Source organism: Pongo pygmaeus, chromosome 6 (genome assembly GCF_028885625.2).
Source record: "Pongo pygmaeus isolate AG05252 chromosome 6, NHGRI_mPonPyg2-v2.0_pri, whole genome shotgun sequence".
In the NCBI taxonomy this organism is placed as follows: Eukaryota; Metazoa; Chordata; class Mammalia; order Primates; family Hominidae; genus Pongo; species Pongo pygmaeus.
The window spans coordinates 375,792-837,680 of record NC_072379.2 but is presented as its reverse complement, the minus strand read 5'-3'; the positions used below and the strand labels follow the sequence as shown (position 1 = coordinate 837,680).

General features: G+C 55.1%; 4 protein-coding genes, 3 long non-coding RNA genes and 1 pseudogene across 19 annotated transcripts; 5 read left to right on the top strand and 3 right to left on the bottom strand.

Moving 5' to 3' along the window:
* Positions 1–31,485: 31,485 nt before the first annotated feature.
* Positions 31,486–93,873, bottom strand: DNAAF5 (dynein axonemal assembly factor 5). Its single transcript, XM_054494874.2, has 13 exons — positions 91,972–93,873; positions 88,955–89,139; positions 78,185–78,309; positions 77,633–77,751; positions 66,177–66,409; positions 64,156–64,368; positions 57,816–57,959; positions 55,715–55,883; positions 49,403–49,550; positions 45,856–46,006; positions 44,886–45,042; positions 39,451–39,642; positions 31,486–32,444 (listed from the first exon to the last, which is right to left on the bottom strand). The coding sequence occupies exons 1-13, from the start codon at positions 92,564–92,566 to the stop codon at positions 32,308–32,310; spliced, it is 2,568 nt and encodes an 855-aa protein (XP_054350849.1). The 5' UTR covers positions 92,567–93,873; the 3' UTR covers positions 31,486–32,307.
* Positions 91,602–277,488, top strand: PRKAR1B (protein kinase cAMP-dependent type I regulatory subunit beta). Of its 3 annotated transcripts, none has more exons than XM_054494877.2 (11): positions 91,602–91,690; positions 107,183–107,381; positions 138,753–138,923; positions 142,148–142,239; positions 213,247–213,308; positions 214,461–214,507; positions 227,059–227,217; positions 240,402–240,462; positions 245,646–245,767; positions 275,347–275,428; positions 276,091–277,488. In XM_054494877.2, exons 2-11 carry the CDS (start codon positions 107,205–107,207, stop codon positions 276,261–276,263), a joined length of 1,146 nt encoding a protein of 381 aa, XP_054350852.1. In that variant the 5' UTR covers positions 91,602–91,690; positions 107,183–107,204; the 3' UTR covers positions 276,264–277,488. The 3 variants fall into 3 exon arrangements, with proteins under 3 accessions (XP_054350852.1, XP_054350851.1, XP_054350850.1); XM_054494876.2 differs by lacking the exon at positions 91,602–91,690 and adding an exon at positions 91,957–92,077; XM_054494875.2 differs by lacking the exon at positions 91,602–91,690 and adding an exon at positions 106,172–106,300.
* Positions 277,489–302,416: 24,928 nt separating this feature from the next.
* LOC129040962 (uncharacterized) lies at positions 302,417–308,289 on the bottom strand. 3 transcript variants are annotated; one of them, XR_008503749.2, is made up of 4 exons: positions 308,190–308,289; positions 304,282–306,151; positions 303,369–303,569; positions 302,417–302,794 (listed from the first exon to the last, which is right to left on the bottom strand). It is a non-coding gene; the product is annotated as an uncharacterized LOC129040962 (long non-coding RNA). The 3 variants fall into 3 exon arrangements; XR_010126871.1 differs by having other exon boundaries at positions 303,012–306,151; XR_010126872.1 differs by lacking the exon at positions 302,417–302,794 and adding an exon at positions 302,824–303,284 and having other exon boundaries at positions 303,369–306,151.
* On the top strand, positions 306,874–329,972 carry PDGFA (platelet derived growth factor subunit A). Of its 5 annotated transcripts, none has more exons than XM_054495918.2 (8): positions 306,886–307,177; positions 308,495–308,624; positions 310,073–310,165; positions 315,280–315,384; positions 316,681–316,868; positions 326,469–326,595; positions 327,212–327,280; positions 329,132–329,972. In XM_054495918.2, the coding sequence occupies exons 1-7, from the start codon at positions 307,106–307,108 to the stop codon at positions 327,265–327,267; spliced, it is 771 nt and encodes a 256-aa protein (XP_054351893.1). In that variant the 5' UTR covers positions 306,886–307,105; the 3' UTR covers positions 327,268–327,280; positions 329,132–329,972. The 5 variants fall into 5 exon arrangements, with proteins under 5 accessions (XP_054351895.1, XP_054351896.1, XP_054351893.1 ...); XM_054495919.2 differs by having other exon boundaries at positions 307,042–307,177; positions 310,073–310,169; XM_054495920.2 differs by lacking the exon at positions 327,212–327,280 and having other exon boundaries at positions 306,874–307,177.
* A 19,664-nt stretch (positions 329,973–349,636) lies between these two features.
* LOC129041354 (uncharacterized) lies at positions 349,637–356,267 on the top strand. 5 transcript variants are annotated; one of them, XR_010126869.1, is made up of 5 exons: positions 349,637–350,296; positions 350,692–350,741; positions 351,721–351,856; positions 352,270–352,481; positions 352,630–356,267. It is a non-coding gene; the product is annotated as an uncharacterized LOC129041354 (long non-coding RNA). The 5 variants fall into 5 exon arrangements; XR_008503840.1 differs by having other exon boundaries at positions 352,270–354,839; positions 356,117–356,267; XR_010126870.1 differs by having other exon boundaries at positions 349,637–350,741; positions 352,630–352,810; positions 354,742–356,267.
* Positions 356,268–388,419: 32,152 nt separating this feature from the next.
* LOC129040802 (splicing factor 3A subunit 2-like) lies at positions 388,420–389,214 on the top strand (the record flags this gene model as incomplete). Its single annotated transcript, XM_054495627.1, has 1 exon — positions 388,420–389,214. A coding segment is annotated over one exon (795 nt), but the record flags the coding sequence as incomplete, so codon positions are not given.
* Positions 389,215–404,912: 15,698 nt separating this feature from the next.
* On the top strand, positions 404,913–410,431 carry LOC129040801 (uncharacterized; annotated as a pseudogene).
* Positions 410,432–452,831: 42,400 nt separating this feature from the next.
* Positions 452,832–456,365, bottom strand: LOC129041415 (uncharacterized). Its single transcript, XR_008503863.1, has 3 exons — positions 456,247–456,365; positions 455,285–455,381; positions 452,832–454,867 (listed from the first exon to the last, which is right to left on the bottom strand). It is a non-coding gene; the product is annotated as an uncharacterized LOC129041415 (long non-coding RNA).
* Between the last annotated feature and the right edge of the window lie 5,524 nt (positions 456,366–461,889).

Below are 461,889 nucleotides of genomic sequence, written 5' to 3'. Positions count from 1 at the left end.
TCAGATACGGGGTCTACGTTGGGGAGGGTTGTGCATCTGGGGGAAGGGTCTGCATCTTCGGAAAGGTGTGTGCATCTCGGGGAGGGCGTCCGCATCTTGGGGAGAGGTTTGGATCTGGGGGAGGGGTCTGCATCTCCATGAGAGGGTCTGAATCTCCAGGAGGGCGTCCGCGTCTTGGGGAGGGGCAGCTGCGGCTCCGGGAGGCAGCCCCCGCTTCCCACGGGGCTCACCTCGCCCAGTGCCTCCTTGGCCTTCCGCACGTCTCCCATTGCTGGCCGCCGCCCCCACCCCAATTCCCCGCAGCTCCGGGCGTGCGCAGGCGCTCGCAGGCCGGGCTCCTCCCGCGGCCCCTCCTCCCCAGGCGCCCTTCTGGGGAATGTGTGGGGTCTGCACGCGCAATCTCCTGCAGGGCCCCTGCTGATGGAAACGCCGGCTCTTCCCGCGTGGAATTCGCAGGTTCTCTTCTCCGTGCTGGGGACTGCACCGCGTCTTGCAAATACTGATTTGTTCTTTGCATTTTTAAAACGAAGTGTAATTAACATACAATCACGTTCACCTTTTTTGCTCTTGGTTTTTTTTTTGAGACAGGGTCTCACTCCCGTTGCCCAGGCTGGAGTGCAGTGGCGCAGTCATAGCTCACTGTAACCTCAACCTCCCCAGCCCAGGTGATCCTCCCACCTCAGACTCCCGAGTAGCTGGGACTACAGGCGCGCCTCGCTAATTTTTTTTTTTTTTTTCTTTTTTTGAGACGGAGTCTCTCACCGTCGCCTGGGCTGGAGTGCAGTTGCGCGATCTCGGCTCATTGCAACCTCCACCTCCCGGGTTCAAGCGATTCTCCTGCCTCAGTCTCCCCAGTAGCTGGGATTACAGGCACCTGCCACCATCCGCAGCTAATTTTTTGTATTTTTAGTGGAGACGGGGTTACACCATGTTGGCCAGGCTGGTCTTGAACTCCTGATCTCATGATTCGCCTCCTCAGGCTCCCAAAGTGCTGGGATTACAGGTGTGAGCCACCGCACCTGGCCTTTTTTTGTATATTTTTGTAAACATGGGGGGGGTCTCACTATGTTGTCCAGGCTGGTCTTGAACTCCTGATCTCCAGTGATCCTCCCACCTTAGCCCCCCAAAATGCTGGGATAACAGGCATGAGCCACCGCACCCAGCCAATAAAGCCTTTATTTACTTATTTTTGAGATAGAGTTTCGCTCTTGTTATCCAGGCTGGAGTACAATGGCACAATCTCAGCTCACTGCAACCTCCACCTCCCAGGTTCAAGTGACTCTTGTGCCTCAGCCTCCTGAGTAGCTGGGAGTACAGGTGCCACATCCAGATAATTTTTGTATTTTTAGTAGAGACGGGGTTTCACCATGTTGGCCAGGCTGGTCTGGAACTCCTGTTTTTTCCTTTTTGTTTTGCTTTTTGTTGTTGTTTAGAGACAGGGTCTCGCTCTGTCATCCAGGCTGGAGTGATCATGCAATGGTATGATCATAGCGCACTGCAGCCTCGCCATCCCATGTTCAAGCCATCCTCCCACATTAGCCTCCTGAGTCGCTGAGACTACAGGCACACATCACCATGTCTGGCTAATTTTTAAATTTTTTTGTAGAGATGGGGTCTCCCTATGTTGCCCAGGCTGGTCTTGAACTCTTGGTCTGAAGCCATCCTCTGCCTCAGCGTCCCCCCGCACCCTCTACCACACCTGACTAACTACCTTTTTTTTTTTTAACCAAGCATTAACTCTGATGGCCCTTACATTGCTGCTAAAACCCTGCATTAGATCTCCTTTTTAAACAGTCACATCTGTTTGGGGGAAAGATTTTGACAGATAGCTGTGCCAGAACCCACCACCTGGGTCTGTCACTAGAGAAGATGGACATTCAAATACTAGGATCGTGCCCCCAAAAAGGCTGGCCTCCACCCTGCCCACCTGGGGCTAGTACGGCACCCCCCTAAGGCCCCGGTCCATGGAGTGGGTTAAGGGAGGAACAAGAACAAGCAGGTAGGAGAGTCTGGGGGCTTCTGTGCCTCCCGAAACACAGCTTGGGTCTGTTTTCTTTGGCCTGGCCAACCGTCCTCATTTCAGAAGAGGACATTGGACAACAGGCTGGGCTTCAGTCCCTAAGGCTTTTCCCATCTTCCCAGCGCTGCAGAGCAGGATGGAGCGGGTAGCACAGCCATTGACATTTCAAAGACAGGGAAATGGAGGCAGGGGCCAGGCCGGCAGCCTGGCTGGAGTGAGACCGGACGCAGTGACCCCGTAGGCGGTCTCACCGTCTTCAAGGCCACCATCTCTGCTGCAGAACTGAGGGCAGCAACGGCCCATTTCGAAGCTCCCGGGGGAACGCAGTGCTTTTTTTCTCGGTGAGCTCACACCTCAAATATGGCAGCAGGCTGTGCCTTTCAGCGGTAAACAGAAACCGGCTCCTGGGAGTCAGAAACCCGAGCCCAGAGGCTTCGTGCCATCTGGATGAGGGTGGCTGCGCAATGGCCTGGGAGAGAGTCGGACGAAGGAAAATTACCTCCAGCCGACCTCCTGGAGGCTCAGGAAATCCGTCTCTCTCTCTCTTTTTTTTTTTTTTTTTTTTTTGAGACAGAGTTTTGCTCTTGTCGCCCAGGCTGGCGATCTCAGCTCACTGCAACTTCCGCCTCCCGTAAATCCCTTTCTCTTAAGGAAACAATTTGGCTTCTCCGCCAGCTGCTTCCCCATCCTGCCTGTTTCTGGTTCCTTCTTTGGGCGGGAAGCATCCGCAGAGGAAATGGTTTTTGGTGGGTGGTTGTCCCCTGCGGTGAGTGAGGGCGGCCTCTGCTGTGGTTTCAGGGCGTGAGTCTGTGGGAAGTGGTGAAAGGAACTTGCGGGAGAGCTGTAACAGATTTCAGCCAGATTTCCCAATACACAGAATCCAAAATCCATGCACAGACGCTCCCAGTATTGACAGAGGGTTTGAACTCAGCCAGATTTCCCAGTACACAGAATCCAAAATCCATACACAGATGCTCCCAGCATTGACAGAGGGTTTGAACTCACTATAGGCTGCAGACATGCATGCTGGGCCCTGAAGAGCGTTTCATTTACTTATGTATGTATGTATTTATTTGCTTACTTAGTTTTGAGAGAGAGCCTTGCTCTGTCACCCAGGCTGGAATGCAGTGGCACAGTCACGGCTCATGGTAACCTCAAACTCCTGGGCTCAAGTGATTCTCTTGCCTCAGCCTCTCCAGTAGCTGGGACTACAGGTACCCACCACCATGCCCAGCTAATTTTATTTTTTTAACTTTTTGTAGAGATAGGGTCTTGCCATGTTGCCCAGTCTGGTCTCAAACTCCTAGGCTCAAGCGATCCTCCCACCTCGGCCTCCCAAAGTGCTGGGATGACAGGTGTGAGCCACCTCACCTGGCCTTCTCCTCTTTTTTTTTTTTTTTTTTTTTTTGAGACGGAATCTCGCTCTGTCACCAGGCTGGAGTGCAGTGGTGTGATCTCGGCTCACTGCAAGCTCCGCCTCCCAGGTTCAAGCAATTCCCCTGCCTCAGCCTCCCGAGTAGCTGGGATTTGTGGGGAGGATGGTGGGGGACGAGAGGGTGCAGGGTCGGGGAGGACGATAGGGGACAGGAGGGTGCAGCCTGGCCACAGAGCCATTGCTGGGCTTTAGTGAGGGCTTCAGTGAGTCACAGCGACAGCGGCCTTTTGGTGGAAGTTATTTTGGTGGGGTGGTAAGGATGGGTTCTGGAGAGAACAGGAGGAGGCAGGTAGAGCGAGGCAGGACAGACAGCTCTTTCAAGAGAAATGAGGAAGCAGGGACAGGGATCTTTGGGAGGCACCTTGTTTTGTTTTGTTTTAGGATGCTTGCTCTTTTACTTAGCTAATCCCCAAGGGCAGGTCATCTCTCGGCAGGTCTGTTAAACAGTAGCAGGATGCATAGCGGCCCCCAGATGTGTCCACCTGCAGCCTCAGAATGAAATCTTTTTTGGAATAAGGGTCTTTGCAGATATAATTAAGGTAAAGATCTAGAGATGCGACCATCCTGGCTTACGGTGGGCCCTGAATCCAATACGTATCCTTATAAAAGGAGGCAGCTGGGCGCGGTGGCTCACGGCTGTAATCCCAGCACTTTGGGAGGCCGAGGCAGGTGGATCACATGGTCAGGAGATCCAGACCATGCTTGCTAACGTGGTGAAACCCGTCTCTACTAAAATACAAAAAATTAGCCGGGCATGGTGGTGTGCGCCTGTATTCCCAACTACTCAGGAGGCTGAGGCAAGAGAATCACTTGAACCCGGGAGGCAGAGGTTGCAGTGAGCCGAGATCGCACCACTGCACTCCAGCCTGGGCAATAGTGAGAGACTCCTCTGTCTCCAAAAATAATAATAATAATTAGCCGGGTGTGATGGCGGTGTCTGTAGTCCCAGCTACTTGAGAGGCTGAGGCAGGAGAATTGCTTCAACTGGGGAAGCAGAGGTTGCAGTGAGCTGAGATCATGCCCCTGCACTCTGGCCTGGGTGACAGAGCAATACTCCATCTCAAAAAAAAACAAACAAACAAACAAACAAACAAAAATAAATGAGTTGCCAATATTTAAAAATTAAAGGACTTGGCCGGGCGCAGTGGCTCACGCCTGTAATACCAGCACTTTGGGAAGCTGAGGTGGGCAGATCACGAGGTCAGGAAATCGAGACTATCCTGGCTAACATGGTGAAACCCAGTCTCTACTAAAAAATACAAAAAATTAGCCGGGCGTGGTGGCGGGCGCCTGTAGTCCCAGCTACTTGGGAGGCTGAGGCAGGAGAATGGCGTGAACCTGGGAGGCGGAGCTTGCAGAGAGCCGAGATCGCGCCACTACACTCCAGCCTGGGTGACAGAGTGAGACTCCATCTCGAAAAAAGCAAAACAAAAGAAACAAACAAACAAAAATTAAAGAGTTGGCAATATTTAAAAATTAAAGGACTTGGCCAGGCGCAGTGGCTCACGCCTGTAATCCCAGCACTTTGGGAGGCTGAGGTGGACGGATCACGAGGTCAGGAGATCGAGACCATGCTGGCTAACACGGTGAAACCCCGTCTCTACTAAAAAATACAAAATTAGCCGGGCATGGTGGCGGGTGCCTGTAGTCCCAGCTACTTGGGAGGCTGAGGCAGGAGAATGGCGTGAACCTGGCGGAGCTTGCAGTGAGCCGAGATCACACCACCGCACTCCAGCCTGGGTGACAGAGCGAGACTCCATCTCAAAAAAAAAAAAAAAAAAAAAAAAATTAAAGGACTTAAAAAAAATTTTTTTTAAATCTGGACTTCCAGCTTCTCTTGAAAAATCATCATATCTGGCAATGCTGGGCCTGCCCTGCCATGGCCACACCTGGGGGGCCCAGGAGAGAGGCGGATGTTGTTTGGATGTTTGTCCCCTACAGATCTCAGGTTGAAATGTGATCCCTGGTGCTGGAGGTGGGGCCTGCTGGGATGTGTTGGATCATGGGGGCGGATCCCTCATGAATTGCCCAGCGTCATCCCCTTGGTGATAAGTGAATCCTCACTCAGTTCATGCAAGATCTGGGACCTTCTCACCGCCTCTCTTGCTCCTGCTCTCATCATGTGATGCACCTGCCCCTTCACCTCTGCCATGAGTGGAAGCAGCCTGAGGCCTTGCTAGAAGCAGATGCTGCTGCCCTGCTTCCTGTACGGCCTGCATAACCGTGGGCCACATAAACTGTATTAGCCCGTTTTCACACTGCTATAAAGATACTACCCAAGACTGGGTCGTTTATAGAGAAAAGAGGTTTTATTTTTTTGAGACGGAGTCTCGCTCTCTCACCCAGGCTGGAGTGCAGTGGCGCGATCTCGGCTCACTGCAAGCTCCACCTCCCGGGTTCGCACCATTCTCCTGCCTCAGCCTCCCAAGTAGCTGGGACTACAGGCGCCCGCCACCACGCCTGGCTAATTTTTTGTATTTTTAGTAGAGACGGGGTTTCACTGTGTTAGTCAGGATGGTCTCGATCTCCTGGCCTCGTGATCCACCCGCCTCAGCCTCCCAAAGTCCTGGGATTACAGGTGTGAGCCACCGCGACCAGCCGAGAGAAGAGGTTTAATCGACTCACAGTTCCACATGGCTGGGGAGGCCTCAGGAAGCTTACAGTCATGGGGCAGGGGGAAGCAGGCACATCTTACATGGCGGCAGGTGAGAGAGAGAAGTGCGTGAAGGAGGAACTTGCCAAACACTTATGAAACCATCAGATCTCTTTGTTTTGTTTTGTTTTGTTTTGTTTATTTGCTTGTTTTTGAGATGGAGTTTTGCTCTTGTTGCCCAGGCTAGAGTGAAATGGCAGAATCTCAGCTCACTGCAACCTCCACCTCCCGGGTTCAAGTGATTCTCCTGCCTCTGCTTCCTGAGTAGCTGGAATTACAGGCGCCCGCCACCACGCCGAGCAAAATTTTTGTATTTTTAGCAGAGACGGGGTTTCATCATGTTGGCCAGGCTAGTCTTGAATTCCTGACCTCAGGTGACCACCCGCCTTGGCCTGCTAGAGTGCTGGGATTACAGGCGTGAGCCACCACGCCTGCCTGGCTTGAAACCATCAGATCTTGGCCGGTTGCGATGGCTCATGCCTGTAATCCCAGCACTCTGGGAGGCTGAGGCTGGCAGATCACCTGAGGTCAGGAGTTTCAGACCAGCCTGGCCAACATAATGAAATCCCATCTCTGCTAAAAATACAAAAATTAGCCAGATGTGGTGGGCACCTATAATCCCAGCTAATCGGGAGGCTGAGGCAGGAGAATCGCTTGAACCCAGGAGGTGGAGGTTGCAGTGAGCAGAGATTGTGCCACTGCACACCAGCCTGGGTGACAGAGCCAGACTCTGTCTAAAAAAAAATCAAACAAAAAACCCATCAGATCTTGTGAGAACTCAGTTGCTATGAGGAGAACAGCATGGTGGAAACTGCGTCCATGATCTAATCACCTCCACCAGGTCCCACCCTCAACACATGGGGATTACAACTGAGATGAGCTTTGGGTGGGGACACAGAGCCAAACCATATTGCAAACCTCTTTTCTTTATATGTTACCCAGCCTCAGTTCTGTCTTTTTTTTTTTTTTTGAGACAGAGTCTCGCTCTGTCACTCAGTCGCTCAGGCTGGAGTGTGGTGGTACAATCTTGGCTCACTGCAACCTCCACCTCCCAGATTCAAGCAATTCTCCTGCCTCAGCCTCCCGAGTAGCTGGGACTACAGCCGTGTGCCACCACGCCTGGCTAATTTTTGTATTTTTAGTAGAGACAGGGTTTCACCATGTTGGCCAGGCTGGTCTCAAACTCCTGACCTTGTGATCCACCCACCTCGGCCTCCCAAAGTGCTGGGATTACAGGCGTGAGCCACTGCGCCCGGCCAGGTCTTTCCTTATAGCAATGTGAGAGCTGAGTAACATAGAGGGCCTTCCTCCAGGGTACGCGTGTGGCTCCCACTCAGTGTGTCTCCCAGAGATGGAGGCTCACTCCTGTCCAGGATCCAGTGTGGACACCCCGATGCCCGAGACCTTCCAGGAAGACCTCTGCAGCAGGTCAGCTGGGCTGCCCGAGCCATCTGGATGGCAGCCACCTCCAAGGTCTTCCTGTAGGCAAAATCCTCACACTTGGTTGTAAAATCCACCTGTTTGAGGCTGTATGTATCCTGTTCAGGGGGAAAATGGCAGATTTGAAAATAGGGACTCCAGGGGCCGGAAGGGAGAGGGTGGCAAACTGCACCTGTGTCTTGATGAGAGGAGTATCTCTGGGAGGGGAGCCTGGAAGGCCCCCTGACCCGCCTGGGAATGTGCTGCCGGGAACTTGCCCAGGACAAGGCTGGAGGGAGGAGAGAGAGTGACAGAGCCCGGGACCCAGGAAAGGGACCCAGGAGAGCTGGGTCCCAGGGCAACACTGCTGGGCATCTGGAGCAGAACTTTGCTAAAGAGAAAAGCAGCTGTCATCCTGGCAACTGGTTTTATGTTTTATTCTTTTTCTATTTGACAAGCAATACATATGTGTTGCTGAAAAAAAAAAAAAAACAACAACAACCGTCAGTGTCAAGGGAAAAACATTAACACTAAATAGAATTTTTTTTTCTTCTTTTGAGACAGATTGTATTAGTCTGATTTCACGCTGCTAATAAAGACATACCCAAGACTGGGTAATTTATAACGAAAAGAGGTTTAATTGACTCAGAGTTCCACATGGCTGGGGAGGCCTCACAATCATGGTGGAAAGCGAAGGAGGGGCAAAGTCACGTCTTACATGGCAGCAGCAAGAGAGCACGTGCAGGGAACCACCCTTTATAAAACCATCAGCTCTCGGCCGGGAGTGGTGGCTCATGCCTGTAATCCCAGCACTTTGGGAGGCTGTAATGGGTGGATCACAAGGTCAGGAGATCGAGACCATCCTGGCTAACATGGTGAAACCCCGTCTCTACTAAAAATACAAAAAATTACCCAGGCGTGGTGGCGGGCACCTGTAGTCTCAGCTACTCGGGAGGCTGAGGCAGGAGAATGGCTGAACCCGGGAGGCGGAGCTTGCAGTGAGCTGAGATCGCACCACTGCACTGTAGCCTGGGGGGTGACAGAGTAAGACTCCATCTAAAAAAAATAAAATTAAATTAAAAAAACCCATCAGATCTCGTGAGACTTAACTCACTACCACTAGAACATCACAGGAGTATCCCACCCCCATAATTCAAATCCCTCCCACCGGGTCCTTCCCACAACACATGGGGATTATGGGAGCTACAATTCAAGATGAGATTTGGGTGGGGACACAGCCAAAGCATATCACAGGGTCTCACTCTGTCACCCAGGCTGGAGTGCAGTGGCATGATTTTGGCTCACTGCAACCTTTGCCTTCAGAGTTCAAGCAATTCTTGTGTCTCAGCCTCCCAAGCTGCTGGGATGACAGGCGTGCACACCATGCCTGGCTACTTTTTAAATGTATTTTTAGTAGAGATGGGGTTTTTCCATGTTGGCCAGGCTGGCCAAGTGATCTCCCCATAAATGCTGGGATTATAATAACACTTTTTTTTCTTTGAGATGGAATCTCGCTCTGTTGCCCAGGCTGGAGTGCAGTGGCGCGATCTCGGCTCACTGCAAGCTCCGCCTCCCGGGTTCATGCCTTTCTCCTGCCTCAGCCTCCCGAGTAGCTGGGACTACAGGCACATGGCACTCGCCCGGCTAAATTTTTTGTATTTTTAGTACAGACGGGGTTCCACCATGTTAGCCAGAATGGTCTTGATCTCCTGACCTCGTGATCTGCCTGCCTTGGCCTCCCAAAGTGCTGGGATTACAGGCTTGAGCCACAGCGCCCAGCCCTGGCCTAACAACACTTTTAGACATCACTATGGTGGCCCATAAGAAATTACCAGTGTTCATATTTTGCACTGTGACCTCACATAATCCTTTTTCTTTTCTGTTTTTTTTTTTTTTCTGAGGCAGAGGCTCGCTCTGTCACCCAGGCTGGAGTGCGGTGGCGCGATCTCGACTCACTGCAAGCTCTGCCTCCAGGGTTCACACCATTCTCCTGCCTCAGCCTCCAAAGTAGCTGGGACTACAGGTGACCGCCACCATGCCCGGCTAATTTTTTTGTATTTTTTTAGTAGAGACGGGGTTTCACCGTGTTAGCCAGGATGGTCTCGATACCCTGACCTCGTGATCCACCTGCCTTGGCCTTCCAAAGTGCTGGGATTACAGGCGTGAGCCACCGTGCCTGGCCTTTTTTTTTTGAGGCAGGGCCTTGCTCTGTTGCTCAAGCTGGAGTGCAGTGGTGCCATCATAGCTCACTGCAGCCTTGACCTCCTGGGCTCAATCAATCCTCCCACTTCAGCCTCCCAAGTAGCTGGGACTATAGGCACACACCACCATGCCTGGCTAATATTTCTATTTTTTGTAGAGACAGGGTCTTGCTCTGTTGCCCAGGCTGGTCTCAAAATCCTGGCTCAAGGAGTCTGCCTAGCTGGGTGTGGTGGGCACCTATAGCCTCCTTAGCCTCCCAAAGTGCTGTGATTACAGGCGTGAGCCACTTCACCTGGCCAACATACTTCTTTTTCTTAGATGAAAATGGAGTCACAACAGACTGACTTTTATGACCCGGCTTTTTCATTTGTCGGAGTAAATTGGCCTTGCTGCCTTTCGCTGTGACTGGAGACAGCTCTCCCCAGAATGAACACGCTCAGCCCTGTCCAGCTCGCTGTTAATCATGCTCCGAGAAACATCCCTGAACTCACCTTTGCCCTCTTGTCCTGGGGTTTCCTTAGAATAAATTGCCGGAAGTGGAACTGCTGGGTCAAGGGTGGGGACATTTTTATGACTTGCGTCCTCCAGAAAGGTCCTCAGTGGAGGCAACGCCTTCTGGAAAACAAACCCCAGACGGGGCAGAGCTGCTCAGGCTGCCAGGAGCTCCGCTGACTCTCTGAGTGTCCCGACTCTGTTTTTGTTTTCTTTTTTTTGTTTGTTTTTGAGACAGAGTTTCGCTCTTGTTGCCCAAGCTGGAATGCAATGGTGCAATCTTGGCTCACTGCAACCTCTGCCTCCCAGGTTCAAGCTCAGCCTCTTGCCTCAGCCTCCGGAGTAGCTGGGATTACAGGCGTGCGCCACCACGTCTGGCTAATTTTTCGTATTTTTAGTAGAAATGGGGTTTCACGTCCAGGCTGGTCTCGAACTCCTGACCTCAGGTGATCCACCCACCTCGGCCTCCCAAAGTGCTGGGATTACAGGCATGAGCCACTGTGTCCGGCCCTTTCTTTTGTTTTTAACAGTTTCTTTTTTATTTTGTTATTATTTTGTTATTTTTATTTATTTTTCTTTGAGACAGAGTCTTGCTCTATTGCCTAGGCTGGAGTGCAGTAGCACCATCTCGACTCACTGCAACCTCCGCCTCCCCAGTTCCAGCGATTCTCCTGCCTCAGCCCCATGAGTAGTTGGAATTACTGGCATGCACCACCACACCCGGCTAATTTTTGTATTTTTAGTAGAGATGGAGTTTCACCATGTTGGCCAGGCTGGTCTTGAACTCCTGACCTCAAGTGATCCGTGTGCCTCGGCCTCCCAAAGAGCTGAGATTACAGGTGTGAGCCAGTGCACCCAGCCTGGCCAGCCTTATTTATTTCATATTTTGTTTATTTGAGAGTTCAGAGGAAATTACATGACAAGTCTGAATATTAAAGTCTGAATATAAAGCCTGGCGTTTGTTGGGACAAACACCGTCTTCTTTTTTTTTTTTTTTTTGGAGACAGGGTCTCGCTATCACACAGGCTGGATTGCAGGGGTGTGATCATAGTTCCCTGCAGCCTCAAACTCCTGGGCTCAGGTGATCCTCCTGCCTCAGCCTCCCAAAGTGCTGGGATCACAAGCACGAGCCACTGCGCCCGGCTGACCATTTGTTTTCTGTCTGAAGATGAAGAGACGTCATTGCCGTGGTTTACTGGGCGCTTCCTGTTGTGGGCCAGCAGTTTTCAGGGCTCTTTGCACTGCAATCTTACTGAACCGTCAGGACAGCTCTGTGACACATGACACTGAGGCCCGGAGAGACGACTTGTCTACGCTCACTCTGCTCCTAAGTGGGAGATAACACTCAAAAATCCAGATCCAGCCAGGTATGCCGGCTCATGCTTCCAATCCCACCAGTTTGGGAGGCCGAGGTGGCAGGATTGCTTCAGCCCAGGAGTTCGAGACCAGCCTGGGCAACATGGCGAGACCCCCATCTCTACTTAATCTGCATTAAGAAAATGTGGCACATATACACCATGGAATACTATGCAGCCATAAAAAATGATGAGTTCATGTCCTTTGTGGGGACATGGATGAAGCTGGAAACCATCATTCTCAGCAAATTATAGCAAGGACAAAAAACCAAACACCGCATGTTCTCACTCATAGGTGGGAATTGAACAATGAGAACTCTTGGACACAGGAAGGGGAACATCACACACTGGGGCCTGTTGTGGGGTGGGGGGAGGGGGGAGGTATAGCATTAGGAGATATACCTAATGCTAAATGATGAGTTAATGGGTGCAGCACACCAACATGGAACATGTATACATATGTAACTAACCTGCACATTGTGTACATGTACCCTAGAACTTAAAGTATAATAAAATATATATATATATAAAGAAAAGAAAAAATTAGCCAGGCGTCATGGCATACACCTGTGGCCTCAGCTATTCAGGAGGCTGAGATGAGACGGTCACTCAAGCCCACGAGTTCAAGGCTACAGTGAACCGTGACCGCAGCACTGCACTCCAGCCTGGGGTGACAGAGGGAAACCGTGTCACAAACAAACAATCCAGATCCGAGTGATTCCACAACCCGAGGCTCAGCCACGATGCAAACTGCCACATTCGTAACAACAATGTTTATGTTTTGGCTCCTGATAGGAAACAAAAAGGTTTTTAGAAAACACACAGAAGTATTTAAAAAGTTTTAAACAAACACAGATCACTTTAATTATATCACCAAGAGGTGACTTCTGTAAACATTTTTGTTTGTTCTGTCACTTTCCCATGAACATATATGTGTATTTTCATAAAAGTGGATGCTGCAGATACCTTGTTATAATCTCTTTTCCTTCTTTCTTTCCTTCCTCTTTCTTTCTTTCTCTCTTTCTCTCTTTCCTTCTTTCTCTGTCTCCTTCCTTCCTTCCTTCCTTCTCTTTCTTTCTTTCCTCTCTCTCTCTCTCTTTCTCTATCTCTTTCTTTCTTTCGAGGGAGTCTTGTTCTGTCACCCAGGCTGGAGTACAGTGGCGCCATCTCGGCTCACTGCAACCTCTGCTTCCCAGGCTCGAGTGATTCTCCTGCCTCAGCCTCCCGAGTAGCTGGGATTACAGGCGCCCGCCACCATGCCTGGCTAATTTTTGTATTTTTAGTAGAGGTGGGGTTTCACCACGTTGGCCAGGCTGGTCTTAGACAGGGTCTCACTATGTTGCCCAGGCTGGTTTCAAAGTCCTAGGCTCAAGCGACCCTCCCGCCTTAGCCTCCCACAGTGTTGGGATTACAGGCGTGAGCCACTTCGTCTGGCCTGTAATCTGCTTTTTTCTACCTAACAGCACACGTGGAGGTCTCGCCTGTCCACAGACAGAAGTTGAGATCTCAGCAGGAGAAGAACTGGGCCCAGGCAGCGTCTCTCCTCCCTACACAAGGCCTCATGGCACTGACTGGTGGGTGGGGAGGGTGGGGGAGGGAATTCAGGGAATGGAGAAGCAGTAGTGTGGGGTGCATGAAGGGTTCAGGCGGAAGCACCAGCCAAGAATAGGCACCCCGGGGCTGAGTGGAGGCGCCTCTGAGGCTGCGCGTGGCAGGCCTGGGGGTGGGGCTGGCACCGTGGGGATTAAACAAAGCTCCTGGCTGGAACCCATGATCCTCCATACCAAGGCCACAGGGCAACTGGCGGCTGGCCAGCCTCCCCAGTTAAGGAGCCAGATCCACGGAGCAACTGCTCCAGAGGGCTTTAGCGAGGGCCAGGCTTCCCAAGCCACGCCTTCCTCAGTCTGGCATCTGGCAAGGTTCCCAATGCCTCTTCCCTTTCCACACCTCACAAGGCTGGACACCTGGAAACCCTCCCCTTGGACACAAGGCTTCCCGTCAACCTCTCTGTTTCAGAGAGAGGCCGGATTCCCGTCAACCTCTGTTTCCGAGAGAGGCCAGAGAGGAAGCTGAGCTACCTGGAAGATGAAGCAAGATCTCCATTCGTAACTGGAAGACACCAGGAAAACCAGCAGCCCAGAAGAGAAGGACCAGAGACCAGGAGATGAAAGGACTCCTTCCAGAGAGAGCAAGGAGATTCAGAAATAGTGGAGGACGGCCGGGCGCAGTGGCTCATGCCTGTAATCCCAGCACTTTGGGAGGCTGAGACAGGCGGATCACCTGAGGTCAGGAGTTCGAGACCAGCCTGGCCAACATGGTGAAGCCCCATCTCTACTAAAAATATAAAAATTAGCTGGGCGTGGTGGCGGGTGCCTGTAATCTCAGCTACTCGGGAGGCTGAGGCAGGAGAATCACTTGAACCTAGGAGGCAGAGGTTGCAGTGAGCCGAGATTGCACCATTGCACTCCAGCCTGGGTGACAGAGCAAGACTCCATCTCAAAAAAAAAAAAAAAAAAAAAAAAAAAAAAAAAATATATATATATATATATATATATATATATATATGCTAAACAAAGGAAGATACAAAAGATAATACTATAGCCAGGCGTGGGGGCTCATGCCTGTAATCCCAGCACTTTGGGAGGCCAAGGTGGGCGGATCACGAGGTCAGGAGTTCAAGACCAGCCTGGCCAAGATGGTGAAACCCTGCCTCTACTAAAGATCCAAAAAAAGTTAGCTGAGCATGGTGGCATGCGCCTGTAATCCCAGCTACTCAGGAGGCTGAGGCAGGAAAATTGTTTGAACCCGGGAGACGGAGCTTGCAGTGACTGGAGATGGTGCCACTACACTCCAGCATGGGCAACAGTGAGACTCTGTTTCAAAAAAAAACAAATTTTCATACTGTATGATTCCACTTACATAAAAAAGACAACTAATCTACAGTGACAGAGGCAGGTCAGGGTTGCCAGAGCCGGGAGCAAGGGGGTGGTTTGACTTGGAAGGGGCCCAAGAAAACTTTTAGAGGTAACAGAAATGTTCTATATCTTGATGGTAATTGTGATGATGTAACTATATATACTTGCCAAAACTCATCAAAATATATACTTACAATAGGCCAGGCGCGGTGGCTCATGCTTGTAATCCCAGCACTTTGGGAGGCCGACGCAGGTGGATCACCTGAGGTCAGGAGTTCGAGACCAGCCTGGTCAACATGGTGAAACCCTGTCTCTACCAAAAATACAAAATTAGCCAGGCCTGGTGGCACATGCCTGTAGTCCCAGCTACTCGGGAGGCTGAGGCAGGAGAATCGCTTGAACCCGGGAGGTGGAGGTTGCAGTGAGCCAAGATCGTGCCACTGCCCTCCAGCCTGGGTGACAGAGCCAGACTCTGTCTGAAAAAATATATATAGCCATAATCAGAAAATACTGCGGATTTATTTTTAGCCTTTGGCATCAATCTACATGTAAACCATGAAAAAGGTGAATATTTTCCATCTATTCTAACTATAAATAGTAACCTTGGCTCTGTAACTGCAACTGTCCAGCTGTTATGAGTTGGGAGGTGGGTGGGAGGAGAGAAGGAGGAAAGGATGGGACCCTCATCTTCCGGGGAACAGAGGAAAGATACTGTCCAAAGTTGGTGGGACAAGAGACAGAGGTTTAAGTACTGTAAATTATTATTATTATTTGAGGCAGAGTCTCATTCTGCCACCCACTGCAGCCTGGAACTCTCGAACTTCTGGGCTTAAGTGATGCTCCCATTTTGACCGCCTGAATAGCTAACACTACAGGTGTGCACCATCATGCCCAGCTCATTTTTTAACTTTTTGTAGAGACAGTCTTGCTATGTTACCCAGACTGGTCTTGAAATTCCTGGCCTTGCTGGGCATGGTGGCTCACGCCTGGAATCCCAGCACTTTGGGAGGCCGAGGAGGGAGGATCACGAGGTCAGGAGATCGAGACCATCCTGGCTAACACACGGTGAAACCCCGTCTCCACTACAAATACAAAAAAATTAGCCGGGCGTGGTGGTGGGCGCCCTGTAGTCCCAGCTACTCGGGAGGTTAAGGCAGGAGAATGGCGTGAACCCGGGAGGCGGAGCTTGAAGTGAGCCGAGATCGCGCCACTGCACTCCAGCCTGGGCGAGAGAGCGAGACTCCGTCTCAAAAAAAAAAAAAAGAAAAGAAAAGAAAAGAAAAATTCCTGGCCTCAAGTGAGCATCCTGCCTCAGTCCCCCAAAGTGCTGGTATTACAGGCACATGCCACCATGCCCAGCCAATGCCTGCTTTTCATATTTATCCCACAGCCATGTAAAATGTTAACACCAGGAGAACCTGAGCAAAGTGTATATATGGGAACTCTACTATTTTTGCAATTTTTCTGTTAAAAAGTCTAAAGTTCTTTCTTTTCTTTTCTTTCTTTTTTTTGGAGACGGAGTCTTGCTATGTCATCAGGCTAGAGTGCAGTGGTGCAATCTCGGTTCACTGCAATCTCCACCTTCTGGGTTCAAGCGATTCCCCTGCCTCAGCCTGCCAAGTAGCTGGGACTACAGGCACATGCCACCACGCCTGGCTAATTTTTTGTATTCTAATAGAGATGGGATTTCACCATGTTGGCCAGGATGGTCTCGATCTCCTGACCTCATGATCCGCCCGCCTCAGCCTCCCAAAGTGCTGAGATTACAGGCGTGAGCCACCGCGCCCAGCCCTAAAGTTATTTCAATAAAGAATTTAAAATATATGGCCAGCCATGGTGGCTCACGCCTGTAACTCCAGCACTTTGAGGGGCCGAGGCGGGAGGATCACTTGAGGTTAGAAGTTCGAGATCAGCCTGGACAACATGGCAAAACCCTGTCTCTACTAAATGCTGGGATTACAGGCATGAGCCACTGTACCTGGCCAATAATAAAATAATTCTACAACTTTGAAAATGTAAAGTCAGTGGGAGCCCTGAGCTTGTTTTCCTGCAACTAGACAGTCCCATCTGGGGGTGATGGGAGACAGTGACACATCATCAGGCATTAGATTCTCATAAGGAGTGTGAAACCTAATCCCTCGTATGCAGTTCACAATGGGGTTCACGCTCCTGTGAGAATCGAATGCCGCTGCTGATCGGACAAGGTGGAGCTCAGGCGGTAACGTCGGCGATGGGAGCGGCTGTAAATACAGATGAAGCTTTACTGCTGGCCCACTGCTCACCTCTGGCTGTGCGGCCTGGTTCCTAACAGGCCACGTTCTGTGGCCCGGGGGTTGGGGACCCCTGCTGTAAAGGATGGTCTTGGCGTGGTCCGGAGCAGAGGCCCCTGGGAGCTGGTGCTCCACCTCCTTCAAGGTGCTGGACTTCAGCGGGGCCTGTGCTCTATCCACAAGCCTGCTTGCTTCTGGGTCCCGATTTTGTCTGTTAGTGCTTGTCTTCTTGTGGGAAGCCATCTCTTCTCTGGTGGAAAGAATGAGCTATTAACAAATTATTTATTTATTTATTTAGTTTTTTTTGGAGATGGAGTCTCGCTCTGTTGCCCAGGCTTGAGTGCAGTGGCACCATCTCAGCTTTCTGCAACCTCCGCCTCCCGGGTTCAAGCGACTCTCCTGCCTCAGCCTCCCAAGTAGCTGGGATTACGGGTGCGCACCACCACGAACAGCTCATTTTTTTTGTATTTTTAGTAGAGACGGGGTTTCACCATGTTGGCCAGGCTGGTTTCAAACTCCTGACCTCAAGTGATCCACCCGTCTCAGCCTCCAAAAGTGCTAGGATTACAACGTGAGCCACTGCATCCGGCCATTTTTACTAGAGACAGGGTTTCACCATGTTGGCCAGGCTGGTCTCAAACTCCTGACCTCAAGTGATTTGCCTGCCTCAGCCTCCCAAAATGCTTGGATTACAGGTGTGAGCCCCTGCACACGGCCCCTTTGTTCCATTCTTTTATTTATTTATTTATTTTGAGACGGAGTTTCGCTCTTATTGCCCAGGCTGGAGTGCAATGGCACCATCTCAGCTCACCACAACCTCTGCCTCCCGGGTTCAAGCAATGCTCCCGCCTCAGCCTCCTAAGTAGCTGAGATTACAGGCGCACACCACCGCACCCGGCTAATTTTTGTATTTTTAGTAGAGATGGGATTTCACCATGTTGGTTAGCCTGGTCTCGAACTCCTGACCTCATGATCCGCCCGCCTCGGCCTCCCAAAGTGCTGGGATTACAGGCATGAGCGCCACCATGCCCAGCCTCTTTTATTTATTTATTTTTATTTTATTTTTTTGAGACCAAGTCTCACTCTGTCGCCCAGGCTGGAGTGCAGTGGCGTGATCTCAGCCCACTGCGACCTCTGCCTTCCGGGTTCAAGCAATTCTCCTGCCTCAGCCTCCCAAGTAGCTGTGACTACAGGTGCATGCCGCCATGCCCGGCTAATTTGTTGTATTTTAGTAGAGACAGAGCTTCATCATGTTGCCCAGGCTGGTCTTAAACCCCTGAGCTCAGGCAATCTGCCCACCTCGGCTTCCCAAAGTGCTAGGATTACAGGCATGAGCCACTGTGCCCAGCCATCAAATACAGTAAATAAACATTCAGACATACAGAGGCTGCTAGCCTGGAGCACCTGTCAGTGAGGGCAAGTCTTCCAGTCTGGATGGGCACAATGTGGCTATTATGCGGGCACATCCCTGGAGGGGCGGGATCCACGGGCGGTGAACATGGGGCCGTGCTCCCAGCCCTGCCCGGGAGGGAAAGAATCTGGGCTGGAAGGCTTCCCGGGCTGCAGGCAGATGGAGGAACCACGCGGCCCTGTTCTGGCTGCATTCTCACCAGTCTTCGGACGGGAAGCCCTCGCCTGTCCAGGTCGTTCACTGTCATACTGCAGCAGGAAGAGCTGCAGACAACACTTTTCAGACACTGGATTCAAGAAGGAAGAGGTTTTTATTCGGCCGGGAGCGTCGGCAGACTTGCGTTTTAAGAGCCGAGCTCCTCAAAAAAGGAATTCTTGGCCTTTTTAAAGGCTTACAACTTTAAGGGGTCCACGTAAAAGGGTCGTGATACATCAAGCGAGCATGGGAAATGTGACTGGGGGCCGCACGCGTCAGCTAACAGAACAGAAAGTCTTACAATGCTTTTTTCATACAGTGTCTGGAATTTACAGATAACACAAGTAGTTTAGGTCAGGGGTTGATGTTATTATTATTACTTTTTTTAACTCCTAGGGCCGGGTGGTGGTGCCAAGGTTGTCTGGCTATTTATCTTACTTTTTTTTTTTTTCCCTAACTTTTTGCTTCTTCTCTCCTCCTGTCTTGTGAACTAGGCAAGGTGCGGGGAGGAGGGCAGCAGGAGCAGTAGCGGTCTCCTTCCTTATCCCCCACTTTGAGAATTTTCACTAAGTAGTGGGAGTTCTCACTTTTATTTCTACTTTTTGAGTCTTCTTGTGAGACAGAGTGATCGTGTTTTATGTAATACACTTGCTCCTTCAAAACTTGACATCCAGAGCGGATCATCTGAAACACCTTCTTCCTCTTGTGAGAAGAAAATGACAACTGAGGTCCCCAGTTCACTCTGCCAGAAGGAAAACATTAAGCTGAAAGCTGGGCCAAGCGAGAAACTGCCTTTCCTTTTGCTCCTCAGCAGGGTGCTGCAGATAAAAGGTTAAATATCCACAGGTAAAAGGTTAAATATCCACGGGTAACGTACTCCAGGTTCACCTCTTTTGTAAAGAGAGGATTTTTGGAGCACCGGCTCTTCCCCTACCTGCTCCTTTTCTCTTGAAACTTGAGGATTCAACAATGTGACCACACCCTCCCTGTTTCCCCTCCAGCGCACTTTTCTCCTTTAAATACTGAAGGCCTAAAAGTCTTTTTTTTTTTTTGGGAGACAGAGTCTCACTCTGTCGCCCAGGCTGGAGTGCAGTGGCGCGATCTCGGCTCACTGCAGCCTCCACCTCACAGGTTCAAGCAATTCTCCTGCCTCAGCCTCCCGAGTAGCTGGAACTACAGGCACGTGCCACCACGCCCAGATAATTTTTTTCTATTTTTAGTAGAGATGGGGTTTCACCATGTTGGTCAGGATGGTCTCGATCTCTTAACCTCGTGATCTGTCCACCTTGGCTTCCCAAAGTGCTGGGATTACCCGCGTGAGCCACGGCGCCCGGCCTAAGTCATCTTTGGAACGGCGCAGACCACAGGCTGATTCTGTAATTCCGTGTTTTATTTTTTTTCCTCTTGGTCATGTCCTTAGCCTTGGCGAAGCAGACTTCTAAATTGATTGAGACCTGTCTCAGATACATTTTGGTTTATACTCTGTATGTCAAATTTTTTATTTTTTATTTTTATTTATTTTTGAGATGGAGTTTCCCTCTTGTCGCCCAGGCTGGAGTGCAGTGGCGCGATCTCAGCTCACCGCAACCTCCGTCTCCCAGGTTCAAGCGATTCTCCTGCCTCAGCCTCCCAAGTAGCTGGGATTACAGGCGTGTGCCACCACGCCCGGCTAATTTGTATTTTTAGTAGAGACAGAGTTTCTCCATGTTGGTCAGGCTGGTCTCGAACTCCCGACCTCAGGTGATCCACCCACCTTGACCTCCAAAAGTGCTGGGATTACAGGTGTGAGCCACCGTGCCCGGCCTCAAATGCATTTTATTATTTATTTATTTATTTTGAGACAGAGTCTTTGTTGCCCAGGCTGGAGTGCAGTGGAGAAATCTCAGCTCACTGCAAACTCCACCTTCCGGGTTCAAGTGATTCTCCTGCCCCAGCCTCCTGTGTAGATGGGATTATGGGCATGTGCCACCACGCCAGACTAATTTTTATATTTTTAGTAGCAATGGGGTCTCACCATGTTGGCCATGCTGGTCTCGAACTTCTGACCTCAGGTGATCCACCTGCCTCGGCCTCCCAAAGTGCTGGATTACACGCATGAGCCACGATGCCCGGTCTCAAATTTATTTTAGAAAGAATCATGTAATAGTATTTTATTATTTTCCTAATCTACTCTTTAGTTTTTAAGTCATCAACAATTTTAAAAGAGTCATTCTTTCACTGTTAAAGATATTATTCAAATTCCTCAAAATGTTTCATGATTAAACTAAAATCTGCACTTAGCAAGCAAAAACAATCACATTTTGCGGCTTGTATGTACTCTGTTCATTGTTTTAAAGCTTAAATGCAAGTAAAAATGTTATAAATGGTCACATAAGGGTAACATAATGGCCAGGTGTGGTGGCTCACGCCTGTAATCCCTGCACTTTGGGAGGCTGAGGCAGGCGGATCACCTGAGGTCAGGAGTTTGAGACCAGCCTGGCCAACATGGTGAAACCCCGTCTCTACTGAAAATACAAAAATTAGCCGGGCGTGTGGCGTGCACCTGTAATCTCAGCTACCCAGGAGGCTGAGGCAGAAGACTCGCTGGAACCTGGGAGGCAGAGGCTGCAGTGAGCCAAGATCGTGCCACCACACTCCAGCCTGGGCAACAGAGTGAGACTCCATCTCAAAAAAAAAAAAAAAAGAGTAACATAATTGGGCCAGGTGCGGTGGCTCACTAATCCCAGCATTTTGGGAGGTTGAAGCGGGTGGATCACTCATGATCATGAGTTCGAGATCAGCCTGGGCAAGATGGTGAAACCTCGTTTCTACAAGAAATACAAAAAATTATCAGGGCGTGGTAGTACGTGACTGTAGTTTCAGCTACTCGAGAGGCTGAGGCATGAGAATCGCTTGAACCCGGGAGGGGGAGTTTGCAGTAAGCAGAGATCACACCACTGCACTCCAGCCTCGGCGACAGAGTGAGACCTTGTCTCAAAGAAAAAAAAAAAAAAAAAAAAAAGCTGGGTGCGGTGGCTCACGCCTGTAATCCCAGCACTTTGGGAGGCTGAGGTGGGCGGATCACAAGATCAGGAGTTCAAGACCAGCCTGGCCAAGATGGGGAAAGATGGGCCAAGATCGTGCCACTGCACTCCAGCCTGGGCAACAGAGAGAGACTCTGTTCCAAAAAACCAAAAACAACAACATAATTGAAGCACCTCGAGTTCTGTTTCTTTGTATTTACAATCACTGCATGTTAATAAGGTTTATTTTGCATTTAATGCTTAAACACAGAAATCTAAAGTCCCACAGGGGCTGGAGACAAGGATTGTACCAAAAGCAAGTGCCAACGATTCCTAAATATTGAAGTAGTGTGCGCTCTGAGTCCGTGTGTGATGGGATCCCACTGCCTCACCGGACATTGTCTGAATTTACCTAAATATATATATATATTTTTTTTTGAGACGGAGTCTCGCTCTGTTGCCCAGGCTGGAGTGCAGTGGCGCAATCTCGGCTCACTGCAAGCTCCGCCTCCCAGGTTCACGCCATTCTCCTGCCTCAGTCTCCCAAGTAGCTGGGACTACAGGCACCTGCCACCACGCCCGGCTAATTTTTTGTATTTTTAGTAGAGACGGGGTTTCACCGTGTTAGCCAGGATGGTCTCGATCTCCTGACCTCGTGATCCACCCGCCTTGGCCTCCCAAAGTGCTGGGATTACAGGCGTGAGCCACTGCGCCCGGCCATGAATTTACCTAAATATTGGAGTAGTGTGTGCTGTGAGTCCGTGTGTGATGGGATCCCACTGCCTCACCGGACATTGTCTGAATTTATTTTCCCTTAGAGCACGTTTGTAGAGGGTGATTAAAATGTGCCCATCGGAAGCTGTATTAAAACTCACCCGCGATTGCAGCAACTGTTCAGCTTAGAATTTAGAGCAACAAAAGGTTTTTTTAAGGCGAGTGTTTTCTCACTGATATTGTACAGAAGGGTGACGCATGGTGTTAATAAAAGGCAGCATGACTTTTAATTGGTGATGACTGTTTCTCAGTTTCCAGCACTCCCAGGCTTCTCGGGTCCTGCCAGCATGAGGCAAAGGGCGAGAGCCCTGGAACCCAGCGCTTGATCGTGAGCAACAGAAACCAGGTCAGGTGCCCTCCCCGCCTTGTGGTCAGAACACTGCACCCACCCCTCAGGTGCACCCACCCCTCAGGCTGGCTCTGTGGGAGACCCCACCCTTGTCCTCTGCAGATTAGACAGACTCTGTGGGTGTGGACCCTTCCCCCGCCCGGGTCCAGGTTAGAGTCCGCGGGTGTGGACCCTTCCCCCGCCCGGGTCCAGGTTAGAGTCCGCGGGTGTGGACCCTCCCAGGCTCTGGTCCACGTTAGAATCTGCGGGTGTGGACTTTGCCCTGCCCGGGTCCAGGTTAGAGTCCGCGGGTGTAGGTCCAGGTTAGATTCTGTGGGTGTGGATGGACCCTGCCCTGCCTGGGTCCGGGTTAGAGTCCGCGGGCGTGGACCCCACCCGGGTACACGTTAGAGTCCGCGGGTGTGGACCCTGCCCTGCCCAGGTCCAGATTAGAGTCCGCGGGTGTGGACCCCGCCCTGCCCGGGTGCAGGTTAGAGTCTGCGGGTGTGGACCCCGTCCTGCCCGGGTCCAGATTAGAGTCCGCGGGTGTGGACCCCGCCCTGCCCGGGTCCAGATTAGAGTCCGCGGGTGTGGACCCCGCCCTGCCCGGGTCCAGGTTACAGTCTGTGGGTGTGGACCCTGCCCTGGCAGCGCAGGTGCCTGGCATTGTGCTTGTCCCGGGCCAAGCCTCTGGAGGCCTTTGGGTGATGGTGCCACCCTCTGGGCTCCTCCCGCCCCCTGGACCTGGATCCCTGCGGGGAACCCTTCCGCATCCCACATCTCTGTCCTGCATCCCGGGATGGAGCCCGCAGGGACCCCAGGAAAAGGCCCCGTAAAGGATTGGGGGCTCAGAGACGCCCCCTGGATCCGGATCCCTGCACTGCAGCCTGGGCAACACAGCAAGACTCTCGTCTCCAAAAAAAAAAAAAAAAAAAAAAAGAAAAAAGAAAACAAAATATAAGGAAACTAACGTAAGGATGACAGTGCCAGCAATGAGCTAGGAAGAGAACATGCAGATGCCTAATAATAGATTCTCTGTCTACAGTTACCCTGTTGTCAGCCAAGAGTGAGCACTGCCTTGTCTCCTAAATGACACTTTCCAAGACATTAAGAGAAGCGTTGAGTAAATGCCTAAACACATGAGCAGGTGCTTTTCCCCTTGGGGCAAGTTCTAGGCCTCAGGGTCCAGGCCAGCTCCTGGATCCATCATTTGCTTGTAAGAAGAGTCACAGGAAAGCGGCACAGACCCTTGGGTACAACATCAAGGACTTGCCGAGGTCAAAGGAAGAAGGTGGAGAGGGTGAGGCCTGCGTGGAGGCTGCAGCCTCTTCTCCGTGAAAGGCACTGCCTGAGACCTCTTAAAATGCTTTTAAAAGGCTGGGTGCGGTGGATTACACCTGTAATCCCAGCACTTTGGGAGGCCGAGGTGGGTGGATCACAAGGTCAGAAGTTCGAGACCAGCCTGACCAACATGGTGAAACCCCGTCTCTACTAAAAATGTAAAAATTAGCTGGGCGTGGAGGTGCACGCCTGTAATCCCAGCTACTTGGGAGGCTGGGGCAGGAGAATCGCTTGAACCCAGGAGGAGGAGGTTGCTGTGAGCCAAGATCATGCCACTGCACTCCAGCCTGGGCGACAGGGCGAGACTCCGTCTAAAAAAAAAAAAAAAAAAAAAAAAAAAAGCTTTTAAAATGATAAACGACTCAAAGTTTGGAAAAGGAAAAGAAAAGGTAATCCGCGGGGTGCGGTGGCTCACGCAGTAATCCCAGCACTTTGGGAGGCCCAGGTGGGTGAATCATTTGAGGTCAGGAGTTCGAGACCAGCCTGGCTAATGTGGTGAAACCCCGTCTCTACTAAAAATGCAAAAATTAGTTGGGCATGGTGGCGGGCACCTGTAGCCCCAGCTATTCGGGAGGCTGAGGCAGGAGAATCGCTTGAACCCGGGAGGTGGAGCTTGCAGTGAGCCGAGATTGCAACACTGCCCTGCAGCCTGGGTGACAGAGCGAGACTCCATCTCAAAACAACAACAACAACAAACAACAACAACAACAACAAACCATGGTATTCATAGCCCACCATCCTGAGTAACATCCAGGGGTTGTTTCTCTCTGACATCAGATGGACAATGCTTTGATGTCTGGATGATACTGGCTATTTATAGAATTCTGGGCCGGGTGCGGTGGCTCATGCCTGTAATCTCAGCACTTTGGGAGGCTGAGGCGGGCGGATCATGAGGTCAGGAGTTCGAGACCAGCCTGACCAACATGGTGAAACTCCATCTCTACTAAAAAAAAAAAAAAAATTCAAAAATTAGCCGGATGTGGTGGCGTGCGCCGGTAATCCCAGCTACTCAGGAGGCTGAGGCAGGAGAATTGCTCAAACCCAGGAGGCAGAGGTAGTGGTGAGCTGAGATCGCACCACTGCACTACAGCTTGGGCGACAGAGCGAGAGTCTGTCTCAAAAAAAAAAAAAAAAAAAAAAAAGGAATTCTGGAAAATGAGGAGAAGGCAGGAGAAATATTCTATCTCTGTAAGAATGTGTGGGGTGCAGTGCAGTCTTGTTACATGCATAGATTGCATTCTGGATACTGGTCAAGTCAGGGCTGTGGGAGATCCATCGCCTGAATATCATATGTTGTACCCACTAAGTCGTTTTATGTCATCCACTCCCTCTTCTCCCTTCACCCTTCTGAGTCTCCACTGTCTATCATTCTCTATGTCCATGTGTTCACATTTTCTAGCACCCACTCATGAGTCAAAATATGTGGTATTTGACTTTCTGCACCTGGCTTGTTTCACTAAGATCATGGCCTCCAGTTCCATCCATGTTGCTGCAAAAGTCAGGATCTAGTTCTTTTTTTTTTTTTTTGAGACGGAGTCTGGCTCTGTCACCCAGGCTGGAGTGCAGTGCGCAATCTCGGCTCACTGCAACCTCCGCCTCCCAGGTTCACTCCATTCTCCTGCCTCAGACTCCCGAGTAGCTGGGACTACAGGCACCCGCCACCATGCCTGGCTAATTTTTTTTTGTATTTTTAGTAGAAATGGGATTTCACCCTGTTAGCCAGGATGGTCTCGATCTCCTGACCTCGTGATCTGCCCGCTTCGGCCTCCCAAAGTGCTGGGATTACAGAGGTGAGCCACGGAGCCCAGCTGGTGTTTTATTTTTTTGTAGCTATTGTAAGTGTGATTGCCTTGATTTCTTTCTCAGCTAGATCATTACTGATGGATAGAAATACTACTGATTTGTGTATGTTGATTTTGTATTCTGCAGCTTAACTGCATTCATCGCATCTAAGAGCTTTTTGGTGGAAGGTTTTCTAGATATATGATCATATCATCAGCAAATGGGGATAATTTGACTTATTTTCCAATTTAGATGCCTTTTATTTCTTTCTCTTGCCTGATTGCTCTGGCTAGGATGAAAGATTTATCTTTAGAGAAAATTTAACTAAGTTCTCAGGCTAGTGAGGAGGCACCTGGTAGTGGGAAATCAAGTGCTCAGTAAAAGGGACACCGCCCGGCCTGCTCCCACCTGGAGGAGAGCCTCCAAGAGCACTCAGGCTGAGCCTGTGTCTTCCACGCTTAGCCAGGTGACTGTTTTTGAAGTTTGATGTTTTTCATTATAAAAACTCATGCAGAATTCACACATACACAAGTAGAGAGAATAATATAATAAACATAAAGAGCCTCCATATAGTCATCATTGATTCGGTGATTTAAAAAGGAGTAGGCTGGGCACAGCGGCTCAAGCCTGTCCTCCCAGCACTTTGGGAGGCTGAGGTAGGAGGTTCGTTTCAGCCCAAGAGTTCGAGACCAGTCTGGGCAACATACGGAGAACTCATTTCTACTAAAAATAAAAAATTAGCTGGGTGTGGTGGTGTGCATCTGTAGTCCCAGTTACTCCGGAGGCTGAGGCGGGAGGATCGCTTGAGCTCGGGAGGTTGGGGCTGCAGTGAGCTATGATGGCGCCCTTGCCCTCCAGCCTGGGTGACAGAGTGAGACCCTGTCTCAAAGAAAAAAAAAAAAGGACTATAGAACAGCTTTGACTGTTCTCGAGTTCCATGTAAATTATATCAGATGCAGTGTCTTCTCACTGGCCTGGTATCTGTGAGAGCTGTCCCCGTTGCAGTGTGCCCTGTCATTGGATTGCAGAATCGTGTTCTGTTGTCTGGATAGACTGTAGTTTGTTTATACTGCAGATGGACTGTCGATGGACATTTGGGATTTTTCCAATTTGGGGCTAGAATAAAGCTGCTATGAGCACTTGGTTACAAGTCTCTGCATTTTCATTTCTCAATAAAACAAGTTTTGTTTGTTTGCTTTGAGATGGGGTCTTGTTCTGTCACCCAGGCTGGAGTGCTGTGATGCCATCAAGACCCACTGCAGCCTCCACTTTCAGGTTCAAGCAATCCTCCTGCCTCAGCCTCCCAAAGTGTTGCGATTACAGCTGTGGGCCACCACACCCTGCCCAAGACAACTTTCTGATAAAGCTTTTGCTCTGACATCCTGAACACCCTTCCCTGGGATAGGGGTTCGCAGTACAGAAGAAACAAATGTGCTGACTTGTGAGCGGAGAACAGCATCAGGTGTCAGTGAGGCTTCGATTACAGGTTAGTCTCAGCCGAGTTGTTTTTGACTGGGTAATAAATACGTGCATTAAAAGTAAATTCCGTGGTACCGAGAGGAGTAAATTCCATGGTACCAAGAGGTAAAGACTGTACTCTCACTCCAGTCCCTGGGGCACTCAGGTCCCTTCTCCAGAGGCCTCACTGTTCAACTGGTTTCTTTTGTCCCCTCCAGAAATTTTTTATGCATATAAGCAAAATAGGCAGCTCCCGTATTTTATTTTTTTTTTCAGAAGGAGTCTCTCTTTGTCACCCAGGCTGGAGTGCAGTGGCGAGATCTCAGCTCACCGCAACCTCCGCCTCCCAGGTTCAAGCAATTCTCCTGCCTCAGCCTCCTGAGTAGCTGGGATTACAGGTGTGCGCCACCACACCCAGCTGATTTTTGTAGTTTTAGTAGAGACTGGGTTTCACTATGTTGGCCAGGCTGGTCTCGAACTGCTGACCTCGTGATCGCCCGCCTCAGCCTCACAAAGTGCTGGGATTACAGGCGTGAGCCACTGCGCCCGGCCTGTTTTTTAAAATTAACAATGTGTTTTGGAGATCATCCCGTACTGATATAGAAGGCTGTCTTTGGCTACAAAAAGGTGAGTGTTTTTCCTTCAACCAACCAACTCCCGCCCTCCAGTAACCTCAGCTCTTCATTTATGTCACAGAAAGGGCATTTCAAAGGGAAGTAGAAGTTGCCTTTGAATCACAGTGTAGGTAAGAACAAATAGATGAGTTGTTTTTATTTACTTATTTTTTTGAGACGGAGTCGCACTCTGTCACCCAGGCTGGAGTGCAGTGGCACGATCTCAGCTCACTGTAACGTCTGTCTCCTGGGTTCAAGCAATTCTGTCACCTCAGCTTACTGAGTAAGTGCAGTGGTGCAATCCTGGGTAACTGCAGCTTCCATTTCTCAGGCTGGGGTGTTCTCCCATCTCAGACTCCTGAGTAGCTCAGACTACAGGTGTGCACCACCATACCCACTCATTTTTAAAATGTTTTTGTAGAGATGGGGTTTCCCAATGCTGCCCAGGCTGGCTTGAATTCCTGGCCTCAAGAGATCTGCCCGCCTTGGCCTCCCAAAGTGCTGGGATTACAGGCATGAGCCACCACCACGCCCGGCTCATTTTAAAAATTTTTGGTAGAGACAGGGTCTCCCTCTCTTCCCCAGGCTGGTTTCGAACTCCTGGGCTCAAGTGATCCTCTCCACTTAGCATCCCAAAGTGCTGGATTTTACAGACATGAACCACCACACCTGGCCTATAAAAATTTCAAAGAATTAAGTGGAGAGGGACGTAACGCCTCTTGGGTGTCTGTGAACCCTTGTAGGCTGGGTTTCCGTCTTTCTCTGAACACACGCACCTGTGGACGTGCCAGGTCCCTGGGAGCTCCCTTTACAGATGTGTAGAGACGGAGCGGCAGCGCTGATGTCTCTTCCCATGCTGTGTGGCCCCAGCATGCAGGGCGAGGGACGGCCCAGGGGTTGGTGCACCTGCGTCCGAGGGGTCCAGGGGCCCCTCACACGTGTGTCCTCTCGGGCAAGCTCCCTGCCATTCATTTCTGGTTCTTGTGACAGAGACAGACGACGGAGCCTCATGCTGGATGGGAGCTGGATGGGAACTGCTTGGCGCACAGGTGGGGATCCTTCCAGTCCGCAGCCTCAGAATCACCTGCAGGGCTGACTGCGGCCCACCCGTCTCTGCCTCAGTAGGTCTGACCTGAGGCCCTGCAATGTGCATTTCTAACAAGCTTCCAGGTGAGGCTGCTGCCACTGGCTCCGTCACCACTGAGGACCACCGACCCAGGGGCTCTTAAGGGCCCTTCAAAGACATGGCAGAAGCCACAGAGGTCAAAGGGCACACAAGGAAGAGGTGGAAGACCACCCCTGAGGGCCCCTGAAATCCCTGTGGCCACCAGTTACAGAAGCTGGTGCAGGGAGCAGCCATGACGGTGCAACTCTGGAGGGGACCAGAGGGTGGTGAGGGTGTCTAGGGTAGGGGATGTGAGTCCATGGGGCAGGCTCAGCCACGCATGCTGACCTCCCAACCTGGACACTCCAGCCATCCCCAAGGCTGACCTCCCCCAACCCTGACACCCCCCCAGGAGTGACCTCCCCCAACCCAGACACCCCCCAATAGTGACCTCCCCCAACCCAGATACCACCAGGCTGACCTCCCCCAACCCAGACACCCCCGAAGGCTGACCTCCCCCAACCCAGACACCCCCCAAGGCTGACCTCCCCCAACCCAGACACCCCCCAAGGGTGACCTCCCCCAACCCAGACACCCCCCAAGGCTGACCTCCCCCAACCCAGACACCCCCAAGGCTGACCTCCCCCAACCCAGACACCACAAGGCTGACCTCCCCCAACCCAGACACCCCCTAAGGCTGACCTCTCCCAACCCAGACACCACAAGGCTGACCTCCCCCAACCCAGACACCACAAGGCTGACCTCCCCCAACCCAGACACCCCCCAAGGCTGACCTCCCCCAACCCAGACACCACAAGGCTGACCTCTCCCAACCCAGACACCACAAGGCTGACCTCCCCCAACCCAGACACCCCAAGGCTGACCTCCCCCAACCCAGACACCACAAGGCTGACCTCCCCCAACCCAGACACCCCCCAAGGCTGACCTCCCCCAACCCAGACACCACAAGGCTGACCTCCCCCAACCCAGACGCCCCCCAAGGCTGACCTCCCCCAACCCAGACACCACAAGGCTGACCTCCCCCAACCCAGACACCCCCCAAGGCTGACCTCTCCCAACCCAGACACCACAAGGCTGACCTCCCCCAACCCAGACACCCCTCAAGGCTGACCTCCCCCAACCCAGACACCACAAGGCTGACCTCCCCCAACCCAGACACCCCTCAAGGCTGACCTCCCCCAACCCAGATACCACAAGGCTGACCTCCCCCAACCCAGACACCCCTCAAGGCTGACCTCCCCCAACCCAGACACCACAAGGCTGACCTCCCCCAACCCAGACACCCCTCAAGGCTGACCTCCCCCAACCCAGACACCACAAGGCTGACCTCCCCCAACCCAGACACCCCCCAAGGCTGACCTCTCCCAACCCAGACACCACAAGGCTGACCTCCCCCAACCCAGACACCCCTCAAGGCTGACCTCTCCCAACCCAGACACCCCTCAAGGCTGACCTCTCCCAACCCAGACACCACAAGGCTGACCTCCCCCAACCCAGACACCCCTCAAGGCTGACCTCTCCCAACCCAGACACCACAAGGCTGACCTCCCCCAACCCAGACACCACAAGGCTGACCTCCCCCAACCCAGACACCACAAGGCTGACCTCCCCCAACCCAGACACCCCCCAAGGCTGACCTCTCCCAACCCAGACACCACAAGGCTGACCTCCCCCAACCCAGACACCACAAGGCTGACCTCCCCCAACCCAGACACCCCCCAAGGCTGACCTCTCCCAACCCAGACACCACAAGGCTGACCTCCCCCAACCCAGACACCCCTCAAGGCTGACCTCTCCCAACCCAGACACCACAAGGCTGACCTCCCCCAACCCAGACACCCCCCAAGGCTGACCTCTCCCAACCCAGACACCACAAGGCTGACCTCCCCCAACCCAGACACCACAAGGCTGACCTCCCCCAACCCAGATACCCCCCAAGGCTGACCTCCCCCAACCCAGACACCCCCCAAGACTGACCTCCCCCAACCCAGACACCCCCCAAGGCTGACCTCCCCCAACCGAGACACCACAAGGCTGACCTCCCCCAAGCCAGATACCCCCCAAGGCTGACCTCACCCGACCCTGACACCCCCCGAGGTTGACCTCCCTCAACCTAGACACCCCCCAAGGCTGACCTCTCCCCCCGGCGTCCCCCCCAAGGCTGGCCTCCCACAACCTGGACACCCCAGCCACCCCCAAGGCTGACCTCTCCCACCCAGACAATCCCAAAGGTGACCTTCCTCCACCCGGACAAAACACCCTCCACCAAGGTTGATGTCCCCCAACTCTGAAACTACCCACCATCCAGATTGACCTCTGCACCTGGACACCCCAGCTGCCAACCAAGGCTGACCTCCCCCTACCCAGACACCCCCAAGGCTGGCCTGCCCCCACCCTGATGCCCCCAAGGCTGACCTCCCCCAACCCTGATGCCCCCCAAGGCTGACCTCCCCCCACCCTGACACCCCCAAGGCTGGCCTGCCCCGACTCTGATGCCCTAGCCCCTCTGGAGGTGAATCGTATGGGGCCCTCCTTACTGGGGGTGTTGCCTGAATGTTGGGAGTGTCTGCCCCCTGGTGTCCAGAGGGGGACACTACGACACCCCGGAGAGGAACCCTACAATTCTAGAGGCTGGGATCCCTGCCTGACATGTCGGTTAGTTACCAACCCACAAAGTCAGGCATACACAATCATTATAACAAATATTCTTAATTAAATTTTCAAACATGAAAGTATAAATGTTAATATTTGTTGAAAAATATACACAGCATTTCCCCCTTGTGTGAACAGAACGGCTTCCGGTAACACTACCCACTTACAATGAGCTCTTTTAGGCACTTGGGTGTAGAATGTACGAGAGGGAAACGCAACTTTACTTTCCTGCTACCTATAGGGGCAACCACAATAAGATCCGATGAAATATTGTTTTCAACACTGTCAGCATCACTGACTTAAAACATACGGTGACCGGACATATAACCTTTAAAGGCCCAGTATATTTAAAACAGGAGAAATTTGGTAAGTTGTTAAGATTCCAAATTCCTTTTAGTCTTTTCACTGAGATATTAAATTTCAGGAGAAAGAACCCAAAAAGAGATTTCATTTCTTTATAATCACTTTGGCTTTTTTGTTTTTTGTTAAATAGGTAAAAACTTTCTTGGTGAGCATCTAAGCAGGATGGAACCGATAATTCACGAACCCAGCTGCGCACGTGAGGCTTAAAAACTAAGATGATGCTGATCTGGCTGCAGGAGCAGCAGCTGCGATTTACTTTTAATTTCAAATCAGCTGTAGACGTTTGGGAGCCCTCTCGATGAACGGTACAAATCACATAAAATGCAGAATCCACTCAGAGGCTGTTATTCCAGGGAAAGAGCGGGCAGGTGTCCTGAGGAGTACATTCTTGCCGTCATAGTCTTGCTGTTGGCACAGAGGTGCCTTGTTTATGAGATTTAAAGGCCACAAACTCCGGCTCAGGTGGGGACAAGGGTGTGCTGTGGCTCGCACCAGCGTGGTCACTGTGTGGCTGGCACGGCCTGCACGTGCTGCAGGAGCTGCTCGCAGTAGGTGGCTGAGCGGTGCTTGTGGATGACGGCCTCCGTCTCCCTCACCAGGAGATCTGGGAACAGCCCACTGCCCTCTTTGAGGACCTCTGTAAAATAGCAAAACAGCTTGAACATGCCAGAAATAAACATGAAACCAATCTTACCTCTCGTGCAAACTGCCTTTGTATTAAAGTTCAAGCATCTGTAAAAGCATTTGCAAATGACCTGACATTGTTGGGTGGATACACAGTAGTCACAATGTGGATACGAGTGACCCGACTCACAATGTGGGTACGAGTGACCTGACGCTGCTGGATGGGTGCACAGTAGTCACAATGTGGATACGAGTGACCCGACTCACAATGTGGGTACGAATGACCTGACGCTGCTGGATGGGGACACAGTAGTCACAATGTGGATACGAGTGACCCGACTCACAATGTGGGTACGAGTGACCCGACTCACAATGTGGATACGAGTGACCCGACTCACAATGTGGATACGAGTGACCCGACTCACAATGTGGGTACGAGTGACCCGACTCACAATGTGGGTACGACTGACCCGACTCACAATGTGGATACGAGTGACCCGACTCACAATGTGGGTACGAATGACCTGACGCTGCTGGATGGGGACACAGTAGTCACAATGTGGATACGAGTGACCCGACTCACAATGTGGGTACGAGTGACCCGACTCACAATGTGGATACGAGTGACCCGACTCACAATGTGGATACGAGTGACCCGACTCACAATGTGGGTACGAGTGACCCGACTCACAATGTGGGTACGACTGACCCGACTCACAATGTGGATACGAGTGACCCGACTCACAATGTGGATACGAGTGACCCGACTCACAATGTGGGTACGAGTGACCCGACTCACAATGTGGATACGAGTGACCCGACTCACAATGTGGATACGAGTGACCCGACTCACAATGTGGATACGAGTGACCCGACTCACAATGTGGATACGAGTGACCCGACTCACAATGTGGGTACGAGTGACCCGACTCACAATGTGGATACGAGTGACCCGACTCACAATGTGGGTACGAATGACCTGACGCTGCTGGATGGGTGCACAGTAGTCACAATGTGGATACGAGTGACCCGACTCACAATGTGGAGACGAGTGACCCGACTCACAATGTGGAGACGAGTGACCCGACTCACAATGTGGGTACGAGTGACCCGACTCACAATGTGGGTACGAATGACCTGACGCTGCTGGATGGGTGCACAGTAGTCACAATGTGGATACGAGTGACCCGACTCACAATGTGGATACGAGTGACCCGACTCACAATGTGGGTACGACTGACCCGACTCACAATGTGGGTACGAATGACCTGACGCTGCTGGATGGGTGCACAGTAGTCACAATGTGGAGACGAGTGACCCGACTCACAATGTGGGTACGAGTGACCTGACGCTGCTGGATGGGTGCACAGTAGTCACAATGTGGAGACGAGTGACCCGACTCACAATGTGGGTACGAGTGACCTGACGCTGCTGGATGGGGACACAGTAGTCACAATGTGGAGACGAGTGACCCGACTCACAATGTGGGTACGAGTGACCTGACGCTGCTGGATGGGGACACAGTAGTCACAATGTGGATACGAGTGACCCGACTCACAATGTGGATACGAGTGACCCGACTCACAATGTGGGTACGACTGACCCGACTCACAATGTGGGTACGAGTGACCTGACGCTGCTGGATGGGTGCACAGTAGTCACAATGTGGAGACGAGTGACCCGACTCACAATGTGGGTACGAATGACCTGACGCTGCTGGACGGGTGCACAGTAGTCACAATGTGGATACGAGTGACCTGATCCTGCTGGATGGGTGTCCAGTGGTCATAACGTGGATACAAGTGACCTGACGCTGCTGGCCACGTGCATGGCAGTCCCAGTGTGGACAGGAGCGACCTGATGCAGCGGATGGGTGCGTGGCAGTCATAACGTGGATACAAGTGAGCTGACACTCTGGACGGGTGGACAGCAGTCAGAACGTGGATACGAATGACCTGAGTCACAACGTGGACACAAGTGACCTGATGCTGCCGGTGGTCACTATGGAATACGAGGAACCTGATGCTGCTGGGTGGGTGCATGGCAGTCGTAACGTGGATACAACCCGGCAGTCACAACGTGGATTCAAAGAACTTAAAATCGCCTCCTGGCAGTTGTTGGCAGACCATGAAATGATGTCCTGCAGAGTCTTCAGGTGGCATTTTTGGGCTTAGAAACAGGTTTCACAGGAGCAAATACACAGGCTCGGAAAAACAGACGACTTTCTTACCCAATTTGCTGATGCCAATTCACCTGCTGCAGTGACTGCAAACCTCCCACGAGCCAGGCACCACCGACACAGCCGGAAATGAACCCATGCTTACGGAGGGTTCATCAGGAAGCAGTGGCCGATGATGAAAATCAGGAAGGCAAACGTGTCAGGGGCTCATGGTGGTGTGTGTGATGTGGGCAGTGGGAGCTGCAGGGGTCGGGGCCAGTAACGGCTGGGCGTGTCTAGCTGAGGCAGGAAGGGGATGGGGAGGTTGCTGCAGTGGCTGGGGAGTCTTATCAGATTCTGCTGGGAGTTAAGAGGGGATCCAGGAGGACCTCAAGGTCTCTGTCTTCAATCTTGAGGACAGATGGCCACTGAGCCACTGAGGGTGGGGGGACCCGGCAGGCAGAGTCAGGGAGGTGGATAGCGGCCCAGGGTTCGGCACCAGGCAGCTGCACTCGTGTGTGGAGCTGAGGCCAGGAGAAGAGCTCTGAGGGAGCGGTGCAGACACAGCAGAGGAGCAGTGAGGGGCCCACATGGGCGAGGGAAAGACCAGGAGGCTGAGCACGGGTGTCCCGCAGCCAGAGGAGGGTGCGTGGCCACCAGCTGTGCCTGGCGCTGCTCAGAGGTGCAGGCAGGTGGACGGCCGCAGATGCCTGCCACGGGCTCAGGGCCTCGAGGAGCGGTAAGGCGGGCTGCTTCCAGGGAGCCTGCTGCCAGGTGGATGTGCGGTGGGGGACGTGGGGGCGGCGTCCAGGGCATCTGTGTTTCATTTTTTTTAAAGACAGGAGAAAGAATGGCCTGGACCGTGCAATGGGGGGAGACGCCCTGTGCGGTCCTGGGGAGACGAGAGGGCCGGGGCTGCAGGCTGAGCTGGTGGTGCACAGGGGCACTGGTCTCCTCAGACCAGAGCAACGTCCTGAGAGCGAGTGAAGCTGAGGCTGAGTCTAGGAGAAGCTCAGAACTCGGGTTGATGGTGCGTAGTGCAGGGCAGGAGAGCTGGGAGGGCGTAGGCAGGGCTGGGATTTGCCAGGGAGTGTGGGGAGCTGGGGGCGTGGCGTGGATCTGGCAGGACAGGCAGGGCTGGGATTTGTCAGGGAGTGTGGGGAGCTGGGGGCGTGGCGTGGATCTGGCAGGACGGGCTGTCCCAGCGAGGCCTGCGCGTGAGCTGCGGTACTCCTTTTAAACAATTTCCAATTGGTTTCCAATTCGCAGCTTCTTTCCGTGACCTGGAGAGGGCACGGGCCCCGCCGTGGATCGATGGGCTCTGGGGCTCCCTCACTGGCTGACAACCTGATTCCATGACTCAAGGCAAGGGCTCCCGACACAGGCTCCAAGGCCCTCGGGGTCCCCAGGACCCTTCAGGGGGTCTGTGAGTCAAAGCCAGGTTTGTGGTCACACGCAGAGCACGCCCGGCCTGCCTGTCACTGTGCTCACACCTGCGCAGATGCGGGAGCAGCTGAGCCCGCGCCCCCTGCCACACTCATCCTTGAGCACACGGCTTCACCTGCCACACTCGCCCTCACACACATGGCTTCCACCTGCCAGTGGGCACCATTAGGCCTGCGCCCACTGCCGAGGATACAAGTCAAGCTCTCACACACAAAATCAGAATTATCCAAAGCTTGGCCCTGCCACCACAGGCCTGGACTCTTCTGAGCCTGGTGCCGATGCAGGAGAGTTTCTGACGTTGCATAAGGAGAGCAGCCACACCAGGACCATCCGAGTTTCTGACGCTGCATGACGGGACGCGGCCACGCCAGGAAGGTCCGAGTTTCTGATGTTGCGTGAGGGGACGCGGCCACGCCAGGAAGGTCCGAGTTTCTGAAGCTGCCTGACGAGAGGCGGCCACGCCAGGAAGGTCCGAGTTTCTGATGTTGCGTGACGAGAGGCAGCCACGCCAGGAAGGTCCGAGTTTCTGACGCTGCGGTAGGGGACGCGGCCACGCCAGGAAGGTCCGAGTTTATGACGCTGCGTGACGAGAGGCGGCCACGCCAGGAAGGTCCGAGTTTCTGATGTTGCGTGAGGACACGTGGCCACGCCACGAAGGTCCGAGTTTCTGATGTTGCATGAGGACACGTGGCCACGCCACGAAGGTCCGAGTTTCTGACGCTGCCTGACGGGACGCGGCCACGCCAGGAAGGTCCGAGTTTCTGACGCTGCGTGACGGGACGCGGCCACGCCAGGAAGGTCCGAGTTTCTGACGCTGCGTGAGGCGACGCGGCCACGCCAGGAAGGTCCGAGTTTCTGATGTTGCATGAGGACACGTGGCCACGCCACGAAGGTCCGAGTTTCTGACGCTGCGTGACGGGACGCGGCCACGCCAGGAAGGTCCGAGTTTCTGACGCTGCGTGACGGGACGCGGCCACGCCAGGAAGGTCCGAGTTTCTGACGCTGCGTGAGGCGACGCGGCCACGCCAGGAAGGTCCGAGTTTCTGATGTTGCATGAGGACACGTGGCCACGCCACGAAGGTCCGAGTTTCTGATGCTGCGTGACGGGACGCGGCCACGCCAGGAAGGTCCGAGTTTCTGACGCTGCGTGACGGGACGCGGCCACGCCAGGAAGGTCCGAGTTTCTGACGCTGCGTGAGGCGACGCGGCCACGCCAGGAAGGTCCGAGTTTCTGATGTTGCATGAGGACACGTGGCCACGCCACGAAGGTCCGAGTTTCTGACGCTGCGTGACGGGACGCGGCCACGCCAGGAAGGTCCGAGTTTCTGACGCTGCGTGACGGGACGCGGCCACGCCAGGAAGGTCCGAGTTTCTGACGCTGCGTGACGGGACGCGGCCACGCCAGGAAGGTCCGAGTTTCTGACGCTGCGTGACGGGACGCGGCCACGCCAGGAAGGTCCCACATCGCGTAACGGGACGTAGCCATGCCGGGAAACCAGACGCAGCTGCGCCGGAAGGTCTAAGTAGTATTTTCGAAATGACGTCAAAAGGCAAAGTCAGCACATCCAGGCCCAGAGCTTCCACACAGCAAAGGGAAGAATGAGCAGAGTACAGCCCGCGGTGCGGGATGGGAGACCTATCTGCGAACCGCCGCCTGACAAGGGTTAATCACTGGAATATATGAGGAGCTCAGGCTCAATACGAGACAATCTAATACTCCAATTAAAAATGGGTAAAAGACGTGAACAGACGTCTCTCAAAAGACGGCATGGAAATGACAAACAGGCATCCGAAAAGGTGCCACCACCACCGCTCCTCCGAGAAATGCAGCTGGAAACGACAGTGAGACACCGTCTCCCCCCAGTTAAAATGGCTGCTATCCAGAGACAGGCAGAAACAAGTCCCGGCGCGGATGTGGAGACAAGGGAACGCTCACACGCTGCTGGTGCGAATGCAAATGAGTACCGCTTGGAGAACAGCCTGGAGGTCCCTCAGAAACTAAGCATAGAGCCCCATACAGTCGAGCAATCCCACTCCTGGGCAAATACCCAAAAGAGAGGAAATCAGCTATGGGGGAGAGCTGCACACGCACGCCGACTGCCCCACTGTTCCCGACAGCCAAGGTTTGGAAGCAACCGGGGTGTCCACGGACAGATGAAGGGAGAAGGAAAACACAGCACACACACAGTGGAATATTATTCAGCCACAAAAGAAATGAGATCCAGTCATTGGATCAACATGGAGGGAAGTGGAGGTCGCTATGTTAAGTGAAGTCAGTCAGGCACAGAAGGACAAATTCCGCACATTCTCATTTGTGGGAGCTAAAAATAAAAATAATTGAACTCATGGAGATAGAGCAGAAGGATGGCTCCCAGAGGCTCGGAAGGGGAATGGGGCAGGGAGGAGAGGTGGGGATGGTTAATGGGTACAAAAACAGAATAAGAGCTAGTATTTGATAGCACAACAGGGTGACTATGGTCAACAATAATTTATCACACATTTAAACATAACGAAAAGTATCACTGAATTATTTGTAACACAAAGAAAGGGTAAGTGTTTGAAGTGACGGGGACCCCATTTCCCCAATGTGATGACACACACTGCATGCCTGTATCACAGTATCACACATGCCTTATAAATATATACAACTACTGTGTACCCACAAAAATTAAAAATACAAATTTTATTTTAAAAAAAGCAAAGTCATTATATTCACCACCACCAACAAAACAAAACAAGAAGAAAAAAAAGCAAATCATTACATTCCAAGTGCGAGATGGACCAGCGGATTTTAATGCACTGAGCGTGGAAGGCTCTGTGGTGTGTGGCCTCAGGCCCTGTGCTGTGAGTGACCTTCAAGAGATGGTCATGTCGCTGTTGGTGTGGTATCGAAGAAGGCCCACGCCCATCTGAAAAGGCTAATACTCTTCTCTTGTCCAACTACACCTGAAGCCACAGGCGAGGCCAGATTATTTTCCACGTATTTCAACCAGAGCCATACACATCATGACTGACTGTATGGAAGATGTGAAAGTCCAGTGTCTTCTATCAAGCTACACATTTAAGACATTTGCAGAAATTGTTCTTGCAGATGATTTTGTTTCGGAAAATATTTTTCAAAAACACAAGTCATCTGTGTCAATATATACTGGGCTTACTATTGTTATTTTAAACAATTAACAAATATTCTAGAATGCTCTCAATTTTGATTTCTGTTAGAGGAAATGTCAGTGGCTATCACCACAAAGATAGCTGCTCTCAGGGCTTGCCAAGAACTCAAGAGTGTGGCAGGCTGGAGCTGAGGCTCCTCCTGTGCCCCAGGGCCCTGCGGCAGGTCACACGGTTCAGCTACAGAGGCCCGTGGCAGGCGCTGAAAGCAGGCATCGGAACGAAGGCCAAGTCGTCAGAGTCTCACCTAAAATTGCATCCTGGATGGCCCTCTCTGGATCATCAAGGTGAACCAGCAACTCTCGGTACAGGTACTGGACACTGCTCTGATAGTAGGACTTTCCGTCGGCACCCTTGACACACTGCAGCCAGGTGACCAGGGTGGAGGCGGCTGCCATCCTCACATCGTTGGAAACGTCGTCCAGGCGTTTTAAGAGTTCTGGAAGGAGGGGGCGAGACAGGTGTGTGAGTCTAGAGCAGACGTTTCATGTCTCAACATCCGCAAAGGCACTTAGTTCACACTCCCATGGGACGCCTGCCCTGGGGTCCTCGGAACCCCTCACCTCACGGGAGACTCCGAGCATCTCGAGCCACATGCAAGGTGCTCCTGGCGACCTGGGACCCCCGAACCAACAGAGTGGAGGCGGCCCAGGCCCTGCTGCGGCCCCTGGAATAACCTGCCCTGCAGGCGCGAAGCCTCCCTGTAGCTGTAGCTGTGTGCTCACCTGGCCCTCCACTTCCTGCTCCCAGATGCTCAGATCCCCGAGCTGGCCACCCCACCCAGCTCCGACCCTGCCCTCCCACCAGAGCTGAGGACTCAGTGACAGACAACCCTCTACTGTGGTCAGTTTTCTGCTGCTGAAAACAGGAGGATGATCCTTCCCGACGGGTAGAAACTTATGAGGTTAATGGACATAATTTTTATCAAACTTATGCTTTTTTTTACATCAACTTAAAAAAATCTTTGGCACCCCCTTCTGTGTATCATCCGGAGATTCGCAGATGACCGAGTCGCAAAACCACCCAGAGGCCCATCTTCCCGACGCTGGGAGGGGCGGCTGCCCGCGCCTGGCACGAGGCCCATCTTCCCGCTGCAGATGCGAGGGTGGGCTGGGTATCTGCTGCTTTTGCAATGTGGAGGGCATGATCCACCCTCAGTAGGAGGTTCCTGTGTAACGAAAGGCATGAAAAACATCCAAAGTTCAGGCCATCCTACCAAGCCAGGCTTTGAGACAAGTGGGACCCAGTGGGTTAACTCCTGGCAGATGTCCAGGCGCTTCCCTGAGGGTTCTGGGCCCTGAGGGTGCTGGGCTTTCCAGCCACCAAACACAGGCACCAAGGAGGGGCCTTCCAGCCACCAAACACAGGCACCAAGGCAGAAGCCGCGGAGCGCATCCAGGCATTAGGGCGCCAAACCCTGAAGCAGCCCTGCACGGCGGGAGCCCTCACTGCACGGCGGGAGCCCTCGCTGCACAGGGGGTATGCTCACTGCACGGCAGGTGCCCTCGCTGCACGGGGGGTATGCTCACAGCATGGCAGGTGCCCTCGCTGCACGGGGGGTATGCTCACTGCACAGTGGGTGCCCTCGCTGCACGGGGGGTATGCTCACGGCACGGCGGTAACCCTCACTGCACGGCGGGAGCCCTCGCTGCACGGGGGGTATGCTCACTGCACGGCAGGTGCCCTCACTGCATGGGGGTATGCTCACGGCACGGCGGTAACCCTCACTGCACGGGGGGTATGGTCACTGCACGGCGGGAGCCCTCGCTGCACGGGGGGTATGCTCACGGCACGGCAGGAGCCCTCACTGCACAGGGGGTATGCTCACAGCACGGCAGGTGCCCTCGCTGCACGGGGGGTATGCTCACTGCACGGCAGGTGCCCTCGCTGCACGGGGGGTATGCTCACTGCACAGTGGGTGCCCTCGCTGCACGGGGGGTATGCTCACTGCACGGCGGGAGCCCTCGCTGCACGGGGGGTATGCTCACTGCACGGCAGGTGCCCTCACTGCATGGGGGTATGCTCACGGCACGGCAGGAGCCCTCACTGCACGGGGGGTATGCTCACGGCACGGCGGGAGCCCTCGCTGCACGGGTCTCAGGAGGAAGGACGGAGTCATATGCTCAACTCACCCCAGGTCGTCCCGCTAGCAAACATCTATGGGCCCGGACAGGATCCTCTGAGGCCTCCCGCTGGCGCGGTCAACTATGGAATTGCACAGAGTGGCGTTGGCTATTGTGTTTTTACGATGGTCACTCCCTGGACGGCCTGCAGGTCCACTTTTGTACCAGTTTAGGGTTCCTTTCATGCACGACTAAGCCAGGCAGAATCGGCTCACGCTGGCCTGTCCGCTGTTCACGTTTGTGTCTGTCTGTTCTGGGAGGCCTGGGTGCCTGTGCTCCCAACTCAGGACATCCTTCCCTTCCCCACCAAGGAGGCCACGATTTGTCCAACGCTTCACCCTGGGAAGCCCAGAGCTGGCACTAATGGGCAAGGGGCCTCTCAAGGAACGTTTTGTAGTGAAAATAAACAGGGGGCTGTGGCCCAGACGCCCAAACGCGCTCAGACGCCCTCAGACGCCCAAACGTGTGCAGCCTTTCCGCCGGCTCCTGTTTTAAAAAGTGAGTGAATTCCCAACAATCGCATGGACTGAACTTGTTCCAGAGTCAGTGGGAACAGGATGTTTGTTAACGAAAGAATAAAAACAGAAAAGCAAAGGTGAGAGAATGATTGACAAAGGCCCCCGGACCTCAGAGTTCAGCAGGCGGCAGTTTTTCTGCCCAGTGCCGTGTGTACTGTGAATCTGAAAATTCATGTCTGTCTCCAGTTCTGGAAGATTCTGAAGCACCATCTCTCCTCCATTCTCTTCTCCTGGGATTCAGAAAAGCCCGGGAGCCTCTCGGCCCACTCGGCGCCTCTCCATCCCGTGTCCTCCGCCCGCTCCAGGCCCCGCGTCCCTCCCTGTCCCGTGTCCTCCGCCCGCCCCAGGCCCCGCGCCCCTCTCTGTCCCGTGATCTCGGGGAATTCCACATTCCTGGCTCTCACGTCACTAATTGTTTTCAGGCACATTCAGTCTAGAGTTGACCCAATGCACAGAGTGTGAAGTTCCGATGACTCCATTCATTTCCGGGAATTAGTAAGAACCATCTTTTAAAAACTACTAAACATTTCTGGCATAAATACACAAAGTACAGATAATCACATAAAGTAGAGCTAATCAGGAAAGCCTGAGTGGCCGCTTCCCGCCCACCCCATCCCCTTCCTCCCTCGCTGGGTAACTCCTTTCCTGAAAGTAGCGCCAGCACACCATTCCGTGTCACTCCGGACTTCCCAGCGATCGTTTCCATTTCCATCTGTTCTTTATTCCTGCTTGTCTTCTTGTTTCTCAACTTGTTTTTTAGTGGATGTTGTTCTTTTAGCTTTTTGAGGATCTTAAACACGCCTCAAAAAAGGTAACTTTGAGGTGGTTCTATTATCGGCACTTCCTTCCCGGGCTGGGTGCGAGGCCGCCCTTAGCGCCGGGTCTCCGGTGTTCTGAGGCAGCAGTCCCCAACCTTTCTGGCACCAGGCGCTGGTTTCATGGAAGACAATTTTCCATGGACCAGGGGGTGGGATGGTTTCGGGATGATTCACGTGCGTTACATTTATTGTAGATGTTATTTCTATGATGACATTATAACATATGATAATTCTACAACTCATCATCATGTAGAATCAGTGGGAGCCTGAGCTTGTTTTCCTGCAACTGGATGGTCCCATCTGGGGACGACGGGAGACAATGGCGGATCATCAGGCACTAGTTTCATAAGGAGCATCAGCCTGGATCACTCACATGCACAGTTCACAACAGGATTTGTGGTCCTGTGAGAATCTAATGCCGTTGCTGATCTGACGGGAGGCAGACCTCAGGTGGTAATGCGAGAGATGGGGAGCAGCTGTAAACACAGATGAAGCTTCGCTCACCCACCTCTCACCTCCTGCTGCGCGGTCTGGTTCCTAACAGGACCCAGACAGGTACTGGTCCATGGGCTGGGTGGCGGGGGCCCTGTCCTGAGGGGTTTGTGTGCAGGCTGCCCTGAGTGAGGGGTTCTCCGAATTCATGACTGTTCAGTGCTGCTTCTTTTCGGGGGCTTCAAGCCGACCACTCCATTCCCCTCCCCAGCGCTTGCTCTCACCTGGGGTTGGTCTGGGGTTTGGGCTCCAGGAGGCGGAGACACTGAGGCTGTGCCCCTGGTCCTGCTGCAGGGTGGCCCGGCCCCGTCTCCCCACAGGCAGCTCCAGCTGCCCCACCCTAAGGGCACTGCTCTAGGGGGACCCTGCAACCCTTAAGGGCCCCACTCCCGGCCGCGTGGAAGCTGAGCCTTGTTACCCCCACCCAGTGCTGGTTTGGAGACCTCTGCCTTGCTCCTTGCTGTGCCATTTAATTTGTGGTATTTCATCTGTCATTGCTGTTTGTTCTCATAGTACCAACTTGAACAGAAGTCAAAGAGGAGCATTTTCTTTTTTTTTTTGAGACGGAGTCTGGCTCTGTCACCTAGGCTGGAGTGCAATGATACGATCTTGGCTCACTGCAACCTCCACCTCCTGAGTTCAAGCGATTCTCTTGCCTCAGCCTCCTGAGTAGCTGGGACCACAGGCGCGCGCCACCACGTCCAGCTAATTTTTTTATTTTTAGTAGAGATGGGGTCACCATTTTGGCCAGGATGGTTTCCATCTCTTGACTTTGTGATCCACCCGCCTCAGCCTCCCCAAAGTGCTGGGATTACAGGCGTGAGCCACTGTGCCCTGCCACGTTTTCTGTTTTTTTCTGTAAAACAAACCACCATCAAATTTAAATACAGTCATCATTTGGTATCTGTGGGGTTTGGTTCCAGGAATCCTCTCCCTCCAGGATACCAAAATCCTCAAATGCTCAAGTCTCTGATAAAAAAAGGCATAGTATTTGCACATGACCCACGCACATCTTCTGGCACACCTTAAATTGTCTCTAGATTATGTTTAATGCCAAATACAACATCCACACGACGCTTCCTTCATGCGGGTCCAACGTTGTTTTAAGGCCGAACGCAACATCCACACGACGCTTCCTTCATGTGGGTCCAACGTTGTTTTAAGGCCGAACGCGACGTGTACACGATGCTTTCTTCATGCGGGTTCAACGTTGTACTTGGTGCTCAACAAATTCTAGCTTTGCTTTTTGGAACTGTGGAATTCTGCCCCCCAATACGTACATATTTATATATGCAAATGTACATACAAATTTGTATTTGTATGTATAAATGCACAAACATGTATACATGTAGCCATACATATATACACACACACACACACATATCTACTTTTAAAGACAAGGTTTTGGTCTGTTGCCCAGGCTGGGCTCAAGCCATCCTCCTGCCTCAGCTTCCTGAGTAGCTGGGACTACAGGTGTGTGCCACCAGCCCCGGCTAATTTTTAAATTTTTTGTTGAGATGGGGGTATCACTATGTTGCCCAGGCTGGTCTCAAATTCCTGGGCTCAAGCAACCCTCCTGCCTAAAGTGCTGGATTTACAGGTGTGAGCCACCACACCCAGCCCCAGATAGTTTTGATCCGAGGTTGGGTGACTCCACGGATGCAAACGGAACCCAGGGATACGGAGGGCCGACTGTATACACACAGGCTGTGAACAACATAAATGTCCTACCAGGATAAATCTTGATGAGTTTCTCTGGATCCGTCATGCCGCCTGAGGTTTTTAAGAACGTGTTGATAATACGGCACGAGATCAGTCGCGTCATCTGCGAATCCTCCTCCAGAGTGGTCAGGACCTGAGGCATCAGTGTTTCCTGCACGTCCCGTATCTGCAATCAGCAAACACATACGACGTGATTCACATCTGTCCCGGAGTGGGGGTGGGGGGGCTCACCATCGGTGCACTCCTGCCTGGAAGGGCTTACGGGGCTTGAAACCTTTACCTAAAAAGTAGGCTTGAATCTTCATTGTAAAATTTAGATTTTGAGCAATTTTTAACTTGCTTACTTGATTTTTAGAAAATACGCACACTGTTCACAACTCCTGGGTGAGGCACTAACCCTAAACCAGGGTAATTAATGGCTCGCCTGGGCCCCACTGCCGTGGGGCTTTCAGCGGGAGCACCGACCGCACCACCCTGTGCGCACCAGGAGGTGGCGCTGATGCTGCACGGGCGCCCGGGGCTGCGCCTTCCCGCCGGGCGGCGACCAGGACGCGGGCGGGCATCAGTGTCTGTTCTCTGACACTTGGTACCAGCTGGAGGTGTTCATAGAAACGATGCGGAAAGCCCAGGCCTGTCCTCTGGCCTGGATCCTGGGATTCACCTCCTGGTCTTGTAGCCAGCATTGGGCCGCAAACCCGAGAAACCGCACGCTCATGAGCGGCTGCAAAACCCGCAGCACGAGCGGGCTGGCTGGGCCCGCGGCCTGGCTCCCGCTCTCCCGCCTGCTGTCTGAACCGCAGCCCGGTCGCCGGCTCCTGCCCTTCCGCCGCCAGTGTGGGGAGAGCCTCTTGGGGTACCGGCCCCAGGCGGAGGCGCAGCTGCTGCCTGCCCAAGTTCCTGCTGCGGGAGCTCTGCCGGGCGCCAGGAAGCCTGTGCAGTCCCCGGCCGGCGTCCACCGAGCACGCACGGGGCCCCGTACCTGCTTTGCCGACAGGACCTCGCTGCTGGTGAGCGCCCAGAGGCAGGACACGGCAGCCGTGCGGATGGCCGCGGCTGTCCTCCCCGCGTGCCACTGCAGACTGGGGGCCAGGATGTCCTTTGTCACCGTCTCGAGGTAGCTGGCAAACTGCCTGGAACCAGAGCGGAGAGGGCGGATGAGGAGGCTGGACAGGCGCTCGGATGGAACGTTTCAGTCTGGGGATGAATGGGGCTGAGGGGGAGCCAAACAGGAAAACGAACTCGACCCCAAAACACGAGACCCCTCCTCCTCTCAGGAGCCGCTTCTCAGTGCGAATTGGGAGGTTCCTCCAGGCCCAACCCCACCCGGGAGACAGCGGTGCCTGTGCCCCTGGCGTCTCCTGCGGCCCGCGTAGGTCGTGTTCTCCAGAGAGCCAGAGGCCCTGGGCCGAGGGTGCACTTTCAGCCTCTCGCCGCTCCTAGCTCCAAAAGGAGGCCTGATTGACGCCTGGGCAAGGGCAGGTGCGGTGGTGTCGGCAGCACCCAGTGAGCCCTTTTCCATCTGCATCCCTCCCCCAGAAAAAGGACAAGTCTCTCCAGCCACAGAACCCTCCGTCCAGCAAGGACAGTCGCTGCGGCTTCACAGAGGCGGGATGGGAGGGCCACAGGCGCGGTCCCAGGGACCCAAGGGCCACAGCTCAGAGAGACGGGCAGTTCCCACCCCGTCGGCGACTTGGTTCTGATGGTGACCAGTCAGGTCAAAGTGCCACCAAGACAAACCCAAAGCAAAATGACACACTCATTAGTGACATCCCAACGCCACAGTATGTTTCAAAGGTGGCTCTGGTCTCCAAGACCAGCTCCACAGCCCGCGGCACTCCAACGTCCGTGAAGCCTGCACAGCGTCCCTTCCTCTTCTGGAGGTGCCACTGGCTTGCTCCTGGCAGGGGCCATGTTGGGACCAGCCAGGTAGATGAGCAGATGTGGAAAGTGACGTTGGTGTAGTGTGATTTACACGCGTTCAGCAAGGTTTCCGGCGTGTGTTCGTTTTTAAGCAGAGCTGCCATTTTCGTCACCGTGACTTGCAAGAGGGCTCTCTGGAATGAACGAACCCAGCGCCTGCTCCACGGTGACCACACGAAATGGCCTGGAAGTCCTGGCCTTCAGGGTGCGGGGTCCAAGTATGGGCCAGGCGTGCCACACGGGCGCCACCTAGGAGTGCTTGGGTTTTTTTTAAATTTTTTTTTTTTTTTTTTAATTTTGGGGTGAAGGATGCTCAGCCTGTGTCTGACAGAAGCTCCATCAGAACTTCTGGGCGTCCGTCAGAACCACCATCGAACCACTGAACGAGGCACGTTCCTTTTTTTTGAGACAAAGTTTCGCTCTTGCTGCCCAGGCTGGAGTGCAGTGGCACAATCTCCGCTCACTGCAACCTCTGCCTCCCAGGTTCAAGTGATTCTCCTGCCTCAGCCTCCTGAGTAGCTGGGATCACAGGCACCTGCCACCATGCACTGGGGCCGGGTACAGCCAGGCCTGCAGGGCCCCAAGATGCTACAGTCCACGGGCACCAAGGCCAGGCACAGCCAGGCCTGCAGGACCCCAAGACACTACAGTCCATGGGCACCAGGGCTGGGCACAGCCAGGCCCATAGGACCCAAAGACGCTGCGGAGCCGGGGAGCAAGGGGCCCAGCGGCTGGTGCTCTGGGTTCCCTGCCTGAGCACATCCCTATTACAGAGGGACTCGAGGTCCACTATGGGGCTCGACTCCCAGAAATGGTGCAGCCTCAAAGCCAGGAGCCTCTTGCCCTGAACTTGCAGCCACTTCTCTGGAGCTTCTGTCAGACGCAGGCTGAGTACCCTTCACTCCAGAATCCAAAGTGCTCCAGGGTCTGACCATTTCTGAGCACTGACATGACGCTCAAATGAAATACTCACTGGAGCATTTTGGATTTCTGAAGTTTGGATTAGGGATGCTCTACAATGCGATTACCACAGAATTTTAAGAAAACCTAAACACAACTAGTCCTGAGTGTCCCAGGTGAGACACAGAAAGCCTGTGGGAGGCACAGCCCTGAGAACCTCTCATGATTCACGGTGTCCAAAATGGAGACACCATGGCAGATGCGGCCCTCAGCCCTCTTGGGCACCCGCACAGCAGGGACCTGCGTACAGCCGGTGCTCACAGCTGCAGGCAGCGGGAAGGTGCTCTGCGCAGACGACGGTCAGCGGCGACTCCCCACCCACCATTCCTACTTCAGCAGAGCCAACTCGCTATTCCATGATTCTAAAAATAAAAACCAAACGGATAAAAAAAATCTTTCCTATTAAAATAGCTAATAAGTTCATTAAAATCACTGCCATTTGAACACTTTACTTCTCCTGACACCAACTGCCTTCCATAAGACGTTGTTAAGCGCACTTTCTTTGGGAATTCAGCCCAGATGTGGAAACTGTGCTCCACAGAGTTAACTGTTCCTGGGCCGAACCTGCCCAGCGGTTCCTCCCAAAATACAGCCGAGTGTGAGCTCCAGAGGGAAGGGCCTGGACCCTGCTGTGTTATCTGCGTGGTATCTACACAAATATCAGCCTGCAAGCTGGAAGGCTGCCCCGGCTCTCAGTTCGTATCTTTCTATGGTCCGTTCTAAGCCCTGAAGTCTTTGAAGACAAACAGGAAACAAAATTTCCTGCAGTACGACAGGCGGGCTGAGGCCCGAGAGCAGAGATGAGGGCCATGGAGGAGAAAAGTCTGAACGCCTGGATTTTTTCCACCTGAGGATCCGGTGTGTGAACTGCTTTCCGCTTTGACAGATGTGCTGCCGGGGCGGGTCCCAGTGCTGATGCAGCCCAGATCCAGCCACACAGGCGGGGGTAGGACCCAGCTGATGGCACCTTTTGCTCTGAACAAAGTAAGCGGCAGGGCCCTAAGAGCTACCTCAGCAGCGGCACCTGGGCGGGGCCTCTTCCTCCACTGCCCCTCCCAGCGCTCCTAGAGGGCACCCATGCTTCTTGCCCTTACTTCAAAGCCGTACACCTGGAGGCCCTAGGCCCTCGGGGTCTTAATGCCGCCTAAAAGTTCTCTTAGATAACAGAGAGGTATTTCTACTACTTTGACCATCAATGGTAATTCAATCAGTTCTTTGTTAGGTTTGAAAAGTGCCCAAAAGCTTTTAAAACAGAGAACAGCTAATACATAAGCCATTAACAGTTAATGTTCCCTAAAACTTTTTCATTCACTGGAATTTTAATGACCACACGCTGATGACTTTGACTTAGTGCTTCTCTGTGCATTCCCAGCTGAGAGCTTGTGTTTACCCAGTGAGGACGGACGAGCTGCTTCCGGGCCAGTCAAGCTCAGGGGTCACTGCATACGCCCACCTCAGACTTGGTGTGGGGAACCCTCGCCCAGAGAGCTGTGGGGGAGGGAGGTGGGGACCCCCGGCCCACCTCAGAGTCGGCGTGGGGGAGGGAGGTGGGGACCCCCTTGCTCAGTGAGCTGTTGGGGAGGGAGATGGGGACTCCTGGCCCAGGCCCCAGCTAGGGGCCGTGCAGAGGCAGAGCCCGGACCTACCCCTGGGAGTTGATGGTGTCCGCGGCTCTGAGCAGCACAGTGGACAAGATGGAGAACAGCTTCAGGCGCATCTGCGGGTCTCGGGAGGGCTGAAGACAGGCCCTGAGCGTGGGCACGACGTGGGGCAGGGCTTGTCCTAGGGCAGGGCCTGCAAGACACAACAGAGGCTTCTGTGCACGGCCCTCAGGAGACGGGAGGCAGCCCCATCCAGCACAGGCCCAGGCTCGGGCGCTCCCACCTGGGAGAGGGCACTATCGGCCACCACCTCCCCGCTTCCTCTTTTTGAATCAGTAAGGTGATTATCACAGAAAAGCTGCAGAAAATTTTAACCCCCCAAAATCACGCTTTTCCATATGAAAACCTTCTATTTGGCCAGGCATGGTGGCTCATGCCTATAATCCCAGCACTTTGGGAGGCCAAGGAGGGAGGATCACCTGAGGTCCGGAGTTTGAGACCAGCCTGGTCAACATGGTGAAACCCCATCTCCACTAAAAATACAAAAATTACCCTAGCATGGTGGCGCGTACCTGTAGTCCCATCTACTTGGGAGGCTGAGGCAGGAGAATCACTTGAACCTGGGAGGTGGAGGTTGCAGTGAGCCGAGATCGTGCCACTGCACTCCAGCCTGGGTGACAAAGTGAGACTCTGTCTCAAAAAAACAAAAACCAAAACAAAACCAAACCTGGACGTGGTGGCTCACGCCTGTAATTCCAGCACATTAGAAAGCCAAGATGGGTGGACCACCTGAGGTCGGGAGTTCGAGACCAGCCTGACCAACATGGAGAAAACCCCATCTCTACTAAAAATACAAAATTAGCTGGGCGTGGTGGTGGGCGCCTGTAATCCCAGCTGCTTGACTGCTTGAACCCGTGAGGCGGAAGTTGCGGTGAGCTGAGATCGCACTATTGCACTCCAGCCTGGGCAACAAGAGCAAAACTCTGTCTCAAAAACAAAACCTTCCATTTTTCTTAAACTTTTCTAAGTTTTTTTGAAAAATTAAAATCAAGCAATAGTTGAAATGACAACCAAAATCAATTGTTTTAGTGAAAGTTGTTTAATATCTGCCTCTCAGCGTTGCAGCCCTCACCCCGCCCACACTCAGGGCCAAGCTCCTGCACCCTGGCTGCTCTCCAGTGGGCACCTGCACTGTGCATCCTACACCCCAAGGGGTCCCCACTGCAGTAGGGCCGCCCCGCCTCCCTGTAAGTCTCCATGAATGACAGGGCAAAGACAGCTCTGCGGGTCCCCGCAGTGTCTCCTGCCAGGCTCAGCCTGCAGGCCCAGGAGCTGAAGGCTCAGGGTGGGGACTGGGTTGGGACCACAGAGGGAGGCGCTCTGGCCCCAGGCCAGTGTAGAGGGAACGTCCACTGGCTTATCCAAGCATCTGTGCGTCACCTTGAGCTGTCGCTGGGGACCCCGCGATGTGAGCCTTCTCCCTAGCGCCGCCAGTCATCAGAGCAGGCTGCTCGGTAGCGGACTGAGACCCCCACCTGCCCTTGCCACGCGGAGACGCAATGTACTCGCTGCTCTGGTTCGAAGTCAGGCCTCGCTCAGGCCTCGCGGTGAGACCAGCTGGTGTCTTGGAGAGCCTCCCCACGCAGCCGGGCAGGAGGAGTTGCATCGAAGCTGCTGGGACGCCTGACTTGAGCCTCCCGCCAGAGCAGGAGTCTCGGGCCAAATGCCGCCCTGCCACAAGAACCACGCTGCTTCTGACCCAGTTTCTGACTGTTTCACCCTCTCTACATCTTAAACTAGAAACAAGACAGAGTTTCTGGCTTAAAAATAAAAAGAAAACAGCCAAATGTCCACAGGTCACCTCCAACTCCTGAGATGGGAAAGAAGCAGCACGCTGAGGGGTGGGCCACTTGCTGTCAAGAATGTTCAAACCTGACGCCTGGGCCACGTGTCTGCCTTCCCAGCATGAGCGCTCCTGCTTGCAGCACTGACACTTCCGCCCGGGCCACCCATCTGCCTTCCCAGCATGAGCTCTCCTGGTTGCAGCACGGACACTTCCGCCTGGGCCACGCGTCTGCCCTCCCAGCACTAACGTCCCTGCTCGCAGCATGGACACTTCCGCCCAGGGCACGCGTCTGCCCTCCCAGCACTAGCGCTCCTGCTCGAGGTAGGTGTGGACACTTCCGCCCGGTCTATGTGTCTGCCCTCCCAGCACTAGCGCTCCTGCTCCAGGTAGGCGCGGCCACTTCCGCCCGGGCCACGTGTCTGCCCTCCCAGCACTAGCGCTCCTGCTCGCGGCACGGACATTCCCACTGGACCACGTGTCTGCCCTCCCAGCGCGAGCTCCTGCTCGCAGCACGTACACTTCCGTCCGGACCACGTGTCTGCCCTCCCAGCGCGAGCTCCTGCTCGCGGCACGGACACTCCCACTGGACCACGTGTCTGCCCTCCCAGCGCGAGCTCCTGCTCGCAGCACGGACACTTCCGTCCGGACCACGTGTCTGCCTTCCAAGCACTAGCGCTCCTGCTGGCGGACACTTCCGCCCGGGGCCACGTGTCCACCCTCACACTAGCGCTCCTACTTGCAGCACGGACACTTCCGCCCGGATCACGTGTCTGCCCTCCCAGCGCGAGCTCCTGCTTGCAGCACGGACACTTCTGCACTGGCTTCACTTTCCCTCCATATCACACCACACCTGTCTTCCCATTTTGCTATAAAGGCTTAGGATAATTGTTTTTAATGGTTACCAGAGCATTTCTTCTATGGAAATATCATTATATATTTAACTTCGTATGAGGTATTTGGGTCACTTCCAATTTCTGCTATTAAATTATGCCCCGATGCATATTTTTGGGTGCATAGCTTTTTCCATAGTTAGAATTGGAAGGATAGATTCTCATGAATGTGATTGCTGGATGAAAGGAGTGAAGACATTGGCAATTCCAGATGCGCACCATCCCACGGCTTTCCAAAAGCACCTTGGCACTCCCAGCTCAGCCACCCTGGGCAGCAGCTGTTTATTTCGCTTAATTGGATAAATGAAGAAATGGGACCCTACAGTCTTTTTTTTTTTTTTTTTGAGACGGAGTCTCGCTGTGTCGCCCAGGCTGGAGGGCAGTGGCACAATCTCGGCTCACTGCAAGCCCCGCCTCCAGGGTTCATGCCATTCTCCTGCCTCAGCCTCCCGAGTAGCTGGGACCACAAGCGCCCGCCACCACACCCAGCTAATTTTTTGTATTTTTAGTAGAGACGGGGTTTCACTGTGTTAGCCAGGATGGTCTCGATCTCCTGACCTCGGGATCTGCCCGCCTCGGCCTCCCAAAGTGCTGGGATTACAGGCGTGAGCCACCACGCCCAGCAGGACCCTACAGTCTTTAATTCATATTTCCTCATGACTAGAAGAGCTGGATAGTTCCCGCTCTATTTGCTTATTAGTTGTATCAATTCTTTTTTATAAAATGTGGATATTTTGCCTGTTTGTTTGGGAGTTAATGCTTTTTGTTTTTTGGAATCATGGTCTCTCTCTGTTGTCTGGGCTGGAGTGCAGTGGTACAATCACAGCTCCCTGAAGCCTCAACTCCTGGGCTCACGTGAGCCTCCTTGCCTCAGCCTCTATCATCACAACAGGCTGCTCGGTTATGGACTCAGACTGCTGAGATTATAGGCCTGAGCCACCGTGCCCAACTCTTAATGTTTTTGTTCTCATTTTGTGTCATTTTATGTCAATTATGTAACAAAGATCTCACACTGTCATCCTTACTGCAAATATTTTCCTAAGTCTATGTTCCTTTTATTTTGGTTCAAATGTATATAGTCAAATCAACATCTTTGTAGATCCCCCATCCTCTCAAAGTTTAGAAATTATCCCTTTCTGTATGTTTAAAATAATTAAAATTTAAAAGGTATCTTCCCATAGAACTTTTGTAAATGAGAAATTTAAAAATTTCTCCTATTAAAAAATTGTTTTAATCCTTTTGTCTTCTGTTTATTACAGTAGTGCATGCTCATTAGAGAAAGCTTAGAAAAACATAGAAAAAAATAAAGAATAAAATAAAAATCATCTGTATTCCCAAGGACATGATGTTGGAAATATTGTATTATATTTGAGGCTGTGCCCCCGATTCCCGAGAGCACCACACATGTGTGCACTCAGATGGGGCTCAGAGAAAATAATCATTGGGAAATGCAGTTTTAAACCAGGTGTAGTGGCTCATGCCTGTAATCCCAGCACTTTGGGAGGCTGAGGTGCGAAGATTGTTCGAGCCTAGGAGTTTGAGATTAGCCTGGGCAAAATAAAGAGACCCCATGTCTACAAAAAATACAAAAATTAGCCAGGCATGGTGGTGAGTGCCTGTGTTCCCAGCTACTCAGGAGGCTGAGGCAGGAGGATGGCTTGAGCACAGCAGTTCAAGACTAGTCTGGCAGCATATATGACCCCATTTCTAGAAAAAAATACGAAAGTAGCTAGGTGGCATGTGCCTACAATCCCATCTACTTAGGAGGCTAAGGCAGAAAAATCACTTCACTTGATCGCAGAAGTTTGAGGCTACAGTGAGCTGTGATCGTACCACTGCACTCGAGCCTGGGTGACAGTGTGAGACCGTCTCAAAAAACAAAAAACAAAAAAAGCCACACAGTTTTATACCCAGCTCTTGACACTGAACGGCACACTGCAGTCTTCCTGCCTTTCAGCAAATGACAGGAGATGTGGGCCCAAAGAGATGCGTGTTCCAAGCTGCCAATCAGTTCCGCCAACACCATAAGAAATGCTTCTGCAAAGAGGAAGAGCAGATGGTGGAGAAGCCACCAGAGCTGCAGTAAATGCGAGTCCTGGCTTCACTGCAAGCCGAGTCTCTCGGGGTCTGTGTGCCCAGTTTTCTGGACTGTGAGGTGAAGGCTGGAGTAATTCGGTGCAGGAGGTGGTTAGGAGTAACACTCAGTAGAAATCTGAAATGGAACACCCTGGGCCCCCATCCAAGAGGCCCGTGGGAGAGGGGCTGAGGGAGGCTCTGGAGTCACTGCCTCGGGAGTTCTCTGTGCTCTGCCTCCTTGTCTGTGAAACGGGGTCACAGTTCCCACCACACAGGCCGGCTATGAGGGCAGATGAGCTGACGGCTGTAAGGCTTGCAGAGCAGCGTCTGGCATAGAGTGTTCAACGCCCCGAGTGCATGTCAGCAATCGCCAGCTTTGCTTTTTTTTTTTGTTTTAGAGACAGGGCCTTGCTCTGTTGCCCAGGCTGGAGTGCAGTGGTGCAGTCACAGCTCACTGAAGCCTCGAACTCCTGGGCTCCAGGGATCCTCCCACTTCAGCTTCCTGAGTAGCTGGGGCCACAGGTGCGTACCACCACGCCTGGCTAACTGTATTTTATTTATTTTTAAATTTTAGATTCAGAGGTACATGTGCGGTTTTTTTCTTCATCTTTTTGTAGAGATGAGGTCTTGCCACGTTGGCCAGGCTGGTCTCGAACTCCCGAGCTCAAGTGATCCTCCCACTTCAGCCTCCCAAAGTGCTGGGATTACAGGCGAGAGCCACCATGCCCAGCCAGTATTTTCTTTTCTAATTTGGAAACAGTTTTGAATGCAGCTGACAAAGAACAATTTTGGATATTTTTCCAAGTCTCAGGAAAAAAAAGGTGAGTCCCTACCAGGCACAGAGATTGCATAAGAACGATCTTAGCGTCCTCAGATGCAGAGCACGACCGCCCTGGTGCACACATCCAACAGGAGGCGGGGGCACTTGGAGCTGCACACGGGAGTGGGAGAGCCGGGGAGGCAAACGAGGAAAAGCTGCCGTGGCGAGTTCATGGCCCATGGAGCAGCGTGGGCTGTGTGTCCCAGGGCACTATGGCCACTGAACGGATGCCTCCTTAGGGTTCTGCAGCGGATCTTGCCCCGCGCTGAAGCCCCGCCGGGCCACACTGTCCATCCCAGGAAAAGTGGCTGATCCGCAGGCTCAAGGAGAACCACAGAAATGCTGGTCTCAGAGGGGCTGGGGCTAAGGCCCCCATGTCACACACACAGCACCCATGCGGCTAGACATCTAGATTCTGCAACAAAATCCAGTTGTATTTAAGAAGCCAGGCTACAAAACAGACCATGGAAAACCACACTTGGAAGGTTTCACATGAAAGCGTGTGCCCAGGCCAAGTGGAAGAGCTGCGTCCCACAGTCTTCAATACGATGCTCCTTAAAATGCTGGTTCTCCACAGCAAGAGTGACTACTGGGTACTTTTAAAAACACGCTTCAGTGAACCACAGCTCAGCTGGTCGGCGCTAGTACCTGCTGAGCACCTGGGGGAGCAGGTGTGTAGCCCGAGCGGGGCCACGCACGGCTCGCCAGCTGTCGGGACGGCTCACCTGACTGCGCGACGATGACACTGAACTGCAGGAGCTCTGGCGAGTGTGCGGTCCAGTCGAGGTGCGACGCAGTCACCCGCTCCAGGAGGGGACCGATGTGCTTGTGGTAGAGGTCCTGGCAGCCGCTGACACCCTCCACCATGGCCAGTGAGTCCATCGTCTCCTGTGCCTGGAGGTTACAAGTCAGAGACTGAGACAATTCCAACACTCAGGGCTCAAGCCTGCCTGCCTGCTGGGACTCACTATCCCCCTCACGCGTAAGAACCACACAGGCCGGGCCTGCTAGGATAACTGGGAAGGAGGCTGCCACAGGGAGCCCCGCCCAGGGTGCAGGAGAGCGAGAGCCGAGGGTGCAGGGCGAGACCCTGATCCCGTTCACACCAACGCCATCTCTGCAGCGAATCATGAAGCAGGCACTGTGCACACTGGAATGCACACAGCACAGGTGGTCCTGGGGTTTACACAGATGCTAGGTGTCCGCCTGGGCAGGCAGGGCTCCTCTGAGGCGGTGAGGGGCAGAGAGTGGCGGGCAAGTGGCTTAAAGAGTTAAGCCCAGCAGACCAGACCTCCAGGTAAAAGTAACTGGGCAGACAGAGATGATAACCTTGGCCACCTTTTACTTTTAGCTGGCTGCTCTCCTTGGGGGCTTACGAACAGAGGAAGGGCTGAGGGTCCCCGGTGGCCACTGCCCCAAGCCTGGAGTCTGAATCTGGGGCTGCCTGGCGTCCTCCCCCATGACCAGCAAAGACTTTGCTTTTGCTGGTACCTCAGGCCCTAACAGTGACAGCGTCTGCTGAGACACACGCCCCTTGGGAAGCTTGTTTTTAAAGAGGCCCCAAGAAGGAAGGGGAGAGCAGCAGCCTCCTCCACACCAGGTTCCCCGTGGTACATTCAGGCCGTGAATCTCCCAGAGAGAGAACCTGCCGAGAGGGGCTGTCCACAGACAGAACGGGAGGAGGAACTAAGTCTCAGCTTCCAGAGAGGCAGACAGACACTGGGGCCTCCAGGGGCCCTAGGAGCCCATGAGGAGGTTGGGGTTAGAAGATTTCTGGGCATAATGGCCAGGTGCAGTGGCTCATGCCTGTGATCCCAGCCCTTCGGGAGGCTGAGGCAGGTGAATCACCTGCGGTCAGGAGCTTGAGACCAACCTGGCCAACATGGCAAAACCTTGTCTCTATTAAAAATATAAACAATAGCCGGGTGTGGTGGCGGGCGCCTGTAATCCCGGCTACTCAGGAGGCTGAGGCAGGAGAGTCACTTGAACCCGGGAGGCGGAAGTTGCAGTGAGCTGAGATCGCGCCATTGCACTCCAGCCTGGGTGACAGAGCGAGACTCCACTGAAGAGAAAAGATGATTGTTGGGCATAAACAGGGAGCCCGTGGGCGAGAAGTACTTCTGAACGCGCACTGCAATGAGAGCGGGAAATCGCGGTATCTTCTCTCGACTCAGTCACACATACGCATGCACTTTTTTTTTTTTTTTTTGACGGAGTCTTGCTCTGTTGCTCAGCCCAGGCTGGAGTGCAATGGCACCATCTTGGCTCACTGCAACCTCTGCTTCCCCGGTTCAAGCGATTTTCCTGCCTCAGCCTCCTGAGTAGCTGGGACTACAGGCGCCCGCCACCACACCTGGCTAATTTTTTGTATTTTTAGTAGAGACGGGGTTTCACCATGTTGGTCAGGCTGGTCTCAAACTCCTGACCTCAGGTGATCCGCCCGCCTCGGCCTCCCAAAGTGCTGGGATTACAGGTGTGAGCCTCCGCGCCCAGCGACATGTGCACTATTAAACCCCACTCAAGTGCGCAGGTTTAAAGGTTATGTCTTATTTCTTGTTTGCTTCTTTGCTGTAGACCCTAACATTAAACAGCTGTCTCCACTCCCTGATGCCAGAATACACTGGCAGCTGGAGGGCTGCCCCAAAGGCGGTTGCCTGGGGACTCACCCGCAAGGTTTTCAATCCCTGGTCTTTGCTGGTCAGACATGTTTGAGGCCTGGGGCTCAAGCACAGAGGGGATGCGTGGGAGACAGTTCACCTCACTTAGAGATGCCTTCCAGCTGTGAGCTCCACTAGGTCAAGCAGCAGCCGCCGCCGTCAGTCTTACCTTGTCCCTCAGGCCAGTGGCACCTGCGAGGGCTACTATTGTCAGCAGCACGTCCATGAGCTGCAGGCTGGCCGCGCCACAGTCCTCACGACACACAGACACCAGGGCCTGCACACAGAGCAGCAGGCGCTCCAGGTAGAGGTCCTGGAAGAGACCGGCGGCACCGTCAGAGCTTGGTACAATTCGGTCGTGTCCCCACCTGAATCCCATCTTGAACTGTAGCTCCCATAATCCCCACGTGGCCGGGGAGGGACCCTGTGGGAGGGAACTGAATCCTGGGGGTGGGTCTTTCCCGTGCTGTTCTCATGATAGTAAGCCTCACGAGATCTGATGTTTGTATAAAGGGCAGTTCCCCTGCACACTCTCTCTCGCCTGCCGTGACTTTGCTCCTCCTTTGCCTTCCGCCATGATTGTGAGGCCTCCACAGCCATGTGGAACTTTGAGTCCATTAAGCCTCTTTTTCTTTATAGATTACCCAGTCTCTGGTAGGTTTTTATTAGGACACGAGAATGGATCAATACAGGACTCCAGCTCCGGCCCCATGAGAATGGACTAATACAGGGCTGCAGCTCCAGCCCCAGTGCCAGGGCTGACACAGCCCGCCCGGGGCTCCTAGTCTACGGCTCACGAGGGGCAGCGGGCATATGGGAGAGCCCTTGCAGGGAGAGCCCCCAGGCGCTGGATGTAGGGTGCCGGCACGTCAACCATAAAAGGGCGTGCTTGTTGACGGGGAAACTGAACACAGACTGGGAGCTCAGGAATCTGTGCTTATTTTGTGAAATGTGAACAGGCACTTGAGCTATGTGGTCAAGAAGCTGCATTAGTGACGCACACCACGGTACCTGTGAGGGAAACGACGGCGCATTGCATTATCTGCTTTACAACACGCTCAAGTTCTCAGCGCCCTCCAAAGTTAAAAAGAAAAGTGGCCCCAGGCAGGCAGAACATGAATGCAAAGGGCTGGTCAGCAATGAAGCTGGCAGACCTTCGCTCTGCTGTTGGATATTTCTATAACACCAAGTTTTAAGAAAGACAAATAAAATTCTATGGTTTAAAGTGTTTCCTGATTGATGGGGAGGTGTAGTCTCAGCTCTGCACCTAAGGCTGCGCTGACTGAATGACTTCCCCTCCTGGCTCCAGCCTCATCCACTGTGAATCAGCCAGGCTCTGAAGCCCGCAACACAGCAGGCGTGTGCTGGACCCAGGAATTCCTAAGGCTTTGCGTATGCTTATTTTTTTCTAAATAAATTTTAACTTATCTTTTAGAGACAGGGTCTTGTTCTGTCACCCAGGCTCGAGTGCAGTGGTGCAATTGCGGCTAACTGCAGTCTCAAACTCCTAGCCTTAAGTGATCCTCCTGCCGTGGCCTCCCAAAATGCTGGGATTATAGATAAGAACCACCACGCCTGGCCTGTATTTACTTTTTATAACGTCCCTCTAATGTCTATTTTATGTATGTTTCATAAAGTACAGAGTGAGTTAGGACAGTGGCCATGTAATTTAAACACGTGATTTATCAACAGTGTACATATATTGGAGGCCTATGCTTAAAAACTGTTTTTACTAATGGGGGTGCGAGTTCAAAAAAGTTTGGTAATTATTTGGCTAGACAATGGGTTGCTTCTAAATTTCCTAATCAGTTCTAAAACTCTAAGCCTCATGGGATCCCCACTGATGTAAATCATGAAAGACTAAACAAAACACTCCCACTACTACAGCAGCGTTCTGTCCTCGCACCCCGGCCCCGCCCTGACCCACAGAAGACACAGAGCTGCATGGCCCCGTCTACCTTGGAGCTGGCGGAGCCGCGTGGCCCCGTCTACCTCGGAGCTGGTGGAGCCGCGTGGCCCTGTCTACCTTGCCGCGTGGCCCTGTCTACCTTGGAGCTGGAGGAGCTGTGTGGCCCCGTCTACCTTGGAGCTGGAGGAGCTGTGTGGCCCCGTCTACCTTGGAGCTGGAGGAGCTGTGTGGCCCTGTCTACCTCGGAGCTGGTGGAGCCGCGTGGCCCCGTCTACCTCGGAGCTGGTGGAGCCGCGTGGCCCTGTCTACCTTGCCGCGTGGCCCTGTCTACCTTGGAGCTGGAGGAGCTGTGTGGCCCCGTCTACCTTGGAGCTGGAGGAGCTGTGTGGCCCCGTCTACCTTGGAGCTGGAGGAGCTGTGTGGCCCTGTCTACCTCGGAGCTGGTGGAGCCGCGTGGCCCCGTCTACCTCAGAGCTGGAGGAGCTATGTGGCCCTGTCTACCTCGGAGCTGGTGGAGCTGTGTAGCCCCGTCTACCTTGGAGCTGGAGGAGCTGTGTGGCCCCGTCTACCTCAGAGCTGGAGGAGCTGTGTGGCCCTGTCTACCTTGGAGCTGGAGGAGCCGTGTGGCCCCGTCTACCTCAGAGCTGGTGGAGCCGCGTGGCCCTGCTTGGAGCTGGCGGAGCTGTGTAGCCCCGTCTACCTCACAGCTGGTGGAGCCGCGTGGCCCTGTCTGTCTTGGAGCTGGCGGAGCTGTGTGGCCCTGTCATGGCCCCAACTCCCACAGAAGCCACAGATTTGTTTTTATTCCATTCCTGATTTTTCCCACAGCCCAATTTCTCTAAGGCCTGTACTAACTGGCTGACTTCTGAGGACACTATCTGGCTAGTTTCTAGAATGACCTGTCATGTACATTTTAGGAACTATCATCTCTTTGGTTAAAATCAAAAGGCAGGCGCGTTTAGAAGACACAGCCCCTCCTGGCTGACCACACCCCCAAGCACAGGAACAAACGGGGAATCAGGCATCCTTTGCAGCCAGCGCCACCCTCCTGCCTCGAACGCGGCACCGTCTCTGAGGAAGTGACAAGACTTCATATTTATAGATTTCTCTATATTTGACCAGACAATTTTCAGTGTCTGCCTACATACAACGCACACACACAGAATGAAAAAGAAAAAAGATACAGCAGGAAATAATTCTCAGTATTTTTTGAAATACTGAATATTTCAAACACTGTTTTCTAAAACAATGTTATCTAAGATTGCAAAAGTTTTTAATTCAGAAAAGCACAAGAGATTCCTATTTCAACAACGGCAATGGCATCCCAGAACTGCTGGTTTCCCTGCGTGAGAAGCGAATCGGTGAGTTACCCATTTCCTCACTCTAGGCACCTGTCCTAAACTCCTTCCCAGGAGACTCCAGTTCCCATCCGTCGAGCTCCAGGGGCCCTACTGGGCCCGAGACACCTGGAAGTACCTACTGCTAAAGCCAGATTTCCTGTGAACCCCAGGGCAGGGAGTGACGCCAGGCTCAGTTTAGAATACATTTTCATGGACTTCTCTGTTTAAACACGGGCTTTGAAAACAATTTCGGTTTGTTCTTGAAAGACATTTTCAACCTGTTCTCATAGCTACTGGAGAATAGCTGTGGGAAACATAATCGACTTCCCAAATGACATGACACAAAGCCTGGCCGACCGCGGGAAGAGCACAGAGCCGCGGGCCTGATTCTGACTGAGACCTGAGTACGTTCAGCCTTTCTTGCCAAAAATTTAAGTCTGTTAAGGAGTAAAATGGGGCCAGGTGCGGTGGCTCACACCTGTAATCCCAGCACTTTGGGAGGCCGAGGTGGGCTGATCACTTGAAGTCAGGAGTTCAAGACCAGCCTGGCCAACATGGAGAAACCCCGTCTCTACTAAAAACACAAAAATTAGCCGGGCGTGGTGGCGTGTGCCTGTAATCCCAGCTACTTGTGAGGCTGAGGCAGGAAAATCGCTTGAACGCCGGAGGCGGAGGCTGCAGTGAGCCGAGATTGTGCCACTGCATTCCAGCCTGGGTGACAGAGCAAGACTCTGTCCCAAAAAGTAAATAAATTAAAAGAAATAAATAAAAATTACCCAGGTGTGGTGGTGCACACCTGTAGTCCCAGTGACTCAGGAGGCTGAGGTGGGAGGATCAACCTAAAACAAAAAAATAAAAACAAGAAAGGAGTGAAATGTACGTCTTGGGTTTTCACTGTGACTGGCTCCTTGGCCAAAGGGCCAACACACGTTCGCAGCCTGGAAGGTTGATGCTGGCTTCCCAGGGGTCCTGTGTGACTGGACTTTGTCAGAAAGACGTCTCTGTTTGAAAGATCGTGATTAAATTTTTCCTCGATAAAACTGGAAGGTGGGGAGCCAAACGCACAACTGTGGGATAACACAATTCCGTTTTCCTGTAACCAACATGGAGATGTGAAAACTATACTTTCTTTGCTATAAAGTTTGTGAGATAAGGATTTAGGCACCTGTGCACGTTTTCAAGTTATGCCCTTCTAGGGAAAAATGCTTCTGGCTTGCAAATCTATATACAGAAATCAAAGCCATCCTCATAACCCCTTGTGAGTAAAGGAAAGCGCAGAACTGACACAGATTTGACGACGTGTTAAAAATGGGTTTTGAGAAAAGCTGGAATGCGGCTGAAATGCCATGAGCACACGGCCTGGCCCCTACCCCACTCCCTTCTTGACCCCAGCTCCGTTTCCTTCCCTCTGTGTATTCCGGGAACTGCTTACAGGTTTCTTAAAACAGTTTACAAAAATGACTGTCAACAGCCCCACCTCTCGTTCTGAGGACGGAGAGGGAGCCTGACACAGGACGGGCCGGGCTGAGAGCAGAGCCCCACTTCTCCTTCCGAGGACGGAGAGGGAGCCTGACACAGGACGGGCCGGGCTGAGAGCACAGCCCCACTTCTCCTTCTGAGGACGGAGAGGGAGCCTGACACAGGACGGGCCGGGCTGAGAGCACAGCCCCACTTCTCCTTCTGAGGACGGAGAGGGAGCCTGACACAGGACGGGCCGGGCTGAGAGCAGAGTCCCACTTCTCCTTCCGAGGACGGAGAGGGAGCCTGACACAGGACGGGCCGGGCTGAGAGCACAGCCCCACTTCTCCTTCCGAGGACGGAGAGGGAGCCTGACACAGGACGGGCCGGGCTGAGAGCAGAGCCCCACTTCTCCTTCTGAGGACGGAGAGGGAGCCTGACACAGGACGGGCCGGGCTGAGAGCAGAGCCCCACTTCTCCTTCTGAGGACGGAGAGGGAGCCTGACACAGGACGGGCCGGGCTGAGAGCAGAGTCCCACTTCTCCTTCTGAGGACGGAGAGGGAGCCTGACACAGGACGGGCCGGGCTGAGAGCAGAGCCCCACTTCTCCTTCTGAGGACGGAGAGGGAGCCTGACACAGGACGGGCCGGGCTGAGAGCAGAGTCCCACTTCTCCTTCTGAGGACGGAGAGGGAGCCTGACACAGGACGGGCCGGGCTGAGAGCAGAGTCCCACTTCTCCTTCTGAGGACGGAGAGGGAGCCTGACACAGGACGGGCCGGGCTGAGAGCAGAGTCCCACTTCTCCTTCTGAGGACGGAGAGGGAGCCTGACACAGGACGGGCCGGGCTGAGAGGCTGAGAGCACAGCCCCACTTCTCCTTCTGAGGACGGAGAGGGAGCCTGAAACAGGACGGGCCGGGCTGAGAGGCTGAGAGCACAGTGGCAAAAGTCCCCGCGCCCCAGGCCAGCTTTAGGGCCATAGAAGCCGCCAGAAACGATCGAGCCGGAGCAAGTGCCGGCCTCCAGGGGTGAGCTGAGGCCCGCCCTGCATGGGACGGCCGCCTGGTGGGGGCAGCCCTGTGTCCTAGAAAGATCTGGGGTGCTGAGTACAACACACACACTGACAGGGACCACTCACCTCCAAACGAAAGCAAAGCCATCACCTCTTCCACGGAATACAACTATGGATTATTCCAAACAATTAAGCCCAACTGCCCAGGCTGTTCCAGCTTCCGAGCTCAATGATTTGCTGCTTAGTTTCAAATTAAACAAATGTCTCTGGCAAATCCTCAGCTGGGCTGTGTGAAGCACAGATCGGAACGCCAGGCAGGTATGATGGGGAACAGGCTGCCAGTGCCCCCCGAGGACGTGCGATCTGTGCAGGTACCGTGGGGACTGGGTGGGATGGCGAACGTGCGACCATGCTCCTCAGGGGTGGGACGACGTGGACCCTGCATCTACCCCCAGGAACATGGGCCGGAGGGTGCCGGCCATCGACGCCTCCTGAGTCATCGAACACGTGAACTGTGGTCAGTGTGGCCAAGAAAGGGGCAGCAACGAATGTAAACGTGAGCGACCGCCTGCAGCTGGGGCTGGGGCTGGGGCTGGGGCTGGAGCTCTGCACAGCGCAGGACGAGGCCCCGGAACAAGGGGTATCAGCGAGGGCACCCCGGCTACCGCAGGTGTTTCCGATGGCTCGGCCTGGTGGCACGGGGCAGACCCACAGACACGTCATTACGATGGCTGACGGCCGGGCAGAGGAGGCTCCTCTTCTCCACTCCCCCCTCTCCCAAGTGCTCTTACGTTTTCAGATGCCTGGCAGATGTGGGCCTGTGCCAGCTCCGTGGCGATGGCTGCCAGGTGGGGCTGGAGGGCTTCTCGGGGGCAACCCTGCATGGCGGAGGCCAGCACCAGGAGGCTGGAGGCGGAGGGTGTCTTCTTCAGCGTCGATAAGATCAGCTTCAAAAACACCTCAGGGCTGACAAACGTCCCGACGAGCTCTGCGGATCTGGTACACTGCGAGAAACAAACATGAGAAAACTCAGAGCCAAACCCGAGGGTCTCAGCCGGGCTCCTGCCCTCGGCGCCGTGGCCTCCCAGACACAGCCGTGCACACACAGCCCCGCGTTAGGCCGAGTGAGTCCTTGGCACATGCTCAGAGCCCTCAGGAAAGGTACAAGAGTCCGGGTGTGGTCTCAGAACGTCCCTGAGGCCAGCAAGCCGGACACGCCTCCCAGGCAGTGAAGTCTGGCCCAAAGGATGCTGCGTCCCAGCTGCGGGGTTCACCGCACACCCCTCATCGGACGCCAGTGACCCAACCTTCCCACCACTAAGCTGATCAACACACACCAGCCCCTCTGCACCGTGGGATTCCACAGTGGATCACACACACACCAGCCCCTCTGCACCGTGGGATTCCACAGTGGATCACACACACACCAGCCCCTCTGCACCGTGGAAGCCCACAGTGGATCACACGCTCACCAGCCCCTCTGCACCGTGGAAGCCCACAGTGGATCACACGCACACCAGCCCCTCATCACTGTGGGATTCCACAGTGGATCACACACACGTCTCTCGTCCTCTCAGCCTCGCCCCTGTGTCTCTTGCTCTCCCGTAGGTTCCACAGAGGACTCCAGACAATTTTAAATTCGTGGTAGTTTTTGAAAAGTAGAAACATGACATGTAAATAATATGGAACCTGGAACGTTTACTTTAAATCAGTCACAGTGATTTAGATTTTTTTGTTTTATCTGAGACAGTGTCTCATTCCGTCGCCCAGGCTGGAGAGTAGTGGTGCAATCATAGCTCACTGCAGCCTCGAACTCCCGGGCTCAAGCGATCCTCCCACCTCAGCCTCCCAGGAGCTGGAACCACAGGTGCACGCCACTATGCCGGGCTAGTAACAGTGACCTGGACCACTAGAAGTAAAAGCTGCTGGCAAAGCTTCCTTGCAATGGAATTTAAGGTTCAAGATGAGGATATTTTGAACTGAAACCTCAAGTCAAAGCTTTAGTTGTTCTCCTGAGCACTAGGAAGCATCCTTGTGGGGTGGGTGTGAAGCCCTCATGGTGGTGACTGTCAGCACAGGGCATGGCCCGGCCTAGTGAGGAGGAGTGGCCTGAGCGCGGCCCACGGTGGTGACTGTCAGCGTAGAGCATGGCCCGGCCTAGTAAGGAGGAGTGGCCTGAGCATGGCCCACAGTGGTGACTGTCAGCACAGAGCATGGCCCACGGTGGTGACTGTCAGTGCAGGGTGTGGCCCGGCCTAGTGAGGAGGAGCGGCCTGAGCATGGGACTCCCTCGTGCATACCCACTGGTGCCGAGGCGATAACCACCAGCCGAGTGCGGACAGGCAGTGAGAAAGAGGACGGCACCAGGGACGCCACTCGCAGGACACCCGAAGTTGTGCCATCATCCCCCACCTGGGTGTCCCCCACAGCCCCTGCGAAGCCTGGAAGGGCCCTCGGGACAGCCCAGATGTCAATGCTGAACTCTGGGCATCTTGGTCCTGTGTCAGCAGCCCGGGCCCTGTCTGGCGCATGGCACGTTTACACAACACGTTTACACAACACGCACCCGGCACTGCATCCCCGAGTGTGCTTGAAAATGAGCATGAAGGTTCACCCTCAACACGCTGTTACCTACAGGTACAGAAAGCAGACCAGTGGTTCCCAGGGGCTGGGCGTGGGGAGGGCCTGCGGCCTGGGGGTGAGGGGAACGCTGTCTTGGCTGCAGTACAGCCTCGGGCCCTGCACACCACAGAGGCGGGATCTTAAGCTCGAGTTAGAGCTCCACGACCACGACTGGAATGCGGCCACTTACACTGTGGACCACGGCTGCCTCCTCATCGGTGCAGGCCTGGAACAGGGTCCGGAGGACAACCTCCAGGTGCTGCGTGGCGTGGTCCTCGGCGTGCAGCAGCAGCACCGGCAGCAGCTGTGCCGACTTCACTCGGGTCCCCACCACCCAGTCGGTGATGTCGTGGCATAGGGCGGGGAGGATCTTGGAGAGGTTCCTGAAGACGAGCTCCCGGCAGCCCAGCACAGGGCGACGCTCTGGAACGAAAAAGAGAAAGAAGAATGAGAAATTCACAAGCAAAACCTCAACAACTCAAGTTACCGCACGTCGCATTTAAGGGACACCTGTGAGTTTCAACCTCAACATTTCAAAACAAGACTTAGGGTGGACACAAAGCTGCCAAACGCCCCTTTTGTTGAGAATATTCACACAGGTGGTGCACGGCTGCAGTCCTAGCACTGTGGAGGCCAAGGCAGGTGGATCACTAGAGCCCAGGAATTCAAGACCAGCCTGGGCAACATGGCAGAGACCCCACCTCTATAAAAAACAGGAAGATTAGCTAGGTGCTGTGGTGCATGCCTGTGGTCCCAGTCCCAGCCACTCAGGAGGCTGAGGTGGCAGGATTGTGCCACAGCACTCCAGGCTGGGTGACAGAGCGAGACCCTGTCTCAAAAAACAAACACTTAGAGCCACAGAGATGCAAGCAACACACTTGCACTTGCCACACGTGCTGACGTGTATGATCAGAGACATGCCTGTGAAGCCGTCCCCATATGATCAGAGACATGCCTGTGAAGCCGTCCCCATATGATCAGAGACATGCCTGCGAAGCCGTCCCCATGTGATCAGAGAGACACGCCTGCGAAGCCGTCCCCATGTGATCAGAGAGACACGCCTGCGAAGCCGTACCCATGTGATCAGAGAGACACGCCTGTGAAGCCGTCCCCATATGATCAGAGAGACACGCCTGTGAAGCCGTCCCCATATGATCAGAGAGACACGCCTGTGAAGCCGTCCCCATATGATCAGAGAGACACGCATGTGAAGCCGTCCCCATATGATCAGACAGACACGCCTGCGAAGCCGTCCCCATATGATCAGAGAGACACGCCTGCGAAGCCGTCCCCATATGATCAGACAGACACGCCTGCGAAGCTGTCGGCATGGTGGGGGTGACAGCCGCGTCCTTTGCCCGGCTTCCTCTGCTCCTCTGCAGTGTGGCCCCCACGGCAGCCCGGCACCCCTGGATCTGCTTTCTGTCCCGTGACCGGGCTGCACTTTCTGGAGCTTGACACAAGTGGAAACCTGTCGTTCACTCTCCTCCCTTCTCCGCTTCTTTCACTCCGCTTGGTTTTCTGAGGTCCGCCTGTGCCCGCTCCTTTCTGAAGCTGAGAAGTGGCCTGTTCTGGGGAGATGCCAGTTTAGTGCCTGCTCCTCTGCGGAGAAGCATTCAAATGGTGTCCAGGGCAAGTCTGTGTGGCCTGTGCTTTCACTGTGCCGGGACAAATACCAGTGTGGAAGGGCTGGGCCACAGGGAAGGTGCACGTTTAACTGTTTTAGAAACTGTCCAACCATTTTCCAAAGTGTTTGAGCCAGTCCGTGCTCCTTCCCACTCTCAGCAGCATGTGGTACGCTCAGTCTTGAATTAAAACCAGTCTGAGAGGCACAGTGGCGTTTCCGTGTGCTTTTCCTTTGCATTCCCCAATGACTAACGACGCTGAGCATCTTCTTCATGGGCTTGTTTGCCACCTGTGTTATCTTCCCTGGTGAAGGGTCTTTCCAAATTGTTTTCTGCCCATTTAAAAAACTGAATTGTTTTCCTGCTGAGTTTCAAGAGCTCTTCCTATACTCTGCAAACAAATCCTTACATACATCATCTCCAAACATCTCAGTCTTTGGTTTGTCTTTTCGTTTTTTCAACAGGCCTTTGAAAGAGCAGAAGTGTTCATTCTGATGAAGTCCAGCACATCGCTTTACCCTGTTACAGAGCGTGCTTTTGAGGACGCACCCAGGGAAGTGTGGCCCGGCCCGCAGCCACGAAGCCTTCGTCCTACCTCTGCGGTCTTTTGAGGACGTATCCCGGGAAGTGTGGCCTGGCCCGCAGTGAGAAAGGCTTCATCGTCACTCTGCAGTCTTTTGAGGACGTATCCCGGGAAGCGTGGCCCGGCCCGCAGCCACGAAGCCTTCGTCCTAGCTCTGCGGTCTTTTGAGGATGTATCCCGGGAAGTGTGGCCTGGCCCGCAGCCACGAAGCCTTCGTCCTAGCTCTGCGGTCTTTTGAGGACGTATCCCGGGAAGCGTGGCCCGGCCCGCAGCCACGAAGCCTTCGTCCCAGCTCTGCGGTCTTTTGAGGACGTATCCCAGGAAGCGTGGCCCGTCCCGCGGTCATGAAGCCTTCGTCCTAGCTCTGCGGTTCTGAGCTTTACCTTCAGGTCCCTGACGCATCTGGGGTTAATTTTTTGACTCCAAGTTCACTTTCTGGTGTAGGAGTAATGCTACCATTATAGCATCCTTATTAAAAGATGCCATTAAATGGTCTTTGAGCCTTCATCAAGTCAGTGGTCCACGTGCGGGCGCCTGTTTCTGGACGCTCTCGTTCTGCTCATCGGTGTGAAAGCCAACACCACGCGGCCCCATGACTGTGGTTTTGTGGGTCCTGCACCCAGGCCCTGCTGCCATTCAGCCTCGCTCCTCCCCAGTGTTTCGGCAGCTGTGGGTCCTTTGCACGCCCATGAGAATTTCACAATCAGTTTGTGGATTTCTACAGAAAAGCCTTCAGGGACTTTGATGAAAATATTTTGATCTTAAAAATTCAGGCTGGGCACGGTGGCTCATGCCTGTAATCCCAGCACTTTGCGAGGCCAAGGCAGGCGGGTCACCTGAGGTCAAGAGTTCAAGACCAGCCTGACTAACGTGGTGAAACCCCGTCTCTACTAAAAATAGAAAAAATAAGCCAGTTGTGGTGGCAAGCGCCTGTAATCCCAGCTACTCGGAGGCTGAGGCAGCAGAATCACTTGAACCCAGGAGGTGGGGGTTGCAGTGAGCCAAGATCACGCCACTGCACTCCAGCCTGGGCAACAGAGTGAGACTCCATCTCAAAAAAAAAAAAAAAAAAAAAAATTCAGAACAACTGTAAAGATAGAAATGAAACCATGACATGTCAGGATTTAAAGGGTCTTTTTCTATTTTTAGAGGAAGGGTCTCACTCTGTCACCCAGGCTGGAGTGCAGTGGTACGATCACAGCTCACTGCAGCACTGACCTTCCAGGCTTAAGCAACCCTCCTACATCGGCCTCTCAAAGTGCTAAGATTACAGGTGTGAGCCACTGCACCCAGCCTACAGGGTATGTTTTAAGAAGAAGAACAGCTTGTACCAGGACACCCCATTTTTAACCTTTTTCTGGTTATTTTTCTGTTTTTATGCTGTATTATGGAATTAGTTCCAAATAATTAAAATTCTGCTGGCTGTTTAAATGATCTTCTCATTATTTTGTAAAAAACAAAAAAGCCAGGGTGCAAACACAACTCTCTTCGTTTTTTTTTGAAATGGAGTCTCGCTCTGTCACCCAGGCTGGAGTGCAATGGTGCGATCTCAGCTCACTGCAACCTTCGCCTCCCAAGTTCAAGCAATTCTCCATTCTCATGTCTCAGCCTCCTGAGTAGCTGGTACTACAGGTGCATGCCACCACACCTGGCTAAGTTTTGTATTTTTAGTAGAGATGCGGTTTCACCATGTTGGCCAGCCTGGTCTTGAACTCCTGACCTCAGTATTACAGGCATGCACCACCACGCCTGGCTGCACCTTTCTTCCTGATGACGATCCACTCTGGAAAGTTTGTAAAATGAGGGATGCGTGACCAAGAACAGCCAGGGAGGGGTCTGCTGACAGCTGAACCGAGCTTTGTGGGCACCTGGGCTTGTGGCTGTTTCCAAAGAAATACTGGCCGATGCTGGGCAGGGGTACCCAAGGCCTGGACACGGGCCGGGACTGGTTTGAGGCCTGTTAGGAACTGGGCCCCACAGCAGGAGGTGAGCAGATGGTGAAGGAGTGTGACCGCCTGAGCTCCACCTTCTGTCAGATCAGTGGCAGCATAAGATTCTCAGGAGAGGGCAAACCCTCCTGTGAACTGTGCGTGTGAGGGACCTGGGTTACGTGCTCCTTATGAGAATTGAATGTCTCATGATCTGAGGTAGAACAATTTCGACCTGAAACCATCCTGCTTCCTGCCCCACCCATGGAAACATTGTCTTCCACAAAACCAGTCCCTGGTGCCAAAATGGCAGGGGACCACTGGTTCTGGGTACAGTCAAGCATTGCTGAACGGTGGGGGTGTGTTCTGGGAAACACGTCATTGGGTGATTTCGTCGCTGCGTGAATGTCCTACAGTGACGTACACAAGCCTGGATGGCGCAGCCTCCTAGGTGCCTGGCTGTGCGATGCCTGGGCTGTGCAATGTAGCCTGTGAGGCTCCCAGGCCATGAACCTGTGCAGCAGGTGACTGCACTCAACACCCACCAACTGCAGCACCAGCACCGACGGCGAGTGTTTGTTTCCAGACACAGAAAAAGGAGAAATACAATGTTACTATCTGAGGGGACCACCCTCCTCCATGTGGTCCTTATGGACTCACAGCACATGGTTCTGAACATGGTTCTGAAGCCTGTTTTTCTATACTTAATATTATAGCAGACAGAAGCTGGGCACCGTGGCTCACACCTATAATCCCAGCACTTTGGGAGGCCGAGGCGGGTGGATCACCTGAGGTCAGGAGTTGGAGACCAGCCTGACCGACATGGTGAAACCTTGTCTCTACTAAAAATACAAAAATTATCTGGGTGCGGTGGCAGGCGCCTGTAATCACAGCCACTTGGGAGGCTGAGGCAGGACAGTAGTTGCTTGAACCTGGGAGTTGGAGGTTGCAGTGAGCTGGGATCGCACCACTGCACTCCAGCCTGGGTGACAGAGCGTCTGCCTTAAAAAAAGAAAAAGAAGTTCCTTCTTCTGTAACACCCCCGGCTAACTGAGAGTGGGCCAGTGCTCCACGTGTGGGACCTTGCTGGCTTCAAACGATGCTAACCAGCTTTTCCAGCCCGTTTGTACAACGTAACGTTTCTGACAATTTCCATTCAAGCTTCCATCTTTCCAAACACACGGATGAAACACATAAGCAAAGCAGAATGGGTGCGAGCTCCGAGGCAGAACAGGAGAATGGAGGGGGAAGGCTGTCACATGGCAGCATTCATCCACAGGGAACCCTGCTCACTTCTAAGTCAGGCTTTAAGAAGAGCCAACTCTGTCCTCCTGTGTGAAAAGCTCTGGCCAGCCACTCATCAGCACCAAGAGACGCTTTCCTTTACACTCAGGCATTGCCAAGGAAAACAATCTTAACAGAGGGATAATCTCAAAGCAGAAAGGACTCTGGAGCCGCTGTCACCAAGCCATCTGCTGCTGGCGGCTGGCAGTGCGATTGTCAGATACACACCAGGCGTGAATGTGTGCTTCCGTGTGAGAAGGGCACTCTGTTCAGGGAAGTGGCCGACTTGAGGACGGTAAGTGATGCCCTCCCAACCCTCCCAGCATGAAGCTTGGTTTTTAAGGCGGAGGTTTCAGTGCTGTTAATGGAAACTTACGTTGTGTCTGCAAAGCTAATGACAAATTATATGGTACGAATTATATTTCCACATGGTGTGTACCTTATTTTCTTAGGAAACAGGAAAACTGGACTCTGATGAAACTTCAGATCCAGGCCCATGTGAATTCCTTATTGATAGATCATTACCTCTGAGCACCACCTGTGTTAGCTGTGGTCTGAAAATATTACCAAACTTTGCCTGTTCACCCTCTCGGCAACCCAACCACACGGTTGGACTGTCCGTTCTTGCTGGTAGGACAAGAAACGGAGCCACTCATTGGCTCACTGGGTGCTCACAGAGCCACTGAGCCTGGCTCACCGCCTCTGGGTGCTGGGGATGGCAGCAGACAACTGCCCCTGGAGCGAGCGGTGAGGTGAGCACAGGGCCTGAGTCCACCGAGGAGAAGGAGCACCTCCACTGCGGTGGGGGCAGGAGGAAGCAGAGCAGGTGGGGTGGGGGGCAGCTGCCAGAGCTCTGAGGAGGGGAGCGGGAGCCGGAGCTGAGGCCCCGCTGTGGAGCCTGAAACAGTCTGATGAGGGACCTGCATCCAGGGCACGGCAGGGGTCCTCAAACTCTGCACTTGGAAACAGAGAACTCGATTTAATGGATAGCAGGTCTGAAGAGCCACCAAAGAAGATGTATGGGTGCATAGAAGCACAACACAGCACAGGAAAAGGCCCCAACGTCCTCTCATCAGGGAATCGCAAACTAAAACACCGTAGGCCAGCACTGCACACCAGCTGGACACACTAAAAACAGCAAACCCCACCAACACCATGTGCCAACAATGCACACTAGCCGGACACACTGAAAACAGCAAACCCCACCAACACCATGGGCCACCACCACTGCACACCAGCCAACACACTAAAAACAGCAAACCCCACCAACACCGTGTGCCAACACTGCACACCAACACCGTGTGCCAACACTGCACACCAACACCGTATGCCAACGCTGCACACCAACTGACACACTAAAAACAGCAAACTCCACCCCACACGCTGGCCTGACTGCAGCACCTGGAAATCTCGTCCAGTGCCCGTGGGGATGCGACATGGTGCGAAGGGTGTGGAAAACAGCATGTGGTGAGTTTCTAACAAAGTAAGGACTGTACCTGTGGCCCAGCAGCCCCACGCCTGAGTGTTTATCCAATAAAACACTCTCACAGAAACCAGTCTGCAAGTGTTTACATCAGCTTTACCTGTGATGGCCAAAAACTAGAAAGGACCCAAATACGCCCCTGCTGGTGACCAGATGGTCCATCCACGGGAGGGAACGTGACTCACGTGAAGAAGGAAAGTGCTGCAGACACAGGTGCCACACATGAGCCTCCAACACAGAGAGGAAGGAGCAGACGCCAGAGGCCACGCTCTCACGACCTCATGCACGTGACATCCTGGAAGGGACACACAGGACGCAGCCCACAGCAGCAGCGCCGGGGCTCAAGGGCAGTTCTGGGCGGTGATGCCCACATGTGGGGGACAGAGGCGGTGCTGCTCAAAACTCACAGAGCTGCAGCCCTGAAGGGTGAATGCAGTATGGTCCCGGTGGAAGGGATGTCACAGACCCTGGGCAGGGTGGACGGGGGTGGCAGAATGGTAAGAAGGACGTCACAGACCCTGGGCAAGGTGGGTGGTAGAAAGGGATGACAGAGACCCTGGGCAAGGCGGGTGGGGGGCGGCAGGACGGTAAGGAGGGCATCACAGACCCTGGGCTCGGCAGGTGGGGGAAAGGGACGACACAGACCCTGGGCAAGGCGGGCAGGGGTTGGCAGGACGGTAGGGAGGGCGTCACAGACCCTGGGCAAGGCGGTCGGGGGGCGGCAGGACGGTAAGGAGGGCGTCACAGACCCTGGGCAAGGCGGGCGGGGGAAAGGGATGACACAGACCCTGGGCAAGGCGGGCGGGGGTTGGCAGGACGGTAGGGAGGGCGTCACAGACCCTGGGCAAGGCGGGTGGGGGGCGGCAGGACGGTAAGGAGGGCGTCACAGACCCTGGGCAAGGCGGGCGGGGGTTGGCAGGACAGTAGGGAGGGTGTGACAGACCCTGGGCAAGGCAGGTGGGGGGCGGCAGGACGGTAAAGAGGGCGTCACAGACCCTGGGCAAGGCGGGTGGGGGGCGGCAGGACGGTAAGGAGGGCGTCACAGACCCTGGGCTCGGCAGGTGGGGGAAAGGGACGACACAGACCCTGGGCAAGGCGGGCGGGAGGCAGCAGGACGGTAGGGAGGGCGTGTGCTTGGCAATACAAGGCCAATGCAAAGTTCTGAGGAAGGGACTCAAATAATCTTCTGATCTGACATTTAAAATACTGTAGAAAAAAATCTGAGAAATCGCATTTAAAATTCAAATCTACAGACTGAAGAAAAGTAATTTGAGGAGAAAATGCCAAAAATCTAACACAACGTAGTGCTTATGCCACTGACTCTGACTGTCATTCAATTCTAAATTTACTCCGCTCTACTGGAAACAAAAATTCTGTGCCTAACGACACTCCCTATGCCTCGGCACAGATACACTATAACTGTGTTGCTGCAATTATCAGTCAGGAACATTCCCAAGTCCTTGAACCAATTCTAAATCAGGCAGCCTTGAAAGCCTGTGTTTCCACCACAGGGAGGAAGCCCCTTCCGGGAACCGACTAGCAGGGCCAGACAGTTCGTGGGGGCAGGGCAGGATGGGTACCTACATGTGTACATGTGCACACACGTGTGTACGTGTGAGGATATGCATGTACACACGTGTGCAGATGTGTGTGCAGATATGTGTGTACGTGTGTGTGAGAATATGCACGTATACACGTGCGCACAGGTGTGTGTGCGTGCAGATACGTGTGTACACGTGTGCCAGGATATGCATGTAGACGTGTGCACACAGATGTGCGTGTGTGTGCGGATACGTGTGTACGCGTGTGCGAGGATATGCATGTAGACGTGCGCGCGCAGGTGTGCGTGTGTGTGTGCGGATATGTGCGTACGCGTGTGTGAGGATATGCATGTAGATGTGTGCGCAGGTGTGCGTGTGTGTGCGGATACGTGTGTACGCGTGTGTGAGGATATGCATGTACACGTGTGTGCGCAGGTGTGTGTGTGTACATGTGCATACACGTGAATATGTGTATGTGTGTTTGCATATGTGTGTGCGCCTCACTCCGTCTTCTCCCTTACCGCATTCCAAGGATCGTAGATCGTACCTTCCAGAAACAGTCCCCTCGACCCCCCGCCTCCCTCTCCGGTGCACAGCGGGAAGGACGGGCCCCTCCTGGGTCTTGGGGACGGCCGTTCCTGCCCCACTGACACCTGAAGGGTCTTCCACTGGCTTCTCAGTGAGCACGTGGAGAACGATTTGCCACGCAGCTTGGGCTCCGTGTAGCATGAATTAGGCAGACGGGCTGGACCCTCTCTAAGGGGCAGCATTTCCTCATCGGTGAGGAAAGCCCAGCTGAAATCGCCAGGAGCAAACAACCCACAGCTTAGCTTCTAGGTCCGACCAGCGCAGAAGCCCACCCCAGGCGGCTGGAGGGAGAGGCACTGACAGAGAACCACAGCACGTGTGGGATTCCACTCCCATCACTGGTGCAGAGACAGAGTGTGAGTTCAACAGTGAGTTCGTAAGCGGCCTCGTGTCTAAGTTCCACATTTTAAAACAGATTGAGTGGTCCAGACGTGGTGGCTCACCTCTGTAATACCAGCACTTTGGGAGGCTGAGGCGGGCGGATCACCTGAGGTCTGGAGTTCGAGACCACCCTGGACAACATGGTGAAACCCCGCCTCTATTAAAAATACAAAATTAGCTGGGTGTGGTGGTGCATGCCTGTAATCCCAGCTACTTGGGAGGCTGAGGCAGGAGAATCGCTTGAACCTGGGGGTTGGAGGTTGCAGTGAGCCGAGACTGAGTCATTGCACTCCAGCCTGGGCAACAAGAGTGAAACTGCCTCAAAAAAAAAAAAAAAAAAAAGATCGAGCGTTCTCACTGGCTTCACTCCAACAGAACAAACCTTGCTTGCAACTAATTTCTGTGCCTTTTCCAAACACGTGTGCTTTCCCTGTACAGCAACTGTGCAGCGTGGGGTGGGACTGCTAGGTGGAGAATGCCGACTGGGAGGAAAAGCAACTCTGTGATTCGCAGGCTCGGGAGGAGCCACAGCTCTGTAGGTGTGGATTTAACAGGGCACCAAACATCAATACCAGACATGAGAAACTGTTTTGTTTTTTTTTTTAAACAGGGTCTCGCTCTGTCACCCAGGCTGGAGTGCAGGGGTGTGGTCATAGCTCACCACAGCCTCAACTTCCTGGACCCAAGCGATCCTCCCACCTCAGCCTCTGGAGCAGCTGGGATACAGGCGTGCACCACCACGCCCAGCTAATTTGTTTTGTTTTTGTTAAAATATTTGTAGAGTCGGAGTCTTGCTGTGTTGCCCAGGTTGGTCTCCAACTCCTGGGCTCAGGTGATCCTCCCACCCTGGCCCCCCAAGTAGTTGGGATACAGGCGTGAGTTACTGTGCCCGGCCAAGAAGCTGCTTTAATGCTGTATTTGACAGACCACATTTCCCTCCAAGACCTGACCCCGGGCTACTTCAGTGCCTGAACTACGCCAGGGAGGTGACATGGGAAGTAAGTTGAGGCTGCAAATCTCTCAGGGCATCTGACTCGGGCTGGGCATGTGATTTGGGCTGGGCATGTGATTTGGGCTGGGCATCACATTTGGGCTGGGCATCTGATTCGGGCTGGGCATCTAATTTGGGCTGGGCATCTGATTTGGGCTGTGCATCTGAATGATTTGGGCTGGGCATGTGATTCGGGCTGGGCATCTCATTTGGGCTGGGCATGTGATTCGGGCTGTGCATCTCATTTGGGCTGGGCATCTGATTTGGGCTGTGCATCTGAATGATTTGGGCTGGGCATCTGATTTGGGCTGGGCATGTGATTTGGGCTGGGCATGTGATTTGGGCTGGGCATCTTATTTGGGCTGGGCATCTGATTTGAGCTGGGCATCTGATTTGGGCTACACTTCACCTACTTTTTGTCCTCGTCAGTGCGTATCTATTATTCACTTTTAAGAAGATGCCCCGCAGATAGACTCCAGTGATGAAAGCACCTGACCGCGCACAAGTGCAAGACACTCAGCCCAGCGAGAGGAGGGGGGTTTCTAAACAGACGAAGCCCGAGGTGGCCAGCAGCGTGGCAGAGCAAATGTGTTGGGGCCGGACCTGGGAGCCTCCACTCAGACTCAGCCAGACCTGCTGGGCTCTGCGGAGAGACACACATGGGTGCCCGCAACATGGCCAGGGAGCAAATGTGGGAAGGGCGCGGAGGCCACGCAGCAGGGGACCCTGTTCCCTGGTTGGAAATCATGTGGAACCATGAAGACCTCACCTCATCTGTAGCCCTCGTGCTGAGCTCTGTCTTGGTGAAATGATGAGCCCCTCATCCTACTGTTTCCAACGTCCCCCAACCACCAGCAGAGCTGCCCAGGAACCCAGAGTCCAATGCACCTTTGTGTGCACAGCCAAGGGAGGGGGGTGGACGCCGTCTAGCAGTGCGCTGGACACTTTCAGAAGCTCATGGCCTTTTTAAAATAAAGCTGGCCAGAGGAGGGGAGAGGTCACTGCGAGGCGCATGGGGGCTCCCCAGATGCTGAGGAGAGACGTGCTCTGCCCAGGATGCAGGGAGGTCCCAGGTGCCCGGGATGCAGGAGTCCCAGCCCAGTGGGGAGACGCCTGCACCTTTCCGACACAGCCGCCTGGGCTCAGAACTGCAAGAGCTGAAGCTTCCTTCAGGCTCAGAAGCCCCTTTCCCACCCAGCAAGGGCACGCCTCCTGGCGCTCCCCTCTGCCGCGGTCACTCACCATGTGGAGGGTAATGGGGTGGGGTGGGAGGGGCAAAGTCCAGCTTGTCCTTCAGGTCCTCCTCATTCTCCTTCTGCCACTGCAGGCCAACATCCTCCCAGAGGCTGGCAGCCAGCTGCCTGCGGCACAAAAGACAGACAACAGCGGCTCAGGGCAGGGCACGCAGGGGAGGGCCCTGCAAGTTCCCAGGGACACCCAGGAGGCCGCGGGGCTGCGCCAGGACACGGGTTGCCCAAAGACCCCATCGCGTGAGAGCGGGAAGCTCCCCAACCCCAGAAAAGGTGGACCAGAAATTCCACTTCATCTTGTGAGCACTCTATTGACAGTACACAATGGGGGCCATCTGATCTCTGTCCATGTACTCAGTCAAACGTTAAAAAGATGGGAATGACGTTTACAAAACTAGAGGCCTTCTGTACGGCACATCCTCTCGGAGCACAGGGACGAAGGGACACCAGCAGGTTTCTGTGACAGATTCTGAGCGAAGAGAAACCACCACTGCTATACATGACCGTTTAGGAAGACAAGTCCCGTGGCCGCCTGCCCACGTACCTGACCTCGGGCACCTCGTCGTTGAGGCTACTGAGCAGCAGAGGGATGAGCTTGTGGAAGAAGGAGTAACGGTCACGCAGATGCAGCAGCCAGCCGCCAACCACGGAGGCCACCGCCCGCCGGACCTGCGCATGAGAGGAAGGGATAAGGATTCATGTAGGCAACGGGGATGCCGGGGTGGACGCCATGGTGCGGCTCTGAGTGCTGCCATATGGACGCTGCCTGAGGCAGAGGCACGGCCAGGTCCTGGGCCACCCACCACCACCTGGATGCCATCCCCAAGGCAGAGGCGTGGGGCCAGGGTCCTGAGCGCCACCAAGCCTGGGTCCCAGCCAGCTCTGCCAGGCCCCCCTGGCTGGGCCGGAGAGGAATGCTGCTGTTCTGCAGGCTCACGCACACGTCCCCCGTGCCCCGGCCTGGTCCTATTGGCGAGAGCAGGCTCCCACCTGCTGCCTGAGCCGTGCCGCGTGTTCAAAGTCTTCTGCATGAAAACCTCCTGGCCAGCTGGACCTGTCTCACCCTGGGTGCTTGGTGAGCTGTGGCTACAGCAAGTGTGGCGCACCGTGGCCATACCTCAAAGGCGTCTGGTCCTAGAGCCCAGGGACTCTGGAGGAAACCAGTAGGGTCCCCGGTTCTGCTGCTGGGTGTCTGAAGAGGGAGCACAAGGGCCTCTGCCTACCTTGCCTATGTGGGCGGAAGAAACCAGCTTAACACACACCAGGTGCCCTAGCCAAGCTCCCAAAGGGCAATGCCTGAGATGGGGACCAGCACCAACACTCCTTAAAGGGAAGTGGGAACGGCCAGGAAAAAGCCGGGTGAGGAAGCGGTGTGGCTGAAGCCAGCCGCAGACTGATCCTGGGAGCTCTGGGGTGTGAACGAGCTACAGAGCTGTCCCCTGTGAAGCCAGGGGTCGACTCCGTGGTGCCATCAGTCCCTGGCTGGGCTGTGGGGAGCAGGAGCCTCATCCCTCCTGACACTTTGGATGAAGCGTCTCTGCCCAGCCATGCACCATTAGCAATAGCGCTCACTGCCAGTCGTAGGTGCAGGGGACCCGAGCGGCAGCTGTGCCCATGGTGTGGTCACTCGCTGGGACTCAGAGGAGGGGCTGCTCCACCCCGGCTCCAACAAGGCCCAGAGCCAAGCAGATGCACCTAGGATCTGCCCCTGCCGGCCTGGGACCTGGGCCCTGGCCTGACTGCTCCAAAGTTCATTCCCACCTGGAAGATGGGAAAGAATGACCGACAGGGCTCATCACTAAGGTCCCATGAGGGGTGGGCAAGTTCACACAAGGAGAGGCCCGTTGTGCCTGACTCCCGCTGCCCGTGCGGTGTGCACAGGCGACTCGCGGCGTGCGAGCAGCAGGGAAGCGTGCAAGGGGACACAGGAACGTGTGGTGCGTTTGCCAGGGTTATTAACTGACACAGGGCCTTACTAGCAATCACAAATACAAGTACCCAGATAACAACTAAGAGAAACCCAAATCAGCTCCACGGCCACTCCACCACCTGGCTAGAGAGTCCCCACAGAACAAGCTGTCGCTGTCGTCTTCACACATGGAGCCGGCGGGTCTCTAGCAGAGACACCCCAGGGTTTAATGCAGTCAACAGGCACCAGTCACGGCCGCACCTGCCACGACGCTAATCCAGGTGAGTGGCAAACTCCAAGCTCAGCCAGTGCCATGTGCTGAGATGCTGGAAAGCCTGTTGTGCAGAGGGCGTGGCTGAGACAAGCCAGACTGCAGCCAGCCCCGAGCCCAAACAGGTGTACAGTGATGGGGCCCTCTCCGGGAGACGGGCAGGCTTCCAGGGCCACATGGCAAGGCCTGAGCACACTCTGCCCCAGGCCAGCAGCCAGGGAGCAGTCTGAACTCGCTGGGTTTGGCCTCGCTGCTTTCTCCTCCCTGACCTCCTGCATGTGTGCCAGGGTCTCTGTGAGGCCCTGCCCAGGATGGCCACCTGCCCGTCAGAACCCACAGATAAGCTTCTTTTGCAGAAAGGAGCTTCAAACATCTTACCTCATAGCAAGGACGGCTACAGGGCCGGGATTTGGGGCTGCTCCTGAGTCTCACGGACTGCCACCTTTTCTATCAGTCTCTACTTAGTATCATAAGAAACCTGCAAATTCCAATTAGCATGAGACGAATTATCCCTTTTCTTTTAGTTCAAAAACAGCACTGAACACCAAACTGCCATGTAAGAGTTTAAAAAAGCAGGAAGTTTTTCAATTTTTTTTTCTAAAAAGTAAAATAAATGGATTAAAAGCCTTCCCAACACGGATGGGTACAAACAAGCCCAGACTGCAAAGATGACAGTAAATACCTAGCGAGATAGACCAACAGCCACAAGCATCAGGAGCATCCAGGAAAACATGACCTCACCAAGTGAACTAAGTAAGGCAATGGTGACCAATCCCGGGGTGACAGGGATAGGTGACCTTTCAGACAGAAAACTCAAAATAGCTGTTTGAGGAAGCCCAGCAAAATCCAAGATAACATGGAGAAAGAATTCAGAATCCTATCAGAGAAATTAACAAAGACTGAAATAATTAAAAAGCATCAAGCAGAAATTCTGGCATAGAAAAATGCAATTAGCATACTGAAGAATGCATCGGAGCCTCTCAACAGCAGAACTGACTATGTGGAAGAAAGAATTAGTGAGCAGCTTGAAGACGGGCTATTTGAAAATAGCCCAGAGAAGACAAAAGAAAATACACAGAGAAGACAAAAGAAAAAAGAATAGAAAGAATGAAGCACATGTACAGGATCTGGAAAATAGCCTCAAAGGGGCAAATCTAAGAGTTCCTGGCCTTCAAAAGCAGGTAGAGAGAGAGGAATTGGGATAGAAAGTTTACTCAAAGGGATAATATCAAAGAATTTTCCAAACCTAGAAAGAGATACCAGCACTCAAGTACAAGAAGGCTACAGAACACCAACCAGATTTAACCCAATAAAACTACCTCAAGACATTTAACAATCAAACTCCCAAAGATCAAAGATGAAGAAAGGGTTCTAAAAGCAGCAAGAGAAAAAACAACAAATCACATACAACGCATCTCCAGTACGCCTGGCAACTACTTCTCAGAGGAGACCTCACCAGCCAGGAGACAGTGGCTTGGCATATTTAAAGTGCTGAAGGAAAGTAAACTTTTACCCTAGTATATCCAGTGAAAAATCCTTCAAACATGAAGGAGACAGACTTTCCCAGGCAAACAAAAACTGAGGAATTTCATCAACATCAGACCTGTCCTACAAGAAATGTTAAAGAGGGTTCTTCAATCTGAAAAATAAGGATGCTGAGGAGCAATAAGAAATCATCTAAAAGGATAAAACTCAGTGGTAACAGTAAGCACACAGAAAAACAGAATGTTGTAACACTGTAACTGTGATGTGTAAACTACTCACATCTTGACTAGAAAGACTAAAAGATGAACCTATGAAAAATAACTAACTGGCTGGGCGCAGTGGCTCACTCCTGTAATCCCAGCACTTTGGGAGGCCGAGGTGGGTGGATCACCTGAGCTCAGGAGTTCGAGACAAGCCTGGCCAACATGGTGAAACCTTGTCTCTACTAAAAATACAAAAATTAGCTGGGTGTGGTGGTGGGTGCCTGTAGTCCCAGCTACTCGGGAGGCTGAGGCAGGAGAATCGCTTGAACCTGGGAGGTGGAGGTTGCAGTGAGCTGAGACGGTGCCATTACACTCCAGCCTGGGTGACAGAGCGAGACTCCATCTCAAAAATAAAATAATAAAAATAAATAAATGAATAAAAATAAAAATAACTACAATAACTTTTCAAGACAAAGATATAAGTAAAAACAACAAAAAGTTAAAAAGCAGAGGGGATAAAATTAAGGTATAGAGTTTTTATTCATTTTTTTCTTGGCTTGCTTGTTTTTGCAATCAGTGTTCAGCTGTCATCAGTTTAAAATAATGGGTTATGTTATTTGCAAGCCTCATGGTAACTTCAAATGAAAAATGCTACAACAGATACACACACACACAAAAAGAAATTAAAACATACCACCAGAGAAAATCATCTTCATAAAAAGGAAGACAATAAGGCAAGAAGGAAGGAGGAGCAGACCACGAAACAACCAGAAAACAACAAAACGGCAGGAGTAAGTCCTTACTTATCAATAACAACATTGAACGTAAGCAGAGTAAACTCTCCATTCAAAAGACAGAGCAGCTGAATGGGTAAAGAAAAACAGGACCCAGCTATCTGTTGCCTACAGGAAATACATGTCACCAAAAAGGCACACGTAGGCTGAAAATAAAGGGATGCAAAAAAAGATATTCCATACAAATGGAAAGCAAAAAAGAACAGGAATAGCTATACTTAGACAAAACAGATTTCAAGACAAAAACTATATTAAGAGACAAAGATCATCATATAATGATAAAGGAGTCAACTCAGCAAGAGGATCTAACAACTTTAAATATATATGCACCCAACACTGGAGTATCCAGATATATAAACCAAATATTACTAGAGCTAAAGAGAGAGACAAACTCCAACACAGTAACAGCTAGAGGCTTCAATGCCTCACTTCCAGTATTGGACAAATCATCCAGAGAGAAAATCAACAAAGAAACATCAGACTTCATCTGCTCTATAGACCTAATGGACCTCACAGGTATTTACAGAACATTACATCCAACAGCTACAGAATACACATTCTTCTCCTCAGCACACAGATCATTCTCAAGGACAGACCATATGTTAGGCCACGAAACAAGCCTTAAAATGTGAAACTAGAAATTAATAACAAGAACTTTGGAAACTATACAAATACATGGAAATTAAATAATATGCTCCTGAATGACCAGTGGGTCAATGAAGAAATTAAGAAGGGAATTTTAAAAATTCTTAAATGAAAATGGAAGCACAATACGCAAAAACAGCAAAAGCAGCACTAAGAGGAAAGTGTATAGCAATTAGCACCTACATCCAAAGAGCAGATAACTTCAAACAGCAACCTAACACTGCATCGCAAAGAACTAGGAAAGCAAGAGCAAACCAAACCCAAAGTTAGTAGAAGACAAGAAATAAGAGCAGAAATAAATGAAATTGAAATAAAAAAAATACAAAAGACCAACAAAATGAACAGTTAGATTTTTGGACAAGCAAAATCAACACATCTTTAACCAGACTAAGAAAAAGAGAAGACCCAAATAAATAAAATCAGAGATCAAAGAGGACATTACAAACAACTGATACCACAGAAATTCAAAGCATCATTAGAGACTGTGAGCAACTACACCGTGAGCAATGACATGGTGAGCTGTGACACTCTGAGCAGCTACACCATGAAGAAAACCATGAGCAACAATATGAGCAACTACAATATGAGCAACGACACTGTGAGCAATGACAGTGAGCAGCTACACTGTGAACTACACTGTGAGCAATGACATAGTGAGCAGCGACATTGTGAGCAGCTACACCATGAAGAACAACACCATGAGCAATATGAGCAACGACACCACGAGCAGCTACACCGTGAGCAGCTACACCATGAACTACACCATGAGCAATGATATCATGAGTGGCGACACTGTGAGCAGCTACACCATGAAGAACAACACCGTGAGCAACAATATGAGCAACTACAATATGAGCAATGACACCATGAGCAACACTGTGAGCAGCTACACCGTAAGCAACTACACTGTGAGCAACTATACTGTGAGCAACTATATGCCAATAAATTGGAAAACCTAGAAGAAATGGATAAATTCCTAGACACATACAACCTACCCAGATTAAATCATAAATCCAAACCTTGAACAGACCAGTAACAAGTAATGATATTGAAGCCGCAATGAAAAGCCACCGAGCAAAGAAAAGCCCGGGTCGTGATACTTCACTGCCAAATGTTATCAAACATTTAAAGAACTAATGTCACTCCTACTCAAACTATTCCAAGAAATAGAAGAGGAAGGAATACCTCCAAACTTAATTTACGAGGCCAGTACTACCCTGATACCAGAACCAGACAGATGCAATCGAAAAAGAAAACTACAGGACAATATCCCTGATGAACACTGACGCAAAGTTTCCACTATTTCAACAGCACATGAGAAAGATCATTTGTCATGACCAAGTGAGATTTATTCCAGGAATGCAAGGATGGCTCAACATACACAAATCCATCAACGTGACACATCATATCGGCAGAATGAAGGACAAGAACTACGTGATTATTTCAATTGATGCTGAAAAGTATTGATAAAATTCAACATCCCTTCATGATAAAAATCTTCAAAAAACTGGGTATAGAAGGAACACACCTCAGTACATTAAAAGCCATACACGAGACTCACAGCTAGTATCACATTGAATGGGGAAAAATTGAAAGCCTTTCTTCTAAATCTGGAGCAAGACAAGGATGCTCGCTTTCACCACCGTTAGTCAACACAGTACTGGAAACTCTAGCTACAACAATTAGACAAGAGAAATAAAGGGAATCCAAATTGAAAAGGAAGATAATTATTCTTGTTTGCAAATGATATAATCTTCCATTTGGAAAAACCTAAAGATTCCACAAAAAACCTATTAGAACAGATAAACAAATTCAGTAAAGCTGCAGGATACAAAATCACCAAAAAAGCCCCAGTAGCATTTCTACATGCCAGCAGTGAACAAATCTGAAAAAGAAATCAAGAAAGTAATTCCATTTACAATAGCTACAAACAAAATAAGATACCTAGGAATTAACCAAAGAAGTGAAAGATCTCTACAATGAAAACTATAAGGCCAGGCGCAGTGGCTCACGCCTGTAATCCCAGCACTTTGGGAGGCTGAGGCGGGCGGATCACGAGGTCAGGAGATCGAGACCATCCTGGCTAACATGGTGAAACTGTCTCTACTAAAAACACAAAAAATTAGCCAGGTGTGGCGGCAGGCGCCTGTAGTCCCAGCTACTCGGGAGGCTGAGGAAGGAGAATGGCGTGAATCTGGGAGGCGGAGCTTGCAGTGAGTGGAGATCGCGCCACTGCACTCCACCCTGGATGACAGAGCGAGACTCTGTCTCAAAAAAAAGAAAGAAAACTGTAAACCACTGATGTGAGAAAACTGAAGAGGACACACACAAAAAATGGTAACATACTCCATGGACTGGAAGAATCAATATTGTTAAAATGTCCATACTACTCAAAGCAATTTACAGACTCAATGCAATCCCTATCAAAATACCAATGACATTCTTCACAGAAATAGAAAAAATAATCCTAAAATTTATATGGAACCTCAAGACGCTGAATAGCCAAAGCCATCCTGAGCAAAAAACAAAACAAGACAAAAACAAACAAAAAACTGGAGGGATCACATTACCTGACTTCAATTTATACTACAGAGCTACAGTAACCAAAACAGTATGGCACTGGCATAAAAAATTTATATTACAGAGCTACAGTGACCAGAACAGCATGGCACTGGCATAAAAAATTTATACTACAGAGCTACAGCAACCAGAACAGCTTGGCACTGGCATAAAAACAGACACACAGACCAATGGAACAGAATAGAGAACTCAGAAATTAAATCCATACATTTACAGTGAACTTATTTTGACAAAGCTGCCAAGGACATACCTTGGGGAAAGGACAGTTTCTTCAATAAATGGTGCTGGGAAAACTGGATCTCCATATGCAGAAAAATGAAACTGGACCCCTATCTCTTGCCATGTACAAAAATCAAATCAAAATGGATTAAAGACCTCAATCTAAGACCTCAAACTATGAAACCACTAAGAGAAAACATTGGGGAAACTCTCTGGGACATGGCCTGGGCAAATGGGATCACATCAAGTTAAAAAGCTTCTGCACAGCAAATAAAACAATCAACAGTGAGGAGACGACCCATAGGATGGGAGCAAACAGCTGCACAAATACCCATTTGACAGGGGACTGACAACCAGAATCCATAAGGAGCTCAAACTCAATAGAAAAAAATCTAATAACCCGATTTAAAAATGGACAGATCTGAATAGACATTTCTCAAAAGGCATACAAATGGCAAACAGGTACTTGGCAGGAACTTGACAAACACTCATCTCTGAAAAGCTGTCCATGTATCCCCAGCCTCTTGTTCCCGGAAGGTCCCTCTAAACAAGAACAGGCCTCACCAGCGGCACACATCGAGCAGGAAAACTGCAGCAAAGCTGAGCAGCTGCCGACTGCAGGCCTGGCGACAACCAGGGCACCCCTGCAGGACGAAGTCCATGAGCCACCCACCTGAGGGCGGCACAGGGCAGTTTGTTCAGGGCCTGCTTCACAACGGCACGGCCATACATCCGTCCTGCCTGCCTCGCCGGGATTCTGGGTGTGGTCAGTGTCCTGGGCTCGGAGCTGCAGTCATGTGAGCATGGGGAGATGCATTAGGCCCTGCTGCACTGGGACACCCCCTTTCCACAACTTCAGACACCATCCCGGGGCCTAAGGCTACAGGGCGGCTAGACCGCCCATGTCCTGATCTTGCTCTGAGGCTCACCTGGCTGTGCTACCTGAGTGAGCTCTGAGGCCTCTGAGCCTTGTGAGGGGGAGACGAAGTTATTTCTGGGCCCTTCCAGTGAAGTTCAATGATTTAAGCCGAGTCTAGCAGGCTGCTGGAAGGTTTCCTATGAGTCAGAAGGCAGTCAGGACCTTCTGTGCAGAGAGGATGGGGTCCCAGGGCACCAGTCCCTGGGTTGTTGAGGGGGTGGAGGTGTCTGCAAGGAGCCCACAGTGAGCTCCAGGACGGGGTCGCAGGGCTGATCAGAGTAAAAGCAGCAGCACCGTAACTCCACACGAAACTCACGTGAAGGGCTGTGCAGGGTCTCTGCTAATAGGACGCAAACCCCACTGGGAAGAAATGGGCCATGCTGGAAGAAGAATTATCTTGGGCCACACATAAAATAACACTAACACTAATGATAGCTGACGAGCTAAAAGAAAAAAAAAATCACAAAAAAAATCTTGTAACATTTTAAGAAAGTTTATGAATTGGTGTTGGGCAGCATTCAAAGCCGTCCCGGGCCGCATGTGGCCCACGGGCCACAGGTTGGACAAGCTTGCTTTAGATCAACAATGTGATGTCAGCTTTCTAACGGACAGCTATTGATACAGAGTAGGCTGTTTATGCACAGCTACCAATACAGTTATAGCATTTATAGGCAGCTATCGACACATAGTTATGGTATTTTTAGAGTTACGGTATAGTTATACCGAGTTACACCGTTTACAGCTAGCTATAGAGTTCCAGTATTTACAGAGAGTGATCCACAGAGTTCCAGTATTTACAGACAGCTATTGACACAGTGACGGTATTTTTGGACAGTGACGGTATTTTTAGACAGTGACGGTATTTTTAGACAGTGACAGTAGGCTTACACCGACAGCTATCAGCTATGGAGCTTCAGTATTCACACAGAGCTCTCCACACAGAGTCATCACACTGTTTTGAGGAGTAAGACTTGGCCCATGACACAGACACCACTTTCCTTGTGGGCCATGCTCTGCCTCAGGCTTAAGGAAGGTGGGAGAGAAAAACCCGCCGGCTGCCTGCACTTCTTGCTGGGCTCTGTTCTTGCCTGGCCCCCTGAACTGCCCTCCGCAGCCCAAGTATTTAGGCAGTGCCAGAAGTGCCTGCTGCAAGTGCCGGGCAGCACGGGCACGGACCCCACACTCTGCCCACTTTCTCCCTGCTGGGCAGAGCCTCATGTGCTCGGGGCCCTCTGCTGCCTGGTGCTGAACCCACGCCAGCTCCAAGAGGGGCCGGCCAGCGTACATGCTGACTCAACTTCCGCTGGCCTGATGAGACCAAGGGGGTGAACAAAGGCTCCTGGTGGGAAATGGTCCCCCTGTGTCTCTGCACGCAGCCCCTACGCAGCCACACTGTTGCTGGAGGGAGAGAGCCCGAGAATGAAGCCTGGCCATGGAGGCAAAGCAGGGGTGTCCTGAGCAGGTGCTGTGTCACACCTGGAGCCGGCCCTACGGGTGGACCCCAGCAGCACAGACGAGGGAGCAAGTCAGGGCTTCCATCCCGGCCCCAGAATACCCCAAGTGATTCTTCAACTCACCACCTTCAAGCCATTTCTCATCAGGAAACCTACCTCTGCAAGCCTGAAACCTGAAACCATGCACAGTGAAGAAGACAGACACAAAAGATCACACGTCTGACTACAACGACAGGTAACTCAGACACAGAAAGATCAGAGGTCACTCAGCTTCCCCGGTGGCCACAGTGTGTGGCATTTTAGCAAGTCACTGGGGCCTCAGATCCAAGACATGCCCTCCAGGTCAGATTCTGCCAGCAGTAAAGCCAACACTCAGCCCCATGTGTAGGACTCCTGCCTGCCTGCCTGCCCGTCTCTCGGTGGGTTCCAAAGCCCAACGACATAATTATCCCCAACAAACCAACCCTGACACCACTCTTCTCCCAGGCCAGGTCCACCAGCCATGGTGGCTTTTCGGGAAAGTGCGCCTTGATGGATGGGAGCACTAAGGAAGCTTCTGCAACTGCTGAAGTGCACACTGTGTCTAAGAGACAGTAACTACACAAGTCATCCTTTCTAACATCCTTGGAATTCATAACATCAAGCATTAAAACAGTTCAGCTCTCTTCTAGTTTTTCCGAGATGTGAACAGGAACATCCTGTGACTAGGAATAATGAAAGGACATTTGGTGCATGCAGCACTCTGAAAAAAGAACAAGTGAGTTAGTTAAAAATAGCACGTCAGCCGGCCTGTGGTGGAGAGAGGAACAGACTGTCCAGGAGAAACACCAGTTACCTGCGGGACGTCATCAAACAGTCGCTGAGCAAAATGGGAAAGCACGTCGTCCACGGACTTCCCGTTGCCAAACTGGATCACTGCACCTGTGGCTTCAATGGCAGCCACACGGACCTTCCAGTGCTGGTGGGAGATGGTCTGCATCAGGGGCCCGATCAGAGACTCCGACTGCATGTGGAAGTGGTCTGAGGAACAGGGAGGCCCCCAGTTACCAGAGCTGCTCGCACACGCCTCGCCAGGGAGGCCCCCAGTTACCAGAGCTGCTCCCACACGCCTCGCCAGGGAGGCCTCCAGTTACCAGAGCTGCTCACACACGCCTCGCCAGGGAGGCCCCCAGTTACCAGGGCTGCTCCCACATGCCTCGCCAGGGAGGCCCCCAGTTACCAGGGCTGCTCCCACGTGCCTCGCCAGGGAGGCCCCCAGTTACCAGGGCTGCTCCCACGTGCCTCGCCAGGGAGGCCCCCAGTTACCAGGGCTGCTCCCACGTGCCTCGCCAGGGAGGCCCCCAGTTACCAGGGCTGCTCACACGTGCCTCGCCAGGGAGGCCCCCAGTTACCAGGGCTGCTCCCACACGCCTCGCCCAGCTCTGTGGGCTTCCAGAGGACAGCTGCCTGCCTGTGAGCTCCTCACCTCCCTTCCTCTCCCACTCCAGGTCCTTGCTGCAGCAACAGTACACAACCCAGGCTGCCAAGCAGAGCTCTGTACTGCCCGGCACAGGAAGAGGCTCAGGGACAAGTGTCCCACCCTGATGACACCTGTGTCAGCCAGGGGCTTAGGAGGACCAGCGGGGAAAGGCTGAGGGTGCAACCCCATTGTGGCTGAAGACAGGAGAGCCTGGACCTGCTGAAGCCAAGGTGGAGGCCTGAGGTGGACACTGGCCAGAGGAAAGAAGCTGAGCCCAGAGGACAGAGGCGAGGCCGCACTCCCAGCCGCACCCGAGACCAGACCCCAGGCTCCTCCAGGCAGCTGGGCCAGCACCACCCCAGGCAGAGCCACTGCACTTCCTATTTGTAAAGTCCCCGCAGAAAGTCAGAACAAGAGGTGGCAGGTGCCTGTAATCCCAGCTACTTGGGAGGCTGAGGCAGGAGAATCGCTTGAACTCAGGAGGCGGAGGTTGCAGTGAGCAGAGATCACCCCACTGCACTCCAGCCTGGGAGACAGAGTGAAACTCTGTCTCTGGAAAAAAAAAAAAAAAAAAAAAAGTCAGAACCAAAGGGTCTCTGGCATCCAGGCCACCTCTTGCCTCAGCTCTGCACTACTTGGGGCCCGTCTGGGAAATGGCTATTCCAATGAGACTTTGGGTGAGCGCCTCAACCTCTCTGCCATTGCCCAGTGTGACCGGGGCCAGAGGCGAGGCCCCCCCACCCAGGGAAGAGGAGGGCCAGAGGTGCTGGAGATGAGGGGATGCTCCAGGCAGAGGCACAGTCCCTCACCCCACAGCAACCAGTGAGCACGTACCCCGGCAGGGGAGAGGAGGGCCAGAGGTGCTGGAGACGAGGGGATGCTCCAGGCAGAGGCACAGTCCCTCACCCCACAGCAACCAGTGAGCACATACCCTGGCAGGCCGCGCTTGGGGCTGGGGCACAGGCGGGTACAGTGCTGTCCTATGGAAGCTACGGTCCAGGGAGGGCACGTGGCAAGGCCAGGAGGAGCTCCCTGGAGGAAGCAGGAGCAGCCCGTGGGGCTGACGCACAGACCGGGTAGGGAAGTGGTTGAGATTGAAGAAGAAATACATTAAATGCCAGGAATTCTCAATGGCCATGTCCATCCAGCCCAAGCCTCTTCCCCGAGCTCCACAGGAGTTCTGGACCATGTGAAATCCAAAGTTAACCAACGTGGAAATCTCGGCATTTCCCCAAGTCCAGCTCTTCCTCTGCTTCTGGAATCTATTCTCCACGCAGCTGCAGTGATCTTTTAAGAACCTGAACTCGGGTGTACCACTCCTATTGACACCCCCTACACTTACCACTACATTCAAAGCATCACTGGGGCATCACTGGGACGGCCTGAGCTCGTCAGATCCCTCACTGCTTTCCTGCTCCCCACCGCCCATGGATTTATAGCATCAGTGTTCCCTTAAGCCTTCCCGCCAGCAGGAAGCAGGCGCCTGCTATCATTCCACATCCCAGCCAGGGGAGGGAAAGGGCAAGACTCTGCAGGAATGGCTAGTTAAGGAAACGGAACGACTGGATCAGATCAGAGCTCTAAAAAAGATACGGAACGTTATAAAAGTGGAGAGGAGCGGCCTCCTTCCACTTAGGACAGCGGTCCAAGCCAGAGCGGGAGGGCAGGACAGTAAGATGAATGGGACAGAAAGTGAAATGGCCAGAGCAGAGTCTCAAAGCGCGTCCCCTCAACCAGGTGCAAGTCCTGCAAGCCCCCCGAGGGAAGGAAAGGGGGCAGCTATCAGGGCACACCCCACCCCAAACCGCCTAACAGGAATTTCTGCGGTGGTTTCCAGGGATCTGGACAGGAGCGCTGGCTCGTGGGCCTGGGTTGGGGGCGCTCAGGCAGGGAGGAGGGTGGGAGGTGAGGGTCGCGGGAGGGCGGGGTGCAAAGAGGAGGATGGCACAGGATAGGCAGGTGGAGGGGGTACAGGGAGCAGGCAGGTGGGGGGCGGGGCTTGGGGCGTGGAGGGTGGAGGCGGGGAGCAAGGGGACAGGGGGGTGAGGTGAGTGAGGGCCAAGCAGGAACAGGGGTCACGGAGCAAGGAGCAGGTGGCAGCGCAGGAAACAGGTACATGGGGGTAGAGGGCAAGGGAGGGGGTGAAGGGTGCGTTGGTGGCGGGACGTGAGACGGGGACGCAGTGGTGGTGGGAGGAGGGGGCCGAGCGGGGGGGGCTTTGGGGCAGGCGGGTGGGGGAAGCGGCGCATTGGGGGGCCGGGATGTTGGCGGGTGCGGGCGTGGAGGGGGGCGGGGCCGAGCCGCGGGGGCTGTGAGAGGGGACGCGGAGGTGGAGGTGGGGGTGGGGGTGAGAGTGTGGGGTGGGGTGTGGGAGCGGGGCCCGGGGTGCTCACCGGGCGTGGCCTGCGCCAGGGCGGCGGCGCAGCTGCAGCTCTCGCGGCGCACGGCGGCGAAGGGGTCGAGCAGGGAGCAGCGCAGCGCGCGCAGAGCGTCGTCCAGGTGGGGCGCGAGCGCGGCGCCGCACAGGTCCACGGCCAGGCCCAGCAGCTGCACGAGCGCCAGGCGCAGCTCCTCGCAGGCCTCGGGCGGGCGGCGCGCGGGCTCGGGGCCGGCCAAGCGCGCGGCGAGCGCGGGCAGCAGGCGCGGCAGGGCATCGCGGGGCCGCGCGGCGCGGCGCAGGCCCAGACCCAGCAGGTGCACTGCCAGGGCGCGGCAGCCCTCGGCGGGGTCGCTCAGGCAGCGCAGCAAGCGCGGCAGCAGCAGGCGCGCCCAGGGGCCCTGGAAAGCGGTGGGGTCGGTGGCAGGGCCCGGCTCCTCCAGCGCGCGCCGCAGGGCCTCCAAGGCACGCCGCCGGCCCGGCTTGCTGTCGGCCTCCAGTCCCGGCAGCAGGCGGCTCAGGGCGCGGCTCAGCTCCACCGCCTCAGTCGTCTCGGCCCCCTCGGCCGGGTGTGGGGCCACCACGGCCTCCGCCACCCCCGGCGCCGCCATCTTGCCCGCGTCGCCGGTCACTAAGGGGAACGGCGCTTTCGCGACGCTCAGCGCGGATTACGGCAGCACTTCCGGCCCGCGCTGGGGGCGGGGCGCCGGGCTCCTTCCTCCCCGCCGGTGCGCACGTGGACTTGGGCCCTTGTCCCGTCATGCTCGCCTGCTGTCCCGCGCTGTCGCCGGAGCCCCCGCCAGCCGGCCTGCTGGGCCTTGCCCTGTCCCCATTGTACAGATGGGAAAGGTCTCGGGAGGGTGCAGCTCGCCCGGGATGCGGGCCCCGGGCTATAGGCTTGGGCCTGCCCCTAGGGAAGCCTGCCCTGTAGCCTAGAGGGCTGGGAGAAGGAACCTGAGTGGTCCCGCCTGGGACCAGGGTAGCCGGGAAGCCCTTCTTTGAGCCGCCTAGAGCCCCTCTGGCTTTGGGAAGGTCCGTTCCAGGAGGGAAGGGCGCTGGTTCTGTGGACTGGATCCCCCCTGTGGTGTAAGACAGGTGCCTGGTCTGGGCTTCACGTGCAGCCTGTGATTAGATCTCAGGCGTAGCCGCCCAATACGTTCGCCTTACTCGCTGCCCAGGTAGAGCCAATTTATCAAGACAGGGGAATTGCAATAAGAGTTTAATGCATGCAGAAACTGGCTAAAGGACACTGGAGCTTTATTACTCAAAACAGGTTCTGAAAATCCTGAGACGGGTCATTTAAGGATAATTAGGCAGGTAGGGGGCCAGGGAGAGGGCAGTGCTGATTGGTCGGGTTGGAGATGAAACCATGGAGAGTCAGAGTTGATGCTCTTGCTGTCTTCTGTTGCTGGGTGGGATCACAGAACCGGTTGAGCCAGCTTAGTGGTGTGGGTGGTGGCAGCTGGTGCATCAGAATGCAGAGTCTGAAAAATATCTCGAGCACCAATCTTAGAGTTTACGATAGTGATGTTATCCTAAGGAGCAATTGGGGAGGTTTGGAATCTTGTGGCCTCTAGCTGGATGACTCCAACCACAATTTCTAATCTTGTGGCTTATGTGTTAGTCTTACAAAGCATTCTGGTCCCCAGGCAAGAAGGAGGTTGGCTTCAGGAAAGGGCTGTTATCATCTTTGTTTCAAAGTTAAACTATAAACTAAGTTCCTCCTAAAGTTAGCTTGGCCTACTCCGAAGAAATAACAAGGTAGCTTGGAAATTAAAAGCAAGACAGTATTTCACAGTAGTGACCTTGACTTGAGTGGAGACAGAGGCGCCTAAACAGCTTGGAGGCGGAGTTGCTGTGAGCCCAGCCTGGAATGCGAGTTCGACAGCACTCACTGCAAACCAGGAGTCCCCGAGTCTGGTTAGCCAGGCACTTCTCATCCGTGGCCATGCACTGAGTTTTCTCAAGGCAGAATGTGTGTAATTTTAGGACAGAACTTCAAGTTTGACCTTCTTTTTTGTTGTTGATCTTCGTGTTGCAAAATGGTGGTGTTCATCAGTACCTCTTTTTTTTTTTTTTTTTTTTTGAGATGGAGTCTTGCTCTGTCGCCCAGGCTGGAGTGCAGTGGTATAATCTCTACTCACTGCAGGCTCTGCCTCCCAGGTTCACGCCATTCTCCTGCCTCAGCCTCCCAAGTAGGTGGGACTACAGGTGCCTGCCACCACGCCCAGCTAATTTTTTGTATTTTTAGTAGAGATGGGGTTTCACCGTGTTAGCCAGGATGGTCTCAATCTCCTGACCTCGTGATCCGCCCGCCTCAGCGTCCCAAAGTGCTGGGATTGCAGGCGTGAGCCACCACGCCCAGCCCATCAGTACCTCTTAAATGTCATTATGTAGCATATTCAGTAACCTTCATTCATCGTTTCCTCCAACAGGCATTTGTTTGACCAGGCACTGTCTGCAGCACGTGGGACAGGATGACAATGATGTAGAAAGTGGCTACGGTCCCTGCTCTCCCAGATCTTAGGGTCTTGCAGGATGAGATAGCCCTTAATGGAAAGATAAATTAATACATGTTTAACTGCAGTGGTCCTGAGAGAATGAGTGTCGAGGGATGTTGAACTAGACTTGTAAGGCTTTCCTGAACAAATGGTAGCAGAGGTGAAATACGAAGAATAAGTAAACACAGTGTATTCGTCCGTTTTCACGCTACTAATAAAGACATGGCCGAGACTGGGTAATTTATACAGGAAAAGGTTTAGTGGACTCACAGTTCCACATGGCTGGGGAGGCCTCACAATGATGGCTGAGGGCAGGAAGGAGCAAGTCATATCTTACATGATGGCAGCAAGCAAAGAGAATGAGAGAGCCTGTGCAGGGAAACTCCCCCTTATAAAACCGTCAGATCTCGTGAGACTTATTCACTTCACAGGAACAGCACAGGAAAGACCTGCTCCCATTATTCAGTTACCTCCCACTGGGTCCTTCCCACAACACGTGGGAATTGTGGGAGCTACAATGCAAGATGAGATTTAGGTGGGGACACAGCCAAACCACATCACATAGCCAGGTGAGAGGGCGGAGGTGGGAGACGGGGAGTGTTGGAGAGAGAGGAAATAGCATGGGCAAAGGCTTCATGGGAGTGTTACGGGCTGAATGGTGTCTCCCCAAAATTCATATGCTGAAGTCCTAACCCCCATAGTTCAGGATGTGACCCTGTTTGGAGACAAGGTGTTTGTAGACGTGATCGAGGTGAGATGAAGTCATCAGGTTGGGCACTCATCCAATATGACTGCTGTCCTTATAAAAGGAGAAATTTTGGAGATAGATGTGCATGCAGGGAGAATGCAGTATGAACATGAAGAGAGACCTCAGGAGGAGCCAGCCCTGACCCTGATCCTGAGAAATCAGTTTCTTTCATTCAGCCGCCCAGCCTGGTGTGCTTTGTTATGGCAGCCTCAGGTAGCAAACAGGGAGGGAGGCTGACCCTGGTCACAGGGGAGCAGGCAGGGAGTAAGCAGATGGGTGGGGCCGGGCCATGGGGGCCTCCTAAAACATGGGGGACTAAGGATTTCAAGGTGGGAGCATTGGCAAGATCGAGTCTGCGTTTTTCAAGGACCCCTTTGGCTTCTGTTGAACGGATTGGTCGGGAGCCCTCGGAAGGCTATGGCAGTGGTGAAGACGAGAAATAATAAGCACTTGAATTATGGTGGCGGGACTTCACTTTTCCTTGCCCCTCCCATTGGAATACAACAAAATACCCTGCACATAACTCAGCAGGTGACGAGGAAAGGAGCTTGAGTGTTGACAGACAGGCTGGAGACCTCTGGACTGGAGGAACAGCAAGGTGGTGGGTCCCCTGGGTTTTCTTTTTCTCTCATATGTTCCTGCACTAGTCCCCAGGGAAACCTGTGGCCCAGAACAGCCAAAAGGCACAGACAGAAATTCTCCAAGAAAAGCCTCCTCTCTCTGGCCAAAGCCCTGGGAAAGGGGACACCCAACAGAGACCTAGAGGGTAGCTACCACCTCCACTCCACAGTCTGCTCTCAGGGCCGATTTTAAAGCTGCTGCAGGTGCATTAACCTGTGCTGTGCAACTGGGGTTCAAGTGGACAGTCTGCACTGCACAGGTAGTGTCAGAGGAGCCTGAAATCTGCCCTTCCTCTCATAGCACAAAGAGACCCAGAATGAGCATGTTCTGTCCTGACACAGTAAAAGGTAGCCCAGTGACACCAGGCGGCCCAGGGAGGTACCTTTCACCCCTGCAGGCGGCACCCATGGGAAATGAGCAGCAGTCCCAGGAGAGCCAGAAGAATAAAGCAGACGAGGAGGGCAGTGCCAGGGCTCTGAAGACGAAACTGTGTTGGAATGACAGACCACAAAAATAGGCTGAAATCTACACTCTGAACCTGAACAGAGCAACTACCTGGTAAAATAGAGTAGGACCAGGAGTCTCCAAACATCGTAACCCAAATTTCCAGGATGCATCTGGAAATCACTTGTCATACCAAGAACCAGGAAAGCCACAACCTGAATATAGTAAGGTAATTGATGTGAATTCCAAGATAGGTGACATGTTGGAATCATCTGCCAAGAATTTTAAAGCAGTCATAAGAACCAGGCCGGGCATAGTGGCTCATGCCTGTCATCCCAGCACTTTGTGAGGCCAAGGCGGGCAGATCCCCTGTGGTCAGGAGTTTGAAACCAGCCTGGACAACATGGTGAAACCCCATCTGTACTAAAAATACAAAAATTAGTTGAGTGTGGTGGTGGGTACCTGTAATCCCAGCTACTCAGGGAGGCTGAGGCATGAGAATTGCCTGAACCCAGGAGGTGGAGGTTGTAGTGAGCTGAGATCATGCCACTGCACTCCAGCCTGGGTGACAGAGCAAGACTCCATCGCAAAAAAAAAAAAAAAAAAAAAAAAAAAAAAAGGCTGAAAACTCCCCCAATTCAATGAAAAACATAAATCCACGATTCCAGAAGCTGAACAAGCCTTCGCGGGACAAGCCCTCCAAAAACCCCATGCTAAGACATATCACAATTAAACTCCTGGAAACTAAAGACAGAAGGAGGAAAAATACTAACTGCCAGAGAGGAATGATGTCTTGCCTAGAGAGGAACACCAGTTTGAATGGAGGCAGATTTCTTAACCAAAACCACAAAAGGCCAGAAGGAAGTGACCTGCCATTGTTCAACTGTAAAGGGGAAGGAGCTGTTGACTGTGAGTCCTCTACCCAGCAAAACTATCCTTCAGGAATGGAGGAGGAGTAAAGATATTCTCAGACAGGCAAACTAATAGAATTTATTGCTAGCAGACCTACTTTTAAGGAATGCATAAAGGATACCCTGTAAACAGAAAGATAATTTTTTTTTTTGAGACAGAGTTTCACTCTTGTTGCCCAGGCTGGAGTGCAGTGGCGCAATCTCAGCTCACTGCAACCTCCGCCTCCCAGGTTCAAGCCATTCTCCTGCCTCAGCCTCCTGAGTAGCTGGGATTACAGGCATGTGCCACCACACCTGAGTAATTTTTTATTTTTAGTAGAGACAGGGTTTCTCTGTGTTGGTCAGGCTGGTCTTGAACTCCTGACCTCAGATGATCCACCTGCCTCAGTGCCTCCCAAAGTGCTGGGATTACAGGCGTGAGCCACCGTGCCCGGCCCAGAAAGATAATTTTAACAGAAGAGGGCTGGGGCCTCCAGAAAGTTGAGAACAATGGACTGGATAAAAATAGAAGTCAATGTCACTGACCATCTTTCACCTCATGAGTTTCTTTAATCATATTTGATGATCGAAGCAAAAATTACAACACTGATGTGGTACGTGATATATGTGGAGGAAATATCTACAACCAGGTATTTAACAGTGAGAAGGGTTAGGGACTTAAGTGGAAGGAAGGTTTCTCCAGTCACTCGAGGTGGAAAATCATAGATGCCAATAGACTGATGAGTTGCGTATGTATATGGTGGTATCCTCAAAAACATAACGTGGAATTCTAAAAAACATTCAAGTATCCCACAGTAAAGCATGAGAGAACAAACAGATGATTAAATGGCAAGTGTAAGCCCTAATGTATCACTAATTTAAATGTAAATGGCCTAAACACACCAATTAGAAGACAGAGGTTTGCCAAGTGGACACAAAACCTGACCCAGCTATATGATGTCTACTATATGCTGAAACTCACTTCGAACAATAACATAGGCACATTGAAAGTAAAAGGATGGCAAAAGTGTATCATGTAAACATTAATTTTAAAAAGCAGGAGTGGCTGTTGAAATTCCTTGGGAAAAAGAGGGACATTACATAATGATAACGCACTGGGAAGATACAGCAATCGCAAATGTGTATACAGCAAACCCAAATGTGTATACAGCAAACAACGGACCTTCAACATGTATAAAGCAGAAACTGATAGAGCTGAGAGGAGGAAGAGACAAGCCTGCTGTTGTAGTTGACGACTTCAGCCCCCAACTCAGCAGCTGCTGGAATAACTAGGCAGATAGTCATTAAGGTATAGCAGAGCAACACCATCAACCAACAGGATCTAACTGATGTTTACAGAACACACCACTCAACAATCGCAGAATTCACATTCTTTTCTAGTGTCCTCAGAACATAGACCAAGATAGGCCATATCCTGGGCCATAAGGCAAACCTTAGCAAATGTAAAAGACTTGCCCAGAGGGCCAGGCACGGTGGCTCACACCTGTAATCCCAGCAGTTTGGGAGGCCGAGGCGGGCGGATCACCTGAGGTCAGGAGTTCAAGACCAGCCTGGCTAACATGGAGAAACCCTGTCTCTACTAAACATGCAAAAAATTTGCTATGTGTGGTGGCGTGCGTCTGTAATCCCAGCTACTCAGGAGGCTGAGGCAGGAGAATCACTTGAACCCGGGAGGCGGAGGTTGAAGTGAGCCAAGATTGTGCCATTGCACTCCAGCCTGGGCAACAAGAGTGAACCTCCCTCTCAAAAAAAAAAAAAAGACTTGCACAGAACGTCTTCTCTGACAATAATGGAATCAAACTTACCATCGACAGCAGATAGCAGGAAAATCTTCACACATGTGGAGATGAGACAATTATTCTACTCAGAAATGGAAACAATTTCTACATGCAACAACTTGGACGAACCTCTAAAAGATTACGCAGATGAAAACCAATCCCGAAGGGATATTTTGTGGTTTTGTTTGTATGACATCCATAAAGTAACAGAGATGGGGAACAGATGACTGATCTCCAGGGGCTAGGGATGGGGTGGCGTGATTATTAAGGGTTGCTAGGAGGGAGCCTTGTGGTGCTGGTGCAGTTAGGTACCTGGATTGTGGTGGCAACTGCATGAATACCCAGAGGGGTCATGACCTCTCGCCTTTCCCCAGACACACTGCCAGATGGAATAGCCATAAACTGGATGACAGAAGCAGGGCAGTAGGACAGGAGGGCCAACACGTTACAACAAATGAAACAGGCCTTGGAATGCTGAGACGGGAGAATCGCTTGAGGCCAGGCATTCAAGTCTACCTGGGCCAAATAGTGACACCTCGTCGCTACAAAGAAATATTAAAACTTAGCTGGATGCAGTGACTCACACCTGTAGTCCCAGGTACTTGGGAGGCTGAGGTGGAAGGATTGCTTGAGCCCAAGAGTTTGAGACCAGCCTGGGCAAGATAGTGAGACCCCCATCTCTACAAAAAAATAAAAAATTATGGCTGGGCACAGTGGCTCATGCCTGTGATCCCAGCACTTTGGGAGGCTGAGGTGGGTGGATCACTTGAGCTCAGGAGTTTGAGACCAGCCTGGCCAAGAGGGTGAAACCCCGTCTCTACTAAAAATACAAAAATTAGTCGGGTGTGGTGGCAGGCACCTGTAGTCCCAGCTACTCGGGAGGCTGAGACAGGAGAATTGCTTGAGCCTGGGAGGCGGAGGTTGCAGGGAGCTGAGATCAGGCCACCGCACTTTAGCCTGGTGACAGAGCAAGACTCCTCAAAAGAAAAAGAAAAAATAATAAACTGGGTGTGATGGGGTGCACCTGTAATCCCAGCTACTCAGGAGGCTGGGGTGGGAGGATCACTTCGGCCAGGAAGGTTGAGGCTGCCAAGAGCTATGATCATGCCACTGCACTCCAGCCTGGACGACAGAGCGAGACCTTATCTCATCAAAAAAAAAAAAAAAAAAAAAAAGCCTATAAAAGAGATGAAGTTCTGTATGTTACCAAAATGAAACAGGAACAAGAAGTATGTAAGAGAAAAGGTCAGGGATATGGAGAACAGAAGCAACAATGCTAATATCTGTTGAATAGATGTCCCAGGAAGGCAGAAGAAAAGTGGGGAGTAGGAGGTATTTGAAAGGATAATGAAGGCACATTTTCTAGACTTAAAAATGGGTCAGGCCAGGTGCGGTGGCTCACGTCTGTAATCCTAGCACTTTAGGAGGCTGAGGCAGGCAGATCACCTGAGGTCAGGAGTTCGAGACCAGCCTGGCCAACATGGTCAAACCCCGTCTCTACTAAAAATACAAAAATAGCTGGAAGTGGTGGTGCCCACCTGTAGTCCCAGCTACTTGGGAGGCTGAGGCAGGAGAATCGCTTGAACCCAGGAGCCAGAGGTTGCAGTGAGCTGAGATTGTGCCACTGTACTGCATCCTGGGTGACAGAGTGAGACTGTGGAGAAAAAAAAAAAAAGATAGGAGGCTGAAGCAGGAAGAGATATATATATATATACACACACAGCTGGCTGTCTGTGGGTCAGGAGTCCAGGCATGGCTTTACTGGGTCCTCTGAAGGCTGCAATCCCTGCTGGGGCTGCATTCTCATCTGAGGCTCGACTGAGGAAGGGCCTGTTCCCAAGTGCCCTTGATTGTTTCCAGCATTCACTTCCTTGGCTGTGGACCAGAGGCCGCCCTCAGCTCCTGGCAGGGTCCTCTTACAGCCACTGACGACACGGCAGCTGGCTTCCTCAAAGCCAGCAAGGGAGAGAGTCCCCCAGCAAGGCAGATGTTGCCATGAATCATATGTGATGCCCGCTCCTCACCTTTGCTGTACCCCACTGGGCAAGGGTGAGCCTCAGGACCTGCACGCACTCAAGGGGATGGTACCCCACAAGGCATGAGCACTGGGAGGTGGGGACCCTGTGGCTATCTGAGAGTACCCACCACACCCAGGAGCCATGCGTAGAGAAGACTATTGAGGTTTGTGGCAAAATTTCCTGTGAAATTATGTATCCCTTACCTACATAGTGAACAATGCAAAACTTGAATATCAGAGAACATTGTGTGTGTGGGTGTGTGGTTTTGAGGCAACGTCTCACTCTGTTGCCCAGGCTGGAGTGCAGTGGTGCCATCATAGCTCACGCAGCCTTGAACTCCCATGTTCAGGTGATCTTGCCACCTTAGCCTCCTGAATAGCTGAGACTACAGGTATGCACCACCATGCCTGGCTAATTTTTGTATTTTTTTGTAGAGACGGGGTCTTGCTCCATTGCGCAGACGGGTCTTGAACTCCTGGACTCAAGTGATCCTCCTCTTTTGGCCCCCCCAAAGTTCTGGGATTGCAGGCATGAGCCACCATTCCTGGCCACATTGTTCTTTTCTTTTCTCTTTCCTTTTCGTTCCTTTTCTTTTTCCTTTCTTTTCCTTTCTTTTTTTTCTCTCTCTCTCTGTCTCTTTCTTTCTTTTTTTTGAGACTGGGTTTCACTCAGTTGCCAGGCTGGAATGCAGTGGCATGCTCTCAGGTCACTACGACCTCCGCCTCCCGGGTTCAAGTGATCTTCCTGGCTCAGCCTCCCAAGTAGCTGGGAGTACAGGCATGCCACCACACCTGGCTAATTTTTGTATTTTTTGTGGAGATGGGGTTTCACCATGTTGCCCAGGCTGGTCTTGAACTCCTGGCCTCAGGTGATCTGCCTGCCTTGGCCTCGCAAAGTGCTGGGATTACAGGTGGGAGGCACCGCACCTGGCTGGAGAATAATTATCACTGTTCACGGTTCCTGGGCTCCTACTATGTGCTGCGTGCTCCATGCTCAGCCTCTCGGCCCTCACTCCTTGTACATCCACCTAGATTTGAGGATGAGTGGCCTCTCCCATCAGCCACGATCACATGCAGTTTCTCTTCTACCCTCAGCTCAGGGAGCTTATGGACGTTGTGTAGTGAACGCAGCTGGCTGGGGAAGGCTCAGGAACCGCACCTAGGAAGCCCACCTACAGATCCCATCTTAAACCACGACATGCTGCAGCCTCCCCAGTGGCCAGAGCAGCTTAACAAAGAATCTTTGTTTCCTTTCTGCACCCCAGAAAATATCTGTGTTGGTCTCTTTGCCATGCAGAGTGAATAAAGAATAAGACAAACACCATCCATGCATACTTGGTGCTTTTGACCTAGCAGGGGAGACAGCAATTAAGCCAGCAGCCTTGCCGTCATTATTCAATTGCACGTGTAATGAGAGCTACCAAGGAGAAGTCCTGGGAGCCCCCGGCCCTCCGGAGGCAGTGCTGGCGCCTTAGGGAATTTCCCTGCATAACATTTTGGTTGAATCTTGGAGGGTGAATTGGAGCTGACAGAGCAAAGTTTAGAGGTGCGAGGTATGTGGTGATTGGGAAAAGAATGTGGCTTTGGGCCGGGTGCGGTGGCTCGTCCCTGTAGTCCCAGCACTCTGGGAAGCTGGTGGGAGGATTGTTGGAGGCCAGGAGTTTGAGACCAGCCTGGGCAACATAGGGAGACCCCCGTCTTTACAAAAAAAAAAAAATGTTTTTAAATACCAGGTGTGGCAGTGCGCACCTGTGATCCCAACTACTCTGGATGTTGAAGTGGGAGGATGACTTGAGCCCAGGAATTTGAGGCTGCAGAGAGCTATGATCACACCACTGCACTCCAGCCTGGGTGACAGAGTGAGACCCTGTCTCAAAACAACAAAAAGATTTAAAAAAAAAAAAAAAGCATAAAGAATGTGGCTTGGCCAGGCACGGTGGCTCACGCCTGTAATCCCAGCACTTTGGGAGGCCGAGGCGGGCGGATCACGAGGTCAGGAGACCGAGACCATCCTGGCTAACACGGTGAAATCCCATCTCTACTAAAAATACAAAAAATTAGCTGGGTGCGGTAGCGGGCGCCTGTAGTCCCAGCTACTCAGGAGGCTGAGGCAGGAGAATGGCGTGAACCCGGGAGGCGGAGCTTGCAGTGAGCGGAGATCGCGCCACTACACTGCAGCCTGGGCGACAGAACGAGACTCTGTCTCAAAAAAAAAAAAAAAAAAAAAAAGAGTATGTGGCTCTTTGGTTGGAGTTCTGCAAAGCGTGGTCACTGTAAGTACATTTAGTCATGATGAATCCTACAGGCACATTCTATGGGTGAAGTAAGACCCCACAGGGCTTAGAAATGTGAATACCTTTGCTGGGAAAAATAACCTACCCCAGGGGGTAGGTCCTTCCCTATGGAGAGATGCGTGATTTACTGGGACTTCTGAATGGGTAACCCAGTCACCAGCGGCACATTTTCAGTCGAGGGCATAGCTGCCTGGGCACTGTGTGACAGTCAGGGCTTGTCACCGTGTAGCAGGGTGGCGACCGACCTGTTGAGGTCCACATGGTTGGATGACCAAGCACAGCTCCTCTGAGCTCACCAGACCCCTCCTTGTGTCTTCATCCAGGAGCATTTAATGGGGTTGTCAGTGTGTGTTTTGGGGGGATTGTGTCAGATCAGGGGTGTATTCACTCGGATGTTCTCAGTGGCAACTAACAAAAAGGAAAAAGCTAACTGGCTTAGGCAGTAGAAGGTATTTATTTATTATTTATTTATTTTGAGACGGAGTTTCGTTAGCTCTTGCTGCCCAGGCTGGAGTGCAGTGGTGCGATCTCGGCTCACTGGAGTTCAAGTGATTGTCCTGCATCAGCTTTCTGAGTAGCTGGGGATTACAGGCATGCACTACCATGCCTGGCTAATTTTGTATTTTTAGTCAAGACAGGGTTTCGCTATATTGCCCAGGCTGGTCTTGAACTCCTGACTTCCAGTGATCCACCCGCCTTGGCCTCCCAAAGGGCTGGGATTACAGGTGTGAACCACCGCATCCGGCCAAAGTTATTTATTGATGAATATAATTGGGAAGTCCAGATACGGGAAGGGCCTCAGGTTTGGTTTGAGGACGGCCGTGGCTCCGTTTCTCTAGGATCCTGTTTCTTCCCACTTCTGTGTTGATTTCATCCTGTGGGAATGATCAGACAGTGAGCAGGACGCTAAGGAAGCATCTGCCCTTGGCTCAAGCCAGTAAGGCTGCAGCAAGAGAGGCCTGGGAGTCAGGCAGAAACTTGTCTGCAGGTTGGGGCGGTGGGGGCCATGCCTCGAACTCCTACCAGAGCCAGTCTGGAGAGGGAGTCCTTGTGTGGGGTGGGGGCCCCTGGAACAGGGATCTGAGTGGCGGGGAAAAGTGTGAAAGTGAGAGGCAGTGGGAGCTGCCGTCGTGGCAATGAGGAGAGGAGCTCAGTAGACGTCACAGCTCAGTTGGGCCAACGTCACAGCTCAGTGGTGCCAGGGGCCGCATGTCTGGCGGGCCACGTGCATGCTGCCAGCCCCCAAATCTGGGAGATCCTTGTCTCAAAAGGATGCAGGCAAGGAGGCTCAGCCTGAGGAGGTATTGCAGCAGAAGGAGGGCTTGTGTGTGCGTCTCGGGATCAGAGGGCTGTCCTGTGAGGTCAGCCAGAGAGGGGCCTCCACTCTCCTCTAGAGGCACGGTGTCGGGGAAGTCTTTACAGGGAGTCTCCAGAGAACCCCAGGACAGCCCGGGAGAGAAGCAGCCAGGCCTGGAGCATCTGCCCCCAAAGCGAGACACCACCTCGGTTAGGTGACACCTGGGTCTTTTTTGCTGTCCTCACCAGTCCACCCTGGAGGAGCAGGAGTAACTGGAGGAGGAGGAGGAGGGAGTGGAGGGGCCGCAGGGAGCACGTGATGGTACTGCTGGTCAGCAGCAGCTCCAGGCAGGCCAGGACAGGGAGAGCCAGAGGTCTGAGTGGGTTGTGGGATGGAGTTCTGATTCAGAGACTGGGCCTGGATCCCTGAGAAAGTCTCAGGACAAATGCAGGTCTACCTGACACGGGGCTGGGGCCAGTGGGCGCCGAGGGTGAGGGCTGAGGACCAAGGACCTTCGTGTTTGACCCCCGAGGGTGGCCTGCTTGGTTTACGTTCACCCTGGCAGGAAGAGGCTTGAGGCAATGTCAGCCCTGCTGGGGAGCGTGCTCAGCAGGGCTGGTGACCTGTGTAGTGCCTGTGCAGGCAGGTGAGTGTGGAAAATGGGAGGGCTGAGTGGGAGATGGTGAGTGTGTACAGGTGAGTGGGAGACAGGTCAAGATGGGGCAGCATAGTGGGAGACAGGTGAGTAGGCAACAGGGAAGCCGGGCAGGTGAGTGGAGGACCCGGGGGCTGGGCAGGCGGGTGGAGGATCGCGGGGCTGGGCAGGTGGGTGGAGGACCCCGGGGGTGGACAAATGAGTGTGCACAGGGAGGCAGGTGTCATCTCCTTCACAGCCTGAACTGTCTACCCCTCTCCTGGCATTTGGAGCCTCTGGGGAGGGGAGATGGAGTTTCTGCCGCCACCCCGGCAGGATGGGGCAACCGTGTGCCGTAGAAGGATGAGGTTGATTCCTTTTCCTGCAGGGCTGGGCTTGTGGGTTAGGACCGTCACCAAGAGGCTCCTCCTAGGCCTCCGTGACCTCTGGATCCCCAGGAAAGGTGGGAAAGAATTTAGGAGGGTCTCGATTTCCCACTGGGCATCGGGGTGAAGCTGGTGCACCTAAGCGGTAGGAGCCACCTGGGGAAGTGGGGCTGGGCCCACTTGGCCACCCTCTGGCCGCTAAGGCATAGTGAGACCCCAGGGAACGGGCATGCTTGCTGGGTACGGGGTGTCCTGCAGACGCAGGGATGTGACCCCCCAGGTGTGAGCAGCTCAGGCAGCCACGGTGGTCGTGAACGGGGCGGGGGTGGGGGGTGTCCGGGCCATCACAGGCGGCCCCGCGGCCTGCACCAGCCGGAGTGGGCGACTCAGGGTCTGAGTGGAGGGGGCGGGGGGCGGCGAGAGCGGGGGTCCCGGCAGCGATGGCCTGAACCTGCGCCGGTGGGGGATGGGGCGGGGGCGGGGAGAGCCTGGGGGGGGCCCGGGGTTGGGGGGCCCGCGGGGAGGCGGTCGGGGGGAGACGGGCTGCAGGCCCGCGCGGGTGGCGTTGGGGGTGCAGCAGCTGCGCGCGGCGCGGGGGCGGGCGTGGAGGGCGGCGCCGCTGCAGTGCGGGGACCCGCTCGCTCGCTCGCCAGCCGTCCCCGCGCCCCGCGTCCCCGCGCAGCCGCCTCCTGGCCTCGGGCGCCGCGCATCCAGGTACGCGGGGCTGGGCTGGGGTCTGCGCCGGGACCCCCGGGCCTAGGAGGCCCCCCGGGAATGCGGACATTTGGAAGAGTTCGGCCCCGCCGGGAGTGGGGCGCGCGGGGCGGGGCCGGGCCTGGGGCTCCCGGTCAGGGGTCCCGGGAGGGTCCTCGCCGGCGCTGAGGCCGGGTTTGGGGCGGGGGGCGCGGGGTCTCTGGGTGGGCGCCTTCCCGGCGGTCTGGGCACTCCGGGGGCGGCTCGGCGGGGAGCTGGGGTCCTGCGCCCCCGGTGCGGTGCGGGCCTGGCCTGGCCATGGTGACTTCGCTGCGCGGCCGCCGCATTTGTTCTCCCGCACCCCACCCCCCCACCACCGCCGGCTTCCCTTGTTTACCTGCGTTTCTGTCTTTTCCTGTGCAGAGGCCCGCCCAGCCCATCCACAGTCGCACCCTCATCTCCCCCTCCCCTGAGGCCGCGCGCAGGGGCCCCCAGCATTCACATTTCACATGAGTGCCCCCAAAAAGGGGGGATGGAGGAGGGCGAGGCCCTGGAACCCCCGGGCTGGACCCTCAGGGCGCCGGGCCCCCCCACTCTTCCCACCTGGAATCCTCAGAACTGCAGAAGGGGCTTCTCAGCCGCGTGCACCCCTGTCTGAGCCCCCTCCACCCCTGCCTGAGCCCCCTCCATCCCTGCCGGGGTCTGTTGGGAGGGAAGGCTCTGGGGGTCGTCACGTTTAACACCTCACCTGGCCCCACAGAATGAAAGACCTTTGACAAATGCAGAATCAGTGACTTTCTTCCACGCTCCTGGGAGAAGCCTGGTTCACGCCGCCTGCCTGCGTTTATCCGGCGCGCAGCCCCGGGCAGCTCTCAGGCCAGGGGATCTGTGTTTTCTGGACAGGAAGGAAGCAGCCACCCTCGCCATGGCCTCCCCGCCCGCCTGCCCCTCGGAGGAGGACGAGAGCCTGAAGGGCTGTGAGCTGTACGTGCAGCTGCACGGGATCCAGCAGGTCCTCAAAGACTGCATCGTGCACCTCTGCATCTCCAAGCCCGAACGCCCCATGAAGTTCCTCCGGGAGCACTTCGAGAAGCTGGAGAAGGTGAGTGGCCCCCACCGCCCGCTGCTTCCCTTCGCAGGTGTCCTGGGGCAGAGGCGGCAGCCGGGGAAGCCTTCCCTCCGTCCCGTGGTCCTCGAAGGCTGGATGCCCCAGAGACTGTCTGCCATCCTGCAGGTCCTTCCAGACGCGCGGGGAGAGAGGCCGACCTGGGGCCCACCGTCCCTTGTTTGGTCTCCCGAGATTCATGCCCCCAGGCGGGGTCCTCTGAGCCACAGAATTCCCCCTTCTGCTTCCAGGGGGTTCCAGGTCTTCAGAGCTCTCCTGGAAGGAGGTTCAGGGTTTTAGGTTCAGGTGTTTCGGTAGCTTGTGGGGCTCACCGACAGTTTTCAGCTTGAGGAACGGAGATGGGGGCCAGGCCTAGTTATAGATGCTGTCAGCACTATAGCTCCCACGGGGTAGCTCACACCTGTCATCCCAGCACTTTGGGAGGCCAAGGCGGGCAGATCACTTGACGTCAGGAGTTCGAGACCAGCCTGGCCAATGTGGCGAAACCCTATCTCTACTAAAAATACAAAAATTAGTTGGGCGTGGTGGCGGGCGCCTGTAATCCCAGCTACTGGGGTGGTTCAGGCAGGAGAATCGCTGGAACCGGGAGGTGGAGGCTGCAGTGAGCCGAGATCGCACCACTGCACCCCAGCCTGGGTGACAGAGCGAGACTCCGTCTCAAAAAAAAAAAAAAAAGGAAAAAGAAAATAGCTCCCGTGGCTAAAGTGATGTGGGGTTTGAGGTCGGATTCCACGTTGATCTTGCAGCAGTGGGAGAGGAAAGTACCCTTTGGCACGTGTGGTCAGGGAGAAGCTCAGGCCTGCTCGAGCTCTTCTCTCCAGGAATGATGCCTCTCACCCGCTTCCGGGCCTCCTGCGTCTGGGTTCTTTTCGTAGAAGTGCGTGGCTGGGAAGTGGAGGCTGGGACAGGAGCCCATGACACCCCCTGCTGCATCCCCTCCCCTCGCCGTGGGCGCCTGCGATCCTTGTTCTGGGCCCCACCCCAGGCTCTCTGTGTATCATCTAAGGTTTCTCCTCTTGGTCCTTTTATCACAACTTAACTATCCCCTGTGCCTATCTCTGCTGGGGACCAAATGAGAACTTGGGAAGCCCAGTTCAGGCTAAGATCTGCCTTTGAGCGCCTGTGAGCCACCAGGTCCCCATCCAGCGGTGTTTATGCTTTTGACAGGGACCTCCTGTGATCACATAGTCCTAACCCAAAGGAGTGAATGTAACTCTTCCCTTGGAAGCAGTCCATGCAAAAACATTTTAAAGTAATGCATATGCCTATTAAGGGAAATTTGAAAAGTTTGGAAGTGGAAAGAAGAGATAAAAATGCTTCTTAGTCCTCTCCACCGAATTCTCCCTCAAATGTTTTTATAAAAACGTAGTTGTAGGCCAGATACGGTGGCTTATACCTGTAATCCCAGCATTTGGAAGGTTGAGGTGGGAAGATCACTTCAGGTCAGGAATTTGACCTTGTCTCTCAAAAACATTTAAAAAGTTTGCTGCGTGTGGTGGCACCTGCCTGTGGTCCCAGCTACCCGGAGGCTGAGGTGGGAGGATCACTTGAGCCCAGGAGTTTGAGGCCATGGTGAACCATGATGACACCACTGCACTCCAGCCTGGGCAGCAGAGCGAAACCCTGTCTCAGAAATACATACACACGGGTGGGCGCGGTGGCTCACGCCTGTAATCCCAGCACTTTGGGAGGCCGAGGTGGGCGGATCACGAGGTCAGGAGATCGAGACCATCCTGGCTAACACAGTGAAACCGTGTCTCTACTAAAAATACAAAAAATTAGCCGGGCGTGGTGGTAGGCGCCTGTAGTCCCAGCTACTCGGGAGGCTGAGGCAGGAGAATGGCGTGTACCCAGGAGGCGGAGCTTGCGGTGAGCCAAGATGGTGCCACTGCACTCTAGCCTGGGCGACAGCGAGACTCCGTCTCAAAAAAAAAAGAAATACGTACACACACACATGCGTACACACACATACATACATATATACATGGATACATACGTACGTAAGTCTTAGTTGCAGTCACATTATAGATGCAATTTATATTTTGTATTTTTCATTTTTTATATATTCTTTAAAGACCTCACTTTAAGTGACTGCATAATGTTATACTAAGGTTTTTCAACCTTTCCCCCGTGAGTGAATGGACAATTGAGTTGTTTCTTTTTTTTTTTTTTTTTTTAAGTATTAAATATTGGGGCTGGTGGGCGCGGTGGCTCACACCTGTAATCCCAGCAATTTGGGAGGCCAAGGCAGGTGGATCATGAGGTCAGGAGTTTGAGACCAGCTTGACCAACACGGTGAAACCCCGTCTCTACTAAAAATAAAAAAATTAGCCAGGTGTGGTGGCAGGTGCCTGTAATCCCAGCTACTCAGGAGGCTGAGGCAGGAGAATTGGCTTGAACCCGGGAGGTGGAGGTTGCAGTGAGCCAAGATGCGTCACTGCACTCTGGCCTGGGCGACAGAGGGAGACTCCGTCTCAGAAAAAAAAAAAAAAAATTGGGACTGGGCACGGTGACTCACGCCTGTAATCCCAGCACTTTGGGAGGCCCAGCAGGGTGGATCACTTGCACCCAGGAGTTGGAGACCAGCCTGGCCAACATGGTGAAACCCCATCTCTACTAAAAATACAAAAATTAACTGGGCGTGGTGGTGTGTGCCTGTAATCCCAGCTACTTGGGAGGCTGAGGCGGGAGAATTGTTTGAACTGGGGAGGTGGAGGTTGCAGTGAGCTGATTGCAACACTGCCCTCCAGTCTGGGCAACAGAGCGAGAGTCTGTCTCAAAAATAAATAAATTTAAAAAAAAAGTATATGGGAGGATGTGTGTAGGTTACATGCAAATACGACACCATTTTATATCAGGGACTTCGGCATCCATGGGTTCTGGTTATCCTTAGAGATTCTAGAACCATCTCCCATGGATATCAGGGGATGACTGTACCACACACCGGGCATCTTAAACAGAAATGTCTCCTCCCACAGTTCTGGAGGCTGGAAGTCTGAGATCAAGGTGTATTGGGATGGCTCCTTCTGGGTCTGTGTGGGAGAAGGTGATCTTGGGTGGTCCAGGCTGGAAGTCCAAGATCGAGGTGTATTGGGATGGCTCCTTCTGGGTCCGTGTGGGAGAAGGTTCTGTGTCTCCCCCAGCTCTGGGTGGTTCTGGCGATTTTGGGTGGTCCAGGCTGGAAGTCTGAGATTGAGGTGTATTGGGATGGTTCCTTCTGGGTCCATGTGGGAGAAGGTTCTGTGTCTCCCCCAGCTGCGGGTGGTGCTGGTGATCATCTTGGGTGGTCCAGGCTGGAAGTCTGAGGTCAAGGTGTGGTGGGATGGCTCCTTCTGGGTCCGTGTGGGAGAACGTTCTGTGTCTCCCCCAGCTGCGGGTGGTGCTGGCAATCGTGGGTGGTCCAGGCTGGTAGACGCATCGTGGGTCCTGCCTTCATCTTCACATGGTGTTCTGCCCCCTGACAGTGTCTGTGTCCAGATTTCCCCTTCTCATAGGGACACCAGTCATCCTGGACCAAGGCCACCCCAATGACCTCTTGTAACTTCATCACCTCCATCAAGACCCTACCTCCAAGTAAGGTCAACTTCTGAGGTTCTGAGGTTAGGACTCCAGAGCGTCTATTTCTGGGGACACGATTCACGGATCCCAGCGGCCTTCTTGGGCGTGGGCAGGGCAGCTTTTCTCAGGCCTTCCTCCAACAGCAAGCCATTGCTGAGTGAAAATAGCAGGTTGCAAGACAGGATCTATGGTACAATTCCATTTTTGTCGAAAGTGATGCCAACGATAATGTGTTATACGCAAAGAAAAAAATCTGAGGGGCGTCCACCAAAATGTTGATAAGAGTGGTGTCTCAGGGCACAATTACGGGTGATTTTTGTTTGTTTTCTGCAGCAGCTGATAGGGACAGGCCTTTGGGGAGCTTTAGTGAACTCTTTGAAGTCACATGCATGTTCTCCATGTGGGTGCATTTAACTGGGAAGAATTCCTCTTAGCTTGCAATGGATTCTCAAATGGAGCTGAGATCCCCAAATATAAACCAGCTAACAGGGCCCTAAAATTCCACAGAGTCTCATTTTCTGCTGCGTTCTCTGGACCAGTGAGGTGCTGTGGAATGTTTGCAATAGAACCAGGAAGTGTGCCTCTGGGTAGGGCGACAGCCCTGGTGGAGAGGGTGAGGTCTGGGCCACCCCCTCGAGGCCAGCCAGGGCTGAGTGGCGGCAGAAGCCCCTGATGGAGGGTTTTTCTCCACTTGTATCCCAAGCAGGGTGCATGTTTGTGAGGCTTTCATAAAGCACCTGGGATAAAGCCATGCAGACCGGCAGGGATGGCCCAGCTCTTGGAGTGCCGTCCGGGCTGGGCCTCTGGTGCTCTGGCCTTCGTGAGTGAGTTCTTCTATGGCGGAGACTTAAGCAGACAAAATATTCCTTATTTGGGCCGGGTGCGGCAGCTTATGCCTGTAATCCTAGCACTTTGGGAGGCCAAGGTGGGCAGATCACGAGGTCAGGAGATTGAGACCATTCTGGCTAACACGATGAAACCCTGTCTCTACTAAAATAAAAAAAATAAAATAAATAAAAATAAAAATTATCTGGGCATGGTGGCGGGTGCCTGTAGTCCCAGCGAGAGGCTGAGGTAGGAGAATTGCTTGAACCCAGGAGGTGGAGGTTGCAGTGAGCCCAGATCGCGCCACTGAACTCTAGCCTGGGTGACAGAGCGAGACTCCGTCTCAAAAAAAAAAAAAAAAAAAATCCTCATTTGATGGCAAAACACAGCGTGGGAGTTTCCCGAGCAAGATGTGATCTTTCCGAAGATTATCCAGAATGACGCCATCAATCTTCTTTTTTGAGACAGGGTGTGGCTTTGTTGTCCAGGCTGGAGTACAGTGGTATGATTTCAGCTCACTGCAACCTCCACCTCTCAGGCTGAAGCCATCTTCCCACCTCAGCCTCCCGAGTAGCTGGGAGTACAGGTGCTCACCACCACGCCTGGCTAATTTTTGTATTTTTTGTGGAGACGGGGTTTTGCCATGTTGCCCAGGCTGGTCTTGAACTTCTGAGCTCAAGTGATCCTCCCCATTTGGCTTCCCAAAGTGCTGGGATTATAGATGTGAGCCACCACACCTGGCTCATCTGTTTTTCTTTTCTTTCTTTTTTTTTTGAGACAGAGTTTTACTCTTGTTGCCCAGGCTGGAGTGCAGTGGCACAATCTCAGCTCACTGCAACCTCTGCCTCCTGGGTTCAAGCAATTCTCCTGCCTCAGCCTCCTGAGTAGCTGGGATTACAGGTGCCTGCCACCACGCCCGGCTAATTTTGTATTTTCAGTAGAGACAGGGTTTCACCATGTTGATCAGGCTGGTCTCGAACTCCTGACCTTAGGTGATCCACCCGACTCGGCCTCCCAGTGTGTTAGGATTAGAGACGTGAGCCACAGTGCCTGCCTCATCTGTGTTTTTCTGCATCAACAGGTCCTGCATTTTTATTGCTGGCAGTGTTCTGTTGCATAGATGGATTGCAGCTTGTCTGTCCTGTACCCTGTCTAGGAACACTTGGATCCTTTCCAGTTTTTGCCGACTACAAATAAAGCTGCTATAAATATTCGTCTTACAGGTTTTTAATGTGGAAGCAGGTTTTTATTTCACTTGAGTAAATATTTAGTAGTGAGGTTCCTTGGTCATAGGATAAGTGTATGTTTATAAGAAACTGCCAAACTGTTTTCCAGAATGTCTGTCCTATCTTGTGTTCCAAGCAGCCGTGATTCTTGTTCCTCAGTATCGGCAGCCTTTGATACTGTCAGTTTTAAGAAACGTTTAGCCATTCTAATAGGTATATGGTGGCACCTAAAGTGTTTTCTTTTTTTTTTTTTGAGACGGAGTCTTGCTCTGTCACCCAGGCTAGAGGGCAATGGAGTGATCTTGATTTACTGCAGCCTCTGCTCCCCGCGTTCAGGTGATTTTCAAGCAATTTTCCTGCCTCAGCCTCCCGGGTAGCGGGATTACAGGCATGTGCCACCATGCCCGGCTAATTTTTGTATTTTTAGTAGAGATGGGGTTTCACAGTGTTGGCCAGGTTGGTCTTGAACTCCTGACCTCAGGTGCTCCACCCAGCTCAGCCTCCCAAGGTGCTGGGATTACAGGCGTGAACTACCGCACCCAGCCCTAAAGTGGTTTTATTTTACATTTCCTGATGAGTAAAGTTGTTGAGGGTGTTTTCATACGCTTATTTTCCACTCAGATATCTTCTTCGGTGAAGTGTCTGTTCATGTATTTTGTCCATTTTTCTTATTAGGTTGGCTGTTTTCTTACTACTGAGTTTCAGAATTTTTTATAAACTGTCAGATATTTAATTTACAAAACACTTTCTTCTAGCATGTGGCTTGTTTATTTATTTATTTACTCTGAGACAGAGTCTTGCTTTGTTGACCAGGCTGGAGTGCGGTGGCGCGATCTTAGCTCGCTGCAACCTGCGCCTCCCGGGTTCAAGTGATTCTCCTGCCTCAGCCTCCCGAGTAGCTGGGTTTACAGGCATCACGCCTGGCTCATTTTTGTATTTTTGGTAGAGACAGGATTTCACCACGTTGGACAGGCTGGTCTGGAACTCCTGACCTCAAGTGATCCACCCGCCTCGGCCTCCCAAAGTGCTGGGATTACAGGCGTGAGCCACCGCACCTGGCCGTAGTTTGTATATTTCAAGGAATTGCTCCGTGTCACTTTAGTTGTTAAATTTATCAATATAGAGTAATATTACCTCAGCCTTTTAATGTCTGTAGTGTTTGTATTATTTCATTCCTGAGATGGTTTTCTGAGATGGTTTTCATTCCTGAGATGATTTCTGGTTTTTGTTTTTTGCTTGATCAGTCTGGCTAGAAGTTTATCAATTTTACTGATCTTTTCAAAGAGTTAGATTTTAATTTCATCGATTTTGTCTATTTTTGTTTAGATTTTATTGGTTTCTCCTCTTATTTTTATTATGCCATTTCTTTTGCAGTCTTTGGGTTTTATCTGTTCTTAAAATTTCTTAAGGTGAAATTTTAGATGATTAAGCCTTTTTATCTGATAGAAATATATAATACTACAGATTTTTCTCTAAAGCACTTGTTCTAACTATATTTCACAGATTTTGATATGCTGTATTTTCATTTTCCATTTAGCTCAAAATATTTTCCGTTTTCCCTTGAGATTTCCTCTTTGGTTCATCTTATTTAGAAATTTGTTGTCTAATTTCCAAATATTTGGGGATTTTTTTGATATCTTTCTGTTATTTATTTCTAGCTTAATTTCATTATGGTCAGGGAACATAGCTTGTATGGTTTTGAATCTTTATTTTGTTAAGGTGTGATTTATGGCTGATCATATGCTTTATCTTGGTGAACATCACACGTCCCCTTGGAAACACTGTGTGCTGCTGTTGGGTTGTGTGTTCTGGAAATGTTGGGTGGTGTGTTCTGGAAATGTTGGGTGGTGTGATCTGGAAATGTTGGGTGGTGTGTTCTGTAAATGTTGGTGAGGTCTGGTTGTTTGAGGGGTTGTTCAGGTTAGGGTCTTTTGCATTCTTGCTGATTTTGTTTGTTTGTTTGTTTGAGACCGAGTCTTGCTCTGTTGCCCAGGCTGGAGTGCAGTGACGTGATCTCGGCTCACTCCAAGCTCCACCTCCCAGGTTCGTGCCGTTCTCCTGCCTCAGCCTCCCAAGTAGCTGGGACTACAGGCGCCCGCCACCACGCCTGGCTAATTTTTTTTGTATTTTTAGTAGAGATGGGGTTTCACTGTGTTAGCCACAGGAGATCAACAGTCTCGATCTCCTGACCTCGTGATCCGCCCACCTCAGCCTCCCAAAGTGCTGGGATTATAGGCGTGAGCCACCGTGCCCAGCCCATTCTTGCTGATTTTTTTTGGCCCCTTGCTATACCTACTACCAAAGAACAGCATTGAAACTTCCAATTATAATTTGTCTGTTTCTCCTTTAATTCTGTTTTTGCTTTATGTGTTTTGGAGCTCTGTTATTAGTTGCGTGTACATTTGGGATTGCTATGTTTTCATGGTGAATAAACCCTCTTATCATTATTCAATGTTTCTGTTTGTTCCTGGTAATTTTCATTGTTCTGAAGTCTGCTTTATCTGATACTAATACAGCCACATTATTAGGATTTGTGTGATTAGTCTTTTTCTATTTTCTTATTTTAGCTATATCAGTAAAGTGTGTGTCTTACGGATAACATATACTTGGTTTTCATTTTTTATATGATTTGACAGTTTCTGTCTTTTAATTGGTGTGGTTAGATTATTCACTTTTTAAAAAAGAAAATACTATTTGTTACTATATATGTAGTACATATAGTATATATAGTATAGTATATATTATGATGCATCTTTATTTATTTATTTATTTATTTACTTACTTATTTTTTTTGAGATGAAGTCTTGCTCTGTCGCCCAGGCTGGTGTGCAGTGGCGCAATCTCCGCTCACTGCAAGCTCTGCCTCCTGGGTTCACGCCATTCTCCTGCCTCAGTCTCCCGAGTAGCTGGGACTATAGGTGCCCGCCACTATGCCTGGCTAATTTTTTGTATTTTTAGTAAAAATGGGGTTTTGCCGTATTAGCCAGGATGGTCTCAATCTCCTGACCTCGTGATCCGCCCACCTCGGCCTCCCAAAGTGCTGAGATTACAGGTGTGAGCCACCGTACCCGGCCTATGATGCATCTGAATACGATTTTCTTTGAGTTTGTCTGGTTTCCCTTTGCAAATCTTGATGTTAATTTATGTCCTTCAAGAAATTTGGCAAGTTTTCAACCATTATTTCTTAAGATGGTTACTTTTATATATCTTACCTCATTTATAGATCATATACATTTAATGTAATTATTGATATGGTTGGATTTAGGTCTACCATTTAATTATTTTTTTATGTGTTTTCTCTGGTTTTTCTTCCTGTTTCTTTTTTCATTCCTTCTTTTAGATTATTTGATTATTTTTTAGTACTTACTGTCTTTTTTACTGTTTTTCTTTAAGTGATTGCTATAGGCATTACAATATACATACATAACTTCACACGGACTTTTTAGAGTTAATATTTTACCATTTCAAGTAAAACATACAAGTTTTCCATCGCGTAGGCCCATTTACCTTCCCCTTATTATTTCTGGTTGTTGTATGTATCACCTTTACGCATGTTGAACCTTCCCCCACTCCCCTGACAAAAAATTTAACACATTTTTAAAAATGTGTTAAAAGTTACTTTTAACACTTTCACGTATTTTCAGTAATTTAAGAGGGGCAAATAGTCTAGAAGATGTACCTGGGTATTTCCCATTTCTGTCGCTCTTCCGTGGTTCCCGAAGTGTTTTTCTTTCCCTCTGGGATCATTTCACCCACCAGCCTGAAGAACTCGCTTTAGCATTCCTCTTAGAGCAGGATTGCTGGTGACAGATTCTCAGTTTCCTTCATCTGAGAATCTCTCTGGTTTGCCTCATTCCTGAAGGACAAGGACATGTTTACAGATACAGGATTCTGAGTGGAGAGTGATTTTATTTCAGCAGTTTAAAGATGTCTTCCCATTGTTCTTTATGGTTTCTGATGACAAATCAGTCTTTTGAACCCTCATTTGCTTTGTTTTATGTTTCTTTTCTCTGGCTTCTTTCATGATTTTCCCTGTGTATTTAGTTTGTCAGAGTTTGAGTACAATGTGTCTGGGTTTGATTTTCTTTGAGTTTCTCTTGTTTTTCTTTGATCTTGAATCTGAATATTTATGCCTTTCAACATATTTGAGAAGTTTTCAACCATCATGTCTTCAAATATATTTTTCTTTACCAATCTCTTTTTCCTGTCTTTCAGGGACTCCAGTGACATAAATGTTAAACTTTTAAATATTTTCCCACAAGTCCCTGAGGCTCTGTTAAATCTTTCTTTCTTTCTTTCTTTGTTTCTTTCTTTCTTTCCTTCCTTCCTTCTTTTCTTTTTTCTTTTCTTTCTTTCTTTCTTTCCTTCCTTCTTTCTTTCTTTTTTCCTTCTTTCTTTCCTTCCTTCCTTTCTTCCTTCCTTCCTTCCTTCCCTCCTTCCCTCCTTCCCTCCTTCCCTCCTTCCCTCCTTCCCTCCTTCCCTCCTTCCCTCCTGCTTTTCTTTTCTTTTTTTCAGAGTCTCGCTCTCTCACCCAGGCTGGAGTGCAGTGGCATGATCTCGGCTTCCTGCAACCTCTGCCTACTGGGTTCAGGCGATTCTCCTGCCTCAGCCTTCCGAGTAGCTGGGATTGCAGATGCACACCACCATGCCCAGCTAATTTTTGTATTTTGATTAGAGATGGGGTTCAGCCATGTTGGCCAGGCTGGTCTCGAACTCCTGACCTGAGGTGATCCACCCACCTCGGCCTCCCAAAGTACTGGGATTACAGGCGTAAGCCACGATGCCCTGCCCACCGGTCCTTTTGGTGGGATGATTTCTGTTGATCTGTCTTCAAACTCACCAGCTCTTTCCTCTGTCGTATCCGTTCTGCAAATGATCCCATCTAGTGAATTTACAATTTTCTGTTACTTTATTTTTCAGTTCTAAAATTTGTCTTTATTTTTCGGTTCTAAATTTATTTGATAGTTCCTCCTCTTCCTACTCCTCCTCCTGTTCTCCTTCTCCTCCTTTCATCTTCCTTTTTTCTTTTTAAATAAATTTGATTTCTTTGCTAATTCCCCCACCAATTCCAAGAGTATTCACCTTCACTTCATGGAAAATAGTTAAAATTGCTGCTTTAGAGTGTTAACCTGATAATCCCATCATCTCTAGCATCTGAAGGTTGTCAGCCATGGATTGTCTTTTCCTTTGAGAACTGGCCAGACTTTCCTAGTTCTTGATATGTTGAATAATTTGTCAAGGAACTGGATTATATCCTGGACATTTTCTATATTATGTTGTCAAGCTTTGGGTCCCATTAAAATCCTATGGAGAGAGAATGTTGATATTTTTGTTTGTTTTAGCAGGAAATCAATTGATGAGGTCCAGGCTGCAAGTTCTCTCTCACCCTTGGTGGGTGACGATGCCAATGGGAGTTCCGTTTCTAAGCCTTTGAGGTGCTGCTTCGGCGCACCCTTGTGTGGGTCGCTTGGGGGCTGGTCTGGGACTTGGACATAGTTTTGCTTGCAGCTCAGTCCTTAGCACGTTTTCTATGGTTCTCTGTGTTCCGTGCATATGAAACTTGGGGTTGAACCTCACACTTGTATCAGTTCATGGAATTCGGGGACCCCCATTTTGTCCTTTCTCCTCTGGGATTTCTCTCACATTCTCCATCCAAGAGAGATCCTACCTCTGGCACACAGATATGCCTGTTTCTCTCCCTGCCACCCTTTCCCTAGCCCACGCCGCTGTCCCCTCGGCTGAATGACTGCAGCAGCCTCTCTGCTTCCCATCGGGCCTCGCGCTCCATTTTCCACATCAGTCACAGCCAGAGCCATCTTCCAGAAACACAAATTGAACTGCTCCCCCTTCTTAAAACCTTCCCAAACCTTTCTGATGCTCTCCTAACAAATCTAAGCTCCTTCCTGCGTCATGGGGTCTGGCTCCTGCTTGCCTCTCCACTGCAGCCCGTGGCAGCTCCGGCCAGCACTGTCCTGTCACCTGGAACTTCCTCCCCACCCCTCCTGCAGCTGGCCGCTCTTCAGCACTTGCTTTAGGGCCACAGCTGCTTCCTCAGAGAGCCTCTCACCACAAGCCTGTCTTGGGTGAGCTCAGAGGAGGAGATCTCGGCTTGAGCTCCAACCCCACGTCCCAGCCCTGCAGGGAGGGAGGGTCTTTAGTGCCCTCTGGCCCTCCCAGCTCACTACTTGGTGAGCATGACAGTGTGTAGTGGACTGAGGTGGTAACTGCCCACTCCTTCCTCCAGCTGTGACCTCTGCCCTTCCTACCCTGGGTGTTCCTGCGTTGGGAGGGGCCCTGACTGTCAGTGCCTTCCTGCTTTGGGACTCAGTGCCTCCCAGTGCAGGAACACCGAGATATGGCATGTGGTGCTTTGCATACTTTATCTCATCGAATTCTCACGCAGGCCTGGCCAGATGAGATGTTTACATTCCCATCTTACAAATGAGAAAATGGGTGCTTGGAGAGAGAAGGCGGGTTCCCCACGGTCAGCCAGGGAGAGTCATGGAGCTGGGCACAAACCCAGGCATGCCTCTGAGGCCACACCCTTCCTGCCTTGCCTGTGGGCCCTGGCTCCTGGCGTGCTGGGGCAGGGTGCAGGGTTCTCCTGGGGTTGGCTCTGATGGTGGATCCCCCCCCTTCTGCTTCTTTCTCGTCCTCTGTCCTAGGAACTCAGGCTCCTCCGCCTTTGCCCTGCAAGGCTGGTGTCCCTGTGTGTGGCAGGCCGGAGCTGGGGTGCTGCCCTCCAGGAGGGAGAGGCTGAATCCCCAGCTGCTGTTGCTGTGTGGGGAGAGGTGAGGTGGGGGGACAGCTGCCATGGTGCGTGAGGGAGTGAGTGCACGTGTGTGTGAGTGACATGTACACACACTCGCCCAGATGCACACACATGCACACACAGGCAAGGATGTACTGTTGCCACTGAGGAGGAGGGTACGTGGCATCATGTGTGCACATGCATTAAAACACACGCACTTACCCAGATGCATAGCTGTGCACACACCTGGACATACTCAGTTTACTCCGAGAGTGGTGGATGTAAGGGGTGTGTTTGCATGCATGTGTATGTGCTCACACGTACTTAACTAGATGCGCACACGCTCACATGCATGTACCTCTCTGGATGTGCACACACTCACATGTACTTGGATATGTACATGTTCCCACGTATGTGCACATGCTCACGCACATACTTACCTAGATACACACACACTAACACATACGTACCTAGATGTGCACATACACACGTACTTACCTAGATACACACACACTAACACATACATACCTAGATGTGCACACACACACGTACTTACCTAGATACACACACACTAACACATACATACCTAGATGTGCACACACACACATGCACACATGCACATATTTACCTAGATACACTAACACATACATACCTAGATGTGCACACACACACGTACTTACCTAGATACACACACACTAACACATACATACCTAGATGTGCACACACACACATGCACACATGCACATATTTACCTAGATACACACACTAACACATACGTACCTAAATGTGCACACACACACGTACTTACCTAGATACACATGCACACGTACTTACCTAGATGTGCACATGTGCACACATACAGACATGCCATCTGCTTCTGAAGGTGAGCAGGGCCCTCAGCTGTGCTCACACCCTCCTGTGTACACTCTGCCCCTAGCCTCACTGGGACTCGCATCTTCATCTTCTATTTTTATTTTATTAATTTAATTTTTAATTTTCTTAATATTTTTATAGAGATGAGGTCTCCCTATGTGACCCAGGCTGGTCTCGAACTCCTGGCCTCAGGTGATCCACCCGCCTTGGCCTCCCAAAGTGCTGGGATTACAGGCATGAGCCATGGCGCTCTGTCCAGCCTGTTAATTTCTAATTCTCTTCCCTTCCCTGCCCTGCCCTGCCCTGCCCTCCCCTCCCGTGTTCTCCCCTCCCCTCCCCTCCCCTCCCTTCCCCTCCTCCTCCCCTCCCCTCCCTCCCCTCCTCCTCCCTTCCCCTCCCCTCCTCCTCCCCCCTTCCCTCCTTCCCCCCTTCCCCCTCCCCTCCCTTCCCTTCCCTTCCCCTCCCTTCTTTTTTCTCCTTTCCTTCCCCTTCCCTTGTTTGCTGTACTCTCTATGTGAGGACTGGTACGCAGTAGGTGCTCAGTAAATGATTGAAGACCTGCGTTTCTCTTCCAACCTTGCCACTGAATGGTTGGGTTCCCCTGAACAAATCCTTTACCGTCTCTGGGCCTCAGTTTCCCTGCCTCATGGCTGGGGATGATTTGCCCCTACTAGGTGGGCTTATGGGTCCTGGCCTGGGGTTGGTACCCTCTGACCCCTCTCCTAGAGACCCCTGGTCCTCAAATAAAACTGGCCCTTGAGACTTAGGGTTTCACAGAGTGCAGAGGGGCTGTCTTAGGGCTGCTCATGGAACCGCTCGGAGGAGGTGGTCCAGAAACACCACTCATGCCTGCCCGGCATGCAGTGGACGGCCCCGTGGAAGCCTAGATGCCCTCCGTCGAAGGCATCAGGCAGGGTGGATCAGCCGCCTCTCAGAAAACCCTTTCAGTGGGAGGGGGCAGGCTGTGTCCCCACGGGAGCGAGAACTGGGCCGCAGGCGGGACCGAGGAATTCCGTCTGCCAGTAATTCCTGTGTGTAGGCTTCTCTCGGGAGGATAAACTTGGGTCCAGAAAATCTCTTTAGATTCCACCCCCACCCCAGGCCCCGCCCAGATATTTTCTTTTCTGGGCTGGACGTCTGCACTTCATCCCCCTCTGTGGGACGGGATAGGACCAGGACAATCCCCAGGGCCGGATTACCCGATTCTGGGGCACATTCTGGCCACGGAGCTTTCTGGAAACCCTGTTCCCACAGTGTTGTTACGAAGATGCCTTTGCCCTGGAAAGCCTGTCCCGGCCCCACGACTTCGACGGTACTGCAGCTCAGACAATGCATCAGTATGAAAACAGGAGACAGGAAGTGGGGGCTGCAAAATGAGAGGCCTTCCCGGAATCCCAAGAGGGGAAGGGGAAGAGAGGCCAGGCATGTGAGCAGGCAGAGCCCGTGAGAGGTCACCCCTGTGCGGCCCAGGGGAGGGGCCCTGCTCGCCGTCCCCCTTTCTCCCGAGGCCTCCTGAAGCGGCCTGTGTGTATGGAACTATCTGTATCCTGCGTAGTCTGATTCTTCACCTGCCAAAGATGGAAAGTCCCATCGTGCCTGGACAGGCAGAGCTCTTCCAGCCAAGAGACTGGGACCCCAACCTCGTTCCTTGAAGAGAAGCAGCTTCTGGTTCCTGCAAAGGGAGAGCCTAGGGACCTTGCCGGAGCCATAAGGCCCTGGGCCAGTCTCTCCTCTATGAAGTAAACTACTTTCAGCACGGATCTCAAAAGCTAAGTCCCATTGAGGTTGGGCGCGATGGCTCACACTTGTCATCCCAGCACTTTGAGAGGTGGAGGCAGGTGGGTCACCTGAGGTCAGGAGTTTGAGACTAGCCTTGCCAACACGGTGAAACCCTGTCTCTACTAAAAATACAAAAATCAGCCAGGGTGGTGGCTGATGTCTGTAATCCCAGATACTCGGGAGGCTGAGGCAGGAGAATTGCTTGAACCTGGGAGGTGGAGGCTGCAGTGAGCCAAGATTGCGCCACTGCACTCTAGCCTGGGCAACAAGAGTGAAACTCCATCTTAAAAAAAAAAAGTTCCACTGGGGCCGGGTGCGGTGGCTCATGCCTGTCATCCCAGCACTTTGGGAGATCCAGACAGGAGGATTGCTTGAGACTAGCCTGGGCAACATAGCAAGACACCATTTCTACAAATAATAATAAAAAAAAAATTTAGCCAGGCATGCTGGTGGTGCACTTGTGGTCCCAGATACTCAGGAGGCTGAGATGGGGGGATCGCTTGAGCCTGGGTGGTTGAGGCTGCAGTGAGCTATGGTCACGCCACTATACTCCAGCCTGGGTGACAGAGAAAGACCCTATCTTAAAAAAAAAAAAAAAAAGCCGTGCGCGGTGGCTCATGCCTGTAATCCCAGCACTTTGGGAGGCCAAGAGGGGCGAATAACGAGGTCAGGAGATCGAGACCATCCTGGCTAACACGCTGAAACTCCGTCTCTACTAAAAATACAAAAAAATTAGCCGGGCGTGGTGGTGGGCACCTGTAGTCCCAGCTACTCGGGAAGCTGAGGCAGGAGAATGGCATGAACCCGGGAGGCAGAGCTTGCAGGGAGCCGAGATCTCACCACTGCACTCCAGCCTGGCGACAGAGCGAGACTCCATCTCAAAAAAAAAAAAAAAAAAAAAGCCCTATTGACACCACCAGTGGCTGGCTAAGGCACTTTATTTGGTCACAATTCCTGTAGCTTGCAGACTCCAATGGGCTCTGTCTTGTGACCTCGCCCATGTCACTTCAAGCTGTTTCTGCCTCCATTGCAGTCTCCATCAAGGAACACGAGGTCATCGTAATTCAGATGGCGCTTCCCAAGTCTAGGCTTGGGAAGGCAGCATCACTGACCCCTTCCTGACCGGCACAGGGCTCTCTCTTAGATTCCACCCCGACCCCAGGACCCGCCCAGATATTTTCTTTTCTGGGCTGGACGTCTGTACTTCATCCCCCTGTGTGGGACGGGACAGGACCAGGACAATCCCCAGGGCTGGGTTACTCAATTCTGGGGCACATTCTGGGCTGCGGTTGGCAGAGATCATCCTCCCTTTCTCGCCGGCCACCTCTGATCCCGCGTCTTCAGTCCCAAAACCATCCCTGCACCTGCTGATCACAGAGCGACTGTGAGTAGCTGAGTGGTCGTCTGTGATCATGACAGTTTACGTAGCGTGAGGACGTGGGGCTGTGACTTCTGTCCCGACTACATTTTTGTTAATTCGCTCATTCATTTCTCATTTGTTCGCCTGGTTCTTTTTTTTTTTTTTGAGACAGAGTCTTGCTCTGTGCCCCAGGCTGGAGTGCAGTGGCACAAGCTCACTGCAACTTCTGCCTCCTGGGTTCAAGCAATTGTCCTGCCTCAGCCTCCTGAGTAGCTGGGATTACAGGCGCCCATCACCATGCCCGGCTAATTTTTGTATTTTTAATTGAGATGGGGTTTCACCATTTTGGCCAGGCTGGTCTCGAACTCCTGACCTCAGGTGATCTGCCCACCTTGGCCTCCCAAAGTGCTGGGATTACAGGTGTGAGCCACCACGCCCAGCCCTTCGCCTGGTTCTTGAGAGCACCTGGCACCGTGTCTCTGAGATGGGGGTAACGAACTCGTGCAACACATCGTCTTGGGGCCACGTGATGTGAGCTCTCACAGAGGTCTGAGCAGAATGCACTGGAGGTGGGTGGGGGAAGGGGAAGGGGACCCAAAGGCTTCCTGTGGAGGTAGCATTGAAACAGGCTTTGAAGTATATGTAGGAGTTCGCCAGGCACATCACCTGGGGCCTGGGCATTAGGGGAAGGAGGCCCCACATCCTTCTCTCCTTGGTAAGCTACTCTGGCTCCAGGCTAGTCTCTTTGGGGATGGCTTTGTGGGATCTGTTGGAGCTGAGCGTCCAGACAAGACCTCATGTCTTGGTCCGGGGTCTAAACCCTGGAGCTTGTGTCTTGGTCCTGGGTCTAAACTCTAGTTCTCTGTGGGCCATTCCCGAGTCCGGGTCTCACTGTTTTTTCTTTTTTTTGAGACGGAGTCTTGCTCTGTCGCCCAGGCTGGAGTGCAGTGGCACGATCTCGGCTCACTGCAAGTTGTGCCTCTCGGGTTCATGTGATTCTTCTGCCTCAGCGCCCCGAGTAGCTGGGACTACAGGTGCACACCACCACGTCCAGTTAATTTTTTTGTATTTTTAGTAGAGACGGGGTTTCACTGTGTTAGCCAGGATGGTCTCGATCTCCTGACCGCGTGATCTGCCCACCTCGGCCTCCCAAAATGCTGGGATTACAGGCGTGAGCCACCACGCCCGGCCGAGTCCGGGTCTCACTGTTGTCTCAAAGGCAGTACATCCCAAACCCAACGCATATTGTCCATATTAAAAACAAAACCAAAAATGAAACACAAGATGGATGTTGTGGGGGTGTGGGGGACGTGGAACCCTTGTGTGCTGTTGTCAGGAGTGTGAGTTGGTGCAGCTACAGTGGAAGGAAGCTTGGCGTTTCCCGGGAAAGTTAAACATGCAGTGACCACAGGACCTGGCAGTGCCACTCCTAGGTACACACCCTGAAGAACTGAGAACAGGTCTTCAAAAAACACACGCCTCTACATGAGCGTTTGGAGCAGCACTGCGTACAGGACCCACGATGTGAAAACCTCGCACATCCATCAGCTCGGAGGACAAACGATGTGGCCTCTCCACACAAGGGAAGTCCCTCAGCCGCAGAAAGGAGTGAAGCACCTGACATGCGGCACAGCGCGGACGAACCTGGGAGACGTCACGCCAGGGAAACGAGCCAGACGCAACAGGCCAAACGCTGTGCAATTCCGCTTCTGAGAAGTAGCAGGAACAGGCAGTCGTACAGAGACAGGAAGTCGATTCGGGGCTGTTGGGGGCTGGGGCGAGTGTCGGGGCGGGCAGCTGCTGAATGGCACAGGGTCTGCAAAGGTCCTGGCTCTGGATGGAGGCGGTGGTTGCACAGCACGGTGAATGTGTTGACGCAGCTGAATTGTGCACTTTAATACAGTCGATTGTTAACTTTAAGTTATATGACTTTTACCTCAATTAAAAAAAAAAAAAAACTCGGCAGGGCCCACTGGCTCTCACATGTAATCCCAGCACCTTGGGAGGCCGAGGCAGGAGGATCACTTGAGGTCAGGAGTTCGAGACCAGCTTGGCCAACATAGGGAAACCCCGTCTCTACTAAAAATACAAAAGTTAGCCGGGCGTGGTGGTGGGCGCCTGTAGTCCCAGCTACTCGGGAGGCTGAGGCAGGAGAATTGCTTGAACCCGGGAGGTGGAGGTTGCAGTGAGCCGAGATTGCGCCACTGCACCCCAGCCTGGGCAACAGAGTGAGACTCCATCTTAATTAAAAAAAAAAAAAAATCGACCGGACATGGTGGCTCAAGCCTGTAATCCCAGCACTTTGGGAGGCCGAGGCAGGTGGATCACCTGAGGACAGGAGATCAAGACCATCCTGGCTAACACGGTGAAACTCCATCTCTACTAAAAATAGAAAAAATTAGCCGGGCGTGGTGGTGGGCGCCTGTGGTCCCAGCTACTCGGGAGGCTGAGGCAGGAGAATGTCGTGAAACTGGGAAGGGGAGCTTGCAGTGAGCCGAGATCACACCACTGCACTCCAGCCTGGGTGACAGAGTGAGACTCCATCTCAAAAAAAAAAAAAAAAATCCCACTCACCTGCTCAAACAAGCTCCTCTTCTCAGCCCCCTCCAGCCTGCAGGGCGTCTGGGATGTAGCCCCAGGTTTTCCTACTATCGGGTTGAGAACCTGCCCTTCCCTGTCCAGTGTTGTCCTGCCTCTTGCCCTCTCCCTGACTGAACCTGCACTGAGTGCCCGGGTCAGTCTCCGGCTGTGTTCCTGCCTCCCCAACCTTCAGCAGGCAATGTGAACTGCCGAAAAATTACTCTGGTATGAGTGCAATTTTGCCTGAGGTTTCTGTTTCTCCCAGGCGACTGCAGAGCCTCAGTGTTGATTTAAACAATTTGCACCGCGGTTGGGGGAGCGGTCCCAACCAACCTCTCTCAACTCCCAGGCTTCGGGTTCCTGCCGACTCTATTATTGCTACTATTTCTAGTAATTTCTACAAAAAAAGGCCCAGAGCCCCTCACTTGTGATGCACCTGCCTTCTCTCTCTTCTCTCTTCTCTTCTCTTCTTTCTCTCTCTCTCTCTGTCTCTCTTTCTTTCTTTCTTTTTTTGAGACGGAGCTTTGCCCTTGTTGCCCAGGCTGGAGTGCAATGGCGCAATCTCGGCTCACTGCAACCTCCGCCTCCTGGGTTCAATCGATTCTCCTGCCTCAGCCTCCCAAGTAGCTGGGATTACAGGCACGCACCACCTCACCTGGCTAATTTTTGTATTTTTAGTAGAGATGGGGTTTCACCATGTTCGTCAGGCTGGTCTCAAACTCCTGACCTCAGGTGATCTGCCTGCCTTGGCCTCCCAAAGTGCTGGGATGACAGGCATGAGCCACCGCGCCTGGCCCACCTGCCATTTCTAGTGAGACCTCCTGGTTTGTGTAGGAGCAGTGGATGACGATGTGATGATTTCCCTAAGAGCGGGTGCCATACAGCCGATCCCTGAGGTCAATTAGAAGGATGCAAGTGTTTGAGAACATATTTGCAGGGTGTCATCCTTGATCTCGGTCTCCCAGTGATTCAGCCTGGGGATGGATGTGAGCAAGGGACTCCAGGGAGGCGTCTGTGCCATTCTGAGAGATTGTGAGATGGCCTGTTGCCATGGTGACCGGAGAGTGATGAGGTGTTTACTTGGCAGGGAGTTCAGGGAACCCACCTTCCTATGCAGGAGGTGATTGCTGGTGTCTGCAGAGCCCCCTGGCCCATCCCCATGGCCCCCTGGATTCCCCTCCCCGGGGTTTTGTCCACAAGGGAGCCGCTTTTGACCGTGTGAGGTCACGGGACTGGGCTTCCAACAGCTCCATGGAGACCTGGACGGAGGCCACGTGCCATTCGGCACACAGCAGGGTGTCCGCCTCACTTTGGGCTGTCCGAAAGGACTGCGTGTAGGCGGAAGGGCGTGTGGACATGGATCCACTGGTAATGCCTAGCTCTCCTCTTCATTTGCTCTCCCTCGATGGCTGTGGTGCGCTGGGGGGCCCTGGCTGCGTCTTCGTCCGTGGGAATGGAGGCACTCCCTCTCCATCAAAGCCACCCTCCTGCACCCCTCCTGACCAGGCAGGGGATTTGGAATCTCACTGCTTTTAGAGGAGACATCTCTGTTGGCAGAGAGTTCCTAATCTTGGCCTGGCCGAGTTTCCCCATCACCTGCAGACTCATTTCACGGATGGACACCCATTTCCACTGGCCAGTTTGGGTGGGCGCGGGACCCTTCGGGTAGGATTTGCAGCGGACTGGCCAGTTTGGGTGGGCGCGGGACCCTTCGGGTAGGATTTGCAGCGGACTGGCCAGTTTGGGTGGGCGCGGGACCCTTCGGGTAGGATTTGCAGCGGACTGGCCAGTTTGGGTGGGCGCGGGACCCTTCGGGTAGGATTTGCAGCGGACTGGCCAGTTTGGGTGGGCGCGGGACCCTTCGGGTAGGATTTGCAGCGGACTGGCCAGTTTGGGTGGGCGCGGGACCCTTCGGGTAGGATTTGCAGCGGACTGGCCAGTTTGGGTGGGCGCGGGACGCTTCGGGTAGGATTTGCAGCGGACTGGCCAGTTTGGGTGGGCGCGGGACCCTTCGGGTAGGATTTGCAGCGGACTGGCCGGTGTAGGTGGGCGCAGGACCCTTTGGGTGGGATTTGCAGCGGAGCCGATGGGCCGCTGGGAAGGAGGATTCCCAAGTGCAGGCTGAGAGGAGCCTGCGGTGGCTGGCAGTGGAGACATCAGCCGCCAGGCCTGCTGAGGGGGGTGCAGTGGAGACCGGTCAGCCTCGGAGCCGGCGCCCATTTGTGCAGCTGGAGACAGGACTGCCGGGTGTTTTTTTTTTTTTTTTTTTTTTTTTTTTACAGCCCCAGGCATCAGGCCTCTGAGTGTCTGAGAAGCACCAGCCCCTCCCTGAGGAGCCCCATCTTCTGGGTGTGCAGCTGGTGGGGGCATTGCTTCTGGGACTTGTTATTTATTTAGGAGGTTTTAGTGGTATTTATGTCTGCACAGTGGCACACAATAGTTTACTTTTATTATGACATAGTTCCTTCCAATTTGTTTGTGTTGTGTTAACATTACAGCAACGTGCACGAAGCTGAAGAAATTCCACCCTGATCCCAATAGCTCAGCACTTGAAATTTTTTGTTGTTGTTGTTAATAGCTTCTTATTTAATTTCTTTTTTTCCAACTTTTATTTTAGGTTCGGGGGTACGTGTGCAGGTTTGTTACGTGGGGATGTTGCGTGATGCTGAGGTCTAGGGTATGGATGACCCCACCACGTGGATAGTGAGCATAGCACCCAGCAGGTCGTTTTTCAGCCCTCGCTCCCTTCCTCTCTCAGCTCTTTTTTTTTTGAGACAGAGTCTTACTCTGTCACCCAGGCTGGAGTGCAATGGCATGATCTCAGCTCACTGCCACCTCTGCCTCCTGGGTTCAAGCGATTCTCCTGCCTCAGCCTCCCAAGTAGCTGGGATTACAGGAGCACACCACCATGCCCGGCTAATTTTTGTATTTTTAGTAGAGACAGGATTTCACCATGTTGCCCAGGATGGTCTTGAACTCCTGGCCTCAAGTGATCCTCCTGCCTTGGCCTCCTGAAGTGCTGGGATTACAGACGTGAGCCCACCGTGCCTGGCCTCCCTCCCTCAGCTCTTTAGAAACTGTGTTCTCTGCCAGGCGCAGTGGCTCATGCCTGTAATCCCAGCACTTTGGGAGGCCGAGGCGGGCGGATCACGAGGTCAGGAGATTGAGACCATCCTGGTTAACATGGTAAAACCCAGTTCTCTACTAAAAATACAAAAAAATTAGCCAGGCCTGGTGGCGGGTGCCTGTAGTCCCAGCTACTCGAGAGGCTGAGGGAGGAGAATGGCGTGAACCTGGGAGGCGGAGCTTGCAGTGAGCTGAGATCGTGCCACTGCACTCCAGCCTGGGCAACAGAATGATACTCTGTCTCAAAAAAAAAAGTGTTCTCTTTGGGTTCTTTTTTATATGCAGGCTCTCCTCCCCCCTCCCCTCCTTATCTTCCCCATCTTTTTCTTTTGTTGCATGATTGTAGTCAAAGTCTAGATAAAATACTAAGTAAGAAAAGAAGGAAAGTGTTTACAATTTTAATATATCCTGGGTTACTCTGTGATGTGAATTTCAAATTTTGTTTTCTTCAAAAATTGAAATAATTTTTTTGTTTATTATTATGTTTTTGGATTCTAGCATTTCCATTTGGCTTTAAAAATGTTGCTGGGCGCGGTGGCTCACGCCTGTAATCCCAGCACTTTGGGAGGCTGAGGCGGGTGGATCACAAGGTCAGGAGATCGAGACCGTCCTGGCTAACATGATGAAACCCCGTCTCTACTAAAAATACAAAAAATTAGCCGGGCGTGGTGGTGGGCGCCTGTAGTCCCAGCTACTTGGGAGGCTGAGGCAGGAGAATGGCATGAACCCGGGAGGCAGAGCCTGCAGTGAGCCAAGATCGCGCCACTGCACTCCAGCCTGGGCGACAGAGCGAGACTCTGTCTCAAAAAAAAAAAAAAAATTTCCTTTTAGCTCTGTTCCAGTGTTCTCAATTTCATCTTTTATTTCCTCAAACATACTGAGCATAATTATTTTAAAGTCTTTGTCCACGAATTCCATGATCTGCTTCCCCTGGGGGGATCTCTTTGTATTGTCTGTTGCTTCTCTTGATTTTTGATCACATGATCTTGTCTCTTTTATATTTATTTAACAAATATGTATTAAGCATTTACTGTATGCAGGCGCTGTTTTAAGCACCAGAGATTTAGCAGTGAATCAAGCCCAGGCAGTATTGTACTGAGGGAGACAGACAATAACCATGGTTAAGATGCAAAATACGTCAGATACGTAACTGTGAGATTGCTGCTCACAGCAATACGTAACTGCTGAGAGGACCGCAGAGCCCTGGAGCGGGAGGAGAGGTGTATTGGTAGGGTTTTCCTGCACCGAGAAGGTCTTATTTCAGTGGAGACTTGGGGAGGGAAGGGAAGGAGCCCTGAGACATTGAGGAAGGCTGTCCTTGGCAGATAATTGCAAGTGAAAGGCAGAAGTGTGTTTCGTGTGGGAGGACAGCAGAGAGCCCTGGGGCAGGCGAGGGGTATGGGGCTGAGGGCAGGTCACGCAGGGCCTTGCTGACTGACATAAACAATTGTTTCAACTCAGATCGGAGGCCATTGGAGGGTTCCAGTGGGCAGGGGAGTGTGCAATCTGTCTTGTATTTTTTTTTTTTTTGAGATGGAGTCTCACTCTGTTGCCCAGGCTGGAGTGCAGTGGCACAATCTTGGCTCACCGCAACCTCCACCTCCCGGATCAAGCGATTCTCCTATCTCAGTCCCCTGGGTAACTGGGATTACAGGCACACGCCACCACACCCAGCTACTTTTTTTGTATTTTTCTAGTGGAGATGGGGTTTCACCATGTTAACCAGGTTGGTCTTGAACTCCTGACCTCAGGTGATCTGCCCGCCTTGGCCTCCCAAAGTGCTGGGGTTACAGGTGTGAGCCACCGTGCTCAGCCTTTTTTTTTTTTTTTTTTTTTTTTGTGGTGGGGTGTTGCTTTGTCGCCCAGGCTGGAGTGCAGTGGCACGATCTCGGCTCATTGCAAACTCTGCCTCCTGGGTTCAAATGATTCTCCTGCCTCAGCCTCCCGAGTAGCTGGGATTACAGTTGCCTGCCACCATGCCTGGCTAATTTTTGTATTTTTGGTAGAGATGAGGTTTCATCATATTGGCCAGGCTGGTCTTGAACTCCTGACCTCAGGTGATCCGCCTGCCTCGGCCTCCCAAAGTGCTGGGATTACAGGCGTGAGCCTCCATGCCCGGCTGGTAATGCCTTTTTTTTCTGGCTGCATTTTAGGTTTTTCTCTGTCTTTGGCACCTGTCGTTTACCACGCTATGCTGGTTTATCCTGCGTGGGAGTTTCTGTGCTTGTTGAATCTGTGGCCTGATGTCTTTTATTAGTTTAGGAAAATTCTTCATCATGATCTCTTCAGACGTTGCTTCTGCCATATTCTCTCCCCTCCATCTGGAGCTCAAATTCACATAAACTGGAGCTTTTTGCCATAGTCCGCATGTTCTTCAGCACTTTTCTGTAGCTGCTTTCCTTTCCTGTCTTTGTACTGCAGTCTGGCTATTTTCATCTATTTTCCAGGTTACTAATTTCTTCCCTTGTGTTTCTCATCTGCTGTTAAACCCATCCACCAAGTTCTTAGTTCCAATTTTTATGTTTTTTTGATTCTAGCATTTCCATGTGCCTTATAGTTTTTTTTCTTAGTTTCGTGCCAGTGTTATCGATTTCGTCTTTTATTTTCTTGAACATACTGAGCATAATTATTTTAAAGTCTATGTCCGTTAACTCCTTGATCTGCATCCCCTGAGGGAATCTTTTTGTATTGTCTATTGCTTCTCTTGGGTTTTGATTACATGATCTTGTCTCTCTGTATCCGAGTTATTTTTGATTGAGTTCCCAACATTACGTATGAAAAATTAAAGAGAAAATTTGAGGCTGATATATTCCTTTTGAGAGAATGTATAATTGCTTTGGAAAAATGGCTAGCCTAGGGGTGCTAGCAATCCTGGATCACCCTGATCCAATTAGGGACTAAGATGATTTGAGCTGAGATTCAGTCCCAGGGAGGCTGGCTTAATCCCAGCTCATCTTTCTTTCTAGTGTCCACACAAAATCTTCTGGGCCAAAGCACAAAATATGGAGGATTTACTAGGATTTCTTTTCCTAGGCAGGCCCTAAGTTCCAGTTTTGATCTTTCCTACCTCTGCAAATCTGTTGAAACCTCAGCCTGTCAGCTTCTCGGCTGCTTGTTGTAGACACTTCCTGTGGTTCCAACTGCTGTGTTCATCTCTCTGGGTTTCTGTCTTCTTGAAATTGGCCTTGTAATTAATTCTTCTCTGCTGTGGTAGCTCTCTGATGCTTTCAAAAACATATTTTTAACCTTTCATCAAGGTTTTCTAGTCGATCTCTCCAGAAAACTCAATCTAAACAACTTAGTTTGTCATTAACAGGAAAACCTGATTTATGCTTTAATAAAATCCCTAACTGCAAGAACAGCCATTTCAATATTCTAGATGAGAGATGAATGCTGGCTTGGGTCAGAGTGGTGGTAAATAATAACTAAAATTTTCAACACCCTCTGTTGACTTTGGGCAATGCCAGGTGACCCCACCTTCTCTCTCCATCTTCCCAGTATAGTTGTATCACCATTTTAAAATCTTTTACTATTTCCTTTCTAAACTCCTAAATTTTAAATAATACACTAACCCCTTTACAATTTCATTGTGAACTGTATTATTTAATTCTCCATTTTTTTTTTTTTTTTTGAGACGTAGTCTCACTCTGTCGCCCAGGCTGGAGTGCAGTGGTGCGATTTCGGCTCACTGCAAGCTCTGCCTCCCGTATTCATGCCATTCTCCTGCCTCAGCCTCCCGAGTAGCTGCGACTACAGGCGCCCGCCACCGCGCCTGGCTAATTTTTTGTATTTTTAGTAGAGACAGGGTTTCACTGTGTTAGCCAGGATGGTCTCAATCTCCTGACCTCGTGATCCGCCCACCTCGGCCTCCCAAAGTGCTGGGATTACAGGCGTGAGCCACCACGCCCGGCCGATTCTCCATTTTAAAAGGCAAAGCTCTTCACATATCCACCCTGCCTAGCTTTCCTTTTCAAAATTTTATTACCTTTTTGTTATCTGAACTTTTCATTTTGCATTGTCCATATTGATAATATTTATATATTTTTAAAAAACTAGAATTATGCTTTTTATGCTTTGTAAGTAAATTCTGAAAGTTAAAAATTATCGATCAAGTATACTGGGGAAATGCCTTTATTGTAACTACAAACATGAATGCTAGTTTAGCTGAGTATAAAGGTCTAGGTTGAAAGGAAGTTTCCTTCAGAATGTTGGAGGCTTCGTTTCATTGTCCTCTAGTATCTAGTGTTTCTTTTGAGAAGTTTGAGCCATTCTTATTGTCAGTCCTTTGTAGGTGACCTGACTTTTCTCTATGGGAGCTTTTGGAAAATTCTCATCCCTGGAAGTACAGTGTAAGAGATCCTTTTACTAGGACTGAAAATCTTGTGGGCTCTGTCAAACAAGACACTCATGTTCTTCAGTTTAGGGAAATTTTTCTTTTATTTCTGGCAAGTTTCTATTTTATTTTATCTTCTGGAACTGCTGTTAATCAGATATTGAGCTCCTGGAATGTTTTTGGTATATATATATATAAAAAACATGTTACGTGTATATATATATATATGACATGTTATATATATGTATATACAAACACATGTTTTTTCTTTGTCTTTTTGTCTCTTTTTAAGATATTTTCATGGTGTATCTTCCTACTGTTATGTGTATGTTATATAGGTAACATGAATTATATTAATTAATATAAAAAGTTACATTCATGGACCTCCCAACATCACCACATTGAGGATCAAATTTCAGGAGGGACAAACCACATCCAACTCATGGCAGATGATAATGGGGATTGTGGTTATGTTTTAACAAGTGTATTTTAGAGCTAGATATTGAAGTATTTAAAATGAAATGCTGTATCTGAGATTTGCTTCCATCCTGTGTGTTGTGTGTGTGTGTGTGTGTGTCTGTGTCTGTGTGAAGTGGGTGGAGGTGAAATGAAATAGGACTGGCTCCATTTTGATAATGGTTGAGGGTGGGTGATGGGCGTTTGGTGATTCATTGTATTACTCTGCCTACTCTTGTGTAGTTTGGGAATTTCCATTGTAAAAGGGAAGAGAAGGAGCAGCCACAGGGCACCTGGGCTCCTGGCCTTGGGGGGCTGCCCGGCTCCCAGGCTCCTGAGCTCCTGTGGTCCCGGGTCTGGATCTTGATGACTTTCACCACCTCTGTCCTCTGCCCTGTGGGGTTCTGCAGCACGAACCGTTCCCTCCATGGATCCGGGAGAACCTGCTTCACATACCCCGGGCTGCCGCGTACTTGGTCCGAATGTCAATTTCCGTGCTTCAGGTCATTGTCTGTTTTCCAGAAATCTCAGATAGCGTTCCTGCCATTCTGGTCATTGTGGTAGATGTATATATGCATATATTTTAATCTTGCTGTCGTTCGAGAGGTCGCTAGAGGGAAAAGAGGAAGCGTGCACTTTCCAACTGCCATTTTTTTTGGGGAAGCTCCATCACAATATATTTAAATGATCGCATAAAGCTGCATCCGGCAATCGCCACGTACTCAGCGTCTTCCCGGCTGGGCACTTAGCGTCTGATAGGTGTGTGAGGAGACAGGGAGAACTGGCCAGCGCAGGCGGAGGTGGGCATTGGAGCACACGGAGGTGGGCATCGGTGTACACAGAGGTGGGCATCAGCATACATGTGGAGGTGGGTATTGGTGCACGTGGAGGTGGGCATTGGTGCACGTGGAGGTGGGCATTGGAGCACACGGAGGTGGGCATCGGTGTACACAGAGGTGGGCATCAGCACACACGTGGAGGTGGGCATTGGTGCACGTGGAGGTGGGCATTGGTGCACGTGGAGGTGGGCATTGGTGCATGTAGAGGTGGGCGTTGGAGCACACGGAGGTGGGCGTTGGTGTACACAGAGGTGGGCATCAGCACACACGTGGAGGTGGGCATTGGTGCACGTGGAGGTGGGTGTTGGCATATGCAGAAGTGGGCATTGGCACACGGAGGTGGGCATCAGTGCACGTGGAGGTGGGCGTTGGTGCACATGGAGGTGGGCATCAGCTGCGGAACAAGTGGGGGCCCCTGGGGAAACTGCCCTTGGCTGTGATTGACAGATGGCCACATCGGGCTGGGTGAGGAGTGGGTGGGATTGTTTCTGAGGGAGCAACAAGCAGCTCTCCAGGCCGCCTTTCCATGGGGAATGGGTGCCGTGCCTGGCACGTGGCAGGTGGGCCAGGAGTGGGGCTTGAGGCCAGTGTTGGTCAGGGCGTCTCTGTGACTGCATCCCGCTGCTCCATGTGGGTGCCGGCCGGCCCACTCTGGTCTGTGGGGACCCTTCACTCATGTCCACCACCCACGGGTTGGATGGCGGCTGGCATTCGGCAGGAGCTCCCACCCATGTCCCAGTTTTAACAGGCTGGGGAGACAGTCATTTGTTTGCCGGAGGTTCCTGGAGCAGGAGGAATGGCTACAGAGTCCGCAGAAAGCCAGGGCAGGCTGGGGTCTCAGACCCCTCTCCTGCATCCTCTACCTTGGTGTGACCTGGTGATCACCTCACCCACCTGGACTGGTGCACCTGGCTGACTTTAAATGGCCAATTCTCAGAAATCCTTGGGTTCAATATTTGGAACCAATAAGCAAACCATTTGCTTAAGGGATGGTTTTTGAAAGTCAAGGAAGGGGATACCCAGACATAGGGCTGGTGGCACCCTGGTCTTGGCATTCACATGGTGTCTGCATCTGTCAGACCCCAGGACCCCAGAGCTCCTGTGCCCCTGGAGGATGGGCACCTCAGAGCCGCGGTCTCAGCCTTGTCACAGGTGGGCATGTCTGGGTCTTGGGGTGTCAGGAGGCATTGGTAGGGAACTTGGCCTGGTTGCCCCTGAATTCCTCCTCCACCTCCTGGTCCATGAAGCAAGGCCTTGCCTGATGGGGCCACCATGTTTTTTTGGGAAGCTCCTGAGCTGCCGGGGACCAAAGCCCTCAGAGGACCGGCAGGAAGGCCAGGGGCTGGATCAGGGTGAGGCCGGGAGGGAGAGCAAGGGTCTTGTGTGCCTGATCTGTGTGAGAGGTTGGGGGCTGCACCCACCTCAAGGCTGAGTAGGGCATGAGTGACCAAGGTGAACACTCAGGACATGTGAGCCGGAATTGCTTCTGCACACAGAGCCATTCGTATCTGTTAGGACAGGTTGAAATCTCTTTTCCTTAAATTTTTTTTTTGAGGTGGAGTCTTGCTCTGTCGCACAGGCTGGAGTGCAGTGGTGCAATCTTGGCTGACTGCAAGCTCTGACTCCCGGGTTCACGCCATTCTTCTGCCTCAGCCTCCTGAGTAGCTGGGACTACAGGTGCCTGCCACCACGCCCAGCTAATTTTTTATATTTTTAGTAGAGACAGGGTTTCACTGTGTTAGCCAAGATGGTCTGGATCTCCTGACCTCGTGATCTACCCACCTCGGCCTCCCAAAGTGCTGGGGTTACAGGCATGAGCCACCGTGCCTGACCAAGAAACTTTTTTGGAGATATGGTCTCACTTTGTTGCCCAGGCTGGTCTTGAAATCCTGGGGCTAAACGATCCTCCCTAAGTGCTGGGATTATAGGCGTGAGCCATCACACCTGGCCAGAAGCCACCACACTTGGCCTGAAGTCTCTTCTTACTACGATGCCAGGGACATGTGTCTTCATTTTCCCTCACAGATGAGTCCCAGTGAGGTCAAGTAACTTACTCAGGGTCACACAGCACTCTAGGAAAGGAGTGTGCTCAGCTGTGGTCCCCATGAGCTGGGCTACCCGGTGTGGCCTTAGGATGGGGTCTGAGCTCCTGGGCTCTCCAGGCTGCCTGGCGTGCTGATTCCTGACTTCTCCTCTCCCTCCTCCCTGCTCTCTCCTCCTTTCCTCCTTCCTCCCTCCCTCCCCTTACTTCACCCTTTTCCCAAAGAGGCAGAATTGCAGTGAGAAAGGGGCTCAGCTCAGGGCCCGGTGTGTCCTCAGACCACAAAGCCCCCCGTCCCTGGTCCTAAGCCCGCCTTTGAGGGTGGTGGAGGGCCTCAGACCACAGAGCCCCCCGTCTCTGGTCCTAGGCCCACCTTTGAGGGTGGTAGAGGTCAGTGTTTAGGCTGCAGGTTATGCAAACACAGGTCCTCCAGGTGCAGGAGAAAAGGCACATCGGCCCTGGTGGGATTGAAATGCACAGGCTGGCTAAGACCATGCAGGATGCATGAGGTTTAGAGTGGCTGAAGAGCTGGGGACAGTGGTCGAAGCACTTGTCTGTGGGCAGGAGCAAGGTCTGCAGTGGTGGTGCATCCTGCCATCCACAGCTCAAGGCAGGGTGGGCTTCGGAGCAACCGCAGCCCACATGGAGGACACAACCATGGTCATTCCACGGTGACTCGGGGCTCAACTTCCAGTCCCCTCCTCCCAGCAGACCTCCAGATGCTTGTCATCTCAGCCTCCGTAAACCCCACGCCAGTTCAGCCTCTCACTCACTTTAAAAAGCAAATTAAAGTTTTAATTTTGAGATAATCGTGGATGTACAGGCAGTTATAAAAATTACCTGGAGAGCCTCACCCACTTTATTTTTTAATGTCTCACAAAACTGGTACATACACAGAAATGTTGACAGGTTCTTAGGAACTGCAACTTTAGGTGAAACCACTTACAGCTAATTCTTTTTTTTTTTTTTTTTTGTAGAGACAGGGTGTATTAGTTCATTTTCATACTGCTATAAAGAACCACCCAAGACTGAGTAGTTTATAGAGAGGTTGAATTGACTCACAGTTCCCCATGGCTGGGGGGGCCTCAGGAAACTTATGATCATGGCAGAAGGCAGCAGGGGGGAAGCAGAGCCCCTTCTTCACAAGGCGGCAGGAAGGAGAAGTGCTGAGTGAAGGGGGAGGAGTCCCTTGGAAACCCATCAGATCTTGTGAAAACTCCCTTACTATCACGAGAACAGCAAGGGGGAAACCGCCCCCATGATTCAGTCGCCTCCACCTGGTCTCTCCCTGGACAAGTGGGGATGATGGGGATGATGGGGATTACAATTCAAGATGAGATTGGGGGGGGGACACAAAATGAGATTTGGGTGGGGACACAAAGTGAGATTTGGGTGGGGACACAAAGTGAGATTTGGGTGGGGACACAAAGTGCGATTTGGGTGGGGACAAAAGTGAGATTTGGGTGGGGACACAAAGCCTAACCGTATGTCCAACTCTTGAGTTCCTCTCCCACAGTGCTGGGATCACAGGCATGAGCCCTGTGCCTGGCCGTGACAGCCAGGTTCTTACTTCCTTTCTGTGTTTTCCTCTCCCACACAGGAAGAAAACAGGCAGATTTTGGCACGGCAGAAGTCGAACTCACAGTCGGACTCCCATGATGAGGAGGTGTCGCCCACCCCCCCGAACCCCGTGGTGAAGGCCCGCCGCCGGCGAGGAGGCGTGAGCGCCGAGGTGTACACCGAGGAGGACGCCGTGTCCTACGTCAGGAAGGTGAGGCTCACGGGGTTCCTGTCCCCAGGCCTTGGCACATGGCTGTCACCTGTGAGCTCCCTGGAACCCCACGGGGCACCCTCATCCTCCCGGGGGTCTCAGTGTCATCCTGGTCAGAGGGAGGACTACGTGGGTGATGGCAGAGGCAGTTCTGGGCGGGATTGGTTTGTTACTGTCTTTGCCAGATGAGCTGAGCTCAAATTTATGGGAGCAGCTCTGTGTGGGGTCTCTGTAGCCCCATGGCGGCTTTAGGATCCTCACAGGCTCAGGGAAGGGAAGGGACTCGCTGGCATCCAGGTCCTTGGAGTCAGCAGAGGCACTGTCCTGGGCTGTGTGCCTCCCATGCTCCTGCAGCCTCTCTGGTCTCTTTTTTTTTTTTTTTTTGAGATGGAGTCTCGCTCTGTCCCCCAGGCTGGAGTGCAGTGGTGCGATCTCGGCTCACTGCAAGCTCCGCCTCCCAGGTTCACGCCATTCTCCTGCCTCAGCCTCCCGAGTAGCTGGGACTACAGGCACCTGCCACCACACCCGGCTAATTTTTTGTATTTTTTAGTAGAGACGGGGTTTCACTGTGTTAGCCAGGATGGTCTCAATCTCCTGACCTTGTGATCTGCCCGTCTCGGCCTCCCAAAGTGCTGGGGTTACAGGCGTGAGCCACCGCGCCCAGCGTCTCTGGTCTGTTCTTATACAGGCACGAATCCCATTATTCAGGGCTCTCCTCTCATGACCCCATCCAACCCCAGCCACCTCCCAAAGCCCTCTCTCCAAATACCATAGCATGGCTGGTTAGGGCTTCCACATGTGAATTTCTGGGGAGACACAAGTCAATCCCCAGTACCCTCTTAGCCATTTCTGAGTGCACGGTTGAGTGGCGTTAAGCACATTCTCATTGTTGTGGAATCGTCACCACCACCATCTCCAGAACCTTCCTACCTTGCAGAACTGAGACTCTGTTCCCTGAACACGCACACCCCATTCCTTTCCCCAGTACTTAATACTTTTATAATCAGCTAATTAAAGCTAGCACAGGCATTGATAAAAATTTATTAGGGCACTCCACCTCTGGGGTCTTCCTCCCCAAGACCCAGAACCTCAGTCTAACCACGAGAAGAACCTCAAATAAACCTAAATTGCGGGACGCTCCGCAGAATGCCTGACCAGCCCTGCTCACGGCACACGAGGAGAGTGTGAAGAACTGTCGCAGACTGGAGGCCACTGGGGAGACGGGACGGGGTCCTGGGACAGAAAAAGGCCATTCAGGCAAAACAAAGGAAGAACAGATTAGGTGTGGAGCTCAGTGACTGTCTTGTATCGACATGGCCTCCCCAGTTGTGATAAATGCATCATAGGATGTCAGGTGGTAACATCAGGGAACCTGCAAGGTGCACGAGAATGATCTTTGCAACTTCTCTGTAAATAGAAACTATTTGAAAACAAAACATTTATATATATATTTTTGAGACAGAGTTTCACTCCTGTTGTCCAGGCTGGAGTGCAATGGCATGATCTCAGACCACAACCTCTCCCTCCCAGGTTCATGTGATTCTCCTGTCTCAGCCTCCTGACTGGCTGGGATTACAGGTGCCTGTCATCATGCCTGGCTGATTTTTTTGTATTTTTAGTAAAGATGGGGTTTCATCATGTTGGCCAGGTGGGTCTCGAACTTCTGACCTCAGGTGATCCACCCGCCTCGGCCTCCCAAAGTGCTGGGATTACAGGTGTGAGCCACCACGCCCGGCCAACACTTACATTTTTAAAAGTCTGTTAGAACTGGAGTGGCTTTTTAGGAGATTTCATTGCTGTCTCTCAAAGACGTCTGCACAGGGGCTGTCTGCGTTAAACACAGCACGCCTAAGCCTGCGTGGTCCGCAGTTGCACCTGGACAGACAGGGACTTCCCGGGTAGCCCAAGCACCACAGGAGCTCTCGTTGTGGCCTAAATGACCTCCCTGCATGGTTTTATTTTAAGGGGGGGATATCCTGGCATCTGAGATGTTTGTAGTGCTTCTCATTCATCCGGAGAGGGAGTGGGGAATTATTGATCAAAGGGTGCAGAGTTTCAGACAGACAGACAGGAGGAATGGGTTTTGAGATCTTTGCACGGTGGGGTGACTGCAGCCAGTAACAGTGTACTGCATACAGGCACACACTACATGACCGTGTTTTGGTTGTTGACAGATTGCATATACATGGTCCCGTAAGGTTATGATACCGTATTTTTTACTGTACCTTTTCTCTGTGTAGATACATTTGTTTATTTGTTTATTTATTTTTTTGAGACGAATTCTCGCTCTGTCACTCAGGCTGAAGTGCAGTGGCACGATCTTGCCTCATGGCAACCTCCACCTCCCGGGATCAGGTGATTCTCCTGCCCTCAGCCTCCTGAGTGGCTGGGATTGCAGGTGCCCACCGCCATACCCAGCTAATTTTTGCATTTTTAGTAGAGACGGGGTTTCACCATGTTGGGTGGGCTGGTCTCGAACTCTTGACCTCAGGCGATCCGCCTGCCTTGGCCTCCCAAAGTGCTCAGATTACAGGCATGAGCCACCGTGCCCAGCCTGTGTAGATATGTTTAGATACACCTAGCATTGTGTTACAGCTGCCTGCAATGTTGAGGATGGCCACATGCTGTACAGATTTGTAGCCTAGAGCAATAGGCTGTATCATGTTATAACCTCAGTGCATAGTTAGGCTATACCAGCTAGGCTTGTGTCTGTTGCTCTGTGATGTTCGCATGATGATGAAATTGCCTAATGATGAATTTCTCAGAACGCTTCTCCATCAGTATGTGACACGCGACTGCATTTCAAAAGTAATAAGAGGCCGGGTGCGGTGGCTCACACCTGTAATCCCAGCACTTTGGGAGGCTGAGGTGGGAGGATTGCTTGAGTTCAGATGTTTGAGACCAGCCTGGGCAACATAGTGAGACCTCATCTTCACTAAAAATAAAAAATTTAGCCAAGTGTGGTGGTGCATACCTGTGGTCCCAGCTACTTGGGAGGCTGAAGCAGGAGGAGCACCTGAGCCCAGGAGGTTGAGGCTGCAGTGAGCTGTGATCAAGACTCTGTTTAGAAAAAAAAAAGTGGTGAAATACACATTAAACTTCAAATTGCATATTTGTGCCATTGCCTGATAACAGCAGGCTGAGGGTGGAATAGGGAGATTTCAGGTCGCATCACAGCATCAGGCCAGGGTGGCTCACGTGGTGATGTTTTGGTTCCGCTTCAGGTGATTCCCAAGGACTATAAGACCATGACTGCACTGGCCAAGGCCATCTCCAAGAACGTGCTCTTTGCTCACCTGGATGACAATGAGAGGAGGTAGGCAGACTCGTCCCCCGCCCCGGCATCACCACTGCCCTCCTCGGCCTCTGGGAGGTAGGCAGGTCCCGCCGCTTGCCTGGGCATCACCACCACCCTCCCCGGCCTCCAGGAGGTGGGCAGGCCCCGTTGCTCGCCCGGGAATCACCGCCACCCTCCTCGCCCTCCGGGAGATGGGCAGGCCCTGTTGCTCACCCAGGAATCACTGCCGCCCTCCTCGCCCTCCGGGACGTGGGCAGGCCCCGTTGCTCGCCCGAGAATCACCACCACCCTCCCCGGCCTCCAGGGAGGCTTTGCCATTTCTCTGACTCACGGGCAGTGAACACGGAACGCTCGGCGCCAGGAGAGGCGTGTCACGGCTCCCTGGAAACGTGGGCTCACCAGGCAGGGGTGGCTTCCCGAAATACTATGCTGCGTGCACCTGCCCTGCTGCCGAGCTGAGTCCCTGCTCTGGGAAGGCCCAACTGCCTTCCTCAAATACCGGGTCTGGATCTGCGGTTCCCCCGCGCGCTATACCTAGGAAGGCACAGGTGGTGTGATTACTGTGGGCTTCGTGTTCCGGCCTCTTCCGCATGCATGGACGTGCCTTGCCGTTGCTAAGCTCACCGCCTCGTGGGAGAGATGGGGCCAGGATGTACCTTTCCCGCGGCTCCTGCCCGTGCTGGGAGCTCGGAGGCCCAAGGCAGGAGGTGACAGCAGATGAGGTCTGCAGAGTTGCAGTGAGGGGACAGAGGAGGTCAGGGTTATTCAGGGAGAGGGCCGAGCGTGAAGGGGCTTGGATGCCACGTGTGGGGATGTTGATCATAGACATAATTGGAAAAATTGGAAAATTTTGAAAAGACTAAAAGCAGAAATGTCTCCATCTGATGCCTAGAGATAATCCTTGGGGATATTTGGGGGGCAGGCATTAAGGATTGACCTTGTGCACAGATCCCGTCTGTAATAGCATCTCATTCTACACTGTTTTCTCATACTCAGGGCCTCCTCAACACCTTTCCATGCCAGTAAGAGTGCTGCAGTGGTCTGTTCTATGTGAATTAGCTGTTTTCCTACTGCGGCTGTTTGCATTTTTTAAATCTCTATTATTATTATTATTTTAGACAGAGTCTTGCTCTGTTGCCCAGGCTGGACTGCAGTGGTATGATCTTGGCTCACTTCAACCTCTGCCTCCCGGGTTCAAACGATTCTCCTGCCTCAGCCTCCTGAGTATCTGGGACAACAGGCGCCCGCCACCACAGCCGGCTAATTTTTGCATTTTTAGTAGAGATGGGGTTTTGCCATGTTGGCCAGGCTGGTCTCAAACTCCTGACCTCATGATCCACCTGCCTCGGCCTCCCAAAGGTGCTGGGATTATAGGTGTGAGCCACTGTGCCCGGCCTGCATTTTTAATTTTATGAACATTTGGTGGTCATCATTGTGTTTTCATCTTGGAGTACTTGTTCGTTTCTTTCTTTGAGATAAATTCCTTGATGTGATCAAAGGATGTGTAACATATTGAAAATTCTCTCTTTTAAAACAATTTTTTGACAAATTATAATTCTTTATTAGATTAACTGAGCACATTTTGATACTAGTCCTATATAAAATCTAAATGACCTGCATATGTATAAAATATAAAGAGAAAATGTCTTTTTCTCCCCTTCCCGGAGGGCAACCATGTGGTGGTCCGGTGGGGGCTCCAGCCGCCCTGTGTGTTTGCAGGTGTGTGCCCATGAGCACAGGTGGGGACCCTGGGAACACACTAGACACGTTGTTCTCTGCTCTGCTCCTTGCTGGTGATGGGGTGATGGGTCTAAGAAGTCCTTCCATATAAGTACAAATCTAATTGTTGTATCTGCACAGTGTTCCATTGTAAGAATGAATCAGAGTTTATTAACTGCTGCCTTTGCCAAGGTCACGTGGGAGGCTTCTAATTTCTCCGTGCTACAATGTTTCTATGAGTAGTAACGCTGTGGTTAGGCAGGAGACTCCTGGTATTCGGGTTGCTGGGTCAGAGATTGGCCTGTTAAGATTCTGATGGATGTTGGTGTGCGTGTTTTTAACAGGCTTTTGATACATCTTGCTGGGATCTCACTCAGAAAGGGTGGCAGGGGCTGTGCAGAGGAGTGGCCTTCAAGGGCCTTGGCTCCCAGCCACGCACATCATGCTGAAATACCCTATCTTGTCCAGAGCATGTGGCTGGTTCAGGCTGGATACTTTGGGTCCAGGGTGCCAAGTTACCCTAAGCAGGAACACCTGTTGCTTCTGTGTTTGAGCAGTGGTTAGAGTAGCTGAGCATGGCTGGGATAGCTGTGTGTGGCTGGAGTATCTGGGTGTGGCTGGAGTAGCTAGGCATGGATAGAGTTAGCTGGGCATGACGAGTGGCTAGATGTGGCTAGAGTAGCTGGGTGTGGCTGGAATAGCTGGGTGTTGCTGGAGTAGCTGGGTGTGGCTAGAGTAGCTAGGCATGGATGGAGTAGCTAGATGTGGCCAGAGTAGCTGGTTGTTGCTGGAATTGCTGGGTTTGGCTGGAGTAGCTGGGCATGGCTCGAATAGCTGAGTGTGGCTGGAATAGCTGGGTTTGGTTGGAGTAGCTGGACATGGCTGGAATATCTGGGTGTGGCTAGAGTAGCTAGGTATACATGGAGTAGCTGGGCATGACTGGAGTAGTTAGATGTGGCTAGAGTAGCTGGGTGTGGCTGGAATAGCTGGGCATGGCTGGAGTATCTAAGCATGGATGGAGTCGCTGGGCATGACTAGCTAGATGTGACTAGAGTAGCTAGGTGTGGCTGGAATTTAGGATTAGCCTGGACATGGTTGGAGTAGCTGGGTGTGGCTGGAGTAGCTGGGCATGGCTACTCCATCCTGGGAGGTGTCCAGGCCCCCCAGGATACCCACGACCTAGTCTCTGGGACCTGGATGTGTCATCTTGAGTGGCAGAGAGGGACTTTGCAGATGTGATGAAGTGAGATTCGAGGTGGGTGGTGGCCCTGGGTTTCCCAGGAGGGCCCTGATGCCATCACATGTGCCTTCTAAGGGGAGGCAGGAGGAGATTCCACACACAGAAGGGGAAGAGGCCATGCGACCACAGGGCAGGAGTTGGTGAGATGTGGTACAGGCCGAGGAGGGCCACAGCCACCTGAAGAGGCGAGGAGGGGCCTGCCAGGGGCCTCTGGAGGGCGTGGTCCTGTAGCACCTTGATTTCCACCTGCTGATCCTGGATCTGGACTTCTGGCCCCAGAACTGCAGAGACAATACATTTCTGTTGTTTCAGGACCTGCTGTACTTGCTCACAGCGGCCCTGGGATACGTGCACAGAGGTGTCTGCCTGGCAGTGGTGAACCTGGTCACCAGGAGGAGCCAGATACTGAAGAGCTGAAGACTATTTTTTTTTTTTTTTTTGATATGGAGTCTCGCTCTGTCGTCCAGGCTGGAGTGCAGTGGTGCGATCTCGGCTCACTGCAGGCTCCGCCTCCCGGGTTCACGTCATTCTCCTGCCTCAGCCTCCCAGGTAGCTGGGACTACAGGTGCCCACCACTACGCCCGGCTAATTTTTTGTATTTTTAGTAGAGACGGGGTTTCACCGTGTTAGCCAGGATGGTCTCGATCTCCTGACCTCGTGATCCGCCCTCCTTGTCCTCCCAAAGTGCTGGGATTACAGGCGTGAGCCACCGCGCCTGGCCGAGCTGAAGACTATTTTAACTTGAGTTTATTTTAACTTGAATTTAAACATCAATTTACAATGCAATTGAAATGTCGTTTTTGAATGGATATTACGTTCACCAGGTTAAAAATTCAGTTTGGAAGATCACGAAGGCACCCTGAGGAAGAGAAAGCCCTTTCTGGTCCCAGCCGCGCCTCACTGGAGCCTCTGTAGCTCCCTCTTTGCAGACAGGCTCAGCCCTGAGGCGGGAGGTCCCTGGTCCACAGCTGCTGGCCACACAGACCAGCTGTCCATTCTGTGTGTGTGTGTGTGTGTTTTTTTTTTTTGAAGACAAGGCCTTACTCTCTCACCCAGGCTGGAGTGCAGTGGCACCATCATAGCTCACTGCAGCCTCAACCTTCTGTGCTCAAGTGATTCTCCTACCTCAACTTCCTGAATAGCTGAGACTGCAGGTGTGCACCACCATGCCTGGCTAATTAAAAAATATATATTTTTTATTTTTTTGAGATGGAGTTTCACTCTTGTTGCCCAGGCTGGAGTGCAGTAGTGCAATCTTGGCTCACTGCAACATCCGCCTCCCGGGTTCAAGTGATTCCCCTGCCTCAGCCTTCCAAGTAGCTGGGATTACAGGCGTGTGCCACCATGCCCAGCTAATTTTTGTATTTTTAGTAGAGATGAGGTTTCCCCATGTTGGCCAGGCTGGTCTCGAACTCCTGACCTCAAGTGATCCTCCCGCCTCGGCCTCCCAAAGTGCTAGGATTATAGACATGAGCCATCGCGCCTGGCTATTATTTTTATTTCTAGCAACGGTAATGATGACCGTCCAACGTTTTCTTTTTCTGGCTCAAATATTCCCGCATGTGGGAACAGTGCGGTGGGTGGAGCACAGCTTTGCACCTGAATTCAAAATTGGTTCAACAAGGCCGGGTGTGGTGGCTCATGCCTGTAATCCCAACACTTTGGGAGGCTGAGGTCGGCAGATCACTTGAGGCCAGGAGTTCAAGACCAGCCTGGCCAACATGGTGAATCCCCATCTCTACTAAAAATACAAAAATGAGGCCGAGCACAGTAGCGCATGCCTGTAATCCCAGCTACTCAGGAAGCTGAGGCAGGAGAATTGCTTGAACCTGGGTGGCGGAGCTTGCAGTGAGCCGAGATCATGCCACTGCACTCCAGCCTGGGCGACAGCGAGACTCCGTCTTAAAAAAAAGAACAAATTCGGTTCCACAGAATTCCACAGAATTTAAGACGACAAATACTTCCGGAGCATTCATTGTGTGCCAGGCTCTGTGCAGGGTTCTGGGAACACAGTGGGGGTGGGGGACGGGTTCTGTCCTCATGGGGCTGGCTTTTCCGGGGAGCAGGCAGCACACAGTCATGAAGCACATACATTTTTAGAGATGGTGTGTGGTGAAGGACATTGAGAGAGGCCTGCACATCATAGAATGGGATGGCTTCATTCAGGATGGGCAGAAAGGTGAGAGCCAGCACGGCCGTTCCAGGCATGGCACAGCTGCAGCAAAGGGCCTGGGGCCTGTTCCAGGCATGGCTGGGGCAGGGGAGAGCTGGTGAACACATGGGAGGGGCAGCTTTGTTCATTTCAGCAGGAACCTGCTGCCTGTGGGGGTGCTGGGGCCACAGGGAAAAAGGCATCACTTGGAGGGTAGCCAGGAAAATGGAGATCTCAATATCCTCCTGGGATTCAAATATGTGTCTTAGCCTGGGCAACATAGTGAGACCCCATCTCTTAAAAAAATTAGTCGGGCCTGGTGGTGCACGCCTGTAATCCCAGCTACACAGGAGGCTGAGGTGGGAGGAGTGCTCACCCTCAGGAGTTCAAGGCTACAGTGAGCCGAGATCGTGTCACTACACTCCAGCATGGGCAACAGAGCGAGATCCTGTCTCAAAACAAAAGCAGAAACAAAAAATCCCCCAAAAACCCACCCAAACACCCAGATATGTGCTTGGAGTTCCCAGGGGTTCTGGTGCTTCTTGGAACTCACCCGTCTCTCTGCGTGGCTCGTTCCTCTTGAAGTAGCCACCCTGAGAAGCCAATGTTCGGGCGTGGGGAGCCCCCTGAGCTGTTCCCTCCAGAGGCAGCCCGTGAGCTTTGAGCTTATCAAAAGCCTGGCTCCGGCCAGATGACATCCACGCCCACCTTCAGAATCTGAATTCTGCAGAGCTCGGTGAAGGCAACGGAGGGACTGAGAAGTGGTGGTGGGGGGCGGTGGTTCAGGGCCCTTTAGAAACCCTCAAGTCCTCAACCTGAGGAAGAAGGAGGTGGACGGTCGCTTCAGTTCTTGACCCAGTTGTCAGACAGAACAACTCACGCAAAATCTCTGTGTCCCCATCTTCTGGCTGATGAGCCTGGGGTCATTGAGAGCGCCGAGGTCGGGAAAGCTCTGGCTGAAGATGGGCTGGGATGTGCTGCAGTCACGATCATCTCTGGTATCTGGGGCTGATGCCGTGTCCTCGGTCCTGAGCCCCTCTGCCGGACGCCGTGGCATGGGGGAGCTTGGAGCCGTCCTTGGTCCTGAGCCCCTCGGCTGGGCGCCGTGGCGTGGGGGAGCTCGGAGGCCATCCTGGGTCCTGAGCCCCTCTGCCGGACGCCGTGGCATGGGGGAGCTCGGAGGCCCAGGCCGCCTAGCTCTTGGGCTCAGCTATCAACACGGGCTTCCATGTTCATGGAGGCACAGGCTTGTCACCAGCTCAGCCCAGAGTTGTCACAGGTGAGCACGGGCCATGACTGGTCCCCTGGCCTGGCGTGGTTGCAGAGACGCTGGGCAGAGTCATTCTCTGGGTGCCTCAGGAGGAATATGAAGTGGCGTTTCATGAACTTGTAGCTCCATCTCATCATCCAAACCCTAAAAAAATGGCACGTGGGGCCGAGCGCGGTGGCTCACGTCCATAATCCCAGCACTTTGGGAGGCCGAGGCGGGTGGACCACGAGGTCAGGAGATCGAGACCATCCTGGCTAACATGGTGAAACTCCGTCTATACTAAAAATACAAACAAAATTAGCTGGGCGTGGTGGTGGGCGCCTGTAGTCCCAGCTACTAGGGAGGCTGAGGCAGGAGAATGGCGTGAACCTGGGAGGCGGAGTTTGCAGTGAGCTGAGATCGTGCCACTGCACTCCAGCCTGGGCGACAGAGTGAGACTCCGTCTCAAAAAAAAAAAAAAAAAAAAATGGCACGTAGACCTGCCCACCAGCCTTCTCTCTTGCTCTTGTTTTCAGTGTGGCAAATATATATCACATGAAGTTTGCCATTTTAACCTTTTCTTGTTTTTTGAGTTGGAGTCTCACTCTGTCACCCGGGCTGGAGTGCAGTGGTGCTATCTCGGCTCACTGCAACCTCCGTCTCCTGGGTTCAAGTGATTCTCCTGCCTCAGGCTCCTAAGTAGCTGAGATTACAGGTGTGTGCCACCACACCTGGCTAATTTTTGTATTTTTAGTAGAGATGGGGTTTCACCATGTTGGCCAGGCTGGTCTCGAACTCCTGACCTCAGGTGATCCGCCCACCTCAGCCTCCCAAAGTGCTGGGATTACAGGCGTGAGCCACTGTGCCCAGCCCATTTCAGCCATTTTTAAGTGTTTAATTCAGTGGCATTAGTTACATTCACAATGGTGTGCTGCCATCACCACTCTGTTTCTAAAATTTTCATCATTCCAAATAGAAGCCCCACACTTATTCAGCAGTCAGTCCTATCACCCCCTACTGGGCCCCTGATAACCCCAATCTACTTTCTCTTTCTATGAGCTTGCCTATTCTAAATATTTCATGTAAGTCATTATAGGACTTAAATGAACATGATATATGACCTTTTGTGATGGACTCTTTCACTGAGCACAGTGTTTTCAAGGTGCATCCACAGCATAACATGTGTCAATGCTTTCTTCCTTTTTCAGGGCCGAGTAATATTCCACTCCATGGCCACACCCCATTTGTGTATCCATTTGTCGGCTGATGGACACTTGGGTTGTTTCCACCTTTTGGTTATTGTGATTAGTGCTGCTGTGAACATGGGTGTGCAGGTGTCTGTTTGAGTCTCCTGGGCAGATGCTGATGGATGGAATTGCCAGGTCATATGGTAGTTCCATGTTTAGCTTTTTGAGGAACTACAGATTCTGCTTCCCTTCCAGCCTGACTGAACTCAGAGCCTCCCATTCCTTTCTATGCCCCCTTGGTGGCAACTGTGTTTCAGCTAAACTCCTCAAATCCTTTCTGGGCTCCTCCCCAGCTCCCAGGCTCTAGGTAGGTTTAGTAAAGCTCTTATTTTAGGGCCAGCTTGGACCCTGAGTGTGAGCTGAGTCAAATGATATCTCTGGGCCATCCCAGCTGTTTATGTCCAGTGCTGGGTCCTGTGCCCTTGGCCGGAGAATCAGAACCACATGCGCCCTCCATCTCTGACCCCTCTGGATCCGAGAGCTAGGCGGACAAGAAACAGAGGAAGCAGATGGTTGGCTTAAAAACTCCTCTTTGTAAGGTTGGCTTGAAAAGGAAGCTTTTGCACAGGGCGTATGTGTTGGTTTCAGCTTTTTTGTTTTGCACATAGGAAAACTCACTTTCCATATCGAAGCCCCAGTGGGCTCCTTTTTCTGGCCACTGTCTCTAAAGAAACAGGCTGATGGCTCAGGAAACCGGTTCCAGAGGGAGTGGGCAGGGGAGGGATTGTCTCTGGACCTTTCACGTGATGTCTCCCCTGTGCAGCATCCAGATACTTTGCTTTTTCCAGTTTACTAGAAGCTGAGCTTCATAGCTTTGTCTCTGCTCAGCTGTGGTTTGGTGAGTAAAGCCAAATTCCTTCCAAGTTTACAGGGCGTCTGGCACACCCCTGACTTTGAGGCTGCCTGCTCTTCTCTCTGCTTCCCCGCTTAGGAAGAGTGCGGCAGAGAATCCTTTGCAGATACATCCACCTGCAGGGTGTGCACACCTGCTGGCCTAATGACCCCTCCATCCAAGTTCAGGTTCAAGACAGATATCCCCATCGTCACAGGCTGTGTGACTTTGCTCTTGTCAATCGGTAACAGTGTGGGAGATACGTAAGGTTGTGCGAGAGATACGTAAGCTTGGAGAAGGGTAGAAATTATGTTTAAGACCTTTGATTTAAAGGAAGATAGTGCAACATGGTTGTGAGGGAGGCTGCAACTCCCCCAGAACACCTGCCTGTCCTTCTAGGATGGTGGTATTGCTAGTTGGCCTTGATCGAACGGTTTCCCTGGGCCTTTGCACAGGATCCTGTGAGAGGCATAGTGTCAACCTCACAGCCTCAATTTCCTTCCCTGTCCTTGTCCAAGGCCCCACAACTCTTCAGGAGCAGAGCTTGGGTTCGAGCTCGAGTTCTTGGGCACCTAAGCCTGTGCTCCCTCCCCTGTGAGGGCACATCACCTGCACCTGCCCCTACCCTGCCTGCATGGTGAAGGAAGATTGAGAATGGGTGATTTAGGCATTGCCAGTGTGCGGGGTCCATAGTGTCCTGTAGTGAACTGCAGCTGCAGGGAGACGGCTCAGGGGTGAGACAGGACCAGGAGTTCCCATCACACTCAGATACCACAGAATTTAAGGTGTGTTTAAAACATCTTTTGGAAGGAGAGAGTTGTGGATGTGATTTATAAGTAATAACATTCTCTGAGCCTCAGTTTCCTCAGGTGTCAAATGAGGATAATAAAACCTACTTTGAGGTTGTTGTGAGAATATAAAGCAGGAATATCTATGTGTGTACTGTTATCACCACCATCATTATCATCACCATCATAGTCATCACCATTTACCATCATCACAATCCCCACCATCACCATCATCACTGTCATCATCACCATCATTATCATCATCACCATCATCACCATCACCACCACCATCCTCATCACCACCATTGCCATCATCGTCGTTATCACCACCGTCATCATCATCACCATCCCCACCAACACCATCACCACTGTCATCACCATCGTTATCATCATCACCATCATCACCATCGTCATCATCATCATCACCACCACCACCATCACTATCATAGTCATCACCATAGTCACCATCCCCATCACCACCATCACCGTCATCACCATCATAGTCATCATCACCATAATCACCATCCCCATCACCATCATCACCATCATCACCATCATCACCTTCATCACCACCACCATCATAATCACCATTCCCATCATCACCTACCATCATCATCATCACCACCACCACCATCATCACCATCATAGTCATCATCACCATAATCACCATCCCCATCACCACCATCACCATCATCACCTTCATCACCACTACCATCATAATCACCATTCCCATCATCACCTACCATCACCATCATCACCTTCATCACCACCACCATCATAATCACCATTCCCATCATCACCTACCATCATCATCACCACCACCATCATCACCATCGTAGTCATCATCACCGTAATCACCATCCCCATCACCATCACCATCATCACTTTCATCACCACTACCATCATAATCACCATTCCCATCACCACCATCACCATCATCACCTTCATCACCACCACCATCATAATCACCATTCCCATCATCACCTACCATCACCATCATCACCTTCATCACCACCACCATCATAATCACCATTCCCATCATCACCTACCATCATCATCACCACCACCGTCATCACCATCATAGTCATCATCACCATAATCACCATCGCCATCACCATCATCACCATCATCACCATCATCACCTTCATCACCACCACCATCATAATCACCATTCCCATCATCACCTACCATCATCATCATCACCACCACCACCATCATCACCATCATAGTCATCATCACCATAATCACCATCCCCATCACCATCACCATCATCACTTTCATCACCACTACCATCATAATCACCATTCCCATCACCACCATCACCATCATCACCTTCATCACCACCACCATCATAATCACCATTCCCATCATCACCTACCATCATCATCACCACCACCATCATCACCATTGTAGTCATCATCACCATAACCACCATCCCCATCACCATCACCATCATCACTTTCATCACCACTACCATCATAATCACCATTCCCATCACCACCATCACCATCATCACCTTCATCACCACCACCATCATAATCACCATTCCCATCATCACCTACCATCACCATCATCACCTTCATCACCACCACCATCATAATCACCATTCCCATCATCACCTACCATCATCATCACCACCACCATCATCACCATTGTAGTCATCATCACCATAACCACCATCCCCATCACCATCACCATCATCACTTTCATCACCACTACCATCATAATCACCATTCCCATCACCACCATCACCATCATCACCTTCATCACCACCACCATCATAATCACCATTCCCATCATCACCTACCATCACCATCATCACCTTCATCACCACCACCATCATAATCACCATTCCCATCATCACCTACCATCATCATCACCACCACCATCATCACCATTGTAGTCATCATCACCATAACCACCATCCCCATCACCATCACCATCATCACTTTCATCACCACTACCATCATAATCACCATTCCCATCATCACCTACCATCACCATCATCACCTTCATCACCACCACCATCATAATCACCATTCCCATCATCACCATCGTAGTCATCATCACCATAACCACCATCCCCATCACCATCACCATCATCATCATCACCACCACCATTGTAATCACCATTCCCATCATCACCATAATCACCATCCCCATCACCACCATCACCATCATCACTTTCATCACCACCACCATCATAATCACCATTCCCATCATCACCTACCATCATCATCACCACCACCATCACTATCATAGTCATCACCATAGTCACCATCCCCATCACCACCATCACCGTCATCACCTTCATCACCACCACCATCATAATCACCATTCCCATCATCGCCTACCATCATCATCATCACCACCACCATCATCACCATCTTCACCATCATCTTCATCTTCACCATCATCTTCATCACCATCATCTTCATCACCATATCTTCATCTTCATCTTCATCTTCATCGTCACCGTCACCATCATCTTCACCATCATCTTCATCACCATATCTTCATCTTCATCGTCACCGTCACCATCATCTTCACCATCATCATCATCACCACCATTATCATCACTGTTGTGGTCATTGTCTTCACCATCTTTCTGTGGCCCTTTGGCTGTGTGGCAGTGGAGTCCATTAAGGTACTTCTTCTGGATGGTGCCTTGCCCCTTGGAGGCTGGCCGGGCTATCCAGACAGACCCTGCAGTCAGGCCCCACTCAGTACTTGGTCTGAGAAAGAGGCTGGGGTAGCCTTGAGTCATTCTCTGCTCCACCCTGGGCCTGAGTTGGTGAATAGGCCGCTCCGGGCCTCCCAGCACAGACAGTCAGCAGGAAGATCCCTAGGAGGCCACCTTGTCCTCACCTCACCGTACTGAACAGAGCTCTGAGACCGAGTGAGAGGGGGCCTTGGCCTGTTGCACTGACCCACACAGCAATTGTCCAGCTGGGGCTGGAGTGGGGTGTCCTTATCCCCTGGGACGGCACCTGCACAGCCCCTCTGCAGAGTTGAGTAACTCCCAGGGCAGGCCCCTGGGTGGTGGTAGGTGCAGCCTCCTCACCTTGTGTCAGCTATTGGAGCAAAGCAGATTCCGCATCCTACCTGGGGTGCCCAGGGCAGTTACGCCTCAGCCAGGGACCTCAGCAGCCTCAGGAAGCAGCACCGCGTGCTCCGGAGCTCTCTGATGTGCCAGGACCAAGAAGGCTGTCCCTGGAGGGTGTGTGCCAGGCCTTGGGGAGCGAGGTGGAGCCCCTTGGGTTCTATCCTGGTCCCTTCCCGGCTTTCCCTGATTAGGGCGCCTGTAGGGGGAGCATCGCTGAGCTCCCAGGAGCCGAGAAACGTGATAATTGGGCGGCACCGTGTGTGTTTGTGTTGTGCGTTGGGCCTCCGGCGGGGACCTCATTACTGGAGCTGCCAGACGGGCACGGGCGAGGGCACCTCACCCTTGAGGCGGCCTTCCTGGCAGCGGCTCCAGCTCTCTGCTGCTTTAATTAAAACAGGCCTCTGGCTTGAGCAGCACCGCTGGCCTGCGCAGCTGTCTCTGTTATCTGTCGCTGTTTCTCTTCCTCCCACCCGCGTATCTCTGCAGTCTGTTTTTCCACAAATTGGCTCGGATCCTCAGGTGATGGGAAAAACAAGCCCTTCTGCCGAATTCACGGGCAGCTGAAGGGAGCTGTCTCCTGGCTTCTCCGAGCCTTCACGGCCCCCTCTCCCCATTCTGGCTTGGGCTTTGGGACTTTCTGCTTCCCTTTCGGGCAACATTAAAAAAACAAAATTAGCATTTTGGAAAATGCAGGGCCTCATCCGAGGAGATGCTTAATGGCTTGAACATGCAAAGAATTTGATTTCCATTTGCAGAAAGCCCAGCTGGATCTCAGCAGAGGAGACCTTGAGGTTAGCAAATCAGGGGCCACGTGAGCCCGGGAGGCTTTAGAAGCTGAATTCAACGGAGGCTGAAGCCTGAGGTTTGAAGCTTGCATCAGATGATGTATGCAATGGCCAGTCCCTGGGCCATGGGCCTCAGGCATGTTGTCTTTCTAGAGCTCCCCAGTGGCCCCCGAGGCTGCCGTTTGGCAGGGGAGGCACAGAGAGGTTAAGCAGGCTGCCTTGGGCCACCCAGCTCGGAGTAGAAGCTGGGACTTTGACCTGGCTGGGATGTGGCTGCTTGGGGCCGACTTGCCCACCGTGAATGCACACACAGCTCATTAACCTGCCAGGAAAAGGCAACAACCTTTTTAAGAGAACAGTCATTTTCCACACGCCTAGCATTTTCCAGCTAATAACAAGTCTCGTGGCCTGAGCCTGGAGCTGCGGGGCAATTGCAGCTCTCCGTGGAGCCTGTTTCAAAGGGTCTCCGGGGCTGGCGCTGTCTAATACCACAGCGACAACAAGCCCTCTTGCTTTGTCTGATTTGTGAGTGGAGAGAAGAACCTCAGGTCTTTCTTACCACTTCCCCCAGGTGATCGTGGCCTGTGTGGATCTTGCCTGTGGTCCTGGCTGTTTGGTGCCCTAAGATTTTTGTTTTTGTTTTTTTGAGACAGAGTCTTGCTCCGTTGCTCAGGCTGGAGTGTAGTGGCACGATCTTGGCTCACTGCAGCCTTGACTTTGTGGACTCAAGCGATCCTCCTGCCTCAGCCTCCCGAGTAGCTGGGGCCACAGGCGTGCACCACCACATCCAGCTATTTTTTTTTTTTTTTTTAGTTTTTGTAGAGATGGAGTCTCTCTATGTTGCCCAGGCTGGGCTTGAGCCTCCTGGGCTCAAGCAATCCTCCAGCCTCAGCCTCCCAAAGTGTTGGGATTGCAGGCGTGAGCCACCACACCCAGCAGCTGCTGTAACATTTTGAAACTTGTGGAATTTGGTGGTGTGTGGCCTCCGGTACCACAGCTCCTGACCCCTAGCCAGTTCACGTTTTGTCGTCACTGACAAGCTCCTGCAGACCTGGGGGCTGAGATGCTGCACGTGGCCTCTGCCTCCAGCACTCAGTATGTGGATGGGGACCTGAGGCCCAGAGAAGGTGCAGGAAGGCCCACTGCCCCGGGCAGGGAGTGGGGCTGTCCTTCAGATGGAGGGTGCCAGGGCAGAGGCTGTGTTCATGCAGGCCCGAGGCTAAGCCCTGGTGCAGCGCTGGCCACTGTGCTATGTTGGGGACCACATAGCCACCAGAAGGAGGGATGCACCAGCTTTCACACTCTGACGGACGCCATGGGTCCTGGCATGGCTCCATTCTTGAGCCCTGGTCACTAAAAATAGCCCCGTCGCCTGCCAGCGGGTGTGAGGAATTCACCAGCTGGCTGGGGATGGGGGTCTGTGGGGAGAGGGCCAGGCGAAGGGAAGGTCGCGTGGGGAGGGCCCTCCATGGAGGGGAATGTAACTGTCGAGCTGGTCCTGGCCCTGTGGGGCTCCTTGTAATACGAAGCATCTAGTCAGCAATTTGGTGACCCTGTTTCCACTTGTCGGGGGGGACCCTGAGGCTCAGAGACAGCGGGGGGCTTGCCCAGTTCACACGGTTTCCTTGGGAAAGATCAGCCCTCCTGAGACGAGGCTCTGCACACCCACCTGTCTGCTCCCTGCAGAATGAGGAAGCACTCCGATTCGGGATGCGGTTGTAACTCACGCTCCCTGAGTTCTGCTTGGGGTCAGGTGTGTGGCTGAGAGCTGTGAGTGTGCTGTCTCGCTGTCCTGATGGCAGCCCTGAGGGCACGTGGTAACATTGTCCCCAAGTTCCAGGTGAGGATCCGACACACGGAGAGCTGTGGCCACCTGCTCCGGGCCACTGCTGCTGCTCAGACCACCACGTGCACCCTGGTTTGACAATGGTCTGTGTAGGGTCACAGACCCTACGGCTGGGACACAGCTGTCCCCTCCCCTCCTGACCGAGAGCCTTTTCTTTTCTAGTAGGGACCAGTATTTTAAAAGTGAATGGGCCGGGCACGGTGGCTCACGCCTGTAATCCCAGCACTTTGGGAGGCCGAGGCAGGGGGATTGCTTGAGCCCAGGAGTCTGAGACCAGCCTGGGCAGCATAGCAAGACCCCATCTCTACCCTCCTCCTAAAAATTAAAAAATTAGCTGGGCATGGTGGCATGCACCTGTAGTTGCAGCTACTCAGGAAGCTGAGGTGGGAGGATCGCTTGAGGCTGGGAGTAGCTTGAAGCTACGGTGAGCTGTGATTGCACCACTGCTCTCTCCAGCCTGGGTGACAGGGCGAGACCCTGTCTCAAAAATAAAAATAAACACACATAAATAAAAAGTGGATTATTGTCCGGTTGTCTCATGGGTGTGATAGTTGCTGCTGGACCACTGAGGAAGTGACCGATTCTTCCGGCGGGTTCATCAGACCCAGTGAACCTTCAGCCACGTCTGCAAGGGTGGACGGGATTTTCCAGGCAAAGAAGAGGCGGGACTAAGTTCCTGCGTGTCTTGGGGCCTCTTTCAGGACTCTGTCCTGTCTGTTCATTGAACACTCTTAGATCTTTTCTGGGTTTCAATCTGTTTGAAAGCATCAGAAAATGTTAGGAAGGAAGAGGGTGATGAACTGGGTGGTGCTTCTGGAAGGCCCCTGCTGTGGCCGCTTTGAGGGTGAGAGCCTGGGCCCCAGGTGGTGGGGGGAGCTTTGGAGGCTGGGGCCCAGGACTCAGCATTGCTTGGAGGGTGTCCCAGGAGACTTGCTCAGACTCTGCTGTGGGCGCCCGTGGGACTGGAGGGGAGCTCAGGCGTGGGGAGAGCAGGTACTTGGACCCGTTGGGGTGGAGATCCTGTGGCATGGGGCGGAGAGTAGGTACTTGGACCTGTTGAGGTGGGGGCCTGTGGCATGGGGGGGAGAGTAGGTATTTGGACCCGTTGGGGTGGGGACCTGTGGCATGGGGGGGAGAGTAGGTATTTGGACCCGTTGGAGCAGGGCCTGTGGCACCCAGGGAGGTGTCGAGAGGCAGCAGGTTTACAGACTTGGGCCCCATCGAGCTAAGGTAGACGGGAACTCAGTGGGCCCATGTCCCTGGGGAGACTGAGCAGGGGGGTGACGCCAGGCCTGGGTGGAACCAGAACCCGGAATGTGGAGCCGGGAGAAGGCTGGGATGGGCTCGTGGGCTCCTCCCCTCGCTGCAGGAGGGAACTGTCCTGGGGAGGGTAGTCGCTTCCCCACTGGCTCCGAGTAGGGGATGGAGAGCCCAAGGCAGCCACACCTCTCTCCTGCTGGGAGAGCCTAGAGCTTTTGTCACTAAAGGGAGAGAGGCCACTGGCTCCTCGTGCCTCAAGGGCTCAAACATTTTCTGCTCACTGGGGAGATCTACAGGACTGGGGGCAGCTCCTCCTCCCCCTTCTCTTCCTTAACATTACATTTTTTTATTGTAATAAAAATCTGGGAATCTGGGCCAGGCACAGTAGCACAAACCTGTGGTCCCAGCTACTCCAGAGGCTGAGGTGTGAGGTCGCTTAAACCCGGGAGGTGGAGACTGCAGTGAGCCGAGATCATGCCACTGCACTGCAGCCTGGGTGACAGAGTGAGACTCCGTCTCAAAAACAAAAACAAAAACAAAAGCCCCCACAAGGCCCGTGCGTCTGGACGTGCAGAGCTGTGGAGGAAGCAGCTTCTTGCTGTCCTGCAGGCGTCCATGGTCGCGGCCTGGGGTTTCCTCCCTGGGCTGGTTTTTGCAGCGGTCGTCTTCTTGCCTCACCAGTGTTGTTGTTTCTCCTCTCCCCGTTGGCTCCCAGCTCCCTTCCTCACAGCTGCCTGTGTGCGCAGAATGTTCCGGCTCGGGACGGTGTGTGCGGCCACCGTGTGGGTGCCCTCCTCTCCCCCTTTCGTGGTCACTTCGGTGCCTGTGGGCTGAATCATACGTGGCAGTTGGAGGTGCTCCACTAGGATGGAAGCTACACTCACTCATTCATTCAGCAGATGTTTAGTGGGCATCTCCTTCAGGCCAGACCCTGCCCGAGGGGCTGAAGATACTGCATGCACAACACAGACCACCCCCTACCATACCTGGCTTTACTGAGCTTTTTTCTAATGGAAGAGACTACGAGTAAATGAAATAAATTGTTAGAATATAGGATGAGGCAGTAAGAGGCGCCAAAAACAAACACAAGGTGGTGCAGGGGGTGGGGATGCAGTTTTGGTAGAGACCAGCGTCTTAGGATTGTGTCATCCTCATGGTTTGTGAGCCGTCCTGCACATCTCCGCAGAGTGTCTGTGCTGTGTGTGTGAGGTTTTCATTTGCCTGGTGTCATGAGACCCATGTTGGTGACTCTTTCTTTGTTTACAAATGGCTGCAAGACAGTATTTTTTTAAAACCTTGTAGGCCAGGCACGGTGGCTCATGTCTATAACCCCAGCATTTTGGGAGGCCGAGGCGGGTGGATCACTTGAGTCCAGGAGTTTGAGACCAGCCTGTCCAACATGACAAAACCCTGTCTGTACCAAAAATACAAAAATTAGCCTGGCATGATGGTGGGTGCCTGTAGTCCCAGCTACTCAGGAGGCTGAGGCAGGAGAATCACTTGAACCAGGGAGGTGGAGGTTGCAGTGAGCTGAGATTGCACCACTGCACTCCAGCCTGGGCAACAGAGTAAGACCCTATCTCAAAAAAACCCAAAAAACAAAAAACATTTTATCGTGGAAAACTTCAAAAGTATATGAAAGAAGAGTGGCTCTCGTGAGCCTCCGGCTTCTGTAGCACGAGGTCATGTTCAGGCTGCTCTCATCTCTCTTCCCTCCCACTTACTCCCAACCCTGACCTATTTTGAAGCAAACCTCAGCCATCAGATCATTTTGTCTGTGAATATTTCAGCGTAAGATGCTAACTTTGTTTTTTTTCTGAGACAGGGTCTCACTCTATTGCCCGGGCTGGAGCACAGTGGTGCAGTCATAAATCACAGCAGCCCCCACCTCATGGGCTCCAGTGATCCTCCTGCCTCAGCCTCCCTAGTAGCTGGAACTACAGGTGTGCACCACCATGCCTGGCTAATTTTTATTTTTTTTTTGTAGAGATGGGGTCTCGCTATGTTGCCCAGGCTGGTCTTGAACTCCTGTGCTCAAGCAATGCTCCCTCCTCGGCATCTCAAAGTGCTGGGATTACAGGTGTGAGCCACTGGACCCCGCCAAGTTGCTAATTTTTGATCTAGTTTCTTGTCTTCATAATCACGTCACTGTGGATAGGTGAGGTTGGGGTAGCATATTAGCCGTCCGTATGCTGGCTCACGGAGCTGCTCTCTGCGGCCTGTGTTTCTGACGTGGGCCTTGCTTGTTGGGTTTGCATTTCTCTCTGCATTTAATTGGGAGCCTCTTTAGAAGGTGGGTCTGCTTCTGAGCTTCTTTCTGCTGCTGCAAAGCTGGGCTCAGTAGGAATTATGTAAGCCTCGCTGGTTCATGAGGAGGTGGAGACTGTGAGAAGAAATGAAAGCACCCCTGAGCCCAGACAATGATTTTCTTCTTGTTTTACAAGCCTGTTGCTGAAGACTCAACATTTTCTGCTTTACGTCTTGTGTGGTGACAGCTGGTTCATGCTTGTCCTTCAAAAAAAGCAACAGTTGCTAAGAGTCCCACAAACAAAGATGTGCTTTGACTCCCAGGAACAGCTGTGGAAGGACAGGGCGTCCTGTCAGCTGCTAAGTCCAAATATTCAGACCGCCCAAAACGGCGCCTCAGCCCCTGGTGCTGCTGGGTACTGCCCCCCATTCCTGTCCACCACCCCCATAGCGTCGTATTTTCTAACTGTGAAAAAATGCCTTCTTACTTCTTGACTAGAGACACGAAGTCCTCTGAGTTAATTGAGTCTAAATATGGGGTATTGAGGGAGAAGAGGTCAGCATGAGTCATTCACCCATTCATTCATCCATCCATCCATCCCTCCCTCCATCCATCCATCCATCCATCCACACATTCACTCATGCATCCATTCATTTGTTCACTCATCCATCCATCCATCCATCCATTCATTTATCCATCCATGCACACATTCACTCATGCATCCATTCATTTGTTCACTCATTCATTCATTCATCCATCCATCCATCCATCCATCCATCCATTCATCCATCCATTCATTTATCCATCCACACACACATTCACTCATGCATCAATTCCTTCATTCACCCATCCACACATTCACTTATGCATCCATTCATTTGTTCACTCATTCATTCATTCATCCATCCATCCATCCATCCATCCGTCCGTCCATCTACGCATTCACTCATGCATCCATTCATTCGTTCACTCATTCATTCATTCATTCATTCATCCATCCATCCATGCATTCACTCATACATCCATTAATTCGTTCACTCATTCATTCATTCATCCATCCATCCATCCATGCATTCACTCATGCATCCATTCATTTGTTCACCCATTCATTCATTCACCCATCCACGCATTCACTCATGCATCCACTCATTCGTTCATCTATCCACACATTCACTCATGCATCCATTCCTTTGTTCAGACATTTATCCATCCATTCATTCATCCATCCATGCATTTACACATCCATCCACTCATTTGTTTGCCCATTTATCCATCCATTCACTCATGAATCCATTAATTCATTCACCCACTTATTCATCCATTCATTCATTCATTCATCTACGCACTCACTTATGCATCCATTCCTTTGTTCCCCCATTTATCCATTCATTCATCCATCCATCCATCCATCCATTTCCTCACTCATCCATTAATTCCCCCCTTATCCATACATTTAGTCATCCATCCACACATTCACTCATACATCCATCCAGTCACCCATTCACTCATTTATCCACTCATTCATTCACCCACTTATCCATTCATTTATCTCTCCATTCATACATTCACTTCTTCATCTATACATCTAGCCAGTCATCCATTCATTCATGCATCCATACATTCACCCATGCATCATCCATTCATTCACCCATTCATTCATTCATTAGCTCATTTATCCACTCATTAATTCATCCATCCATGCATTCACCCACCCATCCACTAATTCACCTATTTATCCATCCACTCCGTCACTCATTTATCCATTCATTCATTTTTCCATTCATTCATTCACCCCTCCACACATTCACTCAGGCACCCATCCATTCATTCACCCATCCAGTAAATCCTGGTTGGATATTCTCTGTGCCCAGTGCTGGAAATCGTGCTCACAGATGTAGACACAAGTGGGAGGAGAGCCCAAGGAGAAAATGACTCTCTGGGGAGGTGGAGGTGGATCTTTGTCTTTCAAAGGCTCATAAATGGATTTTTCTGACTCAGTGAGAAACCCAACCACTCACGCGGGGGCAGACCTTGTATCCCAGAGAGCAGCCTCACATGCTGTCTCGTGTAACCCCCCAATGGACCCAGGAAGTAGGGGCGTCATTTGCTCTGTTTCACCCAGAGGGAAACTGAGGTTGGAGAGACTCACTCGGGGCATGCTCTCATCAATCAGGGAACCAACTCTGAATCATACGTGGCAGTTGGAGGTGCTCCACTAGGATGGAAGCTACACTCACTCATTCATTCAACAAATGTTTAGTGAGCATCTCCTTCAGGCCAGGCCCTGCCCGAGGGGCTGGAGATACCGGATGCGTAACACAGACCACCCCCTACCATACCTGGCTTTACTCAACTTTTTCTAATGGAAGAGACAATAAGTAAATGAAATAAATTGTTAGAATATAGGATGAGGCAGTAAGAAGTGCCAAAAAGAAACACAAGATGGTGCAGGGGGTGGGGATGCAGTTTTGGAGGGGGGCCTGGAAAAGCCATGCTGAGAAGGGAAGATTGAGGAAATACCTGGGGGAAAGAGGAAGTGAACCGGGAATTTATCTGGGGAAAGAGCATTGCCGGCAGCAGGAGGGCAGGTGCAAAGGCCCTGTGGTCAGGGGCATGCCTGGTTGTCCAAGAATCAACAAGGAGGCCAGTAAAGCCAACGCAGAGCCTGGGAAGAGGCCAGTGACAGGTGATGAAAACACAGAGGAACAGGCGCCAGATCTTGTAGGGCATTCTGGGTCACTGCAAGGACTTTGGCTTTTATTCTGAGATGGGAGGCCCTAGAAGGGATAGCATGTCGGCTCTTACATGTTTTATTTAGCAGGGTCTGTCTGGCTCTCCGCTAAGAATAGAAGGTAGGGGGACAAGGGCACAAGTGGAAAACCCAGTTAAGAGGTTGTTTTGCTAATTCCAGGCAGGAAATGCTGATGTCTGGGATCAGGGCAGTACCACTGGCAGTGGTAAGTGGTTAGTTGATTCTAAAGAAAGGGGCCGTGTCTAGCCTGAGATGGTTCAGCTATGAGGTTTGCTTCCAGTGCTGGGCTCCTCTCTTGGTTATGAGATTCCTTGGAGGCAACGGCAATGATAACAATGATGTTGATGGTGGTGATGGTGATAATGAGTGTTGGTGGTGATGATGGTGGTGATGTTAAAGTTGATGGTGATGATGATGGTAATGGTGATAAAAATGGTGATAGTGATGGTGATGAAGATGGTGTTGGTGAAGGTGATGAGAATGGTGGTGATGGTGATGAGGATGGTGATGATGATGTAGATGGTGATGATGGTGATGGTGAAGGTGATGAGGATGGTGATGGTGAAGATAGTGATGGTGATGAAGATGGCAATGATGGTGATGATGAAGGTGGTGAGGATGGTGATGATGGTAATGGTGAAGGTGATGAAGATGATGATGGTGATGTAGATGGTGATGATGGTGATGGTGAAGGTGATAAGGATAGTGATGATGGTGAAGATGGTGATGGTGATGAAGATAGCACTGATGGTGATTGTGAGGGGATGAAGATGGTGATTATGGTGATGGTGGTGATGAAGATGGTGATGATGATGGTGATAGTAGTGAAGATGATGGTGATGAAGATGACAATGATAGTTATTGTGAAGAAATGATGATGGTGATGACAGTGATGGAGATGAAGATGGTGATGAGGATAGTGATGAGGGTGGTGATGATGGTGATAAAGATGGTGATGATGGTGATGGTGAAGATGGTGATGAGGATGGTGATGATGGTGATGAAGATGGTGATAATGACGGTGATAGTGGTGAAGATGGTGATGGTGATGAAGACGGCAATGATAGTGATTGTGAAGAAATGATGATGGTGATGATGGTGATGAAGATGAAGATGGTGAGGAGGATGGTGAGGATCGTGATGAAGGTGGTGATGGTGATGAAGATGGTGATGATGGTGATTGTGAAGTGATAAGGATGGTGATGATGATGGTGATGGTGGTGAAGATAGAGATGGTGATGAAGATAGCGATGATGATGGTGATGATGGTGATGGAGATGAAAATAGTGATGGTGATGGTGAAGGTGATGGTGATGATGGTGATGATGGTGATGAAGGTGATGAAGGTGATGATGGTGATGAAGGTGATGATGGTGATGTTGGTGATGATGGTGACAGTGATGATGATAATCATCATGGTAATAAGGGCGATGAGCACTAGTTATAACACCACATTAAGTGTATATAACCCATTTGGCCTCTTGTTGTGCTTTCCTAGAAATCACCTGCAATGGATGTTGGGGTTGATTCTCCATTATTCCCGCCCCTCCCCAACTATGTAGCACCATGTGGTTTGGGAGGGGATTGAATCTCCCATGAGCTTTTGGAGTAGACCTTATTTTAGCCCATTCTGGATGAGTCCATCCATCAACGACTGTGACTGGATCAGGTAACCCAAGACTAAGCCAGCGAGCTCAGGACAGTTCCTGAGGCCCCTGCCCAGTGGCCAGGTGGCCTTACTTAGCAGTGGTTCCGTGAGAAGCAAAGAGAGTTTACTAAAGGCTTCTGGGAAGGGGACCTTGCTCCCTGGGGATAACTACACTTCTGGAAGCCAGCCCTCACTTTCCTTCCAAACGATGAGGCGGGTGAATGGGAAGCTTAGGAGGCAGTGTTGGGAAGAGGCTGCTGCTGCAAAGAACAGAAATGGACAGAACCTGGATCTTTGAAGGCCTTGTTGAATTCCCGAATTCAACCCACCCCAAGGTTTCCTATGGTGTACTTGACATTGGTGGCCCCCAAAGAGCCTCAGACACTGGCCTGGCTCCCCACTTGTATAGTTCCTTCTGCATTGGCTCTGGGCCTGGCTGTGTGGCTGGGTTTGGCCAATGGTACATTAGCAAGTGTGATGCCAGCAGAGGCTGGAGAAGCACTTGTCCACTGGGGGTGGGTCCTTCTTGGCGCCCAGCCACCATGCAGTGGGGAAGCCCAAGCAGTCATGTGGAGGGACTCCTGGGAGTGGAGCTGGGACTCCTGGCCAGTGGCACCCCTGAGTGCCAGGCCGGTGGCCACCACCAACCACCCTGTGTGGAAATCAGCCATCCCAGCCAACACCATGGGAGGGAGGAGGCCTGCCCCATCAACCCACAGAACCATGAGGAAGAGTGAATTATTTTGTCAAAGCACTCTGTTTGAGGTGGTTTGTTACGTAACAATAAATAACCAAAACACCCTAGTACCAGTTATTGGAGCCAAGAAATCCTTATTGAATGGGTTGGGAATTGTCTCTGGCTCCAAATCTCTATCCCTTCCAGTGACCCTGGACAGCAAGCTGGGAAAACGAGACCCTCCCACTTCACAAATGGTGAGCCTGGACTACCAGTCCCTAGGGTAGAACCTCCAGATTTACAAAATAGTCTCCTGTGTGAGTGTGAACTGTCTTCCGAGAGGGGTTTCCCCAGGTTCCTAGCCCCGTTTGGGTGTGAACTGTCTTCAGAGAGGGGTTTTCCCAGGTTCCTAGCGCTGTGTGGATGTGGACTGTCTTCTGAGGGGGGTTTCCCCAGGTTCCTAGCGCCACGTGGGTGTGAACTGTCTTCCGAAAGGGATTTCTCCAGGTTCCTAGCGCCGCACGGGTGTGAACTGTCTTCTGAGAGGGGTTTTCCTAGGTTCCTAGCACCGTGTGGGTGTGAACTGTGTTCTGAGAGGGGTTTCCCCAGGTTCCTAGCACTGTGTGGGTGTGAACTGTCTTCCAAAATGGGTTTCCCCAGGTTCCTAGTGCTGCGCGGGTGTGAACTGTCTTCCGAGAGGGGTTTCCCCAGGTTCCTAGCGCCGCATGGGTGTGAACTGTCTTCTGAGGGGTTTTCCCAGGTTCCTAGCGCTGTGTGGATGTGAACTGTCTTCTGAGAGGGGTTTCCCCAGGTTCCTAGCACCGCGTGGGTGTGAACTGTCTTCTGAGAGGGGTTTTCCCAGGTTTCTAGCGCTGTGTGGATGTGAACTGTCTTCCGAGAGGGGGTTTCCCCAGGTTCCTAGCGCCACGTGGGTGTGAACTGTCTTCCGAGAGGGGTTTTCCCAGGTTCCTAGTGCCCGTGGGTGTGAACTGTCTTCCGAGAGGGATTTTCCCAGGTTCCTAGTGCTGGTGTGGATGTGAACTGTCTTCCGAGAGGGGTTTCCCCAGGTTCCTAGCACCACGTGGGTGTGAACTGTCTTCCGAGAGGGGTTTTCCCAGGTTCCTAGTGCTGGTGTGGATGTGAACTGTCTTCCGAGAGGGGTTTCCCCAGGTTCCTAGCGCCGCGTGGGTGTGAACTGTCTTCCGAGAGGGGTTTTCCCAGGTTCCTAGTGCTGGTGTGGATGTGAACTGTCTTCCGAGAGGGGTTTCCCCAGGTTCCTAGCGCCGCATGGGTGTGAACTGTCTTCCGAGAGGGGTTTTCCCAGTTTCCTAGCGCTGTGTGGATGTGAACCGTCTTCCGAGAGGGGGTTTCCTAGGTTCCTAGCGGGAGCGTTTTGTTGACACGTGAAGCCTGTGTGATAAATAACACGGGGGCCTGGGAGTCGGAGATTGCTAAAGCCTCGTTGAAGAGCTCTGTAAGGCATCATGTGTTTTGGGGTCCTCTCCGAGGAACATCGAACTTGTATAAATTTTCAGGCTGGCTTTGTTAGTCAACATGGATCAAGCTTCCTCCATGGCACATGTCCCGATAGGCACGCTACATGCGCAGCCTGGTTTGTCCCTTGCAATCACCCCTCATGGCAGGTCCCTGTGGACTTGAGGGCCAGAGGCCCCTAGGAGCCTGGCTGTGTGCTGGGTCCTGTCTGGGTGCCTGTGGGAGGCCCCCGCCTTGAGCAGCCCCCAAATTCCAGACTTGGGGGAGTTTTAGCAACAAAGCAGGAGCCGGGGGAAGCTTCCAGAAGGCAGCAGGGCTTGAACGGCTTGGACTAGCCTCTGTGCCTCTGAGCTTCCTGGTCCGCAGAGGTGATGATGCTTAGGACCGTTCTGCTGCACGGAAGAAGCTGAGTCAGGGCTCTCGGCGGCCGGTGAGCCAGGGGTGCTCCAGGATGAGTCCCGCAGGCATCCGCCAGCACGGGCAGGGAGGGAGGCAGCAGCTTTGCCTCAGACGCCTCTGGGCTCGGTCCCAGCCTGCTGCCTGCTGGCCACGTGACCTTGGCAAATGACGTGACGTCTCTGAGCTGCCTGCTGGCCGCGTGACCTTTGCAAATGACGTGACCTCTCTGAGCTTCAGGCCTGTTCCCTCTGTCCTTGAAGTTGGTGCAGTCGAAGGCAGAAAAGGGGCTGTCTCCCCCAGGCAGAGCCCCAACCCACCGCCATTGCACCTCCATTCCACAGGTGCCCCACGCTGTTCGGGTGGCAATGGCGGGACCTGTGCAGGGGCGGGAGGCTGTGCCGGAAGTGTGCCAGGCTGGCAGTGGGTGAGGGCACCGCAGCCAGGAATGGCTCCCAGAGGAGGGGGTGTTTACAGCCCAGAGCTGGTGGTTCGGAGGTGCAGCCGGTGTGAAGGCTGGAGGGCTGGAAAGAGCCTTTCGTGGTTGGGACCGACCAGGTGGAGTGAGCAGGGAGGGAGGGAGGGGCTAAGTTGGGGTGGCAGCGGATCTGGGGGCTGTGGTTTTCCAGCAGGGCACACAGACCCTTGGGATGCAGACCCTCCAGGGTTGCTCAGACAGAGTCCAGGGTCCCAGGTCTGCATTCTCAGAACTGCCATTGAGGCCACCTGTCCTCTTCATCAGAGAAGGCACACTCACTCACACACCTGGGTCCTGCCTGCACGGATTGCAGTCACCTCACAACGGCACGGCCAGATGCTTCTTATAAACAAGGCACTACAGGCCGGGCGCGATGGCTGATGCCTGTAATCCCAGAGCTCTGGGAGGCTGAGGCAGGAGGATTGCTTGAGCATAGGAGTTTGAGACCAGCCTGGGCCGCATAGCAAGACCCTAATCTCTACAAAATATAAAAAATTAGCCGGGCCTGGTGGCTCATGCAGCTACTCAGGAGGCTGAGGCAGGAGGATCGCGTGAGCATAGCCTGGGCAGCATAGCAAGACCTCAAGCTCTACAAAAAACAAAATTAGCCAGGTGTGGTGGTGCGTGCCTGTGGTCCCAGTTACTCAGGAGGCTGAGGTGGGGGGTCGCTTCAGTCCAGGACTTTGAGAGCAGCCTGGGCAACATAGCAAGACACTAATCTCTACAAAAAACAAAAAATTGGCCGGGCCTGGTGGCTCATGCAGCTATTCAGGAGGCTGAGGTGGGAGGATTGCTTGAGTCTGGGAGTTGGAGGCTGCAGTGACCCAGGGTAGTCATTGCAATCCAGCCTGGACAACAAAGCAAGACCCTGTCTCAAAAAATAAAAATAAAAAAAAAAATAAGGCACTACATATAAATCAGTGTAAATATAAAACACACTAAATGATGTATTTCGAAAAGTTTTACTTTTTCAATTTAATAATTACTTATCAAAAATGTTAATGTATAAACGTTTAGTTAACTGTCTGCTAACACTAAAAAGAAATCCTGAAGAAAAATGTAATGCTCATAACCTTGTGTTCACAGAGAAAATAATTCCAAACATTCAATGCGTCTTTTACAAGAAAGCATGATAGGGAGATTAAAAAATATTAAGATACGTTTTAAATTAAAACGTTTTTACGTTAGGATAAATTCTGTGGGAAATGGGCTAGAAATACTCATTCGAGGAGAAAAGGAGCAGTGGAAACATTCTAAATGTTAAAAGCTTTTAAATTTTATTTACTTATTTATTTTGAGACGGAGTCTCACTCTGTCACCTAGGCTGGAGTGCAGTGGCACGATCTCAGCTCACTGCAGCCTCCACCTCCCAGATTCAAATGATGCTCCTGCCTCAGCCTCCCGAGTAGCTGAGATTACAGGTGCCCGCCACCATGCCAGGCTAATTTTTGTATTTTTAGCAGAGACCAGGTTTTACCATGTTGGCTAGGCTGGCCTTGAACTCCTGACCTCAGGCGATCCACCTGCCTTGGCCTCCCAAAGGGCTGGGATTACAGGTGTGAGCCACCGTGCCTGGCCAAATGTTAAAAGTTTTTAAATTTTCTCCATGATATCTTGTTTTGGTGAGTGTCCAATCCCTATGGGTTTATATTTCATTTATTTATTTATTTATTCAGATGGAGTCTCACTCTTGTCACCTAGGCTGGAGTGCAATGGTGCAATCTTAGCTCACTGCAACCTCTGCCTTCTGGGTTCAAGTGACTCTTCTGCCTCAGCTTCCTGAGTAGCTGGGATTACAGGCACTGCCACCACGCCTGGCTAATTTTTTTGTTTGTTTGTTTTTTTGAGATGGAGTCTCACTCTGTTGTCCAGGCTGGAGTGCAGTGGCGTGATCTCAGCTCACTGCAACCTCTGCCTCCTGGGTTCAAGCAATTCTCCTGCCTCAGCCTCCTGAGTAGCCGGGATTATAGGCATGCATCACCATGCCCAGCTAATTTTTGTATTTTTGTAGAGATGGAGTTTTGCCATGTTGACCAGGCTGGTCTCGAACTCCTGACCTCAGGTGATCTGCCTGCCTCAGCCTCCCACAGTGCTGGGATGACAGACGTGAGCCACCATGCCCGGCCTATGGGTTTATATTTCATTGGCTATGTTTAAAAGAGAGAAGGGCAGTTAAAATACCAACTTTCACAATAGGCCAGAAATTACTCCTTTTTGCAACTACCTAAACTTGTAATGAAACATTATAGATGCTAACTTAAAAACAAGTGAAAGAGGTATATAGTTTAAGATTTTTTTTTTTTTTAATTTTGGAGATAGAGTCTTGATATGTGGCCCAGGCTGGAGTTCAGTGGTGTGATCATAGCTCACTGCAGCCTCAACCTCCCAGGCTCAAGCAATCCTCCCACCTCAGCCTCCCAAGTAACTGGGACCACAGTGCGCACCACCACACCCAGCTAATTTTTAAATTTTTTGTAGAGCTGGGGTCTCGATGTGTTGCTCAGGCTGGTCGCAAACTTCTGGCCTCAAGCAGCCTCCCAAAGCACCAGATTACAGGTGTGAGCCACCATGCCTGGCCATAATGAAGCATTTTAGGTGCTAACTTAAAAACATGTGAGGAGGTTTTGTTTTTTTTTTGTTTGAGACGGAGTCTTGCTGTTGCCCAGGCTGGAGTGCAGTGGTGCGATCTTGGCTCACTGCAGGCTCTGCGCCCCCAGGTTCACGCCATTCTCCTGCCTCAGCCTCCTGAGTAGCTGGGACTACAGGCGCCGCCACCACGCCTGGCTAATTTTTTGTATTTTTAGTAGAGACGGGGTTTCACCATGTTAGCCAGGATGGTCTCGATCTCCTGACCTCGTGATCCGCTCGCCTCGGCCTCCCAAAGTGCTGGGATTACAGGCGTGAGCCACCACGCCCGGCCTGGAGGTACGTGTTTTAAGAAAACTCTTTGGGTAGCAAATGGGTGGTTATTCATGGTTATGGGATTAAAGACCGGACGGAGTGGGAGCTGCTGGGGGTGTTGGGATCATAGAGGGGCATGGATGGGAGAGGAGGAGGAGGCTGCGGGGCACCAGAAGAGACCAGGAGAGTTGTCCCAGCCACAGGTGATGCTGGCTTGGGTGGGCTGGAGACGGGACAGTGGACAGACTGGGTGACGGCCCCAGCTTAGACCAACGGGTGTTGCTGAGGAGCTGGCATGGGAGGGTGAGGACGGGAGCGAGGAAGGCTGATCCGCAGGTTGGGGGTTGATGGTGCCCCCAATCCTGGAGGAGGTGGGCGGGCAGGCTGGTTTTGGTCACAAGAGTTTGGGCGTCCTGTGGGACGTGGGAGAGAGGGGACAGGTGGTCGGCTGTGTGGCTCTGGCTGGCCACGTTGCCTCCCATGCCCGTTTCTTCCCCACCTCCGGGTGGCCCCTTTGGTCTTTCACTTTTGGGGAAGCCGAGCAGCGTGGGCCAGGAGTGGGGGGCAGTGTCACCCCTGCCAGCGCCCTCGGCTCCCCGCCAGGTGTACCGCTACCGCCCTCAGCCCAGGGCCCTTTGCCTCTGATCCTGCCGGGTGTGAGCTCAGCTAATGGCCTTTTTGGATTTGGACCCTCTTTCCTGTTATGATCGGGCGGATGGCCAATTTAAGCATTTAAATCTTGGTTTTAATTTAGTTTGGTTAACATGGCTTAGTCTTAATTACCTGTGCGGTAACGGCCCCGTCGTAGGATGCTGAGCACTCTGAGCAATTTCCTCATCGTGCGATTTCATGCATCTCATTGTGAGTTCAGGGATTCGGAGGGAGAAGCGCGAAGCCGTTTCTAAGTGATGTTTTCATGGGAAACGAGGTTTAATTGTGTGGAAATAGCCATGATTCTGCACGCGGCCCCATTAGGAAAAGAGCTCCACTCTTCTTTCAGTAACTTCAGAGCTGTCATTAACTCGGGTCCAAGAAGAAGGAGGAAACATTTTCTGTGTTTCGAGCTGCTTGGCACTTGGAATTGCAGAAGCAGAAAAGTTCATGAATTTGGATTTGCCCAGGTTTAGAATTTATGCACCGTCCTTCTAGAATCACTGAAATTGTTCTCTTAAAGCGCAGCACTCAGGCCAGGCGCGGTGGCTCATGCCTGTAATCCCAGCACTTTGGGAGACCAAGGCGGGAGGATTGCTTGAATCCAGGAGTTTGAGACCAGCCTGGGGAACATGGGAAGACCCTGTCTCTACAGTAGATTCAAAAATTAGCTGAGCATGGTGGTGGCTGTGGTCCCAGCTACTTGGGAGGCCGAGGTAGGACGATTGCTTGAGCCCAGGAGGTTGAGGTTTCAGTGAGCTATGACTGCACCACTGCACTTCAGCCGGCAGAGCAAGACTCTGCCTCTTTAAAAAAAAAATAGCGTGCAGTTGGGGTTACCGAGCAACGTGTTAGCGACGAAGTAGCCAGAATCTCAGCTGTGGGCCTTGTGGGGTCAGGTGCACACTTGGACTTTGCTGTCAGCTCCTGCCCTTTCCGGGTACCCTGGCATCGCTGCTCTAAAAACAGGGACCAGATCAGCGCTGGGCCACAGAGCCCCAGAGGGTTCTGACTGGCGAGTGGACGGCAACCTGCCTGTACCCTCTGGGGCTCAGGGAGCACCCCCCTATGCCGACCTCACGGTCCCCTCCCGGTAGACGCACATCCGGGATCCCAGGGTCCCCTGAGAGCCCCAGGCCTCTCCCCAGGGCACTGGAGCACAGGCCTGGAGCCTGGAAGGTTTGGAACTCGTCTCACTGCCTCCCAGGCCCTCCCAGACTTTATTCCCTGAACAGCTTCAGAGAAACAGCCTGTCCGTGACGGCTGTGGGACTGGCTTTGAGTCTTGACCTCCCAGGCTCAAGTGATCCTCCCATCTTAGCCTCCTGAGTAGCTGGGACCACAGGGGCTCGCCATCACACCCAGCTAATTATTTTTATTTTTAGTAGAGACAGGGTCCTGCTATGTTGCTTGGGCTGGTCTTGAACCCCTGGGCTCAAGCAATCCTCCTGCCTCGGCCTCTCAAAGTGCTGGGATTATAGGCGTGAGCCACTGTGCCCAAGTAGACTGAGTGAGATTGATCTTTCTTCTAAGAAATCTGCATAGGTGAGATCTTAGAAGCATTGCAGCCTGGCTCAGAAACACCTGGGTCTCGCCTGTACCTGGATCCCTCCTGCCACGTCTTCGGCTCTCCCTGCTCCTTTCTGTAGGAGGGAGAGGACCCGGACTTGGGCGCTGCAGGCTGGGTTCTCGTGCTGTCCCTGCTGCCTGCCGAGTGACCTTGGGCGGGCGCTGCCCTCTCTGGCCTCCACGGGGGGCGTGAGGGGAGGATGTGGTGGAGGAGTCATCCCTGCCAGATTTCTCTTCCGCATTTCTAAATTAGGGATCTGCAGTGAATCAGGGGGCCCTTTGCCGTCACTCATCCACACTGCGCCTTATTTATAGAGGCTGAAGAGACGGCTCATTGCGGAGAAGAGGCTTGTCCTGGGTCACCTCTTCAGGGTCACATCTCCCCATCGTGAGACGGGGTGGCCTGGGCGGCCTCTGAGCAGGCCCAGGACTCAGCTCTGCAGCACGCGGGACCCTTTGGCTGACGGCACTGCCCGGTCCAGCCTCTTTGGGGCCCGCTTCCCTGGAAGGCTATGGGAGGTGTCTATGGGAAGGGTCTGGCCCTGGTGCCTTCCCTCTGGGAGGGAGAGCTGGGCTTTGCCCTTTGCTGGGCTGTGGTCCAGCCACCCAGGCCCTGGTGGGTTGAAAGTCTCCCTGTCCGGGGGCCTGGGGGTGGACGCTCAGCTGCTGAAGCTGAGAATGGCCCTGCATTGCTTCCTTCCAGTGGTGGGCACTCGCACAGCCAGACTGGTGCCCCCTCAGTGCTGGGAGGTCTCCCTGGCAGCGGGGAGCGGAGGGTGGGCCCTCAGGGAGGGATGCTGGACCCCGGGGTGGCGTCCGAGTGGGGCTTCACTCCTGATGCAAGAGCCTGCAGGCAGAGAGGGCTTCCCGTGGAGACCCTCTCAGCCTCTGCACACCCAAGGAGGAGCAAAACCCCGTTCCGAATGTGCGCGCCTCAGTTTCCCCACCTCAGTGTGCACCTCCAGCTCCTCACAGTGTGAGGCGGAGCAGGAGCCAGGAGTGAGTGATTCCAGCAGGATTTTAAGAGCATCACGGACATTTCAACGATGCCTTGAGCAGGGGAGTCGTTCTGTAATATGAGGGTTCATCCTGACGCAGGTAGAACATCCCGCCTTTCGGTGCCCTGTGCTGCCTACCTGTGTAGGTGAGGGCACAGGAGGGGGTGCAGGTGGCCCGTGACTTAGCGCCTCTGTTTGTCTGCAAGATAAAGACCCAGGGCTTAGCGTGGCGGGCCCTGTAGCAGCCCCTCCTAGCTTCGTAGCACTGGGTAGCCGGCATTTCGTCATGCTCACAGGTTTGTGGGTGGGAATTCGAATGGCACAGTGTGGATGGCTTGTCCCTGCCCCACGATGTCTGGGACCTCAGCTGGAAAGGCTGGTGTGACTTGGGGCAACGGGAGTGGCTGGGGGTTGGATAATATGCAGGTGCCACTGGGCACCCTGAACCCTGTGTGTCTGTGCAAGGCCTCCCAGGGGCTTGAGCTCCCTCAACGTGGCCGCCTCAGCTGTCAGACCTCCTGCCTGCCAGCTCCGGGCTTTAATAGCTGGTGTTCCAGGAAGCTGTGACTTTTTTTTTTTCAAGATGGAGTCTTACTCTTTTGCACAGGCTGGAGTGCAATGGCGCAATCTTGGCTCACCGCAACCTCTACCTCCCTGGTTCAAGTGATTCTCCTGCCTCAGCCTCCCAAGTAGCTGGGATTACAGGCCTGCACCACCATGCCCAGCTAATTCTGTATTTTTATTAGAGACTGGGTTTCTTCATGTTGGTCAGGCTGGTCTCGAACTCCTGACCTCTGGTGATCTGCTTGCCTCGGTCTCCCAAAGTGCTGGGATTACAGGCGTGAGCCACTGTGCCTGGCCAAAGCTGTGAGTTTTTATGAGTGAGCTGCGAAGGATCATCCGATTGTTTTCATGCTTTCCTCCCTGAAGGACGCAGGGTCCAGGTCTTATTCCTTTAGGGATTCCCCATGCCTCGTGCTGCCTAAGCTCACGGTTTTAAAGTGTGTCCTGGGAGGTGGAAGGTGTGAGTAAATCTTGCAGTGTTTCTTTTCCAAAATTGTAAATGTAAATTGTCATGCCAATGCAGTTTGAAGGTGGCATGAAAGAGTGACTGAATATAGTATCAGGAAGTTTAAAATTAAAGACTGTTGTCTTTCTCTTCTGCAATGGCAGAGTCTGATTATTTTCAAGCTAATTATAGCATTCATACCAACAGCCAATGTGCTCAGCACTTGATGGAATACCAGCTATGTGCCAGGCTCTGCCTTACACATAATTCCAGGTACTACTCCACATCCCAGTGAAGTGTGGGGTTAGCACCATCCATCCTTTACAGAAGGGGAAACTGAGGCTCACAGTGGCAAAATCACTGCTCAAGACAAGTTGGCGGGATGGGGATTTGAACCCAGGACAGATGACTGCGACCCACGGTCTCACTGCCCCCTCCACGCCCTGCTGTGGTGAACCGAGTGTGCTGCCTGATAAGCCAGCTGGTTTTTAGGAAATGGGGTTGACTGGGGTCTTGTGGCAGGGGGCAGAGTTTGTTTGTTTCTTAAACAGCTTTACAGAGGTAGAATTCATACATAATAAAATTCACCCACTGTAAGTAGCCTATTCAGTGACTTTGAATGAATTTACAGAATTATGCCACCATCACCATGATCCAATTTTAGAGCGTTTCCATCATCCCAGAATGTTCTCTTGTGCCTGTTTATGGTTAATCCTCACTTCCACCCCCGTCCACCATGAATCTGCCTGCATTTTCTGGACATTTGAAATAAACGGAGTCAGCTGGGTGTGGTGGCTCATGCCTGTCATCCTAGCATTTTGGGAGGCTGAGGTGGGTGGATCGCTTGAACTCAGGAGTCCAAGACCAGCCTAGCCAACATAGCAAGACCCAATCTCTACAAAAAATAGCTGGGTGTGGTGGTGCGTGCCTGGAGTCCCAGCCACTTGCGGAGGAGGGAGGAAGGCGGATCCCTTGAGCCCGGGAGGTTGAGGCTGCAGTGAGCTGTGATTGTGCCACTGTGCCCTAATCTTGGTGACAGAATGAGACCCTGTCTCAAAAAAAGTGACAAAAGTAAATACATACATAAATAAATAAATGGATTCATTCAATGTGACTGTAAAAATAAATAAAAAATAGTGATAATAAAAGTAAATAAATACATAAATAAATGGAGTCATTCAATATGTGGTCTTTTGTGTCTGGCTTCTTTCACTCAGGGTGTTTTTTGAGGTTCATCCATGTTTTAGCACACGTATGTACTTTATTTTTATTGACAATATCCCACTGTATGGATCTACCGTAATTTGATCACCGCCCACTCCCTGCCATGGACATGTGGGTTGTTTTCAGTTTGGAGCTATTATGAACAATACGGCATCATTTGGGTTGTTTTCGCTTTGGAGCTATTATGAACAATACGGCGTCATTTGGGTTGTTTGCTGTTCGGAGCTATTATGAACAATGCGGCATCATTTGGGTTGTTTTCAGTTTGGAGCTATTATGAACAATACGGCGTCATCTGGGTTGTTTTCAGTTTGGAGCTATTATGAACAATATGGCGTCATCTGGGTTGTTTTCAGTTTGGAGCTATTATGAACAATATGGCGTCATCTGTGTTGTTTTTAGTGTGGAGCTATTATGAACAATATGGCGTCATCTGGGTTGTTTTCAGTGTGGAGCTATTATGAACAATACGGCATCATTTGGGTTGTTTTCGCTTTGGAGCTATTATGAACAATACGGCGTCATTTGGGTTGTTTGCTGTTCGGAGCTATTATGAACAATGCGGCATCATTTGGGTTGTTTTCGCTTTGGAGCTATTATGAACACTATGGTGTGAACAGTCTTATGCGTGTCTTTGTGTGAACGTACGTTTTCACTTCTCTGGAGTAGATTCCTAGGAGTGGAATTGCTGGGTCTTTTCCCGGCCTTTAAAGAATTCTCTTTTCCAGTCGGGCGCAGTGGCTCATGCCTGTAATCCCAGCACTTTGGGAGGCCGAGGCGGGTGGATCACGAGGTCAGGAGATCGAGACCATCCTGGCCAACATGGTGAAACGCCGTCTCTACTAAAAATACAAAAAAGTAGCCGGGCGTGGTGGCAGGTGCCTGTACTCCCAGCTACTCGGGAGGCAGAGGCAGGAGAATGGCGTGAACCCGGGAGGCGGAGCTTGCAGTGAGCCAGATGGCGCCACTGCACTCCAGCCTGGGCGACAGAGCAAGACTCAAAACAACAAAAAAAGAATTGTCTCTTTTCCAAAGTGGCTGCACCATTTTGCATTTCCACCAGCGATGTATGAGGGTTCTCATTTCTCCACATCCTTGCTGGCATTTGGTATTGTCTGTCTTTTATTGTAGTCATTCTAGTGGATGCAAAGTGGTATTTCATTTTGTGTGTGTGTGTGTGTGTGTGTGTTGGAGACGGAGTTTTGCTCTTGTTGCCCACGCTGGAGTGCAATGGTGGGATCTCTGCTCACTGTAACCTCTGCCTTCTGGGTTCAGGTGATTCCCCTGCCTCAGCCTCCTGAGTAGCTGGGATTACAGGCAGCTGCCACCACACCTGGCTAATTTTTGTATTTTTAGTAGAGACAAGGTTTCACCATGTTAGCCAGGTTGGTCTCGAACTCCTGACCTCAGGTGGTCCGCCCGCCTCGGCCTCCCGAAGTGCCGGGATTACAGGCGTGAGCTGCCGCTCCCGGCCTCTTTGTGGTTTTGATTCGCATTTCCTGAATGACTAATGGGGTTGAACAGCTTTTCAGGTGTTTCTTAGCCAGTCGTATAACTTCTTTGGTAAAATGTCTATCCGAATCGTATGTCTATTTTAAGATTGAGTTCTTGGTCTTATTATGGAGTTGTAAGTGTTCTTTATATGTTCTGGATACAAGTCCTTTACCAGACACAGGGTTTACAGTTATTTTCTCCCAGTCTGTGGTTTGCTGTCTTCATTTTCTTAATGGTGTTTTTTGAAGTGCAAAAATTTTTATTTTGGTGAAGTTCAATTTATCTTTTTCTTTTTTTTCAAGACGGAGCCTCGCTCTGTCGCCCAGGCTGGAGTGCAATAGTATGATCTTGGCTCACTGCAACCTGCGCCTCCCGGGTTTAAGCGATTCTCCTTCCTCAGCCTCCTGAGTAGCTGGGACTACAGGCGCATGCCACCACACCTGGCTAACTTTTTGTATTTTTAGTAGAGACGGGGTTTCACCATGTTGTCCAGGCTGGTCTCGAACTCCTGACCTTGTGATCCGCCCGCCTTGACCTCCCAAAGTGCTGGGATTACAGGCGTGAGCCACTGCGCCCGGCCAGTTTTTTTTTTTTTTTTTTTTAAGACGGGTTCTTGCTCTGTTGCCCAGGCTGGAGTGCAGTGGTGCGATGATCCTGGTTCACTGCAGCCTGGAATTCCCGGGCTCCAGCAGTTCTCTGCCTCAGCCTCCTGAATAGCTGGGACTACACGTGTGCACCACCATGCCTGGCTAATTAATTTTTTAATTTTTTTGTAGAGATGGGGTCCCACTCTGTTGCCCAGGCTGGCCGAGAGCTCCTGGCCTCAAGCGATCCTCCTGCCTTGGCCTCTCAAAGTGCTGGGATTACAGGCGTGAGCCAGTACGCCTGGCAGTTTTTTCTTTTTTCAATTATGCTTTTGTGGTTACATCTAAAATCTCTCTGCCTAACCCACATTAATGAAGATTTTCTCCGATTTTGTCTTCTTTTTATTGTTTTAGCTCTTACATTTAGGACTATTATCCATTTTGAGTTACTTTCTGTGTGCGGAGTGAGTGTCCAAGTTCATTGTTCTTAGTGGGTATCCAGTTGTCCCAGCACGATTTGTTGAAAGCACTCTTTCTTTCCCCATTGACTTGCCTTGGCACCCTGGTTGGAATCAGTTGACCACAAATGTAAGGGTGTATTTTTGGCCTCTCAGTGCAGATCCGTTGCACTGATACCACCACTGTCTTGATTTCTGTGGTTTTGTAGTAGGTTTTCAGATCAGGTCATCAAAGTCCCCCGTTCCTTTTCAAAACTATCTTGGCTATTTCCAAGTGCCCTTGCATTTCTGTATGAATTTCATTTTTAAAAATTTTTATTTATTTATCTTTTTGAGACAGAGTCTTGCTCTGTCACCCAGGCTGGAGTGCAGTGGCACCATCTCAGCTCACTGCAAGCTCCACCTCCTGGGTTCACGCCATTCTCTTGCCTCAGCCTCCCTAATAGCTGGGACTATAGGCGCCCGCCACCACGCCCAGCTAATTTTTTGTATTTTTAGTAGAGATGGGGTTTCACCGTGTTAGTCAAGATGGTCTCGATCTCCTGACCTCTTGATCCACCTGCCTCGGCCTCCCAAAGTGCTGGGATTACAGGCGTGAGCCACTGCTCCCGGCCATGAATTTTATTTTTTTAAATTTTTATTTATTTATCTTTTTGAGACAGAGTCTCGCTCTGTCACCCAGGCTGGAGTGCAGCGGCGCGATTTTGGCTCAACACAACCTTCACCTCCCGGGCTCAAGTGATTCTCCTGCCTCAGCCTCCCGAGTAGCTGGGATTACAGGTGCCCACCACCACATCTGGCTAATTTTTGTATTTGTAGTAGAGATGGCATTTCACCATGTTGGCCAGGATGGTCTCGAACTCCTGACCTCAAGTGATCCACCCACCTCAGCCTCACAAAGTGCTGGGATTATAGGCGTGAGCCACCGCGCCCAGCCCCTTGTGAATTTTAGAGTCAGTTTAGCAGAACTGATAGATGAGTGTGATGTCATCTTGTCACTGTTGAATCTTCTTAATAAAGATTGTATTTAGATCTTTAACTTCTCAGCAGTATTTCGAAGTCCTGCCTGTCTTCTCGTAAATGTTTCCCCTGCATTTCATTCCTTTCAATGTCATTACGAGGAAGACAATGTTCTTAGCAGGGCCGGCTGGCTATGGCATTGAGGAGGGATCTCCAGTGGGCAAGAATGTCTGGGCCTGGCGAGGAGAGAGCCCTGTGCCCCGTGATGTGTCTAGGAGAGACACTCGGGGAGAGGCAGGTGGCTGAGTGCACAGAGGAGTCACTGAGCCGACTTCACCTGTCCCGAGGCCCCCAGGGGACCGATCTGTCAGCCCCAGTGAAGCGTGTTATCTATACCCAGGGAGCCGGGGGAGCTCTCCAGACTGGTTTTTAATTATGTGAGGTGTGTTCACCACCGACTTCAGTAGGATGCCTCCGAGACCTCTTTAGGGGAAAAGTGATTCCACAGCTAAACATTCGTTGCCCTGTTTATCCGGGCATGGGGCTGAAATTCAAATTAAAATGTGCCAAGTCGAGGAGCTCACAGGGTTTCCAAAGATATTTTAGGCTTTCACTCCCAGGCTCCTTCCGAGGTGTTTATTAAGTGCCTGCTGGGTGCCCGCGCGGGCCTGGGCCAGGCACACAGACAACGCTGGTGCTTGCCAGCTAGGTGGGCCCAGGGTCCTGCCCTGCGTCTTCTCCGCTGGGGAGGCAGGATGAGAACAAGGGGCACGATAGGAACAGGACACACTCCTCTTTGTCAGGCACTTCAGAGGCTGCAGAAGACAATCTGGGCGTCCACACGGAGCTGCCCCAATGCATTCTCATTGTCCAACACAAGCTTTGTGCCGCCTGTTTTAGCCCCCATCTTCCCTGTTATTTATTTATTTATTTATTTTTTTAGATGGAGTCTCGCTCTTGTTGCCCAGGCTGGAGTGCAGTGGTGCCATCTTGGCTCACTGCAATCTCCACCTCTCAGGTTCAAGCGATTCTCCTGCCTCAGCCTCCTCAGTAGCTGGGATTACAGGCGCCCGCCACCACACCCTGCTAATTTTTTGTATTTTTAGTAGAGACGCGGTTTCACTGTGTTAGCCAGGATGGTCTCAATCTCCTGACCTCAGGTGATCTGCCCACCTTGGCCTCCCAAAGTGCTAGGATTACAGGCGTGAGCCACCACTCCCGGCCCATTATTTGCTCTTGATTCTTTTAAAGGTGCACTGAAGATTTACAAATATCAGGAAATGAACATTTTATTTTTTCCTTAGTTTTAAAGACTGTTTAAAGCATTTTAATAAAAACGACTTGTTTGTTTTTTTGAGACAGAGTCTTACTCCTTCACCCAGCCTGGAGTGCAGTGGCACAATCTCGGCTCACTGCAACCTCCACCTCCCCGGTTCAAGTGATCCTCCCACCTCAGCCTCCCGAGGAGCCGGGACTACAGGTGCGCACCACCACGCCTGGCTAATTTTTTGTATGTTTTTGTAGAGACGGGGTTTCACCGTGTGGCCCAGGCTTGTCTCAAAGTCCTGAGTTAAAACCGTCCACCTGCCTTAGCCTCCCAAAGTGCTGGGATTAGGCGTGAACCACCACACCTCACCTCCTTCAAGGTTTCTGACTGGTCCTGGAGCTTGGTCTGTCCCGACGGTCCCCACCCCCCACCTTCAGCACCTGGCCCCTTCCCTCACAGCCGTTCTTTCCCACTCGCTGAGGTTTGGGGGTCACAGTCGTTGGGGAAGTTGCAGACACCCAGGAGCTGCTCTTGATAGCGGGGAGTTTGGTGTGTGATGCCCATTCCTCACCCAGGAGGGAGGGGTGTGCAGGTGCAGAGACAGAGAGATGGACCCGACCGTCAGGTCCCGCCGGCCCCCTCCCCAGCAGGCTTCTACAGCACAGCCTCTGTGAGGGTGGAAATGCTTCTGTCCGAGCTGCTGTTCTCACAGTGGCCACGGGCTGGGGAGGTGCTGGCCACCTGGGGTCACTGTGTTCCAGCAGTTGAGAGAGGCAGAGCATTGGCTGTCAGAAAGGACCATTCTGAGTGGGGCAGGAGGGGCCCCAGGACCAGCCCTTGTTGGCAGGGCTGGCAGGAAACCCCCCACCCCTGGTGAAGGAGACCCAGCATCCGGTGGGCACAGTGGGCACAGTCCGGTGGAGGACGTGTGGGTGCGGCTGGTGGAGGATGTGTGGGTGCGGCTGGTGGAGGACGTGAGGGCGCGGCTGGTGGAGGATGTGTGGGCGCGGTGCTGGTAGTTTTACAATGCTTCGTGAACATGCTTGTCCGTAGTACTGTTTCACAGATGGGGAAACTGAGGCTTGGCGATTAAGTGGCCCGCTGAAATCATCCAGCTAGTAAGTGTCAGAGCTGTGATTTGGACCAACTCCTGGCTCCAAAGCTCATTCACCTCCTTACCTTTGCACTGAGCTCCAGAAAACCTGAGGCTTCCCCGTCTCCCTCGCTGTGTCTTCTTTCCCCTGCTCAAAGACAGTCCTGCAGCTGTCATGGCGGGAGGAGCCCTTTTTCCTAAGCTGCTCACAGGATAGTCTGGGAGGGCCTGGGAGGCAGTGGAGGAGTCCCAAGCCTTCCGGGCTCCAGGCCTGGGTTCCAGTGCCCTGGGGAGAGGCCTGGGGCTGCCAAGGGGCCCTTGGGTCCCAGCTGTGCGTCTGCCAGGAAAGGACTGTGGAGTCGGTGTTGGGGGCGCTCCCTAAGCCCCAGGGGGGTGCAGGCAGGTTGCCGTCCACTCTGATCATTCCGAGGTTCTGTGGCCCAGGCCTGCTGCTCTGGCCCCTGTTTTCAGAGCAGCGATGCCACAGTCTGCCTGGGCGCGAACAGGACATCTGGTCCAGATCCGGAACATCCGGGGCCAGTCTGGTCCTGAGATGCGGAAGCTGCCAGGTGAGGGCTGGGCCTTGGGGCCCTCAGGGACCCCTGCTCAGCTGGTTTCTAGCCTGTGGAATGTGGGTCCCAGGGTGTCAGATCTTGATTTTTCCAGAGGAGCTGGAAGTCCGGTTTTTTGGTGAAATCTCCTAATTTTATTTATTGTTTTAAATTTTACCTTGAAGATAGTTCACACAGAAACATTGCAAGGAGAGTATCGTGAAGCTCTGTGTACCCTTCACCACGCAGCATTTTGGGACATATTTGTGCTGCATTTGCTTCATCAGTTCTGTCTTCTACATTCACATACTATTATTTTTACTCTTTTTATTATTTGGATCATTTGAGAGTAAGTTGCAAGCTGGGCACGGTGGCTCATGCCTGTGATCCCAGAACTTTGGGAGACTGAGGTGGGTGGATCGCTTGAGGTCAGGAGTTCGAGACCAGCCTGGCCAACGTGGTGAAACCCTGACTCTACTAAAAACACAAAAATTAGCCAGACATGGTGGCGGGTGCCTGTAATCCCAGCTACTTGGGAGGCTGAGGCAGGGGAATCACTGGAACCCTGAAGGCAGGGGTTGCAGTGAGCCGAGATCGCTCCATTGCACTCCAGCCTGGGTGAAAGAGCGAGACTCCATCTTAAAAAAAAAAAAAACAGAGAGTAGGTTGCAGACACCAGGACCCCACGCCTTAAATGCTTCATTGGGTGTCTCCTAAGAATAAGCAGGAAAATCGTCACAGGCACAGAGCTCACCCTGCACGCAGCACCCTGAGCTGACCCCCCCACCCAAATTCAAACTCTGTCCCAGCTCTTTTTTTTTTTGAGGCGGGGTCTTGCTCTGTTGCCCAGGCTGGAGTGCAGTCATGAGATCACAGCTCACTGCATCCCCAACCTGCTGGGCTCAAGTGATCCTCTCGCTTCAGCCTCCCTAGTAGCTGAGCCACTACACTTGGCTAAGTTGAAAAAAAATTTTTTTTGGGCCGGGCGCAGTGGCTCACGCCTGTAATCCCAGCACTTTGGGAGGCTGAGGCGGGCGGATCATAAGGTCAGGAGTTCGAGACCAGCCTGTCCAACACAGTGAAACCCCGTCTCTACTAAAAATACAAAACTTAGCCAGTCACAGTGGCGCGCACCTGTAATCTTAGCTACTGGGGAGGCTGAGGCAGGAGAATGGCGTGAACCCGGGAGGCAGAGGTTGCAGTGAGCGGAGATCCCAACATCGCACTCCAGCCTGGGCGACAGAACTAGACTCCCTTTTAAACAAAAATTTTTCTTTTTTTTTTTTTTTTTTAGAGATAGGGTCTCACTATGTTGCCCAAGCTGGTCTCGAACTCCTGGGCTCAAGCAATTCCCCTGCCTCAGTCTCCCGAAGTGCTGCGATTACAGGTGTGAGCCACTGTGCCTGGTCCAAATCCCTGAGGAGCCCACGGCAGGTGGTTTACAAGGTCTCGGGTCTGCCTGTTTCCAGTGATTACACACAGGCTCCTTGCTGTTGCTGGGAAGGCCGTGAACAGGAGCTGTGTGCTCGCTGCTCCCCTCCCCGACTTTTTCCAAGGTGGGCAGCTCCTTTAAAGCACCTCAGGAACCTGGGAGGCCAGGCGAGCCCAACTTGCGTCCCAGCATTCAGCTGCCTTATTAAACACAGAGTCTGAGCTTAATAAAATCAGGACCACAGGCATGCACCACCACACCCAGCTAATTTTTAAATTTTTTGTAGAGATGGGGTCTTGCTGTTTTGCCCAGGCTGGTCTTGAACTCCTGGCCTCAAGTGATCCTCCCACCTCGGCCTCCCAAAGTGTTGGGATTACAGGTGTAAGCCACCACACCCAGCCTGTATTACTTTTTAAATCTGAATTTGGTTTGTATAATTACATGAAATACTAATATGGCTCCCAAGTCGTGGGATATTACAGAAGTCTTGCCGTTGATTACAGGTGTAAGCCACCACACCCAGCCTGTATTACTTTTTAAATCTGAATTTGGTTTGTATAATTACATAAAATACTAATATGGCTCCCAAGTCGTGGGATATTACAGAAATCTTGCCGCCTCCCTGGGTCCCGTCTCCTGTACACAGAGCCCCTCCCTTTCACCTGTGGGTGACTATTTTAATATTTTCTGTATCGATTTGCCTATGTGTGGTTTAAATAAGCAAATACGCACACAGAGTCATGGCCCCTCCTGCCTGTCTTAGATAGATGTTTGCACACGAGACACACTTTTCTCCACTTGGTGTTTTTCATTTGACATCACGTCCTGGAGATCACGTCTTTGCTGTTTATAGCGATATCTGGGGGAGGATTTTGACAGCGTGGAGGGTTTCTGAGTGTATTCCAGAATCGGAGCGGTGGTGGGAGCAGAGAGTGAATTCACACGCATGGCGTCAGCACAACATGACTCCATCGAGCTGATCTCACTAGGACCCGCGTGCCTGGCTTCCCTCTGCCCATGATTTAGAGGAGAAAGTGGAGGCTTGCCCGAGCTCACCTGGCAGGCAGGCAGGCGGGCGTCGGAGCCAGCCGGGACCTGGTGTCTGCTTCCCGGACAGGCGCTGTGTGGCTCCAGGCTCGGGAGGGCTGATGGGTGCTGGCCGTTGGGGGCTCCTTGAGGCTGTGCCTGTGGCTGGGCACACAGCCCTGTAGAGTCCCAGGCCTGTGGCGGGTGTGGCCCACAGAATCCTCGTGATGGCTCCGTAGCTTGTATCACGTGTGGCTGGCGGTGCCGGGGGCTCAGGAGCACCCGGTAGAGAGTGCAGCCTCCGTGGCATTTCTGTGTGAGGATGAACCGGAGTGAGCTCAGCCTCGCCCTGTGCCCTGCAGAGCAGACACGCAGCAGCGTCATGAGGGCTGTCTGGGTCCGTTGGTACCAAGGCAGCCCCACCCAGCGTGCTTGGAACACAGGGGAGTCCCCACAGAAGAGAATCGCTCCTGGGAGCATCAGTGCCGTGACCCGGCGGTGGGGACACTGGTGGTCTTCAGACGCGGTGGCCGTCCTGACCTGAGCCAGGGGCAGTGGGAAGACCCCCCCGGTGGAGCCTGCGGCTCGGGGGGCTGTGTTGGGGGGCAGTGGACGGGAGAGACAGCAGCAGGAGGATTCGTCTCGAGTCCGGGTCTCTGCGAAGCCGGTGCTGGCCACGGCGAGGTGGGTGGTCTCCACGCCCCTTGAAGTTGAGAAGACGTGCACCTTCTGCAGGGGCCGAGCTGCAGGGTGTCTGGCAGAATTTCACAGTGTTTAAAAGGAATGATTTTTAATGAGGCAACAGAGACACAGGGTTCACACAGACAAGGCAGAGAGAGATAAACACACCTTGGCCAGCACCTGCTCCCCCCAGGCTCTGTTCCGTGTGCACAGGAGGGTCACCCGGAGACGTTGGCTCACACGCGAGATCGGTCTTCCTGGGGGCACGCTACACACGGCTCTGCCAATTGCCTTTTTCTCTTTACGGTTTCTCTTGGAGATTTTTCTAGATCAGGACACAAGTTGCTCTCCTCCTGCTGCTTTTTTTTTTTTTGAGACAGGGTCTTGCTGTGTCGCTCAGGCTGGAGGGCAGTGGCGCCATCACAGCTCAATGCAGCCTCAACCTCCTGGGCTCAAGCAATCCTCCCACCTCAGCCTCCCGAGTAGCTGGGACTACAGGCGCATGGCACCATGTCTGGCTAATTTCTAATTGTTTTTTTTTATTTTAGAGATGGGGGTCTCTCTATGTTGGCCAGGCTGGTCTGGAACTCCTGGGCTCAAGCGAACCTCTGCCTCGGACTCCCAAAGTGCGGGGATGACAGGCATGAGGCACCGCATCTGGCATCCACCTTCTTTTGGAGTCTCACAGGACCCCTGGTGTGCTCGGAGGACAGTGGGCTGGGTTTGCGTGGTGGGCTTGCACAACGTGTCCCGGCTTTTCCAGGCAGTACCTTTGCAGGGCCGTGTTTTCTCCCCCTCGGGCTGAGTGTGCGGGGCTGGGAGACTGGCTTCTGTCTGCGTGCTGGCTGACCCTGGAACTGGTCTGGCCAAGGTGACCGGCTTCTGCCTGTTTTCCTTCCTGAGTCATCCCATGTTAGGTGCTGAGTGGCTTTGGGCCGGTGACCACCCCTCTCTGGGCCTGAGGGTGCCGTATCTGTAAGGCCTATGGCGTGACATGGTGAGAGGTGGGCTGCCGTTCACACCTGGCCACTGTCACCTTCCATCTTGGTGTTTGAACAACTGCTCTTGAAAACCAGTTTGAATCAAGCCGGCGCGGTGGCTCACACCTGTCATCCCAGCACTTTGGGAGGCCGAGGCGGGCGGATCACTTGAGGTCAGGAGTTTGAGACCAGCCTGGCCAACATGGTGAAACCTCGTCTCTACTAAAAATACAAAAATTAGCCGGGATTGGTGGGGGTGCCTGTAATCCCAGCTACTTGGGAGGCTGAGGCAGGAGAATCTCTTGAACCAGGAGGTGGAGGTTGCAGTGAGCCGAGACTGTGCCACGGCACTCCAGCCTGGGTGACAGAGCGAGACTCTGTCTTAAAAAAAAAATCCGAATCAGCTGCAAGCCCTCTGTGGAAACCAGGCGATGGTGGGGGAGCTTCTGAGTTTCCATCTTATCTGAAAGCTGGCAGGTCACACGTGTGGGCCCTGCTCCACCTGGGTGATGGTGCTCCCTGAAGATGGGGGTGTGCTCCTCATCCCTGCACCTGGCTGGGCCCGGGGGTGGCTGAGTTTGCAATCCCTGTCTGTCTCCCTGGTCCTGAGGGAGCCTCCAGCTCTGGGGACGCAGTGCCTGTGGCGGATCCCCTGGACACCTTTAACATGAGCCTGGCAGTGAGGCCAGCAGGGATGCATTTGATCCCCCTGGGGCCAGGCTCACCCACCTGGCGTTTGGGAAGCTATGTCTCTTCACTTAGAACAAAGGTTCAGACCAAATTAAAACAATGATAACAAAATCAAGTGCATCTGAGTTTGTACAGGCAGCCGTGGGACCCCCAGGGCAATGGGATAGGCCATCCCCTGGGTACCCACAGGCCTCAGATGCAGGCTGACCTTGCACCCCCAGCCAGGACCCCAGCCCCTGCCTGCTGCCTGCCCGCCGCCTGCCCGCCACCTGCCCGCTGCCTGCCTGCCACCTGCCAGCACAGGTGCAGTTTGGGCCTCTGTTTTCCAGCTCCCGGCCAGCCAGTTTGGACAACAGGACCACCTGCCTGGGGGTTTGCCTCTCTGATGGGGCTGGCTGAGCCCTCAGGTACATCTCAGCTGCTCACCTGTTGGGAGCCACGGTCACCTTCGCCTGGCCTGGCCCAGCCCCCTCCACACCTTTCAAGTGCCCGGGTCCTGGCAGGGGGAGGTGGGAGTGTGCCTGGCTCTTCCACTGCGCTCCACTTCAAGGCCCGGCCTGTGCTTTGAAGCAGCAGCCGTGGAAAGAAAACAAGTGTCGCAGCCCACAGAGCCCTGGGAGGCTGTGGCCCCGCTCCTGCGGCGTTTTCCAGCCCTGGGGTGGTGGTGCCCTCGGAGGCCGTGGCCCTGCTCCTGCGGCGTTTTCCAGCCCTGGAGTGGTGGTGCCCTCGGAGGCCGTGGCCCTGCTCCTGCAGCGTTTTCCAGCCCTGGGGTGGTGGTGCCCTCGGAGGCTGTGGCCCCGTTCCTGCAGCGTTTTCCAGCCCTGGGGTGGTGGTGCCCTCGGAGGCTGTGGCCCCACTCCTGCGGCGTTTTCCAGCCCTCGCGCTTGAAGCCAGGGTCTGAGGGCTACGGTGGCACCGGCTGCCTGGAATCCTGCTGTTACGCCATGAACACGGTGCCTTTCACTCTGGAAAACGTGCCCTGTCCTGGGAGGTGATGGCTGAGGAAGGCAGCCAGGCTTGGGAATGCCTCCAGGGCCTCTCATCTTCTGCACGGAGCGGGCTCTGTCACCGTCGGCTGTAACATCCGACACACTGGCGGTGTAGCCATGGCATCCCGCGGTGGCGGAGCGGCATGGGATCACAGGACGTTGCAAGCACCTTGGAATCAGAACACGAGTGCCTGCTGTGGGCTGCAGAGCAGGCGCCTCCACCCCGTTCCTGACGAACCCTGAGGGGTCCTTGAGCCTGACTTGGGGGGTCCTTAGGCCTGAGTTGGGGGGTCCTTGAGCCTGAGTTGGGGGGGTCCTTGGGCCTGAGTTGGGGGGTCCTTGAGCCTGAGTTGGGGGGTCCTTGGGCCTGATTTGGGGGGTCCTTGAGCCTGAGTTGGGGGGTCCTTGGGCCTGACTTGGGGGGGTCCTTGAGCCTGAGTTGGGGGGTCCTTGGGCCTGACTTGAGGGGTCCTTGGGCCTGACTTGGGGGGTCCTTGAGCCTGACTTGGGGGTGGGCGAGGAATTTCAGAGGATTTCTTGGAAAAGGCGAAGGAGGGAGATGGTCGGGGGGTGAAATGGACAAGGCCGTGGGCTCTGCCAACTCTACCGGGATAGGCGGGGTTGCCCCACTGTGCACCTGAGACATTGAGGTCTGGAGAGTGGGCCTGCTTTGCCCGCCATCGCCTGGCCGGCCTGACCCAGGTCCAATCCCGAGTGAGCCCTCCAGCCGTCTGCAGAGTGGGCCTGCTTTGCCTGCCGTCGCCTGGCCGGCCTGACCCAGGTCCAATCCTGACAGCCCCCAGCTCTGTGGTTTTCCTGGGCCTGAGCGAGCGACTGGTCCCATCGAGCCCCTGCCGGCCTTTGCTCTTCCTCACACAGGCCCGGGAGGAGTTCCAGCCCGGCAACCTGGTTTGATGGCAGACAGCTGGGGCTATTTTCTTCCTCCAGGAATGAAATCCTTGGAGAAGAAAGATCCTGCATCCCAGTCTGGAGAGAGGCCTCTGGAGGGGACCCCGCCTGCCCTCTGCTGACCCGAGCACGCCTTGGCTGTTGGCGGCTCCCGCCTCGTGCCCGCCTTGCCCTTGGCTCCACGTCCCCGATTGTGACTTGCTCGGCACAGAGAGGTTCTGATGAGGTTTCCAGCTCTGGGCTGGGTCCAGCCTGTGGGATGCAGAGGTGGATCCGGCGCCCGCAGAGCCCATCGCTGAGTCTGGTTGAGCAAATAGCAAAACTTGTTTGCCGCCCCAGGGGTGCCTGACGTGGCTTGAGCCCAGGAAGCCACATGGCCGTGGATGGCTGGTTATGAGGCGGTACGGGTCCCTTTCGCATGGTCTTTGGGGAGATGAGCTGGGGGGGCCTTCAGTCCCACTCCCCCCACCACTGTCCCCCCATGATGGGGCCTCAGCCTGTGTTTGTTCCGTGAGTGACCGTCAGAAGGGCCCCACCCATTCGGTGTTCACCCCTGTTTTGCCGGTGCCTTTATAAGACAGGGGCTGTGTGTGCCCCGTTTCCGGGCGACCTGGCGCCCAGCACAGACCTGCCTGTATGTAGCGGGCACTCGGAAAATACTGGTGAGGGCCAAGTGGAGTTGAGCACTGGCGGCCGTGGCCTGGATCTTCCAGGCTGCCTGAGCCTGAGTGGCAGGTGCTCACCTCCTCCCCCAGTGCTCGGGGAGGGCAGGCGTGAGCTGGGCGGGGGGCTCTGGATGGAGAGCGCCCGAGCCCCTGCCCACCCTGGGAGGTGTTGGTGCCCCCCTTAGGAAGGGACGATAGGAAGTGCCCTCTGCTGTCAAGCTCAGTACTGGGGTGCCCCGGACGGTGTGATATTTGGCCTTGCACTCCTGACGGATTGGGGGGGTCAGCCATGTAGAGTGCCAGGTGGGGTTGGCCGTTGCTGTCTGACCACCTGCGTATGCACCTGGCTCTGTCATTTGCACATTCTCAGGCTTGGGGGAGTCATGAGTTAGTCTCGGCCTCTGTCCCGTCTGTAAAGCGGGTGTTGTAGAAGTTCCAGGTGAGAGTGAAATCCTCAAAAGGACCCTATGAGCTCTTAGGGAACCCCGGATCCCTCGGCCCCCACCGCTACCCTCTGCCAGTGCTGGTTGAAATGTTATCTTTTGGGGCCAGGCCCTGTGGCTCATGCCTGGAATCCCAGCACTTTGAGAGGCTGAGGCGGGATGATTGCTTGAGCCCAGGAGTTTGAGACCAGCCTGGGCAATGTAACGAGACCCCATCTCTACAAATAAATAAAAATGCCTGTAATCCCAGCACTTTGGGAGGCTGAGGTGGGCGGATCACGAGGTCAAGAGATCGAGACCATCCTGGCCAGCATGGTGAAACCCCATCTCTACTAAAAATACAAAAATTAGCTGGGCGTGGTGGCAGGTGCCTGTAGTCCCAGCTATTCGGGAGGCTGAGGCAAGAGAATCGCTTGAACCCGGGAGGCGGAGGTTGCAGTGAGCTGAGATCACGCCACTGCACAGCCTGGGTGACAGAGTGAGCCTCCATCTTAATAAATAAATAAATAAAAATTAGCTGAGCATGATGTTGCACCTGTAGTCCCAGCTACTTGAGAGGCTGAGGCAGGAGGACCGCTCGTGTCCAGGAGGTCAGGGCTGCAGTGAGCTATGATCACGCCACTGGAATCCAGCCTAGGTAACAGAGACCCTGTCTCTAAAAAAAAAAAGTTCACATTATCTTTCCTTTTTTTTTTTTCTCCAAGATCAGATTAATATTTTTCTTTACCTTGTGTTTTTTTTTGTTTTTTTTTTTTTTGAGATGGAGCCTCACTCTGTCACGCAGTCTGGAGTGCAGTGGCACAATGTTGGCCCACTGCAACCTCCCGTCCTGTGGGAGGTGAGGCAGGTGATTCTCCTGCCTCAGCCTCCTGAGTAGCTGAGATTACAGGCATGTACCACCACACCTGGCTATTTTTTTTTTTAATTTTATTAGAGACATGGTTTCACCTTGTTGGTCAGGCTGTTTCGAACTCCTGACCTCAAATGATCCACCTGCCTCAGACTCCCAAAGTGCTGGGATTATAGTTGTGAGCCACCGCGCCCAGCCAGATTAATTTTTTTCTAATTACAAAAGGAATACATGCCAATCATAAGAAAAATCAGAGAGTACATTACTCATTCTACTTCACAGGCAAAAAAAATATAAAATGTACCGTGATTCCCAGGCCCCTCTCTATGCCCAGTGCTGGCCACACCGTGGCGCATAAATTTCCATCTACCACAGCTGCGTATTTATTTAGGAAAATCTGAGTGTACCACTGTATAGTCAGTTGCATTGGGTAATTTATAAGAAGATTGGTTTAATTGGCTCACAGTTCTGCAGGCTGTACAGGAAACATGGTGCTTATTTTTTTGTTTGTTTGTTTGATTGTGCTTTTGATGTTGTATTTAAAAAGTCATCACCAAGGCCAGGTGTGGTGGCTCGTGCCTGTAATCCCAACACTTTAGGAGGCCGATGTGGGAGGATTGCTTGAGCCCAGAAGTTTGAGACCAACCTGGGCAATATTGTGTGAGCTCCATTGCTAAGTAAATGAACAAATAAATAGAATTGTCACCAAACTTGAGGTAATCAAGATTTTCTCCTACGTTGTCTTCTAGAAGCTTTATTGTATTTAGTTATATCTGAGATCCATTTTGAATTAGTTTTTTGTAAGGTCTGTATCTAGATCTTCCCCCCTCCTGTGGATATCCAGTTGTTCCAGCATTGTTGAAGAGACTTTCTTTTCTTTGCTAATTTGCTTTTGCTTTTATGTCAAAGAACAGCTTACTATATTTGTGTGGATCTACTTTTGGGCTCTCTGTTCTGTTATATTGATTTATTTGTGTATTTTCTCATCAATATCATGCTGTCTTGATGACTACAGATTTATAGTAAGTCTTGAAGTTGAAGTCTTTTTTTTTTTTAAATTGTAATAGCTATTCCAGGTCTTTTGCCTTTCCATATAAGCTTTAGAATCAGCTTGTTGATATCCAGAAGATAACTTTCTGGGATTTTGATTGGGATTGTGTTGAATCTGTTGAGAAATTGGAAAGAACTGACATTTTGACAATATTGAGTCTTTCTATCCATGAACATAGAATATCTCCTCATTTACTTAGATCCTTGGTTCCTTTCAGCAGAGTAGTTTTGTAGTTTTCCTCATATGCATCTTTTGTATATTCTGTTAGATTTCTAACTATTTACCTTTTCTGGTGCCAATATAAATAGTGTTGTGTTTTTAATTTCCAATTTTAACTGTTCATCACTTTCATAGGAAGGCAATTGGCTTTTGTATATTAACCTTGTATCCTGTAAACTTGCTATAATTACTCATAAGTTTCAGGAGGCTTTTTTTGTTTTTTTGTTGATTCTTTTGGATTTTCTACATAGACAATCATGTCATCTGTGAAGAAAGACAGTTTTATTTCTTCCTTCCCAATCTGTATGCCTTTTATTTCCTTTTCTTGTCTTACTGCATTAGCTAGGACTTCCAGTATTGATACTGAATAGGAGTATTGAGAGAGGACATCCTTACTTTGTTCCTGATCTTAGCAGGGAAGCCTTGAGTTCTCACCATTAAGTATAATGTTCCCCTATAATCCTAGTTTGCTAAAAATTTTTTTTTATCATGAATGGGTATTAGATTTTGTCAAATGCTTTGTCTGCATCTATTGCTATGATCATATGGTTTTCTTTCTTCAGCTTGTTGATGTGGTGGATCATGTTAATTGATTATTTATTTATTTTGAGAGATGGAGGCTCGCTGTGTCACCCAGGCTGGAGTGAAGTGGTGCAGTCTCGGCTCACTGGAACCTCCGCCTCCCAGGTTCAAGTGACTCTTCTGTCTCAACCTCCCAAGTAGCTGGGATTACAGGCGTGTGCCACCACGCCAGGCTAATTTTTGTATTTTTAGTAGAGATGAGGTTTCACCATGTTAGCCAGGCTGGTCTCAAACTCCTGACCTCAGGTGATCCACCCACCTCAGCCTCCCAAAGTGCTGGGATTATAGGCATGCATCACCTTGCCCGGCTGATAATTTTTCAAACGTTCTGTCAGCCTTGTATACCTGGAATAAATTCCTCTTGTCCATGTTATATAATTCTTTCTATACATTGTGAGATTCAATTTGTGAATACTTTGTTGAAAATTTTGTATCTATGTTAATGAGAGATATTTGCTCTATAATTTTTCTTTGTTGTAATGTCTTTGTCTTTTTGTGTTAAAGCTGTCCTCATAGAATTATTTAGAAAGTGTTTCATCTGCTTCTATTTTCTGAAGCTAATGTAGAGAATTGGTATTATTTCTTCCTAAATATTTGGTAGAATTAACTAGTGAACACATCCGTGCTTAGTCCTTTTTTGTTTTTATTTTTATTTTTTGTTTCTAAGAGACAAGGTCTGTCTCTGTCATCCAGGCTGGAGTGCAGTGGAACAATCATAGCTCACTGCAATTGCCAGCTCCTGGACTCAAGTGATTCTCTGGCCTCAGCCTCCCAAGTAGCTGGGACTACAGGTGTGCACCACCAGGCCTGATTAATTTTTTTTTAATTTTTAGTAGAGATGAGGTATTGCTATGTTGCCCAGCTTGCTCTCGAATGCCTGGCCTCAAGTGATCTTCCTGCCTCAGCCTCTAAAAGTGCTGGGATTACAGGTGTGAGCTGCTGTGCCCAGCCTGGGCTTGATGCTTTTTGTTTTGGAAGGTTAATAATTACTGATTCAACTTCTTTATTAGATACAAGCTTCTTCAGATTGTCTATTGCTTCTTGTGTGAATTTTAGTAGATTGTGTATTTCAAGGAACTGGCCCATTTTATCTAAGTTATCAAAATGTGTAGTCATAGAGTTTTTCTTTCTTTCTTTTTTTTTTTTTTTTGAGATGGAGTTTCGCTCTTGTCACCCAGGTTGGAGTACAATGGCGCGATCTCGGCTCACTGCAACCTCTGCCTCCTGGGTTCAAGTGATTCTCCTGCCTCAGCCTCCCCAGTAGCTGGGATTACAGGTGCCTTCCACCATGCCCAGCTAATTTTTTGTATTTTTTACTAGAGATGGGGTTTCACCATCTTGGCCAGGATGGTCTCGAAATCCTGACCTCAGGTGATCGCCTGCCTCGGCCTCCCAAAGTGCTGGGATTACAGGCATGAGCCACCGTGCCTGGTCTCATAGAGTTTTTCATAATGTTATTTTATTTTTAAAGTCCACAGGACCTGTAGTGATGGCCCTTGTCCATAGGACCTGTAGTGGTGTCACTTATCCATGGTACCTGTAGTGATGCCCCTTGTCTATAGGACCTGTAGTGATGTCCCTTGTCCATGGGACCTGTAGTGATGTCCCTTCTTTCATTTCTGAAGTTAGAGATGCTTCGGCTGCATCAATTTTCTCTAGTATTTTCCTATTTTCAATTCCATTTATTCCTGTCTTAATTTTTATTCTTACTTTTGTTTTTGTTGCTTTGGATTTAATTTCCTCTTCTTGTTGTAGTTTCCCAAGATGGAAGCTTAGGTTGTTGATTTTGGATCTTTTCCTAATATATGCATTCAGTGCTATAGATTTCCCTCTAAATGTTGCTTTTGCTACCTCCTGCACATTATGATAAGCTCTATTTTCATTTTCATTTCATTCAAAATATTTTTCAACTTCTCTTGAGCCTTCTTTTTTGACCCATGCATTATTTAGAAGTATGTTATTTAATCTCCAAATATTTTGGGATTTCCTATCTATCTTTCTGTTACTGACTTCTAGTTTAATTCACTTCTGGTGTGAGAGCATGCACTATATGATTTCTGTTCTTTTACATTTGTTCAGGGATATTTTATGGCCCAGAATGTTTTCTCTCTTGGTAAATGTTTTATGTGAGCTTGAGAAGAATGTGTAATCTGCTCTTGTTTGATGAAGTCTGTAAATGTCAATTATTTCCTGTTAACTGATGGTGCCATTCAGTTAATCTATGTTCTTACTGATTCTCTTTTTTTTTATTTTCTGTGTGTAATTTTTCAAACTAGATTACTGATTTTCTGCCTGCTGGATCTGTCAATAACTAGCTGAGGGGCGTTAAAGCCTTAAACTATAATAGTGTATTTGTCTGTTTCTCCTTGCAGTTTAATCAGATTTTGCCTTATGACCCATTTTTAAATTTAATAGGCCTATAGTGACCATCATTCAATCTCCGTGGATGTGTCTCCACATCACTGTTTTTTAATACCTCCTTGTATTCCATTCTGTAACTTAATTAACCAATCACCAACTATTGCATATTTCAAACCTTCATGGCTACAAGCAGCTCTGTGATAAACAGCCTGCTAGCCACATCTTATATATTTTTAAAATTGCTTCTATAGAGGAAATGCTAGGGGAAAGAAAAACCCATTCAAAGAGCATGAACTTTTTTTTCTTTTTTCTTTTTGAGATGGAGTCTTGCTCTGTTGCCCAGGCTGGAGTGCAGTGGCACGATCTCACTCAATGCAACCCCTACCTCCCGGATTCAAGCGATTCTCCTGCCTCAGTCTCCTGAGTAGCTGGGATTACAGGCACATGCCACCACGCCTGGCTAATTTTTGTATTTTTAGTAGAGACGGGGTTTCCCCATGTTGGCCAGGCTGGTCTTGAACTCCTGACCTCAGGTGATCGGTCTGCCTCAGCCTCCCAAAGTGCTGAGATTACAGGCATGAGCCACCGTGCCTGGTCAGCATGCATATTTTTAAGATAAAAGTTTGCTGTCTCCAACCTAAACCTGCAGGTGCTGGTCTTCATCCAAAGTGGATTCTGATTCAGAAGCTCAGGGCTGGCCTGGGGATCTGGGGATACTGTGAACATCCAGGGCTGGACACCATGGCCAGTGGCATGGACTGGCAATTCTGACTGGAAGCCCAAGAACGTACAGAAGAAATTTGCCATCCTCCACCTCCTTCCCTAGATCCACAGGGTAGAGCAGACACTTGGCTTGTACCTCCCTTCTGGGACTCCATAGGTTCATATCGTACCCTGAACCCTGGCCATTCATGCACTTCTCTCTCCAATGCCAAGAAAACATTGTTCAGTGACGTGTATTAAAGCATGGTATGGAAGACTTCATTCTGGACCATTGCACTAGGGACAGGGATCACTGCAATGGGGTCTTGTGGTGGAGGAAGGAGCTTGGGCTTGCCTCCGAATATGAGATGAGAACGTGAGAATTTCCACCCAAGTGGCAGTGGATTGAAAATGACCGAGAGGAAACACCAGGGGCTGGGGTGGGGGGGGCTCTGGCTACACTGACCTAACAGGATCCTTGTGGAAGAGAGGCCGGGGTGACCAGACATCCCCCGTGGGGTGGTGGGGGTGAGGAGCCTGATCAGACACTGAGGATGATCAGATATTGAAGATGATCACATATTGATCATGGTGGGTGATTGGTTCTGGCTGAACTGATTTGGCAGGATTATTTTACAAGGAAGCACACATGGGCCTAGAAGAAGGTTCTGGAACCTGACTAAAGTTTGGCCAAGGAGAGAATTGTTGTTACCACACATTTGTGGTTAGGAACCAGACCCGTAGTCAAGAGTGTGACGGAGGGTCCCAGGGGGTTTGAGAACACCGTGCTGTTGACGCCCCAGCCGGGAGCAGGAGCTCTGCTTTCCATGACGGCCAGGACTGAGTTATTGCTATTTAGAGAGAATTTTTTGGAAACTTGTAGTCAACAGAGACACAGAACAAGCCTTCACCTAAACAGTGGAAGAGGCTAAACACAAGCCAGGATGCTGTGTCTGGGGCGCTGGGATCCCAGCAGACGGGAACCCTGGGTCTTGGGCTGGAACAGAAGAGATAGGATGGTGATGCCAGCACCCGGGGTCTGCCCAAGGGTTTAGGCCGCTTCCTTTCCTTAAATAACGTTGACCTAAGGTTTAAATCAGCAGTGGAGAGAGGTTCTTCCCCGGCGAGGGCAGCATGTCTAGGTCTTTCAGAACCACTTCTAAAGGAGGACAGAGACTGAGCAAGCCACTCTTTCCCCCTGGATAGCGTCGTGTTGAAAAACATAAGAAGTCAGAAAAACATATTAGTATGCGCTGGAACAAGTGTTCTGCCTTCGGCGGGGTCCTTTTTGGTAAATGTTCTGTTTTCCTCACTCATCATTCCCGTCTGCTCCTTGTCAATACACATATGTACATTCTTTGCAGACATACTGCTGGTGCATATGTGCCTCTGTGTGCTCTGCTCTTTGACATCATGGGAGGGCGGGTAACAACCCGTGTCCTGGCTCTGACATCCCCCTTCCATCCCTAGGAAGGTTCAAAGATTTTCAAAATAGAGAGTTAAAAAAAACTAAAAATCAGACATGTTGGAAGTGCTAATAACTCAGTTTGCCTTCTTTATTACTGGATACGATCCTGCCACATTCACGTTCTCCCAGGTCGATGTCATGATGCTTTTGTTTAAAAGTCACAAAAATTCTTTATTTTTTTAGCCTCAGGCAGACATTTCTAAGATACAGAAATGCAGATTGTTGGAGCTGGAGGAGTGAGTGGGAGGCCCTGTGTGGTGCGGGGGTCTTTGCTGCCGCCCCTCACCTCGCTGCACTTCTGGCTGCATCCCCAGCCTTGGCAGGCACCTGGTGCTCAGGTCTGAGGTGCAGCTTTGAGGGGCTGTAGGCGCCCACCGTTTCTGTTGTCCCCCTCAGGTGGCCTTGGCTCTGAGAACTGGCTGAACCTGTTTGCTTCAGCAGGTTTCTTTGCATGGGTGAGGGCAGGGAGGTGTTTACCTGTCAGGCCACCTCTGGCTGTAGTTCCACAATATATTAGCAATGTAAGCCAACAAAAAGGAATAAAAAAGCTAGAATGGTGAAGAGATTGGCTGAGATCGGGGCATGGGCCGCTCCATTTGCATCACTCCTGGGGGATTCTGGGACATGTGTGACCCTTCTAGCAGCACTGGGGGAGCGGCTGCATGGGGTTTGGAACCAGCAGAGACTATGGCAGCAGCTGCTGACCGTGGAAGCCCCTTATTCTGCTGAGTGCTTCACAAGCCTCATGATCACTGAGTCCTCCCAGTCGCTTTAGAGGCTGAACGTGTTACTGTGCCCGTTTTACAGATGGCTTAACTCTTCAGAAACTCAGTCCCCTAGGTCCCTCCAGGCAAGGTTGCTACTTGTACCAGACATGATGAGGTGATGGCCAGGAAGCATCTGTCACAGGGATGACCCCACCTGCTGTGACATCACCCCACACAAGCATCTGTCACCCCTGCTCAATAGTGAGCCCCTTAGGGAAGGGTTGTAAACTCGGGATCCTAGGGGTTCAGGAATTAAGTGGAAAACGTGGAGTCCTTGGGAATTGTGGCAGATTGGAGATGGTCATGCTCCTTTCAAAGGGGGGGTGAGCTGAATTCTTGCTTTGGGAGTACAAGGTCCCTGTGTTGCCAGACTTTGGAAAGCCAACAATTTGGATTTTATGAATTTTGTAAATTTTTAAATGTTGGGAGATGATTTTGAAAATAGCATCAACATTGGCACATGAAGAAATAGAAAACCTGAAGAGATCTAGAAGCATTAAGTAAGTTGAAATGGTAACCAAAGACCTTTCCTCCCAAAGGGTTCTTTCTGATGGTTTCACTGGTTGAGTTCTTTCAAACATCAGCAAACTGTCTATTCTTACTTCTCAAATTGCTACAGAAAATATAAAAAAACAGGAAGCTGCTAGATCATTGTATGTACTGTACTGTGATCAGGTGGAGATTGTCCAGAATTCAAGGATGGTTCAACCTCAGAATACTCTATTCATGTAAATCACCATATTAGTAGATTGTAGAGAAAGAGCATGTGACATGTCACATAGGTGTTGGAAAAGGTTTTGACAAAGCTCAACAACTATTGCATAAATTCTTAGCAAACTAAGAATAGGGTCACTTCTTAACTTGGTAAAGGTCATACATACCCAACACAGAGCAGACATCCTAATGGAGAATCTTTGGCTACATGCTCTTTAAGGGAGGGACCACAATGAGGCTCTGATTGCTTTCATGGTTTAATTGTGTTTTGGAGGTCCTGGCAATGCTACAAAGAAAGAAAAATAAGAGGAGTCAGAATTGGAAGGGAAGAGAGAAGGCAAATTTGATCATGTCTATGGAAACCAGCATAGAATACACAGAACAACTCTTACATTCTAATGAGTGTTCAGCAGGGTTGATGCAAGCTCAGCTTACAAAAATCATCATTAAGAAGCCCAAGGGATCCATAAATAAATACACACAATTTTTCTTTGTCAATTTAAAGAAAATTTAAAAATATGGATTCCTTCCCATCACAATGAAGATATTAAATCTGTCTCAACAGAAAGAAAGAGAGAGAGAAAAAAAAGAGCCCAAGGGGCTGGGTGGGTGCAGGGAATGAGAGAAGAGACACAGGCGAGAAGTAACTGGAGAATAGAATTTGAAAGGATGCCATTCATGAGGGCAACAGCCACTGAGAAGTGGAATATGCTTGATAACAGATTATAGGAGACTCTAGGGAGAAAGTTTTAAACCTCTATAAGGACATAAAACACGATCTGAATAGGGAGAGGCGGTCTGTATTCTTGGGTGGAATGACTCAGTGTGATGATATCATTTCTCCCTCACATTAATCTCTACCTTCAAAGCAGCTCCACTTCAAATTGCAGCTGGAATATTGTGAGGCAGTAAACACATTCGGAAATGTGAATGAGCTGGGTGCGGTGGCTCATGCCTGTAATCCCAGCACTTTGGGAGGCCGAGGTGGGAGGATTGCTTGAGCCCAGGAGTTTGAGACCAGCCTGGGCAACACAGAGAAACCCCATCTCTAAAAAAAAAAAGAAAAGTAGCTGGGCATGATGGCACGTGCCTGTAGGCCCAGCTACTCAGGAGGCTGAGGCAGGAGGATCACTTGAGCCCAGGAGTTCGAAGCTACAGTGAGCTATGATCGCACCACTGCACTCTAGCCTGGGTGATAGAGTGAGACCTTTTCTCAGAAAAACAAACAACAACAAAACAAAAAACAAAACAACAAAAAGAAAAAGGAAAGGAAAGAATAAAAATTTGCAAATAGCTAAGTCATCTTTGAAACAGAAGCACAAAGAAGAGGGACTTCTTCTACCAAGAGCTGAGGCTCAGCAGGAGGCCCTGGTCATAAATGGAGCCAGGTGCCCTGCAGGAAGGGATGGCAGAACAATGGCGTGGGGCTGAGAGCTGAGAGAAGGTGCAGGCACACATGGGAGCTCGATATTTAATAGATGCAAGAGGTAGTTTAGTGCAGTGGTTAAGACAAGGACTTTGGAGCCAGATCACCTGGTTTTGAATCCCAGCGCCACCATTCCTTAGCTGTGTGACCTTGGGCAGGTTCCTTAACCTCTCTGTGCTTCTGTCCTGCTCCCATTTGTATGTGAGGATAAGGGGAGTAATGATCATATATGCCATGAGGTTGTTGTGAGAATTAAATGAGCAACTATGCATAAAACACTATTAGTTTCTAGGGATGCCATGACAGAATGACAAACTTGGCCTTAACAACAGTGATCTGGTGTCTCCTGGAAGCCAGAAGTCCAAGCTCAAGATGTGGGCAGGGCTGTTTCCCCCTGAGGGCTGTGTGTGGGGATCTGGCACAGCCTCTCCTTGGCTTGGAGGTGCCATGTTGCCTTCCTGCTGTGCTTTCGTCCGACTCTTCACTCTGCATGGACACTGTGTTTTCCCTGTGTGTGTCCAAGTCTCCTCTTTTTATAAGGACACCAATCATACTGAGTCAGGGCCAACCCTACTCCAGTAGGACCTCACTTTTTTGAGACAGGGTCTTGCTGCCAGTCTGTGGTGCTCTGTGATGGCAGCCCAGGCAGACATGTCAGAGAGTATTTCATTACTTGGTTGTGGGGAAATACTTTCTTAAACAAAACCCACAAAGCACAAACCATAAAGCAAAAAAGAGGTTACATCAGATGAAAGATGTCTACTTAATTAAGGACATCATGGAAAAGTTAACAGGTGACTGCATGTAAGAAGACAGTTGCAATATCTAAACCCGACAAGCAACCAGTATCTAAAACACACAAGGAATTTCTGCAAATCAGCAGGAAAGAAGGTACCAACCCTTCTATCAAGATGGGCACAGGATATGAACAGGAAGTTTACAGAAGAGGAAACACAACCAGAGGAGAAGCCCTTGAAGAGCAGCTCAGAGCTTAGAGCAGCTCAGAGCTTAGAGATCAGGGAAATGGAAATGCAAACAAAACGGCAGTTCAAAGCCGCAGCCCCAACGTGTCAGGCAATGTGGTGACGTGGGTAGATCGAGGGTATGTGGACTCCGTGAAGAAAAAGAAGAAACAGCATGAAATCTGCAGCAGGATACCATTTTTTGGTTAAATGCACATAGCTTAAGATTCTATGTATTAAGAGAAAACATACAAACGAGAAGGTAGACCTCAAATATCTTATAGCAATTACCCACAGACCGAGAGGGTTGTGGGAAGAGAGGAATAAATGTATAGGTAAAACAAGAACAGATCACGGAGTGTCATGAACTAAGGGCTCCATATTTGCATCTGAGGTTTAAAGAAAAGGTGCTGGAATAGGATGTCCCACAAAACACAGGTGTTGCCAAATGCATGGTCTGTGGGCATGTCGGGAACAGTGGGGTTTGCTGCATTGTGGCCCCAGCAGGACCCAGTCTGAGTGTTGTGGCTGCCTGTGAGCTGAGTACAGGGATATGGGTCTGCGGGCTATGTTCCTGGACCTTGCCCTGCCTCCACCTCTCCCACCCTCACTCCGGCACTTACCACTGGTGGGGAGGAGCCTTCACTGGTTCTGGATTGGGTGGGGGCGGTGAGGGGGTCCCAGGAGGAGGGTGGGGGAAATTGGGTGGGGCCTCTGCTTCCCTGGAGCCCTCCAGGCTTGGGGAAAGTGAACACAGCTCAAGAGTGTGTGTTTTAAGAGAAACTGGGGGTGTCTGTGCAGGGGCAGGGTGTCTAGGCTTTCCCATACAGCCCTTTGCCCAGATAGAGGCTGCAAGTTCCAGCTGGGTGAGCACTACCCGGGGCCCAGGAGGGGTTTGCTTTCCATCCAACCTGCCACATCCTGGGCTCTGCTCCTGGAGGGGACTAGTGCCTGCTGCCACCCCTTGGGTTCACAGGCCCAGGCTCTGCCTCCTGCCAGGACGGGGGAAGCAGATGGAAAGCTGGGGCCAGGAGAGCATCTGGAATGGACCAGGGTGACAGTCGGTGACAAGGACCAATCACCCAGTGTGACTGTTCTTAACCTACAGGGCTGGGTGGGACTTGACCAGCTGGCCTGATGTTAGTGTGGTCTGAGCAAATGACTAACCAATAGGTTGTGCCCAACACATTTATTTGCACACCAAAAATTAGCTTGCTTTTAAAATGGCACTTGGTTAGTTGGGGGTGGTGGTTCGGGCTGGTGGTCCCATCTACTTGGGAGGCTGAGGCGGGAGGATCACTTGAGCCTAGAAGGTCGAGGCTGAAGTGAGCTGTGATGGCACCACTGCACTCCAGCCTGGGTGGCAGAGTGAGACTCGGTCTCTTAAAAAAAAAAAAAAAAAAAAAAGGCACTTGGTCCGGCCCGGTGGCTCACACCTGTAATCCCAGAACTTTGGGAGGCCAAGGTGGGCGGATCATGAGGTCAGGAGTTCGAGACCAGCCTAGCCAACATGGTGAAACCCCCGTCTCTACTGAAAACACAAAAATTAGCTGGGCATGGCAGTATGTGCCTGTAATCCCAGCTACTTGGGAGGCTGAGGCAGGAGAATCGCTTGAACCCGGGAGGTGGAGGTTGCAGTGAGCCGAGATCGTGCCATTATACTCCAGCCTGGTCGACAGGGCGAGACTCTGTCTCAAAAAAAAAAAAAAAAAAAAAAAAGGCACTTGGGTGTTGGGGTTTAGATTTCAAAATAAACAAGAAAACCCCAAACTTTCCTTGTTGTTTAAATTACCCGGGATGAGCACTTGGCTGTTTTTATTGGATGGGGAATAAAGGGCCCGAGGCTCTTCACCCCATTTGCACTTTTTTTCCCAAAAATACATGAGGTTGGAATTCATGGGTGGCTTTTGGCCTCAAGGGTCAGATCTTGTCCTGAATGTGTCTTTGAAAACGTCGATGCTGCGGGCACGACTGGGAACCACACCTTAGAGCTGGGTGTGGAGGGAAAAGGCTGGGCTGTGAAGTTGTAGCCCTCAGGAGGGAGGGAGGCCGACGGACCCTCAGCCAAGGCGGTGCGCGGCGCTGGGGTCTGGTGGCTGGTGAGGAGCCGCTGTGCGATGGCTGGCACAGCAGAACTGGGTAGAGCGTGCTCCTGGGACCGCAGCCTGAGGAAGCCAGGCCTGCCTAGCTTGGATGAGCCCCGCCGGCTGGCAGGACGCGGCTCCGGAGAGACCCTGGGCTCCATCACTGTTTCCCAGCTGGTCCCCTGGTCCCCTGGATCAGTGAGGACAAAGTGAGCCAAGCAGGCCTGGGGGGCACAGGTGGTGGCTGCGTTTGGCCAGAGCTGGAAGCCTGACTGGGCAGGTGGAGGGGGAAGGAAGGTCCCCAATCTGCAGTGGTCTGTGGTTGATGGAGATCTCTGACCTCTCCAGGCCCTGCGAGTCTGTCCGGAGAGACCTCGTTTTGCCAGTGAGAGCCGGGGGGCTGCCTCCAGCACAGGGGACCAGGACCTGGGGCGAGGACCCACTGCACCAGACAGGGCCTGTACCTGCAGCCAAGAGGGGCTGAGACCCACCCAGTGTGTTCTGCGTGTGCATCCGCGGGCAGGGCTGGGCCTGGGAGGGTCTCGGCAGTGGTGAGAGCACAGCCCCTGCCTGGGCTCAGCCTCAGCCTCAGCTACTTTCTCTCTCTCTCTCTCTCTTTCTCTCTTTCTCTTCCTTTCTCTCTCTCTCTCTGTCTTTCTCTTTCTTCCTCTCTCTCTCTTCCTTTTTCTTTCTCCCTCTCTCTCTCTTTTCTTTCTTTTTCTCTCTGTCTCTCTCTCTCTTCCTTTTTTTCTCTCTTTCTTTTTTTCTCTTTCTCTCTCCCTTTCCCTCCCTTCCTTCTTTCCTTTCTTTCTTTCTTTTCTTTTTTTTTTTTTTTGATGGAGTCTTGCTCTGTAGCCCAGGCTGGAGTGCAGTGGTGCGATCTCGGCTCACTGCAAGCTCTGCCTCCCGGGTTCATGCCATTCTCCTGCCTCAGCCTCCCAAGTAGCTGGGACTACAGGCGCCCGCCACCACGCCCGGCTAATTTTTTTTTGTATTTTTAGTAGAGATGGGGTTTCACAGTGGTCTCGATCTCCTGACCTCGTGATCCGCCCGCCTTGGCCTCTCAAAGTGCTGGGATTACAGGAGTGAGCCACCGTGCCCGGCCTTTTTTTTTTTCTTTCTCTCTCTCTTTCCTTTCTTCCTTTTTTCTTTCCTTTCCTCTCCTTTCTCTTCTTTCTTTCTTTCCTTCTTTCTTCCTTTTTCTCTCTCTTTTTTTTATTTTTTATTTATTTATTTTTTTGAGATGGAGTCTCACTCTGTCGCCCAGGGGCGCGATCTCCGCTCACTGCAAGCTCTGCCTCCTGGGTTCCAGCAATTCTCCTGCCTCAGCCTCCCAAGTAGCTGGGACCACAGGCGCCCACCACCACGCCCAGCCAATTTTTTGTATTTTTAGTAGAGACGGGGTTTCACCGTGTTAGCCAGGATGGTCTCGATCTTCCGACCTTGTGATCCGCCTGCCTTGGCCTTCCAAAGTGCTGGGATTACAAGTGCGAGCCACCGCGCCCAGCCTTCTTTCTCTTTGTCTTTGTCTCGCTCTTTCTCTTTCTTTCTGCCTCTCTCTCTCTCCTTCTTTCTGTTTTTAGAGACAGGGTCTCGCTCTGTCACCCAGGCTGGAGTACAGTGGTGCAATCTCAGCTCCCTGCAGCCTCAACCTCCTGGGCTCAAGCAATCCTCCTGCCTCAGCCTCCTGAGTAGCTGGAACCACAGGTGCATGCCACCATGCCCAGCTGAAGTTTTTACCTTTTTTGAGACAAAGTCTTGCTCTGTCACCCAGGTTGGAGTGCAGTGGTGTGATCTCAGCTCATGGTAACCTCCCCCTCCCAGGTTCAAGCAGTTCTCCTGCCTCAGCCTCCCAAGTAGCTGGGATTACAGGTGTGCGCCACCACACCTCACTAATTTTTGTATTTTCAGTAGAGACAGGGTTTCACCATGTTGGTCAGGCTGGTCTCAAACTCCTGACCTCAGGTGATCCACCTGCCTTGGCCTCCCAAAGTGCTGGGATTACAGGCGTGAGCCACCATGCCCAGCAAAATTTTATTTATTTATTTTTATTTTTATTTTTTTGAGACAGAGTCTTGCTCTGTTGCCCAGGCTGGAGTGCAGTAGTGGCATGATCTCAGCTCACTGCAACCTCCGCCTCCCAGGTTCAAGCAATTCTCCTGCTTCAGCCTCCTGAGTCACTGGGATTACAGGCACGTGCCACCGTGTCCGGCTAATTTTTGTATTTTTAGTAGAGATGGGGGTTTCTCCATGTTGGTCAGGCTGGTCTCGAACTCCTGACCTCAGGTGATGTGCCTGCTTCGGCCTCCCAAAGTGCTGGGATTACAAGTGTGAGCCACTGCGCCCGGCCACGCCCAGCCAATTTTTTTTACTTTTTATAGAAATGGGGTCTTGTTATGCTGCCCAAGCTGGTCTCAAACTCCTGGGCCCAGCGATCCTTTCACCTCCTTATGGTGCCCGGCCTCCCAAAGTGCTAGGATGACAGGCATGAGCCACCCACCACATCTGGCCCACGTCAGCTTCCTAAGCCTCAGCTTCCTTGTCTGTGAAGTGGGGCAGTAACGGGGCCTGTGGTGGTGAAGTTCAGAGGAGGGGATGTAAATGGGGCATTCTCTCAGGTGAAAGGCATTCAACCCAGCCTTTTGTCAGAAGACCCGGGTCTTAGCGGTGTTCCACCGTCTTGGAGCTGATGAGGCAGGTTGAATCTGTCATTCTGTACGTCCTGTCATATATGCTGCTGAGTATTTTGTGTACAGACAGTCCTGAGTGGCTGAGGTTGGGCAGATGTAGCCGGACTATGGACAGAGGTTTCCTGTGAGTCTGCAGAAGTGCCCAGCCCTGCATTGGCCTGTCCTGGTCGGGCGTGCGGGGCGCAGAGTCTGCAGGCGTCTGCCATCTGGGCCTGGCTCCCATCCCCTCCCCTCTGTGGGCCCCGCGCCTCCCGCCCCCCGTGCCGACCTGAACCTCACAGTCCAGTTCCCTGGGTGGTGGATGAGTCCTTGGGTGTCTCCTACCCGCTTGGTGGCAGCCCTGCTTGCCCCTGCAGGGACCTCACAACACTGCACCCACTCGGCTCCGCAGGCCTCCCTGTCCTGGGGCCGGGAGAGGTCTCTGCAGGCTGGGGAGGGGTTTCTGGAAACATTCTCAGGTGAGCATTCCCGTGCAAGTCCCAACCTGCGCTTGTCTTGGCTCGGGAGGCCCGAAGCGGCTGGAGGAGGAAGGAGGTGGCATTTCTAGGAGCTGATGGTGTTTTCCAGGCGGGCCTGGTCGTGGCTTTTTCATCCTCGGTGTACCATGTTGGTCGGTGGGCCCTCGTAGTGGGAGCTGGACCTGTCTCTGCAGGTATTGGAGCAGATTCACAGAGCAGAACGATCGGCTGAGTTACTCACGTTCAACCCCACGTGTGTGATTTCAGGGGCTGAGCTTGGCGCGCCGTCTCCTTGCCTTTTGAAGGCGAGTTTGGCTGTGAACGGAGCTGCTGGTTCCGATCCCATACACTTCCTCAGGCGTTGTGGGCTTGGAGTCTGTGCCACACTCAGAAAAGCACATTTTTGTGTTTTAAAGTCTACATTTTGCCTCTTTTGGTTGCTTTAAAAATGTTAAGAGCCTTAAGTCTGCCCTTAAGCGTACGTGTTGTGTTTTCTCCAATGATGAACAGCCTCATTTTTAAAATTACACAGATTTACAATTTAATTATAGAAAATTAGAAAATACACGTCAGTACAAGTAATCCAAAAAAAAAAAAAAAAGAAAAAGAAAAGAAAAAGAAAAAAACACATGAAAATGACCCAACCCCACCCCCTCTCCACCCCACAGTTGCTATTAGCCTTACGGTGCATAGCCTCTAGGTTATTTACTTTATGGTTGTGTTTTTAAATTGTACAGTTTCATCAACACCCTATTTTCACTGGTAACACTGTGAACACCTTTATTCCTTGTTACATGTATCTATACCACCATTTTTAATGACCACATAGTGTTGGGTTGTTGAGAAGGACTGTGATTTATTTAATAAAGCCTGTATTGCTGATGGTGCTTTGGTGAATATTACACACACACATCTTTTCATAGTCGTTTATTTAATAAAGCCTCTGTTGCTGACAGTGCTTCGGTGAATATTACTACAATATTTTTACATCTTTTCATAGTCATCCAGTTGTTTCTTCAAGTTCCTAAATGTGGAACTGATGGTCCCAAGGGTGGCCACTCCAATAGCGTTTGATACTTGTTGCAATGCCCTTAAAGAGGCAGTGCCATCCTTCCAGTCATCCTTCCAGGCATCCGTTTTTTCATTCACTTTTCCCTTCCTTCTTCTCCTCTAATAGCCACCCATCCATCATCTGTCGGTGCACCCACCTGTCCATCCATCCATCCATCCATCCACCCACTTGTTCATCCACCCACCTGTCTGTCCATCCATATGTCATCCATCCATCCGTTAATCTACTCACCCACCTGTTCATCCACCCACCTGTCCATCCATCCATCCATCCATCCATCCATCCATCATCCATCGTTTCATCCATCCGTTAATCTACTCAAATCTACTCACCTGTTCACCCACCTGTCCATCCATCCATCTATCCATCCATCCATCCATCTGTTAATCTACTCACCCACCTGTTCACCCACCTGTCCATCCATCCATCTATCCATCCATCCATCCATCTGTTAATCTACTCACCCACCTGTTCACCCACCTGTCCATCCATCCATCTATCCATCCATCTATCCATCCATCCATCCATCCGTTAATCTACTCACCCACCTATTCATCCACCCACCTGTCCATCCATCCATCCATTCATCTACTCACCCACTTGTCCATCCGTTCATCCAACCGCTCACCCACCTGTTCAATCCACCCACCTGTCTGTCCATCCATCCATCTACTCATTCATCTACTCACCCACCTGTACATCCATGTGTCCATTCACTCATCCATTCATCCACCCACCCATCCAACCATCCATATTGTGCTGAGGACCTTCTGAGTCAGACCTGGGCTCGGCACTGCAGCCTGCAGTGAACATGTGGTCTCCATCTGAGAGCTCAGTCAGCTGTGGGAGGCGGAAGCCATCCACGGAGTGAGAAGCACAGGAACCGAGGTGTTGCAGGAGGGGAGGCGTCAGGATCGGGAGTGGTGTGGGTGGGGGCTTTCAAAAGGTTTGTGATCTCTGAGCCCCAGACCAGGTGGGACTGGAACCCGAGACGGGCCGTTTCCTGGAAACTGTCCTGACCCAGCACCACCAGCCAGCCCTGACCCAAATAGCAGGGGCTCCTTACTGGATGACTGCCCAGAGAGAGCTGGGGGTGGCCGTCCCAGACGCTCAGGCCCTCAATCCCCAGCTTAGAGACCAGTCCAGGGCACAGATGGAGAGAGAGACAGAGAGAGGGAGGGGTGGACGAGAGGGAGGCACATGCTCTGCTCGGAGGAGGGCTCTGCCCCTAGGGAAGCCAGACCATGGAGGAGCGTTGATGATAGGGGCTTCAGCCTGACTTCACCTCTTCCTGGCTTCTTGACCTTGGGTGAAGTTACTTTGTGTCTTGTTTCCTTATCTGGAAACTGAACAGAACAGCAGTGCTGACCTCATAGGGGCGGGTGAGGATGGAGCAAGAGACAGACCAGGGGCTCTGCCCTCAGCCCCCGCAGGAAGGGCCGGCTGGAATGTCTTCGTGTTTTTCTTTCTCTTACGAGGCCTGAGAGCTGGGGGGCTTTCCGTGTCCCCAGAACCCAGCACAGCCCCTGATGCAGAAGTGCTAAGCTGTGTTTGTTGATGGGGTAGGTGGGGCAACCCACATGTGAGACGATTTAAAATCTGAGCCAGCAGCTTCACTTAACCTTCCAGAGTGACTGCTGGATGAGAAGAGAAAACTCTTATTTACAGACAGAAGAGGCCCGGGCCTTTTAATGCCATTAAGTGCTGAGAGAGAGAGGAAGGCACAGGGGTTTTGTGTGAAAGGGGCAGACGGTGGAAAAGGAGGGTGAAGCCGTGCGGGGGGGACATGGACAGAGCCGACCTCACCTCGGGGCTGTTGCCTGGAGACGTCTGTGTTCAGGCCTTTGTTGGCGATAAGCTGGTGACATTCGAGCATTAAAGTTTCCTCTGAAGAAAAATGGGGCTCCCAGACCTTTTTGGTACAGGAGGCTGGGCTCTCTGGGCTCTGCTGATCACAGAGAGTTGGGGACTGTGTTCCTCTGCAGGCGCACACCTGGGGAGATGAGGGACACCCATGTGGCCAACGGAGAAACCCAGCGAGGCTCATTTAAGAGGCACTCCAGGAGGGGCTGCTCTGAGCGAGGCCACGCCCAGGCACCTGGGTGTGTGGAAAGTCGGCTTTCATTGATACCGAGGACTGAACAGCCTGGTCTGGAGACAGAAACCTCCCAGGAAAGGTTTCAGCCGACCCCTGCCTTTGCTCAGGCTCCGGTAGACGCACGTGAGTGGAACGTGAGCCTTGAGTCATCGGGGTGCGGCCACATTGACCTGCCCCCTCTTCCTGGGGAGTTCTGTCATGTCCATCGTGGCCTAGTGTGTGCTGGCAGGAACCAGAAGCACTGGAAACATCCATCTGGGCAGGAACGGGTGAAGGAGCGAGGGTGTTCATATAGAGAATGCCAGGCAGGGTGGGTGCAGCGGCTCATGCCTGTAATCCCAGCACTTTGGGAGGCTGAGGTAGGAGGATCGCTTGAGGTCAGGAGTTGGAGACCAGCCTGGGCAACATAGCGAGACCCATTTATTAAAAAATAAAAAATAAAAATAAGCAGGTGTGGTGGCATGTGCCTGTAGTCCCAGCTACTCGGGAGGCTCAGGTGAGAGGACACCTTAAGCCCAGGAGTTCGAGGCTGCGGTGAGCTGTGATCGCACCCCTATACTCCAGCCTGGGCAACAAAATGAGACCCCCATCTCTTAAAAGAAAAAAAAGAATACTTGGCAGCCGTAAAAGGAGCAAAGAAGCTTCCAGATTTGTGTTTTCACCCAGGTGCATTTCAGAAAATATGCGTCAGGAGGGAGAATCGAATTGTGAAAGGATATCTTTCTGTCAGTGATATGCAATGATGCAGACACCACTGGAAATGCACGCTTTTCACGGGTGCACACGTGTGGTCACGGATGCCCGTGTGTGAAGTGGTGACACATAGCAAGCGTGGTGGAGGCGGCACTTGCCCTCCACACCCAGGCCCGGAGGACGCTGGAGCCACAGCTGTGATGCTGGACGGCTTTCCAGGAGAGAGCGGTGGAGGCAGCATGGTCCTGAGCCGGGTGGTGGGGGGTACACAGTGTCCATTTGATTACTTAAGTCATTTAATGGAATATTTTACCATTATAAGTTGAAATATTTTTTTTTAAAAAAAGAGGGAGGAATTGTAAAATGATTTCTTAAAGATCTGTTCATTCTGAGAACCCATACTTTGTGGTTTTGAAGAAATGCAGTTTAGAGCACAGTGCCAGGACGGCTCCTGCAGATGTGCACTAGGGAGGCTGTGGCCAGGAAATGTCCCCACTGGGGCCAGGTGCCTGGGACTGGGACTGGGGCAGCATGGCCAAGCCCCACCACCCAGGTGGGCGGATAGTGGAGGGCCCCCAGCTCTCCCCCAGCCCTGCCACCCACTGACCCCTCCTCAGGTGGGCGGACAGTGGAGGGCCCCCAGCTCTCCCCCAGCCCTGCCACCCACTGACCCCTCCTCAGGTGGGCGGACAGTGGAGGGCCCCCAGCTCTCCCCCCAGCTCTGCCACCCACTGACCCCTCCTCAGGTGGGAGGACAGTGGAGGCTTCAGCCCTCCCCCAGCTCTGCCACCCACTGACCCCTCCTCAGGTGGGAGGACAGTGGAGGCTTCAGCCCTCCCCCAGCTCTGCCACCCACTGACCCCTCCTCAGGTGGGAGGACAGTGGAGGCTTCAGCTCTCCCCCAGCTCTCCCCCCAGCTCTGCCACCCACTGACCCCTCCTCAGGTGGGCGGACAGTGGAGGGCCCCCAGCTCTCCCCCAGCCCTGCCACCCACTGACCCCTCCTCAGGTGGGCGGACAGTGGAGGGCCCCCAGCTCTCCCCCCAGCTCTGCCACCCACTGACCCCTCCTCAGGTGGGAGGACAGTGGAGGGCCCCCAGCTCTCCCCCAGCCCTGCCACCCACTGACCCCTCCCCAGGTGGGAGGACAGTGGAGGCCCCCAGCCCTCCCTACAGCCCTGCCACACGCTGACCCCTCCTGCAGTTCTGCCCCCCTCCCGGAGGAAACAGGAAACTGAGTTGCCAGGGAAGTTGGGAACAAGGACTCAAAAAAGAAGCATTCTTAAATAGAGAGAAAACAACCACTATTTTAAGAATGACTTATTTATGGACCCTGGAATCAGGAGGGTCAGGGCTGTCTGGATCTTTGATTTCCTATTTGTTTCCTGGGTGGCTCAGCCCCCATCCCTGGGAGTCAGGGTGCACCTGTGGGCCCGCAAAGGTTTCCAAGAATCTTCTTTTTAAGTAATCAGGGCAGGCAGGAGGCCGCCCTCGGAGTGTCCCCGTGGGTGCACTCCCTGCCTGGGTCTCTGGTTTCTCTGTGTCACATTGTGGGCTGAGTGCTTGTTGAGAAGTCCGGTCTCCGAAGGTGGTTATTGCGTCTATTATTAAGAGTGCGACGCTGGCACCGTGTTCTGGGGCAGGTGCCTCTCTACCTTCCTGGCTGATGGGTGCTTCCCCACTTTTCCCGGGCACCCCTGCCAGCTCCCCCATGCCCCTTGGGTCCTGTCTGCGTGGTCCATTTCTCATCCAGATTTGGAACATTGGACAGCCAGGCTTCCTGCTTGGCGCAGCCCCGAGACTCGTCCTCACCGGCTTCGAGTTTGCGTGTCACGAAGGGTCTGTGTTTTCCACAGAGAGGTTCCGAATGCACATGTCACTTCTGTGTCAAGGGTCCCAGGCTTCTCCTTCGACTGAAAGTGTTCTCCCTGAAAGGAAAAAAAATGCAGAAAACATGTCATCAACATTGCTGGTTGTATTCTAGTAGAATTGTATTTACTGACGGGAGAATGTTCACAATCTATTGTTACTTTTGTTTTTCTAAATGGAGTTCAAAATGCGTGTATGGTGTGACCCCATTTCTGTAAAAACCAAAACAGCAAACTGCGTCTGTGCACGGAACAGAAATGGGGCTGGGAGGTTGTGTGCCTAGGGCTCGCGGTGCCATCTCCGGCCCTCGGGTCATGAAGGATTTCAGTTTTCTTCTTTGAACTCTCATGGATTTTCTCATTTTCCCCGATGACTGTGAAGCGATTTACACAAGACTGTGAAATGAGGGGAGGAAGGGCTTAAATGTCCCTGTGCCGCCTGCAGCCCTAATTTGGCGTGTTTTGCTTTTCAGTGACATATTCGATGCTATGTTCCCTGTCACTCACATCGCTGGGGAGACCGTTATACAGCAAGGTATGTTCTGCCTGCTCCTCTGAGCCAAAGCCCAGAGGGGAAAAATGGACTATGCACTTAAAAAAAAAAAAAGTATAAGGGCAGGCACGATGGCCCACGCCTGTAATCCCAGCACTTTGGGAGGCTGAGGTGGGCAGATCACCTGAGGTCAGGGGTTCGAGACCATCCTGACCAACATGGTGAAATCCTGTCTCTACTAAAAATAAAAATTAGCTGGGCGTGGTGGCCGGTGCCTGCAATCCCAGCTACTCCAGAGGCTGAGGCAGGAGAATCGCTTGAACCTGGGAGGCGGAGGTTGCAGTGGGCTGAGATTGCGCCGTTGCACTCCAGCCTAGGTGATAGAGTAAGGCTCTGTCTCAAATTTCAAAAGTATATATATACTTATACATACATACACACATATAATATGCGTATATGCGTACCTATATATGCACGTATATGTGCACACATATTTGTATACATGTATACGTATATGTACACGTATATACATATGTGTGTATGTGTAAAATAGATACATGTATGTATAAAACTAAGTAAATATAAAATAAAATATATATGTATAAAACTAAAGTAATATAAAATTATATATATATATTATATATATACACACATACACACATACATGTATAAAACACTCATTGTTAGGCCGGGCGCGGTGGCTCACGCCTGTAATCCCAGCACTTTGGGAGGCCAAGGCGGGTGGATCACCTGAGGTCAGGAGTTCGAAACCAGCCTGGCCAACATGGTGAAACCCCATCTCTACTAAAACTACAAAAAAATTAGCTGGGCATGGTGGCAGGTGCCTGTAATCCCAGCTACTCCAGAGGCTGAGGCAGGAGAATCGCTTGAACCTGGAAGGTGGAGGTTGCAGTGAGCCGAGAGCCTGACTCCATCTCAAAAAAACAAAAAACAAACAAAAAGAAAAACACCTGTCATTGTTTAGAGAAAGTTCACTAATGAAACTTAAGAACAGGCTCTTTAACAAGTTATCTCAATGTTTCCATAATCTTGTCATTAAAAGAATTGATAGCACCCAGGATGTTGCCCATGAGGGTCTCTGCAACAGTGTTGCAAAAGTTGTTTGCAAGAGAAACTGTAACTTGTATGTCTTGATGTACTTTGTATCTGTTGACTTTTCTTCTTTTGTTACAGGGAATGAAGGAGACAACTTCTATGTCATTGATCAAGGGGAAGTGGATGTGAGTGTCGCTAACTGTCTTTGGAAAATAGCGCGTCTTTGCGTGTCCGGTGTGAAGACTTGCCCTCCAGGCAGCACCAGGCCCCCAACAAACACTGCGCTGAGTGCCGTATTTCTAGTGTTTTAATCCAGAAATGCAACTGCTGTCTCTTAGAAGAGAATATGGGAATATGAGAAGTGCAGAGCGAAACGAGGATGATGCTGGCAGGTGCCGGCAGCGACCTCAGGTCTTCCAGGGCCGCTGTCTTCCGCTCGCCCCTGGGCTGGGACTGCTGGGTGCTGGCCAGGGCGGTTCTGTTTGACCCAGCGCCGTCTCCAGATCCGAGGCCGGTGAATACCCAGGCTCACCCACCACATGGGACGTTAACATCTCAAAGTGGGTGGGAGAGCCATGTGCTTACAGACCCCGTAGGACCGACGACTTCACGTTCAAACAATGGCTGCCTTTTGCGCCTGTGTTGGGCTCCCAGCTTGGAACGTCCAAGCCGTGAGTCGGATCTCACTGTGTCATCTTCCCACGTTTGTCTCAAGAGCGTCTTTTATGAGATGCTCCCACTGTTTTGGAAGGAGAAGCTTCCCCTCCTCTGGAGACCCTGTCTCGTGCCCCATGGCCAGGCCATGTGTATGTGTATGTATAAAATAGATACATACATGTATAAAACACGTGGCATATGACATCACCCCTGGCCCCGCAGCCCAGTCTTGCCCAGAGCCTCTGGTTCCCATCTCTTCTGCCGTCCAGTTTAGAGCCCGGGTGCTCTGGTATGAAGGCTTTGAGGCCCCCTCTTCCCCTGCTGGGCTCCTGTTCCGCAGGCCGACCCCCGCATGGCGGCCTGACCTTGCCGGTGCGGAGCTGATGGCGCAGCCTCTGGGAAAACACCCGCTAGGAGTTTGTTTCCCTTTGAATCAGGCCCGAGCCCCTGACGGAGTCAGCGGGAAAGACCTCAGTGACACCATCCTCCCTCGGTTCCTGGAATCCGCCTGCACTGGCGGCCCCAGGGCCTTGGTGTGTGTCCCCCGCTCTGCCGGGAACCCCGTTAGCTCTTGCTTCTCCTTCTGCTCTCTGCTAAATGTCACTTCCCAGTGGGCATCAGCAGACATGTCCCACGCCTCCCTTGTAGGACCCTCTGCGGCTCGTGGTGATGACATCTCATGAGACCATCTCTTTACGGCCTTTCTGCACACAGACTGGAAGCCCCCACAGTGCAGGACGCTTTGGGGGTTCTGCTACCCGAGACGGTCACTGCTTCCCAGGCTGGCTGAGTCATCTCTGGGTCTGGGATGCCTGCCTGCCCTTCTCCTTGTCCACCTGCCCCGAGAGGCGGCCTCCTCACTCTGCCGTGCAGGCAACGCCACCCCCGGCTACCCAGCACGAGCTATTTCGAGGTTTGGCCTCCGGTGGCTGTGCCTCTGTCCAGGCCACACTATTCTGGGGAGGGCATTTACTCATTTGTTTCCGTGGCAGCCGCGGAGTCTGTCCCCCATCGCGCCATGTTTCTGGGAACCTGAGCAGGCCCACTCTGCTTCCGGAGCTGATAGCACAGGAAATGACTCAGGGGTCCCACCTCCCCGCGAGGGGCACGTGCCTCGGGCCTGGCCCGCGCAGGCGGAAAAAGAGCCGGTTTCTCTTCTCCCTGGTGTGCTCTGTCCTGAGCCGGAACCCACGGGCTGGGCCCCTAGACCGAGCCTCTGGGGCAGACCTTTGTGTCAGGGAGTGGGGGTGCTCCTGTCTCCCCCAGGGACGGAAACTGAGGCAGGTGCCAAAGGTCCCGGGGACTGCCCGGCCTCAGAGGAAGTGTGGGGGGGAAGGCTGGAGGGCGGCACTGGCAGGTCAACCCTGGGCTCGGCTGCCAGCCACAGAGTCATCTCCTGCTGGCTTTGCTTCGAGTTTAAAAAAAGCCTAGCCCAGGAAATAGAGAAGACAGAGGAGGATGCGGCCAGCGTCCCAGCCGGGCATCGTCCTGGGGCCTGGGCCCGTCCCAGGAGGTGGCCCCGTTGTGCCTGGTATCCAGACACCAGGGCCTGATGGGGGGCTTCAGGGAATGGGGCTTAGCCCCCAGCAGATGGGGCAGGGCTGATCCCAGAGAGACCCTGGCAGCCCAGGCCTGCCCAGTGGTCAGCAGTGCTGAGGGCAGAGCCGCCTCTGCGGGAGGTATGGGATGGGCAGGTTCCTGACTGGACCCACCGCTTTATCCCAGCCCCAAATCTCGTGCTACTCACAGCCCCTCTTCCAGTTCACACTCTGGGTCCTGGTGTCACCGTGTTACCTCCTCCCCCATCCCCTCCACTCTGGGTCCTGGTGTCACCGTGTTACCTCCTCCCCCACCCTCTCCACTCTGGGTCCTGGTGTCACCTCCTCCCCCATCCCCTGCACTCTAGGTCCTGGTGTCACCGTGTCACCTCCTCCCCCATCCCCTGCACTCTAGGTCCTGGTGTCACCGTGTCACCTCCTCCCCCGCCCTCTCCACTCTGGGTCCTGGTGTCACCTCCTCCCCCACCCTCTCCACTCTCGGTCCTGGTGTCACCTCCTCCCCCACCCTCTCCACTCTGGGTCCTGGTGTCACCTCCTCCCCCACCCTCTCCACTCTGGGTCCTGGTGTCACCTCCTCCCCCATCCCCTCCACTCTAGGTCCTGGTGTCACCATGTCACCTCCTCCCCCACCCTCTCCACTCTGGGTCCTGGTGTCACCTCCTCCCCCACCCTCTCCACTCTGGGTCCTGGTGTCACCTCCTCCCCCATCCCCTCCACTCTGGGTCCTGGTGTCACCTCCTCCCCCATCCCCTCCACTCTGGGTCCTGGTGTCACCTCCTCCCCCACCCTCTCCACTCTGGGTCCTGGTGTCACCTCCTCCCCCTGCCATCTCCTTCCTGGATGTTTATTGAGTGCCTGCTTTATGCCTGGCATTTGTGACGGGGAGGACCTGGTGCCTGCTCTGGTGTGGGGGAGGTTGTGGCTTAATGGGGGAAAGGGACCAAGAACAGGAAATTAGCCAATGAATGTCCTGACTCTGGTTCTGCCCCTCCTATCCCCTCTGCTTTCATTCCTGCTCTGCCTCACGAACTCCTACACATCCCACAAGACCCCGCCAGGCCCAGCTCATCTATCTGCGCCTGGGCTTTAATAGATACTGGCCTCAGCAGATGACCGAGGACCTGCCTCCCTGCAGTGGGCCTGGGAGCCCCATAGGTCCCCACTGAGGCCTTTCCTCCCCTGTGGAATGCCTCTCCCTCTTCTGTGTCTGCCCATGTCATTCAAATCTTCCAATTAAATTCCAAAGGCATCTTCAAGGTGCCAGTTTGCATCAGCAGAGCTTGGAGTTAAGGCCACCCCCAGGAATTCTGTTTTCCACGTTCTTTGCTTCTCCGAAATGAACAGATGTGGAAGAGACAAACCCTTTACCCGGAGTTCCCTTGTGGAGCCTGAAACCAACATGGGGCTCCCAGGTTATGTTCCCACCTAACTTGTCATGTCTCGAGGAGGGTGGTGGATGGGGTCAGGACCGCGTGGACTCGGGACTCAGAGGACCCCGGCTGTGTTCTTTGCTGGCCCTGACCTTTGCCCAGGCCCTTGTGTGACTGAGCCGTGCCATTTCCATATTACTCAGAAAAACGAACAGAGCTCACTGCTGCCGGGAAGACTGAGATAACCCTCCTGAGGTTCTGCTCTTGGTACCTGGTGTGGGGTGATGGGGCCTCTGTCTGCGCAGCTCCTGTGCCTCTTCATTCAGGAACCCATTGGCCGCCTGGCAGCTGCCCCACCCCATCTCATGTCCCCAACACACGCACCACAAGAGCCTTGTCCACCCCACAGAGGAAACGCCCGCCACCCACGCCCCAGGCTTGTCCTAATCTTCAGTGCGGGTGGCCACCCTCCTGCCCCAGCGCCAGGCCCCAGCCGGCAGCATGCTGAGGACTTCCTGGGAGAGGTGACGGTGTGAGGGGCCGGCAGCTGGGACTGCTGGAGGGATCAGGTCCCTGTCTTTCTGCTGTTGGCCTCCAGGCTCCTGGGAGCCCCACCTGGGCCAGGACCTCGGCAAAGGGGCCGGGAGGTGTTGCTGTCCCGGCCAACCTTGGCGGGACCTCCTCCTCCTCCTCCTCCTCGCAGAATCCCCACCCACCTCTCGACCTTTGGACTCAGTGAGGCATCTCCCTTCCCTCCGTCCTTCCAGCAGGACAGACCCCCCTCCTCCCGCCGCCGTCTGTAACTCCTTCATACATGACAGGGCGGTGGAAGAGGCCGGTCCCGGAGCCACTTCAAAGCAGGGACAGTTTCCTCCAGCCCTGAGCTCACTGGGTCCCCTCCCAGCCCAGCCCCTGCCCTGGCCCAGTTAGCGTGGGGTCGGGGCTGAAGCCTGAGTGGAGGGGAGATGGTTTTCTCTCAGACATGACGCGTCGTGGCGTCCTGCCTGGCTTCTCGCCAGGCCCGGGGACGTTGGGAGGCAATTTTGAGAAAGGAAAGAGTGAGGTCACCCTTGTGTAACTGGAGTTCCCCAAATATATTGTCCTGGCAAATCCCTCCCCTTCCCCCTCCCCCTCCCCCACCCGTCCCTGCCCCTCCCCAGCCCCCGGGTCAGGCACAAAGGCAGCTTTAAGGCCCCTGCTGGACCCGGCCCTCCAGAGCCAGGATGTCTGAGCCCCGTGGGTGGATGCCCGCTTCCTGGCTACAGGCTCACGTGGGATGGCCGGGCCCCCTGCGGGAACCAGCAGTGACTTATGGGGCCGTCCCGCGGGTCCCGGGCGGCTGAGCACGAACACCAAGCACCTCCATCAATCTCAGATATTCCAGCCAGGACAGGGGTGGGTGTCAGGGAGTGTCCGGCGGGGCCGGGTGGGGCCAGGCACAGGAGCTGCCTGCAGGGGCTCTCCTGTGATGTGGGAGGCCCTTCGCGTGCAGGGTAAATCCGCAGGGCCCGTGTGGGTGAAGGCCACATTTGAGGGAATCAAAGGATGCTCAGTAAGGAATCTGGAATGAAAAAGTGGCATGTCGGGTAGCCCGGGTGAGTTATGGGCATATGTATTATAATAATTACTGTTATTACAGCGCCTGGGGAAATGGCCGCATGGCAGCCCCAGGCAGCCCCGTCCAGCTGCTGTGTGAACCCTGGGTGCTGCATTTTGTTTGCTGGTTTCTGTAAATCGCCTCCCTGGGGCAATGGGATGGATGTTCCCCGGGTTTGGGGCTGCAGGACTAGGGCTACCCAGGGGTCTGAGTGGGTTCCTGAGGCTAGCGGTTTTCCCTGGTTTTATTCTGGGTGGCGGGAAGGGACGGCCGTTTGCTGTGGGCATTTAACTGCACCCAGCCAAGTGCCCGAGGCCCAGCAGGAAGCCATCCCCACAAGGACCTGGCCCTGGCCCTTTAAGCCAGCAGAGCTTGGAGGTGGACGTCACCCACTTCTGCAGGGTGGACACTGCCCTCTGACCAGCCGCGTCCAGGGGGACGGCCAGGTGACAAAATGCCAAGAGCACCAGGTTCGGTTTGAATTACGGTTTTCCAGAGACTCCCAAAGTGCCTGCTGCCGTCTGTGTGTTGCCAAGAGCTATAATCCATTTTTCTAAGTATAAAAATATCTTCCAATGTATTTTATTCATGGAACATAGCATTTCTACTTAAAAGGACACTCAGCTGCTGACTTCACAGGCCCAGGAACGTAGCTCCCTTCCAAGCCCTGTTTGGGGCTCGACTCTTCCCCGATTGTTTTCGGGCCCCTGTTATCCCAACTCCCTCTTTTTGCTCCCCATCCCAGGCGTCACGTCATCCCCACTGACACTGGCCGTCCCGGGCTTCCCTTGGTTTCACACAACACGTCTGGGGGAAGAGCTCTTTCTGGGGGGCCGGGGAGCACCGCCAGGCAGCTGGGTGTACCCTGGAGCAGGGCACCTCGGCTTGGCGATCTGGGGAGCACCGCCAGGCATCTGGGTGTACCCCAGAGCAGGGCACCTCGGCTTGGCGATCTGGGGAGCACTGCCAGGCATCTGGGTGTACCCTGGAGCAGGGCACCTCGGCTTGGCGATCTGGGGAGCACCGCCAGGCATCTGGGTGTACCCTGGAGCAGGGCACCTCGGCTTGGCGATCTGGGGAGCATCGCCAGGCAGCTGGGTGTACCCCGGAGCAGGGCGCCTCGGCTTGGCGATCTGGGGAGCACTGCCGGGCAGCTGGGTGTACCCTAGAGCAGGGCGCCTCAGCTTGGTGATCCCGGAGCAGGGCACCTCGGCCTGGCAATCTGATCAGATGTTATTCAGGGTGTGTCTTGTGTTCTGTGTGTTTTTAAAATTCGTTTTTTATTTTTTTGGGTTAGGGTCCTGCTCTGTTGCCCAGGCTGGAGTGCAGTGGCGTGATCATAGCTCATTGCGGCCTTGAACTCTTGGGCTCAAGCAATCCTCCCAAGAAGCTGGGACTACCGCTGTGCACCACCATGTCCAGCTAATTTTAAAGTTTTTTGCAGAGACGGGGTCTTGCTGTGTTGCCCAGGCTGGTCTCAGACTCCTGGCTTCAAGCAGTCCTCCCACCTGTGCTTCCCAAAGTGCTGTGATGACAGGTGTGAGCCACCGCCCTCGGCCCTACTTTAATTGTAGTAAAAGACACACCACACTGACCATTCTAAGCATTTTGTGGAGTTCGGTGGCATTAAGCATATTCACGTTGTTTTACAACCGTCACCACTGTCCACTTCCCAAATGTTCTTGTCTTCTTAAACTGAGGCTCTGTCCGCATTACACACTCCCTGCCCGGGCACCTCCCCCAGCCCCTGGCACCCCCACCCCACCATCTACTTCTAAACACAGAGGGTGGGTGAGTGAGTGAAGGTGGGAGGGAGCCTGCCCGTGTGCCTCCCCCAGCCCCTGGCACCCCCACCCCACCATCTACTTCTAAACACACAGGGTGAGTGAGTGAAGGTGGGAGGGGGGCCTGCCCGTGTGCCTCCCCCAGCCCCTGGCACCCCCACCCCACCATCTACTTCTAAACACACAGGGTGAGTGAGTGAAGGTGGGAGGGGAGCCTGCCCGTGTGCCTCCCCCAGCCCCTGGCACCCCCACCCCACCATCTACTTCTAAACACACAGGGTGAGTGAGTGAAGGTGGGCGAGGAGCCTGCCCGTGTGCCTCCCCCAGCTCCTGGCACCCCCACCCCACCATCTACTTCTAAACACAGAGGGTGAGTGAGTGAAGGTGGGAGGGGGGCCTGCCCGTGCGCCTCCCCCAGCCCCTGGCACCCCCACCCCACCATCTACTTCTAAACACAGAGGGTGAGTGAGTGAAGGTGGGAGGGGGGCAGGGCCGAGCCAAGTGTGGGCTCGGCGCCAGAGAAGCTGCAGTGATGGTGGGGTGTAAATGCTGCCCCGCGGGGGACCCCCATCGTTTCTTCTTTTAAAAGAAGAGAAGCCAGGCATGGTGGCTCACGCCTGTAATCCCAGCACTTTGGGAGGCCGAGGTGGGTGGATCACCTGAGGTCAGGAGTTTGAGACCAGCCTGACCAACGTGGAGAAACCCCGTCTCTACTAAAAATACAGAATTAGCTGGGCGTGGTGGCAGGTGCCTGTAATCCGGGAGACTGAGGCGGGAGAATCGCTTGAACCTGGGAGGCAGAGGTTGCGGTGAGCCGAGATTGCACCATTGCACTCCAGCCTGAGGAACAAGAGCGAAACTCTGTCTCACAAAAAAAAAAAAAAAAAAAGAGAAAACAAAAAAATGAAACACAACAAGAAGTAGCCCCTTTGCGTACCAGCTGGGGTGGGGCCCGCACTGCGCCGGGAGTGGTGACAGTGGCCAGTGTCCTGAGAAGGATGGCCCCTTTGTCCTCTGGGCGGCCGAGCACAGTGTGGCCCTGGCCGTCTGTGGGACCCGCACAATGGTTTCCTCTGAGGCTGTGGAGGGAGCTCTCGGAGGCCTTGGGCTTCTCCCGGCCTCACGGGCAGCGCGTCCTCGTCCAGCTTCCCTGGGTCCTGCCTGCAGCGGCAGCAGCCACGGATCCCCCGTTTGAGGCAGAACCCCAGAAAGCTGGGAGGTGCGGCTGTCCCGGGCTGGCTCTGTGGAGACTCACCCTTCTCTGCTCCCGGGATCCCCATGCTCTTTGCCAAGGGAGGGGGGTGTCCTGCCACTTCCCTGGGCAGCCATTCGAGGGGGTGGTGTCCTCATTCCCTGAAGGGGCCAAGAGGCTCACTCACCTCCTTGGGCACAAGATGTCACCTGCCTCTGGCTCTCCCATGTCAAGCAAACCCTCCTGACCTCAGGTCCACATCTTCTGAGTCCACACTGCTTTCGTGGCTCAGCAAGAGGCCTCTGCATCGGAACAGAAGTGCAGAGGGTGCTGGAGGGAGGGTGAAGGTGTTCCGTGTGGAAGGTGCTGGAGGGAGTTTCCCCTGTTGGAACGGTGTTTAGTGCGGAGGGTGCTGGAGGGTGATGGTGTTTAGTGCGGAGGGTGCTGGAGGGTTATAGTGTTTAGTATGGAGGGTGCTGCAGGGAGGGTGATGGTGTTTAGTGCAGAGGGTGCTGGAGGGAAGGTGATGGTGTTTAGTGTGGTGGGTGATGGTGTTTAGTGTGGAGGGTGCTGGAGGGTGATGGTGTTTAGTGTGGAGGGTGCTGGAGGGAGGGTGGTGGTGTTTAGTGTGGAGGGTGGTGGAGGGAGGGTGATGGTGTTTAGTGTGGAGGGTGCTGGAGGGAGGGTGATGGTATTTAGTGCAGAGGGTGCTGGAGGGAAGGTGATGGTATTTAGTGTGGAGGGTGCTGGAGGGAGGGTGATGGTGTTTAGTGTGGAGGGTGGTGGAGGGAGGGTGATGGTGTTTAGTGTGGAGGGTGCTGGAGGGAAGGTGATGGTGTTTAGTGTGGAGGGTGCTGGAGGGAGGGTGATGGTGTTTAGTGTGGAGGGTGGTGGAGGGAGGGTGATGGTGTTTAGTGTGGAGGGTGCTGGAGGGAGGGTGATGGTATTTAGTGCAGAGGGTGCTGGAGGGAAGGTGATGGTATTTAGTGTGGAGGGAGCTGGAGGGTGATGGTGTTTAGTGTGGAGGGTGCTGGAGGAAGGTGATGGTGTTTGGTGCAGAGGGTGCTGGAGGGTGATGATGTTTAGTGTGGAGGGTGCTGGAGGGAGGGTGATGGTGTATAGTGCAGAGGGTGCTGGAGGGAAGGTGATGGTATTTAGTGTGGAGGGAGCTGGAGGGTGATGGTGTTTAGTGCAGAGGGTGCTGGAGGGAAGGTGATGGTGTTTAGTGTGGAGGGAGCTGGAGGGAAGGTGATGGTATTTAGTGTGGAGGGAGCTGGAGGGTGATGGTGTTTAGTGTGGAGGGTGCTGGAGGGAGGGTGATGGTGTTTAGTGTGGAGGGTGCTGGAGGGAAGGTGATGGTATTTAGTGTGGAGGGAGCTGGAGGGAAGGTGATGGTGTTTAGTGTGGAGGGTGCTGGAGGGAGGGTGATGGTGTTTAGTGTGGAGGGTGCTGGAGGGAAGGTGATGGTGTTTAGTGTGGAGGGTGGTGGAGGGAGGGTGATGGTGTTTAGTGTGGAGCATGCTGGAGGGTGATGATGTTTAGTGTGGAAGGTGCTGGAGGGAGGGTGATGGTGTTTAGTGCAGAGGGTGCTGGAGGGTGATGGTGTTCAGTGTGGAGGGTGCTGGAGGGTGATGGTGTTTAGTGCAGAGGGTGCTGGAGGGAAGGTGATGGTATTTAGTGTGGAGGGAGCTGGAGGGAAGGTGATGGTGTTTAGTGCAGAGGGTGCTGGAGGGAAGGTGATGGTATTTAGTGTGGAGGGAGCTGGAGGGAAGGTGATGGTATTTAGTGTGGAGGGAGCTGGAGGGTGATGGTGTTTAGTGGAGGGTGCTGGAGGGAGGGTGATGGTATTTAGTGTGGAGGGTGCTGGAGGGAAAGTGATGGTATTTAGTGTGGAGGGAGCTGGAGGGAAGGTGATGGTATTTAGTGTGGAGGGAGCTGGAGGGTGATGGTGTTTAGTGGAGGGTGCTGGAGGGAAAGTGATGGTGTTTAGTGTGGAGGGTGCTGGAGGGAAGGTGATGGTGTTTAGTGTGGAGGGTGCTGGAGGGAAGGTGATGGTATTTAGTGTGGAGGGAGCTGGAGGGAAGGTGATGGTATTTAGTGTGGAGGGAGCTGGAGGGTGATGGTGTTTAGTGGAGGGTGCTGGAGGGAGGGTGATGGTATTTAGTGTGGAGGGTGCTGGAGGGAAGGTGATGGTATTTAGTGTGGAGGGTGCTGGAGGGAAAGTGATGGTATTTAGTGTGGAGGGAGCTGGAGGGAAGGTGATGGTATTTAGTGTGGAGGGAGCTGGAGGGTGATGGTGTTTAGTGGAGGGTGCTGGAGGGAAGGTGATGGTGTTTAGTGTGGAGGGTGCTGGAGGGAGGGTGATGGTATTTAGTGTGGAGGGAGCTGGAGGGAAGGTGATGGTATTTAGTGTGGAGGGAGCTGGAGGGTGATGGTGTTTAGTGGAGGGTGCTGGAGGGAGGGTGATGGTGTTTAGTGTGGAGGGTGCTGGAGGGAAGGTGATGGTATTTAGTGTGGAGGGAGCTGGAGGGTGATGGTGTTTAGTGTGGAGGGTGCTGGAGGGAAAGTGATGGTGTTTAGTGTGGAGGGAGCTGGAGGGAAGGTGATGGTGTTTAGTGTGGAGGGTGCTGGAGGGAAGGTGATGGTGTTTAGTGTGGAGGGAGCTGGAGGGTGATGGTATTTAGTGTGGAGGGTGCTGGAGGGTGATGGTGTTTAGTGTGGAGGGTGCTGGAGGGTTATAGTGTTTAGTATGGAGGGTGCTGGAGGGAGGGCGATGGTGTTTGGTGCAGAGGATGCTGGAGGGGACGGTGTTCAGTGCAGAATGCCTCCTGAAGCTGAGCCAGTAGTGAGTGCCACCCCAGGCATGCACATCACGTACAGGGATGCTCCTGGCAGCACGATGTGCTGTGGACCCTGGAGTCTGTCACCCGCAGCGTGGATAGACACCGTGAGACCCACAGGGTGAGCTCCCTGGGAGTTTGTGAGGCCCCGATCTGAGCGACGTGAAACTCACTGTGCTGCACGAGTTGGGCACGTTCCTATTTGCAAGTTCTGCCTCCATAAACTGGTTTTGACAAAAACTTAGGCAAAGTGGGAGTGTCCACTGCGGGGCGGGAGGCCAGGCTGTGCCTCGGCCATCACAGGCCCTTCCCCCGGCTTCATCACCTGCGCTCCCCCAGCTCTGGGTCCCCTTTGAGAAGCAAGAGGCAGAGGTTCTGGAGGGCATTATCTGAGGTCCCCTCGCCCCGAAAACACTGGAGTTGCTGCCTCCTCCACGTATCCCTGCATGCGCGGGTGGGCACTCCCTGGCTCCGTGGAAGGACGGCCGTCTTCTGATTCCTGGAGGGGATCGTTGAGGGGAAGCTGGTGTTTCTTCTGCCCCGTAATCCTGCTCCAGCCTCCCTCCAGGAACTGGGGAGCCTGGTGGGCCAGGTGGAGATGATCCCCACATCCCCGCCAGGTGGAGTCTGCCTTTGCACAACGGTCGCCCCTGTGCCCCCGAAAGTTCGTGGTCAACCGGTTCTCCCCAGCGCTCGCTTGCACCTAATTGTGGAGTCACACCTGCGTGGCCTTTTCTTTCAGATAGAAGACTCTGTGCCTCAGTTATTATCTAGATAATGAGTCATTGATTTCAGTAAGAATTGATTCCATGATTCATCGCAATCCATTCTTTCCCGATATGCAACCAATGGGAACTGCTTTGCCAATGGGAACTATTCTTTAAGCTCATTGACACCCAGAGGGGATAAAGCGTGTATTGTGTCAATTTATAGTAACCGAATCTGCATAATCACTGCATAATAAACAATCTGCACCATTCTTGCACGGACCCCGACCGTGGTGATGGTCAATGCATAGTAGGCACCCTGTGCGGGGGCAGCGGCCCACGCGGGCTGAAAGGGAATCTTGTCTGGGCTCCTTCCCAGGCACAGCTCGGCCGCAGCCCCCGGCCATAGGGCGCCCATTCAGACTCCAGCCCGAGGAGCTCGGGCGCTGCCGGTAGGGAGGGAGGCCCTGGCAGGAGAGGTCTGCGCTTGAGGCCGCCCGGCTCCATCGGGGCCCAGTGGTGTGTGCTGATGGAGGTGGGGACAGAGGAATGGCCTGGGGTGGAGAGGAAGCACACAGGTCCCCAGAGCAGAGCCCCGTGGGGATCACAGGCTCCAGCTCATCACGGTGCAGCTAGGGAAACTGAGGCCCAGAGAGGCTGAGTGAGAAGTTGATGAATTGAATCAGACACTGCCTGGGAGGCAGGCTGGGGCCGCTGTGCCGCAGAGCAGGGGCCGGGTGCTTCCGCCTCTGGTGTGATTGTCTCATTGGCACTGGCGACTTGGCCCTCCTGCTGTGGAGGTCTGATGCTGTCCCACTGTAGCTCTCAGCAGGGCTGGGGGTGGGGTGGGCACTGGGGTCCACAGGCCCATTGCTGGGGAACGCAGGGTTCTACCCACAAGCAAAAGGGTTTGTGCCCCGCCCTGCAGGGACCCCCTTCTGGAGAGAGCTTAGGGGGACTTTCTGTACGGGATGCAGAGGAGGTCAGCCTGCCTGGCCCCCGTGACGCTTCTCTCTCTTGCTTCCCAAAGGTGTATGTGAACGGAGAGTGGGTGACCAACATCAGCGAGGGAGGCAGCTTTGGGGAGCTGGCGCTCATCTACGGCACCCCCAGGGCTGCGACTGTGAAAGCCAAGACAGACCTCAAGCTCTGGGGGATCGACCGGGACAGCTACCGGCGCATCCTTATGGTGAGTTGGTGCCCAAGCACAGAGAGGGCCAACACCCACCCTCAGCCAGGCATCCCTGGGAACCCTAGCTCTATTCAAGGTGGGGGCACACCTGGAGAAAAGACACTTCCAGCCTCCCTGACAGATCTGGCCTGTGAGAGGAGTGGAAAGGGGTGGAGGGATTCTGGAAGCTTCTTAGAAGACAGGCAGGTGGCTGGGGAGGCCCCTTCACCGTCCTCCCTTTTCTCCTTCCCACTGTCTGGACTGTGGTTGTGATGGCTGGTGCTCCAGCCGCCATATTGGGCCAAGAGGTGACTATGAGTGTGAAACCCACTCACTGTGGTGGTGGAGCAAAGAGGTGTGAGGAGCATGGCTCCCTGCTGACACGGTGGCTGCTCAGCCACGGGCTTCCTGTGTGTGGGGACTGACTCTTGGGCTTTTAGCTTTTTTTCTTATATGCAGCCAGATCTACTCTGAGCCACGTACCCTGTACCGTGTGTGTTGTGTGCACACGCGTGTGTATGCCTGTGCTTGCTGTGGGCGGCGAGGGGCTATGGGCCGATTCAGCTGCCACGGCTGGTGTTTGCAGGGGCTCCTGGAGGTGAGCTCGTGGGGAGCCTGGGGAGGACCCTTTCCAGGGAGAGGAGACCCTCCACGCCCTCCCCGCACACACCCCACCTGCCAGGCCCTGTTCTGGGTGCAGGTCCGTGGGGAACACAGGCAGGGCAGCTGGAGTCTTGTCCTGGTGGAGGCGGCCGTGAACACCCAGCCCCAGAGGGTGATGCCTGTGGAGAAGGACCAAGCCGAGAAGCAGGTGGAGGTGGACGGAGTGGTGGGGGGGGAGTACTGCTGTTCCGTGGAGGGGCCTCAGAGACCCCCCTGATAAGGCGGCGTTGAGCAGAGCCTCAGGGCAGGACGCCCGGGTGCCAGAAGCAGCCCAGGAGCGCGAGGGCCGACGAACAGCAGCACAGGGCTGGGCCAGGGCTGAGGGGCCTGTGTGGATGAGGAGGCCTTCCCGGGTCGGGCAGCAGCACAGGGCTGGGTCAAGGCTGCGGAGCGTGTGTGGATGAGGAGGCCTTCCCGGATGGGGCAGTGAGGCGCTGTCCAGAGACGGCGGGGAGGGCTCCAGGCTGAGGACCCGCAGCCTCTGCAGGAACCACCCTGTCAGAGTGCACAGGAGCCACGATGGGAGCTTGAGGGCAGCTGTGACCACAGCTGATGTGGACCCGGTTCCCTGGGCCGGTTTGGGGCCATCCAGTGAGCAGCCCGTGCGGCCATTCGTCCTGGGAAGCTCTGGGCCTGCCACAGTGTCTGGGGTCCCCTGGTGGGGTCTGGGAACCCTCATAGTTTGGAGTCCCTTTGTGGTTTGGGTGGTCTCCTCGTGATCGGGGGGGACTCCTCATGGTCTAGGGGATCCCCTCATGGTCTTGGGGGTCCCCTCATAATTTGGGGTCCCCTCATGGTCTGGGGGAGTCCCCTCATGGTCTAGGGATCCCCTTATGGTTTGGGATTTCCCTTGTGGTCTGGGGAGTCCCCTTGTGGTCTGGGAGGTCTCCTCATGGTCTTGGGGTTCCTTCATAGTTTGGGGGTGTCCCCTTATGGCCCCAGGTCTCCTCCGCAGCTCCTTCTGTCCCATCGCTGGGCAGAGGCCTCCAGGAGCCAGCGCCTGTGGTTTGGGTGGCCGCACCCCTCCTCTCTGTCCTTACCCAGCCCTGACCGCTGGGCCAGGGGCTCCTCTGAGCTGGTTGGGGGTGACACAGCAGAACCTGGTGGCGGTGGGCTTGTTGCCAAGGCAGCCCCGGACAGCGTCTGCTCCGAGCCGTCTCCTTCGGGGCCTGGGGTCCCGGGGTCCAGCCTGGCCGAGGAGGGGGTGAGCTGGGTGGGTGTTGCCGGGGTCCTCGGCCTCTCCTCCATCCCCTCCCTGGGATGGTTCCCTCCACTCCATGCCCGAGGCCAGCCTGGTTGCTGTGGCAGGAGGTGAATGGCCTGGTGTCTTCTAGGGGGCTTGGCTGTCTCCCGGAAGGCCAGCCTGGGTGTGATTCCTAAGGAGGGAGCCACAGTTCCAGGACACCCGAGGGCAGGCCTGGGGAGAGTCCCCGGGGACGGTTTAGGATGGAGCCCCGTGAGCTGGGACAGCAAGTTCAGCCCCAGGTTTCCCTCTCAGGAGTGCGTCGTCTGATCGGGGAACAAGGATTTGATGGCCTTGGGCCGGCTGAGACACGGTGTCCTGCTGGCACTGGCTTGTCCCGGCCCCACGGCGATGCCGGCTCTTGTGTTTTGTGGATGGCGCGTTCGCACAGTCTTTGGGGCCGCTGTTTCATCAGACTCTGCGCCCCATGAGCTCCTCATTCATGCACCTATGGGGCATTGCTCGGGTGCCCACCCTGGGTCTGGGGCTCCTGTGCTGCTGGGGATACTCCAGTACACAGAGCAGATGATGTGCAGCCTCCTCGGAGGAGTCGCACGCTCTCTCTTCTGTCTGAACCGGCTCACTCCTGCCTTCACCGGGAGGCCTCTGTCACCGCGTGGGAGGGGTCCCCTGAGACACCCTCCCTCCGAGAGGGGCTGGAGCGGTTTTGGGGCAGGAAGAGGGCACAGCGGTTCCCGTCTCCTCTGGGCGCACCTGGCCCAGCGTTGCATAAGCCGTTTCCCCGCCATCCTTGACGCCCTGTCGCTCCCGGCTGTGGGATTTTTGTGGCTGGAACCTATATTCAGGGAAGTTCCCAAACCGCCGAGGGAGCTGGCGCTTCCTCTGTTTTAATTTTGGGTCCCTGTGCGCTAAGAATAGCTGGCCGCGCCGGGCTGGTTTGGACGGGAGCATTTGCAGGATGGTGTCTGTTTCTGTATCGGCCCCGAGCTCCTCACGCTGCTCCTGTTTCTGCCTTAACCCCGAGATGGGACGTGCTGGGACCTGGGGGATGCGGGAGACCCGGTCCGGTGTCTCCAGGAAGCGGACCACCGCCCAAAATGTGAACTCTGACTCCGGTTTAGGATCCCAGAGTGTCTGATCTGGGAGGCTCCCTGATGCCCGTCTCTTCCCTCCACCGCTTCACGTTTTATCCGAGGAAGGATGGGGTGACCCCACCTCTAGGCTCCCAGGCAGGGGCCCAGCCCGGGGCCAGTGCTCCCCAAACTTGCTTTTTCTTTCTTACTTTTTTTTTTTGAAACAGGGTCTCAGAGGTCACCCAGGATGGAGTGCAGTGGCGCAGTCTCGGCTCACTGTAACCTCCGCCTCCCTGGTGCAAGCCGTCCTCCCTCCTCAGCCTCCTAAGTAGCTGGGACTACAGGCGTGTGCACCACGCCCAACTAATTACAAAAATTTTTTTTGTAGAGACCGGGTCTCACTAGGCCACCTAGGCTGGTCTCAGACTCCTGGGCTCAAGTGATCCTCCCGCCTTGGCCGCCCACAGTGCTGGGACTATGGGTGTGAGCCACCATGTCCGGCCTGGTTTTTCTTTCTTGTAAGCTTTGGGGTCCTCTGTTCACCCTGATCCTTACCCGGGACCCCAGCGTTTGGAAGCAGTGGATGTAGAATTCTGGGGTGGAGGCTGTGCTGGGGTATCCAGAGCCCAAGACCTCCTTGGAACCTGAGTCTTGGGTGGAGGTTGGACCCCCCCGCCCCTCAGCCCCTGCTGACCAGAGTCCGGAGTGACTCCGCACAGCCAGTGGGGCCGGGAGGGGATGCGGCTTCTCCATTTCTCAGCACAAGCGGTTTGTCACTTGTAGCCTCGAGGATGCTGCTAAGGTCACGGCGGGTCCCCGAGCCTCGACTGGGGCTTAGTGCCCTGCAGTGTCCACCTGAGGCCACGGCAGCCGGGAGGGCCTGTGCATACCCTCACTCGGGGCAGGACGGCGGGCTCAGGAGCTCTGAGGCAGCCGTGATGTGCTGAGGGTCCCACAGTGTGCACGTGGGGGACCGTGATCCATGGGGGGACCAGAGCCAGGACCTGCCTGTTATGCTGAGGGTCCCACAGTGTGCACGTGGGGGACCGTGATCCATGGGGGGACCAGAGCCGGGACCTGCCTGTTACGCTGAGGGTCCCACAGTGTGCACGTGGGGGACCGTGATCCATGGGGGGACCAGAGCCGGGACCTGCCTGTTTTGTCCACCTCACGGAGGCCCTGGCAGGAGGAAGAGTGGGCACCGTTCACAGCTGGTGACCCCTGCTCTGCCTGCCTGGGCCTCTTTCTCTTCTCATTGGCCCTGGGGTCTGTCACGCTGGCTTCCACAGCGGTGCCTTCAGACGGAAGTTGCCAACCCCACAGCCGTGCGTGGGAGCTGGGGCTGGCTTTCTGGTGGGCTTCACCTCATTGCTTTGGGGGTGCGTGGCTGTGGTGTGAATCTGCTCCTCCTGGCTTTGAAGTGTGAGGGGATGAGGCCGTGATGCAGCCATCTGGGGCCGTTGTGGGGAGGGTCGGGCATCACCAGCCATTTCACCCCACTGTCAGTGCGTCTCCAGGCTGGAGAAGTGGCTGCTGTATATATTTTTCTTTTCCATTTTTTTTCTGTTAATAGAGGTGAAGTCTTGATATGTTGCCCAACTGGTCTCAAGCGACCCTCCCGCCTTGGCCTCCCAGAGTGCTGGAATTACAGGCATGAGGCGCTGCACCTGGCAGCTGCTATCAATGCTCCAGTTTTCCAGGCTTTCTGTGTGTCGGTGCTGCGAGACAGGGCAGTGCTGGGGTCGGTACCCAGGCCCCGTGCCCCCGGGCCGACTCATGGGAAGTGGGTGGGACCGGTGTCAGGAAGCCACTTCTAGCCCCCCCGCCCTCCAAAGCCCTGCACCTGGAAATGGGGGTCACCTGCCTCCTCCCTCCCACACAAAGCCCCCCTTGGGGATGCCGGCAGACACACTACAGAGCCCCCACGTGGGGGTCCCAGTGCCCACCAGCCTGCTCGGAGGCCAGCTCCCGGCCCTGCCTCACCGACCGTCTCAGCCGCAGAAGGAACATGATCCCAAAAGGGGCAGCCTTTGGGGCCAGGTCCTCCCCCGGGGGCCCCGGCAGCCTTCAGCTGTCACCCCGCCGTGAGAGATGGATGGGCGAACGAGGCTTTAATGTCTGAGGTTCCCCGGGCAAAACACGCTTGCATTCCTCCGGCTGGGCGTAATTGCTGGGCAGTCAGTGTGAATTATAAATTATTTTTCAAAAGAAGTGCTTTTTTTATGGCTGGCGGAAATCTAAAATGGCCTGGGCTGGGTCATTGCGCCTGCCGCTGCCCTGGGCGTCCGGCCCGCTCTCTGCTCTCGGGGGCAGACACGCGGCACTTTCTGCTGCTGATGGGCCTGGGCTCGGCGTTTCCGAAAAGACCGTTGCCACCGAGGAAGCCCCGTTTGTTCAGGCACCCGCAGCGCGGAGAAGTGCTGTCTGCACCGTCTTGGTCTTGGGCCAAGTTCCTGAGGTTTTTTGGACCTGCTGGGCTGTGGGCTTTTGCCAGAAAGAGGGGACCTTGGGGAGGGCTTTGGCGGAAGATAGGACACCCCCTGGACTCTAAAATCAGGGCTCGCAGCCATTTTAGTGCTGCTCTGACCCAGAGCTGATGGAGAAACTGAGACCCGGGTATCGGGGAGGGCTGGGTTCCCGCCTGCATCTCCTGCGTCTGCGTCTGCTGTGACTTGCAAGGCCTGGGGCTGTTTTCTCCCCAGGTGCCGGCCTCTTGGGGCCCCGCCCCCACCCTGCTGGTCTCTTGGTACCCTGGACTGGGCATGTGAGGGCCACACATTGGAGTGGCGAGGTCAGTGCCGCCAGGCCAGGATTCCAGTGGCTGCACGGGCAGCTGTGCCCACCAGGCCCGCAGCGATGTTCAGTTCTGTGCTCTCAGCTGCAGCTCTTCTCCTCACCTGTGCGTGCCTTGGGCAACAGAGTCCTGCCGTGCTATGCTGATGTGCATGTATTTTGGAGCAGAGTCCCCTTATGGCTCCACACCCTTTACTGGGCCGGTGGTGCTCAGGGCCGTGGGAGCCGCATTCCTCTTGGAGTGTCCCGAAGGGCGTGGGGCTGCATGGCCAAGTGCCAGAGCCACCTCTGTCTTCTGGTCTCCAGGCACCGGGGGAGGCAGGGCCCGGGGAGCCAGGCCACCGATGTTTCCAGTTCTCTGTGCGTGGTGCTGAGCCCCCTCTCCCTGCAGCAGATTTTCCATCTGAAAGTGGCCCCATGCCATTGAACACATCCAGAGCTGTCCCAGCTGCCTGACCCTCACAGGGCTGTGGGCTTGGTGTTGGAAGCATGAAAGCAACACCCAGGGGCTGGACCGTCCCGGCTCCTCTCTCTGTCCCGGGCAGCCTGGGCACGTTGCATGCTCTGAGCTGCCCTTCTCCAGTCTCATGTGAGGATGCAGCATGATGATGTGTGGTGCACACAGTAGGTGCTCTGTGGATGCCACTTCTGTTCTTCCAGAGCAGATAAGATGCTGAGTGTGTGAGTGGAGGTTCAGGACGACCTTGTTGTCTCCAGGACAGTGTGGGGCCTGGCCGTGCGAGCCTCGATTCTGGAACAAGATTGTCTCGTTTCAGTTCTTGGCCTCAGCACTTAGCAGCTCGGTGGGCATAGGCAGGCCACACCGACCCTGAGCCTCTGTTTCTTCCGTAGAATGGAGATAATAGTAGGCTCAGCTGAAGGTGTGGATCTCGGGAGGTGCCTGGTCGCTGGGGAGCATTCAGCATAGTGACCCGTGCTTATCATCATCACCTTCTGGAAGGAGGAGGAATCTTGGCAGTGGTGGGGGCTGCTGAGGACGAGGGCTGGGTCAGCAGCTGTTTGCAGGGGAGTCTAACCCCATTTCTGAGCTCAGGGACCTGACATCCCCCTGCTAGTCAATGGGAAGCAGACAAGGGCCAAGGTGGACATGGCACCCGTGGAGCAGTGGTGAGGAATTTGAGAGGAGAGAGAAGGAGCCCAGGTCAGAGACACATGGAACAGCTGCTCATTTCAATCACTCTTCTCACGGAGAAACCGAAGACCAGAGGGGACAAGACTAGTCCAAGGGCATGGGGAGTCATGGGCAGGCTGGGGTTGGAATTCCAGCGTCCTGACTTTCCCCATCAGCACACTTTTGTGTACCCGGTAAAAACCAGTACCACCATCATCATTGCCACCATCACTACCATCATCAGCATTATAACCATCACTACCACTATCACCACCATCACCACCATCACTATCACCACCATCACCACCATCACCATAATCACCACCACTATCATCACCATCACCACCATCACTATCACCACCATCACCACCATCACCATAATCACCATCACTATCATCACCATCACCACCATCACTATCACCATCATCACCACCACCATCACCATCACCATCATCACCACCATCACCACCATCACCATCACCATCACCATCACCATCATCACCACCATCATCACCATCACCATCATCACCATCACCATCACCATCATCACCATCATCACCATCACCATCATCACCATCACCATAATCACCATCACCATCACCATCACCACCATTATCACCATCATCACCATCACCATCACCACCATCACCACCATCATCACCATCATCACCACCATCACCATCATCACCATCACCATCATCACCATCACCATCATCACCACCATCACCATCATCACTATCACCATCATCACCACCATCATCACCATCACCATCATCACCATCACCATCACCATCATCACCACCATCATCACCATCACCATCACCACCATCACCATCACCATCACCATCATCACCACCATCATCACCATCACCATCACCACCATCACCATCACCATCACCATCATCACCACCATCACCATCATCACTATCACCATCATCACCACCATCATCACCATCACCATCATCACCATCACCATCACCATCATCACCACCATCATCACCATCACCATCACCACCATCACCATCACCATCACCATCATCACCACCATCATCACCATCACCATCATCACCATCACCATAATCACCATCACCATCACCATCACCACCATTATCACCATCATCACCATCACCATCACCACCATCACCATCACCATCATCACCATCATCACCACCATCACCATCATCACCATCACCACCACCACTATCATCACCATCACCATCACCATCACCATCACCACCACCATAATCACCACCACTATCACCACCATCATCACCATCACTATCACCATCACCACCACCATCACCACCATCACCATCACCATCACCATCACCATCATCACCACCATCATCACCATCACCATCATCACCATCACCATCACCATCATCACCATCGTCACCATCACCATCATCACCATCACCATAATCACCATCACCATCACCATCACCACCATTATCACCATCATCACCATCACCACCATCACCATCACCATCACCACCACCATCACCACCACCATAATCACCACCACTATCACCATCATCACCATCACTATCACCATCACCACCACCATAATCACCACCACTATCACCACCATCATCACCATCACTATCACCATCACCACCACCATCACCACCATCACCATCACCATCACCATCACCATCATCACCACCATCATCACCATCACCATCATCACCATCACCATCACCATCATCACCATCATCACCATCACCATCATCACCATCACCATAATCACCATCACCATCACCATCACCACCATTATCACCATCATCACCATCACCATCACCACCATCACCATCACCATCATCACCATCATCACCACCATCACCATCATCACCATCACCATCATCACCATCACCATCACCATCACCACCACCATAATCACCACCACTATCACCACCATCATCACCATCACTATCACCATCACCACCACCATCACCACCATCACCATCACCATCACCATCACCATCATCACCACCATCATCACCATCACCATCATCACCATCACCATCACCACCATCACCATCATCACCATCACCATCACCATCACCATCACCATCATCACCATCACCATAATCACCATCACCATCACCATCACCACCATTATCACCATCATCACCATCACCATCACCATCATCACCATCATCACCACCATCACCATCATCACCATCACCATCATCACCATCACCATCATCACCACCATCACCATCATCACTATCACCATCATCACCACCATCATCACCATCACCATCATCACCATCACCATCACCATCACCACCATCACCATCACCATCACCATCATCACCACCATCATCACCATCACCATCACCACCATCACCATCACCATCACCATCATCACCACCATCACCATCATCACTATCACCATCATCACCACCATCATCACCATCACCATCATCACCATCACCATCACCATCATCACCACCATCATCACCATCACCATCACCACCATCACCATCACCATCACCATCATCACCACCATCATCACCATCACCATCATCACCATCACCATAATCACCATCACCATCACCATCACCACCATTATCACCATCATCACCATCACCATCACCACCATCACCATCACCATCATCACCATCATCACCACCATCACCATCATCACCATCACCACCACCACTATCATCACCATCACCATCACCATCATCACCATCACCATCACCATCACCACCACCATAATCACCACCACTATCACCACCATCATCACCATCACTATCACCATCATCACCACCATCATCACCACCATCATCACCATCATCAACACCATCACCACCACCATCACCACCACCATCACCACCACTACCATCACCATCATCACCATCACTATCACCATCATCACCACCATTATCACCATCACCACCATCACCATCACCATTAGCAGCAACATAACATTTGTTGAGACTCAGTTCTCATAATGACCCAGTGAGGCAGGGATTTTTATGGTCTCATTTCACCAAAGCCCAATGAGGCAGGTGACACATTCAAACCTGTACTTGTCCACGTTGAGTGGACTGCCCACTGTGTCCTCCATGCTGAGGCTCTGGAAGGCAGGGGAGGGTGGGTGTCCTTAGGGTCCTTGTCCCCATCATGTAAGTTGGGCTCAAGCCACACCTTCGCTGGGCTCAGTCGTCTGATCTGTGAGTGGGAAGCTTGGTGCAGCTCCAGGAGTCTGTTTCTGGACATTGAGGGAGGCTTGGGAGCGAGTGGGGAGGGCCACGCTACCGGAAATGGCCTGTGCCCATGGGAAAGGTCAGCCTCGCCACCAGGGTCCAGAATAAGCAACTGTGGAAAAAACCTGGCCTGAGCCCCACACAAGTCACCGCTGTGCCTCGGGGACTTGCGCGCCATCCCTCCCCCATTTCACTGGAGCTTGCATTTTTGTCATAGTTTTCCAGGGACAGGCATTTAGCATCACGTGCCTTTCCTCCAGCCCTTCCCCCTTGAGCTGTTTTCCTTCCGCAGCAATCCATCTCCCTTCCTTCATCCTCTGCTCCACTCCTGCAGGGCCTCCTGCCCCAGTAGCTGGAGTCCCGCTCCATCCCAGCCAGGAGGGCTGCACGGGAGGGCTGCGGGCTGCCTTCTCTATGCTCACTCTGTGTCCCCAGGGCTGCTCTTCCTCACCCCCAACTGTGGAAGGGGCTGTGTGGTGGCCCCTCATTTTCCCATGTGATGGGGCCCCCTTCAGTGTGCTCAAGGGGTCCCTTTTTAAGGGAGACACAAGTAAGTTTGCATCTGGCTGTGGGTGGCATTGAGAGACAGGAGAGGGCGCAGTGGGTAGGTGCAGGCCCTGGAAATGGGGCCAGGGCAGACCCCCACTTCACCACGGCAGTGGGTAACTTCAGACACACGCCTCCGAAGCACTCACCTCCGCTTTCTCCTCGTCCTTGGCCCTCTGAGTTGTGACAATGTGATGGGCACAGCCCTGAGCCCAGCCCCCACCCCTGTCCAGGGCACTCAGTAAACACCAAGTGGTGTCTGATTGCGATTTCCATTCCTGTGAGTGATTGGAGTGGATGGGAAGATGCTTTGAACAGCACCTCTCAGGAGAAGAAAGTTTGGGGAGACTGACAGGCATTTGGGGGGCTCCTCTGAGTGTCAGGGGTCTTGCTTCTCCTGTCCAGTCCATCTCTCTTTCCTGACATCTCCTTCCTACGTACGTTGCTTAGAAGGTGGGATAAATTCCTGGTTAACACAGTGAAACCCCGTTTCTACTAAAAATACAAAAAAATTAGCCAGGCATGGTGGCAGGTGCCTGTAGTCCCAGTTGCTCCAGAGGCTGAGGCAGGAGAATGGCGTGAACCCGGGAGGCGGAGGTTGCAGTGAGCCGAGATTGCACCACTGCACTCCAGCCTGGGCAACAGAGCGAGACTCCATCTCAAAAAAAAAAAAAAAAAAAAAAAAAAAAGAGGGTGGGATAAATGACCCTCCTTCACCATTGCCCCCAGGCGTTGTGGCAGCCGGGAGGGTCCCTGGCAGCAGGGTGTTACGCCAGCCGCCTGCAGGACTCAGAAGAGTTTATAGTGTTCTATCCTAACCTAGGTTTCCTAGCCTATCCTAACCCTTAGGATTAAATTTTGCTGGATGTATTAGTTAGCTGTGGCTGTGTAACAAATTCCCCTCAAACTTAGTGGCCTCTGTCAACAGTGTTACATTTGTTCTGTTTCCTGTGGGTGGTGGAGGAAGCAGCTGCTCGGCTCTGGCCTGGAACCCTCCTCGGGCTGTGGGGATCAGAAGGTCTTATGGGGCCCGGGACCCAGCTTTCTCTTACTGATGCTCCTCAGGGGCCCAGGATGGCTGCTGCAGCCCCAGCCATCATCTCCACATGCCAGTCAGCGGGAAGGAGGAGAGGGGAGGGACGTGTTCAGAAACTGCACATGCCACTGTGTCTGTGTGCCCCGGGTCAGCACGTGGTCAGTTGCACAGGTGGGAGGCACCTGGTAAACGCTGCTCACTGTGGTTTTCTGTCTCAGGGCGTTACGGGAATTTGTGAAACAGCATGTCAGGAAGGGGTAAAACACGTCCCCATTCAAGTTGAGAGGCGGGGGCAGCTTTGGGGCTTTTAGGGCCCAGTCTAGGCTTTCCTTCTTGGTTCCAGGGTTCCTATCTAGGGTGGTCACTCAGCCCTGCGGAGCCGCAGTTTCTGCCTCTGGAAAATAAGGATAAAAGTATGTTCCCCTCTCAGGGTTATCTGTTGCGAGGTCGATGTGGGTCAGTGTGTCCTAGAGCCCCCCTCCCCGACCTGGAGTGGGCGTTCAACACAGCAGGTTCCCTCCTCCCTCCTTTCTCCACACCCCAGTGGACTTATCTAGGGTCACGGAAAAACCTCATCACTAGCATGTCGTCTCTCGGTCCGACTCACATCCCAGCGTACACCCTACTCGAACGCGTGGCCTCTGTCAGTGGATGATACCATTTGAATTTTAGCAAAATCAAGCTTGCTGCTGTCCGGGTGGACTGTGTGTCTCTGTTTTCGGAATGTGCGGCTGCTCTGTACAGTTGTGGAGTTCGTGCACTGTACAAAGGCCCAGGCAGAGGGCTGAGAGGGGCTGAGACCCAGGCTGCTTTCTGCACACCAGGCTGGAGCCAACTGCCTAGAGCAGGGGCCTCATTCCTGTTTGCACCAGGGCCCATCAGCTTGCTGGGATGTGTGCTTGAAGAAGGGGTGTGTTTTTCTAATTCACGTTTATAATCCCAGTTTCTAGAATGAATTCTAATTTCTAATTCACATAACGCTGACAGGGCCCTGTTTGTTGGTATTGTATGATTCAGCATGCTTTTCCCAGGGGTGAGGGAAGTCAAGTATCAGCTTTTAACGGGTAAGGAGGCAGCTTCAGGCACGGCTGGATCCAGGGTCTTAGCTGACGTCAGCCGCACTCTCCCTTCTCTGTCATGTGCTTGAGCCTCTGTGTTGGCCTCAGTTTCTCCAGATGTGTTTGTGAGGTCCCTGCCCTTCATGGCTAGAAATCCGGGTTTAAGCTCTGGCTGGCCGTGTGCTCACCGTGTGGACCTACCACGGGCCCCGGCTGGGTGGGGAACTCTGCTGCCAGCCAGGACACTTAGCAACCATGCCGGGAGCTTCTCCGGAAGCCCCCCAGGAGGAGGGAGGCGGGGGGCATAGGACACTGTGGCAGCTCACACAGACTCCGAGTCATCGAGGGCGTTGGGGACTTGGAATGCTTGGAGGGTCTCCTTTAAAAGTTGAGAGTCATTTGGGGAAATCTGGAAACGTCAGGATGATCCAGGCATGAAGATTCACCTTCTTGTCTGTTTTTTCCTCTCTCCCGAACAGGGCAGCACGCTGAGGAAACGCAAGATGTACGAGGAGTTCCTCAGCAAGGTCTCCATCCTAGGTCAGTGGCTGCGCCCCTGCACGGCTGTGTGTCCCGACATCTGGGCGCCTGCCGGCCACCCCGGCCTCTTCCCCATTCCCTGCGTGGCTGGCAGTTGAGTGTTGTTGGTATTATGGAGGTTTGGGGTGCAACACACAGGCATGCTCACGCACATACACGTGCACAGATGACACACACTGTCACTTGTTGGCAAACCCCAAGAGGCTGCCTCCTCTCCCGTGGGCAGGGCTGCCCTGCTTCTCAACGTCTCTGCCATCCTGTGCGTTTCCTGTCTGCTTCTCCCTTTGCTGTCAGAGCCGCACCCCCAGCCTTTTCTCCACACCAGTCTGTGTAGAGCTGAAAGCCAGTGTTGGCTCCTGGTACACGTGTGAGCTGGGTCGAGCTGCTTTCCCTGACCTGTTCTAGTTCCCTTCTAAGCGCGGTTTCTCTGGGAGCCGTCTCTGCCCTTTCTACGCCGCCATCATCGCTCTCAGTTCCGGGAAGGATAACAGGGCAGGCCGGGGTTTCAGGTGTGCCTGGGGCCCTTTCACCTTCGGGTGAACCTGCTCAACGGCCTGGCGGGGAAGATGCTGCTGAAGCCTGAGTTATACGTGATGGCGCCAGCTGGGCCAGTGGGGGCTCTTTGGGCTAGAGCAGGCAGAACCGTGCCCGTGTGTGGGTGAGTGTGTGCATGGGAGGTGTGTGTGCGCGTGTGCATGAGTGTGTGCATGTGAGTGTGCATGGGTGTACGTGTGTGTGTGCATGGGTGTGTAGAATGTGTGTGAATGCACGTGTGAGAGTGGGTGTGAGTGCACCCGGGAGTGTACATGTGGGTGCGCATGGGTGTGCACGCATGTGTGTCTGGGAGTGTGCACGTGTGAGAGTGGGTGTGTGTGCACCCGGGAGTGTACATGTGAGTGTGCATGGGTGTGCACGCATGTGTGTCTGGGAGTGTGCACGTGTGAGAGTGGGTGTGTGTGCGCACCCGGGAGTGTACATGTGAGTGTGCATGGGTGTGCACGCATGTGTGTCTGGGAGTGTGCACGTGTGAGAGTGGGTGTGTGCACGTGTGTGGGTGCATGTGTATGTGTGTGCACATGGGTTGCACACGTGAGTGTGCATAGGTGTGAGTGTGCACATGTGAGTCAGTGTGTGTGCATGTGTGGGTGTGTGAATGTGCGTGTGTGCATGGGTGTGCACGCATGTGTGGGGGTGTGTGAGTGTGCACATGTGTGAGTGGGTGTGTGCACCTGTGTGTGTGCAGTGTGGCTGTGCCTGTGTTCCTTCTTGGGGAGGACTTTGACCCCTGTTCTCTCTGAAATCCTTCTGTGAAATGTCAAGAAAGGAGCGCGCAGTTCTTTCGATTGTGGTAAAATGCACGTCACATCAAGCTGACCATTTTGACCTTTCCCTGAAGCACATTTCAGGGCCGTTGAGTCTACACATGACGTTGTCGGCACCGCTCCCATCCCAGAGCCCCGTCCTCACCCGAGACAGAGCCCCGTCCCTGTGAACCGTCACCACCCCTGCCCTCCCAGCCCTGGCGGCCCCCGGACCCTCCTGGTCTCTGTGGATTATTTGCCTGCTCGGGACGTTTCGTGGGAATGGACTCACCCATGTGGCTTTGTGTCTGGTTTTAATTCTAGTGCCTTTTTAAAAATGTCATACTTGGAAAAACAAAACGAGTTGGTCCGCCAGATTTTATAGGGTCCGAAAGGGAGACATTTGCTCCCTATGCAAAATCCCAAACGCAGGGCCTCTGCCGCCCTTCTGGGTGTCCCGCTGCCTTTGAGCCAGAGCTGGGTGCCCACCAGGCACCAGGCACTGAATAGTCAGCCCTGCCCCCACAGATTCCTTCATTCACCAGCGCTGTCGAGACAACGGTTGCTGCAGGCCATGAAGGGCGACACCCTCTCCCTGCTCCGGGCGAGCGCTGGTGACCCCCCGGCTGGAGGTGGCTTCTTGCTTCCTGCATCCCGGGATCTTAGGGGCCGTCAGACACCCTTGCCGCGTGGCCTCCGTCCGCCCATTTATGTTCCTCTGATTAATGCAGCAGCCAGCAATGTGACCGGCTTCTCCGTGGCCTCCCAGAAGAGTAACTACAAGGCACGATTCCCTTTTCCTGCCCAGTCACCATCATCACAAAGTCCTCCAAAAAGTGGCTGGCGGGCGGTGCCTCCGCAGGCAGCTTGGCAGGAGGGATGGCCCTGGATGAGCCTGAAGCTGTGGGCTTCGGTATTTCTGTCCCCACATCAGAAACCTGGGAACGGCGTTTGTGCCTGGATGCTCCTGGGACCCTGCTTTTTCCTCCTGAACGCGCAGGGCTCGGCCCCTAGGACAGGAGACCCTGTAGAAGCATCATGTCCCGCATGGGAGCTCCGAGTCTGCAGAATTCCAGCACAGAGCTTGGCGATGGGTTTCCCCCCAGGCAGGTGCACGCAGCCTTACGACGTCTCGTCCTGTGGCTGCAGGCTGCCCTTGTGAGGTGCTTTTTGGGACACGTGACTGCGTTTATTCTGCAGTTTGCACAGTAAATGCAGATGGATCCCATCTGTGCAAAATAAAAAATTAGCTGGACATGATGGTACACGCCTGCACTCCCAGCTACTTGGGAGGCTGAGGTGGGAGGATCACTTGAGGCCATGAACTCGAGACCAGCCTTGGTAACATAGTGAGTTCCTGTCTCTCCAAAAAAATTAAAAAAAAATTAGCCGGGTGTTGTGGCTCATGTCTATAATTCCAGCACTTTGGGAGGCTGAGGTGGGAGGATCGCTTGAGCCCCGGAGTTCAAGGCTGCAGTGAGCCGTGATCACGCCACTGCACTCCAGCCTGGATGACAGAGCGAGACCCTGTCTATTGAAAAAAAAAATGGGGCCAAAAGTGCCATCTCCCTGTGGTTTCTTCTGTCAGTTTTCATCCAAGATTAATGTAGCCAGGAGATAATTTTTGTTTTCAGAACTCAGAATACTACAGGTTTCAAATGTAATAGAGTAAGCATTTGCTAATCAAATATGTGGACATGAACTTCCTAACTGCAGCTGACTTCTGAAATGAAGTGCCTCGTATTACTGTCCTTGTAAGGAAACCAGTAAACAAAGCACTCCAAATTCATATGCTGGTCTCATTCTGCACCCTGAACACAAACCATAATTGCTCTAAAAAATCACCTGCATCATTTAGTTGTCAGGTGTGCACTCATGTGTTGACCTGCTTGGGAGCACGCCCGGGTTCTGAATTATTCAGCAGCTTCTGTCTGTTACAGACTTTTTTTTTTTTTTTTTCTGAGACGGAGTCTTGCTCTGTCGCCCAGGCTGGAGGGCAGTGGCGCCATCTTGGCTCACTGCAAGCTCTGCCTCCTGGGTTCACGCCATTCTCCTGCCTTAGCCTCCGGAGTAGCTGGGACTACAGGCGCCCGCCACAGCGCCCAGCTAATTTTTGTATTTTTAGTAGAGACGGGGTTTCACTATGTTAGCCAGGATGGTCTTGATATCCTGACCTCGTGATCCGCCCGCCTCGGCCTCCCAAAATGCTGGGATTACAGGTGTGAGCCACCGCGCCCGGCTGGTAGGGGACCCTGTTTTTAGGAAGCTGGTCAAACAGCTCTGGTTGTGGGGTCCTCAGCCCCCTTCCCTATGCTGCAGAATCTGCCCCGGCCCTGGGGTTCGTGGGAAGCATTTTCCTTTGCAACGAACGGCGTCGACAGGGATTTTTAAGGAGACAAATCTCCCTCCTAACCTAGATCTAAAATAAATGCTTTGCTTTTTATTTTTAGTTTCTGACCTACATAGGTAGCATCTGATTTGTATAGGCCAGAAAAGATTTTTTTTTTTTTTTTGTCAAAAAAGAAATCGTTAATCAGGTGATCATTATTTTCTTATAAAATCTGACGTTAGTAATTTTTTTTCCTTCCAAGGGTTAGGGATGAACAAAGACAGGGAAGGGAAGACCTTGTGAGAAGGGTGGAAAGATAACATTGAATTGGCAAGCATTTAAATATAAACTTGGCATGGGAATTAAGCATTTTGACCTAAAATAGTAGAAAGTATACTGTACCTTAATCTTGCAACATAAATGCAGTTCCATGTTCTTTGATCAGTCCCCTGATGAACAGTGTTTCTTTTGGATGGGCAGTTACCATTCTGAATTATTTTGTTATTCATGTATTATTATTATTATTTTTTGTGTTTTAGTAGAGATGGGGTTTCACCACGTTGCCCAGGCTGGTCTCGAACTCCTGAGCTCAGGCAATCCGCCCACCTCAGCCTCCCAAAGTGCTAGGATTACAGGCTTGAGCCACTGTATCCGGCCAATTTTTCTTTTTTTCCTTTTTTTTTTTTTTTTTTTTTTTTTTTTGAGACAGGGTGTTGCTCTTTCTCCCAAGCTGGAGTGCAGTGACGTGATCATAGCTCACTGCAGCCTCGACCCCCTGTGCTCAAGTGATCCTTTTGCCTCATCCTCCTGAGGAGCTGGGACCACAGGTATACACCACCATGCCTGGCTAATTTTTTAATTTTTGTAGAGACAAGATCTCACTATGTTGCCCAGGCTGGTCTTGAACTCTGGCCTCAAGCGATCCTCCAGCCTTAGCATCCTGAGTAGCTGAGACTACAGGTACACACCACCATGCCTGGCTAATTTAAAACATTTTTTGTAGAGATGGGGTCTCATTATGTTGGCCAGGCTGGTCTTGGACTCCTGGCCTCAAGTGATCCTCCTGCCTCAGCCTCCCAAAGTCTTGGGATTACAGGCATGAGCCCTCTGTGCCTGGCTTCTGAGTTATTTTAAACCACTTAGCCTTTGGGCTTAGCTGGGACTCCATTGTTTGCAAGAATGTAAGCAGCTCTATTCTTTTGAAGATAACAAAAGTATTTTCATACTGAGTTAACCTGGAGTCAGTTTTCACTGCTGGGTATTTACGTTAAGCCAGGGATAAGCATCAGAATAGCTCCCTCCGCACCTGGTGAAGAGGGCACATGAGCTGCGTGCGTCCGGCACCCACTGATTGCAAGAAAACCCAGGCCCCCTGGCAGAGAGGTGCTGGGGGACGGCGTCACAGCCTCATCTTATGCAGCTTACTGGTCACGGAGCTGGTGCTGTGGGTGCTTCTGAGGACGCCTTTCGGGAAGAGCGGTGGCCCTTGTCTTGGACTGTGGCCGGGGGGGGCGTGGGCTCCGGGATGACCTGTCCTCCTCCTCCCCTGACAGAGTCCCTGGAGAAGTGGGAACGTCTGACCGTGGCGGATGCGCTGGAGCCCGTCCAGTTTGAAGATGGAGAGAAAATCGTGGTCCAGGGAGAGCCTGGGGACGACTTTTACATCATCACGGAGGTGAGATGTGCTTCCCACGTGGGCGCTCTGGGTGTGCGCCGGGGCAGAGGCACTTCCTACCTTCTCCTCTTCCACTGCCCGCCTCACCCTCCCTCTGGAGTCAGTGCTGCTCTGTGACCGCACGCCCGTCTGGGGCCTCTGTGGGGTGGGTGGGCCGTGGCCTCACACTCCTGCCACCCTCTAGCATCAAAAGGCTCCCTTCTTAGAAAGGTGGCTGGTGCCTGATCTGCATGTGTGATAAAACTGCATGAAACTGGCTGGGTGCGGTGGCTCACGCCTGTAATCCCAGCACTTTGGGAGGCCGAGGCGGGTGGATCACCTGAGGTCAGGAGTTCGAGACCAGCCTGGCCAACATGGTGAAACCCCCGTCTCTACTAAAAATACAAAAATTAGCTGGGTGTGGTGGCGCGCGCCTGTAATCCCAGCTACTTGGGAGGCTGAAGCAGGAGAATCGCTTGAACCTGGGAGGTGGAGGTTGCAGTGAGCCGAGATCACACCACTGCACTCCAGCCTGGGTGACAGAGTGAGATTCCATCTCAAAAAAAAAAGTAAAATAAAAAACCTGCATGAAACGTGCACACAGGGTGTGCGAGGGCGGGTAGAGCTGAGGAGGGAGTGGGGTGGGGGATGGCACCGCGTCCGCATCCCGGCCATGGCGTGGCGCTGTGTGTACACAGCATGTCACTGTTGGGGGCATCGCATACATTCAGGGTACGCAGGATCTCTCTATGTTATTTCTAACAACCGCACTCAAATCTACGATGATGGCAAAATTAAAAGTTTAATTTTAAAAAGACGGCGGCAGCTTCTCTATCTGGACGTGTGTGTGAGTCATTTTTGCCGCCTCACGCCACGGCCCCACCACGGGCAGGTGACAGGTGGCTCCGTGGAGCTCCCGGGATGTGCTGGGGCCGCAGTCCGTGCTGGCCGCACACAGACTGTTGGGTGGGCCGAGCAGCTGTCGTGAGGACACGGCAGGAATTCGCGTGTGAACTCCCGTTCCGGGTGCCGGCGAGGGACTCCATGCCTGAGAGTTAGCAGGTGGGACTCGACTCCAGAGGTGGGGCTGGGACACTGGACCTAATTGAGGACTGGCTAAAACAGGGCTGGGGTGCAATCCACTCTCCGTAAGCCACGCCCACCAGTGTACCGGTGTCAGTTTGCCGTTGCCGTGACAACACCCGGGAGCTCCCGCCCCTTTCCACGGCAGTGTGGCCCGATGACCCGGAAAGTTACCACCCTTAACCAGGGGGGCTCTGTGTAACCCACCCCTTACTGTGCATAGAATTTAAAGTGGGTGTAAATGGGACTGCAAAAGTGCCCTGAGCTGCCACCCTCAGCGCACTGCCTAGCGGGAGCAGCTCGGAGCTGTAACGCCAAACACTGCCGCCTCAGTAAAGCTGTTCTTTCCACCTCCTGCTGGCCCTTGAATCCTGTCCGGGGCAAAGTCAAGAACCCTCGCGGGCTAAGCCCCACTTTGGGGCCCACGTGCATCACCTGTGTCCCATGGTTATTTGAACTGTGGCCTGCCCGGCGATCTGAAGCCCCCTCCCTTCGGATTAATGCTGGAGGAACTGGGCCGGAACCCCAGTGCCGGCAGTGTGCCCGTCGCCCGGAGGCTCTGCCTGGGGCCTCCCTGAGAGGAACCCGCTCCCCAGGTGGCCCTGGGCAGGAATGAGTGACCTGTCCAGGCTGTGTGGTGACCTGCCCGGCTCTGCAGAGCCACACGTATGCTCCTGTGTGTCTGACATGTTCCCCACGTCTCTGGCCCTCAAGGGCGAGCAGGATCTCACGCTTGCACGCTCCCTAAGCACATGCCCCAACTCTGTACCTGCCATCGGAAATGGGTGCGTCAGGGTGGCGGAGTTTAAGGTCCCATTCTCGCCGAAACACCCGCAGCTGTGGGCAGTGACGAGGATCATTTCGGGTCCAGAAGGAGGGCACGTCCCTGCTCCGGGGGCTGCTGGAAAGAAACAGGAGGTCAGCAAAGAGCTCAAGTCCCAGTGGATGTTTGGCGACTTCGGCAAATTCGGAAGCCAGTGTCTTGGTTCAAAACAACAGAAGCCCAGCAATGCGGCCGGGGCCGCTGATGGCGTTGGACGGGGCCGCTGATGGCGTTGGACGGGGCCGCTGATGGCCTTGGACGGGGCCGCTGATGGCGTTGGACGGGGCCGCTGATGGCGTTGGACGGGGCCGCTGATGGCGTTGGACGGGGCCGCTGATGGCCTTGGACGGGGCCGCTGATGGCCTTGGACGGGGCCGCTGATGGCGTTGGACGGGGCCGCTGATGGCGTTGGACGGGGCCGCTGATGGCCTTGGACGGGGCCGCTGATGGCGTTGGACGGGGCCGCTGATGGCGTTGGACGGGGCCGCTGATGGCGTTGGACGGGGCCGCTGATGGCCTTGGACGGGGCCGCTGATGGCGTTGGACGGGGCCGCTGATGGCCTTGGACGGGGCCGCTGATGGCCTTGGACGGGGCCGCTGATGGCGTTGGACGGGGCCGCTGATGGCCTTGGACGGGGCCGCTGATGGCCTTGGACGGGGCCGCTGATGGCCTTGGACGGGGCCGTTGATGGCGTTGGACGGGGCCGTTGATGGCGTTGGACGGGGCCGCTGATGGCCTTGGACGGGGCCGCTGATGGCGTTGGACGGGGCCGTTGATGGCGTTGGACGGGGCCGTTGATGGCGTTGGACGGGGCCGTTGATGGCGTTGGACGGGGCCGCTGATGGCGTTGGACGGGGCCGCTGATGGCCTTGGACGGGGCCGCTGATGGCGTTGGACGGGGCCGTTGATGGCGTTGGACGGGGCCGCTGATGGCGTTGGACGGGGCCGCTGATGGCGTTGGACGGGGCCGCTGATGGCCTTGGACGGGGCCGTTGATGGCCTTGGACGGGGCTGCTGATGGCGTTGGAAGATGTTCACCGCCGCTGGAACACAGGCCGAAAAGCAATAGGCTGGAGTAAGAGCCTGTGGGAAGGAAGTGTGTGTTTTGCTGGAGACCCAGGCTCGGGCCCCTGCACCTGCAAATCCTCATTACCCTTCCCTGAGGGGGCACATTCAGGGCCTCTCCTACCCCTCATCCCCAGTGCTTCCCACTGTGGCTCTACCGTAAGGAAAGATCTGGAAGCCTGGGGTAGAGCAGGAGAAACAGCAGAGGCCGGAGAGAGCCAGGCCGGCTGGGGTGTCGGAGATGTCGGGAGATTTCTTCTGACCTGGAAGAAGCGCCAAGGCAGGTCTCTGCTGACCTGGAAGAAGCGCCAAGGCAGGTCTCGACAGGGCAGCCGCCTTCGTGGAGCTCCACACGGTGGATTTGGGGTTCTGAGACCTGAGTCACTTCCATCTCCACGTCCCAGAATGCTCATTGTGTGAATGAATTAATGAATGCATGAAGGAATGATGCTTGTCTCCAACCTAAAAGTACAGCAGGCTGCACGGACATTCACGAAGGGGGTCCCTGCTGGGGAGCCGTTCTCAGGCAGTATTTCCGGTCACTCGAGTAGAGGACTCCTTCAACAGTAATGCTTCTTTAAAAGGAGAGAAGGAGGAGGGAAAGGATGAAACCACAGGCAGCCCAAGTGATGATTCTGGCCAGCGTTGAAGGAGGCTCTGGCGGGCCCCGAGAGGGGAGTGACCCCGGCCGTGATTCCAGAGTGTGCACCCGCCCATGTGCAGAGGAGAGGATGCCAGCAGCGTGCACACTTGCCCGTGAGCAGAGGAGAGGATGCCAGCGTGCACGCCCGCCCGTGAGCAGAGGAGAGGATGCCAGCGTGCACGCCCGCCTGTGTGCAGAGGAGAGGATGCCAGCGTGCACTCCCGCCCATGTACAGAGGAGAGGATGCCAGCAGCGTGCACACCTGCCCGTGAGCAGAGGAGAGGATGCCAGTGTGCACGCCCGCCCATGAGCAGAGGAGAGGATGCCAGCGTGCACATTTGCCCGTGAGCAGAGGAGAGGATGCCAGCGTGCACGCCCGCCCGTGAGCAGAGGAGAGGATGCCAGCGTGCACTCCCGCCCATGTACAGAGGAGAGGATGCCAGCAGCGTGCACACCTGCCCGTGAGCAGAGGAGAGGATGCCAGTGTGCACGCCTGCCCGTGAGCAGAGGAGAGGATGCCAGCGTGCACGCCTGCCCTTGTGCAGAGGAGAGGATGCCAGTGTGCACGCCCGCCCATGAGCAGAAGAGAGGATGCCAGTGTGCACACCTGCCCGTGAGCAGAGGAGAGGATGCCAGTGTGCACGCCCGCCCGTGAGCAGAGGAGAGGATGCCAGCGTGCACGCCCGCCCGTGTGCAGAGGAGAGGATGCCAGTGTGCATGCCCGCCCGTGAGCAGAGGAGAGGATGCCAGCGTGCACACCCGCCTGTGTGCAGAGGAGAGGATACCAGCGTGCACATTTGCCCGTGAGCAGAGGAGAGGATGCCAGCGTGCACATTTGCCTGTGAGCAGAGGAGAGGATGCCAGCGTCATGTTCCCCCATGAGCAGAGGAGAGGATGCCAGCGTGCACATTTGCCTGTGAGCAGAGGAGAGGATGCCAGCGTGCACACCCGCCTGTGTGCAGAGAGGATGCCAGCGTCATGTTCCCCCATGAGCAGAGGAGAGGATTGCAAACCCACCGCTGAAATCTGGTGTATTAAAGGCGGCTGCCGGGCGCGGGGGCTCATGCTGTCATCCCAGCACTTTGGGAGGCCGAGGTAGGAGGAGGATTGGCAGCATAGTGAGACCCCATCTCTCCAAAAATTTAAAAATTATCAGCACCATAAGACAGGTGAAAAAATTAGCTGGGTGTGGTGGTGCACACCTGTAGTCCCAGCTACTTGGGAGGCGGAGGCGGGAGGATCGTTTGAGCTCAGAAGTTCAAGGCTACAGTGAGCTATGATTGCGCCATTGCACTCCAGCCTGGGCAACAGAGAGAGACTCTGTCTCAAAACCAAAACCAAAACCAAAAACAAAAAAAAGATGGCTTCAAATTCTTGGCTGTCTTTCCTGTGGAAAAGGGGAGTCTAACCCCCTCCCCTTGATGCTGGGCTGGCTTAGGTACACACTTGATGGACAGAATGCAGTGGAATGATGTCGTAGGTTACCCAAGACTGGGTCCTCCAAAGCCTTACAGCTTCCACCACAGCCTCTGGGAACCTTGCTCCCAGGATGCTCTTCTTGGGGCCCAGCAGCTGTGCTCTGAGACGCCCACCCAGCCAGCGCAGCCCCAGCCTCAGCCTCAGCCAGCGCAGCCGTGAACACCCAGTGTCAACAGCCGCCACATGACTGTGCCATCTTGGACGTCCCGCCAGCTGGGTCTTCCGTTGAGGTCACCCCCGCCTCCATCTGGATGCAACCCCAGGGGAGACCCCGAGTGAGAACCGCCCGGCTGAGCCCCTCCAACCCCCAAACTGTGAAGGGTAACAACAAATGGTAGTTTAAGTCGCTGACTTCAGGAATGGCTTCTCAGTTCTCACCGGTTATCGCTACTGAAATTAGTACGTAAGTAGAGCCCTTCCTTGCCTAGACAACAGAGCAATGGCGGTGGCTCTCCCGGCGACTCCACCGCCAGCAGGACGACTGTGGTGACAGGTGGAAAGGCAGATATCTTTAGTTGCTCTAGGTTTTACAACCATTGACAAGAAACTGGTGCTTACAGGCTGAATCTGGCCCAGAGACAAATTTGTGTTGGCCTGTGCAGTGTTTTTTTAAACATTTGGATTACTTGTTGATATTTTACAGTCAGGAAATTTCACATAAAAATCTGGGTCGCTGGCCGGGCGTGGTGGCTCACGCCTGTAATCCCAGCACTTTGGGAGGCCGAGGCAGATGGATCATTTGAGGTCAGGAGTTCGAGACCAGCCTGGCCAACATGGTGAAACCCCATCTCTACTAAAACAAAAATTAGCCGGGCGTGGTAGCAGGTGCCTGTAATCCCAGCTACTGGGAGGCTGAGGCATAAGAATCACTTGAACCCAGGAGACAGAGGTTGCAGTGAGCTGAGATCACGCCATTGTACTCCAGCCTGGGCCACAGAGCAAGAGCCTGTCTCAAAAAAAAAAAAAATAATAAATCTGGATCTCTTACTTCTCTTTAAAAATCTGACATCCGGCCACACTGGACCTGCAGCCCTGTCTGGCCGTACCCAGCTGGAGCTGAGAGGCAGATGCCCCTTCTGGTGTGAAAGGCTTCCCAGCTTTCCGCAGCCCCCGCCCGGCCCTGCTCTCGGCTCCTCAGCCATCTCTGCAGGCACTCGGGGGCTTCTGAGTTGGCAGCCTCGGTTTTAATGGTCTTGAAACTGAGAGAATGGGTAGCTGTGGCTGATTGAGACAATCACCCATTATTCTCTGTAGAGCAAGGCCCCCTCCCAGCTGATCCCAAGGCCTCGTATAGGAAAATCATGAAAATGTGTGTGGGGGGCGTGGATCATCCGTGCACCTTCACGGAGACCGTCTTCACAGAGAGCAGATGAAGGCAGCACACGCGGTGTTCTCACCCCAGAGCAGAGGAGATGGCGTCACCGAGTCGCGCGGCGTGTTCTGAGTATTGAGGATGTGCCGGGCGTCCTGGGAGCCCCCCCACGCACACCGCGTGTGACCCAACTGCACCCCGGCGGGGGGATTCTGCCCGCCGTGCCCTCCACATCCACGCCGGGGTCATCAGCCGAGGGCAGGTGCGGGGACCGGCAAGGGGCAGACACTGCCTCCCGCAGCCGGGAGGCTCTGCCCGCGGTGCCTCCACCATGGGTGTGCCCAAATCTGTAATCCCAGTCTTGCGAGCACAGCTTCCAGTGTTTTCCGCTTTCTGACCCTCTGTCCACTCCCTGTCTGATGACTCGGATTTTACCTTCTTGTGTGTTTTGCGGGCTGTGGGAGCCAGGCCCCGCAGTGGCGCATCCGCTAAAGGCCGTTACGGCTGATTTTCGTGATCCTGGGGGGCTCACCCGGCTCTGCGCAGTGTGGTTTTGTATTGGGAACAGCTGCTTCCTGGAGGTTCTACAGGCTCCCTGCAGAGTCCTCAGGAGGGGTGCTGGGTTCAGATGCCGGCTGCCCCCTCCCCAGGAGCGCCCACGCGCCCCTGCACAGGCTTCCCAGAAAGGCTCTGAGGAGGGGGATGTGGGGAGGGACCTGCTGGCGTCTGTGGGGAGAGCAGAGCACTGTGCAGGGTGCCCTGACCACTGACAGAGTGTGTGTGGGGGTTGGGAGGGGAGGTGAGGGGGGCTGTGCAGATTCACATAAAACAGTGCCTTGCACGGCCTCCAGGACGAAACTCAACCCGAGGGAAGGTATCACTTTCATAGAGCTGTAAAATGTATTTGAAAGGGTCTCCTTGGCAACCTGGATCTTTTTCGCTTTTCCTCTGTGATCAGCCAAATTTGGTAAGTCACAGTGCGACCCCGGGGTGCAGGGATCAGAGGCTCAGAACCGACGCGCTTCGGAGCCTTTTGCGGTTTCCAGCTGTGGACTGCGCGTCCAGGGCGGCCACCGACAGCATCAGACAGGTGCGGCGGCGCCCGGCCGGTGGGGCGGCTTCTCGGCAGGCGCCGGAGGCTCAGTGGCTGCCCTCGTGGCTGCCGTTTGTTTTCCTTGAAGCAGCATGTGGAGGAGATGCTGGTCTCTTGCTCTCCCTGGGGCCGGCGTCCTGCCCTGTCTGCTCACTGTCATTCTTCCTCTAGCAGTTTCTGAAGCACATTGTTTTGTAAATCATGGTCTTGGTGGGTCGCAGACGCCCTGTGCATGAGGCCTCATCCCTGCAGGGCCACGGAGCTCCCGCCTCACCCTTCTCTCCTCCCGCCTGCCCTGCACCTGGGGCCTCCTGTTCCCCTCGGCTCTCCAGGGTGGACACCAGTGAGGGCTGGCCCAGTCTGCAATGGCAGCCCGCTGTGCCTTGCTCCCACTGTGCCCGAAGATGTGATTGTTTCGGGAGCTGATTTCCCTCAGGTGTGGGGACCCCAGCTCCGCACAGGTGTGGAAAACAGCCCCTGCTCACACCTGTGAGGCATGAACACCTGTAGGTCTCGGGGGCAACTCCACTGCAGAGCTGAGCTGGGCGCCATGGAGGCAGCTGGGAAGGCAGGGCCGGGCTGCAGCACCCCCAACTCCCGGGACCCCCCGCGGGTCTCTCTGCAGGAGCAGGGCCCCTCCTGGGTGGAGGCTGCTTTCCTTGTCCCCGACCCCACGGGGTCACGCCCGCTGTCTCCGAAGCTGTGGGGAGCTGCCAGCCCCTCAGACACCCGATCCCTACAGCTGTTGGAAAATATTCTCAGCAGACTGGAGCGGTCACTCCTCCGCAGGTCTGTGGGCTGTGAACCTGGGAGCTGCAGACATGGAGATGGAAAGCTGCGGTACCCACCGCACCCTGTGCATCAGCGGGAGCCCTGAGCCCTAGGGCCTGGGCGTCCTGCGTCATTGTGAGGCCTGCACCTGCCGTCAGCCTCGGGGTGAGGGGAGCCGGATATTTCTAGGGGCTCTTACCAAAGGTTAGTGAGCAGCCCCAGGCCCCAGGAGCTCTAAATGGGGACAGAGTCCTCGGTCCTGTGGCAATGGGAGCAGAGGTGTTATCTCCGCCCTGCCTCGGGCGTACACCCGGCTCACTCCCCGGTGAGAGCGGCATCCAGGGCCTAGTGGAGAGGCGGCAGCGTGTGCCAGGGCTGTGCGGGCTCCCGGAGGCGGGGACTGTCCAGCTGTTCCTTCACCTCACCGCGGACGGGAAAGTGGAGCGGCATTCGGCCAGGGCTGGGTGGGGCAGTGCCCGCCCGGGCACCAGCTCAGGTTCCCTCGGCGCATTCCTCCATCTGGGGCCGCACGCCTGCTTTTCCAGGCCCCTGGAGTTCCCCTCCTGGAGACCTCCCCACAGCCTGGGGGCAGCTGGACCCCGGGAGCCGGTTCCCCGTAAAAATCCCGAGACCGAAATTCCCCAGCTTCCTCCCATACGGGGCGGCAGCAGCCTGGGAGGCATTGCCACGGGAATGCTAGAGTGGATTTATCTCCTCTCTTAGCAAATTAATTTTATGAATGTCCACAACGCTGAAACAACTGCAAAACAACACGTTGCAAAGCTGCCCTTGGGCCTGGGAACTTTTCCTGGCTCATCAGAGCCCCGCACCTCCTCCCCAGTGACGCCTGAACCAGAGGACGGCCCATTGTTCAAAATCCACGGGTCACTGCTGGATGCTTTTAGGAAGGGGACCCCTGCAAAACAGAACCCCTGGGGAACCCCGTGCACGCGCCATCGTCGTGTGGGGTCAGCTGGGACCCGGCCCACACGGCAAGGCTCCTAGCTGGGGTCTCAGACCTGGCCTGCGTCGCGAGGCTCCTGGCTGGGGTCTCAGACAGACTCGACCTGCGTCGCGAGGCTCCTGGCTGGAGTCTGTTGGACGGTGCCGGTGCCACATTTTGAAGCGTTGCTGCTTACTTGCGGTGGCCCTTTCGGGGTTGCTTTCTGGAGGAGGCTCTGCCGGAGTGCCGGAGCCACAGGGGTCTAAGCCATACGTGTTTCCCAGGCATCAGCTCCGGTCCCGGGGCTGGACAGATGCCGTGGACCGCAGGCACGCACTGTCCTCTCTCCGGCTGGCGTTCTAGGGGCGTGAGATGCTTTGGAAGGACATGAGGGCTTGGAAGAGACATGAAGCAGGACCCAACACAGAGTGCTGGGAGTGGTGTCGCTTGGGCTGCAGGGAGGGTGGGGGGGCCGTGGCCGTGCGGTCGCCGTGGGGCAGGGGCCTGGATACCGGGAGGGAGGGGGCCGCAGACAGCGGTCCAAGGTGGGAGAGCGGGAAGGGCGAGTCTGGGGGGCTCCGGTTGCAGAGCTCTGCTGACCGGGGTTGGAACACGAGCGTTACTCCGGGTGTGACGGCCGCAATGGCAGGAGTTGGGGGCTGACTTGCAGAGGAGGGAGATAGTCCAGCTGCTTTGCCGAGGGCCGTGCCACGTGGAGAATAAACCAGACAGGAGCAGGCCGGCCACAGTGCAGGGCAGTCACCCTGAGGGGACGGCGGGGGATGGGGGAGGGCTCGGGGACTGCTGGGCAGGCAGGGCGGAACGGGTATTGAAGTTGGAGTAGGAGTCTGCCAGATGGAGGACATCCTGACAGCTGCAGGGACACAGGAGCGCAGGGGTGTGGGGGAGGGTGGGGCGAGGCTGCGCGAGAGCAGAGCTGCAAACCCCGGGCAGGGAAGGCTCCCACGCCCCCCGAGCTCCTTGACGAGGGGTGTGAAAGTCACTTTGGAACATCCTGCCTGGACACCGCAGCCTCTTCTGAGAGCCAAATGAGAAGTGCTCAGAACCACATCCCTGGCCCACCCTTGGCCTCAGGGCCCCGCCAGGAGCCTGCGGTCGACCTTCCGGAGGCCTAGGAGTATCTGCCTGTGGGGGAACCTGCACCGGCCGCGTGTCCTCCCTCCTCTCGCGGGTCAGGGCAGGTGAGACCCACCGAGGCGCCGGGCTTGGCCTCTGCCCAGCGGTCACTGTGGGTGGGTGCCAAGTCTTCCCTGTCTGAGGGAAATCTCAGAGGATCTTGAAAGGGAGCCCATTTGGCCTGGCCTCTAGCAGGAAAATAAAAACATTCCTTCTGGGCTGGAGTGGAAGAAACGCTTTTCCAGAACCCCAGGGCTGGGCTCCGAGCCCTCCACCTGGGCCCCGTGTGGACTGTGTGCACGCGGACATCTGCGCAGGGACAGTGACGGTTCCAGGGCCCTCGGGGTCTGGCCCTGGGGTGGCCCTGTCCGTGGGGTCTGTGGGCTCGCCGGCCGGGGTCATTACAGGTGTGAGAGCTTCCTCGGGGCTTAGAGGGGTTCTGGCCTCACCCTGCCTGCTGTCCACCAGGTGCCAGCATCCCTCCCCTGGGCTGCGAGTGCCCGTGTTCCACTCAGACCCTGCTGGGGCAGGCTCCTGAGTGCTCCAGTGGCTACAGCTGACCGAGAGGGACACACAAGTCCACCCGGCTCTGACCCACATCCCTCTCGTTGCAGGGCAGCCTCGTCATCCCAGGAGCAGGGGAGGGGCTGCATGCCCCCTAGCCCCCCTTTGTAGGCAAAGCTCCCCCAGGGCCTGGGCACAACGGGCTGTGTCCCGGGCACATCACGGCTGCCTCTCCCAGTGAGCTGGACGTTCGGCCCAGCAGCTTGGGGGCCAGGGAGAGCTTCCCAGAGCCCGGCTAAACTGTGAGATGGCTCGAGGGGACAACTGTTTTCCCAAAGGCATGGGACGTCTTCACTTGCCTTTCAGCACAAGTGAGTTTCGATGTGAATTGGGGCAGCCAGCAGGCTGTTCTTTCTGTGGATAGGGGGCCAGATGTGAGGCTGAGGCCTTGGTCAGCTCACACTCAGGGTTTCTGCTTTGGGAGACAAGAACCTTCAAAGTAATTCTTCAAGTAAAATGCCGCTTGCGGACGGAGACAGGGTTGCTGACGCGTCTTCAGCAAAGGATGGTCCCAGTTGTGTGGTTCCTTTGACAAGTGCCTTTGCCTGATATTTTCTCTCTGATTTTTTTTGTTGTTAATGTAAGTAACACTATACAAAGTTTAACACCCTCTCCCCCACCAAAAAAAAAAAAAAACAACTCTAAAAAGCACCATCTTCCTCCCTCCCTCCCTCAACCCTCCCCTCCCAGAGACCGAACCACCCCCCGCGGGCCCCGGCTTTCCATTGCAGACATTTCCAGATCTTGTTTCCCACCCGTATCTCAGGGCACCGCCGCGCAGGCGTTCCCAGACGAGACAGATGTGGAATGCAGTGGCCGGTTCCAAGGTCCCGGATTACCCTGACCAGATTCCTGGCAGCAAAGTGAGGAGACTTAAGCACCATGCAAAGACTATCGCCATAAAGACGGATGTTTGGGCTGGGAAAATCCTAACAGATGCACAGTTCTGGACAAATCAATTTGCAGCACCCCACGGTCGTCCACCCACCAAAGCGGGGGCTGGCCGTGGTGGCTGTGGTCATGCAGGCAGTGGGTTGTGGACATCCCCCGCCTAGTGGGGGGCGGTCTGCTCCCCTCCTCCCAGACCTTCTGATGATGTTGAGTGGGGACGGGGCCCTTGGGCACTTGGTCCTTCTGGGAAGTCCGCACGCCCGGGGCGGGCCAGCTCCAGGTGGTGAACAATGGTCTCTGGGAGGAAGTTGTCCTCCTGTGTTCTAAAGTTGGCCACGCATGTCTCTCTGATTCAATGGCCAGGTTCTCAGTCCTACAGCTGTGGCCTCCTGGCCCCGCTGCCCCTCCTCAGAGTCAGCCGCCGGAGGAACTTAGTGAAAAGGCTCCTGAGGGGGCAGCTTCCCCAGGAGCAGGACACAAGGTACCTACCCTGCGGCTCGGCCGTGCCTCCAAGACGGGCGGGAAACATGTGGGGCCAGACTGAGGGGGTGCTTAGCGGCACAGAGGGCTGTGACCTCAACCTGGCCATGACCCCCGAGCATGGGTGAGACTGTGGGGCAGTATGAGCTGAGGCCATAGGTGGAGTGAGTTGAGGTTCCAGTGGCCAGGCCCTTTTAAAAATGTTTTGTTTTTAAAAATTGTGATAAAATACAGATAATGTGAAATTTACCATCACAACCATTTCTAGGTGTACAGTTCAGTGGCATTAAGCAGGTCATTTTGCTGTGCGGCTGTCACCACCATCATCTCCAGAATGTTTCATCTTCCCAGGCTGAAGCTCTGTCCCCAGCAAACACACACTCCCCACCCCCCTCTCCCAGCCCTTCTAGAAAGTAGAACCACCTACTTCACTTGCATAGTGTCCTCAAGGGCCATCCATGTTGTAGCTAGCAGGTGTCAGAATGTCCTTCCTTTTCAAGGCTGAATAATATTCTGTTGTTTGAATGGCCCACATTGTGTTTATCCAGCTAAGCCTGTTTTTTATTTTGCTGCTACTGCCACTGATGGTGATGATGATGGTGATGGTGATGATGATGGTGATGGTGATGAAGGTGATGGTGATGAAGGTGATGGTGATGATGGTGATAGTGATGATGATGGAGGTGATGGTGATGATGATGATGATGGTGCTAGTGATGGTGATGGTGATGAAGGTGATGGTGATGAAGGATGGTGATAGTGATGATGATGGAGGTGATGGTGATGATGATGGAGGTGATGGTGATGATGATGGTGATGGTGATGAAGGTGATGGTGATGAAGGATGGTGATAGTGATGATGATGGAGGTGATGGTGATGATGATGGAGGTGATGGTGATGATGATGGTGATGGTGATGAAGGTGATGGTGATGAAGGTGATGGTGATGATGGTGATAGTGATGATGATGGAGGTGATGGTGATGATGATGGAGGTGATGGTGATGATGATGGAGGTGATGGTGATGGTGATGAAGGTGATGGTGATGATGGTGATAGTGATGATGGAGGTGATGGTGATGGTGATGGTGATGATGGTGATGGTGATGAAGGTGATGGTGATGATGGTGATAGTGATGATGATGGTGATAGTGATGATGATGGAGGTGATGGTGATGATGATGGTGATGGTGATGAAGGTGATGGTGATGAAGGTGATGGTGATGATGGTGATAGTGATGATGATGGAGGTGATGGTGATGATGATGATGATGGTGCTAGTGATGGTGATGGTGATGAAGGTGATGGTGATGAAGGTGATGGTGATGATGGTGATAGTGATGATGATGGAGGTGACGGTGATGGTGATAGTGATGATGATGTTATGAAGATGAAGGTGATGATGATAGTGATGATGATGGTTATGATGATGAAGGTGATGATGATGGTGATAGTGATGATGATGGTGATGATGAAGGTGATGATGGTGATGAAGGTGATGTGATGACAATGGTGATGAAGGCAATGGTGATAATGGCGATGATGAAGGTGATGACTGACAGTGATAGTGATGGTGGAGGTGATAGTGGTGTTGATAATGGTGAAGATGAAGATGATGGTGATAATGAAGGTGATGATCATGATGGTCATGGTGAAAATGGTGATGATGGTGATGGTGATAATGGTGATAATGATGGTGAAGGTGATGAGATGGTGATGATGGTGATGAAGGTGATGGTGATGATGAGATGGTGAAGATGGTGATGATAATATGATAGTGATGATGATGGTGGTGGTGATGAAGGTGATAGTGATGATGAAGGTGATGGTGATGATGGTGATCAAGGTGCTGATAATGGTGATGATAGTGATGAAGCTGATGTGATAACAATGGTGTTGAAGGTAATGGTGATAATGGTGATGGTGAAGATGATGACAATGATGGTGATGGTGGAGGCGATGGTGATGATGGTGGCGATAACGATGGTGGTGATAATCATGATGGTGATGAAGGTGATGATAGTGATGATGATGATGATGGTCATGGTGAAGATGGCGGTGATGGTTGTGGTGATGGTGATGTTGGTGGTGGTGGTGATAATGATGGTGGAGGTGGTGGTGATGATGGTGGAGGTGATGAGGTGATGAAATGGTGAATATGGTGATGATGATGATGAAGGTGATGGTGATGATGGTGGTGATGATGAGTTGGTGAAGATGGTGATGATGATGTGATGGTGATGATGAAGGTGATGATAGTGATGATGATCATGATGGTCCTGGTGAAGATGGCCATGGTGGTTGTGGTGATGGTGATGATGGTGGTGGTGGTGATAATGATGGTGGAGGTGGTGGTGATGATGGTGGTGATGATGAGTTGGTGAAGATGGTGATGATGATGTCATGGTGATGATGAAGGTGATGACAGTGATGATGATCATGATGGTCCTGGTGAAGAGGGCCATGGTGGTTGTGGTGATGGTGATGTTGGTGGTGATGGTGATAATGATGGTGGAGGTGGTGGTGATGATGGTGGAGGTGATGAGGTGATGAAATGGTGAATATGGTGATGATGATGGTGATGAAGGTGATGAGTTGGTGAAGATGGTGATGATGATGTCATGGTGATGATGAAGGTGATGATAGTGATGATGATGATGATGGTCCTGGTGAAGAGGGCCATGGTGGTTGTGGTGATGGTGATGATGGTGGTGGTGGTGATGGTGGAGGTGATGATGATATGGTGAAGGTGGTGATGATGAAGGTGATGGTGAGGATGGTGACGATGGTGATAGTGATGATGATGATGATGATGATGGTAATGGTAATGATAAAGGTGGCAGTGATGGTGACTAACACTTTTTTAGCTTTTACTCTGTCTCAAACATTTCCATATTTAACTTATTTAATCCTTATGAGTCTCTGAGGTAATGACCGTTATCCTCCCAATATGTCTCATGAGAAAACACACTGAGAGGAAAATTCCATGAGTTCAGACCTCACCAACTGATAACCCCTAGCCTTTTGCAGAGGTAAAGCCCTTGGCAGTGTTCCAGGGGTACCCACATCCTTGCCTAAATCTCCCCAGAACCTGGTGGATTCTGGATAGGTTTATTTTACAGTGGGGAAACTGAGGCTTGGAGAAGTGAGGTACCATGTCCTCAGCCACCTGGCTGAGCCAAGTCTGAAGTCCAGACCCTCATGGAGTCTGAGCTAGCCCAGTCAAGCACCGCAGCTACGCAGAGGCCCAGAAAACGTCCCATGTGCCTCATCCGTCCTGCTGAGTCCTTCAGAAACTCCCCACAATCACCAGACCAGTTTTAAATAGCAATTCAGGCAAGATAAAAATCAATTAATTTGCAGCCACTGGATGTTTATTTCACCTTTTGCTCAGCTCTTCTGGTTGGCGACGGAAACTCTTGACTGTCCGGCATATATTTATAGCCTCTCTGAGCATGAGACTCTCTCTGGGCAGACGGGCAGTGTCCAAGGAGCTGGTGTGGTGCCCTGGGCGTGTTGGTCCTGGCCGGCCGATCCCCCCTCCCCTGAGCTGTGAGGATTTGTAGATGCGTCTGGGCACTGCTGGAGTCAGTGCTGGCGCCCTGGGCCAGTTTCTGGGGATGCTGCAGGAAGAGGCCCAGGAATGCCCTCCAGGCTGAGGGAACAGTGTGTGCAGAGGCATAGAGGTGTCACTGTGGCTGGAGTCGCGGGCCTGAGTGTGGTGGGGCGGGGACCTGAGTGTGTGACTGCCCACATGGAGAGGACGTGGCCTTGCCTGGAAGGCAGTGGAAAGCTTCGAGCCACCGAGACAGGGCCAGGATTGCTGGGAACACAAGAGTCCTCCCAGAGGGAGCAAGGGCGGAGGTTGAGGCTGGCCACGGAGCCACGGGAGGACCTGGGAGGAGGCCTGAGCCTGGATGGGCTGACGCTGGGGGCGGCGGCCTGTGTCCCACCCTGGCCCCACCTCCCGTCCATCCAGATTCTAAGTCTCAGGTTCCCACAGGGGTGTCCAGGAGCCACAGCTCTGGCTGGACCCAGAGGGGCCCACTAGGCTGAGGCGCAGGTCCAGAATGATGGGGTGGTGGCTGCATGGGGTATGGTCTCTGTGGGGAGACTGAACAGGGAGGGAGGAGACCCTTTGGGAACACCAGGATCAGAACGGGAAGTGGGGAGCGGGCAGAGGGGGGCTGCTGAATTGTCAATGGAGGAAGCTGGAGCCGGGCCAGGCTCGAAAGTGCTTTCTGCCTCTTTAGAACATAATCAGCAAGTGTGCACCTATGCACACCAATGCATATACTAACCCATGCGCATGTGCGCACACATGCACATATACACACCCACAACCCATGCACACACACTGATCCATGCGCACATGGACACAGGCACACCTGTGCACACACGCGTACACACATAGTGCACACACATGCATAGCTGTGCACACCCATGCACACCCCACAGTGACACACATGCCTGTCTGCACACCCATGCACACTGACCAGCGTACACATGGACACCTGCACACGTCCACACCTGTGCATACACTCACACATGTATACTGGTAACAGTTAACACACCTGCACACACACACACCCATGCACACACAGACATGCATGCACACCCGAGCACACACATGTATGTACACAACGCACACAGACCCACGTGCACACACACACGTACATACAGACATGCATGCACACCTGAGCACACCCACATACACACTCCAAGCAGACCCATGCACACACACACACGTGCACACACACATCAGTGCATACACATACCTGTGCACACAATAACACACACCCATACACACACCTGTGCAGACACTCCCACGTGCACACACGCATGCACACACACACCCAGCATGCAGAGGTTGCAGAGGCTGAAGCAGCTTTGGGGTCCCCTGGGGCTGGGACATTGTGGGTCTTGGCCCACCCAAGCCAGGGGGCTGTTGGATGCCCGCTGAGTGGACAGCGCACAGCCTGGGCTCTCAGCAGCAGCACCCCTTCCTTTCGGCATAAGGAATGGTGTCTGCAGAGGCAGCCTGTGGAGGGTTTTTAGACTCATTGAAAAAGAAAACTGGAGTATCCCGTGGAGGGGGTCCCGGGGCGGACGTGCAGCCTGACCTGGCAGGTGCTCTCAGAGGACCCTCAGGGTGGGGGCCGAGGGCACAGGACATCAGCTCTGGGTTGGGTCTAGGTGCCTGCCCACCTGCACCTGCCCTGGTGGCTGCCTGGAGGGCTGGGGGCACATTTGATCCCAGGAAGCAGAAGCTGTGTCCATTCCAGGCCCAGGCTCTCCTAGGATGAGAGGTGCTGGTGTGTGGACAGGTCGGGGTTGCTGCAAAGTCACATTGGAGATTTCATGAGCTCCCATTAGGTTTCTGGTGTCCAGCACCCTGGTCAGTACCTGGAAGGAATCAATGTCTGTTCATCCAAAGATTGGGACTTGGCTGAGAAAGCAACGGCTGAAATGGCAGGCTGGGGTCAGGGCATCTCGGCTGGGGTCGGGGCATCTCCGCTGGGGTCAGGGCATCTCTGCTGGGGTCAGGGCATCTCCGCTGGGGTCAGGGCATCTCTGCTGGGGTCAGGGCATCTCCGTTGGGGTCAGGGCATCTCTGCTGGGGTCAGGGTATCTCGGCTGGGGTCAGGGCATCTCCGTTGAGGTCAGGGCATCTCAGGTGGGGTCAGGGCATCTCGGCTGGGGTCAGGGCATCTCCGTTGGGGTCAGGGCATCTCAGGTGGGGTCAGGGCATCTCGGCTGGGGTCGAGGCATCTCGGCTGGGGTCAGGGCATCTCAGGTGGGGTCAGGGCATCTCAGGTGGGGTCAGGGCATCTCGGCTGGGGTCGGGGCATCTCGGCTGGGGTCGGGGCATCTCGGCTGGGGTCGGGGCATCTCGGCTGGGGTCGGGGCATCTCAGGTGGGGTCAGGGTATCTCGGCTGGGGTCGGGGCATCTCCGCTGGGGTCAGGGCATCTCCGCTGGGGTCAGGGCATCTCAGGTGGGGTCAGGGTATCTCGGCTGGGGTCAGGGCATCTCCGTTGGGGTCACGGCATCTCCACTGGGGTCAGGGCATCTCCACTGCGGTCGGGGCATCTCCGCTGGGGTCGGGGCATCTCGGCTGGGGTCGGGGCATCTCGGCTGGGGTCGGGGCATCGCGGCTGGGGTCGGGGCATCGCGGCTGGGGTCGGGGCATCTCGGCTGGGGTCGGGGCATCTCAGGTGGGGTCGGGGCATCTCCGCTGGGGTCGGGGCATCTCCGCTGGGGTCGGGGCATCTCCGCTACGGTCGGGGCATCTCCGCTGGGGTCGGGGCATCTCGGCTGGGGTCGGGGCATCTCCGCTGGGGTCGGGGCATCTCCGCTGGGGTCGGGGCATCTCGGCTGGGGTCGGGGCATCTCGGCTGGGGTCGGGGCATCTCGGCTGGGGTCGGGGCATCTCGGCTGGGGTCGGGGCATCTCAGGTGGGGTCGGGGCATCTCGGCTGGGGTCAGGGCATCTCAGGGGGGGTCAGGGCATCTCGGCTGGGGTCGGGGCATCTCGGTTGGGGTCGGGGCATCTCGGTTGGGGTCGGGGCATCTCTGCTGGGGTCAGGGTATCTCCGTTGGGGTCGGGGCATCTCAGGGGGGGTCAGGGCATCTCCACTGGGGTCGGGGCATCTCCGCTGGGGTCAAGGCATCTCGGGGGGGGTCAGGGCATCTCGGCTGGGGTCGGGGCATCTCTGCTGGGGTCAGGGTATCTCCGTTGGGGTCAGGGCATCTCAGGGGGGGTCAGGTCATCTCCACTGTGGTCGGGGCATCTCGGTTGGGGTCGGGGCATCTCCGCTGGGGTCGGGGCATCTCTGCTGTGGTCTGGGCATCTCCACTGGGGTCGGGGCATCTGGCTGGGGATCAGCATGGTGGGGGGAGTCATGGTTGGGGGGCATGGACCCCATGGCCTTGCAAAGAAGATCCAGGGAGGAAGAGAACAGCTGGAGGGACGATGAAATGCTGCTGGCCGTGAAGCTGTGATGGGCAGATTGGTTGTGATCTGTGTGTGACAGAGACCCTTTAAGAACTCTTTCTGGAACCTGGTTTGACCAGGCAGATGGAGGGGCAGTGATGGAGGAAAGGGTGTGAGAGGTCCTGGAGGCCAGGGCTTGGCCCACTGCAGGTGATGGGTGCAGGCCTGGTGGAGAGGGCTGGAGGGGATGCATTCCAGGCTCTGCAGGGGGCAGAATCCTCAGTGCTGGTGACCCCTGGCTGGGAGGTGAGGCGGAGGGAGGTGTCTGCCGTCATCTGGGAGGAGTCCTGTGGACAGAGACGCCTAACAGGGGCTGACAAGGAGTTGGGCTGGGCCTGTGGAGCTGGAGGCGACAGGGCGATGCTTGGGGTTGAAGCCACATGAACCTCAGGCAAGGCTGTGACAGGCAGTGAGCTCTCCCACCCACCCTGAGAGGTGCCTGGGGCTGGAGCAGGAAGGGCTGCCCCCACCTCCCCGCCTGGCAGGCAGCAGGAGCCTCTGTAGCCCGGAGCCTATGCTCGCCCTGGTTCCCCGGAGCCTGCAGAGACTCCCACACAGATGGCCGGGAGTAACTGGGCCACGGAAGGGCATTGAGGGCAGGGCCCGGGCAGCCACATGCCCCTTTCCTTCCACGCTTCTCACCTAACTGTGGGAGCTGGCGCAGCCACAGGCATCTCGCCCCCACCGGCCGCGCCGGGAGCACCCACCGGAGCTTCCGTGGCAGCCGTGTAGGTCCCAGGACGGACAGTGCCTGGCTGCAGAGAGAACCGAGGGGATAACTGGGTTTGCAGAAGGAAAAGCTCGTCTCACACGGGGCCGGGCCTGCCTCACTCTGGCACGCAGGCGGGGGGGGACGCAGCCCTGCACCTGTTCCCACCCCAAGCCCTGGCGCCGACGTCCGCGGGAACGGCTTGTTTTCCCACAGAAGCTGCTGGGCCGTGCCTTTGCCGGGCCCCAGACCTCATGGATGATCCATTAAACGTTGGCACAGGAGCTGACCTTGGGCGGCTCACCCGCTGAGGTGTGTTTTTGCTGTTGTTCTGAGGACGGTTTGCAGCCCAGGGTGTGTGACGTACATCAGTTCCGTCTCGGCCGGCCGGGCCTGAGGAGCGGGCAGCGGACGATTGCAGGGAAGTGGCTCAGGCTCCCGAAACAAACAGCGGAGGAGCAGCTCGGTCACCTCCGAGACACCTGGAGCCTGCACGCAGCTCAGGAACGCTCCGAGGAGTCACCGCCTGAGGGAGCAGAAAGGGATTTGGGTGGAAGGGAGCTTCAGGTGAAATTACCTTCTATGTGGAAAAAACAGTTATTGCAACGGTTGCTTAAAAAAACATAAAAATGCATCCATGGGGTTTATTTATTCAGGAGAAATCACAGAGCTACCTGGGAGTGCTTTAGAGGCAGGGGCTGGTTCCATTCTCTGTGTGGATGTGTGCGTGTGTGCACAGGCATGTGTGCCTGTGTGTTTGTGTCTAGGTGTGTGTGCATGTGTGTGTGCACAGGCATGTGTGCCTGTGTTTGTGCATGTGTGCAAAGTGTGCATGTGTGTGTGCATAGGCATGTGCTTTTGTGCACAGGTGTGTGTGTGTGTGCCTGTGTGTGCATGTATGCACAGGTGTGTGTGCGTCTGTGCTTGTGTTTGCATGTGTGTGGGGTGTGCGTGCATGTATGTATGCACGTACCAGTGTGTGTGTGCACAGGTGTGTGTGCACAGGTGTTTGCATGCAGAAATGTGCATCTGTGTGTGTGTGTTCACACATGTGTGCGTATGTATAGGATTCTGCTTCTGCCTAAGTCCAGAAGCACACAGGCAGGAAATGTGTGCACAGGAAACGTAAAGGCACTGGAGTGAGCCTGAATTTTCCAGGCTCTGAGGAGTCTCACTGGAGGGAGGAACGTGTCGTGGCCCCCGCGGCCCTGAGAAGGCATTTGGTGTCTGTCCGCTCTTAGGTTCACTCACGGTCGCTGCCCTCATGATGACTGTCTCATCTGACGTGCTGGAACTCCTGGAGCTGGGGTAATTTGGCCTCACCGCTGCTCTGTAACATTGGTTGGCATTGTCCCATTTAACAGATGAGGCAGCTGAGGCTGAAGCAGTTACAGGCCTCGCCTGAGACTGGCTGGTGCATTGCAGAGCTGGGGCTGGACCCAGACTCTTCAACTCTTGGTTTGCAGCCCGATTTTGGTGCTGATGACGTGGCCCAAGGTGCGGGACAGGAGCCTCCTCAGTCCCATTTGTTCCTGGCCAGGTCAGGGGGAAGCCTGGGTTAAGCTCGTGTGTTGAACACCTTTCCAGCTGTGCTTAATCTTTTAGTTACTTTTTGATTTATGGAAAGTGATAGCAGTTTCCATTTATGATAGTGATACTAAGTTTCTTTTAAAATATATTTAGTATTATTATTATTATTATTATTTGTATTAGTTCATTCTCACACTGCTATGAAGAAATGCCTGAGACTGGGTAATTTATAAAGAAAAGAGGTTTAATCGCTTGTGATTCTGCCTGGCTGGGGAGGTCTCAGGAAACTTACAATCATGGTGGAAGGTACCTCTTCACAGGGCAGCAGGAAAGAAAATGAAAGCTGAGCAAAGCGGGGAAAGCCCCTTATAAAACCATCACCCCCCTGCCATGATTCAGTTACCGCCCCCTGGGTCCCTCCCACAACACATGGGGATTATGGGAGCTACAACTCAAGATGAGATTTGGGTGGGGACACAGCCAAAGCATGTCATTATTAGAGACAGAGTTCTGCTTTGCCAGCCAGGCTGGTCTCCAACTCCTGGGCTGCAGTGATCCTCCCACCTCAGCCTCCTGAGTAGCTGGGACCACAGGCACATGCCAGCACACCCCAACATTTTTGTGTTTTTTTTCTTTTTCTTTTTTTTTTTTAAGAGGTGGGGTCTCACTGTGTTGCCCAGGCTGGTCTCAAACTCCTGGCCTCAAGGTGTCCTCCCACCTCGGCGTCCCAAAGTGCTGGGATTACAGGCGTGAGCCACCATGTCTGACCTGATTTTGCAGGAAATTTTTAAAAATCAAAATAGTTGCAAGGAAAATGAATCCTTTGTGATTCCCCTGCTGCGGACGACGGCCAGGGCAGGACAAAACGGCCAGGGCAGGACGTTCTGCGGTGTCTCCTCCCAGGTTTGTGCCACCGGGTTATTTTTAGAGTCGGGTTAGAATCAATAGTGAGAAAATTTGGGGAGTATGACCTAGAGTTTTGGCAAGCATGTTTTTCCAGCCCAAAAAAACCCAGACTCTCAATCCTCCTGAGAGTGTCTGTGCTGCCTCGTGGCAGTCTGGGAAGTGGAGTTGGACAGGAGTGTCTATTTCCAGAGCTTTCGATGGCTTGAGAGACCCGTGGCGCATCTCAAGCTGGGCCTCCCGGAAACCGAGGGCACGTGGTGGTTGCGGCAGCCGCCCATGTCGTGGGAATGCTGGATTCTGCCTGCCGGAGGTCGGCACCCCTGCCCCTCCTGGCCCATGTCCATCCTGTTTCTCCTTCCTCTGCTGTTCCCTTTCTGCTTTCGGACTCAGGCATCTGGCACAGATGTCCACGGGTGGGCAGGCACAGGACGGGGACTGTCACCACCGTCAGTGTGTAGGGTGGTGTATCAGCTAGGGAGACAGGCCGAGCTGCTGTAACAAACAGTCCCTGCAACAGTGCAGTGGAAAGAACAGAGAAATGTCTCCCTTTCTTGATAAGCGATGGTTGTGTGTGTCAGGTGGGCGAGTGTCTGACCCGTGTGGCCCTCCCGACTCGTAGCTCCACCAGGGGCCTGGCCACGGGTGTCACGCGGCTGAGACGTGGGGAAGGGATTTGAACCCAGGTCTTCTGGGCTCTGAGGGTCCTGCCTCTTTCCCTCCTTGGCTTCTGATCCTGGTGGAGATGGGAGGGCAGGAGGAGGGAGTCCCGTGGCCACCAGACTCCGCCGAGGAGACCACGCTCCCCTCCTCCCAGTTCCTCCCGGACTCTGGTTGGAAACGGAAGCTGCCCAGCCCAGGCCAGGGGTGGGAGGGGCCGCACCTGGTTCTCTGCAGCTCGGGTGGTCAGAGGTGGGGGTCGGCTGTGGGAGGGCAAGGGGCAGCTGAGTGGCCGCGTTTAGTTCACGTGAACTTGGTAGCTTTGCACGGGGACCCTTCAGTACCCTGGGAGCCGGGGGAGGCACCTGTGTCTTTTATGACGCAGACTTTCCCGGCCCCAGGGACAGAGGCAGCGTTCCCCTCTCCATTCCAGAAACATGGCATCTGAGCTCAAGACACAGCTCTACTGGGGTGTGTTTGGAGAAGGTGTGAAAGGATGAACTTGATCTTAAAGGCAGGGGGTCGACATGCCGGAGGTGCGTGGGGAACAGTTCCCGATCCACAGCCACCAAACACCTTCCTCCGGCCTCAGCCTCTCCTGTCCAGCTGTGCCGCAGCCCTTTCCGGGAGGGATGAACGCGGACGCCTCAGGGACCGATCCCTTTGTCTCACGGGTGGGGCCCCTGCCGGCCGTCTCGGCAGTGACTCCTAAGAATACAAATTCCAAAAGCAGAATGACTCCGTTCGGAAGATTGTTCTGCATTATTGACAGCATTTTATCCCTTTTAGTGACTGCATTCCTGGACGTCCCCAGAGGCCCTTCTAATTATCCGAGGGCTGCCCGTTGCAGGGTTGCATTCACATCAGGCAAACCCATGTCGCAGCAGAAACTGGGTGAAGCTGTGTTTGGGGGTGACGGGTGGGGGCGGGTGGGTTTGCTTTGGTGGCCTCTGGGGTGCCTCTGAGGGGTCGGCACGTGGAGGGGCATCCAGTCACTCTTGGTGGGAAGCACGAATGCCCCCACCCGAGCCGTGTTCTGCTCAGGGGCTTCATGGTGGTTCTCACAAAGGCTTTAGGGGTGCAGGGTGGCCTGGGGGTGCCTGGGAGCTTGGAGACAGCCAGGAGCTGAGCATCCTTGAAGCAAAATTCGTGCTGGCCACTCCCAGGGTATATGCAAGCGGGAGACAGGGGCCCGGAGGGGGCCGCACTGCTGGGAGGAGCACAGGCGGGATGAAGACAGCTTGTACCTGGCTGAGTCCCCGGAGCGGGGGCAGCCAGGTGTGCATCGAGGTGGGGGGCCTGGCTGCAAGCCCACGCCGCCTGGGTCTGCCTCCCAGGCTCCCCTCTGCCAATCCGCAGCACCCCTCCTGCAACAGGGCCTGTGAGCCAGGTGTGCTGGTCACCACCGTGGGTGACCGCAGCCTTCGGGTAGGGCTGGACGTCATCTGCTTGTGGAGGCGGCGGGACTCTGACTGTGTGGCCTTGGCTAAGTTGCTCAACCTCTCTGGGCTTCCATCTGCGAAGTGGAGAAATTCATGCCCCCCACAACATGCAGGGACCCTGAAAGAGGGGGCATGCGAAGGTCTGGGGTGCAGCAGCTGCCCAGACAGTGGTCGGTCCCTCCCTGGCCGGGCTGGAGGGAAAGACAGCAGAGGTTTACAAACCACATCTCTGCAGAGCCTCGGAGAAGGGTCCAGCCTGAAGATACCTGTGCATCCTTTCCTATCAGGGTGTGTGAAGAGTGAGAATGCCTCCAATTAAAAAAAGGCATCTTTGTGGTACTTATGCTGCCGATTTCCAAATGGCATCTAGGAGATGCCGCCACTTAGAACCGGATTCCGGAGACGACTGAGCACGGCCAGTGTGCTCATGCACCCAGACAGCGTGACGAGTGACAAAGCACGCAGTGTGTCCGGGAGCAGTCGGCACAGCAGCCCCGTGGAGGATCCCCAGATCCATCCCTGCCTCTTCCTTTCTGGCAGAATCCCAGTCCTCAGCCCCACCCCAGAGCGGGGCACGTCCAGTCCCATGGGTCATATTCCCCAGCAACTGGTTTAGGGCAAGCGTGAGACCCTCTCTGGCCAGTGAGGAGTGAGGGGATGTTTCCAGGAGTTTCTGGAAAGGTTTCTCACTGCTGAGGAGAGAAGTGCAGGAGAAAGAGGCAGATTCTCTCTTTTTGCTGATGGTGTAGGGGTGGCCTGTGGTGACTCCTGGAGCCATAGCAGCCTCTGTGCCACCATGAGGGACCTGATTGAGGACCTTGCACCTCCCCGAGGTCCCAGAGCAGGAGGCGAGAGCAAGGCTGGGTCCCTGCCACCTCCAAGCCACGGAATGGGCCTGGGAGCCCTCCCCTATCTTCCGGCTCTGTGGGATCCGTGGCCTCCCCATCTTGTGGCTCTGTGGGATCCGTGGCCTCCCCGTCTTCTGTCTCTGTGGGATCCGTGGCCTCCCCATCTTCTGGCTCTGTGGGATCCGTGGCCTTCCCGTCTTCTGTCTCTTTGGGATCCGTGGCCTCCCCATCTTGTGGCTCTGTGGGATCCGTGGCCTCCCCGTCTTCTGTCTCTGTGGGATCCATGGCCTCCCCGTCTTCTGTCTCTGTGGGATCTGTGGCCTCCCCATCTTCTGGCTCTGTGGGATCCGTGGCCTCCCCCATCTTCTGTCTCTGTGGGATCTGTGGCCTCCCCCATCTTCTGTCTCTGTGGGATCCGTGGCCTCCCCGTCTTCTGTCTCTGTGGGATCCGTGGCCTCCCCGTCTTCTGTCTCTGTGGGATCCGTGGCCTCCCCGTCTTCTGGCTCTGTGGGATCCTTGGCCTCCCCGTCTTCTGGCTCTGTGGGATCCGTGGCCTTCCCATCCTCTGGCTCTGGGATCCGTGGCCTTTATTAGACCTTAGCAGCCTCAATTTGGGTTTTCTGCTATTTGGGGTCAAAAGCACCTGAACATTGTTCCACACCCAGGTTTCACCAAGTAATCCTGTGAACCAGAGGCCTTCAGGTTCATCGCCTGGATTCTGAGAGAGGAAAATAATCCCAGCTGTAAAACAGAAAGCTGTTAAAAATGGCCACAAAGGGCACATCAATGACGTCTGTCCTCAAGGTCAGCCTGACGGGCTGTCCAGACAAATAACACTGCTCACAGCGGTTCTCCTGCGCGGGGGGTTTGGCCTGCTCCAGACCCCATCTAACTAAGTTTTCTCGCCCGCTCCAGACCCTGTCTAACCAAATTTTCTTGCACTGAATTCTCAGGGTGGCCACAGCTTCAAAGACCAGGAAGCAGAGAGTTCTCACCTATGGGAAGGCTGGGGCCGGTGGCTTCAGAGCCCACGAGTTTCACCCTCCGCCATCTGCCTCCGCATGGGCCTCAGAGCCCAGAGCTGTGCCCGGGACTGGCCTGAGCCAGTGCCAGGACCGGGAGGAGGGCCGGGAGCTGTTCCTGTGGGTGGGGGCCCACGGAGTCTTCCCTCTCTCCAGTGCCCGGGGTCTGAGTCTGTGGGCACCTGGCTGAGGTCACGCTCCCTGTCTCCCCCTGTCCACAGTGGCGGCACTCGGCCGCCTGGTCTGTTTACACGTCCTGCTCATCCATCAGCTGAATTCATAAACACGGCAGAGGCCTGGGAGCCGAGTGGCCCCACGGCCGGATCAGGGGCCAGGGCGGGGGTCTGGCTCTCAGAGGGGCTGCCAATTGGTGCCTGGAGATTCCAGGCATGGCGGGCACCAGCAGGGTCTCCTGACCCACGTCTCTCCCAGACTGTGATGAGGTGGGGAGTTACTCATTAACCCCGGCACAGCCTGGCTGGCATTTGATGAGGCTGGGTCTGGGTGAGCCAGGGTGAACCGAGCCCACCTTGAAATGAAGTGTTTGTTCTCCACGAGCGGCTGCTCTGAGAGGGCCGCCGTCTGCCAGGCCGGCTGGGGCTGTGGGGACGTGATCCCTGGGTACCCGGATGGTGCCGTCTCTGGACCCTGGAGGGCCAGGCTGCAGGTGCTGCCACCTTCCTGGGCCTCAGCTTCCCCGGCTGTAAAATGGGACGACATTCCTCACGCAGGTGCACTGCTGCAGTAGACGCGGGGCCCTGCCTCCAGGGACTAGGGACGGGTCAGAGCATGGTGCTGAGAGAGCTGCTCAGGGTGGAATTTGGGAAGTGTCTGAGGCCAGCGGCATGCAGGGCCGGCGACAGAGCTACGTTCATCAGCACCTGTTGGGGGTGTCTGGTGTTGAGGACGGACCGTTTCCCTGGCTGTTCAGAGGAAGCCTCTCTAGTGTGTCTTCACAGCAGCTCTAGGTGTCAGGGGAAGATTCCTAGGTTCCCAGCAAGCAGAGTCTCAGGTGGGGACAGTGACACGGCAGCCGCGTCTGGCCACACAGCCCACACTCTCCCTGTGCTGGGCCACGGTTTCCACACCTGGGGCCCTGGAGGGACCAGAGTCCAGGGGACATTCAGCTACCCCAGCCTCGCCGTCCGCAGGCTGGATCTGTGTGTAGCACGTTCTGCGGCAGTGCCCTGTGATATTCTGCCCACGGTGTCTGTGTTAATCATTGATCTGGGCAACCCGCAGACCCCTCCCCACTTCCCCGTGTCGGGGGTCAGGAGGGTGCTTAGTGGGTGTGTGACCCTGAGACAGCGCCCCCCCTTCCCCCGGGGAGGCCGGGATGCCTGGACGAGCTCCCAGTCCTTGAGAGTTGGTCCAAGGTCAGCTTGGAGCCCGGCAGCCCCGTGACAAAGATACCGACCCCCCAGGGAAGGTCCCAGCGCATCCCCTCCTGGCTCCTCCACTCGCCTCGGCGATGAGTCCCATTTCAAGGAGCTGTCTGTGTGTCTGAACAAAAATGGGAGCTGGGCCAGGCCGGACGGTGGTCTCTGGGCAGGTCCCGCGGTGCTCAGATGCCCTGGTTGCCGGTGCCGGGAACGGGAGAAGCACCAGCATTGGATGTGATGATGGCAGGGGCTCCGGGGAAGGACCCGGGCGGGAGGTGGGGGTTTGGGTGGTGACGTGGTCGTGGCAGTGGCTCCGGGGAAGGACCCGGGCGGGAGGTGGGGGTTTGGGTGGTGACGTGGTCGTGGCAGTGGCTCCGGGGAAGGACCCGGGCGGGAGGTGGGGGTTTGGGTGGTGACGTGGTCGTGGCAGTGGCTCCGGGGAAGGACCCGGGCGGGAGGTGGGGGTTTGGGTGGTGACGTGGTCGTGGCAGTGGCTCCGGGGAAGGACCCGGGCGGGAGGTGGGGGTTTGGGTGGTGACGTGGTCGTGGCAGTGGCTCCGGGGAAGGACCCGGGCGGGAGGTGGGGGTTTGGGTGGTGACGTGGTCGTGGCAGTGGCTCCGGGGAAGGACCCGGGCGGGAGGTGGGGGTTTGGGTGGTGACGTGGTCGTGGCAGTGGCTCCGGGGAAGGACCCGGGCGGGAGGTGGGGGTTTGGGTGGTGACGTGGTCGTGGCAGTGGCTCCGGGGAAGGACCCGGGCGGGAGGTGGGGGTTTGGGTGGTGACGTGGTCGTGGCAGTGGCTCCGGGGAAGGACCCGGGCGGGAGGTGGGGGTTTGGGTGGTGACGTGGTCGTGGCAGTGGCTCCGGGGAAGGACCCGGGCGGGAGGTGGGGGTTTGGGTGGTGACGTGGTCGTGGCAGTGGCTCCGGGGAAGGACCCGGGCGGGAGGTGGGGGTTTGGGTGGTGACGTGGTCGTGGCAGTGGCTCCGGGGAAGGACCCGGGCGGGAGGTGGGGGTTTGGGTGGTGACGTGGTCGTGGCAGTGGCTCCGGGGAAGGACCCGGGCGGGAGGTGGGGGTTTGGGTGGTGACGTGGTCGTGGCAGTGGCTCGGGGGAAGGACCCGGGCGGGAGGTGGGGGTTTGGGTGGTGACGTGGTCGTGGCAGTGGCTCCGGGGAAGGACCCGGGCGGGAGGTGGGGGTTTGGGTGGTGACGTGGTCGTGGCAGTGGCTCCGGGGAAGGACCCGGGCGGGAGGTGGGGGTTTGGGTGGTGACGTGGTCGTGGCAGTGGCTCCGGGGAAGGACCCGGGCGGGAGGTGGGGGTTTGGGTGGTGACGTGGTCGTGGCAGTGGCTCCGGGGAAGGACCCGGGCGGGAGGTGGGGGTTTGGGTGGTGACGTGGTCGTGGCAGTGGCTCCGGGGAAGGACCCGGGCGGGAGGTGGGGGTTTGGGTGATGACGTGGTCGTGGCAGTGGCTCCGGGGAAGGACCCGGGCGGGAGGTGGGGGTTTGGGTGGTGACGTGGTCGTGGCAGTGGCTCCGGGGAAGGACCCGGGCGGGAGGTGGGGGTTTGGGTGGTGACGTGGTCGTGGCAGTGGCTCCGGGGAAGGACCCGGGCGGGAGGTGGGGGTTTGGGTGGTGACGTGGTCGTGGCAGTGGCTCCGGGGAAGGACCCGGGCGGGAGGTGGGGGTTTGGGTGGTGATGTGGTCGTGGCAGTGGCTCCGGGGAAGGACCCGGGCGGGAGGTGGGGGTTTGAGTGGTGACCCCTCACGTGCGTCCCACCCTGCACCCGCCTGGCTGGCACTCACGTCCCTCCATCTCCACCTGCAGGGCACCGCGTCCGTGCTGCAGCGCCGGTCCCCCAATGAGGAGTACGTGGAGGTGGGGCGCCTGGGACCCTCTGACTACTTCGGTGAGTCCAGTGGGTGTCCCCTCCCTCGCACGGCTGTGGCCATCTCATTTGGGGTCTTGGGAAGGGCCTGGAGGTGAGGAGCTGCTGGGGGGCTTCCCTGGGGCCTTGTAGTGGGGCTTGGCTGAGCCCCAGTGTGGCTGCAACAGAAGGCTCAGTCCTATTCCCCCAAATTGAGGTCCCAGGGCCACACTTGGGTCCCCAGGAGCAACCAGCCCTGGATGTGGGGTGCCCCAGAGGACATGACCTTGGGGGAAGCAGCCTCCTGCTTCTGGGATGAGGGGGCACAGTGTAGCCATCAGCCACCAGCTGGGGGTGGGTGGGGTTGAGGGAGGCCTGGGCACACCTGGGCTTTCCTGCAGCTGGGGGTCGGGGTCCTGAGGGAGGCCTGGGCACACCTGGGCATTCCTGCAGGACTGCCCAAAAAAGTGCAGGACAATGCCTAGCTGAATGTGAATTTCAGATAATAAACAATTCATTAGCATAAGTATATCCCAAATAGTTCTTGGGCTATACTTATGCTACAAGGTCGTTTGAAATTCGAATGTGCCTGGCACATCCTATCCTTGAAAGGGAGCCGCTTCCAGGGTCCTGGGCATAACCTTTCCCTGCTGCGGCCTCAGGACCCCCAGGCCCGGCCCTGACCTCTCTCTTCACCCCCCCAGGGGAGATTGCGCTGCTGCTGAACCGGCCCCGGGCGGCCACCGTCGTGGCCCGGGGGCCCCTCAAGTGTGTGAAGCTGGACCGGCCCCGCTTCGAGCGTGTGCTGGGGCCCTGTTCTGAGATCCTCAAGAGGAACATTCAGCGTTACAACAGCTTCATCTCCCTCACCGTCTGAGCACAGCTCCCGCCCTGCAGCCCCAGCTCCCCAGTGTGGTGGCCGTGCCGTGCTCGTCTGTGTTGGGGGCCCGGGAACCGCAGTGTGGGTGTGGGCCAGGTGGGGCTGGGTCCCAGCAGCGTGGGGACTGCCCCTTCCCTGGACTCACTTTTTGGAATAAATGATCACCTTGTGCATTTCCAAATCAAAGGACAAGCGGACAAAACGCATCCCAAGATCAAGGAAGGGACAGGCCAGCTTCCTCCCCACACGCCTCCCCGGCCGCCTCTGCGGGCTTGTCCTGGGGGGCCCACCCCACCCCCGCCAGTCTCCTGGAGATGCTTGAGGATCGGTCCTCCCCAGAACCCAGGCCGGGACGTTGCCCCTGGGGCCTGGAGACCCTGTGAGGTCCGGTCCCCCAGATAGAGGTCCGAGTGTGGGCAAGAGTGTGTCAAAAGGGGCTGCCCCCCAGGGGAGATGAGGCTGAGAGCAGGGAGTCGAGGCTGAAGAAAGAAGTCAAGGCCCCTCCCACAAATGTGTACCCCTGCCCGCCCCACTGTACCCCCACCTCCCCAAGGGGCCCTGCTGCGGATGCCGGGGTGGGAGAGTCCCTGCGCTGTGAGATTGATTTTGCCTGTAACTGGAGAGGAAGCCGGGCGCCAAGAAACACAGGACTCCTGCCTTGGGAGCCAGGGCCACGGCCGCAGGTAGACCCCGGTAGGGGGGCCGGGCTCGAAGTTCCGTTGGGAGGGGCTGGCGGGACTCCAGCAGGCCGTCCTCACCTTCCTTAGAAAGTGCACCCAGGGCAAGTTGATGTTAGGGAAAGACAGAAGTCAAGCCAGCCACGGGCCCCACACACCCCGACCCACTCAACCGACTTGTCCCTTAAATGTGTTTTGGGTCCCACGGTGATGACGTGAGCCAGCCAGGCCCGAAGGGGTGAGGCCAGTGCAGAGAAGCTTCCCAGGGGATTCCTGGGTGCCCCGAAAGACAAGTGAGGCCATTGCAGTTCACCCGATGTTGCTCCCGTCCCGTGCAGCCTGGGGAGGCTGTCCTTGGTCCGAGGCTGCTCGTTGCAGCCGCTCCCCTGCTGGTGGTTACGACGCGTGGGGCCCCCCTCCCCGCCCAGCCCCGGCCACGTCGCCGTGTCCCGCCTGTGCCTGTGACGTTCCTGTGGACCTGTGAGCCGTCCCCCCCTTATCTCTGCTCTGAATGCTGCATGAACCATTAAATGTGCAATGAAGTACCTCTTCCCGGCTCGGGAGGCCTTAGTCTGAAGTCTTTTGTAGATAAGGGATTTTTTTTTCTTTTTTTTATGGTGGTAAAATACACATAACACAAAAGTTACCATTTTAACCACTTTTAAGTGTGCAGTGCAGTGGCGTTATCCACACCGCAGTGCGGCCATCACCACTGTCCACGTCCAGCCCTTTCGTCTTCCGAAATGGAAACTCTGCAGCCGTTAAACAACAGCTCCCGCTTCCAGCCCGAGGAGCCACCCGTCTACCCTCTGTAGCCCTGTGTATCCAGACATTCTCCTTTCAGCGTTGTCAGTATACAGGAGGGTCCGTGTGTAGCCCTGTGTATCCAGATGTTCTCATTTGAGCTTTGTCAGTATACAGGAGGGTCCGTGTGTAGCCCTGTGTATCCAGATGTTCTCATTTGAGCGTTGTCAGTATACAGGAGGGTCCGTGTGTAGCCCTGTGTATCCAGATGTTCTCATTTCAATGTTGTCAGTATACAGGAGGGTCCGTGTGTAGCCCTGTGTATCCAGACATTCTCCTTTCAGCGTTGTCAGTATACAGGAGGGTCCGTGTGTAGCCCTGTGTATCCAGACATTCTCCTTTCAGCGTTGTCAGTATACAGGAGGGTCCGTGCTGCCCACTGCCGTATCCCGGGGTGGCTAAGTAGACGGGGCTCAGCTCCCTGTCTCTGCACTGTGAGGGTCCACGTCCCACCATGGTCCCAGGTGGCTCTGGTCCTTGTGGCTGTTTCGTGGGACCTGACGTGGACACCCAGATCCCAAGGCTGCCCCGGGAGGGGTTGGGGTGTGTCCAGGACCAGGGTGCCCTCGACCTCTGGATGGGACAGTAAACTCGGGGTCCAGGGGCAGGCACAGCTCACTCATGCACCCCAGGCCCCCGGGATCTCCTGCGGGAAATATTTCAATAAATAAACAACAGTGAATAAGGGATGCAGGAGAGAAACTTTGGGAGATTCAGGCTCTGACATTCATAGGCCAAACACAAAGGAACTTTGACCCAAGTCTCACACCTTATGCAAAAATTAATTCAAAATGGATCACAGACTTAAATATGAAACTATAGGGAAATTACTCTTAGACTTGACACCAGTCCATGAAAGGGAGATTTGATAAATTGGAATTCATCAAAATTAAAAACTGGTGCCCGCAACAGACCTTGTGAAGAAGATGAAAATACAGACCACGGACTGGGAGGAAAGATTTTCAAACCACGTGTATCGCAGAGAAGACCAATACATAGAATCATTTAAGAACTCGGCCGGGCGCGGCGGCTCACGCCTGTAATCCCAGCACTTTGGGAGACCGAGGCTGGTGGATCACCTGAAGTTGGGAGTTCGAGACCAGCCTGGCCAACATGGGGAAACCCCATCTCTACTGAAAATATAAAAACTAGCCGGGCATGTTGTGGTGGGTGCCTGTAATCCCAGCTACTCGGGAGGCTGAGGCAGGAGAATTGCTTGAACCCAGGAGACGGAGGTTGCAGTGAGCCAACACGGTGGCACTGCACTCCAGCCTCGGTGACAGAGTGAGACTCCGTCTCAAAAAAAAAAAAACCTCTCAAAACTCAACCATAAAATGCAAACAATCCAACTAGGTTATGAAGAGGCACATCCCCACGAGGACATGCGGACAGCAGTGAACACAGGGAAAGATGTCAGATCACCAGCCAGTAGGAAAATGCAAATTAAAGCTACGGTAAGACACCCCCACACACCTATCAGAACGGCTAGAATGAAAAACAGCAGGCCAGGTGCAGCGGCTCACGCCTGAAATCCCAGCACTTTGGGGGGCCGAGGCAGGCGGATCACAAGGTCAGGAGATCGAGACCAGCCTGGCCAATATGGTGAAACCCTGTCTTTACTAAAAATACAAAAAAAAATTAGCCAGGTGTGGTGGCGGGCGCCTGTAATCCCAGCTACTTGGGAGGCTGAGGCAGGGAGAATCACTTGAACCCGGGAGGCGGAGGTTGCAGTGAGCTGACATTGTGCCTCTGCACTCTAGCCTGGGTGACAGAGTGAGATTCTGCCTTAAAAAAAAAAAACAAAACAAAACAGCAGTACTGTCCTGTAGAGAAACAGGATCGCTCAGACATTGCAAGTGGGAACATAAGATGGGGCAGTCACTCTGGAAAATAGTTCGTAGTTTCTTAACAACACAAAAATCCAAACTAAGTCTGCAATTACCGTACAACACATCACATGGTATTCTTGGGCATTTATCCCAGAGAGTGAAGACACAGACCCGCACACACGTGGACACAGCAGCTTGACTCAGAGAGCCTCAAGCTGGAACCAACCGTGGCATCCTTCAGCGGGGGGAAGAAACCGTGGTACATCCACGCTCCGAAACGCTACTCGGCACCGAAAAGGAACTAGCGGTGTGCCCAGCAACCGGGATGGAATTGTCAGAGAACGACGCTGAGGGAAAAAGCCGTGCACCCTAGAATTCCGTTTACACGACATTCTGCAGATGTCAAAATCGGGGCCAGCAGTTGAGGAGGCGGCGGTGTGGCTATAAAAAGGCAGCTGGGGCCGGGTGCGGCGGCTCACGCCTGTCATCCCAGCACTTTGGGAGGCCGAGATAGGCGGATCACCTAAGGTCAGGAGTTTGAGACCAGCCTGGGCAACATGGTGAAACCCTGTCTCTACTAAAAGTACAAAAATTAGCTGGGGGTGGTGGCTCACGCCTGTAATCCCAGGACTTTGGGAGAGGCGGGTGGATCACCTGAGCTCAGGAGTTCGAGACCAGGCTGGCCAACATGGCGAAACCTCATCTCTACTAAATACAAAATTAGCGAGGCGTAGTGGCGCATGCCTGCGATCCCAGCTACTTGGGAGGCCGAGGTAGGGGAATCGGTTGAACTCGGGAGGCGGAGGTTGCAGTGAGCCAAGATCCCGCCACTGCACTCCAGCCTGGGCGACAGAGCGAGATTTTGTCTCAAAAAATAAAAAGGCAGCCGGAGCTGTTCTGTGGCTCGGGCATCCATGTTGAGATCTGGCTGTGAAATGCTGCGGTAGCTTAGCAAGCTGTTAAACCACTGGGGGAAACTGGGTGAAGGGTGCACCCATCTCTCTGTATTTTGGGGTGGTTTTTCATGAGACAGGGTCTCCATTTGTCACCCAGGCTGGAGTGCACTGGCGTGATCACAGCTCACTGCAACTTTGACTGCCTGGGCTCAAGTGATCCTCCTGCCTCAGCCTCTCAAGCAGCTGGGACTACGGGCAGTCACCACCATGCCCAGCTAATTTTTAATTTTTTTGTAGAGTCGGGGTCTCATTATGTTGCCCAGGCTGGTCTCAAACTTCTGGCCTCAAGCAATCCTCCCCCCCTCAGCCTCCTGAGTAGCTGAGACCACAGGCATGTGCCACCATGCCCAGCTAATTTTTTTTTTTAATGATCATTTGTAGAGACAGAGTCTAACCATGTTGCCCAGGCTGGTCTCAACCTCCTGGGCTCAAGTGATCCTCCCCCCTCGGCCTCGCAAAGTGCTGGAATTACAGGCATGAGCCACTGCCCCCAGCCAGGACATATGTTTTCACTTGTCTTGGGTCAATACTGAGGCATGGAAGGGCTGGATCGCATAGTAAGTGTGTGTTTCACTTACGAGAAATTGCCGAACCATTCTCCAAAGCGGCCCCACCACGTTGCCTTCCCGCCAGCAGTGTGGGGGCGTCGCAGGTGCCCCGCATCCTCACCAGCACTTGGTGTAATCAGGCTTTCTAATTTGGGCAGTTCTGATGGGTGTAGTCGTGTCTCGCCGTGGTTGTAATTGCGTTTCCTGATGATGGACGACGTGGAGCATCTCTTCATGTCTGTACTGACTGCAGATCTTCTTTCGTGAAATGTCTGCTCAAAATCTTTTGCCCATTTACAGAAATTGGGCTGTCTTATCACTGGGCTGGAGGAGGTCTTTGTGTATTCTAGACATAGCTCCTCCGTCAGACGCATACATTGCAAATACTTTCTCCCAGTCTGCAGCTGGCCTTTTCATGTTCTTAAATGATGTCTTCTAAATAGCAACAGTCTTTAGTTTTTATAGAGTCCAATTTATCCACCTTTTTTTGTGGTTCAATGTCCTATTTTAAAAATTACCAGGCGAGGTGGCTCATGCCTGTAATCCCAGCACTTTAGGAGGCAGAGGTGGGAAGACTGCATGAGGCCAGGAGTTCGAGCCTGGGCAACATAGTGAGACCCTATGCCTAAAAAAACAAAACAAAAAAATGTTTAAAATAGCCAGGTGTGGTAGTACATACCTGTAGTCTCGGCTACTCAGGAGGCTTAGGCAGGAGGATTGCTGGAGTCCAGGTGGTCGAGGCTGTGGTGAGCTATGATCACGTCACTGCACTCCCGGGTGACAGAGTGAAATCCTGTCTCAGAAAAATAAATAAAAATAAAAATAAAAAATCACTGCCTGCTCCAAAGTGGCCAGCCAGTGTTTACGGAACTCCCGACGTGCACCTGGCGCTGAACTCAGCCCTAGAGATACAGCAGAAAACAGCTGTCTTGGCGCTAACGTTCTAGTGGGGGCACCTCCTTCTCTGTCCTGAAGCCCCGTGGAGGCCCCTTTCCAGCCCCTGTTCCCCAACACCACCCAGACAGAAGCCCTGCAGGCCCCACCAAGTTTCCCTCTGCCCTTGCTGTGTGAGCTTGGGCAAACCCCTTGGCCTCTCTGTGCCTCACCGTCTCCGCTCTGATATAGCCTCTGGGAATGCACGTTCCCCTCCAGTGTGTGGGGAAGAGAACGAAGTGGGAACCTTACCTCACCCAGGAAGCCTTACCTGGGGTGGGCTCTGGTGGGGCCCAGGCAAGGGCTGGGTCTGGGGGCTGTGGTGTGGGGAGAAATGGGTGACCTGAGGCAGGCCCAGCCCCAGAGAGAGTCAGAGGCTGCCCGGAAGCCTCGGACCCCTTGCCTGCCCTGCGCAGCCTGACTCCCAGTGTTCTGTGGGCCTGATGTGAGGCCGCTAAATAGCAAAAGGCCCCGTGCAAGGAACAGATGAGGAAACAGAGGTTCCAGCGTGCAGAGGTTGGCCTAGGGCCACCCAGAAGGCAGGTGCAACTGAAAACACTGCTCCTCGGCCAGCCTGGGCCCCACCTGCCTGTCTGGTGCCACCAGCCAAGTCTCTGACGGACACAGCAGACACTGGGCCCTGGGGTGGATCCCCAGGACTCGGCCTGGAACCACTGAGAACATCCAGGGTGGACAACCTCGCTGGCCTCTGCCCCTCGCTAGCCGTGGAGGCAGGGAAACTGCTTCCCCTGGGGCAGGAGGCAGAGCAGTGGGGACTCATAGACCTGCTGTCCTGGCAAAGCACTGGCTCATTTGTTTATCTGTTGACTCATTCATTCATTCGTTTAGCCGTTCGTTCATTTCTTCATTCATTAGTTCATTCCTTCATTTGTTCACTCATTCCCTGATTCCTTTTACAGTCTGAGCCCCTTTCACACATTCCTAGCAGCTGGGAGGTGGCCTAGCTTTCCCCAGAGAGACAGTTTCCCGGAGGCTGGAATTCTGGCCAAAGGATTCCAAGGAGGATGGACTTTCTGTTGGGTCCAGAAGCCAGCAGGTGACCATAGGTTCCTGTCGCTATTCTAGATGCAGGGGCTTTGCCTGGGGCTGCCCAGCCCTGCCTGATATGGGCCCCAAGCCTGGACCTCCCAGGGCCTCAGCTTTCCCATCTGTAAGATGGGTGTCACGACCCACCCAGGCTGCTGGTGGAATGAGCTAATTACTGGTGGTAAGAGGCTCCGCAGGGGTCCCAGGCTGAACAGTGGCACCGGCCCACGCGCCCTGCTGGGGTGAGCTGGCCTCTGGGGACTGGGCTTGGCCGAGGCCCCTCCAGACCACGGACAGTCCCGGCCTCACCTCCTCTGGCTCAGGGTGGCTGAATCAGCCGGCGGGGGTGACTCACTTTGAGGCCAGGCAGTTTCCTCCCGGCCCCCCGGCTGCCACGCTGGGGAGACAGGCAGGCCCCGCCATATGGGGCCTGGGACTTGGGGGTGATTTCATGTCTGGAGGTCGGGCCAGGAGGCCCTCGGCAGGGGTGGCTCCGGGATCCTGGGCCCCACCCTTCAGAGCTTCATTCGGCCACAAGGGCTCTGGTCTAGGAGACTTCCCCGGTCCAGATGGGCCCTGGGCCTGCCGCGGCCTCGTCAGAGTCCAGCTCATCCTTGCCCCTTCCAGAGCCACCAGCCACGCTGACCTCTCTCTCCCCTCTTAGGCCGCTCTTGCCTCCTGGAATGTGACCAAATTAGGCGGCTGGTGACTAACTTTCCTGCCCGAGCTCCACCTCCAGTTGGTCAAAGGATTTCCCTTCCTCGAGGGTTCCTCTCGTCTGGTTCTAACTTCTCCCCCAAGTGCAGGGAGGCCTTCTCCTCGCCCCTCGATCTGGGCCTGCCCCTGGCCTGCTTGGGGGCCACCAAGGCTCTCGGAAGCTGCTCATGGGAGCAGCTTTACAGTCAGATCTTGCAGGCACGCAGTGGGTTTTTTAATCCACCCACAGGGCTTTTCTTCAGCCAGGCAGAAGATCATTAGGTCGGGTTCCACTGATCCCAGCAGGGGGTCTGCTTGGGGACGGAGCCCTGTGCCACTCCACTGGAGACGTCCCTTAGAATTTAGACTGTCAGCCCCTCACCAGCCTCCTCAGCCAAACATTGTTTTTACTTGCGCAGTTGGGGAAACTGGCTGCTGTATTTCAGGAATGCACTTGAAAAGGGTCCTGGTGATCCCCGGCCTGGCTGGCGTGCGCTGTGCCAGGTAAAGCACAGGATTACATGGGCACCTAACGTGCCTCAAACCCTGGTCTCCGCTCTTCCTCGCTGTGTGGCCTCAGGCACGTTCCTTAACTCCTCTGAGCCTGCTCATCTCTAAAGTGGGGGTCATAATGTTTGCCCAGTGGGGTTGGAGGTGAGGGTGAAGCGAGACTGCGCAGGTGGAGCTGGTTGCGTGGGGTTGGGGGTGAGCGGACACGAGACTGCACAGGTGGAGCTGGTTGCGTGGGGTTGGGGGTGAGCTGACGCGAGACTGCACAGGTGGAGCTGGTTGCGTGGGGTTGGGGGTGAGCTGACGCGAGACTGCACAGGTGGAGCTGGTTGCGTGGGGTTGGGGGTGAGCTGACGCGAGACTGCACAGGTGGAGCTGGTTGCGTGGGGTTGGGGGTGAGCTGACGCGAGACTGCACAGGTGGAGCTGGTTGCGTGGGGTTGGGGTGAGCTGACGCGAGACTGCACAGGTGGAGCTGGTTGCGTGGGGTTGGAGGTGAGTGTGAAGCGAGACTGCACAGGTGGAGCTGGTTGCATGGGGTTGGAGGTGAGCTGACGCGAGACTGCACAGGTGGAGCTGGTTGTGTGGGGTTGGAGGTGAGCGTGAAGCGAGACTGCACAGGTGGAGCTGGTCGAATGGGGTCTGGTGCAGAAGACATTCACAGCTGTGGAGCTGCTGTCGCATATGACGTCTCTGTTGCACCCAACAGTGACAGGAACCAGGCCCTCCCCACGTCCGACATGTGCCGCCCGGAGCTTCTGCTGTGTGCGCCATGTCCTTCGGCTCCCAGTGGGCCTGGTGTGCCTGCAGTCATCCTGGAATACTGCCTCCTTCTCACCTTCAAGGCCTCTGCGTGCCCCACCCTGAGCATAGCGGCTGGAAATGAGGCCTCCTCTCCTATCCTCCTATTCCCTAAACCAAGCGTCTCCCCACCTGTGGCTGGTCCCGAGAACTCCCTGACGAGGGACGCCCAGGTGCCTCTCGGCGGCCCCCAGTTTTGGAAAAGCGGCAAATGTCTCCATGGACGCAGCCTGCCCTGTGGCCCTCCCTCGATCTGTCGGGCAATTGCTGTGTGCATCACACCCCAAAACCTGGTGGCATGAAACAGCCGCCTCATGTTCACTATGGATGCTGCCCTGCAGATCTCAGATGGGGCCTGGTGAGTGGGGCTTGTGTGCTCTGTGATGCTTGGGGTCTGGGCTCAGTGAGCTCCCTGGGGGTCGGGGTGTGTGGGGGGCTCAGTGGGCTCCCTGGTGGTGGGGGAGGGGCTCAGTGGGCTCCCTGGGGTGGGGGAGGGGGCTCAGCAAGCTCCCTGGGGGTGGGGGGCTCAGTGGGCTCCCTGGGGTGGCGTAGGGGGCTCAGTGGGCTCCCTGGGGTAGGGGAGGGCGCTCAGCGGGCTCCCTGGGGGTCGGGGTGGGGGAGGAGGCTCAGTGGGCTTCCTGGGGTGGGGGAGGGGGCTCAGTGGGCTCCCTGGGGTGGGGGAGGGGGCTCAGCGGGCTCCCTGGGGGTCGGGGTGGGGGAGGAGGCTCAGTGGGCTCCCTGAGGTGGGGGTGGGGGGCTCAGCGGGCTCCCTGGGGTGGGAGTGGGGGGCTCAGCGGGCTCCCTGGGGTGGGGGAGGGGGCTCAGCGGGCTCCCTGGGGGTCGGGGTGGGGGGAGGGGGCTCAGCGGGCTCCCTAGGGTGGGGTGGGGGTTCAGCGGGCTTCATGGGGTTGGGGAGGGGGCTCAGTGGGCTCCCTAGGGTGGGGTGGGGGTTCAGCGGGCTTCATGGGGTTGGGGAGGGGGCTCAGTGGGCTCCCTGGGGTGGGGGAGGGGGCTCAGCGGGCTCCCTGGGGTGGGGGAGGGGGCTCAGCGGGCTCCCTGGGCTGGGGGTGGGTGGGTGGGTGGGGCGGTGCCTGCATCCTGTGTGGCTTGGGCTTCCTCCTAGCATGGTAGCTATAGTAGAGCCAGGCTTCCCTCGAGGCGTCTGAGGGTTCTAAAAGCCAGCTGGTTCCAGCCACCCGGGTGTAAGCTGTGTGGCCTTTTGCGACCGATTCCTAGAGGCCACAGAGTGTTGCTTCCAGCACAGTCTATGGTTGATAAAGAGCCAGCCCGCCTGGATCCAGGGGGACACAGACCCCCACTTGCTGATGTGAGAGGTCAAGGGACTGGTGGTCCTGTTTTAAAACCACCATGCCCTCCAGGGTCCAGGAACTCTTTTGACCCAGGTGGGCTTTGGCTGGGGGTCAGTGGGCATCGAGCTAGTTATGCTGTGCACAGCGCCTGATTCGCGGTCTAGTCCCAGGGACAGGCTCCGGTGTCATGACAGGGGCGCAGGCCAGCTAGTTCCTCTACACCAGAGTATGTGTCTGGCCACCCTGTGCGCACTCAGATGTTTGATGAATGAATGTACGACCAACTCTAAACCCAGACGGACTCTTACAGAGGCAGCCTGGGCCAGAAAGAGTGGAATCACTGCATGGAGGAGCCCCAGAGACCTTAGGTGGGGTGGGGAAACTGAGTCTGGGAACAGCGGGTCTGGTTGGGGTGCCAGAGCTGAGGCTGGAGCCCTGCTGGGCCTCTCACACTTTGCTCCTCCGAGCTACCCGAGTCAGAAGGAGTCTTGTCATTTTACTTTTGGTCTGATTATTGTTGCTGTCAGTACACTCAAGCAAACTTCACATGCTTCAGAAGGACAAGGTCCTGGTCATACGCTGGTGCTCCTAGGAACCCACATTTACGTTTTTCTGTAGGCTGAAGAAATCACTACAGGAAACTTTCATGAAGGTAGACAACCCTGGTATCAACTGTCCGCGTTGGCGGAGAGCAGAGATGCTGCCCCCACCCCGAGGCGGTGAGGGGCCCATCTGGAGGGGGTGAAGCTTGGCCAGGGATGGGGTGAGGGTGGCCCCTGGGTGCTCTGGGACTTGGGGCCTGGGTCCCTGAGATAGGGTGGGGGAGGCCTGTAGGGAGCGGGGGAGCAGGCTGGTTCCATGGATCCCTGCCTTCCTGCTCCCACTCTGGGATTCTCTTGTCCCTGGCTCGGGGTTGGGATCTAGCCCGGGCTTGCCCCGCCAGTCTTGCCTGTCACTGGGCCATAAAGCCCTCCTGTTTACGGGGCCGGGCCACCACCCCAGTGGAACCTGGCCAGGTTCCTCCTAGGAGGGCGGGCTCACTCCCTCTGGGAGTCCCCCCACACCACACAGGGCAGCTGCCTGGAGGCCCGATGAGGTGGCTGGAGGTGTGGGCAGCCCTGTGAGCAGTGGGCGGCACCCCTGGGGGGGCGGTGGCTGGAATTCTCAGGCCCCAGGCTCTTCCCCGGCCGTTAGGAGGCCGAGTGCATCCAGGCAGCCCTGCACACACCCTCACCACCCACCCCACCCCGCGGCGCAGGGGAGGCCTGTGCAGGAGGCCACGCACCTGTCCATCTCCACCTCTACCGCTAGGCTCAGAACGCAGGACAGCAGGGGCGGGGCCCCCAGTGTAGGGGGCCTGTGTCCGCTAAACATGTGACGTGCACACAGGGTTGGTTTAATTCCGCAGACGCTCCCTGATGCCTCCTGCGTCAGCGTTGGGGACTCGAGCCCTTAGGGAGCCCCTGTTCCAGCAGGCAGGTGGGGACTGCAGCTCCTTTGGAGCGTGTGGGCAGGTAGAGGAGGGCACTGCCCTGAGCCCCAGGAATCCACTCCCCAGTCTCAGGAGGCAGCTGCACACCTGGCCCCCACCCAGCCGCCTCCCAGTTCTACTGGCCCCTGGGACAGGCTGCAGAGCTGGCTTAGGAGTCTGGCTCCACACCAGCCCCAGAGGTGGTGCCTCCGCCCGCAGTGAGTAGGGGCACAGGGGCTCCTCACCAAGGCTCCACCGGTGTAGCCGAGGCACTGTCCCCAAATGGGAGCCCCCTGCCAGCTGGAAGGGGCCTTCCAAGTCCGGGGGAGGCAGACAGGGACCCCCTGTGCAGGCGACAGAAAGGGCAACTGCTTTGAGCTCAGGGCCTGGGGAGGTGACTGTGTGGCAGGCGGGGTCCGTGTGGCAGGCAGGGTTCCGTGTGGGGAATGCTCAGAGCTCTGCTGACTCCACTGGGTTCTGGGCATTCCTGGTCTGACCTCTAGGCCGGCTCCTGGGACCCCACCAGTCTGAGGGGTGGGGAAGGATGGGGTAGGGCAGACAATCATGCCAGAGAGGGGACCCCAGCCCTGGACTCCGGCTGGCTCTAAACACCCTGAGGCCACGGCCATCTGTCCAGTCTGGCTGTAGAGAGGCTTGGAGGACCCACAGGATGAAGGGGAGTCGCCAGCGTCTTTAGAGACTGCAGGATGCTGACACCCCCAGAGCCCCCATTGGCTTGGTGAGGGAGTGGGGGCCCTGGGGGGATGTGTGAGCTGTGTCCCTCTCAGCAAGTCTGGGTTCCTTGGGGCCTAGGAGGGGACACTGAGGGCTTGCTGTCCCCGTGGGGGGTTGTAAGGTGAGACTCTCAGGAGCTTCTCCCTCCTGTCTAGGGGTTGCCCCCTTCCTCCCCCCACCTTTTGGGGTGATAGGCCGGGGGGGGCCCCAGATTTTCTGAGGCCTGGGGGCTGGCCCGGCCCGCCGGGTCAGGAAGTGAAGGGCTGGCATGGGGGAGGGAGGGGAGGACTGGAAAGTGCATTCCAGGCGGGTGACACAGCCTGCGGCCTTGGGGCGGGGCGGGGCCAGGCTGGGCTGCCCTTCTCGGGAAGGTCCCTGGGATCTAGCTCCCCAAGGAGGCAGATAAGACGGGTGGGGCCTGGCTGCTTGGGAAGAGGAAATTCCAGGCCTGGGACAGCTGCTGCTGTCCTTCAAGGCTGGATTCAAATGCCACCTCCTCCTGGAAGCCGCCTCAGATTTCTCTGCAGCCCCTGGACCAAGGGCGCCCTCCTCCAGGGACCCTGGCTCGCCTGGGCTCTGGTCAGGTCAGCCCCAGGCTGGGCCCTCCACAACCCTGATCCACCGCAGTGCACCACTGCTGTGCACCCCAGAACCTAAGCAGGGCCTGGCCGGGCCGCCCACAACCACGGAGCTGGGGTGGGTGTGTTCCCTGCACCCAAGGCCGGAGGCCAGGCATAGAGGGAGGGGGCGTGTGAGCGAGGGCTGCAGCCTGGTGGGGGAGTCGATTTCCTGGTGCTTCCTGTGCCCAGCGCTGTTTCGAGCCCTCTCCATGGATTAACTCACTCTGTTCCTGATTCCCCTGGAGTGTAGGCAAATCAGCCCCACTTTACAGCCGAGGATACTGAGGGCGGGTCACGGTAAGTCCAGGTCCCTGGCAGGCTGGCCCTGGAGGTGGATCAGGTCCCTCTCCCACCTGGGAGCTGGGTGGGCCAATGTCTTTTATGCGGGGGGACCCTTCAGGAGGGTGAAAGCCTGGGAGCTGGGTGGGCCAGTGTCTTTTTGGGGGGGACCCTTCAGGAGGGTGAAAGCCAGGCTCACCATCCCTGGGGGCTTCCACCACCGTGAAGGCGTGTGCCCCCTGGCCCCTGAACAAGATCCCCCTCCACCACACCCAGGCCCCCTCCACCACACCCAGGCCCCCTCCACCACACCCAGGCCCCCTCCACCACACCCAGGCCCCCTCCACCACACCCAGGCCCCCTCCGTCGCTGCTTCTCCGGCTCCCTCCGTCGCTGCTTCTCTGGCTCCCTCCGTTGCTGCTTCCCCGGCTCAGCAAGGCTCCACGGAGCCCACTTCTTGGAAGTGAATATGGACGAGTTTAGGCCCCTGCAAGTCTCCCGAGGAGAGGCTGGGGGTGCCCAGTGGTGACAAAACTCCCCCATGTGCCAGGCACTGGCATTGGCTCATTTCATCCTCACTGCAGCCCTAAGTAAAGGGTGGCTGCCAGCCTCCAGGTGGGCCCCGAGGTCCCACCTCCCCATGTCTGTGCCCTCCCGTAGCCCCTCCTGCATTGACAGGGCCCGTGCTGGAGTGGGGCTTCTCAGGAGTGGTCAGAGAAGACACAGTGGCTTTGGCCTTGCTGTTTGGGCCTCTTGCTCCCCAGGATGCCAGCTGCAATGTTGTGAGGACACTCAAGCAGCTGCAGGGCGAGCAACCGACGCCTCCTGACAACCACGGCCTGGCCCACAGGATCCCGGGGAAGCCGTTTCTGAATTCCTGACCTACAGACACTGTGAAGTCATGAATTTTTGTTTTTGGTTTCTGAGGCAGGGTCTTGCTCTGTTGCCCAGGCTGGAGTACAATGGTGTGATCATGGATCACTGCAGCCTCAACCCCGGGCCCAAGCTGTCTTCCCACCTCAGCCTCCCAAGTAGCTGAGACTATAGGCGCGCACCAGCAGGCCTGGCTAACTTTGTAATTTTTTGCAGAGATGAGGTCTCTCTATGTTGCTCAAGTGATCTCCCACCTCGGCCTCCCAAAGCGCTGGGATCACAGGCGTGAGCCATGGTGCCCGCCATGAGGTCTTCACTGTTGGGTTGAGACTCTGCGTTTGGAGGTGGTTTATTAGGCAGCAATAGAGAACCACGGCAGCGAATGTTATTTCTGGGATACTGAGGATAAGCGTGGTTGTCATCCAGGAACTCATCCAGGAACAGGCTGGAAGGAGACTCTGGACCCTGGGCCGTCAGGGCTGAGTGACCCTCATCCGTGGCACCTCACAGCCTCTCTGGAATTCCGAGGTCTTTGTTGGACACTCTGGGTGACACCCTGTGGTTCCTGGAGGCCCCTCCTGCCTGGTTTCACGTGGGGCCTCGCTGATGGGCCAGAAGACCTCGATGGCTTTGAAAAGCGAGAGCCGGCAGTGCTGCCTCCCAGGAGCTCCCTAGGGACCGGGCGGGGCTGGCTTGGGCTCAGGCCAGACCTAGCCCCTGAGGTTTGCTAATAATGGAAAGTGGGTCTCGGTTCTGCCCCCATTGGCTCCTCCAACAAGAACCCGGGCAGGGAGGACAGAATTATTTATAACCTGTGCTTTGCCAGGGGAGTGCTCTGTAACTCAGGGGAGGGCCCCAGACTTGGCAAGGCCGGTGGCTTCAGGAGCCAAGCCCCTCACCTCTCCTGCTAGGGGCTCCTTTTAGCATCTTACGGTGGATTTCCCCGTTCCTTAGGCTTTTGGGGTATCCAGGGAGCAGAGCTGTGACCTGGCTGGCTTAGGTTTTTTTTGTTTTGTTTTTTGAGACGGAGTCTCACTCTTGTCTCCTAGGCTGGAGTGCAGTGGTGTGATCTCAGCTCACTGCAACCTCCCCCTCCCGGGTTCAAGCGATTCTCCTGCCTCAGCCTCCCAAGGGATTACAGGCGCTGCCACCACACCCGGCTAATCTTGTATTTTCAGTAGAGACGTGGTTTCTCCATGTTGATCAGGCTGGTCTCAAACTCCCAACTTCAGGTGATCCGCCCCCCTCGGCCTCCCAAAGTGCGGGATTACCGGTGTGAGCCACCGCGCTCGGCCGGCTGGCTTAGGTTTTAAAATTAAGGCTGGCTCTAGAACCGCAGGGAGCCAGGCATAAGGCTAAAGGGAGGCCACAGATAGTTACCCCAGGAGAAGAGGTGGGGCCAGGTGCAGGTTCTACCTGATTAGGTTTGGGAGAGGCTCAGAGATTGAGTCAACAGGGGTTCCCCCAGACCAGAGGCACTGGGTGAGGGGGAAGGTACAGGCTGGGTGCCCCTTGCTGGCCTGGGCAGCTGGGAGGTGGTGTCGTCATTGCCTGGGGGATGAAGCTGGGGCTGTGGGTTTGGGGCTCTGTTTGGGCTATATTGAGATCAGCTTGTCTTTAGACACCCATGCAGAGGTGTTGAGCAGAGCTGGACCCGAGTCCAGTTGTCAGGATGGAGGCAGCATTGTCCCCATGAGAAGACGGCTAAGAGTGAGCTCTGGACTCTCCAGGGTGAAGAGGAGGAGCCGGGCCAGGCGCGGTGGCTCATGCCTGGAATCTCAGCACTGTGGGAGGCCGAGGCGGGAGGATCACTTGAGCCCAGGAATTCAAGACCAGCCTGGGCAACACAGTGAGACCCAAACTTTACAGAACATACAAAAATTAGCCGGGTGTGGTGGCTTGCACCTGTAGTGCCAGCTACTCGAGGGGCTGAGGTGGGAGCATCACCTACGCCTGGGAGGTGGAAGTCGCAGTGAGCTGTGATTGCAGCCTGGGCAACAGAGCAAGACCCTGTCTCACAAGATAAAAGTAGGAGGAACCCGGGAAGGAGTGGCCGGGGTTGACTCCAGAACACAGGGCTGGGGGTCCTGGAACAGGAGAAGACACATCAGGGGGCAGCTGTGCAACACTGCAGCGAGTGAACTGACCAGAGGGGTCAGGCTGGCGAGGCCGTGGCGCTCTTCACAACGGGCGATCCGTGGGTTGGACGGCAGTTCAGGAGTGGGCATCTCAGCCTCCTGGCCAAGGACTGCGTTCTAAGAAAGAGCTTCGTTGATCTTACCGGTAGGCAGACAGGGGTGGTTCTCACTCTTTCTTGCTGACGTGAACCAGGGCTCTCCAGCTTGCTCCCGGCACTCATGTTGTCACCATGAGGGAACCCAAGAGGAGGACCGAGATGCAGAGCCGGACCCTTGATCAGACCTCTCCTGAATCCCACCTCTGGGCTTCCCAGTAAGATCCCTGACTCTGTTTGGGCTGAGTTTCTATTTCCTGGAGGTGAACGCATAGGCTGAAATAGCCAGACTGTCCAACAGGCAGGTTAAGCCCCTGGTTTATGTGTGTGTTACCCATCTTCACCTTCTAGATGGCCAGTCCCATGAGGGTGGGACTGGTCCCTGCTGTGTCCCCTGACTAGAACGGGGTGCACACAGAGTACACAGTACGTGCAAAATAAATACTGTTGAATGCAGCCGGGCACAGTGGCTCACCCCTGTAATCCCAGCACTTTGGGAGGCTGAGGCAGGAGGATTGCTTGAGGCCAGAAATTGGAGACCAGCCTGGGCAACTTAGCAAGATCCTGTTGCTACAAAAACTTAAAATACTGTTGAATGAAAGTGTCTTAAATCACACTATCAAAGCAAGGGGGGGAGAGACTGAGCGTGAGAGAGAGGGAGACAGCAGGGAGAGACCGAGACAGAAACAGAGATACAGAGATAGCAGGATGAGCGGGGAGACAGAGTGACAGGCCCTCTCTGGTAATCCCACCCAGAAGCTGACAATCAGCAGATCTAGGGATCATTTTGGACACCACAGTTTGCTGCGTGGATTATTTTGGATTTCGAGGGTGAGGGGTGTGCTGTGATCCTGGCTGCAGCTGAGGGCTTGGAAGGTCTGCCTTGTGCTAGGTGGGATCACCGGGCACCTGTGGCTCAGGGAGCTGCCTGCTGTCCAGCCCAACAGATGAGGCTGTGAAGAGCAGGGCACTGACCGGGCTCCTGTCCCACCGGGTTGGGGCGGAATTGCTCCTGTTCACTGGGCACCTGCTGTATGCCAGGCAGTGGGTCTGTGCACCCCTCATCTCACACAGCCCTCTCATCACACACAGCCCTCTCCCCCACGACAGGACGCGTGCCGGCTGCCCTGGGCTATGCACCAGGTTTGTGCTGAGCCTGTTGTGTTCCCGTAAACAGTCCTCACTAGCAGTCACGTGGGCTGCATTGAGCCTTATCACCTTTAGGCTACCGGGGTCTGAGATGGAAGCAACCCATCCAAGGTGCACAGCAGCCAGCGGCAGAGCTGCCACCTCCCTCCCTCTTCCTCCACCCACGTCTGGCGCCCAGCGGGTCTGGACGTCGCGGGTGCTGGGGGAAGCCTGGTTTCTGCCATTTCCACGCAGGGGCAGGGGGATGTTATCCCACCAGAGGGGAGCCTGTGCCACAGCCCAGAGGTGCACCTCGGGTCACAGCAAGGCGAGGATGAGATGATCTGATGTATTTTGCTCTCTCCTGTCTGGAAAAACAGCCCCAGGTCAAAATGGCTTCTCCAGTGGTCCAGACAGGGAGGGACCTCAGAGCTCAACCACTGCTCACCAGAACCCTCTCCCAACGGCCAGAGGGCGAGACCCCAAGGAGGAGGAGTGTGCCGAGGTCACTCCCACCCCACACCCCAGTGCTCCAGCTAAGTGCTCGCCAGCTATGTCTGGGGTCACAGGTTGCCCAGCCAGGACAGGGTGGGAGCTGCAGCTGGGTGAGGACAGAGAAGTCCCCGCAGGCATGCCTGGGAAGGGAGGGGCGTGGTGGTCTCTTCTACCTGGAGGGCTGGGGGCCATTTCTCACGGGTGACCCTAGGGGTCCTGGGTGCTGTGTCCAGACCTGGCCAATCAGAGCATTCTCCCCGACCATGGTCACTGACCTGGGGCAGCACGAGCCGAGACTTAGATGCAGCTTTGCAACTCTGTGTCTGGGGCAGCGAGGGTGTCAGTCTGCCGTCCTGCTGCTGTGAAAGGGAGATGAGGACAGGACATAGCTCTGAAGACGAAGGCCGAGTGCCTGATCCAGCCATGCCTGAAGCTGCTCACTCCAAGAGTCTGGGGCAGCGAGAGTGTTAGTCTGTCGTCTTGCCACTGTGAACGGGAGATGAGGGCAGGAGACAGCTCTGAAGACACACGCTGAGTGCTCTGATCCAGCCATGTGTGAAGCTGCTCACTCCTGAGCCTGACAGGTACATGGACCAATACGTTCTCCTGCTTCCTTGGGCCAGAATGCACTGGGTTCTTGTCATTACAGCCGAGAGTCATGATGTCTAAGGACAGACCCAGGTGGGGTGAGCTGTGGCTTTCTCTCTTCCTGTCTGGAAACTCACAGATGGGAGATGACGGGCAGCTGGATCCTCCTGCACGAGGCTAAGCAGTCAGGCCATCGGCCCCCAATGCAGAACTTCAGCAAGGACACAGGAGTTCCCCCGCCTGGCCTCTCCCCCTGAGCTCCCAGGTCAGGGCTGCCATGGGTGTGGACGTCAATGGGTCTCCTCACCCGAAAACCGGAGCTCCATCTTGCACCTGCAGGGCCGACTGGGGAGTCCTGTCTGGTTTAGAAAACCTGCGCACATCAGGTCCCGTTTGGGGGTCAGAGAGATGGTGTCTCCATGTCCCACTGGTTGGCACCATGCTGTACGTACGCAGTCCCGTCTGCGGCAGTGACGTGAGCATGGTCCTGACGGGCACTGGGGCGGGAGGACCAGCTCCCCCCTGCTCTCTGCTTGGGCTGAGGGGAAAGACCAGGCAGCCACGGAGTGGGTACGGGGACTTCCCTCCCTGACTCTCACCTCCTATTACTCCCTCTCCTCTCTGTCTCACCCCCACCATCTGGCTCACCTGTCCCCCTCACCTCCCCCGTTTCCTCCTCTCTCTGTCTCACCCCACCGTGGGGCTCACCTCCTCCCTCACCTCCTCCCTCACCTCCTCCCTCACCTCCTCCCTCACCCCACCGTGGGGCTCACCCCCTCCCTCACCCCCCTCCCTCACCCCCCTCCCTCACCCCCTCCCTCACCCCCTCCCTCACCCCCTCCCTCACCCCCTCCCTCACCCCCTCCCTCACCTCTTCTTTCACCCCCCACCTCACCTCCTCTCTCTTTCACCCCCCACCTCACCTCCTCTCTCTCTGTTTCACCCCCCACCTCACCTCCTCCCTCACCTCCTCCCTCACCTCCTCCCTCACCTCCTCCCTCACCTCCTCTCTCTTTCACCCCCCACCTCACCTCCTCTCTTTTTCACCCCCCACCTCACCTCCTCTTTCACCCCCCACCTCACCTCCTCTCTCTGTTTCGCCCCCCACCTCATCTCCTCCCTCACCTCCTCCCTCACCTCCTCCCTCTCTGTTTCACCCCCCACCTCCCCTCCTCCCTCCCCTCCTCCCTCACCTCCTCCCTCCCCTCCTCCCTCTCTGTTTCACCCCCCACCTCACCTCCTCCCTCACCTCCTCCCTCATCTCCTCTCTCTCTGTTTCACCGCCCACCGCATGGCTCATCTCCTTTTCCTCCTCTTTCCTCCTCTTTCCTCTTCTTTCCTCTTCTCCTTCAGTTTACTGTCTCCCTCCCACTTTTCAGCTCCTTATTCCTCATCATGGTTTGGTGCCCACCCCAGGGTGTTTGGAGTTTGTTTCACAAGAAAGCCATCTGCCCCCCACACCTCACTTGGTCCCCAAGGGCAGTGTGGGTGAAGCAGTCTCTCTCAGCCAGGAAGAGGATTCACCCAGACCCTCCAGCCTCCCCTTGAGGCCAACCCACCGAGCCGTGGCACCGTCACAGGACAGCCACGCCCCTAATCAGCCCACCCACCCCGCCTGCCCCTGCCCGGCCCCACTCCCAGGCCTGGCGGAACAGGGACCTGCAGGGGCCGGGGGAGTCTTCAGCGCTGCTTCAGTTTTTCCTGTCACAGCAGCACTGGAGTGGCAGTGATCGCATCCCAGACGGGTAAACTGAGGCTTAGGGTGTCAGCGTGAGTTGCTTGAGGTCACACAGTCAGCAGGAGGTCAACTCAGAAGCCCAGCTCTGCTGGCGCAGAGATGGTGGCGGGGGCCGGCCTGTGTGGTCGGGGCATCCCCAGGCAGCACTGTCCGTTCAGAGGGCACCCGGGGGCCAGAGCGGGGCAGGACCTGCTGGGTATATAGCCCCATCAGAGATATAGCTTTTCACGCCCCAGTGTCTCTAATAAAACAGAAGTAACAGCATTCTGGGGCCGGGCACGGTGGCTCATGCCTGTAATCCCAGCACTTTGGGAGGCCGAGGCAGGCAGACCATGAGGTCAGGAGTTCGAGACCATCCTGGCTAACATGGTGAAACCCTGTCTCTACTAAAAAACACAAAAAAATTATCTGGTCATGGTGGTGGGTGCCTGTAGTCCTAGCTACTCGGGAGGTTGAGGCAGGAGAATGGCATGAACCCGGGAGGCAGAGGTTGCAGTGAGCCAAGATCGTGCCACTGTACTCCAGCCTGGGCGACAGAGCGAGACTCTGTCTCAAAACAAAAAACACAGAAACAAGCAAAAAAACTCCAGAAGTAACGGCGTTTCTTAGAGAAGTAACATTAATACATCACAGAGCATCCGGACGCTGGGTGTGGAGGAAACGTGACAAGGAGCTCCAAGCTGTGACGCCTCAGCGGGCAGCGTCGTGTCGCACACACAGGACCGGGGGAGCGCCAGGCGAGGGTGTGGAGAAGAACAGGGCGTGGAAGCTATAAGCCCGGTGCTAGGAGGCTGTCTTTATGTCCACTCGTAAATGGAGCCGTGATTTCCAACAGCGAGAGAAGGGGTAAGACCACGAGGACCGTTTGCGCCTGGGATTTGATTTGATTTGATTTGATTTATTTTCTGGCATCTTGATCTCGGAGTACCTAGGATCTTAGGTTGTTCCTAGTTGTTGCTGTTTTAAATCCTGGTGCTCTGAGCCCTTGAAGCGAACGTGTCATTTTCTTAGGCTGAGCGCCCGATGCAGGATTAGAGGGTTGGGGGCCGCAGCCACACTGGTGGCTTCTGGTGCCAAATTGCTGCCAGGTTGACCTGCAACTTCCGGAAGCTCAGAAAGTAGCCTGTGCTCCCCGGGCCTCTCCCTCGGGGCGGGCGGGGGATGGGTGGGGCATGGTTGGTGATGAAGGAAAACGTCTTCCTGTGTTTCTTCCCAGCTGTGATTCTCCTGCACATCATCAGTGGTTTCCTGAGCATGAGCAGAGACCCCCGATAGATAAATGTGCTTTAAAAATTTGGCAAATCTATTGTTCTGTACATGTAGATAAGAACACAGGGACACTGGAAATTAAGTGTAACACAAAACTGAAGGATTCCATTTGTTTAGATTTTAAATTTTTTACGAGATCTTTTGATTGTCTACACTGTCAAACCCAACGGTCTTTTTTTTTTTTTTTTTTTTTTTTAACTTAAAACATGAAACGCCGGGTGCGGTGGCTCATGCCTGTAATCCCAGCACTTTGGGAGGCCGAGGCGGGCGGGTCACCTGAGTGAGGTCAGGAGTTCGAGACCAGCCTGACCAACATGGAGAAAGCCCATCTCTACTAAAAATACAGAATTAGCTAGGTGTGGCAGTGGGTGCCTGTAATCCCAGCTACTTGGGAGGTTGAGGCAGGAGAATCACTTGAACCTGGGAAGTGGAGGTTGCAGTGAGCTGAGATCGCGCCATTGCACTCCAGCCTGGGCAACAAGAGTGAAACTCCGTCTCAAAAAATAAAAAATAAAGGTTTGGATAGCCTTTTTAAAATAATAATAATAATAAAACATGAAACATAACACTCCTTCTAGTCTTTTATTTGGGGTTTGCTCTGTGCCTTCTAAGTTCTGAACATTCTCTCCATTTTAGAAGTTTGATAAACTATGGGAAAACTAGAAAATAGGAATTAGCTTTTTTTCACCACTTTTTGTTTTGAAAACTTCAATTTTACAGAAAAGTCATAAGAATAATACAATGAAAAGCTGTATACCCCCACCTTGTTCACCTGTTGTCCCCATTTTATCTCTCATTTCTATCCATATCTATATATTTATCTAACTATATCTATCACTCTACCATTCATCTACCCATCTATCCATCCATCCACTCATTCATCTGTCCATCCATCCATCATATATCCATCCATCTTCTGTCCATTCATCTACCCATCTATCCATCATCTATTAATCCCTCCATCCATCTACCCATCTATCACCTATCCATCCACCCATCATCTGTCTATTCATCCATTATCATCTATCCATCCATCCATCATCTATCCATCAATCCATCTTCTATCCATTCATCCACCCATCTATCCATCCCTCCATTGTCTATCCATCCATTCATCCATCATGTATCTGTCCATCATCCATCCATCCATCATCTATCAATCTCTCCATCATGTATCCATCCATCCATTATCCATCCATCCATCATCTACCTATTCATCCATCATCTATCCATCCATCCATCATCTACCCATCTGTCCATCATCTATTCCGTCATCACCTATCCATCTATCCATCCATAATCCATTCCTCCATTCATTCATCTATGCATCCATTTATCTACCATGTATCCATTCATCCATTCATCAATCTATCCATCATCTATCCATCCGTTATCCATCCATCCATCGTCTATCCATCATCTATCCATCTGTCCATCTATTCCTTCGTCACCTATCCATCCATAATCCATCCATCCATTCATCTATGCATCCATTCATCCACCATGTATCCATCCATCCATTCATTATCTTATCCATCCCTCCATCAATCATCTATTCATCATTTATCTATCTATCCATCATCTATATCCCCCTCCCAACCATTTGAAAATAAGCTGCAAACATCATGACACTTTACCCCAACTGCCACGGCATCACCCAAGAACAAGGAGGTCCTCCTGCACCACCATCACACCATCAGCGCACCCAAAGGACTCAACAATGATACAATAAAGTAATATTTCCCCAGTGGTCCCAATCAGCTTTTGAGCTGCCTGCTGGTTTGAATGTGGGAGTCCATCAAGAATGGAACATGGCATTGAGTTGTCAGGTCTTTTAAGTCTCTGTTAGTCTAGAACGGTCACCCTCTGGTGCTTTTCTCATGGCAATGATGCTTTTGCAGGTCAGGCCCGGTGTTAAGTGGAATGTCTCTCAGTCTGGGTTGTCTCCTTGTTTCCCTGAGGTCAGATCAGGGCTAAACATCTTTGGCAGGAACGTGGCAGGGGATATGTGCCTATCCTTGCTTCACGTGGTACAAGTTTATCCCTGAACCTTATATATATAATATATATATAATATATATGTTATATATTATATATTTATATATATTTATATATATTTATAACAACTTAATTTTTAATACATCTGGAGTTATTTAGTGTGGGGTAAAATGAGGATTTCATAAGATTTTTTTTTTTAGAACAGTTTCAACTGCATTTAATACACAGTCCTTTCAATGTCTTTTAAAATTCTTCATCTACAACAGAGCCTTTTCTGGGGTCTCTGGTCACATGGGTGCCACACTGTTCTGATTATTGTGGCTCTAAAATATGGTTGGCCTTGTGGTGGCTCATGCCTGTAATCCCAGCACTTTAGAAGGCCAAGACAGGCAGATCACTTGAGGCCAGGAGTTCAAGACCAGCCTGGCCAACATGGCAAAACCTTGTTTCTACTAAAAATACAAAAATTAGCCAGACGTGGTGACACACTCCTGTAGTCCCAGCTACTCGGGAGGTTGAGGTGGGAGAATCGCTTGAACCTGGGAGGTGGGGATTGCAGTGAGCTGAGATCGTGCCCCTGCATTCCAGCCTGGGTGACAGAGATACTGTCTCAAATGAATAAATAAAAATACAATATGCTTAATCTTCCTCCTCCCCCTCCCACCTGCATACTTTCTTTGTTCTAGAAGTTTCTGTGCTTCCCATGCACACATGCATGTAACTTTCTGGCTGCCCCTCTGTCTGGCCTCGACAGGCCACTTCCTTTCTCTGCCCCATGAGCTCGGGTCCCCTCCGCCTCAGCCCTGCTGGTGAAGGTCAGATTTGTGCTTCTGCTCAAGTGAGGTGCTGGTCACCCCGATTTGGGGTCTGTTTCGTGGGGCAGGGCCGGCGTCTCATCCTCTTCCCTCAGCAGAGGCCGAGGAAGGTCAAGAGCACGGGGGCTTGGCCTGGCTCCTTCGCCTCTCCCGACGTCTAACCTGCACCTTTTGATGAGGGTGAGGCCCTCAAAACTGGATGGAATGAGGGATCACAGGCTGCTCCCAATCCATCCACGGTCACAAGAGGAACAGAGGCTGTGGGCAGCGCCCAGGGGAAGAGCTCTGGGGTCGGCCTGGGCTTTAACCAACCGGGTGACCCCAGTGACCCCAGTGACCTGCCAGATGACTCAGGCCCACGCCTGCCCCACCTTGGAACTCGGAATTCACATCCAACATGCAGGAACTTGGGCCTTGAGTCTGAAGCCCTTGGGGGTGGGAGGGGTTTGTGGCTTTGGCCTGGGATGGGCGGTGGCCACTAAACTTCAGGCTTCCTAACGCCCTCACTCCCTAGCCCCACTCTGCCTGGCTGCTTCTCAAAGCTCAGAATGCCCAGCCAAAACATCTAAGAAAACGTCTCTTCCCAGCCAGGCTTCCCCCTGCAGGGGTTGGAGAGAGGAAGGGAGAGGATGCGGCGAGGCGGGGAGGGAAGGGGAGAGCAGAGGCCCCTGAGGACCTGTCCTCGTCCACTCCCTTCCAGCTACCCTAGGGGGTGACTCTGTTTCTATGTGAGCCATCTAGGTCTGTATTTCTGTGTCTCCACGTAGAGTCCCACAGCTCCCAGGCAAATGGCAGGCCCCAGAGAACAGGGATCTGGGTTCAAATGTCACCACCACCACTACTTGTAATGTCAGTCTCCTCACCTGTAAAATGCAGGTGTTGGATGTGATGACCTTAATTTCTAGGTGAGATCAGATGCTTCCCTGGTTTTCTCTGACTGCACGGGACTGGAGATGCCTCCTGAGAAGCCCAGCTGGCTGCCAACGGGAGCTCTGGAACAGGGAAGGATCTGTGGGCACGGTGGGGAGACGGGGCTGACTCAGCTTCCGAGCTGCTTTCTTGCTGTTTTAAGAGCCAGACCCAGTAGAGGCAAGGAGCATAGCCTGAAATAGCGACGGCGGGAGTGTTTACACCCAAGCTATTGGCAAGTGCTAAGAATTGACTGTCTGCAGCTGCCAGGAACCTGCTGGGCGTTTCAGAAGCCGTACCTCGCGCACTCTTCTTACGGTCTCCACTGCAGCCATCTGGAAGCCCAGCCACCCTCATATCTCACCCAGACGACTGCACACCTCCCTGTCCTCCTCCGGCCCCTTCTCCATGAGGGAGCTGAGTGAAACCACGAAGCAGTGTTAGAACCTGCCTGTGCACACCCTGGTACTCCCTCTGTCTGGGATGGAGTTTCTGCGTCCCCTCCTCCAGAGTCCAGGAGGGCTGGGGACAGCTTAGGCTGAGAGCGTACAGAGGCGTGGTGCTGTGCACATGTACTGCTGGATCTGGAAAGGGTGTATTGCCTCCACTGTGGGTGTGGGAGCACGGACACAAAGCCCTCTGCCATCCCAGAGGCAGCTTGACCCTGGAGGCCTCCATGCTGTGAGGAAGCCCACACTGGCCCCCAATAGGCCACGAGACAGTTGAGCCCACCTGAAAGTGGGGGATGCAGGCCAGCCCCCCCGTTCCCCGTGACAGCTGCAGCCACCAACTCTGACTGTAGCTGCAGGACAGATCCTGAGCCTGAACCTGCTGGCTGAGTCCATCTTGAATTCAGGATGTGAGAAATGGAAACAGAATAACATGATTATTGTTCCTTTATTTATTTAGTTTTGAGACAGTCACTCTGTCACCCAGGCTGAGTGCAGTGGTGTGATAATAGTTCACTGCAGCCTCAAACTCTTGGGCTTAAGTGATCCTCCTGCCTTAGTCTCCCAAGGACCTGGGACCTGGGACCTTAGGCACATGCCACCAAGCCTGGCTAAGTTTTAGGGTTTTAGTAGAGACGGGGTCTTGCTGTGTTGCCCAGGCTGATCTTGAACTCCTGGGCTGAAGCGATCCTCCTGCCTTGGCCTCCCTCCCAAAGTGCTGGGATGACAGGTGTGGGCCACCGTGCCCGGCCCCTTCTTCCTTTATGCCACGACACCTTGTGTTCCTGCCTGAAGTCCTCCAATGGCTTCCACTGCCCCTAGAATAAAATCCAGAGCCTTCCTTTGGTCCCAAGGCCAAGCGATCTGCCTCCTTGTTCTGTGAACAAGCCACAGTGGTTCCCGCCCTGGGGCCTTTGCACCTGCTTTGTCGTGTCTGCCTGGAGTGCCTGACCTAGATGTTCTAGATGTTCTCAGTCGGCTGCTTCTCAGACTCCTCAGACAAGGCCTTTCTGACCTGGGCCTGAAATCCTTTACCTGAAATGCTGCACCCGCTACGATCTCTGGCTTCCTGTTTCTCCTCAGAGACTGAGAGCTCCGTGAGGGCCTGGTCTTAGCGCCGTGTCCTCAGCACTTAGCACAGTGCCTGGCACATAAACCTGTGCTTAAAGAATGTGTGGATATTTCCTAGAGCGACCCTCTGAGCTGGCTGTGGTCCAGCGGAGCAAGACGAGCCTCCGGGAGGCTAACAGTGAAAGTCATTGTAATCATGTTTATTTAATTCCATATATCCAAAATGTTTTTTTCAACCTGAAATTCATACAAAAATTCCCAATTGAGAAATTTTGCATTCTTTACTAAGCCTCCGAAAGCTGGTGTGTGTTCTGCACTTACAGCACTGTGCAGTTTGGACCGGCCACGTCTCTCGTGTCCAGCGGCAACACGTGGCCATCGCTCCTGGGCTGGATGGCCCTGGTCTAGCTAGACTCTCGGCTTTCGTTTCTTGAAGCCGCCAAACGTCCTTTCATACATGTGTTCATTCACAAAATGTTCACACAATGATTGTGCGCCCGTGTGCTATTTTCAACTTCATTTCTGTTTGTGTATTTAAAAGAAAATGATTTAATAGGGAGTTAAAACAACATGGAGAGAGAGCCTTCCCACCCTGCTGTCGGGGCGGTTATCTCCCTTTCTGGGGAGTGTGAACTGGAAAGGCCTGATCCCTAGTCACTGGGGGCCTGAGATAATGACTTAATTAACGCCTGCGCTGGGCAGTTTTCATCTTCAAGGAGTTCAGCCCACTCGGCTGGTGTTGCTTTTGGATTAATTGCCTAGAACGAAGAAAGCCTTGCCCAGAGATAAAGGGAAACGTGGGGTTTCATCATTACAAATTGTTCTGAAATCTGCTCTGGCACTGGGGGCAGAGGCCAGGATTTGGGTGCCCAGCTGGTCCCCCCACCCCCAACCCAGGCGCAGGCAGGTGGCCAGCAGTGCCCTTGCCCAGGGCACCCTAGCACAGCTTTTCCTGACAGTGGAGGCAGCTGTGCGCAGTGACGGCTGTTGGCCTCCAGCTTTTCAGATGAGGGAACAGACACCCAGGGCAGTCTAGGGACAGATCTCACCAAGGCGAAGGTCAAGGGGCAGAGAGCGGAGGGAACTTGCCTGTGCCCCCCTCCCCGCACCTTGGAACTGGGGATCCAGGGGGTGTTGGCTGCCACCCCTGCTCCTGGGTATAGCGTCTTTCCTGTTCCTGCCTGTACAACCCACCTACAAATGCCCCTGCGAATGGAGGATAGTCTATATTTACCGCGGTTGCAGAGGTGCCCCTGGGGTGCTGAGCCCCGCTGCAAGTCTTCGCTTAGAGTTGATGTGAGTGTCCATGAAGTTATACAAGGAAAGAGCTTGGCACCTGGCACCATCGACGTCGCTGTAAATGTCAGCCGTCACTACCACTACTAGTAAATAACAACGACGGCGATCGCTGCGTGCCTGCTGGTGCCAAGCCCCGGAGGGGCCCCGGACACGCAGCCGGGGTGGGGATGGGTATGAGGGGGCAGCGCTGGGCTCGGCGAAAGTTTCTTCCCCTCTCCAGTCCCCTACCCACAGGAATGGCCAAGGCCTTTCCCGCCCTCCCTGGGTGCCAGGGTCTTGTGGAGGGGCGGGAGCGAACCAGTCCGGGGCAGACGTCCGGCCACCCGCCCCTGCTGCGCGACGGCCCCCCTCGCTCGGCCTATTTAGAGCACCTGACTCACGGTAATTATGGGCCCGCGGGCACGTCGGGGGGCGCCGGGAGAGGCCGGATGCACCGGCTCCGGGGGCGACCGGACATCCCAGGCCGCCAGGTGCACCTTGCTTCCCACCAGCACCTCCCCGCACCCGCCGGGAGCTCCCCGCTGCTTCCGCCCGGGGCCCCGGGCTCACCTCGGGGCGCCCACGGACTCCCAGACGCGCGCCGCAGCCTGGGGTGGGAATGTTTCGGGGGCGGCCGCACAAAGCCAGGCTCCGTCCTGGGGTCCGCGCCTCTGTCTCCCGGGCCGCCCACGCCTCCTCCGACGCGGGAGTATATTTAGCCTCATTATCAAATGTTTGCAGTGAACTGTGCGAACCGACTAATAGCGGCTGGGAGTGAAACTCGATTTCTGGCCAGAAAGCAGCACGTGACCGCCCCCATCTGCAAGGATCGCGGCAGGGCGGGCGGGGCAGGTGCTGCAGCCTCCGCGCGCAAAAGCCGCCGGCGGGGCCCGGGTCGCACCGTCCCCTCCTGGGCCGAGCACCTGAAACCCACCTCGTCCCTCCGTCCCCCTCCCCAGGGGCTGCGATGAGGACGCTGGGAGTTTGAATGGAAACGAAGGCCGGGGAGGGGGGTCCGCGCGGGCGTGGGTTTTTATCCAAGTCGGTGACCTCTTGGTTAAGTCAGCCCTGCGGTTTCAACGCCCAATCCCCCCATAAAGCCTGTGGGGGTCCACGTCTCCCTGTTTCTTCCGGGGATCCGGCGGAGAATGTGGCGGGGCCGGGCAGGGGGGTCCCAGTCCCACGCCGGGTGCGCCGTGCCCCGAGTCTCCCCAGAAGGCGGCTGTCGCGCGGCTGCACAAGTTTTCGCCTCCCTCGCGCGGCCGCTGTTGTTGTGGTCGCCATGGCGACGGGTCGCGGTTTTATTTTTAATAGCGGCCGGCGATTAGAGAGATGCCTGCACCGCTTTCGCCTAAGCTCTGCGTCCCGCGGGTGAAGCACCCACGCCCCGCCCCAGCCCCCGCCTCAGCCCCCGCCTCGCTCCAGCGCCCCTTGCACGTCCCCAGGTGGCCCTAAACTCTAGCTGGGCGCACCCGTAGCTCCAGGCCGGGCAGGGGAGCCGAGGGAAGCAGCCATCTAGGCCCTCAGAGGCGGCGAGGACCCCCAGGATCCCTCAAGCTGGGAGGGACGGGTACCCCATCCCCAATACAACGCAACCTTCCTCGTTGCCTTCCACACCGTCATACCGAGTCCTCTAACCTCACAGAGGTGTCCTCGGGCCCCCTCTGCCCGCGAGGAGTCCGAGGCCCTGGAAGACAGGATGCGCGCCACTCCGGGATAACTGGCCGAAGAATGAGGCCAGGGTCCGGCCTGCGTCCTGGCCCTGCGAGTCCGGCTCTTGCCAGAAGCCATCCAGTGGGTGTCCCCTCCCAAGCGGCAAGTTCCCCCTGCAGGGACAAGGCCTGGCTTTAAGGGGCTCCTCCACGTTTCCAAGGCTCCCCTGGTTCTGTCCCGGTCCCGCTTGGTCCTGACCACCCAGAGGGCACGCTTGACCGCGGGGGTCGTGGTGTGGGGCTGCGGCCAACGGAAGGGAGAAACGTGGGGAGGGGGCCTGCAGGGGTGTGGAAGGGCGCGTGTAGACGCGACCCACTGGGAGCGGAGGGAGAGGCCTCGCCCCCCAGATATTTGGGGGAAGGGGAGCGCCCCCGAAGCGCTCTCCGGATTCGGCCTTTGAAATGCTAGAGCTGGCCTAGCTGGGGATGAAAGACCGCCCGCGGGGCTGCGCCTTAACGGCCTTTGTCTGGAGGGAGGGCGACCGCGACGGGGGCAGGGGCTTAATCCACAGGGTTGGGGGTGACGGCTGGGGCGGGCGGAATTCTCCGCTGCCCACCCAAGGGAGCGTCTCCTGGGCTCCAGGGGCCTAGGCCGTCTAGCCTCGGGGTCTGCACAGCACGCCACCCCGCTGGACCCGGTACCAGGACGCGTAGACCCCCTGGCAGGGCACTGAAGAGCACCTGGACCTGAAGTCAGGGTCCAATCTCTCTTGGTCTAGGGAGGCGAAATCCATCCCGCCCAGGCGCACCCGCCCTTTCTCGGCGTGGGAGCCGTCTAGCCACGCTCAGACCTCGGCCTCCGCGCGCGTTCCTCCCCCGCATCGCGCTCTGAGCTGCGCCTCGGCCGGAGGTGGCGCTCTGTGCGCCCCGCGGATCCCGACGCGGGAGCTCAGAACCCGGGGGACCCTCACCGGTGGCTCCTTTCCCTTCCATCCCCTCGACTTCCCGGCTCAGGGCGCGGCCCTGTCTTCGGCGCGGGAGTGGGGGACTGGGGGGCGCGGGGTCCCAGGGTGGGGACGAGGCGGGCTGCAGGCCCTTCCCCCGACTGGAGCTCGCTCCCAAGTGGAAATGTGGGTGGAGGGTCCTCATTCAGATGCCCCAGGCTTCGGATCCTGGGCGGGGGCGCGTGGCAGCCGCCAGGTGAGTGCCCCAAACCCGCCCCCCTCCTTCCCCAAAGACTGACTCCCCCTCCTTTTATGGAGAGGGGAAGGCTGGGGCCCTGGATCCGAACCGTGGAGAGCGGCCGGAGCGCCGGGGCGGGGGCGGGGACCGGCTCTCTCGCCCTTTTTGGCGCAGCAGCTCTGGGCGCTGCCCGCTGCCGCCGCTGGGGCCCGAGAGAGGCGAGCCGGCGACGGCGGCGCTTCTGCGGCGGCCTCCTCCCTCCCCACCCGGTGCCGCAGGATTGCAGCTGGCACTGGAGGGTGGGCAAGCTCGAGGGAGGGGCGCGGAGCCCCGGCGCGGAGCCGGGCGCGGGGCTTTGATGGATTTAGCTGCTTGCGCGAGCGCGTGTGTGCTCCCTGCCGCGGCGGCGGCGCCCGGGCCCTGCCGGGTCCGCACGAACCCCGCGCGCTTCCGAGGTGCGGGTCCCGGGCCCGGAATCCGGGGGAGGCGGGGGGGGGGCGGGGGCGGGGGAGGGGCGCGGCGGCGGCGCTATAACCCTCTCCCCGCCGCCGGCCGGCTCCACACGCGCGCCCTGCGGAGCCCGCCCAACTCCGGCGAGCCGGGCCTGCGCCTACTCCTCCTCCTCCTCCTCCTCTCCCGGCGGCGGCTGCGGCGGAGGCGCCGACTCGGCCTTGCGCCCGCCCTCAGGCCCGCGCGGGCGGCGCAGCGAGGCCCCGGGCGGGTGGCGGCTGCCAGGCGGCTCGGCCGCGGGCGCTGCCCGGCCCCGGCGAGCGGAGGGCGGAGCGCGGCGCCGGAGCCGAGGGCGCGCCGCGGAGGGGGTGCTGGGCCGCGCTGTGCCCGGCCGGGCGGCGGCTGCAAGAGGAGGCCGGAGGCGAGCGCGGGGCCGGCGGTGGGCGCGCAGGGCCGCTCGCAGCTCGCAGCCGGGGCCGGGCCAGGCGTCCAGGCAGGTGATCGGTGTGGCGGCGGCGGCGGCCCCAGCCTCCCTCCGGAGTTCTTCTTGGGGCTGATGTCCGCAAATATGCAGAATTACCGGCCGGGTCGCTCCTGAAGCCAGCGCGGGGAGCGAGCGCGGCGGCGGCCAGCACCGGGAACGCACCGAGGAAGAAGCCCAGCCCCCGCCCTCCGCCCCTTCCGTCCCCACCCCCTACCCGGCGGCCCAGGAGGCTCCCCGCGCTGCGGGCGCGCACTCCCTGTTTCTCCTCCTCCTGGCTGGCGCTGCCTGCCTCTCCGCACTCACTGCTCGCGCCGGGCGCGCTCCGCCAGCTCCGTGCTCCCCGCGCCACCCTCCTCCGGGCCGCGCTCCCTAAGGGATGGTACTGAATTTCGCCGCCACAGGAGACCGGCTGGAGCGCCCGCCCCGCGGCCTCGCCTCTCCGCCGAGCAGCCAGCGCCTCGGGACGCGATGAGGACCTTGGCTTGCCTGCTGCTCCTCGGCTGCGGATACCTCGCCCATGTTCTGGCCGAGGTTGGTGCCGCCCCCGCGCCCCGTCCCTGCGCCGGCTCCTCCGGCGCACACCCCCCGCCGGCTGGGGCGCCACGGGCTCTGCAGAGAGCGTTTTGGTTTCTGCTAGGGTGGTCGATGTTTAAATTTTCCCAACTGGGTTCTATTTTCTGCCATGCCTAAGTGTGTGTGGGGAGTTTCCAGCGTGTTGCGTCGCTCGCTTTGCCTCGGGGGGACCGGGGAGCAGCGAGGTGGACAAGTGGGGAGAAACTTCGGGGGGCGCAGGGTCCTCTCCGGGGAAGGGGAGCTGGGGCGCAGCGGGCGCTGCAGCAGCGGGGTGCCGGGAGCGGGGAAGGGGGTGTGTGTGTGTGTGTGAGCCGGCGGAGCCTGGGGAGGAGAGAAGGGCGGCGGATAAACAGGTAGGGGCGGCTGCTGCGGAAGCCCCTGGCCGGGCAGGGTGGGCAGCGCCAAGCCGCAGCCCTCGGTTCCCAGTCCCCAAGCCCGGCGGGGCTCAGGGCCAGCGCAGTCCCGCCCGCCCGGGCCTGCTTACAGGTGGCTGAGCGAGGCGAGCTGGGGCTGGGCCAGGCGTCCGCACCCTCCCACCGCGGCGTCCCCGCCCCCCCATCCCCATCCCCATCCCCGGGAGCTTTGCTGTGATGAACGACTTTCCACAGCCCCCGTCGTGGGAACTTAGTGCTTCAGGCTCCCCAGCGACCCCCGACTCTCCTTAAAAAGCGGGGAGGGGAGTGGGGGAGGCCAGAGGTGAGGGTGGTCCCCGCAGGGCACGGAGAGCTGCGCGAGGTGGAAGTTTAACCCTCGCTTTCCCCGGAGGCTTCTTCTCCCGGCCGCCGGCTGGATTTGGGCGTCTTAGTCGGCGCTAGGGCCGCGGCTGGGCCGGAGCCCGGGGTGGGGCGAGTGTGTGAGTGAGATGTGTGTGCGCGTGTGTGTGTCTGCGCGCGCGTGCGTGTGTTTGTGAGACGGAGAGACCTCTCCACGGGTTCGGCCCGGGATTCCGGGGCGTGAAATTTAAGCCCTGCCTGGATTAAAGTGTTAGGGCTGCCGTGACTCTCGCCGACCCGTGACGCATTTTAACCTGATCTTTCTAGATGTTGATCTCACTATTAAATCAGAAACTTTCGGCCCCCTCGCTGCCCCCAGACCTTCTGTAACTGACACCCCGGGTGGAGGGGTCGGAGTGCGGGGGCTTTTGTCTGAAAATATAAAGGGGGGGGGCTTTGATTTTGCAAAGGGCGGAACATGGATGGGGGTGGAGAATTTGGGGACTCTTCCAGCCCCACCCCCGGCTTCTGGTTCCAGGACCGGGGCGAGGGCTCCGCGGGGGCTGGGGCGGGGACTGCGGCCGGCGCTCGCGGGGTCTCCTCGGGCCCGGGGCGGCGGCGCTCCTGGCGGCCGGGGGCGCGTGCCGGCGGGGTCGGGGCCGCGGGCGCTGACCGTGTGGCCTCTGCTTGCAGGAAGCCGAGATCCCCCGCGAGGTGATCGAGAGGCTGGCGCACAGTCAGATCCACAGCATCCGGGACCTCCAGCGACTCCTGGAGATAGACTCCGTAGGTAAATCGCGCCCCTTCCCTTGGCGCGCGGGGAGGGCGCGGGCGGGCGGCCTGTGCGCCCCGAGCTGGGGCCGGGCGGGGCGCCGCGCAGGAGCGCACCGAAAGGTCAGAATCCAATCCCCAGCCATAAGCGCCCGGGCGGATGAGTCAGGAGTTTCTCTTCCAGTCTCCACTTTCTCTCCCAGCGGCGGCCGAGGGCTGCTCGCTCGCCCCGGGATTGTTTTCGCCTTTAAGGAAAACGCCGCGTGTGTCACACAAAGTTCAGCCGCGGCCTCCGCCAGGTGTGCGGGCCCAGCGCCTGCCCTCGGGCCGGAGGAGCGGCAGGATCCGGCCCAGACCCTGGGCGCAGAGCCCTGGCCCGTGCGCCGGGCGGGCAGCCCGCGGAGCGAGGCCCCAAGAGCAGGCGCCGCTCCCGGTCCGACGAGCGGGCGGGCGGAGCCGGCCCCCGGGTCAGGGCCCGGCCCCCTTTGTAATCCCTGCGAGCTGGTGCCGCGTTCTTGCCGCAGGGCTGGGCCTCTGCAGAAGCCGGTGTCTTTCTGTTTTCACGACCCAGTAAAACGCCTTGGACGCATCTGCTGCCTGGGGGCTGTTTTTGCGGCTCACCCTCGGGCCCTGGGGCCGGGCCACTGGAGAACACAGCTTGTTTGCAAGCACAGAGTTTCGGAGCGAATGTCAGCTGCGGGTTGGCAAGGGTTAAAGGGGTTTCTCACCCCGGGGGACCCCGGGGGACCACGGGTGGGTGGGAGGGGCGAGGGTGTAGGGTGGCCGCCCGCCCCCTCAGGGCTGGAGAGCCCCTTCCTAGAAGGCGAGGTCTCTCTTCCAGGCCTTTGTGGCGCTCTTTTCAAAATGAGCACTCGGCCTGGGAACTCCAATCTGAACCTGGTTTAAAAAGGGGGTCTGCGATAAACTTGTTAAAAAGAGTAACTAAAGGCAGCAGAAATGGAAGAAGTTACGTGACATGAAGATTCTTCTCTCCCTGCAAAGGACTCTGAAAAAAGGGGGGGGCATGGGGGGATTAAGTGAAATCACATGGTCTAGTCATTTGGAAATTTGTACCTAATTATGGTGGTGGAGAAGCCTGAACTATTTGCGTTTCATGCCAAAACCATTTTCTAACAAGGCCGATGGTTTCTGTAGTTTTTTGACCCAGGAAATCCCTGGGCTGATCCTTATCGGGGGCGGAGGGTGGGGGGTGCGGTAGAGTTTCACTCCCAGAGCACAGCTGGGCGGGGGGATTTTGACCGGATCCCTCAATGGGTAAAACTCTAGGGAAAAGGATCTGGCTCTGGCTTGTGGGGGGGAATCCCTTGCCTGAATCTCGCTGGTTCTGGATGGGTTTGGAAAAGTTGGGGGGGGGTGCTGCTTCCTGGAGAAGGTTTCAGGGCTTTTTTTTGGGGGGGGGGGTGCTAGCAGAAGGAGGGGCCTGTGGGAGCTGGGCCTCCTCATGGGACTGGCTTTGGAAGCTGCAGGGAAATGGGCCATTCACTTTCTGCTGGGACTATTCTTATTCTGGTCTTGGCGCCCCGCCTCCTCCACCCCCACCCATTATCGCCTTTAGCATTGCAGCTCCGTGGGGTATGCTGATGGCATTCCTCACCCGGGGGCTTCTAGGTCGTAGGGTCCAAACAGAAAAAAACAAGGATGCCCTAAGCTAGTCCTCCTGGCCGGTTCCAAATTCCCCCTGCAGTCATGTCCCAGGAGCTCCTAGGGAATGTGGAGAGTGGATCTCAGCCCTCCGGTCTCCCTGAGAGGTTTTGGGGTCTGAATAGGATTCTCCTAGTGTCTGGGAGGCTTTGTGTGTGAGAATATGGGGGTGGCATCTACCTCCTCTCTTGCCCCTGGTGGGGGACCTTTTGTAACATAGGGGGCCTCCTTGGTCCTGTCCAGTCCCCTCCCCAGGTGTGGCTGGAAACAGAACCAGAGGAACCCACAGTCTCTTGCCTGAGGACAGGAGAGGCACCGGCTGCTTCTCCAGCTTGTAGGGGGTGTCTTTTCCTCAACTCCCATTCTCTGTCATAGGGAGGGTTGTAAACTGGTTGAGGTCAGTTCTCCTGGGGTAAGCGTCCCTCCGGGTCCTGGACTCCCTTTTCAATCCAGAGGTGCTTCTGGTCTGTTAGGGGCAGGGGACAGTGCAGGGGCTCATGAGGAAGGGGCTGGGTGCTGGGAGAAACCCAATGCAACGAACTTTCCCTCGGAGTCCCTTTATAACCCTTCCAGGCTGATGTTCTTGGCGTTAGGTGCCTCTAAGGCCCACGCTGTAGGAAGTAGAAAAGAGGCGTTGAGGAATCCCAGGTGTGCGCCCTAGCTATGCTGACTCCTCCTCCAGGTGGGTGGGGCTTTGTGACTGGCATTTGGCTCCTCCCAGCATGCAGGCTACCTCCCACTGTACAGTTGGGGAGACTGAGTCAAGCACCGTCTGGGGTCTTGGCCGCTCCTTGGCTGTGGCTGGAGGAGCACGGGTAGTGGGATTCCTCACCATCCTCCTGGAGCCCGAGCGTTTCATTCGGAGGGTGTGCTGGAGTGAAGAGTGAAGGTTTTTCACCTGTGGCTTTTAGATCCAGAGGCCAGCATGTGGTGTTTTCATGACTGGCAGCCGGCGTTTAGGGCCTGTTTGTCCGGTGTGCAGTGGCAGCTGGGGAGCTTTGTTCCCCAAAGTGGTCTGGCCTGGCGCCCGTGGCTCATTGAGCGGCTGATAACGTAAATATCCCCATCTCGGGCCAGTAATGCCAAACCAGGACTGGTGGTTGGGAGATTCTCCCTGTTATGGAGTTGTCCTTGGGACATCTGTGCCTAAAAGACAAAAGGGAAAGCCTCCTGATTAACTGTCCTGGGAGCAGTTTTAGGGGTGATTCTTGCTGGCCAGGCCGCCTGGGCCTGGGCCTGGGCTTGGGCTGCTGGGAGCTGTGTTTGGTGAGCTGTGGGCGGCTGCTGCTGTGAGCCACGTCTCAGCCCCGGAAGGGCGGCTTTGGTGAGCGTGGTCTACTCTCGGCATCTTGAGCTGGGAGCAAAGGGTGGACTTGTTAGACTGGGAGCTGTTCCCCCTCTGTCCCTTGTCTCAAGAAATTCGCCCGCTCAGGCTTTCTGGGGGTCAATGAACTAGCACGGCTGCTGTCTTCTCTATTTATTAAGCCGGGACTAAAGGGTGGCGGGGCATGGGGACCGTGCTCTGTGGACGTAGACCACAGAGGCTCCTGCGAGCCACTTCTCCTAGTCTTGTTATATTTCTCTGGGCCTCAGTTTCCTCGGATGTGAGGAAGTGATAGCACCCACCGCACACACAGAAGCTAAGTCATTGGTAAAGCGGCTAATGTAAACGTGGCTATCGCAAGGCATCGGAAAATGGGAGCTGGTGTTATTGTTGAATTTTCTACGAGTGGAGAGTGGACCCGTGACTCTGGCCATGGCAAGATGGTCACCACCAGGCTGTGACTCATAAGTGTCACTTTTTCATGAAAAGAAATGCTGCTTGTAACAGTTGGTTGATGGGAAATTCTTACTGCATGAGTAGTTCTGTTCTGATCTTATTTTGGGTCTCAAAAAAAATTAGTGTCATTGGAACATTGAGTCATTTTCGGTAAAAAAGTTGGGCTCCGGGCGAGCTTCCCCTTTGCCTGACACCTTCTGTGAGGTTTGTGGGCTTCATTTTAAATCCGCAGGTCTCAGGCTCCTCAGGGGTGCGGAGGAAGCTGAGGTTTCTCCGGTTGGTTTGTGGATAGTCACGGATGCCTCGGTGGGCTGCGGAGAGACACTTTGGGCTGCTAGTCCTGAACCCAGGAGGTGCAGAGCCCATTAGCTGTCTGGGCTGGTGACCGGGACGTCCCGAGCTTCCCAGGAGGGGACGGGGAGATCTCTGTGCCTCTGGAGCATCCTGGCTGTGAGGCTCACTGTCTCCGCGCCCGTTTGCCCTTGGTTATATGCTGGGGAGGCAGGATGGAGGGAGATGGGAAGAGACCCCCCCAGCCGGGACCAGGGGGCCAAGGCAAGGAGGCCCAGAGCCACCCGCGGTGCCCAGGTGTGGGCAGTGTCCGTGGTCAGGACAGTGGGTCCTCTCCCTGCTGCGGGATTTAGAGAGACCTGAGACTCCCCGAGCCTGTCTGTCGTAGCCGTCAGCGCCTGTGAAGGGTGGTGTGTGCGCTGGGTGGGGTGGCGGGGATAGGTTCTCAGTTCTGCTCCCCGGTCAGTGCTGGTCTTGGCTCTGGGCCACTGCCCCACCTGCACCTGGCTGCCTTGCTGTAAACACGGCTCGCAGATGCCAGCTCCTCTCAACCCCTCTCCGCAGACCGCCTCCCTCTGTCAGGCTCCTCTCAACCCCTCTCCGCAGGCCGCCTCCCTCTGTCAGGCTCCTCTCAACCCCTCTCCGCAGGCCGCCTCCCTCTGTCAGGCTCCTCTCAACCCCTCTCCGCAGGCCGCCTCCCTCTGTCAGGCTGCGGGAACTCCTCGGTGTAGCCTCCACGAGAGGCCACGTGTCCTCCTGCCTCTCCTCATGACCGCTGGCCCTAGAGTAGACTCATTTCAGGAACGAGTGGGGTCTGGCCCGCAGCCCAGTCTGGCTGCTTCCAGTGCCCCTCAGAGGTTAGGCCACTTCTTCCAGGAGTGCTTTAGCGAGGGGGAGGGAGGGAGACGTACAGGCACCTGCAGAAATCTCAGCGGCCTCTGCTTCTCCCTTGCTCCAGCCCCCAGACCAAGGTGGGGCCTGGCTTAGCCCTGTGCCCCTCGGGGAGGTGCGCGGAGCTGGGTGCGTCAGGCCCCTCCTGACCCGGGGCAGCCCTCACCTGGGCTACCTTGGAGGAGGCACCGTAGGGGAGACCGCCTGCAGCCTCTTCCCCGAAGGGCCCTCCGCTTCGTCACGGGCCCCTGCATTTGGGGACCTCTGTGCTAATGGGGCGTTTTGTGCGGTTTCCAGTGTTTCATCCCCTGCGTCTCTGGAAAGCCTTGGTGGGAATCGAGGTTCTCCCGGGGGGGCCCTAATGGCGGGAGCTGTGAGGGGCTGTGCTGCCAGGTGCCTGTTCCCCAGTGGCTCCCAAAGCTGGTCTGTGGGACGTGCGGCTGGACAGGCCCAGGGCACGGTGCACGGGCCTGGAGCAGTCACGGTGCTCTCCTTCTGCCTGCAGGGAGTGAGGAGTCTTTGGACACCAGCCTGAGAGTTCACGGGGTCCACGCCACTAAGCATGCGTCCGAGAAGCGGCCCCTGCCCATTCGAAGGAAGAGAAGCATCGGTGAGTCCAGGAGGCCGCGATGGGCGGGGCAGGGCCGGGTGGGGAGGAGCTGCCCGCTCTCCCGACACGGTGGCCTCAGGCGAGCGACCCGTTCCCTCCTCCCTAAAATAGGCCTGGCCCTGCTGCCTCTGGCTCTGGCCTGTCCTGAGGCCTCCCTCCTTCGGGGGTGTCTCCTGCCGCAGCCCGCCTGCTCCTCCTGGAGTCCTGGTCTGGGCAAGAGAGCTTCCAGGAGAGAAGAGCCGTCATAAATTCCTTAAGCGCCTGTCTTGTTGGGGCCTGTCCCCAGGAGCCTTGCTGGAAACCTGGTTGTGCCTCATTTCCAATTCGCGGTGTGGGCACTGTGCTCTCGTGCTGGCTGCTGAACTGGTGGGGACGCGCGTGCTGTGTCCAGCGGCTGCCCCCGGACGCCCTCACCACACCCACGTGCCCCGCCCCACACTCACGCCTGGCTCCAGGGCTCCACCCCCGCATCCATTTGGGGGATATTTTGTCCCTTCTTACAGGGCAGCCCCATGGCCCTCCAGCCCCCTGAGGAGGAACTAGCAGGTTTGGGAAGTTCCGGGGCCAGTCCCTGCTTTCTACACCAGTTCCGCGTCCTCGGGGGTCCCACTGGATGGGTTTGAGCCCTGGTGCTGCTTATGGCTCTGGGGCCCTGAGCAGGTGGACTCCCCTCTCTGAGCTGTGGTTTCCTCCATGAAGATGGATTTTGTATCTTCCACCTTAAAGTGTGATGTGTGGCTGGCTGGTCCCAGCTGATGCAAGCAGGCCCTCCCCAGGTGACATTTGCTGTGGGGTTCTGCATTTTGCACCCTTCAGACCAGTCTTGAAGGCCAGAGCACGCAGCAAGTGCTGTAGGATTCGCTGCTAAGGCCCCTTCTGCCCCCACAGCCACTGGCCCCACCTGAACTAAGTCCCCCTCTGCCCCAGCCACTGGCCCCACCTGGACTGAGTTACCCTCCCCCTCCAGCCACTGGCCTCACCTGGACTAAGTTCCCCTCTGCCCCTCCGGCCACTGGCCTCACCTGGACTAAGTTCCTCTCCCCCCCAGCCACTGGCCCCACCTGTCCAGGTCCCTCCAGCCTGCAGGCACCGGGCTGGGCTCCTCTGGATGTGTGGTGCTCCTGCCCACCCAGCCCCTGAGCCTGTGCTCCCGGCTCAGCCTCTGCTGCCTGGGAGGAATCCTGGCCTGTGGCTCACCCTGGTTGCCCCCCAGGCCCAGCTGGAGTCACCGCAGCCCTGGGGTGGGGTGGTGGTTGCAGCGGCCAGTCCCTGCTCACTGTGCCCCCGCCGTTGCAGAGGAAGCTGTCCCCGCTGTCTGCAAGACCAGGACGGTCATTTACGAGATTCCTCGGAGTCAGGTTGACCCCACGTCCGCCAACTTCCTGATCTGGCCCCCGTGCGTGGAGGTGAAACGCTGCACCGGCTGCTGCAACACCAGCAGCGTCAAGTGCCAGCCCTCACGCATCCACCACCGCAGTGTCAAGGTGAGCCCTGCCCCTCCCCTCCCCTCCCCTCCCCTCCCTTTCCCACCCCTCCCTCCCCTCCCCTCTCCACCCGAGCCCGAGGGTCACCCCTACTGAGCAGCCAGGGTCCCTCAGGCATCCACCACCGCAGCCTCAAGGTGAGCCCTGCCCCCTCCTCTCCCCACCTGAGCCTGAGGGCCACCCCTACCGAGCAGCCAGGGTCCCTCAGGCATCCACCACCGCAGCCTCAAGGTGAGCCCTGCCCCTCCCCTCCCCACCCGAGCCTGGGGGCCACCCCTACCTAGCAGCCAGGGTCCCTCAGGCATCCACCACCGCAGGGTCCAGGTGAGCCCTGCCCCACGCGGGCCCGAGGCTTGTCCTACTGGGTTGCCAGGGTCCCTCCTGGGAGGCCACAAGGTGCTGCTGGCATGGCTGGTGGGGGTGCACGGCTGCGCTCCCATCTCCCTGGCAGGTACACTGAGGCCCAGGGAGGAGAAGGAGCACCTGGGGGTGCAGGAAAGGCAGGGCCGGCCGGGGCTTCCACTCTGCTGCTCTGGCGATGAGCCTGGCCTCCTTTCCACGCTGTAGACCACAGTGCGGGGGCCGTTTTTGGCCTTGCAAGGTGTCGAGCTGCTTAGCTGGAAGCTGTCTGGCGTCCCTGGAGGGTCCTTTGCAGGCTCTTCAGTGGGGGCCGAGGTGCATGGCAGGAGGGTAAGGGGTGGATATTCAGAGCCTGCATTGCCTCTTGAAGTGCCTGATCTTCGGAGGGCCCCCCCGGCTTCCCGCCTAAAGCAGCCCAGGAGAAGGAGTGCTTGGGGTGGGCTCGAGGCCAGACAGCAGACTTCCCTCCGCGGAATCCCAGGGTGAGCCCCTCTTTCTTTAAGTTGGGAGTGGTGCCTGCCTTCTTCAGGCTGCTTTAGCAGAATTCCATCCACTAGGAGCTGATTAGCAACAAATGTATTTCTCAAAGTTCTGGAGGCTGGAAGTCTGAGATCAGGGCGCCAGCAGACTGTGTCTCCGCTGGAGCCATGTTTTCTGGGTTCATAGATGACGCCTTCTCGCTCTGCCCTCAGTGTGAGGGGCGGGCGGTGAACACGCCCCCTAGGTTGCTTTCGAAGGGCACTAATGCCGTTCATGAAGGCTCCACCCTAGAAACTAATCGGGCCAGGCGAGGTGGCTCACACCTGCAGTCCCAGCCACCGTGGAAGGCTGAGTCTGGAGGACTGCTGAGCCCAGGAGTTCAAGACCAGCCTGGGTAACATGGCAGGACCCCATCTCTACAAAAAATACAAAAATTAGCTGGGCGTGGTGGCACGTGCCTGTCGTCCCAGCTACTCTGGAGGCTGAGGTGGGAGGATCCCTTGAGTCGGGAGGTTGAGGCTGCAGTGAGCTGTGATGGCGTCACTGCATTCGAGCCTGGACAATAGAGCAAGACTCTCTCAAGAAAAAAAAAAAAAAGGACTTAATGGCTATCTTAAGACACCCCACCTCCTAACGCCATCCCCTTGATCTGGGATTTCAGCGTAAGAATCCTGGGGGCACTGGCGTTCCTGCCACAGCAGGGCCTTCCTCCCTGGGGTTGCGCTGGGGGAGGAACGGCACCCGGGTGAACTTGCTGAAGGTCGTCTTGCGTTGCTGAGGCCCTGGGGCCAGGGCTGCATGGCTGGGTCCCTTCTCCCTGCGTTCAGGGAAGTGTGCCCAGAGACCTGCGGGATGCAGCGCCCTGGGTGGGCTGGCTTTGTCCTGTGTTTGCGCCTCTCTGGCCTCATTTTCCTCACCTGTGCAATGGGTCTGAGGCAGGGCCTGGCCCTTCTGAGAAAGCCGAGGCTGCTGCCATCTTGTTTGCAAAGGAGGTTTCCTGCCTGTTGGGGCATTAGTCTCCCGTTTTTGGGATGGGGTTTCACGGTGAGTGTCTAAGGTGTATCTTCTGGCTTCTGTGAGGCCTGGCTGGGACTGGCATCTCCCTGGGGCTCCCATCTGGGAGGGATGGGCTCTCTTAGGGCTCTTCTCCCTGGAAACTGGCTTCAGTTGGGTTAAAGTGCTGTTGATGCTCCCGCCTGACCTGCAGGACCCATGAGTTTGAGCAGTGGGTGCAGGCGGGTGCGGCACCTAGTCCAGGAGGCTGTTGCTTTGACTCAGAGCCTCCTGGCTTGGCCTCGGCTGAGGACTTTTTTTTTTTTTTTTTTTTTTTGGAGACAGCGTCTTGCTCTGTTGCCCAGGCTGGAGTGTGGTGGTGCGATCATGGTTCGCTGCAGCCTCGGACTCCCAGGCTGAAGCTATCCTCCGACCTAAGCCTCCTGAATACTACAGGTGCATGCCACCACGCCTGGCTAATTTTTAAATTCTTTGTAGAGTCGGGGATCTCGCTGTGTTGCCCAGCCTGCTCCGGACCCCCTGGGCTCAAGTCAGCTGAGGATTTGGTGACAACTGAGCCTGCTCTTCCTGGAATATGGGGTCACTGAAATGATGTTTGGGGATTTCAGTTTTGGGGCTACATTAGTAACCATTCTTTAACTTTAGAAAAGAATTATTTCACATCCACCGCCCCCCACTGTTGTGACTGCAGGCCCCGGACGGAGATGGGGCGGGGGGAGACGCTTCTCCCTGAAGGACTTTGCAGCCAGCCGGGTCGTTTCCTCGTCATGCGACCGGGCACTTTAGACCCGTAACTGGAACTTATCTTGGCCTCGGGGGACTTGGTCCTCCGAGGTGCTGGGTATTGAGTAAGCAGATTCCACATCTTACTACCCGGGATCTCCAAGGCCACTCACTCCCCTTTTGAAGCCCCGAGTTTTTCCCAGGGCCCCGCCAGTGCTTGTTTGGGGCACTCTTCTGTCCTCAGAGGATATTTACTGCCGGGGGTCAGCGAAGGAGGGGAGGGGAGGGCCTAACTCGGGCCTCCAGGTCCAGGTGGCCGGGTCTCCCTGGCATGAGCCCAGCACCGTCCCCTCTGTCCTGTGTGCCTCCCTGGGGCGCGGTTTCTGCCTTTCTGTGGGCCTCGGCATCCTCCCTGGTTATATTTTGGAGGTCCTTGTGAGCTCTGAGTCCGGGATACCTGTGGTCTTGTTCTCATTAGAGATTCTCATGTCAGTTGTGGGTGCTGGGGGAGCCCTTGGCGGTACGGGGAGAGGTTCTCAGCCTTGGGCAGCCCCTGCCCTTCCCACCCTGGCCTGTCATGGGGTGAGGATAGGAGGGCCTGGCCCTACAGGGCAGTGTTCTCTCCCTCCCCCGGCCCCCTGAGGAGGCTGGGTGGGGTCTAGGGGCTTCCAGCACCCTCCGGCCAGTGCAGCATTGGGGGTGAGGGCCAGTTCCCCCGGGGGAGTGGCCCCTGCTTTGCTCTGTGCAGTGGTGGAGCCAGGACCAGGGCTCTGCCTCTGGGTCTCATCTGCCGGGACAGGCTCCTGGTCAGCCCAAGGGGGGACAGGGTGTCCTAAGGCCTCAGGGCTGTGTCCTGCAGCAGAGCCGGGCGGCCCAGTTCCCACCTCCTCAGACCCAGGCCCCCCTCATGTTCCCACTTCTGGGAGGCGTTTTCTCCCTGCCCACCCATCCGAGGGGTGGAGGAAAACATCCAGCTTCGGACACAGGGGGCTGTGGCTGAGGGGACAAAGGTCAGAGGGAACAGGAGGCCCATTGTGGAGGCTGAGCCAAGAGGCTGGTCCTGCCGCTGCAGATGGAGGCGGCTGTCAACCTGGTGAGGAGATGGGCCCCAGAGCCTCAGACTCCGTGCCTGTGAGTGGGCATGGATGGGGTCAGCTGAGGTCAGCGGGGTTGGGGCTGGCCAGCAGGGGCCCCAAAGTCTGTCCACCGAGGATGGGCATGGCACCCCCCATTTCCAGTTTTTATGCCTTTCCAGTCAACATTCAGAGGTCTCTTGTTAGAAGATGGTAGTGAAGCTGGGAGTGGTCACTGCCCGGCACAGACCCTGCTGAGATCACCAGGATGTGACTGACCGGCAGCCCTGGGGGAGTGACTGGCTGGGGTCCCTAGCTGGGTGGGCGTTTCCTTGCACTCTGCCTGGCACAGTCAGCTCTTGGTGCCTGGACGCCTGACTCTCCCCCAGACCCAAGCCTCGGGGATAGGACAGGAGTGTGGGCCTGAACGTGGACCATGGGGATGAGATGCCAGCCCGAGTACTGCAGGGGTCTAGCCTGGACGGAGCTGGCTCTGAGCCCACCTTGCTGGGCTGGAGGCTTCCAGAAGGTGTGTGCTCACCTGGTGCTCGGGATGGGCCTCTGCTCCCTGGAACAGAGCGGCTGGGGTGTTAACGGGTGAGAAGCTCCCAGCCACGCCTCTGTCCACTCTCTGGGGTCTGGTGCAGGAGTCTCTAGGTGAGCGGAGTGGGGGTCTTCTTGAGCCAGGCTGGGCAGGGGCCTCTTACATGAGCTTGAGGCCTGGGCATTGCTTCCATTCTTAATGGATATGGGGTCAGTGCTGAAGGAGGCAGGATCTTCTTTTTTTCTTTGTTATAAAGACAGGGTCTGGCTTTGTTGGCCAGGCTGCTGTCAAATTCCTGGGATCACAGGTATGAACCTCCTCCATGCCCGACTTGAGGGATTTTTTTTTTTTTTTTTTTTTTTTTTTGAGACAGTCTCACTCTGTCACCCAGGCTGGAGTGCAGTGGTCCGATCTCAGCTCACTGCAACCTCCACCTCCCGGGTTCAGGTGATTCTTCTGCCTTAGCCTCTTGAGTAGCTGGGATTACAGGCACTCGCCACCACGCCTGGCTATTTTTTGTATTTTTTAGTAGAGATGGGGTTTTGCCATATTGGTCAGGCTGGTCTTGAACTGCTGACCTCAGGTGACCCGCCCGCCTCGACCTCGCAAAGTGCTGGGATTACAGGCGTGAGCCACCGCACCCCGCTGGGGTCCTCATGACCCAAGTCAGCATCTGGATTGAGTGATGTTCCAAGTCTCTGTCGAGAGACCCCCAGGTTGGGCTGTGGGATGCTGGGGCCAAGGCTCTTTTCTTTTGGAGTCTAGGCTTGCTTTCCGTGAAAGAGGTGAGAAGGAGTGCAGGCTAGGGATGGAAATTCAACACTGTGTGACTCTGGGCAAGGGGCTTCCCTTGTCTGTGCTGTGTGTTCTCATCTCTAGAATGGACCACGATGGTGTCCTCACAGGGTTGCTGTGAGGGTTACAGTGACGAGCATGTGCGATCCAGTCAGGTGTCTTTCATGGCTAGTACTCTGTCTTGGAGCCTTGAAAGGGTCAGGCCGTAACCTGGAGTTGGGGTGGGGTACCCCGCAGGGAGTGGCTGTCCCAAGCCCTTCTCAGGGGGTCTCTGCAGCCTCTGGGCTTTGTAGCAGCAGGAACTTGGCATCCCAGGTCTAGAGGGGTGACGGCATCCCTGGGTTATAGTCTTGGAGTGTTGAGGTGGGGCGGCTTATGACGCAGATGAACTCAGCCGTGGGGAATCGGAATGTCTGGTGTGATAAGGTGCAGCCCACATCTCTGGGATGGGAAAAGGGGAGGGACATGGGGACCCCCCCCAGTCACTTGGGCTCTGGCTTGGGGCCTGGGGGCCAGGGTACCCCCCGTGGGGGTCCTGAGGACATCGTAGTCTGTTCTTTGGACTTGGCCTTCTTTTATGGAGGAGGTTTTTGTGAGAATCCAATATTCATTTTGTGTTCTTGGGAGAAAAATGCAGTTATTTCCTGGCCAGACAGAGGTGGCGGAACGGCTCGGAATCCTGGCATACTCAGAAACAGGTGCAATCATCGCTGTTTGTTTTTGTTTGATAAAAATGGGCTTGTCTGAGGAGGCAGCGGGTTCCCAGAGGAGCGGCTGTGCCGTGTGCCTTTCGCACAGTGCCCACAGGGGCAGCATTTCTGCTGTGTCTTGGGAGCCCATGCGCCCGTGGCGGCCGGCCATCTCGAGTGGATGAGAGCGAGCCTGCCCCTCGCCTGGGCGTCTGGTGTCTGGCCAGATGGGCCTGCAGTCTCTGCCGAGCCGGGCCCTGGTATCTGCCCTGCCAAGGGAACTAGGTGAGGCTGCTTGTTGACCAAAGAGGCTGTGCCACCCGGAGGGTCAGGGCCGGGAGCAGAACAGGGCGCCCTGCCCGAGCCCATCCCCAGGAACCCAGATTTCAGAGCCCACCTGCCCCATGCCTCGCTTGGCCACCCCTGCAGAGGCTGGGGGTGGGTGGGAGCAGCAGAGTATGGGTGCTTCAAGCCTGGGAGATAGCAGGGTGTGAGGCTGGTGCTGTTCCTCCTGCTGGGACCTGTGTCCAGGGCCTCCAGGGGCGGGGAGGAAGGAACTCGGCCCCTGCTGAGGCAGGCAGGGGGCTGGGCCTGGTGTTGCGCACTGGGATCCCTAGTTACTTACTACCTGGGCAGTTCTTGACTCAGGGAGGGCTGAGGACACGCTTGGAGGGCTGGGGGTGGCTGAGGTCCCAGGTGGCCCTGCCACTCCTCTTGGGGCTTTGCTGCAGTTCATCCTCAGGCCGGGCCTCTCCCACCCCAGGCCCTCAATGGGAGGGTGGCTCTAGACCCACTCTCTGCCTGTGGTGGGTGGGGGGTGGTACAGTGCTGAGCTTGGGGATCAGGGGGCGGGTAGGTTTTGGGGCTCTGGATTGGAATCGACGCCAGTGGCAGCGCACTCTTGAAGGCTGGCTTTGTCCTCGTTTCTGGGGCTTTCTGCGTGTGCAGCCTCATTCCTCAACTCCTGGGTGGGTGTGATTGGTCTGCCTTTTACAGATGGGAGGTGGAAGTTTGTGCGCGGCCTGCAGAGGCTCCTCTCTGGAGGATTCTGTCCTGGGGAAAGGGGCAGATTGCCGCGGGAGTGGGGGACTGATCCGAGGCCTCCCAAGTGGAACAGACCCCCACGCAGGAAGCGGCAGTGTCCTGGCCGCTTTCTCTCACGCTTTGTGACGTAGCGAAACCTCCCAGGCCAGGTCCTGTTTCTGAGCTGGCTCCTGACCCCATGCGCCCCACGCGCCCCACGCCCTGCACCTGTTGAGCTCATACTTGGCTGTCTGCTCATGCCCCAGGCAGCCCAGACCACTTCACACACCTGCAGGCACCCTTTGCACTGTGGGTTAACCATTAACTCAGCCTCGGACAAGCCTGGTCCCCAGCGCCTTAGGGACCGGCTTACCTTCGGAGCCTGCCTGGTCCCAGGCTGCAGAGCTGACCTTCTCCCTGGGGGTCCTGCTGACGCCCAGTCTCCGGAGTCTGGAGTCCCCCCCTGCCCCCCGAAGAAGGTTGGGAAACATTCTCCTCCTCCGTCCTTCACCCTCCTGACTGCCTGGGAGGCCGGACCACTGGGCTGGGGGCATCTGGCCTTGGGCTGAGGTCTCCTATTCACCCAGCAGCGTGCATTCCCCCACGCCGCTGTGCTCAGGGGGTGACCTGGCCTCTGTTTGCTTTCTAGACTCAGTTTCCCCATGAATCGTGAGGGGTGAAGTGTGTGATCCATAGTGGCTGTTCTTGCACTTAGACCCTGCATGCGGCGGGGCTGGTTCCTTGGGCACAGATGGAGCGCCTGCTGGGTGCTCAGCTCCCCAGGGCCTGGGAGGGCAGGAAAGTGGTGGCTGTTCCCTGGCTTGCGCCCCAGGGGGCAGGTGGGACAGCCTAACAGTTAGGGACAGGCTTAGTTAGGGCTTGCCTGTGCCTCAGTTTCTTCTTCTGTAAATGGAGGTGCCAGTCTTGCTTCCTTATTGCATGGTTGGGAGGATGAAATGAGTGCTGGGGTTTGGGCTGGGAGAGCCAATACTCTACTCATATGGTCCCTGGCTGTGTATTAGGGGTCTGTTGATGCCAGGCGTGTGCGTGCTTGCATTCTGTATGTGTAGTAAGATTCCCATGATGGGGCCCCTGTGTACATTATGCATGCGTGAGTGTGAGGGGGTAGAGTTGCCTCCCCATGACAGGGTATGTGTGTGCATTATACAGGTGTGTGGGTGGGGTGGAGTTGCCTTCCCATGATGGGGCCTGTGTGTGTATCATACGTGGGGGGGGGTGGAGTTGCCTCCCCATGACAGGTTATGTGTGTGCATTATACAGGTGTGTATGTGGGGCAGAGTTGTGTTTCCATGACAGGGCCTGTATGTGCATTATGTGTGTGTGTGTGTGTGTGTGTGTGTGAGTGTGATTTCTTGCCTCTCTTATTGAATGCCTGAAGCTCCCCTCTCTGACCTGGACTGGGCATTGTCTGCCTGCAGCTCCCTGGGGAAGGGGCTGTGGAGGCAGGACCCCCATGTTGTGGTTCTGTGCCTGGAGAATTGAGGGCAGGCGTGGCTCGCAGACAGGCAGAGTCCAGTCCGAAGAGGGGAACCCAGCTGAGGTGTGGTTCGCTTTTGAGCTGCCTGTGCCTGACAGCCACGGCCTGCTGGCCTGTGCTCCTCCTGGATCATCTTGTGTAGCCTCGGTGATGGCCCAGGGTCCCTGGCCCTGGTTTCCGAGGTCAGGCCTCTCCGAGCCCAAGGAGAGCCTCGGACCTGGGGGAGCCATGAGGGGACCCTGGGTGTGGGTCTGCTGGCCCTGCTGCCTGGGGGCCGGTGGGGAGGTGGGGCCCTCATCAGGCCAGCAGCTGGGATTATCATCTGGACGCTCAAGTCTACAACAACCTTGGGCTAGGATACAGTCACGAACCCCCCATTCCTAGGCCATGGCTTTAAAATTTTTTTTTAATCAGTAGAGACAGGGTCTTGGTGTATTGCCCAGGCTGGAGTGCAGTGGTGTGATAACAGCTCACTGCAGCCTCAAACTCCTGGGCTCAAGCAATCCTCCTACCTCAGCTTCCCAAGTAGGCTGGGACTACAAGTGCCACCATGGCTTGCTAATTTTTAAATTGTTTTTAGAGGCAGGGTCTTACTATGTTGCCCAGGCTGGTCTTGAACCCCTGGAGTTAAGTGATCCTCCCGCCTTGGCCTTCCAAAGTGCTGGGATTACAGGCGTGAGCCACCATGCTCAGCCTGGCTTTTAAAATGTATTTAAAAACAACGTGATCATTTGAAAACATTTCCCAGCTGCACATCCACACACAAGCAAACACTTTCCCTGGCCACCTGCACCCCAGAACTCCCAAACTCCCACACCTTAGTAGTGTGCATCCTTCAGACCCCCCAGGCACACGTGAACCTTTGGGTTTATTTTAAACAAAAATAGGGTGAATCTACTAAATACCATGCTCCAACACCAGGCGTGGTGGCTCTCACTTGAAATTCCAGCACTTTGGGAGGCTGAGGCAGGAGGATCACACGAGTCCAGGAGTTCAACATCAACCTCGGCAACATAGCGAGATCTCATCTGTACCAAAAAAAAAAAAAATTTAAAATTAGCTGGGCATGGTGGCCTGTGCTTACAGGTGGGAGGCTGAGGTGGAAGGATCACTTGAGCCCAAGAGTTTGAGGCTGCAGAGGCTATGATTGGCCTAGGTGACAGGGTGAGACCTTAGTCAAAAAAACTAAAACACACACACACACAAAACTGCACTGCAGCTTGTAGGTTTTTCATCTGGTACTCCTACACTCGCCACCACAAGGTAGTGTTTCTGGGAGGAGGTCAGAGGTCAGGGGTCAGGCTGCTCTCTCCTCCCTCAGCCTGTCCCTGGCTCCCAGCGCGTCGTGATGTCCGAAGCTCCATGCAGGCATTCATGGCCACGCTCTGTTCTCTCTGGCAGGTCGCCAAGGTGGAATACATCAGGAAGAAGCCAAAATTAAAAGAAGTCCAGGTGAGGTTAGAGGAGCATTTGGAGTGCGCCTGCGCGACCACCAGCCTGAATCCGGATTATCGGGAAGAGGACACGGGTGAGTGGCTGCCTTCGTCGGCATCAGTGTTGGAGAACAGGTCTTCAGAGCCATGCTTTTAGGGTGTTAGGTGGCCCCCTTGAGTGCAACGCTTGCTGCTGTGAGCATCTGGGCTGCTGTTGAAGGATTCGTTGCCCTGCTCCTGGGCCAGATGCCTGCTAGAGAGACAGATCCCTCACCTGCAGGTGTCCGGTGGGGAGGGTGGCCCAAGCTGCGGTACTGGCAGGAGAGGAGGTTCAGGTCTCACTGAGAGGGGCTGGGAGTGCATAAGACACCCAACTCATTAGTGGGCTGTGGGGCTGAGCTGAGAAGAATCTGCAGAAGGGCCTCCTGCCGGGGTGGGCGGGAGGAGCAGGTTCGAGGACTGCAGTTGCTCTGGCTGGTTGGGGTCTCTCCTTCACCCCGCCACGCAGACTCCACCCAGGAGCAGAATGGCTTCTGTGCCTTGCTATGGCTGGGCCCTGGGAGCACGAGGGGACTCAGAAGTTTCTCTGTGCCAGGATGCTGGCCTTCTCTTCTGGAAAGATAAACAAATGCCGTAGGTACTTGTTGCTTCAGTTTTTCACCCCGACGGCCATCCCTCAGCCCACTCACCGCCCTGCCCTTTTGTTAACAGGAAGGCCTAGGGAGTCAGGTAAAAAACGGAAAAGAAAAAGGTTAAAACCCACCTAAAGCAGCCAACCAGGTAGGACCTGTCTGCCGGACACACTGAGTCCTGCAGGGCGGGGAGGTGCAACTGACTGATCACACCAGCAAATCACGCTTCCTGTCTCGCCGGGTGCGGCGGGGATGTGGCCCTGATTGGCCTTGATGGTATCTGCTGGGCTTGGGTCTCCTTGCTCCCCGTCCGCTCCTGCCTCGCAGAACGCCCTGGCCCGTGGCTCACTCCCGCTTGGGAGCCTGCCTCCAGCTTTGTCCTTCTCTTTGTCGTTGATTGGGGATGCAGGAGCGTTGCACATGAATGGAACAGGTTGGGTGACCTGAGCAGCGGTGGGGCAGCTCTGACCGCCTGGCCACTCTGGGATCACCCACCCCATTTGACAGATGAACAAACTGAGGCTTAACTGAGATTACAGATAAGGACTGTTGGAGGCTGAATATATCTGGAAATCCTTTATAAACGTGCAGGGCTGTTGGCTACTGTGTTGGAAATTGCATTTGGCTGCTAGTAACACCAGACAGCACAGGGATTGAGATAAGGTCGAGCTTCATGACTTTCATCTAAAGGTGGGATTGCAGAGCAGGGAGGGTAGTCTTGAGGTATCATCAGGGTGCCCCTTCTGTCTGGCTAGTGGCATCCATCTGCAGTTGCCTCATGGCCCAAGGTGACTGCTAAAGCTCCAGAAACCACATCTGTGCTCCAGGCTGGAAGGAGGAGTGAGAGGGGGAAAAGGGCAAAATAACACCCTTAGAGAGCTATCCTGGAGATCCCACCCAGTGACTTTTGTGTTTTTCTCAGCTGCCATCCCTCCACTGCAAGGGAGCTTGGGAAACGTCTCCTAGCAAGACATGTAGCTTCCCAGATGGAAATGGGACCTAGGCAGCCGCCGTCATCACGGAGGAGGCAGTTTCAAGCCTTCCTGGTCCTTGGCATTGGCCCGCCTGGCTTGGGAAAGTTGGAGTCCTGTCTGGCCTGGTTCCTCCTCCTGGCACGTGGGACTCCATGGCGGCCAAAACAAATAGTTTCTTTAGAAGAGAGGAGGATCTCAGAGATAGGGTGTCTGAGAACCCTGGCTGCTGTTTGCAATGTGGGACTTGGGCCTGAGGGTGAGGTCCATTCATGAGGAGCCTCTTGGGAGGAAATTGTCCACTTGGGCAGGTCTTTGAAGCAGTCCAGGACTGTTGGTCAGCCTTGGCTTTGTTTGCTCAAAGTGTGGCATGTGGGTGGTTTTGTGCCTGCCTGTGGGTCCCATTTCTACAGAGCGTTAGGCTCTGGCCTCCATGGGCCTGCTGGTGACAGACCCCATGGTGAGAGGCTGGCACTCCTGTTGTCCCATGCCTGGCTGGTACTCATGCTCAGCCTATAGGCAGCCCACGTGTTGGAGTGTGCGATGGAGAGGCCACATAGGATGCAGAAGAATTGTTCTTAAAGAATTAGCATAGGTCTGCCTAGGTGCAGACTCTTCTGTCTGGCTGGTGGCCTCCATCCTCAGGGTTGTCTCATGGTCCAAGGTGGCTGCCAGAGCTCCAGAAATCACATCTAAGCCCTAGGCTGGAAGAAAGGAAGGGCAGGGAGAAGGGCAAATGAACCATTCTTGGCCTCAGTTTCCCCCATCTGTACAATGGGAGAATGGGGCTTGGTCTCTAGACATGTTCTGTGAGATGCTGTGAGCCTAATCCCAATTCCTGTCAGGGTACTGCAACATGGCTAATGTGGCAAATGTGATTCTGGAAATTTCATGAAAACTTGATATCCCTGTGTGCCCTTGATTGGGTTAAATGTTTTCACCCTGTTTTCCTCCTATGCAGCGATGTGTGTGCTGGAAGGTTCACTTGGTCGGTGGTCTCAGTGTCTGTCTTTCCCTTCTCCCTGCAGATGTGAGGTGAGGATGAGCCGCAGCCCTTTCCTGGGACATGGATGTACATGGCGTGTTACATTCCTGAACCTACTATGTACGGTGCTTTATTGCCAGTGTGCGGTCTTTGTTCTCCTCCGTGAAAAACTGTGTCCGAGAACACTCGGGAGAACAAAGAGACAGTGCACATTTGTTTAATGTGACATCAAAGCAAGTATTGTAGCACTCGGTGAAGCAGTAAGAAGCTTCCTTGTCAAAAAGAGAGAGAGAGAGAGAGAGAAAACAAAACCACAAAACATGACAAAAACAAAACGGACTCACAAAAATATCTAAACTCGACGAGATGGAGGGTCGCCCCGTGGGATGGAAGTGCAGAGGTCTCAGCAGACTGGATTTCTGTCCGGGTGGTCACAGGTGCTTTTTTGCCGAGGATGCAGAGCCTGCTTTGGGAACGACTCCAGAGGGGTGCTGGCGGGCTCTGCAGGGGCACGCAGGAAGCAGGAATGTCTTGGAAACCGCCACACGAACTTTAGAAACCACACCTCCTCGCTGTAGTATTTAAGCCCATACAGAAACCTTCCTGAGAGCCTTAAGTGGTTTTTTTGTTTGTTTTTTTTTTGTTTTGTTTTGTTTTTTGTTTTTACACCATAAAGTGATTATTAAGCTTTCCTTTTTACTCTTTGGCTAGCTTTTTTTTTTTTTTTTTTTTTTTTAATTATCTCTTGGATGACATTTACACCGATAACACACAGGCTGCTGTAACTGTCAGGACAGTGCGACGGTATTTTTCCTAGCAAGATGCAAACTAATGAGATGTATTAAAATAAACATGGTATACCTACCTATGCATCATTTCCTAAATGTTTCTGGCTTTGTGTTTCTCCCTTACCCTGCTTTATTTTTTAATTTAAGCCATTTTGAAAGAACTATGCGTCAACCAATCGTATGCCGTCCCTGCGGCACCTGCCCCAGAGCCCCTGTTTGTGGCTGAGTGACACCTTGTTCCCCGCAGTGCACACCTAGAATGATGTGTTCCCACGCGGCACATGAGATGCATTGCCGCTTCTGTGTTGTCGATGTGCCCTGGTGCCGTGGTGGCGGTCACTCCCTCTGCTGCCAGTGTTTGGACAGAACCCAAATTCTTTATTTTTGGTAAGATATTGTGCTTTACGTGTATTAACAGAAATGTGTGTGTGTGGTTTGTTTTTTTGTAAAGGTGAAGTTTGTATGTTTACCTAATATTACCTGTTTTGTATACCTGAGAGCCTGCTATGTTCTTTTTTTGTTGATCTAAAATTAAAAAAAAAAATACCACCAACAAAACCCGTGGACGTGAGAAGCGTTTTGTGGTACGTTTTTCTAGCACTGAGTCTAGACCCTGGTTGCCAGGTCACGCGGTGCTGTGTTGGGTGGAAATGGAGGTCAGAGCTTTCTGGGTGGGGTCCCTAGACCTGCCTCCATGGTAGCACCCATGGGATGCCTGCCTACCTCGGACTTCAGCGCCTATGGGGGTTAGGCCGAGGACATCCTCCTGCAGGCTCCACTCCCTGGAGTAGATGAGGAGTGTCAGAGTAGCCAGAAGACCATGAAGAGTTTCATCCAAGGGAGCCCACCTGACTTGGTGTGTCCATGTGCGGCACTCACCATACACTGCCCGGGCTGGCCCCTCCACCACCTCCAGGCCCACGAGACAAACCATCGAGGTTGCTTTTAATCTTGACCTCACATTCTCCGAGGACCATCTGTGGACTGGCGGCTGGCTGGCGTCTGTTGTCCATGTGCTGATGGAAGGTTCTTATGAAGGATTGTCTTCAACAGCTCATCTTCACGGTGCTGTTTTCAGGCTCGTCAGGGCAGCCTGGAGGCTGGAGGGGAAGTGCAGGGCCAGGTGGTTGCAACCTGGTTCCTGTTCCTTGGACACCTGCTGGGGCCCTGCCTGGGCCTGTGGGCTGCTGTCCAGATCTACACTGGTTACAGCACCTTGCCCAGGAATGTGCATTGGATGTGACGTGTGGCAATGTAACATGTATTTGTTTCCGTGAGATGTTGGTGACAATGCTCCATTTTTCTTTTTTGTATAAAGTCGTCTGGCGTAATACTGTCCATTAAAGTGATGGGGCAGAAAAGCCAGGTGTGCTGTTGGGGAAGAGAGAATTCCATAAGAATTCCATAAGAATTCCATAGGTCTGGAGCCCAGGGGTGGCTGAGGTAGCAGTAGAGGTGGGAACTCAGGCCTCCTTCCTTCTCTCCCTCCTTCCTCCTTCCCTCCGTCACTCCCTCCTTTTCTCCCTCACTGGTTCATCCATGCAGGGAGGGCCCTAGTGCCAGCCCCTCCTGTCCCGACATGGGGAGAGCCCTGGGGAGGGGCAGGCAGAGTGGAGGCCACTCCAGCCAGGAAGGGCTGCAGTGTGGCGGGGGCTGTGGTCTGAGGCTGGATCCTTTCCGAGCCTCTCCGCCCACGTAGGCCTGCAGCCTTTGTCGTGGCTCTGCCCTGCATTCCCGGGATTTCTGCTCTTGCCTGGGCCCCCTCCCGGCCCCTAGCCCTGGGCTGCACCTGGATCTGGGCTCAGGAAGATGACTTTCTGCCCAGGGTCAGCTCTTCATGTCTTGTGAGCCCCGTGACCTTGACCGAGGAGCCTCCATCTGCATCTCGGCGTGCACATCTGTGAAATGGAGCTGCAGCTCAGGCAGGGTAAGGATGTCATGCCATTGACTCGCCTGGTGCAGGTCTTGTCTGCTGCCTCCTCCTCCTGGGACTTCACTCCAGCCTGTAGTGTTTCTAGGCCCCAGCATGGCAGAGGACAAAGCCCTTGGGCTCAGGGATTGCTGAGCGGCGATGGTGCCGCCTGTTAAAACGAGGTTCCTGCACCTGCCTGGACACCTGAACGCACCTGCTCACACCGTGCCCTTGCCAGGGGTAATGAGAGCTGGGGCCCAGCCTTTGCTGGGCTTCTCCTTTAGCTTGGGGGTGTTTCCTTTTCTTCACCCAGGCCTCTGTGTCCTGGCTGTGGAGGGGGTTGGAACTGGCTGGGAGAGTCAGTGACTGCAGGTGGTCTCCAGCCCTGGGTCCCTACAGCTGTCTTGGGATTCCCAGCAGTAGGTGAGGCCGAGGCCTGGGTCTTTGCATGGGTCCTGTGCACAGAGCAGTTGCTGGGCTGGGCCAGGCTCGGAGACCCCGCTCTGCAGAGAAGCCCTTCTGGTTTGTGCCGTCTTGTCAAGCACAAGAAGCCACGGCCCTCCTGGGGCCTCCTCGGTTTTTTTGAGCTTTTCATACTTAGCCACGGGTTCCTCCAAGAATTCTAGGGGTGGGAACTTGAGCGCTTGGCTCCCATTTTAAAGATGAGTGAGCTGTGCCCCTCGCACGCCCTGAACGCCTAGGGGGCCCCAAGTAGAAGGGTCGCAGGACACAGAGCGGCAGGACCTGTGCTGTGGCCGGGCATCCAGGGGCCCTTCCATCTCCTGGGCCTTGACTCTGCCCCTCCCCAGGGGTGGGCTGGGCACCAGACTCTGGAGCAGCATTGGGGCTGGAGCTCCCCGAGTGCCTGCAAACAGCAGGGCCAGCCAGGCTTTTCTGGGGTTGTGTCCTGGGCGGGTGCCTAGCCTGGGACTGAAGGTCCTTGCCCTGCACCTATCACCAAAGGGCCAAGATTCACAGAGAGATTTGCCTCTGCATGCTCCCTGGAAATGGGGTCAGCAAGGACCAAGATACAGACCCCAGGGAAGGCGCGACCTCCAGGTCCAAAAGGAAGAGCAGGGATTTGAACTCAAGAGGCAAAAATCACAGAATTCCCCCCACCCCACACACAGACCCCCATTCCCTCACAGAAGCCCCCCATCCTCTCACAGAACCCTGGTCCCTTCATAGATCCCCTGTCCTCTCACAGAACCACGGTACCCTCAAAGATCTCCCCGCCCCATCCCCTCACAGATCCCCTGTCCCCTCAAATCCCCCATCCCCTCACAGATCCCCTCACAGATCCCCTCACAGATCCCCTCACAGATCTCCCGTCCCCTCACAGATACCTCCGACCCCTCACGGATTCCCCCATCCCCTCACAGATCCCCCTCACAGACGCCCCCATCCCCCTCACAGATCCCCCCATCCACTCACAAATCCCCCATCTCCCTCACAGACCCCCCCATCCCCCTCACAGACCCCCCATCCCCCTCACAGATCCCCCATCCCCCTCACAGACCCCCCATCCCCCTCACAGACCCCCCATCCCCCTCACAGACCCCCCCATCCCCCTCACAGACCCCCCATCCCCCTCACAGACCCCCCATCCCCCTCACCCCCCATCCCCCTCACAGACCCCCCATCCCCCTCACAGACCCCCCCATCCCCCTCACAGACCCCCCCATCCCCCTCACAGACCCACCCATCCCCCTCACAGACCACCCATCCCCCTCACAGACCCCCCATCCCCCTCACCCCCCATCCCCCTCACAGACCCCCCATCCCCCTCACAGACCCACCCATCCCCCTCACAGACCCCCCATCCCCCTCACAGACCCCCCATCCCCCTCACAGACCCCCCATCCCCCTCACAGACCCCCCATCCCCCTCACCCCCCATCCCCCTCACAGACCCCCCCATCCCCCTCACAGACCCCCCCATCCCCCTCACAGACCCCCCATCCCCCTCACAGAACCCCCCATCCCCTCACAGACCCCCCATCCCCCTCACAGACCCCCCATCCCCCTCACAGACCCCCCATCCCCCTCACCCCCTATCCCCCTCACAGACCCCCCATCCCCCTCACCCCCCATCCCCCTCACAGACCCCCCATCCCCCTCACAGATCCCCCCATCCCCCTCACAGACCCCTCATCCCCCTCACAGGCCCCCCATCCCCCTCACAGACCCCTCGTCCCCCTCACAGACCCCCCATCCCCCTCACAGACCCCCCCATCCCCCTCACAGACCCCCCCATCCCCCTCACAGACCCCCCATCCCCCTCACAGACCCCCCATCCCCCTCACAGACCCCCCCATCCCCCACACAGACCCCCCATCCCCCTCACAGACCCCCCATCCCCCTCACAGATCCCCCATCCCCCTCACAGACCCCCCATCCCCCTCACAGACCCCCCATCCCCCTCCCAGACCCCCCATCCCCCTCACCCCCATCCCCCTCACAGACCCCCCATCCCCCTCACAGACCCCCCCATCCCCCTCACAGACCCCCCCATCCCCCTCACAGACCCCCCCATCCCCCTCACCCCCCATCCCCCTCACAGACCCCCCATCCCCCTCACAGATCCCCCATCCCCCTCACAGACCCCCCATCCCCCTCACAGACCCCCCATCCCCCTCACCCCCATCCCCCTCACAGACCCCCCATCCCCCTCCCAGACCCACCATCCCCCTCACAGACCCACCATCCCCCTCACCCCCATCCCCCTCACAGACCCCCCATCCCCCTCACAGGCCCCCCCATCCCCCTCACAGACCCCCCCATCCCCCTCACAGACCCCCCATCCCCCTCACAGACGCCCCATCCCCCTCACAGACGCCCCCATCCCCCTCACAGACCCCCCATCCCCCTCACAGACCCCCCATCCCCCTCACAGACCCCCCCATCCCCCTCACAGACCCCCCATCCCCCTCCCAGATCCCCCATCCCCCTCCCAGACCCCCCATCCCCCTCCCAGACCCCCCATCCCCCTCACCCCCATCCCCCTCACAGACCCCCCATCCCCCTCACAGGCCCCCCCATCCCCCTCACAGACCCCCCATCCCCCTCACAGACCCTCCATCCCCCTCACAGACCCCCCCATCCCCCTCACAGACCCCCCATCCCCCTCACAGACCCCCCATCCCCCTCACAGACCCCCCCATCCCCCTCACAGACCCCTCGTCCCCCTCACAGACCCCCCATCCCCTCACAGACCCACCCATCCCCCTCCCAGACCCCCCATCCCCCTCCCAGACCCCCCATCCCCCTCCCAGACCCCCCATCCCCCTCACCCCCATCCCCCTCACAGACCCCCCATCCCCCTCACAGACCCCCCATCCCCCTCACAGACCCCCCCATCCCCCTCACAGACCCCCCATCCCCCTCACAGACCCCCCATCCCCCTCACAGACCCCCCCATCCCCCTCACAGACCCCCCATCCCCCTCACAGACCCCCCATCCCCCTCACCCCCATCCCCCTCACAGACCCCCCATCCCCCTCACAGGCCCCCCCATCCCCCTCACAGACCCCCCATCCCCCTCACAGACCCCCCATCCCCCTCACAGACCCCCCCATCCCCCTCACAGACCCCCCATCCCCCTCACAGACCCCCCATCCCCCTCACAGACCCCCCATCCCCCTCACAGTCCCCCCCATCCCCCTCACAGTCCCCCCCATCCCCCTCACAGACCCCCCATCCCCCTCACAGACCCCCCATCCCCCTCACAGACCCCCCCATCCCCCTCACAGACCCCCCCATCCCCCTCACAGACCCCCCATCCCCCTCACAGACCCCCCGCCCCCTCACAGGCCCCCCCATCCCCCTCACAGACCCCCCATCCCCTCACAGACCCCCCATCCCCCTCACAGACCCCCCATCCCCCTCCCAGACCCCCCATCCCCCTCCCAGACCCCCCCATCCCCCTCACAGACCCCCCATCCCCCTCACAGACCCCCCATCCCCCTCACAGATCCCCCCATCCCCCTCACAGATCCCCCATCCCCCTCACAGACCCCCCATCCCCCTCACAGACCCCCCATCCCCCTCACAGACCCCCCATCCCCCTCACAGACCCCCCCATCCCCCTCACAGGCCCCCCCATCCCCCTCACAGACCCCCCATCCCCCTCACAGACCCCCCCATCCCCCTCACAGACCCCCCATCCCCTCACAGACCCCCCATCCCCCTCACAGACCCCCCCATCCCCCTCACAGACCCCCCATCCCCCTCACAGACCCCCCATCCCCCTCACAGACCCTCCATCCCCCTCACAGACCCCCCCATCCCCCTCACAGACCCCCCATCCCCCTCACAGACCCCCCCATCCCCCTCACAGACCCCCCATCCCCCTCACAGACCCCCCATCCCCCTCACAGACCCTCCATCCCCCTCACAGACCCCCCATCCCCCTCACAGACCCCCCGCCCCCTCACAGGCCCCCCCATCCCCCTCACAGACCCCCCATCCCCTCACAGACCCCCCATCCCCCTCACAGACCCCCCCATCCCCCTCACAGACCCCCCATCCCCCTCACAGACCCCCCATCCCCCTCACAGACCCCCCGCCCCCTCACAGGCCCCCCCATCCCCCTCACAGGCCCCCCCATCCCCCTCACAGACCCCCCATCCCCTCACAGACCCCCCATCCCCCTCACAGACCCCCCATCCCCCTCACAGACCCCCCATCCCCCTCACAGACCCCCCGCCCCCTCACAGGCCCCCCCATCCCCCTCACAGACCCCCCATCCCCCTCACAGGCCCCCCGCCCCCTCACAGACCCCCCATCCCCCTCACAGACCCCCCATCCCCCTCACAGACCCCCCATCCCCCTCACAGACCCCCCATCCCCCTCACAGGCCCCCCGCCCCCTCACAGACCCCCCATCCCCCTCACAGACCCCCCATCCCCCTCACAGACCCCCCGCCCCCTCACAGGCCCCCCCATCCCCCTCACAGACCCCCCATCCCCCTCACAGGCCCCCCGCCCCCTCACAGACCCCCCATCCCCCTCACAGACCCCCCATCCCCCTCACAGACCCCCCCATCCCCCTCACAGACCCCCCCATCCCCTCACAGACCCCCCATCCCCTCACAGACCCCCCATCCCCCTCACAGATCCCCCATCCCCTCACAGACCCCCCATCCCCCTCACAGACCCCCCATCCCCCTCACAGACCCCCCCATCCCCCTCACAGACCCCCCATCCCCCTCACAGACCCCCCATCCCCCTCACAGACCCCCCCATCCCCCTCACAGACCCACCCATCCCCCTCACAGACCCCCCATCCCCCTCACAGACCCCCCATCCCCCTCACAGACCCCCCCATCCCCCTCACAGATCCCCCATCCCCCTCACAGACCCCCCGTCCCCTCACAGACCCCCCCATCCCCTCACAGACCCCCCATCCCCCTCACAGACCCCCCATCCCCCTCACAGACCCCCCATCCCCCTCACAGACCCCCCATCCCCTCACAGACCCCCCATCCCCCTCACAGACCCCCCATCCCCCTCACAGACCCCCCATCCCCCTCACAGACCCCCCATCCCCTCACAGACCCCCCATCCCCCTCACAGACCCCCCATCCCCTCACAGACCCCCCCATCCCCCTCACAGACCCCCCATCCCCCTCACAGACCCCCCATCCCCCTCACAGACCCCCCATCCCCCTCACAGACCCCCCATCCCCCTCACAGACCCCCCATCCCCCTCACAGACCCCCCATCCCCTCACAGACCCCCCATCCCCCTCACAGACCCCCCATCCCCTCACAGACCCCCCCATCCCCTCACAGACCCCCCGCCCCCTCACAGACCCCCCATCCCCCTCACAGACCCCCGTCCCCTCACAGGCCCCCGTCCCCTCTGTGCAGCCGTTTCCCGGAAGTCCTGGTCCTGAGGTCTCCGGGTTTCCGGGATGGGCAGGAGGAGGGGACACTGGCCCCATCCTGGGATCGGGGACCCGGCTCCTGACACTCGGATGCGGCCCGGGGCCAAGGCGGGACCGGAAGTGGCAGGTTCCGCCGCTTCCCGGGGGCGCCCGGCGACTGTGACAGACCCCGGGAGCGCCGTGACCGCCACCCGTGCCCGGCGATGGAGCCGCAGGCAGCCTCCTCCGTGTGCAGGTAGAATTTTGGTTCAAGGCTGCGGCGCCCCGGGGACAGGCAGGCTGGGAGGGTCGGTGCGGGCGAAGGAGGCCGGGCCCTTGTGGCTCCCATGCCGGGGACCCCGGAGGTGGGCGCGCCTCGGCCCCCGGCCCAGCGGCTGACACCGGGCTCCTTCCACGGCCCAGCCAGCCCCTGCGGCCACGCTGGCCGGCTCCTGGCGCCTCAAAGCCTCAGTTTCCCCTCTAGCCGCCGCAGGATGAACCCGTGAGCGGCGCTGAGCAGGGTGGGCGGCTGCGGCAGCCTCAGCCCGTCCTTCCGCTCTGGCAGCCCGGGAGGACGTGGGTCCCCAGAGGGCCGAGGCGGGAGGAGAGTCCTGAAGAGCATCTGCGAGGGGTCGGTCGCCAGCTGGGGGGCGTGGGGGGGCCTCTGAGCCAGGAGCGTCTCCCACGATCTGTCCGGGGCGGTGCCTGGTTTCCGCGGGGTCCGGCTTCCCGGTGCCCCCTTACCCTGCGCTTCTCCAAGCTGACGGCCCCAGGTGCGGGGCCTGGAGCGGGGCCTGGCATGGCCTCCTGCCTCCTACTCCTAGGTCCGGGGGTGTCATGAACCACCCCCAGCCCTGCCGTGGGATCGTCCCCCAATGTCCAGGGGACCCGCCTGCCTCGCCCGGCCTTTCTTTTCTTTTCTTTTTTGAGACACAGTCTGGCTCTGTCGTCCAGGCTGGAGTGCCGTGACACGATCTCTGCTCACTGCAGCCTCCGTCTTTCCGGCTCAAGTGATTCTCCTGCCTCAGCCTCCCGAGTAGCTGGGACTACAGTCACCTGCCACCACGCCCCGCTAATGTTTTTGTATTTTTAGTAGAGACAGGCTTTCACCATGTTGGCCAGGTTGGTCTCCAACTCCTGGCCTCAAGCGATCCTCCGGCCTCGGCCCCCCAAGGTGCTGGGATGAGAGGTGTGAGCCACCGCGCCAGGCCCCACCTTCCACGTTGGCTCCATCCGGAGTCCTGGGATCGGCTGGGTCTGAGTCCCATGTACCGTTTCTGTTGTCGGATAGATTTCCATCAGAAGCACAAGACAGAAAATGGGGGAGGACGGGGTTCCCCAAGGAAATCAGGGTGCCGTTCATAGATGAGGCTACTAAGTGGGATGTTGGGGGTGCCTTGGCCTGGGTGCCCCAGAGGCAGAGCCTGAGGGGCAGAGTTGTGGGCATATGGTTTACGGGAGGGCAGATACCAGGAATACAGGGAGGGGCTGGGGTGTGAAATGCTCAAGTGGGAGACCTCACTGAATCAGCTCCGGGCTCCAAATCCTGAGACCTGGAGCCTGCACGCATGAATGCCGGGAGGTTCCAGGATCCCCCCCAGAGGCTTGGAGAAGGCCTGGGCAGGAAGCCAGGTGGCAGCAGCGGGAGCTGAGCAGAGGTAGGCAGGAGGAGGATGCATGCAGCCCAGGGGCAGATCACGTGTATGCATGGCCCCCACTGCTCCAGGTCCTGCACCAGCCTCCCCATGGCTGGTTGCTTCCACCTGGACAACCTTGTCGCCCACCCATCTGCGTGCCATCTTCAGCCACCTGCTCTCCCAAGAGCAGCCAGGGTTATCTTCCCCAAACCCAAGGCCACCCTGCTCTCCCCACCCCTCCTAGAGCCCCTGTTGCTCTGTAGGCTTAGAACAAAGTTGAGAAGCTTCCAGGGCTCCGGGCCCTGCCTGACCATGACTGTCCCAGTCACACCCTGGCCCCTGTCTGCCACCTCATGACCTCAGCTGAGCTGGCTTGGTTGTGGCACAGGGGAACCGGAGCAGGTGGGGCTGCCCAGGCTGAAGGAACGGGGTTGAAGAGCAGGACTTTTCTGAAGGGGTGGCAGCTGGGAAAACAGAGTGAGTGGCCGGGGAGGGCTGTTTATGGGATGGCCGTCTGCAGGGCCTTGGCAACCAGAGCCCCCCATCCAGGCCTCCAAGCTTGCCTGGTGACAGGGCCCGGTGTGAGCTGGACCACAGGTACTTGGTGGGCCTGGTCTGGGTTGGGGTCAGGGAGTCAGAGTGCTTGGGGGACAGGTGCCCCCTCCCAGGTTCAGCCAAGCATGGGGTGAGAGAACTGGGCTCTGCTGGGCTCTGCTCAGCTTTTTGACGTTGGATGACCTCACTGTGACCTTGGGCTGCACCGCTGCCCTGGTTGGAAGAGAGGGAGGCTCGGTGGGATGGGCTGAGCTCCAGGACCGCCAACCCTTACCCCCCTTTGCCCACCTGTGAGTGGCTTCCCTGATGGAAAGACTGAGTGAGAGGACTCCTCAGTGGCCGGCCCTTGTGGAGGCACAGAGCTGCAGGAGCTGCGGTGAGGGCCGGCACCATGAGACCTCGAGACCCCAGGCTCTGGAAGCGTCCCTGCCTGCCCTCCCTGAAGGACTTCCCAGGCCACCTTGCCCTGCCCGGCGCTGGGGGCTGAGTCCTTTCTGGGCACCCCAGGTCACCTGGCAGAGTCCCTGGCCCCGAGCGGGCACTGAAGGAGGCCCTCGCACTTCTGCGGGCCCTGAGTCCTCGCCGTCAGCATTTGAGGCTGCTCCCGTTCTCCCTGGGGTGGGAGCCAGGACCCAGCGTGGCCTCAAAGGTGACTGCAGCAAGCGGGAGCTGGCCTGCCCCCTGGACTCCTACCCTGGCCTGGCACAGCTAGAGTCCAACCCCACTCCCTGAGGGTACTCAGATGAAAAGCGTGTGGTTTCTACAGAATAAAACAGCCACTGTTTCTACCCTGGCCTTTGAGCCACCAAAAAATGTGCAGTATTTATGATCCGGCCCCCGGTCACCCAGCCACGCACCAGCATCTGGCGGCTGAGGCCCCTGCTCGACCCTCCCTGGGTGGTGGAAGCCATCCCGGGCCCTTCTGGTTTCTGAGCTGGAGCCTGGTGGCCCCAAGGCCCTGGGCATGGGGCTTCACCAAGGCCCTTAGTCGTCTGGTGTGCAGGACATACACACAGACAGAAACACCCCTCCTTGACTCTGCCTTCAACGCAACCCCAGTCAGGCAGGGAAGCCCATTGCAGGCCGTAGACCCAGGCTGCGGGAGCCACTGCCGACAGACCCCCCCCATCCCCCGCTGGCCACAGAGCACCAGCTGCAACCCCCACCTATCTCCCTCGGGGGACTCTGGGAGGAAAAAGCCCAGAGCATACACGGGGCAGGGCCAGCCTCACAGGCCCTGTCCCCCACTAGGGCCATTGGTGCCAGGACTGTGACACCCCTTCCGGAGAGGGCTGGGAGATGTGGCTGTGGGGCAGAGGCTGGGTTGGGAGCCCCATTTTGGCACTTTCTGCTGCCCTTCCATACCTCTTCGCCAGGGAGGCCTGGCTGGGAACCTTTCCATCCAGGTGCTCCCAACACTGAGGCTTCCTTGTCCCGGCTCAGCCCCAGCAGGTCCCCAGAGGCATCTGGGGAATGGCGCAGATATCCCCACACATAGTCCCCAGCATGCCTGCCCCAGGGGTTCGGAGGTCTCACTGAATCCCCAGGGAGGGGTCAGTGGTGGGAGCTTTGGGTCTTTCCCTACAGCTGCATTTCAGAAGGGAATGCAGCCGCTCTGGCGTGCCGGGGCTTGTGGTCCAGAGAGGCAGCTGCCACCTGGCGTGGGAGGCTTCTCAAGCTTGTCAGGCAGAGACTCATAACTCAGTGGTGAACCCCACCTGACCTCAGGACCACCTGCCTGTCTCTAGTCCAGGCTCTGCCCTGTCCTGGGCTCCCCTGGACCTCCTGGCACAGCCTTGTGCTACTCAGCGTCCACTGGCAGGGTCGACTCCCAAATCCCCCCCCCAGGAACCAAGAGCTAGGACTTGTCTACACAGCCAGACCTCCAGCCCTGGTGGATGGAAAAGCCTAGACCCTGCACTGCGGATGTCAGGGAGGACTTATGGCTGATGGGTCTCAAGAAAGTCACTTATTTATTTTTATACGTATTTATTCATTTGAGACAGCATCTCTCTCTGTCACCCAGGCTGGAGTGCAGTGGCGCGATCATAGCTCACTGTAGCCTCGACCTCCTGGGCTCAAAGGATCCTCCCACCTCAGCCTCCTAAAGTGCTGGGATTACAGGCAAGTGCCACTGCACCCTGCCGAGAAGTTAATTTATTTGTTCACTCTTGGCTCAGCAGAGAGTTGCACACCAAAATGGCTCAGTGAGTTGGCCTGGTACAAGAAAGGGAGGGGTGTTCTGAAGGTCATTTCTGCTCCTGGGGGGTCAGTGACCTTCAGCAGAGCCTCACCCCTCTCTGAGCCACAGTTTCCTCAACTGTAAGGTGGTTGAACTGTTGGATTAAACCAGATTAGACCAGAGTTGCTCAGAATTTTGTACACAAGATGCATTCATGAAGGTTTGTGACTATGATATTTTTCTAAGAGTTTTATAGTTTAGTTCTCATATTTAGGTGTTTGATCTGCTTTCAGTTAATTTTTGTATGTGGTGGGAGGCAGGGGTCCACCTGCATTCTTTTGTATGGTGGAAATCCAATTGTCTCAGCACAATTTGTGGAAGAGACTCTTCTTCCCCACTGAGTGGTCTTGACACCCTTGACAAGTCAATCAACCACGAATGTATAGCTTTTTAAATGAACTCTCAATGTGTCCATACATGAGGGATAGTAGTCTGTAGTTTTCTTGTGATGTCTTTGTGTGGTTTTGGTGTCAGGATATGACTGGCTTCACAGAATGAGTTCTTTCCTCTTCTATTTTTTCAAAGAGTTTGGGAAGCATTTGTGTTAATTCCTTTTTAAATATTTGGTAGCATTCACCAGTGAAGCCATCTGGTCCTGGGCTTTTCTTTGTAGGAAGTTTTTTGATTACTAATTCAATCTCTTTGCTCACTATAAGTCTTCATATTTCTTCGGGCCTCTTTTTCTTGAGTCAGTTTGTGATTCTAGGAATTTGTTCATTTCATCTAGGTTATCTAATTTCTTGGCACACAATGTTCATAGCATTCCTTTATTATTTTTATTTCTGTAAGGCTGATACTAATGTTCCCTCTTTTCATTCCTGAGTTTAGTAATTTGATTCTTCTGTCTACTTCTTGGTCAGTGTAGCTAAAGGTTTGTCTATTTTATTTTTTTCAAGAACCAACTTTTGGTTTTGTTAATATTCTCTATTGTTTTTCTATTCTCTATTTTTAAAATTTATTTCCCCTGTAACTTTTTTTTTGAGACAGAGTCTTGCTATGTTGCCCAGGCTGGTCTTGAACTGGGCTCATGTGATCCTCCTGCCTCAGCCTCTCAAGTAGCTCTCTAATCTTTGTTATTTCATTTTTCTGCTTGTTTTGGGTTTAGTTTGTTTTTTTTTTTCCATTTTTTAAAAGATGGAAGATTAAGTTATTGATTTGACGTCTTTTCTTTTTTATTTTAAAAAATTAGGAGTTTCTAGCTATAAATGTCCCTCTAAGCACTGTTTTAAGCTGCATCCCATAAGCTTTGGTAAGTTGAGTTTTCTTTCATCTCAGAGTATTTTCTGGTTTTCACTGGGATGTCTTCTTTGACTTATTGGTTATGTAGGAGTGTGTTGTTTAATTTCTACATATTTGTGAATTTCATAAATTTTCATCTATTAATGATTTCTAATTTTATTTCATTATGGTCAGAGAACATACTTGGTATGATTTTAATTATTTTGAATTTATTGAGACTTCTTTTATGGCCAAACGTATGGTCTATCCTGGAGAATGTTTCACATGCACTTGAAAAGAAAGTGTATTTCTGGCTGGGCGCAGTGGCTCACACCTGTAATCCCAGCACTTTGGGAGGCCAAGGCAGGCGGATCACTTGAGTCAGGAGTTTGAAACCAGCCTGGCCAACATGGTGAAACCCTGTCTCTACTAAAAATACAAAAATTAGCCGGGCATGGTTGGGCATGCCTGTAGTCTCAGCTACTCAGGAAGCTGAGGCACGAGAATCGCTTGAACCCGGGAGGTGGAGGCTGCAGTGGGCTGAGATTGCACCACTGCACTCCAGCCTGGGTGACAGAGTGAGACTCCATCTCAAAAAGAAAAAGAACGTGTATACCTTTATGGTTGAATGGAGTGTTCTGTAGATGCACATAAGGTCGAGTTGTTGTATGATGTTGTCCAGGTCTTCTGCTTCCTGGTTGATCTTTGGTCTAGTTGTTCAATTTCAATTTGTTTTTGTATATCGTCCTTAGATCCTGCAGCCTTGCTAAATTCACTTATTAGTTTTAGTAGAATTTTTTTGAAATTCCTTTGAGTTTTCTACATACATGATCATGTTATCTGGAAATAAGAACTGTTTTATTTCTTCTTTTGCATTCCGTATGCCTTTTATTTCTTTTTCTTGCCTTGTTGTACTGGCTAGGACCTCCAGAACAAATAGAAGTGACAATAGAATGGGCAATCTTGCTTTATTCCTGTTCTTAGCTAAAAAGCAATGAGCCTTTCAACATTGAGTAAGATGTTAGCTGTAGCTGTTTTGTAGATGCCTTTAATGCAGTTGAGGAGGTTTGCTTCTCCTATTAGTTTTCTGAGAGAGTTTTTTGTTTTTCTTAAATCATGAAAAGTTGTTGAATTGTGTCCATTTTTTTTTTTTTGCATCTGTTGACTTTCATTGTATGGTTTCTGCATCTATTAAAATTACCATGTGATTTTTTTCTACGTAATTCTATTATTATTGTGAATTACATTGATTAGTTTTTCAAATGCTACATTAACCTTGCATTCCTGAGATTAACCTACCTTGGTCATTAAATATTTTTCTTTTTATATTGATTCTACTTGTTAATCATTTGTGAAGGATTTTTGTGTCCATGCTTAAGTGGGAAATTCTTCTGTAGTCCTCTTTTCCTGTGGTGTCTTTGATTTTGAATCAGGGTTTTTGGAGAGTCACAGAAAGTTACAGCCACACAGAGACAAACACATAGACACAAAGACACATGGAGCAGCACACACATTCACACACAGGCACACACATTCACATACAGGTTCACACAGTCACACACAGGCTCATGGAGTCACACGCACACACGTGCTCACACAGGCATACACAGTCACACGCAGGCACATGCAGGCTCACATATTCACACGTCTCACACACAAGCACGCCTCACACACAAGCACATGCATTCACACACAGGCATACACGTTCACACGCAGGCTCACATAGGCTCACAGAGGCACACACATTCACACACAGGCACACACATTCACACAAAGCACACACATTCACACACAGGCACACACATTCACACACAGGCACACACATTCACATACAGGCACGCACACATTCACACACAAGCTCACACACAGGCTCATATAGACACCCTCGAGGATGCTTCAGTCCGACGCGGAGTCAGGAGAGCTCGGACTCACTGAGGACCCTGCTATGGTCTGCACCTGTGTTCATTTATCAGCTGGGACAGTGTGGGGTGCTCCTTGGACGCTGTCTGTTTCTCCCACTCTGAGAAGAGCCCTCCCCCGGTTACGAATCCTTCACGACCATGATTTCTGCCTCTTCCCAGGAGTCATCAGGGTACAGGGACCCCGCCTCCTGACAGTGCCGTTCTGCGGCCCTGTCCCTGTTCTGTGGACGAGGACACAGCCATCCAGGGGTGGAGCCGTGCATTCCAGGGTCCTTATCCTGTCCAGCCACCCCTCCCTCCCACAGCGTCCCCTCCCTGCCCCATCTGGCATTGGCCCTGACCCCCAGCACCCTTATTGGTGGCAGGTGTGGACTGCACAAGCTTGTGGTGATGGAACGCTGGGCTGGGGCCAGCCTTGGTGAGAGGCCACGAGAGCTGGCACTGAGGGGCCCTCGCCGTGGGATGCCCTGCCAGGCTCCTGGGGCCATGTCCCTCCTATGGCTGTTCAAGCCCCACAGATGGCGATGCAGTGTGTACATCCTGCAGCTCCTCGCGGCCTGGCGAGTCACAGCCTGTCCTGTGTTGATTTTGCTGCTCAGCGAGGGGTGTGGGCAGATAGTGTCACAGTTATTTATCAGGAGGCAGAGAACCCCTGGCAGAAGTGAGTCTTGGGGAGGCTAGATGGAGCCCCAGCCTGGGAGCTGTGGCTTGCTGGCCTGCGACCGTGGACGTCAGCCCCTGGGGGCCCTGGAAGCCTGTTTCTCCACGATCAAGGGCCGTTTTCTGCGAGTGTTTGCAAGGGAGGAAGGGCTTCCTGCAGGATCTTCCCGTGCGACCTCTCTGTGGGCTCTCTCCTGGGACAGGGACCCATCCAGGTGGGAAGGGAGGGTGGTGCTGTCCGGGGAAGTAGGTGAGGGAACCACAGTCTGAGGTCCAAATTGCAAAGGGATCACCCCGTAGCCTCCTCCCTCCTTCATCCCCTCCTTTCTTTTGTTTTCTCCCTCCTCACCTCCCCATTCATTTTTTTGGAGCTACCGGGGCTGGAGCTGCCTCCTGGGATTGGGGCAGCCTTGGAAGATGGGTCTTCCAGTGAGAGCCCCAGGGGGCTGGGAGGAGAGGCCCAGGGTGCCACAGTCCCAGTCCCAGGGTCATGGGGGGCCCTCGAGCGCTGGGAACCCCGGGGCCTCTGTGCAAGGGATGGCTCTGGGGCCCTGTGCTGATGGAGGACTCTGTGTTTACCTAATGAGGGGGTGCATGGGGGTTGGCAAACAGCCCTTGACTGCTGGCGGAGGCTGTCGGCTTGGGTGGCGTCCAGAGGCCCCTCAGCCCTACATACCGTCCTCCTGGGCTCCAGTCCCGCCTCCCCCACCTTCTCGAACACTGACCTGCAGCGACCCTGAACAAAAGGAAATCCCTAAAGCTAACGTCCATGGGGGCTGGTGGGAAGTGAGCAAGAGTGGGGGTGGGGTCAGGGCCCTCGGAAGCGGGGGGTCATGCGGGGGTGGGAGTGTCCCCCTGCCTGCCCCAAGCCCAAGGGGAAATACCTGAGTGAGCCCTGACCTGTAGGAGGCGTGTGAGGAATGTTCCAAAAATCCTAGGCTGAGTGAGTGAGGCCCTCACCCAGGCAGGGTCTAGGGCCAGGGACAGAAAGCCTTGTCTGAGGACACACTGGGAGCCAGCCCGTCTTTGGGTGACCCCAGACGTCACCCCAAACTGGATTTCCAAACCAGGTCCCCCAAGGTTCTGGCCCTGAGCAGGTGGAGGAGGGGAGGGGCAGGCAGACACAGTGTTGGCTGGGGGGAACGGGGTTGGGGGTGCGGCAGAGGGACGGTCCCACATCTAGAGGCCAAATTCATGACAGCCTGAAAAACACCCTCCGGAAAAGGCAGCCCAAATCATCTCATGTGCTTCCGAAATTCTGGCATTTTCCCCCTCAAAATCTGTCCTAGTTATGCTTGAGATCTCCTGACCCCAGAATACTTTTATTTATGACAGAAAATTCATCTCCATGGCAACGCCTTAGGAAGCTGCAGCCTCAAGATTATAACTTCCCAAGCAATGAAGACAATAAATGGATATTTCACAAAACGGCTAAGAACGACTCTGGCAAGAACCGGCCCCTCTCTGCAGTCTGGGGAGGGGGGTTTGCAGTTGAGAGGGGTGAGGGGACAGAAGGAGTCCCTAGGGCTGAAGTAAAGCCCACCAATGTGGTGGGTCTGAGGGAGGAAGCCTCGCATTGTCTGTGTTCCGGCTTTTAAAGAGCAGCACACTTAACCCCTTTGTCAAATCAAACATGACCCTGGGTTGCCCTAGAGGCCCTGAGTGAGCATCGCCACATCAGGCCTGGCAGGCACCTGCACACTGCAGTGTCTGAGCCCCCCAGCCACCTCCAAAGCACACATTTCTGTCTCGTCTTCACTGTCTGAGAAACAGGCATGGAGGATGAAGGAGGTTTCCTTGTCCCAGGGAACCACAGGAGCCTCTCTCTGGCAGCCTTTAGGGATCCAAGGCTGGAAACCCCTCTACAAATAGCTCGGAGCAGCTTTCCAGGCTCAGCCAAAATTCCACAGTGAGGGGGCAAGTACTGGTCAGTTCCAGCAGAGATACTTCCTCAAATCAGATAGTGCCCATTGCAGGGGCCTCAGTTGGACATCAAGGTGGAGCCATCCCCCTGGTCCTAGATCCTCTCATCCATCCATCCACCCATCCATCCATCCATCCATCCATCCATCCATCCATCCATCCATCCATCCATCCACTCATCCATCCATCTATCCATCCATCCATCCATCCATTCTACTATCCATCCATCCATCCATCCATCCATGCATCCATCCATCCACCCATCCTACCATCCATCCATCCATCCATCCATCCACCCATCCATCCATCCATCTATCCACCCATCCTACTATCCATCCATCCATCCATACATACATCCAGTCAGTCACGTGTCCAACCATCCGTCCATCTATCTTCTATCCATCCATCGAACTATCCACCCATTCATCCATTTATCTATCCATCCATCCATCCATCCATCCATCCATCATCTATCAATCCAACCAACCATCTATCATCCATCCAAGTGTCCACCCACCTACCCATCCATCCATCTGTCCAACCATCTATCATTGATTCAACTATCCACTGATCTACCCATCCATCCATCCATCTCTCCATCCAGTCAGTCATGTGTCCAACCATCCATCCATCTATCATCTATCCATCCATCAAACTATCCACCCATTCATTCACTTACACATCCATCCATTCACACATCCATCCATCCATCCATCCTTCCATCCATCTATCAATCCATCCAACCGTCTATCATCCATCCATCAACACACCTACCCATCCACACATCTGTTCCAACCATCTATCATTCATCCAACTATCCACTGATCCATCCATCCATCCATCCATCCATCCATCCATCCACCTATTTATCTGTCCATCCAATTATCCACTCACTCACCTACCCATCCATCTACCCATCATCTACCTACCCTTTCACCCTTCCATCCACTCATCCATTCATTCATCTATCTAACAATCTATCATCCATCCAACTATCCACCCACTTGCCTACCCATTCACCCATCTATTTATCCAACCATCAATCTGTTCAGCCATCTATTACTCATCCAACTGTCCACCAATCCACCTATCCATCCATCCACCCATTCATCCATCTGTCCATCCATCCATCCATCCAACTATCCTTCATCCATCCAATCATCCATCCATCCATCCATCCATCCATGCAACATAAGTTCTTGAGCACCTAACAGGGACCTGTCAGTCTGCCAGACACCACGAATTTCTTGCCTTCCTGGAGCTAACCATTAAGAGGGAAAGTTAGACATTAATCATATACAAAAAGGAACGTAATTGTAGACTGAAGTAAGTGCATGAAGGAAATGACAGCAGTGACTAGTGCTGCTTGGGGGCAGATGGGGTGTTAAATGCTTTAGGTTTTAATTCTCACAACCACCCATGGGTAGGTGCTGCCAGAGACCTATGCTTCAAAAATGAAGAAGTTGAGGCACAGGCTCAGGAAGGATCTTACACCAAATCTTGCAAGTGGAGGAGTCAGAATGTGAACTTGGCCCTTCTGAGTTTTTAATCTCTAGGCTATTCGGCCTCTCAGGTAGGTGGGGAGGGTCCATAAGGGCCCCTGATCTGGTCTAGTGGGATCTCTGGAGACTCCCCACAGTGTTATTGAACCCAGGGACCAGCAAGGATGCAGGTGAAGCACAGAGAAGGTGGCCGGCAGGAGGACCTCTGCGTGGTAGTGCTCATTCAAGGCAGGAGGGCACTAAGAAGCAGGACCGGCCCCAGCGGTGGGGAGGGGAGGGTGGGGAGGAGAGGAGGGTGGGAAGGGAGGGAGGAGGGTGGGGAAGGGAGGACGGTGGGACAGGAGGAGGGCTGCCCACTGTCCTGGCCCCCCAGAGGCACCAAGCCCTCGCCGTCAGTATCCAAACCTTTACAAGTTAGACAGAGTCGGTCTTCACTGGAGGGGGCATTCCTGGGCCCAACTGCTCTTCAGAGCCTGCTGGAAGCAATTAATTAGCGGGACCAGGTACCTGTGTCCTGCTGGGCTGGCCCCACCTCGGCCTTCCTCCGGAGCTCCTGCAGCCCCAGGGAATCTGTTGCCAGCTCGTGGGTCTGAGATCTGCAGGGGCTCACACTTAAACTGTGGTGCCCTCTGACCTGGCCTGACTTCCATGGGAACCCATGGCCTGAGGGGAGAGGAAGGATGGTGCCAGGCTTCGGAGAGGGGCTGTTTTCTTTTCAGGCTCCCTGGAGCCCTGGCCGGCTGCCTCCCCTCCCAGGTTCCACCTGGACTCCTACCTGCCCTCCACAGGGCCCTGCCTGGCCCCCTTTTCCCATCAATCAGAAAACAGTGACCTGGCCTGCACCTGACACTTCCTCCACCTCCCCTGGGCCCGGCCTCGGGCTCCTCAGCAGCCCTGGATTTGGCCTGGAGCCAGGGATTTGGGCAGAGGAGAGCCCTTGCTCCGGACGAGGAGAGGCAGTTCAGGGCCTGGAGGGGACCGGGTAAGCTCAGCCTGGGGCTTCTCCGGGAGGCTGGCAGCTAGAGAGCCCTGTCTCCAGGGGCAGACATGCACACAGGGAGAGACAACTTGCAGTCAGCAGCCATGCGGGCCCCGGGAGTGCCTCCTGTCCTCACCAGGGTGGTGGTGGGGGCACCAGAGGTCCCAGCCGCCATGCTGCCCCACCCTGATCCTCGGCCTACACTCGCTCCTGGCCCTGCCTACCTGAGCTGCCCCTGCCTTGGCTCCCAGGGGCTGTCGGGCCCATCTGTATGGCTGCCCCCCACCCGCGAGCCCCTCCTTTGGAGAAGCACCTGTCAGTGTGAGTCTAGGGCTGGGACCTCCCGGGGCTCCTTTTTGGGTTCCCTGGGCGATTGCACCCCAAATGTTGTTTCCTAGGTCTGAGGGAGAGAGGTTCTCTATCTTGCTGCTCAGACGGCCCTGGCCAGGTAATCTCCCTCTTGAGCTGGGGGTGGGGGCACTGAGACGCCGTCCCAGGGCCTCTTCCTCCTGCTCTGCTGCCTCCAGGAACTGAGAACAGCCCCCTGCCCCCCAGGGCACTTGCCCTCGCCGTTTCACCGCAGCACACAAGTGCTCACAAGCTCGGCAGTGACTAAAAGCCAGGAAGGGCTGGGGAGGCCGGGAGCCTTCTGGGTGAACCCTGTGTTGATGAGGCTGACAAAGCTCTGGGCTGAGCCCCACACTCCTTTCCTGACGCTCCGATTTCAAGGCTTCTCTTAGATGGGGCCGCTTTCTAGGAAGGGAGGTTGGGGGGTCTTCCCTGCCCGCTGGCCGGGGGAGGGTGGATATGAGTGGCCAGCCCAGCACCCCCTGCGCCTGTCTCGCCTGGAGCCGGCTTGGCCCCAGTACTGGCTTTCTGGAAAACAAACCTAACTTGAAATCCTTGGAAAAGGGTGCCTGGTGCAGACCACCCTGTGTCACTGCCTGGAAACCATGACTGGGGAGGGGCAGCCTCTCTGGGGGGTCCTCAGAGCCGGCAGAGGCTGACTCGTGGCTGAGGCTCGGCTCTGGCTCCGGCTCTGGGGTCGCCTTCTGTGACCCTCCAGCTGATGGTGGTGGAGGCAATGGTAGCAAAGTTTTACAAAGCTCTTCCTGGCCCCTGGTGCTGTGGACTGGGCCGGTGATGCAGTTGGTGCTGTATCACCCTCAGTACACAGATGAGGAGTTGGAGCTTTGCTGGGTCTCGTGCGCAGGGGGCAACAAGGGAAGGAGCGGCCCACCCAGCCCTTTCCAAAGCTCTGTTGCTCTGTTTCCAAACCTTCCAGGCACCACGTTTATTGATGTGTTTGCCTCTGTCGCTCTGTTTCCAAACCTTCGAGGCACCATGTTTATTCATGTGTTTGCCTCTCCCGCGAGGTTGTAAACACCATGAAGAGAGCAAGGATGTTTTATCTGCTTCTGTCACAGATTTTCAGAGCCTGGCACAAAGCCTGGCAGAGTAGCTGTTCGCACAACACCTAACGTTCCATCAAAGAAGATCCGCAGACAGCACGGGAGCGAATGGAAGGATGTTTCACACCAGTCGCCATTAGGAGGACACAAGGTAAAGCCGCAATCAGACACCACTACCTGGCGATCAGACAGCCAAATAAAAAATACTGACCGTACCAATCCCTCCTCCCCTCTTCCCTCCTTCCCTCCTCCTTCCTCCTTCCCTTCCCTTTCCTCCCGCCCTCCCTCCCCCTCCCTCCCTCCTTCCCTCCCTCCTTCCTACCCTCCTTCCTTCTCTCCCTTCTTCCTTCCTTTCTTCCCTCGTTCCCTTCCTTCCTCCCTTCCTTCCTTCTTTCCTTCTTTCCCTCCCTCCTTCCTCCCTTTGTCCTCCCTTCCCTTCCTTCCCTCCCTCCTTTCTCCTTTCCCTCCTTCCCTCCTTCCCTCTCTCCGTCCTTCCCTCCTTTCTTCCTTTCCTCCCCCCTCCCTCCCTCCCTTCCTCTTGGGAAACCCTGGTCCTTCCCATAGCCCTGAAGGGTGCTGTTCCTCTGGGAGGGGCTTTGCGACTCAGAAGGGCAGCAAAGACTTCCTGCATTGGGTGAGATTCAAGCACGAGGGACCCAGACCTTCATCTCAGATGAACATAAGAACGACCACCAGGCAAGTTCTGATTTAGAGTCACAGACTCCAGGCTGAGCCCTCAGGAGCCCTGTGTCACCATCTGGCTCAGCAAACTCAAGGTACAAAGGGAGGTGGATGAGGATACCCTCGGACCGCCCTGCATGGGGACCTGGAGCCCAGGCCTCGCCCCAGCCGCTCTGTGTCCACCTCCCCCAGGTCCCTCTCTCCCCAGTGTTTGAGATGATGGTATCATTTCCTGGTCCCCAGGGCTGCCTTTCCCTGTAGCATCTGCCTGCAGAGCCTCACTCCGCCGACGTGCAGCCCCCCAGGTGAAGCAGCCCTGTTTCAGGAGGAAGACCCAGTTTATTTCTGCACGTGTTTGGAGTATGGATTCCAAAGACATGAATCATTCACCTCTCTGCTTGCTCTACTCCTCAGACATTTTGGGGTCAGGAGAAATGGCTGAATTAATTTTGTGTTTTAATGTGATAAAAACAGCAGCAAGACTGGGTGCGGTGGCTCACACCTGTCATCTCAGCACTTTGGGAGGCTGACGCGGGTGGATCACCTGAGGTCAGGAGTTTGAGACCAGCCTGGCCAACATGGTGAAACCCCATCTCTACTGAAAATACAAAAATTAGCCGGGTGTGATGGCGGGTGCCTGTAATCCCAGCTACTCGGGAGGCTGAGACAGGAGAATTGCCTGAACCCGGGAGGCAGAGGTTGCAGTGAGCCGAGATTGCGCCACTGCACTCCAGCTCGGGCGACAGAGTGAGACTCAGTCTCAAAAAAACAAAAACAAAAACAAAATAAAAAAACCCACAAAACAAAAAACAAAAACAAAAACAAAACAGCAGCCAAACAGTGCTGTGGTTCCCCCACCCAGCCACACATGCAGGCTCCTCCACGGTGGCCGTGGCGGAGGGTCTCACGTAGCCCCTGAGGGAGGCAGCTGGAACATGCACTTCTTCCAGGGACACCCACGGGGGGGCCCAGCTCTGCTCACCCTCTGAAGCCCACGAGGGCCGCTGGCGCTGTTCTCCTAAAAGACCTCCAGGGAGGTTTGCGATGCCTCCTGCCGCCGTCTGAGGGCTCGGGCTCCAAGCCCTGAAAGCTCTTGCCTCTGTGCCGTTAGGACTCCGGCAGAAAACAGGGTGCTCAGCAATGTCCTGGGGGCAGGTGAAGCAGCCGCGGGCGGGGCGTGTGGCCTGTGCAGTGCTGAGCCCAGCACCGTGGGGATGGGAAGACGGATGTCCTGGGGGCCTCTGAGGGGTTGATTCTCTCACGTCCTGAGGGCCACAGGTCCGGGGCCCTGGTGTTGCAGGACAGGCTCCTTCTGGGGGTTGAAGCAGAATGTGTCCTGGTCCCTCTCACTGGCTTCTGGATGGCTGTCGTCTCCCTGTGTCTCTTCCCATCTTCTTCCCTCTGTACGAGCCTCTCTCTGGGTCCAGGTTCCCCCTTTCCATGAGGACGGCAGTCCCACCAGATCGGGGCCTCCAGTGACCTCACCTTCCCTCAGTCTCATCTGCAAGGGCCCTGTCTCCAAATGAGGTCACATTCAGGGGTCCTGGGGGTTAGAATTTGGACATATGAATATTTGGGGGGCACAGTCCAGCCCATAAGAGACATGAAGTGAGGGACAGTGGAGTCAGGCTGGGGCCTTGAAAGCACCTGGCATGTCCCCGTCTTACTCTCTCGCCACCTCCCGTCTTAGCCAGGCCCCGGCAGGACAGCCGGGCCCTTGGCTGTGGAGCACACGTGCATCTGGCCCAGGGCCCTGAAGGGCTGCGGGGTGAGGCCTGCAGGAGCCGGAGGTGCTGGCCGCTCTCCTGAACCACCCAGATGACCAGCAGACCCGCCCCACAAGGCCCACACCCACTCCAGGCACCAAACCGCAGCTCTTCCTCCCAAGTCCAGACCACGTCCTCCTGTGGCCAGCCCTGACCCGGAACCACACTGGGAAGGGGCTTTGGGAAACATCCCAGCTTCCCTGTGCTGCCATGGCCTGCCACCCTGGCCTCCCTTGGTGCTGGTGGTGTAGCCTCCGCCTCGGCCTCCCTTGGTGCTGGTGGTGTAGCCTCCGCCTCGGCCTCCCACAGTGCTGGATGGTATAGACTCCCGCCTTGGCCTCCCACAGTGCTCTCGCCTCACGCCCCGGCCTCCCACAGTGCTGGTGCTCTAGCCTCCTGCCTCGGCTTCCCACAGTGCTGGTCCTGCAGCCTCATGCCCTGGCTTCCCGAAGTGCTGGTGATGTAGCCTCTCGCCCCAGCCTCCCGCAGTGCTGGTGCTGCAGCCTCACGCCCCAGTCTCCTGCAGTGCTGGTGGTGTAGCCGCTGCACCCGGCCCCTTGTGCATCTTGTATCCTCTCCTGGATCTCAGGTGACCCAGCTGTGCCCCACCCTCCCCAGCCTTGCTGAGAAGCCTCCACAGAGCCAGGACCAGAGCGTGTGACCCTGAAGCTCCCGGAAGAGTTCCGGGTCAGTCTTACATCACTGACCTCCTATCCGCCGGGGCTCTTTGTTACAAACTACGAGAGTAGATGGTGGTGGATGATGGGACGGCTGACGGCAGGAGGGCTGGGGCCACTGCAGAGCCACATGACGCCTGGGGTCCCAGCCAGGGCAGGGCCGTCCCCCGGGTGTCTTTAGGACGACACTGCTGTTGCTGTGAATAATTTCTAAAGTGTCCCAGCGCCTTCATCTGTCCCTCAAGATTCAAATCCCTGGACAGAAGCCCATCCCAGAGAGAGAGAGGGAGGCTCCACGTCTGAGGGGGAGCCCAGCTCCTACTGCCCCCGACACATGCTCCACGTGCGTGGCCGGGGGCTTGGGTGTGTTGGGAGGCCAAGACCCTGACAGCCCAATCAGCAAAATCCCACGCTTGTGTGGCCAACCTTGATCCACCCCCGCCCCCTCCTAACACACATCCTGCCTGCCTGAGTGTGCTTCCCGGCTGCCTGACCTTTGGCCTCCGGCACAGCCGTGTCCCTGGGCTCCAGCCAGTGGGATTCGGGGGATTTCCAAGCCTGGCCCTACTCCTGCCCCACCATGGTCCTTGCCCTCTTTCTCTGAGTGGAGAATTCGGAGGGGCCAAAGGCAGCACAGCAGAGCTGGGTCAAGTGGAGCCTGGATCCCTGCATGACCGCGTGGACTGCTGCCCACTATCTGGGAACAGTCCAGGTTGGCCTTCCCCTGAGTGAGAAATGAACTGTACTGTGTCAAGCTGGGGAGTGTGAGGCTCCATTAGAGCAGCTAGAGTTACCCACCTCAACAAACGCAACTCGCGAGCCAGCTAAGGGCACGATCCACTTTATGGATGAAGAATCTGGCAGGATGACAATTCGTGTCTTCAAAAAATATCACGCAGCCAATTTGTGGAGAAGGTCATACCTAACCCCAGTCTCAGGGTGCTGGAGCGTGGGCTGGAGAGGACAGCGGGGAATCCTGAAGCAGAGGCTGCAGGTACAGCCGACTGTCCCCAGAACTCACTTTGTCCCAGATCTTGTCAGCAGGCCCTGGGATTGCCCCAGAAGGAGCCCAGCCCATGTCTTTGAATCCAGATCCTGTGCTCTGTTGACAAAAGGACTTCTTATCAAAAAGTTAAGGTTTTTGATTATAAAAGAAATACATATTCACTTTAGACAGAGTAGCACAAAGAAAAAATGACAAACTTCCTATAATCCTTCTATCCAGAAATCATTATTGTAAACATTTTTGGATATTTCCCTCCATGTCTTCTTGTTTCTTTCTTTTAGAGATGGGGTCTCGCCATGTTGCCCAGGCTGGAGCGCAGTGGTGCAATCACAGCTCACTGCGACCTTGGAATTCGAAGCTCCAGTGATCCTCCTTCTTCTACCTCCCCAGCAGCCGGGGAAACAGGCACGCACTACTATGCCTGGCTAATTAGAAAAGGGTTTTTAAAAGAGATGGGATCTCACTATGTTGCCCAGGCTGGTCTTGAACTCCTGGGCTCAAGTGATCCTCCCGCCTTGGCCTCTCAAAGCACTGGGATCCCAGTTGGGAGCCACCATGCCAGCCCAGTCTTTTCAATATCAGTCTCTTTATCTCTGTTTCAGGCATTTCTGGTTGTTCCCCGAATTCAATGGCCTCCCCCTGGCTGGCTGACGGACTCCTGTTGTCATTTCGTCAACTGTGGGGTGGGGCGTGAGGTGGACACGGGGCTGAGCTGCCTAGAGCTCCTCGAAGGAGGGCAGGCTGTTGCCCGGTTACTGGGTGATGTCAGCACCTCCAGGATCCTTGGCTGCAGGGAGCTTCACGCCCTTCCCAGGGCAGCCCACGACCACTGATGCATCCAGGCGGGTGCACAGGCCCAGCAGTCCTGGCCCAACCCACTTGCGGCAACTCCGCCAGCTCCCAGCCTCAGAGCTTCTTGTGGGCAGGCCGTCCACTGTTGCACCTTCCTCACCTACCCTGCCTCCTCCCTCCCCTCCACAGGTGCTGACTGGGGAACATCCTGACACACCTCCTGGCTGCTGGGCTGCACCTCCGTCTGCCTCCTGGACCCAGGGACATTCTCAGCCAGCCTGGGCCCCTGTGCAGCCCCGTGGGGCAAATGCCGAGCAGTCCAAAGCGGCAGCCCCGGTAGCTCCATTCGCCTGGCCCGCCACCGACTCACACGTGGGTGGGAGACAATTCTGGCCATGAGACCGGAGGGAAGCCTGCCCAGGGCTCCTGGGAGCATCTTCCCAGCTCTCAGAATGGGGCACAAGGCTGGGTGCAGTGGCCGATGCCTGTAATCCTTGCACTTTGGGAGGCTGAGGCAGGGGGATCGCTGGAGGCCAGGAGTTCGAGACCAGCCTGGGCAACATAACGAGATCCCCATCTTTACAAAAATAAAAAAAAAATTATCTAGGCGTGGTGGTGCATGCCTGTGGTCCCAGCTACTCAGGCGGCTGACGTGGGAAGATTGCCTGGGCCCTGGAGGTTGAGGCTGTAGTGAGCTATGACCACACCACTGCACTGCAGCCTGAGTGACAGAGCCAGACCCCATCTTTAAAAAAATAAAATAAAAATAAAAAGTCATAAAAGGGGCAGAAGGCAGGGATGGCTTTAGAGGGTGGTGGATGAGGACGTGATGCCTGGAGCTACGGCAGTCCTCTTGTGACCATGAGGGGACAATTATGAGGTCTGAGGCCAAGCGAGAATGGCAGCGTAGAGAGGAGAAGGAATCCCAGCTCCTGTGATGTCACAGAATCACTGAGTGCACACCTGGAACTTCCTGTCATGTGATATAGCACACCTCCTTCACGTAAAGCCACCGTGCATCAGTGCCTCTGTATGTGTGTGCATATGTGGCGGCTTGTGTGCGGATTCCCCGCTTAACATCGAAACAAGCCAAAGGTCACTCCTCCTCAGGGAGAAGGCTGTGAAAAGGCAGCTCCAGGAAAGGAAGTGTCAGGATGAGGGGGCCGGGGGACCTGTGCCGAGTCCCTAAACCCCAGGCCTGCCCAGCTCCACAAAGGTGGCATGGCCAGCGCCTCTAAGCCGTGTCCCCTCCTTGTCACCAGGGACAGTTCCGGGCAGGCTTCAGGGCTGCTCACCAGCTGCCAGGTGCCACTGCCCGGGTCCCTCCCATGCCTTCTCCCAGGGCTGCAGGAGCTGCGAGTGAGCTGGGGCCTGTGGGGTCAGCCCTCTGGCCGACGGACTCTTTCCCACAGAACTTTGGGAAGGGACTGACTCAGCAGAGCTATTTCTGATGTTTTCAGTCACTGGAGTCACTATCTCAATTTGTAAGACATAGTTTATGCTCCTTAGAAACTTGAGCCTGCTCCGGGAGTCCCTGGGGAGCTGCCAGGACAGATTTTGCACCAGCTCTGGCCCTCCCTTCCCTTGGAGGGGGAATGCAGGCCCGGCCTGAACAGGCAGCGTGAGGAAGTTCCAGCAACCGCTCCCACGTGGCTGCGTTCCGGAAGCTTCCTGGGCAGTCAGCTACAGGCTCCATCAGGCCCCCTTTCATTCCAGCCCCACTGTGAGCCCCTAGGGGACAGGCAGGAGTGACGAGGTCCCCAGAATTAAGCACTGTGCCGAGCTGGCCGGGCCACCCCTCTGGTCAAATGGCTCCATGCAGCGGGTTCCCTAGGACTGCTCAACGTGGGCTCCCCTGGCTGATCCATGGCTCATGGGCTGCTGGGGAAGACGGGGCCGGAGCTCCTCTCTCTCCCCAGCTTTGATGCCTCCTCTTGTCTGGGGCCATCTTGGAGACCTCAGTGATCCCCCATAGACCCCGGCCACGGTCACACCCGGCCCCCACCCAGGTCAATTGGAAAGGTGACGAGGAAGAGAGGGTGGTGCGGGGAGCCTCCTGTCATACAGATGAGAAATGGGAGCTTGATGGGTGAATGGGCTCAGCCCCGCCAGCAGAGCCAGGCCTCCAGCCCAGGCTCAGCTCACTCCATGACATCTCCCTGGACCCAGAACACTCCTGTTCGAGGCTGACACCATGACTTAGGAAGTCAGACCCTCGTCTGCTCGTCCAGTAGATCATCAGGGGTCCGCTGAGTGTGCCCAGGCTGGGTGTATGCAGGGGTGCACAGGGTCTGGAGGGAGAGACAGACGGTCAACAGATGGACATGCCCCGAAGAGCATGAAAGGGGAGAAGGGGCATGGGGGAGCTATGGGGCGGTGGGGGAGGGTGTGCTGCGGGGCACAGGGAGATATAGGGTCGGGGAGGGTGTGCTGCGGGGCACAGGGAGATATAGGGTCGGGGAGGGGTGTGCTGTGGGGCACAGGGAGATATAGGGTGGGGGAGGGTGTGCTGCGGGGCACAGGGAGATATAGGGTGGGGGAGGGTGTGCTGCGGGGCACAGGGAGATATAGGGTGGGGGAGGGTGTGCTGCGTTGAGCAGTTCCCCAAATTCATGTCTACCTGGAACTCATGATGTGACCTTACTTGGAAATAGTCTTTGCACTTGTAACTAGTTAAATCCATGTCTTAAATGAGACCACCCTGGATTAGGGTGGGCCCTAAACCAATGACTGGCGTCCTCTTGAGAGACAGAAGAAACTCACACACAAGGGGTGGGTGAAGAGGGAGGTGGGATGGGCGATGCACCTGAAGGCCATGGAATACAAGGAGGGCAGCCGCCACCGAGGCTGAGAGAGGCTGGGAAGACTCCCCAGAGCCTCCAGAGGGAACCAGCCCCACTGATGCCGTGATTGCAGGCTTCTGGCTGCGGAAGGGTGAGAGTCAGCTGCTGCAGTTTAATCCACCCAGTCTGTGGTGCTTTGTCACGGCAGCCGGAGCCAACTGAGACAGTGTCCGGACCCTCAGCTCTGGACCCCACCACAGTCCCCCAGGGGGCTCCCAGCCTGTGGACCAACACTGGCCGATACAGCTTTCTAGGCTGCGCCCTGGATCTGCACCGTCCAACATGGCAGCCACCGGCCACATGTGTCTACTGGGCACCGGAAATGTGGCTGGTACAGTGGAGGGTCTCAACGTTTAAAACGTCATCCATCTTTAATCTAACATAAGTACCCACACAGGGGCGCGTGGCTCTCCTATTGGACCAGCCACCCTGGAGTCCCCTGTGGGACACAGCTGTGCAGGGAAGTTAGTTCCCAGACCTTTGACAGGTGCCCATGTGGGGAGGACTGTTGGGTGGGAGCTCAGCCCTTGGACCTCCCATTCTCCATGGCACTTGTACCCATGCGTGCGGGTCGCTGGGACACCCTGGGAACTCCCCACAGGCCAGCCTTTCTGCTCATATTGGTGTCTTCAGGCCCAGGCAGAGTCCCAGACAGAGGAAGGAAGTCCTCGGCTGAGCTTTGTCGAAGTGATCTGGCTTTCCTGACATCCAATTTTTCTTTCTGCAGTTTACAATACCCCAGGGCTTAGCTGAAACCTCCGTCTTTACTTTGCAAGCTGCCCCAGATCCTAACGAGCATTCACTTCCCAGGGATTTGCAGAATTGTTTTAAATATAGACTCTACCGCCAACCCCATAAAAAGTTTTATTGGTGGTAGTCATTCTTCAGCAGGCTGGTCATCATGTGAGACTTCCTCCGAGGGTTACGTAAGTGTGAGTGTGGGGTTCTGGGAGTGGGAAGAGGCTCTGTTTTGGCTCTGTGGGCAGCCAGGGTGCTTCGTACCAGTTGTGCAATCACCGTAAAGTTAACACCTTTGACTTCATTAGGAAAAAGGAGGAGGTTCCAGATATGTGTGGCTTATGTAGAGGTTTGAAAACAGGATTTCAGAAATGACTTTTAGCTAGGCTTTCGGTGACCATGTCTTAGCAACTGGGGATAGAGCCTTTGGCCAGGGGCCTGGTGGGACTGTAGGACCCAGGGCAGAGGCGAGAGAGCATGCCGTTGGCATCTGAAGACCTGGGCTTGAGTTCAGGGTCTTCTGCCAGCCTGGGGTCCTCAGACACTAGAACACTCACCCACATCTCACTAATTAAGGAAATAGGCTACGAGGGGGATGGTAATGGCAATGACAGTGATGTGGCAGTGGTGGTAGGACAGTTACAGGAATGACAGAGATGGTGATGGTGACAGAGGTGATGGTTGTGAGGAGGCGATGGCCATGAGGAAGTGAAGGTCACGGGAGGTGATGGTCATGAGAGGTGGTGGTCAGTGAAAGGTGACGGTCGTGAGGAAGTGATAGTCGTGAGATGTGGTGGTAATGGGAGGTGATGGTTGTGGGAGGAGGTGATGGCTGTGGGAGGTGATGGTTGTGGGAGGAGGTGATGGTTGTGGGAGGAGGTGATGGTCGTGGGAGGAGGTGATGGTCGTGGGTGGTGATGGTTGTGGGAGGAGGTGATGGTCGTGGGTGGTGATGGTTGTGGGAGGAGGTGATGGTCGTGGGTGGTGATGGTTGTGGGAGGAGGTGATGGTCGTGGGTGGTGATGGTTGTGGGTGGTGATGGTTGTGGGAGGAGGTGATGGTTGTGGGAGGAGGTGATGGCTGTGGGAGGTGATGGTTGTGGGAGGAGGTGATGGTTGTGGGAGGAGGTGATGGTTGTGGGAGGAGGTGATGGCTGTGGGAGGTGATGGTCGTGGGTGGTGATGGTCGTGGGAGGAGGTGATGGTTGTGGGTGGTGATGGTCGTGGGTGGTGATGGTTGTGGGAGGAGGTGATGGTTGTGGGAGGAGGTGATGGTCGTGGGTGGTGATGGTTGTGGGAGGAGGTGATGGTCGTGGGTGGTGATGGTTGTGGGAGGAGGTGATGGTTGTGGGAGGAGGTGATGGTCGTGGGTGGTGATGGTTGTGGGAGGAGGTGATGGTTGTGGGAGGAGGTGATGGTCGTGGGTGGTGATGGTTGTGGGAGGAGGTGATGGTTGTGGGAGGAGGTGATGGTCGTGGGTGGTGATGGTTGTGGGAGGAGGTGATGGTCGTGGGTGGTGATGGTTGTGGGAGGAGGTGATGGTTGTGGGAGGAGGTGATGGTTGTGGGTGGAGGTGATGGTTGTGTGAGGAGGTGATGGTTGTGGGAGGAGGTGATGGTCGTGGGTGGTGATGGTTGTGGGAGGAGGTGATGGTTGTGGGAGGAGGTGATGGTTGTGGGAGGAGGTGATGGTCGTGGGTGGTGATGGTCGTGGGAGGAGGTGATGGTCGTGGGTGGAGGTGATGGTTGTGGGAGGAGGTGATGGTCGTGGGTGGTGATGGTTGTGGGAGGAGGTGATGGTCGTGGGAGGAGGTGATGGTTGTGGGAGGAGGTGATGGTTGTGGGAGGAGGTGATGGTCGTGGGTGGTGATGGTTGTGGGAGGAGGTGATGGTCGTGGGTGGTGATGGTTGTGGGAAGAGGTGATGGTTGTGGGAGGAGGTGATGGTTGTGGGAAGTGATGGCTGTGGGAGGAGGTGATGGCTGTGGGAGGTAGTGATGGTTGAGGAAGGAGGTTGAGGGATGAGGGTGAGGGATGAGGGTGAGGGAGGAGGGTGGGGGATGAAGGAGGAGGGTGAAGGAGGAGGGTGAGGGAGGGGGATGAGGGAGGAGGGTGAGGGAGGAGGGTGAGGGAGGAGGGTGAAGGAGGAGGGTGATGGAGGAGGGTGATGGAGGAGGGTGATGGAGGAGGGTGAGGGAGGGGGGTGAGGGAGGAGGGTGATGGAGGAGGGTGAGGGAGGGGGATGAGGGAGGAAGTTGAGGAAGGAGGGTGATGGAGGAGGGTGAGGGATGGGGGTGAGGGAGGAGGCTGACATTCCTCAAGCCTTTACCTGGCTTTCCCAGTAGTCTGTTGAGAGAACTTCCACGGGCTGAAATCTGTGGACCTGCGGGTGTGGCTGCAGGGCTTCCTGCTCATGTAAACACCTGGGCCAACACTTTTCCAGGTCAGACAATAGAAGTCTTCCCAGCGCCCAGAAAGCTTTCTCTGCCCTTAGAACAATCCCCACGTGGAGGATGCTGCTCTCCTGCTTTTCATCAGCACCGGTTAGCGTGGCCTGCTCCAGAACGTCGCGAAGGAGGATCTTGCAGGCACATGCTTTCGGTTCGGGCCTTGTTCACTTGCCATAACCCTTTTGAGGTTAATCCATTTTGCATTTATCAATAGTTTAGTCTTTTTAAAATTGTTAGTGTAGTGTTCCATCGTATACCAGTTTTTGTTGTTGTTGTTGTTTAGAGATAGAGTCTCACTCTGTGGCCCAGGGTGGGGTGCAGTGGGACGATCTCGGCTCACCGCAAACTCCAACCTGCTGGGTTCAAACGATTCTTCTGCCTCAGCCTCCCGAATACCTGGGATTACAGGCACCTGACACCATGCCTGGCTAATTTTTTGTATTTTTAGTAGAGACAGACGATGGCCAGGCTGGTCTTGAACTCCTGACCTCAGGTGATTCACCTGCCTCAGCTTCCCAAAGTGCTGGGATTACGGGCGTGAGCCACCGCGCACCCGGCTGTACACCAGTTTTTAAGTCCATACACTTCCGGACGGACCTTGGGATTCTGGACCCTTATAAACAGAGTGGACGTGGATGCTCTTGCATGTCTTTTGGGGTATATGGGACCCTTTACTTCTGACATCTTTCATTTCTGTGCTTGTGGAGGCTACAGTAGGTCAGGATTGTGGGAGGGGCTTAGGAGCCCCTTTATGCCCCGTGATGGTCTCTGGCACGCAGCAGGGTCTCCGTGGTGGTCTGCTGAACTGATCGAGTGTGTGCGTGATAATGTATGTTCCACGGCTCCGCGGTTCTCCTCTCGATAGCCCGGAGCATTCTATTGTCAGAAATGGCCAGGATTCCAGCATTCCTCAGAAGCAGGAGCAGGCTGGCTGAGAGATGGCCTCGAAACACGTGTTCGCAGCCAGCAGTGCACAGCCGTTTCCCCTTGTGGCGTCCGCAGCCTCAGACAATTGGTTTTATTAGAGGAGAGTTGTGTTTGCTACTGACCGGCAGCCCGGGCGGCCCTGGGGAGGTGAACGCCCGGAAACCCTCCCAGGCCCTGGTCATGTTTCTTCTATGCGTGTGGATGGTTAGGGCATCGGGCGCCGGGTGGCCGGTCAGCCCAGCTCAGCACTGAGCCACGCAGGGGTCTGGAAAGAGCCAACCCACCTGGTCTGGTCTCCTGGGGACACACACACGGGGGCCTCATTTGGTCACTGGGAGAACCAGGCCCACATCTGCCAGTCTCCTCTGCACAGCTGAGCCTGAGGACGGATCTGCTGGAAACTCAGCCTCCCCCACAGGGCCAATGACCTGCGTCCACTCTGCAGGGACAGCCGCAAAGGAGGCAGGGCAGGCCCGAGGCTCCAGGGCAGGCAGGAGTGCTGGGGCAGAGGGAGTGGCTTGGTTTGGGGCCCTGTCTCTCCGTTTCTGGTTGGGGGCCCTGGGCAAATTCCACAGCTTCCCAGGCTCCGAGCCTCCATCTGCCTAGGATATGGTCATTCCTCCTGCGCAGAGTGGGGTGAGCCCCTTATGTGGCAGGCCTGACACCTGGTGGGAGTGCAGCCGCTAGACCAGCCGCAGGTCCCCGCAGCCCGCAGAGGAGAGGGGCCACCCCAGGGACGTTCGCTCTGCGCTGCTGAGGGTTTGGCTGTCCTTTTCGGGATGAGCCCCTCCTGGTGGCTTCAAGCCCAGCTCCTAGTGCTCAGCTCAGCAGCGTGGCTGGGGCAGGTTCAGCTCGGATTTGCAGCTGTTTTTGAAGAAGACGCTTGCGGGTGCCACCCAACCCCCCACAACCCCAGAGTACCAGGGGCGCTTTGGTGTACTTTCCAGGGCAGGGTGAGGTGAAGGTGGGCTGTTTGGTGGGGCTGGAGGCATCAAATGAACGTGGTTGACTCTGACGTGGGGGTCAACGTTGGCTTTAAGAGCCTATTTCGAATATTTAACTCAGAAGTGGATTTTAGAAAGTTTATCGGCTTTCCTGGTGGTGTGAACCTTGCTCAGAAAGCTGGATTTGAACATTGTCTGGGTTTGGCGTTGACCCTCAGGGCCCGGCGTCCTTCCCCAGCGCTGGGACCCAGCCTCCGGGGAGCTGTGAAGCCCTGCAGTCTTGTGGCTCTGGGGAACCAAGACCCTGTAGCTGGGGACACGGCAGCACCTGCCTGCCTGGACACAGCCCCACCTGCCGAGATCCTCCATTTCACGCTCCCTCCCAGGCTGCGGACGCCAGCAGAGGGTGTTCCTCAGGAATCGCTCACGTCATGCCCACCACAGCTGCTGTGCACCTGGCTTGATGGGAAACTGTGAAATGAGATTTTCTCAGGATTCTTTTTTTGGGGGGGGACGGGATGGGGAAGGGCTGGGAGGAGCCTCCCGTGACACAGTGAAACCCCCCAATGGAAGGATTTACTGCATAAATATCGCACGAATGCTCCGGCCATTAAATCATTGAAGGAGAACGTGTCGAGGCGCTTTGCTGCTCTCCTCTCTCCACGCTGGCGCCGGGTGGGCCTCGCCCCAGGCTGGCTGGCCCGGAAGCCGGCCTCACGTGGAAAATCCTCCCGCTCGCTCTCCTGGGTTCGTGAATCCTGCTGGAGGGCGCCCGGCAGGGAACGAGTCCTTCCTTACTGCCCTCTGTGTTCTGGCCGCCCGCAGTGGGGCCGGGGCCACGGGGCATTCGCTGCCTTTCCTGGAGCCCCCACTTGGCTGGGCGGGAGAGCACAGGCCAGGTCGAGTGGGTGAGCAGGAAGAGCGGAGTGCTGGGCCTGGCGTGGGTGTGACCTTGGGCCACCCAGTCCCCTTTCTGGGCTCTGTCGTGGGTCCCTCATCTTCCCGGCGAGTCTTGTGTGGTGTGAGGCAGCGTTGTGATGCCGCTGGGACGAGGTCATTGGTGTAATGGCTTTGGAGCCACAAGACGGCGGGGCTTCACAGCTCCCTGGAGGCTGGGTCCCAGCGCTGGGGAAGGACGCCGGGCCCTGAGGGCCAACGCCAAACCCAGACAATGTTCAAATCCAGCTTTCTGAGCAAGGTTCACACCACCAGTGTGATGAGGGCAAGGGGGTTCAAACCCACAGACACCCCACAACAAAAACAGCATCCCCACTTTAACCACATGTCCGCCTCCTAGGCCCTTCTGGGCTGGCCTGGCCCGGGGCTGCCTGGGGGCCGTTCCGCCAGAGCACCCAGGACCCCGCTGTATCAGGGCCAGGCCAGGGGGTGCCTCCCCTGATGGCTTTTCCTCCGGCTTGTGGGACTCAGGGGGTCGCGGCTTTGGGAACCGCGCCGAGGAGGTGGGGGCTCCGGCCCAGGTCTCGGGCTGCAGGAGCCATCAGTGTGTTTCTCAAGAGCCAGGTCCGTCCCTCCCTCCCGGGAAGCCCCCAGGCCTTAGTGTACTCCTGGAGGGCTGGGCAGCCGGGTTTCTCTCACCCATCCCCGGAAGCCAGGCTGGGCTCCTGCACCCGAGGGGAGAACCGTCGGCCTCATCGGACATCACGAAGGATCCTTCCGGGCAACGGCAGGCCAGGAAGGCCCCTGGGTCAGGTGAGCACCACCCACAGCCACCGCCATCCCCTGCGTCGCAAGTGCGCAGAGCTGTGGGGCCGGCTCCCTCCCACTGGGTGCTGGGCTCTCGGCTCCTGGCAGCAGACAGACTCCAGCTACTTTAAGCCAAAAAAACATAGATTGAGGGTGGGCCCTAGACTCTCCGGATAGGGCTTGAACAAACCCTAGATACCCTCCCGGGGGCTCCCTAGGCCACAGGGCCACAGCCCACAGCCGGCACCCAGCCTGGACATGCCCGCAGACCTCACGAGGGGGCCTTGGGCCACAGCCTTCCCCAGAACAAGGTTCCTGTGCCTACCTCCCCGGAAGAGCCTGTCTCATTGGAAGTGCTGGAAGGAGCCCCCTCTTTAGTGTGAGGGAGGCTGGGGAAACCCTCATTTCATCTTGGGGATCCCCGCTCTCATTAGGCAGGACATCCCCAAACCTAGGGAGGGTGTCCTGCAAAGAAACAAAGTTGTCTTCTGCTGAGTTTCTGACCACTGCCAGCCTCTCCCAAGATCTGCTCAGGTCGGTCAGCTGCTGGGGAGCCGGGCCTGCCGGGGAGCCGGCCTCCGAGTGCAGGGACCTGGAACGGGCCAGTGCCTCCCGTCTGGGCTGGTCCCGGCTCCAGGCCTTTGCTCACACGCTCCCCTTCCTGGAGTCCCCTTCCCCTGTGTGGGCCCAGCTCCCTGCAGGGAATGCCTGCGCCCCAAGTATCTGCAGGGAGACCCCGTGTGCCATGTCCTCCCCCGGGCCGTGTCTCATGTCTGAGAGGGGCTGGCACACGGAAGGCGCTGCATATGTGCCCACCGAGGTTAGGCGCACGGCTGGGGTGGCAGCATGGGGGCTGGACCCCGGGCTCCCCGCCGACCCCGGCTCTGCCCCGCTTCCTCACCCTTGGGCCTCTTGGCTCAAGCAAGGGCAGGGCTGGGTCCATGCTGAGCTGGCAGGACAAGGGCCGTCCTCTGTCCTCCGGTCAGCACAGGGCAGGCGGCGGGCAGAGACCGGAGGTGGCCTGGGGAGGAAATGTTGAAATTTGCAGCCAGGCAGGAAATGGACAGATTGTTGAGGAGGAGTTGGAATGCCATCTGGAATGCCGCCCCCTCGGTATCCCCCGTTCGAGCCCAGAGTCAGGAAGTGGCTGGTGTCTTGGCTGGAGGAGCTCGTGCCCCTGCTGGGAGGGTGCCTGCCCAGTGCTACCTCCGGTTGCCAGCTAGCGGCATTGAGGGGGAAGTTTGGAAACAGACAGGGGGCCGCGGGGCAGAGGAGAAACTGGGAACTGGAGCCAGGACAGTGGGGTCCTTCCTCTGCTACTGCTACTGCGTGGGGCTCCCTCTGGGCTGCCCTGCTGGTGGATGAGGAGCTTGAGAACTGGCTCACGATGTGCATGGGATTCTGCACGCTCTTTCACACTTTACACACAGCCTTCTTCACATGCAATGCTCTTCCCCAGTAGAAAACTCCTATTCAGTGTTCAAAACCCACCTCTGGCAGCAGCTCCTTGATCAAGCTGTCCCTGAAGCTCCCCACCCTCACAGGTGCTTTGTCCCCACCCATCTAGTTTTACAGGCCAGATCCATGCCTTGGGACCACCCACCCACTCTGTGTCTTTCTGACTAGGCGGAGGGGTCTCTGTGGACAGAGGACCTGTCTGACTCCCTGTGTCCCAACACCGCAGCACCCTGTGGGACACACGGTTGGCCCCAGTGTTTGCTGGGCTTGGAAGTGCAGCTCTTGAAATTTCAGCAAACTTCCCCTCGGCCACCCGGGAGATGGCTGTTGGGGTCAGGGCATAATTCCTGGCCTCCAGGGATCTGTGTGGACTCAGCCTTTACTATAAACTGTGGCTGTTTCTGACATCACCCTCCCCTTTGAGTGGGAGGTGCTTGAAACCCCAGCCTAGAAGTCAGGAAGCCTGTGTTTAAATCCTGGCTCTGCTGCCCTGAGCTCTGAATTTCGACTCCCGAGCCTCGGTTTCCCCTTCTGTAAATGGGCCTGACAGGCCGACCTCAGATCGATGTGGAGACCTGGAGATGGAGAGGGTGGTGCAGAGCCCGGCCCTGCAGGCACCCAGCCATGCGAGCTGTTACCAGCCACCCCTCACACAGGCGCTCCCGGCCCGAGAGAAGGGAGGGCCCCAGCGGCTGCAGATCTCCAGGCCGGAGTGGCCCCCCTCGCAGGATTCCTCTGTCCCCGCGGGGGAGGTAATTAGCATTCCAGCCCTGGAAGGACAGTGAGCTCCTTGGAGTGGCCCATACATGAAAGTGTGCCCAGCGGTTTCCTCAGGCCAACTCCTCCTGCCTCCTCCCGCCAGCCCCACCGTGGCTTGAGCCTACAGCCAGAGGAGACAATGCCTTCTGGGGAGCTGCTGGTCCTGGAAGCTGCGGGAGAAGGGCTTCCCTCGGGGTGGTGAGGAGTCAGATTCACCCTCAGAGCTGGAGAGGCCAGCTGCGAATAATTCAGCCCTGGAAGCAGCTCCAGTCACCTGGGGCAGGAGTGCGGGAGGCAGCTGGTGGGACCCAGGGGTCCAGTGGGTTCTGGGCAGGTGCACGGTCACAGCCTCTCTCTTGAATATTGTGGTGCAGACAGGCAGGCTTAGTATGGTCGGGGGTCACCTGTCAGCCAGCAGGTGAGCCAGCTTCTCTCCTCGGGCCATCCTGGATCCATTGTCCTGTGCTGGTGTGCACAGGGGCTGGGTTCCTGTTGAGGCCAGCGAAGGGGAGGCACTGATCCTGTTGAGGCCAATGAGAGGCACTAGTCCTGTTTAATCCAATGGGAGGCACCAGTCCTGTTGAGGATGGCCAATGGCATGCACTGATCCTGTTGAGGCTGGCCAATGGGATGCACTGATTCTGTTGAGGCTGGCCAGTGGGAGGCACTGATCCTGTTGAGATTGGCCAATGGGATGCACTGATCTTATTGAGGCTGGCCAATAGCTGCACTTATCCTGTTGAGGTCGGCCAATGGGATGCATTGATCCTGTTAAGGCTGGCCAGTGGAATGCACTGATCCTGTTGAGGCTGGCTAGTGGGATGCACTAATCCTGTTGAGGCTGGCCAATGGGAAGCACTGATCCTGTTGAGGCTGGCCAGTGGGATGCACTGATCCTGTTGAGGCTGGCCAGTGGGATGCACTGCTCCTGTTGAGGCTGGCCAATGGGAATCACTGATCCTGTTGAGACTGGCCAATGGGAGGCATTGATCCTGTTGGGGCTGGCCAGTGGGATGCATTGATCCTGTTGAAGCTGGCCAATAGGAATCACTGATCCTGTTGAGAGTAGCCAATGAGAAGCACTGATCCTGCTGAGAGTAGCCAATGAGAAGCACTGATCCTGCTGAGAGTAGCCAATGAGAAGCACTGATCCTGTTGAGACTAGCCAATGGCAGCAGTGAGTCAGAGACTGGAAGGCGGGAGGAAGAGAGGTGAGGGTATTTCTTCCTCTGCTTTCTCTGCACCTCGGTTTCCCACAGTAGCCCTGTGTCTCCAGGATGCTTCTCCTAGGATGCTCTTACTAAGGGCATGGCTTCCTGCTGCTGCAGGGCCCTGGGCTTGTCACTCCTGGGTGCTCCCCGAGCTGCCCAGGCAGCGTCAAGTCTCTTCTGTAAACTCCCCCACCCCAGCTGAGCCAGCCTCTGCTCCCTGCCAGGCCTGGGCCACACCAGTTGATGCCCTGGTTGGAACCCTGGGTGCAGCGTCTGGGGATGGGGTGCCTGGCCAGGTGAGAAACCGAGGCACAGCACAGGAAGCCCACAGGAAGCCTCCGGGTTGTGGTTGGGGGGGGGGCGGCCCCTCACACCCACAGGCTCTGCTCCTGATAGCCCGTTCTCCAGTGTCTGGGGGCAGATAGGCCCGTGGGAGTCCCATACCTACTGTCCAGGCTCAGCCCAGGGAAGCCCCATCCTTACTGTCCAGGCTCAGCCCACAGGACCCCCGTCCCCACTGTCCAGGCTCGGCCCACGGAAGCCCCATCCCTACTGTCCAGGCTCAGCCCACGGGACCCCCGTCCCCACTGTCCAGGCTCAGCCCACGGGACCCCCGTCCCCACTGTCCAGGCTCAGCCACGGGACCCCCGTCCCCACTGTCCAGGCTCGGCCCATGGGAGCCTTGCCCTTACTGTCCAGGCTCGGTCCAGGGGACCCCTATGCTCGGCCCACGGGAGCCCTGCTCCTACTGTCCGGGCTCGGCCCAGGGGACCCCCGTCCCTACTGTCCAGGCTCGGTCCAGCGGACCCCCATCCTTAGTGTCCAGGGGACCCCCATCCCTACTGTCCAGGCTCAGCCCAGGGGACCCCCATCCTTAGTGTCTGTTCACTGCCGGCCATGAGATGTGAGTTAAGGAAACATTTATTTTAAATGTAAACTGAGAGCAGCAGAATTCCTGGATGGGCTCTGTGGCCGCAGCCGTGGACCTGAAGCCAGGAGTTATAAATAGGAACAGTTGTCGCTGCTCTTAACCCAGAGGGGCCCCCGTGGACGGTGGGGCCTAGGGGAGGGCCCTACAGGCAGCGATGGCCCCGTGGGGCAGGGTCAGACCCCGACCTGTGGCCCCGTCGACCTCACCCTCACACCCCTGGGAGTCGGTGGGAGGACAAGGCCCCGCTGCTGTCCCCAGTCCCTCACCGGAGGGCTGGTGCTAAGTCCATTCTGCCTGCCTTCAGCTCGGGAGTGCCAGCAACACCCAAGGCCCCTTGTGCTCCCTCTGCCTCTTCGGGGAGACGACTCCCACCCCGCACTGGAAGTCGCACATAAACACAGCCCCCCACCCTCACTGCCACCCCTCCTCTGTGGGCCCCAGAGGCCTGGGGGTCCTGGCGTTGGGGTGGGAGGCCCAGGGTTCCCAGCGTTGGAGTGAGAGGTCCGGGGGGGAGATCTGGGGGTCCCGGTGCTGGGGTGAGAGGCCCAGGGTTCCCAGCGTTGGAGTGGGAGGTCCGGGGGGGAGATCTGGGGGTCCCGGCTTTGGGGTGGGAGGCCCGGGGGTCCCAGCGTTGGAGTGGGAGGTCCAGGGGGGAGATCTGGGGGTCCCGGTGCTGGGGTGGGAGGCCCAGGCTTCCCAGCATTGGAGTGAGAGTTCCGGGGGGGAGATCTGGGGGTCCCGGTGCTTGGGCGGGAGGCCCAGGCTTCCCAGCATTGGAGTGAGAGTTCCGGGGGGGAGATCTGGGGGTCCCGGTGCTGGGGTGGGAGGCCCAGGCTTCCCAGCATTGGAGTGGGAGGTCCGGGGGGAGATCTGGGGGTCCCGGTGCTGGGGTGGGAGGCCCAGGCTTCCCAGCATTGGAGTGAGAGGTCCGGGGGGGAGATCTGGGGGTCCCGGTGCTGGGGTGGGAGGCCCGGGGGTCCCAGCATTGGAGTGAGAGGTCCGGGGGGGAGATCTGGGGGTCCCGGTGCTGGGGTGGGAGGCCCAGGCTTCCCAGCATTGGAGTGAGAGGTCCGGGGGGGAGATCTGGGGGTCCCGGTGCTGGGGTGAGAGGCCCGGGAGTCCCAGCATTGGAGTGAGAGGTCCGGGGGGGAGATCTGGGGGTCCCGGTGCTGGGGTGGGAGGCCCAGGCTTCCCAGCATTGGAGTGAGAGGTCCGGGGGGGAGATCTGGGGGTCCCGGTGCTGGGGTGGGAGGCCCGGGCTTCCCAGCATTGGAGTGAGAGGTCCGGGGGGGAGATCTGGGGGTCCCGGTGCTGGGGTGGGAGGCCCGGGGGTCCCAGCATTGGAGTGAGAGGTCCGGGGGGGAGATCTGGGGGTCCCGGCTTTGGGGTGGGAGGCCCGGGGGTCCCAGCATTGGAGTGAGAGGTCCGGGGGGGAGATCTGGGGGTCCCGGTGCTGGGGTGAGAGGCCCGGGGTTCCCAGCGTTGGAGTGAGAGGTCCGGGGGGGAGATCTGGGGGTCCCGGTGCTGGGGTGGGAGGCCCAGGGTTCCCAGCGTTGGAGTGAGAGTTCCGGGGGGGAGATCTGGGGGTCCCGGTGCTGGGGTGGGAGGCCCAGGCTTCCCAGCATTGGAGTGAGAGGTCCGGGGGGGAGATCTGGGGGTCCCGGTGCTGGGGTGAGAGGCCCAGGCTTCCCAGCATTGGAGTGGGAGGTCCGGGGGGAGATCTGGGGGTCCCGGTGCTGGGGTGGGAGGCCCAGGGTTCCCAGCGTTGGAGTGAGAGGTCCGGGGGGGAGATCTGGGGGTCCCGGTGCTGGGGTGGGAGGCCTGGGGGTCCTGCTGTTGCATCGCTGATTCTCCCTGAACCCCCTCCTGGTCTGGTCTCTCCCTTCCCAGTGGACCCAGCGTCATCGGAAACAAAAGCCAAGAATGCTGAGGGGCCCCCGGGGCCAGTGACAGCGGCTGGCCGGGCGCCAGGAATCACCACAGGCGAGTCGGGGAGCTGGTGGGCGGCCAGGAAGTGTCCCTATGGCTGCCTGGTGGGCGTGTGGGCGGCCGGGCGGGCGGGCAGCCCAGGGAACAGGCCCCTTCCAGGGGAGCCCACCGGGAAGCAAGGTCACCCTTAGACCCCAGCCCGGCCATGCACGTGTGGACGTGGGGCGAGGGGCAGAGGGACCCCCACTCAGAGGTGGGGAAACTGAGGCTCAGCAGGGAGTAACGACTGCATGTGATACAATGGCCCCTGTGCTCCCGAGGACAGGGACACAGCCGTCCCCACGTCCCGAGTCCAGCCCAGGCCTGGCACAGGGAGGAGGGAAGGGCCAGGCGCTGTGAGAACTCTGTGTTGTGAAGCTGCCCATGGCCTCGGGTTCAGGTGGATGCTGCCCCATCGTATCCATGTGGACATGGGCCCCAGTGATGCTCGAGGGTGGGAACCTGGCTCTGGGCTCAGACCGCTCCTGACTCCTGAGCTTCCCACCTGTCCGGGCAGGGTCTGCGTGGGCCAGTGGAGGTCAGGACAGGCAGAGCTTGGCCGACTGGGCCCCCGAGGTCACACGGGGGACAGGGTGGATGCTGACCTGGGCCCGCGTCTTGCCCAGGCTGGGCCAGTGGAGAAGGCCCTGGTGGAGGTGTCCACCCCTCCTGGGTCCCCAGGGCACCGTCCCATCTGCAGCCCAAGGGAGATACTGTTCTGCCCCAGCACAGGGGCTGTAACCTCGGCGCTCGGACAGACTCAGGATAGACGCCAGCACTCGGATGCAGTCAGGATAGACGTCGGCAGACCCACACCTCACTGAGGGCCGGGTGACGAGGCCCCTTCACCAGGAAGGCCTCCTTGCTCTGGCTGTGCGGCCCCGGCTCAGTGGCCCCCGGCAGATTTTTGTGGGTGCTGTGGATGCTGTCTAGGGGGAGATGCCTGGTGCTGCTGTGTCCCAGGGCAGCCCCTGGGAATGGACACCCTGCCCAGGACGTCCGCCTCCCTCTTACAGACAGGGAAACTGAGGCCTGCCTGCAGCTGTGACAAGAAGGGCTGTAGAGGAACCCGTGCATGAAGGTGGGGGCCTGGCCACCCCAGCTGGTGAGCTCCCACTTCATCGGCTCCGCAGGCCCAAAGCCCAATCAGATGCAGGAATTCTTACCCCTTCCTCAGGTGGCCGTGTGGACCCCTGGGGAGAATTCTGACTTGGAGTCTGCATAGAGTCAGAACCAGGCTCTGCCACCCACTCGGGGAGCCTCTTCCCCAACCTGGGCTTGTTTGCTCAGCTGTTGTGGGCAAGAGTCCCCTCGCCCCCCGGCGGGGGAGGGCTGGAGGATCCAGGGGTCTCCCCAGACCTGTCACAGCAGCTCAGGACCACGAGGGTGGTGGGCGCTCCTGTGCTGGGTGGAGGTGCTGAGGGGGTGGCATTCTCCTCTCTTCCCCACAAGAGCCTGAGGAGCACTTGCCTCCGGGGCCTGGAGATGCGGGACAAGCATCATTTGACTCCAGGGAACAGCAATGCCGGCCGGGAGCGCCCATCCATGGGAAGATGCTGGAGACTCGACGTGGTTCCCGGTCCTCCTGCCAGGTCAGGACCTCAGAGGCCCCTGGAGTATGTGCCTAGCCCACCCCCAGGCCCTCACCTTCCATAACCAACTCAAAATGAAAACAGGACCAAACCATACAATAAAAGCATGCAATTTTAACAGCGGGGGAGCCTAACGTGGGCTGAAGGGGCGGGCTGCCCGGGGTCGGATTCCGGGCCTTTCCTTACCAGCCGCACGACCTTGGGGACGCTGCGTACATCTCCCTGTCCTCGATTTCTCTATCTGTGAAATGGGGAGATCACAGAACCTCTTTCAAGGTCCCTGTGAGTGTGTTCATAGATACAAACCCTTAGAACGATGTCCGGCATTAGAGAAAGTGATCAATAATCAGGTGTTATCATTGAACGTGACACATGGAGCCCGTGTCTGCTGGAATGAAAGCAGGTTCGTTCCCGGTTTGGGCTGCTCCTGAGTTCACTTTGTGCCTGTGGATCTGGACAGTCCAGGCCTCTGGGGCCTTTCCCCAGGGCTCCAGCCGGACGATGGTGGACATGGCACAGGGGCAGAGGGTGCTGGCCGGCCTCAGTGTGGCAGGAAGACCTTCTACCCAGAGCATGGGGACGACTGAGCCACCCCATCCTGCCAAGAGAGCATGGCCGGTGCAGGGCCCCCCTCTCCATGGCACTTGTCCGGGCCTGAGGCACCGGCTCCCAGTGTCTCCAGGGACCACGGCCTGTCCTGGGTGTGGAGGCTCCTCCTCTTCAGGGGGCTGGGGCTTCCCCTGCGTGCCTCAAACGCAGCTTCTCTACGGAACGATGCCCACCTGGGCCCCAGCCCCTCCTCAGGTCCTCATGTTTCCAAGCCACAGCCAGAAGCACACCTGGAGAGGGGTGAGAGCAGGGACCCCCGCCTGGCCTGCCCTCTTCCCTCTGCCCAGACATTTCCTGAAGCCCCAGGGCCTCCCTGCGGATGGGAATTCCCCTCCAACCCCCAGCTCACTGGGGCCCTGGGCCGGCCTGCAGGAGGGACCTCTGACACCCCTGTCGTCTTTCTGGGGCCCAGGGAGGGCCGGCTCAGCAAGGAAGGACCGAGGGGGCGGACGGAGCTGCCAGGCTTCTCCCTCTTGCTGAGCCTTGAATGGCCTCAGGGGGTGGGCCCTCCTGGCTCAGGCCCTGGGGTTATTAGCAGTGATCTCCGCAGACTCTTCGCTCCCTTGGAGAATTCCATGCAACCCCACACAACCCTTCGAGGTGGAGGCTGAGGACCAGTCCCGTTTTACAGATACAAACACTGAGGTGCAGAGGCATGGGGCCGCTGTCGGAGGCCACACTGTGCGTGGCAGAGCTGGGGCCAGGCTCTGCGTCCCGGCTGCCTCGGGGTGGCTGCGTGGCCTGGGACAAGTCCTGGAAGCTCTGCATTCGGGGTCCTGGCTGCCAAGAGTGAGGATGGTCCCTCCCTCGCTGGGGCGTGGGGCCGGGAGCCACAGGAATGCACTCTCCCCCGTCAGAGGCCAGAAGCCGGGTTTCAGAGTGCGCAGGGCTGCATCCCTCGGGTTTCCGGGCAGGGCCTGTCCCTCCCTCCCCTCCCCTCTGCTTCACACGCTCCTTCCCCCGGCGATTCTCACACACGGCTCCGGGGGCTGGCCCACAGCGGAGCCTGGTCTTCCGGAGGTTTCTTCAAGTCTCCCGTGGGCTTCAAAGGCCCCGGAGCCGTTGCCCTCCATCCTTGGCTTGGTGTGGTTTCTGGGCATGACGGGGGTTGAGGGGGGTGGCAGGCGGCTCTTTGGGGCTATTTCAGGATCACCACAAATCTCGCCTTCCTATGAATGGGGACTTTTCCTCAAACGTGGCTGAAGAGGGGGTGACGTCACTCCCAAATTACAAGGGAGTGGGGCCGGGTGGGGAAGGGTGTGACCCTGCTGTCTGCTCTTGGGGTGGGAGGTCTCAGGAGGGCGGTCACCTGTGCTGGGCTCTGCGCGGGACGCTGCCCCCAGAGACCTCCAGGCCGCTCAGGCGTCAGTGCGCGTCTGGGAAAATCAGAAACTGGGCGGAATGTTTGTTTGTTTCTTTGCTGGGGGGTGAGGGGGGCAGCTGGATGCAGCTCTGATTCCAGGGAAATGACCGAAATGACCGAACCAGCCCTGGTCACTTCCAGGGAGGCCCCAGCCACCGTCGCCCAACAGTCCAGCGTGAAGGGGATTCAGCGGCCCCCGGGGGAGGGGCAGAGGGGCAGAGGCAGGTCCCATTTCCAGCCCCACTAGGGTAACTCAAACTCTTAATTAGTCCTCTGGCTGCTAAGTGATGCTGTAAAGGCACCTCCGGCCCAACTGACCCTCCCCCAGGGCAGAACAAAGCGCTCAGAGACCTCATTCAGCTCTCCTGGGGCAGCCACGCCCCGCTGGGAATAGAGAGGAGACAAGAGAGAGAGGGAAAGAGATGGAGACAGAGGGAGCAGGAGAGAAAGAGAGAGAGACAGATAGAGGGAGGGGAGAGAGAGGGAGAGAGGGGAGAGAGGGTGAGAGAGAGACAAACAGAGACAGAGAGACAGAGACGGAGAGACAGAGGAGTGAGAAAGAGACAGAGAGAGAGAGGGAGGGGAAAGACAGAGAGGAGAGAGCATGAGAGAGACAGACGCAGAGGGATAGAGGGGAGAGACAGAGGGATGGGGAGAGATGGAGGGAGGGGAGAGATGGAGTGAGGGGAGAGATGGAGGGAGGGGAAGAGATGGAGGGAGGGGAGAGACGGAGGGAGGGGAGAGATGGAGGGAGGGGGGAGATGGAGGGAGGGGGATAGACGGAGGGAGGGGGGAGATGGAGGTGGGGGATAGACAGATGGAAGGGGAGAGACAGAGAAGGGGAGAGACAGAGGGGGGGGATACAGAGAGGGAGGGGGAGAGACGGAGGGAGGGGGGAGATGGAGGCGGGGGATAGACAGATGGAAGGGGAGAGACAGAGAAGGGGAGAGACAGAGGGAGGGGGATACAGAGAGGGAGGGGGAGAGACGGAGGGAGGGGGGAGATGGAGGCGGGGGATAGACAGATGGAAGGGGAGAGACAGAGAAGGGGAGAGACAGAGGGAGGGGGATACACAGAGGGAGGGGGAGAGACGGAGGGAGGGGGAAAGACAGATGGAGGGGGAGAGATAGAGGGAGGGGGAGAGACAGAGGGAGGGGGATAGACGGAGGGAGGGGGAGAGACAGAGGGAGGGGGATAGATGGAGGGATGGGGAGATGGAGGGAGGGGAAAGAAGGAGGCGGGGGATAGACGGAGGGAGGGGAGAGACAGAGAGGGGGAAAGACAGATGGAGGGGGAGAGATAGACGGAGGGAGGGGGAGAGACAGATGGAGGGGGAGAGACAGATGGGGGGGAGAGATAGACGGGAGGGGGAGAGACGGAGGGAGGGGGGAGAGACAGATGGAGGGGGAGAGATAGACGGAGGGAGGGGGAGAGACAGATGGAGGGGGAGAGACAGATGGAGGGGGGAGAGATGGAGGGAGGGGGAGAGACAGAGAGGGGGAAAGACAGATGGAGGGGGAGAGATAGACGGAGGGAGGGGGAGAGATAGACGGAGGGAGGGGGAGAGACGGAGGGAGGGGGAGAGACAGATGGAGGGGGAGAGATAGACGGAGGGAGGGGGAGAGACAGATGGAGGGGGAGAGACAGATGGACGGGGAGAGATAGACGGAGGGAGGGGGAGAGATAGACGGAGGGAGGGGGAGAGACGGACAGAGGGGGAGAGACGGAGGGAGGGGGAGAGACGGAGGGAGGGGGAGAGATAGACGGAGGGAGGGGGAGAGATAGACGGAGGGAGGGGGAGAGACGGAGGGAGGGGGAGAGACGGAGGGAGGGGGAGAGACAGATGGAGGGGGAGAGATAGACGGAGGGAGGGGGAGAGACAGATGGACGGGGAGAGACAGATGGAGGGGGAGAGATAGACGGAGGGAGGGGGAGAGATAGACGGAGGGAGGGGGAGAGATAGACGGAGGGAGGGGGAGAGACAGATGGAGGGGGAGAGACAGATGGACGGGGAGAGATAGACGGAGGGAGGGGGAGAGACAGAGGGAGGGGGAGAGACGGAGGGAGGGGGAGAGACAGATGGAGGGGGAGAGATAGACGGAGGGAGGGGGAGAGACAGATGGAGGGGGAGAGACAGATGGAGGGGGAGAGACAGATGGAGGGGGAGAGATAGACGGAGGGAGGGGGAGAAATAGACGGAGGGAGGGGGAGAGACGGAGGGAGGGGGAGAGACAGATGGAGGGGGAGAGATAGACGGAGGGAGGGGGAGAGACAGATGGAGGGGGAGAGACAGATGGACGGGGAGAGATAGACGGAGGGAGGGGGAGAGATAGACGGAGGGAGGGGGAGAGACGGACAGAGGGGGAGAGACGGAGGGAGGGGGAGAGACGGAGGGAGGGGGAGAGATAGACGGAGGGAGGGGGAGAGATAGACGGAGGGAGGGGGAGAGACGGAGGGAGGGGGAGAGACAGATGGAGGGGGAGAGATAGACGGAGGGAGGGGGAGAGACAGATGGACGGGGAGAGACAGATGGAGGGGGAGAGATAGACGGAGGGAGGGGGAGAGACAGATGGACGGGGAGAGACGGAGGGGAAGTGAAAGATGGAGAGAGCTTGAGAGGGAGCAGGAGGGCAGGAGCACGGGAGGGAGCAGAGGCCCCTCTGAGGCAGTGGTGGGTGGGACCCAGGGCTCTGTGGCCTCAGGGCCCTCCTGGACATGAAGAGGGGGGGTGGTCCTGTAGCCCCAGGGAGCCCCAATGGGAGGCCGTCCAGACTCAGCGGAGGCAGGAAGGGGACTAAAGCCGACTTCCAGGGTGTTGGGGAGGCTCACTGTGTTCACTCATTCATTCGACAAACACCCCTGGGCGCCCACTCTGAGCCTCCCATGGGCTGTGGATCCCGCTCCATGCTGTGGGGCCGAGGTGCAGAAGCTCCTGTCACCATCAGCTCAGCCGCTGGTGCCGGGTCCAGCAGGAAGCTGCCCTTGCCAGGCCCCTGCATGTGCGTGGGTGGGAGGGTGGGGGCAGGAAACCTCGTCGGCCGGTGGCACAGCCGTGCTATGTGGGCTCCGCTCCCCAGCTGGGCCCTGCGGGAGGGGCTGGGGGTGGCCACCCTGTGGGCTCCATGCAGGGCAGGTAGCGGGGTGGGCCGAGCAGGGTCTCAGAGCAGGAAGGTGGGAGGGGCCCGAGGAGGGACCACATGGGGGTTCTGGGGTCTGGCCACAGGGCCCGGGCAGAGTTGCTTTAGGGAGAACAAGGGTTTAGAAGGAAGGGAGGGGGGCTTCAGTTTTGTTTTATCTTTTATATTTTATTTGCTTTTAAATTTTCTTTTATAGACAGGGTCTCAGTCTGTCGAACAGGCTGGAGTGCGGTGGCACAATCATAGCTGACCGCAGCCTCAACCTCCTGGGCTCAAGTCATCCTCCTGCCTCAGACTCCAGAAGAGCTGGGACTACAGGTGCTCACCACCATGTCCAGCTAATTTTAAAATTTCTTTATAGACACAGTCTCATTCTGTCATCCAGGCTGGAGTACAGTGGTGTGATCATAGCTCATTGCAGCCTCCAACTCCTGGGCTCAAGTGATCCTCTTGCCTCAGCCTCCTGAGTGGCTGAGATGACAGACGTGAGCCACTGTGTCCAACTGGGCCTCAGTTTATCCCACTGTGCCGTGAGGGTGTGGCCCAATTCGGGTCCCTAAATTTCAGCCACTGCCCGGCACCCTTCTGACTTTCGTTCCCTGACCTGCCACAGTGTTGTTTGCTGTTTACTCAGTGTGTTTTAAAAAATTAACTTACTTTTTCCTCCTTTTTTAAAAAATTGCATTCTCCCTCTGATATAAAATTAGGTCACTTAAAAAAACTTAAATAATTAAAGAGAAATGCAATATCTCCAGTAAAAACCTAGCATCTCCTGCCATGAATTGAGGTTAATTTGAGCAACACACACGGACAAAATGAAGCACTGGTGCCAGCTTCTGGCTGGTGCTCCTGGGGGCAGGGCCCTTAGCTTGTGAGTGTCAAAGGGGCGGAGTAGCACCAAACGGGTGCATTCTCCTTGAATAAGAACTTCCTCACTCTCGAACTGTCCTCATATCTCCTAAAACCATCTCTCAACCCCAACACGTTTGTCTCCCGTTTCGGGAATTGCAGGGGGAGCAGAGATAAGGCTTCGATGTCAGGAAGCAAAACGTGAGCTCATTGGACACAAAATAAAGAACACTGTTAAGTAAGGAAGGAGAATGTGAGAGGGCAGGGACCCCGGGGAGCTCACGGCAGGAGGGGGGACCCTGGGAGCTCACGGCAGGAGGGGGGACCCTGGGAGCTCACGGCAGGAGGGGGGGCCCTGGGAGCTCACGGCAGGAGGGGGGACCCTGGGAGCTCACGGCAGGAGGGGGGACCCTGGGAGCTCACGGCAGGAGGGGGGACCCTGGGAGCTCACGGCAGGAGGGGGGACCCTGGGAGCTCACGGCAGGAGGGGGGACCCCGGGGAGCGCACAGGAGGCCTATGGGCACCTGGGAGTGAGTGAGTGGCGAGCGAACGCTCCTTCTCAGAAGGGCAGATGCCTGCAGGTGCAGAAGTAGCTGCTTGGTCCCCAGTGTGCCAGTTTGGGGGACACAGAAAATGAGAGGGTGACAGGAAGCTTCTGGCCAGGCTTGGAGAGAGGGCTGTGCTTTCTTCCTTCTGTAGTTTCTTTCTCTCTTTCTCTCTCTCTCTTTCTCTCTCTGTCTCTATCTATCTCTCTTTCTTTTTGAGATGGAGTCTCACTCTGTTGCCCAGGCTGGAGTGCAGTAGTGCAATCTCAGCTCATGGCAACCTCTGCCTTTTGGGTTCAAACAATTCTCCTTCCTCAGCTTCCTGAGTAGCTGGGATTACAGGGCCACATCACCACATCCAGATAATTTTGTATTTTTAGTAGAGATGGGGTTTCTGCATATTGGACAGGCTGGTCTTGAACTCCTGACCTCAAATGATCTAACCCCCTGTCGGCCTCCCAGAGTGCTGGGATTACAGGTGTTAGCCACCATGCCCAGCCCCTTCCATAGTCTTCTCGTCTGGAAAATGAGAAAGTCCAGGTTGGTGCTGTCTGATGAAAATAAAATCTGAGCCTCAGGCATAATTTTACATTTTCTAGTAGCTGCAATAAAAGTAAAAAGAAACAGGTGAAATCAGTTTTAGTAATGTATTTATTTATCAAACCCAATATAGCCAGAATGTTATCATTTCAACATGTAATTGATAAAAAAAATCTAGTAATGAGATATTGTCATTCTTTTTTAATACAAAGTTTTCAAAATTTGGTGTGTATGTCACACTTACAGAACATCTGAATTTGCACACGACATTCTCATTGGAAATACTCTTCCTACATTAAGATTTCATAAAACTTATAGTGGATCACTTAGCTGAGTTGCCTGAATTATACTTAAAAAATTTACTAGCAGATTAGAATACCAACATAAAAAAAATTAATGTTCCATTGGTAAAACTGCTTCAGTTTACAATTTTTCTACTTGCTATTTTTTTTAGAATGTTTTCATATAATTAAAGGACACTGGAATTTTCCTTTTCTGTTATTTATTCATTTCTTTGGGCCATTTTAAAAAATAATGTTTGCCTTTTTCTTTATTTGTAGAAGCTATTAATGCATCAGAGCTATTAACCCAAACCCAAGTTTGGCCATGATACGACCTGAAAATGTTTTCCCATTTTGTCATTCATCTGTTTAATTTCTTGTCTTTTTTTGTAAAAGCAAAAGTTGTTTTTAATTTTATTTAATTAATTAATTAATGTTGAGATGGGTCTCACTCTTTCGCCCAGGCTGGAGTGCAGTGGCGTGATCTCGGCTCACCGCAACCTCCGCCTCCCGGGTTCAAGCGATTCTTGTGCCTCAGCCTCCTGAGTGGCTGGGATTACAGGCGTGAGCCACCACGCCCAGCTAATTTTTGTATTTTTAGTAGAGACGGGGTTTCTCCATGTTGGCCAGGCTGGCTTCAAACTCCTGACCTCAAGTGATCCACCCGCCTCGCCCTCCCAAAGTGCTGGGATTACCAGCGTGAGCCACCGCGCCCAGCAAAAGTTGTTTTTTAAATACAGAGAATACAGCAAAGCCCATTCGTGTTTCCTTCCAGGCCTTCAGGCTTTGCTCATCCATTTCAAACGCTTTTTATTTGGAAATGGTTAGAGATCCCCAGGAAGTTGTGAAAATGGCACAGGAAGTCCCTCTTCCCCCAGTGGTGGCGTCTTGGGAACTAGAGGCTCAGTCACAGCTGGGAACGTGTCACGGGGGTGACTGCACAGTTCTGCGTCCCTTTTCACCACGGAATCCAGACACGGAGCTGCCCCCAGCACAGACGACCCCTTGTTGTGGTTTTATGTCATTTTGTGATTCTATCTGTGATCCATTCACATTAGATCTCTGACAATTCACATATATTTCCGGTGTAAAGTGTAGGAAAGGAATCCATGTTAACCTTTCTTCCTACGACTGCTGTCTCATTTCGATATCACATTTCTTTCTTTTTAATATATATATATTTTGTAAAACAGCTTTATTGAGTTGAAATTGTCAAACAACAAGCTGCCCATACTTAAAGAATATAATCCGATATGTTTTGACGTAAGTGGACGCCGTGAAACCATCCCTGAAATCAAGGTCAGGCCAGGTGCAGTGGCTCACGCCTGTCATCCCGGAGCTTTTGAGGTTGAGGTGGGAGGATCGCTTAGGGCCAGGAGTTTGAGACCAGCAACACAGCAAGACTCCATCTCTACAAAAAATAAAAAAATATTAAAAAATCACCTGGGTGTGGTGACGTGCACCTGTCATCTTAGCTACTCAGGAGGCTGAGGTGGGAAGATCCAGGGGGCCCGGGAGGTCAACCCTGCGGTGAGCCGTGATCTTGCCACTGCATTTCAGCCTGGGTGACTGAGCGAGGCCCTGTCTCAAAAAACCCCCCAAAACAGCCACAAACACAATAGCAACATAAACAAGCCCAGCAGGCCACACGGGCTGGGGCAGCAGAGGGTCGGGGAAGGAGCCTGGACCTGGGCTCCCCAGCGGCAGCACCCAGTCCTCGGGAGGCAGCTCCTCAGTGCCCAGCCCCATGCAGGGTGATGTGGGGCCCTTGCTGACGTCCAGGGAACCACGCCGGCAGCGCGGGCTCACACACTGTTGGCGCCGGGCGAGGCACTTGTCGCTGCTGGGCCCGGGGAGCCTGGTTGACCGGGAGGCCAGGGAAACCCCGGAGCGTGGGGTTTATTTTTCTCACAAAGCTTCGGCAGCCTGGGCTGAGCCAGGCTCTGACTTACCTTCCTGCACATCCAGGCCCACGAGGCAGGGAGATGGGAGGCTGGGCACCCTGAACATGTCCTGCAGGGTCCCTGCTCTGCTCCTGTGCCGGGGCCATTCCTGTCATCCTGGGGCCTCCCCCTCTGCCTGTGGAATCCAACCGCTTCCGGTTCCCCTGGCCAGGGTGTCCCTTCGCTCCCCTCGGACAAGAGGCGCCCCCTCTATTGGAGTAGTCCTCCCTCCCTCCCTCCATCTCTCCCTCCTCCCCCTCCCTCTCCCTCCTCCGTCTCCGTCGTCCCTCATTCCTCTCCCTCCCCACTCCCTCCTCCCTCCTTCTTCCTTTCCTTCGCCTCCCTCTCTCTTCTCTCTCTTTTCTCCCTCCTCCCTCTTCTCTCCCTCCTCCCTCTCTCCCTCCTCCTTCTTTTCTCCATCTCTCCATCCTCCCTCCTCTCTCCCTTCTCCCCACCTCCATCTTTTCCTCTTCCCTCTCCCTCCCCACTGCTTTCCCCTCCCCCTCCCTCCCTTTCTCTTCCTTCCCAAATGCTCAGGGCACTCATTCCTGCATCCGTGGGCAGATTGCAGCAAATGCTCAGGGCAGTTCGTCTCCGGGCAGATTGCAGGCGCCTGCTGCGTGCTCTGTTAGGCCCTGGGCTGCCGCTGTGGCTGTGAAGGAGGTGGGGCCTCAACAAGTCCGGACCTGGGCCCGAGCCCGCAGTGGGGAAGGGGCAGGCTGGGGGCTGCAGAGAGTGGGGTGGGGCCTCAGGGGCCTCTTGAGGGGACATCTGAGCCAAGAGCTGGAGGATGAGGACGGGGTCTAGGGGGGCGACCAGGACAGCACGCCAGGCAGGGGTTGGGGGAATGGGGACCAGATGTTAGAGCGTCTGGCAGGCCAGGGAAGGGTGAGGGTCTTACTCTGAGTCTAAAAGGACCCACTGGAGAACATGAAAGGTCACTGTGTGTGCTGAGTAGGGAGAGGGACCCAAGGAGACAGGGTGAGGCATGAAGGGTGATGGGGTGCTGGTGACGGGGTGCTGGCTGGTGGGGCCAGGTCATCTCTCCCTGGTACAGGCCCGCCTCGCCCCGCCTCGCCCCTGCAGCACATCATGGGTGCACTGGCCACTCTGGCCATGGCGCGTGCAGGGCAGCAGGAGAACCACCACCACCGCCGGACTTTCGCGCGGCTCCGGTTCCGGCTTGCTTTGCTCTTGGAGACTCTAGGCCAGCTGGAGATTGGGGTGCCCCCAGCCCACATCAGCTGACCCCAACCTCTCCCCACACAAGTGGCTGCTGCCCCGGAGGCAAGGGGCCTCGCTCCCTGCTGGAAGTGGAGTCTGTGTGTGATTGGGTGGAGTCAGGACCCCGGGGACCCTGGCTGGGGGCCATGCCCCTTGGATTCTGGGGTTCTCAGGAAGAAGCACTGAGACCATTTCTGGGGGTCAAGACACAAGGCTGAGCTCGCAGAGGGAGAAACACTCAGAACTCAGAGGAGGCCTCTTGATGGGGAGCCAGCGACTGCATTTTGAAGAAAGAAAAGGGAGAAACTTGGAAGGGTCTGTGCCTCTGGGGCGTGCTTCTCAAGAGTTGGCAGCAAGGCTAAAGACACATCCCGTTTATAGCTCCTGTTGGCCGCGCCACCTCTGCAGAGCTGGGCTCGGAGGCTGTGAGGCCGGGGAGGCCCTCCTGGGTCAGGATGGTTGGTTCTGGCTCTGGCTCTGTGAGTGCGGGGAAGCTTGGGGCGGGGCTCCAGCCCCTGCGTCAGAGTGGAGGCCCCAGGACCCTTTGGTATCTGGGACCTGGGAAGCTTTGAGCTGACCTTTAGCTGATGGCCCAGGCCTCAGGGGGTTCTGCGTCTCTGCGTGTGCCTCTGTCTCATGCAAAGGGTAGCGAATGTCCCTAGAAAGTCACAGGGCTTTGGCAGGTGCAGCTTCCTGGTGGGGAAGTGGGTGGAAGGAAAGGGGAGATATTTCTCAGAGCCCACCAGTGGGGTCAAAGACCCTGTTTCAAAGGTCAAGGGAGGGTAAGGGCTGCCTCGGGGTTACCCCAGATCCTAACTCAGTGGCCAGGAAGGTATGTGGTAGCTGCAGGATGGACGAGGTAGGCAGTGGCTGTGGGATAGACCACGGGCTCTGCCGTGTGAACAGGATGAGAGTCCCCAGCAGAGCCCCTGCAGGGTGCTGTGCGTCGACTCCTGTGGCACAGGGAGCACCCAGTGGGTGCCTAGGGTTCTCCCCTGTCCCTGCAGCCACTAGGAGAGTGTGGAGGGATGGGAGATGTCCAGTTCACCTGGGGCTCCTTTCCCTCAAGTAGAATCTGCTCAGTTTAGATACTGAAAGGGGAGGGATTTGGGGAATTGACTTTCCCAACTGCAAAGAAGGGCCTGGGACTACTCCTCAGAGAAACAGAGGCTAAGAGCCCCAGGCTGAGAAACCTCCTCCAGCTGCCCAGCTGAAGGGCTAGAACCCGTGTGGGCTATGCCAGTCTGTCCACATTCGTCCACACACCCATCCATCCATCCATCCACCCACCCACCCACTCATCCATTCACCCACCCACCTTCCCATCCATCCATCCATCCAACCCCCCATGCATCTATTCACCCACCCATCCATCTATACATCTACATACTCATCCATTCACCCATCTACCATTCTCCATCCACCATCCATCTATTCACCATCTATCCTCTATCATCCATCCATCCATCCATCACTCATCCTCCATCCACCATCCATCCATCCACCATTCATCCTCCATTCTGCATCCCTCCATCCACCATCCGTCCACCATTCATCCATCCATCCATCCATCCATGCATCCATGCATCCATGCATCCATCCATCCACCATCCATCCACCACCCATCCACCGTTCATCCATCCATACATGCATCCATCCATCCATCCATCCGCCCATGCGTCCATCCACCATCCACGATACCTCCACCATTCACCATCCATCCACCATTCATCCTGCATTCTCATCCATCCACCATCCACCATCCATCCATCCACCATCCATCCACCATTCATCCTCCATTCTCATCCATCCATCCATCCACCCACCATCCATCCACCATCCATCCACTATTCATCCTCCATTCTCATCCATCCATCCATGCATCCATCCATCCATCCATCCACCATCCATCCTCCATTCTCATCCATCCATCCACCATCCATCCTCCATCCATCCTCCATCCACCATTCATCCTCCATCCATCCTCCATCCACCATTCATCCTCCATCCATCCATCTATCCATTCATGCATCCATCCATCCACCATCCATCCATCCATCCACCATTCATCCTCCATTCTCATCCATCCATCCACCATCCATCCATCCATCCACCATTCATCCTCCATCCATCCATCTATCCATTCATGCATCCATCCATCCACCATCCAACCATCCATCTAACATTCATCCTCTATTCTCATCCATCCATCCATCCACCATCCATCCTCCATCCACCATTCATCCTCCATTCTCATCCATCCATCCTCCATTCTCATCCATACATCCATCCATTCACCATCCATCCTCCATTCTCATCCATCCATCCATCCATCCACCATCCATCCTCCATTCTCATCCATCCATCCATCCACCATCCATCCTCCATCCATCCTCCATCCACCATTCATCCTCCATCCATCCATCTATCCATTCATGCATCCATCCATCCACCATCCATCCATCCATCCACCATTCATCCTCCATTCTCATCCATCCATCCACCATCCATCCATCCATCCACCATTCATCCTCCATCCATCCATCTATCCATTCATGCATCCATCCATCCACCATCCAACCATCCATCCAACATTCATCCTCTATTCTCATCCATCCATCCATCCACCATCCATCCTCCATCCACCATTCATCCTCCATTCTCATCCATCCATCCTCCATTCTCATCCATACATCCATCCATTCACCATCCATCCTCCATTCTCATCCATCCATCCATCCATCCACCATCCATCCTCCATTCTCATCCATCCATCCATCCACCATCCATCCTCCATCCATCCTCCATCCACCATTCATCCTCCATCCATCCATCTATCCATTCATGCATCCATCCATCCACCATCCATCCATCCATCCACCATCCATCCTCCATTCTCATCCATCCATCCATCCATCCATTCACCATCCATCCTCCATTCTCATCCATCCATCCATGCATCCATCCATCCATCCATCCACCATCCATCCTCCATTCTCATCCATCCATCCATCCACCATCCATCCTCCATTCTCATCCATCCATCCATCCACCATCCATCCTCCATCCATCCTCCATCCACCATTCATCCTCCATCCATCCATCTATCCATTCATGCATCCATCCACCATCCATCCATCCATCCACCATTTATCCTCCATTCTCATCCATCCATCCACCATCCATCCATCCATCCATCCACCATTCATCCACCATTCATCATCCATCCATCCATCCATCCATCCATCCACCATTCATCCTCCATCCATCCATCTATCCATTCATGCATCCATCCATCCACCATCCAACCATCCATCCAACATTCATCCTCTATTCTCATCCATCCATCCATCCACCATCCATCCTCCATCCACCATTCATCCTCCATTCTCATCCATCCATCCACCATCCATCCATCCATCCACCATCCATCCATCCACCATCCATCCTCCATTCTCATCCATCCATCCATCCATTCACCATCCATCCTCCATTCTCATCCATCCATCCATCCACCATCCATCCTCCATTCTCATCCATCCATCCATCCACCATCCATCCTCCATCCATCCTCCATCCACCATCCATCCATCCATCCACCATCCATCCATCCACCATCCATCCTCCATTCTCATCCATCCATCCATCCATTCACCATCCATCCTCCATTCTCATCCATCCATCTATCCACCATCCATCCTCCATTCTCGTCCATCCATCCATCCACCATCCATCCTCCATCCATCCTCCATCCACCATTCATCCTCCATCCATCTATCCATTCATGCATCCATGCATCCACCATCCATCCATCCATCCATCCACCATTCATCCTCCATTCTCATCCATCCATCCACCATCCATCCATCCATCCATCCACCATCCATCCATACATCCATCCACCATCCATCCATACATCCACCATCCATCCATCCACCATCCATCCATCCATCCACCATTCATCCTCCATTCTCATCCATCCATCCACCATCCATCCATCCATCCATCCATCCACCATCCATCCACCATTCATCATCCATCCATCCATCCATCCATCCATCCATCCATCCACCATTCATCCTCCATCCATCCATCTATCCATTCATGCATCCATCCGTCCACCATCCATCCATCCATCCAACATTCATCCTCTATTCTCATCCATCCATCCATCTACCATCCATCCTCCATCCATCCTCCATCCACCATTCATCCTCCATCCATCCATCTATCCATTCATGCATCCATCCATCCATCATCCATCCATCCACCATTCATCCCCCATTCTCATCCATCCATCCACCATCCATCCACCATTCATTCATCTATCCATCCATCCACCATCCATCCATCCATCCATCCACCATCCATGCATCCATCCTTCCATCCACCATTCATCATCCATCCATCCATCCATCCATCCATCCATCCACCATTCATCCTCCATCCATCCGTCCACCATTCATCATCCATCCATCCATCCATCCATGCATCCATGAATCCATCTGTCCATCCATCCCTCCATCCATCCATCCACCCACCATCCATCCACCATTCATCCTCCATTCTCATCCATCCACCATCCACCATCCATCCATCCACCATTCACCATCCATCCACCATTTATCCTTCATCCACCATCCATTCATCCACCATCCATTCATTCACCATCTACCATCCGTCCTTCCACCATCTATCTTTTATCCTCCATCCACCATCCATCCATCCATCCATCCATCCATCCATCCATCCATCCTCCATCCATCCTTTATCTGCCATCCATCCATCCATTAGCTATTGTTACCTCCTCTGAGTCAGATGTGGCTCTAGGCAAGGGGATGCAGTGACAAGATACAGCCCCACCCTATGAGGCTGATACTCCAGTGCTTTAAGGCACGGGGGAAATAAAGCACAGAAACCAAAGGGACTCACAATGTCTTTTGCCCTCAGGGCTGGGGGCCCTGTGGGGGCATTTCTGAGTGCCAGGCATTGTTCCACAGAGCCCTTGAGCCTGTGGTGGGCAACAGGCTGGGAGCCACATTTATTGAGCACCTGCTGTGCACCGAGCACACTTTGGGCTCCTCACACAGCAATGAGCTCACCTGAACTCCTATAGGGGAGATTTCAATTTGCAGACAGGAGAAGAGCTGGGGGAGGAGCCCACATGCTGGGGAGAAGCCACCGGTGATCTGAACCCAGGCGGTCAGTCTCCCTGCTGCTGTTTCTCAGCAGGGAGTTGCCCCAAGGGCTGGGTGGTGGCCGGGTACTGTGGGTGGACACCTGTGAGTTTCCTGGAGTTCGGCTTTCATTCAGAAGCTGGGTTGGAACAAGAGGAGGCCGGACAGGCACCCTCAGTGTGACCTTTTATCTCGGCAGTCTTGCTGGCCCTGGCCAAGGTGGGTCTCAATTTCTTTCTGGTCTCCACTGGAATTACTTAATGGATAAAAAATAACCATGTCCAGGGCTCAAGTATCAGCCGCGGGAACAGCCAGCATCGGCAGCCAGGGACCTCTCGCTGCCCGGCCAGTTCCGGAAAAAGCCTGCCTCTCCTCCGCACAGCTGGCTGTGTGTGGGTGTGGCGAGGGTGGGGGGTGGAAGGAGCACTGGACCTGGAGTCTGAGGGCCCTGGGTGCAAATCGACTTCACCCCAAGGAAGTCAGTATGACTTGAGGCAAACCAATGACCCTTTCTTTAAAAATTGGCCAACGAGGGCTCAGCATGGTCACCGTGAGGGTCCAATGAGGTGACTCGGGTGGGAGCAGTGGCATCACTGGCATTTTCTCATCTTCCTCCTCCTTCCTTCCCCCTTGGCAGTGCAGGGTGTGATGGCTTCCTCGCCTGATGGTGACACAACCAGCCTCATCTTGGTGGTGGGCGCCCACGTCACACAGGCCACGCTCCAGCTTCCCGGGTGCCCACGTGTTTATGAACCGGCCCCATCGTGGTGGTGGGCGCCCACGTCACACAGGCCATGCTCCAGCTTCCCGGGTGCCCACGTGTTTATGAACTGGCCCCATAGTGGTGGTGGGCACCCACGTCACACAGGCCATGCTCCAGCTTCCCGGGTGCCCACGTGTTTATGAACTGGCCCCATCGTGGTGGTGGGCGTCCACGTCACACAGGCCACGCTCCAGCTTCCCGGGTGCCCACGTGTTTATGAACCGGCCCCATTGTGGTGGTGGGCGCCCACGTCACACAGGCCACGCTCCAGCTTCCCGGGTACCCACGTGTTTATGAACCGGCCCCATGGTGGTGGTGGGCGCCCACGTCACACAGGCCACGCTCCAGCTTCCCGGGTGCCCACGTGTTTATGAACCGGCCCCATGGTGGTGGTGGGCGCCCACGTCACACAGGCCACGCTCCAGCTTCCCGGGTGCCCACGTGTTTATGAACCGGCCCCATCGTGGTGGTGGGCGCCCACGTCACACAGGCCACGCTCCAGCTTCCCGGGTGCCCACGTGTTTATGAACCGGCCCCATAGTGGTGGTGGGCGTCCACGTCACATTGGCCATGCTCCAGCTTCCCGGGTGCCCACGTGATTATGAACCGGCCCCATCGTGGTGGTGGGCTCCCACGTCACACAGGCCACGCTCCAGCTTCCCGGGTGCCCACGTGTTTATGAACCGGCCCCATCGTGGTGGTGGGCGCCCACGTCACACAGGCCACGCTCCAGCTTCCCGGGTGCCCACGTGTTTATGAACCGGCCCCATAGTGGTGGTGGGCGTCCACGTCACATTGGCCATGCTCCAGCTTCCCGGGTGCCCACGTGATTATGAACCGGCCCCATCGTGGTGGTGGGCACCCACGTCACACAGGCCACGCTCCAGCTTCCCGGGTGCCCACGTATTTATGAACTGGCCCCGTAGTGGTGGTGGGCGCCCACGTCACACAGGCCACGCTCCAGCTTCCCGGGTGCCCACGTGTTTATGAACTGGCCCCATAGTGGTGGTGGGCACCCACGTCACACAGGCCACGCTCCAGCTTCCCGGGTGCCCACGTGTTTATGAACTGACCCCATCGTGGTGGTGGGCGTCCACGTCACATTGGCCATGCTCCAGCTTCCCGGGTGCCCACGTGTTTATTAACTGGCCCCATTGTGGTGGTGGGCGCCCACGTCACACAGGCCACGCTCCAGCTTCCCGGGTGCCCACATGTTTATGAACCAGCAGTGAGATGGACGTGTCTCCCATGGCCAGCCAGGCCTTCTCCAGCTCTTCCTACCTCATTATGTGCTGCTGCCTAGATACGCTGGAGCTTTTAAATAGAGTAGTTCCACTCTAGCATTTGATTCTGTTACGAATGGAATGGCATCCTCCAAATTTATAGGTGGAAGCTGTATCCCCCACGTGACTATATTTGGAGACAAGTCATTTCAGGAGGTAATAAGATTGAACGATCCCATAAGGTTGGGGCCCTAATCCTAATCCTGTAGGACCAGTGTTCTTATGGGAGGAGGAAGAGACACCAGGGATCCCCGCTGTCTGTGCACAGAGGAGAGGCTGTGTGAGGATCTGGGGGAAGGCTGCCGTCTAGAAGTTGAGGAGAGAGGCCTGTGGAGAAACCAGCTGTGCTGGTTCCTTGATCTTAGACGTCCAGCCTTCAGAGTTGTGAGAAATAAACGCGTGTTGTTTAAGACCCTCAGCTTGTGGCTTTTGTGACGACAGCTGCAGTACCCTAAAATACTTTCCAAACTCCACGACAATATGGACCCCATCTCCCGTTACCGCTTAGGAGCAGGAGAACAAAAAAAGAGGGCTGGCAGGGGCCGGGGATGGGCATTCTGGGATACTGGGGTCCTAGCTGACTTTGGACAGGTCTCTTTTGTCTCCCCACTGTAAGAAGGGGACCTTGGGCCCAATGGTCTCTACACGATTCTCCACACCAGAAGCTCTCTGGCGTCTTGGGTCTGGGGCCACTGCTCAGTGCAGGGAGGGCTTGGTCTTGGTAAGGGCAGCAGTATACTCTGAGGGCCCAGAACAAGGCCTGGTGTGTGAGCTGGGCCCTGGACCCGGAAGAAGGAACATTGACCTCTGCCTCCTCTTCACCTTCCGTTCTGCAGTGATCGTGGCCAACACCCAGGGCTCCAGTCCATTCCTGGGGCTTGGGGGCACAGGGACCCATAGAGAATGCCCACTTGGCTTGAATGAGGGTTACCCCTGCATGACCACTGTCCCTGGAGTGTGCAGAGGACACTCTCAGTACCACCAGATTCCAGCCCGCCTGCCGGGAGTCCCCAGGACAGTCACCCTTGCCTTGGTTACAGGGGCCTCTGTCCTCCACATCTCAGGGAGGTGGACAGCCCACACGGTGCACAGTAAATGCTCATACTCCTCAGCTTCTCTTAAGGGTCAGAAATCAAGGGCATACCTAGAGGCCAAAGCCTTCTTTGGGCCTCAGTTTCTCCATCTGTAGACTGAGCAGTGGGCTCCGACCATTGCTGCCATCCCCCTGAGGTCTGTAGGATCTCAGAGGTTTATTTGCAAGGAGTTTCCCCCAAGTTTCCTCCACATAAATCATCCTGAGCACACACATACCTACGCACCTTGAGGGTGGCAGGAAGTCCAGACATTGCTCCTGACCCCCTTAGGTCCAGGCCCAGGACACAGCCCTATAAATCCATAACACAGAGAGCACCAAGGGCCGAAAGCATCCTCATGGAAAGCAGGGCTGTGGGGAAGAAGCTGAGCCACCAGGGGCTCTCGGGGGCTGGAGCCTGGCCCTGAGGCAGAGACACAGAGGGTCCTGTATCAGTCAGCGCCCTTCAGAGGGAGAGAGACAGAGACACAGACACAGGGAGATTGATTTAATGCACTGGCCCACGTGATGGTCCAGGCTGATGAATCTGAAATCTGCAGCAGGCCCTCAGGAGAGCAGGCTGGGAGCCCGGGCAGGATTTTATGTTGCAGCCTTGGGGCAGAGGCCCTTCTCCAGGAAGCCTCAGTGTTCATCTTCAACTGCAGCTGAGGCCCAGCCACATCTCGGAGGGTGATCTGCAGCACTTACAATTAGCCAATTGTGCGTGTCGATCATATCTGCAGCACAGCCACACTGGCATCTGGACGGGGCTTGACCGTACCGCTGGGCACTGTGGCCCGGCCGAGTGGACACGGGGGGGTGCCCATCTCTGTGCTCACGCTGTTGTTGTCCGCTGGCTATTGTGGTGGGAGTGCCAGCTGACCTCCAGCCATTGGCATCTGCAAACTGCAGCCAAGGGCTCTCCAGAGATCTAGAGGCCCTAGGAGCAGCCTGCGACCTCTGACCCGGCTCTCATGACCCTTGGGTGGGAAGACTCTGAGGGTCCCGTGCCGGCCCCTCACTGGGGCAGTCCCCTATGGTGGTGACAACAGCCCTTCCCCGCCTCAGCCCTCATTCCTGCGAAAGTTCCCTGGGATGGCCTCCCCATAAACCTATTTCCAGGTGAGCCCAAGTTAAGACAGCCCTGAGGGAGACGGGTCTGTGGGAGGAGAGGGAGCTCCTGGGGTCAGGGACCATCCCTGGCTCCATCACAAGGGCTGCCTGGGCCCCTCCAGGGAGGGGGAGCCTCCCTTAGCCTTGCAGCTTTGGGACACTCCAGATGACCTGGAGCCGCCGGCCAGGTGGAGCATGGTGCCGGCCTCTCCTGGTCTCTGAGCTCAGGGCTCTGTGCATCCACGGCCCAGAGCTAGGTCTGGCAGAGGAGAGTTTCCAAGCCTCAAGCTCAGACTATCTCATAGATGAAGGAATCAACATGAGCCAGTGAAGGCAGGTGGGGCACGGCCCCAACTTTGCCACCTAAGGCGACCTGGATCCTGAGGCCGGCAGCCCGCAGGACCAGGGAGGGAGGGTGGCGGGAACACGCAGAGAAGCGAGCTCTGGGAGCACCTGCCATGCCCTCCTGCCGCCCTGGCCAGCACGGGCTGCGGGGACACAGAGGGAACTTGGGAATGAGGTCGTGGGGGCGGCACCTGCCCCATGCACTGACTCATCCTGGCCCTTGGTGAGTGCTCAGGGCTGGGCTCTGGACTCAGTCACGCTGGGGCCAGCTTTGCTTCCGTGCAGCTGGGGCTGGACAGAGAGGGAGACACCCACTTCTCCACAAGCCTCTGTCTGGCCGTGTGATTCTCAGAAGGAGCTGGGCTCTGGCTGGAGCAGGCTGGCGAGTGCCCATCTCGCAAGGCACCTTTCAGCCTGATCCAGGCCTCTGCCAGTGGCCAGTCTCACGTGGACCCCCATTCCCTCCTGTGTGTGGCAGAAGCGGCCGGGCATTCAGAACAGAGCTGCTCTCAGAGCCTGACAGTGATGGATAAGCCGGGACTCTGGGTCACTGCCGGGTGAGGGGCGAGCCTGCTTCACGCGGGCCCGGAGAAGCTGGACGCGGTCCCTGGACTGAAGGAGGAAGTTCCGGGGGGGAGCGGCTGGGCAGGTGGACGCCTCCGCTGAATCCGGCGTTTCCGTGGTTATTTCAGTGAGCGACCCCAGGTCCTGCTGAGAAAGAAAAGGCGCCTAGCACAGCCGCGTCTGCCAATGTCCAGGCGGCCTCCGCCACCGGCCTCAGCGTGTGCCCATCGTGAGGCCTCCTGAAAATGGCTGGGCTGAGCAGTGCAGTTTAAAGAAAAACCCAGAGAAGAAGGCGGCCCTTCCCCACTCCCGTGTCCTTGCAGCCTGCCCCAGAGGTCACCTGCCTCCCGAATTTGATTCTTCCCGGGGGTAGCTCATTCTCCCTCCTCTCATTCATTAGCCCCTGCAGGGACAGGGCTTTCCTTCTCAGCCCTCCTGTCCTCAGCCGCAAAACGAGGTAGCCGTTCTAGGTCAGAGCTGCCTGGCAGCCTCACGCCTGGTTTTAAATCTGCTTGTGCTGCCTGAAAACATGTAAAAAAAGTAATATTTAGTTTGAGCCTATATTTTAACTCCACCACCCAAACATTGTCATTGCAACGTGCAGTCAGTGTAGAAACTGCTGGTGAGAGTGCGGTCATGAGTCGGCGCTGACTCCCTCCCACCTGTGGCTGGTCTCACCGGGACGCGCCCCAGGTGCTCCGTGGATGCAGGGGGCTGGGGGCTGCTGTGGCTGGCACAGCTCTCCACCTTCTGTGATAATCCTTGCACCTTTAATGGGCCTGGCTCAGGCTCCGAGCGGGTGCAGTGGAGGCCCCAGGTCAGAGAGAGGCGGAGACCCCCAGGCTGGAGATAGAGATGGGAGGGCCTGGATGGGGCCGGGCGGGGCCGTGGGGAGGGGTTGCCATGGTGCAGTGTGGGGCCCTCGGTCCGTGCACCCTGGGCTGCCTGAGGCCTGGAGGTGGGCACCGGGGTGGATCTGGCCTCTGGTTCTGTCGTGTCCACTGGGACATGTGGCCTGGGCAAGCCAGGGTCTCCAGGGGCTGGGGAGGTCCCCCTCACCCACTCTCAGGCACGGCCCCCGAAGGGAGCAGGCCAGGGTGGCAGAAAAGGGCGTCCACGCCCTCGGATTATAGGGACTTGCATGGCAGCAGGCTCCCCACAGACCACTGAGGGTGCTGAGACCCGGGTAGGTGGGAGAAGTCGTCCAAGTGCAGGAGGTTACGTGGTCCGGGCCACGCCGGGCCCCACCCCTGGGTGCTGCTGCCTCCGGCCTTATTTCCCTCCGGCCGATCTCGGTCGTTGTGGGTGGCATCATCGCACGGACATGCACGGGGCCTCCAGGGCCTCACACTCCGGACGTGACCAGCAGAGACGGTCCCTGCAGCCTTGGCCCTGGGATGCCTGTGCCGGGAACAGGTGGCTTAGTGGGGCCTGGCTGTGGCCTCCTCTGCGTCCAGGCCTCCCCCCGGCCGCACGGTGGGGCTGCCCCGGCCCCTTGGCCCTCATTCTGGGGGGGGGTGTGGGCCAAGCTCCCTGTGATCACCTCTAATGGGCAGCCCCTCCTGGAGCCCTTTCATCTGATCCTCAGAGTGTTTCACAAACACTGACTCATTCACCTCCCACGGCCTCGGAGGTAACTTGGTCCATTTGGTAGGAGGGAGACTGAGCCCCCTCATTGTTCAACGTTTATTGCTGGGCCACCCAGCAACTCATCCCGGCCTCTTCCCCTCGAGACCCCAGATGCAGGAATTTGGCCAGAGAAGCAACGGGGGGGCCCCTCCCAGAGGGCCAGGTGGAGGGGCCGGGCCGGGCTCTGAGCTGAGACGGCTCCTCTGTGTGTGCGGCTACCTCTGAGCCAACCGGGCAGGGCTGCTGTTCCACCCCGGGCCGTGTCCGTGCCAGACACTTGCTCACTCATGTCCCTTTGTGTGTGCACAGCTGAATCCTCACCCGAGTCACACAAGTCTTCCAAGTAAGTTCCGTTCTTCCCCGTTTTTACAGGCAAGGACACAGAGCTTCGGAGAATTCGGCTCTTTCGGCCCAGGTAGCGCAGAGACTAAGCCTGGGAGCTACCGAGATCAGGCCTCTCTGGCCCCCAGAGTCGTGCTTCTCATTGCGCGTACGCCGTCACCACAGAGCGGCATCTTGTTTACGAACTGCCAAGCATGAGGTTAGGGTGTGTAGTCAGGATCCACGGGGAACAGGCATAAGCTGAGGAGTGAAATGGGATTGTCCAAAGAGGAAGGTGCTTGTAATTGCTGAATATTATAGTTCCTTCCTCTCAGTTTCCATCTCAGCTAAACTGTAATCAGACTTCGTTACAGCTTAGACAGTGTTTAAAGGGAAACGCACGGGGCCAGCGATCCCTGTGCCTGTTAGTTCTTGCTTTGGGACCTCCTGCAAGCCAAACAGGCCATTCTGAGCTGGGGAGCATGCCCGTTCTCGCCTGCCCACCTGCGTCTGCTTTGATAACCTGGACATTATCCCAGCTCTCCCCGCGCCCGCCTGTCAGTCAAGCTCTTTGTGAAGTCCCTTTCGTTTAGACACTTCTCCTGCTCCGACGCAGGGTAAAAACGTGTCTTCTGTGTGACATGGAGGGAGGTGGAAATTACTATGTGCATAGAAAACTGTAGGTTACACAAATAACCTGTCACCGGAGATAGGCAGCCGAGCTTTAAATCAACTCCCCGGCAGCCAGGGCCTTCGTGTGCCCTGGGGCCACTTGCCCTGCACGGGGGGCCCATTGCAAAATTCCACCTGCCTCCCGGTGGCTGCCGCGCAGAGCTTCTGTCTGAAGCTTGTTTTCCTAACAATGTTGACATTCTTCCCGGCTGTCTTCGGCAGGTCCCTTGCCCCAGGAAGGTGGGGGACGACCCGGCCAATCTCTCCGGAGCCCACAGCGTGCCCAGCAGAGCTCAGAAGGGCAGCTTCTGATTCCTCGACGCTGACTCCAAACGGCTGCTCTTCCCCATCCGGGCGCTGCCGGTCTCCAGCCAGCATGTGCCAGACTTGGAGGGGACAGCAGCTTGAGCTCATAAAGATACAATAATAATCGTAAGGAGCATAACAGGGGTTGGGCGTGGTGACTCACGCCTGTAATCCCAGCACTTTGGGAGGCCGAGGTGGGTGAATCACGAGGTCAGGAGATCGAGACCATCCTGGCTAACACGGTGAAACCCCGTCTCTACTAAAAATACAAAAAACAAAATCAGCCGGGCGTGGTGGTGGGTGCCTGTAGTCCCAGCTACTCGGGAGGCTGAGGTAGGAGAATTGCTGGAACCCGGGAGGCAGAGGTTGCAGTGAGCTGAGATTGCTCCACTGCACTCCAGCCTGGGCGACAGAGCGAGGCACCGTTTAAAAATAAAATAAAATTAAATTAAAAAATGAGGAGCATAACAGTGGCAGATGGCCTTTGGTGGGTGAGCCCCTGGCTGAGCTTTGAGGGAAACCACATTCGAGTCTTGCCATCCCAGGGAGTAGGTCTCATTGTCCCATAGAAGTGCCTGGGGAGAGGACAGCCGGCCTGAGCTGCACCCTGGCCAGGGGTACAGGAGGCTTGGAAATAGTTTTCTTAGACGTGGCCTGGCCCAAGATGCCTCTCGACTAAGCCCGACATCCAGTTTCCTATTCAGAAGATTGGCCCCTCAGTCGTGCAGGGGGTGAGGAGAGTGCTTCTTTGGGGAGGAGAGATTTGGAAATCCATTTAAATAAAAAGTCAATGGGGAGACGCCGGGCACTGGGGCCTTGTGAGGCCTCCTGAGGCGGGTCACTGGGTCTGAGGTTCTCTGTGTGGGAGGACGATGCGGCTGTAGGGTCTGCTCACAGGCTGGCCAAGGCCTGCTGGGCGCCCAGAGCTCCAGGAGCAGAGAATTTTACAGATTTTCATGTCAGGAGGGTGGGGGAGAGACTCTTCCCCCGCCCCCTCCAGCAAACAGCCGTGGAGGCCTCCGGGGACCTGTGGTTCCACTCGTGGGACTGGGGAAAGAGCCCCTTGGCAGCCGGTGCCAGGGCTGTGGGCGTCAGAGGGTGCCGTGCCAGACCCTGCCGGTCGGATCCACAGCGCTGTTTTACAGGTAACTCGGGAAAGTTGCTTGCACCAGGCTGTATGCCCCCGCTCCCGCACACGAAGCCCCCACGGGGTAGGCTGCTCTGGCCCCCGCTCCCGCACACGGAGCCCCCACGGGGTAGGCTGCTCTGGCCCGCGCTCCCGCACACGGAGCCCCCACGGGGTAGGCTGCTCTGGTTTGTTGAATGAACTTGGACGTTCTCTGTGCCTCACACCTTGTCGACCTGGGCCGAGGGGAATAGACAGGCCGGGGTGGTCCCAGGGCGTCTGGGGGGGCCTCTCCCAGCCCAGTGCAGGGCCCGGCTCTCCTACCTGGCTGGCCGGCACCGGCAGCAGCTGTCATTTGGAAACTATGTGACAAGGCAACCTGAGGCCTGGAGTCCGGGCCTGTGCGCCTTGGAGTTGGGGCCTGTGTGCCCGGGCCAGGGCGGCCGCTCTGCTCTCCGGGGTCATTCCTCCGGTCGGGTTAAGCTCCTGGAAACGGGGACCCAGGTGCCTTCTCTGGAAGGGAGGGGCTAGGCCACCCCGGAGGTTCCACTGAGCAGGGTCCGGCCTGTTCCTCAGCCATCGGCCCTCAGCCATCGGCGCAGCCTGGTCTGGGAGCTGCTGCGTCACCTGCGGGTGTCACTCAACACAGATCCCCGGGGAGCCAGGTGCGAGGGTTGCAGCCGCTGGCTCTGAGCCAGGTTCCTGGGCAGGGGGAGGGAAGCAGCGCTTGGGGGGCCGACTGTGGTTGAGGCCCTGTGCCCACCAGGCCGGCACAGCAGAGCTGAAACGCCCCTCGGTTTGCCCAGCTGGGAAACAGGGCACCGATTTGCCCAGAACCACCAAGGCCGTGTTCAGATTTGGGGCTCCACGCCCGACGTGCCCACGGCCTCTTGCAGAGGGGCCACCCCTTCCCAGTTCCTTGCCACTCCCCAAGGATGCCGAGAAACCCACCAGGGAGGTACCACAACTGTGGCTCCTGCTGACCCAGGCGTTCCCTCCGTCGCGGTGTGGATGATTTATGTGCCCAGGACTGGGTGACCCAGGAGGAAGGAGCACCTAGTGTTTCACTGAGAGGAGGGCACTGGGGTCCTCCAGGCGGGCTGGCTCCAGGCAGGCACCCACATCCTGTCACCCCTGCCGGGACCCCCTTCTTCCCCACTGCACCCAGCCCAGGCCCTTCCTTCCTTTTCAAAATTAAAATAGGCCGGGCGCAGTGGCTCATGCCTGTAATCCCAGCACTTTGGGAGGCCGAGGCGGGCGGATCACGAGGTCAGGAGATCGAGACCATCCTGGCTAACACGGTGAAACGCCGTCTCTACTAAAAATACAAAAAATTAGCCGGGCGCGGTGGCGGGCGCCTGTAGTCCCAGCTACTCGGGAGGCTGAGGCAGGAGAATGGCGTGACCCCGGGAGGCGGAGCTTGCAGTGAGCCCAGATCATGCCACTGCACTCCAGCCTGGGTGACAGCGAGACTCTGTCTCAAAAAAAAAAAAATTTAAAATAAAAAAATGTTTTTTGACACAGTGTCTTGCTCTGTCACTCAGGCTGGAGTGCAGTGGTGCGATCATAGCTCACTACAGCCTCGACCTCCCTGCCTCAAGGGATCCTCCTGCCTCAGCCTCCCAAGTAGCCGGGACTACAGGGCCTGCCACTACACCCGGCTAATTCTTTTATTTTTTGTAGAGACGGCGTTTCCCTAAGTTGTCCATGCTGGTCTTGAACTTCTGGGCTCAAGCAGTCCTCCTGCCTCAGCCTCCCAAAGTGTTGACCTTGCAGGCGTGAGCCACTGCGGGCACCCCCTTCCTTCCTTTTTCCCTTCCTCTCCTTCACTCCCTGAGCTGGATGCAGCAGCATCTGAGTAACCGTGGAGTGCCGTGTGCGGGGACGTCCTGCACAGCTTTTCTTGGGGGGTTTTATGGAGTCGGTGAGAAGGATAGCGGTTGTCAGGTGGATGCCCCAGCACTGCAGGATCCAGCCGAGCCCCACCCCCGGCCCAAGGAGCCCCTGGGACCCCGCCCTGTGCCCCTGCCTGGGAGCAGGGCAGCCGTGGCTGGGCGGCCTGGGCGGGCATGTTCTCCACACTTCAGGAGGAGGCAGCTGGAGTTATTGGCCCCATTTTTAACCTGCGAGGCTTGGAGTGACTACATGGCTTGCCTGGGGTCACACAGCTGGAAATGACAGGGGGCGGGGAGTGGGGATCTGACGTGGGGTCTGCGTGGGGTCCTCTCCCCACGTCCCACCCCGCCCTGTGCTGGCAAGTCAGGCTGAGGAAGAGCCGGCTTCCGTGGGGTGACAGGCTCTGCCCCTCAGAGACTTTCCTCTGGGTTCCCTGTGTGGCTGCTTCGGTTTGTGTCTTTGGAATGAGGGTGGGGGCACTGCGGCCTTGGGTGGGGCTCCGGAGGGCCTGAAGATTCTGGGAGGGAAGAGAAGAGACTTCGCCCCAGGATGCAAGATAAGGGGGGCAAAGGGGCAGGGAGAGATGGCAACCCCAGGAGGCTGTCGTCAGGCACAGCTGCAGAGGTGCTCAGGAAGCCGGCAAAGCCACAGACAGACTGGGCCGGCTGCATCCTAGCAGAGGGCGTTAGCAAGGACTCTTCAGGTCCGAGTGACGGAAACCCGCTCAAATAGATCCAGGCCAAGGTGGGTATTTACAAGGTGGATATTTCTGGCTCCTACCAGAAAGTGCGGGGTGGTGGGCTTCAGGCACGGCTGGATTCAGGTGCTCCCACAGCACGATCAGGGCGTGGACTCTCCCACCTCTGGCTCTGCTTTTCTCCACCTGGCTGCATTCCCAGACAGGCTCCCCACACTCTGGTGGCCCTGCAGGGAGGGGCCTCTTTCTGAGTGTCCCAGTCCCAGAGTCTGAGTGACTCAGCCTGGGTCCCTGCTCACCTCTGAGACAATCACCGGGGTCTGGGCCAGCCCTGGGTGGAGGGGCCACTGGGAGCCTAGGGGTGGGGGAGCCCCCAGCCACACTGACTGAGATCGAGCACTTTCCCAAAGGAAAATCAGAGTCTTAGCTGGAAGGGAAAATTGAAGTTTGGCCAGCAAACACCACAGAGGGCTGAGTACCCCCCTCTTGCTTACCTCCCGTGACGGGGAGCTCATCATGTCCGAGGACCCCTCTTGCTTACCTCCCATGACAGGGAGCTCATCACGTCCGAGGACCCCTCTTGCTTACCTCCCGTGACAGGGAGCTCATCACGTCCGAGGACCCCTCTTGCTTACCTCCCGTGACAGGGAGCTCATCACGTCCGAGGACCCCTCTTGCTTACCTCCCGTGACAGGGAGCTCATCACGTCCGAGGACCCCTCTTGCTTACCTCCCGTGACAGGGAGCTCATCACGTCCGAGGACCCCTCTTGCTTACCTCCCGTGACAGGGAGCTCATCACGTCCGAGGACCCCTCTTGCTTACCTCCCGTGACAGGGAGCTCATCACGTCCGAGGACCCCTCTTGCTTACCTCCCGTGACAGGGAGCTCATCACGTCCGAGGACCCCTCTTGCTTACCTCCCGTGACAGGGAGCTCATCGTGTCTGAGGACCCCTCTTGCTTACCTCCCGTGACAGGGAGCTCATCGTGTCCGAGGACCCCTCTTGCTTACCTCCCTTGACAGGGAGCTCATCACGTCCGAGGAAACTTGTTCATGGAGCCCCAGAAGGGTGATGGCCACCCCGTGGCCTGTAGGGGCGGCTGGCGCTCACTCCTTTTGCAAGCCCGGCAGTCTGTGCTCAGCCCTGTCCTGCAGAACGGATGATGCTTCCCAGCCCCAAGAACTCCCCGGGCCCTGGGTGGGAGGAGCTCTGGGAAATGCAGGAAGAAGATGGTCTTGGGCCTTCGTGCCTGTCTGGGAGGACCCACAGCTCCCAGGCAGCTTGGTCTGGGTGCCTGTGCAGGTCACAGCTCATGTGTGGCCTCCTGTGTCCCGAGGCTGAGCCTCACCGCCACCCACACACACCTGCCTATGATGGCTGCCCCGGCCAGTCTCCTGATGTAGGCCCAGCCCACTGTCCCCTGTCCTTCCGACACCCCCACCTCCAGCTTCCCAGATGCACAGCCTGAGGGCTCACAGCAGCCCAGCCCCAGGACGGCGGGGCCTTGCTCTCAAGCCAACGCTGGTCCCTCTATCCATCTTCCAGCCCTGAACCCAGAACCCCAGCCCTAGCCCCCGTCTCCCATCCCACCGAGTGCTGGCCACGGTCCCCACCCCCCGCCTCCACCCCACAGCTGCTCCCAGGGGCCTGCATCCCTTTTCAACTCCGCAGCTCTCTCCCGGTCTCCTGCCCAGGCCTTTCTTTCCCCAGGACCACGGGACCAGGCGAGGCTGCCCAGTCTGGGGAAGCGGGCGCCGGCCTCCCTGGAAGGCCACAAGGCACTGGAGCTCAGGGCCAGAGATGTGTCTGGAAGCCGCTGGGGACAGGGCCAAGCCTGTCCGGCCCAGCTGCTCCTTTGTTCCAGCCCCTGCCCCCCACAGCCCCGGCCATGGGGCCGGCCTTCTCGGCAGCACTCTCCGGCCAGCTCTAGGCTGGAGGAGAACATCCATTGTGGCCCCAAGGCCTCACCCAACCTCACAGCAGCTGCCCGGCCCCACCTCCTCTTCCTTTGTTTGGGGCATTTGCTGACCGTGGCCTTTTCAGTCCAAGGTGGGTGGCTACAGGGAGCAGAGGGTCAGAGGTACCGAGCCCAGAGGCCCCCAGGACCCAGGCAAGCTGAAGCCCTTGGACAGCCCGTGTCCAGCCTCTTCTTTGCTTTCAGATAAGAACTTAAAAAGGAAAACATCCTACAGAAAAGAAGCTCAGCTTTTCCCCGCTGCTGGCTGAGTGGGTTTCCTAAGAGCGAGTATTTCCTCCACCCCAGCAGCGCTTTTCAGCGAGGAGCATCTCCGTCTCCACGGAGGGCAGCCTGGAATGGGGGAACGTGGTCAGGCTGACATTGCTGGGGCCTGCGCGGCTCGGGGTGGGCTGGCAACCGTGACCACTGGCTCCGAGGAAGAAAGGGCCCAGATGGGGAGTGTCTGCCAATACCAGTGGTGCAAATGCTCCCACCGGGGCTGGCTTCGAGCTGCCAAGGGGACACACTGCAGGCAGGGGTGGGCACCCTGCGGTGATACCCACGTGACCTGGCCTCAGACAGACACGACCCACGACCAAGCTCGGGAACCTGGAGGAGCGCACAGGGCCGCAGCTCGAGAGGCAGTGGCGAGTGCTGTGTTCAGCGCTTCTGTTTTTAGTGACTTCTTTATTTGTAAGTTCTTATGATTTAATTTGTTTCTGAGAGATGGTTTTGCTCCATCACTCAGGCTGGAGGGCAGTGGCGCAACCACAGCTCACTGCAGCCTCAACCCCCTGGGCTCAAGTGATCCTCCTGTCTCAGCCTCCCGAGGAGCTGGGACCACAGGTACATGCCACCGCATCCAGCTTATTTATTTATTTTTGAGACGGAGTCTCGCTCTGTCGCCCAGGCTGGAGTGTAGTGGCATGATCTTGGCTCACTGAAAGCTCCGCCTCTCGGGTTCACGCCATTCTCCTGCCTCAGCCTCCTGAGTAGCTGGGGCTACAGGCACCCACCACCACACCCAGCTAATTTTTTTGTGTTTTTAGTAGAGACGGGGTTTCACCGTGTTAGCCAGGATGGCCTCGATCTCCTGACCTCGTGATCCACCCGCCTTGGCCTCCCAAAGTGCTGGGATTACAGGTGGGAATCACTGTGCCCGACCTATTTACTTTTTTATCTGTAGAGATGAGGTCTTGCTGTGTTGCCCAGGCTGGTCTCTCCTGTCCTCAAGCCATCCTGCCTCCTTGGACTCCTGGCGTGCTGGGATTACAGCATGAGTCCCCACGCCGGGCTGATGTAATTTTAATAGTTCTGTGTATGACGGCCAGCTCGCCCGATTCCAGGACATGAAGGCTCAGCTCTTACGAGCTGGCTCCGCACACCACCTGTGGGACGGCTCCAATTCACACCGGATCCCAACAAGACCGATGCTTTGGTCTGAGTGTGAAGGCCCCGGCGAAGACGGCACCATCCGTAGCCCCAGACAAGAGGGGTCCTGTGTTCCCCTCCAGCCCCGCTGAGGCCTGAGCTGCTGAGTACCCCAAGGGCCTGGGGTTACTGAGGCTCCTGCCCCAAAGGTCCCATGAGCACCACGTGTCTTCCTCTTCCAAGTCCTCTGCCTGCGGTGCTGGGCCTGGTGTGGGGGCAGCCAAGGGCACTCAGTGCAGGATCTGGACCCAGCATGTCCACTCAGAGTGCGGGCCCGGCACGAGCCCGAAGCCCCCTTCCCGTGAGAGTGAAGCCGGAGGCGATGGAGGGAGGCAGGGGGCATGGCTGTGTGTCGTCGGGAAGCAGAGATTTCTAACCTTGAGTCTGAACGTCCAGGCTGGTGTGAAGTCTGTCACGGCAGGAGCACGGAGCCTATTCTGCATGTTCCACGGGGCATCAGCCGGGGCGGGTATTTAATGCCAGGACGCGCAGTGTGTGGGCCTCTCTTGGTCTCCAGGCCCTGCCTGCGTTAGGGCATCAGCTGAGTTGGCCGTATTTAAATGCTTGCCCATGTAGTGCCTGGGCCTCCACAGAGCTCCAGGCCCCGCCCAAGACGGTGCAGGCCTGTTCCAGGTGGAAACACACAGAGCTCCAGGCCCCGCCCAAGACGGTGCAGGCCTGTTCCAGGTGGAAACACACAGAGCTCTAGGCCCCACCCAAGACGGTGCAGGCGTGTTCTGGGTGGAAACACACCCGGTGAAGGCTGGAGGAGGGAAGAGTGAGCTCTCCCTGCCTGGGAGTCTCCGAGGGGTCCAGACTGAGGGTTGAGGGTGCAGGATGGGAGGCCCCTGGGCTCAGCGGATCCCAGGTTGTGCAGAAGGTTCAGTAGGTTTCGTTGAGGAATTCGGACTCTGCCCCAGGGGTGATGGGAGCCAACAAGCAGCAGCTACCTCCTACCTCCTCCCTGTGATCTGGGTGCTCAGAGGGGCCAGGCAGCGTGGCTGAGGCCACACAAGTGTGCGGGAGGGGGTGCAGAGCAGGGCCCTGTTGTGCCTGAGGACAGAAGGTGCTTCCTTCCCAGGGCAGCAGCCTCCCTGCGGGAAGGCGGCTCTCCAGGGCTGCCTGGAACGCATGACCGACGGCTTGCAATCTGCACCCTGTGATTTATTTATATGGGGTTGAAATACTGCAGGGGTCCCGTGCTGCTGTGTCAGGATTGGGCCCACGTAGGAAGCATAATGCGCGCAAACCATTTGCCTTGCATGAAAAATGCACGATGGCGTCGGGAAGCCGCTGGGAAGTTTTGCGACGCCCGTGCAGGGGTCCTCGCACAGCCGACTGGCTGTCAGCGCCCCGGTCCTGCCGCCCGTGTTGCCAATGGATGAGCCAAACGTCCCTCGTGCAAGGTGCCTTGGAGATCCTGCAGACACCGCGCCTCTCGCCAGGGAGTGAGGGAATGGTCTTCCCCTGGGACCCACGAGTTCCTCCTCAGCTCCACCTTCACCCACAGGCCACGGGGAAACCACCCAGGGCAGGGGGCTCAGCGCACCACCAAGAGCCTTTTAAAAAGGCTTTGGGTAACAGGGAGAAAGAAAGCCCAGTTTTAAACACCAAGTGTGGTCTGCAGGAACTTCCTAGGGCAGCCTGTCCAGTGGGAGTGTCTGTGGTGATGGGAATGCCCGTGTCTGTGTGAGCCACGTGCTGGTCACTGGTCACATGTGGTGGGAATGCCCGTGTCTGTGTGAGCCACGTGCTGGTCACTGGTCACACGTGGTGGGAATGCCCGTGTCTGTGTGAGCCACGTGCTGGTCACTGGTCACATGTGGCTGCTGAGCCCTTGAAATGTGGCTCATGCAATTGAGGAAGTGTGGCCTGTGCAATCGAGGAGCCAGCTTTTAAGTTTTATTTAATTTTAATGAATTTAAATGTAAACGTAAATAGCTACCATATCGGACCATGTCTAGGTTGATGACAATATTGTCTCTTTTTTTGGCTTTTTAAAGTGGTTGTATCGTTATTATTATTAAATTAAATTAATTAATTAATTTTTGAGACAGGGTCTTGCTCTGTCGCCCAGGCTGCAGTGCAGTGGGGCAATCACAGCTCACTGCAGCCTCAACTTCCCATGCTCAAGCCATCCTCCCGCCTCAGCCTCCCAAGTACCTGGGACTACAGGCACGTGCCACCACGCGTGGCTAATCTTTTATTTTTTGTAGACATGAGGTCTCACTATGTTGCCCAGGCTGCTCTTGAACTCCTAGGCTCAATTAATCTTCCCGTCTTGGCTTCTTGAAGTGTTGGGATTGCAGGCGTGAGCCACCTGTGCCTGGCCTATTTTTCATTTGTAAATATAAGGGGTACAAGTGCAGTTACATGGAAACACTGTGTAGTGGTGAAGTCGGGGCTGTCAGTGTAGCCATCACCAGAGACTGTACATCGAACCCACCGGGAACTTTCTCATCCCTCGCTCCACCCTCCCGAGTCTCCACAGGTGAGTGTTCCCCACTCTGTGTCCACATGCACTCATCATTTGGCTCCCACCTGTAAGTGAGGACACGTGCTCTTTGTCCTTCTGTTTCTGAATTGTTTGACTCAGCACTGTGTTCTCCCGTTCCATCCATGTTCCTGCAAAAGGCACGATTTTATGCTTTTTCACAGCTGAATAGTACTCCATCGTGTATATGCGCCACATTCTCTTCCTCCAGCCGTCTGTTGGTGGAGCCCTAGGCTGATTCCGTGTCTTTGCTATTGTGAACGGTGCGCTGTGATGAATGTGCACGTGCCGGTGTCTTTTTGGTGTAATCATTTCCTTTGAGTAGCTGCCCAGCAGTGGGATTGCTGGATGAGTTCTGTTTTCAGTTCTTTGATAAATCTTCCTACTGGGCTCCAAGGGGCTGACAATATTCCCAGTGAGGGTTTGGGAGACGCAGGTGTGTGCACGTCTCAGAACTCATCTCATGGAACTGTTAAGATCTATGAATTCCACTGTAAATTTTACCTAAAACATGAGAACTGTTGACAGATATTGGACTCCAGTTAATACTTCTGAAATATTTGTATTGAAATATAATGTTGTCTACAACTTCCTGTGAAATGCATCCAATAAAATAAGATGGGTTGATGGAGGGGTGGAGGGACAGAGCGGTGAATGGGTCTATGGTGAAGAAATGAGCCAACGTTGATTGTAGAGTCCAGGCGGAGGCGCCGGGCTTCACAATAAAATGCTGAAGAAGCTCCAAATACAGTCAGGGATGGAGTGCTCTCTGATTACTCTGGGCGGGTCATGGTGTAAGTTTCCCCCATTAGGAGAATCAGAAAGCAATGGGAGGGGGTGGTGGGGAGTGGGGCTGCCTCTCGCCAGCTCCTGGGGGCCACCATGCTCTCTTCCGCCAGTACTATGTTCAGTGACATCACAGGGGCAGCGTGAAGATGGCTGTGGCAGCAGCGTTTACACCTCGGAAATTGGCAGTCGCTGCGAGTCACGGTCTTCCTGGGTTGCTGATTGTTAGACGTTTGCCAGCACAGCACGGCGAGTGGCAGGGAGGCACTGCCTTATCCCCCAGGGAGAATCCCTGAGGACAGGGCAACATCGACTTAGCTGTGCCACCTGCACCCAGGGAGAGTCTCTGAGGACAGGGCGGCCTCGACTGGGCTGTGCAGCCTGCACCCAGGGAGCGTCCCTGAGGACAGGGTGACATCGACTTAGCTGTGCCACCTGCACCCAGGGAGAGTCTCTGAGGACGGGGCAGCCTCGACTGGGCTGTGCAGCCTGCACCCAGGGAGCGTCCCTGAGGACAGGGTGACATCGACTTAGCTGTGCCACCTGCACCCAGGGAGAGTCTCTGAGGACAGGGTGGCATCGACTCGGCTGTGCTGCCTGCACCCAGGGAGCGTCCCTGAGGACAGGGTGACATCGACTTAGCTGTGCCACCTGCACCCAGGGAGAGTCTCTGAGGACAGGGTGGCATCGACTCGGCTGTGCCACCTGCACCCAGCGCAAGTCCTGGCCCAGAGTGAGTGCCTGGCCTTCGTGTGTGGACTTGCTGTGGGAACAGGATGGGTGCAGGACAGTGAGTGTTGGTGGAGGGTGGAGGGGAGTGGAGGGTGGAGGGGAGGGGAGGGGAGGGGAGGGGAGGGCGGGTCCGGACACCTCTTATATTTCCAAGCCTGGAACTGAGGTGCCCCTCCTTCTGTCTTCTCCACCCCTACAGGGGCCGTGCTTGTTCCTGGGGCAGCTCACTGTGGCTTCTGAGCCCCAAACCCATCGGCTGGACGGCCCACGAAGGGCCGGTCATTCATCAGACAGCTCAGGGCCATTCGCAAATCAGGTCGCCACCCTCTAGAGTTTGTCTCCTCCTCAGCAGGCCCAGCAAGGGCGTTCCTTGGCTACACAGGTACAGAGGCAGGTGGCCAAACTCCGGCCCTGTGAGGGGCCCTCCCCACCTGGTCTGAGGGCCCAGCCCTTCCCCGTCTCCTCACATGAGCAGCAGCAGGACGATCTCTGCCTCCAGGGACCGACCTCCCTCCCGAGGAGCATTTAGAACAAGCCCTGGGCGTGGGAATGCATCCCTGGGCTTAGTTCCCGAGCAGGCTTGGAGGGGAGTGGCCCCATCTGCCTTGACCAGAGGCCCAGTGGCTTCTGTCCACACTATCACACGCACACTCTCACACACACACGCACCCCCTCGCACACGCACACACACCCTCTCACACACACACACACCCTCTCACACACATGCACACCCTGGAACACGCACACACACACGCACCCCCTCGCACACGCACACGCACCCTCTCACACACATGCACACCCTGGAACACGCACACACACACGCACCCCCTCGCACACGCACACGCACCCTCTCACACACATGCACACCCTGGAACACGCACACACACGCACACAGCACGCTCCATGTTTAGATAAAATGGGTTCATGGCCGTTCTGTTCTGCAACTTGTTAATCGCACCATTTTGACTCTTGCTGTCCTGCTGTCCACACGCAGATGTGCCCGGCGCCGTGTCCTCTGCCGCAGGGTGCCCCCACGGCGCTCCACACCCCTCGCCCGGTCCCCAGGTGTGCACCTGCGGGCTCCTGCCGGATGACAGACAGGCACCTGCACCTCAGAAGCATCCGCACAGCCCCCGCCCTGGGCTGAGGCCTTTTTCTTGTGTCTGCACAGGGCTGGCTGCCGCTGGGCACTGGTGCCGTCCGCCGGGTGGGCTGAGCGGCTTCGAGCTGGGTCTGACGTGTGTATCATTGCCGGTGTATGAGGTCGGGCGTCTGGTCACCGACGGACGGCCTCCCTGCGTGTCCTTCTCTGGGATTCGCCTGCTCCCGCCCTTTGAGAGAAGCATGCCTTCCACGTTACACAAATGTTCTTCCCGCTCTGGCCCTGCCCTCCCCAGCAACGGGACACAGGCCGGTGCTGAATAAGCCCTTGTTGGCCAGGGCTGGGCACACAGTGAAAGGGGTTTGTGAACCGAGCCAGGGCCGAGAAGAAAGCAGCAGCCACCCCTGGGGAGTGGGGACCGGGCCGGGGGCTCTGTGCCAGGGCACGCTGATGTGCCAGGGCACACTGAGTCACGGGGCAGGGGAAGGTCCAAGGGGCCGCTCCCGTCCCATGGATGGCCTCGCTGGCCAGCGTGCCTACCCTTGCGGGGCCTCAGTTTCCCAGTGGGCAGGTTCCCGTCCATTGCCCTGGGGTCAGGCTGGCTCACGTGCCCTGAGAGATGTCCCCTGGGGCCTGCCCTGCCAAACACCCTCCAACCGGATGTACCCACTGTGGGGATATTTTCCACCAGGCAGGAGGCCTGATGTGTGTAGGGGGGCTGCTTCCACGCCCCAAGGGTGTTCCCCATCCCTGACCCCCTTCCTCAAAGTCAAGGAGCAGCATCCAGATACACGGGGTCCACGCGGGAACGGACAGTCCCTGCCCACCTGGCAGCTGAACGCCCTCGGCAGAATTGCCTTCTGCTGACAGCAGGTGCTGACGTGCGCCCAGGTTCCCTGACACCGCCTGTCAGCGGCCTCGGTGCAAAGACCAGGCTCTGGCACAGACAGCTTTCCTCCTCCGAGGCCCCCCTTCTCCTCTCCCAGCCCCGAGCCCATGAGCCCACCAGGAAGGAGGGAGGAGGGAGAAGGCTGACCTCCACTTCCTGGGGTGACTCCCGGCTGGAGCAGAGCCTCGGTGGGGCAGAGGCCTTGGTGTCTCCAGCCCGTGTGTCCACCCCGGCCCAACCCCCTCCTTCTGAGGCCCCTGGGGTAGGATGTCCAGTGCCGGCTGCCCATGGGGCTGCAGGTCTGGGCTGCTTCTCCTGGAACTCGGGGTCTTGCAGCTGTGCTGGAGAGAGCTCAGCCTGAGTCCCATGGGCCCGGGTAGGGCAGAGCACATTCCTGGGCTCCTTCCCCAGGGCTCCTTCCCCAGGGCCCTCCAATGCCTGATCCTAAGGGCGGTGTAGACAGCGAGAAAGGAAGTGTGTTCTCTGGGGGGTGCAGTGTGGGCATGGCATCACTGGCCACCACGCATACCAGGAGGAGGCTGAGGGGCATCTGCAGGGCGGGATGGACAGGGGTGGGCGGCTACCAACGCTGGGTCGAGTGATGGAAACTCGCTCCATCTCCATGAGAACGCATGGGTCACAGGGCTGCAAAGTCTGAGGGAATGCGCGGCTTCAGGTCCGGCCTGATCCAGGGACTTGGACGCTCAGCCACGGTTGCACCTGCCTCTCTCTCTGTCCTGCTGCCCTCTGGGATGGTTTCTGCTGCAGGGAGGCAACCACATTCCACGTGCAAAGGAGGTGTGACCTCCTTCACCCCTGCTGGGCTTAAAGAGGCACAGCTCTCCCAGTGTTTCTCGAGGACAGCCCGGGCAGTGTTTGGGGGTCCCCAGGGCCTCCTGCTAACTGTCGGCCATCGCTGGTCCTCTCGTAGGCCAGATCTGTGAAGGTGCCTACCTGAGATGGAGCAGGGTTGGTCCCCCCAGACACAAGAATGAGAGGTCGAGGAGGGTCCCAGACGGAAGCCGGGGGCCAGGCAGGGGGTGCGTTCAGGGCCCAGAGTGGCCACACAGCCCCCATGAGGCCATCTCCACATGGAGTTCGTGGGACCTTATCTTAGTCCCTCCTGGCTGCTGGAACAGAAAACTCTACACTAGGCAGGTCATAAGCAGCAGAAATTCACCACTCACAGCTCCAGAGGCTGGAAGTGGAGACCAGGCGGTGGCAGGTTCAGCGTCTGCTGAGGGCTTCCTGGGTCATAGACGGTGCCTTCTGGCTGCGTCCTCACATGGGACAAGGGTGAGGAAGCTTTTGGAGCTCTCTTTTCTAAGGGCACTAACCCATCCACGGGGCTTCACCCCATCGCCTCCCCAAGGCCCTGCTCCGAACACCAGCACCTTTGGAGTGAGGATTTCAGAGCAGGAGTCTGGGGCACAAACATTCAGTTCATAGCCCCCTAGGACCCTCGGTGGGTGGTCCGCCTGCCCTTCTTGGGGGTGGACGGGCTTGTTCCTTGGCCTGTCATGGAGGTCACCAGTGCGGTGCCCGAAGTCTCCTCCAGATCTCTTAAGAGAAGAGAGAGACGCCCGCACCCCTTCGTGCTTCTCCTAAAATTCAAGGAGGGTCTGGAGGACCCTTAATCCCAGCCTGAAACCTGGGCTGGGCGTCCCGTCCCCGGCGCCACACCCCTCGCCCTGAAAGCTCCCAGCAGCCTCAGTGGGTGCCCCTTCCTCACCAGGCCTGGGGCACCTGGCCCTCTGGGGACGCTGGGTCTGAGGGGGTCTTGGGGTGGACATGATGCTTTCTCATTCCCTCGAGGACAAGCCGGCCTGAGCAGGGGGTGCCGTGCGTAGGACGGGGAACCCCTGGAACCAACACCCGGGCTCCGTCCGATGCTGGGAGTTGGGGGAGTGTCGGGGGTCTCCTTCCGATGCTGGGCATGTTAGGGGAGTCTCGGGGGTCTCCGTCCGATGCTGGGCATGTTGGGGGAGTCTCTGGGGTCTCTGTCCGATGCTGGGCCTGTTGGGGGAGTCTTGGGGGTCTCCGTCTGATGCTGGGAGTGTTGGGGGAGTCTCGGGGGTCTCTGTCCGATGCTGGGCATATTGGGGGAGTCTTGGAGGTCTCCAGCCTCAGCAGCTGCATCTGTCACATGGGAAGGATGCAGAGTGCCTGGTTCCTGGGTTCCTGAGCCTCACATGAGCTCGGATTTATAAAGAGCTGGAAGAGGCCTGGCTCCCGGCTGAAGCCCAGCAGGTGTTTGTCCAACAGGGTCAGACGATGCGGCCCCCGAAGTCGGCAGGCCTTCCCCTCTGGGCAGGTGGCAAGGAGCTGCCTCTGTTCACAAAGCTCCAAGCTCTCCTATTCCTTCCCCGACGCCCGAGCTTAGTTGAGCGGAGGGTGAGGGGAGTGTCAGGCACGCAGCGCCTTGTGGGAGCTTCCCCTGCCCTGCAGGCTGCGCAGTGTCTGAGAAGGACTTCTCTGCCGTGGGAAGGAGGCGTGCCCAGCACCCGGACCCTGCCCTGACCAGCTGTCCTGCACCCGTCCGCCTGCAGGACCCTGCAGCCTGTGGAGGGAACCCCTTGCCCGAGGTGGGGTCCTGAGCTCCCTCATTCCCCCCCCCCAAGGGCTCAGCTTTCCTTTCTCCGACCACCTTTCCCTAAATTAACTGTTTTTGGCATGGGGTCCCCTCCCCACGACTTGCCTCAGGCTCCCACCATCACCGCCCCCCAGCACTTCTTCAGCCTTTGTGTTGAAAAGACCCCAAAGTATACAGCTGGGGTCCTGCTTCCAAGGCAGCTGCATGGGACCCTTCCTATCCAGGGCTTAGGGTCCCCAGCACTCAGGGTGGCCCGTTCTCCCTGGAGCATCTGTGTCCACTGGGAAAGAGGAGGCAGTGGCTCTGGCCACACCAGGAAGCCTCTGGTGGGCATGGCTGGGCCCTGTACATGGGCCTGGGAGTCCCCTCCTACAAGCAGGGCCCTGGCTGTGATGGACAGACAGGACCTCAGGAGGGTTCAAAGGGGGCTGGGGCTGCCCCTGTCCTGATCCTGGGCACCGCACCTGATGACCACAGGTCCCGGGACAGGGAGGGCCATCCCCGGGCTGCAGAGACTGAGGCTGGCCTGCGGACTGTGGATTCATGGGGACTGGCTCTCTCTTAGTATGGAGTAGCGTCTTCTCCCAGGCAGAGGCCGCCAGCGGCTCCCGGGGCCCTTTAAGAGAAGGTGGGTGGGCGGGACGCGCAGGCTGTCACCCAGGTGCACGTTGGGGAGCATCGTTTCCTTGTAAGCTGGTGGGCGGGATGCGTGGGCTGTCATGCAGGTGCACATGGGGTGCACGTTGGGGAGGGTCGTTTCCAGGTGCACGTTGGAGAGCGTCGTTTCCGGGTGCACGGTGGGGAGTGTCGTTTCCGGGTGCACGTTGGGGAGCGTCGTTTCCAGGTGCACGGTGGGGAGTGTCGTTTCCAGGCGCACGTTGGGGAGCGTCGTTTCCAGGTGCATGTTGGGGAGTGTCGTTTCCAGGTGCACGTTGGGGAGCATCGTTTTCAGGTGCACGTTGGGGTGCACATTGGGGAGCGTCGTTTCCAGGTGCACGGTGGGGAGCATCGTTTTCAGGTGCACGTTGGGGTGCACATTGGGGAGCGTCGTTTCCAGGTGCACATTGGGGTGTACGTTGGGGAGCGTCGTTTCCAGGTGCACGGTGGGGAGCGTCGTTTCCAGGTGCACATTGGGGAGCATCGTTCTCAGGTGCACGTTGGGGTGCACATTGGGGAGCGTCATTTCCAGGTGCACGTTGGGGAGCATCGTTTTCAGGTGCACGTTGGGGTGCACATTGGGGAGCGTCGTTTCCAGGTGCACATTGGGGTGTACGTTGGGGAGCGTCATTTCCAGGTGCACGGTGGGGAGCGTTGTTTCCAGGTGCACGTTGGGTAGGGTCGTTTCCAGGTGCACGGTGGAGAGCATCGTTTCCAGGTGCACATTGGGGAGCGTCGTTTCCAGGTGCACGTTGGGGAGCGTCGTTTCCAGGTGCACGGTGGGGAGCGTCTTTTCCAGGTGCACGGTGGGGAGCGTCTTTTCCAGGTGCACGGTGGGTAGGGTCGTTTCCAGGTGCACGTTGGGTAGGGTCGTTTCCAGGTGCACGGTGGAGAGCATCGTTTCCAGGTGCACATTGGGGAGCGTCGTTTCCAGGTGCACGTTGGGGAGCGTCGTTTCCAGGTGCACGGTGGGGAGCGTCTTTTCCAGGTGCACGGTGGGGAGCGTCTTTTCCAGGTGCACGGTGGGTAGGGTCGTTTCCAGGTGCACGTTGGGTAGGGTCGTTTCCAGGTGCACGGTGGAGAGCATCGTTTCCAGGTGCACATTGGGGAGCGTCGTTTCCAGGTGCACGTTGGGGAGCGTCGTTTCCAGGTGCCCGGTGGGGAGGGTTGTTTCCTCGTGAGCTGGTTGTAGGTTGGTCCCACTCGGAGGCCCTTAGGTTCCTGCAGGCCGTGGGGGCCCCTCTGTGGCTGTTTCAGGACACCCTTGCACCTGGGTCCCACCGCTTGGTGTTTCTTGATGGGCACAGGGGAGCTGCTCTTGGGCCAGGCTGCATAAAGTGGCCCCTTGACCTTCACTGTGGAGTCACTGAGGTTGGAGGGGTGGGACGGGGGAGAGTGGGCAGGGGGCTTGTGGCCCGGGCTGCTGCTCCCCGGAGCCCCTGCAGAGAAGCCCCTGCACTGTCCGCCTGCCTCAGGGGCCTGGGCCGGTGCTCCTGGAGGAGGGCCTGGGTGCAGAAGGCTTGCACAGGCCTTCTGCCACTGTGAACTGCTCAGGGCCCCATCCTGGCTGTGTCTCCCACCCCTTTTGAAGGGGGCAGGCCAGCCTGGAGCTGGCTGGAGGCCGTGGCTCCTGGGTTCCTCTGTGTCGGGTTTTTCGCAATGTCGGGCAGTACTTCCAAAGCAGAAACTCAGGACAAACACCAAGGGCTCCACAGTATCCTGCAGGAGCTTGGGAAACAGCGAGTTTTTGAGGGGTGGAGGCCCAGCCTGCCCTCGAAAGTAGCCGCTGAGATAGTGGGCCTCCTCTACCAGCCACTGGCAGGGACACAGGAAGCACCCTCCATCTTTACAGCTGCAGTGAGGGGTGGGCAGCGGCCCCTGGGTGGGGGACACTGATCATAGACCCAGACAGTGGTGGGCAGCCCATCTGTGCTGCCCGGGCCCGCTTGTCAGGCCCCGGGGTCTTCAGGTGCTTGTCAGGATTGACATTGCTGGTCTCACTAAAGGAGATGCCCTGGCCTTCTGGAGGGAGGGTCCAGGGATGGGTCTCTGGGGGTTCCTGCAGCTCTCACCTCTGTCCTTTAAAAGCCATCAGAGATGGCCAGGCCTAGGGCCACCAGGGGTGACTGGGGGGAGCTGGGACTGAGAGGGCTGCGAAGGTTTTGCCTGCCCTGGGTGAAGCTTCAGGGGTGACTGTGGGGAGCTGGGACTGAGAGGGCTGCGAAGGTTTTGCCTGCCCTGGGTGAAGCTTCAGGGGTGACTGGGGGGAGCTGGGACTGAGAGGGCTGCCAAGGTTTTGCCTGCCCTGGGCAGGGCTGCATCTTCAGTCCCAGGGCCCCGGACACCCCAGGCTTGTCCATGGGATGGTGATGGGAAGGGCTGTCCTGGGGCTACTGGAAGTTAAGACAGGAACTGACGTGGAGAGAGCCCCCGGGCCTCCAACTTCCAGAGTCAGCTCCTACAGCCCCTCCCCGGCCACGCGCCTGGCCCAGAGCCTTCCCGCTCACTCCTGGCTGCCCCTCCAGGCCTGGACTTGAGCTTCAGAGAGGGGCAGGGTTCCAGGGTGATGGAGCCAAGGGTTCCTTGGACAAAACGGAGTTGCCTCTGGCCAATTGGGATGCGATTCCAAAAAAACATCCTGCTCTCCTGGCCGTCCTGGCTGGACTGCCCACACGGCCTCCTACAGACTGGGGGTGGGGAGGGAAGGTGTCAGCAAGGACCTTTCCTGCCAGGACCAGAAGAGGCCAAGTGGGCAGAGAAAGCACTTCTGTCCTGGAATCAAGGATTGAGGCCAAAGCTGACAGCCAGCTCAGCCCAAGGTCACATCAAGGTGAAGGAGGGGAACTGCTGTGTGCTCATCCCCGAAATGGGAATGAAAACTAAGTCTTTTTTACTAAATCTCAGTAAAATAATTATTCACAATAACAAGCCCATGACACATTGACATAAATAACATTTCTAAAGAAAGAACTATATTCTCCAAAGTACAAAATGAATAGCATTGTTTTACATTTTTGCAAATTTCTCTAATGTTTGAAGTTGCAAGAGAGCAGCTGGGTTCTCATACCTGCGTTTGCATTAGACCAATGAGAAAGTGAGAGCCAGAAGGACAAATGACAGCTTAGTATTATTCATATGCATCTGATGGTTTGGACACCATGGATCCCCTGAAAGGGTCTCGGGATGCCTCAAGGGTTCCCAGGTTACACTTTGAGAACTGATGATGTAAGATATTTGATTAACACCAAAGAAGGCGGGAAAGGAGAAGAAGAAAAACCAGAAGAACAAAAATATGTATGATACAGATAGGAAACAAGCAGCAAAATGACACACTTCAATTCAACTATTTTGATATTTACAATAAACGTAAATGGACTAAACCCTGCTGCCCTGCCAGCCCTTTGGGGAAGGGAAGCACCTCTAATAGTGGAATGTCAGGCACCCTGGTGTGTGGCTGGAGACATCATCTTTAGGAAAACGTGCTTTTCCCTGCTGTTTTTTTTTACCTCAAATATATTTTGAGCCCTTATATGCTGGGCTCTGTATAGGCCTTGGGGAGCTAAAGATGATTCAAAGATGGTCTCCACTTGAGGACTCATGGTCTAGTGGATTACAAGCTGGCCTCGGAGACCCTCTTCCTTCCAAGCACTGGTGATATTTGTTCAACACCTTCCCCATGCATCTCACTTAGTCTCTTTGCAACCACACTGAGAGCTGGACCTCTGGGTTTTTATCCTGTCTCAGATAGTGCACAGGTGTGAAAACAGGCTCACCTGGATCATCAACCGGCATTCGATGAGTCTAATTCCGTAGAGGTGGGTCACAGGGTTTGTCTAGAGCATCTCACATGCTCTCTTTTACAGATGAAAAAACTGAGGCCCAGGGGTGGGGGTGAAAAACCCAAAAGGGGAGGCTGAATGGAGGCAGCGAGCTCAGGTCCTCTTGGCTTGAGGACACCGCCTGTCTCACATGTCAGTCCTCAGGATGCTGTTTTGGAAGTGTCTCGTCAATCAGAACTCCAGGTTGTTACAAGACTGTGCCTTGGGGAGGGCGTAACACTCCTGAGTCAGTGTCTAACCCTAACCTGGCCGAGAGGCTCAGCTCGCTCACCTCCTAGGTTTGTGGCTGAGTTCAGTGGCTGGGCCTGTTTCCACATCTGTAGAATGGGCATAGGTGGCCTGTCAGACGACTGCTGGGAGGATCCTGGGAGCAGGGGAGGGTCCAGGATGGGGACTGGGCCTGCTGGGCGAGGTTGGGCTCCGAGGCCAGCCTGCACCTGGCAGACAGGTAAAGGCTGAAGCCCAGGGGATGCTGGGTGAGGACTTCATGGGTTCTCACAAAATCACCTTTGCAGCCTGGGTTGTGGTTCAGTCCTTGGAGCCAGTCTGAGGCCTGCATCACTCCAGCATTATATTTCAGCAGTGGCCGCTGGCTGCTTCTGAGACCAGAGGCACCCGCCCAGCTCAGCGTCTTCCTGTTGATTTCAGGTTGGCTCAGGAGCCCGGGGAGCAAACCCCAGGGGCTCTGACTTGCCACAAAGACAGCTGAGGAAGCCAGGAGCTGGGGGGCAACGGGGGAGCCCACAGGCCCCACGGGACCCCACTCCTTCCTCTTCCCGCCCCCCGGCGCCACCTAGGGACTTGCACCCTGAGAACAACCCATTCTGCAGTTTCCCAGAAACCCTGGAGATGGCCTTGGCGGTCTGCCCCCCGGGCGGTGACCTGCCACTGCGTTGGACACCACACCACGGAGGAAGGCGGCTCCGGTGGGGAATCTGGCTTGGTGCCCAGCTGGGCCATCTCAGTGCTTAAGATCAGCATCTTCCCAGCAGTCAACCCAAACTAGGACTTTTCATCAGCTACCTTCTTCCAACCAAAATGATTTTTTTGGAGACAGGGTCTGGCTCTGCCACCCAGGCTGGAGTGCAGTGGTGTGATCTTGGTTCACTGCAGCCTCAACCTCCTGGGCTTGAGTGATCTTCCCACCTCAGCCTCCCGAGTAGCTGGGGCTACAGGTGCACAACACCATGCCCAGCTAATTTTTCTATTTTTTACAGAGGTGGGGTCTCACTATATTGTCCTGGCCTTAAAATGATTTTGACCATCATTTTCCTTTTCCCTTTAGTGCTCACTACCCTCTGAGGTCAGGCCTCAGTTCTAATAGTTCTAATATCCTTTACACCGTTTTTTTTTCTTTTTTTTTAAAAATAAAACATCACGTGAGAAAGAGGGCAAGAACTCTCCAGGCAGGCGTGGGTTTTGTAGTGCTTGGCTTCGAGGGGGTTAGGGTGACCCTGTGGGGGGTTTGCCAGAACACAGGGGTGGACAGGGGTGTCTTTGCCAAGCGGCCACTGTGAGGTCTCCTGGGGGAGCTGCTGGTTTTCCCTGGACAGGTTCCCAGTCTCAGCCTCCATGCTGAGAGCACAGGTGCAGGTGAGGCCCAGCCCCGGGGTGGGCAGGCTGCTCTCTGTGCCCCTCTCAGCCTCGGGGGCCCCAGTGCCTCCTCTCCCCATCTGCCTCTGTGGTGCGAACCTCTGGAGTCTCTGCTCCTGGGCAGCCTGTGGGCCCTGCTGAGTGTCTGGGAACGTTTTCCCGCCTCCCGCCATCCCCGACGTGTGTCTCCTTGTGAAAGTTGGGGTCTGGCCCGGGGTCGGCGTGCAGTTCCTCACCGATTTCTGCTGTGTCTTCTCTCCCCTGCTTGGTGCCCCTCGAGAGCAGACCCACCCTGTGGGACCCACCTCTGTGTCCCCAACACCAGCGTGAGGAGTTTCCGGAAGGCGCCAGGTCCTCCGAGCTCCCGGTGGCTCGGCGGCTGCTTGGCTAGCAACGGCGTCGCTGCAGTCTTCACCCAGCGCTCGCCCCGCGTGCCTGTGTCCAAAGCTCCCGTTTGTGAGGACACGTGTCATGCCAGGTTAGGGCCTTTCTGATGACCTCATCTTAACTTAATCACCTCTGTGAAGGCCTCGTCTCCAGGTAAGGCCAGATTCTGCAGTGCTGGAGCCGGAACCCAGTGCATCTTTTTGGGGGACACAATTCACCCCTCACAGCTGGCTGGTGCCTCTCTCTGACCCCCACTCCCCTCCTCCCACAGTTGCCCAAGGTCTCGTCCCATCCCACCCACAGGGCCCCGCTTCCCTGGAAGGCACTGCAGGCTGCATCCCCCGCGAACTGGCCACGTGACCCAGGGTGAGCCTGGAGGACACTGCAGGACATGGCCCCCGCGAACTGGCCTTGTGACCCAGGGTGAGCCTGGAGGACACTGCAGGCTGCGTCCCCCACGAGCTGGCCGCGTGACCCAGGGTGAGCCTGGAGGACACTGCAGGACATGGCCCCCGCGAACTGGCCTTGTGACCCAGGGTGAGCCTGGAGGACACTGCAGGCTGCGTCCCCCGCGAGCTGGCCGCGTGACCCAGGGTGAGCCTGGAGGACACTGCAGGCTGCGTCCCCCGCGAGCTGGCCGCGTGACCCAGGGTGAGCCTGGAGGACACTGCAGGCTGCGTCCCCCACGAGCTGGCCGCGTGACCCAGGGTGAGCCGCACAACCTCTCCATGCCTTGGTTTCCCTTGTGTGAAGTGAGGATGAAAACAGATGCCAGTGCCGGGTTATATAACACGAGAACTCAGGACACGGCAGGCGCCCAGGAATCCAGAGCCTTTACTCAGCATGAGGCCTGTTCCAGGGGGAGAGGAGACCCCCGTTTTCAGGGTGTGCTCACTCCCTCCCAGCCTCAGTGTCTCAGTGACCTTCATGGGGTCAGGAACACTCAAGTCACGTTTGCTTTGCCTGCCTGGCTACAAAGTGACTGGGGTCCCCTCTGTCTGTGGAAAGTGGCAAATCAGCTCCTTTCACACCAGGGCTCTGGCCAGGGGTGACAGGTGGGAGCCCCACCCATGTCTCACACACGGGGTGCTGGGTGGCCCAGGTGCTTCACAGTGATGACGAGATGATGGTGACGGTGACAACAGTGGGGTAGGAGGAAGAGGAGGAAGGGGAGTGGGGGAGGAGGAGGGGAGGAAGGGAGATGGAGAGGAGGGAGGAGAGGGGGGAGGAGGGGGAAGAGAGGGAGGGGGAAGAAAAAAGGAGGAGGAGGGGAAAGAAGGGGGATGGGGAGAAGGATAGAGGATGAGGGGAAGGAGGGAGGAAGAGGGGAAGGAGGGAGGAGGAGGGGGAGGAGGGAGGAGGAGGGGGAGGAGGGAGGAGGAGGGGGAGGAGGGAGGAGGAGGGGGAGGAGGGAGGAGGAGGGGGAGGAGAGAGGAGGAGGGGGAGGAGAGAGGAGGGGGAGGAGGGAGGAGGAGGGGGAGGAAGGAGGAGGAGGGGAGGAGAGAGGAGGAGGGGGAGGAGAGAGGAGGAGGGGGAGGAGGGAGGAGGGGGAGGAGGGAGGAGGAGGGGGAGGAAAGAGGAGGAGGGGGAGGGGGGAGGAGGAGGGGGAGGGGGGAGGAGGAGGGGGAGGGGGGAGGAGGGGGAGGGGGGAGGAGGAGGGGGAGGGGGGAGGAGGAGGGGGAGGGGGGAGGAGGAGGGGGAGGGGGGAGGAGGGGGAGGGGGGAGGAGGGAGAGGGGGAGGAGGAGGGGGAGGGGGGAGGAGGAGGGGGAGGGGGGAGGAGGAGGGGGAGGGGGGAGGAGGGAGGGGGGAGGAGGAGGGGGAGGGGGGAGGAGGAGGGGGAGGGGGGAGGAGGAGGGGGAGGGGGGAGGAGGAGAGAGGAGGAGGGAGGAGGAGGGGGAGGAGGGAGGAGGAGGGGGAGGAGGGAGGAGGGAGGAGGGGGAGGAGGAGGGAGGAGGGGGGAGGAGGAGGGGGAGGGGGGAGGAGGAGGGGGAGGGGGGAGGAGGAGGGGGGGGAGGGAGGAGGGGGAGGGGGAGGGAGGAGGGGGAGGGGGGAGGAGGAGGGGGGGGAGGGAGGAGGGAGGAGGAGGGGGAGGAGGGGGAGGGGGGGGAGGAGGGAGGAGGAGGGGGAGGAAGGAGGAGGAGGGGGAGGAGAGAGGAGGAGGGGGAGGAGGGAGGAGGGGGAGGAGGGAGGAGGAGGGGGAGGAAAGAGGAGGAGGGGGAGGGGGGAGGAGGGAGAGGGGGAGGGAGGAGGGGGAGGGGGGAGGAGGAGGGGGAGGGGGGAGGAGGAGGGGGAGGGGGGAGGAGGAGGGGGAGGGGGGAGGAGGAGGGGGAGGAGAGAGGAGGAGAGAGGAGGAGAGAGGAGGAGGGGGAGGAGAGAGGAGGAGGGGGAGGAGGCAGGAGGGGGAGGAGGGGAAAGAAGAAGGGAAGGGGTAGGGGAAGGAGAGGAAGGGGGGAGGAGGGGAAGGAGGAGAAGGAGGGAGAGGATCCAGGAGGAGGGGGGAGGAGGGAGGAGAAGGGGGTGAGGGAGGAAGGGGGAGGAGGAAGGAAGAGTGGGGGAGGAGGGGGACAGGGAGGAAGGGGGAAGAGGAGGGGAGGAGGGGTCTTCAGTGGTTGAAAATACAGGCCTCCTAGAGCCCAAAGGCAGCCTCTGTGGGCTCCACTCCCCGGCCGAGGAAGCCGAGGTGTGGAGAGCTGACCAGACGTGCTCGTGTCGATGTGGCTTAGAGGGGTCAGGGCTGGGACCCCGCCCAGGCTGGGGACTCCGTTACTGCTGCTAGACAAGTTCGAGGAGCATTTCAGCCACCCGGCAAGGGCACGTTCTCAAGGTTGCCAGGGGCTTGAATGGCCGGGGTGTGTCAGGAAAGGCCCGACCATTGAGGCTTCGAGCTCCTCTGCTCCAGTATGGCGTGGCGTGGCCGTGGGAGACGCTCACGGGGGCCAAGGCCACTGCTTGGCAGTTGGAGACGCTGATGAGCAAAACATGGGCTGTGAATGAAAAATGCTGCGGAACGAGCTCTGAGTGCTTGTGGACCAGCTCTTTCAAAACAAGGTGTCGGTCTAGTCGCAGGGGCTCACGCCTGTAATCCCAGCACTTTGGGAGGCCGAGGCGGGCGGGTCATGAGGTCAGGGGATTGAGACCATCCTGGCTAACACGGTGAAACCCTGTCTCTACTAAAAATACAAAAAATTAGCCGGGCGTGGTGGCGGGCACCTGTAGTCCCAGCTACTCAGGAGGCCGAGGCAGGAGAATGGCGTGAACCCGGGAGGCGGAGCTTGCAGTGAGCCGAGATCGCGCCACTGCACTCCAGCCTGGGCGACAGAGCGAGAGACTCTGTCTCAAAAAAAAAAAAAAAAAAAGGTGTCAGGGCCGTCATCCAAGGGCTCCTTCAAAATCCCCCTCCCTCCTAGACCCCTTGGCAGACTGCAGGCTTTGAGCATCTGGCTGTGGTTTATTATTTATTTATTTATTTTCAAGACAGAGTTTCACTCTTGTTGCCCAGGCTGGAGTGCAATGGCGCAATCTCAGCTCAGCGTTGCAACCTCCACCTCGCGGGTCCCGGTTCAAGCAATTCTCCTGCCTCAGCCTCCAGAGCAGCTGGGATTACAGGTACGCACCACCACGCCCAGCTAAGTTGCTAAGTTTTGTATTTTTAGTAGAGATGGGGTTTCACCACGTTGGCCGAGCTGATCTCAAACTCCTGACCTCGTGGTCTGCCCACCTCGGACTCCCAAAGTGCAGGGATTATAGGTGTGAGCCACCGTGCCCGGCCTGGCTGTGGTTTACAGCGAAGCCGTTAACCACTTTCCCGCTGATGCAGGCCAATGGATTCATCTAGAGTATGTTTGCACGCTACAGAGAAGGTCAGAGAGAAAAGAAGGAAGCAGCTCCGATTTCGACTTAAAAACAGCCTAGGTGTTCCAAATATTCCCCCAAGTCCCAGCTGAATTCTGGGGTGGCAGGACCTGTTTTGGTAGCGAGGAGAGGAGGTTACGGACAAAGCTTGGCCTGCAGAGAGCCCGCTGTGACAGGTAGGGTCACGTCTCACTGAACCAGGCGTCTCCGGGGGGTGTGGAAACCCCTTGGGGCATCTGTGTCCTGCCTCAGCCGAGTTTCACTTACCGGGTGCAGCGTGGCATGGTGTGTGGTGTGGTGTGACGTGGTGTGGATTGCCATGTTGTGGTGTGGTGTGAGCGTGTGGCGTGGTGTGGTGTGAGCGTGTGGTGTGGTGTGACGTGGTATGGATTGCCATGCTGAGCCTGACACAGGCCCTGGGTTAGCTGTCACCTCTCTGAGCCTCCGTTTGGTCACCTGAAAGGCTTGTCCAAAGGCTCTCTGAGGAGTTCTCCTGTTCTGAAGCTCTCTGCGTCTGTCCTGCAGCAGAATGCGATGATTTTCAGTGACTGCACCTAGGCAGGCGTCTGTCTGGTGGCTGCAGGAGCAGCTCCCCGGGCCTCGTTCCTCCCGGAGGTGGCTGCAAATATTCGTTTAATTGTTCTCCACCTGCCCCATGCTGGGGTCCCTCCCTGATCGCCCGCTATGGTCCCCCAGCACCCACTGTGGGTCCCCGTCCCGGATGGCTGGGTGGGTGAACCCTCAGCGGCTGGAGAGGCTGCCCCGGGTGTGCGGGTCCTGGGGCCTGGAGAGGCTGCCCCGGGTGTGCGGGTCCTGGGGGCAGGTCTGCTCGCTGGGCCTTTGCAAGGTGTGGTTCGGAGCTGGGGCTGTGGGGAGGGCCGTGGGGAGGACCCCTCCAGTCCTTCACAATGGTGATGATGATGGCAGGCTGTCTACAGCGCAGAGTCACAGACCCGGGTGGGGTCTGCCCCGCAGGAATGCTGCTGCGGGCTGCAGCCAGGCCACGCACACCACGTGGCTGTCTCCTTCACAGGGTCTGTGTCTGTGTCTTCCTTGCAGGATGCCCTGTCCTTGTGCCGGCCAGCCCACCGGCACCCCCCTGCTCTCCAAGGCGGTGGAGACATGAAACGCCACAGGCATCCCTGCCACCTGCGCAGGTCTGCGTCTCCATACATGGTGCCCTGTCCTGGGGTGTGCGGCTGCCCCTGCAGGAGTCACACCCCGCGTGACCCGGCTTGTCCTTTCCCTGCTAGGCAGCCAAAGCTGTGTTGAAGGCCTGTGGCACAGCCCAGCGCCCTCAGATCCGGTGGCTGTGTCCTGCCGGCACCTGCTGCGGAGAGCAGGGTTTGCTGAGGTGGGGAGGCGGCTGCCTGCGTAAAGTGTCCAGCATGAGCTTGGGAATGTCCACCCAAGTGTCCCCTCGGGGACCAGAGGGTCAGTGCGTTGCTGCTGCAGCCTGACCACAGCCTCAACCTCCCCCCAGTTCCATCTCTACCTCCATTCCCTCATTTCCTGCCCCAGCCCTCCCCTCCCTCCTCTTCACCCACTTCCCTCCTGGGCTTGCACCCATGCTCCTGGGGTCACACTGCTGACAACCCTCTCCCTGGGCGTCCACAGGCCCAGGCGTCCCAGGCCCCGGGAGCCGAGTGGGGCCAAGGTCCCCAGCTGTTCACAGAACACGAATTTCTGGTGGCCTGAGGAGCTCCTACAGGAAACTGTGGGACAAGCCTGGTTCAACGTGAATTCTGGGTGCATTTCTGCATGGCCAAGTCATGCCTCACACACACCAAAGCAGCACGCCTCAGAATTTCTGAATCTGGAAGACTAAACACAGCAAGGGAGTGGGCTGAGTGGGCCGGGTGTCATTCTTGGGGGCAGAGGCAGGAGTCTTTGGAGGCCAGGGAGGGGAAAGCCGGTTGCAACTCTGTCCCCCCAGGCCTCCCGCCAGCCCCCAACCCTCCTGGGACGCCACCTGCAGCTCTGCAGACAAGTGCCTTGAAAATCCCAAACCAGAGGCGGCCAAGTGTGAAACCAGCCCCCGGAGATGGAAAAGAGGACAGGCCCCGCTCCCGTTTTATCCAATGCCAAAGGGGAGATCGCTTGACGTTTGAGAAAACAGCGTGTGCGACTTACACGCCCGCTCCTGGGAAGGCACTCATGCGTTCATCCATGACGAGGCTCCGTTAGGGAGGGGGAGGTTGGAGGGGCCCAGAGAACAGCAGAGTCCCCCAGCCAAGGTCCTGGCGGGGCTGGGTGGGGCCGGGGCAAGGTGGGCTGGGCAGGGAGCAGGCAGGCAGAGTGAGCCAGCTGGGCTGTGGTGCTAATCCCAGATCATTACCCTTTGGACACTCGAGGATGGAGCCATCTCCCTTTTCTTTGCACTTAGCGCGGTCTGAATGATCCTGAGAGCAACTTGGTCTTCCGAGGTCCCGCACACATCCGGGCCCTGGGAAAGCCGGGCCTCAGTGGTGGGTTGGGAAACCTGGTCAGGCCCTAATCGTCTGGTGGGGATTAGCCAGCCCGGCGGCCCCTTCTCCAGGTGAGGGCTCCCACAACCCTGCCAGGGCCACCCTCCTGGGGGCAGGGCTGCCTTTGAGCCCGGATTAGTTGAGGTAAAGGGATTCATCTTGGGGCCTTCAAAGGCTTCAGGTCTCCCCGTGCCTCCTCCAGCACAGAGGGAAGGCCCTGGATAACCCCCATGTCTCATGTCCGGGTGGACAGACCCTGGAAGGGGTGTGGGAGGAGTCAGTACGACAGAGGACACGAAGTCTGGCCTGAGCTGCTGCCACTGAACCCGAGATCACGTGGTGCATCAAACCCTAGATAGGGGCGGCTCTTCTCCCTCACCCCATGCGTGGCGCAGAGCAGGGCCTGGTGGTGCCTCCTTCTGACTCTCCAGGAGCTTCCACAGCACTTCTTCCCACCTAGCGCCTCCCTTGCCTTTCCTGTTCCAGCCGCAGGTGCTGTCCTCTGCCTGCCTCCCCGGCCAAGCCTTTTCCCCAGGTGGGAGCTTCCTCCCTCCATCCCCACAGCCACCGGTGCTGCAGGTAGCAGCTCCAGGGTCCCCTCCCTACAGGGGACTCCCCCACCCCCACTGCTGTCCCCACCCGTCACCACTCGTGTATCCTATTTTACTTTTGTAAAATGACTGCTGCCTTCTCCTGAGATCCTAGTAACCTGGTTGGTATTGTTTGTGTCACCTGCCTATTTACCTACCATGTATTCATCTTCCCCACCTAGGCTGTGAGTGCCAGAAGGGCAGGGGCATTTTTGGTCTCATCCTCTCTATGCTTCCAGCACAGAAGAAGCATTTGATGAATATTTGTTTCATGAATGGGTGGATGGATGGATGGGTGAATGGAAAGATGGATAGATGGATGGTGGATGGTGGGTGGATGGTGGATGGACGGGTTGTTAGATGGGTGGATGGATGGGTTGTGGATAGATGGATGGATGAATGGATAGATGGATGGGTGGGTGGGTGGATAGATGGATGGATGGGTGGGTGGGTGGATAGATGGATGGATGGGTGGGTGGGTGGATAGATGGATGGATGGATGGATGGGTGGGTGGATAGATGGATGGATGGGTGGGTGGGTGGATAGATGGATGGGTGGGTGGGTGGATAGATGGGTGATGGATGGGTTGTGGATAGATGGATGGATGAATGGATAGATGGATGGGTGGGTGGGTGGATAGATGGATGGATGGATGGGTGGGTGGATAGATGGATGGGTGGGTGGGTGGATAGATGGGTGATGGATGGGTTGTGGATAGATGGGTGGATGAATGGATAGATGGATGGGTGGGTGGATGGATGGATGGGTGGGTGGGTGGATAGATGGGTGGATGGATGGGTTGTGAATAGATGGATGGATGAATGTATAGATGGATGGGTGGATGAATGGATAGATGGGTGGAGGGATGGGTTGTGGATAGATGGGTGGATGGATGGGTGGTGGATAGATGGATGGATGAATGGATAGATGGATGGATGGGTGGGTGGGTGGATAGATGCATGGATGGGTTGTGGATAGATGGATGGATGAATGGATGGAAGAGTGGGTGGGTGGATAGGTGGGTGGATGGATGGGTGAATAGATTGATAAATGGACTGATGAGTGGGTGGATGGGTGGATGGATGGGTTGTGAATAGATGGGTGGATGAATGGATGGATGGGTGGGTGGGTTGATAGATGGGTGGATGGATGGTGGATGATGGATAGATGGGTGGATGAATGGATAGATGGATGGGTGGGTGGGTGAATGGATAGATGGATGGGTGGGTGGGTGAATGGATGGATGGGTGGGTGGCTGGATAGATGGGTGGATGGATGGTGGGTGATGGATGGATGGGTGGATGGATGGGTTGTGGATAGATGGGTGGATGAATGGATAGATGGATGGGTGGGTGGGTGCATAGATGGGTGGGTGGATGGTGGATGGATGGGTGGGTGGATGGATGAGTACGTGGATAGATGAATGTTTGGCAGTTTTTTTGAGACCTGTTAGCAGGGAGGAAGGAGGCTTGAGCTCCAGCTGTGGTTCTGTTGGTAACAAGCCCTGGGCCACTGGGGTCAGGACATTTCTTCTCTCTGACCACAGTTGCTTCAGCTGCCACCCTCGGTTCATACAGTGAGTCCTCGTCTCATTAGCCCTTACTGGTTGCCCTCCGTGAAGCAGAGGATGCAGTTGTCAGGTTTTTGAGGAGAGACAAAGAGGCTCAGGGAGGGGCAGCTACAGCCCTGGGTGTGGGGAGTGGTCCTGATGCGGTATCCTCCAATCCCCCAATCTTGTGCCCACTCTGCACCCATCCAAGTCAGTAGGGTGGCTGTGGGTACCACGAGTGTACAACCTTATTCTTGTGATGGTCAGGACCCTTTGTGAAAATTCAGGTTTCAGGATGTGGGAGGAGAATCTCTCTATTTCTCTCTCTGTGTCTCCCTCTCTTTATTTTTGTGGTAAAAACATATCATAAAATTTACTACCTTAGCCATTGTAAGCGTATGGGTGAGTAGTGTTAAATATATCGACATGATTATGCAACAGATTTCGAGAACTTTCTCACCTTCCAAAACTGAACTCTGTCCCCATTAAACATGGACTCCTCATTCCTCTCACCCCAGCCTCTGGCACCCACCATTCCACTCTCTGTCTCTATTATGTGCATTTCTCTACTACCTGATATAAGTGGAATTAGATGGTATTTGTCCTTTGGTGTCTGGCTTATTTCACTGAGTATGACGTCCTCAAGGCCCGTTCAAGGCTGTAGCAGGGGTTGGAACTTCCTTCCTGTTTAAGGCTGAAAAATTTCCCACTGTGTGGACGGACCACATTGCGCTTCCCCACTCATGCCTTGATGGACGCTGGGGTTACATTGTGAATCATGATGCTGTCAACAGGGGTGTCCGACCATCTCTCCAAGATGAGGGCTGTCTGACCGTCTCTCCAAGATCAGGGCTGTCTGACCGACTCTCCAAGATCAGGGCTGTCTGACCGTCTCTCCAAGATCAGAGATGTCCAACAGTCTCTCCAAGATCAGGGCTGTCCGGCTGTCTGTCCAAGATCAGGGGTGTCCAACCGTCTCTCCAAGATCCTGCCTTTGATTCTGTTGGGTGTGTCCCCAGCAGTGCAATTCCTGGATCATGTGGAAATCTTATCTATGGAGCTCTCAATATCTAACTGTGGTTTTGATTTTCATTTCCCCACTGACGAGAGGTGTTGAACATCTTTTCAGATGTTGGTGGCCATTTGTCTGTCTTCTTTGGAGAAATGTCTATCCAAGTCCTTGGCCCATGTTTTTAATTGGGTTGTTTGGTTTTGTTGGTGTTGCTGAGTTGTAAGAGTTCTTTATTTATTCTGGAGATTAACCCCTTATCAGATAGATGGTTTGCAAATATTTTCTCCCACTCTGTGTGTTTCCCTTTTCACTCTGCTGGTTGCTTCCGTTGCTGTGCAGAGACTCCTAGGTTTGATGCGATTCCATTTGTCTATTTTTGGTTTTCTTGCCTGTACTTTTCTGATGAGAAACTCTCTCCTTATCTGACTTCTATGGAGGGTGGCTGAGGATCCGGCTGGCTCTTCCCTCCACTGTGAGGGGCTTGCTAACAGCCAGACACTTAATTAGTTGGCACATGAGGTGTTTCCAAAATACCTTGCTTTCTGTTTTGATCTTTGGAAAACCTCGACATTCAAAGGAAGCCTCCGTACACTGCTCTGTCTGAGGGCTTGTTGGAGAAGTTTTGTCCCCACCGGGGACGGGAGGACCCCCGTGCTGGGTCTGGTTCTTCCTGCACCAGAGGAGTCAGGCCCAGGGCCGGTCATGCAAAAGTTTCCCCGTCCCCAGCTGTCGGCGAAGGCAGGTTGAGTGAGTACCAGGGTGGTCTGGAGGAGGGAGGGAGAGTCAGGGGGTGGCCCGCAGCCCAAGGGGTTTCTGGTGAGGGGGTGGAGGCTCGGCGGCTGGCCAGGCCAGGCCCTCCCCCTGGAGCTGCAGGTCTTCATTCTTTCAAAACACCAGCTGGTAGTCCAGCCCTTACCCTCTCCTGCTGGGTTCCAGAGACTCTGACAGCTGGCTCCTGCCTCGTCTTTGGTCCCGGGCTCCCCCGAGCATGGGGGCATGGGGGCTTCAAAGCTGTCTGGACTTCAGCTTCGCAGAGGGACAGGCACAGACTCAGAGACAGATGCTCTGGGGGGGCCAGGCTCGGCCTCAGAGGGGAACAGCCCCTTCATGGGGGTGTGTGGGGGTTCAGGCTCAGGGCCTGAAAGGTGGGAAGCGAAAGCAAGTCCGGAGCTCCTGCCATGCCTTGGAGAGCTGGGTGTCCCACAGACTCCCTTCACTTCCCTCAGCAGGTGGACTCCCCCCTCACCGCTCAGGTAGCTGCACTCAGGTCAATAGTGTGGTCCTGGGGTGGTGAAGGGGCATGGCCATGGCCAGGAGGGTGCTGTGGGCCAGGGGGCTGTGTGGCCTCCACCCTGGACATACGTGGCTCCCAGTCTAGGCAGAACCTGCTTTTAAATTCTGTGGTTTTGAATACCCACATATCGCACGCATGTGGAAAACCGCACACATCTCAGGTGCGCAGCACGATCCTTTCGCTACAAAGTGAGCCTGTCCAAGCAGGTGGCACCACGCCGGGAAACAGAACACAGCCAGCACCCAGAGCCCGCCTGCCCCTTCCCTGACTCAGGGTGGCTGTCATCCCCACTTCTACCCATTGATTACTTTTGTGAGGCTTTTGATTTTTGATTTCATTCATTTGCTTGGCAGTCTTTTCTGGAAGTGGAATTTGGATGCAGCAGAGAGTTCAGATCTTAGCTGTGCCGTTCAGCTGGTTTCAACATAAGCCTACGAAGGCAGAACATGTATGTTCCCCAGAGGTTCCCGGCAACCTGTCCCCGGCACCGGCCCTCCCAAAGCAACACTGAGCTGAGTTTTAGCTTGGCCGGTTTTGCTTGTGCTAGGATTTCATGTCTGTGTGCCTGGCTCTTCACGCAGGGTGCTGCTTCTGGGACTCATTGTCTGTTGATGTGTCGCGGCCAGCTTCCTTCTCTCGCTGAGTGGTGATTCCATCCTGTGCTCCATCCCGTGTATGAACTCGTTCTTCTGTTGGGTAATTTCTCCTGTGCTCATCTAGTGTATGAACTTGTTCTCCTGTTGGGTAATTTCACCGTGTGCTCATCTAGTGTATGAACTCGTTCTCCTGTTGGGTAATTTCATCCTGTGCTCATCTAGTGTATGAACTCATTCTCCTGTTGGGTAATTTCTCCTGTGCTCCTCTAGTGTATGAACGCGTTCTCCTGTTGGATAATTTCTCCCGTGCTCATCTAGTGTATGAACTCGTTCTCCTGTTGGGTAATTTCATCCTGTGCTCATCTAGTATATGAACTTGTTCTCCTGTTGGGTAATTTCTCCTGTGCTCATCTAGTGTATGAACTCGTTCTCCTGTTGGATAATTTCACTCTGTGCTCATCTAGTGTATGAACTCGTTCTCCTGTTGGATAATTTCTCCTGTGCTCATCTAGTGTATGAACTCGTTCTCTTCTTGGGTAATTTCATCCTGTGCTCATCTAGTACATGAACTCGTTCTCCTGTTGGGTAATTTCTCCTGTGCTCCTCTAGTGTATGAACGCGTTCTCCTGTTGTCAGACATGTGTGTTTTTTCCTGGCTTTGGCTCCTGTAAGCGAAGCTGATGCAGGACGGGTGAACCCCAACGTGGGGCTTAGCCTGTGAGGGTTCTTGGCTCTACCTAGGAAAGAATTCAAGAGTCAGCTGGTGGTAGAGAGAAGAAAACAGCTTTATGGAAGTGGCAGTGTTACAGCTCCGTGGCTGCTTCTGCAGAGCAGGGGTACCCTGCAGGTAGAGAGTAGCAGCTCAGGGCAGTTTTGCAGCCATGTTTATATCCACATTTAATGTCACCCAGATGAAAAGGCCATTTATGCAGACCTTTCTAGGGAAGGGGTAGGAACTTTTGGGTCATTGGGTCATTGCCACAGAAAAGCACGGTGACTCCCAGGTGTTGCCATTGCAATGGTGAATTGATGTGGCACATTAGTGGAGGTTTCTTAGGGAAAGCTGCTTCTGCTCTGGCCCTGTTTTAGTTAGTCCTCCATCTGGTCCAGTGTCTGAGGCTCACCTCCTACCTCAGAGCTCCTATAAACATTCTCCTGCAGCTGTTTTTGTGGCTGTCTGTCTTTGTTTGTTTCGGTCAGATATCCAGGAGTGAGATCGATGGGCTGGGGCCGACGCCTATTGAACTTTTTAGGGAACCATCACACGGTGCGTTCTGTACTCCCCGAGGCCTTTTTCCTGAGCCACCCAGCACAGCGTGGCCCTGAGGCTGGCATCACAGGGAACTGGCGTCCTCGAAAGCTCACGGTGTCTGTCTCCTCTGCAGGTGTGAGGACCCGCTTCCTCCAGTGGCACTGTGACGTCTTGAGCATTGCTGGGCCTCCCCACCCCTCCCCACCCCCATCCCTGCCAGCCACTGCTGTCTCCTTTAAACTGCTCAGACGTTCCCTTGTCAACATTTCTAAGTCCCTCGGTGGGAGGGAGTGTGCACGGGACCCCGAGAACGGTGTTCCAGGATTCAGAGTGAGGCCCATAACCTTGCCCACCCTTGTCCACCCTGCACCTGTGGGTGGAACTGTCTCACCATCGTCCTCTACAGAGAGGGAAACTGAGGCCCAGAGAGACCACCAGATTTGCTCCAGGCAACTGAGGTGGCAGAATGCATCTGCTTGCCCTGCATGCATCTCGGGGAGGCCACCACTGCCCCCCCAACATTGCTTTGCTCATTCTGTGGGGTTTTTTTGGCGAAGAGTCTCTGACCCACCCTCCTTCACCCCAGGCATGAGCCCTTGGCTTGGACTTGGCCAGAGTTCTCCGTATCCCTGGCAGGAGGGTCAGGCTGGGGTGGGTGGAGTGTGGATGGAAGCCTGATGCCCATGCTTTCTGCTGAGCTCAGGAGAGGGAGGATCCCCAGGGGCCCACCCAACCCTGCTCCCCTCGGCTTTTTTTTGTGTGTGTGCCCGGCCTTGGACTTGCCATCCTCACTGTGCTGATGGGGGCACTTGGGGTGTGGCTGGGCTGGAGGTGGCCTTGCTGGGCCTGGGTGGGGCTGTGACAGGGGGTTCTAGGTCGACCTCACTTCCGGATCCTCCACCCCTTCTTTGCAGAGGCTGGGTGCCTGCTCCAGGGGCTGATGCCACTGTGGTCAGCCCATCTGTTTCCTGCTCCTTTGAGTTGGGGGTCCCACCCTGGCCCTGGGAGCAGAAGCCCCTCATCTCCCACCCCTACGGCCCCTCAGTGCCACGTTGGGTGCCACCCTGAGCTGCACACTTGAGGTTTGTGTACTTCATGTAAGCTGCATGTCAAGAAACACAAAAACACAGCAGAGCATACCATGTCTGTGCTGTTAAATGTCATCGTTCACATGAGGCTGGAGCATATGGAATCATTGGCTCACCTGATGGCTTCTCGTGGGGCCACGCGCTGATGGGTCTGCTGTCTTTCCTCTTCCTTTGTCCCTGGCTAAGTCCTCTGCCTCCTCCTCGCAGGCCTGGACTCCCTTGAGAAGCCCCCTCCCCTGATACACCTGGGTGGGGTTTATCCTCTTCCCCCGTACCCCCCTCCCCATGTCCTCACAGCCATTGCCTGATCTGTACCCACAGCCCTGGCAGTGGGTGAGCTTATCTCACCGCTTCTATCTCCCTTGTCCTATCTGCTGCCCGTGGCCAGGGCCCCAACACCTCTGTCTGTCACCCCTGGCCAGGGTCCCAACACCCTGAGGGCCGTTCCATTACACACGTATAACAGGAGAAAAGGAGGGAAATTAAATGAGGGAGAAAACTCTCAATCACACAGTGGGTTGATCATTTACTGAGCACCTACTATGTAGCAAGTACTGCTCTAGGTGCTGGGAAGACGGGAGGAAATAGAATAGGTGTAATGCTTGGCCCTGAGATCATTGAGTTACAGAAAACTAGAGCAACCATATTTCTTCTACACAACTAAATCTATATGTGAGAACTTGTGTCATCAAGATGCATTGGCAAGAGGACCAGATTTACCCTCCTACCAGAAACAATCTAAAAACAGACAAAATATATGAAATCATGGTCTTCAAGAAACTGGGCATCAGAAAGTGAAGGGTGGTGATCCCGGAGAGAAGGGAAGCAATGAGACAAGCCCTGAAGAATCCTCATCTTCTATAGTCACTGCCTGAGGACACTTTCTGGGCTGTGAGGTAGGGAGCGGGAAATGAGATGGAGCCCAGCAGACCCCTTGTGTGGAGGAGATACAGCAGAGAGTGTGGGGAGACCACAGTGGCTGAGTTCTTAGGACACATAATTGCATGAAAGGAAACTCCATAAAATTGTGTATGGTCCTTAAATATTTAAGAGAGGACTGATTGGTGCTTGGGCGTTCAAGGCAAGGGGAAGAAAACCTACCTGAAATTATTAGAGGGAACAGTATGTAGCACACACAGAGTCAGGAATTGAGGCTGTTTTTTATCTGCAAAACTGGAACATCTCAGGATTCATGGAATGGGGGAGATTATTCAGAAGGTCTAGCCTCAAGTGTGGACCATGTTGTCAACAAAGCAAATTTTACAATGTGTGGCACCCAACAAAAATAGCAGCCATATAAAGATGCAGGAAAGTCTGACTCTTGAAAGGAGAAAAATCAATCAACTGAAACTGACTGAGAGCTGACATGGCTGTTAGGATTAGTAGACAAAGACATTAGAATTGTTATTAGTATGTTATTCCACATGTGCAAAGTTAAATAGAGGTATAGAAAGTATAGGAAAAACAATCAAACCAAACTTTTAGAGATGAAAAAAAAACACAATGTCTGTGATGAAAAATTCACTGGAGTGAAAAATGGCAGATTAGATGTTATTGAAAAAAAGATTAGCAAACTTGAAGACGTATCAATAGAAACTATCCAAAATCAAACACACAGAGAAAAAAGTTTAAGCATGAACAAAGCATCAGTGAGCTTTGGGACAATACATAATATATATGGCTTAATAGAAGTGTAAGTGGAGTTCCTGAAAGAATGGATAGATGGGGAGAAGGGGACAAAAAATATTAGAAAAAATAATGACTGAAATGTTTCCAAATTTGATAAAAGATAGAAATCCACAGATCCAAGAACGCAATAACATACAAGTGCAAGAAACACAAAGAAAAGCACACCAACATACATCATAAATTGCTCAAAACTAGTAATAAATGGAAAATCTTAAAAGCAGCTGGAGAGAAAGCACTGATGCTCCATGCGCAGAGACAGCAAATGTGAGGGTGACGATAGATCTTCCACTGAGACAGCAATGTGAGGGTGACGGCACATCTCCCACCAAGACAGCAAATGTGAGGGTGACAGCAGATCTCCCACTGAGACAGCAAATGTGAGGGTGACGGCAGATCTCCCACCGAGACAGCAAATGTGAGGGTGATGGCAGATCTTCCACCAGAAACAATACAAGCTAGAAGACAGGAGAATGGTGTCTTTAAACTATTGATAGAGGAAAATCTTGTAAGTCTAGAATTTTATACCCAATAATAATATCTTTTTTTTTAAGGTGAACTAAAGACTATTCAGACATGCAAAAGCTGAAAGAATCCATCACCATAGCCGACTTGTATAATAAGAAAGCCTTTATCTACACACACACACACACACACACACACACACACAAAACACCACAAATGGTAGACACGGGGTAAATCTGTAAGATTTACTCTTTTTTTCTGTTTAGAGTCATGATCTCACTCTGTTACTCAGGCTGGAGTGCAGTGGTACAATCATGGCTCACTGCAGCCATGAACTCCTGGTTTCTAGTGTTCCTCCTGCCTCAGCCTCTTGAGTTGCTGGGATTACAGGCAGGTGCCCTCACACATGGCTAAGTTTTTTATTTTTATTTTTAAAAATGAGTCTCATAATGTTGTACCAGCTGGTCTCAAACTCCTGGTTTCTAGTGATCCTCCTGCCCCAGGCTCCTGAGTTGCTGGGGTTACAGGCATGAGCCGCCACACCGAATTCTAGATTTACTCTTATTATTTAAGTCTCCTTAAAAGATAATTGGGCTTTAGAAATGGCAGTGTGAGGAGTTTGGCAACACCTCTTCCCCAGACAGACATCTGTTAGATTAATCAAAATAAACAAAGACAATCGTTTGAAGTCTCTGGAGACTGATCAAAAGGTTCACAGAAAAATTGAGAAGCATTTATTCAATAAAATCTGTGAAATTTGCCAAGCATGGTAGAAGGCCTTGGCATCTAAGCCATGGGTTGCACACATCCCCCTACGGCTCTGCTGCAAAGGAGCTATTCCAGAAGGCTTGGTGGCTGAGTGCAAAGCTTCCACCTTTCCAGCTCCCTGAAATGGAAGAGCCATTCCATGGGTGTATCCAATGGCCAGACGCTATTGGTAGATTTCTCTCCTAATAGTCTCTATCAGCAACATGCTGCAGAAGAGCTATACTGAGCAGGCAGCTGGGCGGAATTATTTTTTCCCCCATCCCAGCAACTGCTCCATAGGAAAGATCTAGGCAGAGAAGATAACACGACACTCCTCCTCCCCCAGGCTCTGTGCTGCAGAAGAGCTATGCTGGTGGGTTCAGCAGCAATGTGGCAGCTCCCATCTCACAGCGTCCTAGTGTAGAAGAGCTACTTAGGGTGTATTTGGCAACCAGTGAACATTGGGAATCCCATCCTCCTTGGCTCTCTGCTGCTAAAAATATGTCTTGGGTGGTGGAGGCAGCCAGGTGGTACATCAGTTACTGCTCCTGCCTTTCCTAAACCCTTGCTCCATGGTGAGATACAGGTGGGGTGACTGGTGAAGAGTGAGGTCCCCCACTTCCCAGCTCCTGCTCCATAGCACAGAGCTTCTGCTCAGGGGAGGGTCATAGCAAGCTTCAAAGCAACACCTTTTCTGGCCAAGTGATTCTACTTTGTTTGGATCAGACTGTGGGCTGTGGAGCAACAATGCTCCAGGGCATTGTTGAAAACAATAGAGCAATCAGGTATTATCAACATGGGGCGATGCCAATAGAGGCAGAACAACCAGAAGCTTATCACGGGAAGTGGCAGAGACTCCAGCTAACACCATCATCCCTGGCGGTCCGTTAGACTGTGTGCATGCCTAAGACTGCACTCTTTGAGGAGTGATGGGAGGAACATTGGAACCTCTAATCCCTGCCTGAATGTGGGGTAAATTAATACACAGTCTGTGAGCAGTTTCCAACCACAGATAGATCCAACAGCAAAGGGTTGGGGGGCCTCATAGGCTTAAGAACAAACTCTGACCAATTAGTGGCTGATCACTAAATTGTGTTAAATCAAGGGGTGACACTTAGGACCGGCTTAAAGATAAAAATGAGGGGAAAAGTGTGAGCAGGGTGCATACTGCAGGAGATATCGACTTCACAGAATTCTTTCAGTCAAATCACTAAACAAAAGGTGAACAAACAAATAACAATGATAATAAGCCCCTGGCTGGCAGAGCAGATGAGGATTCAGACTTGCTGCAATATCATGTTACCTCAAGTGTTCAATTTTCAATGAAATATTAAGATGTGCAAAGAAACAGAAAAGTGTGGTTCATACACAGGAAAAAAAAAAAAACAACAACAGGCAATAGAAGTTGCCTTCAAAGGGGCCCAGATGTTGAGCTTAGCAGACAAAGACTTCAAAGAAGCTATTGAAAATATGAAAGAACTAAAGAAAACCAAACAAAAGAATGTCAAAGAACTAAAGGAAGCCATGTTGAAAGAGTGAAACAAAGGCACGATGATAATGAGTTGTCAAATAGAGACTATAAAAAAGGATGAATTATAAAAAGAATCAAATGGAAATTCTGGGGTTTAAAGTACAATAGCCTAAATAAAAAATCTGCTCGAGGGGCTCAACAGTAGATTTGGGCTAGAAAAATCATTGAACTTGAGATAGTTCAATAGAGATTATATAACCTGAAGAAAAGAAAGAAGAATGAAGAAAAATGAACAGAGCCAAGGGGAAGTGTGGGACACCATTAAGCACACCAACATGTGCATTTGCATGATTGAAATATAGAAGGAGAGGAGAAAAATATTTGAAGAAATAATGGCTGAAAACTTCCCAAATTTGATGGATGACAACAGTCTACTTCCAGGAAGTTCAACAAGCTCCAAGTAGGATAAATGCAAACAGATGCACACCCAGGCATATCACAGCCAAAATGTTGAAATCCAGAGATTAAGAGAAAAATCCTGAAAGCAGCAAGAGAAAAATGACTCCTGGTGTGCAAAGGAACCTCGAGAAAATTAACAGCAGACTTCTCATCTGAAACAATGGAAGCCAGAGGCAGTGGGATGGCAATTCAAAGTGCTGGAAAAAACAAACAAACGAACAAAAAACCCTGCTAACCAAGAATTCTATAGCCAGGGAAATGATTTTTCAAGAACAGAGGTGAAATAAAGATATTCCTAGTAAACAAACAAACAAACAGAAAACAACAAGCAAATGTATTGCTAGCAGACCTGACTAACAGAAATAGTCAAGGAGGCTTCTCAAGTGAAAAGGAGGGGCATCTGAGAAACTCCCTTGAGTATTTCAAATTCAAATTCAAATTCACACCAAAACACAAAGTGTGACAGTGAAAGTGATTGTAAAAGATAGAATAATTTCACATTTCTTCTCCTAACTGATTTAAAAAATGATTGCAATAAAGCAATATCTCTACGAGTTTACCGTTGGACCTATAACATGTAGAAATGTAATATATTTGACAATGACAACATGAGGATCCTGGCAGATATGAAGCTGTATCAGAGTGAGGCAATGGTGCTCAGAGGTGACTAGAATCCACAGGATGCAACAAAGAGAACCAGACGTGGCAAATAAGGAAACTAACATGTATGCCTTAAAAACCTCTGTAAATGTATTTTCTTCTTTTTGCTTCTTTGAAAGGCATACCTCATTATTTTAATTTTTAAAAAAATTTTGCTTTTTTAAAGACCGAGTCTCACTGTCACCCAGGCTGGAGTGCAGTGGTGTGATCACAGCCCACTGCAGCCTTGAACTCCCAGGCTCAAGTGATCCTCCCACCTCAGCCTCCTCAGAAGCTGGGATCACAGGCATGTGCCACTAAACCTGGCTAATTTTTGTATTTTTTTTTTTGTAGAGATGAGGTATTGCTATGTTGCCCAGGTTGGCATGAAATCATTTAAAACAATAATTATATAACATGTTGGGCATAGGTGTAACAATAAGAGCATAAAAAGGGGATAGAATGGACTTATATAGTAGTAAAATTTCTAGATCTTGCTGGAAATAAATGGCTATAAATCTGAAGAAAAAGTGCTATTAAGATATAAATGATAAGCCCTAGAGAAACTACTACAAAAGTGAAAATGACTGTAAAAGATAGTATAATTTCATGTTTCTTCTCCTAACTGATTTAAAAAACAATTGCAATAAAGCAATTTGTATACAATTTTACTGTTGGAACTGTAACATATAGAAATACAATATATTTGACATATATAAAAATATATAGATAGATAAAAGTAATCAAACGAATTAAAATGACATTGTCAAAAATTTCCACTAAATACAAAAGGAAAAAGTAAAGGAGGAACAGAGGAGCGAATATTAATGAGACATAGAAAACAGAAAGTAAAATGTCAGGCATAAATCCAACCATATCAGTAGTAACACTAAACGTGAACGGGTTAAACAATCCAATCAAAAGCAGAGATCGTCCCAGCGGATTAAAAGGAAAAAGATCCAGCTCTACGCTGTCCACAGGAGACACACTTTAGGTTCAAAGGTGCAAATACATTGAAAGTAAAACAGGATGGAAAATGATGTACCACGTCAAGAGTGGCTGCGAGAAAGTCATGGTGCTTTTACTGACATCAAACAACGTGTACTTCAAGACAAAAACTGTAACTAGAAACAAAGCCTGAAATATTCATTCTCGGGCCCTTTGCAGAAAGGTTCGCTGACCCTGCAGTGAATGCCTGTGTTAGCAGAGAAAAAAGGAGTCGAGTCAGTGGCCTCAGCTTCCACATGGGGAAACTAGAAAAAGAGCAAATTAAACATGAAGAAAGGAAAAGAGCAAAATAAAGATCACAGTGAAGCCAAGAAGTGGGAATCAGAAGAGCAATGGAGAAAATAAATGAAACAAAAGCTGGCTCTTTGAGAAGATTAAGAGCACTTATATGAACATTGAGATAGACTGGTGAGAAAAGAGAGAAGACACAAATTACCAATATCAAAAATGTGAGGTGACGCCCTCCTAGGTATTAAAAGGGATAATAGGAAGAATAAGAACCACCTTGTGTCATAAATTCAATAACTTAGAAGAAATGGGTAAATTCTTTGAAGAACATAAACTACTAAGTCTCACTCAAGAAGAAATAACCTGAATAACTGTCTATCTGTCAAAGACGTTGAACTTGCAAATAAAATCCTTAAATTCATATAACATCACAAAGACCCTGGACCAGCTCAAACAACTTCACAAAAGAAAAACAAAGCTGGAAGGGGGACATTACATGATTTCAAAGCTTATTATAAAGTTACAGTAATCAAGACAAGGTGTCAAGATAGACAAATAGATTCGTGGTGCAGAGTAATGCCCAGGAGCAGACTCCCATGTACGCAGCATCTGATCATCCACAAAGGTGCAAACGCAATTCCATGAAGCACGGTCAGTCTTTTTAAACCAGGGACACCGGAGCAATCCGGTATCTGTTTATTGACTGACGCAAGAGAACTTCAATCATCCATACCTATACAAAAAGTAACTCAAAATAGATTATAGGCCTAAATGTAAAACCTAAAACCATAAAACTTCTAGAGGAAAAAGTTTCCTGACATAGACTTAGGCACAGATATTTTAGATATGACACCAAAAGCACAAACCATAGACAGTAAAAATGGATAAATTAACTTTATCAAAAGTAAAACCTGCTGGGCATGGTGGCTCATGCATAGAATCTCAGCCCTTTGGGAGACTGAGGCAGGAGGATCACTTGAGCCCAGGAGTTTCAGATCAGCTTGGGCAACATAATTAAAAAAATAAATTAGCTGGGTGTGGTGGCGTGTGCCTGTAGTCCCAGCTACTCAGGGGGCTGAGATGGGAGGATTGCTTGAGTCCGGGAGTTCAACTTGCAGTGAGCCATGATTGCACCACTGCACTCCAGCCTGGATGACAGAATGAGACTCTCTTTAAAAAAAAAAGAAAAAAGAGTAATGGGTCTGTTATTTTACTTTTCATTGGGTTCTGTTAAGAGAGTGAAAAGGAAAGTCGCAGCCTGGAACAAAATCTCTGCCAGTCGTATATCTGATAAAGGACTTGTATTCAGAATATATAAAATCTCTCAAAACTTGACAATAAAAATACAAACAACCTAACAGAAAAGAAGACACAGGGATGGCAAATAAACACAGGGAAAGATGCCCAGTGCCACTGGTTACTTGGTGAATAAAACTCCAAGCCACAGTGAGATACCATCACACATTTATTAGAATGGTTAAAGTTAAACAGACTGACCATACCAAGTGTTGGTGAGTAGGTGGAGAAACAAACTCTCAGACATTGTTGGTGAAAATGTAAAAAACAAACAAACAAAAAAAAACACTTTGGCGCCTGTAATCCCAGCACTTTGGGAGGCCAAGGTGGGTGAATCACCTGAGGTCAGGAGTTCAAGACCAGCCTGGCCAACATGGTGAAACCCCATCTCCACTAAAAATATAAAAATTAGCCAGGCGTGACGGCGCACACCTGTAATCCCAGCTACTTGGGAGGCTGAGGCAGGAAAATCGCTTGAACCTGGGAGGCGGAGGTTGCAGTGAGCCGAAGTTGTGCCATTGTACTCCAGCCTGGGCGATAAGAGCGAGACTCCATCTCAAAAAAAATAAAATTAAAAAAAATAAATAAATAAAGCACTTTGGGAGAGTTTCGTGGTTTCTCAAAAAACTCTAAACACAGGCCTACTATGTGGTCTCACTATTCTGCTTCTAGATATTCACCCAAGAGAAATGAAAGCTTGTGTTCATACAAAGACTTGTACACAGATGTTCATAGCAACTTTCTTTGCAGTCGTCTGAAACTGGAAGTAACTCAAATATCCACCGACAGGTGAGTGTATAAACAAGTTCTAATATGTTCACGCGATGGAAAGGTACTCAGCAGTAGAGGAATGAGCTAAAGACACGGCCACATGGATGAATCTTTAAGTAATTATGTTATGTCATCAGTAAGCCATGAGGACGGCACTGCATTCCAGCCTAGGAGACAGAGTGAGACCTTGTCTCAAAACAAAACAAAACAAACTAAAAAAAAGATGTCATATGATATGATTCTATTGTACAGAATTCTAGGAAATGCAAACTAGCCTGGGGCGGTAGATATATTCGTTATTTTGCAGTGATGGTTTCGAAGGAATTCATTTATATGTCAAATGTATCAATTTTACCCTAAAAATGCCGTTTATTTTATGATAATTATACCACTATAAAGTTTTGTTTTTGTTTTTTTGTTTTGTTTTGTTTTCCTTTTGAGACAGGTTCCGGCTCTGTGGCCCAGGCTGGAATCGTAGCTCATTGCAACCTCCACCTCCTGGGCTCAAGCGATCCTCCCACCTCGGCCACCTGAGTAGCTGGGACCACAGGCACGAGCCACCACGGCCCCTAATTTTTGCGTTTTTTGTAGAGTTAGGGTCTCAATTTGTTGCCCAGGCTGGTCTTGAACTCTAGATCTCAGCCTCCCAAAGTGCTGGGATTACCGTATCCGCCCTGAAGTTGTTTTTAGGAATGTAATAAGTCCTTAAAACTCACCACTCTTCCTAATCATTTTGCCACGTTTTGCTATCATGTGTGCGTGGGCTTGCTGACTTTCTCTGTGGGGGGCCAGACAGTAAGGATTTTGTGCTTTTGGGCCGTCGATCTCCCTCACAACCTCTCAACTCCACGCCTGTGGTGAGACAGCAGCCCCAGACGATACTCCAACCAGTGGGCATTGCGGCGTTCGGGCAAAACCTCGTGTTGTGAGGTAGGCCTGCGTCTCGTCTGGCCTTGGGCCCCGGTTTGCACACCCCTGCTGTGTGTTCTGTTATTGCAGGGTGAAAGTGTCCACGGTGGCTGCTGCACCCTCCTTCCCAAATCCGAACACTGCAGCTGGTGGACGTCCACACTGCGAGCTCAGGTCGGCTCGTGATTAGGCTTTGGCCGATCCTGGCTCGCTGGAAGCATCTGTTCTCGCTGCAGACTCTGTCATGGGGCCTGATCCCTTATGGGATTCCCGCCCACAGGACTTACCCAACCTCTTCCCACACTGGTTAGGCAGAGCTCTGGGGGCCCAGGTGCCAAGCCCAGGGGGCCTGAGGGGTGCAGAGAGGCCCTGGGAAGGGAGCCCCAGGCACACAGGTAGCAAGACCAGGGTCCCTCCCTGTCGTCACGAAGCTCATCCCTCCCGGGGGGGCTCAGTCCCCCTCCAGGGGCACAGCTGCTCCCTGCCTGGCTCCGGGAAAGCCCCTCTCAGGTCTCTGTGGGGAGAGCGGCCAGAGGTGAGTCAGAGCCCTGGTCTCAGGCTCAGGGCTGCCAGCTCAGGTGGGATGCCTGGGCCCCTGCCAGGGGCAGCGTGCAGGTGCCCCCGGGCCCTAGAGACTCAGCCCCCATCCTCGTCACACCCTCCATCTGGGGCCCTGCAGGGATGCTCATCAGACAAACACGCATTCCACAGCGGCGAGCGCAGGCCTGGCCTCCTGCGGCAGCACCCGGGCCTGTCCGTACTTGTAGTGGCATCGGGATCCTAGTGGCTGGCGGCCGCTCCCTGCATCTGCTGGGCCGCCCTGCCTGGCTGCTTCTGCACACACAGCCCCGCGCCTGGTGGCTTCAGCATCTGGAGCTGGCCTGGGTGACTCGGAGCTGGCCTGGGTGAGCCTGGGAGTGGAGCCCACACACCCCACATCTGGAGCCAGCCTCCATGAGCCAGGAGGTGGAGTGGAGCCCTCAGGGACAGGAACAGAGCCTGCTTCCAGGAGCCCGCACCCTCCCCTAGGGCTGGGGGCTGCTGGGGGACGGTCAGCTCTGGTCAGCTGTTCCCCAGCCACTTCCCTCAGGGCACCTCCGGACCCCACTCTGGGCAGGGATACCAGCTGCACGACACTCACCTCCTTTCACTACTCCCCTGGGCTGACGCTCACTCAGGCCTCCCCATCGGGCCCCGTGCTGACCGCCTGCCCCTGCCCTTCAGGCCCTGAGCTGCTGGTGGTTCCGGGGTCACCGTCCTTTGTGCAGCCCCCTCCCGCTCCCCAAGGAAGGCCTCCGAATAGGCCAGGCTGCATGCAGCCCCCCAGCCCTCTCAGGAGGGGGTCTGTGTGTCTCAGGAGCTCCTGGAGGCCCCAGCTCTCACCCCCTCGCAGGACGGGTGTGGACATCTGTGGGTCTCACTGGTGAGTCCCAACTCAACCCCGGCCCCAGCCACTTGGTGAAAGTCATTTGGCCAGGACCATCAGCCCCTTGCAACCCCCAGGCCAGTGTCCGGGCAGCCTCCACACGCTCTCCTTGGCCAGCCTGGACCCAGGCTCTGAGCTTGGCTTTGCCACAGGATCCTGTGTTTAACTCCTGGACAGCCAATTCCGCTCTTTTGGGAGGAAAAAATTCCGCCCTGAAGTCTGGTTCAGAAAAGCCTCATGCAGTTAGACAAATCCCCAGAGAAACAAGGTCTTCAGCTTAGGCCCCGAGACACAGGTCCCACAGCGCGGAGAGAGGAGAAGAGCCAGTGAGGGGGCCTTCCCAGAGTCCTGCAGAGGCGCCTTTTCAGAGGACCGCTGCCTGCGGGAAGGTGAGGACCCCCTTGCTGGGCCGGGCCCACTCCTCTGGCCTTTCTCCCATCCTTCTGCACTCGGCTGCAGCCTCACCCAGTGGAGCCTGCCTCAGGGCCTTTGCACATGTGGAGCCCGTCGCCTCCCGGCCAGGCCCTCCCTGCCCACCTGGCCCCACCCTGCTGTGATTTCATCCTCGCATCTGCCCGCTATTCCCCTTCCTCCCCACCCTCCCGCCCTCACGCCTTCTGCCTTGTGTCTCCCTTCCTGGTCTGTCTCTCCCTGAGAACACAGCCCTGCGTGTGCCCGGGAGAAAGATCTCAGCAGGTGTTTGTTGAACGAATGAATGAGCCCCAGGCTCTCTTCTACCTTTGATCCCTGACCCTCAAATGGACTGCAGGTTGGGTGGCACCAGCACCCGGCACATCTGGGGCAGATGGGGCCGTGGGGCTGGAGCCTGGTCCCCCTGTCCCTCGGCTGTGGGAAGGCCAGAGCGAAGGCATGGGGCTCACAGCTGTTGTCCATAGGAAGCCAGCCCTGGGCTCCAGTGAGGCAGAACTTGCAAAGCCTGGGGGTGGTACAGCAAAGGGGGCCACTTCCCGCTGCGTCGTGGCAAGGTGAGCTCCCCATGTAAGCAGGAGCTAAGACAGTGCTGATGTCAGGGCAGGGCTGACCCACTTCAAGGATTCTAACCCCCCACACATCTGACAAGCACACTTGTGTGGCTCCGGAAAGACAGGGTATCAAGGGAATTCTGTCCCTTCTCACCGTTCTGAGACACGGCCACTGACTGTGCTGTGAGTTTCGGCAACGCCAGAGAGATGCCCCTGAACAGAACTCAGTGCAGAGGGTGGGGTAAGCTCTTTACGGGGTTGAGAGGTTGGTGTCGGAGAGGTTGGCAGGCTCGGGGTCTCGCAGAGTCCGGTGGGCTTTGGGGAGGAGTTGGGTTTATGCTTTAACCCTGGGGCCTCCCCGCTAACTGCACGCTTTGATTTCACGCAATGCAGTCCTGGACCTGGCTCCTTCAGGATGCAGGGACCTGTCTATCTCAACCACAGGGTAGTCTCACCGACGGGGATCCCGTGTAGCAGGCGTCCAGTGAGCATCTGTTAGAGAATGAAGAAGCGGCTGGTGCATGACCAGTGGTTAGGGGAGGGTCGTGAGGGCTCCTGGAGGCCATCCGCCCGAGACTCACCAGCTCAGGAGTCAGCCCCTCAGAGAAGAGCACAGGCCCCAGCCCCAGGCAGAGAACTGGCCATGCAGGGAGCACCAGTCAGGGATACTCCAGTCGCTACTGCCATGCGACAAACATCCCCAGGATTGAAAGAGCAGCTGCTGCTCTGGCTCCCACTCTGACTCAAAATCCAGAGTGGACCCTCACCCGGGCAGCAGCTGCAGCCTTGCTCCCGGGGGTGATTACTTTAAAAATGGGGTGTGAGGACGAGGGCAATGCCAGAGGCCTGGAGGCTCTACCTTCGTGGTGCGTTTTGGGAGGGGCCATTTCCGTTTCCTCTCAGATCTCCAGACCCAGCAGCTGATTCCGGCTTCCTGGGCGGACACAGCCCTCACCTTCTGGGTGATGTGGATGCAGCATCCCTGTCCTGAAGCCAAAGGCCAGGATTTCAGAGGCCAGGCTGGGGGTGGAAGAGCGGGGCCTCTCTGTGTCCGGCTCCCTCCTGGCTCCCTGCCCGGCAGCCGGCTGGAGTGAGCGGTGGAGAGCACTTCACAGGGAGGCATCTGCCTGCCAGGTCGATGGGGAAGGATGGGGCAGCCCCGCGATGGCCTCTGGATTGGCTGGGCTGCTGCTATTCCCTGTGGCTGCAGGCCTGACGCTGAGGAGCACGTGGTGTTCCCCGGGCATGGGTTACCGGGGATTCTGTATCCCTGTCGTCCAGTCTCAGGATGGGGCCTGGTCAGAGCTCACAGCCCAAACGCCAGCAGCAGCCTCATGAGCTGGATCCCCTCACTTCTCCCGAGAAGAGCAGCGGCTGGTGATGCTTCTCCCGCCCCTCCACTCCCAGCGGCCAGAGCCGGCTCTGTCCGCTTCTCGGTCCTCGTTATGTGGGTCCAATCTGCCCCTCTCCGCTTTCCTTCCCTTCCCCTGTTGCCAGCCAATCTTCCTTTGAAGGAAGGTGGACGGGGAGGGGATGAGCCCCAGGGCTGCCTCTTCTTCCCCGAATCTCCATCTCCACAACGGGCTCAGATCTGGAGGCCGAGGGACGTTTAGCAACAGCTCCCTGCCCAGGGCGTCCAGACACACAGGAAAGGAAGTCGGTGGCTGGAGAGACCATTTCAGGGCAGCTGAGCTGGCAGCTGGAACCAGGAGGCCCCACATGTGGGGAATGAGAGGATCCCACGTACCTAGGATGAACATGGTGAAAGCCCCTCCACCCACCCTGAGGCTTGGCCAAACCTTGACCTTCTGCCATCTTGCTTCACATCTTGTTGGTTTCTGGGAAACAGAACATCCCACGTACCATTCAAACCCAGCCAGGGTGTTTTGGAAGTGAACGGCCAGCCCAGGTCAGGGTGAGGCCAAGAGACGGCCGCAGCCCTCTGATGTGGCCACCCTGGGTCTTCCACGTTCCCACAAGTGGCCTGTCCCTGTTGGGAGCCGAGCCGTCTGTCTGTCTACCCCAAACCAGGGATGCCCTTGAAGGTAGGGGGCTGCCTCCTGGCCTAAGTTCCCAGCGGTTCAGCCGTCTGTCCCCATCCACAGCTCGGAGCTGTCAGGAGGGACGTCCAGGTGCAGCACAGCCGTGACAATTTCATCAGGAGCCGAAATTCCGTTAAGAAATACAGGAAAAATGACACAACTTTCCCCAGGGCTCAGGACCAGGGAAATGGAGGAAAACTGGGGCAGAATTCTGGATGGAGCCCCATTAGGTGTTGAACCGCGGGCAGCCCCGTGCCCTTCCTGTGCCTCAGTTTCCCTGCCTGTGAACTAGGGATTACATTCTCGCCTGGGGTCGTGGAGGATAGAGGGAGGTGGCCAAAGATCTTTCTGCTGCTTGTCTTTGGATTTTCCCCTTTATTAAGATTTGCTGCTGTTTGGGATCATTTCTGACCCTGAGAGCAGTCCTGCGTACATGTGCCACTGTCCACCTTTGGAGCCGAAACCCTCTGTGGTGCAGGACCCAACAGAGAGCGAGCCTCTTTGGAGGCATTCGAGAAGCCCCCCAGCCTGGCTGCCAAACCTGCTGGGCGCTGCCCTCTGCCACTCACGGTCCCGTCGCCCCAGCCCACTCTAACGCCGCATGCTGTACTTGGCCGTGGTTTTTCAAACCAGCAGCAATTATGATGCCGTCTCCCACCTGGACACGCATCAAAGTCATGTCACAGGTCGGGTGCGGCGGCTCACACCTGTAATCCCAGCACTTTGGGAGGCTGAGGCAGGCGGATCATTTGAGGTCAGGAGTTCGAGACCAGCCTGGCCAACATGGTGCAACCCCGTCTCTACTAAAAATACAAAAATTAACCAGGCGTGGTGGCACATGCCTGTAATCCCAACTACTCGGGAGGCTGAGGCAGGAGAATTGCTTGAACCCGGGAGGCGGAGGTTGCAGTGAGCTGAGATCGCACCACTGCCCTCCATCCAGCCTGGGTAACAGAGCGAGACTTTGCCTCAAAAAAGAAAAAACAAACAAAACAAACAAACGAAAACAAACACAAAACAAAGTCACATCACAGAAAGAGCACAACCGACGTCGGTGGGCTGGGATTTTAGGCTTTTCTGGGCCATTTTTTGAAATACATGTTTCAACTTTTGGGATCATTGTAGACCCATATTCAGCCGTAAGAAAGAATAGAAAAAGGGTGAAGGGGGCACTCCTGGTTCCTTCAGCCTCCTGTGGTGTCTTAATGCTGCCCCACGACCAGAACCTTGGCACTGTTTGTGTCTCTCATTTGTGTGTTGTGTGAGGCCATTCTCGTGTTGCTAGAAAGGACTGCCTGAGGCTGGGTGGTTTATAAGAGGTTTATTTGGCTAACATTTCTGCAGGCTGCACAGGAAAGGTGACGCTGCCATCTGCTTCTGGTGAGGGCCTCAGGGAGCTCCAACCATGGTGGAAGGTGAAGACAGAGCCAGAGCAGGCGACAGAGAGACAACGGGAGGCCCCACACATTTTGTGTTTTTTTGAGACAGTTTCACTCTTGTCACCCAGGCTGGAGTGCAATTGCTCGATCTCGGCTCACTGCAACCTCCGCCTTCCAGGTTCAAGCAATTCTCCTGCCTCAGCCTCCCGAGTATCTGGGACTACAGGCACGTGCCACCACGCCCAGCTAATTTTTTGTGTGTGTTTTTAGTAGAGACGGGGTTTCACCACATTGGCCAGGCTGGTCTCGAACTCCTGACCTCAGATGATCTGCCAGCCTTGGCTTCCCAAAATGCCGGGATTACAGGCATGAGCCACTGTGCTGGTCCGGTCCCAGACTTTTACACAACCAGATCCTTGCATGAACTAACTGAGCAGGAACTCGTCACCGAGGGGATGGTGTTGGGCCATTTGAGAGGGACTTGCTTTTATGATCCAACACCTCCCAGCAGGCTCCACTTCCAACACGGGGGATCAGGTTTCAACATGAGATTTTTGAGGACAAGCATTCAAGCCGTGTCAGGTGTACCACATGCGTGTGCGTTTAGCACCATGCAATTGATCACAGGTGCAGGTGGTTCAGCCCCCACTGCAGTCAAGATGCAGACATGCGTCAGCATGAGAACCCCACTGCCTTTTAATAACCACCCCTCTCTCTCTGGAAACACCAGCAACCACTCACTTGTTCTCCATTTCCACAATTTTGTCATTTCCAGAATGTTATATACAGAGAATCACATAGTATGCGACCTTTTGGGGTTGTTTTAACTCAGCAAAATTCCCTAGAGAGTCATCAGAGTTCTAGTTTCTTCCATGTCTTTGCGGAGCCGTATCCCGTGACGTGGATGCACCTAGTTTACTCAGCCACTCGTCTGCTGAAGGAAATCTAGGCTGTTTCTAGTTTTTGGCTATTACGAATAAAACTGATATAAATTTCCATGTCCAGGTTTTTGTGTGAACATAAGTTTCCGTTTCTCTGGATAAATGCCCAAGAGTGCAATTGCTGGGTGATATGGTAGTTCATGTTTAGCATTTTCTTTTTCTGAGATGGAGTCTTGCTTTGTAGCTCAGGCTGGAGTGCAGTGGCATGATCTCGGCTCCCTGTGATCTCCGCCTCCTGGGCTTAAGCCATTCTCCTGCCTCAGCCTCCTGAGAAGCTGGGACTACAGGTGCCCGCCACCACGCCCGGCTGATTTTTTTTGTATTTTTTAGTAGAGACGGGGTTACACCGTGTTAGCCAGGATGGTCTTGATCTCCTGACATCGTGATCCACTCGCCTCAGCCTCCCAAAGTGCTGAGATTACAGGCTTGAGCCATCGCGCCCAGCTGAGAGTTCTTAAGTATTCTTTATATATATGAGATTCTAGTTCTTATTTAGAAATATGGTTTGCAAACATTTCCCCTCAGTCTGCATTTATCTTTTCATCTATGAGGTCTTTTGCAGAGTAAAGGTCTTTAATTTTGATGAAGTGCAATTTATGAATTTTTCCTTTGGTATCGAGTTTTCAAACTTTGATTTCAATATTACAGATTTTTTTGTTTGTTTGCATTTTGTATAAGGTGTGAGGTTTTGGTGGATACTCATCTTTTGCCTATTGATGTCCAATTGCTCCAACACCATTTGTTGAAAAGCCATCCGTCCTCCACGGAATTATGTTTGCATCTCTGCTAGAAACCAGCAGGGCATATTTCTGTGGGTCTATGTCTGGGTTCCCTGCTGTTCCTTTCATCTATGTGTCCAAACCTCTTTCGATATGGACTTGGTGAAGACAGTCATCTTTTATACCCAGCAGAGTAGCTCTTCATGCTTTTTCCAAGATTGTTTAGCTGGAGCCTATGCCTTTCCACATAAATTTTAGGATAAGCTTGTCTATATTTACAAAGAGACTTGCTGGGATTTAGACAGAGATTTCATTAAATCAATAGATCAGTTTCATGGTAGGTGACACTATGTTGAGTCTTCCAATCCATGAACATGGTATATCTTTCTTCATTTGTTTAGGTCTTTTTTGGTCCTTTCATCAGCATTTTGTAATTTTCAGCCTACAATTACCAGACATATTTTATCAAGTTTATGTCTAAGCATTTCATTATTCTTGGAGTGCTTGTAAATGATAATACATTTTAAAATTTTGTTTCCACATTTTCATTGTTAGTCTATGGAAATGTGATTGATTTTTGAATGTCGATCTTGTATCCTGTGATTGCACTGAACTCACTAATTAGTTTTTTGTTTTTTGTACATTTGTTGGGATGGTCCATGTGAATAATCATGCCCTTGATAAACAGAGATCATTTTATTTCTTCCTTTCCAATCCGTATGCCTTTTATTTATTTTTCTTGCCTTAGTGCGGTGAATAGAACTTCCAGCGTGTTGAATGAAAGTGGTGGGAATGGATATCCTTGTCTTGCTCCTGATCTCAGGGAAGAGCATTTGGTCTTTTACATTAAGTGAGGTTAGCTGCAGGGATTTTGTAGACGCTTGTTAGCAAGTTACGGAAGTTCCCTGCTACTTCTAATTTGCCGATAATTTTTATTAAGAATGTGTGTTGAATTATGCCAAATACATTTTCTGCATAGATTGATAAGTTTATGTCATTTTTCTCTTTTTTTAGCCTGTTAATCTGATGGATCGCACCATCTGATTTTTCAATGCTCAGCCAATCTCAAATACATTTTCTGCATAGATTGATAAAGTTATATCATTTTCCTCTTTTTTTAGCCTGTTAATCTGATGGGTTGCATCATCTGATTTTTCAGTGCTCAGTCAATCTCACATATTTGGTATGAGTCTCACTTGTTCTTGGTGTATAATTATTTTTATACGTTGTTGGATTATATTTGCTTGTATTTAGTGGAGGATTTTTGCCTCTATGTTCTTGAGAGACATTGGTCTGTAGTAGGATTTTAAAACTAGTCTTTAACTAATTTGGTGTCGGGATAGAGCCAGTTTCACAAAATAAGTGGGAGAGTGTTCCTTCCTCTCCTATGTTCTGGAAGAAATTGTGTAAAATTGGTGTTGCTCCTTTAAATGTTTGGTAAAATTCTCCAGTAAAACCATCTGGTCTGAGAGATTTCTTTTTGGGGAACTTTTAAATTATGAATTCAACCACTGTGATGGTTCCAGGGCTGTTCAGATGATCTATTTCATCTTGGTTGAGTTTTGATGGCTTATATTTTTAAAGAATTGGTCCATTTCTTCTAAGCTGTCAAACCCATGAGTATAAAGTTATTCATAGTATTTTCTTATGATCCTTTTAATGACCACAGGATTTGTAGTGATACCGCCTGTTTTATCTCTGACATTGGTGATTTGTGTCTTCTTTTTATTTTTGTCAGTCTTTCTAGTGGTTTATCAATTTTACAGATTTTCAAAGAACCAATTTATGCTGATTGATTTTCTCTGTTGTTTTCTTGTTTTCAGTTTCATTAATTTCTGTCTTTTATCATTTCCTTCCTTCTACCAGCTTCTCATTTATTTTGCTCTTCTTTCTCTAGTTTCCTGAGGCAAAAACTTAGATGATTGATTTGCAATGTTTTCTCTTTTCTAATGTTAAGTATTTGGTACTATAAATTTCCCTCTAAGCTCTGTTTCATACCACATATTTTGATGTATTTTTATTTTCACTCATTCTGTGAGTTTATGTTTTTCACCACATTTGAGAAGTATTCAGTTATTTCTTACTCAAATCCTCAGTCAGTCCTATTCTCTTCCTGAAAATCGGGTGGGTCTTTTGTTATTGTTCTACTGGTTCCTGAAGCTCTGTTCATTTTTTCTTCCTCTGTTCCCTCCTCCTTCCCTCCCTCCCTCACTTCTCCCTTTTTCCTCTCCTTTCTCCCTCCCTCTCTTCCTCCCTTCCTTCCTCCCTCCTCCTTTCCTCCCTCCTTTTCTCTCTCCATGGTTCCTATTGGGCCCATTCTTCTGCTGTGTCCTCAGGTTCACTGGCTGTGTCCTCTGCCATCTTCACTTTACTACTGAGTCCATCTTGAGAGTTTTGTTTCTGTGTTTGTAATTGTTAGCTCTGTGTATTCCCTTTGGTTCTTTCTGATAACTTCTGTGTCTTTGCTGAGGTCTTCTACTTCATTTGTTTCTGGAGAGTGCATTGCTTTGTCATGGTGCCCTGTGGTGGCAACCCTGGCTTCCTGGTCGTGTCCTCAGCCTTGAGCTGGTCCTGGCACTGGTGTCATTCATCGTCTTTTCTCATTCACGTGTGTGTCCCCCGGCTTTTGCTGTGATGAGCAGCTTTTGCTTGTATGCTGGGCATTTTGGCCCTGCTTAGAGACTCTGAGTCCTGTGGACGTACTTTATTTTCCTAGGCCACCGCCCTGTAGGTTGGCACCAGGTCCTGGCTGGTGTCATGAGCTGTAGTTCCTGACATTTTTACTCTTTGGGATGGGTGGTGCCGTCTGGGTATCCTTGGTTGATCTGGTGCTGGCAGAGTTTCCACTGGTGCTTCCTGAGGGGCCAGGGGTTTCCCAGGCCATGTGGCAGCTCTAGCTGGGGAAGGAAGTTTCTACCCCATGGCCACTTCCTGTGCCGAGCCAGCATGCTGTGGCATTCCCCTGCCAACGCCACCTGTACTTCTTGGTGGGGAGGAGGGTCTCAGGCCCATGGGGACCAAGGGGCTTTCCGGGTGTGGTTTGCTGTGCCGAGCCCCCTGCTCCAGTCCCCTGTTGCACCTGGCAGAGGAATGGGCCCCCCCCCCCAGCTACCTTTTCTTGCTAGGCTGGGAGTCAGGAAATGCCCAGCCTGGGTCTCCTCCTTCCTGTCACCCGGCTGTCTCTTCCACCTGGGCCCTGACCACTTGCATGCTTTGGAATTTTCTGTCCACTGTGCGTGCAGTTTCCTGGATTTATAGCAGGGCTTAGTGGGAGGCGCCCGGAGAAATGAGTCTTGTCTGTGCCAGGCGTCTCCTGATGTCTCTTTTTAGGCAGGACCCTGGGTAGGTCCCTTCTCAGTGCCTCAGTGTCCCCACCTGTGGGCATCCCCCACTCCCCTCTGGGTGGTTTGAGCCAGTGCCGTGAACGGCTCATCAGTCTACACAGCATGCATGCAGGCTTGTGGGGCCCCTGCCGGCGGCAATGCCATCCCGCATCTCCACACTTCATGCACTAGCTCTGCTGGCCAAAGCCCTGGACCCACCAGGAGGTTCATGAGGGCCAGGAGGGAGGGAAACTGAGGCAGCTTCAAGCTGATGGGAGGCGGGACAAAGGGGAGGCTCACTCTGGGCTGAAGGCAGGGGCCTCCTGCTGCCTCCGGGGATCCAGCACCCACCCCCAGCTCCCCTGAGCTGTGAGCAGGGGAGTGTGATCCCCCCAGGGCACAGCCTGCTGCCCCTTCCTTCTGCGTCCCCTGTCTTAGGGAGTCCTGGCCATCACCTGCCGCCTGAGTGAACGCTGTTCATGGTGCAGTCTCTGCAGATGCCGAATCCACAGGGACGCTGCCTCCCAGGCCTTGCTCAGAGGGCTGAGTGACGCTGCTGCAGGTTTGCAGAGCTGACATCCCATGGGCCACAGTCACCAGCGGGACCTGGGAGATGAGAAGGGGCAGGCGGGTGAATTTCCCTCCCTGACTCTCCCGGGGAGAGGGCTGGGGTCCCAAGTGGCTGTGGGATTGTCCCGTGTGTCTGGTAATTGGCTGTGTCTGACCCAGGAGCTCACCACCTGCTGTTTGCTCCAGTCCCCTCCCCTCCCTCCCTCTGTCCACCTGCCCCCTCCCCTCCCTCCCTCTGTCCTTCTGTCCCCTCCCCTCCCTCCCTCTGTCCTCCTGTCCCCTCCCCTCCCTCTGTCCTTCTGTCCCCTCCCCTCCCCTCCCTCTGTCCTCCTGTCCCCTCTCCTCCCTCCCTCTGTCCCCTCCCCTCCCCTCCCTCCCTCTGTCCTCCTGTCCCCTCCCTCCCTCCCTCTGTCCCCCTGTCCCCTCCTCTCCCTCTCTCTGTCCAAGCTGCACCTGCACGAAGGCATCACTCAGCAGGAGGCTTTGCTGGGGATCAGTTTTCCAGACCAGGCCCCTTGCCTGCCACTCTCCGTTCTGAGCATTGAGGATCCTGGGACTAGAAGCCACCTCCATCACCTCCCCTTCTGCACAAGAACCTGTTATAGGCCAACTCCTGTCTCCCCAAATCCACGTGTGGAGCCCTAACATCTGGGGCCTCAGTGTGTGGCCATATTTGGAAGCAGGGTTGTCGCAGCTGTTTAGACGTGGTCACAGGAGCAGGGTGGACCCAGCGACCTTATAAGACGGGAAAATTTGCGCAGAGCGGGGCGGGCCGTGGGGCACGTGGAATAAACCCTTGAGGAGGGAGGGGCGACCAGAGCCCAGAGTCGTGCTGACCTGGGGGTGGATCATCCGGGGGGGCCACCAGAGCAGCTCCTCGCCTGCCTGGAAACCACCCCAGAGGCACCTGCCGCAGCCTCCTCTCCCCACACTTCCCTCTCCAATTCCCGGAAGTTCCTGCAGCTCTCACTGTGCTCAGCTCCTTCCTGCTGAGCCACACTTTCCTACGATGCTTATCTCAGCCCAGGGTCCAAGACGGCAGGACACTGGCCCCCGCCCAGGCCACGACCCCAGAGAGGGGCTCCCAGCAGGGGCCACCCCCACCCGCTTCCTCCCCTCCCCGGCCCAGGCCAGTCTCGGGACAATGCGCCTTCCCCTTGGGCTGGGCTGGGTCCTTGGAGCGATTCGCCTTGGAGAGACTAGAACCAAAGCCAGGAGGACGCCTCCAAGGTGTCGGACGGCGCCTGCAATGCACGCCCAGCACCCAGCTGGCCCCAGTCTCCAGTCTGCTGTGAGCCAGAGCCGCGTCCTCACGTTACAGACTGGGAAACTCAAGTGCAGGTGGCCCAGCCTCCAGGGAGGAAATGAGCCCTTCTGGGGCAGCCCCTCCCCTGGGAGCCACGTGAGGCCCTCACCCCTCGCCTCCTGGTCTCCAGGCGGCCTGAGCAGGTGCCACAGTTACGCCCACTTCACAGATGAGTGGACGAGGCTCAGAGAAGCGGATGGAGGTGCCGGCATGGGGCAGGAGTCCTGTGGGGGGCCCCTCCCCTCCGGGGCAGCTCCAGAAGAGTCTGTGACAAGAGGTCCCGCCCTGGACTTTGAGCAGGCAGGACGTGGACAGCCGAGGGCTGTGAAAGCAGGAAGCTCGGGCAGTGCCTGGCTGCCCACAGCCAAGTCCTCCGAGCTCTGTGTCCTCCCCAGACCTGCTGCCCAGTGTCCTGCACCTGAGGAGCCGCACCTGAGCCTCCCTGGTCCTGGGCCGGCCTCGTCCTCCGCGCAGTACAGCTTGTAGTGTCCAGAGGCGGCCTTGGGACAGTGGCCTTGGTCGGCGGGACCCGGTCCCACCCACTGCTTTGCTATGAAGGAGCTCTCCCTGTCAGGCCACACACCGAGAGGAGTTGCCCCCAGAGACCCGTGCGACCCGGGGAAGGAGCCCGCGGTGGCAGTAGCCTGGGACCTACAGAGGGGCGGTTGGGAGCTTCTCTTGGAGAAGATACACCCCAGGCCTGGGGGTCCTGGCGCCTGCGGGGCTGTTGGGTGGGAGGGAGTGTGAGGATCCTGCTCCGTGGCAAGCACAGAGGCAGCCTGAGAGCGGCGACAGGCTGTGGGTCAGACCCTGGCATCCAGGTGGGGGAGGCTCTCACCCGGCGTGGTCCAGCCGCAGCTCTGCTGGCCTGGCTGGGTGACCAGGGCCCTTCCCTGCTCTCGGCCTTGGGGTTGTCATCTGCAAGGAGGACGTCCTCGGTTCTCTACGCTAGGACTGATGTGGGGGTCTGTTGAGACCCCAGGTGTGGAGCAGTCCCACAATTGTGAAATGGGCGTAGACGGGGCAACCTCCACACCCTCGGCCCTGGGCCGCCACGCACTGGGGCTGGGCTTGTCAGCTCCCGGGACGTGTGAGTGACCTCAGGTGGCCGGGTTCAGGAGCTGGCACTGCCGGCACCTCGCAGGGACTCGTGGCTGTCCCTGAACACCAGCGTCCTGTGTCTCTAACTCAGTTGTACCCCACGGGCTTCTTCATGAATGAAAAATAAATTAATGATGAAGATAATTGTTGCTATTCATTGTTTTCTGTGTTCCGAGCAGTGAGGATTTCCTGGTTTACTGTTCCCAGTGATTTAGGAGGTGGCTATTATTGTCTTCCCATTTCACAGATAAGAAAACTGAGGCCCGGCCGGGCATGGTGGCTAGAACCTGTAATCCCGGGACTTTAGGAGACCAAGGAGGGAGGATCGCTTGAGTCCAGGAGTGCAAGACCAGCCGGGGCAGCACAGGGAGATCCGTCTCTACAAAAAATAAAAACGTTAGCCGGGCATGGGGTGCACGCCTGTGGTCCCAGCTACCCAGGAGGCTGAGGCAGGAGGATCATTTGAGCCTGTGAGTTCCAGGCTGCAGTGAGCCGAGATCACACCCCTGCACTGTAGCCTGGGCAACAGAGGGAGATCTTGTCTCAGAAGAAAGAAGCAAACTGAGGCCCTAGGAAAGTGAGTCGCTGGCCCAAGGCCTCAGGGCTGTGAGTGAGGTTCACAGCCGGGTGTCCCACCGAGAGGGGTGTGAGCTGCTCTAACCTCTGGGATTCTGCCCAGTACCCAATGCCAGGAGCAGGGCCAGGTCCACACCTGGCGGACAGGAAGGGGCAGGTCTTTCCTGCTGTGGACAGTCACCTTTCCCTGGCCTGGCTGAGCCCGCAGAGATTCTCTCCCGCTTCCTGACGCTCTGGTCAGCCGGCATGAGGGTCAGGCTGGGGTGGGCGGAGTGCGGACGGAAGCCTCACACTCGTGCTCTCTGCTGAGCCCAGCAGAGAGAGGAGCCCCAGCCGCCTACCCGGCTCTGCTCCCCTCGGCTTCTTTTGTGCCTGGACTCAGACTTGCTGTCCTCACCGTGCTGACGGGGGCACCTGGGGTGTGGCTAGGTCGGAGGTGGCCTCGCCGGGCCTGGGTGGGGCTGTGACGGGGGCGCCAGGTCAACCACACTTCCAGCCCCCGACTCCCTCTCTGCAGAGGCTGGTTACCTGCTCTGGGGGCCTAGGCCGCCCTGGTCAGCCCATCTGTTTCCTGCTCCCTGGAGAAGGCCGTCCCGCCCTGGCCCCGGTTTCAGAAGCCCTTGGTCTCCCGCCCCTAAGGCCCCCCGGTGCCAAGTCAGGTCCCTGCCCTGAGGGTGGGAGTGGGCGGGGCTGCCTGCCCGGGTCCTGCCGTGCCCTTCCCAGCAGAGCCTCCACCTACCCCCTGCCATCCACTGCCCAGGCCGCCCCGGCTGCCTCGTCCTCTGCCACGCGCAGGGTGGGCCGGCCTCAAGCCCTGGGTGGTCAGCGCTGGTTTATTTTCCTGACGTGGGACCTGTGACGACGACGGCCTCTCCCACGGGCACAGGGGGCCACACGCTTTCCCCGTCCGAGACCCTGGCCTCAAGGTCCTCTGCCTTCCTGGAAATGCGGCTGTCACAGAGGAGGAAACTGAGGCCCAGAGAGGCGAATGCTGTGATGAACGTTCAAACGCATTGTAGGACGCCCTGGGTGTGTCCGCCGGGAGCTGCCGCCCCGCCCGCCACCCTTGCACCTCGGGGCCTGGGTCTCAGGCCTCAGAAACCCCGACTTCAGGTAGGGTTGACGGATCCAGCAAAGACACCCACCCAAAGACGCCCAGCCCAGAGGCCACCCGAGGACGGGGCTCCCAGCCATGAGCCCACCCCGGTGCCTGCTCTCCTGCTGGGGGGCACACACCCCGTCTCCACCCACCGTCTGGCTGTTCCCTGGGGGCCAGCCTGTGTCTCATGCCCTCCGGGCCGCAGAAGTGCCCCTCTGTCCCCACAGCCTGGGCCGGGCTGGTCACGGAGCAGACATCAGACCGCGGGCCCGAGTCGCCAGCGCACAGGCCCAGACCTGCCGCGAGGACAGTGCAGGAGACAGTGGAGCGTGGACGTGAAGCCAGGAATCCCAGAACAGTCAGGAGCGGGGGCAGGCGGGGCCCGGGGTGGGCCGGGGCCTGCGGCTGTGAGTCGGGGGCTGAGGGGAGGCTGCCGGTGGCTGCACGTCCCGACTTGCACGGCAAATGCCCGGCCAGGCAGCCCCTCCAGCCTCAGCAAGCCGCCACCCGCCCTCAGCCTTCCTGCCATTCTCAGCCCTCACTGGGCCCCCGTTCTGCAGCTCCCCCATCCCCGCCCTCCCCTCCTTCCATTTCCAGCGGGAGAGAAAGCAGCACATCTTCCTGAGCAGCCACTGGCCAGGTAGCCTGTCTCCGGGGCGCCGGCCACCAGGGCTACTCACTCCCAGGGGTCTTCCCGAGCCACCAAGTCCCCTCAGGAGAGGATGGAGCTTGCCAGCTCCTCGGGGGGCCGCCCTCTCCTCCGTCCTCACACCCCCCCTCCTGCCGCACTGGCCACGCACGTCCACTCCTTCGGGTCTGTGTGCAGGGTCCCCACACCCTGCCCGGTGTCCTCCCTCCTCCCCTGCTCTGAGGCCCTGTGTAAATGCTGCTTCCTCTGGGAAGACGCTGGGACTTGAGCTGGCAGCCGGTGGGAGCCACGGACGGCTCTTGAGGAGGGAAGAGCTATCAGAGGTGCGAGGTGTGAGGTCAGGAAAGGAAGGGTGTGTGCCGGAAGCCCCACGCGCTCTTCCCTGGAGGACGCGCTCTCTCGGGGCAGCTGCCGGCCGCGTCTCTGCTGGGTCCCAGCGTTGGCCCCGCTCCACCTCTGTCACAGCCGGTGGCCCGTTCGCCCATCCTCGGGGACGCCCCTGGCTTCTCTTCTCAGGGCTAGGCCCCTCCAAGGGAGAAGATGCAAAGCGGCCCCGCCCACCGCCCCCGGGGGCTGTGTTTTTCCCCACGGCCCGAGGAGGTGATTTCCGTGGTCCGGGCGCTGGGACAGTCAGTGAACTGACAGTGGCCTTCGTGGTCTTAATCAAGTCGCTCCGGTCTCTCTCCGGGCGCTGCCGGTTCCCGCTCTGCAGCCGCGTCTTTTCAGGAGCATCTGCCCTGGGGAGGGACGCACAGGCCCTGCTGCTTCCAGGGACTTCTGGCGCCTTCCTCTGGCTCCAGCATCCCGTCCTCAGTCTCCCCATCTGTGAGACCGGCGAGCTCTGCTCGTCCCCCTCCCCAGATGCACGCGGTGCAGGCTGAGGCCCCCGTGGAGCTTCGAAAGTCCCGAGCAGGCTCAGGTCTTAACGCTACGGGTTCCAAGCTTCCGGGCCGTGGGCCTCGCAGACCGCAGGGTTAGAATCTCAGCACCTTTAGCCAAAACGGAGCTTGGGTGTGGGTCACTGGGGGTCAGAGAGGTCGAGCGGCCCACCCAGAACATGAAGCTGTGATGGGCAGCTGGGCTGTGAGAGGCAGGCCTAGGGGCAGAAGGGCCTGTCTCAGCTGAGGCCGGCTCGGTCCCCAAGTGAGGACCTGGCTCTCTCCAGCTGCACAGGAGACGCTGGGGCAGAGGCTGCCTCTGAGCCTGGGATCTCCCAGCTGGTCCGGTGGTGGCGTGGGTGCCGACACGGACCCCACACCCTTTGCGAGACGTCCTACCCCTGTGGGCTCCTGCAAGCTCCACACCTCAGGGCTCACTCAGCGGTCTGGGCTCGGGTCTCCTCCATCAGGGGAGGCTCCTTCACGGGCGGCTGTGGACCCCACGTGACCCCCAGCACAGAGGGCTGCCCACGAGCCAAGCGGCAGGGCCCACGCACCCTTCCCACCCCATTCACCTTCCCATCCCTTGTGCGTTCCAGCTGGAACAAGGCCGTCCTTGTCTCTAGAATTAGTGACTCTGAGTGGAGACGGTGAATCTGAGACTACAGGAGAGATTCACTGCATTTGGGGCAGGGGATGGTGAGAGAGCGAGGGGGCGTGTTCAGGGCTCCCTCCGTCGGCCTGCAGGTCCAGCTCTCCACCGAGCATGCGAGGAAAGAGGCAGTTGCCGCGGTGGCAGTGGCCTGAGGTGCGAGGCCCGGAACCCTGCCATTGCTTTTCTGAGACAGTGTTTGTGAGAAGCACCCCAGGCCCCCGGGTGAGTTTTTGCACTGGGAAGCAGCAGCTGGTTCCACTGGGAAGCAGGCATTCCATGGAGACAGGCCTTTTAAGGGGAAAGAAGAACCTCTGAGGCCTCCCAACTGGAGAGGGGGTCCCCCCCGCTGGCCCTGCTGTTCCCTGGAAGAGGGAGAGGAACACGGCGGGGGAGGAACACGGCTGGCTCAGCTCATTCATTCACCAACTCCCTCAATTCATGCCCTTGGCGCTGTCACATAACAGAGGCCAGGTTCTTAAAACTTCAGAGAGCGTCAGTCGGAACTGTTTTTCTGAACTCTTTCCTTCCCTCCCTCCCTCCCTCCCTCCTCCACCCTCCTTTCTCCTTCCCTTCCTTCCTTCCCTCTGTCTCTTTCTCCTTCTTTCTTTTTTTCTTCTTTCCTCCCTTCCTCCCTCCCTTCCTTCTTTCCCTCTGTGTCTCTCTCCCTTTCTCTCCTTCCTTCTTTTCTTTTTCTTCTTTTTTCACTCCCTCCCTCCCTCCCTTTCCCTCCTGCCCTTCCCTTCCCTTCCCTTCTCCTCTCTTCTCTTCTTTCTTTTCTCTCTCTCTCTCCCTCC

Coding starts and splice junctions, on each gene's coding strand:
- PDGFA (XM_054495918.2), top strand. CDS start 307,106: ATGTGGGTGGAGGGTCCTCATTCAGATGCCCCAGGCTTCGGATCCTGG. Junction 307,178..308,494: donor GGGCGCGTGGCAGCCGCCAG/GTGAGTGCCCCA, acceptor TCGCCGCCACAG/GAGACCGGCTGGAGCGCCCG. Junction 316,869..326,468: donor TCCACCACCGCAGTGTCAAG/GTGAGCCCTGCC, acceptor TCTCTCTGGCAG/GTCGCCAAGGTGGAATACAT.
- PRKAR1B (XM_054494877.2), top strand. CDS start 107,205: ATGGCCTCCCCGCCCGCCTGCCCCTCGGAGGAGGACGAGAGCCTGAAG. Junction 214,508..227,058: donor TTGATCAAGGGGAAGTGGAT/GTGAGTGTCGCT, acceptor TGCTTCCCAAAG/GTGTATGTGAACGGAGAGTG. Junction 245,768..275,346: donor ACTTTTACATCATCACGGAG/GTGAGATGTGCT, acceptor CTCCACCTGCAG/GGCACCGCGTCCGTGCTGCA.
- DNAAF5 (XM_054494874.2), bottom strand. CDS start 92,566: ATGGCGGCGCCGGGGGTGGCGGAGGCCGTGGTGGCCCCACACCCGGCC. Junction 89,140..91,971: donor CCTGGCGCAGGCCACGCCCG/GTGAGCACCCCG, acceptor CCTGTTCCTCAG/ACCACTTCCACATGCAGTCG. Junction 55,884..57,815: donor CCACTGGCCTGAGGGACAAG/GTAAGACTGACG, acceptor TGTAACCTCCAG/GCACAGGAGACGATGGACTC.